Source organism: Colias eurytheme, chromosome 20 (genome assembly GCF_061535395.1).
Source record: "Colias eurytheme isolate Ceu_HAF_F1 chromosome 20, ilColEury1 Martin Lab GWU primary, whole genome shotgun sequence".
In the NCBI taxonomy this organism is placed as follows: Eukaryota; Metazoa; Arthropoda; class Insecta; order Lepidoptera; family Pieridae; genus Colias; species Colias eurytheme.
In genome coordinates this window covers 6,790,338-7,277,924 of record NC_142999.1, presented here as the reverse complement: position 1 = coordinate 7,277,924, position 487,587 = coordinate 6,790,338, and the positions used below count along the sequence as shown (strand labels likewise).

At 32.5% G+C, this 487,587-nt stretch overlaps 9 protein-coding genes, 1 long non-coding RNA gene and 7 other non-coding genes across 26 annotated transcripts; 7 read left to right on the top strand and 10 right to left on the bottom strand.

The window, feature by feature from the left end:
- The first annotated feature begins 7,856 nt into the window (after positions 1-7,856).
- TRNAK-CUU (transfer RNA lysine (anticodon CUU)) lies at positions 7,857-7,929 on the top strand. The gene has a single exon. It is a non-coding gene; the product is annotated as a tRNA-Lys (tRNA).
- A 12,729-nt stretch (positions 7,930-20,658) lies between these two features.
- Positions 20,659-22,723, top strand: LOC149899765 (uncharacterized). The gene is made up of 2 exons (XM_090113881.1): positions 20,659-20,732; positions 21,056-22,723. The coding sequence occupies exon 2, from the start codon at positions 21,062-21,064 to the stop codon at positions 22,610-22,612; it is 1,551 nt and encodes a 516-aa protein (XP_089970007.1). The 5' UTR covers positions 20,659-20,732; positions 21,056-21,061; the 3' UTR covers positions 22,613-22,723.
- A 4,524-nt stretch (positions 22,724-27,247) lies between these two features.
- Positions 27,248-141,081, bottom strand: LOC149899763 (rho guanine nucleotide exchange factor 17). 5 transcript variants are annotated; one of them, XM_090113489.1, is made up of 20 exons: positions 140,633-141,081; positions 104,264-104,369; positions 101,127-103,128; positions 45,555-45,632; positions 42,257-42,439; positions 41,216-41,444; positions 39,482-39,794; positions 39,210-39,301; positions 36,944-37,166; positions 36,281-36,372; positions 35,518-35,648; positions 34,419-34,561; positions 33,689-33,775; positions 32,920-33,158; positions 31,604-31,766; positions 31,190-31,257; positions 30,548-30,684; positions 29,830-30,007; positions 28,927-29,079; positions 27,248-28,300 (listed from the first exon to the last, which is right to left on the bottom strand). In XM_090113489.1, the coding sequence occupies exons 2-20, from the start codon at positions 104,323-104,325 to the stop codon at positions 28,017-28,019; spliced, it is 4,857 nt and encodes a 1,618-aa protein (XP_089969615.1). In that variant the 5' UTR covers positions 104,326-104,369; positions 140,633-141,081; the 3' UTR covers positions 27,248-28,016. The 5 variants fall into 5 exon arrangements, with proteins under 5 accessions (XP_089969615.1, XP_089969614.1, XP_089969616.1 ...); XM_090113488.1 differs by having other exon boundaries at positions 30,548-30,681; positions 31,604-31,784; positions 140,633-141,080; XM_090113490.1 differs by having other exon boundaries at positions 31,604-31,784; positions 104,257-104,369; positions 140,633-141,079.
- Positions 53,394-54,198, bottom strand: LOC149899764 (uncharacterized). Its single transcript, XM_090114072.1, has one exon. The coding sequence runs from the start codon at positions 54,196-54,198 to the stop codon at positions 53,455-53,457; it is 744 nt and encodes a 247-aa protein (XP_089970198.1). The 3' UTR covers positions 53,394-53,454.
- A 3,200-nt stretch (positions 141,082-144,281) lies between the features above and the next one.
- On the top strand, positions 144,282-150,562 carry pasi1 (septate junction component pasiflora 1). Its single transcript, XM_090113856.1, has 6 exons — positions 144,282-144,458; positions 144,555-144,791; positions 145,233-145,300; positions 146,247-146,366; positions 147,237-147,287; positions 148,275-150,562. The coding sequence occupies exons 2-6, from the start codon at positions 144,605-144,607 to the stop codon at positions 148,359-148,361; spliced, it is 513 nt and encodes a 170-aa protein (XP_089969982.1). The 5' UTR covers positions 144,282-144,458; positions 144,555-144,604; the 3' UTR covers positions 148,362-150,562.
- A 2,652-nt stretch (positions 150,563-153,214) lies between these two features.
- trh (PAS domain-containing protein trachealess) lies at positions 153,215-310,529 on the bottom strand. 4 transcript variants are annotated; one of them, XM_090113548.1, is made up of 13 exons: positions 310,350-310,529; positions 287,876-287,908; positions 260,541-260,588; positions 243,564-243,584; positions 184,012-184,250; positions 171,498-171,574; positions 168,378-168,467; positions 165,586-165,751; positions 161,487-161,611; positions 159,290-159,483; positions 158,731-158,840; positions 155,819-155,966; positions 153,215-155,445 (listed from the first exon to the last, which is right to left on the bottom strand). In XM_090113548.1, the coding sequence occupies exons 1-13, from the start codon at positions 310,496-310,498 to the stop codon at positions 154,248-154,250; spliced, it is 2,598 nt and encodes an 865-aa protein (XP_089969674.1). In that variant the 5' UTR covers positions 310,499-310,529; the 3' UTR covers positions 153,215-154,247. The 4 variants fall into 4 exon arrangements, with proteins under 4 accessions (XP_089969674.1, XP_089969675.1, XP_089969677.1 ...); XM_090113549.1 differs by lacking the exon at positions 243,564-243,584; XM_090113551.1 differs by lacking the exons at positions 243,564-243,584; positions 260,541-260,588; positions 287,876-287,908; positions 310,350-310,529 and adding exons at positions 196,522-196,560; positions 199,404-200,048.
- LOC149899761 (U4 spliceosomal RNA) lies at positions 236,685-236,823 on the bottom strand. Its single transcript, XR_016457937.1, has one exon. It is a non-coding gene; the product is annotated as a U4 spliceosomal RNA (small nuclear RNA).
- Positions 310,530-315,212: 4,683 nt separating the features above from the next.
- TRNAA-UGC (transfer RNA alanine (anticodon UGC)) lies at positions 315,213-315,284 on the bottom strand. The gene has a single exon. It is a non-coding gene; the product is annotated as a tRNA-Ala (tRNA).
- A 2,300-nt stretch (positions 315,285-317,584) lies between these two features.
- Positions 317,585-317,656, bottom strand: TRNAA-UGC (transfer RNA alanine (anticodon UGC)). The gene has a single exon. It is a non-coding gene; the product is annotated as a tRNA-Ala (tRNA).
- An 8,574-nt stretch (positions 317,657-326,230) lies between these two features.
- On the top strand, positions 326,231-326,302 carry TRNAA-UGC (transfer RNA alanine (anticodon UGC)). The gene has a single exon. It is a non-coding gene; the product is annotated as a tRNA-Ala (tRNA).
- A 2,240-nt stretch (positions 326,303-328,542) lies between these two features.
- Positions 328,543-328,614, bottom strand: TRNAA-UGC (transfer RNA alanine (anticodon UGC)). The gene has a single exon. It is a non-coding gene; the product is annotated as a tRNA-Ala (tRNA).
- A 7,664-nt stretch (positions 328,615-336,278) lies between these two features.
- Positions 336,279-336,350, top strand: TRNAA-UGC (transfer RNA alanine (anticodon UGC)). The gene has a single exon. It is a non-coding gene; the product is annotated as a tRNA-Ala (tRNA).
- A 40-nt stretch (positions 336,351-336,390) lies between these two features.
- LOC149899754 (uncharacterized) lies at positions 336,391-362,646 on the bottom strand. Of its 3 annotated transcripts, none has more exons than XM_090113963.1 (15): positions 361,829-362,643; positions 361,339-361,689; positions 360,750-361,002; positions 350,730-350,896; positions 348,359-348,552; positions 346,504-346,752; positions 345,704-345,978; positions 345,073-345,280; positions 344,682-344,808; positions 344,009-344,228; positions 343,484-343,633; positions 343,066-343,164; positions 342,780-342,987; positions 342,214-342,281; positions 336,391-338,445 (listed from the first exon to the last, which is right to left on the bottom strand). In XM_090113963.1, exons 1-15 carry the CDS (start codon positions 362,203-362,205, stop codon positions 338,188-338,190), a joined length of 3,204 nt encoding a protein of 1,067 aa, XP_089970089.1. In that variant the 5' UTR covers positions 362,206-362,643; the 3' UTR covers positions 336,391-338,187. The 3 variants fall into 3 exon arrangements, with proteins under 3 accessions (XP_089970089.1, XP_089970090.1, XP_089970088.1); XM_090113964.1 differs by having other exon boundaries at positions 336,391-338,410; positions 361,829-362,642; XM_090113962.1 differs by lacking the exon at positions 336,391-338,445 and having other exon boundaries at positions 341,713-342,281; positions 361,829-362,646.
- Positions 362,647-367,190: 4,544 nt separating this feature from the next.
- woc (zinc finger protein without children) lies at positions 367,191-380,847 on the bottom strand. The gene is made up of 20 exons (XM_090113555.1): positions 380,562-380,847; positions 379,617-380,046; positions 379,051-379,289; positions 378,575-378,752; positions 377,759-377,899; positions 377,299-377,469; positions 375,406-376,674; positions 374,928-375,201; positions 374,655-374,763; positions 374,227-374,335; positions 373,365-374,000; positions 372,933-373,097; positions 372,204-372,445; positions 371,317-371,527; positions 370,819-370,944; positions 370,178-370,299; positions 369,710-369,848; positions 368,965-369,064; positions 368,278-368,453; positions 367,191-367,755 (listed from the first exon to the last, which is right to left on the bottom strand). The coding sequence occupies exons 2-19, from the start codon at positions 379,996-379,998 to the stop codon at positions 368,279-368,281; spliced, it is 4,788 nt and encodes a 1,595-aa protein (XP_089969681.1). The 5' UTR covers positions 379,999-380,046; positions 380,562-380,847; the 3' UTR covers positions 367,191-367,755; position 368,278.
- Positions 380,848-383,343: 2,496 nt separating this feature from the next.
- Positions 383,344-402,437, top strand: Ino80 (chromatin-remodeling ATPase INO80). The gene is made up of 28 exons (XM_090114009.1): positions 383,344-383,509; positions 383,689-383,934; positions 384,017-384,222; positions 384,659-384,853; positions 385,231-385,322; positions 386,325-386,520; positions 386,904-387,041; positions 387,396-387,592; positions 388,271-388,469; positions 389,201-389,380; positions 389,712-389,967; positions 390,251-390,397; positions 390,683-390,823; positions 390,907-391,028; positions 391,368-391,660; positions 392,096-392,313; positions 393,450-393,556; positions 393,863-394,024; positions 394,842-395,001; positions 395,442-395,569; positions 396,067-396,156; positions 396,451-396,528; positions 398,166-398,324; positions 399,021-399,123; positions 399,410-399,492; positions 400,473-400,587; positions 401,928-402,062; positions 402,262-402,437. Exons 2-28 carry the CDS (start codon positions 383,697-383,699, stop codon positions 402,435-402,437), a joined length of 4,314 nt encoding a protein of 1,437 aa, XP_089970135.1. The 5' UTR covers positions 383,344-383,509; positions 383,689-383,696.
- Positions 402,438-413,068: 10,631 nt separating this feature from the next.
- On the bottom strand, positions 413,069-418,756 carry LOC149899751 (uncharacterized). Its single transcript, XM_090113936.1, has 5 exons — positions 418,619-418,756; positions 417,836-418,061; positions 415,538-415,668; positions 414,243-414,398; positions 413,069-413,991 (listed from the first exon to the last, which is right to left on the bottom strand). The coding sequence occupies exons 1-5, from the start codon at positions 418,686-418,688 to the stop codon at positions 413,810-413,812; spliced, it is 765 nt and encodes a 254-aa protein (XP_089970062.1). The 5' UTR covers positions 418,689-418,756; the 3' UTR covers positions 413,069-413,809.
- Positions 418,757-469,588: 50,832 nt separating this feature from the next.
- LOC149899750 (uncharacterized) lies at positions 469,589-471,521 on the top strand. Its single transcript, XR_016457902.1, has 3 exons — positions 469,589-470,153; positions 470,265-470,344; positions 470,419-471,521. It is a non-coding gene; the product is annotated as an uncharacterized LOC149899750 (long non-coding RNA).
- Positions 471,522-487,587: the final 16,066 nt, after the last annotated feature.

Genomic DNA, 487,587 nt, shown 5'->3' with positions numbered 1-487,587 from the left:
GACGGAAAAAATTAAGACCTAAAGTTGTAACGACACTTTAACTGTATAGCTATAGCCGTGGGGCGTGCGCGTGTTTCTCCGTCTATCTTCCTCATAGAACTTCGTTCCAAACCTCTCAAGTTTTTTATTTATATAAATAGTTATATATTCGTATATTTCATATCTAGTTCGTATCTCGTTCTATAGGCGTAATCTACAAACGACAGGCGACATGAGGGACGCGTAACAATTACCATACAATGTACCGCGTGCATCATTGGTGGCCATTGTTTTAGACGTTCGGGATTATTCTATGGGAGTGGTTTTTTGAAGTGAAATTTTGATGGCGATTCGAAAATATAGTAAAAGTTGATGTTTTTAATACTAGCTGCTCGTCCCGTATTTGCTCGGGTTCACTTTGGGTTAAAATAAAATAAAGCCTTTGTAACTCAGGTATAGGTACTGTACTTTCTGTTAGTGAAGTTATTTTCAAAATCGGTCTAGTAGTTTCACGCCGTATAATCTTTGCACTTTATAACATTAATGTAGATTGGCTGCTCGACCCGGCACCACGTTGTTGACCCGGGATAAAAGCTGCGTCAATCTGAAATTTTCAAAATCTATTAAGTAGCTTTTGAGTTGATTAGTTAGTTTCAATATTATAATATAAAAGTACATGTGGATAAAGATTAAAGATGCGTACGAAACTTAATAGGATCCGTAGAATCTACGTAATCCTACCTCTTCCGAGCACATAATCCTAATTTTAATATAAATTTACCAATTACGTTTCAAGATAAAGGATCCGAGTCTCGTGTATTTTGACAAAATATTATGGTAAACAAATTGACTTCTTGTAAGATTTTAACAACAAATTAGCCACACTTCACGCGAGATTTAAATTTAAACTGTATTTGTGTAACAGAAGAGACTGAAATCTCTCTAGAATTAATTAATTATAATTTGTTTTGATGTTAGTTGCGATTATTTTTAGCGAATTTTGGTCAGGTCGAATTTTAGGAATAGTCCCCTACAATATAGCTGATATAAATACATCAATAAAATTATCATAGAATATGAAATCATGTAAATATTGTGGAATAACAAGTATTCCGAGTGCCATTAATGTATTTTTAAAGCACAGATATGCTAATATTCATTCATTAAATTCAGTTATAAACTATTGTTTACCGTTTCCATGATAACAAATTTTAAAAAATAATAATAGCTGTATATTTCTAAGGCCTTAGAAATATATTATTATATTATCTGTGATAATATGGCCACCACATCTAAATAAATAGGTCCTTCACCTCGACCTGTGTTTATCCACAAATGTTCGCTCCGCTCATAATTATTTCATGTTGAGATCCAGAGTGAAACAGCTGTCGAATATGCAGCTACGATGGAATATTCTTAGTCAAAAAAGTTTTCGGTAATTCATAAGTGAATAGAAATAATGGAATTCATATTTTCAGGAAAATTTTACTAAATTAGTTTTAATTTTTGAGTAGGTAATATGATCACTAAAATCGTCTAAAAGATTATATTACAATATAATATGTTCTTCTTCTTCTCTTTGTTACCTAGTGAAAAAAAAAATGTATTTCTAAAAATCTCAGTGACAAACAACTTTAAAACAATAACCAGTCTTTGATTACAATGAGCTTCGTTGAAACTTAGAACACTAACAACTTGCAGGTTCATTTGCTACTCGATGAAAGCCTTATCACATAAAAAAGTAATATGTATTTTTCAGTTATTTTTTGTCTCTTCGCATAATCATACGTATTTAAAATATTGGATGAAATAATGTACTTATACTAATCTTAATACTATTATAAAGGCGAAAGTTTGTATGGATGTATGGATGTATGGATGTTTGTTACTCTTTCACGTAAAAACTACTGAACCGATTACAATGAAATTTAGCACACATATAGAGTGTAACTTGGATTAACACATAGGATAGGTTTTATCCCGGAAATCCCACGGGAACGGGAACTATGCGGGTTTTCCTTTGAAAACGCGGGCGAAGCCGCGGGCGGAAATCTAGTTACAAGTATAATGACAAAAATAGTGATAAACTATGTGTTTTTACGTTTGATAGATGGAATAAATAACAAAATAGACCACAAAATTGCATTGAAATTTGAAAATAGGTTAAATACTTCACATCCTACTTATGTTATCATTTCGCTGCAATCATTTTGAAATTAACTTTAATCTAAACGACAATACGATGCGGGTGGGTAATGGCATTTCAAATTATTTTAACCGACTTTTAAATAAAATCGTTGATGTCATACAGAAATTTGCTATTGCCATATCTTCTATATAGTTAGTAAAAATGAATCGCCTAAGCGTCAAACTCGAGAACGGCTCCACCAATTATTATCGTTTTTAAAGGCTCAGGGAAGATTTCTTATAGAGAAAAAACTCGAGAGCTTAAGGGCAGAACAACGTCTGCTGGAGCAGCTAGTACCTACTATATAAAATAAAAAAACTATTACGTATCGACATATTAAGATACGCAAGACAGTTTCTTCTTCGCTTATCTTATACTAGCGACCCGCCCCGGCTTCGCACGGGTGCAATGCTGATACTAAATACACTACAGAAAAACTGTGAACGTTGTATATAAAAAGATAGCGGCCCGCTCCGGCTTCGCACGGGTATAAAATATATTGCCGGGCGGCCGGCCGGTACCGCCGGAAACGCTACGTCCCGCAATTTTTAAATCTGTAATATCTTCGAAAATATTCACTTAAATCATACGGTGTAAAGGGCCATATAGATCTATATTAAATGAACAATGTATTCAAGGTTTAGGATTAATGCTGTATTGGTTAAAATCGCTTCGAAAATTAGCCATTATTTGTCGTAAAAAAGCGGAAAAAATGTAATTTTTTACGACATCACATTAGAAACCTCAAAAATAACAGTACTTCTCCACTATTTAATGGATGTTATTATACATATAAACCTTCCTCTTGAATCACTCTATCTATTAAAAAAAACCGCATCAAAATCCGTTGCGTATAGTTTCAAAGATTTAAGCGTACAAAGGGACATAGGGACAGAGACTTTGTTTTATACTATGTAGTGATAATTAAAAGCATAGCAGAAATTTTATAAATTCTTATACCTAGAAATATACTTACCACTATACCTACCAATGAAACAGTAATTAATAAATTAGCTCTATCACATAATAATAGTATCAGAATATCGCATGGAAAGACTGAGGAACGTGTAAGCAGTGACCTGTAAATAAATCCTGTATTAAACCTACTATCAATCGAACAATAAGTTCATTAAGCTCTTAATAAAAACTTGAAATGATTAAATGTAAAACGCCTTGTTTATATTTTACTAACAATTGAAAATCAAACCATTGAAATTTGAATCGTAAAAAATAATCTACCTTTACAAATTTTCTCTTATGTATACCTTTACAAATTTTCTCATATGATTAACTGAAACGTACTATAATAATTTTAATGTATGGAACAATTTCATTGAAGAAAGGATGCTTGAGTTTTTTATTATTGCCCACGTATATTTTAAGCTTCATGTTCATATTCATTAATTTAGGTACAAAGTAACACGTGTTACGAGACATCAGCAAATAGCCCATACTGATTTTCCTTATTCAAAATACTCTATTATTTTGTATAATATTTTTATAACAAAAATAAATAAATAATTGTATTTCACGTCCCTGTTTATAGGCAATATGACATATCCGCGTATCACTGCATTTTTTTAACAGGAGCTCAAATAGGTACAAACTATTGATATTACATTCGGATGCAATCGTCACAATTTGGCTCACTGCCATATCGGTTTTATGTTTACGATCATTTTATACCCACGAGGACTGATCATCCCATAATAATATTGCATAATGACACAAAATAGAAAGTGATGAGTGAATCATTGGGGTCAAAAACCAGGTGACGGGGACCTTGAAATTTATGTGTTACGACTGACGTGGATTTGTTTTATTTGGAAATGTGGTTGATATTTTATAGTTTGTCACGTTTCTGTATAAATACGTAGGAAGTTGCATTATTTTGTAGGTCGATTGAACTGTTTTAATTAGTAGATATAAGAATAAGATTGTAAGTAATATCATTATTATAAGACTGTTAAACTAAAGATGACACTAGAACGATTTCAAAGTTGAAAGTACACTTTTAAATTGTTTGTAAATCGCTATAAAACGACAACAAACACTTATTTATTACAGACCAGAAAGCGGCATCCTCCAATAAGGCTCAGTCACATTTTTACATTCCTTTTGATAGCTTTTTCAATTCCAAACACCACCAATAAAATAACTCTTACCGAAATTCTTCAATAAATCTCAACAGTACAGTGAATTATGACCAATAAAATAAATACGATTAAAATTGAGAGATTTAGAGACATTGCTGTTTTACAACGTCGGCATCGTTTATTGTTTCAAAGAAACTTTTCAGTGCAATACAAACATTTTGAGGATGTTATACAACCGTTAAAATTTATTGCTTCCGATGTAATATTATTAGATTCGTTACGGTTTTGTATAAAATGTGTTGTTAGGAAAATTTTGTTGACAAACGAATTACATACTGCTTGTTGATGAAGGAAAATTTTAAGGAATGCTTGAGGCAGTAAAAATAAAAAAAGGTTTTCATCAAAGGTATTTGGTTTGATTTATTTAATTATTATTCGTTTGTTATGTGTAAGAAGTTTACCAAAAAGAACAAAGTATAGCAAGAATATGAATTATTTACTTTCATTAATATATAGAATACCAAAAGGCCTGTATTAGGTAATTAAAGTAAGAGAAAAATAATTATTGTCTTTAGTTAAATACGAAAAAATATTCATAAAAGCATAAATCATGATTTACCAAAATTACGGTAAATAATAAAACACCTATGTGATATGTCACATTAATAAAAAGTTCAAAAGGCACTGTGAGACGTCGACCTTTTACTTCCACAGGTAATATATAGAAATAAACGAGGAATTTGAGAAGACCGTCATATTTCGACTACAATCAAATAACAAAAGTAGAAACGACATCGTTTTTCAAGAAATGTCCTTTTTACGAGCCATCTCGGTAAGTACTACATTTATTGCTTCTTTTATCTATAACAGGATATAGGGTTGCCACAATGAGCTAATAAAAATTAAATGATTTTATTGAAAGAATAAAATAAAATACAATTCTATAGCTAACAAGTTAAACTAATATTAAATATTGAGTTCCTTCGAGGGCACTCCATTTTTTACATAAATTATGTTTAATCACATGTTTATATTTTTCGTTTTAATTGGTGCTACGGCATCTTTTATATAGTACTAGCGGTCCGCCCCGGCTTCGCCCGTGGTACATATTTACGTTTTCTCTACATAAGAGCCATCCTCGTATTTCAAGGAATATAATAAAAAAGAATTATCGAAATCGGTCCACCCATCCACGCGTGATGCCGTGACCAAGGAAAACGGTTTCATTTTTATAGATATATATATAGATTACTAGCTTTCCGCCCCGGCTTCGCCCGTGGTACATGTTTACGTTTTCTCTACATAAGAACCATCCTCGTACTTCAAGGAATATAATAAAAAAAGAATTATCGAAATCGGTTCAGCCGTTCTCGAGTTATGCGCTTACCAACACATTTTGCGATTCATTTTTATATATAAGATTTATCCTATTAGTGATGTCACTATTCAGCTTATTATAAAATGTAAGTTTCTATAGTTATTCTATTATCGACACCTCCTCTACAATCTTTACTCTGGTTATTTCTGATTCAAGTTCCTTAAATACGTTTATAGTTTCTTTCAATATCGAAATACATAAATAATTTCCGATTACACAACCCTATTTTCATTTTATTTTATCACAAGCAGTTTGCTAAACATTTGTTTACAGTCAGTACTTTCTGCGATCTAGTTAGATGATAGCGGCGGGATACCACAAAACTGCAGGAACATTTTATTATATTTATTGTCTTATTGTTTACGTATATGATAATTTATATCAATTGTTGACTTGTATTTTATACGTTCTAGCTTGTGTAATGTGTATGTAACACGTGTGTATAAAACATGTGGTTGTCAATAATAGTTAATAGATAAACCTTTCCCTTACCTTTAAATAAGTGAAATAATAAATGAATAAACAGACAATCTATCTTTTGTGGTAGGTATTAATTCGGACTTCTCATTCTTATGACTCTTACGTGCGTCCCATGTCCCATCGATGTATCGATATGACACGATGTATTCGTTAATTCAATTTCCTACATTGTCATTTGAAAAAAGAAAACAAAAGATGTTCTTTAAGAAATTTTAGAGATCTCGGAATTTTGGTGATAGCTACATCAGAATGACCGCCTCCTTGGTATACAGTGGTTGACGCGTGAGCGTAGAAACGAGGGGTTCGATTTCCCGGTGGAGACGAAGAAAAAAAATATCTCGTTCTGGCAGGACACAGAAGGCTGATCGCCTACTTGTCCCTAAAAGAAAAATCGATCAGTGAAACAGATGTATGCATAATGCATCTGCCCCTTACCCCACTTGGGGACACGGGACTTCACTTTTTCTTTTTTACATCTTGAATAGAAAAAACTCTTTTTTTATTGAAAAACGAAACTTAAAGGCTAAAGGCACATTAGAAGATAGTATCGCCGTGGAATAAGGCAAGTCTATAAAGTCATAACGCATAATTTAAAGATATTTGCAATCTTTAATAAGTATTCCGATCACGTCATAGCATTATGAACTATAAAGTTATTATGCAGAATGTACATAGGGATGTTGAAGCCGTGCTTTCAACTTAATGAGAAATTTGAGCCAAGTATTACAAACTAATATGAATACTTAGAGCTTAGATTTAGAGCTTAAAACTTGGGCCCTTCGATAGATTTTTAATAAAACATGGTGCTGCATAGTACAACTTTCTTGTTTGTTCAAAGTAAAATTTTATAATTAATTGGTTTTAGAATAAATATATAATACCATAAGCATAAGACTAAATTATATAAATCAATGCATAAAACCATACATAAAACAATTTATTTAGTTATATAGAAACAAAACAATGTAGATATTTAATATATTATATTTTGTGGTCTTTAAATGATGTTTGTTTTAGTTTAAAAATGTCGGCATAATATGCATTTTTAATTGATTTCAATAATGCAATTTAATCGATTAGTATACCAAATTGGTTTTCCTGTATAAAGTGCGTTGGTAGTTCCCGTAGGTGTGTACAAAATATTTATATTATCTTATCGTTAAACAAATAATTAATAAAGCTGACAAGGAAAAAGTAAACTTAAGTGTGTTAAATCGTTTTAGGAAATATCGACCTTCAACAGCTATAAATTAGACCACACGTTTGAAATAAATATAAATTGTATCAGTATTAGTAGTTGTGTGATGCTATTCAAATATAAAAAATCCAAATTATTAGATATTTTTATTTATTACACAGAAAACTAAAAATAAAGTTACTACGCCAAAATGTTGATACATATTAGATTTAAGTATTTATATACTTAATATGTATATTTACAAATTGTTCATAAAATATTATTTATTCTACTTATTTAAATTTATTTGATACTTACAGATTTATTGCTATGTAGTTGCAAGAAAATCGGATCTGTTTTTTTAAGTGACGGCCGTTCATTTCCGATCATAATTCATATGTATTTATCGCATCAAAATAGTTATCGTGTGTGTTATCGTGACAACCACAGTAACAATATTAATATCTTTATTTTGATAAAACCTTAACCTCGTTTGACAGAACTAAAATAAAGAGTCCCATAATATAAGTTTACGACAATTTCAAAGCTTCCATGCAAGCCCGGCTAGCTCAGTCGGTAGAGCATGAGACTCTTAATCTCAGGGTCGTGGGTTCGAGCCCCACGTTGGGCGTAATTTTTTTTTTATATTTCATTTTACCTATTAATTATATATTTGTTTTATAATAATTACCTGCAATTTTCCTTTCCCTCATTTTCCGCCACAGTTGTTCAGCTTTTCTCATCGGCCAATTCTCGATTTTCGCGCTAAAACTTCTAAAGAACTTGTATTCTTTGAAATGTGACATTCTTCTTTCCATCTTGCTCGGCATTTGGCCTGGAGGTGGTGACTGATCCTTCTGTTCACCAGACGGCGACGCCATTTTGTTTTTTTTTTTACTTTTTTTATCTATGCACCTTTTACGCGCAATTTAAATTCGGATTCTTATCTGGTCCCATTTATAGGGGCAAATTCTTTTAAATTATTTTTCATTAATACTTTTTTCTAATAGGCATGCATATAATTATTTTTCTTAAGTAATTAATTAGGTAAATAAATAATTATTATCTTAAATACTGATCTTGAAATATGTTTTATTATTTTTAAATTTTAAATATTATTATGAGAAATATAATTTTAATTTATAATATAACTCTCTTAGTTAAAATATTGTTTATTTTGGTGCACTAATTAACCTGAAAAGAAAAGAAACAGACCATTAATTGAAAATTAATTCATTTAACATACAATGCTTAATTAATACAAATTTGTGCGTTTTTCACATCCTCATCATTTTTATTTTTTACATCCCAAATAATATCTCATAATTTATTATAATATTTTCCTCTAGGGAACCCTAAAATTCGCGAAATGTCAAAAGTTGAAGCCAACCCGAGACCTGCAGAACTTTTAATTAACACTTACTTTGTGACCTTTTTACTTTACAATTGTTTACTTATGTGTCACACATTTATACAGAATTGCATGTTAGTACCTACTTAGAATATTTATTTTATTTAGTAATTTATTTTTATTGGTATAAACTTCATTTTTAGTTGATTGTTATCCCTACTAATACTATAAATGCGAAAGTAACTCTGTCTGTCTGTCTGTTACGCTTTCCCGCTTAAACCTCACAACCGATTTTGATGAAATTTGGCAGAGACAATCTTTAGACCCTGAGAAAAAACATAGGTTACCTTTTATCAAAACACCACGCGGGCGAAATTTTGGCGACAATACGACTAATTTAAATCTAGATTTATTCATACCTTGATGATTGATCACACACACACTTTTCGAAACGATATTAATGAAAATGTATCTGGATTCAATTACTACTATACGATGCATCAATTAATTTAAATATGTATATGGGTAGAAAAATATAATATACTAACAATGCATCAATTAATTAAAATATCCACACATAAAAACATGATGTATTCGGCTTTGTCTTTTATGATGGTATATGGTAAAAAACAGTTGCATGAAAGATGTTCAGTTTTCATTGTTTTCATTACAATGGAATGATTTATATTATTGTTATATACTAGCAAAAATTGTAGAGCCTACGGTAGAGTGTTTCTTATTTTTACAGATAGATTTCACATAAAACAAGGCGTTTTATATCTCTACAATAGTAAAATCAATTGGGGATCGAACCAAAACGTTTGAGCTCTTGTATGCAATTGTGCTGCAATAAACATTGAGATAATATTACTACGTATGGAGGAGACACCACGAACCAAATCTGTGCGCCATTTTTTTGCTCTAAGTTTTAAAAATTATTATCTAGTTAGGTACTACCGATGAAAAGTTATGTTAGTCACTTTTCCGTATTATTTGTATTATTTGTGCAATATCGTAACACACACGAAGGCATATTTGATGTGTTTCACTTTAAAACAAATAAAAAATGAGCGTGCAGGTAAGCCATATGGCTTATGTTGAGCGGAACATAAGTGATGTAGGCGGTGTCGTCTCCCTATGTATATATCTGAATGGCAATAAAGGGAAAATTATCATGAGTGTGATATCGGATACTCTATGTATCCGATATCGATTGATTAGTGTTTTACTGACATAACATTTATTTAATTACCATAAATGGATTCACTAACTCCATCTAGTTGAAACCTGTATTTTAATATTTTTTGCTGCGCTGCACTTAAATATTAATTGTAGCGTATAAATTCTGTAACTACATTACGTCTGAAGTTTTGATGGATGATCGGAGAATTTAATAACATTGTATTAGTTAAGCACTCAAATTACTGCGGATAATTCGATTATAAAGTTAAATTGTTATCACATACAGTTACTATGTTGTAAGCTCTATTCTCAGTATGCGAGAAGATAGAGGGTTAGAGATAAAGTTTAAGTAGTTTTGCTTTTTATTTTTAACCAGCTGCGCTTCGCAGTTTCACCCGCATGGCTCTGCTCCTGTTGGTCTTAGCGTAATGATATATAGCCTATAGCCTTCCTCGATAAATGGGCTATCTAACACTGAAATAATATTTCAAATCGGACCAGTAGGTCCTGAGATTAGCGCGTTCAAACAAACAAACTCTTCAGCTTTATAATATTAAGTATAGATACAAAAGCTACTACTACTATATCCATTTAAAATAACCAGCGGGATACATTAAAACATTATACACGATATAAAACTCGTCTTAAATGCTTTCTTGGATAAGGTACAACAGTTCATTCCACTTTTAACAATCAACCATGTGATCACTATCCTCATGGATTGAAAGATAATAAAAATGGAATGTCAGCTTAATGAAAGTTTTATAATATTCATAACAATACAAGGCTCAGAATAAAATTGTAGATTCACATTTTAGAACCACTTCTCTACAATTTTAGTTAATATTCAGATTTCAAAAACTAAATGGCTAAAGAAGCTATTACGCTGTACGCAGTTATAAAGGGTTTTTACTTGAAAATTTTCTTGGAAACGAACCTTTTAAAAGAAATTGGTAATTTATACATATCGTTTCATTTATTCAGAATATCTGAAGACCGTGAAAAGGCAAACGTATCTTTTAAGCGCGTCACACACGGTGAAGATACTATAATATTTTATCTTAAGATACTGTTATATTATATATTACAGTATCTTAACGCATCCGGTATCAGCGTTCGGACCATCATTTTTCTTTTTGTCATTGCGTACTAAGGACCCCTGTAGAACCGCCATCCTGTTACAAATGACGCGAAATTTTGTGGGTCATTTGTAACAGGATGGCGGTTCTACAGGAGTCTAAAGTACGCAATGACAAAAAGAAAAATGATGGTCCGAACGCTGATACCGGATGCGTTAAGATACTGTAATATAAAATATAACAGTATCTTAAGATAAAATATGATAGTATCTTCACCGTGTGTGACGCGCTTTATTCCTTTGTTTTAAATTCGTCTCGTATATATTTAACATTGTTAAAGATTTTCCACGAATGGATTACATATTTGAGAAGAATATCTTTAAATACATTTTTTATTTGGTTATAAGTATACTGTATGAAGATTTTCTTTATGTTTTTGTTGTTAACCGTGTATGTACCAGTATACATAAATTATGTAATCTACATTTCAAATTCTACAATAATACCTATTCATTTTTTTATGTTTGTTCCTCCACATTAATCAAATTTTGTTTACAAATGATAATGCATTTAGATATTTAGATGAACAGATTAGTCGAAGAGAGATTAAATATTAAAATCTATCGATTGCAAAATCATAAAAACCTAATTCTACCTAGAGTACCTATGTAATTTAATGTATCTCTAGAATGTTCTGATAATTTCGATTATTAAGATTATTTCTATTTTTGAGGCTTAATAAAAAGTTGTCTAGTTGTTAGTTCATTCTAAAATCATATACAAACATACATCATTTCATTTTTATTTATATTATAAAATTGTTTTGGTTAATAGTACCTATAGTGCGAGTGCTAGCTGCCAAAAACACTAAGTCAACGATATATCCCGTAAATCCAGCATTTACCTCGTAAATATAGGAAATTGTTAAAGAAATAATACATATATTTCCACTTTATTTGTAGCAAATTTAATATTTATTTACGTGTTTTTGTCTTGACAATGAATAGAGATTTATTATTTCCTTTTTTTTAGTAAATGCAAGTAGTTAAAATTTTTAAACAATTATTATTTATTGTTAATCATATTCTTATAATTTTTTATTTGATTTATGCAAAGATATATTGTTTTTTCAAATCAAAACCGACATTGACCTACATTTGTTATAAACTGTAGCGTCATTAGATTATTGTTTATGTATTGTAACTTCGTGCCATGTTTATATTGCGAATGAAACCGCAAATAAATCACGTTTTGTTTAAATATTCTAGAATATTATAGAAATATATTTTTCTCATTTTACAAACCAAAAAGGCCCTTAGTACAATTGTCTAGAAAATATTCTAAAGCCTATTTTTATAGTAAACTAGCGGTCCGCCCCGGCTTCGCCCGTGGTACATATTTATGTTTTCTCTACATAAGAACCATCCTGGTACTTCAAGGAATATAATAAAAAAAGAATTATTGAAATCGGTCCACCCGTTCTCGAGTTATGCGCTTACCAACACATTTTGCGATTCATTTTTATATATAAGAATACGATACTATATAGTTTATACTAGATCCTACAAAAGCTAACCTTTTTAAAACACTCACCTCACTATATGTCTTTCAATATATACAATTTCACTTATCACTATACACAACACCGATATAGGAAGAACACTAAACGTAAGGAGAAGGAAAAAGTTTCAGCGACACTACGATTATACATAAAGCTTGCGAAAAATAAACGTCCATCCTAGGCGCTTGAATCTACAGGTCTGATCGCCCGCATTGGCACAAATTTCCCGCGTTCAGAGCGACAGAGACATACATACAAACACATTACGTTAAAACGAGACGGCTATCATTTTGCAAGTGCGCAGAAAATCGCAGGATCGCTTAGAACGTCACTGAATCTATAATTGTGTGAAAAATAGTGAAAATTCAATTTCCATCAAAAATAGAGTTATTTAATATTGATACTGAATTCATAAACACAAGATCTAAATTAGTCGTTCAGATTTATGAATTTTCCAGTCGACCTTAATCGAGTGCAGGTTGCTCATATTTATTTTGTATTTCATCGCTTACTTCAAAAATTTATGAGGAAAATTAAAATTTCTTAGCTGTTAGACCATCTGTTCGTGAGTACGTTACTATGAAGATTACTCATACAATTTACGATAATTTTTGGCATATTATTTAAACAAAATCAAAAATTCTTCATCTATAAATATGCTTCAAGCGTTTACTTTTAATCTTTCGCCTGCTCTTAATGTAGCGTAATATTTTAAACAAATTGCTTTACCTTTTATTTCAGAAACGGTATCAATACTTTTTGCGTTATAAAAAATTAAACGTCAAACGAGATCAAAGAAAGAGTAATCAGTTATTTTTAGACTTATTTTTAGAGAGTTGACTTTTTACCTTGCAATTTTGTTATGATAAATAAATAAATAAATCGTTTATTTGCAAGTAAACATGGTATAGTATATATAAATATATACATGTTTTTAGTATGTATGCATTTAATCTTTATATAGAGTAAACAATCTGAAAGCGTTTAAGAAGTATTTCTACCAAACAGTATTATGCTATTCTGATTTAATATGCTATTTATTTTATATCCTCTTAAATATATTTTTCAGTGTTCTAACTCACGTTTATTTCATAATTTAAAAGCTTTTCTATTCATAGACTCGCATTAAAGTTTCGTAGAGGCCTTGTGTAGAGTCGCTACATGTTGTCGTAGCAAATGTCTACGAGTTAGTGAACATTATGAGAGAAAATAAAGGTTATGTATTAAATGTTTATTTTATTAACGTTATAAATACGTTTCTCAGTGCATAAATATTTGTTACGTTTTTAAATATAGCTCTTTATATTTATATTATCCAATAGAAACATTAAAGATTCTTATGACATAATATATCTATTGTGGTCACAGTGTTATTAAATAAGAAACCAATACAAAATCAATACAAAATATGTAAATCAATTTAATAATGCTAAAACGAGGTATTATCTATATATATAAAACTCAAAGGTGACTGATATATAGTGATCTATCGATGCACAGCCCGAACCACTCGACGTATCGGGCTGAAATTTGTCATGCAGGTAGATGTTAGGACGTAGGCATCCGCTAAGGAAGGATTTCCCGAAATTCTTGCGGGAACGGAGAAAAACGGGGATGCATGTACAAAGTCGTGGGCGGAAGCTAGTTTTCTATAAATATAGAGGCAGACGTAAGTTATGATCAATTAATTCAAAACTTATTTTTTTTATCATGTTTTTTGTAGACGACCTAAAGTATAAAATAACATATTAAATTACATAGTAACCTTAAATGAATTTCCACTTGTTCTGATTTTCCACTTGAGACCCGGGAGAGAAATGAAATAATAAAAAGGTTGATAAAACTTTTCCATACGTGAAAAAGATTATACAAGGTATTTTGTTTTGTTCCCTCTAGACTTTACACACAAAACAATAAGCATTATACATAATGTTAATGATTTAAATATTTAACTGTTCGTCAGAATTTTCATTACAGAAACATAAACGTAATTGTCATACTCTGGTGTTAACAATTTATTCAAATAAATAAAAATTCGTGAATAATCGCGTCATTGTTAAAGTAAATCGTTTTACTATTTCGAATAGAATGAGCTTATAGCAATATTATAAAGCTTAAGTTTGTTTGTTTGTTTGAACGCGCTAATCTCAGGAACTACTGGTCCGATATGAAAAATTCTTTTGATTTTGGATAGCCCATTAAGTAGAGTAAGGCTATAGGCTATTTATCATGCTAGGCTAGGATATGCTATATAATATCATCACACTAAGACCAACAGGAGCATAGCCACGAGGGTAAAACCGCGGGGCACAGCTAGTGTCTATACTCTTTACTAATATAAAATATATTATAAAGCTGAAGAGTTTGTTTTTTGTTTTGTATTTCTTTGTTTGTTTGAACGCGCTAATCTCAGGAACAACTGATCCGATTTGAAAAATTATTTCGGTGTTAGATAGCCCATTTATCGAGGAAGGCTATGGCTATATATATCATCACGCTAAGACCATCAGGAGCGGAGTCAAGCGGGTGAAACCGCGGGGCACAGCCTAGTATTTTATAACTCTCATCATGCTATAAAGTAGGCAAAGAAAACAAACGGTTGTGAAATATGTTTATATTTTATGAACAAATAACCAACGCAATGAGATGCGTTCCGCTGTAAACATTAGCGATGGATTCCCAGTTCATAGAATATTTTATTCATAGATGTGTCTTGTTTAGCATTTGCTAATAAGTTTCAGGGTTATGTGTTATCTTTATTTCTTTAAATAAGGAATGTTGTTGGAAGCTCTCGCATCACACAGCCCGGAGTACTTACACAAGTTCATGATAGAGTATTTACTTTTCTGAAAATAAAAAGATTAATAAATTAATTATTATCAGTACCTACTGCATCAGTTGGTTCTTTTTTTCTGCTGACCTTCCTCTGCATTGGGCTATTTTAAATTTTAATACTGATTAACAGTTGTGAAAATTTGGTTTACAGATTCAGGCTTCTAAAATACGGGAGTAAAGAATTAAAAGACACAATATATTTTACCTTACATATACCTTACTTAGTTAAAAACTTAATGACTATTGAAACATTAAACTTTCTACTTATTTACTATAGCTATTTTTATAAAACCCACCTTGCATTAATAGAAATAAATTTACTCTTATAAATCACAAAAGCACATCTACGTCTGTACATAATCTTTGGCAATCCCAACGGCCTCCGTTCCTATAGCACTATGTTATCAACACTTCGATTCCGACATATCAAAGGCGAGTTAAAAATACCACATCCACTTTACACTATTCGCAGCGAATAACCAATCATTTTATATGTTATTCTAACGTCTTACGATTCATCGGTAGATTTGTAGGAATTAATTTAGGATATTCGCATTTACGTTTTCGTAAATCGTAGTTATTTAAGATGTTGGCGAGTATTTATATTTATATTCTAATATTATAAATGCGAAAGTAACTCTGTCTGTCTGTCTGTTACTCAATCACGCCTAAACTACTGAACCAATTTGCATGAAATTTGGTATGGAGATATTTTGATACACGAGAAAGGACATAGGCTACCTTTTATTGCGAAATATGTACCAACCAGGCGAAGCCGGGGCGGACCACTAGTATTTATATATGGCAGAGGATATTTTGATCTTCTGTCTTTTAATTTTCTTTTAGATATTGTTTTCAAATCCACAAATGCCTGAGTATTCCAGATGAAAAACTGACTCTTTTATATTTGTTATTTATACGTTGAGTGTGGCACACGTAGACTTACTCCCCTAGGAAATTTATTTTCAAAAAATCCAACTTAATGCTCCAATGAGCATCAATATTTAATGCTTATGTAATGTTTAAAATGGCCTTTATTTAATATTAAAGCTTATATAGCCTACTTACCTACCGACAGCTGAATAAAAAAATGTTATAAAAAAATTACCTACGTCTAGAAAAATAGAAGAAATTTTTTGCCTTTTAAAAATAGAAGAAATTTTTTGCCTTTTAAAAATAGAAGAAATTTTTTGCGCTTTTCGCTTATCTTATAATCAGACAGGTTGTTTACGTTTACCCCTAAGGTTTACCCATTTATTTTTAAATATTTTATTATTTTTATATTTAACATCTGAAAAATAAGGCTTTAAAGCTACAAGAGATATCTACAAAGCAACTAAGCATTCAACGGCTAAAAGTTATTTTTAGCATCAGACATGACACCTGTTGCAAGGCTTACTGGGCGGAAAAGCGGCCTGATAGAAAATTTATTTCGCCTCCTAGAATATAAAATGAGTTGAGATACAGTATAGTATTCTTTATTGTAAATTTAAATAGGAATGGTCTCGTATATTTCCTACACTATCTTATTCTAAATTTAGCAAAGCTATTGGAAACAATCAGTTTGAATCATGATTTTAAAAGTGCAACTATGGACTTTCTTGCCGGTTTTTCTCCATTGATACTGCTTTTCGAATCGGTGGTAAATGTTAAAAATATGTAATGACGATTCAAAAATGTTTCTAGAAGTAGTCTACTTGAATAAATAAATGTTTGAGTTTGAATAACGATGAAAGAAAGTTTTATCGACTGCTGTTAATTGTATTAAGTAGGTACTTGCGAAGACTACGACCAGACTTGCACCTGGTTTATAATTGCGAGTAACGACTGCCTTGAAGTACCTATGATTGTTTGAATTTTACTGGAAATAATACAAGACTACAGGGAAGATAATACAGTCAACTGTAACTCACCATACTCACCGAAAATTAGTTCGTTTTTTCTACTGCTTGGGTGATGCTTAAATCATTTTATCGTAATGTAAATTCTTCTTCTTATTTGATACCCCATTGAACACCCTTTCTAAGGGCTAACTAGCAAACATTACAGAAATTCTCTACAACTTCAAAAGAGCGTATATTCAATGTTAATTTGATACAAAACTCAATCATAAACCCATAAAGGTCTGATACGTGCGAAGTTGAAATGTAAAATGGCCGTAGTTTCCAGAACTATTTCCTTTTATACCAGTTCAGGAAAAGTTTACCGGGCGAGAAATGAAAACACGGACCGTCTCATTATTGTAGAAAACACAGCGGAACTGCGGGGAGACTGGGGTGAAATGGATATTGTATGATGAGAAAGTTAAAAAGAAATAAAATTGTATATGAATTCAACTTTTATGTTAATAAATCAAATAATGAAATGAGGTGTATTGTCATTTGTCATTCACATATTGTGACTATAACACTCATTGTTCAGTCTAAGAGGCATTTCAATTACAAATATCTAAGATCTAGATGATCAGATGTGAAAGCTTAACTAATTTCATTTTTTTAATATAAATTATGAGAATATTTCAAAACGTGAAACGTTGTCTTTTTCACAAACAAAACTATTAAAAAACTATTCAGCCGTTTTTGAGTTATAAATCTTGTAACTAACAGGACATTCTCTTACATATCTTGTATGTTTATTTATAAATTTATTTCCAAATAACACATATGAGCATTGAGCTTACCTGTATTTTGAAAATTGACTATAACATTTTGTATTATAACATTAAAAACTTTATATTGCAGGATGTACTACTCAACTCGACCTCCTCACGTACTCTCGGCTTTAATCAAAGCAACAAACAAACGTCACGTTACCACTAACACGACGTTGAGATGTTAAGACGAAGGTGCTCTTGAAATAAAATAATATTTTAGTTTTTTTTTTTTTTATATTAAACACCTGAAAATATCACTTATAACTAGATGAGATTTAACAGACCGATTGGTATACATAATTTGTAAAAAAAAATTAAGTGCCATTTGCTGTTATTTTCCAGATATGTAATTTGAAACTGTTAACTCATCTACCTAAATCTTATATATAAAATTCTCGTGTCACAATGTTAGTCTGCATACTCCTCCGAAACGGGTGGACCGATTCTCATGAAATTTTCTGTGCATATCGGGTAAGTCTGAGAATCGGCCAACATCTATTTTTCATATGTACCACGGGCGAAGCCGGGGCGGGCCGCTAGCTTTAATACATTATTTACAGGCAGATAGACATTGTGAAACCTGAAATTATTATATTATTGCTCCGTGATGTTTTCTTTCCTTCTTTATTTTCCGTGACAATCACAATAAAGACGAATCTAGACTCCAAACCATCAAGTTATTTGAACTAGTCATTGAAACATAATAATATAGAGTTGCTACCCTAATTTTTTTACAAAATAATCACTTTATATTAATACTTACCTACTACTTTACAGATCTTACGAAGACAGAAATAGCATTGCAAATATAAACCAAATATGTTTTTTCAGATGTCCCGAAATTGGTAAATAAAATAACATTCAATGTCCGAGGGTCTAATTTGAATAAAATAACAAGGTTAAAATATATTCATGGGACTGTAATATTATTAATGTTATTCGCAAATATTGAGGGTTGGTCGCTTTAATTGGTACAATAAACCTATTTATTTTCAATTTATAATACAATATTACTCAATGAATTCGCGACCGTGTTGATTGGAATCACTACATAGTATAAAACCATATATAAAACAAAGTCGCTTTACGCCGCGTCGTCTATTTGTCTGTATGCTTAGATCTAGGTATAAACTTAAAATTACGCTATGTTTTTTTTTTGTAAACAGAGTGATTCAAGAGGAAAGTTTGAGTATATTTTTTGTAAGTTTTAAACAAAGCAGGCAAAGCCGCGAGCGGAAAGCTACTAATAAGATTGAAAGCGAAACAACAACACTTTGTATATAATATATAGTTTAAACACCCAATAGTGTAGCACTATCGATATTTAAGAAAAAATGTTATCAAGTAACTACAACCACATAAGTTCCACAATTTATGGCGAATCGTAGCATCGTAGCTTCCAAAATATGAACATATTTGGCTCCTTTATAAATTTTGTCCTTCGACATTTTTCTTATCTATGTCCTATGGAAATAATATTAGTCCTCTCAGATAATATATTCAGCTCACATTGTAAGTAAGGTCAGATTCTAGGAAAATGGAAAATAATGTAGACCGTACCTAACTACAAATGCTGGACATAATATGATATGTTTAGATTTGTCTTTTCTTTGAAACCCAGGCAATCGTCGTATGTGTGAACAGATTAATTAATTATTATAAAACGTTGCATAAAACTATCCTCTCCAAAGGTTGCCTGGCAGAGATCGCTTGAAAGCGATAAGGCCGACTATACATGTGTACCTATCTAATATGTTTTTCTCATTTCTTTTTCTTATCTTCTGTATGTGTGTGTTAAATAAATAATTTTGTATTGTATTGTACAGATTAATGTATGTATAAACTAAATTTTTATGAACTACTCTTGTAAAATATTAAACTGATCTTTATTTACTTTTACAAGTTTTACAATTTACATACAAAAATCTAAAAGCACATTCGCAATCTTATATTAGAAAAGTTCGGAATCTATAAAATATACAGATTCCATAAAAATAACAGTCTAGAACTTTTAAATATTTGTTATATATTAATTCAGGGACTTTATAGTTAATACTTGATCAAACTCTGTTCACACCGCTTTGATCTTCAATTTTACGACTGAGTAAAAGGGAAAATGTTTTACGTCATGATTATATGTTTGGAATACCTATTGTCAATAGATTAAAAAGTGTATGTTATAATTTACTAGCTTTCCGCCCGCGGCTTCGCCCGCTTCGTCTAAAACCTAATAAATTATATACTAAAACCTTCCTCTTGAATCACTCTATCTATTACAAAAAACCGCATCAAAATCCGTTGCGTAGTTTTAAAGATTTAAGCATACATAGGGACATAGGGACAGAAAAAGCGACTTTGTTTTATACTATGTAGTGATGAATTTGTAGCAAATGTATATGGGTAGGTACTTCAGTGATATCCTAAGAAAAGCATGTAGGTACCTATTATCTCCATTTTTCATAGTATTGTTTAAATTTGATGAAAAAAAAACAGTTTTTTCTAAAAAACAAAAAGAACCTACCCTTATCCAGCCAGAAGCAATTGGAATCGTACATTGTTTAATTTAATAACGGCCACAGTCCCAACGCATTACTGGCTGAAACGAAAAAACAAAATTATTTGCGACAGCCCTAGGGACTCCACCCACTTCGGACTTCCTTTATAAACGCGTGCATTCAACACAGGAGACCACAAGCAGTCGAGATCTGGTGGAACACACAATACAAAATAATATATTATGTAACATATTATATCCAGGCATTTTCATACAAAGGTAAGTCTTCTTGTTACTACCATTTTCGGGTTTTATTTAGCTATTGTCATGACTAATGTATTACAACAATTTGTCTTTGGCTTGTAGATTATACTTACTAGTTAGAAAAGAGTTGTTTTAAATTTTTCTAAATACTTACAATATAGGATCGATCTGTGAATTTTAGAATTTCATACAACTCTTTTATAATTAGAGGCACTTGTTTCAAACGAATCATTAGTTTCTATGAATTAAATAATATGTAATGAGATAGCATTACCAATTTATTTTATCGTCTCTATATGAATTACATTTATCACTTAATAATTTATTTATTGTTTCAGACAACCATGCGTAAAAAGCTCTTCGTGCTTTCGATTTTACTCCTCGCTTCAAACAACATCGCTTACGGCAAAAATGGCAATAAAACGAAATCAGACAATTCTAATAAAAATCATAATAAATTAAATAGTAAAGCAGTTGATAGATTTAAAAGATCTTCTAACAGCCACGGATTCTCTCATTTACCTAATGATGATGACATAAATACATATAATAAATTGAAACTTATGAATGGTATGATTAATTCAGACAGGATTGAGGAAGACATACCTTTTTGGGGCTCGAGAGGCAGGAGAGAGAGTTCCTCTGTAGAGCACTTACAAGAAAGATTGAAACCAAAGGAAAGATACTACCAAAACTGCAACGGACTATGCTTTCCTTTTGACTCAGACGAGCGAAACGATATCCCATTTTGGGGTAATCGTGGACGACGGGATTCTAGCTCTCAAAGCAGTGAAAACAGTTTATGGGATGAAAGATTCAGACGACAGGATGATGATGATGAAGACAGTCCGTTTTGGGGAAGTCGCGGCAGAAGGGATGAAGATATACCGTTCTGGGGCAGCAGAGGTAGACGTGAGAACTCTTTAGATTCCAAACAGTATCTTTCTTCGTCAAAATCTCCGGATGTAGAAGATGATGAGGAAATGCCTTTTTGGGGAAATCGAGGGCGAAGGAGGATGAATAAAGAAAAAGGTCACAGCCTGGATGAACCGGAACCTTTTTGGGGCAGTCGTGGAAAGAAAGGAAAAAATAAGTTTAGGTCAACAGACGACGAAGAACAGATACCTTTCTGGGGTAACCGCGGTAGACGAATGAGCGGACTTGATAGTTATTCAAATAGAGGTGATGATTATGATGACTTGGACAGTATGTCAAAGATGAAAAGAAGAGAATTGTCATCTTCCTTTTGGGCGAACAGAGGTAGAGAGAGCAGATTAAATAATCTTTTTACAGGACCTATACGGAGTCGAATACAAAACATGCCAACAACCAATGACCTCAATAAAGAAGTAAGCAAGGGTTTCCATATTAAGCCATCTGAGCAGAATACCGTTCATGATGATAGAATTTACGCGGAAGAGCCACATTATATATTGATTGAACGTAGTAGCCGTGCTTCAGCCGAAGACGATCCATATATAATTACTAGAGGCAAGAAATATAGCAGTTATTTCCATCTCCCCAAAGCAGTCAGGGATCGCCGTGGAGCAATCGATGATATCTTCAAGTCAGTCCAAAACGATCCTTATTACATAGCAAGAGGAAAAAAGGATTCCTTTGTTAAGGTTGGTAACACAATCATGTCAATGCAATCTTTAAACAGAGATAAAGAAGCTGTTTGTGCTTTAGTAAATTCTGTATTATCGAAACCTGAAGGCACTAAAACTAAGAGAGAAATTAATGATTCAGAAAGAGACAGGCGTACTATTTTAAAAAAGTTGGCAGCACAACTTCAGCAAGATCCTTACTTCGTGAGTAGAGGGAAAAAAGATACAAGTGACAACGAAAAAAAGATCAAAGGTTTTGTCGAACAAATAATTGAAATGTGTTATTAAATATTATATTGTAATATTAAAGATAGGAAACTACATACAGAAGACGCAGCGTTAAGTTTTGTGATCAATAATTAAACGTAACTGGTGCAATTAAAAAGTATTTCATTTGAATTGTTGTTTCTATTCCTTCCAAATTCCTTTACACAATAGGAAAAATCTATATTCAATTTTTTTTTTTTCAATTTTTTATGAGGCATCACAAATATCAAAGCAGTAAATATAAAATAAAAAAATGTTAACACACGTAAGAAGTGAAACTTCTTTATGACCTTATTTTTCAAAAAATAATTTACTTTATGCAACTTTACAGAAATACGTCCAATCACGCGTGGTAGGGATAAGAAAAAGATGGAGCGTAACGGAAAAATGTCACGCGTAACGAAAAAAATAAAAATATTACACTAAATTTTTTTCCAACCCCGATAAAGAAGTTTCACTTCAAAATAGTTCCAGAGATCTATGTTTATTTTGTTTTAGCTAAAACTCCATCAACTAGTGAAATAGTCATATCGAGTTACAAATGCCACTCTGTTTAACTTTTCTTCCTGTTTACTTGTATCTTACTGCCGTATCCATTAGGCAATCTAATAGCAGTAAGTAAATTTTGACTTCGAAAAATCTACGAACTACAATCAGTGGCGGGGCAAGACCTAAATTTGATGTGGGCAAGACAGATTTCGCGAGGCCCTGTTCTATGGCGACCTGAAGACGGATTTTATTTTATAAAATAATAAAAACAACACTGCCAAGTTCCTCTGAGCTGCCAAGTTTTTATTGCGTACTTTGATTTGATTGGTTGTCTTCCTAGTCAAGAAAGTAGTTAACGTAGTTAGCCTCGGAGCAATAATTATCAAGCCTGGAGAAGTAACAATTAATTGAACAATAACGCACTAGTTTGGCCTTTTTAGCTTATGGCAAAATGTCATGCGAAAAAAGAGGACAGATATATGTCAGTTCGACAGTTTGAAATGACATGGCCCATTTCAATTTGTTTTGATCACCAGTCTGGTGATCATCACTTGGTTATTTTAATTATTTTGTTTGAAGTGAAAAACGAGTGTTTTAGTTTAATTTGTTATTTTATGAAAAGACAATTAACTAAAGATAACATGGCTTGTGTTGCTTACGGCTGTAAAATCCGTAGTAATGTGAAATCGGACGAAGATAGAAATTTGTCATTTCACAGGTTAGTGATTTTGATCAATTTTTGGCTAATTGTATTATAAATCAGTGAATTTGCGTTATTTTCTAAATCATCTATGTTTTATCTACCCTTGATCATTTAAATGAAATCATAATTGGCTTATTTTTGAGAGTAAATGCAAAATATTACTTCCATAGTGTTGTGCAATTATCGATACTTTAATAGAAACGAAATATTCAAATATACGTACTTTGCTAAGGTACTTTGACAATGACTGCTTTAAATCAAATAGGTTAGGAGAAAAAAGTTATTTAAGTATGGATTTTATTGTTATTTGCAGGTTTCTGGCTTGAGAACAATTAAAAGATGGTTGGGTTAAAGCTATAGCACAGGGAAAATTGGAAGCCTTCAAAACATTCTCGGCCTTGTTCAAATCATTTCTAATCAGACGGGAAGAAAAGTAAAGTGCTTTGCAGAGATGCTGTGCGACAAGTTTAAGGTGGCATCTATTTTAAATAATAAATATTGTAATTTGGTAATTAAGTGTCGAAATAAAATGTTGTTAAAAAAATAAATGTTTATTTGTTTTATTTGAAGCAATTTATTTTAAACTTTTACCAATTTTTTCCTGTGGGAATGAGTTATTTTCCCGCGGTAAATTGTAGCCTATATGTTATTCTGATGTTTAAACTATATAATTGTAAAGTTCCATAAAAACTCATTCAGTAGTTTTTACGTGAAAGAGTATCAAATGTCCATCCATACTAATATTATAAATGCGAAAGTAACTCTGTCTGTCTGTCTGTTACTCAATCACGCCTAAACTACTGAACCAATTTGCATGAAATTTGGTATGGAGATATTTTGATACCCGAGAAAGGACATAGGCTACCTTTTATTGCGAAATATGTACCACGGGTGAAGCCGGGGCGGACCTCTAGTTCTTATATATTTTTGCTTTTATAATATTAGTAGGATACGACTATTGATTTGTAAAAAGATCAACCAAGTGGAAGTCAGATTCGCGCACGAAGGGTTCCGTAGGTATAATTCTATGAATGAATCTATGAAAACAGGAAAAAATACGTACCTTTTTACGAAACCATAAAAACAACCTAAACCGAAATACCTAATAATATTTTTTATAAATACCACTACCATACAATGCAAGGCAGTCAATACGCATCGTAAATGAATAATTCCAAATTAAAAGAATCTTAAAATTTGGAATTACCTATCCATAATTCAAAATTAAACGAATCTTAAATTATCTTCAAGCAATTTTATATCTTAATTTTTTTATTTATCGATATTTTAGTATTCGATAAAGTGTCAAGCACTACCTTTTTAGAACAAAAAGTGGCTACATGTGGATTTGAATGCCAAGCAGATAATAGTGTGTTGTCTCTTTCTATCGCATTAATAAGGGTATTGAATAAAAGAGAGCCACTATATAAGAAACGTTCAATTAATTGTTACTTCTCCAGGCTAGTTAATTGCTCCAAGTAGTTAGCACTCAGGTTGTTTTTTTTTAATTTATTAAGGCATTGGAACTCTGGTCGGTCGGCAGCAAATGTTGCCAGACCAAGAAACTATGTTTCACAACAAAATTGATTTATATCTTTTTTAACCGACTTCAAAAAAAAGAGGAGGTTATCAATTCGGCCGGTATATTTTTTTGTATGTATGTACACCGATTACTCCAAGGGTTCTGAACCGATTTACGTGATTCTTTTTTTGTTTGATGCAGAATGTTGTCGATTTGGTCCCATAAAAATTTTATTCGGATAGGCCCAGTATGTAGTTTTTTATTTTAAAAATACTTAACTACGTTAAGAACAACCGACTTCAAAAACGGAAAAGCAAAAAATTAAAAGATTTGATATTATTAATTACTACATATTATTCAGATGTGCTATTTATTAAATAGGTTTGAAATCGGTGCCAAGCACTAATTATAGTCTAAGTGATAAGTTGAAAATGGCGAAAAATAGAGATAAGTCTCTTAAAAATACGTGCGATAGCTCATTTGATTCGGAATGACGTCTAGAAAAATGTATCGGAAATGTGTACCTATTAGCACACAAAAAATTGCAAAAGTTGTAAACAAATTAAGTTGCAAAAAAAAGGTATTTCGTTTTTTGTTAATAAATCCGAAATTATTAACATTTCAGAAATTTTGAAAAAAGATTCTTAAAGAGTAGGAAATTTCCAACGAAAAACTCCCGACTCCCAGAATTCTATCTCCATTATTTATAATTTTAATTTAACGCTGAAAATAGGCCTCCGCGCGGCATTTTTAGGTAGCGCGCTTTCAAAATTTCTGAAATGTTAATAATTTCGGAGTTATTAACAAAAAACGAAATACCTTTTTTTGCAACTTAATTTGTTTATAACTTTTGCAATTTTTTGTGTGCTAATACACATTTCCGATACATTTTTCTAGACGTCATTCCGAATCAAATGAGCTATCGCACGTATTTTTAAGAGACTTATCTCTATTTTTCGCCATTTTCAACTTATCACTTAGACTATAAGCACTTAGTATTAAGCCCGTGCACCGACATCAAACCTTTTTAGTTTTTTAGTAAATAGCACATCTAAATAATATGTAGTAATTAATAATATCAAATCTTTTTTATTTTTTGCTTTTCCGTTTTTGAAGTCGGTTGTTTTTAACGTAGTTATTTTTATTTTATTTTATTCTCGCTTTAAAAAAATTTGAGGCGCGAGGCCCCTTGTACCGCGAGGCCGTAGGCGGTGGCCCACGTCGCCCACGCCTTACGCCGCCTCTGACTACAATAACTGTATTACGAACTAACTAAAAGTACAGCAAGTAATTCAATGAGAATGATTTTTCCTCTTTTAATAGAGTATTATAATAATAGTAAAGTCATATATAAATAGTAAAGTCAAATATGGGGTAAAGGGCAGATGCATTTATCATAATATCTACATCTGTTTCACTGATCGATTTTATTGAGGGACAAGTAGGTAATAAGCCTTCTGTGACCTGCCAGAACGCAACAGTTTTTATTCGTCTCCAACGGGAATCAAACCCAGGACCCTTCGGTTCTACGCTCACGTTATAACCACTGTACTGAGGAGTATAGTAATATGTAGTAAGCAGTTTTAGTTACTGAAATCATTATGTATTTTAACTCAAAAATCCGTTTAAAGACATGAAGTGTTGTTTCTCAAAATAGTGTGTTTCCTCAACACTTGAAATGTTTTTTCTCATAATCAATGAAAGCTTTACGAGAACGAAATGTAAAAAAAATGTGACAAAGTTTTTTAAAAGTGAGTTTTTAATATTTATAATATTCTCGATATAGTAGAAAAACTTGTTGCCTGATTATAACTTGTACGGTAGCATAGTAACTATGTGTGTTATTACTTATTTCATATTATGTGCAACAACAAAATTAAACAACTTACATCTTAGAAACAGAATTTATGAAAATAGGAGTACAAAAAAAACACAACAAAAATTTAGTGCAACTTTCTTTATTCATCATAAATATACCTACATTTTCAAATCTTTACAATTCCGTTTGCTCTCAAAATAATTTCGTGGTAGGTAACATACATTGAATTCGGTTTGAGCAATCAAATTCCATATAAGTTTAAACATTTAAGGTACATAGACTGTTATACTATCGCGAGATCTATTGTAAATACATTGAAATGGCTTAGAACTAATCCAGACATTTATAATATGCACTAATGATAATTCCGAATGCTACTTGATGATATCTACACAACATGGGCACTATTGTTCACGATAGGTATAGATAGGTACGGGTATAGGTATAGGTACAGGTATAGGTACAGGTATTACAATTTTCACTAAGGAAAACCATTACATTAATTTACACGATACTTCGACAACAGCAATACGTTTTCAGACATTTAAAACCGCTTGATATGAATAGGTACATGTAAATGATTCTAAAACACCGTAAATATATCATTTGGCCTTAACCAATATCTATAATTTTAATACTGCACAATGTTAGGATAAAATTGTTTGATATTTAGACACTGATATAATCGACATTTAATGTCCTAACTTACGTTAATAATCTCGATCCTCTATCGCCCTCGGGGACAAACATTTTAAAATATATTAAAAAAGCTGGACAATTCGGTTTAACGTAATACAATTAGGCTCCTTATTTGTCGCACAACGTAGCAACGTAAATCGAAAACGGCCGAAGTTTTTCGGCGAAATTAGACCCTGTAGTGGGAAATATTCCTTCAGACCCTCCAAAGAAGAAGATGGTTGGTGGAATCCTCTCGACCGGCGTCTTCGGACATTGTGGAACTTCTGAAGTCTTCGTAACCGTCTCCTCCAGAAATTATCAAGGTTTCCGTATTATTCTTGGTGGTGTCAGCTTGTTTTTGTAGTTTTTCAGCGTTCGTGGAACGCCGACTTAGACCCTTGGTTTTCAAGGTCTGTGTCGGTTTCGTTGGCTTGTGTGGGACTGGGTTCTCCACGATGGTCAAGAATCGGACGTGCCCAGTATGTCCGTATGGGATGCCTGTGAAAAGTTTGGAATTGTTAACATCCATAAATATAACTAATATGAGTTTATTGAATGGTATTACGTAAAAAGTTTGGTGGATAAAAAAAATACGACACGAAGTAATAATAGCATATTTTTCTATACAACATATTTTACTAAGGTATAGAATAAAACAAAATTGACTTTTTGCTGCGTTGCACTATGTATTAGATCAAAATACCTACAATGTCAATTTTAAGTTTAATTTTCAATCAAAACTTAAATTAATTTTAATTCATTCATTCAATTTCAATGCACTTTACAATACATATTAAAATCGATCAAATACTTGTGTATAGTTGAATCGATTTATCGTATCGAGTACCGATTCGTAGGGTTAGGCCGACTGCTCACGTACCTGCCGCACGGGCAATATTGGAACAATCTCGGTTGTTCGGCGGTCGGAGCAATTTCAGTTCTTCTCTAAATTGTCCCTGCTTGCCTATACACATCACAATTAAGGAGCCAATTAAGGGTCCAATTTCAAAACTGCCCTACTACAGGTACATGAGTAGCCGGGTTTACATGACTAGTTACGTCACGATGCCAAATGTCAAAACGTAACGTGATGAATATTGTTACAAATCAGATGCACTACTTACCAGTAAGGTGTGGTGGTGCTCGGTTAGGAGCAGCCAATGGCGCGGTAAGTAAGACACCGGCACTTGTCCCCACCCATAGTGTATCACGATGTGCTAGTAGGGCGGTCACACGCAAGCACGCAGCTTTGTGCTGACGGATTATGTCGTCACACCCTGATACAAAAAAAAATTGGTTGTCTGTAAAGTCGGTTTACTGACGATAGTTGAACGTGACAACGTCCGATTATGCTTCTTTGTCGCTCGTTCCGCGCTCTCGCTTGCACTTCAAGCCTTACATGGAACGCCTCAGAGCGAGGTAACGCCGCATGAGTCATGTTTTTTCGTGCGTGCAGCCGGCTCTATCGAATTATAAGACGTTGTCACGTCAAAAAAAATCGTATGTACACAATGTAACTTTCTTAATTAAAAAAACCTTTATAATCCTGAAGGATGTATCATGTAGATTAAAAAATGGGTCCAAATACCAACAATTTATTATCAAACACGTAAAGAATCACGTCAATTGGTTAAAAATCAACCTCATTCATTTTTGGGATCATCGGTTGATAACTACTACAGCAAAATTAAATGATAAACACAAGATAACTACAACTGCGTTGCGTCGTATGCTCAGTGATTGCCTAGTTTGGATCCATTAATTATTTATCGTGTCGTAATATTTTTCTTTGTTTTTTTAAGCTATTGCATAGCTTCTATCGCGGGCCTTGAGCGCGGGGACCGAGTCGAGAAATTCCGTAACGAAAAAACCTCACGATCCCCACTCCGACGGGCACGGAGGTGTGGCTTGAAGGCATAGCATGCTATAGCTTTACCGCGGCAGTCCCCGAGTGCCACACGTCTTTTTTTTAGCCAAATTAATGTTTTCTCTCATATAAATTACCACTAGTAATAAGAAAAACTCACCATGCAGCATCTTAGTAACATGCGGCGTGATATTAAGCTCAGCTAGTAATTCCCGCGTATTGGCGTGATAACAACGCAAAGTGGCTGCGTTGTGTAGTGAGAGCCAGATCGCACCACCGGCTACTGCCATGTGGCTGATTGGTTTCGATTCGGAGCTTATTTGGAATGTTTCGTCCACCTGGTGAATATAATGAGTAAGTATCGAGATTTGTTTTGACACGTGAAAATAATACTATAAATGTGTATCGAGCTTTTCTGTAATGCTACACTTAATTTTAAGTACAGCTGCATTTTAACTAACGAAAAAATTGTGTTTTCATTTTATTATACTACTTTTTGAATACTACACTTGGTAGTTTTAAAGAATAACTGGATAAATATGCACCTGTAAATTCTCACAATAATTTTAATTTTTAACAAGCGTTCGATTCCACTACTTGGCCTAATTATAAGTATAAGTAAATTCTAATTTAAGAGTAAATTTAAAAGTTCCTTTGAATAAACGCAAATGTAAAACTAAATAAGTATCAATACAACTGTAAATGCAAGTGTAAGCATAAGTGTAAATTTAAGTGTACTTACATTTTTATGTAAGCGTTAAGTGTAAGTGTCAGTGTAAAGTGTTAGTGTCACTATAAGTGTAAGTGTTAAGTGTTAGTGTAAATGTAAAGTGTTAATGTAAGTGTCAATATCAGTGTCAATTTAAGTGTCCATATACCTGCAAAGTGTGCGGGTTAATAATCTTGATAGCCGCGTGTGTAGCGCACCACAACCGGCCTTCAGAGAGCAACATGGCGCTGACCGGCGTGTTGCCCGACCCCACCGGGATGCTGCAGCGTTCTGCCCACGAACCTTCTGGAAGATTGGTTTATTAGGTCTAATCGAGGTTTTTGGTGAATCTTTAGCGATATTTATTTATTTATTACATTTAATTCAGGTCACAATAAATTGTACAGACCCATAGAATAATATGGTAAATGTATACTACTAATATTATAAATGCAAAAGTTTGTGAAGATGGATGCATGTGTATGTATGTTTGTTACTCTTTCACGCAAATACTACTGAACCAATTACAATGAAATTTAGCACACATATAGGGGGTAAATTGGATTAACACATAGGTTTATCCCGGAAATTCCAAGGGAACGGGAACTATGCGGAAATATGTACAGTAATAATATGGTTTTGCATTGCTTGATTTTATAGTAAGGTAATATGCAAACGAAGCATTACCAATTAATATTAATTTGTCAACAGGCACCATTTTTGTTTGTCGACCGCTATTAAGATTTTTTTAAAGTGAATTATATCAGTGTTAACATTATATAATGCTTAAAATTAAAGATTAATTACTCACCAATATCTCTACAATACACTACGAGATCACCGTTGCCGAGCGCTACAAACACTTTGCCCTCCACAAATCTGCAAAAACATATGTATCTCAGTTAAAATATCAACATTTAGTCTGATAAACAACTTACCATGAAAGCTTGAGATATAAATCTATACTAATATTATAAAGCTGAAGAGTTTGTTTGTTTATTTGAACGCACTAATCTACTGGCCCGAATTGAAAAATTATTTCGGTTTTAGATAGTCCATTTATCCAGGAAGGCTATAGGCTATATATCATCTCGCTAAGACTAACAGGAGCGGAGTACTGCGGGTAAAACCGCAGAGCACAGCTAGTTATAGCTTATAGCTAGTTATAGTACTTTTTGCCAATTTATTTTTACTTTACTTTTTTAAAATGTTTGTCAATACTTACACAATGGAATAAACACCGGAATTGTGCTGCAGCTTCACTTTATTCTTCTTAATCCGGATATTATCCAAACAATTGTACACATGTATGCAGCCATCTTCAGTACCAAGCCACATGGTCGGTTGGTTCGCTGTAGTACCGCTATCCTCTGAAGATTGCCGGCTTGCTGGCGATGATAGAGTACCTATGTGTGATATATCTGTTTATTTTTGTTATAAATAGTTTTTTAGTTATAATAGGTGCAAAGTGGTATCATAGAGAACGCTGTAAAATGTGATTTTTTAGACTACGTTAAAAAAATGGGCAAATATTTGTTCCACACTGAATATATGAATTACCAGCTTTCCGCCCGCGGCTTCGCCCGCGTTTTCAAAGAAAAACCCGCATAGTTCCCGTTCCCGTAGGATTTCCGGGATAAAACCTATCCTATGTGTTAATCCAAGTTACCCTCTATATGTGTGCTAAATTTCTTTGTAATCGGTTCAGTAGTATTTGCGTGAGAGAGTAGCGACCATCAAAAACATCCATACAAACTTTCGCCATTATAATAGTGACAGGATTAAGCATGTTACGACTTTCTTAAAGCACTTTAGTGACTATGACAGGTCATAAAATTTCTAAATAATTTTTAGTACCTACATGATTATTTTGACGTGTCTGTTTGTTATTTTATGTAACAAGTAAAACCGTGATGTCTGCTCCATTCTCCAATTAAACACTTTACGTTATAAGTTTCTTTAGAAGTTCTTAACTACTTAAAGGTGTAAATATGTTGTCTAAATATATTACTGTACTATTTATATCTTATTAAGTACTACAGGTTTGGATTAAAAAGTTGTTAAAGCATGCAAGAAATATAATAAAGGTATAAAATATTAAATTAATATGTTATAAAGGTTCATACCAGCAATGATGCGTCCGTGTACTGAGAGACATAAGGTAGGGGAAGGTTAAGAAAGTGCACATTATTAGTTAGTGGAAAAAGAAACAACTACTTGTATAAAAACATTGAAACTAAATAAAATAACTGTTAAAAGGTTCGTTTTCTATAAACAGTAAAACAATATTTAAGAATTTTTCAAATGAACATTTTTTTATACAAAATAAAAACTCTAATTAAGCTAAAATGTTAATAACTATTGTACTGGAAGAGGGAAGAGTTATAATTATTTTAAAAGTTAAATAGGCAAATTAAAATGTATTAGCTTTAAAACCACTCGAGAGTTCACTATTTAAAAGAGGGTACTTCTAACACAATTACCAAATCCCACCGCTAGATGGCGCTAAAACAAATTTAGAACAGCGTCATCTATACTTACCGGTGGTAATTCCCATGGCCTGTTTGTCAACAGCGGGGTTCGAATTGGACTTCATCACGGGGTTTATTTGTATGTTCTGTCCTGTGTGTGGAGTGCTCAGGCTCTTGCTATGGTTGGGGGTCAGGGTTCGATTCACGTTGTATGTAAGACGCAAGCTGCCGGATTCTTGGCTTCTCTCGGATTGAGCGTCTTGGTTCTCGCTGGAGGAGCCGTCGTCTTCGTCGTCGCTTGATGATGAACTGGAATGTTTTAATGCAAAATGTGTTATTTTTTATGATTATTTAATTATTAAGCTATTGCATAATTATCTTCTATCGCGGGCCTTGAGCGTGGGGACCGAATCGAGAAATTCCGTAACGTAAACACCTCACGCTCCCCACTCCGACGGGCGCGGAGGTGTGGCTTGAAGGCATAGCATGCAATAGCTTTACCGCGGCAGTCCCCGAGCGCCACACGTCTTTTTTTGTCTAGCCTCGTATTCGTAGTAAATTTTTGTTAAAAAAAACACTTGAATTATGCATCTAGAAAGTTCGTTTAACAGTTAACTGCAGTTAGCTGCCCGGGCCAATACTTTTCAACGTACGTTTTCAATTTTGCAACATGCACGAATACGCTTATTACCAGTAACAACGGGGCTTTACAAGTCGATACTGAGTTCGCAGCAACACACATAAGTGTCATTACTATCACTATTGTTTATCAAAGTTATTTTCTTCAAGTCGCCAATATTTTTTAAATTATTTAAAAAATATAATATTTTATCACATACCTATCAAGTCGTATATTCTTGCAGCTCTCATCCGTGTCAGAAATGCTGATGCCTGGCTTATTTGCTGCAGTGATCAACGAACTTGTCCTGTAAGAAAAAAAAATCATTAAAAAAATAATAAAGAATAAAATAACATAAACAATGCACTAACTAGACTTTTTGTGCATGAAAAATATATTTATTTTTTTTGTAAATAACTTCCTTCCTGCGCGCGATACAAACATTACGTGAGTTGCATGCACACTTGGCCGACATAGCCGTTGACATAGCAATTACATAACTTGCTTTATTTATCTCTACTGTACTTTACTTTTTATAATAATACTAGCGGTCCGCCCCGACTTCGCCCGTGATACCTACATGTTTAAACTATCCTATCTCTCAAGTTGGATCGAACTGCACATGTTGTGCGAATTTTATTATAATCGGTTAAGTGGTTTAGGAGTCCATTGAGGACAAACATTGTGGCACGAGATTTATATATACATACTAGATTTCCGCCCGCGGCTTCGCCCGCGTTTTCAAAGGAAAACCCGCATAGTTCCCGTTCCCGGGATAAAACCTATCCTATGTGTTAATCCAAGTTACCCTCTATATGTGTGCTAAATTTCATTGTAATCGGTTCAGTAGTTTTTACGTGAAAGCGTAACAAACATCAATACATCCATACATCCATACTTACAAACTTTCGCCTTTATAATAGTATTAAGAAAGATTAAGATATACTTACGTATCAATAGTAGCAGGTGCGGGTGGAACACAAGCGACGCACAAAATGCGCGCATTACAGACGCCATTGCATGACGTCACTTGCGGCTTCGGGCTCAGAGTTAGCACGCACACTTGGCCAACGTAACCGTCGCTGTTGCATACCTGGAATATAACTCTTATTTATGTGTGCATAGAGTTTGTTTTGTACTAGCATATAGCCAACACAGTCTTTTATATAACGCCGCGTTTTTATTAAAAAGAAACATGTTATCCATGTTAAACATGTTGTAGATGGGATATACAACAAAATATTACATAAGCTATAAAGCTTATTCAGCCATTTATGAATGAATAAACCATAGTACAATAAATACAACTACTTGTTTAATTTCGCCTTGTTTTCCTTCTTAGGTATCATTTCATGTATAACATTCATGTAATGTAGAAATAAGTGATGCTTAATGCTTATATCGTATTTATCTACTTGAATCAAGCCATTCCTTTCATATCTATACTGAACATTATAAAGCTGAAGAGTTTGTTTGTTTGAACGCGCTAATCTCAGGAACTACTGGTCCGATTTGAAAAATTATTTCAGTGTTAGATAGCCCATTCATCGAGGAAGGCTATAGCCTATATATCACCACGCTAAGACCAACAGGAGCGGAGCAATGCGGAGCACCTAGCATTAAAAATACTTGACTAAATCACAATTATCTATTTACCATATAACAAATTACTCATATTACCCAAATTAAACACATATTTACCCAAACATCGGGACTCTGTCCTTTCGGCGGCAGTGTGGGCGCCGCACACGTGAATTGCATTATCTATTTACCATATAACAAATTACTCATATTACCCAAATTAAACACATATTTACCCAAACATCGGGACTCTGTCCTTTCGGCGGCAGTGTGGGCGCCGCACACGTGAATTGCATTATCTATTTACCATATAACAAATTACTCATATTACCCAAATTAAACACATATTTACCCAAACATCGGGACTCTGTCCTTTCGGCGGCAGTGTGGGCGCCGCACACGTGAATTGCATTATCTATTTACCATATAACAAATTACTCATATTACCCAAATTAAACACATATTTACCCAAACATCGGGACTCTGTCCTTTCGGCGGCAGTGTGGGCGCCGCACACGTGAACTGCAGTCCCGCACGCGTTTTGCGTATCGGCACTGGGGATAGGAACTCGGGAGCTGGCCTTTCTTGACCATATACACCTGGAAATATCCATAAATAGTCATTGAGATATACATATGGAGACGACACCGCCTACATCACTTATGTTCCGCTCAACATAAGCTCATGGCTTAACTGCACGCTCATTTTTTATTTGTTTTAAAGTGAAACGCATCAAATATGCCTTCGTGTGTGTTACGATATTGCACAAATAATACGGAAAAGTGACTAACATAACTTTTCATCGGTAAGTACCTAACTAGATAATAATTTTTAAAACTTAGTTAGAGCGAAAAATTGGCGCACAGATTTGTTCGTGGTGTCTCCTCCATATGTAGTAATATTATTTCAATGTAAATAGTGTATTATTTATGTCATCCTGCTGCTGCCTTTCGATATTTATGAGAGCATTGAACAACAGGAAATGACTTAAGTTCAACAAATAATAATTAGATTTAATATCAAATATGTATTTTTAATAAGGCCATGTATGATGAAAAACAATATGATATAAAGAGCATGCTTGGTAATATGTGGTTATACTTTTTTTCACTAGGGAAGTAACTACCAACGAAGAAAAAATAACAAGCACCACATTAACATTTTAATTATTATTATATTATGTTACAACAGATTATTATTGATTTGAATTTGAATTATAAAAAAATCTTACTTAGTTTTTGTTTGGTCTCGTTGATAAGTTCCTCCCAATTGCTCCTTTTCTCGGTCTTAGGAAAGATGATGGTCAGATTTTCTGAACCACTGCTGTAACATAGAAAGGCATGTTAAAGTAATAAGGATATAAATATAATAATAATAGGGTCTAATCGAAATATGTTTTAAGCATTTTTTATGCATAATCGTACACAAAAACACACGATCCTGATTCCCAAAATACATAACGCTTTTCTCTTTTAGCTAAGCTGGTAAGTATTAACTTCCATAATATAGCACAGTTGTGTATTGCCTCTCAGATAACTATAAAAGCACATTACACATACTTACTCATACACTTAAAACACACTACACCCCTTTTATTAAAGTCGGTTAGTTTGTCAGTAAAGTAGTTTAGGGTAAACTTACGAAGTATTTACTCTGACCTAATACAAATAATCCTGACACATTAAAAACACTTTCCTTATTTCAGCAAAGTTGGTTAACATAAACTTACGACGTATTAACACTGATCTCCATATAACACAGCTGTGTATCACTACTGTCCCTCTCTGAGAGCTGTCTCAGCACATTACACAGCATTCATTCTACACTTTGTTAAGGGGTGGGGGGAAGGGGGATGATTTGCTTGTACAAATTTCTTTATTTTTAATCAACTTACGAAGTATTAACACTGATCTCCATATAACACAGCTGTGTATCACTGCTGTGTCTCTCAGAGAGCTGTCTCAGCACATTACACAGCATCTCCCGCACGATCTCCTCGAGCGGTCCGTGCGCTGCGTGCAGACGCGCCACGTGTTCCGATATTTGTGTCAGCGTGTTCGCGTCCTCTGAGAGGGTCTCGACTTCGTGCATGATGCGACGCAGGTTTTCGTCTTTGGCTGAAAGGATTAAATAAAAATAGTTATTACGTTTCGTTTCAAAAGTGAAACTTCTTTGGCAAGATTCAAAGATACCAAAATCATCGCCTTACTCCATAACGTGTTGCCATGACGCAGTGGCGTGCATTCCATAAAGACATAAAGACACTGCCTACCCTACCATTTATCAAACTCTGATCAATATTTAATATCCATAAATGAAATTCACAACGTCATTATAATTTATTAATTACGCCATGTAGTAATGAAACAAAATATTTCAAATATATTTCAGATCCATCTATCGGTATTTTGGTGGCATTATTATCTAATTTCTATATGTACACAATACACATGCGCTGCACTAGCGCCGCCACAGGACTCAGTACGTCACGGGACGGCAAAGACACAAACTATCCGTGTCTAAGTTTTTATAGGTGTGCTCTGCGTGTCTACGCATATTTTATATGTGTGGGTGCCTATAAACACGGCACACTGATGTTTAAAAACAACGCACACCAACATGCAAGGTAGGCAGTGTCTTTTTACGAAGATATACGAATTAGGTACGAACCGAATTCGGAACCACATCGAAATTCGAAACTGAAGTTGACTATAAAAATAAAAAAAAAATAAAATAAAATAAAGTAAATAAAAATAAAATAAAATGCGACTATGCGACCAATTTAAGGAGTGTGATAATTTATACATTTTTGTAGCGGTAAAGACCATCCGCAAATAGTATCATTATTCGTTTGTTTTGTTTTGGAATTATTAATTATAAATTTATAACAAACGATATTTAATATTTTACTTTGAGGTTAAATTTGTTTTTTGAGAAAATTAATAATGTTATCTACGATAATTTGCAAGTGAAGTGTTTTGAGAGTACCTAACTAAATAGATTATGTATATCATGAGTGTATTTTGTAAGATAATAAGTAGTGATGCAACGAATACGAATACGAATATTCGTATTCGCCGAATACTAGACATTTACCGAATATTCGTATTCGGCGAATATACGAATATTTAAAAACGAATATTTTTGTACATGAAAAATCGCGCGTTAAAATATGACGTGTGCAGAGACTGCTGATCCACTGGCCTTTTGGCGAGAAGATGTCAATTTTCAAAGTCAGAAAAAACTCGCCCAAAAATATTTTTCACTGAAGCCATGTACAGTCGCTTCGGAAAGACTTTTTTCAACGGCTGGAAACATCCATACTGAAAAAGAAAATCGCCTACAACCGGAAAATCTACGAATTTTATGTTTTTTAAATAAAAATTTGCCTATTGTAAATTTTAATTATTAGAAGAGAGAATTTTAATCATTCATTAAATAAATAAGTCTTTTATTACCAAGGCGAGATATTCGTATTCGTATTCGCCGAATAGTAGGTTTGATATTCGTATTCGTATTCGTATTCGTAAAAGTAGTATTCGTTGCATCACTAATAATAAGGTATAATTTAACGAAAAATTCTTATTTTTGTTTTATGAATAAACTTTTATCAAACAGAGACTTGTGATAGGAAAAAGGCCGATTTATACCGGAATTTGTAATACACAACGGTAAAGTTAATCAATAATCATTCATTTCATAATATAGAACACTAGTTAGGTATCACTGGAATATGAAATAAACATTGCAGTATTAGTTTTTATGACTTAATATCATTACAATATTTCTGCCTACCCTGTCGAAAAGCTCTGTGCACGCCCCTGCCATGACGCAACCTTAAAATTTTACTCTCAACGCGTCTTAAAGAGTTTCAGTTCAAAAATAATTAGGTATAAGCTACCGAATATAACATTCAAAGTGGGTGAATTATTATTCAAATACATTACATAGGAAACACGGATTGGATAAAATGTATGGCAATGATATTAACTAGTTTATCATACTTAAATAAAAGGTAATCATATTTTGATATTGCAGTGTTACCATATATAAATCTATCATCATATTATTTACAAACTCACCAGTCTTTGCTTTAACACATGAATACTCAATTAATATTAAATCAATTCCAATTGTTATTCATAGAAAAGCTTACTTACATTTAACAATTTCGAGATCAGCCAAATTAATTCTCATCAGAAGCTTGTATTTGTTGCCTTCCATCTGGCTCGCTATGCTACTTTGGTATGTTCTGAAAGCAAAAATAAATATTTATTTTTTAATCTATGATCAATCTATTACAAAAAAATTAATTTATTGTTTAATTTCTCTCTTTCTTTCTTAATTAATAAAGCCATCGACGACAATTTCCACGTAAATAATCGACCATGTTATATCACTTATGTATGTTAAAAAATTATCACAGACTTACGGAATGGGTTTCTTTATAGTCCCCGTGCGGCGTTTAACACTGGTAATCAGTAGTGTATCACTAAACAGGAACAGTGCACGATCTTTTATCGTGCCCTGCGCTGACGGCATCGTCACGGTCTCGTGTCGTATAAACGTCCTCTCTGACGTCACAAAGTTGGATAGCCCTTCGATCATTTGTTCCAGATCTCGTAGGGTTTGCTGCTGCATTTCTAGTTCTAAACTCTCTCGTTCCGTGCAATTGATTAGTTCGAGGAGATTGTGGATCTCCTTTTGAGCGTCGAGGAGGAGTTTGTGGTCGGGGTGTGACTGATCTGAAAGCGGTTTAAATGATAAGTTATGCAGCAATAAGACTTTTAATACATCATTGTCATTGTATTCGTCCAAATATCAAATGCATCATCATCATAACCGTGGTAAATAAAGTAATAGAAAGAATAAACCTGATGATAAGTTTCTTTATTTTCTGTATTGGCAGTGCCCAATGGTACGTATAATTTTATCACATTAAGGGCCGATTTTTCAATGCTGGGATAAAACTTATTCGTCGAATAATGTATAAAACTACCATTTTAAAAACGTAGGTATTCTAATTGCCCGTATGTGGCAGTTTACGTGACATTTTAATATTATCGTGTAATACTTTAGGGCGCGGGCACACGATGCGTTGCGGCGCCGCACCGCAAAGATTTCACCGTGTCAGTGGGCACACGAGCGGTGCGGCGCCGTAACGTTGTTATGTCGCAGCGGCGTCGTAGCAGCGTTGCACAGCGTGTCCTTCCTTGTGATGCAAAACAACTGAGCGGTGCCGCTCCGACGTCGCACCGCATTCACCCCTCCCCGCCTCGTCTTGGTGGTTACAAGTCCGGTGCGGCGCCGGAGCGCATCGTGTGACATGCCACAGATATTTCTATGTAAGACGACGCAGCGACACCGCTCCGGCGCCGCACCGCCGCCGCAACGCATCGTGTGCCCCCGCTCTTATTGGACGGATAAGTTTTATCCAGGCATTGAAAAATCGGCCCTTAATAAATAAATTATCAGTTTTTATTTACTATATACAGCCTGTCTCATAGTTATAGATCTAGTAGAACTTTACTGTTTATTTTTATATTGGTATAATTAATATGATGATTTGTTAATTATGAATATCTAGGACGCCATAATTATAAAAACCACATTGAAAGATATGGCCTTAATAAACAACTCCTATATTTTTCACATCACACGAAAACAAAGACGGAACATTGACCCCGTTTATATATAAATATTATTCATCTAATAGGTTCAAAGGAATTATTATTCATATACATATATAAATCATTTCGCGAACGAATTATACAAAGGACAGGAAATTAAAATTTCGCGTTTATTTAGAAAGTTTTCCATTCTATAAATACTTGTATAATTTAGAATATCAGATAAAGTGCTTTGGTAGTTAAAATGAGAAAAAGAACAGCATTACCTATATCAAAAATTTTATAAACCATGTTCAATGCAACAGGCGATCTCATATTCATAATTTCATAGTCAATATATAAGTATCCCTATTGCCCCTTTTTTTGTTTTCTCTCCGTAACAAACTTCCTTGTTACAAAAACCTAATAAAATTATCCGATTTATTTTTATTATATCCAAAAGATATGATGATAATTCACCTTCATATACCATCTCTAATTCATAGACTTCATTGCTACCAGTCGCACCACGCCTTTCAACAACAAAATAACCTTACCTGTATGTTTGATCAGCCGTTGAATCAGCAGTTTATAGCTCGGGAACTTCTGCACCGGTTTAATCAGCAGATTATCCAAAGATAGTTTGCCCTTATGGTCCCTGGCCATAGCGTCCAGGAACTTGGCGAAAGCCGGGCGGGAAGAGGCTGCTGTCTTGATCGTTTCCTTTGCTTTTTTTAGGTTGCTTATAAAGGACATATAGGTGTCCATCACGGTGGGTTTTGTAAACTGAAAATGTTTTAGTTAATCTTCAAATATGAAATAACAGTAAATTCAATTCCTACTGATATCCTACTTATATTATAAACACGAAATACAATACCGATTAGATATTTTGATGAATTTGAATGCTATAAAACTAAATATTGGAAATAAGAATGTATACATGTTTGTTATACTCTTTCAGGCAAATGCAGGTGATCGGATCTGTATGTTTGGTACAGAAGTGGTCTAGAAAAGAACATAGGATACTTTTTATCCAAATACGAAGCGAGTAAAGCCGGAAGATCTAGCTAGTTTATAATAATAATTACTGTAATCAATTCATGTTACAGAGTATATTTAATGAGGTGCCTAATAGATAAATATTCACTCCATCTTAAATAGGTTAAACCGCAACTTTCACACGTGTAATTCGTGCCATGTTTTGTTACATTAATTTTGAATTCCTTAAATATTTAGTTAGGAATATGACGACGAATAAGAAATATAAACCACGGCATATTTAACAACATTATTGTAAAAGAAATTCTGTATTTTAATTTGTATGTAGGTACTAAATAAAAACAACTTTATATCTACAACTACGGCTACGTTGTTTGCCCTTTTAGGTATTTTTCGTATTTTCACTCCATTTAAACCTTCTTATATTTAACAAAAACGTTAAACAAAACTACCCGAATTGATCGAGCTTTTCGCGAGTTACGCTTAGCAACACACTTGGTATCTAATTAATTTATATATATCATGATGAGTTTATATCCCTACTAAATCGAAGTATGAACTCCCTAGCAGACCATAACAGAACCAAAATATCTCACCACATCCACGAACACATCCCCAACCCTCTGCTGCAGGTCCCATTGCTCCAGCCTCCTCCTGAGCTTCTCCAGAAATTCTTGGTGCACGTTCAGGATAGCTGGCACTTGGTAGAAGATCTCGTCCACCACGAAGGCGTCCAGGAGACCAGCGTTTTCTGGGCTTTTGAGCGGGTGGAGGTATTTCTGTAATTAAAATTAAAATGGGTTATTAATCGGGTCGTTTTAGTGTGGGAAGAAAGGATACTTATTTGCAGAATAGGTACAGTTGCTATATTTTCATTTTATTTTTTTAGATAAGTATATATGTTTCTTCTATCAGATAAAAATATTAATCTTATATATAAAAATCTACATCTTCTTTATATATAAAAATGAATCGCAAAATGTGTTGGTAAGCGCATAACTCGAGAACGGCTGAACCGATTTCGTTAATTCTTTTTTTATTATATTCCTTGAAGTACGAGGATGGTTTTTATGTAGAGAAAACGTAAATATGTACCACGGGCGAAGCCGGGGCGGACCGCTAGTTTAGTATACAAAAACATTGCAAACTTTCACCACGTCGTCATACGAGAAAACTTATGGGAATTTATTTTTATCTCGCTATTTCTGTAAGCAAAGTTTATAAAAGTTTTCGTTTGAAACGAAATGAAATGCCAAAAATAAATTACATTAAATTTTTAACCGTCAAGAGAATAGTATTACGTTTTAAACAATACTCCCGAGAGGTTTGAAGTAATTTTAATCTCACCTTGGAAAAGCTATTTCTATTGTTCTTTTTTTATATTTAAGTATATAAGATTTTTTGCAAAGTAATAATTATCGATTTTATTTTTCAGACTAACTTCGACCGTTGCATAAAGATGCTGGTATAAATTTACGGCTTTTAGCAAATCCTTCAAATTTCAACAAATTAGTAACGTAAGAACAATAAAAATCGAAATAATTTTTGTTCTCGATTCTTCGACTCTGTTGGTTTGTTTGGCTGTAAGTAATGTGGATTGACATACTGATAATAATTTGTACCCTTTATTTTTCACACTTTCTAAGAAGGTGAGAGGATACCAACGAAATTTTAGATGGATCGCGTGCATATACGTTAGGAAGTCTCAAAGACAAGTAAGTTCTCAAATTTATGCTAAAAATTCAAACTCAAACATTAATTAATTCAAGCCAATTTTATGATACCACACTACTCCACAAAGAGTAAATACACTGTTCAAATTGAAACTAGTCACCGAATAATTATCAAATACACAGTTATATTTATTCAGCTATATATTTTACTATAATATACGCTTCGACAAATATTGTAAAGTGTAAACTGAGCCTTACAGTAAAGCGACAATCAAAATCATTTTCGAATCGTGTAATTTCTGAACGTCAACAATTTCCTACATTAAAATGGGTTTAAATCAACGTTACTTTCTAGCAAATTAAGCGCTGTATTCAGAACGACAACCATTCTTATTAAGCTGTCAAAGCGCTACGGCGACGATTGTGCGATGAATTGATCTTGCCAGCAGCTTTAGTGCTGTAACCCGGTTTCAACTGTTGAACGTTTGTGAATGGATAAGCGCTGTGTTCGCTGGAAGTGTTAAAGAGGGAAATCTATGTAGTATTTAGGGTTGTGAATAGTGGTCAGTGGTAGATAGTATTTGCAATGTCACATTGTGGGTAATATTGCGTTTCTAAGTGAAATGTAATTGGTAACTTTGGAATGTAATTTATAATGAATAATGATATTATAATAACAAGTGATAACTGCGTTAAAAACAACCGACTGGCGACTTCAAACTTGCACTTGCAACATTTAGAAATACAGACAAAAATGCTCATAAAATAAAAACTACTGGGCCTATCCGAATAAAATTTTTATGGGACCAATTCGACACCATCCCGCATCGAACAAAAAAAGAATCACGTAAATCGGTTCAGAAACCTCGGAGTAATCGGTGTACATACATAAAAAAAAACATACCGGCCGAATTGATAACCTCCTCCTTTTTTTTAAGTCGGTTAATAAATGTTTTGATTCTATCACTTCGTCTATGGAATAATGGAACAATAACACAATACAATGCAAATGTTTTTGATAATAGTCACTTGGGATCACTGAAAATCAGTGGTGGTAAGGTACCTAGTCATGTCACCTTGCCATCATAAACTGAGTTGGCTCCATTTGTCAAGTCACTTACTGCCACATTGCTGTTCTTAGAATAAGTTTTTTTTTTTACTTTTTTCTAAATGTATCTCGTGATATTGACAATAAATGTGTTTTATTTATTTATTTATTTATAATATATTACTTCGTATTTTTATAAATGCGTAAGTTCGGCTATCGGCGTAATCACTATTTAAAATAAAATATTGGGTATAGCTAACAGAAAATGGTATAAATAATACCTTCACAGCTGAGAAACTATTGTATAAGTCAATAGCGCCTAAATACAAAAATCCATATGTTAAGTTACAAAGAATAACCAATAGTTAACTCTACTACCTCTTTTTTATAATTATTCAAATTTCAATTAAATCATAAAAGCATACAATTATAATTAACCGTAAACATTTAAATTAAATACAAGTTATATCAAGAACCCGGAAGGCCTACAATTTCATCGTCCCGATAAATATAATTAATTTGTCAACCACCGGACAGTCAGACAGGCTGAAATATAATTTTCGTATTTATAATAAATGCGTTTCCGAGTAGGTCATAATTTTATGGAAATTATTATGAGGATGGTGATTTGGGATGAAAGTCTGCACAAAGGCTGTTTTGGTACAAAGCTGCAAGTTTTCTCGGTCTTCTAAAGTGTATTTATTTTCTTAGACAGTTTAAATGTGATTTTGTCTCTTTAGTATAGTAGAGTGAACATCATCATTAGGTACATCTACATTTAATAGTTAATACCTACATATCTAACAGTAAGTATTTATTATTATGTACTTTAAGGGCCGACTTTTCAATGTTTGGTTAAAACTTATCCGTCCAATAAAGTATTACACGTTAATATGTAAAAATGTCACGTAAACTGTCAAATACGGGCAATTAGAATACGTTTTTAAAATGGTAGTTTTATACATTATTCGACGAATAAGTTTTAACCAAGGATTGAAAAATCAGCCCTAAATAAATATTTGAAAAAATGCAAAGAATGGAGTAACTTCGATGATTATGTAGAGCCGAGACTATTTTGATTCGCGTCTTTTTGGTTTACCTTAGCAATCTAATTTCTTTTATTTTCTTAGGTTTTATATACATAATGATATATTGGTATTTTATATACTTTACCTTAACTAATATTTCCAAAGCCTCCACGTACGATTTTTCTGTCTCATACAACTCCACGACCACGTGTGTTCGCGTGTCCTGTGAAAAAAAACATATTTCAAATATTTCATTCAGAAAACATATATTTATCTTTTTAATTTTTTTTAATTTATAATACAGGGTGTACCAAAAAGTAGTGATGAACGGAAGCTGAGAGGTAGAGGACCTAGAGGGCTATCCGAATCACCCCCATGTATGTTATGCGATTTTTCGTATTTTCGGAGTTATAACGTTTTTTTTTCAATTTTTCACCTATCGCCGAGTACGATGATATTTTCACTCATGCTGACGTCAATGATTGCGGAAGATGCTTGATTTTTTTTGTGTGCTAAGCTGAAAGATAGGCCAGTTCAGTATGGTAACATTTACTATCGTTAGATCTTTGAATGGAATAAAAAAAGAATTAAATGGCAAGAAAGATAAAATTACCCAATATGTTCACCACTTTAAGGGCCCGTAAAAAAATAAAATCACATAAAAAAAGTTTTCCGTTTGACTTTTAAAAACTTGCTCTATCTATCAGATAGCTACCCTGAAAATTTCATTTAATTATTCAGAAGGCTTCAATCGAAAAATTTAAATCTAAATGTGGTAAGTGCAAAAATTGAATTAACTTGATGATCATTAAAACCAATAAATAGGTGTTTAATTACCAGAATTTTTTAAAATAACCCCGCTGTTGCTCAATGCAAGTGCGACATCACCGTAAAAAGTTGTCTTTTAAATGTCTGAATGCCCTTTTATCATTTTTAATGGTTTCTTCTGCTACTATGAATTTCCGGGTTATTTCGTCCAAATTGTGGCATTTTCTCAAGTAGCCGAGGTCTTTTTAGTATTCCCATTGAAACAAATCAATGGGGTTTAGGTCGAGGGACCGTGGAGGCCAGGCTTTAAGGCAGGCATCACCGGCGCATGCGCAGGCTGCAACGACCAATCCATCTTTCAGGGTATCTTTGCCCTTTAGCCTGGCCTGCACGGTCCCCGGACATAAACCCTATTGATTTTTTTCCTTGGGGATACTACAAAGACGAGAGACTGCCACAATTTGGACGAAATAACCCGGAAATTCATAGTAGCAGAAGAAACCATTAAAAATGATAAAAGGGCATTCAGACATTTAAAAGACAACTTTTTACGGTGATGTCGCACTTGCATTGAGCAACAGCGGGGTTAATTTAAAAATTTCTGGTAATTAAACACCTATTTATTGGTTTTAATGATCATCAAGTTAATTCAATTTTTGCACTTACCACATTTTGATTTAAATTTTTCGATTGAAGCTTTCTGAATAATTAAATGAAATTTTCAGGGTAGCTATCTGATAGATAGAGCAAGTTTTTAAAAGTCAAACGGAAAACTTTTTTTATGTGATTTTATTTTTTTACGGGCCCTTGAAGTGGTGAACATACTGGGTAATTTTATCTTTCTTGCCATTTAATTCTTTTTTTTATTCCATTCAAAGATCTAACGATAGTAAATGTTACCATACTGAATTGGCCTATCTTTCAGCTTAGCACACAAAAAAAATCAAGCATCTTCCGCAATCATTGACGTCAGCATGAGTGAAAATATCATCGTACTCGGCGATAGGTGAAAAATTGAAAAAAACGTCATAACTCCGAAAATACGAAAAATCGCATAACATACATGGGGGTGATTCGGATAGCCCTTTAGGTCCTCTACCTCTCAGCTTCCGTTCATCACTACTTTTTGGTACACCCTGTATAACTTTTAATATAACTTTTTTTAATTTATATCTCCCTATACAGAAGAATCGACTGATATCTTGTGCAAATATTTTTAGTATTTAAAATTAAAAGTGCCTTTACGTAGTGGAATAAAGAACACACATTTATACAGGTATTAAAAAAAACATTTCACCTTTTAGAGCAGTCGGTAAAGTAACAAATTCGATTTGTCTCGCGGATAAGCCTAGACGGCGTCAAGAAGTTAAAGCCATTAGTGGCTTAAAATTAGCACAAGTTAATTAAATTAATACAATAAATGACATAAGTAACATTTTTATCATTGTAGTAATGTGAGTAATAACTTTTATGTAAAACGATTAAAAATCGCGAAAATAATCTCGATCAGTAAATTCTCTACTAACTAAAAATGTTTGTAAAAATATGTAAGTAGGTACATACCTATTTAATTATTATGTTCTTAATTATTAAACTATTACAATACAAACAAAATGACTTTGTGGATATACTCAGTAGATAAATTCGATAATAGTTATGAAATTAATATTATTTCGATATTCGATAAGGAAGAAAATCAGCGATTTATGTCTGACTATCTGTCAAAGGTCATTTTATTATTTTTATATAATGAATGTGAAAGTTGATTATTAAGTAAAATAACTTTCTTGTTTCTATATAGTTAGCGTATGATGATTAAATATGTTTAAAATACCATTTATAAGGATAGTTTGAACTAACTTCTTAAATAGTTTTTTTTTTTTTTTCAAATCAATTATAACATATACCTAGTTAAAGTATCAGTCTAAACTTAATTCGGTATAAGATTCCACTAGAGACTAATAACAGTTTACTAGAACCTAGTTCATAAAATAGTACAGTCATAATCGACTTAGTCTCAAGCAAGTTTATAATCTGAAAGCTGAGTATTGATTTTGCTGAAGCGTTTCATTTCCGTCGTAAATGCTTTAAGTCAAGATAACTTGCTCAACTATTGTTTGATATTTAAGTATTGTTGCATGTTCTTAAATATCTGTGGTATCGTAAAAAAGAGGGGTAGCTCACAGGCTTCCGACTTGAACAAAAATATTGGAGTTGAAAGGGATGTGTATTTAAATAAAAGTTATTAGGTCCAGTGAAAATATCGAAAAAAACGGCCGACTATCAACCGTTACACCTACCTAACATTAGATAGGTACATAGTACGAAACAAGTGACATTAGACATATCGTGCGATGTATTATAAATCCATACTAATATTATAAATGCGAAAGTAACTCTGTCTGTCTGTCTGTTACTCAATCACGCCTTAACTACTGAACCAATTTGCATGAAATTTGGTATAGAGATATTTTGATACCCGAGAAAGGACATAGGATAGGTTTTATCCCGGAAATCCTACGGGAACGGGTTTTTCTTTGAAAACGCGGGAGAAACCGCGGGCTAGTATTTTATATTTATATTTCCTTACAGTCTCTCGTTTTTAGTTTCACTAAAATCTGATCCTAACCACGCTCTTCAATTTAAACACTTTCAATGTTAAACAACTGCAGAAACGGGAAACTATTTAAAGTAATAACAGTGATTTTTTGCATTATGCTCACTCATTCATTGAGAAAGTCTAGAAGAATAATAGTACTTCACTATTTTCTAAATACTGAATGCCAGTCTAGCATTAAACCATTTTCACATTTTATCTGCTGCACTGTGGAATTTTTCAATTTGTCGTTATATCTCAACTATGTTAATAGAAGAATTATTTTCTTTCGCTGAATTGTTCAGTCAATATTATCTTCTGTAATTAGAGTTCAAATATGTATAATGTAGGTTATGAATGAATGAATGAAAATACTTTATTTGCACCAAAAGCAAGGAAAACAATACGAAAAAACACATACAAACAAACACGTACAAAAAGGCGGCCTTATCGCTAAAGCAGCGATCTCTTCCAGGCAACCTTTAGTCGAGGATCATGAGAATTACGTTTTATGATGAGGTTGATGGTGCAGAACACAAAAAACATTAAATAAATAAGTATAAGACTAAACATAGTATACATATACATACATACATACGGATATTATAAAGATAAAAAGTAAATATTTAGTTGCTTTTTAAACTCATTCAATGACCCTGCCCTTCTGATCTTATCGGGCAAACTGTTCCACAGCCTGATAACTAGCACGGACCGTAAAGGAACAGTCATAGAAATTAGATCTATGAATAGGAACATGTAGTAGGAGTTTATTACAGGATCGCGGGGAACGGGTGGTGGAGTTCAGGAACTGGAAATTACTTTTAAGGTAGGAAGGCGTATTTGGACAGAAAAGGATGCAGTACAATAGGTTTAGGATATGAGCATTCCGGCGGAGTCTGATAGGGAGCCACTTGAGCCTTGTGCGGTATTCACTAATGTGATCATATTTGCGCAGACCAAAAACAAATCTCACACAGAAGTTCTGGAGACGCTCAAGACTATCAAGTTGGAATTCAAGGAGGTCAGGATAGGAAACATCTGCATAATCAAAGAGGGATAGGAGAAGGGACTGAGCAAGAACAATTTTAGTGGGAATAGGCAGAAAGTTCCTAAGTCGTCTGAGAGAACCAGCTGATGCAAACACTTTTTTCCTAAGTTCTTTAAGCTGATTTGTCCACGATAATGTTTCATCGATAAAAACACCAAGACTCTTAACAGTGGAACTGTAAGGAATGTCAGTGTTATTTATGCAAACATTAGGTAAAGAGGACCTATCAATTTTAGAAATAAGCGACTGACTTCCAATAATAATTACCTGCGATTTCTTCGGATTAATACATAGACCATGGTCGCGGCTCCAATTACTAATAGTCCGTAAATCATCATTCGTGAGTGCAACTTTCCTACTTAGGTCCTCAAGTGATGAATGGCAATAAATTTGCAAATCGTCCGCGTACATATGGTAGAGACTGGATATACCCGAAGTGATGGAGTTGATAAATAAGGAGAACAGGAGAGGAGAGAGCACACTACCCTGAGGAACGCCAGAAGTAACATCAGACCAGGATGAGTAACACTCGTCCAGTAGAATGCGCTGCCGGCGGCCCTCGAGATAGCTGCTAAACCAATTAATCACTGCCGGAGACATGTTAAAAGAAACGCGTAGCAAGCTCAACAACACATCGTGATCAACTGTGTTAAATGCGTTACTAAAATCAAGTAGTGTAAGTATTGTGAGCTGCCGTTTGTCCATACTCAATCTAATATCGTCTGTGATCTTGACTAACGCAGTGGCCGTACTATGACCTGGACGGAAACCGGACTGGAAGGGGTTGAGAAGGTTGTTTTTATTGAGGAATCTTGAGAGTTGCTGCTGCACTAATCGCTCAAAGACTTTTGAAAGGAAAGGTAATATGGATATAGGACGAAAATCGGAGAGAGTAGAAGGGCACTTGGACTTAGGGAGAGGGATAATATTTGCACTTTTCCACGAGTGTGGAAAAGTACATGAAGATATGGAAAAATTGAGGATATCAGTTATAACAGGAGTAATCAGGTCGAGGATGGGAATGATCATATTACGACCAATGCAATCAACACCTACAGCCTTAGAAGAGATGGACAAAATGTTCTTCTTAACATCGGCGACAGAGAATTGGCTAAAAGTGAAAGGGGAAAAGGAGGGAGTTGATTTAGATGACAAAGAATCAAGTGTGTTACGTTTACAGACAGGATCAAATACAAGGGAAGGTGAGGAGAAGTGTTTATTAAGGTCATTAATAGAAATGCCATTGGGAATTTCGGTTTTACAGGAAGATTTACCAACTCCAAGGGACTTCAGAAATTTCCAGACTCTGGCCGAATCTCCGTTCTGTACAGATTCGTGTATGTACCGTTTTTGAGCGTCTCTGCACATAGTGTTGCAGCGATTACGTATTTTCTTGAATTCTTCACGATGCTGATCACAATTTTTTTGTTTTAGTTTGCTTTTAGCTTTCGCCTTGCAGTTCATAATTTCCCTAAGGCTATCAGTTAGCCAAGGCGCTGGAAGATGCTTCAGCTTAATGGGACGCAAAGGTGCGTGTTTGTCATATAATTGTATAATGAATGAATTGAATAAATTTACCTTATCTTCAATCGATTCAGCAGTTGAGAGTGAAGACCAATCTATATTAGCTGCATCGTGCAGTAGACGATCTGTATCTATTCCACTAAAATTGCGTTGCATGATGACTTTAGGTTTAATTTTAGGAGGACGGATTTTATAGGAGAGGAAAATTAAATCATGATACGAAAAGGCGTCTGCCGAGCATTGGCCGTGTTTATGTACATGATTTAGAGAGGAAACTAGGATCAGATCAAGGAGCGAAGGAGTGCAATCAGGAAAGAAGTGCGTAGGACCAAGAGGAAGTAAGGATAGATTGTAGGAGTCAATAATTGAAGTTAACTTAGTAGCTCTATGATCATTTTTTAACAAACATGTATTGAAATCCCCCATTATGATGACATGGTCATATAGTGGCGAGACACGGTCAAGGATTTCATCAAAGGAGGGAAAGAAGTCGACGCTAGAATTGGGACTATAAAAAACACCTAACAGGATTTTGGTATGGGAGAGAGTGACTTCAAGAAGGAGATGCTCTGCTTCATTACATGGTGGGGGCTGGGAAGAGGAACTTACAATGGAGAAAGGAATATGAGCGCGTAGATAAATAGCCACACCACCACCCCCTTTACCAGTTCGATCGTTACGAAGCAGGTGGAATCCGGGAAGCGAGAAGGAAGATGAGGGGAGGCAGGGTTTTAGCCAGGACTCAGATATAAGGATGGCATGGACGGTTTTCGAATCAAAGGATGCAAGGAGGTCGGGATAATGAGCCGGAATGCTCTGGGCATTTATATGGACCACGTTGAACTTATTGGAGGAATCAGAGAAATGAGAGGATAAGGAAACGGGGAGAGGAGTGTAATCCGTGCTAACGAAACTGTTATTACTGGAATTGCATGATAAAAAGCTGTTATCAGTTAATGAGTCATTAGAGTCGGACATTATCAGAGTTAAAATTAAGTCGATAGATTGAGAAGCAACTTTGAGCGTTATATGAAGAGATTATAGAAATGAACCAATAAATAAATAGCTATAAGTTTGTATATAATTATGACGATAGTAGGGGTAATAAATAAATAAATATTTTTATATATGTATATCTATATATAAACTAGTACTTTAAAACCAAAAAAATAAAAAAAAAGATAAATAATAAAAACTATTATCAAAATAAAATGTAATTCCATAATACCTGGACCACCAGCTGTGGAGAGAGAACAATACAAAATTAAAACTATATTACTCCAACTTACAAAGAACTGTACCCAAAAGAATGGCATCTATTACATACTAAACTTACTCATGTTTAAAGAAAAAAAATAATAATATTTATAAGCTGTCAAGTATGTACGACAAGTGACAGATGTCAAGTAAACAAAGTATCAACAAGTACATAATATTGATAATATTTTAAGCTATAATATCTACAGTCTACACTACGGATCTATGGATAAGCAAACAATCAAAATATGAACAATGTAAAATTGATATTTAGATAAACTTCGTGAAACGAAATAAAAGTTTCAAATTATAGACGAAAAAAAGGGTAAATTACTAAAAATATCACATTTATAATAGGTAAAGTAACCAATTTTACAATAAAAATAAGTAGTTAATTGATTTAAAAACAAGTAAAAATAAGATTTAAGATCTAAAAACACCACAATAAATATATGAGTGTGAAAGATGTTATATTCACTATTTGTATACTACTAAAATATTACATTTATTATAGGTAAAGTAACCGTTGTACAATAAAAGTAGTTACTTAACTCAGATTTAAAAACATGTAAATATAAGACTTAAGAACTAAAAACAATCATATAAGTGTGAAAGATGTTATATTCACTATATACTACTAAAAATATCACATTTATTATAGGTAAAAGTAACCGTTAAACAATAAAAATAAGTAGTTACTTAACTGATTTAAAAACATGTAAATATAATATTTAAGATCTAAAAACACCAAAAGCAATCATAAAGTGTGAAAGATGTTATATTCACTATATACTAGCAAAGGATACACAATATTATATTTATAAACTAGTGCTAAAAAACAACAAAAATATGTTACTTGGCTTTAGGAATCCTTTTAGTTCTAGATGTTAACTTGGGATCCTTGTTGCTTTGAACATTAGTAATAGTAGAAGCAGATTCAGTCGCAGAAGATATGGCATTCAATTCAGAAAGAGACTCCACACGATGACGTTTACCATCCAGAGCAAGAACAAAAACATAGCCGTTCCTCGTCCAGCAGTTTGAGACTCCAAACTTAGAGCGGGCTGCTTGGAATGTTTCATGTCTGCTTGGTGTTAAAAATTCTGAGATGGTCACACCAGAGCCCTTTAGGCCACTCTTGGAGAACCAAATATTATCTCTGAGTGACATATTCCGGAACTTAGCAACAATTGGTCTTGGTTTATCATTTGTTACTTTACCGAGTCTGTGACAGCGGGATAAGGCATCAGCGTCCAAACCAGGAACATCTAACTTTTTGGATATAACATCGACCATAGTTGTAGTTACATTTTCTTTTTGGGTTTCCGGCACACCATGAATTAATAGGATTTTCCTTCTACTACGCAACTCTTGATGTTCATATAGTTTAGTGAGCACTTGGACCTGACATTGTAAGCTTTCTAGTGATGATAAAACCAGCGTGCGGAAAGCATCAAATTCACTTGCCAATCTAGAAGTAGGACTTACAGAAGCTGGATGTGAGGAGGCAGTGTTGTGTAAATCCTTTTGGAATTCAGCCATCCTGTTGTTAAAATCACTTGTCATCTTCTCTATAGATTGTTTGAGTGAGTCCATGTTCACTTGTTATGTATACTTTTTGTTAGAGAGTTAATATAGAATAAAATTATAAAGGACTTTGTGCTGGTAGACACAGGTAAGATTTAGAACATTATAATTTGTTGAAAAAGCAAGAAAATAAATTAAAATCAAAATATTTATAAGGAGCGAAATAACAACGTGTTGTGTTTTACACATCTACCCGCGAAAAAAAAAGAAAAAAAAAAAAAAAAGGTTAATTATTTTTTAAAAAAAAAAATTAACGTACCTGGGTAGAAAACTTTCATAATATCTAAACATGGTAAAAAAACTCATTCTAACTGCATATTTACCTAACGTAAACTACTTACACCGTACGACGGGGGCCCTTATTATTATTTATTTATAACACACCCTTAAAGAGGTTGAAAACACGCACTAAAAGTACCTTACGAATAATTGACGAATTATTTAGGTACTGTAAATATACATATATGTGTTATCAAATGTAACCTATGGGAAATTTCGTTTATCACAAGAAATCTCTTCTAGCCACAACAAAACGTCAATCACGCTACCTTTCTCCTTTCTCTTCAATACCGAATAGTTTAAAATGTAATATATAAAATCTATTAAAAATATATTACAGATAAGAAATCTCTATGATATTAGTTTTAAAGTCGTGATAACAATGCCTTACCTTTGCCCTTTGAAATAGAATACGTGTTACATAAGACATTTACAGTATTATATGAACCATTCATTTTCTTCTTTTCTATTTATATTTCTCTTTGTAACATAAGGAACAGAAACATAAAGCATATTTCCCAGTAACTCTAAAATGCATTTGTATATTTGTACTTACATATAAATGTCTACCTATATTTTTAGATCATATAGTTTATTTTATTTATTTATTTATTTCTTCGTAATCATACAGCATTACAGTCAATAAAATTTCTTAATACTTACATTGATACAGAACTATGAGCCAATTAAGATTACAAATCTATTTTTATAAAGTATATGTTATAGGTAGGTCGAGATATTAAAGCATTAGTTGCACCATTGTCTCGTTGTTCAAATGTATCCCAAAGACAACTACATTATCTCTAATAAACTAACGTTAAACTGCGAATAAACCTGAGTTAAAAGCCATTTTTTCTACATATTTCATTATTACATTTATAATATCAAAAAACTAATGAAAAAACTTATTAACCACCCACTAAACAAACCAATATTTTCACTAACGTCCTACATTCGTGTAAATAATTCCCAAAGTTTCGTAACATTAATGAGATTGTTTTAATAAACACTATCATATAGATAAACATGCGTTATCGTGAGAATCTGGTTTTTATGCTATCTGTACTGTTCGGATCGATATATCATCAATTATTACAGTCGGCTACTGAATAACAGCGTATGATTATAGACATTTCAATATGCCTTTTTATGTGTGGTATATTTGGTTGTTTTAAATCAGTTTAAATTGACGTTAAAATAATGTTCTACATTTTATAATTTAGTTGTGCTTACGATGATTAGGTTTATTGTAACAGAATACTTAAACTTAATCTTAACATTTTTTTGTATGATTTAATATCTTCAAGCTTTCAAGTTCATAAAAGAAGCTCTGAAGTTTTATTAATTGTTCACTTAATAGCGATAAGAGTTCTTACAGACGACTTATCGACATACAAGCTGTCGATTTTGAATTGGTTCATCAGGATAAACGAACAAACAAACATACATTCGTAAAAATAATCATGAAAATTATAAATATTCTTACAAATAGCCATCTTACATATTGTTATTGGGATTTCCTTCCAAATACATTGACTGAGTGAAATATAAAATCAAATATCACATAACTCAATTCTCACTTGGTTTTTATTATATTTTGCATTTGATTTAAGACGCTTTTGGAACTGGGTATATCCAGACTGAAAATAATAAAGGAAAATTGTTGCAATACATTCACCTCGTGCGATGATGCAATATATAGAAATGATTGACCTATTTTTGATTTTCCTTATGTAAAAGCTTACTACATACAACTGCGATATATGAATAATCGTTCTACAATAACAAAAATCACTGTATATTGCACGCCTCATAAGCGAAGCGTTGAGGTGGGTACTACTGTCACTTCGCGCAAAACATCTGATTTTTCAAACTTAAAATGTCATTATGTATCATACATTGCACTTGTAAGATAATACATACACACACATATTAAGAAAAAACACTATTTTTAACGTTCATGATATTTTTGATGTCATTTTTGTTATTTAAACTAGTTAAAAAACAGTTTAAAAAAGTTCTGTCTTGGACGTCCGTGTGTCTGTATGTGCGGATCCTTTTTCTTGTTAACACGATAGCGACCGAAATACTTTACTAATCGAGTCTTTTTTTTTCTCTTACGCTTGAGTATGCTCAGGAATAGAACCCTTTCATTTTTCAGGGTCTGATTCGATGTGGTTTAATTGTTATTAAATAAACAAAAATAATAATTAATTAATAATTATTAAAAAAAAATTATGAGGCGTGCACTTTTGGATTTTCCAAATTATTAATTTTCATCTATGACTTGCGGTGTTCCCGAACAACTACGGTCTACGACATTGGGGCCTTCAAGAAAAGAGCTCATAGCTTCATTATTTATTTTTTGATGGTTTTATAATCAATTATTTGAGATTCAGCATCTAATTGTACAATAACTGATACAAGGTAATTTAAAATTTATGAGGAAGTGAAAAAAAATCGCAAATCGCATTTGTGGGTATATGCAGTACTTCTTTCCTTAGTCGAAAGTTTCTTTATATCATTGGTCATATGCAGTTATATGAATATAAAAAATATGCCAGTACCTATACATGTACCTATTCCACATTTTAAATAAAAATAAATTACACCCAAAATCCTTTAATATTTCATACTTAAGTCATAAATAGAATTTGTCGCGTATAATCTTTTTAGAAAGTACTGCACGTGAAAGCTCGAGCAGTTTTTGACGAATATTTTACAAAGGAATGCTTGAGGTGGAGGTTTTTCTTGCTATGAATTTTATTATCCTTTGTGGGTTTAAATAAGTGAACGGTATTTGTGTAGAATTTAAAAAATATAAGTCTTTTTGTGTTATTTGAGCTTTTTTAATTAAGCTTATTTGTAAGTAAATGATTTTTTTTTATGTTTGTTGATATCCTCAATTGATAATGATATAAAATTTGTATAACCTTTCTTGCTATATAATATACGATAGACTAATCATAATAAATACCATATGTTAATTCTGTGTTGAATTAATAACTGAGGTTGTCGTAAACCGCAAATTCAATTTAACAGTACAATTTTGAACGATTAATTCACAATAAAAGTAAAAAAATTCAAAGTAGTAAGAAAGTCACCTTCAACTTTGTAACCTTTCTTTCTCTTTTCTTTCCAATATTAAAACAGGCTAACTTACAAAGTAATAAGTCAACACAAAATTAGAGAAAGTAACCGAACGGTGTTGCAATAGGTACGATAAAATAATACAAGTTTGAGAGTAATTCCATTGTTTTAGGATTATGGCTGAAGGGAAATAAGAGGCTTTTCCATACTTCTGGTTCAGGGCTGTCGCATAGGGAGCTTTTAAGATGCAATATTATAAGGTACCTATTTTAAAAGGATGAAATTAGAAGAAAAAACGCATCATAGCTTATCAGTTTCGAACTACACTACCTAACATAATTAAAATATGAAAAAATATAAGTACAATTATTTCAATAACAAGGTGTTAGATTACAATTTTTAAGCTAAAAAGCGAGGGCCGCTTGTGCTTTAAATGACGTTCCTACAAATACAAAAGTATGTTAGTAAGTAATTTAGATAATATTTATATGGGTGATTATACAAAAATGGGGTAACTCGATGTCATCAGCCAATTTAAACAAAGTCTTATTATATTTTATTCAAATAACAATCTATTTTAAAACAATGAAGCGTCCTTTATTTGGTCACTCAATTTCACTTCTTTATTTAAAATACAAATGAATAAAAAAAAAAAATTAATACCTCAAATGTCAGTACTTTGGCATGTCACAACTCCGAAAACCAACAATCAAGTGACTATCGTTTAAACATTATCATCGATTTAAGAAAACTTACAAAAACACTACAATCTTTGATGTACATAGTATTATATACTACAAATTTCATAACGCAATGTTTTCCATTTTATTTAAAAAATAAAATTAAACTTTGTCATCGTTTTCACTAGTCAGTCCGTTGTGTGTTTTTTAAATTCGAAATTCTCGCTAAATATCACCAAGTCGAGGTCAAATCCCTGTCTAAGTATTAATGTTGGTAATGAAGTTACTTGTGCACCGCATATTTTGACGGCCGTCATAACTGTACCAGCGCTAGGGTTGTGTTTGTCCTCTAAAATCTTGCTGCGCCAGTCAACATTTCAGTCCTATGGTGAGTCGTTATTTTATTGTTAATCCGATTTTTATTTTCATTTATAAATGGTTAACTATGATTTGTAAAAATATAGTTTGTTGATATTAGAAATTAGGCAAAAAAAACATAATTTGTGATTATAACCTCATATTAAGTCCCTTTTCATCAATCCGCTGGCATCAGTCCTTTGTCAGATATCGTGCCAGAGGACTGACGCGACCCCATAGTACTGATGATTCTGTCGTTTTTGAGAACTTTTATCTTGATTGCTATTGGTATAAGGATTTCTATTTTATATTTCAGTTTAAAACATCATCCGCCACGCTAAAAGAACCTGAATTTGACTAGGGAAGAAACATTTAAGAAAGAGTAGCAAAGAAAAGAGCTATTGAAACAAACTACTAATAATTTTATTAAAAAAGATCTTATTTTATTTTAATTATTAATTTTGATGCTTTCAGGGCATAGCTTTTTATATTTATCAGATAAATACGTATACGTATATTACTGTGAAGTAAAATTACCTCAAAATAACATAAAAGTTAATTAATATACTTAATAACATTATAAAAATGTCAAGGGGCTCTTATGAAAACTCAGATGAGACTTTCATTCGAGACTTTGGTTTTTAATTTTACTATAATTATTACTTTTAACATAAATATTGGTAGATTTTTAGGGCTGCGAACCTCAAAAGGAAAAAACAGAACCCTTATAGGATCACTTTGTTGTCCGTTTGTCTGTTAATACGTTGTTTTTGGAACGCGTGGAGGTATCAATCTGAAATTTATATTGGATACTCAAGATTAAGAACCCTTGGGGCTGTAAAAAAATCAAACTTATAACGCAACGCAATCAAAAGATACCTACATCCGTTAATACTGCAAATTTCCGCAAAATTAAATATTCGCAAGGGAATAAAAATACACACAAGATGCTTGCAGTGTATACAGTCTACTATAAACTGCTATATAGTTTACTTCTACTTGGTAAATAGCAACGTCTTTATAACACAGATAAGGAAAAATTGCTAAAAGTGTAAATTTTTAGTTACAAACATAATAAAAAATAGGTTGTTTAGGACTCCAACTCGCACTTGGCCGTTTTTTTGTTTCTATTGTTTGTGAATTACTTGAAATATCAAGTAAAACTAAGTCAAAGTAAAAAAGTTAAGTAAGAGAGTAAGAATATTCACGTAGCGTTAAATGTCAGAAGGCTGTTTTGAAACTTGAGACATTGTTTTTTCCCAGTATCACATATTATTAATTATCATTTTTAAACGTAACTAAGTGATTTTAATACTTAAAAGACATGTGCCATTATTAAAACTGAGAGATTTGTAGTAATTTTCATTCAATTTCTTTAAGAATATTACAAAATTGTGTTTTTTATCAGTACCATGTTAGCCTCGTCAGTCCCCTGGAGGCCAATTTCAGAAAATTTAAAATATCTCACAATCTACTTAAAAAACTGGCTGGCCCGATTTGGAACAATATATTCATTAGATTAGCTATCATATACACCCTAATTTGTAACAATCTGATATAAAAAATATAGTAAACAAAATATCCTCAAAAGTTACCCCATTTTTGTATAATCACCCATATGTATTTAAGCCCTTTAATTCGAAACAAGAGTGCGTTGTGACAACTTGTTATGTTATATACTGCAAAAATATGTATTAAAAATAATAGTAATATTAATTAATTATAATTATTGTTATGTGGCAACCCTATCAGCCCTTAAGCCACAAACTCCACTCAGGGTGTGATCATGTACACCGGCGGTAAGTGCATTGTGGTATGGCTGGTAGGAACAACAAATTTATATTCACTGCTGGTAATTAAAATTTAAGAAAGTATTTGGTAGCAATAAAAGAATGCGAGTAAATCTGAATCTAAAATCTCTAATTGTAGTGTAATACGTAGCAGGAGAAAATTAGATGACGAATCATGTCATTATATTGTGGATTTTAACAGCAAGCTTATAATTTCTAGTAAGCTAGTGATAGTCATAGGTTTGAAAACATGAAAATGAAAATAGCCAGCATATCGTAGCTACGTATCAATTTTCATTTTAGGAACAACCCTACCTTCCAGTATCTAAAAAAAAAACTATCCTATAAATTGTGAAATATGTGTAACAAAAATAAATAATTCATCTCTTATCGTTTTGTTATTTACCGTGGCTGAGCTTTAAGCCTAGAAGTGCACTTTTGTGCGTTAGAAATGTAAGGTTATGAAAAACAATACGTGTATGAAGATGATGGCAACTTTGTTATTGTATGACGTCACAAATAGAAGAAGCCGTCTATCTTCTGTCTACAGACGAATTTGGCACTTGTTTATATACAAATAAACAAGTGTACAAAGAATAAAGCTTAAAGTTGACAGTTAAGTCTGTAATAAAATACGTGGGTGATTGGTCAAAATTCGGTTTGCACCAAAGTTAAACTGCAGCTTTTTACTAGTAAGTATATGAATATGAAGTATTATAGGCATGTTTTTTTATCAGTGTCCCGAGAAATAATTAATTTATTGGGATTAATTTCCCTTACCAATCGGACTCTCTTAGCTTAAAGCTAGTTCTTACAATATAGGTCAAAAACACTTAAACTTTGTTGTTCATAAACATCAAGCGGAACAAAACCTTTAAACCAAATAATATTGTTATTATGACATACTTTACGGTGCCTCAATAAGAGCAATCGTTGTTATGACGTAGCATTTGATCCCAAAATAATTGTTAGTTACGAGAAACTACACTTTTATGCTAATAGCGTTGGTTATCAACGCGAACGGTTCTTTGATGAAAGATTTGGTATGTTGGCTTCGAAATTAATATTATTTATAATATCAATTAAGACTTTTATTTTAAAAATTAGAATGGATAGATAACTTATCAAAAACGCCATATTCTAAGCCTTTTAAATATAACCGTCTTATCATCGTCAAAATGCGACTTACTAATATTACTAAATAACAAAATATTGAAAAATGCATTGTATCATACCTACAATAAGCGAATGGAAAAATGTAACTATACTTTGCCCTTTCCATATACAGTAGAACCCCGTTAAGTCGAACCTCGATAAGTCAAAAACCTCCAAATCTCGAAAAAATGTTTTGTTCCCTTCCCTTCAAACACCAAAACCTCCATTACTTGAAATCTCTACCCTCTGTTAGTCGAAATAATCACCGAGTCCCTCTAGCGCTGACTCCACGAGCGAGAGAATCGCGGCGATATTATCGTCGTGCCACGCATTTCTATACACTCTCTATGGAACCGTCTCCACACGGCGATATTATCGCCGCGATGCGACGAGTGGCAATGAGCGCGCGAAACGTCATTACATCGTCGCTAGCCCGCCGCGACCAGCAGCGGGCTAGCGACGAGCGCGCGGCGGGCCCGCTGTCAAACGCAGCGTCATTTCAGCGTTGCCTCTGGCCTTCTCGTAGTTCTCTTCAAGGAAACGTGGCGATACCGTTACGATTCGCCGCGGAAACGCTGCGATTCCGTTACGACTCGCAACGATACGTGGCGGAATTATCGCTCGTTCGTGGAGATTATCCGACGATATAAGGGCGGAATCGTCGCGATTCTCTCGCTCGTGGAGTCAGCGCCTAAGCCATTTTGGTACATATTTTCACTCTATAACTCGAAAAATTAAATTTGACCTCTGTATGTCGAACATAGCAACGTTTTTTTTTATTTTACAACCTTTACAACTTGATCATTAGGAATTTATCACCTTTATTGTTTGAACAAAAATAAATTACCGACTTTAAGAACGTGCCGACAATGTAAGTACTCTATTGTTTCTTAGAAAACATTTTAGGAGTATTTGATAATAAATCTATGACTCACGTAAACACGTGTTTGCTTGATTGGTGTCAGGTGTTCAAAATCCTCCATAAGTTGAAAACTCTATAACTCGAATTTTTTGGCGTCTCCCTTGGTATTCGACTTATAGAGGTTCTACTGTACTATATGTTCAGTAGTATTATTTTGTTTACATTCAACCTCATTTCTATCTTTATTTTTTTCATTCTACCAGTACCAAATACAATTATAGCAACGTAAGTCAGCACCTTCGTTTAAGGCTCGGCATATTCAAATTGAGAGCTTTTACCGAGGTGGTGCCTCCAATACAATGTCAAATTTTATCAACCCTATTAGTTATGAAGTTTATTGCGCATATTTATACATATCACATATTTTAATGTCAAAATATTTTGTCTTTTTTTTCAATTGTGTAGAATTCATACTCAAATGAATCGGCTCTTGTTACTTGACTCCTAGTTCCTTGATAATTTAATATAATTAATTTTCTTCTGGTTGAAGATAGGTTTTATAGTTGCGTAATAAACATAACGATATTTAATACACTTCCACTACCCATTATTACAACTGCTTCTTACACGTCTAAAGATAAACCTCATCATCAGACTATACTACTATTTACCTACTACTTGTCTACTTCTTACGTCACATAAGCCAGTCTACTTACAGTAGCCGAGGTGATAGCTAGCGGCAACATGTTGTCCTCCTCAGGGCCGCTCCTCGTCTTCCTGGCTTTGGTATCATCATCAGACTCCGAGCCATGCACAGACAGGCTACCGGAGAAGGTGCCGCTCAAACGCAGGCGCAGACCATCGCGTCTCATTGTTCATTTTACTCTTTGGTTACTCTTTGGAATGTTACACTTGAAGTGTTTTGGTTTTTTTATTTGGTTTGATTTCACTTTTTAAGTTTATTAAGATACTGTGCGTGAAATAAAGATAAAGATTTAGAATACAGTAAGAGCCTTAACACTTTTTGTTCAATTTGTAAACGATTAGTTAAGATTAGTGGAAACTGAGTCCTTACATATAGTCTGTTCATGTCTTCTTATAAAGTAGTTAGTAGTAAAAACAAACAATAGTTTAATTAACTTCAGTATTATTGCCTTTTCCCTCAATACAAATTAAAAAAAATATACCGGTCGAATTGAGAACCTCCTCCTTTTTTTGAAGTCGTTAAAAAACCATGTTCTTTTAATATTGTCATACTAGATTTCCGCCCGCGGCATCGCCCGCGTTTTCAAAGGAAAACCCGCATAGTTCCCGTTCCCGTGGGATTTCCGGGATAAAACCTATCCTATGTGTTAATCCAAGTTACCCTCTATATGTGTGCTAAATTTCATTGTAATCGGTTCAGTAGTTTTTACGTGAAAGAGTAACAAACATCCATACATCCATACATCCATACATCCTTACAAACTTTCGCCTTTATAATAGTATTAAGATTATCATTAATTCCGTGAATAACATACTTTATGTAGAAAAGTTTAAAAACAATGATCATTAATCTCCAGGCAATTTGAATCGTTAAACGAGAGGAATTATTGCCCGGGGTTAAATTTGACGTATAAAATACGTTTTAAACCTGGGATAAATATATAAAACCGGCCAAGTGCGAGTCGGGCTCGCGCACAAAGGGTTCCGTAGCAGCAAATATAATAAATTACAGTTAAATCAACCTATCTCAAAAACTATAAGAGATACTTTGATCAAACCAAAAATCGTTGAAAGAGTTAATTAGCATGCATCACCTCTATTTTTTTTAGAATTTTATACCCCGTAGTTATAAAAATAGAGGGGGGGGGACATACTTTTTACGACTTTGAGAGCTGATATCTCAAAAACCGTTCACTTTAAGAAAAATGTTTTTTAGAAAACTTTATATCATTTTAAAAGACCTTTCCATTGATACCCCACACGGGTATGTACATCGAAAAAAAAAATTTCATCCCTCAGTTACATGTATGGGGGGCCCCACCCCCAATTCTTTTTTTTACTATTTAGTGTCATATTTTTGTAGCGGTTCATACAACACATATTCCCATCAAATTTCATCACTGTAGTACTTATAGTTTCCGAGTAAATCGGCTGTGACAGACGGACAGACGGACAGACGGACAGACGGACATGACGAAACTATAAGGGTTCCGTTTTTGCCATTTTGGCTACGGAACCCTAATAAAATGAGATTCAAAATTAAAATTCTAGTCATTCAGTTAAACATTTGGAAATCTATATATATATATAAGATATAGTGATCTATCAACGCACAGCCTAAACCACTGGACGTATCGGGCTGAAATTTGACATGCAGGTAGATTTTAGGACGTAGGCATCCCCTAAGAAAGGATTTTAGAAAATTCATCCCCTAAGGGGGTAAAATAGGGGATGAAAACTTATACCATGAAAATTTATCTTTTCCATGCAAGCAAAGCTGCCGGCAACAGCTAGTCTCATATAATACAAGGAAATAATATTTATTAAAACTGAAATGGCAAAAAAGATGATACAAAATGTAACCCACAGCTTAAAAAGTGCGAAATTATGCGAACTTCAGAACGCCATATTGAATTTATTATAACGTCAAAATGCCCATACAAAACGTTCGATCTCTTTTCGATCTATACTTGTACCTTTTATTTTGTGTTGTCTTCATTTTGTATTTCCTATAAAGTGAAGAATAAATAAATAACTAAATATACGCGTCAACGATATAATATCATTTGTATAATAATTCATTAGTATTTTAGAAGTTGATCAACAGCCTTAATCCTTATAGGTACAGGTGAATTTTCTCAAACAGCAGGATATAGACGTATAATGCTTGCAACCAGTTTTCTTGTGTACACTTCCCACTAAAATGAACTTTTAACTCCAAGCAAACTCGCATACACATACATATTTAATTTTCGCGGCATGAATTTCAACATACAAATGAACATTTCGTATGACAAACCGAATAAAAGCGTTCCCATACTCTAAAGGGTTGTTAATAAAAGTTGAACATTTTGCCTGGTTTACCGTGAAAATTAGTATAAGTGTACTTATCTAGCTCGGCAAATGAGCGAAACATTACGCGGTATATTACATGGCTCAGTTGGCTTTAACTCATAGCGAGACGGACTGTGACCATACGTTTGGGTAATTGTGGGACTGTTTCAAATTATTTTTATAATCAAGTACAATAATGACAGTCTTGATAAATATATTCAATCTTATCGAATAAAAAAATACTCCTAAATGATACGTGAATCTTGAACGATTATAGTCCAACAAGATAAAACTGTCCTCATTAAATACAAATGAATAACGTTATGCTAAATATCTACTATACTTTCAAACATTTCAAAACCTTAGCACTCATTTATAACTCAGATAATGTTTTTATAAACAAATATTAATTGAAAAATTGAACTAAAGTGGAACCAGTGAAAAGAGTGCGTTTTATTTTGGTAATCTAAAGTTTAAAGGCATGTAGGCTTCAGGAGTTAGAAGTATAAAGTAACTCACACATGCTTTCACACCGGTGTAAATATTAAATTATGCTTAAAACAATTCAAAAGCGCTTCTAAAGAGAGTCTAGTTGAATTAAAATTTGAGTTAGAAATGAAACACACTGAATGGTTTCTCTAGCAACCCACGCAGTAACCCGACACTATAGGACTCGTTCCACACTCGCCTATCACCAGATCCGATGGTAATTTACTCACTTACAGGCATTTAGAGTGCTTCCGTATGTCTAAGTTAATGTAAGGTACAAATTTACGTGGGTAAATTATCAAATATGTCGTACTACAAATATCAAATCTGTTTATAACGAGGTAAAATTTTAGTATGTAAACGTTTCACATTGGAGAATTGCGTTAAAATGAAGTTTTAATTAATATCAATTTCATGAAAATGTTGTATATTTGAAACACTCTATATTATGATATCATCCAACTCTAAACCACCTTAAGTAAACCTACAGTAAGAACCCACATAGAATATTTATGTACTGAGGTAACAAAATTAAACATATCCTAATTGTATGCTGATTTTAATCACAAAACATAAAGCTTTCTAAAAGTCCCAAGTTAACAACCCGCATGGTCACCCACGCGGTGTAACCCGACACTGTAGTCTCACTGCTCAGGACGTCCTTTGTCGGTCGTTACCGGTTCTGTTCTTAACTTACTAATATTGTATGCGCAGTTAGCGAATGTACTATACTTTTCTAGAACAAATAGTAAGCCTATTTGTTCTGGTATGGTGGTGGTAACTAAATAGAAATAAAATATCATCGTCAGGCTGTATCATATCGTTCTCAATGTAGTGACAAAGATCTTCTATGGAAGTATAAGCCATAAATCCACAATCCACTACTATGACTGGTGTATTCGGTATTAGACATTAGTACAACAATATAGTACAAACAAACAGATGTACGATATAGGTAGTTGATTTTGTTTTCAGTTTGTTAGAAACACAAATAGAAATAACATACTTCGTATTTTGGTATAAACCTCATTTGGAAGAACCACAACTAAATACAGACATTTATCTTTCGTATACTAAATAGTCAAATGAGATTTCGAACCCGGAAAAACATATAAGTACATTGAAAAATGTATATCCCAATACATGTAGAAAAAGAAATTTTTCAAAAATAGAAATATACAACCAAACATTTAACTGCGTGTACATAAATTACTAGCTGTGCTCCGCGGATTCATCCACAATGCTCCGCTCCTATTGATCTTAGCGTGATTACATATAGCCTTCCTCGATATATGGGCTATCTAACACCGAAATAATTTTTCAAATCGGACCAGTAGTTCCTGAGATTAGCGCGTTCAAACAAACAAACAAACTCTTCAGCTTTATAATGTTTAGTATAGATGATAACAAAAACCTACCACAGACCTATGATACATAAAAAGCTAGATACGTTACCCGCTCTCTATTTTGGCAAGAAAAAACTCAGCTAAGTGCCCGAGTTTCACTTAGTCACGCACCATTCAGCGTCGTGGCTGGACGTTCTTTTTATATTTTAATCGGCAGTTGTTATTACGAAGTACATGAGTGAGACATGTATTGTCTCGTGCGTGAGAGTGAAAGAGAGAACAACTGTATTGATGATAATGCGTTAGTAAGTAGGTATGTATTAATTACGCAGTTTTTTAGTGCAATGATGTTGGCGTATGCCGCGTCTACTAGTATAATAGTCATTGCCACAGACGACATAAACTAACACACCACAGGTTACAAAACGTTTCAGAACGCAAACCAAGGCCACGATACAGGAAGCGTAGCGGAAGCCAAAATCCGAATTCCGAACCGATGATTATAAATGTAAACATTACAAAAGACAAGTATTGATGGAATCAAAGGAACAAGGCCGGACTGAAATATCTTTTATGGTCTCACTGAGGTTGTTTACAATTAACGATGAATAAAACATACATACATTGAATCAGACATAAAAGTATAATAGAATGGATTTTATAACGGTAGAATTATTATAATAGACTAGCTTTCCGCCCGCGGTTTCGCCCGCATTTTCAAAGAAAAACCCGCCTAGTTCCCGTTCCCGTGGGATATTTTGAGATAAAACCTATCCTATGTGTGAATCCAAGTTAGCTTACTATATTTGTGCTAAATTTCATTGTAATCGGTTCAGTAGTATTTGCGTGAACGATTAACACACACACACACACACATTCTCACAAATTTTCGCATTTATAATATTAGTAGGATACATAATACATATTATTAATCAGTATGTAAGATTACATGCTGAACGTATTATATTGGAGACGTTGAAATTCAATGAACAGTTTGTTGAAACGGCGAATAAGGTATAGGCAACTTTACCCGATAGATGCTTGAATCTAGATATTTCTACAAGAATAAGCTTGATTAGAGTAATTCATTTATGTATGCCATTTGAATAAATCACACATACAACGAAAAAAACCATCGCTCATACAAAATCCTTGTTCAATAATTATGTATTTGATAGTGCAATGAAAGAACGAATAAAAAAAATAACTGGATGTTCACACATAGTAAGACTTTGTACTAAAAATTGGATCATTTTCAAGTTATTTCACAACAATAATCTTCATTTTTTTTTAAATACAACGACAAAGGAGCGGGGGTGTAGGTACTGATGAAGGTGATCACGGCCGCCCATAGCAATTGCAACGTTAGGTAAACTTGCGATTGTTTTGCCGGCCTAATTTTCAATTATAACTGCAGTTTAATTACGCTAGTAATGCCCAAAAAAGGTCCTTAGGCCTAAACTATTTATTAACTTACAACAAATCCCAAACATGCCTTAAATGAAATTAATTTCAGCAATTTGTATCACGTACTAAATAATTTCGTAAACAGTAGTTTATATTTCAAGTCCGATCAGTGTTAATGTCAAATTAACGATGTTTTATGAGACGTGACTGTATCTTAATTCCGTTTATTTTAGGAGTTTAATATTTTCATACATTATCTGATAATAAAGTACATAAAACATTTTCAGCTCAATTAAGGAGATTTGCGGGTATTTCTACATTGATTAGGTTATAAAAGCTGAATTATGAATTATAGTTTGTATCTGTTATAGTCAAATCCCGAACAATCTCTTCGTGGAAGGACTGGTTTAACTGAGGTTTAAAAAGTCATAGGGCAATCCTCGAAATACATTTGAATTTCACCCTTTGTCTCGGGCGTAAGAGAACGCATCATAGGCATCGCACGCGCATAAGACGCCTCAGCTAGACAACGACTGACGAAAAGTGTTATGTAAAAGGCCGAAATATTACATTTATTTGGGCTTTTGACAAAATCATAATGCCAGACCTGAGGTTTTGTCCAGTCCAACCTAAGAGTGCCCGAGCTTCGGGGTTTGACTATAACATCAAGACCAGCCTATAGACAGAGACGGACTTCGTCTAAACTATCATTGAAGGCAGAAGGTTCACGCAAAACATTCCCAAAAGCTCATACACATTACATTAGGCCGTGACTTCGCTCGCTTTGTTTTCGATACTGTGATACTTTGTGTTTATTTTTATATTTTTATGAGATATGTTTGTTTTTCTTAATTTATAAAAGAACTTTGTCGATATAGGTTAACCTGTAATGATAGTTAGTTCTATGTGTAAATAAATAATATAATGTAAAATAAATAATACTTAAGTCTAAGCATATGCTCAAGACTAGCATCTATGATCCAAAATCTAGATCCCAACAGCTACTTTGTGAAAGAGCAAATAAAAATATATTCAAGAACTTTCGCTTTTACAATATGTTGTATTAAGTTAGTAGATGGAACCTCGAGCTCAGGCTAAGACATGATATAGTAGTACTTAGATGTATCTACTCAAATTAATGTCTAAGGAAATAGTCCAGTGCTAAACTAGTCGTGTAAAACCGTTTTCATTCTTATTTCTAATCAGCATAGATTTTAGCTACTTTTCCTCAATAAAAACTATGTACTTAACGATCTGGTTCTAAATTCATTTATAACATCGATTCAAATAAATCTGCAAGAGTGTATTTAAAGAATATTCCGATGTGTTTTGATTTGGTATCATTAATTTGGTGTTGGTATATTGAATATTGATGTACTTCTAGTAAGTAATATCGTTTTAATACTTGGCTTAGACTTTAGAGTAAGAACTATTCTAGCAACGAGATGTTTTACAAATTGCATAATTTTAAAACCTAGAATTTAACCTACTGAAGTAGGTCTCCTCAATAGATACGCCTTACAAAGCCTACGAAAGTACGAAGCTACGTTTTTAGGGTTTGTAGGATAAATCATGGAGGCTAGTTCATTAACCAGGTTTTGTAAACTGAAGACAGTTATTAAGAATTTAATTTTTTGGATTATTCCCATTTGAAAAGGGCAGTTTCTAAAAACAACAGAAGAACACTCTTCTCCATTTTGTGTGCGTATGTGATGTTTTATTAAATTGAAATTCTGAACTAATAACAAGCCCTTTCAGAATAGTGTGGTCCATATAGTTTTGATTTCAGAAATTCGCATACAAAATTGTCTATGCAAACTAATTCAGTGATTTAAATGCATACGTCCTCACCCAATTTAGGACTTCAGAATTGAACCTCTTTGTGCTCTGTAGTCTATGGTTTCTCGTATCCTATCAATCTAATAAAACAAAAGCCTATATATCACCTTATTAATACTTGGTTAGTATTACATATTTTAATTAATTATTATAATAATACTTTTTGAGTCTTATACGAGTATACCTACGTGATTTATTAAAACGATCATGTAAAAGAACAACTACAGTATAATTTACTTGTAGACGTTAAAATTGTAAAAATACATACATATAAATTAATGCCATTTTGCTGCTTCTATTATAAAGAATACTGTTGTCAAACATAAAAGCAATAAAAAGTACAATTTTGTGTAAAAAATACAGTTAATCCTTCAAAAGCGTTTACGTTATGCTTTAAGGAGTATTCAGGAACGCTTGAAATTGGGAGGGTACGTTTGATCTTTCATAATAATTTATGTTAAAAATCGCTGTGCTTTTAACCAAAATATATTTAAATCGCAAAGCTGTGTATTATCCTACATGTTTATGTTTTATACAGGGTGTCCCACTGTTGGTATACTAAGCTCAAAGGAGGTTATAGTTTTGCATACGCTGAGTACGTAAAAAATACTTATAAAATTCCAGATGCATTTTTTTTTCAAATAGATGAATTCTTAAAACTTTATTTGTACACCCATAACAAGCAACCCGCCCAACTTTGCCACCAGCACGTGTGCTATCGTTTAAGATTATATTTTCATAGACGAAATGCTCATATTAGAAAAGCGCCATATGCCGGCTGCGCGAAGTTAGAAAAGAAAACATGGATTTTCAAGAAAAATTTAGCAAAAAATTTTTGACGTAATTTTGTTGTTTAAGTATTTTTTACGTGATCAGTGTATGTAAAACTAAAAGTCCCTTCGCGCTTAGTATACCAATAGTGGGACACCCTGTATATGGCCATTCGATTAATGATGAATATATAGTTCTATGGAATGATCTATTTTGCCATTTCAGTGTGATAATAGCTTGTATAAAATCTAGTAAAATGTTAAAATTATGATACTTAATTGCTATTTTATAAGTACTCTTTTTTGTATCAATAATAATAATTATTAGGTGTATATGATTTTTATGCATTTAATGAAATAAAATTGTGTTTCCACTAATCTTAACTTAAAATGCTTAAAAATTATCAAATATCTTTGGAATATCGTTTTATAAAGACATACGCCTATTTTTTTGTTTCTTAATTTACTGAATAGATACATAGTTCAATACCGGTAGGCGGTACAAACAAATCTGTGATATACATTTAAAAACAACGCAATTCAATTCGATACATAATAAAATCGATAATATCCCTTGAATTTCAGTCTCAATCTAATTGGGGTAATTATAATTATCCCCAAATTCCAAGGTGAAATTTCCTAATAACGAAAGCGTATCGCACGAGACGCCATGTCGAAAACACATGGAAACACTATCAGGTACATAGTTTACAATAATCATACAATGCTCACTGTATCGTCGATTATACATTCACATTAGGTACATTTGACTAGAAGGATTTGGTTGTTACATTTTTATATTTTATGCGCGCTTACAGGAGCGTCGCGACGCCCACCGTCGTCAGTGGCGCCCCGCGCGGCACTGACTCAAAACTACAGGGATACTTCATAATTCGTATGGATTCGTGACACAATTTGGAATTTCGGCTTTATTGCTCTATAATTAAGGTGTATTTAAGCGTGTTTGTGTATAGGAAGGTAGAGCTACGTCCCTTTTGTTCCAGCGTTCCGTTCTCGTGGATTCCGTTCCATTAGGGTTGTGTAATCATTACACGGAATATCATTATAGATATTTGTGCTTTTTGCTGAAGTCGCCTCATTATACGCTAATTGTTTTTATTAGAATTTATGATTTATTAAGGCGATTCTTGAGAACTAGATAGCAGAAAGCAATGTATCGTGTATGAATTTCGCATTACAGTTATTTTGTACTGAGAATTCAAATGTAAGTATGTTTTTCTTATTAGATAGGTAGCTTATAGGAAGGTATTCAATCATTTGTTTACCTGGTCTTGTTAATATAAAACTCAACAAAAATTGGATATAAACATTGAGTTCCACTTAACCTATATAATACATGAAATTGTTTAAATACATATTAGCGAAATTTTACCTTTTTACGTAAAAAAAATTGCGGTATCATCAAATTTTCATAATTGCGTGGGGCGTCACTCGTACGGTAAATGAAAATTGACATGTCTTCCGTCACGACATCCTAATTCATGCCAAATTGAAAAATTTACCAATTGCATTGTTTTAACTTGTTGATAAATGATGCGCAGATCTATATTATACTATGTATGTCGTTTATATATAATAACAAAATTGTTTTTGAATACAATTATTAATATAGTCTAACTAAAATTTTTCTCGGAGTTCTCAATAGAAAACTTAAAAGGATAAGTTGTTATACCTTTCATTACACTTTCAGTTTGAAAGCTCAGATTATTAAAAATACTAGCTTTCCGCCCGCGGCTTCGCCCGCTTTGTCTAAAACATAATAAATGATATACTAAAACCTTCCTCTTGAATCACTCTATCTATTAAAAAAACCGCATCAAAATCCGTTGCGTAGTTTTAAAGATTTAAGCATACAGGGACATAGGGACAGAGAAAGCGACTTTGTTTTATACTATGTAGTGAAAAGGCATTCAAAACTATATTTGTACAAATTAAATTATTTTATTTGCTTAAGGTAATTTTATAACCGACCTTTTTAAGTAAATGCACTTTATAAGGACTATCTCTTTTCTTGTTAACAACCTTTAAACCATTTTCACCGGCATTAATAACTTTACTCAAGTTTGCAAGCAATTAGGATGCAAATTGCAATAATGCGCGAATATCGTTTAACTCGAGTTATTTATTCTATGTTTTATTATTAACTAGATTTCCGCCCGCAGCTTCGCCCGCGTTTTTAAAGGAAACCCCGCATAGTTCCCGTTCCCGTGGGATTTCCGGGATAAAACCTATCCTATGTGTTAATCCAAGTTACCCTCTATATGTGTGCTAAATTTCATTGTAATCGGTTCAGTAGTTTTTACGTGAAAGAGTAACAAACATCCATACATCCATACATCCTTACAAACTTTCGCCTTTATAATCGTATTAAGATTAAGATTAAGACTAGCCTTCCGCCCCAGCTTTGTTACATGTTTACGTTTTCTCAACATCTACATCTACATCAAGGAATATTATAAAAAAAGAATTAACGAAATCGGTTAAGCCGTTCTCGAGTTATGTATTTACCAATACATTTTTCGATTCATTTTTATATTATTATACTAGCTGCGCTTCGCGGTTTCACCCGCATGGCTATTGGCTCCGCTCTTGTTGGTCTTAGCGTAATGATATTTAGACTATATGTACATATCCTTCCTCGATAAATAGGCTATCTAACACTGAAAGAATTTTTAAAATCAGACCAGTTCCTGAGATTAGCGCGTTGAAACAAACAAACAAACTTCAGCTTTATAATATAGTAGAGTAGGTACAGATATTTGACTTTTTATGAATCATAGCAAAAAATACTCCATACAAGAAAATTTTCCGCGTCTGTCAGACGTAGCGTATCCTCTATCAGAGTTATAATCTTAAGATCATATAAATAAAATAATTAAAAAAATATAATAACATTTTAAAAATATATAAATTCCAAGCCCTATATATAACAAACAGGAGCAAGTAAATGGTATATTCGTAGAACGGGCGGCGTTGCACCGGCCGTTATTGATTTTACATCTATTTGCTTCCTGGTAAATAGTGACCCTTCCCCCCCCCCCGGGTAGGGGGTGGGGTTTATTTGGTAATTGCTGTTTATTTAATTTGCAAATTATTATAGAATTATTTAATAGTATTCAGTTTATAGACTACTAGCGGTCCGCCCCGGCTTCGCCCTTGGTACCTACATGTTTAAACTATCCTATCTCTCAAGTTGGATCGAACTGCACATGGTGTGCGAATTTTATTATAATCGGTTAAGTGGTTTAGGAGTCCATTGAGGATTTGAGGACAAACATTGTGACACGAGATTTATATATGTATATTAAGATATTTGGTAATATTTAAGACCAAGGGGGATTACTATATGTTAGTAATTTATATTAATTTTATCTATTAATTTTACTCCAGAACGACTCAATGAATAAAGATGAAATTTCAGGCAGTCTTCATGTAGTTTGTTAATACCTAGGTTCTTACTTATTAATATTTTTCTACGAGATGTAGCTTTTTGTTACTTCAAATATAATTTTATTTTGCTACAGGCTTTAAATAATGTTTGTTACAATTTACGAATTTATAACAAAAGCAACTTTACGATAAATATACAATCGACCTTTTTAAATTTCAAATCATAATCTATTAGTTTTTTGTAATTACAGCAAGACAACATCTCTAAAAGGGATTATTAAAACAAGCTTATTTGAATGTTTTTCAGTATTACAAATCAGTATAATATAAACTGTAATAATGACTAGAAAATAATAATTCTCAAGGCGATCTCGAAGCTTCGAGAATAATCCAATTCCGCGGGAACTGAACAAAGGAAATAAATGCAATCTAGATCATTTTCTTCTTCAGTTCTTCAGCTATTTCATTAATTGTAATTATTTCTCAAGTCTGTAAGAATTCATATTGATAAGTCTTATGTGATTGTCTATAACGGTCTAAAAATGTAGATATCAATTACAAATGTTTTGTTATAATTTAGGTCGTGAGATTATGGGAGTAAGTAATTTTTGTTAGTACATATAATATATCTATTATCTACGTCTATTAGTCGTGTCTAAATTTGGGAATAAGCTCTCATCAGTACCTACCTATGAAAGCTTATTTATAAAAACTTAATTCATAAGTTCACTATCTTCCGTAGTTGTTTAGCTCAAAATCGTGTAAGACTTCAAACTTTCAGAGCTGTGCTTTCAGGTGCTTTCAGCCTTTTTAGTAGTTGACGTTTCGAAATATATAAAGTTGCTTTGATACATATTTGTTACTCGTACTAGAGCAGGCTCCAAGGAGATGTTCGTTTGCAAAAATAGCGGACCTAAATCTGACTTCTGATATATACTGTATAGATTAAAATAATAATTTAAATAATATATTCATGAGTTTCCAATCTATAGTGGTTTAAAGTTAACTCAAAAATGGAGCATTTTCGTAAATTTTCTAAAAAATCTTAGAGAAAGTGTAAGAAATGTTATAGTATGCTATATATTCGTGATCTACTCAATAAGCTCTTTCATTTGATACCCCACACGGCATGTTTAAGAAATTTTTATTTTTTTCTTTGTATGCCATATTTAATTACCGGGGTGCGCCGTGCGAGGAGGGGGACCACAAAACTGGTTGGCAACATCTGTCTATAGGATGTCTGGGATCTATACAATATATATCAGAAGTCAGATTTAGATCCGCTATTTTTGCAAACGAACATCTCCTTGGAGCCTGCTCTATACAACATATTCTAATTTTAAATTTTTAAATTCCTAATTCAAACAACAATTCCATCCAAAGATTACAGCACAGTTTAAAAACACTAGAGCGTCACAGATATTAAAATGCAGAGTAAATAAATCAATAAACGCATCCGGGTAACTTCCCCGCCTCGGAAATACTATTTTTAGCCTGTATTGAACTCCGACCTACATCCGGTGTCTATTAAATATCAGATCAGATTAGTACGAAATGCTGGAAAATATTACACGCAGATTCGTTTTAGCTTGCTATTAATAGAACTGTTTGTTTATTGCTTTTGCTAATTGAAGTGGTTTGTTGCACGGATTTTAAATGTGGGTTTCAAATTGAGTAAATGAAAAAAGTACCCTTACTATTTTGTGTATATAGTTATTTGTTTGATGAAAGGAATAACTTCTATATTATAATATCAAAAATTCAAAATAATTTATTAAATACAATATACAATGTCAAAAGTTTTGTTATCTTTATTCTATCTAAAAAAAATACGTGATGTTAATGAGCCTTATTACATCCATGGACGTATAAAAAAAGACGGACGGTATATCGCCTAAACATTGAGTGAAGCCTAGTAATGGCGGCGAAACATCCATGTGTGTGTGCCATGTTGCCATGGCAACAGCTGTCCTGTTGACAATGGCGGCTGTATTTTTTTCTATAAATTTTGCCGAAATAATTTTGTCATTAAAACATAAAAGAAATAACTTGCTTCCCTGTGGAATGTAATCCCTCGTGTTTTGTTATTTAAAATTGTACTGTTGCGACACCATTTAACCACGCAAGACGGCATTTTAAATATTTTTTGTGAAACAGTGACGCAGTTAATCAGTTGGTAGTTCACGACGTAATGGCGGCCGACTAGCTTACTATGGTGATAGTGTGTGCGTGTTTATTGTCTTTACACGATCGCTAGCTTACTATGGTGGCTTCACGTTGTTTGTTCGTAATACGGCGTCCGTCTTTTTTTATACGTCCATGATTACATCATTATTTTAACTAAATAAAATATGTTATGTTGATAAGCATTAATTATCGTTGATCTTAAGCCGTCAAAAACAACAAACCATATTCTTTTTTTTCAACAATAAACTTTATTTATCTATAAATACAACGAAAACATAGATATTAGTTTACTCCCATCACCTAGTCAGAATATGCAGTATACCAATAGGTACAGTATATTAGCTGTAGCATAACTTTAAAGTTCTCTAATATTCGCAAGCAAATATGCATTGGAAAACTTCATGTTTACACATTGAGTGATATTACATCATATCTCTCCAAAATGATGGAATTGATAAACAAGCAGATGAGTTTTGAAGGCGACTCGTGTAAAAATCATAAGTGAAGAAGCATTTTAGATTTTTGTTTTGTAAATATTGGAAACCTATGTTTAGCTTCGCAATGATTTGTTCTATATTATATGTTGTCTGGGTTCTACCATTCATATATTATTATATTTTATTAAACAGACTAGTTATTACTAATTAATTTTGACCCATAGGTAGATATAAAACTAAAAGAATAGATATCCCGTTTCCTAAATTAAACACTTTTACAATAAGAGACCTTTTCCAGAGTAAAATCTAGGGGTAAGATATTTTATGTATTTTTTAATCTAGGTACTAGGTAGGTCTTCAAGCCATGCTAATCCGGGACCATCTATTAGTTTCACTCTATAGGTACAAGTATAATTAGCATTCATACAATTCCCTAACTGATTATACAGTATTAATATAATATTCAGAATTCCACTAGCAAACTATATTCATATCACGATGGAATAGTACCTAACTTCAAGCCAATCGTATTCCACGAGTGCATCTAGGATCTAGCTAATGAAGTTTACAACCAACTCTATGGCTATTAAATAGGCGTGAAAATAGACACGGATTTAAAACGCATTTATTTGAGATATTATTTAACTGGTTCGAAGTCTAAATATTATTTATGTATGTGGCAAGAAGGTATTAATTCAGATAAAGGCGTAAAACAGGAGATGGATTGCTCTGCATTGTAATTAAAATCAAGATTGGAATTTTATGTAGAAATCAACTGTTCGAAAAGGTATCGTTCCTAACACTAGAACAATAATCTTAAAATCTATTTAGCGAATTTACAAATATTTTTATTTCTTAGTAGAAAGTTCTAACAACATGAAATTACAGCACTTTTACGACCAATCATTTATTTAGGAACACCACTGTGCGATTTAACTCTGGTAAAACTATACATTAGGTACTCAAAACACTACTGTCCTACGACTTTTTCCTTATAATACTAAATTTCAATAAATCCGCCATTTTATTGGCCTTGCCCTTTATACCGAATGGCACAAAACGAAAATCTCCAACTTCACTTATATAGATCAGATGTGATGACGTCACACTCTATTTCTAACACCCGCTTATTTTACGTACATTGTTTACAAATGTTTTCTATTTATAAACTTTAATTATATAGAGATTTGTTGAAAGATTGTTGGCGTTGTCGACAATATTGGATTAGCTTGAGAACGAAATATTTCAACCGGTTCAAATTGGTTTAAAAATGAAATATAATTAATAGTTTAAAGGTGAATAGGTTAAGAACTTGGAAACTTATTAATGAATTTGAATGCGATGTTTTCATATTATGTTTTATTTGACAAGCAAAGGTATTTTTAGACTATGTAGAGTTAGCTTTCAGTCAAGTATCATAACATCTTTCAATGAATAACTATGGGTACATATTAATTATAGTTAGATTCATAAAAAATAAAAGTCAATATCCAAAATAAGACTTGTCGGAATCCTGAGTCAAACAGTACCTATAGGTATGAAGCAGACAAATAGGCACCAATAAACATTAGCATGGAAATAATCTATACTTAATATTATAAAGCTGAAGAGTTTGTTTGTTTGTTTGTTTGTTTGTTTGAACGTACTAATCTCGAGAACTACTGGTCCGATTTGAAAAATTCTTTCGGTGTTAGATAGCTCATTTATCGAGGAAGGCTATAGGCTATATATCATCACGCTACGACCAACAGGAGAGGAGCCACTGGGGTGAAACCGCGCGGAGCGGCTAGTGCATAATAAAACGTAAAACTCCATAACCTCTACACGTAGGTGCATATCAAGTAATAATCGATACACTAGGACATATCACCCTTACCTATCAACCCTGATTTTAGAACTGACTCATACTGTACCCTTATCCTTTTTCAAACATGCACATTAACAATTAAACAAATCCATACTAATATTATAAATACGAAAGTAACTCTGTCTGTCTGTCTGTTGAGTATCACAGTTGAGTATTGATTGAGTAATCACGCCTTAACTACTGAACCAATTTTTATGAAATTTTGATACCCGAGAAAGGACATAGGCTACTTTTTACCCCGGGAAATAGGATAGGTTTTATCCCGGAAATCCCACGGGAACGGGAACTATGCGGGTTTTTCTTTGACTGCGCGGGCGAAGCTGCTGGTGGAAAGCTAGTAAGTAAATAACATTACATTTCTGCATTTTTTTACTCAACTATAAAACGTTAAATATTAAAATTATCTTATTAAGATAACATTATTAATATAATCCTGTATTTTGTTACAACAAATTTTGATTGAAGTTCTCAAAATGGACGCGAACGGACGGAGAGCGGAAATTATACAAAATTTCATTTAATTTAGTATCATTGCTGCAATATCATTTGAATATACATGATAAACAGAATTGGATAATTTATATAAACGAATTCTTAGAATTATTCGACAGGGAAATGGAGTTTTGTTTTGACTCCGTGAAATAACTGAAATATCTAATCATTTCTTGCTGTTAAAATATAGAAAAATTATAATCGATTTTGTATAACTTAACACTAAAGTTAACATATAACATGCTAGCTGTGTCCCGCGGCTTGGTATGTGTGTAAACATATCTATAAACGCTGTGCCCCGCGGTTTTACCCGCAGTGCTACGCTCCTGTTGGTCTTAGCGTGATGATATATAGCCTATACTCTATAGCCTTCCTCGATAAATGGGCTATCTAACACCGAAATAATTTATCAAATCGGACCAGTATCTCCTTTGATTAGCGCGTTAAAACAAACAAACTCTTCCGCTTTATAATATTAGTATAGATAATACATACTATTCATAAGATTGGCACTTTCACGGAAGTGAATAAGAATCTAGTCTGCAATATATCGATTTATTAGCTTTTTCCGAACTATAAAAGCTCTCGACAAAAGTGCTGGCTCTGAAAGCTGTCAAATATATTGCAGATTGCTCGATAAGTGAGTGAGAGGTGGGATATTACTTTACCGTTTCTGTACGTATGTTGTACCTACTCAAAAAAGTATAAAACAATACTTCAGCACAAAATAAATAATACCAATTCTCTATATTATATTAATGTATGTCATGTCTACAAGACTGACAAAAATATGTAAGTACTTACACTTATGACAAAATCCAGAAAGTAATCAGACTGGTAAGTAGCTAGTAATCAAACTTTTCCTTCAACAATTACAGATAATTATTATACACATAAATCAAAAAAATATTTAAATTTTTGCACACCCATCCAATCTCGAACCTTCTATTCTCGCCTTTACCGCCTCAACCTACCCCTCTCACATCAAACAATATTTACATTCTCACAGGCCAATTAAAAATCTTGCCCAATACTTTATTCACATATTTATTCACACCAGTTCAAACCATTAAACTTTCAGTTATACTTAACTCGGTGCATGATCATGACCCAAAACCGTTGGCAGTCACTCAAATACGTTGCTGAATAAACATTAATGTTGTGATACGAATTACGTTTTATTTCCACTACTACTGGAGGACATAAAACCCGGTTTATTCCAGCAAATTCATACTAAATTTCCTCTATCCAGTCCAGGGGGGAAGCTGGACTGGGAAGCGATCTAAAGTCAAAGATGTCCTCTAAATTTCCCATCTATGGGTTAACATAATGTCTTGAAGCAGTATTAATTATCATGTGAGGGAAATGACAGAGCTAATATTTTAATGTAGAGTCGAACAATATAAAATTTGCTCTTAGTTAAAAATCATTTCATCAAGCATGGGAGTAAATCAATCCTTAAACGATGCATTCAAAATCTATTGGTCGTTCTTTGATGACAAACCAACAGATTATCAATAAATAATTATAAATTAGAATACAATTATAAGATGCGAGAGAAACTTTTTGAATATAACATGACATTTCTGGAACTTTTAAATTTTGAACATGATTCGCATAGAAATAAAATTTAATTTTAAACATACCTTTCCAACTCCCACTGTTGTTTAAAATACATATCCCGGAAAAGGAAACCAGAGTCACAAAATGTAACCATAAAGTTCCGCTAATTGTTTTTCGCATGAGATCATACATCAGAAACCAAAAGCATCAGTCACTGAACTATTTCGCTTTATACCTTTCTGTTGTTTATTTTCAGGGTAATAAAATTATTTTTGCTAGTTTAATATGTGTAGAATTCTTTTAGATTGAACAATTTTTATAGGGTTTTGGAATAACAAGCAAACTTTGCCAATAGTGGTTAAAGTTCCGGTACCTATATGAGAAATTCATATTGGTTTTAAATTCTTAAATAGGTGTGAACTGTGAATAGAATTGAGCCGTTTTACTGAAGTTAAAATTAATAAAATTCGACACATAACGAGGGACACGTCAAATAGATACTTACCATATGTAAATTTTTGTTCTTTTTTCCCATCAAAAGTTTTTTAATCACAAAGTTAGAAACTTTTGATAATAAGATAATAATATGTTGATATGGGTTGGTCAAAAAATGCGATGAATAAAAAACTGAGGTTTTTAACTGTTTGTGTCAAATCAATACTTAAATATTATAAAGCTGTGTAGGTAATTGTTTGTTTGCTTGAACGCGCTAATCTCAGGAACTGCTTGTTCCGATTTGAAAAATTATTTCAGTGTTGGATAGCCCATTTATTGACTCCATATTCAGAAAAAATACCATCTTCACATTTCTCCGTGAAAAGTCATTTCAAATTTTCAAACCTTTCAAGTATTTGCACTTGAGTATACATATCATTATTCAGTACATAACACATAAACCTATATATCGAGTTATATAAGTTCCATATTATTCAGGAGCCTGTTCAAAAGCTTCGTGAATCAGCTCAAAGACTTCACAAATTACAATATTAACACGCGCTATTGACTTTAACAAAACAATCTAAAAGCGGTGCCGTTATTTAAAGTAAAGCGTATTCTAACAAACCTGACTCACACAAATAATGTAAAACTAAAATAATTTAATACATACGCATTATGTAATGATAGAATTCCTTGGCAGTGGCAATAGAATCTGAATAGCCGCGAATTGCTGTGAATTTTTTTCATAATACCGCGACTCTGTGGTTTTCTGTGTTCTGGTTTATTTTGAGTTATGACTGTTTATTGTGTAAGTGGAACTAGATGCATTAGTTTGAAGATTCATTAGTTATTTTTGCGTGAAAGTGGCGCTATGTTTCTATAGTAGAAAAACTCTGACGATAACCTCTCTATATCTCTTGGGACTATTTAATATTTATCGGAATAATCTCTACGGGGACTTATTTTTTAAGTTAGACATTTCATTAATCATTGAATCGATTATGATACAAATACGGAGCTAGTTTTATTCAAAAAATGAAACAATTTTTGTATAAGTAAACAATTGAAATTTACAAATAATTATAAAAAGCTCTTTATTAAATGCACATGAGAATTTCTTTTCATCGTGAATGCGCGCGGCTTCTGTTAATACCTTCTTGAAATTAAAACCTACAAGTAGCATGATGATGCTATGTTGTGGCATGAGAGTTGAATTAATTACGATATCAAAATATGAACTTGTTATGTTTTTAACTTTTTAAATGTTTTTGAGTTAATATTATGCTTATTTGTAAGCTTATTGAAAATCTATACATTAGTCGATACTAACTGTGTTGTTTTATAAATATAATGATACGATTATCATTATATTTATAAAACAACACAGTTTGTTAGCATTTGAAAACAATGATACATTTAATGCAAAAATATGTGAATTGAAACTATAACGCATCATTCTCTATACAAAATGTTATGTTGTATCTATTTTTCTTCATGCTTCCAAACACTTTAATTAACATTTTTATAGTATTTACACTCAATTCAAAAACAATCGCTTATAAATCAAGTGAAATCCGAAATGCAGATAAATAATAAAATAAATAAATAAATATTATAGGACATTATTACACAAATCGACCTAGTCCCACAGTAAGCTCAATTAAGGCTTGTGTTGTGGGTACTAGGCGACGATAAATATAATATTTAATAAATACATATATAGATAATAACACCCAGACCCAAGAACAAATAATTGAGTTCATCACACAAATATTTGCCCTGACCGGGGATCGAACCCGGGACCGTCGGCTCAGTAGGCAGTTACATTACCACTGCGCCAACCGCGTCGTCAATAATGCGACATTTTATCAAGATCATATATATATCACGGAACCAACAATTTTAATAAACGCTTAACCACGTGTATAACCTCCATAAAGTTAACGCGTAAATTTGGTAGTTTATTAACTCAAAGAACAGTGAAAACGTCGACTTTATACATTTAGGTCAGGCAATTGCCTTAACGTCTCTTACTTTGGAAATTCACAGGTATTGTTTGATACTGTTTATGTAATTAAGTACGATTTATGCCAGATCGGGATGCAAAACCAACATTTTGTTTGAGATAATAACAAAAATAAACGCTACACTGACCGTGAGTCACTCATCAACTTTTATAAGCACTATTGGATATAAAACATGCCTACTAATAATTTTGTATGAACGTAAAAACTAGCGAACATGAAAATTGTAGGAGGTTTGTAACAGGGTACGCAAACATAATTACGTCAAATATTTGAGCATATATTATCTTAGATAATAATTGTACCTACGGTTAAGGTGCACCCGACCGACTCAATGCCCTAGGCCTAGATGAAATACCTATGGTTCTATCTTCCATATCTCATTCATTAACAACATTCTTATTGATGACAACAGAAACTACCTTTTCCATTAAATTTACAAAATTCTAATAATCAATGAAATTAAAAACCATAGGCTATTTTCATCCGCTTTACGTCCACAGCCGCTAAACTGAAGTCTATCGCCTAAACTTTGTTTGGAACAATTTACGTAGAACCGACGTCATCAAAGCGTCACTCCGCTAAAATATATAGAAAATCATGAATGAAATAATCTAATTATAGATACTTCAAAATGTTCCGTAAATAAATGCCGTTTCATTATTTACGTGAAGTATATATTGGGCTTGAAATATCTAGTGAATACGCAAACCGGGATGCATCTCTATTTTATGAACTTGCATGTTACTAGGTGTAGAATTACATGTCTGCGGACGCGGTTTTACCGAATACCCGCGGCCCCGTCAATAAAGCGGCACTGCGGAACACAGTGGAGTTTAGTCGGTAGGACCCTGCACCCAGGAGTCAGGACTCTTCCCCCGAGTGCCCTGGGTATGCCTAAATGCATTCTCTACTATAAAAAAAAAGGTGTAGAATTACATGGACCATTTTATAGGTAGGTACCTACCTATGTTTAATTCTGAGCCAAGTGAAAAGAGTTATAGTTTTGCTAACATGTACTTTGCCAATGTAGGTGGAATTGCAGAAAAAACTATTCCCCTCGGTCCGGAGTTGTCCTCTCGGTCGGATACTATAACAAACTTCACTACATAGTATAAAACAAAGTCGCTTTCCCTGTCCCTATGTCCCTATGTCCCTTTGTTCGCTTAAATCTTTGAAACTACGCAACGGATTTTGATGCGGTTTTTTTTAATAGATAGAGTGATTCAAGGGGAAGGTTTATATGTATAATAACATCCATTAAATAGTGGAGAAGTACTGTTATTTTTGAGGTTTCTAATGTGATGTCGTAAAAAATTACATTTTTTCCGCTTACATTGCAAACGCAGGCTGAACCCTACGAGTTTTATCAAAATAATGTACTAAGTATTATACACATTGAAAAGGTCTACAGAAAAGTCCGCGATGGTATATGTCTATCTCTTATGGATAACCCACAATAACTTTTTTTTGTCATTTACTTTTTACGACAAATAATGGCTTATTTTCGATGCGATTTTAACCAATACAGCATTAATCCTTAACCAATTAAATACCTTGAATACATTGTTCATTTAATATAGATCTATATGGCCCTTTACACCGTATGATTTAAGTGAATATTTTCGAAGATATTACAGATTCAAAAATTGCGGGACGTAGCGTTTGCAGCGGTACCGGCCGGCCGCCCGGCTATCTATTTTATACCCGTGCGTAGCCGGAGCGGGCCGCTATGTTTTTATATACAACGTTCACAGTTTTTCTGTAGTGTATTTAGTATCAGCATTGCACCCGTGCGAAGCCGGGGCGGGTCGCTAGTTTTAGATAAACTTACTTTTAAAGAACAAAACATCTGATAAAAAGCAAAAAACTAAAGGGTAGATTAACAAAAGTTTACTATCCATAAAATTCATTTTCATAGACTATTATCTAGTAGCAAAGCATTCAATTTAAATGTAAAAATATTACCCTTTTAAATGTATCAAACTTATCTATTAATTATCTTCCTTTCTTAAATCTATCAAACCTTATCTCCGATACATAATTGCGATATTCCGACAAAAGTTAACAAACAGACAGCCACATAGAAAGTAAGTCGAAGTATCAAAGATCTTTGCATCTATGGTAAAAGTTGTTTACGTTAATAACAATGGTTTATCAAAACATCTCGGATAGCAGATAGGAATTTCTAGTACCGTTAATTCATTTATACTATGCTCAATTAATTCAATTCATCGCAAGTTAAAGGTTAGTTTCTTTGTAAGTGTGAAGGTACTTCAAACTAATTGTTGTTCTCATGAGTAGTATGTATACCTATATTGATCTGATGTAAGTATGTAGTTATTTTAAAAACGTGTCTGTGTGTGAATTCGATGCGATTAGAAAACTTTGTGTGAACATAGTAATCTGGATGTATCCTATATATCTAAGGCATTGCATCCAGAAATGATATAATTAATTATTAATATAGTATTTTATTGTTAAATCAGGAAAAGCGACCCAATACAACAACTATGAGAGGAGCTAGAATATATCTACTTATAAAAAAGAAGAAGCTTATTAGTAGCAATAAGTAGGTATTAGATTCATATTTTACTGATCATTCATAACTATTTATCCATAACACAACAAAATACAAAGCACTCAAGAAAATTTTCCAATCTTTTCCGACTCCAATAAGTAAATAAAGCAAAAGCAGAACATTTTCCATTAATTTTTAAAGTAAACAGACGCTTCGTTGAAACATTCTTCATATTTAAAAAATGTCTACAATGTAATTGCAGAAATTTTCTCTGTAAGTTCCACTGTTATTGTTTGTTTATTGAAAACTGTCTCCTCGAGCGCTTGTATATTACATTTCGTATAAACTAATTCTGATATAGAACAGGAAGATTATTAACTAGATTGTAAGATAGGCAGTTGTTACATGAGCGAAACTTATTTATTATACTTGTAGTTTTGAATGAAATTTCTGTAAAATGATTTAAAAATTCATCACAGCTCCTCAATTATAAATTGACTAGTAATCATTCTCAGAAGAGAATTTACTGATTTCTGAAAACAAGTAGACACGTCATATAATGCTACAGCCTACACATTACAGATAAGTATTTAAAATAGTTGTTGATGACATTGTAGAATAGTACAGAGTGGTAAGGTATATAACACAACGAAGAAAACCTGTTTTTAGCAAAGTTTGTTGAAAATAGTCCTCATCTCCAATAATTAATGCATTTTCATTATTAGAAGAACAGCTTTAATCATTTGCTCCTCCTAAATAAGAAACTAAAACGCGTCATAGAAATCACCCATCACTTTCCTATACGCACAATATGTTGCTTACCCCGTAGAAGGCAAATCGGCGGCGCTTGAGTTTCAGTTAACATAAGCACATCATTTAATTCATCAATTAATTATTCAAAAGAAACGTACTTAATCTCTTTTACTTAATTACCTATTAAAACTTTAACAAATCAACGTATATGTAGCTACGAAATTCGAAAATAATTTTATATATACCTATTACCTGCCTACATACTACTTAGTTTTAGTTACTATGTAAACACAAGGCGCTATAAATATCTATCTATTTTAATTATCCGGTCAAATAAGGCTCGGATTGGAGCATGAATGAACGTAAACACCGGTTGACGCACTAGTGACGCGAGTGACGCGGTATACCTAGTGACTGCCAACTGGCCACGCTTGTAGTATGTCGATATGTTGCATTGTTTATAATTTTCTGAGATTCTAGGATCTATGAGAAATCTTTATTTTCTGTTAAATATAGTATAGTTTTGGGCGGACTTAAAAACTGCAGAACTTGCATCCCTTTTTTCAACCCCGTAAAATTGATTTAGGAAAAAAGCGTCAAATCTATGCTTAACCACCTCCCAAAACTAGCGGTTCGAAAAACTTTCGGAAAAACGATCAATCATTAATTGTAATTCAATGTAATAAATAATAATAGATATACATTATACATATAAGTAAAATAATATTTTTCAGCATTTTATTGATCAATCTGTCCAAACAATTAAACATCTAAAAGCAACTAATTACCAAATCCTACGACATTGTATGTGCCCTGTGAATCACAAGCGCTTACTGAAACATATAACCATCACCCATCAATAAATCGACCGCGCCCTACATCGCTTAACAGCGCGTAGCAGCCGTGGAAAATTTATACTCTACATACTGCGATTCCTTCATCAATATAAATTTAACAAATGCAATAAATCCTAAATAAATAGCGGGTCGAAGACTTAGTAAATAATCTAATGATTTTAATGCTTATTTGAGTAAAACGGCTTAACTATTGCCAAGTCTTCATACCAAATGTGTTGTGGTAAAAATATCGCCATATTGTGTTCGGGCTACACGGTCTGTCACAGTTTCGCAGCGCAAACTGAACTGAGTTAAGAACTTTAGAGATAATATTAAACACTTATAGTTTATACAGTTTAATGTAAATAAAGAATGCAACTGCAATCTTTGTAAATTTTAAACTACACGGACACTATGGATGCTGTTTGGAATGTAGTTTTTCTTTCTCTCGTAAACAATAATAGAAAGATGCTTTATTATCGCAGCTATAGCAATTATAAAAGTCTAAGAACACAACACACTCCTTACCTTAACATGTAACATCATACATATTGAAAACTAAACCCCGTTCAAAATGAATAAACGTTATCAAAAGCTTCATGCAAACACATCGTCTGGCTCGACCACGAGAGCTATATCCAACCCGATTTAGCCCATATTCGTAGACTATAAATAATTCAGTGGTCTCGACTTTATGTCGATTTCAATCTATCAATAGATAAATATTTAACGCGACTTTTGTGTTTCGAAGACGGGTTTATTGGAAATACATTTAGGTTGTAGCTGCTTATAGTTTGAAGGACATTTGAAATATTTATTAATTATAGGGAAATTGTATTGACCCATAAAATGATTAAATACGTTGACAAAATTATGACCTGAAAACCACTAGGTATACACTTTTCGACCTTTGGTTTATATTATAGTCTTTATACTCTATAAATATAATAAAGAGATTTTATTTGCTTGTATACCTACCTACATTACAAAATATTCGGATAAGAATTTGTCGCATATTAATAGAATTAAACACTGGATAATTTCGCTAAATGTACTAAAGAGTGTAAACATTTATTTTGTTTACAAATTTTGTGATCGTGTGGCAGCACAGAATACAAATAGTGGTATAGAGACACATACAACATGAATTGGCATTAAAATGAAAAGAAAACTCTTATTTGCACACTAGGATATCGTGAATGTAATCACACCCCCGAGACATTAAAATTAAATATTTAAAATAGTTGTCACATATCGTTGTTTACACACACACACACAGATACCTCGCGTACACGCGCATATGTGTGCGTAAAGTCTATACCACAGATATAATACTATACCTACTTAGTACTTACTGTATTACAGAAAACTAAAATTACAAAATACAGCGCATACATTATTAAATCATAGAGATTTTGCTTTCAAGAGGGTTGTCAGGATGCGACCTTGAAATTTTTATCTCAACGCGCCTAAAGAAGTTTCACTTCAAAAAAGGGTTCGTTCGAATGTCGTTTCTATATGAAATATTATTACGTATTCTTTGTTGGAGCAGTAAAAACTTACGGATGGTTAGTTTGGCGAGGTGCCAAAATGGTTTCGTTGAAAAACTCCGCGAATGCCGGCCGTTAGGCGACAGTACTCAACGATTGGAAATAAAATAAATATTCTGCTTTGGGAACGGGAAATAATAAACGCTTTGAATCGATTTATAATACGTGGATTTTAAATGAAATTTGATGGCTATTTTTTATGACTGATCTTTTTGGTATTTTTTTATAAATTATAAGAAGCAATATAATTACTTAAATGATAATTTTGTAATATTATTTATTTCTGAGGACTAAAAGATATTATTCACAGCTGATAACATTCAGTAAGTATATAAATATATTGTTTATTAACATATCAATTAAATTCACTCGATAAAAGAAACAATAATAATGTTAAATATAAACTTCTACTACCTATACAATATTTAAAAATCCATTCGTTTCTTTCATATCAACCTACGTAAAATTAAATTTTCATGCTATCATTTCAACTCATTTCTTTGAATACACTCGATATCAAGAAAATAACCTATATTTTTATACTAGCTCGTAAATGTCATAGGTGAGAAACACTTTAAAGTATTTTATTTTAAACTACTTATAATTTCAAATAATAATACGTTGATCTCATTATTTCTTGATTGTTCATTTTTTTATCTGTGGAAGTAATACAAACTAAAATTTTACTCTTTCAATTTTAAATAAATTGTCGTTATAAGGAAAAGATAGAAGAATATATTTAAACATTGATGACTAAAAAGTTCGGGAATTCTAAACACAGAAAAAAAATATTATTTCCCATCCCAATAACTTTACGTCTTACACAAAGAGAAGCAAGTAGGTACCTATATGAGTATTTTTAATAAAAGCCACGTGGTTCTTAATAATAATGAAAAGGTTCACATTACCTAATAACTGTGGAAAGTCAGGAAAAGCCAGTATTTAAAGACTAATTGAACAATAAATTGCTAGCGGAGAACTTAAGTGGTGCTATAAATTTTTAACTTGGTACAAGTGGAAAGTTGAATAAAACTATATAATTTACTTGTATGAACTTTGTACCTAGTATTTAAATTGCTATTTCTGTTTTACTGAAGTAGATATCTATATTTTCTGTTTATGAAAGCTATCTAATAATTACCAGATTTCCAATTTGTCCCTTATTTAAAATATTATTAAGGGCTTGGTCTAGTAGTGCAAACAAATGCATCCTGTCATCCTATATGTAAATAATACAAATGTACTAAGGGAAAGTTGCTCCACTTAATTTTTAAAAATTAAATCATTCGTATGCATAATTTAATATTCGTAATAAGTACCAAAAATGACAATTTGAAACAATTTTCGTGAAAATTACACCGGGTGATTTTTTTTTATCAGTACACAAAATTTGCGAATACTTTCTATTGATATCTTCAACTTCATGTTTATATAACTGATCAACTTTTACAAAGAAATTTGGACGAAATAAAAAAAAAATAAGCTTTCCATTCAAAATGCATAACTCTATACATTTTTTTCGACCTAAGTTTCTTAGTGAAAGTTGTTCAGTTTAACTAATAAAACGGATAAACAAATTTTGTATATAATAAAAAAAATGTAATGTTTGTGTTAAAAAATTATCAAATAGAAAAATACGCAAATGAAAACAAAAGATAATTATTTCTGACTAGCTTCCGCCCGCGACTCCGTCCGCGCGGATGTCAGTCTTCGCGTCTTCTATAGATTTATTATATTATGTGTAATATATAGATTTATATTGATAAACCTAATAAATCTTTTGCTAGCATTCTGATGCTTTATCGGTTGCACTGGATTTATCTCTTTTTTTTCAATCGCTTGAATGATATAGGATGGGTCCTTGATGGGCATCGAATGCTGAAGTCTCGAATCAATCAATTCTGACAGTAGGCAATTTATGTAAAATCTTGATAATGGTCCATCATTTTATTTTGCCTAAACGTTACATACTTTTTTATATATTCTATTTTTAACGAATTATTCACTCCAGTCCAAACAGCAAATAAGCAGACTTCTGCTTCTGCAACGTTTAGTTGTCCCTGAATTTAGAAAAAATAGTCATGATTAATCATGAAAATAGTATTTCAAATATTATTTTTTTTTTTTAACCGCATCTTCCGCATTCATGTCTTTTGCCGGAATTAGACATTTAACTTCTACTAGTCCCATTTTCCCTTTTTGATATGGGAGTGTATAAAGTAAATTTTTTAGATATTTCTCGTTATACTTTTAAAAAGTTATTATTGTCATTTTGCTCATTAGGTAAAGTAATTTCGATATCAGTTTTAAGTTTTTTGATACCTGCAATAATAACGTCATAATTGCCTGCAGGCTGCACATACTTATCGATTACACCCTGTATACAATCCACCATCCACATTCATAATGTTTTCCTGTCCTCCTCTCCTTTACGCTGTTCACCGATACATTTGAAATGAGTAAATCTGCTACTACTGAAGGATGTTTCATTGTGATCAGCAAATTTTCACCACTGTTGTCGATTATTTGTTTTTCATTTTTAATCAGCAATTGGGAATCATCAGTTTTGTTTTTTGCAGATTGGTGATGTACCCTAACAATACGTCGAAAAGGGAAAGCATCAACGAATTATCGTTTTCGTCCTCTTTTTTTATTCTTCGCGTCTCTGTTACTTGTGTTTGTTTAGTTCTCAACACCCACTGAATTTTCTATGTTATTGTGATCTTCCATTACATCTGAGTTTTGATGATGTGATGATAATCCATTCGTTTTAATATTGGTACTTAGAGTTGGTGGACTAAACTAGAAATGGCGGACTAAATTTGTCAGCGCGTCTGTAAGATCAGAATATAAAACCAACATCCTGTATTTAAGTTACAAAATTAATAATCAAACAACATGTCGCTACGTTGAAAATGACTAGAAGAAAAAATTAAAACACCTCGGATCAATTTTGGAGTAAACAAATCATTTTCCCCGTATGGGGATTTCCCCGGATGAACTTGGGAAGTTCAAGTTCTCAATACAAGTTTATATTATATTTCGTATTTCTCAAACGAAAAATAAACATTTTTGGAACTTCAAAAAAATTATATTATAAGAAAATTTATGAGCTTACTTTAGTTTTAAAGAAATATACATCCCTTTACTGACACCCCGTAAAATAAATAAATTGTTGCCAATCACCTTTGCAATCTATTTGGTTTCATTAACTTTATGTTCGAAGATAATTTTTTTTCTAGTAGTTACACGCGTATTTTTTTCGTTTATTTTCCATATCGAAATCAAATGTTTAAAAATACGAATATTTGCACAAAACTAAGATAAAAATAATCAATTAACAAAAATATTAAATTTAATGAAGTAGAGCAACTTTCACTTCGGTATGAAGGAAAATCGAGCGTAGAGCACACGTCAGAACGCTCCGGCCCAAGGAGCGCGACTAAAGAAATTCGCTAGGATTTTTCCTAATTATTTTAAATATTTTTTTAATATTTAAGGAATTATCAAAATTCAAAAAAAAAATTTTTAAAGGATTAATACTCATTGGTCTTCAACCAACTCGAATAAATTAATGGAAAAAATAACTTTTAGCAGTATTTATCAATAGATTTTGTAAGGCAAAAAATGGGAAATTTAATGAATTTATAACGTTTTAATTAAGAAAATCATAAGTTTTTCGGCAATTGTATTCAGCAGTTTTTAATAACGACTATATAAGGATAATAATGCGCTGATCAGATTGTGTAAATTGTAATCGGTTGCAACGTAGTGAGTGCACAAACTTAGCTCGAAATGTCTTTTGGGGAAAGAGACTTATCTTGAAGGCCTGATTAAGGTAACATAAAGTAACTTTATAAATGTGAAAAAATTCACGCGCATTGCGTATATAACACTAATTGATAAACAAGAAAAAAAAATTCAGTTTATCATTTCATTAGCCGGGAAAAAATTGTCAAATAAATTTATATATATATTTATAAATTTATATTTGTCAAATAACTTGTTGAAAACGCAATTTTGCTAGACTGCAGCCTTAACTACGCTGGTATTTTTATTTTATTTTTCTTACATAGGAAGATTAGATTACGATTCAAAAACAATTCCTAAATTTAGTTGTGGGTGGTTAACGACAAACTTATTGATTTTAAATAGACTTAATAGTAGTATTACTAAATCAAATCTACTGCAAAATAACCCACATGGCGAAATTTAAATTTAATATACAATGTAATAAATTACCCAAAAACCTTCACACTTTTAGACTTATTAATGTAAAAGGTTACATTTTTGATCACGCGTTAAATATACCTACCTTATAAGGTGATATAAAAAACATGTGAAACTCAAAGGTTGAATTACATTTTACAATTCGAAACTATTGAATATCGAATTATTTTAACATGTGAGTTGTGACTTTATCAATGTAAAAGAATATTTATTATCTTTACAACAATAAAATTTTATAGAAAAAACAAAAAGAGAGTAGAATGGTGAAGGAAATAACGTGAGGAAACTAGGCACTAGCATGCCGAGTCGCCGCGTCCACGGAGCATCCGCCAACCCGCACTTGGCCAGCGTGGTTGATTATGGATTTATGGCCTTACCCTCATAGGAGGCCCGTGTCTCAGCAGAGGAACAAATTAATATGGACTGATGATGTTGATGTATTAATTATATATATGTATAAAACATGGAGATAAAATTAAATTAAAATTATTTTACGTTGTTGGAAGAGTATATAGAGAGGCTTGCTTTTCCCACATATCTTCATCGTATACCAATTACCATGTAGCCTGTCAGTATAGAATATAGTATAATCCACTCGCATTCTAAATATTTCTCATACTAATCCTACACGATAGCTAATAAATATAAGGATTCGATTTGAATTCGGCAAGATAAATCAAATCCGAGTGCTTGTATGAGTCACACGAGAAATAGGGCATAGCGTCGCACTGCATTCGCCCGTCTATGTTTGTATATAGGTTACAAAGTAGACGAGCATGTCGATATTAATTGGAATTAATATACTATCTTACTAATAATATAAAGGTGACGTTAGTTTGTTATTCTGAATATACAGATTAGAACTACTTACTGGAGCGATTTAAAAAAAAAATTCACTGATGAATATGTTCGTGATGATTAGTGAATGGTCCACGGACGAAGCCAGGCAGCCCGCTTGTTAAGAATATTTATGGATTTGGAGATCTGTAAATTAAAATGTTGTAACCTAAGGCTGTAACAAATTACGGGGTTAGAAGTTGGATAATCCCGTATAAAAATACAATTTATATGTACATAACAAACACATGCAATGTATCTATGCTATAAAAGCCATTTAAACTTAGTTTTCACAGTATATGCTTTAAAAGCTTTTTAATAAAAAATTTAATATGGCAACTCATAATGAAATGCTTGTTCAAAGAAAATGTAGGGAAAGAGAAAATTTGTTCTTCGTGTAATGAACAAAAAAATGCCAATTTACTATGCTGGGTACTATGTGATAATGACTTCGGTGTTTCACAGCAATACTTCATCACTACATAGTATAAAACAAAGTCGCTTTCCCTGTCCCTATGTCCCTATCTATGTCCCTATGTCCCTTTGTACGCTTAAATCTTTGAAACAACGCAACGGATTTTGATGCGGTTTTTTTTAATAGATAGAGTGATTCAAGAGGAAGGTTTATATGTATAATAACATCCATTAAATAGTGGAGAAGTACTGTTATTTTTGAGGTTTCTAATGTGATGTCGTGAAAAATTATATTTTTTCCGCTTACATTGCAAACGCAGGCTGAACCCTACAAGTTTTATCAAAATATTGTACTAAGTATTATACACATTGAAAAGGTCTACAGAAAAGTCCGCGATGGTATATGTCTATCTCTTATGGATAACCCACAATAACTTTTTTTTGTCATTTACTTTTTACGACAAATAATGGCTAATTTTCGATGCGATTTTAACCAATACAGCATTAATCCTTAACCAATTAAATATCTTGAATACATTGTTCATTTAATATAGTTCTATATGGCCCTTTACACCGTATGATTTAAGTGAATATTTTCGAAGATATTACAGATTTAAAAATTGCGGGACGTAGCGTTTGCGGCGGTACCGGCCGGCCGCCCGGCTATATATTTTTTACCCGTGCGAACTGCGAAGCCGGAGCGGGCCGCTATGTTTTTATATACAACATTTACAGTTTTTCTGTAGTGTATTTAGTATCAGCATTGCACCCGTGCGAAGCCGGGGCGGGTCGCTAGTGCTTTATAAAACGTATTCTTTATTAGTATTTTTTTAAGTCCGCTTCAATTTATCAATAACTATATTATTTAAACAACTTTTTCCATAATATGTATCTACCGACAGCATTGAATGTTTTGCAATGATCTTCATGATAGTGTTGTGCATGATCCCGTGAAGATATCGGTTTGTGTACGATCAAATATAAATTTAATTTTTTTTTCTTATGTTATATATACATAGTTGTAAGTTAGGTATGTAAAGTTTGCATTTAGTATATTATATTCTATCATCTATGATTTAGGTCTGTTGCGATCGAAAATATCTATAATTTCATCGCATTTCGCCGACTTTATTCACAAATCCATCTTCCTAATAAAATATATATGTCATAATAAAACCTCATAACCAAACATATTCAATGCCAGGTATATTATTTTTAAAATTATCGAAGTTTATTATTAATCTGTGAATGTTTATTTTTGTAAGTAGCGGTCGATAAAAATTAATCGTTCCGATTCGCGCCAACAGCCGGCGCCGCCATTTTGTATTTTTAATTTGGCGCCATTAAGGCTGCAGTCTAGCAAAATTGCGTTTTCAACAAGTTATTTGACAATTTTTTCCCGGCTAATGAAATGATAAACTGAATTTTTTTTTCTTGTTTATCAATTAGTGTTATATACGCAATGCGCGTGAATTTTTTCACATTTGTGAAGTTACTTTATGTTACCTTAATCAGGCCTTCAAGATAAGTCTCTTTCTCCCAAAGACATTTCGAGCTAAGTTTGTGCACTCACTACGTTGCAACCGATTACAATTTACACAATCTGATCAGCGCATTATTATCCTTATATAGTCGTTATTAAAAACTGCTGAATACAATTGCCGAAAAACTTATGATTTTCTTAATTAGAACGTTATAAATTCATTAAATTTCCCATTTTTTGCCTTACAAAATCTATTGATAAATACTGCTAAAAGTTATTTTTTCCATTAATTTATTCGAGTTTGTTGAAGACCAATGAGTATTAATCCTTTAAAAAAAATTTTTTTTAATTTTGATAATTCTTTAAATATTAAAAAAATATTTAAAATAATTAGGAAAAATCGTAGCGAATTTCTTTAGTCGCGCTCCTTGGGCCGGAGCGTTCTGACGTGTGCTCTACGCTCGATTTTCCTTCATACCGAAGTGAAAGTTGCTCTACTTCATTAAATTTAATATTTTTGTTAATTGATTATTTTTATCTTAGTTTTGTGCAAATATTCGTATTTTTAAACATTTGATTTCGATATGGAAAATAAACGAAAAAAATACGCGTGTAACTACTAGAAAAAAAATTATCTTCGAACATAAAGTTAATGAAACCAAATAGATTGCAAAGGTGATTGGCAACAATTTCTTTATTTTACGGGGTGTCAGTAAAGGGATGTATATTTCTTTAAAACTAAAGTAAGCTCATAAATTTTCTTATAATATAATTTTTTTGAAGTTCCAAAAATGTTTATTTTTCGTTTGAGAAATACGAAATATAATATAAACTTGTATTGAGAACTTGAACTTCCCAAGTTCATCCGGGGAAATCCCCATACGGGGAAAATGATTTTTTTACTCCAAAATTGATCCGAGGTGTTTTAATTTTTTCTTCTAGTCATTTTCAACGTAGCGGCATGTTGTTTGATTATTAATTTTGTAACTTAAATACAGGATGTTGGTTTTATATTCTGATCTTACAGACGCGCTGACAAATTTAGTCCGCCATTTCTAGTTTAGTCTACCAACTCTAAGTACCAATATTAAAACGAATGGATTATCATTACATCATCAAAAATCTGATAAAATGGAAGATCACAATAACATAGAAAATTCAGTGGGTGTTGAGAACTAAACAAACAGAAGTAACAGAGACGCGAAGAATAAAAAAAGAGGACGAAAACGATAATTCGTTGATGCTTTCCCTTTTCGACGTATTGTTAGGGTACATCACCAATCTGCAAAAAACAAAACTGATGATTCCCAATTGCTGATTAAAAATGAAAAACAAATAATCGACAACAGTGGTGAAAATTTGCTGATCACAATGAAACATCCTTCAGTGGTAGCAGATTTACTCATTTAAAATGTATCGGTGAACAGCGTAAAGGAGAAGAGGACAGGAAAACATTATGAATGTGGATGGTGGATTGTATACAGGGTGTAATCGATAAGTATGTGCAGGCGATTATGACGTTATTATTGCAGGTATCAAAAAACTTAAAACTGATATCGAAATTACTTTACCTAATGAGCAAAATGACAATAATAACTTTTTAAAAGTATAACGAGAAATATCTAAAAAATTTACTTTATACACTCCCATATCAAAAAGGGAAAATGGGACTAGTAGAAGTTAAATGTCTAATTCCGGCAAAAGACATGAATGCGGAAGATGCGGTTAAAAATAAAAAAAATTCATATTTGAAATACAATGCAAAAAATAACACTTTTGAAATACAAATAAGCAGACTTCTGCTTCTGTAACTAAACGTTGCAGAAGCAGAAGTCTGCTTATTTGCTGTTTGGACTGGAGTGAATCATTCGTTAAAAATAGAATACTTATATAAAAAATTATGTAACGTTTAGGCAAAATAAAATGATGGACCATTATCAAGATTTTACATAAATTGCCTACTGTCAGAATTGATTGATTCGAGACTTCAGCATTCGATGCCCATCAAGGACCCATCCTATATCATTCAAGCGATTGAAAAAAAAGAGATAAATCCAGTGCAACCGATAAAGCATCAGAATGCTAGCAAAAGATTTATTAGGTTTATCAATATAAATCTATATATTACACATAATATAATAAATCTGTAGAAGACGCGAAGACTGACATCCGCGCGGACGGAGTCGCGGGCGGAAGCTAGTCAGAAATAAATATCTTTTGTTTTCATTTAACACAAACATTAAATTTTTTTGATTATATACAAAATTTGTTTATCCGTTTTATTAGTTAAACTGAACAACTTTCACTAAGAAACTTAGGTCGTAAAAAATGTATAGAGTTCTGCATTTAGTATGGAAAGCTTATTTTTTTTTATATTTCGTCCAAATTTCTTTGCAAAAGTTGATCAGTTATATAAACATGAAGTTGAAGATATCAATAGAAAGTATTCGCAAATTTTGTGTACTGATAAAAAAAAATCACCCGGTGTAATTTTCACGAAAATTGTTTCAAATTGTCATTTTTGGTACTTATTACGAATATTAAATTATGCATACGAATGATTTAATTTTTAAAAATTAAGTGGAGCAACTTTCCCTTAGTACATTTGTATTATTTACATATAGGATGACAGGATGCATTTGTTTGCACTACTAGACCAAGCCCTTAATATAATTAGAGATGTCGCTGTGGTTCAGAAACATTGCGAATTGCAATGTTTTGAAATTATTTATGCTCGTAAGAACTAGTTTAGATGTAATATTAAACTGACTTACTTATTAATACTGTTATTACTACTAGCATCTTTTCTGTTTAGGATTGGAAAACCTCAGGATAATAAAAATATATAGCGTATGTCACTGACTACTGAAGCTTTGGTTCTACTGGTAAAATAACTTTCAAAGTCGATTACCTACCTAAATAGGTACTTGTACCTTTAAATTACATTAATTCAATTAAGTACATATTGTATAATTAATTCCGAAATCAAAAGATACATGCCTCAATCATTTTAAACAAGTAACACAACACAAAATTTATTTAATTCTCAATACATACTTAACTACACATAGGTACGTTCCGTCAGTTAAAATTGACGTATAACATTGTAAACACGCTTTGATGACTAGTAATGTTTTCAAAACTAGGTTAATTCCCATATTGACCTAATTTACCCCTTTACAAGGTCAATCACACTCCACGACCTTCGCAGTATATTTACATTTTTCACATAGCTTCTTGGTGTGTCGCAATGATTATTTCGATACATTTATCTTGTAAGGCAGTTCGGAAACAACCTTAATTTCATATAAATTACGATAATTGTAATCGTTTTACACTCTGTGGCGTTCATTCATGTAATTTGACAGATTAATTTGATAAGTTATCTGTCTCTTTCAGTGCGCTTTTTGACATGAATAAAAGATACAAAGTACCGGCTGCTTTTAAGTTTGACTGAGAAAGTTTACAAGGGGCATCAATTTTATTTTACGATTATTAAACATGTATTTTGTATACCTTATAACTATAAAAATCGCTGATCATCATAATGCAAAATGCTTATCCATTTCATAATATTTTTTTTTAATAAGCTTACGTGCTGTTAAATAAATTCTTCAAAAAAAGGGTACATACATCTCTCATTATGGCACTTTCTTAAATTGTAAGGAATTGCAAAAATACACAACGATCAGCGATGCGATGCTGACTAATTGTGAATATTAGTGTTTACTTAATTTATTCAGGCGAATAAAATGTTTCAGTAACTAATAAAATTAAACAATAATTCTCAATAACACAATTTTTCTTTTTCAAATCGAGAAGTTTCTGAGTGTAGAGCGTTGAAATAAAGTCTTCAGAAATATAATTTATAAAGATATGTTTTATGTGAAATATGACATTTATTTTATTTCTTGCGAAACATTTAATGCAATTAATATGATCACAATTCACATATAATTATAATTAGTCTACGAATACGCAATGCATACCAACGGACATGCAATTAAAATTGTTTTTATATTACGATTTTGGAATTGTCAATAAAAATATTTTGTAATCGAGAGCGATAGCAGTGAAAGTCAGAAAATTAATCAGATACTGCACTGATACTTTTCATTCACATTTTTTATATTGCTTTAATAAGATTAATTTCTCATTCGATTTTGATTAATTTTTATATTAAAATTATACGATTATCTACAACTCTATGTATTTCAAAAATAATGTGGAATATATTAGAATTTGATATTATAACTTTAAATAAGTTCATATATGAAAAATATAAAATAAAGAATGGAAATAAGATTCGTGTGTTGCTTCTGCTATGAATTAACATACCATGAATACAAGTGTGTATTGTGCTGCAACAATAATGTAGACAGTTTTAGCATAGCATTCATAAGTGTTTTAAACCGAAAGCCGCGAAATTTCACGAAACTAATAAAATAATGAAGTTCAGTGTTATATTTATATACAATTGCCCTCAAGATTTTTATGTTTTTTGAAACAGCTGTTGCGTGAATCATGCGGCATTGGCCAGTTTGTCGAATAACGTACCGGCCCTGATACTGATCGTGGATTAAGAGGAACCGTAACAAAAATTATTCGCTTTAAACGAAATTCAATGACGTGCGAAATAATCTACTGAGTACATCCGTATAAATTTTGGCATTTATACAAGCGCTAACGCTATTTGCGTGGAAAATATTATGAAATAACGCATATGCCTGCGCTGTTGTTATTCAAAATTTCAACTGCATTAAATGCTACATAATATAAAAATGTACTCACGTTATGTTGGTGCAGGGTGAGGATGACGTTGTCGAATGTTGAAGAATTGGAGAGTGCTTCAGAGCTGCCGCGCAAAAGTTCAGCGAGCAGATCGGTTCCAGGTTTAACTCCAGCCAATTTGGACGGTGACGACGTAGCTCTTACGTGTGTGTGTGCTCCCTTCGGTCGTCCTGACGTGGGAGCCGCTCCAGCACTTATTTTACGACTTGGCACTGTTGCGTCTGAAAAACTTCTACGGCCCATTTCTACTGATCTGCTAGAGGGGGCTTCTAAATTTCTGCCGAAAGGCCTCGTGAACTGCTGCCTCTTGGCTTCCACGTCAGATGTGTCGGAAGGGCTGAATGGAGATGGAGAAGCAGTGCGATCACGCGAACATGAATCGCTTTCAGCTTCTGAAGGAGAATCACCCCGTGACGTGACCCCATATTTTCTGCGCACTCTATATACTTCCTCCTCTTTTTCGTCCGAGCTTTGTTGCGAAAATCTAGCTCGCCTAGCTCTAACATCATCCGTTTTCGACCACATTGGAGCGGTTTCACTTGGACTTGGAGGTCCGTTAGTGCACGAATCGTCTGATTTATCACCAAGTACAGATGACGTTCTCGTTTCTGCTGACAATCTCATGTCCTGCAGCGAGGCGTCACTACTTTCTCTGTTACAGCCATTAACCGGTGGTGGAGGATCATCACCCCCATCATCGCTAGCCGTTGTAATGTAAATGCCTTTTCTTCTCTTTGTTTTATCTAATGGCCTACGCCTCTCTCTAGTGCCAATAGGGGCGGGCGTACATGGGTTTTGAACGGCTGCTAGTAAATGGGCAACTTGCTCACTTGTTATGATTTCATCCTCTTTGTCCCGGTCTAAAGATCCATCTGAAGCTGCATCAGAACGTTGCGCCTCTTCTGGCTGTGTATCCTTCGACCACTGTTTCACTATGCACTCGTACACGGGTACGGGGATCGGCACTGAACTATCCAACTCACTAGCTGATTCTATAACAGTTGGAAAACTAGCACACTCACAGTCCACATTAGCACACGCGTTTGAAGGAATTGCGGGAAGAGGTGGGAATGCGAAAGGTTGAGAAGGTTCTAAGGGCGAAGTGCCCTCACTGTGCGCCTGCGCACTGTCAGCTTGAGAACCGTCACTCTCTTCGCGAAGTTCGTGCAATACACGCGGTGGCATTAACGCGGGTAAACTGCCACCCGCATCGGTCGAGTCCTCCTCCCGCACAGGAGGCACGCGGCGCGGCAATGGATGCGTCAATGAACGCGCACCTAATTGTTTATGTAAAGCGTCAGGTGGCGGAGATCGCGCAGACGGCAGCGCATGCGCAAGTAATCCTTCATCCGAACCTACCGCGGAATCGACCGATGCAACAGAACCACCTTCAGTCACATTTTCTTCAGTTACACTCGCGGAATCATCACGACGCGCACTGTCTGTTTTCGAAACGCGTTTACCGAAATCAAAAATCGACGGCTGTTTACCGCGATAGTACTTGTCTTGCACAAAGTCCCCTTGAGAGAATGATGCACTTCGATACGGTATTGTTTTTTGGGCATATGAACCCACAATCGAACGGGGTTCGACGCGCACTAGTGTAATTTTATCAGTATCAAAGTCATCACAACGGTCTACGGAGACACCGCGCGGTGGGCTGTGTCGATGCCGCGAGCGCGGCGGCGGGACAGGAGGCAGGATGGGCGCTGTGTGAGGAGGAGGCGGCGGCGGAGGCGGAGGCGGCGGGGTCGGAGCGGCGTGCGAGCGGGGCATGAGCCGCTCGGTGAAGTCCTTCAGGCGCTGCTGGCGCGAGGGCCGCTCATCGCGCGAGCCGCGGCCCAGGCGGCGCTGGAGACGCTCCAGCGTGCGGCGGTCCGGCTTGGCGCGGCCGAGGCACGCCGCCACCGCCTCCCCGGAGCAGCAGCGGCAAGGGCAGGCCCGCGGCGGAGGAGCTCGGCGTACCGTGTATCGCACCGCGCCCAGAGTCACGTACGGCGACCTGCGCAAACGCCGATATATTTAGCGTAACGTGCTGCCCGCCAAGCGGTCGGACGGCGAGTGTGACGGATTTAGAGCGGACGAACTTCCCCCGCAACTCGTGGCTGAATTCCGGGAGGATTCCCCGCGACCCACTCCAATCGAATTATATCGGAGCAGATGATTCGCATCTGCGTTCTCTTTGTAGATATAGACGGTCGAGAACGGAGATTGAGGCGAGAGTTTTATGATGGACGTCGTATGTAAACTGACTGCTGAGATATTTGCGTCCAAGTGCAAGAATTCGCGGCAACCGCGTGAGGACGGCAGGTGGCAGACAGACAGACGGAAGACTCTTCGAGTATAAATAGGTGAACGTTGGCAATTTGGCAATAGGTCGACCTCGCGCCAATGTTTACATGTCATATCTTGTTGCAAGGGACAAAGAATCTGATTATTTATTGAATTCCATGAATTGTCTCGCCAGATAAAAGGAAAGACAAATTGTTTTAAATCAAAGTGCAAACACTCGCGCGCTTACACCTCCATACTGCCTACACGTGAAATATCATTAGTATTGAAGTATTTATTCTTAATGCACTGACTCACACATGTTATTCAGACGTTTTAACTGTGATACAAACATAAATAAAAAACATGTAACTTCCACAAATATACTTTCGGCTTTAGTTCTTTATCACAGATTTTCAAGAATTTTACCGAGAATTTTTTCTGGCAATTTAATAAATTTACAATGAATTACTAAATTTACAATAATGTAACTTTAAAAATAACAGTCTTTATTTTATAATACTAGCTGTGCCCGCGACGTAGTTCGTGTGTGCGTAGATTCAAATTCAAATTACCAGTCTATTCAAATGATGCCGACGAATAATAGCTATTAAAACATAAAATTTCATCAAAAACCAGTCCAGTAGTTTTACCGTGAAAAAAAGCAACAGAAAATAAACAAATTCAACAGTTTTATTATATACATAGATTTATATGAATAAATAAAAATTAATATGTAGTGTAAATTATCCAGTATGCAGTGTAAAGTATCCAGTCCACTATTTACATTACATTCATTAACCAATTAAATGAATTTTCCAAAAACCTAATCTAATAAAAAAATCAAAAAGGTTAATACAGGGGACCTGTTGTCGCGTCTCCTTCGGACGCCATCTTGCGGGGAGCGCGCGCGCGCGTCCGACGCCATCTGTCACGTGACGCCGCGCATGCTGTGCGCTATATCTGGCAACCCTGGAACAAATGTCAATGTCAAATATCAATAATGAAAAAAAAATAGTAAACTTACACTAGACATTGGCGAGACTGTATGGTATTTGGTACATTAAAGAAAGATTTATTCAAGCCTCGTTTACACAGTATATTCACCAAGTCTTGAGTCTGAATATAGGCGAAGTGAATTTGAAAAGATTTATTTAAGTTTCGTTAAATCAACATTAGTTGAGCAACAGTTGATCAGGAATGTTGCTGGAAACTTTGTTGAAATGACCGTTCTCGGGTGTAAAAATATCAATATACGATATCAACTCTGCAACACGTTGTTTTAGCAAGAAGTAGACAGCAACTTTTTAACAAGTTGATTCAACTTTATTGCTAAAAAATGTGTACATGTATGTGTAAATATGAATGCGGAGCTTTATTGTAAGTGATAACGTACGTATTTTTATTAATGATAGGGAAGCACTGGGTCAGCGCGATGGATTATGTCGTAGATGGCGTTCCTGTAGTGGAAAAGATATCTAGACTGATAATAATAACCTACCGAGTAAAATTTTCTAGCTCAGAATTTTAAATAGAGGTTTGTGCTTCATTAGACCTATCTCTTAAGATTGCGTTAAAAGATGAGAAGAAGAAATTGAATTTTTATTTTTAATCAATTATACAATATGATGTAACTTTTTAAATAGTCCTGTGATACATGTAGGATTTTAACAGGAGAGTTGATAGGGGATAAAAAAAATTCTGCAGTCAGAGTGCTCTACAACAATGTGCATTTTAAGATCCTGACAGGTAATAGCTAGACGTACTTGCAGTATAAACAAAAGCAGATGCATATGCATTACTACCCCCATCGTTATTAATACTATTAAATAGGGATGTAACGATACCGATACCGATACCGATATATCGGCCGATATAATCGGCAAGCCGATATATCGGTATCGCCGATAATAAAACAAGCGATACCGATATCAAACAATTCAAAAAACCGCGCCCATTACCCAATGAACGATGCGGGATGCCGCCCGCGCGTGCGCACTTTGTTTTCTGAAAAAACTCTACCAATAGTAAACTTTTATTAGGTACTGATTGTATGTGTATTACTTAAAGTTTAACTGACTTTGTAAAATAATAATACTAAAATAAATGTTTTTGTTGATTTTGATTTGGCATTTTTATTTAAAAGAATACGATTAACATAATAGCATAATTCACTATTTATTTTTCTACCAAGCCATCGATATCGGTATCGGTATCGGTATCGCCGATACATTACTACAAATATCGGTATCGGTATCGTATCGGCAAAATCATGTATCGTTACATCCCTACTATTAAAAGACTTGAATATTTACCCTTTTTTCTTTTAGTTTTTGGAAAAAAAAAACTATGCAAAAACTTTAACTATTCATGTGTCATTTGTTTGATAATAGAATTATATATATTTTTATATTTATCTATCTTTGAATCTTCTTCATCTTCATCTTTGCCAAAGAAATTTCACTTCTGACACGTGTGCTCGACACACGCTCTTTTTTTTATTTAATCTATGAATCCAATTCAAGATTTCACACCGCTCAATGTTCATCGCATTAATTTCACACAAATGACGATTAATTATGAAAACAGTGAAATTGGAAATTGGGTCAGCAATTCTTACATCCGCCCTCATTTTATATTCGACAAGGTACAGTTTTATATAATTTGTCAACGTCAAACATTGGAATAAACTGAGACAGTACTTTATTAACTACGAGATGTGAAATTTACTTTGAAATTTTCGTTTGTCATCAACGCAGTTATCATCAACCTATTAATAATAAGCTTCTGCCTTTGAAAGTGTATTTTTACCCGACTGGGGCACGGGAGGGTAATGTGTTTATTAGGTTATTACATATCACTAGGGAAACAGAATTAACGTTTCAATAAATATCTCTTTACTTAAGTTTTTTTTTTCACGTCATCTTACGCTATTTGCTATCCTAGTTCCTACACGGGACAATTAGGACAGAAAAGCTTAGCATTTATCTACATTCTATAAGATCGGTACGTGTACGTTGTACGCTCACTATCATAATTAAACAGTTGCCTAATAGCCATTTCCATATTTTTTGCTTTTTTTTTATAAAACAGAGCTTGACAAATAACTTTATTGAAATTATTATATGTCCAAACTGTTTACGTGTGTTTTTGCAATGAAAAACGTTCGTGATTAGGTACCAAAAAACATATTAAAATATTGTGTCCAAGAATACACCGCTTAACGAGCGAAGCGTTATGATCGCTAATTTGTCAAAAATAAATCGTGCGGTTTATCAAATCCGCGTTTAATTAAAATGATAAATTATTTCGTTTAAATTATTATTTACAGAAGTTTTCAAGTGCAAAAACCGCAGAGGTTTCAGAGACGCTATCGGATTAGTTACAAGCCAGAAGCCGGCCCCTTTGATCTCTTACAACAATACCGACTAAGGCATAAAATTATATTAAAAGCAACGAAACAGAAAATTTACGTCCTGTGTTTGCGTATTATGAGAATTTTTACTTTGATTTAGGAAACCTGATATACGTTTCATTCGAAACGAATTGCGTGTTGGCTGGCTGATCTTTCTTTGTTCTTTTAATGAACTTTAAATCATTTTTAAATACATTTCGGAATCATGAAAAAGTATGACTGCGATCAGCAATGAACCTGATATTAAAAAGTAACAAAGCAGTAAATTGGACTGACTAAACTTAATTTTCTGACTCCTTCCTGATTCCTGTTTTTGACAGATTTTAATAGAAACAATTACCATACATATGAATTACCTGATCGATATCCATAGCCATAAATAGTGCTTAAATACAATAAATAACATGTGATATACTATGTTCATTTTGTAAGTAGTTAAGTAGGTTTGTTCAATTTCAACAAAATCTGACGACATTTTAAGGAAAGACTCAGACGCATACAAAAAAAAATTATGCCTATTTTTATCACCTTATTTTGTGTTATAAATTGAAATCAAATTCTACTATAATACAAAGTATGTAGCGACATCTATGCTAACCAACAGGAAAGTAGGTTATTTCAGGATTTTGTAACATTTGGGCGGGCGGGACGACCTTAGAATTCAGTAAATTTCCGATAGATGTCGCTATACACAATATACAATACCATAACATATGAACTAAACATACTAACAAATAAGATAAACAGAGTCAGAGTCATCACTTAAACACATACATGTATAGTTTTAAGCTTAGAAATCATTACATAATAAACTAGTTATTTAACTAGTTTTGAAAACTTATATAAATGAAATTTGAAAATACACACTTACAACAAGTTTCAAAACAAATACTATCTTCAAGTACAATCAAATCTGTACAATCAATCTACAATCAATATACAATCAATCTGTTTCATTTTTAATTAAGAAAAAATTTCAAGCCAAGGAAGCGTCTCATACCTATACATTTGAAAGTTTCCTTATAATAATCGCATTTATTTACCTTTTTCACTTATCTCTAGAGGCCACGCATCTGCATTGAATCCTCAACAGTTTTTATGTGACAACCGGATAAATAATTATAATTAAGCCAAGATAAAAGGCGCCTGCCTTATCTTTTATTTTGAGGAAGTATACAAGTATATATGCAAGGCTTTTTGAATTGGCTCTTCTAGACGGAATAATTTAAATTTCAACAGTTTTCAGAACAATAGGAGTTCATTATATGAATGGATTAGAGAGTAATAACTAATATTCCTAGATGTTACAAGTAGGTAAGTACTAGTTAAATATTATATTATGAGATTATTGCACGCCTCATAAGCGAAGCGTTGAGGTGGGTACTACCACAGTTGACAGATATATACTACGTACATACAGTTAGGAAACTAAGCCCCCCCATAAAATTATGACGTATAGCTATAGGGCTGTTACTTTTTGATATTTAACCGACTTGAAAAATAAAGGAGAAGGTTATCAATTCGGCCTGTATATTTCTGTTTGCTTTTTTTCACAGTTGATTTTGTGGTAATTTGGAGATTAAAACCCGTTAAAATACAAAAATGGTGTAGCCTAAATATGAATTTACAAGAAGAAACAATCCGAATTAATACAGTTTGTAAAAGTAAATACGTTTTTATCAGTGCTATATTTCGAAATCTAGTTTTGTTATGGACGCCGAAGGCCTAATGTACCTAAATTATTTATAATGCTTGATATTTGTATTATACATAATATATTCAATAATTATTTTAAACCAGAATTTACAATACTTGTATGTAGGTATACCTACTAAATTATTTTTAAAACGATAAATTAAATTAAATTAAAAAACACAAAATATGCAAAAATAAATTAAAATTATTATTATACGAGCATAGAACCTCTACCTTTTTGTTTTAGGAAGAAAAAGAAAATAGTTTGACAGGCTTAGTGCTTGACAATGTGGAGACGCCACCTATCGATAAAAATACAATAATTATAATATCTATCTTTTTCTTCCCTAATATTTACGTAATTATGCACATAAATTTAAACAAGATTTTTTTAAGGTTTCCTTTTTTTATATTTTCGTGCTCTTCTAGATTGCGTAAAAAATAGATGCGATCTTTAAACAGACTGGACTCCTAATAGGTACTATTTGTAGCTATCATTTTGATAGAAAATATGTCAACATAATATAAAACTCATACTGCCATATCTAGTTATAGAAATTAAAAAATAGTCTCTTTTTAACTTGTAGTCAGATATGGTATTTACAAATATATTTATTGAAAGGGCTACAAACTGAAACAATCGATATTTATTTAATGTGAATTGACATCACTTTAAACTTTTTTCCATACTATATTCAAAATCTGTGGATGTGTCACCCGCTACTATCGATCCCCCTCAATACCCTTGTAAACACGCTTGATGGGGGGGGAGCCATTTCGAACATTTTGTATGAAGTTTCCTTACTGTATGTATCTGTATATTGTTGTGGTACTACTGTCACTTCGCGCAAAACATCTGATTTTTCAAACTTAAAATGTCTTTATGTATCATACATTGCACTTGTAAGATAATACATACACACACATATTAAGAAAAAACACTATTTTTAACGTTCATGATATTTTTGATGTCATTTTTGTTATTTAAACTAGTTAAAAAACAGTTTAAAAAAGTTCTGTCTTGGACGTCCGTGTGTCTGTATGTGCGGATCCTTTTTCTTGTTAACACGATAGCGACCGAAATACTTTACTAATCGAGTCTTTTTTTTTCTCTTACGCTTGAGTATGCTCAGGAATAGAACCCTTTCATTTTTCAGGGTCTGATTCGATGTGGTTTAATTGTTATTAAATAAACAAAAATAATAATAGATAAATATTTATTAAAAAAAAATTATGAAGCGTGCACTTTTGGATTTTCCAAATTATTTTTTATTATTTTTTTTATATAACTAGTTAAATAGGAACCAAATTATTGTGATTTTCCAGTTTCCTCTACTGTAGGTATATTAATTTACGTGTGACTGAGTTGAAAAATATATTAAAAACCACAAAAATTTGTAATTTATATAAAGATGTCTGAAATTAAACCAAGATAATGTTTTGAAGTGAAACTTCTTTATCGGGGTTGGAAAAAAATTTGGTGTAACATTTTTCCGTTACGCGCCATCTTTTTCTTATCCCTACCACGCGTGATTCGACGTATTTCTGTAAAGTTGCATATAGTAAATTATTTTTTGAAAAATAAGGTCATAAAGAAGTTTCACTTCTTACGTTTGTACACTAGTACACGCACACATTTTTTTTAACCGAAATCCTCGCCGAATCACCGAAAGTTAAAAAGAAAAGTAGAAACAGATTATTTATTAAAAGATTATTAATTATGACTGTCTAGGTTCTAGTAAACAGTTTTATACTATTTTACTAGCAGGGAATATTTCATCGCAAAAACCTATGTACTTTAGTCGATACTGTATATACCATCTAGATATCACAGTTCAGATATAAGATCTAGCCTTGAAGTGACGTGTACCACAGACCACAATGTCTAAGCGGACGATTTATTACACGATTATAATTATTTTAGGTTAAGTTCTCTATGCATGATTAAGTCTATGTTTTAGAGAATTTTCTAGACACCGTTTAAAGTGGTATTTTATAATTATTTTGTATTAGCAACTAAGGGAAGTTAGTTCATAGTGGATGTGTTTTATATGTAGTGGAATTTAGTAAAACTAGGTCCTTAGAGTTTAAAGAATGTTTTCAATATGGTCATTATATCATTTGATCGGTATCAGATTGGTCCGATGTGGAAAATTCTTTCGGTGTTAGATAGCCCATTTATCGAGGAAGACTATCCCTACTATTATAAATGCGAAAGTAACTCTGTCTGTCTGTTACGCTTTCCCGCTTAAACCTCTCAACCGATTTTGATGAAATTTGGCACAGATAATCTTTAGACCCTGAGAAAGAACATAGGCTACCTTTTACCAAAACACCACGAGGGCGAAGCCGCGGGCGGTAGCTAGTAGGCTATATATTATCATCACGCTAAGACCAACAGGAGCGGAGCAATGCGGGTGAGACAGCGGTGTACAGCTAGTCAATCCATACTAATATTTGTATGTACGTAGTATATTATTATTAGTCTGTGCTAATATTATAAATGCGAAAGTAACTCTGTCTGTCTGTCTGTTACTCAATCACGCCTAAACTACTGCACCAATTTTCATGAAATTTGGTATGGAGATATTTTGATACCCGAGAAAGGACATAGGCTACTTTTTATCCCGGGAAAATGACGCAATCCCAGAAATCCCACGGGAACGGGAACTACGCGGGTTTTTCGTTGACTGCGCGGGCGAAGCCGCGGGTGGAAAGCTAGTAATAACCATAAATGGAATGTTTATTCAATTTGGAAACTTTACTATTATTTCACATCACCAATACACAACCAAAAACATTTTTTACAATAATCTATTAAATAATGTCCCTAAATAAATCCACCGTAAATAGAACATGCAAAAAACCGAATAAATTTGCGATACAGAGAATATACAATTTGGCAAGTTGCCAATTAATACAGGCTACAGTATATATGTACAACGAATGTCACCCGTAAACACATAATATCCCAAGCTAATTCTTGGGATAAAAAATTGATCTTTAAATTTGGAGATAAATGTATATAAACGCGTGTCGTAAAACAAGTCATCTATTTATACTGGTTTCCTAAGAGTTATTTAAAACGATTTGTTTCAGGGCTTAATCGTGGCGATTAAAATAAAAGGTTAAAAGTGTATATTGTTTCATGGAGGTATTTTTTTTACATTTGTTAGTTTCAGGTATCTTTTTAAAGCCAATTATTCAATAATTTATGAACCATATAGAATGATTTTTTTTAATGAAAAAGAGAATTACAAAAAATAAACAGCCTTGAAATGGGCAGAAGTAGAAAAAATTTAAAGGGGATCAATCGTAAGGCACAGGCATTCAAATGCAAAAAGAATCATAAAAATCGATTCGTCCAGTCAAAAGTTCAGAGGTAACAAACACAAAAAGCAATACAGTCGCATTGAGAACTTCCTTTTTTTGAAGTCGGTTGAAAATGTTGTTTAAATATACGCAATGATGTTGCACACTAGGATTCAATGACTAAGATTTCCTCATAATATTTTAGTTTTATAAATATAATCCTGTAAATATATGATTATGGCTCACTCGTATGTAGGTGTAGGTAATATAGTATTGCAGTTATCGTTTATGACAACTATTCATTTTAATATTTTATATTATTGCTCTTGAAATTCATGTAATAATATTAATTCTAAAGTTATTCAGTCTGTCTGTTTCATTTTCATGAGTAAACTGTATCAAACTTTTTAAGTAACAAATTTCAATTAATGTATGTTTGTGATGTGTAATCTCCTAAGACAAACAAACATGTTTTAAAATAATCCATTACACCTGAAATCCGTTACAATATAGATTAGTACATATAAAATGAACAGATACCATCATTTGTCATAACCATCACATTTCAACTGTTTCTCGTACAGTTAGAACAATCCAAGATTGACGAGGCTTGCTAAACCAACCTACGTGTGCACCCACGTGTTTAGGATTAGTATGGTTTACATACACGATTATGACTTATGAGTCTATTTAGCGGTTTGTATGGATAAGCTTTCGTTTGCAGACATGTTTAAATATTATAATTGATTATTTTAACCTTATATACTAATTTGATACTAATATTATAAACGCGAAAATTTGTAAGCATTTTTTACTCTTTTACGTAAAAACTAAGACGGATTTCGATGGAAATTAACAGTATAAAATAGGTTATATACATAACAATAATACTAAAAGTTTTTGAAAATAACTTGTGACTTCTCATTATTTGAATGTAAAAAATAAAAACCTTAATATTTTTCCCTGTTTAATTACATGTCTGGATATAACTTACGCTAAGATAAATAACTGCCAGTTAAACAGGCAGCTTACAATTAAAACGGTGTTTAAAACTGTGCCTATTTAGAGACGTATTCGTGTAAAAACACAAGCATTTCCTGGCGCAACACATAGTCTTTTTTATAAAAATCGTCGGTTTGAGAATTCTAGACATGAGATAAAAAATCTAGAATGTCTCAGTTGGAATATGCTAATTATTGCTTCATTGAAGACTAAGTACCACTGAAGCTATCACAAGGTTTACAAACCCAGTGACTTCATTAGTCATCCCATTAATTTTATAATGAAGTAAGTGATAATAGTATTATATTTTTTGTTTGAAATAGGTACCTCTGGAACTGTTGAACAAATTCAATAGAAATTTCTCCGAATTTTTTCAATAAATTTTTGACAAAACATTATAAAAAACCAAACTTGTAATAAACATACAGCAACACACAATGATTGATTAAAACCAAAAAACCAGCGATGCGTCTTCGAGTTTTGATTTGAAGATTTGTCCGACGACGGTCGGGGGCACTCAAATGAGAGACGTTCAATCATTCGTCATTTGCTTGCGCATGCGCATGTACTGTCTAATTGTTTATGATCTGTACAAGTTAGAAATATTTAACGGATTTAAAACAGTAAAATAATTCATATGTGAACAAATGACTTGCTAGACATTCGTAAATGTTTTATCTTGACGTTTATTTGGTTTATAGTATAAAATGCAATGATATTTTCTATGTAATAACTCAGGCCCCGGAACGACAGACACAATAGAAAATCTATTGTGTATTGGGCCGATCGGGCCACTTGGGGCTCAATGGGATAATATAATATCATTGATAAAATGTGCCAAAAATCCTACTCCTACTAATATTATAAATGTGAAAGTTTGTGAGGATGTGTATGCGTGTGTTTGTTACTCTTTCACGAAAATACTACTGAACCGATTACAATGAAATTAAGCACACATGTAGAGGGTAACTTGGATTAACACATAGGATAGGTTTTATCCCGAAAATCCCACGGGAACGGGAACTATGCGGGTTTTTCTTTGAAAACACGGGCAAAGCCGCGGGCGGAAAGCTAGTATGCTTATAATTGATAAAGCTTTTTCTTTATCTTATGATTAACCTTATTACTAGTGAATTCACTAAATTAGTCGTGAATATATTCAGAAATCGCTTCATAAATTCGTTTAAAAGTCTGTAATTTACTTGTCTCCATTTTTATCAGCTAATTTAAATATTTTAGGAGCTAATGAACATAATATTGTGAATGTATTATAATTTATAATGTATTCATTAGTGATACTTAGTAAACAAAAATTTAGCCACACGCTTAAAAGTTAAAATGAATTAAGAATTTATCTCTATACTTACCTACTATGTAGGTATATAATAAAAATGAATCACTATTTCCCTTGGTCACGTCACGGCATCAAGCGTGAACGACTGGAGTCTGGACCGATTTCGATAATTATTATTTTTTGTTGTGTTCGTAATCGCAAGGAGAAGGATCTTATGAATGAAAAACTTATGAAATCTGCGCCAGGCATAAAAAAAATATAGAAAACATTTCGTGTTTCCTTTATTGTTTCTATGTTTACCTTACTGGATTCTCATTAAATTTTCAATATACCTATATATACTTTACCCTAGTTTATTTATTTATTTACTATACTTAGCATAGTCTCATCACAAATTGCGAAATGTAACCAACATAAAAACGTATAAATCAGTTTGTTTATAAAATCTATCCGCGTGGTGTCCGTGACCGCAATGGGTATCCGTTAAAAGATCTATTGGAGGCATCAATCATTAAATCAAAAATCTGTCGTGTGGTTTAAATAAAATGGTACATTAGAACCGAGTTGAAGTTTTCAAAAATATTAATGTTCAATGAGTCGAAGTCATTTCGCGTGAAAAATAAAAAGTAAGTTCACATCTGTCGAATGTCGGTTAGATATTGAAATCCCTTAACAGAAAGCAGCCTCGCAAACCAATTGCTGCGCGAAGCAGCTCGGTAAGGGTTGACGTCCATACAGACCGAGCTGCTTAATTCACGGCTTTGTTACGTCGGCGTTGTTTGTCGTCAAGTCAGTACTTCATCTGGTTTAAAGTTAAGTTAATTTATTTATTAGTAAAATTAAAAATAATTAGCTTATAATTCACTTACAATTTATTTGTAAGTATATCCGTATTAATTACTAATACAGATAGTCTTCACATGACCGTCACCACAGAATAGATATGGGATATACTTATGGATATATCATTTTGATAAATATGTTCCTCCCCTTCATTAATCAACCTACCAAAAAATTATGTCCTTACTTATTATAGACAATTTCTTAATTGTAAAACAACTGAACATTAAACATAACCACGAACAAATACCAGCTGTACCCTTCTAGGTATTGATAAAGGTCATGTAAGATGATATGCACGACACGTAGGCAACAGATAGTATAGTAATTGAACTAAATGCTACAAGTAGGGTCAGCAACTAAGGGCTCGATTTGTACTGACACTAAATTATTGTCTACACGTGTTCAGTTCATACAAAGAAATAGGAAGCTGTTATCAAAATATTTTTATAATATTATTTTGAAAATATTTGAAATGGACATTGTTTATTAAGGTTTTTTTTATTACTTTATTGAAGCACAAAATTAAGTCACAACACGATGTTTCAAATGAGAAGAAGTGAACGGACAACTTTGAGAAGAAGATAGGTACGTACAATATTACCTGTGTATTATTTTGCTTGATGATTGTATGTAACTATCTGATAAAAGTATTGTATCGTGTCCATAACATTTAGGAAGTACTGTTTAATAACTGTAATTGCTGACTGTATCCTTTAGAATGGTATTTCTTAGACATTTAAGAATTGATTCAGGTCGCAAATCATACCAAGGTTTTATTTGTTGTCTTTCTAAGCTCGAACACATTGAGTTAAATGATGAAATAATGAATTTTGATTTCACTTCAGGATTTGATCTAACGGTATAAAAATATAATTTTAAATCCTAACCTATCCTATCCACTTATTACAACTAATCCTTTTTACCTTAAAAACAAAAGTGTTTTAGATACTTACCATATTCTTACACAAACAGAAAATTCTGCTCAATTGAAAATTTACTCAAAAGCAACAAGGAAAACCGAGTGAAAAACAATATCAGCATGTGTGAAGTATCAGTGTCACGAATAATTTGTAAGTGGAGTGTTTGGCTCAAACAACTATTGACATATACACCCACCTAAGATTATTTCACTATTTATATTTGTTTCTATTTGTACTTTAATATTGGTCTATTGGTTTCCGACATTTAAAAATGTATGGTCTTACCACAAAACAATTTAAACACAGTCTAACTTTAAACCAGGGATCTGTCACTTTAATAGTTGTCTATGTGAAAAACGACAAAACCAGAGTTAAACTCTGTCTAGTTTTTTGTGGTACCTAAGATAGGTATAATTTTATTAACCAATTTTACAAGTTTTGGATATGCTCTGTTTAGCTTATCTGTCAGTTAAAAGTGGTTAAAACTACTAATCGATAAAGATGATAGTAAGAACGTAAAGATTTTTTCAGTCATCATTTGTAATGATACATATTTTTTTAAAAAATATTTATTTATAGTAAAATAAATATTTTATAGGTTAAGTGTTAAGGCTACTTTAATTCTATTTGTATCTGTCTTTTACGACTTCAATATAATCGATATGAAATTTAAAAGCTCTCCGTTTCAACACTTTTTACAACTCCGCGAAATAATAAGAAGTACAAAATATTCATGTTTACGGAGGGATCAGCGAAATGTATTGTACAACAAGAATGTAGTCCCCAAAATGAGATTATTTAAGTGATGTCTATTTATATCTATAGATACTAATATTATAAAGCTGAAGAGTTTGTTTGTTTGTTTACGAACTAATCTCAGGAACTACTACTTCTTTAAAAAAAATCGTTCGGTGTTAGATAGCCCATTCATCGAGGAAGGCTATTTATATAGCCTACTAGCGGTCCGCCCCGGCTTCGCCCGTGGTACTTACGTTTTCTCTACATAAAACCATCCTCGTACTTCAAGGAATATAATAATAAAAGAATTATCGAAATCGGTTCAGCCGTTCTCGAGTTATGCGCTTACCAACACATTTTGCGATTCATTTTTATATATAGCCTATATATCAATATCATCACGCTAAGACCAACAAGAGCTGAGCACTGCGGGTAAAACCGCGGGACACAGCTAGTAATTTATAACTTAGAAAAGAATATCGCACAATATCATGAACACAGAGTAAAACCATGCTATTAATAAATATCAAATTCCTAAACTCCATTCAAAATTAAACTATTCCCAATCACACATTAACATACAGATAAAAAATTAATAAGCAAAAAACTGGCTGACACTTAACCTATCATTATTTCTCATATACACCGGTAGCCTAATTGTTTCCTAAAAGTATTCGCCAAGATTTATTGGTTTTATCTACACGATTTCCTAGTGATGCGTAATTAATGTGGCCAAAACTTAAACTTTCATCGACCTTATTCCTATGTACATACGAGCTTCAATATTTGCATGTAAAACTTTAGAGTTTACTCATTGTTTATGCGAATTTGAATTCTATACCTAGGCATTAAAGTTGCAATTCGATTGTAGATTAGGCCGAGTTAAATGAACTTACCTCTACTTAACCTTTGGATTATAAGAAAACAATTTGTTTCGTGTAGGTGTGGACGTCATAGATGCTGTGTCACAGTAATCTATCACAAATCACGATTATCATTCACAATCTCTATTAGAAGTTATGTACTAGTCAACGCACCCGTCTTGTACTATAATATGTACAAGACCATTTTAACGATTAAGATGTTTTTTTTATTATCGTTTTTTGTGTACCTAAGCGAGTTTCTATTAATCTCTGTTATTTTGACGTTAACAGTTAATTATTTGATTGACAAATGAGGTGCTATAATAATTAATTAACTGCGCAAATGTTATAAAAATAATGAAAAATTTATTAGTTAGTAGGTAACTCATCTATATGTACATATTTATAATGTAACTAGCTTCCGCCCACGACTTTGTACGTGCATCCCCGTTTTTCCCCGTTCCCGCAAGAATTTCGGGAAATCCTTTCTTAGCGGATGCCTACGTCCTAACATCTACCTGCATGCCAAATTTCAGCCCGATACGTCCAGTGGTTTGGGCTGTGCGTTGATAGATCACTATATCAGTCACCTTTGAGTTTTATATATATAGATGTGATAAAGACCGCCTCCTTCATCCTTGGTCCAGTGGTTGACGCGTGAGTTGAACCGAGGGATCCTGGGTTTGATTCCCGATGGAGACGATGGAAAAAAAATGTCTCGTTCTGGCAGGACACAAAAGGCAGATCACCTACTTGTCCCTAAAGAAAATCCATTAGTGAATCAGATGTATAATGTATGATGCATCTGCCCCTTACACCACAAGGGGACATGTGACTTCACTTTACATTATAAAACTCACTATTAAAGTGAGAATTATCAAAAAAACAAAACTATTTATTTTATTTATTTATGACACTTTATTGTACAAGTACCAGTAATAAAAACATAATTTAACAAAAAACATGAATACGGTAAGTGCACAAAAGGCGGCCTTATTGCTTAAAGCAATCTCTTCCAGGCAACCATATTAATAAAGGACATGTACGATGCTGGTTAAACGCGAAGGCGCAATCATAAAGAAAATAAATAAAATCAAGGTTATGAAAACAAAATCAAAAACTATGGGAAATAAACCTTAATATACAGGGATACAATAATTATCTATCTAATCTAACAGTAACAAAATACTAGAATAATGTGTATTAATTAGCAGGTAAGCCATATTTAGAATCTAGTTATAATTTATATTGTCATCTCTACATTGTTTTTGTCAATAATTCACCAAAACTTTATTAAAATCGACCATAGCATTCGATAACAGGTCATTATACGAATTATTTGTCAATAATTATGTCAATAGCTTTATTAAGTATTCAATTTGAATAATATTAGAATATTTTATTATATTTTTATGTTAAACATGTACAAGAAAATGGCTGTTATGATGCCTATTATAGAAATGGTATTTAAATTGTTATAAATCTTTTATACTGCCAAAAATAAAATTTCGTATATGGACAACGAAATTAATACATTATTTCAACTTCGTCAATAAAACTGCTATCATTAAATATTATAATCCCCCAAAACAAGTTGAAAATAAAATGTGTCTATGATTAAATTACGGCTTTTTAAAACTAGTCAAATAAGAAATAGGTAAATACACGACTGATTTCAGCAAGTGAATATAGAAATGTGTATCATTGTACATATTTCAAAATATCAAGGTTGGTACTCTCTTTATTTTGTGATTGGTTGGAAATTTAGATAACGTAATTAATGAAATGAAAATGAAAAATGAAAAATTTCTTTATTAGTTAACCGACTTCAAAAAAAAGGAGGAGGTTATCAATTCGGCCGGTATGTTTTTTTTTTTTTTTATGTATGTGCACCGATTACTCCGTGGTTTCTGAACCGATTTACGTGATTCTTTTTTTGTTCGATGCGGGATGGTGTCGAATTGGTCCCATAAAAATTTTATTCGGATAGGCCCAGTAGTTTTTATTTAATGAGCATTTTTGTCTACATATTTGTAAATGTTGCAAGTGCAAGTTTGAAGTCGGTTGTTTTTAACGCAGTTATTGACTTGTTTCAAAAAATGTTACATAATATAGTTACATATGCTGCATTAGATGCAATTAGCTAGGAGAGTTGTCAGAAGATTTACCATTTATGTTTTTTTATTTATTTATTTATAATCTTTATTGCATACAACACAAATACAAATTTCACACACACAGACAGGACATTAGATGCAAAGGGCGGCTTTATTGCTTCAAGCAATTTCTTCCAAGCTATGTTCTTATAATACAAAATGTATGTGATTTTATCACCTACTTTTTAAGTTTTAACTTTCTTTACCTAGACAGTAGAAAACTTTAATCGAACTGATCGAGCTTTCCAAGAAACCATTTAGATTAATAAAAGAAGTTATGATTATTTATAATTAATGTTTTAAATCGTAACTGTATCCTTTATCTCAATAATCGGAACTTCAAAGGATTTCAAAATTTTCAAACTGGTTTCAATCCAAAACCGCTCGATATATTTTAATGATTAATCGGAATGTATTTATATTAATTATTATATTTTCGACATTAATTAACATAATACATCAAAGAGTTCTTATTTTAATAAGAACTCTTTGATGTAAACTTTTTAATCTTTGCTAGTATACGTGTAATTAAGAAATTTATATAACTACCTAGGTAGATGAGCAAAAATCGGACTCCACTAGAATTATTTTTCGTAACTATATAGCATATATATATCCGATAGCTAAGTTTTGTTTGCTATGATTTTTTTATTTCAAAAATATCAAAATTCAATAAATCGTTCAGTTACCGTAGTCTAAAATTTAAATTTATCTTTGCAAAGGTTTTTTGTTAATATTAGTTTAAGAGTTTATTGCTTTCTTTTAATTTTTATTTCATAGGCACGAAAACATCACATACAATTTTTCAAAAGTGACTCACTTATCACATATCATTTTTCTGAACACGCTGTATATTTCCAAATACCACCCATTAAGAATTTAAATAAAACATCGAAATACAAAATGAATTTAAACGGCTATTTACAATTGAATAATGACCAATCATAGAATCTAACAGCGCATTAAGTTTTAATGTGTTCAACATTATAAATCCCGCGTTTGATTCTCGACGTTTGACAAATTAGTATATTATGTTGAGTGCTAGTTAATTGCTAAACACCTATCACGATAGTTTTATATAGAAAAATAGATTTTAGGAAAGCAAAACGTTTTTAGCTGCCAACAACAGAGCTTTATTTCAATGTTCCCTCCACGCATGAAATGTTGTACATACGTATTTTTTTTAATCTTTATTTAATACGAGAGTTTGATCATACTTGATCACACGTCACTCTCAAAAATAAAATCAAAACATATAACATAACAGATTATTCTAACAGTAAAGCATAATAATTATCTACCGTCTACTCAAACCTAAGGATACAATTTTAATTAATTTTCTTGCTTCATTTGATGTCGGACAAGCTAAGAGAAAAATACAGATGGCAAGCAGTTGCTATCGGGTCCTCAAGCATATGTTGGAAGTTAGTACGACGAACTCTACCTATGATGGTCCAAGATCTTCGATGTAGGTATATGTACTATGTAGGATGTTAAATCATCTTAAAACTGTCGCTCAATGAGATCATACCTAAGTTTGATTCGCAAACGACGTACTCCACAAATTGGTAATTTAAACGTATTAAATCTTCAAAACACAAAGAGTATTAAAAATAGAAAGGAAGTCGATTTAACAATATTTTCCGTTTCATAGTTTCCTTTCTACTGGTAGATAACATTACTTAAACTTAAAATATGGTTCTTACACGGATTATTATGAGTTAAAATGTGAACGATTTTTTATTATTTCACATCCATACCTTATCTATTCTTATTCCTAATTCCAATATCCAAAAACCTTCCAAACAGCTTAAAAGAAAGTGGTATTTCTAACACAATCGCGAAAACGTAACAACTAATTTATATGTAGACCAAATTTTATTGGCCAATAAACTCATTTATTAAGTCTTATTTATGGCAGCCATCTTTTATTTATGAGTTTGCTTTACATATTTAGCATTTTTATATTTTTGCAATACCTAGTGTCATTTTTATGTAGTTTTGCCTTAATATGGACATGCTTAAGACATAAAATAATACGCTCTAAGTTTTTTCCTTTTGTATTTTATTCAAATAGCCTTTTTATTGTGCCACGATGACTTAATTTATATTTTCCTAATAAAAATATCTGAATATGGATTACGCATTAGTTCTATTTACTTTTTATATTATTATCTTCATCATTTGACAAGTGATAATAAATAGCAACAAAAAATGATCATTATATTATCAGCTATTTCAGTTTCAGAGAGTTTCTGTCGAGTGGGAGGACTTCATTCAAGATTTTATCAATCTTTTAAATTGGTAAATTCTTATAATTATACATTAATGGGCAAACGTTATCGTTTTCAATCGAATTTCGATGTAGTAAGGCCAAGTACACGTTAAAACTTTTAACTGAGTAATTATCCTTGATTTATAAATTACAAAATTGCATTAACATTTCTTTGGAATTTATTGAACGAATACGGGGATTACATTTAATTCAATTACGATAAAATACTTTAAACAGGCCTATATTAATTAAACGATCCTGAATTTCCTTTTTGGGGGTTGACTTAATTAACTGACCTAATTTTGTATGTATTTAATTATATATAACTTGTATATTACCTTTAAAGGGCAAAATTTTATTAAAATAATTCGAATGTCAACGTTTCGCCTTACAAATCTGTGAATGATTTAATAATTAAATTGTAAAAAATAAGGCCATTGTTTATTTACTAAAAATAGAGTTAGTTCATTGAGCAATTAACAGTTCAAATTGTTTCAAAAATAACGTGTTTTTAATGTTATAAGTGGGATACGGTTTTTAAAAGAAACTAGGTGTAATGACCGAATCCATTTTCAGCCCTTAGGTTGCTTATACACAGTTGACATGGTAGCAGCTTATTTACTATATGGGATGCCAGATGCCCAATAAATTATTTTCTTACAGATACAGATTTCAGATCTTTAATGTTGGTAAACCTTTTTTAAAAATTGGCGTTAGATAGTAATAGTAGTATTTTTCATCTTCTTCCAAGTAGATTAAACTTTGCATGATTACGTACCTACTTTATTTCATCTTACAATTTTCATGATTTAAAGAGTTTTTAGAAATTTGTAATACCGCAAATGAACTAAATAATAAACGACCGTATCCATATGTTTCTAACAGCTAAGAAAGTGCGTCGTATTATATTAGGTGTAGGCAAAAAATATACAAACGAGATTAACAAGGCCTCTTAACATATAAGATTTCTGATAAATAAGCTGTAGCACTTTTGAAGCGAATAATAATAAAAGATAGCTTTTATGGTTTATTTACAAATCATCACGCTATCTTAGCCACCAAAAAGCGTTATAAGTAAATATAATACATATTTTCAATAATAAAAATAGTCTTGCAAAAGGCGAAAGCACGTAATAAATTTAATATTTATATCCATATGTATCTAGTCCCTAATCTACCAGGGACTCTTAACCATAGCGTGTGCAATCCTTGACATCCGCATCGAATCTTTATCCAAAGCTAACAATATACTGTACTGACAACAAACGAAAGAAACATCTTCAAAACTCGCACCTCAAGAAAATCGATCTAGCCCATAATCTACTAGGGACTCATAACCACGTAGTATGTTATCCTTATATCCGCATCGAATACCCAAAGCTAACAATAAACGGTACTGACGAAGACGGTGTGTGCCGAGCACACGTGTCAGAAGTGAAATTTCTTTGGCAAGATTCAAAGATACCAAAATCTGCATGACGTGACAGTATTGCCATGAAGCGACCTTGAAATTTTACTCTCAACGTGCCTAAAGAAGGCCTTCACTTCAAAAATAAAGAAATATCTTCAAAACTTGCACCTATAAGATTTATCTCTATCAATCTATCTAGCCCATAATCTACCAGGGACTCATAACCACGTAGTATGTAATCCTTATATCCGCATCGAATACCCACTAACAATAAACGGTACTAACAAAAGAATTTGCGTAACCCGTGGCGCCGTAGAACATTAAAATGTGAATGTATTGTACTTTTAATCAAGACATCGACCTTATTTTGCAACGTCGCTCACGTTTCGACCAAATCATTTTGTACTCAAAAAGGGCATATGCAAATGAGATACACTCCCTGTTACGACGTGAAGAGTTGTTAGCAAACCTTTCTATGGCTTTCGAAACATCTAGAACTAATTGTTTGGTGGTTATAGAACCTTCCAAGTAAAATGCTTTTGGGATTTGTGTAACCTATGTGATATTGTTATCTATACTTCTATGTCTGTAAGTATGCCCTGTATGGCACAGGAAATATAAACGAAACAAGAGGCTCGATTCATACCTTGTGTGTTCTTTTTGCAGTTGTTAAAGTACAATTTATTAGAAGAATACTAAAAATGCAAGGATAAACAGTCTTGTGGTCCAAGACACAGAACATAAATACAGATATACAGTCACTTCCACATCAAAACATTTGTACATACAACAATATGTCTGGAAGAAATCGCTGTTTAGCGATAAGGCCGCCGTTTGTTACAACGTAGGTTAAGTCTCAACTTGTAATTTATTTTGAGCAATAATGCATACATAAATAATAAAAATATTGTACTTCTATTAACTACTTTTTTCCTCATAACGAGACCAATTCATGTCATTCCACAGATCGAATATTTCTAATCGAAACGGTATGCGCGCGCGCAACCCGTGCCATTTGCCAACATGTTAACACGGCTGAATGTCCGATTGGCGATTGAATTGGGTTATAAATTATTTATTTAATAAACCTTTCCGGCATTGATACCTGGATTTTGGTCCAGTGATTTAAATCAGATATATTGCCAGATGTTTAAAATCTATGTAGGTACAATCTACTTATAACATTAAGTAAGTGCCAACTATTCTCAAATCTTGTTGAGCTAGTACTAATTTATACTTATGTTGGTAACAAATTTCACATAACATGATTCTTATAGCTAGATTATATTTTCATTATTTTACGTTCATTATTAGGTATTTTAAAAGCAAAGATTAATATAGATGCATATTAATTAAAAACAAAAAATGAAGTCAATTAACGAGATGTCGCAATTCACACTTTATATGTTAATTAAATTTAACGGCGGTATTTGTATAGTTTTATTATTATTTTATTGGCCATAAACTTAATTGGTTATGAAACACATTTGATTAATCATGTGAGGTGTTATCTTCCACAATTTAATTTATTTAGAGGTAATAATAAATATGAATTATATTATATATTCTTGACGGAATAAGCAATTTTTATGGAGTTCTGAGTGGATTAATAAAAAAATCCGTATAAATCATAATAAATAGACCCGTTCAAAAAGTGCCGAACTTAAACATCTATGTAATAACTAAAACCCAAATTAGGAGTATGAATAATGAAACTAATAGGAGGATACCCTCATAGGAGGCCCGTGTCCCGATAAGAGGCGCAGATATTGCATAACATTTGGTTATACATATAAATAGGTAAGTTACCCAGTTATTTTATATACATATTGGCACTTGGCAGCATCTCAATTAAAAATACAAAAGATATAAATAATAAGGACCAATATGGAGTACCAGTACCTATAACATTATTAGATAGAGAAAAAGTGAAAACAGTGAAATAATTAAAAAGAACGAACTCAAAGCATCATCCTGAAACATATTTCATAAAAAACAAGTAGGTACTTGAATACAAAATCATAAAAAACATAACTACATAAAAAATAAAGCACAAAGTACACACAAGAACTATGGTACCGTACCATAGTCTATTCTCAATCGAAAACATCTGATAGCATTTGAATACGCGTGATTGATCTTTTGTCTATTAACACGTTGCTCATTAGGCACTATTCAATAGCTTTGGTAATGATTTTGCAAGTATTGCGCATTTTCTCATACTTTTAATTTACTTCCGACTCATATTATAGGTACTTAATTCGAAAGTTTTTATGGTAAGAAGGTTGTTATATTGTTATTTCACAAAAATGCGTCGCGTTGTATTAGCCGAAATTTAGTTTGCAGGTCTTAAATATGTTACTTTTTATCGGAGTTTTAAGTAAGGGTAAGGTATTAGGTAAGTACCTACTTTTTTTCTTCATTTTGTACAAAAGCTAACTTGCTACTTGACAACTATTAGTTTGTCTTACCGTAAGAAAATAATTCAATCGTGCCACGATAATTTTACAGAGCACAGTAAAATCAACTCTTTACTCCAATCAATAGTACATATAAAGCTATAATTTTTCTGAATTGCCTCTTTGCGTTTCACCGTGTTCAACGTTCTCTCATTATAAACAACGTCAACGAACAAGCATTCCCAATCAAAACAGACTTATCTGCGGAATGCGGCCAAACAAATGCGAATCGAGACACTGACACTGATAACGTGTAACACTCCAAGGACAGCTGTACGTAAGGCCAAATATGCTCGAACTGTCTTCTGTTCTGCGCTTTCCTTAGCCAAGATTGTCAAGAACAATTAGAAAAAAATACAAGATTCTTAACAGGACCACGTCAGAACAGAAATTAAATACAATGTAGGGTTCGAATGCTGTCAAGTTTATGAGTCGTGAATCGTGATGGACGTTCAGGAAAAAAAGATATTTTTATTTTAGATTTTATACTATCTCATCATTATATATTATGGTTTAGTGTGTCTTACTTAGATTATTACAATCGTCATCGTCATCGTCGTCGTCGTTGGCCTATTAAATCTATGGTAGATTATATATGCAGTTACATTTTAATTACGAAGTTAAAAATGCTAACTAATGGCTACAGGATCAGTTGATCAACAATGTTGATGGAAGTATGTTGCTGAATTCCTTAAAAGTTCACTCCTGCGGCGATATCTTTTCAAAATACCATCTCAGCAAAACTCATTTTTGCCGTCAATATGTTGACAACAAATCTGCAAAACGTTGACTCAGCTTTGTTGCTAAATAAATACTTACCAAGAATACGACCTTATATTGAACAAGGTTTGAAACTCACTTACCACATACATGCTCCTGCTTACACTGCTTCTTGCGTCCTTAGCAAGATCAGCAAAACCAATCACCTGTCAGCAACTGACAGATAAGGATTTTTTGACAGAATGACATTAAGCCTAAGTAACGGAAGGCAGAGCCAAATTGTACTGTCAACAATGAAATTAGCATTGAAATTTGAATACATATGACAGGTTAAGGCTACAGGCTATATTAGTGGGAATGATGATTGTCTCGTGTGTAACTAAGGCAAAGCGTAACTACCCCCGTTTTCCAATTACAAAGCATAATGCGACTCAGTGCCGCACAATGCCGAATTATGCTGATACTTAATTGGAACATGAAACGCACCAGCAGGTTGCGCTAAGTTCAGTGTTGAAAAAAAAAATATTCATAGAGTTAGCAATAACCTCATTAATGTGTAAATAAAGTGGTATACCTACATAATAATTGGTTGAAAAATATTTACGGTTATTTTAAGTTAATTTAGATTTTGATTATTTCATTAACATTTTTTTCAATGTTTGTACCTTCATCCATACTTATATTTATTTTTAGGGTTCCGTAGCCAAAATGGCAAAAACGGAACCCTTATAGTTTCGTCATGTCCGTCTGTCCGTCTGTCCGTCTGTCCGTCTGTCACAGCCGATTTACTCGGAAACTATAAGTACTACAGTGATGAAATTTGATGGGAATATGTGTTGTATGAACCGCTACAAAAATATGACACTAAATAGTAAAAAAAAGAATTGGGGGTGGGGCCCCCCATACATGTAACTGAGGGATGAAATTTTTTTTTTCGATGTACATACCCGTGTGGGGTATCAATGGAAAGGTCTTTTAAAATGATATAAAGTTTTCTAAAAAACATTTTTCTTAAAGTGAACGGTTTTTGAGATATCAGCTCTCAAAGTCGTAAAAAGTATGTCCCCCCCCCTCTATTTTTATAACTACGGGGTATAAAATTCTAAAAAAAATAGAGGTGATGCATGCTAATTAACTCTTTCAACGATTTTTGGTTTGATCAAAGTATCTCTTATAGTTTTTGAGATAGGTTGATTTAACTGTAATTTATTATATTTGCTGCTACGGAACCCTTTGTGCGCGAGCCCGACTCGCACTTGGCCGGTTTTATTTTAACACAATTTGAATTAACTTTGATTATAGCTTCACGCGTCCTACGTACATTATTTGCTCGTAACTAAATCAGTATTTTATAGTAGGACGCGTGAGGGGATAACCCCTCGAAAAAACTACAATGAAACGAAAGCTTTAAAATGTTTTCCAACAATTAATAATTACTAACGATAAATCGATTGCACGCATCAATTCACGCGCATTACTTTTTCTAGTGCTCGATTGTGCGAAGCGTTGCTGTAGTTGGAACATTCAACGTTAAGCATTAGGCCCTGCGCAGACGGCACACTTTTTGTGCGATCGAGTCTGCGGCGCACAAAAAGTCTGCATGGCGCGCAAAAAGTCGGTCGCGGATTTTTCACAGACTCAACGCACACGACGCACATCTTCGATCATTTTGTCGGCAGAGCTGTAGGGACGTAGACGCTATGGAAATCGTGTAAAGTGTGCGCCGTCTGCGTTAGCGCGCGTTGAAGCAAACGTTCAATTCTTTTCACACACTTTTGTGCGGAGCGGCGCGGTGCGGTCTGCCCGAATTACACGGATTTTTTGTGCGCCGGACTTTTTGCGCGTCGTGTGCGTTACTGCATATAATTTCATAGGTTCTATTTTCACAGACTAAAAAGTGCGTCACGGATAGTCTGTCGTCTGCGCATGGCCTTATGCCGCATAATGCGCTGTAGTGCTGTAATTGGAAAACGGGGTACATAAAGTACAGCCAACAACTATAACCAAAATTGTGTTTCAACGGAGTCGGTGTACCGTATAAAAAAATGATCGTCCGTATTTTTTCAATAAAATGTTTCAGTTACAAAGAGTTGGAGACAGAAACATAAGAACAAATAAAGATTGTACCATCCTCATTGAAGTCTTACTTAACTAATTAATAATTTATGCCAATTGCCAATCTAAAACAAACGAAAACATTTTAAATGTCAATATGTCATTCATTGTCACAAATGTTTACGAAAATATCCGTTGTCAGCTTTTAAATGACATATTATAAAGTAAATGTTCAAAGTATTTAATTGAAAACATACATTAAACAATGGAGACCTGTTATTAGCATATGAACAAATGAATAATAAAATGATAATCGAATAATTTTGTAAGTGAAATTGTCTGTAATCGTTTCTCAGACGCCATGCCCTTTGGCTGTTCCTTAAAAATATTTACAGTGTGTTGTAATGATTTATTGTGGCTTGTAAATAATAATTACAATGTTCGTCTTGTGGTTAAATAACTTTCGATTATAATATCGTAAATCATTGTTTACTTGACGTTTGCTTTCCGATGATTTTGAATGAGGAAATTCGAATTTGATTCGTTGTTAATGCGAGTTCGAAATTTAAATACGTGTTGTTTTGTGTTCATGTTTTAAATTTTTCTTAATGACTGGTTAGAACTGGTTTACATCGAATAAATTGGTGTTATTATTGTTAGGGTTTAATCTATTTTTAACATACGTAGTTAGGTCTACGTAGAGATTAATGAATTTATAACTTACTATAACACGCTCTGTTTTGACTTGTATATAATTAAAATTAAAAAACTATGTATTACCTATCTTATCTCATCATAATATGTATTATCATTTTTGAGATCTTCAATTAACTTATACTATAAGGATCGATGACAATAACTTTGGCTCAAAAAACACAATGATCACCAGAATAATGAGGAAAATAACCATTTTATTTCAAAGTACAAAAAAGGCATTTGCACATGAAATTTCGGATTACCAGACACAATGAAAGAAAAAAACGGGAAAAGAAACCATACAGGAAAGTATACCGTTTATTTTTTTATCTGTACCACGAAACCGGAATGCTATTAATATTCAATACTATGTACCGAAGTAATTAGTGATCAAACTCCATACAAATATGTACATACACATTTATATGTGGATATACATAAGTATGACCGTTAAAGGTCGTATGTATTGTGAAGAATTTTATGGTCACGCGAAATTCTGCAAAGTCGAAAACAAATAACAAGTGCAAATATTTGTTAGCAAATTTTATATTTTACGCCTTGTTAGTGGGCGAGCGAATTGGCGCCATTTTATGATTTGTTTATATTATGGATTATTGGCGTTTGTTGACATTTCAATTGTTTTGTTTAATATCTATCCGCTATATAAGTGTTGTACCAGCAATTGCTAATGTTTTTATAGATAAAAAATAGATGACAAGCGTTTTGCTGTTTGTCTAGGCCTGCCGGCTTGGTTTTTATTTGATATAGCCACTACAACTGGACTTATTTAGTAGAAACAGTAGAAATACTGTTGTTATTTCAATTAGTTATGTATTCCATAATATTTGAAATTTGAATCGACCTCATACGTTAAGTGAAATAGGATTTGCAAAATAGTTGAGTGGTAAAATGTCACACGAATTGAAAATTTTACAACTCAGAGGTACCACTTCAATTATGTAGTTTTTAATTAAATTACCAACTAAATAAAGAACCACTGCACGCAATAATTGTACAGATGTAATTATTATAATAGCTCTTTAGAATAAACGTATTTATCATAAAAACAAATGGAATTTCTTAGTAACATCTTGTTCACATCAAACATTCTTCGATCACATTACTGATAAGCAATTTGCACCAAAAATGGCGAATTAATACTAAATGCTTGTAAATAAAAAGTTGTTCATACGAAATAGGCTTGTTTAGTGTAATTTGATTATAGAGCTATGCTGTAGGATGGGTCTAAATATAACTTACTTGAAATCTAAAGTTCACGATTATTTTAATTAAGATTAACATTAATAAGTATGGATTTGAATAATAATAAGACATTTATAACCCATTTAACGCCAAAATTGGTTTCTTATTATTATTAATACACCCAGTGTCACTCAGAATTAAGAGAAATCTAATGTTATTTCTCAACCTGATTTCCATCAACTCATTTATTAATGCTACCGAACGTGCCAAGGAAATATGTTAACATACATACAAACATTTCAAAACGTAACTTTACATTGGCACAGTAGGATAAAAAGCATTCAAGTATAGTTTTATAGTTATCAACGCAAACTTTTTTCCTCAAGATAAGGAGTGTCATTCCCAGAAATCAAGAAAGTGAAGGCGATGTCCTTCTCTTTTTCTTCTTTTCATTTACATTTAAAAATTAAAAAAGATTCAGTCAGTATTTTGAAACTGAACATAGTTTCTAAAATTTGTTTAAAAGTTTCAGTCGTATTGTGAAACTGAACATAGTTTCTAAATTATGAAAGACGCTTTAACAAGTTACGACAAATTTTGGCAGACGAATATTTTCAAACGATTAGTTACATATTAAATATCTCGAACAAAATCTACGCTACATGAAATATTATACACATTATCCATTGACATAAATATGAGTCCATTTTTTCCGCATTAATTAATATTCAAGATGGTTATCTAAAACGATAGTAATAGCCTTTAATGTATGTCGTACATCTAGATAAAATGTTTGAATTATTAGCTGGATAAATAAAAGGTATTTGTGGTTCTGTGAGTGCAACGTACGTTTTGGTTTCGGCGAATTATCGATTTTGTATATTTATGTTTAAAAGGAAGCTGATCAAGAAATTGAGTTTAATTTTATATCATTTATAATAAGAACATAATATGACGAAGGTATATACCGTATATACAATGAATATTATGTATGTTACATATTATTTTGTAGGGTACTGTATGTTCTTGCTTATACCACGTAGGATTAAGATAAGGTCCTTATATTAATACTGACGTAACTGGCTTCGTTCTTGCAGGCGTCATGAAGTTTTGATAACACAAAAAATACATACACAACATTGATATGTAATAAGTATAATTATTAATTAGTAATAAATCACGTATATATAAAAGAGGCTTAAAACAAGGAAATATTACTGAAAGCTTCCACATAGAAAATACGCTTGATAAATCTCTATACATAGGTATATTGGATACCTACATACCTATTAGTTAGATAATATAAGTAATTACATACCTGTATAAACTAGGTATGTATAAAACTACAGATATCTGTTTCTTTCATTAAACAAAATAAAGCACAGCACTCGCCGAGTTTAATTAATCAAATTAATACTGACACTAACAAAAATTTAATGAACATTTAAATGAAACACGCAATGAAACGTGTTTGCCACTCGTTTTATTTTAACCGCGTTCGAACGATCCATTTATTTACGACTTTTAAACTAAACAGTTAAAATTGTGCTTTCGGTTTGATGAACTGAAATGTGCTGTGTAAAATCCATTTTAACAGTTAGAATAATTTTGCAGAACTTGTCAAATATTTCAGAGGCTTCAGGACAATAAAAAGGCACAATAGAATACGCGATTAAAGAAGCGAAAAAATCTTTATTCATGCTTGTTGCCGGATATAAAAAAATATAGATTTCAATAAGTACAAAATTTCATGTGAGAACTGTACTACTTTTGTAATACATACCTACTTAACGATATGGTATTAATTATTGTTACACCTAATAATTATCTATACTAATATTATAAAGAGGAAAGGTTTGTTTGTATGTATGTATGTATGTATGGTTTTCACGCATAAACTACTGGACCGATTTTGATGAAATTTGGCACAGATAATCTTTAGACCCTGAGAAAGAACATAGGCTACCTTTTATTGCGAAATATGTACCACGGGCGAAGCCGGGGCGGACCGCTAGTTATGTATAAAATTATACACATTCATTTACATGTACCAAGTACCAACCTACCTTTCAAGCCAAACAGTCACAGTACCTATATCGCCAAAATCGTGACTTCAACCGATAACCCATATACGAAATCATTTATGGACACCCCTTAGTCAAATTTATCATTACTATAACTTCATTAAATGTCTACATTACGTAACATTACGTAACATTTTTAGTAACCAACTTCTTCGTTACGATCCTTTTACACAGGAAAGTAATCATTTTATCATTAGCAATAATTATTTTGACAAGCACTGACATAAATACTCAATAACCCAGCCATTGTATAACATTGTAACCGGTAGCCATATTATGTAGTATCAGAACGAGTTGTATGATTTAATCTTGAATTAAAGTTTTACGTTACCTTTCCTTTTATTTAAGGAGCGCGTAAAATTGTATGAAATTGATATGGACAGTATAGGTACGACGGAAGCGATAAATGTAAGAATTTTGATATATGGAAAGGCTTGTATACTTTTTTTCATATCCTTCTTCACTACATAGTATAAAACAAAGTCGCTTTCCCTGTCCCTATGTCCCTATGTCCCTTTGTACGCTTAAATCTTTGAAACTACGCAACGGATTTTGATGCGGTTTTTTTAATAGATAGAGTGATTCAAGAGGAAGGTTTATATGTATAATAACATCCATTAAATAGTGGAGAAATACTGTTATTTTTGAGGTTTCTTATGTGATGTCGTAAAAAATTACATTTTTTCCGCTTAAATTGCAAACGCAGGCTGAACCCTACGAGTTTTATCAAAATAATGTACTAAGTATTATACACATTGAAAAGGTCTACAGAAAAGTCCGCGATGGTATATGTCTATCTCTTATGGATAACCCACAATAACTTTTTTTTGTCATTTACTTTTTACGACAAATAATGGCTAATTTTCGATGCAATTTTAACCAATACAGCATTAATCCTTAACCAATTAAATACCTTGAATACATTGTTCATTTAATATAGATCTATATGGCCCTTTACACCGTATGATTTAAGTGAATATTTTCGAAGATATTACAGATTTAAAAAATGCGGACGTAGCGTTTGCAGCGCTACAGGCCGGCCGCCCGGCTATCTATTTTATACCCGTGCGAAGCCGGAGCGGGCGACGCTATGTTTTTACTTACAACGTTCACAGTTTTTCTGTAGTGTATTTAGTATCAGCATTGCACCCGTGCGAAGCCGGGGCGGGTCGCTAGTATATTATAAACGACTATGTGTTCGTTTAGTGTGACAAATGATCCAATATAGTTTAATTTTGGTACGGAGTACGTTAGAAAATATTAAAACAGTATTACCATATGTGTTTCCTATACTATGTTTGAAAAGATCTCGCCTTATGATACTGGAACAATCTTGATCGTTAAATTATTTCAATATTCATATATCGATTAAAATTAAAGGTTGTCTATATAAAAATAGTCTTACAACTCTATATTTCGACATTAAATTTGAATCTTATTATTATACGATTAAATTACAATTTCACACATCAAATCATGATAACAACAAACCTTTACATAACACCATTCTGTTTAGATCAGCGCTCGCACTTTACACTAATAATGTAAGTTTGATCCAGTTAAAATTGGTTGGTATCAAAGGTTATGTGTTCCATTGAAAGCTAATAATAAAAGTCAATCTTTAAATTTTTCAAAATAAAGTAGGCTTCTTTCAGAAGGTATGATGTCATTGCGAAAACAACATTTAAATACATATCGAGTATCGACTCATATGTTCTTGTTTGTAATAGTAATATGTTTTTGCTACGAGAATATAAACAAAATCACGTCTAAGGGCGATTTGTTCGCACTCCATCGAAACGGGGCGGTTTTATAATTTTTTGTCTTATAGCATTAAGTATACAGTGGCACGAAATATAGGTAATCTATATTTCATGCCAATGGATGATTATGTTTGGTGTGATGTCATTTGCCAGGTCAGCTCCATATTTTCAGTGATCTGCGATTGCTTAGCTTAGCATGCAATATAGCAGTACCCTTATATTCTTTCCAAGTACATAATATCAGACATATCACGTTACCGAAAGCCGAGCCGAGGCTTTACCGTCTTAAATCATTACTTTGTATGAAGTGACCTCAATATAACCGCAACGGGTCAATATTTTGGTATTTTGAATGGTTTTAATTGTACAATATTTTGATTTCAAATTGTTAATATGAGTGTTTCAAGTATAAATTATTATTTTTGTTTATTCAGCTATATTTTCCCTCTCGTGTACCTTCTACTAAAAAACAAAGATCCATTTCAACTTAAAATAAGGTTGTTTTAAACTAATAAATATCGATAGAAAATACACGTCATGCCAAATTATATGTACACTTTCAGACAAGAAAGTATTATTGCTTCAATTCATCTAATTATTTTGTGAAAAGAATGTATTGTAAAGTATTGAAAAGTAGGTAAGTCTTAAAGTAGGTAAATGTTTTTTGTCACACAATCACGCAAGCACTTCTGAATGACGTTAGTTATTTAATTATTTATATAACAATAACGCATCTCGTCAATTTATCACTTTATCACATAAATATTAGCTTTAGATTACGATGTTTACATAATTCAATACAATGCAGTGAATAAATACGTACGTTCATTATCATCAAGTCATAGATAAGATTTTCAGGATCGAGTTTTTATATCATAGATTACGTTCGTTATTTGTTATTTAGATGCAAAAATTAATTCACAATTTGCGAGTACATAATATTATATTAATAATCTCCTTCTAACTAAGTCTAGTCGGTACCTGAGTTTTTTTTTGTTGATTGATTTTATTTTCTCGTCCATTCATTTATTTATTTGTGTACGCTGACACCATTGAGTTACCATGTACTACGTACTAGAGAGGGCATCTCTAATAAACTATTTCTAACACGAGTTAGAGTCAATCGTCTCAAGCCATTTTTTTTTTTCGTTACATTGATTGGTTTTAATTGATAATTTTATTCATATTTTTTTAATATGATAAACAATATTATTTTATTTGTTACATTGATGGGTTTTAATTTATAAGTAATAAAAGGCAGAATATCTACAAAGTGTCTACTGACTAGCCGGCCGGTGCCGCCGCGTTTGTTACACAGATTTTGTTCGTGGTGTCCTCTCTATGCTGACACCTAATTTTTTTTTAATTGGCACTCTGGATGTCCTTGGGTAATAAGTGAAGCACTTAAAAAAACCTTTTGCTAATAACAATGGAGTATGGAGTAATAAATAAATATACGACGTTACTTTCGTAATTTGAAAATGCACTGAAATCTTTAGATAATTTAAAAATATTTTCATAGAAACTTCCGCACGTGTGTTTATTACGAAAAATACGCAATATATCATGTGTTTAATTTAATACGCAATTAAATGTCATAATACCTTAATAATAATATGTATAATTGCATTGTATATGTACGTATCTCAGAAACGTGACTGTTTTGTATGTGAAACTCATAATAATGCTAGTTTGTAGCATGCGTGAATTAAAGTCATGATTTAATCAATTTATTGGGCGTCTGACACATTAATTAGCAATAGTTTACAGCTTTTGTCGTGAACCGACTCTTAATTGCGTTGAGGTGCATTTAAAATAACATTTGTTGACATTGTCTTGTATTACATTTGAATTTCATTTGTTAAATTAAAACACATTAGGAGACATAGGCGTTCGGAAATGGAATAGTAAAAAAACTACAATGAGATTTTTTTAATAATTTTTCTTACTGGCAACTCGAATTTGAATATACCTACCTACTTACGTTTTTGAATACTCTTTATTTTTTACAAACGTTTCCAAAAACGAAGTTTTCAATTAGACTCTATTTTTTATTTGTTACTCGATAACTAGATATCTACGTGGGTTTTGACTTTTGAACCGATTTAGGTACCTACGTAGGTACGTTATTTTTGTGATCGATAGGAAATTGAACGTCACTGACCTTTCTTGTAGAAAAGGTTTAGGTATAAGATATTCAAAACAATGTTTGTTATTTTTGTGGTATCTCTCGATGTTAGTCAAAAGGGCTGCTACATCTTCATGTGCATAATCATGGAAGCTTTCTGAGTTTTTATTACCTATATCATATTATCATTATAAAAACCAGGTACATATTATAATTATTAATCACTACATAGGTTCTATAAAACTATGCACCAGTGTTGCCAACTCAGTGGAATTTCCACTACATCTGGTGGTTTAGCTCCCCCATTTAGCGGACAAATATTGGTTTTAGTGGCTGGTGGATTTTCCTAGTGGTTTAGATGAGTTCAATTAGTGGTAAGGTACGACATTCAACGACCAGAAAGATTTACATAAATACTCAAAAAGAACGACTTGAACTATGTGAAACAAGGGTATGATTTTGTGTCATGTTGGTAACAGAACGAACATTCGGGAATTCCCCGAAAGTTGTTTGTCTATTGCTTGAATATTTTTGATTATAGACTTTATTACTATTGATATAAAGAGTATGATTTGATTCAAAAGGTTATAACTATGTTTATTCTGTATTTGTGTACAAAAGCAATAATAATTGTCAGTCGGTATTGGTAACACCGCAGCCGGTAGCTTCAAGCTTGTCGTATTTTAATTAATTTTGTGAAGTAATATGGTTTTACATTAAATATGCCCAAACCACACAAAAATGTCTTTCACAGAAATTTATTCTTTACATACTGAAACTCTAGAAGAAGCAGATTCTTCTGAAGATGATCTTTAAATACATATATTGTAACAAAAATAAAAATTACTTAGTTCAAAATACATAGATGTTATTTACAAATAACTCGCAAAAAATTCGCCAACTGGCACTCAATATTTACATGTCTCTGGATATTTTTTAGTGTTTTTTCTGGTGGTTTTAAAGACCGATTTCTTTAGTGGATTTCTGGTGGGCCAAGATGCTCCAATATGTTGGTTCGAAAAAAAAAAAGTTGGCAACACTGCTATGCACTACTAGGTAGTTTAGAACAAAGTCACTTTCTCTGTCCCTATATCCCTACGCAGGTATGCTTTAAAAATACGCAACAGATTTTGATGCGGTTGTTTAAATAGATAGTTAGTTAGAGTGATTCAAGGAAAAGATTTTAGTATACCTATAACTAGGGATGTAACGATACCGATACCGATACCGATATATCGGCCGATATATCGGCAAAGCCGATATATCGGTATCGCCGATAATAAATCAACCGATACCGATATTTTTTTATTAAATTCTTTCTTTTCTTTTATGCTTTTGCATTGTATTCATTCATATTGTTTTATTTCTGTTTCTGTAATAGTGTTAAGGAAGAGCGGAACCTCCTGACACAAGCATTTTATTTGCTTACTAGGAGTGTTCCAATCACAAAGGAGATGGTCCAAAAAAAACCCAGAGTCGATTTAGACAAATTGGGTATCAATGGCTTTATTATATTACACAATTTACCCCACCGAAAAATTTATGCCCATATTCATGGGGTATGAGTGTTATAGGCTAACAAAGTATATATGGAAAAATCATGAGTAACTTGTTATTTTTACCAGTTTTTACAACAGCAGTATACTATTAAACCATCCATCAGCCGAAGGACGTCAACTGCTGGACATAGGCCTCCCCCAAAGTTTTCCACCGCGATCGGTCCTGTGCCACCCGTATCCAGCGGCTACCCGCGACCTTCACCAGATCGTCGGTCCACCTTGTGGGGGGCCTACCAACACTACGTCCTCCGATTCGCGGCCGCCATTCGAGGATCTTTCCGCCCCAACTGCCATCGGTCCTGCGAGCAATGTGCCCCGCCCAGTGCCACTTAAGGTTTGGGATTCTGAGAGCTATGTCGGTGACTTTGGTTCGTCTCCGGATCTCCTCATTCCTAATTCGATCACGGAGGGAAACTCCAAGCATAGCTCTCTCCATCGCCATCGGTCCAGTAGTTTCGGAGCCTAAATAATTGAAATAAATAAATATATTTCCCACCATTTTCTTTTTTTTTTAATAAATAAAAATAACTGAAAAATAATATGAGACAAAACAGGTAAAGCCAACCGTAAAAAGATGTTACACCAAAAGGAACTAATAAGTGTCCAAAAAATCTAAATCATTAAATGTCTATTTTTGTTATCAAATCTTTCTGCGGTTGACTGTACAATGAGCTACACAAACACACACACACACACACACCCATGCAGACACATACATAAACTTACATTGACATGTCTTGTAAAGTGGTAAAAATAACAAGTTACTCATGATTTTTCCATATATACTTTATTACCCTATAACTGTTATACCCCATGGATATGGGCATTAATTTTTCGGTGGGGTAAATTGTGCAATATAATAAAGCCAATGATAACCAATTTGTCTAAATCGACTCTGGGTTTTTGGTCCACACATTTTTGGACCATCTCCTTTGTTTATGTAAAGGAAAGAAATAAATAATTTTGAATTTTTTTTAATTTTTAACGTGATAACGTTTTTAAAATCGTTTTAGTCGGGTGACATGTTCATAAACTTGTGTCACACCAAAACCTCACGAGCGCGAACGCAGGTATAACGAGAGAGAGACGGACCGATCTCCCGTTTCATCTCAAGCGCTGCCACTGCATTATGTTATCACGTACGTAAACATCTCGATCGTAAACCTACTTTATAAACAACCAATTTTTTTGATATCAAAAAATTCAAAAACCCGCGCCCATTGAACGATGCGGGAGGCCGGAGGCCGCCCGCGCGTGCGCACTTTGTTTTCTGAAAAAACTCTACCAATAGTAAGCTTTTATTAGGTACTGATTGTATGTGTATTACTTAAAGATTAGCTGACTTTGTAAAATAATAATACTAAAATAAATGGTTTTGTTGTTTTTTGATTTGGCATTTTTATTTAAAAGAATACGATTAACAGTTGTCTCTGTTAAATGTTAGTAACTTTTTATGCATAATTCACTATTTATTTTTCTACCAAGCCATCGATATCGGTATCGGTATCGGTATCGCCGATACATTACCACAAATATCGGTATCGGTATCGTATCGGCAAAATCATGTATCGTTACATCCCTACCTATAACCTATGCCTAATAGTACCTAATAGATTGTAGACAAAGCGGGCGAAGACGCGGGCGAAAGCTAGTAGAGAATAGGTATGCGAGAGCAATTTTTATCCTTTCCTTGCCATCCTTACTAAAATTATTAATATGCTAAAGTGAAGCTATTAAAGTGAAACTTTTATTACATCGTCTCAAACTTTTTGGTCTGTGTAGCGCATGTCGCGTGTATCGCGGCTGCCGAGTAGGTATACCTACTCGGCAGCCGACCGTCACGCGACATGCGCTACACAAAGCAGTGTTCAGAACCGTTCGAACAGTTTAACTTTTACCGTGGTTTCATAAAACCACACAACATTTTTTTGTTTGTCTTTCTTTCACATTGCAATGGACGGATTTAGTAGGTAGGTTTAGTAGGTACCTATAATTTTTGTGTTAGGAGATAAATGGGAGCTAGCTACATCTACGTGCTAATTTTATACTGTGGTACTTCACCTACATCTCCTTTTCATGGGTAGGTATTTCATTGGACCACGCGGACGATGCTGGGGTAACCAGCTTGATAAATAGTTATCGTTAATAGGTAGCCAAATTTGAAATACACTTTTGACGATAAAATCCAAAGAGAAAAATAAAATACTTTTTTTTACTCAATAACAGAAATCTCAGTTACATTTTGCTCCTATCAGTTATTATGAAATACTGTAAACAAAAACTACAGCCTAAACAGTATATCCTACCTACACATAATATTATTATAAAATTTGCATGAATGCACATTGCGAAAATCAAGTTGCCAATAAGAAAAAGACGAGTACAATACAATCATAACTTGTTTACCTACTTACAAAACAAAGCACTAACTTATCTTCCAGTCTAACCAGCAATAAAACAAAGTTAGGTAACTATAAATACTTACTATGTGTAGCTAAGATAATTATTAAGACTTAAATCCAGTCACGAAGCCAGATCTAACTGGACTTTATTATCAGATATATTATACGGTTAATCCATAAAAATTTAGACATTAATTCCTATAAGAAACAAATGAATATGTTCGAATCACGAATCCACTTACCAGTATTTCAATCAGATAAAAAGGATGACAATGAACTTGACTCAGAACTAATTGGTATCAGATACCACACTCAAGACCAATACCGGTACAATTTCACTCGTATCAAACTTTTTAACACAACACAGGATCCGATGCAAGAGTTGCAGTATAAAAAATTATATGTTCCTTTTTAAAATGACGCACATTCACATACACTGACGAATTTCACATTTTGGTTAGACGGATTGTAAACCAAAAGTTGCGTGGTCGGGTCGTGTTTAAAAAAAACGATCTCAAATCTTGCCGGCAACAAAAATCAACACCGCGAGTGCGCAAACGCGGGCGGGACGTTCTAAAACTGAACCAACGGGTATGAAGTTCGCTCAATCAGAAACCCGAGCACGGTGCACGATCAGGCGAAACGTGACTCACTTCACAACAAATTATTACGATAAAATATTTGTAGGCATATTTAATTTATAGTGCACGCCCAAACTCTACAATATTTTTATCTAGATTACAAGTCATATAGACAGTATAGAATGTTTTGTTTTTGCAATAATATATGAAAAAATCAGAGTCTTGTCAGACGGAAGAACGTATCGAAACTTATGGGTCAATGCTCTCATCAATAATGCACGTTATAAAAATGAACGAAAGAATTATGTGACACACAATAATGATGCAGTGTTATTGCCTGCAAAAATTATTTCAAAACTGTCTTGATGATACAGAAAATATGATATAACGAGGCGATTACAAAGTCTCTTAATCTATAACCCAGATGAAATCTAATTTCGTACAAAGAAGTTTCTTTTGTTGCCAAAAATATACTCTACTTATAATAAAGCTTAGTGTAAAGAACGATCCCGCTTTCAAAAAATAATAAATAAAGGGCTTTGGTTTTGTTTATGTGTGTTAAACGTTTTTATACACGAAGTAATTAATAAAGTTAAGCTCTTGATAATCCCGCTTTTACTTCCTTGGAAAGTAAATATCATATAGGTGGATACCTATATAAGACTTAAAAGTATATAATGGTTGTGTAAGTTGCAGCATTCAAATACCTACTTTCATCGAAAGTTTTTTTTATAAGAAAGTAAGTGAGTAAAGATTATAAATAGGTATTAGCTATTCCTTGAAGTAGGTACCTAGGTACGACGGTCGAGGATGGTTCTTATGGAGAGAAAACGTAAACATGTACCACGGGCGAAGCCGGGGCGGACCGCTAGTTTGTAATAATAACATAAATGTGGGTTCACAAATCACACTTATACCGCCGTTTATAAGTAAGTAGAGCATCATCACTATGTTGTTTATAAAAATAATAAATATGCTGCCAGTGATGTCGCATATTTAAACTCTAAAGTAACTATGTTACTTATAATAAAATATTATGATCTATAAAGTATAAACATAAAAATCTATTACAGTACCTACATGTACATACTATAATACCATAATAATACCATAATAATACCATCGTTTGTTATATTGTTATCGTATTGACATTGCTCATACGACAATCGACAACACTTGTTTCGCGATCAGTCACCGATAGGATAGAGTTTAATCATTGATTTCTTTATCGATTTTTATCGGTCATTTACCCATATCATTCATTGTAATAGCTTAGTAAACAATCTGACGAATTAACAGGTTTATCTGTGACGGTTTTTGCAAATTTTGATAAGTACTTACCTACTGATTTAATTGTACGTGTAATCGTTAATGAAAAATTTAATATTAAGTATCCTTCTTTTTGAGATTTTACCGTAGAATAAAAAGAGCATTAAATCGGATATAACCCAAGAAGAAAAGTAAAAAGATTTTACCTATATTGTGTACAGTATGTATTAAGGGTGTATTCCGTTATGCACTGCGACCACTGTAAAGTGTGACGTCAATTCAGTATACTGTGAAGCCGTTCCTTTATAGCCAGTTATACTGGTTACGATTTAAAACGGAACGCAATCCAGTATACTGTCAGCCGCATTTTTTGACGCAGCATTCAAATGAGTGTATTAAAGTTTTCTAGAACATAAAAATAAACTGTTTTGGAGTACTGTCCAATTAAAAATATTTTAATTAATATTAATTGTAAATTGAATTTATAATATAATAAAAGTAAGTACTTTTTCATAAAAAAGAATAAAAAAGAACTTTCAGCTCGTATTGAACGTATTGAAAAGTTAATTTTTGCAATTCTTCCATTGTTTTATTTATTAATCCAAACTAATTACAGAACTTTAAAATTTTCTGATTATACTGTAGCTTTGTATAAGACGTTAGGCACTCGAGTGGTTTTGACTGATCATATTACTTGCTCTGTGGACTGATCACGTGATCAAAGTACTGCGAGTACCTTACCTCGAAAACGCCAGTGCTCACAGTAGAATATGGCGGCGATTAATGACGTCATAAATTTCCCTAGGGTACTGCGGCAGTATACTGGCAGTCCATAACGGAACGAATTTTTCTACAGTGATAGGCGATAGCCATGGAACTATAACTATAGTTCCATGGTGATAGCACTGTGCAGTGGTTGCAGTGCATAACGGAAGACACCCTAAGTAATTACGATCGGTTAACAATATATTATTATGTTAAATGGAAAATGCTGTAAGTTCTAGTATTAAATACACTCATTTTTAATAATTATAATATTATTAAACACAATTAATGATGTACTGTATAATTCGTCGTAATAAAATGACCTGTACTCCGTTTTTGATATCCAAGATACAGGCATTAGCCTAGTTTGGACATCACTGTACTAGCAACTTTGTGAACTAATCCTACTATGTAATGTTTGAATATTTTGGTTAATAAAGATTTTTATTATTTATTTATTTATTATTATTTATTATCTTAGTTCTTTTTGCTAAACAGAAATAAAAACAAAAATCGACATTAATTAATTTAAATTTTTTGTACGAAACGTTAGGTATATATTATAATGAGATGGGTCTCATTCCTGTTTTATGTACCCTATGTAGGTGCCCTTTAATCACGTTACTTTTTTAACAACGCAATATGAATTATAGACAATCGGTTTAGGTCGCAATTATTATAATTAAAAATATAAACTTAATATGAGTAAAAAAGGTATCAATCATTAAACTACCACCGTGCAATAAAGGAGCAATGCACTACATATAGTTATAGTAAACGTAGTGTGAGTATGAATAATTCATTTATTATACGTATATTATTATGTAATTGCGATACAATTTGTAAAGCTACCCGCAAAGAAACGACCCTAAGAATAAAGAAAAGACTAGATTATTGATGTGTCATTTGGCAGAAAGCCTAAGCAGAAAGCTAACGAGTCTTGCAATCATTTGCAATAGTGTCTGTAAGGTCTTGGCTGCCGACCGTAGCATGTTGCGAGTAGATATTATGGAGTTTAAAACTGTTTAAAACGAATAGAATTAGCTCAAGCTAAGCAATTAAGTTATCTAATTTATAAAGCTGTGCATTCAAAATATCCACTGGCTTTTCAGATATCTTAATACTGAAGTAAAAAATAATGTACTATTTAATTATGTATGTAATGCGATATTCTAATTTACTATTTTCTTTTATTTCTTTAGAAATATTTTGTAATGGCAATCGTTTAAAATCCGTTGAAATTTTTATCTGTGACGTTACTGACGTTTGACAAGAGGTAAGCGTCAGATAACAGCTTTCAAAAGTCCTTTGATTTGAATTTGAAAACAAGTTAATTTTAAGTTTAATTAATAAAACTTTGTGTTAGTGTTATTATGAAAATATATCATTAAAAGATGAATAAATATTAACAATCCAGTTGACGAAATTATACAATACCTCGAATAATACGAAGGTAAAAACAACAACGTGTGTATAGGTGTGGCCCAATAAAGCTTCACTTGTAAAAGTGTTCAAACATTTGTTTTCTATAATAATATTCCTTTTTCAGTGTACGAGAATCTCTTAACTTGGTATACACGACGTAAATATACAAACATCATGCCGGTATTAGAGTCCTGTTGGTCACCATGTATTTGGTCTTCGAACGTAAAAAGTGGGAGCAGAGCTGTAGCCGTGTATACCGCTGCTATGGGTATAATATTGATAACGTTTATAGCCTATCAAATGGATGGAGGAGATTCTACACAACTCTGGAATCCACTATTTGAGGCTGATGTGAGAGGATGTAAGTTAAAACTTTTCTAAGATGTTTCATTTGTATTTATGTCCGAAATTGTGTCATTGAAGTTTCATGATTAACCGCAATGTGAATCCAAATTTTCCTTAAAAAAGCAGATTAAGATGCTCTGTTTCACATTTTTAAATACATAATAATGTACATTATTTAATAAATAAATTACCGTTACTCGTAAACTTACTACATTTCTGTATGATTACATGGAATATAAAAAAAAAGTGATTTAGTTCTTAATTCTTATATAAAAACTAACGGTCCGCCCCGGCTTCGCCCGTGGTACATATGAAAAATAGATGTTGGCCGATTCTCAGACTTACCCGATATGCACAGAAAATTTCATGAGAATCGGTCCACCCGTTTCGGAGGAGTATGCAGACTAACATTGTGACACGAGAATTTTATATATAAGATTGACTTTATTATTTTCAGCTCTGCAAGTGTTTGGAATAATATTTATTGTGATTCTTGCGACACTGATTGTGTCTTCTATATTGATGGTGAGTAAATATACTTAATTTAAGCTTTTAATAAATACTCCTAACTAAGTAACTCTGTCTGTCTGTCTCTTCTTCAACCCTCTTCTGCTGAACCAATTTAGATGGTTTATCTATACTATATTTTATGGTTAATGTGTGTCATTTGTCTTTTCTTTTTTCATAACAAGCAATTTTATGGTATGTTTTTTTTCTAGAGATTGCTACAAGGCGTAAGAGTGGTATAGGTTACTATTTACCTTGGGGAAACATCATTCATATAAAAATTTCCCATTACATATTCAACACTAGCTGTGCTCATAAAAATTTGTATGTATGTAATGTATGTCATGAATCATGATACATACATTTTATGTATGTATCATGAATCATGATACATACATTTTATGTATGTAATGATACATAGTCAACACTAGCTATGCTCCGCAGTTTCACCCGCAATGCTCCGCTCATGTTGGTTTTAGAGTGATGATATATAGCCTTCCTTGATTAATGGGCTATCTAACACCAAAAGAATTTTTCAAATCAGACAAGTAGTTCCTGAGATTAGCGCGTTCAAAGAAACTCTTCAGCTTTATAATATTAGTATAGATTTATTTCTATTTAAGGAAATAGCTGTGGGTATATAAGTGTGGGCATTGGGCATATAATACTAATAAATTATAATGCGCAAGTGGAAAAAGGAAAATATTATATTTTATAGAGATATTCTAAACTAGCGGTCTGCCCTGGCTTCGCCCGTGGTACATATTTCGCAATAAAAGGTAGCCTATGTTCTTTCTAAGGGTCTATAGATTGTCTGTGCCAAATTTAATCAAAATCGGTTGAGAGGTTTAAGCGGGAAAGCGTAACAGACAGACAGACAGAGTTACTTTCACATTTATAATATTAGTAGGGATTAAACAATATTCTACTTAGTTATTTTATCAAATGTTTGTATAATTTTCAGGTGATCGGTATGAACATATGGATGCGAGGCCTTATGTTGCCATGGATGATCACAATGGGGCTCATCATCTTGTTTCAAATTATATTCAGCCTCTGGCTTATTGGTGGCTATTATATTTATGTAAGTAGAATCATAACATTATTTTTTTAAAGAAATTTACTCGCCGTTCCGCCCGCGGTCTTTTATTGAAAATTTTCGAAATTCTTGGGTAACTTTTTTTTTCACTTTTTTCGGTAAGTGTGCGACAAATAAACTTAACAAGCGACGAATATTGGTTGATAATAAAATACAGATTGACCATAAGTACTAAAATTGTGTTGTGATTCCCATGGTTTGTAATTCATTTGAGATATTCAAATACCAACTTAGCGGTTAATTTAGATAGTTGTGAGACTAAATTTCTAGAAATAATTTTTATTGGCTAATAGTGTTTCGTTAAATAGCTATTTGATAAAATAAAATAAGAAATTGACCTCTAATACCTGCTCTGCCCATTATGGTATTTTTTAGTTTTTTTTTCTGTATGAAACACCTTATTTAACATAAAATGCTGCTCATTATAATTATAAATAATTCATATATGCCAAATAATGAAAAAATGCAGGATGTAATGATGACCTCAAACAAAATATTCGGTCGCTCAAATATTATGAAGAGCCTGCTCATTTTGTATTTTAAGTACCTCAAATTAATGTTTGTTAGTTGCTGTTCTTTGACGTTTTGGTGCTAGCAGTCAGTTGCTCACTTAGTAATTCTAATATAACCTCATTTAATTATTTTTGTCACCAAAAACTTTAATTTACTTTTAATATTAAGAAATTAATTATGTCAGTCCGCCATCCGCATGCTTAATGCTACAAAATGTTCAAAACGTCAAGATAAACAGTTAAATGAATTAATTCAGTCTTTTATAAATAACACGTAAAATAAAACACAAGAAAGTACTGTTTAAATATTTATTCTGGTATTCATTAATTTATTTGTTTACAGTTGGACGCCACATTTGCTGCCTTGCTAAACTTCCTCTGGGTATCATATAACGTAAGTTATTAGTTATAACATTTATTTTGTCATTGATTTCCGGGATAGAAAGAAGCCTATGTCTTATTCTGTGTCTTCAGCTACCTACATACAAGATTTCGTCGTAATCGGTTTAGTAGTATTTGCGTGAAAGAGTATAACAAACTCTCGCATATATGTATAATACTAGCTTTCCGCCCGCGGCTTCGCCCGCGTTTTCAAAGAAAACCCCGTTCCCCTAGGATTTCCGGGATAAAACCTATCCTATGTCCTTTCTCGGGTATCAAAATATCTCTATACCAAATTTCATGCAAATTGGTTCAGTAGTTAAGGCGTGATTGAGTAACAGACAGACAGACAGAGTTACTTTCGCATATTTTATAATATAAGTATGGACTAGCTGCGCTTCGCGGTTTAATCCACGTGGCTCCGCTCCTGTTGGTCTGATGATATTATAATATAGTCTATAGCCTATAAAAATCGGTTAAATCGGTAAAGTAGTTCCTGAGATTAGCGTGTTCAATTTCCGAGATGAAACCACTATGCGGTTGAAACCATGCGGTTTCTTTAGTCACAAAATGTACCAAATTTCATCAAAATTGGTTCAGTAGTTCAGGCGTGAATAAGAGACACACAGACAGAGCATTTATAGTATTTGTTAAGATTAGCAGGATTATAGTAGGAAATAGAGTACGATGGTTAGTAGGATTATCTTTTGGAAACAGGGTAATTATATATTTCTATAAGTGTATGTACTTTATTATAAAATTATTTATTGCTTGCTATAGCCTTCCTCGATGAATAGGCTATCTAACACCGAAATATTCTTTCTAATCGGACCAGTAGATCCTGAGATAAGCGCGTTCCAACAAACAAACTAACAAACTCTTCAGCTTTATAATATTAGTATAGATTAATACCTACATTGAGGAATTTTCCACCTATAATTCATTTAGCTTAGAGATTCCTATTTAATGAAATGTCTATAATCAATGTGTTCTATTTCAGATCTATTGTTGGTTGTGTGTGCTATCGCAATACCAAATTATATTGGAAATGCAGTCGCCGAATATAGAAATATTAGTGGAATACTAACCTAGTTATAAGATTTACCCCACTCCTATATAAAAGAAATTATTTTTGTAATAAAAAAACATCGTTGATATTGTATATTATAGAAAGTATGATGTAATCATTTTCAAAGAAAATCTTTGTCTTTTAATATAGGAATGGGGTATTGTTTCAATGTTATACAAAATTATGAATCAATTTTCATAGAATTTACAATACCAGTTTAATAAGCAGGTCTTAGAATTTATTGGAGGGTTTTTTCTCAATTTATATACAACTAGCGGTCCGCCCCGGCTACATATTTACGTTTTCTCTACATAAGAACCATCCTCGTACTTCAAGGAATATGATAAAAAAAGAATTATCGAAATCGGTCCACCCGTTCACGCGTGATGCCGTGACCAAGGAAAACGGGTTTCATTTATATATACATATATAGATATAGATTAATGTATGTAGGTATATAAACAAATTATTGAGACTTTGTTAGATCTACGAGTAAACTTAAAATGTATAAGTGAAAATTTCTTGCAGATTTTTTTTGTTACTAAGCTAAGCACAAAATTAATTAAAGTATAAAACTGTGTATTAATGAACTGATTTACCATTATTTTACATATAAATATGTATATTTGTATTAGATAAGTTAAACCATTATATAAGTGCCTTGCTAAAAATTGCCGACCAAAATAATATTGCCTCATTGTTTTTAACATCATATTCCAATGGAGAATGTTCACTAATTTTGATTATTAGCACTCCATATTCTCTGTCAAAAATAAATAATACTAGTGAAAAAATTACTTCGATACGTCAATTATTTTCCGATTTAGAAGTAAAACAAGTTGTAAACGCCCGGTGATGGTGTGACGTCACACTACAACACGCTCAATCTGGCTCACTCAGTCCGCTAGCGATCGCGCGCCCGCGCCGTCGAAATTATAATTAAATACTTTTAAAAATGTCCAATCCAAATACCAGAAAATCATGTGTTGTTCCTAAATGTAAAAATACAACTACCAATTCGCCGGATAAGTTGTTTTTTATAGTTGCAAAGGAAGTAAGCTACATATTATAATTTTTGAGAACATTGCAGCTGTTTTGCGTTATCCTTTGTTTTCTATACAAGTTTTAATCTATACTAGACTGTGCTTCTGCTCTGCTCGTATGGGCTAAGTATAGGTAGATGGCTAGTAAGATTTTTTCTTGTTTTAAGTTGAGAATGATATGGAGAACTATACTAAAATATAAGTTGGTCGGGGGAAGAATTAAACAAAAACAGGGTATAGTTCCACATAAATTCAAATGTCAACAGGAAAATGAAGATAAACCTCAGAGATCAGCAGTGCAAAAACGCAATCGTATAGAATATTTTGAGAAACTATTAAATAAAGATGAAACTTTGGCATGACTGTTATTTTATTAAACGAATAATAATTACTATTATTGGACTATTAACGAAATTCGCGGACGAAAACCCATCAAAATACTGCGCAAGCTATAACACCTACTACAGCGCTGCCGACTTGATACTAGGGTGCGTATAAAGCAAAATTACCAATCTTCTATTAGATGATACGTGTAATATTCAAGACCAAATCTAAAAAATGCAGATAAAAGTGTTTTATCTGCGATAAACCACTTTTATCGTGACAAAACCAAACGTTTATCTCGAGAAAAAAAGAGCGCCAAAAATAAAACCAAAACTAAAAGTAATTACACAAAATGATCTGACAAATATCTTGCAAATGTTTTAATATAATTGTTTATGAAAAAAAAATCATAATAAGTATTACCATGTCAAGTAGAAAACGTAAACGTGTGAAAATTAGAGCTAACTTGGTAATTTTTTTTTATCGAGTAAATTTTAATATTTTATGTTTTTGATTAAACAGAATCGTTGAACATATCATCTAGTTTGATATATATTTTATTTTTTAGATTTGGTCTTGAATATTACACGTATCATCCAATAGAAGATTGGTAATTTTGCTTTATACACACCGCGCGGGGACGCGGCCGCGCGGTGCGTTGTGACGTGACGTCACAAGCGGTCACGTGACTATTAGCGGGACTCGATATTTTTCGAAACTTTGAATGCGTATAAAATCAAAACTACTTGGTATTTTTGACTACGACAAAAACTAGTGTATTTGTATACATACAGGCTTTACTGAGACACAATTTCAAGGGATTTGGCATACCTAGTAACATTCTTCATTATTTAAATTACATCATAATGTTTGTTGGATTTTGGATCTTGTCCCGGAAGTTGTATGAAAATTTATATGTCTATTTATATGGAAAATTATTTTTCTATCATAAGAATATGATACTTTTACAGTTATTCTTGTAATTTTTGAAGGGACAATATTTCATAAAAATGCTGTATTAATTATATTTCGCGAGGAGATAATGTAAAATACCATTTATTTTGATTTGTGTATCTTTTTACTGAAACGATAATTGTATTATTTGCATTATTTTTTATTTAAATATATCTGATTTTTATACTTCTTATGTTTATAAAACTTAGATATAAGTGAATATAGATTATAATAGTACAACCCAGGTCCGTCCAGTGTAGACTGAATATTCACATTATATTTTATTTGTATAATGCTTTCACTTACATTGTAAGTTATTTTTACAATTTATTGTGTTCTTAGTGTAATAAAGTAATATAGATTTTAAATGTGTGTTTTTTTTACTAGCTTACCGCCCGCGGCTTCGCCCGCTTTGTCTTAAACCTAATAAATTATATACTAAAACCTTCCTCTTGAATCTATTAAAAAAAACCGCATCAAAATTCGTTGCGTAGTTTTAAAGATTTAAGCATACAAAGGGACATGGGAAATAGGGACAGAGGAAGCGACTTTGTTTTATACTATTTAGTGATATTTCAAGGGATAAATGACCTTTTATAATTATAGATATTTACTGACAGGCAAACATGCTCCATCCTAGATCACGCTTGCCGCTTTCCATCAGGTGAACCGATGGTCAAATGCTTGCCTAATCCTAACTAAAAAAATAAACATGTTGATGATTATGTTAATGATGATGATCTGAATAATGAATTATACATATTATATTTATATCGAAAGATAGTTGCAACTTTGTCACAACGCCTTATGCAACTGATATTTTATAATTAGTTTAGAAATAAACAATACTAGATTTATTTGGCGAAACAATGAATGCTTCAAAATCCGGCTATTTAATCAAAAAAATATACTTATATGTATACGTAGTACATATATTATTATTAGTCTGTGCTTATAATATCTATAAAAGGAGAGGTACCAGTACCACAGTCCACAGCAGATTCTAAAATGAATCCAACTGACAATAATTTAATAAAATTACCACAAAAATTACCTATCAAATATTATGTACAGACTTGATCAAGTTCAATCTATTAAAATTTCAAACCTCACGCAGTTATCAAGAAACAATAAAAAAGGCTTGAAATACACGCACACTGACACACTGTATTATTTTGAATAATATAATAATTCACTTTAGTATCGTGTAATGATAAATAAATAAACATCAATAAGAATAAAAAACCGGAGAGCGTAGTTATTCTGTATTGTTTTGATCACATGATTGATTTTAGCGCCATCTATCGAGCCACCGGAAACGAAACGACAGATGGCGTGCTACAATGAGCCGACAACTCATTCATTTGTTCTATATGTTTAAATTGTGTTCCAGTAGATGTCACTACCCATATAAAAATGAAATATTTTACGCAGACAGAAAATATATTATGTATTTGAACAATAAAAAACACAAACTACCTAATTACTAACGTAACTACGTAATTTGAGTACATATCAACGTAAGCTACAACCACAGCTTTTGTGTTATGCTGGAAAATCTTCCATGCTACAAATTGGTGCTCATCAATTTTTTTTTTAATAAGATACCTACTAGCAAATAGATATTATATGTATTAATTGCCATGTATAAGATAAAAAAATAGCTATTTTTGTCTATTTTTCTACAAATGAACCTTGAAAGCGTCTCCAATAATTTTCATAAAATTTAGCATGCAGCAATCAGCATGACGATTTACTCGTATATGTTCGTTGGGGACGATTGACGATACATCGATCTAGCAAGGATTCATTGTTAGCAAATGTTAAAAAATACAGAGATCAGGTCAGAGCCTCAGGTCGGTTATTAAGATTTCAGTTGCCAAATTCTAATCTTTGATTTATTAATTACGTTATTAATGGTTTTTTTCACAGATTTAACTGCACTTTCCTTTATTGATTTATGATTAAGTATATGAATAAATCAGACTTAACTTTGAACTAGGTACCTTCGTAGATTCATTTAAAATTTTCTCAGGAATTTTAATTTATTTAATAATCGATTAGGCATCAAAATGTAAAAAAAAACTTATCGCCGTCTTCGGAGAATGATAACAGCTGCCATTACAATAGTTTTCTTGTTTTCCCATATTTGAACCCTACGTCACAGATTAGAGAATAGTTACTTCGTAACCTACGTAGCCTAATATATCTACACAATTTTTTTTGTAATTTTTCCCCTCTAATCCACAATATAAGATGACTTTTTAAATTTTAATTTTCTTTAGTTTGGAACAAAGTTATTAAAACTATTTTTAAACATAATAAAAGATTAAAAAATTAGCTACCACTGCGCCTTTTTTTATCTCTCTACGTCTATTGCTTGGCAAGTTATAGTCACTTATCGGCCTTTTATTTTTCCTGAAAAGTTATGTTTTTGCAGTTATCATTTTATTCTCCGGGGACGGCGTTATCTAACCATACTTTGGTTTAGTTTTAATAGGTTGTAGTTAGGTAGTTGCTTATAAATCTAAAATAAAAACCAGGTTTGAAAATTCTTAATAAGTATTTTATTTGGACAAATAAAATTCACTTCTTCTCCATGTAAAATAAAAAAAAAAATATCCTCAGTTCGTAATTTGAACGCAAACAACAGATAATTTCGATACATACTTAATACCAATTAATTACAACTTTACAATTTTATAATATCTTAAATTACGATATATTAACGAAGCCCTTTATTGAAATCAATAACTTCATATTGCACGCGATAGCATTAATTCAACGCCTAAATATTCATTCAGTTGTATAAAAAAAACAACAAAATTGTTTCGAAACAAAAAACTATAACATGGAATGTAAACATATGAGTATTTCACAATTATATTTGTCATGACAATACATTTAGGTCACGTTAGGTGTTAAAAATAATTTAAATTGCTTAGAGAGGCTTCGATATAACAAATTCATTAATTACGGCGAACATATCCAAAAGTTTAAATTAAACATAATAATAACCTAACAAGAGAACGTAACAGAAGTCTTTGAGCATTGTCAAAAAACTAAAATGCTATTTAAACAACGTATGTACAATGAAATCTTATTTCGAATAAAATAATATACAGGACTTACTAATCTACTATAATTTACAAATTACATTACTCGATTAGAATATAAATCTAAGTACAGTCAGGTGCTAACTATTGTACATTCATTTACAGAAGCTTAAGTTATGTTTTAAAATGATATGCAAGAAGCTATATAAATAGCTTATCTATCTAATATAGCCAATATTATACGGGTAATGGCTACTCGTGTAGCGATCATTTACTAAGTGTGTAAAGAAAAATCTCGTAAAATTTCATCCATAATTCGTTTAACCATAGTAACTGCAAAACCGCCGCAGTTCTTCATATGAGTATTGACGAAGTCTTTCCGTAAATTATATCTAAATTGGAATGTTATAAAATAAATTATTTACACAACCACGATTTTATAGAGTTATAAGCGACGAGTTTGGTCGACAGACCAACATATTGGGAATGTATTCGGACGCTACTGTGAAAGTTTGTCATCAATATAGCTATGAGCTAGCTGAATACCAATTAGTATTTGGTGGAGCTGATTTGTCTACTGGCTGGTGCGAGTGAGACGGGTGAGCGGAGTGCGCCTGCGGGTGATAGAGATGGAACGATGGTGCCGGATGGAAAAACTGCGACTGGTCTAACGATGACGCATAGTCTAATGCGCCAGGGACAGCGGAATACGCTTGAGGTTTCAATGGCAATGTGGTGTCACTCAAATAGGAGTGCCTTAGCGCTTCCGAATACGCGTTATTATCGTATGGCAGCGCGTACTGTTGTTTGTCTCGAGGTGAAACCGAACCCGGTGGGGTCATCGCGGAATGATAGTCTGCGTAACTCCCATACGCTAAGGAACCTATATCAGTGCCTTTGTGTCCCAATTGTTCGCCGTACCCCGATCCTTCGCTTCCTGGAGGTGTGGGTAAAGGCCCAGACTGACCGTCACCGGAGTAATAACCACCCGTTCTCGCATCTCCTAAGAAATTGCTTCTGATAACACTTTCCCTGTTAGCATATAACTGTCTGAGTAATGCGGAAGCAGGTGTGGACGAATGATTTCCAGGTATTTGTCTATTAAGATGATTCAGAGGGTGATTTTGTGTTCCTATCCATTGTATAGTCGACTTCTGTTGCTGTTGTTTGAGCAAAGCGTCCGTTGAGAAATCTGTTGGGCGGTGAGAAATTTCTTTGCCATCTAATGCGGGTAAATGTTTAGACATGGCATTTTCTAGATCCCTTACTGAAGTCGCGTCAGTATTTTCGGGCATAGCAAGAGTCGTTTTGGTCATGTCGCGTTCAACTGGAGATATAGTTGCGCCTGGATTAGAAGAGCTCTTTCGTCTTTCTTCCTCTCTGTCAGCTTCATCTTCTTCTGTAGTGTGCTTTCGTTTCTTCAGTCTTCGAGCAGGCATTGGCGAAGTTCTTTCTGGAGTTGTGTGAAGCGGTATGGGTTGCGTGTCACTGAGTCTCGTAAGGTGTGTAACGTCGGACGTTGGTGGAGCCGTTGAAGCGGAATCGTTATTGGATGGAGCTTCAGTTCTTTCGTTTGCATGTCTCGCTGTAGGGGGAGGTGCTCCCGGAGCATCAGCATCTGGAGGACCATTTTCTGGATCCCCAGTAGTTTCTTCTCTCTTCACACCTTGTACACTTTCTTCTAGTTGACAGCAATCCATCACTGTGTTTGGATACTCTCGACCACTGCAACAAAGTATAGATACTTAGACATACGTACATCAAGGCATAAAGCGTACGATCTAGACTATTTTCCTCACCATTGTATGCTAATGATATGTTGCATTGATGCTATTGATACTTAACGTTCAGGAAAATTGTGTTTTATTGATAAACAATAGATAGGTAGAGCTCATTACTCTTTGGATTAACAAAGCAGCTTGAAATAATCGAGATTGAAATTTACTGTTATAAATCACTAAATTTCAATGAAGTAAATAATGACTAGAAAGTTTTAATATAGCTAGTACAGTCGATATTATATTATTAGTCCAAAATCTTGTAAATCAATTTAGTATTCTATAAATTAATGAGAACTAAATTAATAATGAAAATTTACCTAATAACATAATTGACGCAGATAATATTTTGTTCTTCAGCGTTCTTGGAAGAGCAGACGACGGTAGCACATGTCTGCATCCAGGTGTAGCCGCCGAGCTTGTTCATTATTCTATAGTAGTGCGTCAGGACCTGCCCTTTGTTCATTACTGTAACAAAATAAGACAACATTGAATTTGGCTAAAGATTTTGATAAAGCGGACTCAGGAGTTTAAATAATTAAATTCATAAGTTCATTAATACGCTAAACTAGAAGAAAAAAAAGAGCATGTGTGCCGAGCACACGTGTCAGAATTGAAACTTCTTTGGCAAGATTCAAATGTACCAAAATCGTTGCTTTACGTGACATGACGTGACAATATCGTCACGACGCAAATTTGAAATTTTTACAATCAACGCGCCCAAAGAAGTTTCACATCAAAAAGAAATAGTAAGATAAATATTATTGATGAATACAAACGAACAATCAATATGAATACACTTTTAATCTACACTAATCAGGACGACCTTGAATTAGTTACCAATAAGTTTATGGTGTTCGAGTCTAATTAAAAGCAATAGACGCATTATATTCTTCGCATTCAAAGGACAAAGTGTTTGACATGTGTATTGTACTACGTGAATCATTAGCAATTTGCTTTTTGGTTTTGTTGTTTTATTGTTTATTGTCAATTCGCTGCTTGAATCGCGATACGTTGGAGTCACGCCAGGATATTAGGCGTCATTTGCTAACCGTTCTATTGTTGGCTTTTAAATTACGTTAGGTAATGTCGGATTACCTTAATACGCAAGACTATTGTTTTTACTTATGACTATGTTCTGTGGTTTTATTGGGCTACTGTTTTTAAAGTTACTTGCAAGTTTAATATATTCTGCAATTTTTCTTTGAGTTACTGGTTCGTTTGATTATTCAGTTTATTGTCTTTTGATTGTATTATGATTGTCAGTTGTAATATGTGTCTTTTTTGTGAATACATGTTGGTCTATGTCTATGTCTATGTTAGGATCGAATACTTCAGTTTTAAATTGAATTTGTCCTGCTCGAATTGTTCGATGATGTGTCCACCCATGACCTGGTATGTGGTGAAATCTATCAAGTGTCGTAACGTCACTTAGTATTCAGGCATCGGCTATAGAAATCCATGTCAAGACGTCTGCATCAAGGTAGCAGGAAAATTTACGATCCTCTTTCGATACTAAACTGTAAACAGTAACGATTATTTTCGCGCCCTTCGAATTTTAAATTTTGATTTCTGTTCTCGAATGTTACGTTCGATGCATTTAAATTGAAATATGAACGTTCCAAACTTTTAACGTATTTTCACGGATCTTTTTTCGATTAAATCTTAGTATAAAATATTCAATTAAACTTTACAAGTTTACAGGACTTTACAGGAATCTATATATTTATATAAAACTCAAAGGTGACTGATATAGTGATCTATCAACGCACAGCCCAAACCACTGGACGTATCGGGCTGAGGCATGCAGGTAGATGTTAGGACGTAGACATCCGCTAAGAAAGGATTTCCCGAAATTCTTGCGGGAACGGGGAAAAATGAGGATGCACGTACAAAGTCGTGGGCGGAAGCTAGTAATTAATAATTATAACATACTTCCTACAACTAAATCTAGATAAAATATTGTAAAAGAAACCTTTCTTAGCGAGAATATTTCATATGCCGTAACGTTATCTGTACATCTTTATATAAAAGGTCTCTATTACAAAAATAATATAAAATACAATATACGCAAATTCATATATAACCTAAAACTTAATATAATATCTCATACCTTCTATTACTATTATGGCATGTATAAAGAATACAATTTAGAGCTAGCGCCGTATGGTCCGTCTTGTCTGTGATTTGAATAATAATTTCTTTGCCATCATTTCGTTTCCTTTCCCCGGTTTATTCGTGGGAAATGTCGTTCCTTAATGCTCTTTGAGATGGCTTCAGCTTTATAGTAATGACGTATTTTATCTCTTTTATCTTTGTTCAGGTTTTACGTAGGAAGTGTATGAGATGAGAATTTAGGAAAATTGTGATCAATATTATTATGATATCAAAAACCGTTTCTTTGTCTCTTAAAATGGGAGCATTCCAAATATTTTGGTTACGTGTGTAATGTGTGTCTTTACTATATTTCAAAATCTAGAAAAAGATTTTCAGTAAAATTCAGGATTTCCATAGTAATATAAAGTTACGTAACAGAAAATTTTCGAGCATCGAATACAAAATGGCTGACGATTCGAACACGAATCACGATCGCGTGACGTCATTTATAAACTTTTTCACTACCAACCGAACCGTTGATAGTTTTACGAGAACATTAATTTGAATTTAAAATACGGAATGTCTGTCAGATGCCGGTCAAATGTGGACGGACGGAGGGCCAGTAGAATGACAATTGTTTTATTAACATAAAACTCCGGGTGTTTGCTAGAAAGCGGGTAATTTGGATACAGCCGTAAACGCGGACGACATTTTGATGTTCAAATTGACGACACTGTATATAATTTGTACAGAGATAATAAAATTGGATGATTATGTTCTAAACTTCCGTCAGTGAGCGGCTGTTGAATTTCAAAGCGACGTTATTAAGGTAAAAGATGATAATTCACAATGATTTTCCTAAGTGTGTCCGCCAGGTGTTTGTTAATAGTCTATTAAAACAATAGTCCTTTTTAATGTAGTCACCAGACTTGACATGTACATATGAAAACAAGATGGCGGAGCAGGGGCTTAAAATATAAGAACAGAAGAAATTGTGACGGAAGAATTTAATATGATAAGTGATAACTTTAAAATTATCATTCGTCTCAGATATATTCGGCTAATACATTTAAGTAAGAAATTATATTAGCATTATATTTCACTAAAAGCAGATGTTAATTATGAAAGTACTTACAATCTACATGGCATTTTCTTAGTTTGTTGGCGTCCTCTCCATGGCACAGTGCATACAGATTCTTGCCCGTTAATTCTTCTGCTGTATATCCGAGCAATTCTTGTACCCTGCTGGGAATCAAAAATAGCAAAATTAATAACATGAACTAAATATGTAACTAATGACGATTCATGTAGAATGCTCAATAATTATTTTTCGGGAGTGAGAACAAGTATCTTAGAGAATTGGAATTGTTTAATTTTAATAGTAGCTTTGTTCCAGTAGGAAATTAAATTAAAGTAAACGTTTATTTAGAAGGTTTTATTACAGAAAATATGAAGATTACTACATTATTAGGAACAATGCTTAAACGTTTCATATATTTAATAAAAATATTTTATTTCAGAAATGATTAAAGATTAGGTACAGTTAATACATTACTAAGAAAAATACAACAAAGGAAAAGAACTTATTTTTTTATTTTATTTTTATTTCATATGCAGGCGCTTGACCCCTATCCCGCCTTATGTAAAGCGGTGATGTGATCTATGATCTAATGAAGATGTTAATTGACCAATACCTGGGCTCGCAGTGGGCTATCCTAAAGTCGAAGTTGATTCTCGTTACAAACATATCAGACTCCAATCTAATCTCGTGAACTGACGGTGGTGGGAGTGCGATCGCCAGCGCCACCATCCCCAGGAGTGATGGGGGCGACTTCCGACTGTGTGAGAAGGTGTATTGCGGTCGTAGTCTGCAGAGCATGAGGACCACCTGGAAAGATGGAAACAACTGTAAGAACACTGAAAATCGCCATCAGTTTGGGAACAATGGTTTACGTTCTGAACTGTATTAATCTCCCTTTTATCTATTAATTAAGTAGTAAGTAGTTAAATGACTGCAGGATGTTGTGTTGAATAAGAAGGAAAGAGAAATAGGAACAAAATCAATTCGACACATCGTTTTTAAAGGACATTTTTTATCCACATTGTCTTTTTTATTCCATACATTGGGCTCCAAATTTAATTTTCCACAAAAGAGGCCAAAAATAATTTTTTTACGGCCAAAAAAGTAATTTTCTTTATACTTCTGTGATAATCATTAATTTTCTAAGCCATTCGCTTCATAAATCTTATTATCAGATCATAATAATACCCAGCATAGTTATAGATCTAACTCTGAACAAATTATGTGACTTCGCAATGTTATTTTTCTCGAAGTTACCGAGCGAAATTCTATCAAGAGTTCGCAAGCCGGGAGTAATACGATACGTGTCGAAAATGAGGAATGAACTGCTAAAGATTTAGCCATAAGAAGCTGAGAGTCACGTCTGCAGGTAACTCTTAATAGCCCGTTTAAAGTACAGTTCTGCTGCAAGGCAGCTCAATTGGCACAAACTCACACAACCCTTTTCCTATTAGCAATGTTGGTATAAGTGGCAAAACAATAAAGTATGAACTTTGACCAAATTCGAGCAATAACATGTAGCCGTTGGCGTAGAATCAGTAATAAACGCTTTTCTCTAATCGCTTCGTCGATATTTGCGAATTGTATGAGCCATTTAGATGTAGATAAATTGAAATTATGGGTTTAATTTTCTAATTTGAACTTAAGATTTGTTCACGCTTCGTGACTTGGTTGCGAGTGTCATAAAGTATCGTTATATTGTTTACAATAATAATCTAGTAATACAAATAAAATCCATTTTAGACCTTATACAGGATTGTTAATAAATACTAAAGTATGTCCTTTCCTAATCTAATAATGAATGAAAAAGAAAGAAAATAATTTACATAAAAAACGTCAACAACCTGTAAGAGCGTGTTTTCTCAAAAAAATGACCCTCCAAAAGAAATTCACGGGCTGTATTTTATCTCACACTTCTTATCGTAGTACTAAATAAAACAAGAGTACCGTTTCCACGACGGAACAATCTATTAAGAACAATTTTACGCACCTACTATATAATACTGCGAGTTAAGATATAATCACATTTTATTTCCTAACACCGAGTTAAGACAAAAATTATGGGCCGTGGCTGCTGCCTTGAGGCACCCCACGCTGTGTTCAGCGGTTATAAAACGTATATTAACTTCGTGTTTAATATATCCCTGTGTATATTAAACGGGTGAATTAAGTTTTCTCATTAAAGGTAATATATCAAAAGACATGAATAAATCTGTAAATAATTCCTAATTAACAATAACATTTCATATATGTAGTATTTAATACCTGTATCTAATTTAAGATCAAATTAAACGAAGACAGCAATTATGAAGTCAGTAACCATAGACACTAATCTAAATCACGATCATAAACATGAACAGAACTCTTTTATTCTCATTAATCTGTTGTCTATGATACCCACCCGCCAGTTACCACCCTCTCCATATCTTGCCGTATCACCCTCCTTGCTTCTTCCAACCTAGATTGAAAATGAAAATTCAGCGTACATTTTTATCTCAAACACTAGATAAGAGAAATGTCCACAAATTTTCAGTCCCATCTACTAATGACTCGGAAATTAATAAATCTTTATGATAAACATAGCTGTCGTGTCTTATTCTTTATCTTTTTTAGCAGGCTTGTTAATGGGATCGAAATGATTTAATAACTAAAGAATTAGAAGTATTTTCGCAAATGCAATGTGTCATTTTATTAATAATAGATACGTTTTATATGTATAATATTTCTTCTGTATTTTCTTCATCAATGTCTACAGTAATTTTGATTTCACTTCTAACTCTTTAGTTTCTCTAATGTTATTACTCTCTTACCCTGTATCCAGATGACTTGAAGTGGCATCCTCGCTTCGTTAAAGTGCTCTTCATTCTAACACAGAAGGCTCTATCCATACCACGGTACAGGGAACCGCTCGCTGCTAACGTCATTTGTGCTGATACTGTGGAAATATAAACGTTTTAGTATGTTCATTATTTTTAAGAATTTTACATATGAATTAATAGCTTTTTATCGACTCAAGGTTGTTTGGATGAGATCGCTTCTAAACGATAAGGCCGCCAAATTGTACATCTACACTAATATTATACAGAGGAAAACTTTGTTTGTTTGTTTGTTTGATTGTAATGAATAGGCTCATAAACTACTGGACCGATTTTAAAAATTCTTTCACCATTCGAAAGCCACATTATCCACGAGTAACATAGGCTAGGTTTTATCCCGGAAATCCCACGGGAACGGGAACTATGCGGGTTTTTCTTTGAAAACGCGGGCGAAGCCGCAGGCGGAAAGCTAGTTAGTTATAAACTTTTCTTTTTGTAAATTGTTATTTGCATTGAACAGTAAAGTGTGTTTTTTAATTTCGTTTTTATTATTTATTTTTATTGACTAGTTCTGCGTCAGTCTTTCACTTAAACGATTTGAAACATTGCTACTGTATATACATCGTGTAGAATAGATAGAACCTATTCAATTACCAATTCCTAGAAAAACTCGCGTCACCTATTTGGTTAGATTGCCAAACACGAATCACCCACCTCGCAGATACCGATCAAAAAAGTCTATTTACGTCTCAATAGATAGAAGATACGGCTTTAAAATTCTATTTAAATATCCTTAAACGTTAAGTCATTCAAATATAATTCTGATGGCTTGATTGATTAGCTCGCCGGCTATCTAATTAATTCGTGAATGAATCTTTGGGATCGGTGAAACGACATCACGCCTTAATCGATTTAACGACTATGTTATGGTACCTGAGAAATTGGTCAGTGACTCCCAAAGTTTTGTTGATTTATTCACAAATATATTTCCATAACGAAAGGGTGTCTTTCCACATCAATTTATTTGAAGTAACATTAGAAGTATTCTCATATTAGTTTTCTCGAATTGGTTATGTTTAGAATAGTGTGTTTCTACGTACTTAATATATTTTACATATGTTTTATGTTATTCGACAGTACATATGTAGTTTTAAAATGTAATTAGACAAGACAATGCAGTAGGTATCTAGACAATGAATCATACTGTAACCACCAAATACGCATTAGTTGACTAATTACAGAACTATCGTAACCTTCGTATATCTTGGATTTTCCTGAATAATTTTAAAAGACACGTGGTTTTACAAATCGTCCTTGTAAGCTTACTCATCGTGTGTTTTACCGAAAATTTTTGAATCTGTCATATGTTTTTATGAAGAGTTATATTTTTTGCAAATTGTTAAAATATTTAAAATAGACATTTGACTGCATCCTGGCTGATGTTAAGTAGTTATGCAGTTATCTAGACTAGCTAGAAAGAGCCTATTCGGTCTATACAGTCATGCCTGTCTAGATATGAAATGTTACCGCAATATTAATAATATCGCCAAGTTCATCACCCGTTTTTCAACAACCAATCAATACCGAACTTTCAACACGTTTTCCATAAAGTTTAAGAACCGTCGTTTGCATCCGATCATCACACGGAGCATTTCTACGGCCATCAAAAAGACAATTCACAATTTAATACGCTTTTCGCTCTCAAATCTTCCTTTATTACGCCATTCCACATACAATGATCAGCTGTCACAACGGATCCTGATAGAATTTTTTCCAACTACCCTCATTTTTTGAACGGGTAAATTGAAACTGATTGTGTCGCTAACAATGAGAGGCCGTTAGCTTAGAACCAATTTGTGTAAACTGCCCCGGAGGTTTAGAAACTTTTCGTACGGTGTTTTCTATGTTAACAAGGTTTTTATGTACATTGCTTCATGGTATAATAATTATCAAATTACCTCTCTGATTTAAATTGAAAAAAAGACACATGGGACCAAAAATTACAATAAAAACTGTCACCTAAAAGTCAGCAAATTGTGATTTCACGCAGTTACGTAACGTCTTAATAGTTGCTCTATTTTTTCTCTTTGAATTTGTTATAGATAGAGATTACAATCAATCAGATTCTAAACAAGTGTAATTAATATCCGGTTTTCTTTTTGCTAAGAGATTTCGATTGTTTAAAATGTTACTTATATCGGTTAAAAGTTATTAAGCTTTGCGGTTGTAAGTGTATTATTTTATTTCGTATCTCCATAATACTTGGGTACCACCAGAAGGACAGTACCCGGTCTTTTGGAAGGCTTACGTGGGGACCCAACACGCAGAGGCCCTTTTGAGAGTTTTAATGTATTATGGGACACCAGCCGCAGCCTGCCCGTGACTGCACTATATAGAGATACAGCCCTGGGCAGTCCGCGGCCGATGTAGGACTATTACAGAAAATGGAAATAAATATCTGGACTATGGAAAGGGTTGCTATGTGGACAGGTTACTGGGTGTGGTGGTTATTTTGTATATTGTTGTGTACTTAATAATGTGTTAACAGTTATTTCCTACTATAATATTTTATATTTTCCTATGTACATAATATTGTAGGTATTCTATAGAATATGAGAATTGTCTTATTTATTTTTCTATATTCATGTGTTACACTAATTTATGTATGCTAAAATAATGCATACAGTGAAAAGTATGTAGTAGATATTGTATTTTGTCTATATGTGATAAAAAGGAAAATAATGTAAATTGATTAGTAAAAGTTTTGTGTTTTTTCTTAATTTTAACAAAGAAAGAAAAACCATACACTAGTACAGAGATCCAAAGCTTTAGATATAGCTAATGAAGAATGTTGCAAACATATTTAGGCTATTTAAAGATAAGATCGATCAGACAAATAGTTGAACACATTGAACGAGCGAAACCTGAACACTAACGAAACTTTAATTTTAACAACAATAATAAAAACCTCGAGTGCACTGGACCGAGAACTGCTATTTGTCAGAGAAATTATATACAAGAATTTTTTGCTCATTACAAATTTTAATTGAACTTAGCACCTATCGAGCGAGAAATGATTCCTAGAGGAGACGGAATTATGTCCGCTGTGGCGCCCAGAAATTCAATTTTTCCCATAGCGATGAAATAAAATATTAATCGAAACCATAGAGATGGCACTGGCTCCCCATTGACCGTTTCATAAGTTCTGAACACGGCGTGGCCAATCCATAATCTAATTTCAATTTGATTCAACACTTATTAAAGAAGCTTTGATCGATTCGACGTAGTGAAATAGAGCAGTATGGACTGTACCAACTTCCTATGGCGTAAGACTTTACGGGACATTTTGAACCGGCTTATATTTTTCTGTTATCATTTTTGATAGATAGATAATTGTTATCCTTTATAAATTAAAATTGTAGATTAGATTGTAATTTTTAGGCTGTAGAAAAAAATAAAATCGATCTAAAATTGAATTTAGACATTGAAGAAATTCAGCCTAAGTTTTTATATCGAAGGCGGTACAGTTTATTTTCAAATTTTCATTAAATTTTTGAACTCAAAAATTCAGCTAGATAGATTGACTAACGGTTAGTTTGTCTTTTAATAAATCACCAAGACTTTCGTACTTTTTCTAGAATTTCTAATTTATTCTGTCAGAATAAATCTAGGTCTTAATCTAAATTTGTATGTAAAAAGTAAAGCTATGTTAAACGAGTATAATGAACTTGCAAAAATACGACGAAAGAAATACTTTTATTTCCTTCAATCGACTTTTTGCGTTCGGCATCGTATGTTTGACATCAAAAAAGATTTTAATTTAACCGTTTTTTAAGAGACCAGAAAAACGTTACTGGTTTTCTGTAGGTGAGCAAGAATTTAGCTACTTAACCTATTGATAAATGGATGGTGTAGGATTTAAATTGTATAAAAATAAGATATTTAACATTTTATAAACCCTCAGTTTTATAGATCACCTACGAATTTACGAAAACAGTGATCAAGTTAAAACATCTATTAATTAAACTTATAATTATTATATTTATTTCATAAAACTTAAACAAAATAAATGATTTTTTTTTCAAATACTCACCATCAGGGTTGTTAGTGCCATGCTGGCTTCCCTCTTCACTTCCCGAAGCTGGGCTATTCAACCCCGCCCCTCCTCTCCCCGCGAGAGACAGCCCTAGCTGCTCCGCTATTTCTGCATGATCAGCTTGATGCACGTAGTCGAATATACTACTACCAGTCATTTCTACCTGGTGAGGAAAAGTCACATGAGTATAGTCTATAACTATAAATAGATAAATATTTCAGGACATTTTTCACGCACGGCACTATCTGATCCCTATAAGCTTTTCGCTTGTGTTATGGAAACCAAATGGATACTTATATAGATAATAATACCCAGACACAGAGCAAACATCAATATTCGTCACACAAATATTTGCTGGGTAGGAATCGAACCCACGACCTCTGGCTTGCAAGTGCAAAAACGTGTCTTAAATGTAGCTAAACCTATCTATACTATCCTCTAGTATACCTATATATCTGATACTAACTATATATTATGGGATAATACTATGAAATAACGTCACATTACACAGTCGGCATGACTAAAGATACGAGCATTTATGTAATTGCTGAGAAGTTGAAAACAACGTTTCTAAATTAGGTTAGGTTTGTTTCCATTCATTACGGAAGCTTCTTTTCCTAGCATCGCAAAACTTTTCTTATGTGCCTGTTTTATTGTATTAAGGTTATCCAAGGAGCATTTATCAAGATTATAAAAAAGTTAAAATCCTTGAAAAATGTCATATTTTTCCCAAGGAAATCAGTTGCCACCCGACTTTCCTGACCCTTTCACGGCGTATGCAAATGTTCAAATGAATTTATCAAATATAATTGTGGGACCCTATTAGGCATTCAGGTGCCGTGTATCCGTAGTGATGTGTCGCATGTGAATAGCAGAGACAATAGTGAAGTTACGGTGGTCGTTTCTTAGAAAGATCCCGAGTTTATGGTGTTTACTGATTCAACGATCGGCCGGCCACAAATTTGATTCGTTGACAGCTGTACCTACTGATGTTGAATTGATGTTCGTGTCATATAGCTTTTGATTTAGACATCCTGCAAGCTATTTGAGTATGGGAAAATGTTCAGGAGGAAATCTATACGAGATTGCCGGTATAAATATAATAGCAAATGTTAAAAAAGTTCAAAGTGCTATAGTTGTATTATTGATGTTATGCATTAGCAATGAAGCACGAATAACATCGGTCAATCATTAGATATACGTAGAAGACGTGTCTACGTGGTGACAAACACGTAGCCTGTGTTATCTTTTCCTCATAAACAAAATCTTAGCTGTGCCCTCACGTAAATAATTTCGACCAGAGGGTCTGTACATGTCAAAACAAAAAATAAAGTATCCATTCCCTTGTCTATGAACGAAAATACGATTTCCCATTGTCGGCGTTATCAACGCATCCCGAAAAAATGGGCCTAACAGAATTTAATATAGCTAAGCCTGGCTATAAGAAAGTTGTATGTATTTACCAGGAAGTTTGTGTGTTTTATGTGCACGCACACAGGCGCGGCTCGTGTGAGGTGTTTGAAAGTTTGAAGTGTGTGTAGCAGCAGCATTAGGATGAAGAGCACGCTCGTGCCTTGCCCGAGACGTGACCGGCATCTCTCATTCCTTTCCCCCCATTCGCTGTCTCCCTCGCACCACCCTACAGCCATTTTGGATCAACTGTTTCCCAGTTTTCAGATCTTTCCCATTTCCCTTCAATTTGGGATTTTTTAATTCTAATTTCATTTTGTATATTTTGCTTGAACGTTAATGTGTATATTTTTTATAAATTCCACAACGAGATTTAATTTAATTTTTCTTTACAGATACGAAAAGAGATTTCCAAAGAACCGAATTTCATCTTTGAAGTAAAAAATATACAATTTACATGTATCTTTTTAATAAGTGTCATAAGTCAAAATAAAAGTTGATAACCGTTATGTAGCATATTGAAAAAAATCTTCTTTTCTGGTTTTTGATGCGGTACCTAACATCACCTATCTACCAAATAATTACGATATAACACGTAAAAGCTCACTACCGTATCACGGATAGAACAACAATTCCCATACAGATCTTGTCATGATTTAAAGAAAGGGGTAGTGCGTGGCAGCCTACAACACGTGTCACGATGTTATCTCTCCGGATGTCTTGAGCCGACAAAACTCTGATTGCATCTAACGCAAGCTCTGAATGAAGATGCTGTATACACCTGCGTGGAGATGCGTTCACTAATCATGCTAGTTCATTGTTATTTGTTTAGACGTCACAAAATATGGTTTTCCAGAATTTTAGATAAAATTGCGTGAGCTTTTGTCGAACTTTTTCTATATAGGTTTTACGTGAGTGTAGAGTCAGATAACTAAATATGTTTAATATGGTAAATTTTCTACTATTGATAACCTTCCCTGTAAGCAATATTCAGGGCTATTAACTAAATCCGTCTACCGTAGGGACAAGGAAACGACCAAAAATATGTGGAGAACAGCCCATGTCCATAAACACTACTTTTAGTTGTATCAAGTTGTCGGAGGCGCCTTAATCAATATTATCACTATTATTTTTCGGTACCTTCCTTTAATAGTTTTCTCTAGTAATCTTACTAGAATTTCGCCCATGGCTTAGCCGGTTGCCCGCACAATCAAAATAAATTTTCATGGGAATGAATTATGAGATGTTTTCAGTGACCTCGTAACTATATTCTAGACACAAAAATCATACCATTTAATCGCTTCGCTAATCGTGTTCAACGGCAAACAAACAAAGAAACATTTAGAAAATTAATTAGGATTATAAGTGGATATACTTACTTGTGATAATCCTAAATATATAGACACAGTTTCAGATATGTACAGGAACCTCCCGTCCGCGGCTACAGACAGCGCGAATCCGTCGAGAGACTGCAACAAACATATTTAATTAACATCTAGTGATTAAAGTGTCTCTAGGAGGCTTCTAGAATGTTCTTTGCATAAATTTTCTTTTTATGTTTCGTAAAACGGGGTGTGAAATAGCTTGCATATATTATGCAAAATGGTAAAGTAGTCTGGTCATTTTCATTGCTTAATTAGAGACAACAACATCATGTGTATTGAAAATACACAATATTATAATTTTTATAATTATAATTATTCATTAATAATGATGACCAATAAGCTAAAGCTATACAACAATTACCTACTACAATAACAGCCTCTCAAAAATCCAATCATAATACTACCATTATAATAAACAGGCTAATCTAAACTAAAATAAAAAGAGACACTATAATAACCTTGCACAACTTGCATTTACATCACACATAGTTTTACGAGAGTTAAGAAATGATTAAGAAACGTCAAAAAAATAAATTAACCGACCTACTGCTTTACGCGTCAAGTCTAGCGCCACAAAGCGTATTGTTATTGGTAAGGTCAGCAAAACAAGAACGTTTTACGCTCGTTTATTTATGATTGGAATTATTTAACTGCGTACTTCGATAATGGATTAATATGAAGAGTTCAAAAAAATGAATACAGGGACAAGATAATAATAAATTAATATGTGTAACTTTATACCCGACTGCCCTAGAAGGAGGGTTATGTTTTTCTTAATTGAATTTAGTTCAGTATAAATAAATAGTTATCTACTAAAGAAGGAGTAAAAGTTATGAGTCAATATGTATTTGGTTTTTTTATAAATATCATCTAAAACTGTATTACTTTCACCTGTTGACCGTACCTTGAATAAAAACTATAATAGCTTCATATCCATCGATACTAAATAGAAGGTAAAAAACCTAAACAAATAAAAGTAAGGTGATGAAAAACCTTCTATAATCAACTACCAGATACGCAGAACTAAAGTGAACCTAGAAGAGACAATTCAAATTATTAATACATACTATGGTATCTAAGACAAGATAATTTTGTAAATATTAGATGTCTTTTTCGCACAATGAGTATAAATATACCTACACTGTTTATTTTTCAATTCATGTGAAAGCCTATGGCTGATTTAAAAACATAATATGATTAATGTATTTTCTAATAATGCTAATAAAATAATTGAACATGATCATACGATTTGGGTGGAGGAGATTTAAAGTGGCTTTAAAAACGTAACAGATATTTGCCCTAAAGTCTTTAAAAATTCCTAATTTTATCCAATATTAAATATTAAATATTCTGTTCTGAAATACTTCGATACTTATAGAATGTTCTTATGGAAGTTAGAAATAAAAAGCACACAATAATTTGTCGATTCCATTTCTTTATGTCACAATCGACTTTTTAAATCCGTTATAAAAGTATTTCATTTTTAAGTGGAACTTGTTATTAATCTCGACGGGTGACAATGTACTTTTTATGTGATTAATGAGTTATAATTTACTGTTAGATTTGAAGAAAACTTTTGTGGATCTTAACCCGATTTCGGGCAACAATATTCCTAAACTTTTTAAAAACTAAAAAATGTTTTTTTTTCTAATCGCTGATCTTTTTATGTCACGTCTGAAAAGTCACTCTACATCAAATTACGACTCAAGGCTGTAACCTTGCAATAGTTGCATGTACGTCCCTACTTTGTACAAAAAAAGTACAATACAAACGTTCCCGCTATATTGGATAAAAAAATACCTTTTCTTTGGAATCACGTATTCGTATTTTCAATCAGAACCAAACCGCAACACCCGATATTATCAGAAACTATTGCAAAATGATAACGTGATCGAACGACGGAATAATCGATTTTTTTTAGTATTCCACACCAATTTTGTGATGCAATCGATCAGCTGTGAATAACGTTTTTTCATGACTAATAGGTGTAATTGCTTTTTGTTATTTTTGGTTAGGTGCAATTCCTTTTCTGGTTATGTTCTAGTTCTGCAATTTTTAGGTTATTAATATATTTTTTGGTTATTTGGTTTTAATTGCGTATGATGTGATGTTATTAGTGGTTTACAATATAACTGAGTAAAAAAATTAAGAAGATTCATTGTTACACATATGTACATAGAGGAAGCCGTTTAAGAATTATTATCTATTAAAAGCAATACATTCGAACATAATAATATTTAGTTTTTAATACGGAACCAAAACCGCACAGCTCGAACTTGACCGCGTTTTTTTCGTCAACCCTTTTACAAATTGCCCCAGAAAGTATATATTGGATTAATTTTGTTATGAAATTTGGAGCGAAATCGAGTAAATATTAAATAGATGTTTAGTAATAATAAATTGGAGTATCTCGTTGTATTGTACGTTGGTTATTGTGTATAAAAAGCGTGAAGGTGTTGCGTAAGGCAAAGTCAAGTTCACTTTTCATTGGCTCTCCATTGAAAGTAAACAGAACTGACATAGTTTGTCTGCTAATTATTTTTAAGCTATGAAGACATATTACTTTAAGGCGAGATGGTTATGTAGCTTTTAAAAGCATATTAGATTTGAAAGAAAGTCAGTCCAATAGATGAAGAAATGAATAAAACACTCTATTTCACTAATACCAATAAGCACAAAAAGGCGGCCTTGTCGCTAAAACAGCGATCTCTACCAGGCAACCTTGGGTCGAGGATATTATTAATTATAAATCATATTATTATATTATTATGTATAAATCATGTAGAGATATAGGTTATTATTTTTCCAGTTTCGATTAGCAACATGGAAATAAGTTGATATGTATATTCAAATTATTATTTTCTTAAAATATGTTTTTGAAGTGAAACTTCTTTATCGGGGTTGGAAAAAAATTTAGTGTAACATTTTTTCGTTACGCGTGACATTTTTCCGTTACGCGCCATCTTTTTCTTATCCCTACCACGCGTGATTCGACGTATTTCTGTAAAGTTGCATATAGTAAATAATTTTTTGAAAAATAAGGTCATAAAGCAGTTTCACTTCTTACGTGTGTACACTATTACACGCACACATTTTTTATTATTATGAACTTACCTGAAGAATATGAGTGCCTTGATGTTGCTCAAACAACTCCATCGACATACCGACCCCCGTTCTTCTGTTTTGAGCACCTGCAACAAAATAAAAAATGTTAAAATCATTTTGTTACAAAATACGTTATTTTTTGACTTGTAGGACTGTGCTAGAAAATGTTGTTTCAATTGGGTTAACTGGAAAAAATTAATGTCAGATATATTGGCAATTTTCAGGTTTTTGACGTAGGAATGTTATAGAAAGGTTATAGATCATATAGATATACTTTTGGCTAAATAATAATGGTAATATTTTGAAAAGGATAATTTTCGTTTGTCAAACTTGTGCAAAATTTTATCAAGCATTAAAAATGTTAGTAGGATATAAAGTTTTGACTAAAAATCATAGCCTTAACGGCTCAAGGAAAACCACAACAAAATAAACTCATCCACTATCGAAAGAGGAAGATAAATTAAATCTTTTTAAGAATATATTTATTACTCAAACACATATAAAACAAAGGAAGTGTGTGTAATATGATACACACAGATACTATCAAAGGGCTTGTGACACACGGACAGTAGCTGAGAGAAGTTATATTATTTATTATCCTACTAATAATATAAATGCGAAGTTTGTGTGTATGTTTGTTACACGTTAAAACAGCTGGACAGATTTAGATGAAAATTTAAATTAATATAGTAATTAGAATTACTAATGATATTTGATTTTGCCCTTGATTTAGATAGTGTTTTACAGTTTTATTACGTGTTTTATACTTTTATTTAGGTGCGTTGAGATAAAAATAGAAAAAAAAAGGAAATCTTAAGTATAACAGCGAAAGTAGATCTGTTTTTCTGTAGGCTTTCACTCATTTTTTACTGCGCCTTTCACGGTTTAAGTAATTTAATGATCGGATGTGCATTTTCCTTGTAATTTGTATTTTCCAACCATATAATTTGTATTTTACAAGAAATACGTATTAGATTAAAAAAAAAATGTTCCATGATATAGCTTTGTATGAATCAAAATTAAAAACAAAACTTATATTATCAACAAGTTTTTCTACAATGAATTAATGAAATATAGCTATGGAAGGAGAAGTAGACTAGAATTAAAGATTCCAAGTTCACTTAGTCTTAAAAAAAAACTGAACGCAGGTAAATCATCCAGTTTTTTTACTTCCTAAAAATAACTTTTTATTTTTAACTTCAAATAAATAAACTCAAACTCAAACATTTATTTATTTAAAACTTTTTATAAAAGCACTTTTGAATCGTCATATCATTTTTTAACATTAACCACCGATTCGGAAAGCAGTATCTATGGAGAATATAAAAATCTTCTATTCCTTCTTATATGTTAAGTAACTTTTTTGTTATAATGTCTAGGTGAATCGATTTATCATCCTGAAACTCTGAATTCTAAATTTCATGACAATCGTTTGAGCCTCCGAAATTCAGATTATATAAATACAAGAACTAGCTTTCCGCCCACGGCTTCTCCTTAATGGCTTCTACGGCAAGGAAATTTCGATGCAAATGAGATGTTTCACTTCGCTAAAAAGTCCACTCTCTAATTGGCCCCCTTCACTATGGGCAGCGTTGGGCGATTAGAGGCAATCACGATAGTGTAGAGGTCCCAAATGTCTATGATGATCATTCATAATCACCATAATGGCGGCAAACATATCGATTATCGACTATCATATGTTGGGCCAACACTCTCGATCGTTAAGAGGGCCCATTAAATATAATTAATACAGTATACAGGTCAAAAAGTTTGTCACAAAGCCACGTCATTGCTATAGCAAGGACACGCATGTCCGTCCGTCGTGACGTCGGCCACGGACAGACAACACGACCAGCGCAACACTAGTGCACACGTTTCGAATTACTTCACGTTCACGAGTACGCTTTTTATGTTACAGTGTGTACTGGGCTTTTGAATCGGGATTATCGGCTGGATATTGAAGGGTTGACGTTTTCTATGGCATCTTCTTTACGTTGGCTATCCTGGTTAATAGTCAGTTTTCTCAATATATCGTCACATCATTTTAAATTCCCACATATAATAATTATTTTGTGATTGAACGTGGTATATACTTTGGTATATCTAACAATCGTGAAAAGCATGACCTGCAACTATTTACAAAGAAAAAAATTTAAAACATCAATTTTTATCTTCATGTGAAACACAATTAATTAGCATTACGAAACTTTTCAAGTACCTACCTTATATCTAAAATAATTCCAATCTAGAATGTTCTAAAACTTTACAGTTAGCGAAACAATGCTTTAAATACATTGTCATATCAACCGACTGTAACATAATAACAAAATGAAATATCGGTTACTGTGACTTTATCAAACGAGGGTTTCCATAATTCTGGTTTGTGGCGAAAACATAATCTATACTTATAATAAATCTGTAGAGAGGCCAATTCTGTACATGAAATATATTTAAAAAAAAACTATGAAGGGGTGATAAGGGATCGCTACTGATGCCAAAAATGCAATCAGTAAAATTTTTGTCTGTCTGTCTGTCTGTCTGTCTGTATATTCGTTATAGAAACAAAAACTACACGACGGATTTTAACCAAATTTGGCACAATTATTCTTCATACTCCTGGGCAGGTTATAGTAAAAGAATCATGTAAATCGGTGTAGAAACACCAAAGTTATACATGAAATACGCTATAAGTCATCGCGCGAGAATACAGAATCATGCAGCCATAAGGATTATTTTTGTGTATCAGTTGCCGCGTTCGACGCGCTTCGCGGCGGGAGCTATAAAAAGGCGGCGGGTCTGCACCCGTTTCGCGTTGTCACGGCATCACGTGTGAACGGCTGAACCGATTTCGATAATTCTTTTCTATTATATTCCTTGAAGTACGAGGATGGTTCTTATGTAGAGAAAACGTAAATATGTACCACGGGCGAAGCCGGGGCGGACCGCTAGTTAATAATAAGAATATAAAATTAAGGCGTATGTATTACATTTATTAATTACTTAATTCTTCTATGCATGAATTATACGTAGAATTTGAATAAATTACATATTTAATTGTTTCAGTAATTATAACTTTTCAAATTGGCTGTAAATCAGCTTAAAATATGAAACATATATAGCTCTTTTTGTGTAACTTTCGGCATTACTATTTGATAATTGCTTGCAATAACGATCAAATCAACAGAATTACTGAAAATTTTAATAAATATAAGGACTCCTTTTGTTCTCCCAATTTCAAAATCATTCGTATTTCGAAAAATTTAATGCTCCGAGCTTTATACTAAGTAACTAACAGTTAACCTCCCTTTACAAGTCTTACTCAAAGCATATTACAACTGTACTAATACCTACAGATTTATATTATCTCTGCTTAGCAAAAAATCCCACAACTAAGCCCACAAACCACCAAATAGATATACCCGCTAGTCGGCAATATCAAAGACAAACTCTCTCTGTTTTGTTGAATTAAATCGTAATAAAGCACACGGCTCGGGTATCTCGCATCGCTTAAATATGGCTTGTCCTAAACAGCCATGTGAATTTTATTTTTATCAGTGTAAAGTCACATGGCCATCTGATAATGCCTTACCTTATAGCAGAGATAATATAATACAGCTAAAAGTTTATAGTTATATTGCTTTTGGCATGTTCGCTACGTGAGTTTAGTTTCACGTTGTTTATGGTGTCAATTTTTGCGATGTTCATTTCCATGTTTAAATAAAAAAATTGTAGGAATAGTAGAGAAAAAAACGTTGATTGTGTTTGCATCAGTTTGTAGTTAAACGATAGTTGGTATCTCAAGTTGCTTTGCAACTTAAAGTGGATTTATATTACATATTGTTTTATTTTACATATTGAAAAAGCTCTACAAAATAGAGCTTTTTCAATATGTAAAGCAACGTTTTTTCTATTATTTTACTTCAATTATTACATTGCAATTTGCATTAAACCTTGCAGTGATTGTTAACCTTACCTTCTTAATAAAACAAGTGATAACTGCGTTAAAAACAACCGACTTCAAACTTGCACTTGCAACATTTACAAATACAGACAAAAATGCTAATAAAATAAAAACTACTGGGCCTATCCGAATAAAATTTTTATGGGACACATTCGACACCATCCTGCATCGAACAAAAAAAGAATCACGTAAATCGGTTCAGAAACCTTGGAGTAATCGGTGTACATACATAAAAAAAAAACATACCGGCCGAATTGATAACCTCCTCCTTTTTTTGAAGTCGGTTAAAAATAAAAATATATTCAAAAATTGATCTCCATTGCCCATTTAAATATATTTTAAAATACATATCTATACCACTTTTTCCACTCCCAAATCTAAATTCGCATTCCGTACGATCAATTTGTTATTACATAAGGTAGAAATGCCATTTATTTTACTCGATCGACCCCACGAACAAATTTTTATTAAGGCAGCTAAGACTGCGTATAATTTTCTCATTATGGTATAGCGAGGTATTACCAAAAGACGGATCTTGGTGTTATTATGACTGCAATTTGAGACAGTGTTAATAAAGTCACATTAACGCTAAGTTTTTAATATTACGCCATTAAAAGTTTCTGACAACGTTTTTGGGTGCAAGGAAGGGTATGTTGTATATTTGTAGGTTATGTTGATACTTCATAGGGATTCATGTATTGTTAGTAGATATGTTAATGTTAAGAAGTATAATATGATGACTATGCACTTTATGAAGTAGCAATGGATTTAGTGGGAAACATAGTCGAACTTTGAAAAAATAATATAAAAAAAATCACTGGGGAAAAAATAATAATATCGGCTTCTGAATTAGCATTATAATACATCCTCATAATGGTGAAATTGCACCTTTTTTAAATAACAAACGCCACATTTTATCTCTTTAAAATTGTATTTTCTTTATATTTAACCAAAGACAACATTTACCAAATTGCGTATGGTGCGGTAAATCCTCATTTTTATTGCAAAAAAGCAATAATTTATCTGTATTTGTCCATCGGACATGTGCGGGCAGTGCTAACATTGACTGGGGGTGTTTTCTCAGTGCCAAATTAAATAAAACTCACGCCTAATAGAGGGTTCGGTTATCAATGGTTTGACCAACTGTGAAAGAAAGTATGCGGTTGAACTTTTTAAATACCACTTAAAAAATTTAATGGCTATTTCTTTTCATGCATGTTATTACATCACTCTATTGAGTGATGTAGTAAATTAATGTATGTATGTATTATTACAGTTGTTTATTGTTAAAAACATAACACTGTAAGTAACTGTAAACAAGGTGTAGAGTCATTTTTGTAGAGCTCAAAAGTCTCAGCTTATATTTGAAATTATAAATTATATATTTGAAAAATACGTGAAAAAAAAAATAATTTTAAATTTAAAATACTTAGTTTTAAATTTAATATTTTTTGAACTACCGACAGGCATTTATTAATATGTTTTATTGGAAATTGAAAACTATATCCTCTATAGTTTATATCATTAAATATGCCTATAGAATAAGGTACTTACCTAATAGTTATATACCTATTAGTTAAGTGTAAAATTAGGTACCTACTAGACTTAAAAAAATTTCAGCATTTCAGTAACTGCCAATCTAAACACCCATACAATAAATATAGCACAGTGTGTCCGACATCTTAGAGGAGCAATAAATAAAATGGTCTAGTGTTGATTGGCAACCCCCAGAGGCAACACTTGACCGACCCCTAATGAAGAATTACCTCCCTTTGTCCGCACTTGAATACACAGACTTGAATATCCATTTATTGAGAACTTTATGTTATATTTATCAAGCTTCTTAGAAAAAATCATAATTCTGATGCTATGTGTAATCTGTTACACTTAAACTTTAGATGGTCATTTAGTAAGAAGGATACGTAAAGGGATCGTATGTATCAGGCTGCCAATAAATAAACTGTAAAAAGATAGACCAATGAAAATACAATCGAAGCAAAGCTTTTTGTTTGTGCGACTCTTAAGACACATATTTTAATAAAATGAAGAATTTCTTTAAACAATAAACAATAAAAACTCAATCCTGTTTCAATTCATACACATTTAAAATTACATAACACCAACTTCCGATACATTAGATCGATTCTATCAAATATAAAGTGAGAAATACCGAAAAATCACTACAGCGGAACATAATGAATTGTAACTAGCCAATTACACGGGCGAATAACCCTTCCATCGTCTGGGGTCGGACTGACCGGACGGACGATCGATACTAAATAAAAATAGCTGCAAAATCCCGGAAAAGGGCACATTATTCAGAACACGTACTGTCAATATAGATTCGCACAGGGCGATGATTGTGATGCACCGACGAGGGAAAAATGCTCCCAAAACTATACATTGAAAATAATGCGTATTTTGCAGCGCTGTGCGGCATATTGACGGGGATATTTGAAAAATTTATTGTTATAATTAAACTTTATTTTATAGATTTATACCGTTTTAATGAGTCAACGTAATAATACGTGTAAAGTTATTTATTTGAATCCGAACAATCAATTGTATTCTAATAGGTGGTTACAGTACGAAAAAGTTTATAAGAAAGGGGTTTAGAGCGCATTGTTAAAGTGTATTTACTAAGGGTTAGGGTTGAGTTCATTATGGGCCGGATTAGCAGGTTAACTCGAGAAGAGATCAAGGAATTCAGCGAAGTATTAAAGGGTTAGAAAAGAAGAGTTTTTTCTTGACATACTTGTTACATTTATAGTTCTCTTAAAGTGTATGAAAATATTATAAAATTACGAAAATTCAGAAAGATCTATGTTTTTACATAGTTTATTATCCTTTATTTAACTTACGTTATGACGAAAACATCTCAATAAAAACTTCACAAACCAACTGAATAAAAGGTCTCTCTGACCCAAACTTTCAGATATTCTCTACAGCGTTGGCGGGTTAACAAAATTTCCAATATTTCGTAGCGGGTGTCGTTTTGTCCGTGTTCCCTTTATTTATTGTTATTTTTCTATTTTGCCGGCAGATGTGCCACGATATGATTTACAACGGTCTTGTATTAAGGACACGGGAATTACAAGAAAAGTGAGGTTATGTTTTTCTATGGATTAGGGTTATGCGAAGTTTATCTTCTTTTAGGGAAAGTAGAAATTTGGAATAAATGATTCATTTAGTTTTAGAGGCAGATGTTTTTGTATGTGATTATTAGGATCTTTGATTTCCATTCAATACAACATAATTATTAGTTATGTACCATAATATGGAAATTGTAAATTTATTTAAATTCTTATAATTTTTTACTGGAAAAGTCTATACTTTTGTTTAAGTTCAAGGGATATCTAAACGCTTTCCATAATAAAGTAAGAATCACAGCCAACGAATTTTCTTAAAAAATCATACAAAATACGCACTATAAAGGAAGGAATCAGTATCATGTTCAACACCCCATACCATAAATCAGTGCTGCCACCACGCGGCCATATGGGGAACTAACATGTGTTTACCGCGAAGTTAATTTGTCGAATTTATCTGCTTGTCTCCTGATATTGTATTGAGAAATATGGCGCTTTGTGATGTATGAGCTTTATTCTGTGTACAAATAGCGAGGTTATTTTGCTTCTTATAATTTGTAAGTAACATTTAGAAATAGGTAGATGTTAAGTACCTACCTATATTAATGTTTAGATTATGATAGTATGTTACGCGATTTTTTTTACTATTAGTAACTATTAGTACTAGTACATATTATTATTTCGAAAGATTTATAATTTTTTCCAGAACGTTTGATAGAGCCATGGAATGTTTTATAGGCTTTTGTACAGACTTGTAAAAAAAATAGAGCTAAAAAGTTTGTGTGGCAAAAGTCATGTAGCGTACGTAAGAGAAGCGGCTAAAGTAAACTAGTTTGCATATAAATTTAAATGAATGATGCGATATAAATTTAATTGAATTATGCGATATAATTTTTGAAATTAGCATGTGGTAGGAACACTATTAGGAACGTATCCAAAACGTTTGAAGCTTTAGCCTAGCCTACATAAATAAATTATTCCACATAACCGAGAGAACTGTCAAATGTAGCCTATTATTCAATTATCCTCATTACAAACTGACAATACGAACTAATTTGACATCTGTTGACAGTTTCGCTAATGGTGGTTGGATTTTGAATCTGTTTATACTACGAGTGATTGTTTTACTACCGTATATTAGCTCCATTTATAATGGAAAAAAGGAAAAGTGTATTTTGGTAATAGCCATTACAATGTAATTTGTTTGTTAAATTGACTCTACATTATAATCTATTGTTCATTATTAATCTTTGCAAATTTTTTGTCGTGCAATAAAAAAACGAATCACTACAGATAACACACAAACAAATCTAACTAAAAAAATTTACATTATTACCCAACCAAATTCCAAAATAAACACGACAGCATTTAAATACGCTTATGCAATATCGAATTACATCAGGCAAATTGTAAAAGACACCGACATTAATAAAATGTATAATTACTCAGGCAACCCCACTGTAACAATAGGCGGGGAATTGGGCCAAAATTTTTAATCTAATCAATTAACAATCACTGCTAGCGATACAGCGCTTGTTAGCGCTGCTTATTTGACGAACGTGACTTGTTTTATTCAAATGGGGTTGGTTTGACGATTTTATGGCGCTTCATTTGCTGGAGGTTCTTGTGAGCTTTGGGAGTGCTGCATTATGTATAGTGCGGTATAGTTTAGACAAGTCCGTCTTGCTTAGTTTTGAGAGGGTTCCAGAGTACTGCAATGTTTCAATTATAGAGTTACTAGCGACCCGCCCCGGCTTCGCACGGGTGCAATCAAAGAATATACTACTCTCTCTGGTGCAATGCTGATATTAATTACTAAATACACTACAGAAAAATTGTGAACGTTGTATAGGTATAAAAATATAGCGGCCCGCTCCGGCCTCCGGCATCGCACGGGTATAAAATACATAGCCGGGCGGCCGCAAACGCTACGTCCTGCAATTTTTAAATCTGTAATATCTTCGAAAATATTCACTTAAATCATACGGTGTAAAGGGCCATATAGATCTATATTAAATGAACAATGTATCCATGGTATTTAATTGGTTAAGGATTAATGCTGTATTGGTTAAAATCGCTTCGAAAATTAGCCATTATTTGTCGTAAAAAGTAAATGACAAAAAAAAGTTATTGTGGGTTATCCATAAGAGATAGACATATACCATCGCGGACTTTTCTGTAGACCTTTTCAATGTGTATAATACTTAGTACATTATTTTGATAAAACTCGTAGGGTTCAGCCTGCGTTTGCAATGTAAGCGGAATAAATGTAATTTTTTACGACATCACATTAGAAACCTCAAAAATAACAGTACTTCTCCACTACTTAATGGATCTTATTATACATATAAACCTTCCTCTTGAATCACTCTATCTATTAAAAAAAACCGCATCAAAATCCGTTGTGTAGTTTCAAAGATTTAAGCGTACAAAGGGACATAGGGACATAGGGACATAGGGACATAGGGACAGGGAAAGCGACTTTGTTTTATACTATGTAGTGATGAGGTAGGTGGTTACCTACTGGTAAAACCCAAGGCAAGTAAATTTAATTTAGCTTTTATAAATCAGCTGTAAAAATACACAATCAAATGTATAATATAATGTCAGATAAGCTTTATTTATAACCAGCTTCCGCCCACGACTTTGTAAGTGCATCCCCGTTTATCCCCGTTCCCGCAAGAATTTCGGGAAATCCTTTCTTAACGGATGCCTACGTCCTAACATCTACCTGCATGCCATATTTCAGCCCGATACGTCCAGTGGTTTGGGCTGTGCGTTGATAGATCACTATAATATCAGTCACCTTTGAGTTTTATATATATAGATACACATGTGGTGAGTCGGTATTGTTTATAATTTTCCTTTTAATTAAGATAATAGATCGCTATTTAAGTGGGAGTGGATAGAATATATGATTAACCAATTTGCATACTACAGTGATGAATGTCAGTACCATAATTACATGTTACCTACTGTTTTGTTTACAGGATAAATAGCATTTTATATCATTGTAAATATAAAATGTAAGCACAAGAATATACGTAGGTACTTTTCTTTGTAAAGTTATGTTTTATACTGATTTTTGTGATGTGGAAGACAATAATTATTAATAATTTTACAAGGGATTATGCTGTATTTTGATTTCTCCTATATTTTAAACTAGCTTTCCGCCTGCGGCTTCGCCCGCTTTGTCTGAAACCTAATAAATTATATTCTAAAACCTTCCTCTTGAATAACTCTATCTATTAAACAAAACCACATCAAAATCCGTTGCGTAGTTTTAAAGATTTGAGCATACATAGGGACAGATAAAGCGACTTTGTTTTATACTATGTAGTGATATGCACTTAGAAAACTCTATTAAACACAAAACAAAACACGAAATATATCAAAGCATTTCCAAATAGATGTACTATTTAAAGTACCACTTCAAATCGTACGTGAGGCAAGAAATACCAAAATTACCCCAAAAAATGCCACACAATTTTGACACCCTAAACGCTCATGTTTTATCGTCGAATATTTTTTATTTTAATACAGCTTCTGACTATAGGTGGGTTTGAAATCGAGTTAAAATGACAGTGGCGTATGTAGTGATTCTCTTCGTGGCCGCATTAGTCGCAAGGGGATGAAAATTGGATTTACTATGGGGCATGTTAGTACACTTGTTATGAATTTGCTGTGTAAGCTTTTGGGCTTTTTGTCTTTTTTATAGATAGTGAGTAAAGATTCAGATAATATTAAGAATTAGAAAAGGAAAAGAAAATATAAAAATAAATGTACTAACATGGTATTACGTTGAAATATTAAAAAAAATAGTTTGATGCAATACGAGTCAAGGAATTCATTTAGTTGTCGTATTATATATCTCTTAATTATCTTATTAGTGGGCTTTCAAATAGCTTTTATTTCTAAAAACACTCTCTACAATTTCGTTTTCGCAAGAAAAAACTATTCAGCTACATAACAGAGCAGAATACTAAATCTTAATCAGTTTAAAGAATGCACAAAAAGAGAGTTAGTTAAACCAAATGAAGCCACATGTGCCACGTTTGTTTTATAAAACAAATGTTTATTTTACGGCTATGGCATAGGTAATTTATTTATTTGAAGCATTGCGGTGTCCCCACGGTGCATTTATTCGCGTGTACGCTTCGCTTCGCTTCGCTTCGCTTCGTGATTTACCCCAAGCTTGGGTTCTTTATTAAATTCGTTTTTTTGGCAATTTTTAGTTATTCGTAGTGTTGAGAAAATTCTTAGAAAGCTTAGAAGAAATGTAAATGGTATAATGTAATATGGATTTTGCAATTGATTTAATAATAAATTGTTTGATTTTATTTGTTTGTTCTAGGAAATATAATCAACATTCTTCTCATCATATAAAGTTATTATGATATTTTTATACGGATGATAATGCAAGTTTGCAGTACCTAATATAGTCTTATTTTGACATAACTTCAGTGAGGCAAATATAAAACTCATAAAATATATACCTATAATAAGAAAGTACCTAAACTTAAATATAGGTGTCGCATCGATTTTCCCATACGGGCATTACAATCTTATCAGGTGTGTTTTGCTCGTATCTATTATAAAAACTATATTGCTAAAGCAAGCAATAACCGACCATTTCTTTGCACAAAACTATCATATCTGAAAGTTCAGTCACAAAATAAATAGTACAAATTCAGTATTAAAATAAATAAAAAAACATTCACAACTTGCGCACCGTACAGGAGCGACATAACACGGTTAGCGCCGACAATGACTTGACGAAGGCAAATCTGATTTGCGAACCCTCCTCAGTTATTTTAAGGCACTCACTCATTTTGCATAGGGTGTACCAATGGGCTATTTGTGCCCACAATATGCTCTCGTTATTGGTTTTGAATCCTTTTATATTTATTAATAAAGTTAAATGTGCAAAGGAGTTGGAATATGAACATAAAATTTATTAAAGAAGTGTATTGTAAGCGTTGTAAGCGTTGTTGGTGGTCAATGTTAAAAATATGTACCTATGACGTTTCAAAAGTGCTTCTAGAAGAAGTCTAATTGAATAAATAAATGTTTGAGTTTGAGTTTGTTTTGAGTTTGAGTTGAAGATGTACTGTAATTTTGATTATTAACTAAAGACTTAATTATGTTAAAGGTGGAAAAGATATTCGAATTCAAAACTCTTGTACGTTGATTTTATCTTATTAAACATTACTTTTTTTGTCTACTAATGCCAATAGTTGCTTAAGGAAAAAAAATAATACATCTAAATATAAGCTTGATTCTTGAATTTATATTTTTGGTTTTATGGCATTCAAATGCTTTATAAAGCTTGATTCTTCGTAAAACTGTCTCCGACCGTACAGATCACTTTACAAATGCTTACTACTAAAATATAATTAAGAATAATACATAGTTTAAAAGACTAATATTCTACACCTATGACTATTTATGAAGATATTTCAATAAACCTCACCTTTCAAAGCCTTGCTAGTCGGTGGAGTATCCCTGCTCCACGGTGGATCGCCATGTCCGGAGAAATCCCGTAGCTTCAGGTAGCTTATAGTCAGCCTGATGATGGAGGCTTTATCCAGCTGGCTGGTGATAGCAGCTGGAAGGGGCAGCATCTTCGCCAGCTCGTAGAACTCGTAGTTTTCCTTCCCGCGCCGTGAGCGAGCTGCGTCTCGGCTTTTCTCTTTTCGTAGCTCGAGGATGCTGTAAGGAGAGGGATGGTTAGGTTTTTGTCTATTTGATGAGAAGCGTGATGTAGAGATTGGTTATTTTTAAAAAAGACAGATTAATTAAATAGCAGCTTAAAGTTAGCATACAAATGGCCTATTGGGTCAAGAGCCATCTCGCCCTTTTTAAGGTAGGTACTAAAGTGTATTTTGAATATATTAAATAATGTTCAACAAAAATTAATTAAATCTATGGCAATTAGATAAAGTTTGAAAAAAATATTTTAAATGACGAGAAACATGTTTAGATTGGTGTTAAAATAATGAAAGAAATTCATTATTTTACACATTTATACGTACACAGAAAACAAAATACATAAAATTATTCGTTATGATAAGAAAATTTTATTTTTCTTATGAGTAGATACCTAATATTATCTATTTTTGAAATCATTTCCTTATCTTTCTTTTACAATTTCTATGTAGGCATATACATATAATTATATATTTTAGTATACTGTAATTAATAAATCTTACTTCAAACTTAAAAACAGCGTACATCAAACACATTCAAATACAAAAAATTCTAGAAAATGCGCATGCGTATAGAAAAATCTATTATTACACTTATCTACACATCAAAGTGGATATGCTAATAACACAAAAACAGGTTATATTACGAATAAAACACGCTATAACTTATAAAGTTATAAAGTACGTATATATTCATATCGAGTGGGTGTAGCCGCGCCCTAACCCGCCCTACGCCCTAATGAGCTTATTTTAATCACTGTGTATTTTATTTTTTAAAATGGTAGGTTTTATTTTTTAATTCGTGGTGGATGGTTTTTGATAGCTTTCTATTTGGGAATAGATTAAGGAGGTACATTTGTTTCGATTAACGTAAGTGCACTAATTCATCCTATCGTAAAATATGATTACGAATTAAACTTTCAATGAACTTTTTCAGTACTAAATTTAGGCTTCATTAAAATTGTTTCAAATGAATAATTTCAATCAAATAATATGCAATAGAGGACCTATAGCATGGCATGACCTATAACATAGCATTGTTTCAAATGTAGAGTTTAAAATGAATATCTAAATTTAATAATATTACAAAAAAAATTGAAAAGTTCGTGCAAAAAAGATTGGACATCTGTATGCTTAAATCTCGGATTAATATTATGGAAGCCTGTCTTTATTTATCATTTGTACCTTATGTTATTATTAAAAACGAATTCATATTATCTTTGAAAATGATAAAGTGTTATTTTTGTATTTGTAAGATTTTCAGAAATATTCATCATCAATAATGACATTTCTATTTTCCAATGTATTTCACATGAAGTACCAATGTACATGCTATGTCCACCCTACTGGATACTTCTAAGCATTTCTCAAAGCCAGACTTCGTAAAATTACCAATTTACAATAAACAAAGGTAAGCATTAAGACAGGCAGGGGCAGTAAACCTTTGGTGCGGCGTAAGCGATCCCGTGATGGGTTTTGTTTTACGATCGAGCTCGATTACAACGCTCCCGAGAGTGCTTGCTTTATTGTCACCTGAGTAAGGTCATTTGGAAACAGCTATCTCGCACGTTACATATAAAGGCCTCTTTGAAAACATAGATTTGTCCACTTATTCCAAAATATGACGTCATTATCAAACATGAAAGCCAAAGCTTACGTAATGTATTGCCTACGTTTATACCCAATACAATAACCTTATCAAAACAACAGCTTAGGGACTAATAACTCTTAAAAATAAAGAAAACGTAAGCGGACCTTTGTTCGATTAGATCTAAATTTCCGATAAACGGATTCAAGTATAAAACAGCGGCTATTTCATCTGATTTAATGTTCCTCGAGGGTCAGTGAGCGGACGGCATTAAATTGTTTAAAATAACTTTAGAGTGACCGAGGGTTGCTTGCCCCTGGCTATTGTATTGTAATATCTTTAACTAGCGACCCGCCCCGGCTTCGCACGGGTGCAATGCTGATACTAAATACACTACAGAAAAATTGTGAACGTTGTATAGGTATAAAAATATAGCGGCCCGCTCCGGCCTCCGGCATCGCACGGGTATAAAATACATAGCCGGGCGGCCGCAAACGCTACGTCCTGCAATTTTTAAATCTGTAATATCTTCGAAAATATTCACTTAAATCATACGGTGTAAAGGGCCATATAGATCTATATTAAATGAACAATGTATCCATGGTATTTAATTGGTTAAGGATTAATGCTGTATTGGTTAAAATCGCTTCGAAAATTAGCCATTATTTGTCGTAAAAAGTAAATGACAAAAAAAAGTTATTGTGGGTTATCCATAAGAGATAGACATATACCATCGCGGACTTTTCTGTAGACCTTTTCAATGTGTATAATACTTAGTACATTATTTTGATAAAACTCGTAGGGTTCAGCCTGCGTTTGCAATGTAAGCGGAATAAATGTAATTTTTTACGACATCACATTAGAAACCTCAAAAATAACAGTACTTCTCCACTACTTAATGGATCTTATTATACATATAAACCTTCCTCTTGAATCACTCTATCTATTAAAAAAAACCGCATCAAAATCCGTTGCGTAGTTTCAAAGATTTAAGCGTACAAAGGGACATAGGGACATAGGGACAGGGAAAACGACTTTGTTTTATACTATGTAGTGATGCGTAAATCTGTAATGCTATTTGAAAGAGTTTGCTTTAGGATTGTTAGTGGTTAAGAATATTTTTTTAAACGCAATTTTCTTTTTTCCTATGTGGCATGCCATTAAAATTAATATCTTTTTTTTCCTTCTTTATTTCAATTTTGAAAAATTTCACTATTAAAGTATGATTTAGTAATGATTTTAACTTTTTAAGTATTACTTTGGAATTGTTTTATACTTTTTTGAGAATTTCTTCTCTTCAAAAAAAGATCGAATATAAAACGCCGACCTGACGTTGTATGCGTTTAATTTTAATTATCTGTATAAATAGCCACGTTTATTAAGACTATTATATTATCTGTGGTATTCCACCATTACATTAATGAATGTTAATTATGTAAACATTAAGTCATATCAATATAAATCAAGTGTGATTTAAATATTTATTATGGATAAGTATTTATTAATTATGCGGTTGACGTAATTATTTAAATATAAACAAATATGTTTTTATAGAAAAAAAGTTATCTTACTCGTAAGTTTAACTCAGTTTTAATATCAAGGAATGTATTTTATATTATGTGCTTACAGTGGACTTTAATGTTTACTTTTTTACTGAAATACATAGTGCAAAATTCGCTATTTTGGTTAAAAATGTAGGTATAGTTCATTCTTGTTCTTGGTCAATTTTCCTTCGATTCAAATTTAATATTTATTTCTGCTATATGACCCTAAAAGTTTAACTTAAAAAAGTTTTATATAGATAAAAGCACCGACTGTCTACTTCAATAAATTTCGTCAATGTTATGACGAACCTCCCTTCATCTTAGAAGTGGTCGTCTTTAACTGTTATCGGACGTGTCTCGACACCCCGTACACCTGGGAATCGAACCCACAACTAGTACAAAACGTCAAGCTAAAATAGCCCCTAAACTATACATATAAGACACAAAGTCAAACTCTGTATTCCAATGGTCAGTGATGATTGGTGACCATCGATCGAAAAACGTCGTAACTCCCAAAACTTGCTACGCAATTCTGAACCTTACAAGCAATCAAGAAAGAACGAAAAGAAATAAGAATTGCAAATTGAAATAATATAAAGTCGGGGAGCTGGTCGTAAAAAGCTGTCCACTACGCAACCGTGTCGCAGTTACGGTTAATATGTCCCGGACAAATTGAGTTGTCCCGGGCAAGAAAATTAGTTTGCCCTGGGGAGCCCGGTATGACGGATGAGCGTTGCAGCATCCCATTTTAGTGTCCTGTGCAATTGTATTAATTAGTATGATTGGTTAGAGATTTGGCTCGGTCATAAAATTGGTTGATTGTTGATTCTTCTCTTTTGTAGTATTCTTTTCGTATCAAATGAAGCAAAATAGAACAAGGAATAGTGAGGAAAGTTTTGAAGAAGACAACACTTGAAAGCTCTACAAATATTACATTTTCTTTACGATGTTTTATATATTATGTAGGTGCAACAGATTTGTCGTATTTTATTTGTATAATATAAATTTTACAATCAGTCTCTTAGTTGATAAATGGAGAGACTTTCTCAAAATATGTTTATTTATAAATATAGAGCATCTTTCTTAACATTTCTAACCCATTCTATTCCCTCAATCAATAAAGCACCACATTTACCCACGAACCAATCCGTTAACAAGGCGCTAATAGTTATCACTCAACACTTAACCATTGTCACAGTAGCACAGATTAAAAATACCACAAAATGAAGCTATCCGACCTTCTTGGTTAAATTGTTAACTGTCACCTTTGCTACTATTATAGTATTATATTATCTATAAAAGGCCGACACCTAACCCTCAAAATATAAGGATTACAAGGCATGGGAATTTTCGAGTATTTTCTGGATGAATAGACGTGAGGCAAAACATTGGTTTTATTGTATTGGTATTGGTTGGCTTGGGAGAAGATTAATGATTATTATTATCATTAAAGAAATGATGATTTTAACTCGTAGAGTTCGATTATTTTTTAAATGCAGTGATAGAATAATCAAACGAGTTCTAGTTTATTTTTTTTTAATTGTGACAACCAAAATTAGAATTGATTAAAAAATTGAAAGATTTTGTCAAAAAGGATAGCGTTCGTATGTAAAAAACTAAATAACTCTGTCCATTAACCACTAAAAAAGAAATTTAATTGTGTAGTTTGAAAAGGCCACACTATACCCGACGAAATGATTGAATGCAATACAATCTTATAACATTTTTGTCACATTAATAGGGTCTTAAAATATGACAAATACGTCATGTAGTATTGTTACTTCAAGTGGTTATGTCACTGTTAACCACTTCAGAACAGCGGGGAGCGATATAATAAAATAGGTATGAAATATTATAACTTAGGGCCAAGTACTTATCTTTTGTACGACTCTTGAGATACCGTTCGTTCTTTTGAACTTTGAGTAATCCCAGGATCTTATGTGACTGTTTTTTGCGTAATTTTATCTTTAAAATGCAACGTTGAAACATAATTGCAGTGCTACATTATATTTCGTTTAATTTAAACATGAGACCGTAATCAATTTAACGCTCTTACAAGAAAACGAATCCCCAAAGTAGGGTCGAAAGTTCGCAACAAAATTGAGTACATTCTTGTCAAAAAGAAGTGTAAGTTTCCAAAGAGGAATTCACACCTCATGCACTTAAGGGTCTGCTAGTTTTCTTTAAAAGCGCGGACATTCGAGCCGTTGGAGTTAAGTCAACCGTTCCCTCCCAAGGGCCTCGCAGACCCTACGCCCTACGGTCACTCACGGAATGCGAATAAATTTTCGCACTAATAGTCGTTGCTTACAGAAAATTGGCATTCTTTGTAGATAGATGCTCAAATGACTTGTCTGTTGTATGATTTAAGCGTGTAATGATGGATCTCTACAATATTTAATTCTATTTATATTCGGGATTAACTAGGAAGATGATTAAATATCTAGGTACTTAATAAAAAGTTTTTACTAAGTTATCTAGAAACGAAGATTTCGTTTATTTTATCATGTTATTGAAACGTTGAATAGTAGATAATATTATAATGAGCATAGGTATAACGTAATACTCCTTTTTATTGGTCTTCAATGGAGTTACATATGTATAGAAACCATGTACATAACAAGTTAATGAATTCATTCATTAATCAAGTGATATCATCACAAATATTAAGTGAGACGGAGCACAGATAAACATCAACACGGATATATTAGCTAAACGATTGGACTTCATTTATTCGAAGGGCAGAAATAAATACAGCGCAAGGGGCGAACATATTTGATGTAGGAAATGAAAATGTCATCGACTTATTACGCCTCAGGATTATTGATATAACTAACGATTATTTTCGATATAATCTGTGGCTTAATGTCACAAGTCACAAGGCGCCAAAATGAACAATATTTGAATTCGGAATGTGATTGCTTTTTTCTAGTGGATGAGTTTGTCGAAGATAGTGTTAATTTGAATTTGGAATTATTTTTTTTTTGTTTTTATATTACGAAAATGGTACAAACATTTAAGGTCATCAAAAATTTAGATATAAAAGAAATGTAACGGCTTCGTCACGAGTTTAAATTTCTTGTCTTGGTTTTGGTGTTGCTGGGGCATAAAAAGCATTCTTTTTAAAAATATACGTAACCAAAGAGAGGTCACGCGGTCACTAAAATTCCGAATATTTCCAATTTTGTATGGGTGAAACAGATGATTTTGATCCATTGCTTGGAATAATTTTTAATTGTGAAAAAGCAATTGAAAAATAAATAAAGACTTCTATGTTGTCATGTATGAAACTACTGAAGTCACCGAAAACATTGAATGAGCACCTACGAGATAATATAATAAATTAATAAATAATTTATTTCAATTAGCGAAAAAATTATGTAAATGATAGACTCTGTTCAATAGGTACGTAATGTTTTTAATCCTTCTCCTAACTAACATAAAATTCTGTTAAATTAAAAATTCAACTATCAAAACCGTTTACGCCAATCGGAAATAATCGAAAGGGCACGGTCTCTCGGGTCTCGGGGCAACTATGCCCTAAGATGAGCATCGTATGACTCGGCAAATTTGGAGAGACCCTGTCGACATAGAGCTGCTGTGACATTGATCATAATAGCTACGTGACATTACAATTTAGTTGGGTAATGTGTCGTTATAAGTGAACTAGTATGGGATGAAGAATTAGCATGGAAAAAAGCGAAATTGAGAAGTTAAATCAACCTTCTTGTTTTGTATTATATTGTTAAGCAAAATTGAGCAATTTCCCAAACTTTCTAGGTTTAAATTGTTAATTATATTTAAATGTAAATACGTCAAAATATTATTCAAAATGTTATTTTAGAGAAAACCATTTGAAAAATCTATCTTTAGGTACCCATCTTTAAATTGTTATATTTTGTCATCACAGTAATTTTTCTCTCCTTTTTACGAAATCTCCTCAAAAATTTTAACCAACAGCACAATATTTTTCATTTACAATTCTGAAATTTAACATAATACCTACAAAATACGTTTTACCGTTATGATGTCTCGTTGAGCTAATTTGGATACAGAGTCTAGATAACTTATCAAGCAAATAATGAACTTTGCTGAGTAACCGACTGCGCAAAAAGTCACATCTATTAGGCGGTATGAAAACGAAACAGAGTAAAAAACGCGGCAAAAAATGCAGTTAAGGTGTAACATAACAATTATAGTGTCGTTTTTGTGACTGACTTTAGAGTTAAACGTTGTAAGTAAATTTTTAGACGATTTTATAAATATTTTTCATTAATATAGAGTCAATTTAATTTTAGTATGTTGTTATTATTTATTTGACAGATCTTTTACAGTTTGATTATTTTCAATATTTTTCAAAACTAAAATAACATAGTTAATGGTAAGTATTTAAATATTTTACAATCACATTTAAAAACGTATTTCGCAAAATTATAACCTACCTACTGCTACTTCTATAATTATTACTTCCAACATCTTTAAAAACAATACTATCAATACCTATTTATAAAAAATACGTATGTTTGTCTATTTCCAGCAACATAACAAGTTGGACACCGGGACGGTCCCCGTGGGACGAACGATTTGCGCGCGGGCCAAATTGCCGCTCTTTAGCTGGACTTTAATAATCACGCCATATCCAATTTTCCGTTGAATCTGCTCGGAATACGAATGGGGAAGACATTTATTGAAATCGTCTTTATGTGTATTAATTTAGTAGTATTTCTGTAGATTATAGTTTTAATTTGTATGCATATTCAATAAGGAATCCACCTCTAATAAAGCTTTTAAATTTGTCAATCTAGGTACAAGAGAAAACATCATCATTACATTTTAAGTTAATTAGGAGTCTAATTTCATCTCATTTATTTCTACCTGAATAAAAAAGTACCTATGCATAATCGTAGAAAGTAAGACAAGTGGATAAATCGCGTTCAGAAACCTTTTGATAAACGTCTAAATTTCAAAACTGACAATCATTCTAACTTGAACGCACCCTAGCGGCCTTACATTATCTGTGGACAAAAAATGACCAATCTATGCGAAGCGTTGATACGAGGATGACTAATGGTCGCTCGGAGTTAGCAAATAGCCGCCAGAATTGGAGTGAAGTTGGAAAATTGTTTTATTCATAAATGCATGGATTGGACTTAGTGAGGATTTACGAAAAATATATGTTTTTTTGCGTAGGCACCTACCTAGGATTGGTTTGTAATTTTAATGATGAGATTATATTACGGCAGATTTAAAATAGATTTCTAAATTTGGATCTTATGGTTCATTGGAATCTTTAAAAAAAAGGATTAGGTATAGCCAAAGGTATTACGAGTATTTACTATTTATCATTTCTAGAGAAAATTCCAACGACCATCAGGGTTTTCATCTAAATCGACAATTTAGAAGAGCATCTAAAACAAACCAGTTCTAAGCGGAAAAGAGCTCAACACCAATAACAATAAAAATTAAATTCCATTATCAAAACATTAACAATAGCATTGCAAGAACTATGTGCAACGTAAAATTCTTTACCATTTGCGAAATACGACTAGAACTGCGTCTCAAATTAGCAATACAAAGAGAATATTTCGGGCGGCAATTGAAAGGAGAAGCAAATAATAGTTATTTGCTATAATCGGTCGAAGGGACGGCTGATTGCGCCCCGGGCTGGCATTTTTCCTATTTGGCTGGATACTTGCACTTTGCACTGCTCGTTAGTTAATACGATTTTACTGGCCATTTGGAAATCTTTTGGGAATAAAGATTCTCTGATCCTAGATTGTAAGTAGATGTACCTACTTAGTTCTTCTGTTTGTTAAACATCTACCATGGGTCTACCATCTACCATCTACCATCTACCATCCTGATGGTAGTGCAAAGAAATTTAGTATGGAAACTATATAGATCTATTGATCTTAAATTAACCTATAATAGAATGTAATAGAATGATAAAACTTAAGAAATTAGCAGGAGCTAGAAATATGGCTCATTGGCAAGAAATATCAGTGCCGGAGGAGCTTCAACTCATTATTGACGTTTTATTGATGGCTGAAGTCCTATGAATTTATAGACCTTTCGATACTAATAACTTTGTTTGTAGGACTATCTATCACTATGGATTTTCTAATAAGTTTATGATATCTACTTTATGACGATAAAACGGTCTCCAATTGCAATTGCTCTAGAATTGCTTCAATTAATCCTTTTTTTTTATACATGACCCAAGTTTATAGTTACAAAAAGTATTAAATAGGTTCTCACCAACTTTTGAAACTGATCCAAAACATTGATGTTTAGGGAAACCATTGCCATTTCAAGCAGATATTCCTATTAGGGTGACAATCGATCAATCGCTGGTATAAATAGGACAAGTCTCCCGAAAATGATGCATTATTTTCCCCTTTACCTCATCAGGGAACTTTTGTACTGACCCCTGTTGTTTTAATTCCTTCTTTTAGGGTTGAATTGGCACCGAAATTGACTGAGGGTTGCTAAGGATGTGGTTTAGTACTAAATCTGTATTCATTCGAAATGTGAATGAATGAATGAATGAATAATTATGTATGTAGGTACAATATAAAGTAATATAAGATGGTCTGCACGCAAAAATAATTATTTTGTAACAAGAGTTGCTGGTTGACCTTATGTCATTCCTATGACCTACGTTTCTAGTTTTTAATTCAAAAATCTTATCCCTTCCATATTAACAAAGTTTCCAAAACTAGTTTTTACCTGTCTTTTCAAAATGCACTAAAAAATGCGCAGCCAGAATGTCTTAAAAGATTAGCTACAAATTTAAATTTTAAACTAAAATATAACTGTTAAAACGTTAACATACGATCTTAAATGCTCTCTATTAAGTCATTGTTGAAGAATTTGATGAATTAACGCGATAACACACGACTCTTATATAAATGTTAAAGCCGGTCTACACGACTTGTCATGCTTGCGCAAATATAATAATATCAAGTCTGTGGTACTCTTATCACTTAGCATTAGCAATCTTATTATACTGATAACCTGTTACAACTATGATACAGTTTCTTATAGAGTTGAAGTTTGGCAACAATTTTTTTTACAGTAGGTAGGTAGGTACTAGAATTATATCCATGGTCGAAATTCGAACTTCTTATGCTACCTAATGGATTTTACAATAAGACATTTCGACTTATCGAGGTACGAGTATTTACTTAAATTTTACAATAACGTACATGAATAATATGTATCTAGATTTGTCTTGAGCTGAATTATTAGAACCAAATGTAATGTAACCAAATGTGTACATGTCTCTATAAGTAGATTTTTTAGCAAGCTTCTTGCGCAATTTTGAAATTCGTGTAGACCGACTATTTGTCTTCAAAAGTAAATTTATTTTATATAAACATTTTATATTTCTATTGAGCAGTCATTGAACAAGAGTTTTTATTTTTTATTGTTTGAATAAAATTAAAGAAATTACGACCTTAACAAGGACACAGCTTGTTAATACTTTATGTGAAAAAAAGAGAAATTTATATATAAATACGTAATAATTTCCTGCAATTTAAACAAATGTACCATCAAGGGGCGTGTGAATGAAATTTGATTTCCTGAAATTGCCGACCGTTGCCCAAACCGCAGACAGTTTGATTGCATCATAATACATTGATTATAATTTATTATAACACTTTCAATAGCTTTTATTATTTTATGCTATTCAAATCCATACTAATATTTAGTCTGTGCTAATATTATAAATGCGAAAGTAACTCTGTCTGTCTATCTGTTACTCAATCACGCCTAAACTATTGAACCAATTTGCATGAAATTTGGTATGGAGATATTTTGATACCCGAGAAAGGACATAGGATAGGTTTTATCCCGGAAATCCTACGGAAACGGGATTTTCTTTGAAAACGCGGGCGAAGCCGCGGGCGGAAAGCTAGTTTATAATAAAAAATAAATTTACAATACATTTATAATAATTATAATTACCTACATGTACATCTTGTAATTACAACTACATACATATTTTGTAATTACAATTACCTACATGACATTAAGACATTCTTAAATGCATAACATACTTATAAAAGTTAATTTTATGCCAAAAAGCACTACATACTTTTATTCAAATCCGTAAATTAAAATTTTTCTAGCCAATTTAATTTTTCACTAGCATTGCCAATTTTAACACTCTATCTTACATAGATATTTAGCAACGAAATAATATTTCAAAAAATGTTTCTGAATGTTCAATATCATCAAATATTTAACCAAGAAATAACAGTTATTGTATACATGCTGTGTATACATGTTATCAGTTTGAGAATAAAAACTAGATCAAAAATTAAATGAACGTAGGGCGTAACAAATTCTAATGAGTCAGCTTTTTCTTGCGGCCTCTGAATACAAGTAGATTCAGTTTTTAGTCGCAATTTAATAAAAATAATCAGTTTTAATTATTTTAGGTTTAAGTGTATTCGATATTAATGATAAATATTAATTAAAGGTTACTATTATACAAGTTGATATAGAGTTAAATAAATCGGAATATTCCAAAGGATGTGGTTTAAGATCGGAAGGACTAGTAGTTCCTGAGATTAGCGCGTTCAAACAAACAAACAAACTCTTCCACTTTATAATATTATTAGATATAGATTTTATATTATTTTAATTGAAACATCAATTATAACATGATTTAAAATTAATATAATTAGTAACCATTAGTTGTTTATTCATTACGAATATTATAATCTATTTACACATATAAAAACTTGTTTAAAATAAACATGTTATATATAGTTAGAAAACTAATTGCGGTCGCACAAAAGATTCATGTTTTTTGTTGTATTTTTTGTGAGATCAGGTGCATCGATTGACTCAGAAAAGCTATGTTTATATCGGTGAGTTCCAAATGGGTTGATAGCTGAATGATTATTTCTTTCTATTCAATTTTTGTAATGATTTCTAGTATTTTAAGTTTATGGTGGAATATACGTTATCGCAAAAGATCAGAAAACGTAGGCAATTAGTGTTTTATAAAGCTCTATACCTATGTTTCACTAATTATATTTCCATAACAGCATTGTTATTCATACGAAAATTAAACATTATGCTGATAAAAAGTCCCTGATTTTATAAAAATATTATTTGTATCTGCTTACCAAATTCCATCAGTTTCGCCTTGCAAGGGCCACGAATACCTAAGTAAATTAAGCACTTATTATGTATTTAAATAAATTTGAACCATTTCATATTAATTATATAAATATTATGTCTCTCATAAATTATGAAACCACATCAGCGAATCTTTTCTACAAGTAGGTAACAAGAGCCATCTCTTATTACTAACAAGACTCATCTATTCACAATTATTCTTCAATAAAAAAGAAACGATTTACACCAGACGCTAGTTAATAGAATTTCTATGAAACAAGTCTATCATCGAAGTAACTTAAGAGTTCCTTTGTTCCTTCCCTGCATACATTCATTTTATTATTTAGTTACGCTCCTTATTTTTCAATCAAAATGTCTGATACAGGATGCTTTTTGCTGTACCTTTTACGATGGAGTTTGACGAAGTGTGAAAGTGCTTTGATTCTGAGAGAAAGGGTTTTGTTTAATACAAAAGGTTTTAAACAGCTCGATGTATAGTTTTTGAAATTTATAGTCTATAGAAAATTCATAATGCTGTGAAGAATTTTATATGCGTCACATGTTAGATTTTGTGTCGTGTTGTATTATAAATAATTAAATAATGTGTTTACTATAAATATATTGATAGGTACCTTATGTTCAGGTAAGTGTTATATTCCATTTCATTGTCTTAGAAATTTTTTAAATATTAATTGGATTTATTGTTATTTGAATGACTGCTTACTAATAAAATGTTATCCAGACGTTTAAAATCTTGCTCTATGTCTTAAAACATACTAAAATTATAAAAAAAATGAATGAATAGTTGAATTTATTGAAAAACCATCCATATTTACCACCTACAATTGATCCACATATAATTTAAAAGAACAATAAAAGCAGTCAATCATTTGCAGGTCGATTTGCGTATCCAATCCAGATTATCTCTATAACGGTAGACTTAACCACGACTCGGCCATTCAATAACATAATCTGTGGAAAAAACAGGCGGCAAATTGGTAGCTTCCTCTTTAAATTCGATTGTAAATTATGCTGGGAAATGTTTTCTTTTTTCTTGCTTAATGCTATTCGTAATTGATTGATTTTTGTGTTAGTTCTTTATTGTTTTAATTCTTTTGGGGTACATTTTTTATGGAGGTAATAAATTGTTTTCCAATGAGATCAAACGTGCATTTGTAATAGGACAAGTACCTAGAAAAGGGTGCATAGCTAAAGCTCAGGATTTAGGTAATACTAGGTAGGTATACCAGAAGATAAATAAAAAAATTATATACCTAAAACCGTTACTGAAAAACATAACTCAGACATGTAGGTAGGTCAGTACAATTATTGTCATAATCAAAGATTTAACAACCTACTTTATTACAAGAACATAATTTTATCTTCTATCATCCCACAAATCAATGTTAAATGAACCGAATTCTCATGCCAATTACTCTAAAGCGAATAAACTGAGTTAAAACATTCGTTTACATGTCTCATTACGAATGTTTCTGGGAAAACGACAAATTACGAAGGCCAACCTGATGATATTATAAAGATTACAAAAGTTGTATTGTCTCGACAAATTATAGACATACTAGATTTCCGCCCGCGGCTTCGCCGGCGTTCGCAAAGGAAAACCCGCATAGTTCCCGTTCCCGTGGGATTTCCGGGATAAAAACTATCCTATGTGTTAATCCAAGTTACCCTCTATATGTGTGCTAAATTTCATTGTAATCGGTTCAGTAGTTTTTACGTGAAAGAGTAACAAACATCCATACATCCATACATCCATACATCCTTACAAACTTTCGCCTTTATAATATATATTAGATGTGATATAGATCTGCGTTTTTGCCGCGTTTTTTTTGTTTTTTTTTTAACTGTCAAATTGATGACGTGTGTGTGTGTGTGACGTGCGAATGATTGATTTTGATTTTGTAATCTGTGGTTTTGAGTTTGTATTAAAATTTAATGCGAATTTGTATTATTGTTGTTTAGTTGAGTTTAATATACTCAATTGGAGTATGAAATTGCTTATTATTATAATTTTTTTTCAATGTTACTTGTGATTGCCAAATGTAGAGTCAATTCTTATGTCCAGTGCATTATTTTTATTTTATGCAAATTATAATTTAATTCATAAAATAACATTGAATATTATATTTATGTCTACACTTTCTTAGCACTGCAAGAACTGTAGACTTGTAGAGTCATGCGAAGATAAACATCTTAATTTAAGCAACTCGTTTTGTCCTCAGTTTTATGTTTTATTTAAAAATAAAATATTAATATTGTTGACAATTGAAATTAGTTATTCAAGTTCGTTGTTTTTAAAATCAAGTTTTTTATTGTTTTTATAGAAATAATTTTATTTTACATGTTTATTTTTGAATAAAAAAATAGTTATCAGTTTTCCATCACGAATTTTAAATGAAGTTTATTTTTTGAGAAAAAAAACTAGAAAAATCTGAGTATCAGTCATAAAATTAAATTATTATCATACAGACTTCCTGTCCATAAGAAATAAAGTCAAGTATGATGACACACCCAGAACAATTACAATCGCTACAAAAACCAGTTCCACTGTATCATAGAGATCTCTATCTAGGACAATATTTTGGGTAATTTCACTTCACCAACAATCTTACATAATCTTATAAAATTATTATTATAATGCCCACTCTTATTTTCATCTCAGTTTTATTCAAACACTAAAAAGCACATTAAAAAGAAGCACAATTATTAAATTACGCAAAACAAATTGACCGCATCATTCAAATAAATACTAATTGAGTGTTCAAACTTGTTTCCCATTAAAGCGTGACAACATGTAAACATTCAATTAGCATTAATCTATAAAAAGTGTAAATAAAAATTAAAATATAAAGAAAAAAATGAAACGTGCCCAGGTTCGAGATGCGATTGGTTGGATGCTTGTTGCTGCCGACAGATATCCGGGCTTGTCTGTACGAACCAGGAATGGGTGAAGGCAGTGTTCAAGCCCGGGTTGAGCCCCGGCCCCGGCCCGGGCAGGCCCATCACCCCGGGCAGCCCCCCGGGCCGCTGGTGGTGCGGAAACCCCGCCACGTAGTCCATAGCCACCGCTTGATATGGCAACATGCTCACACACTACTTCAACAAGAATCAGTCCTATTTGACAGTTCTATTCGCGCGCACACACATTTCGTCAGTCCAATATGAATAAAAAATTATGTCCAACACAAAACTACCGGGATAACTCGGCTCTTGTAGAGTTCTCAAACTTAAAACATTTCGGAAAAGTTCAATATTCGCTCGCGCTCACGCGTGATGCGAGTTTTCGGCCGCGATGCTTTTCAGTTATCAAACAAACCGCTCTGTTTTCGCGACCGATCATTTACAGGGATAGCTATTCACAGGGGAAAAGTCACGCACAGCCACCCACTTAATAAATATTCTGGGCATATATCCGTTTTTACGCAGACGTGACTGGCTGTGAACTGTCCGATTTTCACGTACGGAACGCGCGGCCGATTATCGAAAACAGTTGCACGCGTCCCCCTCTCTCGACCTCGGACGTGCAACTGAAACCAAGCACGCGCCAAACGAGACTCTATTACCCTCAGCCTAGACGTCCCGGCTCGGTACCACAGAGGGGGACGCCGCTCTATAATAGAAAGAGACGGCCGCGCTCGTCGGTTATCGTCGCGGAGTTAAAAGCCTGCGTCGTTACACGCTTCGTAATAGGCGGTTACGTGATTGGGCGTGGCCAAAGCTATTAAGTTGAATTGTCGCGTTGTGATTGGTTAAAATTGCTAGTAGTAGCCTACGTGATATGTTCAGGAATACGTTTATAGCGTCCGCTCGTGGAATATAATAAGTGGAATGTTGGTTGGAGGTTCGCCAGTTGCGGCCGGGTTGCGGTTCGGTTCCCGATTCGTGTATGGGTTTAATTGTAGGACCGTTAATTTGTTTGGGCGAGGTGAATATTAAGACGATGGGTGTGGCCGCACCTGTAGGTATCGATTGTAATTCTACGAGATGAGCGGTTTATGTAAACATTAATCATACGTCATTAGACGCTGGCTGAATCGAGGCAGACATCAAAGAATGGCGTAGAAACTGTAGTATTGTCTCAACAGCTGTTCTAGTACCTATAGGTTGGACGTTAACTGTTTGAAATAAACTAAACTTATGGTAAAGTATGGAAATACTGAGAAATGTAGAGACAGTAATAGAATCAATAATTTCCAGATTCATAAGAAGTTATTTCAAACAATAATTTTATTTGTATATTATCTCATAAATACATAAAGGTAGATAACTATTTGTGACTACCTATGTTAGATACCTATAGCCCAAACATATAATGAAATGTTAAAGTTTTTGGTAAATTAACAATTTCTTGTCTCTATCACAATAATTATCTACTAGGTACCTACTACCTACTCAAACTTAAAAATTTACAAACCCCTCTACGAATACCTATATTTCAAAATTACTTACAAGCAAAAAAAAATTGTGACTGGCTCTATCTACTGTTATAAAGCAAAGAAACATCCTAAAAACGCACTTGTTTTTGAAATATTTATTTACTTCATGAGAAATCAAATCAATTTGTAACCTAGATAGTGGATATTTATCAATTAATAAGGAGGTAAACGGTATGTTATAGCTATAGAATACCAATTTATTAAGATACAACAAAACCAAAACACAGATGTAGAGACGATCCAAACTTTATTGATTTCTGTCGAGGCGTGGCGCAGACGATACCTAACCTAATATTTATGTGCTATGTAACCTTGGTGGATGCGAGTATCTACTTTGAACCCAATTTATTGGTATTAGAGTACATTTTTGGATGATGTGTTTAGATATAGGATGTTATTGGCATATAAGAAATGTCGAATCTTTGAGGTGTGAGCTTCAAAAAAAATATAGTAATGTAGAGATCAGACTCTATATGTATCTAACTACGTCATAGCACACCTATATCTTAACTAACTATACCTAGCCAAAGAGAACATTAAAAAGTTATTTATCTAATTGTAAAATAATCCTAAGGTCAACATAACATTTTCACATTCAAAATGCTTTGTAATACATATACCTAATAATATGCTTTTATGAAAATAATGGCTCGCTAAATGAATCTAGGTACAACAAATTTCAAAATCCATTTGGACACACTAAATATAAATATAAATCAAAACTAGTATCAAATACGTTATCACAGCAAACAGCAATTGCATGATAATTGTCCAATAGAAATATTATTGACCAATCGTATGTCATTGGTCAAATAATCGTAATTGGTCAAATAATCCCGCTTAGGTCGACCCGGAAGCGGTTTGCGACGTCCGGTATCTACATTTGCAATTTGACACATTTGACGTATTGTATCAAATACAATTCAAATGTTCTAAACGTATGAGAACAGGTGGATTTTCATTGATATGCTGTTTGCTGTAATTATTTCCATGGCTTGATGTTGGCAAACTCTAACCAAATAATATTGGAATTCACTTTTATTGATATTCTAAATATTATAGTACAATATTAAAATGTTTAGAATAAAATTTAATAGGTAAAGATTAAGTTTAAGTTTGCTTTGAATGCATCGATGTTAAATTATTTTAAAACATATCTATTATAATAAGCACTTAAGATATAATAAATCATGAATACATATATTCAGATAATATACCTATATATTCATATAGAAAAACCTTAAAGAAGGACCTTGCTAAAAAACCAGATGAGGTAGAAATTTGTGAACTGATAAGTGGTAATAATTGCATCTGAACGAATCAGATAGAGTTTTGCAAAAATAAATAAACACTTTTTCACAAAAATTTAAATCAATACGTATCAAGTAGTCAGTTATGTTAATTTTTCTGCATGTATTCAAGAAGAACGTCTCTTCATTATATCTCTATCACCCATTAAACCATCACGCGAACAAATACCCAAAAATAAATTGAATTTAACAACAAAACACGTGTTAAATTATCGAAAGCTCAGTCAGTTAGCGTTATAGGTTCGTTTTTCATTCCAGAAACGTTTTTGTTTTGTAGGCGGTTACGGTAAACATCTTATAATCAATAAAGAGATCGTTTCAATGGACACGGTCACGTTGTGTCGCGGACGCGATGGTACGCGGGGGAGTGTGGTCATGAGCGGAGCGGGAGCGGGAGCGGAAGCGTTAGCAGACTTACTAAATAGTAAATATAGTAACTATATTAGTGGATTGTAACAACAACACAATATAGCCACTATCCAGAAATAGTGGCTAAATTGTGTTGTTGTTTGATTTGATTAGTTTTTCATACTGAGCTTTGTAACTAATTACAAGAATGTATTGGTATTGAAAACCCTGGAACTTAATTAGAGTGGATTTAAATAAAATGAGACAGGCATAAATCTAAATAGGTACTTACTTAAATAGTAGGTATAAAAAAATGTTAATTGGTTCGTAGTCCTAACCATCGTTTTAGCAAATGAAAATTTTGTTTTGGTATATGGCATTTTTTTTGTAATAATAATTATAGACGTTCTTAACAATTCACATCGAAGAATAGAGAAACAAAATATGTGATAGCCTTTAGATAATTATATAATGGTTTCGATTCATTTGTATAGCTGTAAGCAGACAAACAGAACAGGCACACAAAAGCCTGTACACGCATCAACTATAGTTAGAAATCGCGTCGCTCATCACCAACGCTTCTAATCGGGGGAATCAACCAGAAAACTGTCGTCCATTGAATAATTCGTGATTTCCAGTTTTTCTCGACAGGTTGATCAGCGGCCGTGATCTTGATATTGGGATTTCAGAACTGGCCATTGAACCTGCCTGAATTGCTACAGTTATACCGATTTTATACTATTTACTGATATTTATTTGGGTGTTAATGTACTTAGATTCTGTTAAATATTTTTGGTTTTATTCGCTGTTCACCCCAGTTTCGAACAGGTTATCCGAGATAAGAAATAATCGTGTTCATAATGAATCGTGATGAAATCGGGCTCAGATGTAGTTTTTTAATGATAAAATAAAAATGTTGTGTGGTTTTATGAAACCACGGTAAAAGTGAAACTGTTCGAACGGTTCCGAACACTGCTTTGTGTAGCGCATGTCGCGTGACGGTCGGCTGACGAGTAGGTACTTATACCTACTCGGCATCCGCGATACACGCGACATGCGCTACACAGACCAAATAATTTGAGACGATGTAATAAAAGTTTCACTTTAAAAATAAATCGATAGAGTAGGTAGCTTTTAAGCTTTTAGTAAGAAACTTACACTAATACAAACTGAGCAAATTGATATAGCTCTAATTAAGCTTGTGCTTGAGTAAATGAGTGTAGATTTCTATGTTTCATAATCAGAGGCGGCTCGTGACAAAATTTTATGGGTGTTCACTTGAAATAAAACACTGAAAATACATGGTGTAAAGCAGTACAATTTATCAAAAAAATTACTTATAAAGAAAATGCATACGTGATACGTCTTTCTTTTTGGTGTGCAAAAATATCTATAACTTAAAGCGACAAGACCGATAGACGCCAATTGCAGTTCATTCAACAAATGGTACCGAGATTGTGAATGTTTTTTCATCTTGATTGAAAGATGAGCTAAGTCGTCAACGCCCGTTTCAGTCCAAGCACTCTCACCTCCGCCGGCCGCGCCCGCTTTAAATAAAAGACACGGAAAACAAAATAGTTTGTTGCTTTCATCACAACCACACAACCACGGTGTTTTCACATATTGTTCAGATTTAAACACACGCGTATATGTTTTCGTTTTTGTCGTACATTTTTGCGTAAGATCAAGTTCAGGCCGTGGCGGTCCCTTAGCTTTACATTCAAGCCGAATTTGTAACGTTTTATCACACTTTTTAATGAACGCCACATTATAATTATTGTTAATTTTAACACTCACAAGTAATACTGATAACTTCAGGCTATTTCAACACGTATTTTATAATTTTAATTAGAAAATTGCATGAATCGCGCGCGTGCATTGAAGTTGACTCGAGTGTTTGTTTATATTATAGAAGTGGTAACTGGCAACCTCGCGCGCAATCGCTGTCCTGCCTGGCGGTAAAAACGAACCGGCAACGTTTGCGGGTGCGGCGCTCCGAATTTTGCTACTTTTCCATAGAAAATATTTTGTTTCACGCGCAGGGCTCTGGCAAAACCCTCTCTTTCACTCCTATTGGATTTCGTATTAGGAAATGTACTAAATCTTTTTTCATTGGAGCGCAATCGTGAGCGCTCCGCTTCGCGCGTTACATAATACAGTAGGTATATTATACAGGTGTATGGGATGATGGAATGATGGATATATTCATTGGTATTAACAGTAGTTTTAAAGATTACGATTGATTTTAAATAGTAATAATTAATGGTAATAATTAAATTAAGGACTATGATTTTATTATAATTATTTATGGGAGTTCACTGCACCAGCGCTCCTTAGGGCGAGCCGCCTCTGTTCATAATGTCAAGTGTATTTTTGGAAAATATCGTCCAACCCTTTTATTTACGTGTTCATTGATTGGTAATTAACTTATCGGATAGAAGACGGATAAATTTCTATGAGCATTAATTCAAAATAAACTCATATTTTGGAATAAGAATTAAAAACTAATCAATAAGGCTAGTTTTCTTATTGAACCTAGGTGCAATCTACAAAATAATTTTACTTGACTATTATTATTATTATATATATATAGTATATTAAATGATAAGAAATCTCCATATATTAAACTCAAACATCTATTTATTCAATTAGACTTCTTATTAATGCACTTTTGAATCGGCATAACATTTTTTATTATTTACCATTATTTCATTCATTATTATTTCACATTGCATCATTAATTACCCACTAAAATTGTTTACATCCAAGCTATTAAGTAGCTTACTGTTTACAAAAACGTACCAAGACAGCCCAAGCGGGTACGTGCGTCCCTTCGCAATGTGGGCCAGCCGATCGATGCTGATTAACATTCAACATCTGCACTATCGTAGGATTAGTGACGTCACTGTTGCTTCGATCGCGCCTTTTTTCGTTGTATGGGACATCCCATGGGCTGCTGGTCTATGTGGTTATAGTGACGTAAGTTGCTTATCTGATGATACCATCATCATCATCATCAGCCCGTTTCGTTTGAATTGTGACGTAAGTTGCTTATCTGATGATACCATCATCATCATCATCAGCCCGTTTCGTTTGACGTAAGTTACTTATCTGATGATACTATTATTAACGTACCAAATTCATCATCATCAGCCCATTTTGTTTGAATTGTGACCATTTGAATCAGGTACCAATTACCATCATCATCATCAGCCCATTATGTTCCCACTGCTGGGACACGAGCCTCCCATGATGGATCAGGTAATCCTAAATCACCATACTAGCAAAGTGGTGGTTGACAGTTGATTGTTTGTTTGATTGTTGATTTTTTGACAATATGTCGGTTTCTTCTCGATGTTTTAGCGTTTAGAATAATTAAAAATCTGCATGTATGTGCATTGAAATTTAAAGAGTAGGTAAGTAGATATGTACCTACAATAGCGGTGAAAATATTAATTCACGTCAATTACCTATGCCTAAATTCTAGTACAACAAACCACTTACATTCAATTATCATGTACACGGGTAAATTTACTTACAAATAAACATGTCCAAGTTTATCTCACATTACCCCAGAATTAGGGAAGCACACACGCATTAAGATTGCAACCCTGATACTTTGATGCGAATTAAGATATTCTAATTTTAATTGTCCCGCGCTTTATGGGTGTAGGATAAGTGTTGCCTTGTACAAAATTATGGTTGTAGGTCGTAGGAGCTTAGAACATTGATACAGCATAGATAGATCTCTTCCATAGCATGCCTAACCTAGGGATAAAATCGTGTCCCAAACCGTTCAGGATTACTATAATGCTACCACAATTTAAAGTACCTACACTATGCTGAAATATTAAAAATAGCACATTACAATAAACAAATATTATAGGTAGGTATGTATTTACAAATTTTAGTAATTTAGGTTTGTAGATTTTTATTTTTTTAGCAATTTTAAATACTAAATGTATGAAATGGGTTCTATAATTTTGAAGCATAAAGTTTCATTTATCTAAAAAAAGTATCCTTTACCTTTCTAAGCATTTAAAATAAATTTGTACACATAATTTATTTAAACAACAAATCATAAAGGATAAGGATATCAAATCTTAACCCTTCACTAAGGGGTTGTTTTATTAATTTATTTAGTCTGGTATCGCGTAAATTATACAAATTCTGGTATAATTGGCCCCATATGCAAAGTTTAATGTTTCGCCTTGATTTTATCTTTGTTTAATACATTCCTTGATGGAGGGTTGAGCAAATATAATCGCAGGTTAGTTGATCTGCTACTTTGTTACTTCAAAATTGTCATATTTCATTAATATAATATTAAGTATAGATGAGGTAAATCGCTCTATATAAGAAAACACTGATGGCTTAAACACAGATAAAGCTTTCTATTAACCTACATTGAAAAATGAGTAGTTCTAGAATAGATGTACTAAAACGGAAATTGGTCCTGCCCTCTGACACCTCGGACTGATTGTAAAATCATTCTTCATTATCATTCATGTGCATTTTATTATTTCTGTTCAATTTACAATTTTAAATGTTATTAGGTAGATATCATTTCTAAGACTGCATAAGCTATTATTTATGTGTATTATTCGTATAAATAAACTCTCGTATGATCATTGTATTAATAATTACAATCGGTACTCCTTAAAAAGCGCTGAATTAGCAGCCTCTATATTCTCAGGTCGATATTAAATTTTCTACTCATAACAACGACAGACCCACAGCTAGTTCTTCAATAACGCGTCGCCATCAACACGATATTAATCCAGCTAAAAATATCGTACGGATATGAGTTTGTGAACATTGCTCATTCGGAGCACTATCCCTCCCCTCCGTACAGTCGGTAACGTAGCTGCAGTACAGTCAGCAACTAGTAGATATTATAAGGAGTATTATAGGATCAGCAAGTATGGGTAAATCTATACTTAATATTATAAAGCTGAAGAGTTTGTTTGTTTGTTTGAACGCGCTAACCCCAGGAACTACTAGTCCGATTTGCAAAATTATTTCGGTGTTAGCCAATTTATCGAGGAAGGCTTATAGGCTATATATATCATTACGCCACAACAGGAGCGAAGTCGCATGCGGTTGAAACCAAAAAGCGCACAAAATTTGGGAATAGCTTGAAAAAACGGGTGGATGCGTATGTGTAAAATTAATTTTGAAACGGATAGCTATGTTTTTGTTACTGCAAAATTAGAATCAGAAAATAATGCATCATAACACGCATTCAATTTTTAAACTATCATCAATGTTGCTATAATATGAAGCTACTTCACAATTTCCCTCCAAACACAACATTCACAATATTAAAAAAGCGCTTTACAACATTAAAAAGCGCTTGAAACAAAAGTGTAACAGTGTTAACACCAATTTGCTTCACAAACGGCTACTTACACTTTAAAAAAGTCAATTACATTACGCCCCTTGCTACATTTTTCTTGCTCTGTTCCCGTAATAAGGGACTTTCTTCAGAACCTAATAACGCGGGTAATTTTTCAATTGGCAAGGTTGGCAAGTTAGGTGTGGACCGGATTATGCAGTAGGTAATATTATGTTTGTGTCTATTTTATTTAATAGGTACACTATTTAGTTTGGTAAAAAGTATGATTTTAAGTGATTTGTATGTAGGTACTTTTTTGAACTGTTATTATAATTAATTGTGCTTTTAGTGAAGAAATGAATTACAGGTATTTATTTTATCATTTCCCCACCTTAACTGTGCCTTAATTCTTAAAAGTAAAGTGCATATCCCCGTTAAATCTGCAATTATTTTGACCCGAAGACCAGAAAAATTTGATTTCTTCGTGTTATAGATTTGCAAATATCTTTTAAGTTGTTTACCCTAACAGAAACAATACGAATAAACAAATATCATAAAATTGGTCCGGTTGTTCTTTAAGTCACTTGTAGATAGACTTATCTGTGTTTACTATACTTTATTTTTATGTCATATATAAACTGTATATTAAAACATTTTTTTTATTATTTTGCTCTAAGAAATAGTTTATGCAGTACATGTTGCATAACACCGCCCATAACCGATTTACATACATAAACTGTTGACGCTGTAAAAATACAAGTTGAACATTCGTCTTCGTCTCACCCTCGAGACAAGTGCAATACGTAATCTTATTTATTGTACTTTTTACGAAGAAATGTTTAAAGTCATAGGTAGTCCCATAACCTACACCTATAGAATAACTAGATCGTATTTTTCATATATGTTCTGGGGGTTAATATTCGGAGGTATATTTTCTCCCTTTCTGTATATTTTTCCAAGCAACGAATGCTTTTAAAAGTGTTCAGAGAGTGAGAGAATTTGAAACAGATGCATTACTAAAACTATACTAATTATAAAGAAAAGCGATAAAGCAGATTGTGGTCATTAATATATATATTTTATGTTATTTATTACAACAACTGTTCTCCCTTTTGGCAGATTTACCCTAGTGTTGTTAACATTAAAAAAAGCTTTTTTTTTTTTTTAATTTTTTGACATTCGCAAAAAGAGCATGTCGCGGACGTGTTGACAGGCGACAGCGTTTTAACCACCCAGTCACCCACAATTGCATGCTTCGATAAATAGCACAGGTTCAAGAAGATATAGACGGGATTTAATTTAATTTGGTAACGGTACCTTTGAGAATTTAATTTCCTTCATAATTTTAATGTTCTGAATTTATTAATTACTAGAGGTCCGCCTCGGCTTCGCCCGTGGTACATATTTCGCAATAAAAGGTTAATAATTATTATTATTTATTATTCAGCCATGGCTGTCCCACTGCTGGGCAAAGGCCTCTCTTCCCTTCGTCCATGTCTTCCTATTGTGAGCAATTTTAGTATCAAATAATATCAAATCTTTTTTATTTCTTACTTTTCCGTTTTTGAAGTCGGTTGTTTTTAACGCAGTTATTTTTATTAGTTAATATTAAGCTTTCCGTGCGATTAGAGATTTTTATGAAAATTAAGCTCTCCGTGTGATTAGAGCTTCTTGTGAAAATTAAGCTCTCCGTGCGATTAGAGCCTTAAATGAAAATTAAGCTCTCCGTGCGATTAGAGATTTTTGTGAAAATTAAGCTCTCCGTGCGATTAGGGCTTTTTGTGAAAATTAAGCTTTCCGTTCGATTAGAGCTTTTAATGAAAATTAAGCTCTCCGTGCGATTATACCTTTTTGTGAAAATTAAGCCTCCGTGCGATTAGAGATTTTTGTGAAAATTAAGTCTTCATGCGATTAGAGCTTTTTGTGAAAATTAAACTCTCCGTGCGATTAGAGCTTTTTGTACAAAATTAAGCTCTCCGTGCGATTAGAGCTTTTTGTGAAAATTAAGCTCTCCATGCGATTAGAGCTTTTTGTTAAAATTAAACTCTCCGAGCGATTAGAGCTTTTTGTGAAAATTAAGCTCTCCATGCGATTAGAGCTTTTTTTTGAAAATTAAGCTCTCCGTCCGATTAGAGCTTTTTGTGAAAATTAAGCTCTCCGTGCGATTAGAGCTTTTTGTGAAAATTAAGCTCTCCATGCGATTAGAGCTTTTTGTGAAAATTAAGCTCTCCATGCGATTAGAGCTTTTTGTGAAAATAAAGCTCTCCGTGCGATTAGAGCTTTTTGTGAAAATTAAGCTTTCCGTGCGATTAGAGCTTTTTGTAAAAATTAAGCTCTCCGTGCGATTAGAGCTTTTTGCGAAAATAAAGCTCTCCGTGCGATTAGAGCTTTTTGTGAAAATTAAGCTTTCCGTGCGATTAGAGCTTTTTGTGAAAATTAAGCTCTCCGTGCGATTAGAGAATCGCTTAATTTTCACAAACCTTTTTAACCGACTTCAAAAAAAGGAGGAGGATATCAATTCGGCCGGTATATTTTTTTTTATGTATGTACACAGATTACTCCGAGGTTTCTGAACCGATTTACGTGATTCTTTTTTTGTTCGATGCGGGATGGTGTCGAATGGGTCCCATAAAATTTTTTCGGATACATATTTATTCGGATAAATTTTTGTCTGTACTCGATGACTAAATTGAAATGTAGCAAGTAACTTTGATTCACTTCCCGGTAACCGATTGAGCTATGTAAATTTGATAGCGATGAAACATTATCATGACGTGAAGCTGATTTGATGATGGAATCGGAAGGTGGCCATAGGAACTCAGTAATATATTGACTCAACTTTATCGAGTTTGGGCTCGTTTGATTCGTGATGAAAATTACACTAAAAAGTATTAAATAAAAATAACTGCGTTAAAAACAACCGACTTCAAAAACGGAAAAGTGAGAAATAAAAAAGATTTGATATTATTAACTACTACATATTATTTATACTAGCGGTCCGCCCCGGCTTCGCCCGTGGTACATATTTCGCAATAAAAAGTGGCCTATGTCCTTTCTCGGGTATCAAAATATCTCTATACCAAAATTCATGCAAATTGGTTCAGTAGTTAAGGCGTGATTGAGTAACAGACCGACAGACAGAGTTACTTTCGCATTTATAATATTAGTATGGATGTATTTCATCTTGGTAGGAGCATCGCATTATCTTATAAAATGAAAGCATCACAAAAAGGTGGATGTTAAATGTGGTAAGTGGTAACATTACATTGTAGGTAGATATTACGAAATGAGGTTTAAATTTTATAGATTAGAATAAATTGTCATTCCCTTCTAAAACATTCAATCAAATAATCAATACATACAATAATTATTATTCTCACGATAGTTAGTACAATATTAAATAACATCTCAAAAATAGTGTAATTAAAACAAATCCACATTGACCTATCTATAATTTACTAGCTCTATGGTCCACCCCTCGCGAATAAGTTTGTGGGTGACTTCGAATTGAAATAAAAAATGTAAAAAATTACATGAGTTTTACATTACGGTGCAAAGACTTTCTTGTCCAATTCTCCATTTAATAATAAAATAATAATTTATAAAGAGTGGTCACGGTTCAATAATCAATTCCATATTTTGGTAAAATAAGATTTAATATAGGCACTTCAATATAATTGACACTTTTATATTTTTGAGAGAGATCACAAAAAAAATTACTTACTAAATATTATTCTGTTTAGGTATGGTTTAACTTGAGAGTGTTTAAAATTCATTTTCTTTTCATTACAAATATCACACATTAATAAAATAATTTTAAAACCGTTTCAGAAATTAAGGATAAGTAAATCCATATCAAAATTCACCAAATCAAGGGGAAGGCCCGTTTGCAAGAATTAAAACCGTTAAAATTTATATCCCTGTTCCATTTTTAAAATTTCAAAACGTCATCAAGCAAAGACAAAATACCACAAATGTCTGTGCGCATCAAAATAAGATGAAATCGTAATTCGTTTCGTCATCCAAACGAAAGGCTACTAGTAAAACAATGAATGAGCAACGAAACAGTAGACGAGGTATGCGTCCATTCTACCTGTTAAACGCCTACCGATGTGTACTCCGACCTAGCGGCTTGATACTTTAATAAAACTTGAGATTTTTGTTCATGTCAAGTTTTACAATTAGTGTCTATGGAATTATGAGGTCATTTTCGATTTCTATTGGAGTAAAGGTGGTTTAAAAATTGTATTGTTATCATTTTATTAAAATTAAATAAAATGCAATTTATACCGTTGCGTTCGTGATTGAAAAATAACGAACGGTATAATAATTCTCTTCTTATTTCGGAACGTGATTTATATAAATTGTAATCGAAAATATGTAATTGTAATCATAATGCTTGTACATTTTAATTCATTTCACACATCTATAGAGCTGTCTGTTAACATCCTAAAACCTTCAAAGTGACTATCCACTACATACATACACTACATATAGCTAGAGCTAGCTAAGCATTATTTTTGTTTGTTTGTCCCGATTGGTAAAACATTTCACCAGCAAAAAGCTATTCCCGATAGACAATCTATATTTTATTGTTTATTCTGTTCATACCCAACCCAAGCATAATCAATAAAGTATCAAACAACACCAACCACACTACAAAACCGCCGAAGTCACGTAAAGGCGCGGTCGAGAACGCACGTACACCAATCATTTGAATCGCGCCCGTGACCGCGCAACTGTCTCCCTCACACATATACAACTTGTTATCCTCTCTCTCCCTCCCGCATCATCCACCGGGAAATCCGAATGCTCAGCTAGAGCATCAAATTAGGTGCTTTGACATTACAGTAAGATGATAGATTCTGTTTGATATCCTCTGGGCTTTGCTAGGTGAAAATGTGAACTTTACATACGATATAGACGCCCAAGGGAAGAAGATATTCGAGATTGATACAGATATTGAAATTTGCTTTGAGCTGGAAATTTTCAATCGAGTTCAATAAATATGTAAATACTAAAAAACCTTACGTAATGCTTGACGCCTCATTCAGAAATTTCATTGATTACAAAGGAAGAAAGGAAATTTCATTGATTACATCTTAATTCATAGTAGGTAGGTATATTAAAACTGCAATTTATTTAAATACCAACATACATAATCTATCATGGTTCATTGTCATGTTTCTTTATACTACCTACAGTATTTCTTTTGTCTGTCCTTGTGGTTCTCAGAAATAATGAATCAGATTGTGACCTTATCTCTATCTGGTAACGCGTGTTATAAGGTCATCATGCATATCTGTGTTTGTTTGAATCTTCTTCTTGAGGTTGGAGTCATCCCTTTTGAAAGCATAAGTCTCTTTTGATCCTGTTTTAATAGGTGAATAATATAAACCGATATATTATTTTTTTTTTATATAAAAAGCAAATTACCTTAGGTTAACATATATTTACTCTTTTTATTGATTAATTATTAAGTATACTATTTACGTACTCTTCAAACTTAAGAACGCAGCAAACTTAGAGACGCATCACTTGATAGTAAATCTATTAGGATTAGTAAACAAAAGGCATAGAAATAAAAAAATACTAACAACCAAATTAGTAGATAGTTAAGTATTAAATTAATAAGCAATCATCGGCTACTTATTTTTATAGGTTACTAGCGGTCCGCCCCGGCTTCGCCCGTGGTACATATGAAAAATAGATGTTGGCCGATTCTCAGACTTACCCGATATGCACAGAAAATTTCATGAGAATCGGTCCACCCGTTTCGGAGGAGTATGCAGACTAACATTGTGACACGAGAATTTTATAGGTATATAAGAGATATAATTGACAGCCTGTTATAGTCAAGTCAGTCATCCACACAAATTTCAAGAATTTACTTGAACTGACCCTATTTTTACTTCCACGAATTGCATAAACAACTATTTATCCAATATCTTGGTCTCAATTGTATCTATCGAGAGAAAGCTATCAACTCTGTGACTCCGTGCGTTATGGATTCCAGAGGGTTCCGTCAACTGCAGTTTCATTTCCTTCGTTTGAACGATTAATTTTTAGCTGACATTTGTATTAGATTGTGTATTTTCAAGTTGTTGGTCTGTTTTGTCATAAGTGGTACTTGACAATTTTAGCAGCAGATAGGATGGCTACAGTTAACATTTAACAAGGTGTCGGACAAAATTGATGCAGTGTGTTTTGAAGATTCGTCTTTGCAACATTTTTAATGGTTACCTACTCGGTTATTTATATAGTGTATACTTACTTTATATTATTCAATAGCAAGGATTAATAAATAAATTGGCATATCAACCTTTATTAGGGTGTCCCACTATTGGTATACTAAGCGCGAAGGCACTTGTAGTTTTGCATAAACAGATCACGTAAAAAATACTCAAACAACAAAATTACGTCAAAAATTTTTTGCTAAATTTTTCCTGAAAATCCATGTTTTCTTCTCTAGCTTCGCGTAGCCGGCATATACCGCTTCTCTAATGTGAGCATTTTCTCTATGAAAACATAATCTTAAACGATAGCTCACGTGCGGGTGGCAAAGTTGGACGGGTTGCTTGATATGGGTGTACACTGTAGGTACACATAGAGTTTTAAGAATTCATTATTTTGAAAAAAAAAATGCGTCTGGAATTTTATAAGTACATATTTTTACGTACTCAGCGTATGCAAAACTATAACCTCCTTTGAGCTTAGTATACCAACAGTGGGACACCCTGTATAGGTAGTACTTTTTACTTACTTATTGAGTTAATTGCAAGTAGGTACTACCTAAGACATTTATGTGACCTGTATAAAATATTTAAAACTGTTATGTGCCTTTTCATCATTAACTATTATCAAATGGCGTCTTTTACATGGCTTTCCTTTAAAATATAACAGGTATTTCTTTCCCACCCCTGCTTTATATAACCGGTACATCACAAACATTACATTCTACATTTGACCCTTGGACATCAAAGAAATCTATTTTTCTGGTCAAACGAATCCCCGGTCAGTCCATCTATCGGACATGCGAGGAATCTCAATGACCAATAGTATAGCTTCAAACGGACTTAAGACTCTCATTGACGATTTAAAATTCAGACCAACCACTTTTGTTTTACAGATTTAATTCGTGTTCACTGCACATGGGTTAAGTATACTATTCCACTTGCAATTTCAATTCTTTTTCAAGGAGTTAGGGTTCAATATTGTTTGTGTACAGTATCAGTATATCAACCGTTTATTGCGATTTGTTTTGAGAATATAAACTATTTCCTGTTAATGGACGAAAGAGTCCATTGTTGTTTTCTCTTCGATGTGATGATGTCACGCTTGTACGAATCATAAGTCACCAATGTAATAAACATTTGAATGTTTTATTTGGCAATTGTCGTTTTAAAGAATTTGAATATATATTGCGACGTTGAATTCTGATTCATTCTTCAAAAATTCAAAGACATCATTTATTTATTTATTTATTTATTTATTTATTATAAGGTACCTTACAGCTAGTGATACAATTTTTGAGATGAATAAATACTAAGCTACGCCAATTAAAAGGTACACCAATAGGTAGTAAAAATAATCTACGTATGTGAACAAATACTAGTATAAGAATTTTACAAATGATAAGAGAAAAGATTTTAATTTTTTGTAGGTATAAGTAAGCATTGATCAAGCCCAATAAGTATTTATAAAGAAAGGAAATGTTTTAAATATCTTCGAATTCAAATAAATTAAAACCAATTTAATGTAAGTAGGATGTGATTGTGTGTGTGTGTGTGTGTGTGTGTGTGAAAGTGCGTGTATGAGAATGTGTGAGTGTTAAAAGCTAATGTATTATATTATTATGTGAGCTGAGCTTCAGTATTAATTAATTGTAAAATTTGCTTTTTAAAACTAGTACGTGATAAATAGAAGGGATCCACAGAAGAAAATTTTTTATTATAAATGTCCGGGAGCCTGTGGAACGGTGACATTTTTAGATAATTAGTTGATGTAGCCGGCACGTGGAATAGGCGTGTGTGGCGAGTACGCTGTGTGGGTACAAGATACTTTATATTTTCCAACGCTGTGGAATAGTCAAACTTGTTGTTCACGATATCGTATAACAACATAATGTCTATTATATCTCTCCTATCCTCCAAAGTATTTAACCCATAATGTGCGCAAGCCTGTTCATAATTTAACGAATAATTTTTTGTTTTATAATTCATTTTGTTCACAAATTTTTTTTGTATCGCTTCCAATCTTTTAATGTGACATTTATATTGCGGTCGCCAGATCACACTTGCAAATTCGAGAACACTACGTACGTAGGCAAAATAAAGAACTTTCAAGCAAGTAATGTCGTTAAATGGATCAGCTTGTCGCAAGATGAAACCTAGATTTTTGTAGGCTTTATGAACAATAAAATCCACGTGCGTACGATATGCAAGTTTGACGTCCAGAATCACACCTAGGTCCCTTACTGAAGTAACAGCAGGTATAGATTCACTATTAATTTTATAATCAAAACAAATAATATTATTATTTCTATTACGGGTAAAACTTATTTTTTGGCATTTTTTTATATTAATTGATATTTTATTTAATTTATAATAGTCACTTAATCTATTAAGATCATCTTGAAGACATTGACAATCGTAAGAGGAAGTGACTTTTCTGAATATTTTTTTATCATCAGCATAAAGTAAGAAATTAGAATTTACAAAGCAGTTACCAATGTCGAATAAGTAAATGTTATACAATAAGGGACCGAGATGCGATCCCTGCGGGACGCCCGAAGTAATATCAACAAAATCTGATTTAAACCCCCCTAGAATCACCGATTGACTGCGGTTCCTGATATAAGACTCTATCCATCTGAGAAGATCACCCCTGATACCCACCGCATAAAGCTTACGGATAAGAACATTATGACTTACTCTATCAAATGCCTTCTCGAAATCTGTGTAAATTACATCGACCTGTGCTCCTTCACTCATGTTGTTATTTATGTAATGTGTTAAGTCTAATAAGTTAGTAGTAACGTTCCGTGATTTAATAAAACCGTGTTGTTTAGTTGGAATACATTTAAGTGTATGAGTGTAGATTTTTTGGTATACTAGTTTTTCCAGCATTTTAGCAAATATATTAAGTAGTGATATGCCCCTATAGTTAGTTATATCTTTCTTCGAGTCTTTTTTATGTATGGGCACAATTAAAGCCTTTTTCCATAAGTCTGGAAAAATACCTTCGGTTATGGAACGTTGGAAGAGTATGCGTAAAGGTGTTCTAAGACTAGTTCCACAGTTTTTAATGAAGACAGCCGGTATGCCATCGGCCCCGGCTCCCTTTCTATAGTCCAAATCCCGAAATAGCTTAATAATCTCCTGATCTTTAATTGTGATTGAGCAGAGGCTATCAGCAAGCTCAAAATCGTCTACAGTAGTAATTGGGTCAGTATTATCATCGGATTGAAAAACGGATAAAAAAAATTCACTAAACGCTGAACAAATGTCGTTACCATCAGTAAGGTTGCGTTCACGGAAAATCATACTGCATGGGTAACTAGAGTTATTTCGTTTGTCTTTAATATACGTCCAGAACTCTTTAGGCGTGGTTTTAATAGATTTTTGACAACGTAAAATGTATTTTAAGTACGCTTCGTCCTGAAGTTTTTTTACTCTAGTTCTAAGCAGTGAAAAAGATGCGTAATCGTTTGGATTTTTGTATTTCTTCCAACGAAAGTGAAACTTATATTTTTCTTTTATTAAATTAATTAATGCAGGCGTATACCATTTCGGATATTGACGACGAGATGAAATCCTAACAGACGGTACGTATTTCTCTATTAAAGAATTTAAAACATTATAAAATTTATCGATGGAAATATTAATAGATGCGGAATTTAAAACGTCAGTCCAATTTATTTTACTAATTTCACGATTTATTGCAGTATAATCAGCCTTATAGAATTTTTTTATTTTTGAAAACTGGAAACGTAACGGTTGTATATAAACATCTTTTATTGTAATTACAAATGGTTGATGGTATCGATCAATATTGACTAGGGAATCGGAGGAAATAATATCATTACAATCAATAGATAAATTAGAGAACACGAGATCTAAAATATTACCACAACAGTTAGGTGAAAGGTTGTATTGATTAGCCCCCATTAAGGTTGTTAAATTCATTAGGTCCAGAGAGGCATCTAAAAGATCATTGGTACAGGGATCTGTAATAATAAAAGAGTGATCCTTCAACCAAGTAATAAACGGCAAATTAAAATCGCCCACTATCAAATATTTGTTATTAGGGTAACATTCATACAAGGACAGTAACGCTGCGTTTAAAGATCTTATATTACCAGGCAAATCAGAATTAGGAGGCAAGTACACAGCAACAATGTGAAGGTCACCTTGACTTTTACCAAATTGACAATTAAAAGACTTACCAGGTATAGTTAGCCAGACACTTTCCACGTTACCGCACACAATATTTTGAGTTAAGTAACCACAAAACGCTTTTTTAACGCATATAACAACGCCTCCGCCTTTCATTTTATGTTTCCTATCAAATCTGAAAACGTCATAGCGAGAATCAGAAATCTCTGAGTCAAGAATTCCATCACACAACCAACTTTCCGTTAAGATAATAATATCATAATTGCTTAATACGATATTTTTATGCAGTTCCGGTAATTTAGTTCGCAAGCCGCGAGTGTTTTGGTAATAAATGTTAATAAAATTACGTTTGGAAGTCATTGAGAACAAGTATAAAACAATTTAAATATAAGTAAAGTACAATAGCGAAGTAATCGATTAAATCGAAATAATATCAACTTACAAGTTATATAAAGTATTATCGCGGCAATACATACCTATACCTATCTTAAGTTTTTTTAGTAATATTACACTATTCACATGAATATTATAAAGATAATAATTATAGAATAAAACTATCGGAACATGACAAAAATTGTTAAAAACATTGCGGGCAGTTCTGAAAAAAGTAATGCAGTACAGGGGAGCGGAACCTTTTATAATGAAGTCGTAATAATAATTATTTATATATGAAGTTGACGTAAAATAATTTATTGAGAGCTCACGTATAATGTAAATTAAAAGGTATTTGTATTGTGTAGTGTATAAGTGTGTTAAAAAATTGTAAGTGGTAGATACTGAAGATATAAAAGCGTATGTAATATTATGTAGGGCATGATCAAAACTTAAAATTAATAACATATCTAAAAGAAGTAAATTGCTATTGAAATAAATGGTTAAGGGCAGGTTTCTAAAAAATTATGATATTCAAATTTCTTGAAAAATTAATACCAAAGATACCCATGTCCTCTGTTAGAGCTTATTTTCATAGTTCATTAATTTCTTTACATATAACAACATAATATATAACTTTCCTAGTACATAATAGTACATAATAGGTACGTAGCAGACAATTCAGAAAATATGGCTAGGTCCTTGCATAAAAAAATAATATTTCACGTTATTAAAATTGTCATAGCCATTTGTAAAAACAACCCTTCATTGCAGGTGGAATAATTTATTCAAATAAATCTTTCGTAAATTTCAGAAGCGCGATGTAGGAGGCCCTTGGGCGCCATTTTACATTCTTTTAACAGCACCGAGGAGATTCTTTCTCGATATTAATGGAAATGCTTATAAAAGGTGGTCTGTCTTGAATATTTATCTTTCTTATAATTTTATTGTGAATTCTCGTTTATATTGGATTTTTGTAATATAATGCGCATATTTCTTTAATACGGGATATAAAATGAAAGTTTAACCCATAGTTCAAATTCTAGTAAAACCAATAGCTATATTTTTACGTCAATTGAATCATTACTTTTGATTTACAAAACAGAATAATCCATATTCTGCCTTACGTAAAACAGAACTTAATTTCCCTGCCTTCTTGTACCTGTGTATATTTCGTTGTTACCTAGTCTATAAATAAAACACAATAAACCTTCCTCGCTATAAATAAAATTCAGATAAAAATAAACATTATCGCACTTATTTAATTTCAAGGCGCATTAATCATCCGAGTGTCGCGGCCATTTATAACGCTTTTAATTTGCGCGGGGCGAGTCCTTGTTGAAAAGATTAAAGATTTCGAATTTGGAACATACAATTTTTGAATTTAGAACGATATTATGTTCTATCTGTTTTTTGCTTTTTTGTACCAGTAGTATACGTAATATATTAGATTTTTTAAATGTTAAATGTCAAGCGTAAAGTTTAAATTCAAGTATCTAATAATAATAATTATAGTCTACACGGACTTTGCAGTCCACGCCACTTCAAATTTACATACATAACAATGCATAAACCTACCTACTTGAGGCAAAATTTTGAAATGCTTTAAATCGGTATTTAAACAAACCGTTATATTATTTTCTAAATAAAAACTACAATAAAGTATTTCAATCGTATCTTAATAGGAATCAATAAATATGAAAAGACGCTACTGTCCTCAAGTTAAATATTAAGTAATAAAACGTTTAAGTTATTGCTTTTCAATAGTTCAAATGTGGGTGAAAAACTGTCATCTTTTGTTCAGTTATTGTTGTTTTTCTGTATGGCTAGAATAGAGTGGACATTCCTTTACAAAATAATCGTGGTCGAGAAAGAATATTCTGAAGATACGATTAAATTCTGGTTGTTATTGTTATTATTCTGGTGTATTTTATTGGATCTTACAAAGAAATTTAATCCTAATATTTTACAATCATTTTTATCTATACATATAATAAAATCGTAGGAAAGTCAAAACTGTACATTGAATATTTTTTTAAAAGAATACATAATCCATGATCTATAATCGATATAGAAGCCAAAAACATAGTTTTTAGAATTTTTGTCTGTTTGTCTGTTTGTCTGTTTGTCTGTTTGTCTGTATGTTTGTCCAGGCTAATCTCGAAAAGTACTGCATAGATTGACTTCAAATTTTGCATGAATATTACTAACAGGTCGGGTGAGGCTTTTTTAAACATATTATCATGCTATCACCTCCGGGGGAGGAGCTGTGAACCTTTTTTTTTCTTACGTATTCCGTGTATTACGACAGCGTACAATCTAAAGACTCATGTTTAAATGTTGGTTTCGGGTAAGCCATGCTATTATCTAGCTTTACACAATAAAAACTATGTCATTTACGTAATTTGGGCAGAGAATCAGTTTAATGAATTTATTAGTATACAAATTTGAAACAGCGCCATCTATGAGATTTCGTAAAAATCAAATCAATTTACATGTTAACACTACTGAACACAATGTTAAAAATTAATAATTTAAATATAATTATGTTATTTATTTATTTAACTCTTTAACCCATATCTTCCCTTCCCTATAAGGTGCGCTTATAATTCGTGTGAATATACTACATTTTTAAAAGTGAGGGTAGATGTTTATTATTTTAAGTCAAACTAGACACCATTACAGTTAATCTAATATTGATTGTGTTCATTGGTTACATTTTTAAAAATCTTCGTGTTTTAAAAATTCGATAACGAGGCGGGACTCGAACCAGCATTCTTTAGTGGTCGAATTTTTTCTATTCTTTATAAATTTATTGTTTATGAATTTATATTTATAAACAATAATACAAAAAGGTTAGTTCGTTGATAATTATTATTCCTTCATCATTTACATGTTGTAAGTAAAAATATACTTTGACTGTTAATACTTTTGTTCAGTATTTACCTGTATGATTATTGCTTTGTAATTAATATATTTTCATGTCGTATACCTAATTAAAAACATAAGTTTGATGTGAAACTAGCTGGATTTATTTTTACACACTCACAGTCTTATATTTTGTGTTAATGTTAAAATAGTATCTATTTATAGTGTAAATCATAATATTTTTTCACAATTAAAAATATTTCCTTTGTTTGATGGCGTTGGCATCGAATTAAACCGCGCTGTCGTTTCGTTCACAAAAAGTGAAGTTATGAGGACCAAATATGTAGCCGCCTCAACTTACGGAAACGAGAGTAACCTGCGTTGTCTGTTAGTTATTGTATAGTCGAATTTAACGTTACATGGAAATTGGCATCTAATTATATGAATAATACTTATATTAAATCTGTAGAGGTCAATTCTGTACATGAAATATATTTCCTAAATAACTATCACGAGGTGATTAGGGATCGACACTGACGCCAAAAATTTTTGTCCGTCTGTCTGTCTGTATAACCGTTATAGAAACAAAAAGTACTCGACGGATTTAAACGAAACTTGGTACAATTATTAGTATGAAAGAAATGTTCTCCATATTATATAAAAAATATCTCCCGACATCATAATTAATGTCTATCTTTTATGGTTGAGCTTAGGAGTTCAAAGCTTTCTGATTATATTTGTCTACTAGCTGTGCCCGCGACTTCGTCCGCGTGGAATAGTGGGATGTGGGACGTGGAATATGGGACCTATGACCATGGGCTCAGGGTGGGGCAATAATAATTGTTTTTATTTTCATGCTTCCACTCCCACGCCCACTCCCAGGCCCACGCCAACGCCCACGCCCACTCCCCTTCACAATTGGTACCTACCAGATCAAAGCCAGGGTAAGCGCCCCACCCAGCCCCACCGTGGCTACGCCCATGCTGAATTACTACTTAACATACAATTATTGAGTAAATACGTACAACCATACTGTACTGTTGTACTACCATAAATAATTAAAAGAATTGTTATTAAAATTTCTTATTAAACTGAGCTAAAAAACTTACGTACCAACTTATTAAAGAAAATCAAGAAATGAAATGCCTAACCTATACCAAATAGTTACTACATAATATTGTAATTAAAAATTATGATTAGTATATAATATCGAAAATCAAAAAAGAAATGCCTAACTAATTCTACGTAAAATTTCTTTTAAATTATGTCATATTATTTTTTAGGAACCAGGGGGGGGAGAGGAGCAAATTCTATTTCCTTCCTTTCTTAAATGGATGTTTTTAATAATGTATGGTGTAGCCACTGATCAGCTTAATCGATACTCAATTTTTATCAAATCCAGCAACAAATCCAAATTAGATGTTTCCTGTCTCACGCACGTAACTAAAGGCTGAAGAGAGAGAGAGGGAGCACGTAACTTAACCGTTTAGACGAAGAAAAGTGTATAGAAAAAGGAATAAATAATTTCATAAACTTCCCAACGATCTTTAAAAATAAATTATTATATCATTTTTTTCATTCCCACTTTTACCCCTATGTAGGTATAATAAGTGGATGAACCGATTTCGATACAATTTATCTAAGAACCAGCGTCGGAAAATATGCTGCCTAACAAAAAAAAGCCGCATCTAATTCGGTTTACCTGTTAGCCAGCTACGGTGCCATAGACAGACACACACACACACACAGAAATACATAGCAGTCAAACACATAACACCCGTCTTTTTGCGTCGGGGGTTAAAAATATAATACGACATAATTTAAAGGACATTTTGTGTGGAAAATTTACCTATTAGAAGTAACCATAATGTTAATTTGACCCCGCCCCCCCTACTACCTCAGCTTACCCCCAAACCCTTGGGGAATTTTGATATGATCATCTGGACATGTAAAGGAATAACTGTAGCGTATAACAGATAAATTACGTTTTATCGTACACTGTACAGTGTACAATAGAATGCCTTAGCAAATGGTCGCCGTGATTACTTATAAATAGTCATAACTTTTTTATTTATGAACCGATTGACATGAAATAAACACTAACTGTTAAATGAAGATTACCACAATACATTAGTGAAAACCGCATCTAAATCGGATAAGCCGTTTCTGAGATTAGCGTGCACAAACATACAGACAAACAGACAAAAAAATTTTTAACTACAGTTTTGGGTTCAAGATCGATTTAATAATAACACCTGCTAATTTTTTTCTACATATTTTCATTGTACAGACATCGCTTTTCCACAATTTTATTATATGTATTGATGATGATGATGATTGATGATTATAACACTCTCAGTCCGTTTTAACTTAATTTTTATTTACTCGCATCAGTGCCACCTAAAAAATCTTTATATCGAAATTCGAGCAAAGCTAAGAAAATGAGAAATAAGAGTTCTCAAGGATCGTTAGAGGTAAGAGGCTTACTATTGACCGAAAACAACATATTGTGTTATGCCGAGAACCTGAAACCGCTTCACAACGAGAATTGCGGCTCACAGCTGACCGCGAACGGCATGTACTATCCTGTGAGACCGAAACCTTCACTGAGAGGGTATAACGTCTCACAGCTGATCGCAAATGGCATATTTTATCTCGATAATCTGAAACTTTTATTCAATATGAAGACCGATTGACAAATGATAGGGTGCACCATAATATTATTCGATCTCTTGAAGATGAACATGAGCATAAGCAATGACTAGAGTAGGGACGCGAATATTACCATTATTTGAGACAAGATTATTTGAGACAAGTACGATTAATAAGTTTGTTTAATGAAAGATTAAGAATTGAAACTATTTATTTGGTCTCTTGAAACGGACGAATAGCGAGAGGCCCGTCTTACTGTAGACAGATTTCGACAGTCTTAATGACTTAAGAGGTAAACATAGAAGATCAATCTACGAATTCGGTGGTGTGGTCCGACAAATATAAAAGTGGGTTTGCTTATAACCTCACAATTGTTTACAGATCATCTTCTGTATAGGCGATATTAACGTAGTATCACAGACTAATAATAATATACTACGTATACAAGTAGTATGTTCTTTTTGTAATGCTTTAAAGAGGAGTAAGGAGTCGGCTTTCGTTTGAAGATACACCAGAACCTTTGAAATCACTACTTTTAGAGGAACATGTGCAATCTAAACAGTTCTTAGACAATATTCGCTCTTATAGTAGTGCGTTTTAAATGATCCTTTGGTGCTCAACAATTATCAGAGGATCCTTTCATGCTTACTTTTAAGATACAAGGTCAAGTTTATCATTTGATAGGATCCCTTTTGCCTGAAGGCCAACCTAAGTTTCTTCAAATATATTTTGTATTCGACTACAACGAATAGTCGAATACAAGAAATCAATATTTCTCGAATTTAAAATATTACAATTTTTCCTACAGTAGGGCGACGAATGTATTTTCGCATAGTAACGGAGGGGAACTCGCGGGGGGTCAAGTGATGCGGGCCACGTACCACAAACATGCTTAGTTTGTTGTACCGAGCGCGAAAGAAAGTCATCGTGTTTTTAGTAAAATTACTATGTAAACTAACGTAATTTAATACTTAGGTACATATTATATAATGATGCGCTCAAACTGTTAATCTACATTTAATTTAGATTATTATTTGAATTACTAAGTAATGTAGAATTTAAATCAAATTCATGTTTTCCTCAGATTTTCGATGTCCTCCGATTTTAAGATTTTCTTATCAGAGTATTCAATTTTAATGTAGTTTATTTTTATAAGAGACAATTAAGAACATTCAAAAATAAAGTGTCACGTATTTTTTTTAAACGACGAATGACGAAAAACGACGTAATCGCGGACGAAGTCGCGGGCAACAGCTAGTAGATACATAATATAAGTAGTAACTTAGTAAGCATATTGTAAGTATAAGTTTATAATTTTATTAACATTCGTTAACTCTCTTGATAACTAAGAAGTGTAAGAACCCACATCACCACCACAACCAAATACAGATAAACAATAAAATTAGACAACCAATATCTATTAGTTAACACGCATTTCATACAATCTACAATTACTGCCAATTTAGCTCTGTTTTAAAATCTTCTACTATAATATATAAGACTTATAAAGGCGTGTCCACACAAACCAACACTACACAATACCGCGTAGGCGCCCGTGTGTCAACAGTCCATTGCGGTGTGGGCCAGCTTGTTTAACGACGCCATAAATCCGAACACGCATTATGATATCTCGATAATCAGCCGTCAAAAATCTCAGGTGTGTACCTGGCCTTACTGGAATCTGCTAGTCGCTAGACGGTGTGGAAGCGACTGTGATGATGAAAATTATGTTTTTATAATTCGTAGTGTAAAGGAGATCTTAGTTTTATTAAATATCCATTGTCATTTGTTAAATATCGTTTTGGTATTGGTATTATACTAATAACATATTAGTATAGTTATTATATTGTTCGAAGCACTCAGAGCATCTGAAATCTGAATAAAATAACAAGACTAATAGATAATTCTTCATTTTACATGAGAATTCCTATGTATAATACTTGTAGATAATTCTCATGTAAATTTTGTGCAAGATAAGAAATCTGTATCTTTCATTTTGATAGAAAGTGATTCTTCCTCTTTTAATTCAATAAATTTAGCACATTATTTTTCTATAGGTACCTTATTTCAGTTCTTTTTATATTGAAGAAACACCTCTTTCATCGCCTTGGACCTACACTACTACTTGGACATATCTAAGTCCAAAGCCAAGTTTTAAGTTACTTATGGCTGGTTCACACTTTGATTAGTGCGAGTGCAGGTGATTAGTGCGAGTGCAGGTGTGTAGTGCGAGTAGTGTCCAATTCAACTGCGAGTGCAGGTGATTAGTGCGAGGGCAGGTCAATGGTGCAATTCGCGACGCTACACACTACGCTAAACACTAAACACTAAACACTCCTGTCCAGACGTGTTTAGGCAGGCACACTGCGAGTGAGGGGGAAGGGAGGGCGCGCGGGACGTGGCTACTCGCAGTCCACTCGCAAAAAAATAGAACACGCTTCTATTCACTTTACTACACAGCCTACTAAACACTTGCACTAAACAGTCGCTGTCCACACGTAGTTACTAAACACCTGCACTCATCACCTGCACTCGCACTAATCAAAGTGTTAACCAGCCTTTAAGTTTACAGATAAACAATCACACAATTAGCATAAATAGTTAGGTAGGTACTGCAATAATTCCAGTATTTTGGTAATACCACGCTATTGCTCCAATTAACCGCCTCCACACCAACACCTACGGATGTTCTGACTTCTGACGCAATGAAACCTTATCAACCATCTTCATTCATGAACCCACACTCGTCATAACACGTTATCTGATGGAAAATGTACTTTTGGACTTAGTACTTTATGAAGGAAATTGTCTTTATTGTCCCAGTTTTTTGCCCTTATTGTTTTTGTAGTTTTGTTGAAGATGACTCTTTTAAGTTAAGTGTATTTACGCAGAGATTACAATTATATTGTAGGTAATGTACCTACTAATGTACAATGATTTTAATACATGTATGTATTTGATATTTGCTTTATTCATATTATAAGCATGAATGTTAAAAAATTCCCCTTCAAAATCTAATCTTCAAGTTCAAAAGCATCATGATAAACAGAATACCTCCAAAGTCGGATAAAAATACAGGAAATCTATGTATCTACATATTATCAGAATTTAAGCCACATCAGTTTGTAAATGTATGCAAAAAACAGCAAATGAAGTCTTCAACTGATATTTAATATTTCTGTGCCTCCAGTGAATAAGGGAGTAAGACGAGTTATTCCCTTTGGTTTTTATTGCACCATTGGATTCAGCTCGTCAAAATACACAACATATCAAAAGGTCATATCTCTAGCTGCGTCCTAACCCATTTTTTCGAATGACCCAAACGGTATAAGTAGGGTGTGAATAACGGTATAAGTTACCTTATCCATCATTTTAGGCAATCGCAAAGGAACTATTCGTCTCGAGTCAAAAGTACCCACGAACACAAAGACGTATGTGTAGTTATACTTTTTGAATAAAGACTTAATTCAATTTGTTCCATCAGTCCTAACACCTTCTTAGTATAAACGCATTTGTGTCATTTTTCTAACATGAGCATAAAGGCACAACTCTTTTAGTGTCATTAGTTCAAGTGACGACATGAGGCAGTTTGGCATTAATGCCGTGTTGCTATTGGTCTATTATTTTGAATACTGCACGGAAACAACACACACTATTCCTTATTATGTTTAAATCGTTTTTTCAATAAATCTGCAACAACAAATCTTTATATTTTTTAATAAAGGTATATATATCAGTTAACTTGGGATACTAATATATTTCTATGGAAATTAACTATTTTTTGCAATAGATATTAAAAATACAGTTAACACATTAAGTGCATTTAATGATATTATACTCTTTGTTTATATAAATACAGAACGATAATTGAATCATCTCAAAAAAGGCAACAAAAATGTTAAACTTATATTTTCTTCTTATAATTGGGTAGGTTTTTAAAAAATAACTCGTTTTTAATCTTTTTTTAAAAAAATTATCTAACTACAATAATCAAGACAATAATACTATAGTCTATAATAGTCGCTTAAAAAAAGTATTTATAACGGATATAACCAGTCTTGATAATTATTATGAATATTGTTTTCTCCGCATATAGCGTTTTAGCCACTGTGCTTTGGTAATTTGCCTTTTTTATAGGAAAAAAATCCGCAATATCGATACTTCTTTGGTCCTGCATTTTCGTAAACATTTTATGGTACCACATATTTTGAAAAAATTGGGCTATTGTCACGTAGAGTCTCTTCAAAGTGCGTGCCACAAGTCGTATTTGCATCCAAGGTACCTTCAAATCTGTGCTTAATTTTTCATAAAAATCTTTGTGGCTCATTGTTTTTTCTTTATTTAAGTATCTACATTATTTTGATATTATATGATATAGAAATTGTTAAAATTCTATATCATGCCGTAAAATATCGCCAGTCGCCACTGACCACCTATATTATTACCTATCACTTTTCCTGTATTAACTGAACATACAGGAATATGGTTTTCGGTCTTCTCTTATCTCTTTATAGTGCTTGTATCCTCAAAGTATACCACCATGACATTGTGGCGTTGCCACTTTTATTATCTATATTTTATTATCTGTGGCGTTTCGAAACGGAACGCACTTGATCGAATTTTAAATTGATTCGACGATTAATTTTCACTAGGACAATAGTTAATACGCAAATATTATACGTATTGCGATACGCAGTTGATACCAATACACAATGATTGTCTCCTGCTAACCTGTACAGACTAGACTCATTGTGGTGACTGGTGAAACATTGTATAGCATTAACAACATAGTACTGTATTATTGAAAGATAGATCAAAGGTTTATTTTACAATCTACGACTTTCATTATACATGGGTAACAAAACCCCATAACATATTCGGTTTTACTCCGGACAACATCTTCTGCAGCCACCCAATCCCCTTGCTTGAAGTCCAAATCCAGCGGAGGACAATAATCGTCATTTACTAAAATTGAAGGTTCTTCGTCCTTAGTATAAAAGTTGTCTGGATCCCATTTTATACTCAATCTATAGTGTAATACTATAGATATCATGTGAAACGAGACTTGGAAAAAAATTATTCAAATAAATCACAAAATAAAAATTTGAAACAATCTTAAAAGTTACGAAATGCCCAATTATACGTCAAAATGACGCACAACATCCTCTTTACAACAAAATGGCGGAATTTACCGGGATGAGCCAACTATGTACTGCTAGGTCTCGACGGCTAATAAGTTGGTTCTGGATTTTGCAGCGATTCGATGGTAAATATAGAAGAGTTCATACGTCAAATTTACGTAGATTGGACTTCTAGGGTTAAATGCATAAATACCTAAATGTTGTTTTGTTTTTATTATCTAATAACGATAAAAAACCCGTTGATTTCATTCGTTTTTCAAGCTACGTGCATAGTTTTTCCACTAAAATGCCTCAATTGAGTCATAAAGTACACAAATTTCAAGCATAATAAGTCACATCATTTCTATAAAACCAAAACTGGCAATAATATAAGTCGTGTTGTGCGACTATGAACATAGTGCATAAGGGCATAAGTCGTTATATTGCAAAGAGTAAAAAAAAAATTATGTGAATACATTGAGTTATTCCATGAAGTACTCGTTCATAAGGCCACAACTACAAAAAAACACGAAAAAAGTATATTTATGGGGTTGTTACAATATGTGTTCATATGTAAAAATATAGTCTAACATCATATCTTACCCATACAAGCTTAAAATTTTGAATTAATAAAGATTTAGTATTGATATATAGTTTTTTGTCTCTCCTGAAAAGTGCTGTTTTTGAGTTATTCCCTTATTCACTGGAGGCACAGATTTATAAAAGTATCTACGTAGAATATTACGATTTAAACACCTATAAAGGATATGTCACCTACGTTGTTAATTTCCAAACACGTGTGCACACACACACAATCACATTTTATATCGGTACACAATATATTACCCACACACGCACAGTTACTAGGAACAAGGTAAAGAGATACACGTAGATTGTCATCTTATTTTTCTTTGAAGTACCAAGTTTTGGGGTAATATTGAATATTAATAGCGAAATTATAACCCGCCCCGGGCGTTCGGGATTTTATTACTTTATTAAGCCCTTTTTCTTGTTAATGCAATTTAAACAAATCGTCGTGTAGTTTTATGCGTTCGTAGAAAGGTTCTAGTGTCAAAAAACAGTAGCCATTTTATAGCTTAATCGTTGGCGTTTGTTTTGTGTTATTTATTTATATTGCTTGTTTTTGTTGGTCGCAATAAAATTTTTGTTTTGATTCCGATGCGAGATTGCCGCTATTAATGTTTTTGGAAGCGCATATTCACAGTTGTATGTTAAAATTCTCTATAATTTTGCACGCCTCATAAGCGAAGCGTTGAGGTGAGTACTACTGTCACTTCGCGCAAAACATCTGATTTTTCAAACTTAAAATGTTTTTATGTTTCATACATTGCACTTGTAAGATAATACATACACACATATATTAAGAAAAAACACTATTTTTAACATTCATGATATTTTTGATGTCATTTTTGTTATTTAAACTAGTTATAAAACAGTTTAAAAAAGTTCTGTCTTGGACGTCCGTGTGTCTGTATGTGCGGAGGATTTTCTTGTTAACACGATAGCGACCGAAATACTTTACTAATCGAGTCTTTTTTTTTCTCTTACGCTTGAGTATGCTCAGGAATAGAACCCTTTCATTTTTCAGGGTCTGATTCGATGTGGTTTAATTGTTATTAAATAAACAAAAATAATAATTAATAAATAATTATTAAAAAAAATTATGAGGCGTGCACTTTTTTTTTATAGTTCGTAATGATTACTGTATAAAATAATATAAAAACATTGCATATCTATACATATAATAAAATCGTAGGAAAGTCAAAACTGTACATTGAATATTTTTTTAAAAGAATACATAATCCATGATCTATAATCGATATAGAAGCCAAAAACATAGTTTTTAGAATTTTTGTCTGTTTGTCTGTTTGTCTGTTTGTCTGTTTGTCTGTATGTTTGTCCAGGCTAATCTCAGAAAGTACTGCACGGATTTACTTCAAATTTTGCATGAATATTACTAACAGGTCGGGTCAGGCTGTTATATACATATTATCATGCTATCACCTTCGGGGGAGGAGCTGTGAACCTTTATTTTTCTTACGTATTCCGTGTACTACGACAGCGTACAATATAAAGACTCATGTTTAAATGTTGTTTTTGAGTAAGCCATGCTATTGTCTACCTTTACACTATAAAAACTACATCATTTAAGTAATTTTGGCAGAGCAACAGTATAATGAATCTTAGTAGTATAAAGACAAATTTAAAACAGCGCCATCTATGAGATTTCATTAAAATTAAATCAATTTACATAATATTAACGCTCCTTGGAAATTCATAATTTAAATATTATGAATTATGATGTTGGTGAGGTTGTTTTTTTTTAAAGTTAAATAAATAATTCATATCTTCCCAGAGTCCATTTCAGGTGCGCTTATATTTCATGTGAATATACTAAATTTTTATAAGTGAGGGTAGATGTTTATTATTTGATGTCAAACAAGACACCATTACAGTTATATAGGTAATAGATGTAGTATTTGTGTCTGAGGTATTTGTATTCTCTTTGGGTAATAGTAGATAACAGTGATTGTGTTCATTGGTTACATTTTTAAAAATCTTCGGCTATTTTTTAATTTTCGCCTTCTTGCGTTCCCACAAAAGGTAAGTTGTAGCTTTAATATTTATTGTTTATTATAATTATATAGTTATACTCATGTTTTTAATTAGTTAAAGTTATGACAATATAAGAAAATGATGAAATTTTATTTTTATGTATAACTTTTACAAGACTATATTATACGCCCAAAGAAGGTCACTTTAGTTCTTGATAAAACTTTATTTGTTAGTAGCTTTTTAATAAAATTAGGTACTTATCTTTTGATTTTTTTTTATTTACAGATTCAATGTTCATAAAAATTGACGATTTGCGTGAGGATGTAGTGGAAATTAGTAACCTTGCGCGTGGTCAATCAATACATATAATAAAATTCTAGAAAAGTGATGTCTGTACAATAAAAATATGTAAAAAAAAAATAGCAGGGGTTATTATTAAATCGATCCCAAACCCAAAACTGTAGTTATAAATTTTTTTGTCTGTTTGTCTGTATGTTTGTGCACGCTAATCTCAGAAACGGCTTATCCGATTTAGATGCGATTTTCATTAATATATTGTAGTAATCTTCATTTAACATTTAGTGTTTATTTCATGTTAATCGGTTCGTAAATAAAAAAGTTATGACCATTTAAGTGTTCACGGCGAACATTTGCTAAGGCATTCTTTTGTACACTATACAGTGTACGATAAAACGTAAGTTATCTGTTATACGCTACAGTTTTTCCTTATAAATGTCCAGGTGATCATATCGAAAGTCCCCAAGGGTGGGGGGGTAAGCTGAGGTAGTAGGGGGGGAAGGGGTCAAATTAGAATTATGCTTACTTCTAGGTAAATTTTATACATAAAATGTCCTTTAAATTATGTCGTATTATATTTTTAACCCCCGACGCAAAAAGATGGGTGATAAGTGTTTGACCGCTATGTGTGTCTGTTTGTGCCACCGTAGCTCGCTAACAGGTAATACGAATTAGATGCGTGTTAGGCAGCATATTTTCCGACGCTGGTTCTTAGATAAAGTGTATCAAAATCGGTTCATCCATTCATTATACCTAGGTATATAGAGGTAAAAGTGGGAATGTGGGAAAAAATATTAGTTATATTTTTATCCAATTCGGTTTATCCATTTATTAGATTACAGCGGTAAAAGTGGGAATGAACAATAATCGAATGTGATCAAATAATATACTCAAGCGGCATATCAAAATATAAAAGAGCAACGTGTTTTATCGAAATCGGTTCATCCGTTTATTACATTTAGGGGTGACAGTGGTTAGATAAATAAACCAAATGGAGCATCAAACGACAGGATATAACGTGTACATAATACATATAGGTATAATTAGATAATATGGTTTACATCAAAATCGGTTCTGCCATTTACTAGGTGTGGAAAGAGAAGGGTTGAAAGTCTGTGAAAGAAGAGGGGGATATGGGAGCGGGAGGATAGCCACACCCTGGAAATTTTGAATTCTACTCAAAGCCACATAGGCCTGGCTCTTGGCAATTTTTTTTTCCTAAAGATACCACTTCTTTTGCCACTGTGATCCATTACAATTTGTGCACGGTTACGGCCCAACTTAAAAGATGTCAAGGAGCAACAAACTTATAGATATCAATATGATGTAGGAATGTAATGTAACCGCAATCGCCGGTACAGCCTGAAAATCAGCGCTGCTTTTGTGTAGCATTTTGCTGAGGCTGTCTCCGTTTGCCTAATTGTAAGATAAATTTTATAATGTGTTTGGCTGTGTTTTTTTTGGCAATAAATTTCTTTTCTTTCTTTCTTTTTCTTTCTAATATGGAGGTAGAGGTCAAAAACGCACTTGAAAATATCACATGAAAATAAGAAACCGAAGTTAAAAATTTAAAAATTAAAAAGAAAAACCCAACGCAACGAAGGAAAAGGAATAAATAATAATTTTACAAACTTCCCGACGATCTTTAAAATTAAGTACCATTATAAAAAAAATATAATTGTATATGATATGATAATGATGGTATGGCAGCCCCGATGACTTTGTTTTTTTTAAAGTGAAACTTTTATTACATCGTCTCAAACTTTTTGGTCTGTGTAGCGCATGTCGCGTGACGGTCGGCTGCCGAGTAGGTATAAAGCAGTGTTCGGAACCGTACGATAATTATTATCGTACAAATACGATAATTTTGTGCCTAAGTTTCACTTTTACCGTGGTTTCATAAAACCACACAACATTTTTATTTTTATAAATATTTAAAATGGTATTTATTTTTAAAGATCTTCGGGAAGTTTGTAAAATTATTTATTCCTTTTTCTATGCACTTTTCTTCGTTGCGTTAGTTTTTTTTTTAATTTAATTTTTATTGCACGGTCTAAACGGTTTAGTTACTACAGGCGTGAGACAGGAAAGATCTGAGCGCTGAGACAAACGTCAAAACGCAAAGGAATAGAATCCGCTATCGATACTAATTATTGTCATAAGCGTATGATGTTTTGCTAAGGATTTGTTCACCTTACCAACGACGACGACGACCACGAACAAAATTTTCATCCAGTCGTAATTTAACAAAATTGTGCTAAACACAATTAAAAATAAATTATTAAAATTTCCTGTCGTTCTGGTGATTGGAATTTTTATTTTTGAGATCAACGAATGAAAAAATAGATTTTTCGTAGAAACGGTGGCTCCTAGAAAACAATGTATTTGAAGCTTTTTATAGATTATTTTACCGTTTCTACGAAAAATCTATTTTTTCATTCATTGATCTCAAAAAAAAATTCCAAGCACCAGAACGACAGGAAATTTTAATATTTTATTTTAATTGTGTTTTGCACAATTTTGTTAAATTGCGACTGGATGAAAATTTTGTTCGTGGTCGTCGTCGTCGTTGGTAGGGTGAACAAATCCTTAGCAAAACATCATACGCTTATGTCAATTAGTATCGATAGCGGATTCTATTCCTTTGCGTTTTGAAGTTTGTCTTGGCGCTCAGTTGCTGCATGATATATTGTCAAAAACATCCATACAAGGAAGGAAGAAAAATAAATTTGCTCCCTTCCCTCCTGGTGCCTAAAAATAATATGACATAATTTAAAATAAATTTCACGTAGAAAATTAACTAGGCATTTATTTTTTATTTTTTAGCTCAGTTTAGTAATAAATTTTACTAACAGTTCTTTTAATTATTTATGGTAGTACGTGTTTATTCAATAAAAGTTAAGTAGTCACCTACTATGCAGTCACTATTCCACGCGGACGAAGTCGCGGGCACAGCTAGTAGGTTATAAGTATATTTTCGTTAGAGCCTATTTTATTGCCTACAGCGTTCTAAAATTCAAATAAATTACGTAAGTATAGTATCTATTTTACTTCGTTTGATTAATAATAATAATAAATATCTAAATGTATTTATAATTGTAATGTGATAAATAAATAAACATGTTGATACTTTTATGGAACAATAAATAGTCAACATAAATCAACATCATATTTTGTATTACAAAAATAATTTTCAAAAAACCGCTATTTCCAACAAGACGTGATTAATTTCCCAAACCATAAATTAATAAAACGCTACTCCTGTCAAAATAGCACAGATAATAACTAGAGAAAAAATAACAAATTGGCAATAAACATCCCAAACCTTTGTCTATGATTTACAACACTTTTTTCAAGGGCTATAAAAGTTAGGTCGACTCACGATCGTTACGATTAAGTCATATTTTATCCGCAAATAGACATAGATTATATCTGTGTTGGTTTTCCAAATATTTGCTATAAATTATTTTTTTAGTGCATTAGATTTGGATTTTAGTAAACGCTTGGCAAAACCTAAAAGCGTGAGAGAAATGCTACCGATGGGTATTTAATATTTATTTTTAATTAAATATGGAATTAAAATAAATACCATTTAATTATTTAATACAAATAAATATTGCGCTTTAAAATATAAATTTATTTATGTGTAAATTGACTAATATTTAAATTGACAATTTATAATTACTTAATTAGAATGAAGCTCTTAACTCTTAGATTCAAATATGATCTTTAAATAGTTTTTTTTTATTAAAATTCAGAAATAATTAAATACGATTACCATAAAATTAAGGCCATCTAAAAGAGTTAGCCTAACCTATAAACTATTTTGGACAAACTAGTATTAAATGTAAACATATTGATAAAAATAACATTAGTGCTAATAGTGTAGGAACAAACAGGCCGAAGTCATTATTCACAGAGGAAAGTTAATTTCTAACTTGTCGTTTTTCATCCAACCCTAACATAGGGCTAACATATCCGATATTATGTAGGGCTTGACAAATCGACAGTAGGTACTTTGTTATGTAGTTATTTGTACATTTTTGTATTATTGTTCTATACGAATCGATAGTAATTTTTTCTTTGCAACTTCGATTGTAATTAGTTCTTGCATTATTATTTTATTAATTTATAACTCTTATTTTATAGATTCACATGTAAAATTGTAATTTTAATCTAAACAAAAATGTTTATTTGGTCTTTGTAAATATACAGATTTATTATTTCAAGCAAACACACTGCAATCTGTATAATTAGATTTTGTTCAGGGATTGTGGAATGTGGAACCATTTTCCGGGGCATTCGTCTCATGACTCATCCCAATTATTTTGGATTCTTGATAATAATAGCACAATAACCTATCATTATCCATATTCGTATTTCGTATTCCATCGTATGTATATGATGTAATTGCGATGATTAACAGCTTAATAAGGCCTTAACGGCCGTTCAAAAATTGCCATAGCGGACGGTATTTCACGTCCACACGGCGGGGTATTGGTAAAGTTTTCAACTAGCAATAATCGCACCTCGGATTAACCTCATTGGTTACGATATTGCCTCTGCGCAAAGTTAGCCCGAACGGCACTCAAAAATTATTATGTACCCTCGCGGAAAAAACTTCTATAGCGCGATCTAACCGTATAGTAGCGCCATCTAGCGGTATCATATCGCAACATTGATAAGTGTACAGTCACAGAGAATAACATCAAATTCCATACAATTTAAATATTTAAAAAGAGAAACGATGCAAATGGCGCAGCGCGGTGTTCGATTGGTCAACATCCGCGGCCGAATTTCTCCGAATGTCAAAATACAAATGGTACCTCGATCACGCGCGTAAACCGTTACTGCACATTTCAGAAATAGGACACGCCGGCCATACAGAGTGCTCCGCCAGTAGCGAAACATGCCCAGCTTATTAATCAGACTATTTATTTTATCGAGTGTAATAAAATATGCATAAGGTGCGTTCTGACCGACTACGTTACTGTGAAAATAGCCATAAAGTTGAACATAATGGGGCTCTTCTATGACACTCCTTTATATGGACAAACCTCCGCTGTTATGTCTTTTTAGAGTGTGTGAAACATTTATTTGAATACTAGTTGTAGTTCCTGACATTGTCTGTCTGGGAATTACTGGGAAGAAACATTAAACTTTTTTCAGTCATGGTCTAACAGTGCACAGAATTGCATCATGTAGATGTTGAATTTACGCTGATAGAGCAATATTATAATATCAAACAATAAACGATTTATTTAACCAAATATTATGAATTTTCTTCCATTTTATCCCATATAGAAACGTGGAGAATTAACATTTATTAACTATACGATAGTGCAATCGTTTGTCAAACTCCCCTTTTAAGAAGCCCACCGACCACTATAGCTAGACCCCTCGTATTATACACGTTCATAATAATTGTTATTACGATGCTGGTCATGGCGGGTCAACGTAGGCTGGTCGCTGGTAGCAGCTGTCATTTGTCTTGTCAGATTTTTTGCGATAGAACGTCAAGCCGCCTGATGGACAGAGATTTGTGTAATCCAAACTATGAATATTTTTGGACATATTTGATACTAGGTGGACGCCGTGGTTTTGCCTGGAAAATACGTCGATTTTCTTAGCAAATATTTTGCATTCTAGGTTAAGTATACATAGTATGTATATAAGATGATGAAAAACTGTATTGCCGTTTCATCTGTTAAAATCATATTATACTTTGATTCGTACTTTTGGAGGAATAATTGCATCTTTTTGAAGTTATTTCATTGTTATAAAACGATCCACGATCTACATATCTCACGACGCCAACCAATCTTCAAGAACGACAAGTTTCACACTCGCAATTTGTTTTCCAATGAAACATTAAAAAAACATACGAGATCCTCGAAAACGTACCTAATCCAAAAGTCGCGATAAATCAAACAAACCGGTATCTCCAATAGCCATTAATATTAACCCCTCACATAAATAAACATTAAAACATCCCGCAAAGAAAATGTTGTAAAAAATTCATCTGCCGTGATTTTTCTTTGAACCACTTGGCACTTGGCTACGTAGCCACTTAGAGCACCTCAGAGGGTTTTCCACTTTTTCGCTGTATACAATTTACATATTTTATTCTGCTTTATTTGTCTTCAAGTCGAAGATTACAAGTATGGAAATTTCGTTACCACTGGGAGTTGTCTTCTATTTGTTTGTGTTTTTTTTACTAGCTGACTCGATTAATGCTACTGTGTTAACATTGTTTATGTTTTTATGATTTTTTTTGTAAAATCAAAAAACGGCTATATAAAATATAACGCCATGCTCTGAACGGATTGATATCGAAATCGACGAAAGTTCTGAAAGAACATTAGGACATTTTTTTAATGAAAATAAAAGTTTACGGAGGTTAAATAGGGACAGGAATCTTTACCTTATCAAAAATCAGACAAGTATTTAAGTTAATTGTATTTTTATCATATAAAAACAACCTAAATGCAAGCAAATTCTAATAAGAAACTATTACGTCACTACTAATATAATCAAAGGATACAATCGCCTAACAAAATATGTGAAATGTAATTACTATGTACACTTGGCTAACGTGGTGACAGGGTTATTAATTCTAGTCAGGAATTATATCGACTACCGTTTCCTGCCAACAGTTGGGCAACAATTTATTACACCTTAGCTGTTAGATTGTAGATATAGTGTATGTATAGAACTATAAATATATTCTTATTTCTTGATGTCTATATTGATAAAGAATTTTTATTTATGTAGATACCTATACGAGTAGGTATGTAAAAAAATTCCAAATAGTGGCTGTCCAATTGAAAATTACTTACTGCGATCACATCCTGGCATGGTAATTTAATATTTTAACATTTTTTAAAGAAGTAGCCACATTTTGAAATAATTATTTTAAATCCTGAGATAATAAACAACTTTTTCACAAACATCAACATTCTCCTGATTTAAATATAAAACAGTGTCATACGTTTTTTAAATATTTAACATTCGGCACAGAACAAATAAAAATATGCAATAAAAATTCCTACCACAATTTGGAGACATTTAAAGAAGTACATCGTATCCAAGAGATAAAAACGCTTAAACTAATCAAAAAACATTAGAAGATAGCACACCCCTTGTAACAACCCTTGAGCGAGTTACTTTAAAACGCCCCCGCAGATAATAAAAATTCGTGTCTATGATTCCAGTGCAATAGACAATAAGGCGCGACATTACAGCGACCAGTGTAAAATGAACTCCGAGTTTTATTGTGCAGTTTACTTTACGACATAAATGTATGGTAAAATATATTTTTTATTCCTGACTTTTATTTAATTCAAAATTACGTTGCGCTAATACATCAGAATAGGTCGAAGTTTACAGTTTACGGTTAACGAAATTTTCTCAAAATTATAACTCAGTTTATATACAAAAGTTTTCAAAGAATTCATTTAGATACCTACATTTTAAAGTTCAATTGATCTATATTTTCTTCATTAATTCACATTTACATATTTTATCAAAACGTTTTTATAAATCCCGATTGACATAACCAACACACTTTAAAAAGTTTTAACGTTTTTCAGCCGCATTGTACCGGGAGGTCTTCTTAAATTGGTCGCGTATTTAAACAATACGGCTGGCAAATGGCGCGGATCGTGGGCTTTAAACTGTCATTACACGGGTAACAATTTTTGTACGCAAGGTGCTTCGTTTTACATATTTTTGTATTGTTCAGCTTTATACGGGGTGTATAAAATTTGTTGTAAAAACAAATCCCATATTTGTAACATTAATGAGCATTTGAAAGTTTGGGATTATAATGTTACTTTGAACATAATATGATTTTTGATGACTTTGTCGACTCAAAATAAAATTATTTTTATCATAGATAACTTTCGCCTTTGGGTTTAAAATGGTCTACATATTTTTCATTTAAATACATATTAGCAATATACGCTGTGTAAGTCCCTAATTAAATTAATTAATAACGAATTAACATATAAAAGAAACTATTAATTTATTTATGGAAAAACGAACGTTATAAAAGATTATTTCTCTTCTATGTACTTAGCTGTTTAATTTTAAATTAATTCACCAAAATATTTAATAACCCACATTTTTAATAATTAAAATGCTCGTCACCCTGTATAAAGCAATTGAGAACAAGAGATAGCTAATAAAAATAATAAAACGGGCAATCCTTTTTCCGCAAGCATAAGGGCGCGTACACACTCCCCGGAGTGTTCGCGAATTACGCACCTGGCTGCACTCGGCCTTATTTATTAGTGTCGTTTGTACACGCTTCAATAGGTAGGATTTTTTTTATTTCATCAAAAAAATATAGCATGTATTATGTTATAATGCGTAAATCTCTTATACCAGCTATTTATCGACAATTTAAAAACAAACAAAAATTTTATCTGAAATTTCTTTTTAGTCTGTCATAATTATTTTTCGAGACGTGATAATAATCTAAAAGTTTATCGACTAATTTTGATCCATAGAAATAAAATAGTCACTATTTCTAAAAATTCGACTGACTATTGTATCCTGTGATTGTATCGCAATGTGGAGTTATAATACCCCTTAGAATTGAACAAGTCGATCAAAAACTTTTCACGTCTTTTTCTCCGCATATAAAATATTTATTTGTCAAAAATTCTAAAATAATAGCTTCTAAATAACCAATAAAACTAAATTATTAAATTTCCAATAAGATCGATCAATTGCGACCAAAAAACCTATACGAAAACAACCCCTAGATACTTTAACGAAATCACATTTTTAAATTTAAACTAATGTGTTTTCGCCCTCTCGGCATCCGAACAAATAGACTGAAATGAACTCAAAATCTCCGAATTTGTTTTGGTCCTGAGAAAAATCCTTTATACTTAAGGACTTTAATTTGATTTATTGTTTAGAACGCAGTTTGGTTTGTAATACACGAATTTTATAAGAAAAATATCGATAAAACTTCTGCCTATTTAATATTAAAAAAAAAACTTCTCACAGTTTCTTGCGGAAAGAATCGTTGCATTATAATTATTCTTAATAATTATTATTTTTGCGTTGGTATAAAAAATATCGTGCTCAATTAAACCATTTTGATATTAACTCTAATTTAGCACCTACAGGCTACATTTTAGTCTCGGAAAATTAAATGTCATTGATCTTTATGCTTCATGAAACTTAAATCTTACCGCAACTATAGCAATTAGCTATTTCTTTAAGCTAAATTAGTTTTGAGAAAAGCATTCATTTATATTTAGGTACACTATAATCATCTTATACCTAGGTACTTATCTTTCGTATACAATCTTATTTTCGATGAATACCTACCAACAAGAGTGTGTTAAAGTAAGGTTAAAGTAGTCAGTCTGCAGTCTATTATATTGGTCATTAATTTTTATAAGCATATTAGAATATAACCATGAAATTGTTTTGTTTTTGTTCATAAAATTATTTATTTCACATGTCATTTCACATGTCTTTGTTAAAAATCCTAAGCCTTAAAAAAATTAAGAACTTTTTGAATGCCTACAATACGTAGTTATTAAATAAATACATACAGTAATAAAACTTGAATATTCAACATTTATCTAGCTATTAGCACTAATAAAGTTCTCCAGGAGCGTCTAATATAACTTGAAATATTAAAATCTACTCAGGTATGCTTCTAGATGCCTGCATTTGCATTTAAATTGGCTCCGAGTCGCAAGATAGATGCCTGAACACGCGTACGCGGTTCAAACTTTGTGCTTTAATGAGATAATAATATATTTATTTTTATATTATTTAATGATGAGGAATACAGGATTGGGTATTATTCTTTTTATAGATTTAGAATCAGAAATAAAACACCTAATATCTAATAAAAAGGCTGCCGTTGTTCTTGGGAGCATTTGTGAAAAATGTGAAAATTCTTTGTGCTTTTCAATGTTTTTTATTGGTTAGAGGAACAAAATAATATGAGATGAACAACGTAAAAAGAGATTTATAATAATGCATATTACATTGCGTATTACTTTAGTAATTTTGCTTAAGGCTGCAGTATTTATGAATTTTCTACCTACGTATTTAAATCTGAATCAATATCGAATATAAATAATAGAAAAAAGAAAAAATCGCTTTACTTACAGTCTAACTATCCTATTTGAATAAAGAAAGAAGCTTAAGACCTTACCTTAACCTTAACGTCCTTACCTTATTTCTTACTAAAACCACAGACTACTAAAACATATTTTAACAAAGCTTAACACTTCTAACGCCGTCAATATAGTTGATCCTTAAATCATAACACGCGGTCTATTAAGCCCCTCGACCGATGTGTCTATCCATTATTATTAACCCTGTCAATATCGCGGGGGTTGGGATCGCTACTGCATAAATTGGGATCAAAGATGTCGATTTATTTGTGTTGAACGGAAAACGTAATTTGTCTTATAGGAATCTGTTCTTTAAGTCTCCAAAATATCTTATAAATAAATTGTTATGTGTGCCCGTTTAAAATATTGACATGTCTTTAAATTAGCAACGCGATCTTATTTTTAAGTTCTTGTCTAAAAAATATTGAAATATTTTTTTTTATAGTTTTCAACGATTTATTGTTAGGCGTCTATATTAAAATGTTGGTTCCATTTGAATGTCAAAAATTATATTTTCTATTTTACATCGGAATCGGAGCATAACCCATTGAGCCCCGAACGGCCCGATCGGTCCACGACACAATAGATTTTCTATTGTGTCTGTGATTCCGGGGCCTGAGTTAATAATCTAGTAATAATAGGTATAAAAAGTAAATGGATACAAGATGATAATTTCGATTTCTATTAAGGCTTTGATGTCATCGTATTTTAAAAACATAAAAAAGCACAGAAAATAAAAACCTTCACGGCACATATAAAAACGCTCTCGAATTTATAAAACGTTTAAATGCTACGAAAGAGCGCATCTTACAATTATACTTAATTTAACTTAAAAGTATTTGTTTCAAGGTCCGTTAAGTGGCAAGCCTTCCATTAAATGAGCATTGTCTTGAGAATTAAAAGTAGGTACTTACAGCATTAGAGGGTTAAATCTTATAGGTCCGTAAACTTCAAGTTAACAGCTGCCCGTTGTATAAAAGCAAACCTCGAAATAACAAACCAAAGTGAAGGGAAAATTTTAATTTATAATCTACCATCGTAATATTATAATTTAGGTATATTTTAATAAAATACCTATTCGTAAAATCTAAGAGCAAAAATTGTAAGAAATTTCTATAAAAATAGAAAATAATGGTAATTTAATAAATAAAGTCCTTTACCAGTTCTCTTGTGCAAAGTATCTGAAACAATTTAATTATAAACATTAATACAAATCAAAACTTTTCTACTTATGAACATAATTATTAAAAAGAAATATTTTCGTACGTAGCCGACGCTGGCGCCATCTCTTTCGTAGTAGCGGAACTAAACTGAGCCGCTGTCATGTGTAGTTCATCTTTACATCAATAGATGGCGTTGTGCACTTGCTAAGTTTGATATTATTTTTATTCAAGTTATTCTACACACATTAAAATGACAATGTAAATACTAGATACTTAAACAAACAATAAATAAGGATCATTTAGAAAATATGTAATCGTTTTATACTTTTATACATAAACCTACTGAAATAATTGTGTGAACAAAATATAAAACCTCGATTAGAAAGGTTTGCTTTTACCGTTCCGTACCTACAGTTTTTCAGGAGCAATAAAAATTACAAATGGTAATGGGACTAATGGGTTTCCATTATAAGTTCTTTTGATACTACTGTTTTTTTTATCAACGTTAAACTTGTTATTAGAGCTGATACAACATACTTTAGTTACCTAGATACCTACCTATTTAGCAATATTTTTATTTTTGTTACTTTGCTATCCACAATTTCTTTTCTAATCTTGTATTAATATATCCATTAAATAAAAATTACAACAAATACGTTATTTTACTTGTATGCCTCAAACTACTCATAAAAAATAACCTATTATTTCAACAAATAGCTTTTTTGATTTGTAAGTTAACAATACTTGTTGATAGACAAAGTTACAATACAATATCTAAAACAAGCTTCGGTATTTCGTTGTGAAAATTGAAACAATATAAATCACAACAGAAGTAAGACGTACGCAATATGCAGTACAATGGAGGCGGCGCGCAATTCCAACTAGATTATTTTGCTTTCGGCTTCATGTAGTGACCGTCGCCTCTAATGTATTAATATTTCATATTTAACTTATTTTTTAACACTACGGTAATTATTAATTAATGAAGAAAGTTTGTTTCGTATGTGTAAATGGATTAACGCTATTAAACCGAGTTTGAATGTTTTTCATCAATTGAAAGCGTAATTAATGAATAACAGCCCCCCTAGTCAAGTGGCTTTCTGTTAGCGTAGCGTTCAATAGAATAGACTACGAATGTATGAGATTGACGTAACCTGTAGATACGTTTATCTACAGCCTACGTCAATCTCATACATTCGTAGTCTATTCTATTGAACGCTACGCTAACAGAAAGCCACTTGACTAGGGGGGCAGGCGTTTTGATAGTTTTCGTTTCGATAGTTATTATTTAATAGTAAAATCAATTTATGTTTGAGCAAACTTTGACTATGCATAGTGATGTATTTAAAATAAAAAAATGAGTGCTATTCACTTAGAATTAAAAAAATATTTGAAGTCATTAATTTAGGTCGTTGTCCACTACATATATTTTCAAAACAACGCCTTAAAGATTACTCATTTCTCTCATTTAATTCAAATATAAATTCCAATTTGCCACTTAAAAGCAACAATAGCCATAGCTCAAGAGCATCGCATCGCAATGATTTATATCCGCCGATATTGCACGCACTAACCCCAACTAATCATTTAATATTAACGTATTGTGCACTCCGAAACGTATTTAACAACTGTTAAACACCAAAGGCTTGAAACTTATTTATTTCGTATTGAAAATTAGTTCTATGTCAATTTTTTTTCAAGTTTAGTTCGTAAGCAATAAGTTTCTAATTTAAGAATTAATTGTGAAGCAACATAAGTGAAAACATAAGTGAAAATTGATAATTTTAAATTCAATCCTTTTATAAATTTAAAAGTGAATAATTTCAGTAACATTTTTAGTCAATATATTTTGAGCAACATTTTATTTTCCCAAAGTGAAACATGAAAATTTTTAAACATAATTACTAAAATTAGTCACTTTTAAATGTAACTTATTTTTAAAGAAATAGTTCACTACAGAATCCTCTAGAAATAGAATATATAGGAATTGTTTGAGGTCACATTGAATACGAGGTCGTGGGAGAGACTCGTCTTACGATTCATAAAATCATAAACATTAGCTAGGAAATGGGATGCTTATTGGGATATGGGAAAGATAATTATATGTGTGGATAATATAGAATACAATATTATATTATATGCATAGTGAAATTCATTTCAGTACTTAAGTAGGTACTTTTGATTTTTTCGATTTAGATTTATAAAGAGCACAATAAATAATAATACCAAACAGAAAAAAGATATTGTACCATGAAATATAATAATCAAATATAAGAAACAGATATAAGCTAAAGAATAAAGAAAAAGAAAACTAATTTAAAAACATAATACGTCACGCGTTATTTAATTATCTCGCGCCATTGCAAACAAAATCACCCGCCCATCAAACAGACATTATGAAATAATAACGGGAACACCTTAATCTTATTACATTATAATATCTTGGAATAACTTACAGCTGTTTTCTCAATCAGATTTCCCGAATCCCCAATTTTTTATCAATGGAAGCTACTAGAAAATTTGCATCGCCGCTAGCGCCATCTATGAGCGAATATCATTACTAATAACAAAATTGTTTGCGCTTCTAAAACAAGATAGAAACAAAATGAACTCAATGTGGTATAAGATAAGGTTCTAAATAGTAGATTCGATGTGTGGAACGCAGTCTATAAGTTTGTGATTGGAAGTGTAAGATTAGGGTACAGAAACACCCTTTTGAAAAACAGTATGAATAATAATTCGATTTGCATAATATCGTTAGCTGATCTAACAAGGTTGTTTGCTTTTATAAGATTATTGGAAATATTTGATTAATGTTGAAGAAATATTTCAAGATTTTACCTACATAAGTAATATGTATCATGTTAATAATATTATCTACTTGATCGTAGTAGAGATAAAATCTATATTTTAGTGGAGTAAAACGATTAAAATATTTATTGGTATTTGAAGATTCGATTCTTTTAAAATCCTCTTTCAATAATAAATAGATCTAGCCAGGACAATAAATTCATCAATAACTGAACTCGCATTTCATTTAATTTTATTGCATTCTTGAATTATTTTCTTCTATTTTTTTTTATTCGCAACTCTCGAATGGAGGACGGATTCTGCCAAATTCTCCTATTACGATAAACAATAAATCATCGGTACAGATAACGCACGAATCTTTTCCAATATGTCAGCTGTCAATTTTCCCGCCCTTTTGACCATAGATAAACATAAGAATGGAATAAATATTGCGTTCGCCCTAACAAATAACGCGTATTACCATACAGATACATTCGGATTAGTCTGCGTAAATAAATAATTGTAATTCTTAATAAAACTACCCTCAATACTGACCGCAGTAACCCGCACGTGGCGAGAACTACTATTTGCAGATCAAATGTCTTGATACTTTAAAAACGAGCCATTTTGAACAATTTATATTCGGTGTGTAGAATATAAAGTGTGCAGTTATTATTATTAATAACTTTTATAAATATAACAATGGACTCACATTTTATTTAAGTAAGTAGACGAAACAATTATTTGATTTTTTGTCTTAACTCTTATGGTTTTTCGTTTTAAAATTTCTTAGGACTTAGACTGCTTACATTTAATACGACAACAATACTACATGTGGTTGTAAGATTTACATCTATATTATTTTCCCCCACACTTCATTTTCTCTTAACTACTACGAGAATGATTCGTAGACTTGATTCCCTTGCAAATTATAATCATAAAAAATCTGAGTGAACATTATAAAGTATCAAAACCTCTAAACCGCAGTACATTTGCTAAGATAGAGCGGTAGATGTCAGTAATGACCGGACACTTTGCATAATTTGCCGATCGACTGACCCAGGGCCGGGTTTACGAGACCCGTCCCCACATAATGAATAGAAATGTGTGTTATATTGGATGCGGTATATCAGGTGCTTTTTATTTTATTGATGGCGATTTTAAATTATATTTTCGATATTTGATCGATGAAGTTTTGTTTATGGAGTATGGACCTATAGCCAAAATAAAGAAGATAAATAAAAGAACAAAACTATTTTTTCATCGTTTGTGTTGAATAATTTTCATGATAATTAAAATACTACCTAGCTTTTCATAGGATTGAAATCAATTAAACCTATCTAGACTCCAGTTTAATACAAGTAATTAATAGAACATTAAAACCTAGTTGATATTAAGAGAAGAAACATTAAGTCAGAAAATCAATAAGAATATTTGCAACATGATATTTCTGCTTATAGTGCTATATACCAAAACCAAAATAGCTGCAGGGAATAATTCTGAAAGACTTCTAATTGCCAAAATTCAATACTATAAAAAAGCTTGAATACCACCATAACTATTATAATCATTATCTTGATCTGTAACAATGATGTAAAACTAAATACAACGTGACAATTCCACATACCACAAAATTTCTATAACAAAACAATTCTGCACAAGGACGCACTTTCCTACCAATTCAAGTACAATTTTATGTCCAAGAATTCCATTTAAGGTCCCATTTAACTCACCATCTGACCTTACAGCTTATCGGGACTTTCCAACATTTTATGAGACATAACCGTCCGTTTGGCTATCTGATGCATTTTTAGATGCTGTTTGGGTTAAGACAATCGGCTGGTTGAATGGAGCAGGGTATAGGCTGATGCGATTCGATGAATTCACTGAACTAGGTATCACTTTTTTCATTCAATCGTTCAAATTTATAGGTGTCTTGGATTTTCAGGATTTTTTTTATGAGACAAAAAAAAATATTTTTGTTAAGTAAAGCGAAATTTTTGCAAAAATTAACAGGGAAATGTTCTAGTTAAATTGTTTGAGCAGATGCTTTCCCGAGTTGTATTATAAGTAAATTTCCTTTTTAGTAACAAAAACGACTTATTCACGAACCTGACTGACTGCTATAATATATATACGTATGATATGCTATGTGTATATTAATTCTGTATAATTATGTATTAAATATTAAGATATACATCGAAAATACATTTAAATGAATAACGTGAATCGCTCTAGAGTGATACTTGTACTCCAACCCAAAACCAATTGTCTCAGAATATAGGTGATTGGATTAGGATAAACGGTAGTTTTGGGTTTGACGCTGAACATTGGATGACCATCATTGTTTTACGACACTTTATTCGGATACGATATAAGTACATTGCAATTTTATTCGCACTATTGAATCCTGCATAAGGGTAATATAGATCTTTGTACACTCGAAGATGCTTTTTGATGCAAAAAATTTGTTTAGAGGATGAAATTTTGAATGCAAATATTTATGTAAGTCATTACAAATATTATGCATGAAATAACATATTTTGAAAATGAAATAAATGAATTTACTTTGCAAAGCTATGCTTGTTATTAAAGTGGTTGATGCCGATATTTCAATAATCTTAAGAAAATTGAATACCTGACAATTTCAAAACTTCATAGAATTTATATTGGTATTTATTTAAACCGATATTTATTCAGGTATATACCTACCTATGTAAGACTTCGCAACTAACATTAGCCAGTGAAATATAAAATCATATTATTTGAACATCAAGATTTACAACAAATTCCAACACCATATTTCGTTACTCAAAAAGCTGCTCACCTTCCCAAACTCAGAAGCAAACCTAACGGAAAATTGTACCCGAATGTGGTCTATAAATCCTGATAGAGAGACATCGCTCGTAAAATGACCCCTACCCTGGGGTCAGCCAGGGATATGATCCAATAATTTATACAATTGATAAATAATATATAGGCCACAACACAGACGGTGCATGATCGAATGTTTTGGCAATTCTTGAATTTTTGAAGAGGAAAATTATATCTAACATGTACCTATAATAACAAAATATGTAGATAATATTCTTATTTTCGAGTCCATCGAAACTGAAATAAGCTTATAACTATTAGCTGTATAGCTAGCGTAAAATTTAATGCTCTGGCTACACGATTTTGACTTCTTTCTTAGTTTTTTATTTTTAAATTTCTTTATCGTTGCTTCGATATTTAATACTGGATAGTCAAATACAGATATATATTTTAAAACCATTGAAAAATGTTAAGGTTGGAAATTTATAATATGGAAATAATTTTAAGTTAATTTCTAATCGTTTTTACAATATTCAGACATTCAGTCAGTTCTCTGTTCTGATAATATTCTAGTATGTATAGTATTATAATATTATCTGTGATATTACTAAATACAGGAATTCGAAAGCCATATTACCAATGCAAATATTTCCCTAAAAAAACTTAACACCATAAAATCCCACTAAAGATGGCCTCACTTCACTAATTTTAAAAGAACAATTTAGCTAATAAGAACAAATTACGCAAGTTCTAAGTAGAAAGTCATGACGTCACACTCATTATCACCATCTTACCCGGGAACATCATAAAGTTGGTCCGTACGACACGCCAGGGGATTTTTCCGCCTTCTCGAGAATTAACTTGCTTCTTACTTGCTGTGTGATATTCGTATTAGAAAAGGCATTAATACTTGGCGTAACGTAGCAAGAAATAGGATTCAACTCGCTTGATAACAGTTTTATAACTTAGACGACATACAAAACAAATTCACAAACATTTTTGAAAACAAACCTTTGTAATTTCTACTAAAAGTATTTCAGTTGATAAAAATAATCTATCATGTCAGTAAAATATACCTGCAGTTATAGATACAGACTAGCCAGAAGTTAGAACATTTCAACACATCACAACTCGATTTTTACGGAATTTAATCGGAGAGTATGGAAAAATCCCTACTTTCCTATAAGGTCGTGCAAGAAATCAATCTTTATTTCAAATCTTTAAATGATATCAGATAAAACGAGATACCATAAAAGCTTCACATCACAATAAGGCCTTCAACAATACAGATTCTACAATCGAATCTAATAAAATGGCGCATCAAAACGAAAGAATTTCACGCGTTTTTCTCATAAGATATTTCCTACTCCAATAGTCATGGTAACAATGCAATCCTACCATTATTAAAACCTAATACACCCTATATGAGTCGCAACCTTTTTTCGAACACTTCATTTAGCAGTATTTTACGGCAATGCAATGTAAAATGAACTCTATCTGCTTCAGATAAAGCTTAAATTATAGAACATGAAATTCTTATCAAGATCGTTTCAAGTGTATTCAATTTTGAAATTTACGACCTGAAGCATACGATTGATTATTAATTAACGATAAAAGAATGGCATTCGAAGTCAGTGTCGCGTTTAGCAATATAGAAATGAGTTGAATAAAAAGATATCGATATTTATACAGAGACGTTGTTAACGCATTGTGTTGCCAAAAAACTGGCCAAGCGCGATTTAATGTTCAATGGGTCCAAGTTAAAAGTAATAATTGAATATTTAAACATGTCCTGTATTCCAAAATATTATTATCGGCTCATTATAATTGGCGTACGTTTTTTAAGCAATTAAAATGTTTATGTATAATTATGACGGCTCCTTATTCATGTGATGAATATAAAATAACATCAGTAAGCTGTAGAGAAATTACAAATTACAATTCATGCCGTGTAAACAAGTAAACTTGTAAGGGCTGATTTTTTAATCCTTGGTTAAAACTTATTCGTCGAATAATGTATAAAACTACCATTTTAAAAACGTATTCTAATTGCCCGTATTTGACAGTTTACGTGACATTTTAATATTATCTTGTAATACTTTATACGGATAACTTTTATCCAAGCATTGAAAAATCGGCCCTAAACATTAGGTTTATACCTAAGTACAAATTATGAAATGTGTCAAACATAAAATCAGGAAACTATTTCAATTGTTTCAAGGTTTCAAGTCAATACACAAACTTATAGAAAACCTTTTTCTATGTTCCAAACACTTGACAGCATAAAAGCGGCATTACGCAAAACACTGCATAGTAAGAAGATTCCACAGTATGGAGGCAGTAAAAGAAAATTGGATTTTTTCCGTGACCCCAGCGGATTTAATTATTGTTTTATTGTGTGTTGAGGGGCTGCTAATGCTGATGACACTGAATTGTCAAATATGCGAACAGAAAGAGGTTGAAAATAGTTAGTGATAAAATCTACAATATGTTTGTAGAATTAAAATTGTAAAAGGTCAACGTAAAGGAAGAAAAAATAATTAATAATAAGGCAAAGCAGCAAGGAAATTCCGAGCATGTTGCAAGAAATTATTGGTAAACTGTTTTTAAACAATAATAATAATATACCATTAGAAAAATAATTTTCATGCGCTCGTCCAGTTTCGAAATTTTTAATTGACGTGGAGGTGACATGTAGAAGAACAACTGAACAACCACCAATATATAATCCACAAATACGAAACTTATTTACTTAAATAAATAGCTTTCGCCAAATTAAAATAAGAAAATTTACACTTCAATCTAGATAAAACACATTTCACAAAATTATCTATTACAAGTCACAACTACAATGACACAATCTAAAAAAGGAAATTAAATTTAAACGGCAGTTACCGTTTAACAGAAGGTTAACGGCGCGTGCGTTCACAAACCATTGCAGATCCTCTAATCAGAGTTCAACTTAACTGAGAGATTTGCATAACTTCTTTCGCTACATTTAACTTACATTTCAAATGTTTATGGAAATTATGTTCTACATATGCTGTCATATTTTAAAGTAAGTAAGTAAGTGATATCCGGTTTGTTCGTTTAGTTTGAACTCTAAAACTTCCCTCTGCACTGTAAGACTTTCCCTATTAACATAGTCTTTTTACTATGCTAAATGGCTTTGGTATTAATTATAATAAACTTGCTATATTTGTATTTTATGAACGGCTCTTTATGTCGAATCATATACCTACTTATTCGTCGAATAACGTATTACACTACCATTTCAAAAACGTACTTATTCTTTGCCCGTCTTTGACAGTTTACTTGTGACATTTTAAATTTTAATATTATCGTGTAATAATTTATTGGGCGGATAAGTTTTAACCATGGATTGAAAAATCGGCCCTTAGAGCATTAAACCAACCATCACGCTAAGACCAATAGGAACGGAGCAATACGGGTAAAACCACGGGGCACAGGCTACAGCTCTAGTATTATATTATCTGTGCTATAACCAAGAACTATACGCCCTTCGACCTCTATAAGATGCACCCTCAATAAATAATTTGGCAACATTTACATATGTCGATTTATTTGAGTATTATTTATGGCCACCCTGCAAATGTTCCAGACTTAGATTAAGGCTATGAAAGGATTACTTAAAGGGGTTTCTTGCCTTTCATCTGATTATCCGATGTATACGCACGTTTTTTAGCATTTTACCATAAAACGGTACATATTTTTTGTGTGATGATAGTGTTTTTTTTTCATGAGCTTAGGGTAAATAAATAAATGTATTTATGTTGTATAGTGTGGCATTGAATTAACTAATAAATTAAATTTTGTAAACGTTTTCTGTACAGTGTTAAAATAGCTCTATTATCATATATAAAAACTTATTGGATAATTCATAATCTTATATATAAAATTCTCGTGTCACAATGTTAGTCTGCATACTCCTCCGAAACGGGTGGACCGATTCTCATGAAATTTTCTGTGCATATCGGGTAAGTCTGAGAATCGGCCAACATCTATTTTTCATATGTACCACGGGCGAAGCCGGGGCGGACCGCTAGTACATATTATAAAAATAGAATATAAATGTAATACAATGGGTAATTTCGTGTTTAATAAAACATTGCAATTGTTGGAATATTTGACAAGGCCATCTCCTCGGCTAACATTTTTATAGATCGTAAGAATGAAAAACTTAATTTTCGATGACTTTAGTTAGTAATATTTAAAACATTAGAAACAAATATATGCACCATGTTATTATGAAAATAGATTTTGAAAATCTAACTCCATCTTTGATTTCGCGTCAATCACGTCGCGCCGGGGGACTACACTTTGATTATCCAAGTTTGATGTCTCAGCCAATTCTATGCATTGGGATTAGCCAATTTCGTAATATATTATACCAAGCTGATTTACATACAAACATGTATCTATATAATACATTGTTAACACTGATGTTTTACAAATATGTAAGTCTATATAATTAGGTACCTAATGAAGAGAAAATCGTTAGTTACATCACTTATTCAAGAACGATTACGGATTTAAAATTGAAAATCTTACAATATTTAAAAATTAAAAGCTTTAATATTGCACACAGCACAATAAATACTTATTTTACAACAACAGTGACTGGCCTAAAATACAGATTCATAAAAAAAGGAATCTTCGAATTCCATATTCAAATTTGGCGCCAACTCTTCACATTAGCTAATAAGGGTGCGACAAGATAAAGCGACGGCGATTAGCACTGACGCGCGACACGACAGCGACTTATTAATACCGTATCCAGTTAATTAAAATCAAACATTTAGATGCACCTCAAGGGTGATGAATCTTGTTACGTCTTACAAATTGAGGACTGTGTTGAATTGAGCGATGGTTGTTTGCATTTTCTTTATTTTTTCTTAACATCGTAAATATGTTTCTCAACTTAATAAGAGTTTTATTTATTGATGGAAAATGATACAAACTACACAAGATGTATGATCAATAATTGATCGGCTTAAGGAAGTACATAAAAAATAACTGATGACTTGTTTATATTCTTTCCTATAAAGTATTAATAATTGTAATTGCACCATTCATCTTGCAGTTTCATTAAAACGTAACATATGTATTTTAATACTATATTACAAATTAACCTACAAGGTAAGTACGTGAAAGAACTCAGTTTAGACATCTTCTAAATAAGTCGAAACGTAAAAAAATCATACCAACCAACTCCAGCTGTAACAATAGTAACTTCTAAACGTTGATATCCGTCACATCAATGACAAATAACTCCAATAAAATAAAACGAGACAGTAGCGTCGCGTTATCATCAGTAAAAAACGTCAAAAGGCACCGCCCGAACAATCGTTGCGACCTCCATTAATCAGAAGCCGAGGGTTGAAGACACTTAATCAAAGTATCACAATATGACGACTATAATAGGTACATGAATATTTATAAGAGAATTAGGCTCGCTCAGGACGGAGCGACGCGTCGTTTTAAACGGTGTGGCCTCGCCTTAATAATTGTTTGCAAGGAGCCGGCTCTTCTTATTGTTTCGTATTTAGAAAGTAGTAATAATAATGCAGGGATATTATATTTTTTACAGTGTTGGTAGGTTTTGAGATGAGTAATTGAGGACTGAATTGAAGGACATTACGAAAAGGTTGTATTTTTCGAACAATGGGGCTGTTGTGGTGATGCAGTTTAAGGCTCATCAGCATCTAATTTTTATTTAATCATGCAAAATCTAAAAAAAATATTTTAGTATCCTGATAGTTTTTGAGAATATTACCGACCACAGATAATTAAAAAGACATTGGCTTAGCTAATAAATTACTTAAAAAGCAACCCCTCGTGCTTTCAGTCATTATATTTCTATTTTAAATCTGCTACGAGTATTTCGGCAAATTTCCTTTGCAATGTTAAAATTCCGTACACAAAATGGAACGTTCTAGAAACGGAGCATTTTCAATCGAATCGGGGGAACGAATTAGTATTACAAGTGACCAAATCCCGGTTTAATGTGACGTTGGTCATCCGATCCCGGGATCAAGTTATAAGTCCTGGATTAAAACTAAGGGACAAGCTGACTTTGTTACATTTTGTCAAGGCAATTTAGACTCAAAGACCACTATATAAAGTATATAATGCCTCGTAGATATTGTTTGCAAAATAATTTTTAGCGCCCCCGGAATATAAAAGCATTTCGGTGTAAGATTATGATATTACGAAATATATTGCTTTAAGTAATAGTTGTGGTTGTAACCAGTATATCATGGGATGAAAGTGTTTTTTGTAAGAGTGGTGAATTTTTTTTGACAGCTGTAAAAAACTTTTAGGTTATTCTCATATAGCGGATATAGCAAATCGTGTAGAAATTTTTACCGTTTACCTATAAACTAATCAGATTTTTAATTTTGGTAACATTTCCTTTTGTATGAATAAATTAAGTATTATTGCACTAAAAGTCTCACAAAGAAATAATTAAGTTTTAAATCATAATACACCATCAACATTTTGAAAACTCGATCTCGTTTAGCAAATAAAAACGTTGCTTTTGCCATTTTACTAATAACGCGATACAAACTAAAAACAACCACTAACATCAAAGAAAACCGTATTACCTTATACGTACACTAATCCAATCAAAATCCACAAAAGAACATGAAATCTTCGAAACAACCAATTGTTCGAGCAAAGTAAACAAAAGAAATTTCCAAATTCCTATTAAGACGAAATAAATTACCCTCCCTACTAATTGGAAGTGGGCATTTTTGACGCAAAGGAATTTATGCAAAACATTCGCCGACAAATTAAAAGTGCTAAGAAAAAAGTATAAATTAATGCACCCAGTACGATTTTAATTGTCGTTCGTAAAGAATTTATGGACATACCGAAAAAGGAGAGCTAATCAAACATGCTAATTCTTTGCAAAATTGTACTTGACGTTTCTCAATCTGGATTTATACAAGTACGCGTGTGGTTAGGTAAGATATGATAAAAAGTGATACGTTTACGATAAATAAAGAATAAACAAAATACATTACCGGGTATTTATCAAAACATCTAGTAGCATTGGAAAGTAAAATTCAGTCCAATTGGAATTTGATTGAAACGTAAAGTTCTTGCTCGTTTTTGTTATGATTATTTAAACTGTTATTTTCTAAGGAAAATTCTAGTTGTCAATATCTGTAAATTGGTCTTTGTTACGGTTTTGCTTCCATCAAAGTCGTTTATGTCTGCTTAATACTATAAATGTAGTAGCTATAAATTGCTCTGTAGTAGATACAATAAGTATAGTTATACGTATCCGTATTATTACAATTGAATTCAATTTATTCGTATCGATATTTATTCCAGATTCAATCAGATATTCAATAACTGTTGTCATAATACACAAAAACATGACTTGCTTGACGGACGTAAGTATTCCGATTTTTGATTTTATCTCTTATCGAGACAAGAACTTTTCTCGGAATATTATTGTAGAACAAAAACATCTTATAGTCAATTGTGAAAAACGTAAATTATTCTTATTGGAACCAATTAAAATCGAATAACATAAATATCGTAATGATTAAAAAATTTTGACATCAGACTAGCTTTTCGCCCTGTTAGTATTTTTTTCATATAGGTTCTAAGCTACCTCCCTACAAATTTTCAGTCAAATCAGTTCAGCCGTTCTTTTGTTATAAATAGTGCAACTAATACGACTTTCTTTAATAAATATAAAATAATTTTTGTGGCATATCCATATTAGCTTTACCTATGAATATTTCTCATTGAGGGTCAAACGGCGTTATAATCGACAGAATAAATATTATTCATTCATTAATTACAATTGCAATTATGTGATTTTGTGTAAATTCATTACGAAAAAAGGTAAATTATCAGAATATAGGATATTTTGGAATTTGAACTCAATAAAATGTTAGTCAAAAGCTTATTTCATACAATTCTCTAATCTTCTTAACCAAATTAAAATGATTATAATATCCTTACAAATAATTATTATTAAATAAAACTTTGTTTTATGTAACCCTTCTTCACCTTTCTACTAATTTATCTTTCGATTATAATGTTAATAAATGACCTTTAAATCAGCTAATAGGCAATGGCTAAGTTTATTATACTATTATCTACACCTAATTAAAATACTACCTTCTACCTAATTATATAATATACTATCTACTTCCATAAGTTTGTTCAGAAAAGTGCAGAGTACGATATAAAAGCTCATTTAGGAAGCTTAAAGTTCACAAGCATGTGAAGTTTCATAAAAATAACTATGTACCAAGAGCTGCAGAACAATATGATAGCTAGTATGTTCTACCAAAAATCCTTCTTAATAGGTGCATAGGTGCAATAGTTATTATGTACCTACTTGTGTCCGTCTATATGCCGAAATTTACTTAAAGTTACTGTTTAGTTAATTTTAAATATTTTAGCTATTATTAAGTTTATATACGTTATAGTTTTGGGTTTAGTCAGTTAGTTTAGTTTGTTAAAAAATCTATGGTAATAATACTACAGGGAAACAAGAAGTTAATGTTTCAATTCAAAGTTCTAAGAAGTCTCGAGCGCGCAATTTCTATAAACAAAGATTTAAAACAGTAAAACATGAAATAGATATTGAGTATGAAAGAAAAATTATAAGCAGTTCTTAGTCTATAAATTGGGGTAACTATTAGCAACTAGTACGCTAGTCACGTTTGCAAGAAAGAAAGGGAAGATTACACTTATACAAATTGCATGTGAGAGAAAGGGACAGAGTTTAATGCGAAAAGTGTGCTTTTGCTCACCTGCTGATCACCGTGTTTTATGATAATTTATATTATAGTTTTAACCATCCTAATTTCTTAATGTATGAAATTATTATATTATACGAGTTGTTCACTGAGAATTATTTACTTATATTTTTTTAAAATACATTCTTGAAATAATTTATAATTTGAAAATATTTTTACGCTGCTCTTGAATCGCGGAATTAACGATTTTGTTTAATTTATGTAGTGAAATATTATAACTAGGTACCTACTTAATTGTGAACAAATTATTAGGTACCTTCATAATATCTCCTTAGATAAATTAAATTTCCAATATAACCTATGTCTATCACTTCACTACATAGTATCATCACTACATAGTACATATAAAACAAAGTCGCTTTTTCTGTCCCTATGTCCCTATGTATGCTTAAATCTTTAAAACTACGCAACGGATTTTGATGCGGTTTTTTTGTACTATTACAAATACACAATAGAGTGATTCAAGAGGAAGGTTTTAGTATATAATTTATTAGGTTTTATACAAATTGGGCGAAGCCGCGGCGGTAAGCTAGATACATACTAATCTATACAAAAGCATATGGTAACTATTACCCTATTAATCTTATCATAACGATTTTATGCATACAGCTCTACATTTCCTAATAGTTAATTCCATACAATGCTAATACCTCCCCTAATAAAACCAGCACTAATAAAATCGATACAATAAATAACCTTCCATTCGAATAGCTCGTAATGAATCGAACTCATAACTATCGGATGCAAATTCGTTTTGATTAAAACAATAACAATAAAGCAGCTGAATCGAATAAGGTATCGATACATCGGGAATCGATCGGATCGTCTCGATTATTGTCCCTTACTAGGCAGCGAGTAATTACTCGCTACTATTGTGTTATGAGATTTATCTGCGATATAAATACTTGGTATAAATCGTAATGAGGATACAGGGGTACAGCTATCGATTCTTATCGATATGTTAACGATTTTCAGTAATAAGCACTCGTTATAAGCCATTATATAAAAAATGGAATATGCTAATTACATGCTAATTACATTTAGATATGTATGGATATTTTGCCAAAATACCATAACACGCTTTCCAAAAGATGAAAATATTTAAACTTTTAGCATACTTTATGCATTTGCTACAATTTCTTGCCAACCTCTATGATCGGAACAGTCTATTTTCTTAATTCAATCATCTTTTACTAACACCGATATTCTAGAACATTCCAGAAGCATTAGACATTCTTTGAATAGGTTAAAAGCAAACAAAACATCCAAATAATGCCCTTATCCAAAGCTTTGTCCTAGCCCATACACGATTTGTAATTTGTAGCGGCCTACATGAAGGTTTTCATTATTTTTATCCAGTGTCTTAAGCCAGGGCTTACTGGACACACAGGATGAATATTAAGCAGTAGGATTGAAATCGGACATTTTGTTTTTGACGGCGACATCACGGGAATGACAATGTTGTAATTTACGTAGAAAAGCTCGAAATTTGATGTCGGAATATAATTTAGAGAGCTTTTGCAAGGGCAATTTAAATTATTTTACGAAATGTAATGTGACTAATTATGAAAAATTAAGACTAACCTGGGTGACCCCAGGTTAGTGTGGATAATTATTAAACCACCAGGATAACAGACAGTAGGTATTTCATTTGATACTAATAGACTTCTTAGTTTTTAAAAAAAGACGGGTTGCACTCCGGGAGTGCCGACAGAAGTGAAAACTTGATTATTAACGTTGAGCATGTTTGATATCCATCCGTCACGCTTTTACGTGTCCTGACGCGAGTTTAAGATTTTATACCCAACGCTGCTAAAGAAGTTTTCACTTCAATAATATTAGCAATGCATTATAAACTAGTCCATTGGATACTGTGTACACCGGGCTATTACTCGTGATAAAAACATGTAATCTAAGCTCATTCTTAGCTTTATTTATTGTATTAGAAATTTGTAAAGTCATATTAAGTATAACAATGTTAACTTCCATATTTCTGCAAACTTCCACACAAGAATATTTCGTGAGAACGCATATCAAATTAGCATTTTTAGAGATCGAATAATCGGATGCCTGGTTTTTAGATAGCCTGGTTTCGATCGGATGTAGATTGCTTCTCAATAACATGCTTCGGGCGGTTTGACAAGACCGTGATTTTCATAATTGTTGATTATTTTTAGTGCTACTGTCGAATATTTTCGTGTTATTAACAAAACAAGAGCGCACATGAGGAAGAATTAAGTTTGGGGAAGAATGGTCGAAACTTTTATAGTTGAATTCGGTTTATTTTAAAGAGATACCTATCGTTTGATTGAATATAATTATAGAAAAAATAAACAAATGACACAGGATTATTTGATATCTATTACAAGAAACACAGAAACGTTTATCACTTTTAGATATTTTCAGAAACTTATTGTGCTATACCTACACATACAATATAAGATATTATGTAACCTCAATCAATGAAATGATTTGAAAAAAAAATCGTGTTTGTTAAAATCTAATATGATATGAGCTTGTTATTTATAGCTATTTTATATATATTAAATACACTTACCGACTATTCACTGAAGCAGCGTTTCCAACACCATCTACTGATGGTTTCCTGAAACAATCATAAGCATTACCAACCCACCTCATATATTTTATATTTAAACATTAGTGTAAACAATTAATTGAATGTTTGGTGTGGCTGGCATATTCTAAAATCTAATAAGTCACAACAAATCGCAAAGGTATGGAAATAACTTCTAAATCTAGCGTCTCTCATCCATCGTTCCACTAAACTTGCTCATTGCAAGTTACAATTAATAGGAAAATCACTATATTTGTATTTACAACTAGCGGTCCGCCCCGGCTTCGCCCGTGGTACATGTTTACGTTTTCTCTACATAAGAACCATCCTCGTACTTCAAGGAATGTAATAAAAAAAGAATTATCGAAATCGGTTCAGCCGTTCTCGAGTTATGCGCTTACCAACACATTTTGCGATTCATTTTTATATATAAGAAGAAGATAGTAAGAAAAGCTTGGATATGGATATGGAGTTTCTTGCCGGTTCTTCTCCATAGATACTGCTTTCCGAATCGGTGGTAAATGTTAAAAATATGTAAAAATATGACGTTTCAAAAGTGCTTCTCGAAGAAGTCTATTTGAATAAATAAATGTTTGAGTTTGTTTGAGTTTAAAGACGCTCTATATTGTAGAGGTTCCCCGTCCAAGATTAAGCTTCAAACTAACTTGCACTTTTATTTACCTATCTAATCACAATTCGATCACACCAACCTTTTTGATGAGTTTTTACAAGCATACGAGAATCTTATTTGGTACTCAGATTATTTAATACACCCTTAAAATAATATACAAAGAATATTAATTTATCCTGTAATTTAAAAAAGATATTTAATTTCTGTCTATCACAATACTCATACATCATTACATTATTTCCATTTCCATATCCATCTTAGGATTGATATATAGAAATAATTAAGAAACAAATTTCGGCAAATCTTAATATACTTACATCCAATATTGGTCTGTAATACCAGAAGCGTGTGGTGCATAATGGTTTGCCAAATGATATGGAGCACAGAAATTCACCATTGGTACTGCGTACATTATGATTTAATGTTAAACAATATCTAATTATCCTAGACAAAAAGCATATTGTGAAAATTAAAATGTTTTTGAAAATTCATACAAATATTAAATTCCGACGCTTCAACCTATTTCTTTTCGACAATACCATCAGTCCAGTCAGAATCGTTTACAATTACAGTGAAACCTGGTTAAGTGAGACATCAAGGGACCAGCAATTTCGTTTCACTTATAGAGGTATTCCACTTACCCAGTGTCTCAGATATACAGGTACAAATAAATTTCTGTCTCATTTACAGAGGGTTCCAATAATAATTTGACATTTTTCAAATAAACATCTGTATGATAGTAAAGTGAAACTAAAACTGAAGGTAATTGAAGCTCAAAATTTGTACTTACGTAGTTGGAATTACGTGTGGAATTTGTGGGTATAATAAGAATGAGTAAACAAACAATGTTATCTCAGTTATAGAGGTTTATGCATATAAAATTTACTCGCTGTCTCAGTTATAGAGGTAACTATGATGATAAATCGAAAGAACAAATCCCAGATATAGAGGTTTACCTAGTCCCACTAACAGAGGTAATTCAGTGCCTAAGTGTTGGGACCTCAGCATGAGTTCCAGTTATGGAGGTTTCTCATTTATCCAGGTCCCACTTAACCAAGTTTCATGTATTAACAAAATGGTAAATTATTATTTTTCTGTATTTTTTGCGATTCTAAAGCTCTTCTATACGAAGTCTTGTTAAGCATTGCTTAATCAATGTAAAACCTGCACTCATCAAAAATATCTATAAATCCTACAAGCCAAGCACACGAACGTCTTTACATAAAACTTAAAAGTGCCGCAACCATTCCCAGAAACGTAAAACCTTTCAGTTTTCATTATCCACGCCGCATGCGTCTAACAAGTAACTATTGGGCAACGCATTCCAAATTAAACAGATCTAGTTGAGTTGAGCGCGACCAATCTCATAATAGTTCCATTTAGCTGCCAACAGATGTCGTTATCGCCCACTGCGCGGATACGAAATTAAACGATATAAAAGTATTAACAGTGACGTAGCCAGGTATACTAGGGCCCTGGGAAAAGTCACGGGGCCTCTCAACTATCAACGAAAATGCCATGAGTAGTAAAGACGAAGTTTTTTGAAGTGAAACTTCTTTAGGCGCGTTGAGAGTAAAATTTCAAGGTTGCGTCATGGCAATAACGGCACGTCATGGAGTAAGGTGACGATTTTGCTATCTTTGAATTTTACCAAAGACGTTGCGCTTCTGACACGTGTGTTCAGCGCCCACCTTCTTTTTTATTGTCGATAGGGAAGCGCTTGACTACAATCTCGCTTATTAAAATAAGATGGTCTAAAATAGTACGCGCTTCCCAAGGAGCTTGTACGTCGCTCTACGCTTGAAGTCTCAAGAATTTTCTAAATTTCAGTTCAATCGAGATTTTCTGCTAGGGCCCCTAACTCGAAAGCCCTGGGGCCCTGTGCCACAAAGCTCCTGTATAGCTACTGCGTATTAAATGCACTTATAATGAGACGGTGCGTGTTTACAACTTTTTACTGATCTCCTTTTATAGTTACTGCTTTGATTATGCAGCGTTTTAATATTGTTTTTAGTTTTACACGAACATGTTACACGTTGAAGAGGCTTAGTGTATTTGAAATGGGACTTTTTTTTATATTGATTGCGTAAATGCGTGTGCGTGTGACCTTAGACGGTTCGAGTTTATCATCTTGCTGTTATATTATGATAATAGTTCTTGTTTTTTTTTTCAATAAGAGTGCTATGCAAAAAGTAAGTAGATACTAGTTACTAATTGCATAATATAATTAATTATATTACAATAATTATGATCTAAATTTCCAGTAGGTAAAATTAAATTTAATAAGTGTAAAAGTTTTGATGTATATCTGTCCGTTTAAAATGGGTAAAAATCGAGTCTAAAGGAGTCGGTTACATACAAACAGCTAATAGAAGCGCGTTAAAAAAACCTACACCGATAACCATGGAGGCAGCGTTAAATACCCTAATCATCATCACACCAATTACAAATCGATTAAATGCAATCGTTGCTACCGATTCCGATTCGATACCAATTCGATTCTGATTTATTTCGATTGTCACTCGGCGGCGCGGTCAAAGAGACAGTTCTAACAAGAGATTCGTTATGGAAATGCTATGTTTTCTTATTTCTATGCTTCTAGCCTCACAGAAGTATAAATAGTTAAATGGCCTTTACAAGTGCCGCGAGTAATTATTTAAGTTACCTAACTTTTAAAAATAGTGAAGAATTGTATCTATGGATAAAAGCTTCAAAGCTCTTTCAGTAATTTTAATAAAAATACGTTATAATGTATTTATAGACATAATATAACATATGTAAAATGTTATGTTAAAAAAATATGATTTATATTTTATGCATTTTTATATACAACTAGCGGTCCGCCCCGGCTTCGCCCGTGGTACATATTTACGTTTTCTCTACATAAGAACCATCCTCGTACTTCAAGGAATATAATAAAAAAAGAATAATCGAAATCGGTTCAGCCGTACACACGTGATGCCGTGACAACGCGAAACGGGTTTCATTTTTATATATGTTTATAGATCTAGTATTATTATAGGTGTACTTATTAAATAAGTAAAAATAGCTATTTAACGGGAATCTTATGTATGGCTAATGAACGTAGAGCACATTCGTGAATTTTGCATCACTATTACTAATTTATTTGTTTAATAAACAGCATTTTTTATTTCAAATGATCATAAGAATTTCATTATGTTCCCTTTATCGAATAAAAATCGTACATACTTATATTTTGACTTTATTTTTATTGACCAACTAACATTTTTCATATTTCAAAATTAGAGTTTTATTTTCAAACAGAAGTGTAGAGACTTGTGAAAATGTAAAAATATTTAACGTACCTACCTACTACGGACCACCGTACCGTACCTCCCATATCAACCATACGTCCATACCCCATATTACTTTCCCGTTTAAACTACAGTAGATTAATTAAAGCTACTAATTGATAACAAGAAGAGCAATTAAAGTAGCAATAAGGGGTACACTCGGACATATATTTTGCGGCTTAAATACAAATGTCTTCATTACGCTCCGCCCGTCGGCATTTCAAACGAAAAACGGTCTCCCACATCGCGACTTTCCAAGAAAACCCCTTAAAACATCAAATTCCACGATATATCGAATAAGGACTGGTATCGATTAATCGAAACGTTGCGAATAAGCAATCGATCACGGACTTGTTTCAACTGGCTAAGCACGATTCGCGGAAAAAGTTTTACCAACTTTACAGGACTGAAGGTATCGTCGAAGAATTATGTTCACTTGAAAATACATTAAAAAATATACAAACAGTTTAATTCGCGCCTAAATTACTTTTACCTTTACTCTAACTTCAAGACATAAATACGTAAACATTTAAATTTCACTAAACACAACTTTCAAATAAAATCCTAACATCGAAAATTACGTCTAACTTTCATTTATTGTATAATGTTGGCACAGAAAAAAAAAACAATTCAACGAAGTTCGCGCTCAAATTTAAATTTGGAACTCTAGAAAAAAGTTTCTGCTAGAATCGCGTAGGCCTGCGTTCGTCGCGGCGCGCCACGTGTTTGTGCGGTGACATTGCACGCCCTCACCAAACTTCGCAACCCCTGCACTTGTACACAACATTACGCTCATGTGTGCGTAATCGAATACCAATCTGTGATCGGGACATCTTAATGAATCATTAATTCCTTGTTAGGATCCGTTTTGACTTTTGACTTGTTTTACGCGTGATCTGTTAAAGTTTGGTTACTGTTTCGAGTTATGTTTGAAGTTTGTTTATTTACCAAGTATTTGATAATATTATGGTTTAAATTAGGGATGTAACGATACCGATACCGATACCGATATATCGGCCGATATATCGGCAAGCCGATATATCGGTATCGCCGATAATAAATCAACCGATACCGATATTTTTTTATTAAATTCTTTCTTTTCTTTTATGTTTTTGCATTGTATTCATTCATATTGTTTTATTTCTGTTTCTGTAATAGTGTTAAGGAAGAGCGGAACCTCCTGACACAAGCATTTTATTTGCTTACTAGGAGTGCTCCAATCACAAATTTGTTTATGTAAAGGAAAGAAATAAATAATTTTGAATATTGAAGTAAAACTTCTTTAGGCGCGACTAGGGAGTAACTCAGATTTTTTTTCTGACGGAAGTAACGCTGTGTAGTTTCCGCCATTTAAAAATAATAATTCTGATTGTTGTAAGTATATGTCATATACTACACGCTTCTTGACTTATACGCCAGCTAGTGGCAAATATCATAATCAATTAGGATTATTTATTTTCAAATTTTCAAACGGATCAATTGTGAATAGCAAAGTGAATGAAAAATTCAACAGTTTTAAAAACATTATTTTAAATTGCAAAATTTTTTGAAAATCTCTAAATATACTTGTTTATTTATTACTTTTAAAATAAGTAAATTAAAAATAAATTTTCTGACAATTGCGACATTTTATAATATTCAATAACAAGGTTATATTGACATGTGCGTTTTACTTCAATCGCGCGTAAAGGTTTTTACACACACTTTTTTTTTAATTTTTAACGTGATAACGTTTTTAAAATCGTTTTAGTCGGGTGACATGTTCATAAACTTGTGTCACACCAAAACCTCACGAGCGCGATCGCAGGTATAACGAGAGAGAGACGGACCGATCTCCCGTTTCATCTCGAGCGCTGCCACTGCATTATGTTATCACGTAAACATCTCGATCGTAAACCTACTTTACAAACAACCAATTTTTTTGATATCAAATAATTCAAAAACCCGCGCCCAATGAACGATGCGGGAGGCCGCCCGCGCGTGCGCACTTTGTTTTCTGAAAAAACTCTACCAATAGTAAACTTTTATTAGGTACTGATTGTATGTGTATTATTTAAAGTTTAACTGACTTCGTAAAATAATAATACTAAAATAAATGGTTTTGTTGTTTTTTGATTTGGCATTTTTATTCAAAAGAATACGATTAACAGTTGTCTCTGTTAAATGTTGGTAACTTTTTATGCATAATTCACTATTTATTTTTCTACCAAGCCATCGATATCGGTATCGGTATCGGTATCGCCGATACATTACTACAAATATCGGTATCGGTATCGTATCGGCAAAATCATGTATCGTTACATCCCTAGTTTAAATGAATTGTATTTATTACAAAAATGTTAATTAATTATAACAACCTGATAAATAAGAAAAAAGAGAACACAATAAAACACAAACGCACAAACACAAAAATAAGCTTCACGAAGTGTAACCTAATTTTACACCTTATGTAGTTTAAAATGAATACATTAAAAGATATGTACCTGTCCCTAGCATAAAAAATATTTTTATTTCCACACAGAAGAGAGAAAGAGAATTCTCGTCACAATCGCGGAATATTTCTCTGATATTAGGGTAATGCGACAGAACACTGGCAACATCGCTTGAATAATAGATAGAAATTGGCGAGTCGCGGCGTGCGCTGTCAATTATTTACCGCGAAATTATTGACGAAACTAGAAATGGCGGGAAATATTTTTATAAGTACATTATGCTTGTAATAATGTGGCATAGATAAAAAATATTTTGTAATAAATTTGGAAAACTTTCTGTGTATGTAGAGATCAGAAAGTTTAGACAACATCACAAAATTGGTAAAATTGCTATCTGTCTCGACTTAGATTTAGGATGTCTTAGAGAACCCTACAAAGCCTTGTAAAACGCTCGACATGAATTAATACATAAATAAATCATTATCGAAATATGATTATTTATTATTAAATTAGTATCATACTGTTTAATATGTAAATTTATTTATAAACTAGCGGTCCGCCCCGGCTTCGCCCGTGGTACATAATATTGACGTTATCTCTACATAAGAACCATCCTCGTACTTCAAGGAATATAATAAAAAAAGAATTATCGAAATCGGTTCAGCCGTTCTCGAGTTATGCGCTTACCAACACATTTTGCGATTCATTTTTTTTATTTATAAATTATAATCTCCGACGGTTTTGGGGAGTTGCCGGAAGGAAGATTTGTATCAAGATCAATTATTTAAACAGTATTTTTTCTTTGTTTAAGCAGCTTTTTCGTACTCATGGTATACTATGCATTTACTTACAAATAATAAATTAATACAGTATATTTAAAACTGTATAGGTCCATAACAAGATTCCTAGATGTTATAAGGAAAAAGCTTTGCGTAAACGAGGAGTTCAGAACTCAAAGTCAAACATGTAGGTACTAACTCAACTAAACTTTCTTCAGAAGCGTTTTTTAATCGTCTTATTTGATAGTTTAGTATAGTTCTAGTTACCTTAAAGTTGTTAATTTTTAAATATTTCAGAAAAACTTTCACAATAAAAACAACGGCTACTCTCTTTAATTCATCAAGTTATTTGATCATTGACCCAAAAAATCATCATACATACATACTATGTAAAACATAACCCTCCTTCCCACAGTCAGGTAAAGTAAGCAACAATTGAGAGCATAGTGGATAATGCAATAGCAACAGTCGGTTTACTATCGCCATGGGATAGTCATAAAGCGGGGGCCTAATGACGATTTATAAGGCTCTGTGCAGTGCAGTGGTCGGGATATACGGTTTATAAGACCTTTTTTGCTTAAAAGATACACAAAAGTTAAAACTAGGTTTTAAAATATGTACAAGGTTGGAAAGTCGACTTTTTTGACTTAAAGATGGTTAACATAAATAACGGTAAGATGGATTTTTCTATTGATCGAAAGATATATAAAAAAGGTTTATAAACGTGTTGCTATAAAAAAAATGTAAATATTTTTTGCAGTTAAATTTATATTCGTTGGTTTCATATACTCCAGCAAAGTGGCAGATGGGAAAATCTTTCTAAAATAAATTTGAATATTGTTCAAATTATAAAAAAAATGGAAATATTGATATTCAAACTCACATTTTTTATCGATGTATAAATATTAAATAATGAATAATTTTTCCAAAAACCAAAGGTTGAAGAGCCCTGCCATCACTGAACGCTAAGTACCTGATGCCGTGACATTCGACCCTTACTTTGTTTTATTTTTTACCGCAAAGCTTTATTGTTCCGGGGTGATGCACTCACAGACATACAACGCGAAAATTATTTATGCTCTCTCAAATATTTACCAAACAATAATGTCGGAGTGAAATGTAAATACATCATGGTAAACAAAGGAAATACTTCTGAATTCTGAATCATCGTTTTAAGGACAAATTATTTATTTTTAACTTCCGAAATATTTATTTTTTATCGATATTTGTTTCTTATTGATTTGTGTCACTGGCACTGCGTTCTTGATCAACAAAATCTGACCAAAAACCTTGAAAATAAACAATTTAGAAAGATACATGAATTGCATAATACTCAGTCAAAATTACCTAGTAGGTAATCTATATTTTAAACATTGCTGTGACATTGCCCTCCTTCTGACGTAGTCAGGCTATAAGAAATAACTGACAAAAACTCGTGATCCATTGAAATGTTACATTTTTTAGCCCTAACCTTGCATTTTTTAGAGGACGCAATTTTGTTTTTTTGATGTGTAGGGGGGGTCAGTGTGAAGCTAAAACCAAGTTTGTGGGGTCGCCACCTTTGTCCCACGGCCGCCATCTTGAAAATAGCGGTTGATATGGTTTTTACGATATATCTCTTAAACTATTTATTTGAAAAAAAAAATTGTTTACATTATTTGTTGCAAATTAAATTCTCTACAACTTTGGTGTAGTAACTTTTAGTCGTAGAACTATAAATAAAAAAGTTATAAGCGAAAATGTTCAGAAATTAGAGCCATTTATATTTTTCAATAAAACTTTTTTTTATCATTTTACGAAGAAATGATATCAGACCATTTTTATAGATTGTTTTTCGAGGAACAACTTTTATATACAACATTTTTTCATAACGTCAATAACTAAGGTTTTACAGCGCGTAGCGCTCTGAAGTGAGTACTATTTTTCAGTACTCTTAACTATACATAATATATTGGCTATTGGCTCTTTTCTCATACTCCAGAACAATAGAAGCACACTGCAGAACATTTCAGACCTGCTTTTCGACGTAAAAAAAAGTCGCGCTTCCAGACTCTACCTCCTGGGTGGTGGGGAAAAGATTCAATAATTAATTATTAGTGATATTGCAAAATTAATTATTAAAAATATTATAATAACAAAAAAAACCATTACTGATGACAAATTATTATTAGTACACACATAATATAAACTGTATACTGTATAGTTCAGAGTACTGAAAATTAGTACTCACTTCGGAGCGCTGTAAAACCTTAGCTATTTAATTAATGAAAAAATGTTGTATATAAAAGTTGTTCCTCGAAAAACAATCTACAAAAATGGTCAAATATCATTTCTACGTAAAATTATAAAAAAAAGTTTTATTGAAAAATATAAATGGCTCTAATTTCTGAACATTTTCGCTTATAACTTTTTTATTTATAGTTCTACGACTAAAAGTTACTATACCAAAGTTGTAGAGTATTTAATTTGCAACAAATAATGTAAACAATTTTTTTTTATCAAATAAATAGTTTAAGAGATATATCGTAAAAACCATATCAACCGCTATTTTCAAGATGGCGGCCGTGGGACAAGGGTGGCGACCCCACAAACTTGGTGATAGCTTCACACTGACCACCCCTACACATCAAAAAAATAAAATTGCGTCCTCTAAAAAATGCAACCCCAAATGTAACTTTTCAATGGACCATCGCGTTTAAAGAGGTTGATAAATCTAAATATGTAAATTTTTGAAACGTGTAAAACAGTATAATATAATTAAAGCATTATTACAGCTTAAATATATATTACGTGTTTTGTATTTCCTGAAATTTGGAAAAAATGGTTACAAACTAAATTAAATTTCCTATTACAATTATCAAGTCTATCTTCTATAATATAAAAATGAATCGCAAAATGTGTTGGTAAGCGCATAACTCGAGAACGGCTGAACCGATTTCAATAATTCTTTTTTTATTATATTCCTTGAAGTACGAGGATGGTTTTTATGTAGAGAAAACGTAAATATGAACCACGGGCGAAGCCGGGGCGGACTGCTAGTCTACAATAAAATATCTCATCAAGACATGCTATCCCGCAACTCATATAAAAACTTTTTAATGCCTTCTGAGGTGGTTAGGGATTACTTGGATTAACTTGAAACTTGATGCTAAAGTTTCTGTACATCTGTTAATTCATTTTAGGTAACAAAGTAAGAACTAGTATAATTAGACCTTTTAAACCTCCATTATGTTTCAAAATCCCTTAAAATATTTTGAATATTGATATTTATTTCCTACTCTGTATTAAATATAAAAATGATAACTTTGCAAGGTTGCACGAAAGCATATTCACAGAATAAATCCCGTAATATCCTAAATCTTACGCGATTTAAGTTGAGACATTATGAATAAGACGCTCGTTTAAAAATTAGTTTGGCGCATTTGAGTCGCGTAACTGTCGCTACGGATTACGTAGGTACTTGGTACCGTAAGTTTTTGTTATTTAAATTTGTAGACAATATAATTCTAATTTTAATTGGTAATTTGGTATATCAGCTAAATATATAAAAAGTAATATAAATTATGTATATTTAGTAACGTTATAATAAATACTTAATGATTTTTAAAAGTGGGACTTCAGTATTTTATTTCGTGATTAATGGTAATACCTACATATATGATTTGGAGTAAGTAGATATCATACTTAGAACATCATACATAGGTACATTTTTTATCACAGTTATTATATATTTTATTCGATACCTTCCTTAAATCAAGTGGAAACCGCAATAATCGTAATTATCATTGTATGATAAAAACTCAGAATCACTGAAGATCCTCATATTATGTGTAAAACATTTTCAAAGCGAATGACGAATGCCAAATATAACCTTGAAATGTGGTAACCATGGAAAGCCCCAATAAAATATATTTAACCTACAATTTGTTTTAAAATTGTACATCATTAAACTTATCTTAAAATAGAAACTTCAGAACAATAGTTTATATTAATACTTAGTTTTTTTTAATAATACTTAATAGTTTATAAAATACCAGTAGATACTCTAAAACATTCCCACCGCGTACCCATACTATTGTGTCCATATTGTTCTGTATATTTTCGAATGTAAGTTTCAATACAATTTGCAATGCCTGCAGACTGCAGTGGAACACAGGTGAGTCGTTAGAACCACTACCACCAGATGATCCTAGTGTGTATATTTAGTATTTTAGTATCTACATTGTTATAGGATGAAATTTTTATCATTATTACACAGTCCAATACGCGTCAGGCCATACAGACAGCATATTAAAATTCAACAGGCCCAAGTAAACGTGTACTTAAAGGGATTTAGCCATACATCTAAGGCCTAAGCCCTTAAGCTTGTTGTCGCGAACTGCTAACGGCCTATATCAGTCACAATTTAAGCGAAAATACAGAGCAGACGATTTGATCCTTCGCTTCGTTATTATGTACGGATAGCAAAAAATTGATATTACGTGATCGTGGAAAATTCTAGATGGTTTTCGACAAATATATATTATATAAGTATAATATACGCCACGTTGTATAATATATGCCGAAGATTGGAATTCATGTCCATTATTTTCAATTCTGTAGATATATAGAATTGTTGTAATACTACAGCAATTAGGAATAGGTATGCACATCATTAAAATTAAGTGTAATCCTCATATTTTTCTAAAGCTGAGCTTTGTTTAGTTGTCAATAAAGATCAATTTTCTTTTTTTGCAAACCGTTCAACTAGAATATAACGGTAAAAATTCCGGTTTAAATTATCACCGCATTACCACTCGACAATCACATGTCGAATTTTTTTGCGCACCGTACCGAGAAAGTAATAAGTCAGCAAAAATGTGCATACAATGCTTGCATTTGAAATGCAAAGCGCATGACGTCCGCCGCACTGTCACTCACTAACTATACACTATAGACTTGTCAATTTTGGTTCGGTTGCTATTGGCAACGATTGTTTGTACTTATACCGAATTCTTTTGTGAATTACGTTTAAATTACTTTTTTTATATAAATCGCGAAAACGTAAAAGAGGTTTTTAAACTCTAGATTTACCTACGTTTGCGTGTCCTGAATAAATAACTATTTATTAGCTCTGTCTCCATCTCTGGAGATATAAATTTAACGATAAGTAATACGTTTACACACAACAACCGAATATATCATACCGAATATAACATGTAACAAAACCGGTATCTTAATGATTTAGACTTCATTAATTATAAGCATAAATTATTATGATAGGCCTCGAAAACAAGAACAAGGGTAACATCAACAATATCAACACTCATTTCGTAATTAATTTCCCAACCACAAACACAATGCATTCGACTGACCGTGCAAATTATGCATAGCCACAAGAAACCTGTCAAACGTCAAAGTAAACAACGTAAAAATCGTCAATATTAATAACAGTTATTGTTTTCGTTTTGAAAGTGCCGATCGGCTTTCAATCTGCATGTAAAGAGAGACATAAAGGTAATTTACATGTGTACAAAAAGCCTTTTGTGATACCCTGGGCCAGTGTTAAGCGGTCGTCGGCCTAAACAAAATGTCACTCGCGGTGAAGACAGCGGTTTTGAGTCTGTGAGTATCTTTTGAACTGCGTATAGCATGACGCGGGTATAGCTACGATAATATGTTAGTCACAGGTATGTGGATTGGGAAATACTTTCAGGGTTTTTTATTTTATTTTCTTTTCACAGTAAACTAAACAATTCACACTGATTTTTATGCAGAGCATGGAATATGCTTATAGCTATAAGTAATCGTAACAAATTGAATTTAAATTTTTTAATTGCAATTTGAATTGGCAGAGATATGTGATCTACCCTCATTTAAACGTCATATTTACCCGTAAAAAAACGATACAAATAACTATATAACTATCAAGATAACTATCTACAAATTATAAAACACATACTTCTTGAACGTAAAGAAATAGGAAAACTGTATCAAATGCACAACGCTCACAATGAATGCCGGTTTCCCACATAACTTAAACATTTCTTTCTGAGCAGAGCGCGGCGTAATGACAAATATTGTGACACGGTTGTGAGACAAGTGCTTAAAGTTTTCTTGGAAACAGAAAACGAAATTGCATGGTAACGATCGTGACCTAGTTATGAAAATCATATGATATTTTGTACATGTGGGATAAAAAACGATTAAAACTAAAATAATATTTTTATTACAGCAAGAAAAAAAACTGTACTTTCTTAGTTTTAAATGATTTTTTTATCGCAAATCTAATTCTTAATTTAATTTTCCAGTCAACACTAATAAAGTCTTTCTCTTTAATCGTGTGCATTGACGTCAGCTTGATAAATTATGTCTCCCATTGCAATCGAGAACAACATCTGCCAGAAGTAGTACATAGTAACTCAATGGCCAGAAGTAATTTTACAAAATATTCTCAAATGTTCGCAAATTCGCAATACAAAGTTGCTGGTTGTGAGAGTATATTTTTTTTTGTAAAAAAATAGAGTAAAAAACAAGCCTTTATCTAGATAATAATGATACCACAATTATAATTTTAGAAGATTTAGAAGATAGAAGATGTCACATTTTGCTTTCAACCTAAAATAAACTTGCAATCTCGATTAACATAAGTTCATAACCAGAAAAAGCACCTTAACAATCTAGTGTCATACAAAAATGAGCACAATTACCTAAACTTCCAAAAATTGATCGGACGAAACAAATGCCGAAGTTTCGATGGCCATTGTTGAATTCCGTGTTTTTGCCACGCACAGATTCTCAACATAGCGTCTCCGGGACACCACTTCTGTGATGCTTTTTGTATCTGTGGTTTTTGAGCAAATGACAGTTACTGCTTGTTGTAGTAATGGCATCTCAAAGCAAAACATTGCATGAGTAAAGACTCGAGTTTTGAAGATTGAAGATGATACACGTATGGGAAATATTGTTCATTTTATCTGTCATTTAAATAACATAACTGAATTTATATATTAATTCGAAAATTAAATTAATAATGAACTCATAAACACTAGTTTAGTTAATGATTCAAAGTAAAATTTAAAAGCATTTCACAAATCCAAACAAAAAAATAATACCATTCTGAAATTGTTTGGTAAAGATGTATCATCGATATAATCTTCAAATCATCGATATCAATTTAATTAAGAAACAAAGGAAAACATTTTGATGAATGGATATTTAAATTAAAAAGACCAATGCATCTAAAAGTTTCTTAATTGGCCGATACTGCTCCGTTATTTACAGCTTGCAATTCCTTACAGATTTCAACGTACAATTATTATACAAAAAAATACATTACCTAGAAACCAATCAATACTTCATTGACATCGGGCTTAGTCCTTATTATTTTCTTAGGATCGAAATACCTGTAGCATGCTAGTATCTTGCACCTTATATTCTTGAAGATAAGGTTTATTTTTGTTTGATATTGCGTACAGGCAGTTTTGTAGCGGTTAGCTCAAAGTATCAATTCCCGTAATTACGGCTACAATAACTCGATCAGACAGTGACAATTTATTTTAATGGTATAAACATTACATCTTATTTTTATACTGTTTTTGGTCGTATAAATCTCGTACATTGTTGCCGTCTAACATATTATTTTGTACATATCGTATTTAATATGTTTTCTTTTGATAGTATTTTCAGAAAATTACATCGTGAGAGTGGTGATATGATTTGTAGTTTGGTCCAAGAGCTGATACACTATTTTGGTTACCTCTTTTATAAAATGAAATGATAAAACATCCTTTATTTTTTGCGTCGATCGTTAAGACGTTGGACAATTTCACTTTTTTATATCTTCAAAAGTAATGTTTTACATTTTTTAAAGATAAACGCAGTTATTTTGACATTACAAATAACAAAGGAACAATAAAATTTTATTTATTTATTTGTACAAATATGCATAAAAGGTAACATCACAAGTCGATAACTCATTTGCAACAATAAGTGGCGTTATTATCTATAAGATACAACTCAGAAGAACAATGTTCCAGACAATCACCTTATAATAAGCAAGTAGGAAATTAATATAATTATTGTACCCTTATAGTTACAGTCGATATATTGTATAGGGTTGAAGCTGGTCTATATAAATTCCACTAAAATTAATAGTTTGAATGAATGAATGAATGAATGAATGAGAACTTTATTGTACACACCAAATTACAGACATTACATAAAATAGAATACACAGTTACAAACAATAGTTTGAAATATCCAACAAGAGTTGATGGTCATACATAGGAATTAGGATGTGAAAAAGATTGTTAATAATTAATGAAATTTAAAAAATGTACACAATAGCATGATAGATCCCGTAGCGCTGAAAAACGATCAAATCTCGCCGAAAACATAAATAGATAATGGTTTAGCAAGCGTTACTTAGAATAAAAAAATATGATCTTTGTAAATTGACTTTATCATTGAAAAAAGGATATATTTTGACTAATAATTTTCCATTATACATATTTTTAGTCATTAAAACCGAAGTGCAACATAACATAGTAGACAAATTAACAACAAGACGAATAAAATGTCAATTATTAAACTCCTCAACAATATATATAGTTATATGTTATAGTTTTGTGTTATACACTTATATAGTACCTACTGATCATGTAGCTAATTAATAAAATAATGAAAAATTATACCTATCAGTCACGATAATTGCACCTGCGGTTAATACAAATTTTTGTTCATGAACCAGCCCTATCGAGCGATGGGATCGATGATTGTGCGAGCGAGAAGCAAAATGGACACCCCACGAGTGAAAGGGATGGCGAAAAAACGTGTTATTATTGTAAGAAAATTGGCGCGTTTATGATAAATACGCGCATCGCATCTGCGCGTTTTTGTAATTTGTAAGAAATCAATTTTTCTGACCTTAGTTTGTGGTCTTATCGGTTTAATCTGAGACGTAAAATTCATTGACAAACTCAATATAAAAAAGCAAATAAAATTTTGGGGGCTCCTTAACTATCTTATCTATAAGAATTCTTACTTACAACCCTATAGTTAATTTATGCAACCTATCATAATATTAATATCTAATTAGAGTCACTTTGTTAAATTGTGCAACTATCAAATCATAATAAAAATCTACAGGTTATTTTTCCAATTGCAATCAAACAACCCGAAAACACTCGCATTTGAAACTCGTGAAAATTTTGTAACACTACAACAATATATACTTCATATTATAACCAAAACTATTAATACTTACAATACCTAATTAATTATTACTAATCTTTCATTAAATGACTTCAATTGTCTAATATGAAATTAATTTTCATAAAAAAATTAAAGACATATATATACAGTGGTGGACGTTTAATTAGAAACTCGTAACATGATGAAGTAGTCATCAAATTCATTTAACATTTACGTATTAACGTATTAAAGATTAAGTATTATTGCGTATGTAATAGAACACCCGTTTATCTAGTTTTATAAGACAATGCTTAATTTTAATCAAACATTAGCTTAAATTAATAAAATTAAACAACATTAAGTGAAACCTGATTTCCGAGTATTTTCAGTCTGGACAACAAATTAGAAACAGCATGCTTCGCGTGATCCAAAGTCAAAACCTGTTGAAATGCCGCCAATATTCTTTCTTCTACAAATATTTTCACCGTTTTTTAAACATTCTATCTAAAAGTTTCTGAAAATTAATTTGCTTTACAGTATAAATGGTTAAAAGTATGATATGTGACCAATCAACAAGAAAAATAATTTTAAGTTTACATTTTGACAAAATCTAGAGTTACAGGAAAATTGCAAATCATTTAGAGTGTTCGATAAAAATATATTCAATGCTATAGTTTATTTAAAAGAGCATGGTACTTCCGAAAAAGTGCCTAGAAAAGCTCTATCATGAAAAACCACTGCACGCGAGGATAGGCAAATGATTCTTTTGGCAAAGATGGATCCATTTAACACGTTCGCTGCGAAACAGGGCTTGAAACACCCTGTCCGTGTCTCGTCGTTATAGCGGTAGGAAAAAACTTAAACTTCTCTGTCGTGCGGGAGGCATAACTTCCATCTGGTTCAGTGTAGGAAAGTGATATCTATATATCTGAGATGTGCTATTGATTCCTAGTTCAATGGTATACCGACCTTAATACCGGGTTTCTTAGACCTCGTGCCGCACTGAACAAATAAAAATTCTAACACAGTGCGGAACGAGGTTGCGAACACCTCGTACCACCGCGCACCTCGTACCGCACCCTAAGCTAGCTTCACGCGGTTAGTGTTGTGCAACGCATTCGAGACTATTTGTGGAACAACTTATTGAAGCTTTTACAAAGAAGGACTTGAATGTGGATACAGGTACCTAATTTTCAAACTACTCGTTATAATAAATATCGTTAATAGAAACGTGAATGTGACATGTTGAGTAACTTTCTTCAAATATGTTGATAATCATGATTACTATTAGTGTGTTTGTTCATTGAATCAACTAGCGGCAAATCCAAAACACCCGGCAATCGGTGTATGGCTCATCAAAATTTAACTCTTGCCCAAGTCAACAAGCCAACAAACAAGGCACATCATCTCTTAAAGGGATCAAAGAAGAGGAGATGTGTAGGATGTTACGAAAAACTCCGCATCTTCTTAACAAGTCGTGAGGCCGACAAAAAAAGTAAAGGAAATTCTCACAGAATGCACTGGTTGCAAACAATATTCTGGTTTGGCCTGTTTTAATAAAAAACATCCATAAGTTTGATAAATAAATACAATTAAATAAAATCGATATTTCTTTTCCCATCACTAAATTATATGAAAAACTGCTATTGTTCAGTGCGGTATGGGGTACATCAGACCCCACATTTTATTTTACCCATAGAATCTAAACTAACTAATCTAACCACGGGCGACGGTAGATTTAGGTTAATGAACTCATTGTTAATAATAATCACGACAAAAGCCGCACACTTTGTCTTATTTGGCGCCAAAAAAAGGATTTTGGTCTCCTACGGGCGGTGGGGTTTAATATGCCTCGTGCCGCCACAATCTCTGGTATAGGACAAGGTTTAAAACGACCCGTAACGCAGTAATGGAAAGTACAGATATATCTGTGCCGCAGCGAACGTGTTAAAAGTTCAAATTCTATTATAAAATTAGTTTTTTCCGAAGATGAACCTCGCAATGTGTCGATGAGATCGCAGGCGGTAATTTGAGGCAAATTTTTTGGAGAGACGCCAGGAAAGTACAGCTTCTTACAAGGAAGGGAACAACGTGTTTCATTTACTTAGAAATAATGCTAGTGGACAGTACGCCAGTGAAAAAGTTTTATTTTGGGATGAAACTAAAATTAATTTAATCAATTTTGATGGCAAAGGATACACGCGTCGTTAAGTTAACCAGGCCTTAGATAATAAATAAACAGTTAAGCATGGCGGAGGAAACATTATAGTATGGGCATGTATGGGGTTGTTTTTAGACTGTTATAATCTTTATAGACAACAACGGCTTTACAACGTCGTGCCTTAGATTGTATGAGATTTTAACACGTTTGCAAAAACATATTTTCTAATAGAATTGGAACCTTTAAATGGATCCATCTTTGAGAAAATAATTATTTGCTTATGCTCGCGAGCAGTGGTTTTTCATGGTCGAGCTTTTTTAGGCACTTAATCAGAAGTACCATGCTCTATTAAATAAACTGTAGCGTTGAATATCTTTTTATCAAACACTCTAAATGATTTTATTCTTTCCTGTAACTCCAGTTTTTGTCAAAATGTAAACTTAAAATAATTTTTGTTGTTGATGGGTCACAATTGTTACTTTTACCCATTTATACTGCAAAGCAAATTAATTTTCAGAAACTTTTATACGGAATGTTTAAAAAACGGTGCAAATATTTGTAGAAGAAAAAATATTGTCGGCATTTCAACAGGTTTTGACTTTGGAACACTCGAAGCATGCTGTTTCTAATTTGTTGTCCAGACTGAAAATGCTTGGAAATCAGGTTTCACTTAAAGTTGTTTAATTTTATTAATTTAAGCTAACGTTTGATTAAAAATAAGCAATTTATTATAAAACTAGATTAACGGGTGTTCTATTACATATGAAATAATGCTTAATCACTAATACGTTAATACACAAAAGTAAATAAATTTGATGACTACTTCATCCTGTTACGTGTTTCTAATTAAACGTCCACCACTGTATATGTAATATAATTCTTCACAATTACAGTAAACAATAGGAGATAAAAAATAACAGGTGAATGTATGGTATCAGATCTTTTGATAAAGATAAATTTATTGTACCAATATCTACCTTGTAGACACTTTGTACAAATACCAATTAATTTATAAGAATTTTACAAAATTTTTATTAGGACATAATATTTAATACATTCACTTTACACTACCATAATTTCTTACAAATATGGTCTATAGTCTTTACTGTACCCAAAGATAATTAATTAATCGTCGATAATGTATCGTCAAAGTGTGCATTTTGAAATCTTTTTTCATGGTGACGCACGGGCGTAGTGACTTTAAACAACACGAGCAAATTAGCAGAAAAATAAGAAGTGCACAAAACTCGCTCTACAAATTTAAAATTAGTGAAGAAAATTTTTCATCGTGACTGTTTGTAGAGCCCTGATACTTCTAACTAAACTAAAATTAGATTCAAATAAGATTTTTATTATTAAAATCTCTAATAGTTACAAAAATCGTCCATTAACGCCAATCTGTCATTCACGGTTCACAGGAGCCAGGAGGTCTCGATTATTAATCGATGTATCGATTTAATACAAACCATATTAACACCAAGACAATTTATCGATCGAGCGATACAAGTATCGATTAATGGTTAAACGATGTCATATTATTCGATATTAATTACGAAATATTCATCACTTTGACATGATTTATGGCCGCCATTTGCTAGAATATCGCGTAAAATTGTTACGCGTTGTAAATTGGACAGATGCAATGGTTAGTCTATAATTTTTATTATTTATGTACTAGCTATGTTGTTAAAAAGGATGCATTTATGTGGTATTGTGTTGAAATTTTAAAATAGTTTTATTTAGTGTTAATCAGTTCAAATAACATCAGTAATTTTGTATCTCTTGACTGGTAACACTAGTTTTTTTTTTACCGCGATTGATTGATTAAGTAAATCTATTTTATTTTGAATTCTCAAAAAAGCGGTTTATAAGAAATTGTTTTGGTTTTGCAAAAAAAAACATAAAAATAATTTGGAAAATCCAAAAGTGCACGCCTCATAATTTTTTTTTAATAAATATTTATTAATTATTATTTTTGTTTATTTAATAACAATTAAACCACATCGAATCAGACCCTGAAAAATGAAAGGGTTCTATTCCTGAGCATACTCAAGCGTAAGAGAAAAAAAAAGACTCGATTAGTAAAGTATTTCGGTTGCTATCGTGTTAACAAGAAAAAGGATCCGCACATACAGACACACGGATGTCCAAGACAGAACTTTTTTAAACTGTTTTTTAACTAGTTTAAATAACAAAAATGACATCAAAAATATCATGAACGTTAAAAATAGTGTTTTTTCTTAATATGTGTGTTTATGTATTATCTTACAAGTGCAATGTATGATACATAAAGACATTTTAAGTTTGAAAAATCAGATGTTTTGCGCGAAGTGACAGTAGTACCCACCTCAACGCTTCGCTTATGAGGCGTGCAATAGCGTATGACTTCGAGCTAGTTTCACGGGCAGTTTCAATAATGCTGATGTTGTCATAATAATTTACAGTACCTAGAGTTGTGATATATAGACTGTCCACTTTGTAAAATATTTTTTCAATGCTTTTGAATAATATAAAAATATGTGCCTGACTGATGTTACTCGTTTTTAAAGCTTTCTATATATCCGTTACCTCGTAAGAAAAAAAAATAATAAATGGTAAATATTAGAATATGAAATTTTTTTCAGTTATCATTTTTTTCTAATTTACTTTCATATAGACTTTAAGTATATTATGTAGTCTAGTTAACGCATTCTAATTTTTTTTTTGGAAAATAAATTCATAATTTTTAACACTGAATATTCTGTGTAATAGAATACCAACGCTACCGCCATCGATATGGTATATATATACTATACCTTAATGAAAAAATAATTCACGAAGATTTATAGCTTACTCAGACCTCCGCAAATTGGGGCGTTTAACTTAATAATCGGCTGCGTACGCGCATCGACGTTAATTTAAAAATAAAACGCACTGAGACAGAATTATTCGCGACCAAAATCAAGATATTTTTCTCGATTTTTTACTCGATTTTTTTAATCGATTTAATTAAACAGGTTTGCTGCAATGCAAATATGCGAGATTGGTTTACGATGTAACATTAAGTGGTATTTGATCGCTCGATATATGGTATTGGTAATTCCGTATTATATCATTATGGGAAGATAATTATTATACAGTACTTCGATTTCGTAAAATTATAACGCTATAATTATGTTGGAATTACTCTATAAACTGAATTTCATGTGGTTTATACGACACGAAGTTTACCGGGTAGGTAGATTATAAGTTTTATTAAAACCGCACCTGTAGTAGGTGTAGTATAGTACCCTCTTTGAAATAAGTTTAAAATACATATCCATACTAATATTATAAATGCGAAAGTAACTCTGTCTGTCTGTCTGTTACTCAATCACGCCTAAACTACTAAACCAATTTTCATGAAATTAGGTATGGAGATATTTTGATATCCGAGAAAGGACATAGGCTACTTTTTATCCCGGGAAAATGACGCAATCCCCGAAATCCCACGGGAACGGGAACTATGCGGGTTTTTCTTTGACTGCGCGGGCGAAGCTGCGGGCGGAAACCTAGTATGAAATAAAGTGGAATTTGAGCTAGTATTTCAAGCACAATATAACAGTTAACTGTTAAAGTGAACACATGGCGAAAAACACCCACAATGTAAACTTAGTTTTGATTCAATTGGATATTTCATTATCGATTTTATGATTTTCGTAGTTCCATTATACAAAGTATAAGTTTTATTGTCTTTCAAAGTAATATTTTACGCCATACTCAATACATAAGTATGAAATTGTTCTTATATTATCATTCCCACGACGTCTAATCACACATAAACACATTAGCTGTTAAGTTTGTTTGTTTATCATATTAAAAACCGCCATTTCTTTATATGAGTGGGTCGTTAATAAAAATATAATTAAGGTCATGTTTACGGACGATTCTATGTGAAAACTTTTAAACATCTACCTTAAATTCAATGTTATTTTAAAAAGAAGCTTACGCCTTTACTTTAAGGGTTATTTAGACTTAAGTGTCTAGTATAGGGTCAACAAATTGATATGCTATAAATAAATTATAAATATCTATTGTTTAATAGTATTATTTCTTAATGTTCGTTACATTGTTAACTCTATTTTTCATCGTTGTTTGTACAAACGTCAATCTAGAAAGTCGCCTTCATCATGACATATTATTATTTTAAATGTTTTTCAAATTATATTGTTTTTCTTCTAAAAGACAAGGATTATAAACAATTAACGGAATAACTTTTTTCGCGTTTGTTTTTAATGGAAAATAATAAATCAGGAAAATTTTATTAAAATAAATTTATTGATCGAAGTCAATACATCTAAAATTACAAATCGAAAAATCGAGTGTAGGTGATACTGACTTCGTAAAATTGGATAAATTTTATTGTTTTGCTATCAAGAGGAATAGGTTTAAACACTGAAAAAACTTCCCGAAATTTCCAAAACGGGCTCTCCACAACCAAACCCGTAACAAGCCATTAAGCCGTAACATTGTATAAAGTACAAACCGAAGCAATACAGCAACGAAACATTAAACATCACCACAACATGTTGTATGGAAACAACATAAAAACAATTAAACAACAATCACGAAGCTCTGTGACGGGGCCGAAACCGTAATTGGCGACCGCACGGAACCCTTTGGATACTCTGATCCAATATTGTAGGGCTGCCACTAGATATTAATTGTATATATTTCCAGTTATAATTTAATAGTTTTTTTTTATAATTTTCTGAACTTAATGATATTCTAGAAAGCTTTGGAATATTATTTTAGTAGATATTATTCATAATTTCGTTATTTATCGATGTTTAACGTTGATTAATGTTTCATATTGATCATTCTAGCATTAATTTGCACGTTATTTCGATAAATGAAAGAAAATTACATCTATGTTAAATTTAAAATTTTATCTTATTTTAAACACACCATTGCAACCAAACCAATTAGTACTTACTAACTACAGTTGGAACTTTAAAATATTTTGTATGCAATAAATATTACAATAAATGTTACCATACCAATATAATCACGACATCTGCATCGTCTCGATAATTATTATGAATTTACAAATCTCGCATGATTCCTTCGCTTGTTTGCACATGGCTGACGAAACTGGCCTTGCAAATAATAATTAAGTATATAATTATTTGAGAAATAACAATACGAATAGATATAAAATAATCCATTTGCAAGATGTAATAATGGATTCAAGTGTAATTGATTTTATGAAAAACGTAAAATATATTTCTTTACTTAAAATTGTTTTATAAATATATATAATATAAATTTAAAAAATCGTGTTATACAAATGTATTGAGTGAGTAAAAATTTTAAAATAATAATTTAGTAACTATCCTACACAAAAAAAACCTGTGTGAAATTTAATTTAAAATTTTAACATCCTGTTGGCAACCCTACAGCCCATACCCATTGTTATCTAAGCCACAAAATAATCCTTTAGCTGACCGACCCTTGAATTAGAGCGTTTTCACATTATCCGATCCGATATCGGATATCGGACACCGATAGCCGATATCCGATATCGGATACAATTTCCCCTTTCACATTGTCCGATAAAATCCTTCCGATATCATCATGAGTGTTGCCAGAAATTTTTAGCGAAAACTAAACTAAATTGCCAGTTGATAAAAAAGGTATAATAAAAAAAAATTCAAATGATAGATCATACTTGTACATACATTAAAAATAACTACGTAAGAAAAATAACTTCAAAAAAAGAAAAGTAAAATGTAAAAAAGATTTGATATCATTAATTACTGCATATTATTTAGATGTGCTATTTACTAAATAGTTTTGATATCGGTCATTTGTATAGTATTAAGGTATCTTAACACATAATAAATTAAATAAATTTATATCAATACCTACTACAACCTAGTATTAGTTAATAGTTTTAGTAATACATATTATGTATCAGTAAATACCTTTCAAAATATATTAAATGTATTTTTAACAAGACCTACCTAGTCATTTAGTCATTTTTTCACAATATACATTTATAAAAGTTCATGTAGTACCTATGATAAATTTATTAAGTGATACAATCTTTGTTCACATTTTCTATTCTTTTTCTTATTACACTGCAAATAATATTGTCACCCGTTCAAATATATATTTTATAATATGATTGTTGTAATTTCCTGTAAGTAAAGATATATAAATTATTTTACTGTCACAAACAATTATTTTAGAATTAAGAGTTTTCAAATATTCTTTGTTGTTAATTCAAAATAAAAATAAAATCGGTGTGAAATCTCCTCCTTTTTTTGAAGTCGGTTAAAAACAAAGCATTCAATGACAACAATATAATAAACAGCACAACCACAGAGCACAACCAACATCCGAGTAGGAGGAGGAGCGAGGCAGAATGAGTTAAAATAACAGATGATAGACACTAATATTTTCGAAGATAGATATTTGAATTTAAGAACGCAATATATTTTTGTTTACTTCAGTTTAGGCAATTGCCGTATATTTTAATACGGTAATTAAATTAGCTGCCGTATAAATCGTATTTTTAATGCTTATAAATACTTAAATGTGTGTTTTCTTAATAAAAAAAGGTTTCTTTTAATAGAAAGGATTTTAGGTTAAAGCAAAGAATTTTTTTAAAGATTTAGCGCCCTATAAAGACTGAAAATACACAAACTAGTGCTTTTTTGCTGTTGGTATACTGCGTTTTCGAAAATTGTGTTGGCAACACTGAACATTATCGTCCGATAGCTCACGGGCATATCGGTGTCGGCTCCGATATCCGATATCGGATCGGACAATGTGAAAGACAGGTACATATTTCATACATTTTACTTCCCTCCGATATCGGATATCGGTTATCGGCTTCCGATATCCGATATCGGATCGGATAATGTGAAAACGCTCTTAGAGCTGTCGATATTATATAGTGACCGCAGTTTTGAGTGTTTGCTATATCACAACACTCATTAATGAAGACAATTTTAAAGTCATACTGGGGCCGTAACTGTATGACCTCTTATTTCCAGACAGTTTATGCCCTGAATTGAACTGACTGGCAAATTCATATTATGATCGCAATAACCAGCCACGGTTAATTGTGGTATTATATGAATTGTCCAGTCAGCTCAATTCACGGCGTAAACTGACTGGAAATAAGAGGTCATAATACGGCCTCTGTTTTAGAGGTAAAAGGTAAAAAGGTATAATATAAATATTCCTGTAATCTGTACGATGTAATGTCTTTCAAATATGTTGTAAGGTAAGGTATTGTAAGTACTTGTATGTGTTAGGGCGCGTTCCCACTATGTCGTAACGACTAATTTATCGTTCGACAACTGTCGTCTCTACCTGTTCCCATTATAACGATTGTTTGTCGTCAACATTTTTTATCGTTTAGCGACTGTCGTATCTAGCTGTTCCCATTGGATCGCGATGACATTTTATCGTTTCCTGGCAGTCGCTTTGTCGTTTACACATCATCAGCAAGCTACAAATCTAGTCGCCTCTGCCTTCGCTTGGTGATTACTAGTGCGTTTACTCTCCTGAGTTCAATGGACGTCATAGAGTTGCCGTCCACGATTTTTTTATCGTTTTACGACTGTCGTGCTTGCCGTTCCCACTGTCACGACAAAGTGTCGTCACTGCAAAAACTGTCGTAGACGACAGTAAATTGTGTCGTTCTAAATGTGAACACCTCCATTTAAACATATAAGCCACGACACTTAAAACTACACGATTATCTGTCGTTACGACACGGTGGGAACGCGCCCTAAGGTAATTACACGTATGTTATTGAAATAATTAAACAAAATATAAAATTAGTTATTTTAATTTTAACGTAGAACCGGCAAGTCTAGTCGTCAATAAAATTTCAAATTGGTAGCATAAAATTATAAAAAAGTTCCAAGAGACTGATGAACTTTTCTAATGATAAGATTCAATTGTTCAAGGTTTATGCTAATTTAGAGTAGGTATGGTTTAATATACTCAAAACTACTAGCACAAAGCTTGAACTATACGCTATAAATATAAATAATTTGGAAAATCCAAAAGTGCACGCCTCATAATTTTTTTTAATAAATATTTATTAATTATTATTTTTGTTTATTTAATAACAATTAAACCACATCGAATCAGACCCTGAAAAATGAAAGGGTTCTATTCCTGAGCATACTCAAGCGTAAGAGAAAAAAAAAGACTCGATTAGTAAAGTATTTCGGTCGCTATCGTGTTAACAAGAAAAAGGATCCGCACATACAGACACACGGACGTCCAAGACAGAACTTTTTTAAACTGTTTTTAACTAGTTTAAATAACAAAAATGACATCAAAAATATCATGAACGTTAAAAATAGTGTTTTTTCTTAATATGTGTGTGTATGTATTATCTTACAAGTGCAATGTATGATACATAAAGACATTTTAAGTTTGAAAAATCAGATGTTTTGCGCGAAGTGACAGTAGTACCCACCTCAACGCTTCGCTTATGAGGCGTGCAAAACAAATAATACTACATCTCATGATCAATTTAATAGGATCGTGTTACCTTGGTTGGATAAATATTTGCATTCAGTGATTATAATCATTCGTCTGTTTGTTTGTTTTATAATAATCGTTTTTACTATATTATGCCTTTTTAATTATTACGTTCTATTTCGTTCTAACTATATTATATTCGGTTTTAACTTGAGAAAATTGAAAAACCATTTCCTATCTTTTCCATATAAAGCTTCTGTAGAATTCATTATTCATCGGTATCTATATCTACTTCTTATTAATAATAATGAATTATTAAGTTTATTAACATTAGTGAAGAAATATTTAGCTCACCTTTCCGACCAGCAAAGCGCCTCATCTCGATACCTGCAAATCATAATGAAATTAAAAACTTTACTAATTTTCGTACATTATTAAAATCATATTGAAATGCATGAAAAACGTTTATAAGGTACACATTATAATTCACATATTCGCGAATTACCTATTTTAGTGGGTGCCCGAAGAAGAAGGTACCCGAAGAAGTTTGTGATAAGCTTTGACTTATTTTGACTCTACCTAAGTTCGGACTCTGGACCTTCTTGATTATTATTTTACACGTACAGGCTTCCTGATATATATATATATTGGACAGATCTATCTTACTATGCATCTTCCATGTCTACCTCTACTAAATAATATTAATACTCTACCAATTACAAAATCTACTAGTGCTTTCTTTTTCTTTCCACTCCAGGTGTGAATCTCACACGTTGCTAAAGCACAAAAACTAAAATAGATTCTATAAAGCTGACGATATTAAATATTTATGTTATGTCACATCATCACATGTTCTATTGAAATGTAATTCAATGATATCTGTGAAGATTCTATCTTGCTTTCATCATAGAGTAAGTTTTAAAAATGCTTAGAAGACAAGGCTGGGCCAGTTCACAACACTGACGAATATTTTCATACGTATGATTTTAATCGAGAAACTAAACAGATTATCTTGCTATTAACTATCTTTTAATTCTTAATCAGTACCTATATCATCTAATAATGTATTTAAAAAATACATCTGTCTGGAAGAACTTAAACTAAAATATAACCTTCAACTAGTGTTCCAGACAATTTTTTTTCAAATATGTATTTATTATTTATCACCGGTTGCATAGATCTTATATATATAAAAGATAAACCTTATTAGATTTGTATCTGTTCTTAACTCAGTTTTATAAAAGTACACAATTTTAAGTGAACAGTAAAAACACACGAACAAAAGAATTCACACATCATTTTATGTTCCAAATATATCAGTCTCATGATAAAAAACTGGGTCAAATAAGGTATGTATAATGAATTTATTATTAATTAAAACACTTGTAATATCACACTGTTTCTTGTTTCGTTTTAAACGCATGAAATTTATGAAACCTTATTTAAGGGACAGTCTTGTCATTAAAATTCTGTACGTTATGAATTTCGTATTAGTTAACAAAATGAAAGTAGTAAAAATAATTTGTATTAACATTGGTTGGAAGTAGGTATTGGTTTGGTAGTAGGTATATTACTCGTAGAAGCATAATATAATGCCATAACCGGCTTTCGATTCAATTATTAAATTCTGTAATTAAATTTTGTATGTATTCTGTACTAGTTGTGCCCCGGGGTGTCACCCGCATTGCTCCGTTCCTGTTGGTCTTAGCGTGATGGTAAATAGCCTATATCCTTCCTTGATAAATGGGCTATCTAACACTGAAATAATTTTTCAAATCGGACCAGTAGTTCCTGAGATTAGCGCGTTCAAACAAACAAACTTTTCAGCTTTATAATATTATTATATTAGTATCGATATACATAGTATAGAGTGAGATTTTAGATCTTTTAGTGTAATTTTTAGCTTGCCATACAAAACTTGTATCAAGTTTAAAAATAATGTCCTAATTTTCTTCTTTTCAATTTAAATAAATAGTATATTTTCCCATAGAATTAAAATATACTTACATAATAAGTAATAACGCGTCTTTAGTCTATCTAGACTATCTGAGTGTACGACCTCCCGGGCGATTAATGAATTATTCACAAGCGACGGATAAACGCCGTACATTATTAATATATGATAGCTGCACTGTACATCGAGAAAGGGATCATTTTCTCACTATTTTCTCGGCTGTTTAAACTGTCATATTAATGTGATGATGCGTCTGTGCCGAGCACACGTGTCAGTGAAACTTCTTTAGCAAGATTCAAAGCTACCAAAATTGTCGGCTTACTCCATGACGTGATGGTATTGCCATGACGCGACCTTGAAATTTTACCCCCGCGCCTAAAGAAGTTTCATTTCAATAATAATTGTTTTACAAAGAGGTTATAATTCTGACCTAAATTAACAACATTATTAAAAAATAATGTATTATAGTTGTAATGTTGCAGTCTATCAACTTGTAGCGGTATGTTTATTATTCGTAGCATGATTATTCATCATTATTCATCATCTATTTTCCTCATCTTTTCTGGGTTGCCTGGTAGAGATCGCTGCCAGCGATAAGGCCGCCTACTGTACATTGCTATATTATATTTTGAAGTTTGTAAAATGTATTCTATAAGGTGTACAATAAAGTATTTTTCATTCATTCATTCATTCATTCATTCATTCATTCATTCATGATCGTGATCTGCGTTGGGCATATCACCAAATCGATTTAGACTAGACTTTCAGTTAGGTAGTAATGTCTATGGCAATAGTACTTTTTGCTCACGATTAAGAGCACTAGTTCAAAGAGTCTTATTCATATAAAGTCCTATTTCATACCAACTAATAGGGATATTTAAAAGTAAGTTTTAAGATGTAATAATAACTAACAAACCCATACATCCAAGAGGTTAACGCTTTAGTTTACATTTCAATAGCTTCTCTGAACATGTCTGCTGCATTGTTGCTTCTAATGTCCTTTTATATTGTTGCTCTCTGTTTTCTCTTATTAACATACCATTTGGTTGGACATTTGAATTTATACTAATATTATTAAGCTGAAGAGTTTGTTTGTTTGAACACGTTAATCTAAGGAACTACTGGTCCGATTTGAAAAATTCTTTCAGTGTTAGTTAGCCCATTTATGAAGGCTATCATCACGCTAAGACCAACAGGAGCGGAGCACTGCGAGTGAAACCGCACAGTACAGCTAGTATGTTATAAAAACGTTGAAAAATAATTAAAATCTTATTTTTCAATAATATGAAAAGCGTGGTTAAGAATGGCATTTGGATTATTTAATTACATTATAGCCTCTACATTCGTTATTAGATCTCTTGATAAATATAAAAAAAAATCTCTTAAAGCCTGAACAGATTCGATAATAGGTAACGCAAAATTAGTCTCAGTTATAGAAGAGATAGATAAAGCGTAGATAGGTACAATTAATTTAAAACTAAATTTAATCAACCTAACTATTTTGTCCCGTCAAAGTTTGATGGAAATGTGAAATTTCTCTTTTAAAATGTGATAGTCCGGGATACATCGCCCATTTTTGCAAGTGATTACTATCAAGCTAATTTTTCGTGAGTAGCTTTATTTTGATGAGATGCCCAATAATTTCATGTACGAAACTCTCGATTGTGGTAGCTTACAGAGGTAACAAGGATAAAAATTTTTGATTTGACGGTTCTCAAATATTTATTACGCAATTTGTAGGACAATATGTCTGTTGAATTATATAAGTATTAAATAAGTGAAAATAAAAAAATCAGCTGGTTAGTAATCATTTATGATGACTTCGTTATCGATACACATTGGAAAGGGGGACTCTTTGATCAAACCATAGATTTTGTAGGACAAATATTTTTTCGAATAATTTAGATAATTATCTTGAGATTGAACAAGAAAAAACATTCAGTTAGTAATTAATATTTGAGAACCATCAAATCAAAATATTTTATCCTTGTTTCCTCTGGTAGCTACCACAATCGAGAGTTTTGTACATGAAATTATTGGGCATCTCATCAAAATAAAGCTACTCACGAAAAATTAGCTTGATAGTAATCACTTGCAAAAATGGGCGATGTATCCCGGACTATGAATGAAAACGATATTAAATTGTATGCCTTCAATTAGACACCACATGATAGACAATTACGTACAACGTACCCTTCAAATAACCTATAAATTTAAACATATAGCATATTGTGAACCACAATAAGGGTGTGTATTATTGTAATTTTATGCGTGATTCGCACATAAGGTACGCCAAGTGCTTCAAATTACCGAATTTACATTCACGATGTACACTGTTGTCGTTGAGGACATTACGTTGTTCCTGTTTTTATACTTTTTAACTGTATTGGATAGGTACAAATTCATTTGTAAGCGTATGATGTGAAACTAGCTCGTGCCCGTGACTTCGTTCGCATGGACTTGTGTCTTGTGTGGTGGTAGACCGTAAGAATTTTTTATAAAATACGCTTGTAGAAAATGTAAATAATTAGTAGATACCTATAGCCGAGCTCTTAGAGTTTCACATATTATGTTCTGTGATTTTTATAAGTCAACTGAAAATGCTCACCACTATGAACAACTTTTCTTTAGACGTCATTCATTAGGTACTATAAATATTACACTCTCACTGGGTTTATCGAATTCAATAGAAAATGTACATAAAAATATTTAAAAGGTAAACTTGCTAAACATAAAAAAACACATAAAACAAAGCACTTAAATTTCCTCGTCAAATATTGCAGATCTTTGAATTTAGAATAAATTTTAATTTCATCAAAAAAAAAAAACAAACGCAAGAAGAAGAAAAGTTCAGTTCCGTGTTCGAATTTTAAAATGAATAGCAACATTAGCATGTCAACATAACGTTCAAAAACGTTAAGCGAATGATATAAAATGCAAAACGACGTGTCGCGAGTGCTGACAATTGCAGGCGAAGTTTCTAAACTGAATTCCATTATGTTTTATGACGTTCGATTTTCAGACGGTCTTTATAAAATTGTTAGAGAAAAGTTTGATGAATCGGTATTTTTATTACAGTTTCCCGTTTAAACTATATATTGGCTTTAATGATAGATGAGTTTTAATTACTCTAATTAGAATACTTATTCTTACTTGTTCCTCTAAAATAAAATAATTAATATTTATTTTTTGCCCAAAATAAATAAATAAATAACAATGGGAAATATTAAATACCTAAGTTAATAAAGTGACCTCCCAAAAGACATTAAATATTATGATCTAATTTTTAATTTGATTCAAATATAGTCATTATTTCTGAACATATGACAGTCTTGCTATATTTAAAAAAATATCTTGTTATATAAAGTTCTTTTAATAAAAAAGCGGCAAATACTTTACGATCACTTCACCGATCAAGAAGATTATTGTTCCACATATTTCATATCGCAAATTTACACCCTATAAGGTGTTTTATTAAATTTCGGGGTATTTGCGTGTTCCATATTGAGCAAGGATGTTTTGCTTTTATACTTTTTAACCTAAATCCGAAATTTGAGGGAAATATTACGGAAAAATAGCTGAATATGTTAGGTTGGTACCATGGACGTATAAAAAAAGACGGACGGTATATCGCCTAAATATTGAGTGAAGCCTAGTAATGGCGGCGAAACATCCATGCGTGTGTGCCATGTTGCCATGGCAACAGCTGTGTTGATGACAATGGCGGCTGTATTTTTTTCTATAAATTTTGCCGTAATAATTTTGTCATTAAAACATACCTAAAAGAAATAACTTGCTTCCCTGTGGAATGTAATCCCTTGTGTTTTGTTATTTAAAATTGTACTGTTGCGACACCATTTAACCACGCAAGACGGCATTTTAAATATTTTTTGTGAAACAGTGACGCAGTTAATCAGTCGGTAGTTCACGACGTAATGGCGGCCGACTAGCTTACTATGGTGAGAGTGTGTGCGTGTTTATTGTCTTTACGCGATCGCTAGCTTACTATGGTGGCTTCACGTTGTTTGTTCGTAATACGGCGTCCGTCTTTTTTTATACGTCCATGGTTGGTACCTTATGAATTCAAGCTTGGAACAGAAATTGTTTGTACAAATCTTTAAAAATACCAGGATCTAATTGCAATCAAGTATTTACAATAATACCAAACTTTTCTTCATAATAGCATATCATAATATCATTGTTGGGAATTTTGATTAGGTACAAAATATTTTTTAATATAGTTTGGACTCTCTATTAAAGAAATATATTTATTGATATCAATAAGTACTTATTTTGGAATTGGAATTGTCTTGATATCTCTCTTCGTAACAATCATTTCATAAATTCCATTTTTAAAAACCTTACACTATCTTATGAGAGTAAATGAACCGATTATGCTAATAAAAATGCACTTTTTCTTTCTAGAGTAGATAGATTACCTCTATTATTCTACTGCTATATAAAATACATGTTTGTATCTACGAACCGTATCGTCTATCGATCACTTTCCTCATAAACCTATTGAATATACACGTAAGAACGCGATTTACCGGCAAAATACTTCACGTTTGTTTTTTATAAGACCAGTTTCTAAGCATAGACTAAAGATATTTTATATTGTAGACGCGCTACTGTCTACTACAACATATATTCACATATTTTTAGTTCAAATTGCTATTATACTGCTTGTGTTTTACTATACTTGTTGTGTATAATGTTCATTGTTGCTTTAATGTGGCTTTGTTATTTAAAATTTTGATCTTTAAACTCTCTCTTCTTGCGATTTATCCTACTTAAATCGCTCATTCGAGCTGAGACGATATCACTTACAATTTTATCGATTTCTTTATTTTAACTTAAAATATTAGTTGTACATTGTTAAATAATGAACATTCTACATTATTATAAAATAACTATCCATTTCTATTATTTGACTATTTTAGGGATTATAGAATGTAGATAAATTTTTCTTTTTAATATGCAACACATTAATTTAACAACATAAAAAATAACATTCATCCACCTGCCACATCTACAAAGCTCTAGTCTTTGACGCATAGAACAATGTGTAGGTACTCTGTGTACATTGTCTGTTTGTTCCCCGTCACCGTAATCGTTTCCAAATTCACGCGAAATTCACATCTTAAGTGTTACTTTGTCTAATTTAGGTGATATTTGAGTCGTTATACAGTTTAATAGCTCAGCGGTACTTTAAAGTGTATAAGTGTAATATGAGTGCGAATTTTATATGTTTGTCTAGATCAGCTTTGAAATTATTACACCTGTATAAAAGTATGTTTAACAATTGGAAAGATTTATAATGTAGACCGATAATGGTGTTATTACAGAATTAAACAATTTATTATAATTACTTGATTATAATGGTATTTAAAAAATCTTAAGTTGCCGATTTCAATATCGCTATAAAATTCAGACATTAGAATAATCTACGACTTTAACATTTAGTTGTATAGTATTCAAAAGCTTTATAAATGAGAAACTTTTAAAGACTAGAAAAAAAAATGGATCACGAGGATTGATTCGATTTATTTTGTCCAAAGACGCGGGTTCAAATGCCGCCTCGTGATCGAATTTTCAATTCTTTAATAGAATAGAATAGAATAGAATAGAAACACATTTATTCCCAAAAAATGATACAGTACATTAAATTACAGACAACACTAATAATGTCTTATCTATGATTTTTTTCTCAATACCTCGCGAACACAACCGCGAACTTATGCTAGTACATTATAACTCAACAAACATAACTTCCTACACGTTTAAACACTAACAAAACCAAACACTAGATCCTGGCGAGCGAAAATAATACCAGTTAGCGCTCGTTAATAAAACAAATAACTGAGTGTTGCCAGTTGAGTGGTCGGTGTTGCCGTATATGATTACAGAGGAAAGCAATTAGCAAATTATCTGTGGAGATAGCGATACCCGACACCTTGTTAGCTAACTAGCGGATAGCTATTTTTAACCTACGCACCCGAAAACGGAGTTTAATCGTAGAGCTTTTTGTTGTGTAGAAATTTTCAGATTTGTATGCTGGTGGCTTTTTACAGTAGTAACTTCCTAAATAACCGATTATAGAATACTAGTAAAGATAACTATTTTTTTAATAGTAAGTAACAAAATATCGGCCAAGCTTTTTATGTATAACTTAATCAAGTCAAGATAAAACTATACTAAGAATGAGTTAATTATAAAATAGTGTGAAAATCATGTACCTCATTTAATACTTAAATTAACTCATCCCAATATCATGAACTCACACGAATCACCAAAACGAGCTTTTGTTATTATCCGAGCATTAGGCAACATTATCGTTCGAACGTGCGATTCGATCGCCATTACATACCTACAATCAATAATTTAGAATCGACGACCGCCGCTCACACCAACCACTTATTAGTGGAGAAAAAACAATCACTACGAGCCGGGTTATTATCCCGGCCGCGAGTGACGGTGTTAGTGTGGACATGGTGCGTTAGTATTTCATGTATTCATTAAACTAAAATATTTTACTTATGATTTATTATTTTTTTGCGAAGATGAGGGGAATAACCAGGGTTATTATACACAGACATTTACAAATTTAAACATATAAAGCTGCTTTTTAAGTTGAGTCAGTGAGTGTCTATTGGAATTTCTATTAGAAGCATAAACATCATAATAACACAGTATTACAATATATATAAATATAATATTAAATTAATATCTATCACAGTACACATGAAAAAAAAATATTTTAACATAGGTAATATTATGTTAAAATATTTTTTCCAACCAGCCTCAATTAATCATTCAATTATTTGCCACATAAATATTCACCGAATTAATATGTTAATTGTCTCATTTCCAGACTATTGCAATAGCACTTAGTTAATAACTTCACACGTTTTTTATAAAGAAAACACATGTATCGTTGGAATACCTTGCACCAAATTGCTTTACATATAAAAACTGTGAATAAAATTGACACATTAGCATAGAATAATAGCACCTGAGATGTGTATCATTCACTCCGGCCATATCTTCATGAAAACTAGCTATATTCGACATGTTTATGTAACATTAATTCAACAATTTTGCGAAAAACATCTGTCTTGATTATACAGCTCTCAAACTTGGCTATCAGTTTCAATCCAAAAACGCTTTATATAGAAGATCCAGGTTGAAGAGCTGTTGAATGTGTAATTTTAGAACAATCATTTAAATAAGAATCTCATATAGATTTACTACTATATTGAACTAGTTTTTCTCCCGCGGCATCACTCGCCTGATTAAAGGAAATTCCCATGGTTTCACGGCGATAAAAAGCCTATGTCACTGTATAGCCACCTAACTATCTCCAGACATAAAAAGTGTGTTATTTAATTTCCCTTTCAACATGTTAGAAACAATTTTGCATTTATAATTTAAGTAAGGATAAACTTTATTACACTAATGCAATTGCCTAACACATAAAAACATGTTTCTAAAACATAGTGCGTTCAACACAATTTTTATTATTACACTTAACTAACATAATAGTAAAATGGACCATGCTGTCTTTTAATTCTCTTTATTAAAAAAATATTGTATCAAGTCACGTCCACACTAATCTCCACCTAGTTTCCGCTTGAAGTGTAAAATCATAGTCGAAGATATAATTCTCATAATTCACGGCACAAATAACCTTTCACACCTCGCGCCCAACAATGTGCGCGATTGTACATTTACATCTCATTGAAATTTGTACACGATTGTACGTTTTCATGTCTTTCGAATTTGCGTTGGACTGTACCTGATTATTATATTTGAATGTGGAATTCTTGGTCAGCTATGGTTTGTATAATAGCAAGCTTTATTCTTTAAATAAAGCTCACGGAATTAAATTGGTAGAAGTAAGGTAAATTAAAGGCCGGGATTCTTAAGTAAAATTTACGTATTTATCGTGTGGTTAATGAGCAGTTAATTCAAAGAAGTTCAATGTCGACTGGTGTCATCATGCCCATTTTCAGTTACCTACTTGCTCACGAAGCTTTGAAGTGTACTGTTTAAATACCACTACGTACCTAATAGAAAATATTTTACACTTAGGTAGGGTCAGAAACTACAATTTTCATTTTATCACACATAAAAAGCTTGAGAATTTTCCTTTGAGATATTTTGTTATAAATTTAATGAATGCTCAATAAGTAGGTACAAAAAGAACATGCTCCAGGTTATGAATGAACATACCTACGCCCTGATAGAATATGTAAACCATGTCCGGTTTTGCATATTGCTATTATACTGATGTAGAACCAAAATTGCGGAAACTTCTTTCATCTTATGTTTATGTAGAGAACAAATAAGCATCAATGAACAATTACTCTATCATTGTACATTTTTTATAATAATGCACAAAAGTGTGATTCACTATGCAACCACATTGTCTTGTGAAGCCAATACATAATCTAAATTCTAAAGAATATCAAAGTATTTTGTATCTACTCACCTTTTTATTATATTTTCGCATTCCGGACCAAACTAGATTTCTATTTAAACCTTAGAATTGGTTTAATCGTGAGAATAAATGACTGGACATCTAACGGTGACTGTAATGTTATGACGCGGACACTTCTCAGTATTTTTCGGTTTTTAGAAAGGTCACGCAGTTGTTAATTGCTATATAACATGGCTATATGCTCGTTATACTTTTATATAGTTCTTGACACTGTTTCTTAACACTAGTTGACTGGACATCTACACTAATCTCCACTCCGTATATTTTAAGTACTTATTTTTTATTTAAAAATTGATTCAATTTAAAATAACGTACCTAATGCTGACAACTTAATTACTTAATAAATATTTATTTTGAGAATTATACTGAAAAAATATGGAGGAATCGAAGATAAGTTCCATTTTCTAGGTTAGATTATGTTCATTATAGACTACTGTAATAGGTACTCACCCGTTAAACTTTTGCACACTACAAAGTATACTAAATCATAAATGAAATAAATTAGGTTATAAATAAAGAGAAATACTTCATATTCCATTCAAGCAGGAACTATTAACCTACTATCTAGTGCCAAATCAGCAATAACTATTAATATTCATGAATGTGAATTAAGTTATTAAAACTATTCCCTTACAATGAAGTAATCATTCACTATAATATTATGTATGAATTAACAGGTGGGCTATAACTCCCCCTATGTCACGCCCTTTTATTTATGTTATTAGATAGTTTAACTTTACGAGGTTCTGCTAGTAAAGTTATAATTCATTAGTCTCTTTATAAGTCAAGTTTGTGTTTGGTAGAGTGGTAAAACTGTGAACGTTGTTACTAAGAGCCAAGAGGTCCTAAATACGATCCTTGCTGAAGTTTGAAGTAAATTGGTCATTGTGCTTATTTCCATATCGATTACATAGTGAATATTATATTCTGAGTTAAATTTCTATAGCTAATAAATTTTAATTAATAACAACAACTATCTTAATCTTTTAAGTTTGTCGTCAATTTATCAAATAATTCCAATGGCATAACTTGTCTGGTTTTAATTGTCTATTATTATGATAAAAGCTTTGCTTATTTTCAAACTCGATTGCGTTCCATATAGCGTATGTAGTAGGTACCACAAAGTAGAGACCTAGTCCTTTCAGTAATTGTTTTTACTCTGTACCATAATCGATATTCGATTGTTTACATCGAACAACCAAAATATCGATGTCAATTCGACAGGTGTGCCGATAATCGATTCTGCCCCCATAACACCATAAATACGACGGTATTTTTAGATGCGATACCATAATGCGCACCGGGGCCATAGTCGTAAAATAATATTCCATAATACATTATAATAGTCGCCATCCTGGGTAATGTTCGTAAGTATTGGAATTACAGGGCGGCGTTCTGGGCGACCATTTTGTGTGCAGTACAAGTCATACGCGACTACGTTTTTGCGAGCGTGTTTTGTTGTTTCTCTTTATTAAAAAAAATCGTCAGTTAATAGAATTGCAGTCATAAACTTAATTAAAAGATTCGGTCTTTCATTATTCTCAAACGTTATCAAGTATAATTAATACGTGGTATTTAAGTAACTATACGACAAATAATATAATAGCACATCATGAGCACATCTATTATTTTAAAAATCGAATTTATGGATGCGTCATTTTTTAATACACACATACACGTTACACGTTATTAACTCGTACCTACGCGATACGTTAAACTATGTAGGTAGGTTCATTATTAAATAACAATAAATCACATAAACAACAATTTACAGCAACTTTAATCTCCTAGTACTAAATCGCTATCGCACATGCATTTGTGCTACATGCATGTTTCGAATCTCATCGCTGCATTTGATTGGCTGCGGGTGGCAAAATTGTCCAATGATTTCGATTCATTTCGATGACAGATAAATTTTGAATTTAGAATGCGATGCGATCATTTTTCAATCGGAATAAAATCGATTCGTTCGTCAGCCAGCATCTTATTTTTTTCATAATAATATGTTCGGATAGCAATTTATATCTGAGATGTGTCATCGGAACATTCTCATATTTTATACATCAATCAGTCACAAAATGGAAATGTGGTGGATAACTTTCGATGTCTTGTATTATACCTATACATAATAATTAGAAAAAATAAATGGTTTTTATTCAGAATCTACAATAATTTAAAAAACAAATCATTTTCGCATTTTATTGTTATTATAAACACTGATAAACAACATCGTTACACATGAAAAAAATATCAATTAATAAACACACGGATATAAGAATCCGAATAACACATCAAACAATATAAAAAAACGGAAGCCAACAAATACATCAGTACGATACCTAAATGGATTTTTAATATAAATTTTGATTCGGCTTATCTTGAACAAATCGACGAAACCGGCACTTAGCGGGTTTCTAAAAGACCTAATTACCATCACAATCTGAGCGCATAAAGTTAAGATTGGAGTAATTAAATATAGCCTACCCCTTGTTAGTTTATCCGAGGCGATAACGAACAAGATAATAAATAAGGCGAAATCAGATACATACGGAATTTGTTTGATTAAATATTTATTTTGTAGTCATTTTTACGTTAGTGTGAGTTGTAGCACGAGACTTGTTTTAAATTTTGTAATAAAAGTGAAAGGGTTTTTAAGTGAAATAATTTGAATTTAATCTATTATGTTTTTAGATTAAAACATTAAACTCTTAATTAGGTATATTTTAATTTAATCTTATAAAAAACGATGTGTGGATGACGTCTATTTTTTATTTGAAATAAGATAGTAGTTATGGCATACAAAATTATCTTCTTCACCCGTAAATAAAAAATAAAAATATCACAAAATTATTACAACAGACATACAGTAAAAATAGTAAAACAAATGGCGTATAATTTAATTCAATTACAAAGCAATAAAATGACATGTCAAAAACAAGAAGTAACTGAACGCATCAGTTACAGATTAAAACAAATAAAGAACGCAGCTAGCCACGACATTCGCAGCGTGAATCCGAACGTAACATATCCTCTCATTTTCGAGCGGCAGGCGCGCCATAACTCAAATGTTTTGACACATAACCTCCAAATGGGCATTACCTTTGAATTGATTTAATTTGTGAAATTTATTTAATTAAACTAATTAAGTGTTTGGTCAATAATTTAAAGTCTTGAGACGAATTAATATAACTTTATATTCGGTGATGCAAGAGGCGAGATTGCAGATTGTTGTGTCTAATCCAAGGGTAAGATTTCAAAAATAGATCGATCCTTCAAGTAAGTAATGAGGTAAGAAATATTATGTTCATTTATTTATAAGTTTCTAAGTTTCTTATACTTAACTACATACTTTAAAGCTATGCGCCATACCTATCTCTGTTAATTAAATGATGATTATCAGTCTTAATTAGTAATTACTATCTAATTATACATCCACAAAGACTAAAGACATAATGTGTGAAAAGATAAGATTTAAAAAGATAAATACATACTTTACTTAAATTTATAAAATTAGGTACTTAGCTTCGTTAATACTTAATAGCCAGCAAAATACCTAATTATTTACCTTACCATCTTAGTTCGTAAAACAGAAATTCAATTAGTCAATACATACCGAGATATTGTTACAGCCAAGAGATACGTAATGCTTTATGTTACTCTGATAATTTAAACGGTCCACTTGCTATCTATATTAAAGGTGTTGCCGTGAAAATACCAATAATTTAGTCGTAAATAAGATAATGTACTACTGAATGTCACGACCTTTTAACTTTGTTTTTATTTGGTTAATAGCACCCAACCGCGGTAAATGTTGTTTTTCGGGAAGATAGTTTTATATAAAGTGGAAGTAAGTACGAGAAATTATTCAATTGGAATATTGATAAGACGCTGTAATCAACACTATTTGATATAAGCTTTTTTACCTAAATAAGTAAATAACCAAATCATTTCAAATAGGCTTTGCATGAAAGAGCAACAGACACGGTATACCTACCACCAAACGAACCTTGAATTTGCAATGTACCTAACATTCAATAAATTATTGCATAAATAATTGGTAAATTTTTAATCTGTGCCAATCAAAACATATCACTATAAAAATATTATAATGAACCACAAAGCTCAATGCAATCTGTATTGCAATTGGAAACGAAACCTCAACAAATCATAGAACACTTTTAAACACAAAATCCCGAGCCAGATAGAGTTATTTATCTTAATATTGTCTCTGGCAGCTACAATGTTGCCAGTTTTTCAATAAGTCACTCGTATTTAAGGCTAGCCCACATTATACATAGTACCAACACCCCCCATGGTCAGACGATTTGTCTTCACACCCCACAGGCTCGGCACAGATGATAAAATTATTTATTCAATAAAACAAATAGTGTATAAAGTGTGACTTTTCTCGGTGTTGCCGTGTAAAGAGTAATGGCGGATATAAATAAAATGTGAAGTCAGTGCAGGCTCGTTTTATTTGAAGCGTTTTTATTTCTAGATAACGTATGTGCGTTAAAATTTCGAATATTGTGTCGTATTAATTAAAATTTGATATTTTAAACATACTAGAGATTACATTAAGCTATTAATATAAAACTCGTATTATTCACAATATTGTATAGAACTATACAAATACAGTAAGTAGGTACACGCTTCCCATATTAAACTAAAATATAAGTTTTTCTAAATAAGGTTCAACTCAATTAGAATTAGATTACAATTTTGCCATATATAATTTTGTATGTGTGTATTTAAGTTAAAAACATCCAAAACATTGTTCGCCAAAACGCTTCCGGGTCGGCCATTACTTCCACGTTTTCCCAACTCGCTTGCAAAATGTCCGCCAATAATCAAAACGGCTAATAAACGCGGCAGACGGAACACTGAGCGACTTTTAATTCTCACACCCCATTTGACTTGATGTTACAATGTGCACTTACCGAATGCAGACTAAAAATGGTGTAGAGTAGATATTAATACGTATAAAAATATTTATAGTGCAACCATTTCATGTAAGACACATAAGTATATAAAGATGTATTTTATATATTTATTGAAAGAGACAATTTATTCTTATAACATACATAATAACATAATATAAGCATAATATTCTTTTTTGATATGACGAAGTTTCTGTTTATTTCCAATAAAGTAAATAAATCACAATTTTTTGCACACACACAATAAGCGAATTTAATAGTCTGATATGCTGAAATTGTTGTAAAGGACTGCGCAGAATTTCAAAATAACATTGAATCACTGGACAAAACATATGACGCAAATGTGATTCAGCGGAAAATATATAAAAAGATATAGTAACCGACATGTATAAAAACTAATAAAAACAGAATTAGTGATCATTCATGAAATCGTTAAACAAAAAAAATCGAATAGCAATACAGCTCCATTCATCCCCTGTTCCTAATGTTTTCGTAATTCTATCCCAAGTCCAGCGCCCCTTCAATTGCCCTACACCCGTTAACATTTCTTTTCGCACTTTTTATTTTGCCCCTTTCAAGGAATGTCGGCGATTACTGAGTCCCGTGAACTAATTATGAAAAGAAAATTTATTCTAAGGGGGACGGCTTGACAATTTTTCAATTTGTAAATACTAGCTTTTATCTGAGAAACTCTTCATTTGCGAATTAAGATGCAGCATAAATTATTGTGTCTGCTATTTGATGTAAATTATATTAAATTTATTGTCTTGATATACCTAATTTTTTCTACATTAAAGCGGTCCTTAACTATAGCAACAATAAATATTCAGAAAGTGTAGGATTATTAAGTATTAAGTTATTCAACAAGAAAATTGTTGGCCACATTCCGGTCACAGCTTTTAGTTTATGAACAGCAAAAACAATGGATCTATATTCTATTCTATTGCAATATGTTTCTGTATCTTTCTTTTTTTTATAATCTTGAACTAACAATAAGAATTGAAAATTCATACCGCCACACGCAAACCAAATAGAAAAAGCAGGTTTTAATCAAATTACCTTCAAACAAATATTATATCACATTTTCAAGAAGTACTATGGGAAAAGCTAAGCAAATAATGTTTGGTTTGCCTAATTACGTGGTTCAATGGTTATACAAACAAGTTGTGGACGGTAGAAGACGCGTCATTACTTACCGTTGCTTGATTGAATTTCTCAGTGGGATTCATATACTGCTGGATTAAGGTTTACAGATTATTGTAGATTATAATAGGATAAAATAGTATTTAATAGCGGGAAGTATTCTTGGTTTTTTCTCGTATCTGTCATGCTAGGATAGTTCGGTGTTCAAAATAAGACCCATTCTATAGAATTTTGACGTTATACTAATACGTGGACAGAGGCAGCTTCACCTTTTTGTCAGTAAGATTTCTTAGATATCCTAAACGTCCATTTTTGATGTTCAATTAACGGCGTAAACTCTGGAAATAAGAGGTCATACGGCCCCAGTTTATCCCTCTATTTTAATAAGAGAAGTTCTCGAAAAAATCATTATGAGAAGCTGAGCCATTAATATTGCTCAATTATAGTCCAAAAACCTGCGACGAAATAGTCTTACAGATCTCATCCAACTCGGTATTTAAATACAATACCCATTTATCACGATTCGCCAATCGTAACAGCAATCTGTGCAGAATACGTGAAATGTCCCTAAATCGCTGCACAACTATCGATGTAGTTGAATAGGGCGATTAGTTATTATCTCCATCTTGTTTCTCACCATTGAGCTGGCAATCCGGGAGCAGACAGCGGGCTTCTGATTAATTTCTATGGGGCAATTAAAATGTTGCATTCAGTATACAATTTGTCCCTATTTATGTTGTGGTCTAGTTCATTTACGATACATCTTTGATCTGTTGTAAAAGAATTTGGATCTTTAATGTTATGTTGTCAGTTACATTGATTTCAATAAACAAAAATCAACAGAGATTGTTAATTGTTTGTATAACATATTTTACATTACATTTTAACTTTTATTTATATTTGAAGTATCGTCTCATTAATTATGTTATTAGCTTAAGAAAACAATGATGAATCGACGTTAATGGTAATAAAACTTAACTGCGATATTAGGGATCTTTGTATTATAATTAACGGCATACTAACTGTCGATTACAAATGATACCAAATCGTTTGACCACAAGCGGCTTCGCTAATACAATTATTTCAATTAACTAAAATGCTAAAACGGGAAGAGCTTCGCTTACAAAAACGGTATAACATATAGAAAAGTTCACATAACTTACCCATAAAAACTATCCTTATAATTTTTTACACATAAAAACTGTCACCTGCCGATATGGTCTTATTTTATTAGTGTGCCTTTTTGCTGCTGCAAAAAGGTATAAATTATCAAAACATATGGTAGTACTATTTTTATTACTGAGTAACGCAAATTGTTCTCCTAGTATGGCAAAAAAAGCCCAGTGCTTCAGTAAATTGCAGTCACAATAGAGTGATAACTCCGTCAAGATCGGTTCCCGACACGGAGACGATACGATGGATAAATTTGCGGCTGTATTTACTTTATACGATATTTTTTGTTGATCCAAACATAAATTCCTTCTGTACGCTTGTAAAATGTGTAAAAAATGCAGCCTTGTGGAGTACCTTTTTAGTTCTGTATTTATTAGCAATTTCTCGAAGTACAAGTAAAAAATGGCTTAGAAGTGATTTGAGTTGCGAGTAATGAGTTCAATATCTATTATAAAGATGACCTTTATGTATGCAATTCGTAGAAGGCACTAGCAACATTGTTAATTATTGTCTATTATTTTAGATATTCCAGATTAAAAATGGTCGTCATCTACAGGAAGTAATGAAAGCTTTCACTTTTTTCTAATTGAAAGTTATGTACCTATGTACGGTTCAGTTCTTTTAAACTAATGAGTATTTATCTGGTTTAAATTTTAGTTATTTATTTGTTATTGAATTTATTAATGGGTTTAAAAAGGGGAACGCTTTTCTGTCGACAGAAGAAACAACCACTAGTTTGTTGTTTAATAGTAAATTTGAGTTCATATATTTGTTATTTTGTTTTGTAAGTGCAATTGGTAGCTCCATAGATTGCCAATTAATTACCTACTATTCTAATAGCTAAGTCTAACAGCTAAAATTGAACACATTTTTTATTTATTTAATTTTTGTATATTATAAGTTGTCTAGACATTTTGTTTTGTTTACTTCACTATTAGTTTCAATTTGCAAACTGATTGTTCATTTGCAAATATGTAGAATACAGAAAAAAGTGTTGTTCATTATTTACAAAAATTCGTTGACGGTATTTATTCATGAGATACGGCCAATTAATATTCAGATATTTAAGCTATTTACAAACAGCTTAAAATACTCTCGTACTATCCAAATACACGTATGAATGAATTATTTATTTTTGTTTTATTTTTAACATTCTTTTGGTCCTAATAAATACTTCACACTATTTAATGTACCTAAACTAACATTATTAAACTTACATGCAGTTTACTAAACCAAAAATTTCTGTCTTTAGGTATATGTTAGTACCTAACATATTTTTTTATCTCCTATAAATATCTCCTTAGAAAACACTTAAAATTAATTAACAGTTTTGCACTCTCTACCTCTATCTTCACTTATAAATATACGCATAAATTGCTAACCTTTGTCGAGTATTTTAGCCATGAAATTCCTCAGCAAATATTAGACTTTTAAAGTATTTTCTTCCGATATCCCGTGTCTGCAACCGCTTCATTATGTTTTGGTGTTGATTAGCGAATGGATGCATTAATATTTAATGAACCACGTCAATGCGACTCTATCTTAATTTCGAATAAATATATTTATTTCTACGTTAGTTTATTATATGGTTATAGAATCTGTTAAATTGCAATCATGCTTTGTAAGATATGCTTGCAACTTTCATAGCCTTTTTCACATTTCTAGGTGTGTTTTGTTTAACTTATCTGCCAGTTAAAATTGCATATAATGCACGAAAATATAACCTTTATATTGTCATAAATAACTTTTTGCATTATTAATCAATATTTTGACTTTTACATTTTATATAGGTAGATACAGAATTACATTATAGTCTCAAATGGTGAGATGGATTACCTACATCTTAAATCTGAGGGCTTGTGTTGTGCAATTTGCATTTAGTTTTGCATTTACTCACGTCCTTTAGCAAGCTAAGTGCAAACTATGTATAACTAAATTTATTTAATACATCTCTCTATCTGTATTAAAATCGTTTGCTGAAGAAATTTACTCCACAATAAAGTAATTTTATTAACACAAAAAAGGTAAATAACACCCACTAATAAATACTAATTAAAAAAAACATAAACAACGCTCTCCACGAGCTATTTCCTCTTGTATTTTTTCGTACTTTCACATATTTTTTTATTTCCCGCAGTAATAAAGCGGAACTAAAATAAACCATACCAGAAAACACTTCACAACAAAAAGCCGATTTACGCCAACCTTCAAAACGACAATAACCGTTAATAACCGTTAATACATAAAAACGTAATTAAATAATCCACTATATTTATTTTCTCCGCAACAATGTGGGTAATTAATAAATTTTTATGTAGATCCCAGTACATAAAACGGATAAGGTACGCTAAAGAGTGGTTGCTATCATAAATCCAAAGTTCAAAAAACAATACTATTCACAATTGGCTTTTAATTCCCTTAACGTGGCTCGTAAAGTAAGCCACAATTAGTCAGTTAAAGAGTCGCTTTATTTATAGAAAAAAGCACATCAACATTTTCTTGCGGACTGAACCGATGAGATTTTACTGATAAAATTGTTTGTCTTTAAAAATAGATCTTTTCACATTCTATAGGAAGTCAATACAAACGAATAAATTTGGCATAGATGTAACTATATTTTTAACCGACTTCAAAAAAAAGGAGGAGGTTATTAGAACTCACCTTTAAAGTTGCAGCTTCAGGAATTCAATACAGTGTTATAGATAAACAAAATTTGTTTTCATATATTGGGTTGACTTAGTATTTGGTTTTTCGATTTGAAAATTACATTTTAAATTATTACTCACATTGTATTTAATCATAAAAAGGCCTTCAAGTTTTAAGATGGTATCAGATTTCAGTATCGTAAGTAACTCTGGAATTTTCTTTTTTCACAAGGTACTATTTATACTTGGATGAATCTTATAATCATCATCAGGCTATTAAAGTTCCCACCATAGTGATGCAGGCATAAGGAGTTAACATATCAAGTTCAATGATACTTATGTATCAATAATTACAGACCACAGGGTCTTTAAATGAAGATCAGAGGCCGATAGGTAGCATAGTTCTGATTACTGTCTAGCAACGAAACAGTGGTGATCAGGTGATATCTAATAAATCTATACTAATATTATATGTAATGCTGAAGAGTTTGTTTGTTTGGACGCACTAATCTCAGGAACTACAGGTCCGATTTGAAAAATTCTTTCGTTGTTTGGTAGCCCATTTATCGAGGAAGGCTATTAATAGGCTATGTTTCATTACGCTAAGACCAACATTAGCCACGCGGCTGAAACCGCGAAGCGCAGCTAGTGTGTAAATAAAATGCCGTAATATTTGCTATAATGCTGTCAATATAATCTACTATGTGTCACAATTTTGTTACAGAAAACAAAACCAAATGTATAACACAATTCCTAGCTATCAACAAACACCAAATTTCCGAACCTAAAACACCACAACTCATATAACACATGAATCTCAAACTTTCTATTAAAGGGCTGAGGTTAGCAGTTAGCTGATTGTGTACAGGACAAAATGGAGTGCAAAAACCCGGCCCTTCCGATATGGTTCGTTATTAGGCCTGCATGCCGTCCTGCGGAGTTTTTGCACCACGCTCGCATGGCATAATGCACGGACAAGCTACAAGCGTGGTTCTCGATTATTGATTTTTACTCATTTTCCTTACTTAAATATGTTCATTATAGCTATATAAGTAGATTTATGTTTGTCACGATACTTTTTATCTAATCATTCCTGTAATTGTCTTTGGTGCACTCGTAAATCTTTCTAGAGTCGCATCAAAGATGTTTTTGTTCTTTCTGAGCAAGTGTTTACGCGAGTTGCAAGGGCTATGATATAGTTATAATTATATCCATCCCAAGTTTATAATAAAATAATGAGTTTATCAAAAAGTACTATTAATTATTACACTGTTAATCTTTAACTTTCTTAATCTTATACCTATATGTGAGAAGGTATTCTATCTAGAGTATCGGAAATAAAAATGTAATAAGCAATTTAATTATTGTCTTATATAAATGTGTGATAAGTCATTTGATAGAATTGTGTTACCTGCTGAATCTAACTATAGGTACAGTATAGACAGAGAAAGGTATGGATTTTTATTTTATGAAAAAAGAACATTATTATATTGATGGGTAGAGCGGTATATGCAAAGCTCTAAAGTTATTTCTTTCTCTCGAACTAAAATGCAACCAAAACTAAATCTATATAGTATATGTTCGATCTGATGACATACGAATGCCAATACAAAACCATACTTAAGAAAGAAAGAGCATATTGATCTACATGTAAAAACGAACAAAAGTTTGAAAATAAGTATGAATCAGATAATAATCGGCGCCAAATTTATCCCAACGCATTCGATTTCCCATAAGCTCAAGATTTAAAAATCCGGAAACCTATATTTTATAACCATTCAGCTTAAAAAAGAATCATTGATTTGCCATTCGTATGTCATCAGATCGAACCGATACTATAATCTGTGGAACCCGAAATTATGGCGGGAAACGTGTCATTTGCGCGGGATGACCACAGATAACCTAATTATATATTGCTATGTCCGGTTTCCGAATCGATTCGATTTCGATTGACTTTGTATCGGTGCAGCAAATATTAGATTCTAAATAAATTTTGAAATCTAGGTAGGTACGGGAATATTGTAAATTGTGATTATGACTTAATTTGTTTAAAGTCTTGTTTTCGTTAAGTTTTAGTAGTGATGTGTTTACTAAAATATTTTCTTTTTTAACAACGAGGTATTATTGTAATTTGTAAGTATTTTCTACTGATCGCTATTACATTGTATGATGTGGTTATTAGATAGATAATAATATAATAATGTTGAGGAGAGATTATAATTGATAACCACCTGCATGCATGTAAATTTCAACTTTCCAAATTACAACAAATTTTCAACAATAAACATATGATTACTGACGAAAGTTAAACTTTTTAAGTTGGAAAATATACTTACAACATTGTCTATGCAATAATATGTGGTGTAATCTCCAATTTTGTTACATTAAAATTTCAAATAAAAATACTGAAACTATTAATATTTTCATCTGTCTCCACCTTAATAAAATCTACTTCAATAAAAATACTTACCGATAGTACGGAAAAGCCTGGGGCACATGCAGATCCATCGGCATGGACGCATGTGCATGCGGCGGGTACTCATGCTGCATCATGCCATGCATGCCATGCCCGAGCATGGCGGCCCACGGCGATGACGCGAAACCGCCAGGGTGTTCCATTTTGTAATTTGTTTTTAAATCACATCTGTTTTTTTAATGTTTTATCACTTTCACATACATTTTTGGTTTTCGGTACTGATTGTGTTACATTTTACGTGCACAGAATTATTAGATACCTACCTAATAATAAATTGTTATGGCTTCACTCTAACTTATTTCTGTAAAGCATAATTTTTTTTAGCAGGCGTAAGTTCGCTTCAAAATTAGAATCTATCATAAGAGTTCATAATAGATTGTCATAAGAGATTATAAATAGACTATGAAAAAAAGCATAATTCTTATTGGAATCAATATAGGGAGTATTGAATATTATTAAAAATATCTTCTTGAAATTTTCATATTTTCATTTCTAAATTTCTAAATAGCGAATTGTGTATTAATTTTTATTTTTAAAAGTCATTTCCTCAATTTACATATTTTGCAATTGTTAATGCAAGTATTGATGTTTCAGAAAAACAAGTCGATTCTTTAACTAAAATTAAATACAGTCTCGTGGTGTACAAGTTTAAAAATTCTTAAAAGGTGTAAACTGAGATGCACACTTTAAACCACATACAAGTGTAAATAAGGCGAAGGTTAGAACATTTGATATATTTACAGAGCGTCCACGCAATCGATTGTTTTACCTATCGGCACCTATTAGTGAAGATATTGTTGACACACAGCTTAAGAGTTTATTGCGCTAATGTTGTGTTAACCTCAAGAAATTACGGGTTTTTCGTGTTTGTAAAGCAATAACAGCTGTTTGAGAACGCTTTAATGCGCGAGAGTTTGCGTTACTCACATTTTTAAGTCTTTTACTACTTAAACTGTTTTCATCTCAAACATTTTTCATCTTTACTTACAAGAACGTCGGTTATAAAAACGGAACTATGCAGTAAAAAGTAACAGCAAAATTCTGTCGAAAAAAATTTAAGCACACATTTTCATTCACATTGCCATAGCATGAATGTAATCACAAACACTATATTCGTAAAAAAAAACACCAAAAAACCACCTTCCAGTCAAAGCGCACCACAGTCAGCCGATTAAAAAAAAACAAATCCGCGCGAATCAAACGTCACCTGCCAAAGTTTTCCCGCGCGCGCACCGATACCTTCCGAAACGCACGCGCGTGCATTATTTACATGCATTTCGATAGAGCGATCCGCGGCAAAAACACGTGTGGAGAGTCTGTCGGTCCAGCGGTCATTGAGGATCTGCTATCAAAACTATACGGCGTGCGGTGGATGTGTGCGAGAACCGGCCCCGGCGTACGCGAGGCATACGAAACAAGCTTCCAAGTGCTCAGCGGGGCGTGCTGTCGAATTTCTGAACATCACGTCGCCTGTAATTGGGTTACCTTTACGTGACGCGGGCGTCTGTCACGTTCACAGACAATGATATCGGGATGCGCCCTAATTATTACTTTCGCTAAATACTCGCTTCGAGTGTGAAATTGTGTAGGGCATTGATACTACACGATGGCTTTTAGATTTCTTTTTTTATGATCCACGAATAAAAAGTACAAATTAACGAACAACATTTTTGGAAAGTTTCACTTTATTAGGGAAAAATGGAAACGTGCGAAGAATAAATTTGTCAAAATATGATATCGAGCGTAGATCTTTTGATTCGAGAGGACGTAAAGATTTTTTGATATGTTCTGCATTTAGTATCAAATTAAGCATTATTAAAATAATTAGCCGGCACTAAAAATAACAGGACAGAGTAATGACGATTTCTCTCGATTTCTCACGGCATTTCTACACATGACCTAACCTTGATGTAACTGTCGCAGCAATTTTGAGCTAACGACGGCCAATGTAACCTGACCTCTGAGATCAAATATTAGCAAAGAACGTTATAAAGTCGAGGGTTCACGTTATACTGGTTTTGTAATAATTGCTTAGAGCAATGACTGTATGACACACTGGAAAGTAACGGTACATTTTAATAATTGAAAATATTGTGTGAATTTGAACACAAGTTGGCACGTGATTAAAAAACTCTACCAACTTAAAATTTGAATAAAAACCCTTTACATTTTCGACTATTAATAAAAATAGAGTTTCTTTTGTAACTAAAGAAAGCTATTATCTATATCCAAAACTCATCTCAAAAGCATAGGTAACATCAACTATAGACACGCCAAATTAGCGCGATAATAATTATTGTCATATTCTGTCAGAAAGGAACAGCTATAGCATCGCCGAGTAACCGAAGCGGTGTGATTGGCCCGCCGTAGAGGGCGTGGGCGAGCGGCTGGGCGTGGCTCTGATAACGTGCTAATACTAGGTCAGTGATAGCGATAAATTAGTTACGCGTTACAACACCGCTACGGTGCTACGACGTAGATTTTTTTGTCACGTAGCAGTTTGCGAACGCACTGCTCTATACGTCTATAGTCTATTCTTGTAGACTAGGTGGTAGTTGCGTGACGTTTTATTATTTATATGAGAATGTCGAGAAACTGAAGGATACATTCATTTCTTTAAGATTTTGTTTAAAGTATTGGTTATCTTTTTTCTTCTAAATTAAACATAATATTCAATACATAGAGCGATCTGATTTAAATAAAAATATTGGTCATTTTAATATCTATTTGGCTCCACCTGAATAACATATACAAACTAATTATTGAAAAAATTATTGAATACTTATACTCAGAATAGACATGGCTATTTGTTGGCTCGCGAATATGAATAGAACTGTTGTTAAACTTTATTTAAAAACCTATAGAAAACACAATTGGGTTCCAATAAGAGCCGAGTATCTACTTCTTAGCTATTCCCAACTAAGATGCTAGATAAAGAGACTTGATGATAGATATGAAAAAACTACACTCAAATTCATACTTCTATTTAACTTCAATATTAAAATATTTGGAAAATCCAAAAGTGCACGCCTCATAATTTTTTTTTTAATAAATATTTATTAATTATTATTTTTGTTTATTTAATAACAATTAAACCACATCGAATCAGACCCTGAAAAATGAAAGGGCATACTCAAGCGTAAGAGAAAAAAAAAGACTCGATTAGTAAAGTATTTCGGTCGCTATCGTGTTAACAAGAAAAAGGATCCGCACATACAGACACACGGACGTCCAAGACAGAACTTTTTTAAACTGTTTTTTAACTAGTTTAAATAACAAAAATGACATCAAAAATATCATGAACGTTAAAAATAGTGTTTTTTCTTAATATGTGTGTGTATGTATTATCTTACAAGTGCAATGTATGATACATAAAGACATTTTAAGTTTGAAAAATCAGATGTTTTGCGCGAAGTGACAGTAGTACCCACCTCAACGCTTCGCTTATGAGGCGTGCAATACCTACAAATAGGCAAACTATAAAATACAATAAAAGTTAAAACACAAAGCAAAAGTTATTTTTCAAAGTTCAAAGTTCTGAACCGCACAAGCTCTGATCATGGAAGTTCCTCTTAATATTTCAAGGTATCCGACCTCCTTTATCATGAAAATTATATTTTATTTCGATCGAAAATCAACCTTATACTCATGCTAATACGAGTTAACACAAGTGCACCTGACTTAACTTCTTTCGCATTAAGACCAACTTAAATTTACAAGTGGGCAAGGAAAAAGCGACCTTATTTCTATAGCAGTAATATTGAATGGGGGAGCATTCACATACGTTGCTATTTTCGTATTCGAGGTGCGTACTTGGCAATCGATAAGGCTGGCTAAGGAAATGAGATTTAGCTAACACTGAAGAGTTTTGCAAAGATTATGAAAATTTAATTTTATAATACCTACATAAGAACATTTTTTAGACAATAAATATTTATATTAATAGCTAAAGAAATTATTCAAATAAATTTATCATCTTCGATCGAGGAAAATCCGACGAACATACAAAATTTAAAAATGTTAAATTAACTATTGATGCCCCCCTCCTCGCACCAATGTTAATAGGATGTTTCTAATCTCACTTGAACATTCATCCATTTAATCGAATTATCTCTTATGTAATGAAATATTGCTCTACTTTTTCAGGAGATCCAGCAGAAGATAACAAGAGCAGCAATCGATCCAGAAGCAAACAAAGAACAAGCAAGAAAGACACTCACTCTAAACTAATAAAGCATAAATATTAAAAGCTAGAGATCACAAACAATTGAACAGACTTTTTTCACCCCTTCACAGTTCATAGCCAGAAATATTTTGACAATTACTACAAAATTGAAACTTAAACCAACATTTTCTAAGACCCTTGAAAACTTCCCTAAAATTTTATAATCAATGATATTCATAAATATGATGGTGATATAAACTAATTACCTTCAAACTGGTGATTAGAATTTCCTTTGAAGTACAGTCAAGTTGTAAGCTAAGCCAAGGTGCGGATTACTTGCATTACCTTTCAAGTCACGCGCGTCTATCGATCCGAACCGAGCCATGCTGAGTGTGTGTTTTTAGCCAACTTTTCGGTTATTAAAACTTTTTGTTCTACTTCTTACTAATATCACAGATAATATAATACTAATATTAACGCAAAAGTTTGTAAGAATGTATGTATGTTATTCTTTTACAGAAAACAGGTGGGTATCTGTAACAAATCTGGTACAAAGATAGATTCTGGCCTACTACTCTTATATAGATAGGTGAAGAGAATCTCCAAAGAAATAATTAACAAATATAAGTTTGGAAAATATATTTATAATATATGAAACAAATCATTGAAAAAAAATTGCTAAATCAAAAAGTTGGAGATGCCGGGGATCGAACCCGGGGCCTTTCACATGCAAAGCGAACGCTCTACCACTGAGCTACATCCCCGATGTTAGAGGCATTGAAATATTATTTTGAATTCTCTTTAAGGTTTAATTACTGCAATCTGAACAAATATTGGAATGTAATTAAATTAATAATTATTTAAAACATAGAAGGTAAGTATGTAGAGTTTATGTTAATCATAGTTAACTTTTTGTAGCATTTTCCGACTTATTAATTTATAGTAGCTACTGAAATATGTTTCGGTACTATCATAATATTTTTGTCGTTCGTTTCCTGACTTTATTTCACTAAGATTTCACTATAATTCCTGGTAATAATATTTTTTAGAATATGTAACACGACACCTTAAATACGATAAATCTATAAGCTGAAGAGTTTGTTTGTTTGAACGCGCTAATCTCAGGAACTACTGGTCCGATTTGAAAAATTCTTTCGGTGTTAGATAGCCCATTTATCGAGGAAGGCTATATAAATCATCAAGCTAAGAGCCATAGGAATTAGGAGCGGAGCAATGTGGGTAAAACTGCGGGGCAAAGCTAGTGTACTATAAATCGACAAACCATGTAGAGTCAAATATCATAATAAGCTTAAATTAAAGCATTTCAATCGAACTGCTACTAAAGCAATTTGCATTATTATTACTTAATACTCGGTAAGTATGCATCTGCTCCTTATTATTTATTCTGCTTTTTATTTTAAAAAATGTCAACGAATGGCAGTTTAGTGGGTAGCTCTTGGGGTAGCTACATACTAGCTATGTTTTTGCACAAATTAAAGTTTACAAATGTTATATTATTAATTATTAGCTTGCCAATAAATTATCTGTTTTAATTTAATTATACTATACGTTCCTACGGTATAAACAACATACATAAAATGTTTTATCATTATAAATAGACATTTAAAAATGCATGTTTAATTTTAGGTATTTACTTATTTTTTACTACGTGTCTTTGATTTTAGAATAATCTATTCATGTTAAGGAATTAAGTGCTTTAAAATAAATATATTTTTATGATAATGTAGATAAATTGATCATAAAAGTTTTCAGAATATTATATGGAAACTAGCGGTCCGCCCCGGCTTCGCCCGTGGTACATATGAAAAATAGATGTTGGCCGATTCTCAGACTTACCCGATATGCACAGAAAATTTCATGAGAATCGGTCCACCCGTTTCGGAGGAGTATGCAGACTAACATTGTGACACGAGAATTTTATATATATATACTAGCGGTCCGCCCCGGCTTCGCCCGGGGTACATATGAAAAATAGATGTTGGCCGATTCTCAGACTTACCCGATATGCACAGAAAATTTCATGAGAATCGGTCCACCCGTTTCGGAGGAGTATGCAGACTAACATTGTGACACGAGAATTTTATATATATACTAGCGGTCCGCCCCGGCTTCGCCCGGGGTACATATGAAAAATAGATGTTGGCCGATTCTCAGACTTACCCGATATGCACAGAAAATTTCATGAGAATCGGTCCACCCGTTTCGGAGGAGTATGCAGACTAACATTGTGACACGAGAATTTTATATATATACTAGCGGTCCGCCCCGGCTTCGCCCGGGGTACATATGAAAAATAGATGTTGGCCGATTCTCAGACTTACCCGATATGCACAGAAAATTTCATGAGAATCGGTCCACCCGTTTCGGAGGAGTATGCAGACTAACATTGTGACACGAGAATTTTATATATGGAAATATATAACTAGTACAATGTTTTCCAATGCTGTAGTTGTAATTGTAATTGCAATAAATACTTGTAAAAACACCAATTTGAAACCAATTTTTGAAATATTTTTATCTTGATCCATACAGACGCATAAATCATAATCGTTATGACTATAAAGTCAGAAGCAACTCTTAAATCAGATATCGTATTCACTCTCATTTATAAGTTATACTCCGAATATAGCCTTGAAGCGATTCTTAATCGATACCTCGCACCCAATACAAACAACGGAAGGTATTTTGTTATAAGGCGAGAAAAAGCGCGAATGTATGAAGCGGACGGACGGACGGACAAGAAATCATTATTGCGGCGGCATCCATACAAATAATTGGCCCGTAAACATGTCAAGTCGGTATCTTCTACCATGTATATTAGGATAGGGCTGGCGGCTAAGAGAAATATATTTAGGATGTTGCGTATACATAAAAATTGAAGATGACAATTGTGATTAGTACCTTAATAAGAAAAAAATATAAAGAAATGAGTATGTTCAATTATAATTTTATAAATGTGAAGAGAAAATTAAGCAATTTTATCAGTTATCACATTATTGAAAACTGAATATTAGTATAAAAAAAGAAGGAGAAACTAAAAAATTGGAGATGCCGGGGATCGAACCCGGGGCCTTTCACATGCAAAGCGAACGCTCTACCACTGAGCTACATCCCCGATGATATCTAGTGATGTAATATGATACTGAATAAAACCTTTCCGCATTATCTAAGTAAGGTAAGTACATGGTAAGTACATTTATGTAACAAAAGGTTCCTAATGAACAAGTGTTTCACAGGTGTTTTGGTTACCTCATAGTAGTAAACAAATACACATGTAGTTGCACACCGTACCCAATGTTCTCATACATATTGTATCATCCAACATCAAAATTAAATTAAAAATGTAATTTAATTGGAGTGAGCTTTTTCATTTCATATACTTACCTATTTTAATAAAATAAATTTGTCTTCATATTTTCCTTCTATTATGTAAATGAAATGTGTATTTGATTTAGAAATTTACCATCAACCTATTTCTACCTCAAAAAGTACTAAAATTAGCCGTGCGGCAGCCCTATCGTTCGCCGTATCCGTCAATGTCTTGTCAATAGAGAACGACGAGCGCGGCGACTTTTTCGTCGCGCGACACCGACGCGTCGACCCGCGGTCTGCGCCAGCGAACTTATATTTTACATATTCATATTTTATGATTTATGGTCAAGAAATTTTCTTAGCTTGAAATATTTTTAAAACCAAAAAATAGTATGCTAAAAAAATCCGTTGATTAATTGTTAGTTTCAATGTTTTGTTCGAAACATGTTTTTTTTTTCTTAGGTCTTAAGGAGCTACGCAGTGTATCTACATGCAAAAACATCGTTAAATTATATCTAGTGTGTACCTACATTGTGCATAGTTGAAGTGAAACTTCTTTATCGGGGTTGGAGAAAAATTTAGTGTAACATTTTTTCGTTAAGCGTGACATTTTTCCGTTACGCGCCATCTTTTTCTTATCTCTACCACGCGTGATTCGACGTATTTCTGTAAAGTTGCATACAGTAAATTATTTTTTGAAAAATAACGTCATAAAGAAGTTTCACTTCTTACGTGTGTACACTAGTAGTTAGTACACGCACACATTTTTTTTTGATATCGGCTAGGTAGATATGTAGTTTGTATCATGATGTAGAACGAATTAGTGAATTAAAAAATTACACTTAAAATAAAAAAGACATGTGATGCTATAAATGAATTATAGAATTAAAGCTAAAAAATAAAATACTTCAAACTTTTACAAACATAAAATTACAATCACTAAACACAAAACCACGGAAACGATCTAAATGTTTCCACAAACATTATACCATAGTTTGTAGCTATAAAAATCCCGAACCATTCTATCCAATTTGATATAATTCTAAAAGCATACGTTTAGAGAAAAAGGGCAATAAACTTTTTGTCAATTCACTTTTCACTGATCGATCGGCGATCAATGCGGTCGTTAGTTCGGCATCCCGCCGTCAGCTGGCGTCATTGTCCCCGGTAATTATAATGTAATTAATGAACGGTTTAATTAAAAGCCATCAGATAATGTTGGGCTTATTGATGCACCAATTAATGCAATTAAGGGACCTTGGATGAGTCGATACATTGCAATACGTTCGGTTGACAAGTATTCATATGTTAGAAAGCTAATTGATTATCTTAGATTGATGTAAGAGATGTGACAATGGAGTCAAATTATAAAAGAAATATTAATAAGTAATAACGATTAACTTGATTCTCGGTGAACTTTATTAATTTCTAATGATATTTACGGAAGAATTTACTTATTATAATTTATTTATTTAAGATAGATGAGTAGCTTAAAATTAAAAAACGTACAGCATAATATATAAACATTTAAACAGATTTCTAGTATTGTTGATGTTGCAGGTGCATAATTAATACACTAATGAAACTAAAACAAAAGTTGTTTGCTGAAAATTAAACAAAAAAAGTACCTACCCAGATTTTACTTTTTATTCTCTTTATTCAGCAATTAAACGTCTGACAACTACCTATATTAAAATAACTACGACCTTCAGTTTAGATAACTTTTCACAAAAATTAAAAACGTTTTAAAACAATTCTATAACTTGTTTTCATACTTTTTATACTTCTGCTTTTAACTGCATTCTTTGAAACATATCATTAGAGTTTATAGACAATATTAATTTACCGATATTATCCGCAAGATCGTCCAGAAATAACCTATTCTATTTATTTGTTTTATATTCATTCCACTTGTAATATTCACAGTCACTGTCAACTTTAGGTATATCCACACTAGCTGCGCTCCGCGGTTTCACCCGCGTGCCTCTGCTTCTGTTGCTCTTTATAGCGTGATGATGTATAGCCTTCCTCGATAAATGGACTATTCAACACCGAAATAATTTTTCAAATCGGACCATTAATTTTTGAGATTAGTGCGTTCAAACATACAGCTTCAGCTTATAGTATAGAAGATTCTTAGATCTTAGAAGACATTTATATTAATAATAAAGTTACGATTGTCGATTTGTGTCAATTTTAGATATTGAATCAAAGATAAAAGTACCTATAGTATAGCTAATAGCATGAAATTTCCATAATACCTAATATAAAAAAGTTCACGCTGAAAGTATTCCTCACGTAGAAACACGCTATAAAATTAGTATCTACCTACTTACTCTTATTTGATTTTAAGTTATGGACATTTTAGACGAGACAATAATAATAATATGTTAAACTGTGTATGGAAGATGAAATAAATATGTTGTTTTACATCTTGTGTTTCATTTGTAAAGTCACAATCTATCAATAACCCAACCTACTACAGACCAGCTACAGCTAAATATGAGAAATATTGCAATACAGTGCAAAAACAGCACGTCGAGGGCGCTTGTACAAAGCACCGTAACTCAAACAAGTAACGCGCTATCTACCAATCTCGAGATAAAGTCCGCATTTAATCACAACCAGACACTTTTTCATACATTATTCTTATTCATCGATTCGTTAAATAAAATGGAAAAAGCCTTTGCAAGTGGGGGGCTGACATAAAGCGTGGAGACAAAAACTCGCATACCATTGAGTTGCGATCTTCTGTACGAGCTACGGGCCATCTAAATCGTGATATTGTAAAAATGTAAACGACCTCTTGGTGTTTTTATTGAGTTTATTTATTACGAGACCGCCCTGTAGTATGGGCTTTGGAGTCAATCTCAGATTCGGTAATATGACTCAACATCAATAACACTATAAATGTATTGAGGGATTTTTAGGGACCTACGTCGGACATAATTATCTGTGTTGCAAATAACAACTAATTAGCGATTTCAATCAAGCAGCAACAAATACTATAAGTGAAGTTACAATTTTAAAAACAGCTTACATTAAACATTTACTCCAACCCAATTAATAGATATTAGATACCTATATAGAGAAGTAGGACAGACAAAAATAATATTATGAACGTATCGTGTTGATATATGAAACATAATCCCATAAAAGCTTTAATAAACTACTCATTAAAACAATAATCAATACACAATCGGCAATAAAACGGAAAATCGACACCGGCTTTTGTCAAAGCGATCGGGACCGTCCGCAAAAAAAATCACCATAATTATTTCACTCAAAGGGTAATTTCGAGTCATTGTTCTTGAGAAATACCAATTATATACAATTACTTGTATATGACATTGTGTCGTCGCATAGCCGGCGGAATTCTTTCGTATCGATACTGAATCGAAGCTTCGAATAGCTGGCGTGCACGCTCGCCATCTTCGTAAAAAGTAGAACAATATACCAAAACAATATTTTGAACGTTTGATAGCTATGGGAGATAGGTGTGAAGAATTTGGCGGAATTTGCGAACGGTACGCTCGTTTTTATGTTAATTGGAATATATTGAATACGATGTTCAAAGAATTTTGAAAAGGCTATTCTTAAAATTTGGTTAATGACAAATCTAATTATTGAACGTCAGAAGCAATTAAAAAATGTGTGCGTGTAGGTACTAGTGTACACACGTAAGAAGTGAAACTTCTTTCCGACCTTATTTTTTAAAAAAAATTATTAGGTAAGTATATGCAACTTTACAGAAATACGCGTTGTAGGGATAAGAAAAAGATGGCGCTTAACGGAAAAATGTCACGCGTAACGAAAAAATGTTACACTAAATTTTTTTCCAACCCCGATAAAGAAGTTTCACTTCAACTATGCACAATGTAGGTACACACTAGATATAATTTAACGATGTTTTTGCATGTAGTTTCACTTCGAAAAGTTCGTTAGATTTAAAATAGCATTGACGAGCTTTTATGATGATTGTTGTTAACGATACAAATTGAAATCTTTTCTTATTTTCGGCTGCAGACATCTTTATGCCCTTGCAAATTGTTTGAATAATTTTTGAATATTAATTATAAGCCCTTTTGTAAGTTTTGCTCTACATGTAAGTTTTAGGACTTCGTACCTCATCATACGTTTTACATCACCATTATTATTGTATGTAGGTATATGTAGAGACTTTTATTAAATTAATTATATTTGTAACTAGCGGTCCGCCCCGGATACGCCCGTGGTACATATTTCGCAATAAAAGGTAGGCTATGTTCTTTCTCAGGGTCTAAAGATTATCTGTGCCAAATTTCATCAAAATCGGTCCAGTAGTTTATGCGTGAAAACCATATACATACATACATACAAACCTACTCTTTATAATATTATTATTAGTATAGATAATGTATTGAAACCGACTAAAAATAAAGAGGATTTCTTCTCTAGCATCAGAATAGGCCCCATACAAACCGTTTATACCACACGGCACACCTATAAATATTCTACCTATCAATAAAACACAAGATTCAAACCGATAGGTACGTCCAATTATACAACAAATAAAGATCATAAATCAAGATTGCAGTGAGATGTCGCGATGGCAATACGTTCGTCATCAACAATCGGCTTACTTATGATTTACTGCGACGCCAAATGCAAGTGGACCCTTCTGCTACATTAGTATAGGCCAAGAAACTAGCGTAAAATATTTGGCAGATGTTTCTGGAAAGTATTAGAAAAAGTAAGTATATAATATATTTATTCGGTATTTTTATGTTTAGTTTCTGTACAAACTGTTATACATGCACTATTTTATGAACTTAATCAGCGTTTGCTTAAATTTCTGTGATTAACTAGTTTATTACACATATTTAAAAGTTTAATAAATATTCTTATATAAAAAATTCTCGTGTCACAATGTTAGTCTGCATACTCCTCCGAAACGGGTGGACCGATTCTCATGAAATTTTCTGTGCATATCGGGTAAGTCTGAGAATCGGCCAACATCTATTTTTCATATGTACCACGGGCGAAGCCGGGGCGGACCGCTAGTTTTTATTATATATTTAAGGTACACCGTTCAGCATTTAACTTAAGACAGACAAAAAAATTTAAAGAGTGTAAGTGATGAATGCTTAGGAGATTAGGTACATATAGGTCTTACTAGCTTACCGCCCGCGGCTTCGCCCGCTTTGTCTAAAACCTAATAAATTATATACTTAAACCTTCCTCTTGAATCACTCTATCTATTAAAAAAACCGCATCAAAATCTGTTGCGTAGTTTTAAAGATTTAAGCATACAAAGGGACATAGGGACAAACAAAGCGACATTGTTTTATACTATGTAGTGATATATATACCTATATGGTCATGCTAACAAAGCTTAATGAATACACAATAAATAATTAACAAATAGTGTATTAACATTCCCAGTCTTTTAATTGTAAGTTCATTTAAGTAACCATTAATCGCCTGTTTAGGAACCTCATACACTGACCACGCACGTGTCGTTACGGCAATAGAATCACACTTAGGTACTTTTTTAATATCTCTCCACAAAAAGTAGCGTCCCTTCGTCAGAAAACAATTTGTTTGTCCAAGACGCAATAACGGTCACTTATCATTAGTTAGATACTTGGACTAAAACCAAAATATGGACTAAAAACAAAAACATCTTGGATAAAAAGTGAAAATTCCATAAAAAAAATTGGTATTTTGGAACAAATTATTTATGTTTTAAAATAAAAAAAAACAACATTTATCTGATCATATTATGGGAAAAACTGTTATGATGTGGAAAAGATTTTGTTTGAATAAAATTACAGAAAATAAAAATGGCTTTCCCATTTACCTTTAAGTAGATGAGAACCATGATAGTTTAGACATTTGCACTACGACTCTAATGCAAGTTAGTAGGTATCACGTTTATTTTCTTAATACTACATACTTCAATGTGTAAAAAGAGAATGAGGGAAAAACCTAATTGTTTGAAATCTCATAAAACAGACGTGGACCCAAACTTCCCTTAATGCAAGGTGGACTCATCACGTTTCACAGCCCTTGTGTTACGTGACCAAATCGGCCGGTATTCGGTATTTTAGTTTCTTTATAGTAAACAAAATTAAATACCTATATCAAAAACAGTGTGTGCCGAGCACACGTGTCAGAAATAAAACTTCTTTGGCGAGATTCAAAGATACCAAAATCGTCGCCTTACTCCATGACGTGACGGTATAGCCATGATGCCTAAAGATGTTTCACTTCAAAAATACTTTCTCAGATATTCTAGGCAGAGGAATGGAATAAAATGAAGAACGTAGAAATTGCCATCAGTGTTTGAGTTATACATTAAATCTGAGGTAGGTAAGTGTATAATTCTTTGCTCTTTCACACCAAAATATATGACAAAGTAATCCCTCACGTATTCACGTCAGTTCAAAATTATTCAAAACTAAAGTCATAAAATGTTTACGAGCCAGGTATACCTAGCGAGTATTAAACCGTGCAAGTTTCGCATTCATAAACGAATTTTCCAGTGTTGGCTGGAAATTTTATTTCCGAAATAATTTTCCGTATTTCCATCTTGTTTTTCGCTTTTTGTATCAGTGGATGCTGGTCACGTAGGAGGTACGTGCTACCGGCTGCGCTATACCTTAGCTATAGAAGTTTCAGTCGATACACCCTCGCTGGAGACACCATGTTTTATTCTGTTAAAGCTATATTTTATAGAGCAATAAAGTAGCGAATATCGCATTTATCGTGACGGTTTTAAAACGATTTATTTGTAAACAATAGGTGAAGGACGAATGTCAACGTTTCTTTATTGAAAAAAAAAATTGAGGCATTTTCAGTGTTTTGTTTTCAGGAACAATTAAAATTTGTGGTTGAAGTCCTCGAGCATCATTTCTTTAGTTTTTAAAAATGCCTTAATTATAGTTAACTATTATACAAGTGATATTATTTAAAGGTCATTTTCAGGAATATAAAATATTGAACAAAATTCACAAAAAACACCTCACCTTGGTGAAGCTAGCTGAAAGCTCTATGTGAATGAGTCAAATGATTCTATTTCCTGTCGATGGAATCGAACCCACGATCCCTACAACCTGATCACTAACTTATATATGTACTTAGTTATATGTACATGTATAATTACGTTAAAACAATATTATAGCATTCATCAGCGTACGGTGCGCGCCCTCACGACGTGACGCGAATGAAACTGCGAAGCACCAGTTGTTATGACGCGCTGAAAGAATATCTACTATTACCTATATATATTTTTATGGTAAAATTTGAGTAGTAGTTAAACTATTTTTAGGGTTAAGTCAGCATTTGATACGTTTATTGTTGTTTTAAATTTTGAGAAGAAAGCTCTTCTATTAAATGTAATAAAAAGTACAATGGTATAATAACATATTTTATATATTTATATCCTTGGAATATAAAAAAAATGTTTTCATGTCATTTAAAGGAAAAATCTATTACCGATCATTTAATAAAATTATAAAGAACATTGAAGAAGAAGCCTCTCTAGACACTAGCGACATCTTACGGCAAGTAGCAGAGTTGATATACAACATGAGAAATAAAATTTTGTCCTCACATTTCTTTCATTTGGTGGAAAATTCTGAATGAAATTTACCAGATCTACTTAATTTTCAAATATCGTCCTAAAATATAGCATAACTGAGCCTCATTTTATAGGGTTTAATCCTCATTTAGCGCGTGAAAATATTTTTATGGGCAAGAGGAATGCCCTCATAGTCGACTTCTTCCCGACCCCTTGACAAGCTCATGATTTAATGCTCATACTGAATAATTAGAATCCGATCATAATGGGAATAGTGAGTTTATTAAAATGTCTGTATATTGTAATTTGTAAGCTGTATGGCATCGTGATTAAAAATAGGTCAAGATTTATGGAGATACCTACTTTTAAAACATGTACTGACTGAATTTTGATAGAATTTTGAAATATATGTACAAAATTGTACGCTTTTAATTGTAGTTTAATGATACAACTGAGAATAAAAAAAAAATGCAAAAAAAATCTGGTTCATTTGTTAATCGGAGTGGATACTGTCGTGTTTTTAATAATTTATTCTCGCGAAGTCTATAATTTAAGAAAAAACATTACGAGGTACCTCATTTATACTTATTTTAGGATAGATAAATGAGGTACCTCGTCGCTACAATCTTATCGGAAATAAATTTAGTATTAATTGTCTTTGAATAGGTACCTAGTCCAATTTAACACATTATAAACAAGAGATGATACCACATGTTCATTAAGTCCCTTTGTTATTATGTCAAGTACTTGAAGGTAATTTTAATTACCATAAACAATATTATAGATTATGGATATTACATTTTGTTATCCATCGGGGATGTAGCTCAGTGGTAGAGCGTTCGCTTTGCATGTGAAAGGCCCCGGGTTCGATCCCCGGCATCTCCAAATAACTTTTTACTATTAAATGATTTCAATCTATTAACGAACTTGAAACCAATACACATAGTTACTCGGGTAGGATTTGTATATTTATTTGAAATAATAACTTCAAAAAATGGTGTAATTTTTTAGTAAGTAATAAAACAAACATAATAAAACATACCTACATAATAAAACATAAGTAATATAACATACGCAGTATAAAGATTTCATGTTACCATGATGCGAGATGAAAATTTACATATTATATCCTGTGATCGAATCTCGGAAAACTGGTGGAAAACCCTGAGGGAGGCCTTTGTCAATAAAAATCTTTGTAATAATCTCGGACATAACGATTAATTCTTTATCTTTTAAACCTATTCAATTGATTAATAAATAATTCGCAACTGAGCACATAATACTGTTATATCATACTATTAATATATATATTAATTATTATTATTTTTATTATAGTCACCAAAAAATACAATATTTTCCAAATACTTATCAGTAAACCGGAGCCGTTCCAACCGTCATCTAAAACACATCCCTCTAAAGTATAAAAGCTGTAAACAAATGTAATCTGCGAACAGACAGTAAAACGATGGCGGAGTCATCTGAAGTTCATTTACAAGTATCGACGGGTCCATTAATGCGACGTACGGAATTAGCTATAAAAACTTTTTTACAGTACACGGGGGACGGTCTAGTGATGTACAGGTTTATCGATGAAATTTTCTTAGCGTTTCATTGGGCAGTATCTGAATTTAGCGTATGAATAAAATAAAAATTATGCTTAAAGCTCTATCGTGTGTCATCATTCATGTTCCCTACATATACATATTTCAAGCTCTTTTATGGTATATTTACTATTCAATTAATATGGACATGTTACAGCTCCATCTTACCTACATGTATGTATAAATAATAAAACTATGTATTAGGTACAAAAGTGCCAATAATTGCTTCCTAAAATCTATCTAGAATGAAACGATAGTTGTAACATTTAGAATATCACAATTAATTGCTATGTTTACTGACATCATTTTAAGTGTCATTAAGTACGGATAGTCTACAGTATTATTATAAGAAAAATATACAAGCAGCTATTAAACTAAATGAATTTATACGTTTAATTAGAAACTCCATCTGTTTATTTTCATCGATAACATTGGGTAGGTACAACCCTGGTTGACGCAATAATTCTTAGCCACACCTCATTTGCATTTCTTTATTGGATCGCGGGGAAATTGAGAAAAATTCGGGCATTTGCCTTTAATTACGATTGTACTGGTTCTCGGAAAATGTGTCTGTATAAGTATAGAGGAAGTCTGAAATTATAATTTTAAATATAATCTCATTTATATCTACTGGTACAGCGAATTTTTATCCATCTGTTAATTTCAATTTAATATAAAACTTACCTTCCTAACAAAATTATGTAGATTTCACCCGCGTGGCTCCGTTCCTGTTGGTGTTAGCGTGATGATATTATGCCTATAGCCTTCCTCGGTAAATGAGCTATCTAAGACCGAAAGAATTTTTCAAATCGGACCAGTAGTTCCTGAGATTAGCGCGTTCAAACAAACAAACAAACAAACTCTTCAGCTTTATAATATTAACAATTATTAGTACCTATAGAATATAGATTAATGATTAAATCATTTAATAAAAGCAAAAAACTAGAGAGGATACTTCCAGTGTTATCTGGACATCGATTGGACTTTTGGCTGATTTAAAACAGTACAAGCCCAACATACATTCACAATAATTCGATAGTGTATCTTATTCCGTACTCGTTTCGAATAAAACATTCAGCATAATGTGCAGTACAGAGGTATGGCGCCGTTTCCGCGATGTATAGCAACTGTTCGCTGATGGATAGCCTAATCTGCCGATTGCCGCGAAATGGCCCATAAACTAACAATTTGTACCTACACTTACGTGCTTACCTGAACCACAGATTATGTAATGCTACAGATAAAATAACGTTTTTCGTGGGAAATGATTTGCAACGCAGCATGAATAAAGTAACGTTATAAATGACGAAGGATTTAGCTTTAAAAGCTGTAATAGCACTCATTATATGTTTAACTTGTGTAGAGCAATGGCAAATGAACGTTTTCATAATTGCTTTAATAACTTGCTCTGACTTTAATAATTCATTATTAATAATAAAAATAAAACTAAAACCCTTACCCTAACAATAATTGAACTTAATATGTATTACATAATTCAACGTTTTAATGTTTTTAAAAAAGGATTGGAGATGCCGGGGATCGAACCCGGGGCCTTTCACATGCAAAGCGAACGCTCTACCACTGAGCTACATCCCCATACATTTCGAACTCATTTTACTTAAATATATTCATTTTGACTTGCTTTTCTAAAGATATTCAATATCTAATATTAAGTTATAAAATCGTAGATACGTGACATATTTGCCACATTTCAGGATATAATCAAAGCAATACAAAACCCGAGAGCATTGCATTTTTCAAACCGTCAAAATTTATTGCCGCTCAATTGAATTTCACACTTGATTTGGGCGGACTCGAATCCTTCCGGTTTTCAAATTCGAAACACATCTGTCAAACGATAGCGGGAAAACGGAACGGTGTTGCCGTGTTGCCCGCTTCTGTGAAGGGTCGCTATGTGTCAAACGGGAAATAGTTATTTATGGGCGCCATTCACAAATTGCATTCGTGGTCGAATTGATATATTGGAATGTTTTATATGTAAATGTGATCTTAAATGAATGTCCTGCCCCAGAAACGGATACCGAATGATTTAGATACGACTTACTGCTGCTTACTGTTAAACCATGTTATAAGTTGATATAAATGTTTATGTTATTTATTATTTCCTTAATAAAATGAGTTGAATTTCATAACATTATGTAATAATAATAGCCATTAGCCAGTAGGTAGGAATTACATTTTCAAGGGTATCGTAAAAAGAAATAATTTGGAAAATCCAAAAGTGCACGCCTCATAATTTTTTTTTAATAAATATTTATTAATTATTATTTTTGTTTATTTAATAACAATTAAACCACATCGAATCAGACCCTGAAAAATGAAAGGGTTCTATTCCTGAGCATACTCAAGCGTAAGAGAAAAAAAAAGACTCGATTACTTATAAGTATTTCGGTCGCTATCGTGTTAACAAGAAAAAGGATCCGCACATACAGACACACGGACTTCCAAGACAGAACTTTTTTAAACTGTTTTTTAACTAGTTTAAATAACAAAAATGACATCAAAAATATCATGAACGTTAAAAATAGTGTTTTTTCTTAATATGTGTGTGTATGTATTATCTTACCTACAAGTGCAATGTATGATACATAAAGACATTTTAAGTTTGAAAAATCAGATGTTTTGCGCGAAGGGACAGTAGTACCCACCTCAACGCTTCGCTTATGAGGCGTGCAAAAGTAAAATCCTACTTATCTACTATTATAAAGGCGAAAGTTTGTAAGTATGGATGTAGTTTGTTACTCTTTCACGTAAAAACTACTGAATGGATTTGAATGAAACTTTATCACAATATAGCTTATACATCAGATTATCACATAGGATAGGTTTTATCCCGGAAATCCCACGGGAACGGGAACTATGCGGGTTTTTCTTTGAAAACGCGGTCGAAGCCGCGGGTGGAAAGCTAGTCAATAATAAACACAAGTACAATATTGACTGTACAAACAGTTTGTAATTAAAACATCTATTGAGTGTTCTTAATTTTTTAAATAAATAAACATAATAAGGCAACATTGTTGATATATAAATTTCAAATACATAAGGAATCAGAGGCGGCTCGTGACAAAATTTTATGGGTGTTCACTTGAAATAAAATACTGAAAATACATGGTGTAAATCAGTACAATTTATTAAAAAAAATATATATTATATAGATTCCGGGATTCAGGGATTCCGAAGACTCATCATGCCCCCATAAAGCAATTTGAAATGCACCACAAAATACGACACAATCTATTAACCTTCGTAAAATATGTCTGTTTTCATCGACACGGTCATTGAACTCGCGTATTGACTTTCGGTACCTACGCGGAATCTAGTGCTTTACGAATGTCTTGTCGTCCGATAGACGCCAATTGCAGTTCATTCAACAAATGGTACCGAGATTGTGAATGTTTTTTCATCTTGATTGAAAGATGAGCTAAGTCGTCAACGCCCGTTTCAGTCCAAGCACTCTCACCTCCGCCGGCCGCGCCCGCTTTAAATAAAAGACACGGAAAACAAAATAGTTTGTTGCTTTCATCACAAACACACAACCACGGTGTTTTCACATATTGTTCAGATTTAAACACACGCGTATATGTTTTCGTTTTTGTCGTACTTGCATTTTTGCGTAAGATCAAGTTCAGGCCGTGGCGGTCCCTTATTAGCTTTACATTCAAGCCGAATTTGTAACGTTTTAACACACTTTTTAATGAACGCCACATTATAATTATTGTTCATTTTAACACTCACAAGTAATACTGATAACTACAGGCTATTTCAACACGTATTTTATAATTTTAATTAGAAAATTGCATGAATCGCGCGCGTGCATTGAAGTTGACTCGAGTGTTTTGTTTATACAGTCAAAGTTCCTTATTCGCGCTTCCTTCATTCGCGGTTTCACTATTCGCGGGTGGAAAAAATGCGACCTAATTTCTATATTCGCGGCCCAAAATTCTTTATTCGCGGATCGAATCGGTACATCGGTATATACATATATGTATTTACCTAAATAAAAATCAATTGTTATCCATAGAAAACGCCTGAACTACATAACTACGAATTTATAATGTCGACTAAAAAACGAGTAAAAAGTGCTAAGCCATTGCCTAAACCTGAACTCTGAAGATAATACCTAATTAAATGGTTATTAATAAATATATGTTTGGTCAAAAATTTCAATAAAACTGATTTCTTTATGTAAGTATATGCTTCCTTATTTCGTCACCCAGGAACGTATCCCCTATAACCCCATACAAATTACCATTCCATATTCACGGTTTCGCTATTCGCGGCACATTTACGGAACCTATTGCCCGCGAATAAAGAACTTTTACTGTATTATAGAAGTGGTAACTGGCAACCTCGCGCGCAATCGCTGTCCTGCCTGGCGGTAAAAACGAACCGGCAACGTTTGCGGGTGCGCCGCTCCGAATTTTGCTACTTTTCCATAGAAAATCTTTTGTTTCACGCGCAGGGCTCTGGCAAAACCCTCTCTTTCACTCCTATTGGATTTCGTATTAGGAAATGTACTAAATCTTTTTTCATTGGAGCGCAATAGTGAGCGCACCGCTTCGCGCGTTACATAATACAGTAGGTATTTACAGGTGTATGGGATGATGGAATGATGGATATATTCATTGGTATTAACAGTAGTTTTAAAGATTACGATTGATTTTAAATAGTAAATAATAATTAATGTTAATAATTAAATTAAGGAGTATGATTTTATTATAATTATTTATGGGAGTTCACTGCACCAGCGCTCCTTAGGGCGAGCCGCCTCTGTAAGGAATGTGTTACTTTGTTAATATAGTTTTATTGCCAACTCAAATTTACCCTGAATAAATTAATTTAAAATACTTATATCTTACATATTATTACCCTTAGTTTTTACATTTAAATAAAAATATCCAGAACAAGCTTTTCAATAAAAGATTATCGAACATTCGTGTAGCAACGAAAACTGTAGCCGTCTTGTCAACATTATAATAAATTGGCGTACACAATAGATTCCCAAGTTATAAACAATACGAAATATAGAATGGTCACGTTTGTTCGATAAATCAAATAAGTTCAGTAAATCATGGCGTAAAGCGCTAGTTTAGCCAGGGAGGTCGGCTGCCGGGTCCACACGACTCTATGATAAACAAATGAAACAATATATTCTAGTTGTATTAGAACGAAAGACCATATTTAGATAATTTTTCGTAACCGCGGAATTAGGTATAATGACTATTTTCGTCATTATATTCGCTTCTGTATTTTAGATTATTCTTTATTGTAAAAAAAGAGGTAATGAAATACTCATTTCCTATTCTTGTACATACTTACAAAACGTTTGTTTCGCCTAAAAATCAATTGCCAATTAAAATAAATTCTGATTGCTGCCAAAGGGTACCTACTGTTATCATACTACCTATATTATCATATCAGGTATATAATAATAAGTATAGGAACTTTTAAATCAGTCGAGCAGTTTGTAAGTTAATCTACGATACCTACCTTATTTTGTAATACATATAATATTATGTACTTAATTGAAATTTATAATTAACGTTTACGTCAAATAATAATTATCGATTACGTTAAATAATAATTATCGATATTGAATTTTACTATTTGTGAAAGTGAACGCAATATTACACCAACTATAATTAATAATTTTCTGATAAAAAATTAGTAGCAAACTGCAAGCTCTACAAAAGAGCCGCTTAAAATAATTCCAATTAAGTCTATCAAAGATTACAGATCTAGCCATTAAAAATGAAAAGGTATTAAAGAAATATAATAATTACGGAACTTTAATTGATTAGGAAATAGGAGCTATGTTAAATGTTGTAATTCAAATGAATCTTTTTCGTTTCAAATAAAATTCTTACGTTTATAATCTAAACTAAATGTAACTATATACCTACATATTTACATAATATCTATTAAATGTGCCTGCCTTTATTAATAATATATATTTGGTATAATATGAGGTACTCGAAATTCTTAATAAATATTGAAATATTCTACAGACTACAACGCTATGTTCTTTGCATTTAAATAACGCGCCAATTACAGAGTAATGCCAGCTCCAAGGTTGCCTGAGTAAAATAAACAATATTGCATGTAAAAATAATAACTTTTAACCATTGAGATATAATATGGAGTCGACACCGCCTACATCACTTATGTTCCACTCAACATACGTCATGTGACGTATGTTGAGCGGTATTTTTTAATGGTTTTAAAGTAAAACGCATCAAATATGCCTTCGTGTGTGTTACGATATTGCACAAATAATACAAATAATACGGAAAAGTGCAAAGGAATAACTTTCATCGTTAAGTACCTAACTAGATAATCATTTTTAAAACTGAGTTAGAGCAAAAAAATGGCGCACAGATTTTGTTCGTGGTGTCTCCTCCATACGTAGTAATATTATCTCAATGCTTTTAACATAAATCGTTACATCCGCAGTGTGTATTGAAAAACATATTCTTTAGTAACTATATCTTAGAAACTATATCTGTAAAGTGAAAGAAGTTTTTAAGGCGCGATCAGGAATCAAATAATCAATGAGGAGTGCCAAATAAATGTAATCCAATAAAATTATTTAGTACCTTAATATTTTATTTCAAATGCTGGTATGTGTAATATTAACATAAGCACTTATTGCTAATATAATTGTTATTGTGATAAGAATTATAGGTCAGTGGTTCTCATTTTTCACTTGTCAGTTGTCAGTTGTCACTTGTCACTGACACTCGTTACTTCGATGACGCGGGACGCCAGCTGGGCTGACCAAGCTGACGTTTGTTATTTGTTAAAATGTTTTGGTGACGAGCAAGGTGACGAGTGCGAGGACAAAATATTTAATCTTCAAAAAATTCCTATTGGCCATTTCGACTACGTGATCATATGATATACTGTTTACAGTATACATTCTCGCAGAGGCCTTCATTCGCTTTTGTAGGTTAAGAGTGTTAGACAGTATTTTGTTTTGCCTCTAGCTAAGTATACTTACATATAAAGTACCTAAGTACCTACCTTTATTATAACAGTTGTTATTAAATATGGATTTCAACGATAAAGTAGTGCTTATAACTGGCGCTAGCTCGGGTCTCGGGGCCGCAACAGCTATCCACTTGTCGAAACATTCAGCGAAATTAGTGCTAGTGGGTCGCAAAGAAAATAATTTGAAGAAAATCGCGTTATATTGCGAAAAGGCTAAAGGAATAAAACCACTCGCGATTACCGCTGATGTTACTGTGGATGAAGATTTGGAAAGAATTATTAATGAAACTATAGAAAATTTCGGTAAACTAGATGTGTTGGTTAACAACGCCGGCGTAACAGCAATGGGTGGGATTAAAAAGTCGGATATGGCCAGTTATGACAAAATAATGTCCGTAAATACGAGGGCCGTATTTCATCTAACGATGCTAGCTACTCCCCATCTGGTGCAGAGTAAGGGATGCATTGTTAACGTGTCCAGCATCACAAGCACGAGACCTAATACTATCTCCTTAGCGTACAATATGTCAAAAGCAGCTTTGGATCAATTTACTAAATGCGTGGCTTTAGAGTTGGCGCCGGACGGAGTGCGAGTCAATGCCGTCAATCCTGGTTTCGTAAAAACCAACATAATAAAAGATATCGGCTTAACAGACGACCAAATAGATATGTATGCAAAAAATGTAGCATCAGGAACACCGCTCAAGAAGTTAGTGGAAGCGAGTGAGGTTGCCTCTTTAATAGCTTATCTTGCTAGCGATGCTGCAAAAAGCATCACAGGTTGTTGTTATCCCATAGATGGTGGTAAATTATTGGTTTAAGATGTTTCCTATGTTATGAAATTATATTTTCTCAGCCAGTATTCTGTATCACTAATAGGTATACTAACGCTACAATACGCGACTCACGAAATTATGTAAATGTCATAGGTAGATATTATATTTTCTAGTCATAGATATTTACAAAAAATATTATTTTCATTAACTTTACCTATTTAAAATGCATTTTATTTTTATACTTAACTAACTACTAGGTATTAGTTAATGATCGAACTTGTTGCAATTCTATTAAATTATATGAGAAAAATATTACCGAGTATTTTATTTTCCTATATTACTAGGTATAACGTGCTATAACCGTTCTTATTTTTCCGTTTTATTTACCTACCTAGTCCGATATATTAGTTAAGTTCAAGTTATCTCATAAAATACAAAAACGAATTTAAACTTACTCGTTTTACAACATCGTACGTATCGTTACATTACCAAAAAAAATAGTCTTGTTATGATCAATGATCGATACGAAGCAATTTTTTACGATCGATCATGCACAAGTTACAATTAGGTACTTAACTAAGTGATATTTAAAAGTTCCTGAATGTAACGTACGTAGGTACGTACGTGTACGTGTACACACGTACAGACGTACACATGCATTTACTTTGGAACTGTTACACGATAAATTACGTTGAGTCCACTTTGATAACATCTTCTAAGTGGTCCAGACTTATGAGAACCCAACAAAAACGCTCGATCTAATTAATTAATACAAGTTTCTAATATGTCTATCTTAAGATACACATCAGCAATATAAAAGACTACTAAGAATGCTTTTATCCCAACAAAAAGTGATATTGATATCTATTACATATTTATTCAATAATTATGTACTGCACTAATGCACTTAGTATGAATTTATTGCATTTTTATTATCAACAACCTAATGTATCTAAGTCATATTGAACAGTAGTGCCTAGTTGAGATTTCAAACCTCTTTTTTTAAACGTTATTTTGCTCATAGTTTTTATTGTTTACTTATGTGAATATGAAAGATCTCACATAACCATGCGAATTTCTGTAATCTATGTACCTATGCCATCGAATTCATGGAAAAAGATGTGAATCCGTGCGGTTAGCCGTTAGAGGTTACATATATATTATGTTCTAGGTACGTCACATTATTTGGCAAATAGGAAATATTTAAAATTACAAAAAAAGCAGGTATGTATCTAATTCGTTTCATACAAACATGGATAAAAATCATCGACCACACAACAAGATTTTTATTTTGGATACCTACACGGAATATTTAGATTGTCTTTGCTTTGAACCATTAAGAATTCTTCCATTGTACCAATTATTCTATTTTAGAACTTCGATAAAGAATACAGGCAAGTGTTATTGTACGTCGTCGTAGTTTTATGCTATGAGCATAAACAACAGATAGTACTTTATGCAAAATTTTCCATCGGGGATGTAGCTCAGTGGTAGAGCGTTCGCTTTGCATGTGAAAGGCCCCGGGTTCGATCCCCGGCATCTCCAATTTTTTTTATTATGCTAAAAATAAACAACTTGATTTTTTGGCATTTCCTCTTTAATTATATCTCTTAAAATCAGATCAAAATAAGACATACACTAAAGTACAATTTTATAACCTTAATATTAAATTTGTTCAGCTTGAGTAAAAATATCATTTAAGATTTAGAATACCTATACGAGAAATATAATAAAACAAATGCCACCAACTTCAGGAATGTTACAATTACAAATGAAGTCGGCAAATTTTAAAATAACATCTCAGAAATTTAGTTACTTATTAAAAAGTATTGACATACATGACATTAAACTTCCTAAGGATAGGCACAAAGCGAAGTGTGTTTACATTAATATAAATGAAATTGACACAAAATTAATATAAATTTAAATTTTCTTATTATATAAATAGGAATATTTATTTATATAATAATAATATAGATCATTCATACTTTGGAAATTTTATAATGAATTTAATTTAAAAAGAAATGCTGTAAAGGCAGAGTTCAATACTAGAATTTTATTATAATTTCGAACACGATTGTCGACATCACATACTTGTCAAACAAACTATACTAGCAACACTAGGTGTACATTGAACACATACTTTAACAAATTGATTCTCGTTGCCTAGAATTTGTTAAGATAATTTTATCTTTTCTATTTTTAATAATTACTTCATAATAAATTTTTATCGAATGTAGAAAGATAATGTTCTCATTCATAGCGAATTTTATTTCTTCTTTTTCTCAAGTATTAAAATATTAAGCGGTCGAACTTATAATATGGAGTTCACAAGGATGATAAATGCGTTTATGACTGTTCGCTCTACTAATTAACCATTAACCAAAAAAACATATTATTATATGCAATGAAAATCAACTTGTGCACATATACCTAACTATCGACATTCCAATTTTTTATCGACTGTAAGATCGCTAATGAATTTAAGCATTCGTAGATTTTTTTCGGGTTACACTCAAGCTAGGAAACCTTAAATTTACCCTAATTTTGTCTTTTTCTTTCGATTTTACATTTTTTATTATTTTAAAGATGAACATATTAGAATTTTTAGAAGGGAATGTCAATATACATTTAGATTGAAATTTGCAAGTATCTTTTATTTTAAAATTTCACAACAATCTTACATAAGCTCTTGGCTAAGGGGAACTAGGACACAGGACAAATATCTTTTTAACTTTTAAAACTAAGAATTCAAAGTTTTCATGTCATGCGTTCTAGTTCAAACGTGGTATACAATAGTCAACATTATCCGACATTACACAAAATCAAACATTGTAGTAAAACTAGAAGTTTCTAAAAAACATGCATTAAAATAAAAGCGAATGGAGTATGCTGGGATTGAAGTTATCCATCTCCTGACTTGCGTATGCTACGGCAACGTTGAGTGAGACTGGTATCAGAATCAAATCCTTCTAGAACATTCTAGATTATTCTTGGTTGCGGAGGTTCTAGATCTTTCTTTTTCGTTGCGCTATCCCTGCTCAAGTATTGTCTTCAGTTATAGGGCTAAGATATATAGGAAGATCATCTGGAGTATCATCGTGTTTAGCATTACTATATTAATTAAGGAGATAAGCATCTGGGGTGGACATCATTAGACTTTAAAGTGGGTAGTCAAACATTTCTCTTGTATTAAACAGTGATTACTGCGCTATATTGGAATACTGCAATGCATATAGAGTTCAGGAATTACTGGATCGATCCGTTTGTTTAGCTTGTGATCAACTGCATTATGTAGTATATGGTATCCTGTTGATTTCTGATCGCTACTATCCTGTATATGGACTTCTTATCGTGGAATAACTGGATTACTGCACTGCACTCAAGAATCACTGGAACATTCCCTTTGCTCAGGCACATCTTCAACATGTTCGTTCTTCTTATTCATATTGAGGTCTGTGTCACGCGCGTGCGGGCGGGAGCTGCGGGAGTTGCGCGAGAGGCGCGCACGGCACGACCACCTCGGAGCACGCGCGGCCCGGCACTGAGGCCAGCGAGCCGCGAGAGGGCAGCGAGGGCGCGGGCGACGGCGCGTCGACGTCATTCTGCAATCCAACGCGCTCAGCTCAGCCGCCGCGCACTACAACACGGCGGGAGGGGGGGAGCGGGGCGGGGCGGGGGAGGGAGGGGGAGCGGGCACCATTACACTCTGCCCGGCGTACGGTCGCACCGACGTTATGGTTACGTACAGGATAGCACCTGCGCAGTAGATGCTATATAGGTGTTGCTACAGTATGTGGGCCAATGAATTAACCAAATACATACAAGTGGGCGATAAACACGCAGCAAGAAAAAACTACACTATGATGGTAACAAAAATGCCTTATTAAGAGATATCAAAATAGATGAATCCTACTTAACCAAGAAGTTATATGAATAGATATCTTAATCAAGAGGATTTTGTTCATTCATCCTGTGTGTTCCAAGAAAAAAAAAGATAAACTGGTTAACTGTTTCAAGGAACAAATCAAAATGCAGTTAAAAAGGTTACACACTTAAAGAAATTAACTTTGTAAGCACGTCAAGAACACACGAATAAAAACAGAGCTACTGCGCAGGTATTCGTAACTTATGAACGTGGTACAACAGTACGAGCGTAGCATACAATACTGTTTTTGAGGCCACATTGATTTAGTTTTGAACAAATATTATTTTTAATTGAACACTACATTCAGCACTATATTCAGAGAAAAATACGAATTCTATATTACGCATCAATGTAACCTTAAATGTTCGCTTAATCGCCTTTCTGGGCAGAGCTTTACTGAATCGCTTAATAAACGCTTTAGAAACTAAGAAATAAAATTAACAGTTACAATACTATATTTACAACTAAAAAAAGTATTTCTAAAGCGTTATGTAGCGTTTGTTCTATGGTAACTATTGTAACGAATGTAAACCAAATTTGATTGTGAAAGTAATTTACAACAGAATTACGAGTAGGTGACAATTTACAGAACTAATATTTGAAGTGTGAAGCATGACTTGGGGAAGCGTGAGGAGTGTTACGGATAATGACATTACGACTACAACATAAATGAGAAAAATCCATTGAATACTGTCTCTGTATTTAATTACTCTACACGTATAAAATGGACTTTGACACACATGCAAAATAATAAAATGACATGAATAAAATTATTACCTTCCACCAAAAGCAAGGTGAATTTGTCTGAAGCAAGAGTTTGAATGTAAGTATTTGTGTATGTGACATATTGAAAAATAGGAGGATATCAAGCAGTATTTAATATTATGAATATCTAGTTGTAAAATATCGTGGTAGTTCAGGATAGTATTAGGGGAAAATCAAAACTATATAATTATACGGATAAATGATTGGATATAACTAGCATTAGTTGAATAGAATGACTGCTATGTTATTTGGGAAGTTAATTCAAGCGACAGACATGTTATAATGAATAAAATGAAACATAAATGATAATAAAATATAGCTGAATAGCGATAAAACAATAACAATACAAATATAAATACGTACATACGTTTAATGTTACCAAAATAAAAATATACAAATAAAAATGGACTATACACGCGATATAAAATATATTTCAAAAGCGCCGTAAAATACAATCACATATACTTTTCTATCAACATATAAATATGTTTAATTACCTTCAGACGGTGGATGCGGATAATAAAAGAGTAATTTCACAAACATTGTCTAGCTCCCAATACTTGGCCGACTAAAAAACAATCACACAACAATATTTTAGCGGCTACATTATAACTTTACCTAATCCTTCAACTTTTATTTAATTAACATTATTCTCTTCTAAACTAATCATAGAATGGCAGTGAATGATATTTTTTTATATAAATTACGAATGAAATCCAATGAATCCTATATACTTTAACAAAATCTATAATTTATTATTCTATTCTACTCATTTGACAAACAATGACTAGATATATTTTATGTTAAAACCAAATCAATTTTAGTTTATTTACAAAAATTGTATTCTAATAAACTTTACTACGAAATTATCTATTGAACAGTACGAGGTAAAATTCAAAGTCATTTACTGTACTAAAGAAAACATTTTGATATCACACCTAGCTAAATCAAATACAAATCTTACAACATTTAATAAAAAATACAGATCCATGTATCGTTGAAGGGAACATTAATAATAATACAAAAGGAGGAATTTTATTCATTAAAATTTCCCGTCATGCAAACGACAAACAATATTGAAAATATCTAACACACAATTTTAAAACAGTCGAAAAACCTAGCGTAGATTACTTTTTTCTAGCGTAAAACGGAGTCTATGTCTAAGTTTGAAACGTCTATATTTGTCTATGGCACCACTAGTTTCGGAATACGGATAACAAAAGTGTCGCTCAGTTGGTCTCGGCCACACTGTGGTTGCGTTCCGTTCTACGCACTTACTGTGAGCGACGCGCTTACAACCCAAGTACGTTCTCCTAATCGCGCTTGTCACTTTGCCCTGACGGTCAGCGGTAATCAAAAGTTGTGTTAAAAAAGACAATAAATGAAAATATTAACGATTTCACACATTAAAATAATACTAGCTAGGAAATAGTAATTTTTAGCTGTCATTGAGTCGGATATTAAATTTTTGGAAAAAAATACGAAATTGGTGCAAATACAGGGTTTTATAAAAAAAAGAACAAGAATATCACACTTTGGATGAAAGAATCATTAGAATATAAATTTTCGAAATTTAATTAGCAAAAAAAACATTGAAAATAGGATCATTGGACGAGTTATAAAGAATGTGCAATTATAAATATAACAGCATAAATATATTATAATATATATTAATATAAATAGATATGACGTCACAGAACCAATAGGAATTAAGTATAGAGCAAGCCAATATAAATAAACAATAATAAACATATAAAATTATATAAATTATTTGTAAATGGAATTGGACGCAAAAGACGAAAACTGAAAGAGTCGTTAGTAAGGTAAAAATAGTTTCATTTTACTAGAAATTAAATATTTTTTTTGTATCTAATCTAGAATTATGAATATCTATAATATTATGCTATTTTTACTTTACAACAACCTCAACCCGAAACCACAGTTACCCGATATGTTTAAAATATTTGCATTTATGAGGTTTCTTAAATAAAATCATATTAACCTATACTTCAATCAATTGCTTATTATAAAACTTAAAACCGGCTTTTTTATCTTGAAACACAACATAATAATAACTCAATATCACATTTATGCCCATTTATTTTTGCAACTTATTTACTACACTATAATAAAATGAATTTTTAATCTTGAAAAACAACATAATAAATGATTCAATATCACAAATTTGTTTATCTTTTTTTTGCAAATTTACTACACTATAATAAAGGTAATAAAACCTCAAAAACGCAAACATCAAGACAACCAAACGAGCGCTCTCAACAGGGACACAAAAGCGAGTAACGCGTGCACGCATCGCCTCAGCCCCGACAGCGCTGACAGCGCGACAAACGCCGACATCGCTGACATGTCTGACAGGCTAGTCGGTTCTGACAGATCTGACAGATTTGACAGTGCAGGCGGTGCCGACAGCGCCGACAGATTTGACAGTGCAGGCGGTGCCGACAGCGCTGACAAATCCGACAGCGCGAGCGGTACTGAAAATGCTGACTGTGCTGCGAATTCTGACAGATCTGACAGTGCAGGCGGTGCTGTCAGCGCTGACAATTCTAACATGGCGGGTGGTGCTGACAATATTGCAAGTTCTGACAGATCTGACAGTGCGAGCGGTGTCGAAAAGTTTGACAGGTCTGACAGTGCGAGCGGTGCTGACATTGCAGAGAGTGACAGGTCGGTGTGTGCTGACAGAGTGTTTACCTTCAGTGGCACGGGCGGCACCTCCAGGTGGTAGCCGATGTCGCACAGGTTGCGGAGCAGCTCTAGACCTGGAATGTGTGGTGTGATATTTTATATTAATCATGCTTTTTATTCAATATTTATTTAATTTTTTACATTTTGTATACTTATGTCTAGAAAGATAGCTTACAGATGATATAATATGAACACTGATATTTAACATATTTTATACTATATGCTAGGCTTTCCAAAGCCTACAATTTTATCGTAATAAAGTCTTAACTCAACTGCCTTGTAAGACTGTTACAAACAGCTATGCTAGTTGAATACAGTATAACAAAATTGTTGCACAGAATATTCCAAATTTCGTATCATCGCTAACTTACATAATATTATAAACATGATAGTATATGATTATAGTATTTAATTTCGACCTTGAATAAACGGTTATAATAATAAACAATTTATATGGCTAGGAAATTAAGTACATATAAATCTAAAGATAATACAACCAACGCAAAAATAAACGAAAATATCCTATGCAACTTTACCAATAGAAAACATATTTAAAATCAACAAAACCTTACCAGGATCTCTATTATCAGCATATCTCGTTTCCCAGGCGTCAAAGAGCCGGTTATAATACCTAGGGCCGGCCAAATAGCCCAAGTATTTATGTGATTCCTTTGTAGGGAATACTCTTTCCATATCGCCCGTTTGTGTTAACTCGTCTTCCGCTTGTATAAGGTGACGCACGTCGTCCGGTGTGAGGGTTGATAGAATGTCTCGGAGGTACTGAAAATTATTAATTGTTATACAGGTTTTTATACAGGGTGTCCGGTAAGTAGTTAAAAAAATATTATATTAACTTACCATATCACGTTCTTCCATATTTGTGTAAATAATATGTTTATCTCTTTCTTCCTTTGATAAATATACCGTGTACAATCTGCTGTCGTATGGTAAACCGGCCTTAAATAAAAATACGTATATTTATATTTTACATAGTACATTAAATTAATATCCTGGCATTTAATAACCTGTAAAATTGTGAAATAAAGCCTTCTTAAATCAATTTTTGTCAGAAACGAAAGTAATATTATAATATCCAATTAAATTGATTCGAATCGAGACACCAAGTAAAAATTACCCCAAGTAATACAACAGACAATTATAAGGGTGAAGTCAAGTTAAATATGTACTTAATAACAGAATCAAATATGGAAATCATACCATACCATAGTCAATTAATATTTTATTTACTGATTTATACATTTATAAGCTAACTCACCATTTTATGAGGTTTATCCTTGGACAGCATTTCTATGTTAGTTTTAACAGGCACTTGAAACTGTGCTATGTTGAGTACTGTGGAAACTAACGGGCCTTTCACGTGAATGTCTAGTGGGGATGCACTGTGCAAACTGGGTGAGATGTTTACCTAAAATTATAGATAAAATAAAAAAAAATGTTTTGGCTTAATACAGATTGAACATTGAACAAGTAATACATGATTACAATTATGGAGCCTGCCTATAGTTTCTCTGGACATCAATTTTCTCTCTAGATAAGAAAAGGATTGAAAGAAACAAATGAACCAGATAAATTATGTGAATAATTTAATGTTATAAATTGTTTAGTTCACACGATGTATCTTGTTTTAATTTAAAATTATATTTAGTTCTTTCTAATTGTAGAATATAACACGCATTACAATGTTACGCTTCTTGTCGAAAAAAACAAAATCGCATGAACAATTAGTATAAAAGATTTAAGCAAAGTAAAATGCAATACTACAAAAAAATATATAACTTACCTCCAACAACCAAGGTTTCAAATCCTCATCGAGCAGCACATCAATACCAAACAATTCGTAACAATTATATCTAGACGTGATATTGGCCTTCGTTAGGGAACTAATACTGGCCTCTCCAGATATAATAGTCTTTATTACTAGATCCTTTATGGATGCCCATAGCGCGTCCGTGTCTACGTTCTTATCAGTCTTTAGGTATTGGAACAAGGTTTGGAGCGTCCTGGAAAAACCATTTTTATTTCATGATTTAAGTTAGCTAATAATTAATTGGTTTGTTTGGATATAGTCTTGTTGATTATAGAGGTATTTTTACCGCATAGTGCTTTAGGGTAACTGCGAATGTAGGATTAACATAACCAGAATTAATGCACTACTCAAGATATAAACCTTATAGACGGAATATATAGAAAATAACGATATTAGTAACGGATTTAATAATAGCATGTGGAATACGAAAGTTATCACATATTATCACATATGATATGATCACATATTTTCAATATAAATTAAGGAATCAATGCAATCAATGTAATCTGAAAAGATCGAAAATAATTTTTGTTTCACTTACTTTCATTATAACAGATAATTATTTAATCTCTATAATTATTTTTTGAATACTCATATAAAGTATAATTTAAACAAAAATATTGAAAAAAAATTAAAAGGCACTTACCACTTATGTCCTTCGCAAGCCGCGAAGTCCTCATTGGGCGTGTAGTTTTTAGACAATCTATTTATTGAGTAATTTGTTAAATGCATGTATCTATCGTTGAGTGATGTTAATTCGTAATTGTACTTTACTGAAATAGCAAAAAATTTATAAGTATTCCTTACTTTGCAACCCCAACAACACGAGAAAATAATGAAACCTTCTTTTTTTGATACATTGTCTTAATTCAATTTAGGAAAAACTTAAAAAAATATATACAATTAACAATAACAACAATTACAACTTAAAAAGATTTTACGCAATTATTAAAATTACGTAAGAATTGTGTTCAAAATTCGTTAAAAGATTCCATTCAAAGCCCTTTAAAAATTTGTAATTTCCAAATAAACCATACCTGAAGCAAACCTCGCAAGGCCGTCCTTATACAGATATATTCTAAGCGGATGTACAGACGTGACTAGCACGTATAACCGCAAATCGAACTTGCTACCATTGATCAGGTAAGGCTTGGACACATAGCGCTGAACTACAACCGGTCGTTTCTTGGGTATTTGCGCCCAGCGTGACACTACCTTTATACCTGTGCCTCTGGCTGACGCAGGCTGAAAGGAAAATTAATATTTATCTTAACATCTATAATAAAGCTATGGATGATTTATATTTTAAGTGTAATGAATAAACTTCAAAATTACTTTATCGATTTTAAAAATTATTTAACTATTTGGAAAGGTAATCTTTCCTAAGCAAAATAGGCTATCTTTTTTTCTGGTCAACAAAGCCGGACAATCAACTGGTCAATAATTATTACTTATAAATTTTATATATTAATAGCTACAAAAGCTTCAAAAACAAGATCGAAAGAAACGGTTCAACAAAAGCCCTTGTAAAACTAAGTTCTGTATCACATCACATTTCCGTGAGACATTACTTATACACAAAAAATGAATTCAACTTCAACTTTTCAATACTGTTTAGTTCGATAAATAACATTTTTGATCATGACACATAAAAAATACATATCTTACCGGTTTAATAATCCACCTTTCATTATTCGCCGCGTATTTCTCCCAATCGTGTTTCAATAGCTTCAAATCGTGAGGCAGCACATACGTTTTGGGCATTATACCGAATTCATCAATGCCAAATTTATTTGATAGTTTCTGTAAATTCCTCCACAATCTATCTTTTCTGCCTATTTGGAAGGTGCCGGGGAAGTGGTTCATTTTCTGACCATCTTTGATTGCTCTGAACATTAACGATTTCATGTGCTTTCCCCATATACCAACCCATTCTACTGTTTCTGAAAGGGCATTTCCATATTAAATTCTCGTATTCGAGCATCTATACAAATATTATAAAGAGGAAAGGTTTGATTTATTGTTTGTTTGTTTGTTTGTATGAATTGAATAGGCTCCGAAACTACTTGGCAGATTTGAAAAATTCTTTCACTGTTGGAAAGCTACATCATTTCTGAGTGACATAGGCTAGGTTTTATCCCGGAAATCCCACGGGAACGGGAACTATGCGGGTTTTTTTTTGAAAACGCGGGCGAAGCCGCAGTCGGAAAGCTAGTTATTAATAAAATAATAAGTAATTTTAAAATAATAATTATTAGGATAAGTCCCAGTATAGGATATTTAAGACTAAAAGATCAGACAAACCGAGATTATTTTATTAGTCTCAACAATGCAGACAATAATGCTAACTTAGTTTGTTGAAATTTATGCTCTATAGCTTCCTGTGAAGCTAAAAAATAATACATTTGTTTATTGCAGTATTAAATCAGCACATATATAAAAAAATAATAATGTGTGTAGTTACATACCTTCCTGCGGACATTCAGCTGTATCACACTCGCTCTTGACCAATCGGAAGCCAGAATTCATCAATGTCTTCTTAACAACTATCGGTGTGATTGTAGTGAGCTTCCATTTTAAATGTTTTTGTATAGCCGCGGGAACTTTTAACGGTACTGTATCGTCGTGGGCTATGAACTTTAAATATGGCGGTACTCGTGGAAACAGGGATGGACGAAGACAATTGCCTAGAGTTTCTGGTAGGTTGAGTGGTGAATCTGTAATGTATGTTTATTTTAATTATTCATGCATGTATTACATTTAGTTTTGTTGCTAGTTAGCGTCTGTTTTTAATTTATCTTTGCAATAACAACAAAAAATTCAATTTACTTTTTACCAATCAAAGATTAATTATTATTGAAATAACTACTTCTGAATATTTTTAATCCAACAATGTAATAGATACTACAATTTATTTTATAGAAATAGTCATAAAAATATAACTGAAATAGACATAAACCTTTCAACTTAAATAACACAGTAAAATGCATCTTCCAATGAAAGCATATCCATGTCTTTTATAGAATTTTAACTGTAGGTATATTAAAACACTACATAAAAACGTCTTCATACTACTAATATAAGCCTAAAACTAAAACGAAAACTAGACTACAATCATTAATAAACTGCTATATTTAGCCCAAAAACTCATAATTTCCGCTAATATAAATTCCAGAACAATCTAGAATATACGATAGATACTATTCAAATAATGGGCCAAGTTATTAAGTTATTTTAAGTCAACCTTTGCGTGACGGCAGTGCTTTGAATGGATTAGTCGTATGTAATGCTGTTAGAAACAATTGATCTTGGCTCGTCTTTTCTGAAAATTAAGTGAACATTTACGTGTTTAAATTATCGTCGATTTAAAATATAAAGTCTATGTAAAAACAATTAAAATTAATTACGGCAAATTACTGCTGGAAGATTTTTCGCACATGTTTGTGATTTGACAACAAAACCTTCTTGTGTGTATAATATTTAAAATGTAGAATGAAGATTTACTATACATAGAGGCCTGTAATAATATTCTTTCGGGATCAACTTGGCCAGTCTCTAGTGCCTAACTCAAGGCCATAATTTATAGTAGAATTTATAATAAATAAATGAAGAAATTAAAAAAAATAGTAATAAATTTGTCACCAAAGAGGTATTTTGTCCAAATTACAATTCAATTACATATACACACACACAAACCAAAAACTAATCACATTTCTTTAAAAAATAAATGGAAATTCTTATAATTTGCATTATTTATACCTATAAATTAGCCGATACATTACTAACATTCTAGTGACGTTTCGCCTTGTGAAATCAAAACGTCACAGAAAAAACTGTAGATTGCCAAATTGCGTGTACAAATGAATGAATAATTCGACACGCAAATTATATCACTATGATGATGTATCGTCATATAACATGTGACTTTATTATCTCATCATGTCGGATCAATGTTTTATTAGTTGATGATTTAAGCGTAACGTTGTGTATAGTTTATAGTTTTTAATAGTTTTTCTTTTCATGTTTAATGTTTATATTAGCAATTTGAAGACATTAATGGGACATTAATTAGGGAAATAGAAATTTAAGATTAGGACGTTTTTAATTGAATGTTTTGAAGTGAAATTTCTTTAAGCTCGTTCGGGGTAAAATTTCAAGGCAAAAACCGTCAAGTCTCCATGACTTAACGGTTAGGTAAGGAGAGGATTTTGGTATCTTTGAATCTTGCCAAAGAAGTTTTACTTCTGATACGTGTGCTCGGCACACACGCTCTTTTTTTATCATTACGTATATCTCTAAAAAAATAGGCAAAACATTATATACCTCTGGACAAACATTTCTTCGGCGACATAACAGTGCCATTGAGTTTATTAGTGATCTTCGTGACCGAGTTCTGATCTAGAACATTCTTCGTGCCGTTGGGCGGGGGCTTCTCTAGTTTCTCTATGTCTGTAATGTCTGTGTCCATTTGCCATGAGTCTGTGACTGCGTCTGGTGATGGGGACCGGCTGTGTGAGCTGAAAATTAATATCATCTTTAGAATATATGTTTTTTTTTGAGGTTTTATTTGTATTATCATTGGGAGGTTAGTATTATCTGAAATCTTTTTTCAGGTACTTATTTATCTGTTGGCTATGTATAAAGACAAAGTATGTAGTTATGTAGTTCTTACTAGCCATTTTTTTTTAAGATAAATGATACTTAATGACTGCGAAATGATTGAGCTAGAGAGCTAGTCTATAATATAATTTCTTCATAACATATAATTCATTCATAACAGTGATACATTGTGATAGTAAACTAGCACTCGGTACCCCAGTACATTTACTTATCTGAGATCATGAATAGACTAAAATACACGCGCGACCTGTTGATCCTCTAGTCTACTTAACGCGGGCACATAATAATACAATCTTCTGACAGAAAAAAAATGATTTTGTTTGTGTATTTAATATTGGAACCGTCCGCCAGCAACATACTATGACTTAGGTAATAAACAATCAATTCGTGCTAACCAGGAAGAAGCATGCTATAATTTACCACGATTTATATAAATTTATAAAGAATAGAAAAAATTCGATCACGAGGCGGGACTCGAACCCGCATCCTTTCGCGCCATATCCGCCCCAGAATGGCGCGAAAAGATGCGAAAGGATGCGGAAAGCATTTGAATGCCATAAAACCAAAAATATCAATTACCACGATTAACACATATTCTAGAATTCTGCAAAACGCCCCCACCGTACGTATTAATATCACAATCCTAAACAAGTTTGAATACGCAAACGCCATAAATAAGGTTAATTACTGTCAAAATGTATACTAGAGCCGATAGATATTAGTGCGGATTTCGTAGTTGTTTAAATTATAAACGGATAAATATTTTAATTGGCAATTTTATTTTTAAGAAGATCAAACAAACAAGTAGGTCAGATACTATCTAGACCATAGAAATCTAAATAACAAGACACTAGAAGTCGTAAGCGTGCGTGACCTTGTCGCCACTCAGGTGATTTGCACATCACCAGTGCATTCGTCACTGTTCAGTTGCTCTGGAGACGTATGAGTGTATACATGGTGTGTTTCAGCAATTCCCATTGCGGAAATTCTTCCACAAGTTGTAATTATACTTATAAAGGAATAATATTTCATCGGAAAATATATTTTTTTAGAAATAATGCCGTTTTTCCTTAAAATTATAGAATATTTACAAGTATTACGAGTGTCACCATAGTAATCGAAATAACAATGAATGACACAGTCGACCATTCTTATTATCACGTTTGTTCGTATTGGAGCAAAAAGTCTCATATACTTAGGGATGTTATTCTAAAATAAACCGTAAATTCGTGCGTTAGGATACATATTCAAAAGCTTAATTTAATAGATAAGTTAGTTTTCACTAAAATCAAGCTGTCCAATAAAAGGCATAGTTTACTTGTGTGTACTGTTTAGCTTTCGGTTTGAATGTGTTGATTTTGGCGACAGCGGTTTTCATACGAATTATGACATTAGAGCACTTCTATGTGTCTTGTTATTTAGATTTCTATGATCTAGACTCTAGGCGTATGTTCTTGTGTGTACCCGAAAAGATGGAAAATAATGAGGGTAGATGTATCCAACTGTATCTTTTCAATATGACGAGATTGGATATTACTATTTAATGTCAGGAAAATAAAATTCGTATTACAGCTAACGAGTGATTTACTGCAGTCAAACATTGAAAGCTGTCTGGTGAATCATGAAATTTTACAAGTGATCTCTTTATAGCCGCCGCTTTTAGTAAACGGAAATACATATGGTATTTCTGCATGCCTTGTTGGTTTAAACTTCGAGTCAAGTTATTCTTAATAATTAACATACGAAACGTTATATAAATGACACTAATATTACGAAATAAGCTACATATACATTGTTATTTACCGTTTGATCTACAGAGTAATAGATAACGGCCTGGAATGCAAACTATGTACAAATAATTATCCTACTAACTATGTATAATGTCCACATTCTCTATCTGAGAACTGTTATAGATTATGGGCAGAGTGGCTTAAATCAGTATTTATTCCAGTATGGAAAAGTGACGGCCTTAGACAACCCATATAGGTCCGTCTCTTTTCTACGCCGAAATAAGTGCTGCTTTAAGACGGATCGATAACCCAATTTGAAATACTAAAAAAAACATAATACTCACTCTTCCTCCCCCTCAATGATATGGCAGTCGACTTTACTATTGGAGCGCATCTTTTTCGTTTTCGCCTTCTTTTTACTTTTGGAGGGCTTTTTCGCCGGTATCGCGGTGACGGAGCTCACGGGCAGAGCGGGGCTCACCGCGGGCCGCGTGGGCGTGTCCTGGCGGGGCTGAAAACAATGACATTTTATGTTATTTTTTTATATTTTTGCAGGTTCGGTTTATGTTTTTATGGTGATGTATTAGTTATAGGGAGAAATATATATATGTTGTGTTAATTTAATAGCTTAAATTTAAGTATTTTTTATTCGCAATAAATAGCAGATATTCGCGATCTATACATACTGTTAATTCGTGATATGAATAGATGATAAATCCCGCCTATTACGTCTTGTTTACTACATTAATCTAGATAAAATAACTGATACTATTGCTATAATAACACTCACTATTAAGTTTCTATTTTATCTTAAAGAAATACAATTTATTGGCAAAATATAATAAGGATAGTTAGAGCACTAGCAAACGTGCCGTGCGTGACGGTGTGCCGTGAATTGCGATTATAAACCGTTAGTTGGTGTATAATTCACACGGAACAGTCTAGTCTTTAGATTTTAGCTAAATTTGTAATACTTAGTTGTATTTAGTTCTAAATTTCTTATTCATCGTGTGAATTCGACTATAGCAAAATATCTCTCAATTTATATTTAGGTACGTAAAGACGATATTTCTCTTTTGCTGCGCTTTTATAACAATTTTGTACGTAATTCATACATTTCAGTAATAAATAGTTATTCAAGAAATACATGCTATCTAAGAAATTAATAAACATTTATACAAACGTGTAACGTGTATCTTTTGGAATAAAAATATTTGAACATAAAAACATACACCATGACTCTACATTTTCATAAACATTATTCTAACCACGATCAATTTACGAAAATCTACATGTCAATTCTCGTAATCCCCTATAGTCCATTGAATGAGTCCCTCCAAGGGGGGTCTAGAGTGCGTGAGTTAGTAACGTAAGATGTTTCTTCGGAAACATGTCAAGAGTCCCTAGGTAATAAACATACTAAAACCCCGGGCCACTAGGAGGAGCCCCGGAGTGGGGGGAGGGGGGAAATGGGTCCATTTTTTCATTTTTCGCTTAAATCTCAAAAACGGTACATGTTAGAGAAAAACTTTCAAGGAAAAATTGAAAGGCCATAAAATTATCTACAAGTTGTACTTGAATCATTTTTTCCTATATCCTACCGTTTCTGAGTTATACGCAGTAAAACATGATTTTGGCTCAAACAATTTCAACATCAATCGATCAAAAAATATTTCTTTCTTCCAAAAAACTCAAATGTGCAACTTGTGACCAGTACTGATAGATTGCTCTTAATTAGTTCTATAATTGGTAAAATAAACACATTCCTCCATGGAAGCCTTTAGGAGGAATCGATTGTCAAAATATTATATTAGGGCAGTTTGAGTTACTGAACTTGATCTTTTTATTTTTTTCTTCCAAAAAACTCAAAAGTGCAACTTGTGATCGGTACAGATAGATTGCTCATAATTAGGTCTATCATTGCTAAAAATACCAGATTCCACCACGGAGGCGTTTACGGGGAATTGAATTTTATCAGGGTAGTTACGATACATGAACTTTTTATTTTTTTCTTCCAAAAAGCTCAAAAGTGCAACTTGTGACCGGTACAGATAGATTGCTCATAATTAGGTCCATCATTGATAAAAATACCAGATTCCACCATGGAGGCGTTTACGGGGAATTGAATTTTATTAGGGTAGTTAGTTAAAAAGTTCATGTATCGTAACTACCCTAATAAAATTCAATACCTCCTAAAGGCCTCCATGGTGGAATCTGGTTTTTTTATCAATGATAGACCCAATTATGAGCAATCTATCGGTACCGGTCACAAGTTGCACTTTTGAGTTTTTTTGGAAGAAAAAAAATAAAAAGTTCAAGTATCGTATCTACCTTAATAAAATTCAATTCCCCGTAAACGCCTCCATGGTGGAATCTAGTATTTTTATCAATGATAGACCTAATTATGAGCAATCTATCTGTACCGGTCACACGTTGCACTTTTGAGTTTTTTGGAAGAAAAAAATAAAAAGATCAAGTTCAGTAACTCAAACTACCCTAATATAGTATTTTGACAATCGATTCCTCCTAAAGGCTTCCATGGAGGAATGTGTTTATTTTACCAATTATAGACCTAATTAAGAGCAATCTAACAGTACCAGTCACAAGTTGCACTTTTGAGTTTTTTGGAAGAAAAAAATAAAAAGATCAAGTTCAGTAACTCAAACTACCCTAATATAGTATTTTGAAAATCGATTCCTCCTAAAGGCTTCCATGGAGGAATGTGTTTATTTTACTATTTATAGACCTAATTAAGAGCAATCTATCAGTATCGGTCACAAGTTGCACTTTTGAGTTTTTTTGGAGAAAAAAAATAAAAAGTTCAAGTATCGTAACTACCCTAATAAAATTCAATTCCCCGTAAACGCCTCCGTGTTGGAATCTGGTATTTTTATCAATGATAGACCCAATTATGAGAAATCTATCTGTACCGGTCACAAGTTGCACTTATGAGTTTTTTGGAAGAAAAAAATAAAAAGATCAAGTTCAGTAACTCAAACTACCATAATATAATATTTTGACAATCGATTCCTCCTAAAGGCTTCCATGGAGGAATGTGTTTATTTTACCAATTATAGACCTAATTAAGAGCAATCTATCAGTACCGGTCACAAGTTGCACTTTTGAGTTTTTTGGAAGAAAGAAATATTTTTTGATCGATTGATGTGGAAATTGTTTGAGCCAAAATCATGTTTTACTGCGTATAACTCAGAAACGGTAGGATATAGGAAAAAATGATTCAGGTATAACTTGTAGATAATTTTATGGCCTTTCAACTTTTCCTTGAAAGTTTTTCTCTAACATGTACCGTTTTTGAGATTTAAGCGAAAAATGAAAAAAATGGACCCATTTTCCCCCTCCCCCCACTCCGGGGCTCCTCCTAGTGGCCCGGGGTTTTAGTATGTTTATTACCTAGGGACTCTTGACATGTTTCCGAAGAAACATCTTACGTTACTAACTCACGCACTCTAGAACTTTTTATTCAATGGACTACTATCAAAACATAGCACACGTCTATCAGATGTAGATAATATAATCACATACCGGATTTTTATTGAGCTGTTCATGGATTAGTAGAGAATGGCGCAAACAGCTGTGTTCACAAATCTACATAACTGCGGAGCCGCGTGCTCAATGTCACGGGCAATCCTACTCGATTTATATATTCGCTCCAAATTAAACCACGTGCTCTGTGATTTGAGAACGTGATTTCACAACCTTATTCTTCAAATTTAGTCATTCATTGTGAATTTTAATGTGCGAGTTTAATGTTTTTAAATAATATTGTAAAGTCGAATTTATTAACATGTGAACAAGTATCAAAGCCTACGCGATTAACGAATATAATTCTCTATTGTTAGTACTAAACGTGTAATTTAACAACTCCAGGTGTTGTTAACGTAATAATTAAAAGATAAAGACGTAAACATTGTTCAGCATACCTAAGCATGTAAGATTAAAAAAATAATATCAAAGAGTAAATGAATGTTACGCTTAGCATATCATCTGATAAATCTGAATGATTTTCGCTGTCATTTACGTTCTATTCAAGGTTAATTTTTATGAAGTAGATAATTTATTAATCAAAACAAACGCATATCGTCAATATTTGCTTTAACAATCTCGTATTACTTATACCAACACATCATTAAGTTAACACATATTCAACTTAAACATAATACACTGTAAATACACGATGATAGAGATAAAGCCATAAAAATACAATACATTTTATAAGGTGTGAAGATTAAACATTAGCGGAAAAATGTGAATGAACAATGTTGCTATAAAGTAGCAGCATTCTTACAGTAAGCCTACCGTCTAAAATAACATTTTCAAACAAGCCACCGTAGATGTATCCTCTACACCTGCCACGTGAGAATTGACACAAGGTTAACAAAAACACAAAATTGGGACGCACTGAAATAGAATAAAACGTGGAAAACGAAAACGCACTACTACGAGCACACTTGTCTCAATTTTGGCAAACATATAGTATTTCACACGCACTGTTCATATCGACAAAGCCCCAACTTTCCAGTCGAGTAATTTTAAAATATTGAACCAACTGCACGCGATCGCGGATCGATTAAGTATTTCAAGCGGCGTTTAGTAGCAGTATTAATGCATCGTATTGACATTTTGTGCTTGGCATGGCGCCCGTCGGTTGGTGCCACAAATCCTTACGGCACGGCACAATGAGCTTTTTAAATAAAATAGATTTCGCCACCCGATTGTCTAGATCGCCGATAAAGCCGGGTTAAAATAGATTTTATGAGGCGTTCCTGCGGTGCCCCCACTTCGACCTGCCACTCTGATTAGTAATACATGTCTAAATGACCGGTATTTTATTTTAGAATGATCATACACGCCAAGAAACAATTATAAAGGGACATCCCACCAAATTTTATATACAAAGGTGGCGCTACTATTAATAGATATCGAACAAAACAAAAGCTGCTTTCAGGGCTCCTTCGAAGAACCTTTTTTAGAGCCTAGACTGAAGATAGAGTCTATTTATAGAGCAAAATATCAAGCATACAACATTGAATGAAAATTAATTTATCGACCCAACTATCGACTCAAATTTATTTAAGTACCTAGGTACCAAAATGATGACTAGGATGCTAAAAAATAGATGATTCGTAAGAGCCAACTTATTTTAAGGATATGCTATTCTCAACAATTGAGAGAATAACGCTGAATCATTCTCGCTTAGATAATTTTCTAACTAATCTTATCATAATAATTGATTAGCCTTTTTTGTACATCACACATATAAAACGACTAACTTGTCTATTGTTAAGAATAATATTATCTGAATATTTCAGTATTTCCTAGAATCAAGTCGGTAAAAATTTGAATTGTCCAATTTGTACCAGTAGCGTTTGGATCTAACTTGATATTTACCATTAAATGAGCCATCTATTAGTGGTGAAAACCAGTAAATAAAATGTAGAGTCGAGCTGATAATTGACATAAATTGATGCTGAAACATTTGATCCACAAAACTTCAAAACTTTATTGTACTAGGCCACCACCAATTCCGATTTTTTCTGCAGTGTACCTACCTAAAAACTAAGAACTATTATCTATAAAGTACTTTTTTTGGTTAATCTAAAATTAAAGTATTAACGTTATTGCTGTCGCATTGCTGATTTAGCGCTGACATTGCACCAAACATTAATCTTTATGTTCTTTTATCTATAATAAACTGATAATCACAACAAATAAATTATTCATCCTAACAACACCTTACATCATAGTAACAAAGCCAAAAAAGAACAGGCAAATTGAGAACCTCTTTTTTCTTTTGAAATCGGTTAAAATGAATGTGTACCTCTCGTAAAAACCAACTATGGTGTTTACATACTTTTTTGGGTCTTTTAAGAGAGCCAGAATACTAAATAATATAGTAATATAGTGAGTAGGTAATAATAACTAAAAATAAATATATTATTATATTGTACAGGATAAATTATATCTATATTTATAAAAAAATACTTTTATTTACATTGCGTCTATCTGTTTTATTGTCAACAGCTTTAAATTATTAGTCACCGATTGCAGTATCTTTTAAATTTAATCGCCAATAAATTAATCGCATGTTCCCTCCAAAAACGCAGTCATTGATAAAAAAATAATTATTATTGTTCTTTATCAATTTCCTTTTAGACTTAAAATAAATTGGCACGTTATTTATGTATCGTAAATAATGACTGTTGTTATAGATCATAAGGAAAAGATACGTAAAAAGTTTTGATAAATTCGTTGAAAGTTGTAACTCTATTAATTAGTTATTAGCTTCATGAAAATGAATCAGTATGAACTGAAAGTTTTACACTGAAGCTATCGAGTTTAAATTAAATTCGTATTGTTTCCGCAACTCTGTTATCCCTAAAAGAGCATATATCTACCTACCAAAGAAATAAAACTTTGTAAAAGTACCTAATATTATAATAAATTGGTTCCGTATGTAAATAATAAAAATTATTTAAACTAAATTTGGGATTCAAGTTACCAAACTTAAAGGATAAATTTTGCAGCTCCGAGCTTAAAATTATAACTTCTTTTTACTATATTTTTCGTGAAACTATAAATTCATGTCGCTTTTCGCACACATACACCATTGCCCTAGTGACCGAGTAAAGTACAAGCCAGCAATTGCAGGAATCGCTTAAAGATGTTCACAAATTACCTTCGACTAGAAATTTTGCACCGGAAATCCTAATTTCTGCATGCAATTTCAAGAAGTCATTCCAGAAAATACAAAATTTAGCGCGCTACCCAAAAAATTTCACAAGCCAAATACGTTAAAAAATGTTACGCATCTTATAATTAAAAAAAAAACTTAATTCAAAGTTGTTGCATTATTATTATTAAGTTTACACGCTCCTTATAAAATAGCGAAGAATAAATAAATTTACTAACGTAACAATCAAATATTTATAACACTTATAATAACTTACACTGTGACAAAATTTTAAAATAATCTTTTTTAACGACGGCATCACATAAACACCAATAAGAATGTCATAAATTAGAACAATAGTTTATTTCAGTCCAATGCTGAAGCATTCATGGTCACTATTTCAACATTATCTGTAATTCTGTAAGACACAACACTCGGCATCGCGTAACGAAAATATCTTCGTAAAAATTCCACCGCTTCCGAAAACTCGAAGATGCGCCCATGCGGTCGCGTAAACAATAATTTACGACGTGCGAAACCGCGTATCACATAATAATTATTACGCACAATAATGTAATCACGGATAGCCCACTTTAGTCTCTATTATCTGTTAGATAAGATCGCAAAACACGTCGTACACGACGCGGTGCGTCCTTTGCCGTAATGAGCTTCGTACTGGGACGTGCCGGGGCGCGAAAACCCGTGAAATCGACTTAAAAACAAAAGTTATAAATTGCAACTCGTTATAACGAGTTTTCACTGCGTGCGAATTGAGTTTGAAAATCTTCTAAAGTTCTAGCGCGGAACGAAGGAAAGGAATTTGAAAGTGTTCTAATTATAACTTATTACATATTGCATAAAGAACTCATATGCTAAATAAAAACGCCGCACCTACCCTCATAAAGACATATTCATAACATCTATTTTGTATCAACTTCCATACAATAATACTGTCTGGATTTTATTTCTCCTTTAAAAATCGTATATTACATGTAACATATATTTGTCGTAGCATACATTTGAATACGAAAACATTCATGTATGAAAATGATCATTTCAAATCGGTAGACAACTTTTTCATATCTTTTTCATGTGTTTAAAAAATACTGTATTACTCTGTAGATTATGTTAGTACCGTATCACATTACAATGCTAAATGTTTGTAATCAGGTCAGTGGTTCATTACATAATGTGATCCATTCATGCAAATGTTTGAATGCATCTTCAGTGGTTAGTGAAGACAAAGCTTAAACAATAATACCATTAATGGAAAATGTTCTCTTGAAATTGATATTTTGGCAGGCCTCCGTCACTCGCTCAAGGTCGCGCTATAAGTGCCTACCGCACAGTAGGTCGGTACCGACCCAAGCGGCAGTTGGTTGGCACACGCGAGACTGCGCACCCGCGTCACGTTTCCCGCGCTCGCTACCAAGATGCCCGGTTATTGCGATGTGGACAGGTGTCAGAGTTCAAGAGTGAATAACAAGGAATTGTCTTTTTTTCAATTGCCTAAACAGGAACAAACCTACCAGGCTACTTTTTATCCAGGAGACACATATAGCGGGTCCACGCGGGTGAAACCGAAGGAAACAATTACTACTATCAATAAGATTTCATTTTTTTTTATTGTATAATGTAACAAATATAATTAACAATAAAAAAATTAAGTGTTTAAGCAACTCTGTGTTTAATTTACGCGCTCGGTACAACCCTAAAGTTCTCGTTTGATGACGCAATCACGCGGCGTGCGCGGGAAACTCGCTTCTCGGTGCGTGTTCGTTGCGTACATTTCTTACTGCAGCCGAGTTGCGGCGCATTTTGTAGGTAAATATAGCGTAGGTATTTTAGCTTTTGTATGGGAGTGATGTATCTGTTACGAAGTAACTATTCTCTAATCTGTGATTTTGGTTTTATGGCATTCAAATGCTTTATAAATTTATACTTATAGAATGTTCTAATAATAAAGTCAATTTATCAATGTGAATCACTTAATGAACAATGAATTGCATAATTGTAAATAAAATATCTATGTGTAATTTTGAAATAACAGCTATTTTATTTATCTACTAACTAAAACAAATATAGTTTTTCATTAAATCTCCTGAAATTGGCTGCCCGAAATTGATTCATTGAGATAAAAGCTATTCTGAATTGATGGGTGTTTTCATTAAGATGAATATATGAATATAACATCAAAATAATTTGGAAAATCCAAAAGTGCACGCCTCATAATTTTTTTTAATAAATATTTATTAATTATTATTTTTGTTTATTTAATAACAATTAAACCACATCGAATCAGACCCTGAAAAATGAAAGGGTTCTATTCCTGAGCATACTCAAGCGTAAGAGAAAAAAAAAGACTCGATTAGTAAAGTATTTCGGTCGCTATCGTGTTAACAAGAAAAAGGATCCGCACATACAGACACACGGACGTCCAAGACAGAACTTTTTTAAACTGTTTTTTAACTAGTTTAAATAACAAAAATGACATCAAAAATATCATGAATGTTAAAAATAGTGTTTTTTCTTAATATGTGTGTGTATGTATTATCTTACAAGTGCAATGTATAATACATAAAGACATTTTAAGTTTGAAAAATCAGATGTTCTGCGCGAAGTGACAGTAGTACCCACCTCAACGCTTCGCTTATGAGGCGTGCAATATAATCAAAGTATATAATATAAAATAACCAATGATATATTGCAAAATATAATGTATTTTGATGATACAAAAGCACTTCGTAAAGAAGTTTAGTTGAATGAATAATATTTGAGTTTGGATTGATAAAGTAAGTTAATATATTTGTATACTAGATTTCCGCCCGCGCCTTCGCCCGCGTTTTCAAAGGAAAACCCGCATAGTTCCCGTTCCCGTGGGATTTCCGGGATAAAACCTATCCTATGTGTTAATCCAAGTTACACTCTATATGTGTGCTAAATTTCATTGTAATCGGTTCAGTAGTTTTTACGTGAAAGAGTAACAAACATCCATACATCCATACATCTATACATCCTTACAAACTTTCGCCTGTATTAAGATTTGAAGTGGTTTTTTATGTGTCATATTGAACCTTAAAAATAAATATTAATCTAAACATTGACCCAGCATTATGATAACTGATTCATATCAGAGTAATTGAATTATCATGCATAAAACATTTTATATTGAAAAGAAGCAATGAAAAAGGCAACTGATAACTGAGAATTTCAAATGACCATATACATACATAGTTAAAAATTTGAAAACATTGGTTTCAAATGAAATAATATTAGAGGTTTGATTTTCTTTTACAACACAAGAAATCTAACTATTTTTAAATTCGCAATTGTTTTGATTAAGCACACTTCAGTAGACATACTACAAGAATTGTGGTGTGGTGCCTTGATGAAAGTGGTAGTTTAACCTCAGAAATGAAATATATATGGAAAAAAATTGACCCAAATTCCTAAATTGAATATAATCTTTTTAAGTATTGTTTTCTCAGAATCACTATATTCATTATTTTCTTATGTAATTAAATTTAAGAGATTGACTGTAATATTGAAAAAAAATATTTTTGTGGTTGGATTGATTGGATTCACTTTACGATAGCAGTGCTTTAGGCAAATGTTCAATATTCACCCTCACCCCATTAACAATATAACAAGCCGATAATCATAAATTCCTTACCGTAGGAACAACAGTTATATCATCCACTGTATCACTGTTTATTGCGGTAGTCCTTAACACATGCATTTTGTACACATCGTCTGTTGGCGTCACTATAACTTGGTCCTTGCATGAACACTTCACACCTTTGTTATAATTTATACTTTTATTGGTTGGAACTGAACTAAGAGCAGCCACTGCAGATCCGTAAGAGTATCCGGTGCCTGAATTGTCTTTCGCTCGCTTCATGTTGCTCGTCAAATATGACATTTGGCTGAAAATAAATTAAATTACTATTTATTACACAATTTAGGATTATTTACTCTCTATATGTAAATTTAATTATGTATAGAAATACAGGAATAATATTTTACAGATAAATTATAATCTTACCACAAAACAATTTGAACACAGTCTTAATTTAAAACAGGGATCTGTCACTTTAATAGTTGTCTATATGAAGTACGACAAAACCAGATTAAAGAGATCCCACGCTTAAAGTTAAACCCTGTCTAAAGTTTTTTGTGGTAAGACAGTAAGATTTTAGGTAATTATTTTATCAGTTTAAATAAAAACAATTGTGGCATGTGTATATAACCTATAAACATACCTATCATATCCAGGCATGGGTGAACTTATATGAAAACTACAATAAAAATTATCAGATTCACTAGAAGCTCGCTGTCGCCTTCGGCCCTCTACTGATTTATTGTCTTGATATACTCTGTTTTTTGGCTTCTTTAATATACCCTGTGGTGGAGATTTTGGTAAAGGATTATTGAGTATTGACTTCAAAGGTTGCTTTGTCATTTGAACTTCCATCATTTCCTGGTCTACTTTTTCAAACAACTCTTCAACTTTGGGTAAACGGCTATCTTCAATTTTTGAGTTGGACAGTGTTGTTACAACTATAGGTCTTGTAGGGCTTGTTCTATGAAATGTTGGCCTTCCTTGTTGATACCTAAAATCAAAGTTAAAAGTGTATATTAAATCACGGAATGACTAATATTTAGATAAACACACACAAACTTGCATGATTTCTCAAATTAATAAACTACATATTTTCATATTAGGTTATGTTAAAAAACGGTTTAATTTACCCATGATGACGACCGTAATCGTGAGCCATTACGTAGTCTCCGTTTTCTGCAGCAGGCAATGTGCATTCGTAATGGAACCTGTCGATTCGATAATCGTGACCGTTGTTTATCGTAAAGTGACTCTTGTTTGGTAGAACGCGGTGGCGATGGGTGATATCGGCAGATCGACACGTATCGCGCACTGCATCCTCGTAAGGGGATCTTTCGATGCCCTCACTGCGGCACCGCCGCCTCAACACCCTCGCTGGGCCTCGCCCTGACCACTCAAATACTGATTCCAACGGATCACACGCGTCAAAACCGGCCTCGTAATTTGAGCACGATCGCATGCCATCCATATCCGCATCTATCCACGACGCATCATCACATCTCCACATGGATCGTACCACACATGAAATTTCACTAATGCACTGTTAATTTTGCTGAAAAATACCCTTGAAACATGCACGTCCAGGGACGGCGTCGAGGAGGCCAGGCGACGACAGCTGACAGTTCGCCGTTTTACATCCACAAAACAATATGCCAGCAATCCCGCCAAAATTGAAAAAAAAATGTTCTTTTTACAAATTCACCTTCAACCTCGAAGGATAAACGAAAATCACGAGATTGGCATTAATGAAGTAAGTTACCAATATTCATAATCTTGAAATTGGTTCGATCAATGGCGATCGACATATCACAAATAATAAATATTTTTCACAATGTTGCAAAGATTATATTATGTTGTGATAGAAAGTTGATTTAAATTTCTGATTTTCATATTATATCATTGATTTATTTCTTTCCAAAAAATTTTTAAATTATTTTTAATCTGGCTTAATTTGATATTAAAACGCGTTTCATTAAAGAAACGAATCTTCAAGTCTTTTTTGGAATATAGGACATTGTGTATTCTTTGATCTTCAATGGCGGCCAAAGCTGACACTGACATATGGTAGGGTCAGTAAAAAAGAAAATAAAAATAATTTAAATGGATAATCATTTTATTAATTATTTCAAATTGTTTATTGACAAACTTCTTAGATATTGTAACTACTTGTGTATTTATATGAATTATCATATTTACGTATACAGAATGCAACAAAATCCCCATAATACTTGTAATGAGCCCATAAAACTGAACAACTTTTCCCAAGGAACATATTTTGTTAAATTCCAATAAAACATTATTTATTATCTCAAATACATAATTGTCGTTGTAAATTTATGATAAAAACTATTATAGGGAAAATCAAATACCTTTTAGTGATTTTAATTTTCCCTATTTTTTTGCATGCCGTACGGCCGTGTGTAAGCGAGAGGGAATGATAAGCGCCGCCATTTAAAGATATGCTCATAGACATGGACGTATAAAAAAAGACGGACGGTATATCGCCTAAATATTGAGTGAAGCCTAGTAATGGCGGCGAAACATCCATGCGTGTGTGCCATGTTGCCATGGCAACAGCTGTGTTGATGACAATGGCGGCTGTATTTTTTTCTATAAATTTTGCCGTAATAATTTTGTCATTAAAACATAAAAGAAATAACTTGCTTCCCTGTGGAATGTAATCCCTTGTGTTTTGTTATTTAAAATTGTACTGTTGCGACACCATTTAACCACGCAAGACGGCATTTTAAATATTTTTTGTGAAACAGTGACGCAGTTAATCAGTCGGTAGTTCACGACGTAATGGCGGCCGACTAGCTTACTATGGTGAGAGTGTGTGCGTGTTTATTGTCTTTACGCGATCTCTAGCTTACTATGGTGGCTTCACGTTGTTTGTTCGTAATACGGCGTCCGTCTTTTTTTATACGTCCATGCTCATAGATAAATATAGAAATATGAATCGCCCAAGGAATCGCCAGATCGCGGTGTCTTGCCTATTTTTGCCGTTACGTTGGTATTAGTAATAGATAAAGCAGTCCATAGATACATTCTACATTACCACAGTACATTACCTCTGAGACATTACCAGTTACCACTTACATTACGCACGCCACAGACGCACGCCGACGATTTTATTAAGGCCTACGATCGTTATAATGTAGCAACAATGTAGTTTAGAATATACTTAGTAACTTTTACTATAGTTTTTGTTCAGCGCAGTTTAGAAGGTGGATTATAAATAAATATTCTTTGATAACTTTCTACAAAGTCAATAATTGTTTCAATTATGTATGTACTACTTTGTAAAACTCTATTTGTAGATAATATCTATCTTTGAATGGTCTGAGTACATTTGTAGATAAAAAATTATTTTATTATCAGCAAAGCAAATAAACTGTGCACCATGGCTCTGTCTCTGTCTCTTTCTAATAAGGTGACCATGGCCAAACAAAATAAGGGTCAAATTGCTTGAGAAGTCAGCATGTTATATTATATTACTAAATTAATAACACGCAATTTAATTTAATGTATTCAAAAATAAACTAAAACATAGCGTGCGTAGTTATGTGTTACCGTAAAAGTGTAAACACCGCAAATTTAAATTTTCATACATAGCTGAATAAGACAGGTTTCATATTTTATCGTAATGTAGCCTATCTCTTAATACGTGCTTGATGGTTTCTTTTTTGAAGTCTTAAATTAAAATATTTTAAACCGATACATAATGCGTGAGATGGTGCAAACTCAAACAAAATTATTCATGGTCACCCTACCTACCATATCTACAAACATCAATGATTGATAAACTTAGTTGATAAAGTTGTTAAAACGTAAGACTGTTGAGAGACCTCGTTTGGACCATTTTGGTTAGCTTCCGTTTACAAGGAAAATGCAACCCTAAGCATTTATCAGTAGATCATATTTTATCAAACAAATATTTTTTTGGTGTACTGTCAAGTAGTAGTATATTACCTACGTCTTTGGCAAGAAGCTTATATCTTATACACTGGAGATTTCGGTATGAACATTTGACGTGTAACAAGAAAATTGTTGTGTTTTATCACTTTCACACCTAACTTGGTATTGCCACTGTTAATACGAAGTTTTCCCAAGGCTACTATGTATGCTGTAATATTCTGTGCAAAAGGTTAGTTTTTGTACATGAGTTTGTTGATAAATTGCCAACAACGTCATTCAGAAGCATTGTTGGATGAGACAATTATTATTTATGCTAAATAAAATAAGTATCTGAACCAATTATTAAAAAGCGATACTCCCTGATTATGGGTAGATACCATAATAAAATTGTAGCAACTCTCACTTTGACAATATGGCATAAGTGTCAAAAAAATTGCGTCGCTTCGAATATTTAAGTTAATATTGTTGCGTATTTAATAAATATTTTCCGAATATAAATAATGTATTGCATTGTGAAAAATTGCAGAAGTTTTTGGACACCAAATTCTGGCATAAAATTTCACAGGCAAGTGTATATTTACGCTATTTACAATATTCCTCAATACTCATGCATTTACCTGTTTAGAATCATTTTCATGGCAAAAATCGTCAATTTTATCATCATTTTAGTAATCAATCATGCTAAATATCTTCTATCTATCTTCTTTTCCTAATAATTTCATCATTTTTCAATAAACCAATTTAACAAGTAAGGTAACCATGATGACGAGTTTTTACGGATAGCGAAGAGAAAATATTGTAAAAGTTAACAAAATGATGATGAACATTTAGAACACCATTTCAAAGATTTTTATACTAGTAATGAAACAACGCACGACATCGATATTGCACTCACATGTGGTTTTGTGTTTGTTCTTCTTTAACATAGAAATTAATAGTTCTTTTAACTTACCAAATTTTTTTTGTTTTACTTATTTCAGCTTTCCAAAAATGAAATAAAAAGAAATAAATGGCTGTCCATAGTGCCTATCAAGGGTAAAATTTATCAACATGCCAGAATATGCAGTTTGCATTTTAAGCCTGAGGATTACGGTCCAGAAAAAAAATACCTTTTGAAAAGTGCTATACCTTTTTATTTACCACATTCTTGTTACTGCGTCTCAACTGTGGATAAAGTAATTTTAATTATATTATAATTAACCACCATGAAACCATTAGTAACCGTAAGTACAGCTCCTGAAAGACATACGAATTTCTGAGAACTGTAATATCGTTACCACACATCAACACTAACGATGCAACTCTCCCTTTGGAATATTGAAAAGTTTTAGACTGAAGCTTGAGTAACCAAAACGATGCTTTAATGTATGTAGCACTCATTTTAATTAAAAAATCGTAGTATGAGATCAAAAGTTATCAAGCGTTATTTAAAACTATCATTCTCTACCAATTAAAATGGTATATACCTATAAAGATGATAATTATTCATGTAAGTTGACCAGTAATATTATAATATAAATACTGTTAAAAATATATGTCGTTATTATTTATAGACCATGATTTTTAGTTTTTTTTATTTCGAAAAATCCTGAATATACAAACCAGTGTGGTCACCCACAGAAAGAGACAAAAAACAACACTGACGTCATTCAAGGTTATATTTTCTTGTGACAAGTTAATGGTCATAGTGCAATCTCCAGTGTATTAGATATAAGCTTCTTGGTCTTTGGTATAATTTGAGGGAAGAGTGTTCTAATGCATCCTTTATAGATAAGGTAGTTATCACCTTTTTCCATTTAATGATTTTCCCCGAGATAATCTTGTTTGAAGAGACTAGCCCTTTTTCATTTCTGTTATGGTGTAATGTGTATGTGTTGTGTGTAAGAACATAAGTTTTGTGTTTTTGTGTGTGTATACCACGTATGGATATCGTATGTCAGGTTAGGGGTAGTAAAATATTGAAATGCGTTTTCGAAAAAAAAACATGTTAGTTCCCGCCCATAGATAGCTTTATCCATAGACTTGAAACCTTGAGACTATTGTCTTTTATAGATAGCAACAATTAGTCAGTTATTGATTTTTATATAATATTTTTATTATTATTTTTCATCATATAATATTTTCAGAAGTAAATAAGTGCCACATATGTAGTATTATAATATTATGTAGAAGGAAAAACAAAAATAAAACAAATGTTATGAGAATCAGTATTCTTTTTACACAGCAGTAACTTACCTAAACCTTACAGTTGATGCATTTATTCTTAAAATTATATATGAAATCTTGACTCTTTCCCTAGCATAGTAATAAAATAAAAATTTCTATCTGTCACATAATATTTTTTAAATGAATGTTATATTACTGTACGAGTGCTTCATTTTCTAAGAGCGTATACGCATTATGCGGGTAACCGCATTGCGGGTAGCCGTCCGGCTGACCGCAAGCACAATTATGTACGTAATATTCATTTCTATGCGCACTGTGCGGTCTGCGGTTACGTACATAATTGTGCTTGCGGTCAGCCGGACGGCTACCCGCAATGCGGCTACCCGCATAGTGCGTATAGGCTCTAAAAATAAAAAAAAAAATGGAATTATATATCACTTACTTCTACATACCATACAAATTTGTATTTTATATTACATACATGTAATAAGTGGTTTCTCGAAGAAATTATCGATTCAGTTAAAATGAAAACGCACCTTTACATTTCTAATTGTAATAAACGACGATCGCTATGCGTATTTACAAACTCAAAATACTTTTCGAAACCGCACTATAATGATAATCCCGAATTTCAAAATGTCCAGTCCAAATTATTCTTCATATACATCGATTGAGTCGCATCTGTACATAAAACAGTTCCACACAAAGGTCATAAATTTCAATCATTGCAACGTTATAAAATGATCCGATATAATCTATGTATTAATTTAAAATTAACATTAGCTGTCCGTTCAGCAGGCTGATATACAAAGTAAAAAAATATACATTGTAATTTTCACAACAATACACAGAGCGCACTATACAATACGAGTCACCGTCACAGCGTTTGTAACTATTGAAACATATCCAGAACATAATCCATCATATTCAGGCTATCACGAATGTTCTCCGTCAAAACACTCGTATGTGTAATCTGAAACAAGATTCGTGATTAAATTTGGTAAACAATAAGTTGTAAATTCGGATAGAAGATATTCAACACAATATTATAAAAGAATTTCGATGAAAGTAAATTTACATTTTAAGTAACTAGGCAACATTTGGCGCGCGACATGTTGTGCAACAATCTACCTCAACAATGTGCCTCAGTCTTGCGTGATGCTTTCTAAAAACCGCATCACATTGCGCGCGAGCTGACAACATCACGCGCCAAATGGCAACGTCGCGTGCTAGCCGGCAACGTCGTGCGTTATCAGGCAACGTCGCACGCCAACTGACAACGTCGCAGGCCTGTTGGCACGTCTACACCAGCTGGCAACGTCGCGCGCTGTTGTGCAACGTCATCATACCTACGTCACGTGTTGCGAATTGCGAAGTTTACATCTTTATAGAGTTGTCTTATCTTTATAGTAACAATAATAAACGTGGAGTACCACACGGGGGAGTCGGGCACGCACGACCGCTCCGGCTGCAGGTATTTCCACACTATATATACCTTAGCTGGTGAGCAGCGCAATATTGATCTCCTTGACCATCTTGACGCGGTGCAGCATCTTGGCGAGCGCGTGTCTGCTGAGCGGCTGCGTGGAGTACCACACGGGGGAGTCGGGCACGCACGACCGCTCCGGCTGCAGGTAGAACACGTCGTTGCGTGTGCGCACCGATTCCGGACTGTTTTAGAACATTATTATTGTTTATATATAAAAATAAGTCGGGTTTTCCTTCCTGACGCTATAACTCCAGAATGCACGAACCGATTTCCACGGTTTTGCATTCGTTGGAAAGGTCTCGGGCTCCGTGAGGTTTATAGCAAAGAAAAGGTGTCTCTGGTGGCGAAACGGAGTTCGTCCGGTTTGCTAGTTGTTTATAAATAATTATACAGAAACTTCAAATGAAAATATTTATAAAATCTGTTTACGCATAACGTAACACAATATTATGTAACTTAACAGATTTTTTAACTACAATAAAATTATCATGCCGGTGGAACATTCCTTTGATTTCAAAAAGAAATGGAACTGCATTTAAAGATTTTCTTTCTTTGCTTGGACCAGACATCGAATGAGTCAAAAACTTAAAAAATTGAAACTTATTATTTCATTTTGTATTATCATGTTCACATTAAGTAAATAAATAATCACATTGCACATCATACTAATAAAAAATACAATATTACACTTACCATTTAGAGATATAAAATTCATACAACTTTACGGGACACCTCAGTGGATTTTCTTCATTCTCTTGTTGTTCATACACTTTCTTCTTTCTCGAATTCGCTTCTGTGAAGAAATATTTAAAGTCAAGTGTAAATATTAATGACGCGCTTATGTGAAAACTACAACATTTTAACTGTATACATGCAAGTCGGTTAACAATTTTAATACTTTGAACTCGTTAATATTATAGCATTAAATTTGTATTATGTATTTATATTCAACGTAATGAGTATAAAAATTCTAACTAAATACACAATATTTACTTAAAGCGGATTGCGGCGGATAAAACCGCAACAGCACATTCCTAGCGCCGGGTATCTTTGCCTGCCCCGGCTGGTTCAGATTGCGCTTCCAATGCTTCATAATGTGCGAAAAGGTTACCATTGTAACTTAAATAAATAAATAATTACCTAAAGCGGATTGCGGCGGATAAAACCGCAACAGCACATTCCTAGCGCCGGGTATCTTGGCCTGCCCCGGCTGGTTCGGATTGCGCTTCCAATGCTTCATAATGTGCGAAAAGGTTACCATTGTAACTTAAATAAATAAATAAATAATTACCTAAAGCGGATTGCGGCGGATAAAACCGCAACAGCACATTCCTAGCGCCGGGTATCTTGGCCTGCCCCGGCTGGTTCGGATTGCGCTTCCAATGCTTCATAATGTGCGAAAAGGTTACCATTGTAACTTAAATAAATAAATAATTACCTAAAGCGGATTGCGGCGGATAAAACCGCAACAGCACATTCCTAGCGCCGGGTATCTTGGCCTGCCCCGGCTGGTTCGGATTGCGCTTCCAATGCTTCATAATGTGCGAAAAGGATAGTTGCATGTGCTCTTCTACCGTCTGCAAAGTGGTAAAAACATAATATTTAATTGCACTAAAAATGTAAAACCAAACAAATCATATTACCAATTAAGCTTTCCAAATCGAGGTAGTATTTGAGTTTATCCACAACCAAGAAAGTAACGTAAGTAAAACTATAGCGATTATCAATAAAAATAAAATATTAAACATATTTTCAATATTATGAAGTTCTGAAAAATATAAGAACAATCATATATGTATTATACAGATGTGAAAAAATCGTCTTTCATTGCGTCCAAAAACTATTATGTATTTCTTTATTGCTTCCAAATCTATTTTAACATATAAAATTTAAACGGAAAACTCACAACTAAATTAAAATGCTTCGTATTGAAGAACATGAGGGTAGATAGAAGAACGTGCGGCGAATGCGCGCCGAGCTGCTTACTCTCCCATAGGTGTTCCTCTTCAACTCGCGTTACTATGTATTCTGTTCAAATTAAAACAAAATAAATTAATTAATAAAAATTCCGGTTACCAGTACTTTATACAGTGTTGAAGTGAAACTGCTTTAGGGGCATTGAGTAAAATTTCAAGATCGCTTCATGGAAATACCTTTTCAATCAGTGTTTGGCAAAACGTAATATTGAAACCATTATGAGATAATGATGAATGATTAAATTGAGAAAATCCACCAAGTTAAAATCATAATTTCTGTTACTTTTAGTATCTTTCAACGTGGTCCTTCGAGCCGGATTAGCGATTTATGCATTAATACTTTTTTAAACATAACAAACATGGCATGGGACATTAAAAAGGAATATGATTAGGAATATAAGTCAGCTAAAGTGAACAAATTATATGGTTACATTTTTGTACACATGTTTTAGGATAATATTGCTCTACTAAAGAAATAGTTATCTATAGTTTGAGGTAAAAAAAGTAAACAAAAAATGGTAAAAAATAACGATTATCTTTAATATGTAAAAACAAGTAATACTGTACTTACGCGAGTCATTATATAACACAGAGAACTTCCTCGCCACCTCGTCCAAACAGTCCGTGAATTTCTCGTAATATGGATCCGTGAATATATTGTCTATCCTACCGTTTTCGAACAAATATTGCTGTATACCTGTAAGAAATATATCGAATCAAATCTATGCTAATATTATAAAAAAGAAAGATTTGTATGTAAGTACTTACACGAATTAGCATAAAAACTACTGGACGGATTGAGATGCAAATTTAAAACAATATACTAACTGCGCGGCATTGCTAGTTATCTTATATAGAAGACAAATCTTATACATAATATATTGATTTCAAAACGATATCTCTCTTCTAATATTAATAAAATACAAATTTCGGTCAAGTGTGGTGCTTCAAAGTTGTTCTTTGCAGAAATTTTTTATCTATACATTTGCACGCAAATTCATAGGACTTTTTTTTTTGGTCTAGCCGAGTTACTTGTATCTCTCTATTCCTTAGTATAAGAGAATCTTACCTAAAACCAAATAATATATAGTGTCCGGCGCGTATTCACTGCCGTTCGGTTTCCGCACCTCCTTGACGAACAGACATAGCGAATAATTCAACTCGTCAGCTGTTAATTGCAAGATTTCCGACTTGAAGGGCTTCCGTCGTATGGAACTCTTTTCTATTTCCGCGTTCTTCGTCATGACCCATTGCTTCCACGCGTTTACGCCGAATGTGTACTGTGAACGTAATTGTTAATTGAATGATTAAGTTTTTTTTTTGAAGTGAAAACTTCTTTAGCGGCGTTGGGTATAAAATCTTAAACTCGCGTCAGGACACGTGACCTGATCGAAAAAGCCTAAGACGGATGGATATCAAACATGCTCAACGTTAATAATCAAGTTTTCACTTCTGCCGACACTCCCGGAGTGCAACCCGTCTTTTTTTTTATTTGAGGTCAATCTTGTGAGGCTAAATTTAAGATGTAATGTTACTCTGGAATGAATGAACATAACATTTACGGAGTAAATGTAAGTAATATTTTTAATAAGAATTTTTAATGTTATGAAAGCTTTACATTCAAAACCATTATGTATTTGTAGAGTGATTTAACCATGTTTAAATCATAATTTCAGTAAGTTTACATTTTTTCATTATGATCCTTCGAGCCGGATCAGCTATTTATAAAATTTTCAATCTTTTAATTTCCCACTATCGGACCACAAGCGGATACGGCATATGCGTTGGTTTATGTGTGTTCGTGTAAATTCATGTTGTTATATTTCTCCAAAACTACTAGTCCGATTTTGATGCAATTCTGTTTGAATGGTGGTGGATTAACTCACTATTTAGTAAAAAAAAAGAAATTGGCTCAATTTATCAATGTATTTTTATGCCACTATAATATTTAGGCACCTTGAGGCACATGTTCGCGTCGGGCTTCTCGGCGGGCTCGCGCGGCGGCTCCGGCTGCGGCGGCGGCGCGGGGTCGCGGCGCCGCTTGCTGGCGCGCGGGCGCGGCGCGGCGGGCGGGGCGGGGGGGGCGCGCTTGCGGCCCGCCGCACTGTTGGCAGCCTGCCCCGCGCGCAGTGCTGCTACTGCGCGCTGCTGCTCTAGTACCATCATGTGGTGGTGGTGCATGCCTTCGCCTTCTAGACCTGGTACAAATGTCACATGAATTTTGTGGAGGAAGGTGAATTTCTCCATCGAAAAAGATGATCTGGCCAGCCGTTAAGGCCCCAATGATGTCGGAAAGTTACGGAAGTATATGTATATGTTCTGTAGCAAAAATATTTCGCTTATGCGCAAATTTCACGTGCTAAAGTTGTCTAAAATGTTAAATTTGTGCGATCCATTCCATTCTAGGAATAGATCCCTAAATTTGCGAATAACAAAAAATATACATCAACCAAAATTTACATTGCAGCAAACAAGCTCAAAGAACGTTTAAGGCTCTACAACTGCTCTAAAACGGTTAATTAAAAAGCTAATTCAAACCGTAGATTGCAACAGGTAAATGAAAAAAAAATCACTTATTTTTGTTCATTAACTTGAACAACGCTAATTGTATGAATCCTCCACAAAAAAGGCATTTTATACATAATAAATAACGTACTGATAATCACAACAAACATGATTATTTACCTGGCATGCCTGGATGTGAGCTGGGTGTGATAGTATTGGCCGTCATAGCGGATTCGAGGTCAACCGGCTGGTCTTCATACTCTGTGGCCATTTTCAACGCCATTTGTAACATATCTTCACCAAAGGCGTTGTTGCCGTCCATGCCGGTAACTGGACTGAATTCCTCTGTATAAATAAGAAATTATTAAGTCTATAAAAGGAAAGTAAAAGATAAAGAAGTCAACATAAGTTAAAAAGGATGATGATAGATGCGTTTTAAATTACAGTACCATACTACAATAGGATTTCACAAATTAAACCATTTCCATTTATTTGTTTTGAATGTTCAAATTATACAACAATATATATGCATGACCTTAAACTGATTTATATACTCACAGAAATATTCAAAATTAGTAGGTTTCAACCAAAGCTATATGAGAAAAGACTTACCATTATCATCATCAGTATCCGAATCGCTCTGATCTTTCTTCTTATCACCAGCCACCATTTCCGCCATCATAAGCAGTTCCGCTTCAAACGGATCCGTCGGCATCTTATCATGTATCTTGTTAATTTCCTTCATTATGCCCTTCGCTGAATTCCTCGTTGTCGGTATGAAAACTGGAGTCGGTATAGGCAGCGGTATAGGTACGGGTATGGGGAACGGTAGCGACCACATCGCACACGGTACCGGTACGTATATCGGTACAGGGACCGGTATTAAGACCTTTCTTTCTAAGCTCGGGTCGGTTTGACATTCTTTCGTACACGGGTGAGGGCGGCAAGATACGCCTTTAGAGACCATCATTGGTTTAGCCATAGTTGATTTATTCGCTACTTCGTGAGGGGGTAATGTTTTGACTATAACGTGGTTGTATATTTTGGGGGGTGGAGGTGGTGGAGGGGTAGGTGGTTTGGGCGGGGGAGGGGGTGTTTTGGGTGCTTGTGGGGGTTCTGGTTCGGGAGCCGGTTGCACTTGGCGTTTGGATTTGCCTCTTGTTGGGGTGAGCGCAGGAGGCGTGGCCAGAGATTGCACATTAGATATGACAGGCATGCCTGTGCTCGCGCGGTTTTGGTTCTTTGCAGCTGTTGAAATATATTTGACATAAGTATATGATCACGATTCACGTAAAATAAATGTTATTTATAGTAATTATAGATGGTAATTGAATGTTTATTAATAATAATAATACATAGAAATAATTATTAACGAAATAATGCAGCATTTATATTATGTGTGTGAAAAATATTAAATTGAACATTTGCTGTGAATCAAAAATCAAATTTATTTTAAAAATTCAAAACTACCCACCATTTTTATTAGCGTACGTTCGCCTCGGCACTCCAGTAGGTACTGCCTTAGTTGTATCGGCTGCTTGTTCACCCATGCCCACAGGCAACGCATGCTTCGAGTATTGGCCCTGAATAGAATAAAAAACAATTGTACTTTCATATTATATTGTTACTAGATTTCCGCCCGCGGCTTCGCCCGCGTTTTCAAAGGAAACCCGCATAGTTCCCGTTCCCGTGGGATTTCCGGGATAAAACCTATCCTATGTGTTAATCCAAGTTATCCTCTATATGTGTGCTAAATTTCATTGTAATCGGTTCAGTAGTTTTTACGTGAAAGAGTAACAAACATCCATACATCCATACATCCTTACAAACTTTCGCCTTTATAATAGTATTAAGATTAAGATAACTATTATAATAAGGCAATTCTAGTTATAAATTATTTACCTGAAAACTCATAACACATTGGTATGTACAAAAGTTCCTAACTGTAGCATCCGACATTGTCAAGTGGTATTGCGCCAATGCCGTCCGTTTACACATATCGCATTTCGTCCTGAAATAATAATAAATATAGTATAATAAATTTTTTTTTACGATAACATAAGTAAAAAAGAAAATAAAATGAGATCCATCTAGTACATATTAATAAGTATAAAATTTCTTTCGTAATCAAATTAATTTGATTATGTATATTTTTTAAAAAATAAAAAAAATTACCTTCTCGATGATACAGCATTAATAGAAACTTGATATAAATTAAAACAGTTCAACGAGCACATCATAACTGCTCCGTTGGGCTGCATCTTTTGTATCATATCGAAATTATATTTCTTCACTTTACACCAATTACAAGGTACTATATGCCTTGAATTGCTTATATAAATGTTCATACAGGACTTAGAACAGAAGGGGTGAGGGGAAGATCCGTCATATATTGTGAAACTGTTGTTGCTTTTTCTTTCAAAGTACTTTTTACACCAGCGGCATTGATCTGTAATTTTTAAACTGTTGTTAAAATATATTGTAAATATTCCAGAAATACTGCGAAAATCTAACATAATTCACAAAAAACTAAGTTGTTGAATTTAATGTCTTGACACATAAAAGAATGAAATTAAAAAAATATCACCTTTGTGTATTTTTAGATAATAATTCAGAAAGATATTTTATATAGAACATTATAAAATATAATTACCAGGAAATATATTGTTGACAAATTTGAAAGCCGCAAAACATGGATCGGAACATAACCTCTGACACACATCTTCGCTGACTTCCACCTCTATGGACGTAGACTTTTCTATCGAGCACACCGCGCACTTAGCCCAGACATTCTGCGGCACCGGATTCTTGCTCATCTGGTCAAACTTCTCCATACAGCTCTGCGTACAGAAATCTTTGAACTGCCCTTTATCGCCCACCGGAGCGAGGAAGCCCTCATGACCACCAGAAATGTCCTTCTGACAGTAACAACAGATCTTCAATCCCTTCTTGAACTCTTCCAAGCATCCAGAGTTACAAAACTGCCGTATATCATAACCGAAACGCACACAATACTTCCCTAAACTCGTATGTAACACTGCATTCTTACAATTCGCGCATTTAGAACCAATTTTATTTTGATACCGCCCCAAACACACTTCGTTACAAAAGTCCATAGTCTCCCATGTCAACATTTTATCATCCTTGTTAATGATCAAAGAACATTGGCTACATATTCTTAAAAACGATCGTTCTCGTTCCTCTCTCGCCGCTGCGACCATGGCCGGCGTTTTTGCTTGGATTTTGTATGCTTCGTCCAAATACTTATCAGTTGCATTACTGATAACTTGTAACCTTAAAAGTTGTGTTTTAACAGAAATGGGATTACTTCGTTTATGGCGAGGCGACCGTTTCTTTGACACTAAATACCTTCCATTCTCTTGCAAATTGAGTGATTTTAAACACGGCTGATCACAAATATATATATCTTCTCCATATTTTTTAGCGTGGTAATTACATTTTTTAGTTTCTTTACAACAATAACATTCACTAGTTGAGGGTGTCTCATTGTCCACTGTAATCCTGCGTCGTTTAAAGGTGTACTTTTCTACTTCATCAGCCATCATGCTGTGCAAGCATCTTAGGGAACAATAATAAGTATCTTCGCCTTCATAGTTGTAGAAGAAATAACATGTTTTCGTTTCTTCACATTCCGAGCACATACAATCTTTAGGGTTTATTTCGTCAATGACATATTTGTTTTTAATTAATACATACTGCTCGGGATATTCAGCTTGGAAGGATGTGACACAGAATTCACTACAAAAGTATTTCCGTTCATCTGAGTCTGTGCAGAAGAAAAAATTGCATGTTTGTGTAATTTTACAAAGTTCACATTGTGTTTTTATGGGGACAGTTTCTCTTATTGATATTGGGCCATGCCCTTCAGCTTCCGCTGGTTCCTCTTGGTCATTTTCCTTATCTGAAAACACGCAATATTTTGTTTAATTCGACTGATCTAAGTACATCTTAATTAATTTCAATTTTGTAATTTATAAAGAAATTCAGTTTATTACATCTTATATACATTATCACTTTAAAATACAGATTGTGAGAGAGTTGTAGAGGTTTTAAGGATATTCAAAATTGTAAAATTCCATTATATTATTCACTCACTTGAATGATACCCTACTCCTACAGATTACTACTACACATACACCCCCAGTTTGTATACAAAACTATCGGTCCGCCCCGGCTTCGCCTGTGGTACATATTTATGTTTTCTCTACATAAGAACCATCCTGGTACTTCAAGGAATATAATAAAAAAAGAATTATCGAAATCGGTCCACCTGTTCTCGAGTTATGCGCTTACCAACACATTTTGCGATTCATTTTTATATTATAGACTAGCGGTCCGCCCCGGCTTCGCCCGTGGTACATATTTACATTTTCTCTACATAAAAACAATCCTCGTACTTCAAGGAATATAATAAAAAAAGAATTATCGAAATCGGTTCAGCCGTTCTCGAGTTATGCGCTTACCAACACATTTTGCGATTCATTTTTATATATAAGATTTACAATTGTAATAATTTTCCACATACCTCCACCATTTTCGTTTTCATTTTCATTACCATCCTCATTGCCATCTTCATTAACCGCTGCTTCAACGCCATCAGCTTCACTGTTAGCGTTTGTTGCTTCTTTGTCTTCTTCTGTTTGTGAGTCTTGCGTTTCCGTTTCGAGTTTCGGCTTCGCTGCTATTGATGCTGCTTCTATTGCAATAAAATAGTCTATCTAATAATACTGTATTATATTGAAAGCTATAAAATAAATTCTATAATATCAACTATAGAAATTAAGCATATTGAGCACAGACTAGTAAATATTATTATTTAGTAAATAAGTTATTCCTAACTTTTACGGCCCAATAAAGTTTGTAAACCTGAAATTATTTTAAACTGAAATTTCTACTAGATTGACATAAGCATACAATTCTAAATCCACAAAATAGCATAAAAAAAGAAAAAGAAATCTTCAAAATTGACTATTATAAGTGCTTACCCTCAGCCTGTTTCCGTTTTTCGGCTAAAACCTTTTCCGCTTCAGCCTTATCTTCTTCCGACAATTCCCTCTCAGTGTCGGGAAGGAGACACACTTCCTCATCTGCGCCTGGTTCCTCCGTCAACTCAGATACACTTTCATCTACAGCAATTAGTCAAAATACAAAAATTAATAAACAAAAAAAATGAATGCGTGTACTAGAGTACACACGTAAGAAGTGAAACTTCTTTATGACCTTAAAACTGTCACGAGTATGGCGTAACGCAAAAATGTTACACTAAATTTTTGTCCAACCCCGATAAAGAAGTTTCACTTCAATTATTGCTTAAAATATATGTATAGTGGTTTATATTTAATTAAATTATTACTAAATTTGATGATATTAATAAATCATTATGTATCCTGTAGTTCGTATGAAATTCATATTTATGGCAGAGCAAGCAAATGGGCATATGGGCTATTTAATTTTTCTTATTTTATTCATAACAATAGAAGTAAGTACCTAGTTTCTAAAGGAGGAACAATATCATTATACATAGCTAGAAATTGATAAAAATCTGTTGTTGTGTTAAAGGATTTGTAACTTATCCTATAACTAGCTTCCGCCCACGACTTTGTATGTGCATCCCCGTTTTTCCCCGTTCCCGCAAGAATTTCGGGAAATCCTTTCTTAGCGGATGCCTACGTCCTAACATCTACCTGCATGCCAAATTTCAGCCCGATACGTCCAGTGGTTTGGGCTGTGCGTTGATAGATCACTATATCAGTCACCTTTGAGTTTTATATATATAGATATGTATAACAAATATTTTATACCTGGATGTTGATCATCATCACCATCCACATTGTCCACGATATCAGTGTGATGATCAACACTATCTACATGATGGTCATCATCATCATCTATATTTGTTGAGGCATCTGCCATCTGTGTGCTTGTTTCCGCTTGAGCGTCCGTGGTGTCTTTTAGCAAAGCGTCAAACGGATCTAATGCCTTGGAAGAGTAAGACTAACATTAGTACATGTTTGTTTTTTATTTCCAATAATATAATGGCTATATGAATGAATAGACTGCCAAATTGTTGAAACATTGTTCATAGTAATGCAAACGTCATAGGGACTCATTATTCAATAATTTACATAAAAAAAAATCTTGAGTTTTTATTTCTTAGTGTGATAACTTTAAACTAGTTATTGATAACAGATTGATTTTCAAAATATAGAGATTGAGCGTAAGAATAATAGCACTAATGGACACAGCTGAAATTATTAATAAAATTAGCTTTATATACCTGTGTGTGATCTTCTTGAGAATCCTCCACAGATACATTGGGGGCTGTTTCAAACTCAGGTTTTTGTACTTTATCTGTGTCTCCATTATTATCTATGTCTGTTTCATTTTTAGCTTCACTGGTCTCTTCCTGACTGGATTCTGGGAGCGTTTCTTTTAATGTGTCCTCAGAATCTTGGCTTGTACCCTCTTGTGTACTTAAACCTACATCTGGTGTTGATTCTTCTTTTAATGTCTCCGCTGAAGTAAAAATAAAAATACTTTCATGTTAGATTTAGTAAATTAAAGGGTCATTTGAATCCCTAAAGGTGTAATAGTAATTCATAACTTTGACATATTTTTCCCATTCCTAAATTTCAAACAGCGTGATTATTAAATAGAAAATACAAATATAGTTTAATAATTCAGTTCATTTTCGAGATTTGGTAGGTAAGAAGTTTTTAAAATCAATAGGTTCTATTCTATGTAAACATTTTTTATGTAAAACTAATGTGCCAACAAATTGCAACAATGCAGCAGCGAGATTATAAATATAAAAAAAAACTTTTTATTCTAAATATAACTGACCTTTACTGTCATTATCACTTTCATTCTTACTCTGTTCAATATCTTCAAAACTTTTATCTTTTTCATTTTCATCATTTAACACTTCATCAACCTTGTCACTTTCTTCACTAGCTGTATTTTTTTCACCTGATGGTGAAGGTGAAGGTCCTTCATCGTCCTGTTTATCATTTTCGCTATTTTCTTCTACGCTTGTTTGATCTGTGTGATTAGTTAAATCACTTTGCTCATCACTACTTATTTTTGTATCACCATTTTCGTCAACAGTTTTTGGTGGTTCTTCATTTTTAACATTATCAACTTCCTTTTTCTCTTCCTCGGGTTTTGTAGAGGTATCGTTTTCCACCTCTGTGGAATTTTCAACAACTTCTTCCTTTTCGTCCATTTTAATATCTTATTAGAAGTTTGTATACATAGACCACGATATATACATCTGCAAACAGTAAATTACATTTATTTGTACTAAATGTATACGAAGAACCGCCGCGCCCGGCACATTTGTAGGTTATGGTTGTAGCAAGCAGAAATATAAGAATATGTTCGTAATAAAATAAGAAGAATAAAATATCGTACTTCTCACAAAAACTGCATTTTATTTTAAATGCTAATGATAAATTGCATAGATATTCAGAGGAATAAGAATTAAAACGGTACTAATAGTTCCATGATATGTCCCGCGCTTATTTGATATACATGGGAAGATGAATAGTTTTTAAACTAACTTTGTACAATAGTCGATTCAGTACTCTCAGATTTATAGTTAAAAACTGTACTTTAAAATAATTTTTAATATAATAAATTGTATAGACAAAAAATATTTTTTAGCGGGTCCAAGACTCATGCAAGCTGAAAAAAGAAACGCTAATACATACATTAGTTTTAGCATAGATATAATAGTTCTAACTATACTACTTTTAATAATTGGGACATTTTCGCGGTAATACTTACATATGCACAGTTATTCTAAAAATCACAAGCACAACAAACGACCACCATTTTGGAATCAACCTGTACCAGCAATTGCGGATATGAAAGGAGCTGTCAACTCGTCATCATACATTATTAATTCGCATTGAATTAAATAATAAAGCTTTTCATTCGAATTTGCTACGGTAATTGTTTTATCGTGTGATAATAAATAATGTAAGTAGGTACTTCAAATTCGTAATTCACATAGAATAAAAAGCAATCAATGGAAAGGCCAATTTTCGCTCTTATGTTGGCACTAAGTGACGCTTGGTCGCTTGGCAGAAGGCAGAAGCTTTAATCGCTAATAGTGATGTGTATATGGTATCGATAAAATAATGATTACCGAATTAAACACGAGAATATTTTTATAAAATGAAATGGATACTAATTCGTCGTTTTTTTGGATATTTAAAAAGTTAAAATAAATGAAAATTTGCGATAGTATCTGTTGCCAATTTTTGTGGACTTTGCTGTTTAATTTCTATAATTATAATTATATTTAACAAATACAACCTTGATTACAACAATTTAAATACGTAGAGAACATCAAATAGATTGATTTTCATCTTTAAAGAAAAAGGTAAAACCTTATTTTAAGTAAATTACAGTCAGTAATGAAAATCTATTTAAATAAGATACATTATTGCAATTTATAATGCGTTTCACTTATGAACGGAATGATTTTCGTCAAATATGTCTATTTGTAACTAAATAAAATTATAGTACAGGTAAATTAGCTTGGAGAAATTTTTGCATATGTAGTGGTGTGTATATTACTCAGATCTTAGAGCGCGTTTCCACTATATCGTTCTGGCCTATACAAAAATGTTTCGATATCCTAACATTACTATTTAATTTTATACTTATTCCTAGCAACACTTTTGTTTTCAATAAAAACAAGTTTTTATTTGAAAGAAAATGGTTTTGACTTTATAAAAAAAAATATATCATTCAATTTTACGTCCTTGAGCAAACGACAAGGCGACTACCGTGAAACAATAAAATATCGTGTCCATAATAATTTGTTTCATAATTAATATTTTACCATAATAATTACGAAACAAAACAAATAAATAAATCGTCACTTGATAGTGGAAAGTGGAAACACGCACAAAACCAGAATAAACCAGTTTACGCTGTCCGCATGTGCCACGTGCAGTCGTTTGGAACCGTTAGAACATAAAGCACATTTCATTCAAAAATTATAATTATTATGTACGTAGTTTAATTGATAAATTTTGTATTTGTTGATTGTTGTTATTATTTGTTATTATTGTTATAATATTTGTTGAAGTGAATTACATGTCCCGCAGCCGGAGGCCCCAAATGAAAACTCAGATGTACTTAAAAACTACATTTAATAGCTAAAATGAGACTTTTACACCCATGTCTGCACGATGCAGACCGGAGTTAAAGAATGAATTAATAATACAGTTTAATAATTATAAAGACGTAAGCTTGGATGCTAACTAAGGGAAATCGCATCCACATTCTATTCCCGTGCGAACGGCGTATTCAGCAGTTTTGTATGAAGGCAGGGCCATAACTAGTGTTTAATTTGTGTGTAAGTGTTGTAACTTTATATTGTTAATTCAATATGGCTCCAGTGTTAAAACATGGTCGAGGCAAGCCTTTGACTTCTCAAACTAAAGAATTAAACTTTAAATGTCGTTTCTTTTTCAGGTTAGTAAATTTTTCATTTTAGTAACATTGTTAATGTAAAAGTTATATGTATGTTAAATGTGCAAATATTAAAATAAAGTCTCATCTTTTTCAGAGGAGAAACACATATAGTTTAATTTAAAATCCCTTATATATACAGGGTTACTTGTAAAACACCGGCAACCTCGCAGGACAAGATAGCTAACATCATAAGTAACAACATTTCGACTTTTGATAATTTGTTAGATTTTATTTTCATACAAAAATAAATATTCATTTAATTTTCCGTCTGAATATTATAAACTCTACGCCTCCCAAAAATTACGTAAACAAAAATCGAACGAGAGGGGGAAGGGGGCGTCGCGTCGTCCATCCGATAATTAATAGAACATAGACTTACAAATGTAAGGAGAGTACAATAAAAGTTTAAAAAATCATTTAAAAATAATTTATTGCGTTATGCCAAAAGTCGTAGAACAAATGTTGTTACTTATGATGTTAGCTATCTTGTCCTGCGAGGTTGCTGGTGTTTTACAAGTAACCCTGTATAAAATAAAAACTAAAAATAAAATGTTGTTTTATTTTATTTGCTGACCATACACTACTACAAACGCAAAAATTTCTCCAAACTAATTTACCTGTAGGTAATTATTATAGTGTACTGAGAGTCGGTATGCTTTTCGATCACTTTTCGATAGTGTAATGAAGAGTGAAGCACTATTAAAACGTAGATGGTTAACAATTTTCTGAAAATAAGATCCTCTTTTATAAGAAGAAACTATCAGTTTGTTATTAGCTATTATATTAGTATAATATTTTAATGTATTATAATATATTTATTTAAATATTTCATATTTGTCAATTTATTTTTGTTTTTATTAAATTTTTAGAATATATTTTTGAACGTTATTTGATTAGCCTGTAGACATTTGTTTTCTATTGCAAATGTCTCTGGGTAAAATATCTTCTTGCTCTATTGGATTCTTCTACGAATACTACTGCATTGATTGGTAAATTAAACGTCACTGTTAATTTTAGCCAATGGCAGACCTGTACAATAAATTTTCGAATGTCAAACTTCTTTCGTTGTTATGGCGGGTTCGTGTTTTTTCAAGCTCAAATACGAAATGAGTAGTTATGTGCGCCGCTTGGGCGGCGACATTGACAGCGATTTGTCGAATATTCTCGTTCGCCATTTTGTTAATCTTATGGAATTTTGTGTTAAGTAATCAACGTGCCAACATTCTGGGGAACCCAAATTTGGTGTGAGTAAAAGTTTTCATAATATTCACATACTTAGTCCTATCGTACTTCATTTCGCACATTAGGCATGAAATATCAATACGGCACTCGCAAATGTTTGTTTTGAACAATTTCGTATCGTAGGGTATTTAAGTATTTATGTCTATTAGGTTAGGAAGATTAACTTTCCTCCTCATTCCAGGATTTGAAATGTCTGAGAAGTCCATGGTCGCTAAGACCGTATTAAAAAGACATGAAGTTGCTCGACCTATACATATTCAGCGTTTGGAGGCCGCCTTAGATATCCGACCATTTGTGAATCAAGTTGAAAGAATACTAAATTCTGATGGTGGAAGCGACAGTGGCGACGATTCAGATATCTTATCAATGAGCAATGAACTGTCCAAAGGGGACAAGCTAATGCATGGTGTAGTCACATCAAAACAAGGTATGGCTTTATAATAAACAAGTTTTTAATTTTATGTAAATATGCCTTATTTTGCTCATTAACAGTTTGTTCATGTTTTTAGAGAGACAGAGTGATCGTCTCCGATTGTACAACTTGTCATCAGTTGGAGAGGAAAGAGAGTGGCTTCGGGATGTCCTACTCTCGTCAGAATCAGATACAAGTAGCGATGATGATAGTCCCGCTGCTAAAGACTATAGAATTAAATGTTTACTAAAAGAGAGAAAGTTTCATAACAAATATATTAAATCTTATTATAAGGACCCAAGTGTAAGTTGATATATTCTCTTCTAAAAGTATTATAATAACAAATATCTAATCTGTAAGCCTTTTGGCATGCATTGTAACATTATCAGTCTATGTATTGAGTATTGAGCAAGTTAATGGAAATTACTAAAATTAAAAGTAAGGCAAAAATTAGTTGTATGGTTGGATTGTGGTTGATATTTGTTTTTAAATGCTCAGTTACAAAGTATTGTGTTATATCTACTATATAATCATACATTTATCTGAACCATCAATACTACAGAACTGATAATCATGAAAACTATGTACATAACACAAAAAGCAATGTTTATTTTATTTTTTTCATTAATTAATGAACTAACCACGTAATTTTGTATTATACTCAATATGTAATTAACAAAGATATTATTCTTATTATTCATTTTTAACAATTTAAAGCAATTTAAACATTTTTTTACAGAACTCTAGATATATGTATTACGGAGCTGGTTTACTATCAACTATTGACCGTTATCCAGAAAGACGTATAAATAGGCCTCCACCAGTGTCAACAAGAGGTAGAAGAGGCAGGCCCTCAGATAGAGGCTTGTCTAGACCTCCACAGAAGTCTAGAAAAGTTAGGGCTAAAGAAGGTCTAGCTGATGGAAGTGATGTTGTAAGTTGTTGTACTTTTCTTCTTCATAATGATATGTTTAAGGTTCCATACTGAAATGTGAAATCGTCACATCACTGAGATCGTCTGTCTGTCTGTCCATTCGTTCATCTGTAACCAGGCTGTATCTCATGCACGGTGATAGTTAAACATTTGAAAATTTAGTACATATCTATTTGTTTGTCACTGTAACAATAAATACTAAAAATACATATTTAACCAAGTTCCCATCTCATTGTCTAATACAAAGTTAAATTAACACAGTTAGTATTAAGTGTAGAATGGGGTTATGTTTTTAACCAACTTAAAAAGAAGAGGAGGTCTCAATTCAGCCGGTATATGGCCGGTGAATATTATTAATGTATGTTTTTAAATTGCAGCCAGATGGCACTGACTGGGAGGATCATGTTAAACACATTAAAGAAGAAAATGATACTGACGAATTCACCATTGCTGAAAAGTCTGGTGTCAGGTGAGTTTACCATAATAGAAAAAATGTTTATAGAATAATAGATAATAATAGGATAGTGGTTTGGTTATTGTTTCAGGGCCGATTTTTCAATGCTTGGATAAAACTTATCTGTCCAATAAAGTTTTATATGATAATATTAAAATGTCACGTAAATTGTCAAATACAGGCAATTAGAATATGTTTTTACAATGGTATAGACTACAGGCCCGTGTTGAAAAAATTATGGGTCATTTGACCCACCAGGTGACCTATCTAGAACGATATAAGAGCATAAAATAATAAGATTCAGCACTATGACGTCACTTGTAAGCTGTCCACCTGAGTGCAGATGAGAATTCGAAGGTTCAGTTAGAGATTTTCTCCCCTTGTCTCCATGATTTTTGTACGGCGTTGCGGAATAATTGATTAAAAGTAGTATAGAAATAGTATGACACAGATGCCGTACAAAATCAAATGACCAAATTTACCCCGGCAACTGTCGAAAAATAAAAATAAATTCCGACTTTGTGGACCACCATTTTTGTACGGCATCTGTGTCATACTATTTCTATACTGCTTTTAAGCCATTATTCCGCAACGCCGTACAAAAATCATGGAGACAAGGGGAGAAAATCTCTACCTGAACTTTCGAATTCTCATCTGCACTCAGGTGGACAGCTTACGAGTGACGTCATAGTGCTGAATCTTATTATTTTATGCTCTTATATCATTCTAGATAGGTCAGGTGGTGGGTCAAATGACCCATAATTTTTTCAACATGGGCCTGTAGTCTAGTAGTTTTATACATTATTCGGCGAATAAGTCGGCCCTAAATGACATATCAAAATAACTGATTAAAATTTATTAAGCTGAGTGCTTTACTAAATTATTAAAATACCAAATAATTAACGGAAAAAATTGTAAAAAAATAAAATATGCTTTAAATATGGATTGCGATTTTAATTGTATTTATTTTCAGTTTTCAAAGCTGATAAATATTGCATCTTACTCATTAACTTTTAGGGGGCGAAAGAAAATTTCCACACTAAAGAGTCCGGAAGCGCTCACAGCGCGTCGCAAACGTCACTGGTTCCTCCTCGTAAAGAAGGAATTGGGTAAAGTGCAGCGAGCAAGGACGGCAACACATAGAGAATTAATGCTGCAGAGGAAAAGGCTTGCAACATTGTGTAGTAAGCATTGGAGACATGTCGCTATGCAGGTGGGTTTTAAACTTAAACATTTATTAATTTTTTCATTCTACTACTTTTGAATCGTCAGAATACATCATTTACTAGCAGAATGCAGTTCTAGAATGCAGAATTTTTAAGTCAAATTTCTTTATGTGCATTGAGATTTGAGAGTAAAATTTCAAGGTCGCGTTATGGAGTAAGGCGACCATATTGGTACCTTTAAATCTTGCCAAATAAGTTTCAATTCTTACACGACATGTGCTTGGCACGCACGCTCTTTTTTTCTAGTCTAGTTTTCAAATAAACCATTTCATAAATGAATATCTTGCAAATTTCTAACGTTCAAATTTTAGTGTAATAATTCTGTTTAAAATATTTTAGTTAAAACACATTATTTATTTGAATTGAACAGTCACAAAAGAACATGAAGGAAACAGTATGGCGTTGCAAGCGATTGAGTCGCGAAATGCAAGCGTACTGGCGGCGATACGATCGGGCTGAAAGGGAGACTAGAAGGAGGATGGAAAGGGAGGCGGAGGAGCAGAGGAAGGTAAAATAATATTATGATAATGTAATATAACTACCTATAAGTAAAGTATAGTATGTATTACAATAATTAAAATATCACGCTGACCGCGATTGCCTTGCAATACAGTTTTTAAAATTTTCAATTTTTTTTACCAATTGAGTAGATTTTTTATCAGTATCAATAAAACTTAATGTGGTAGTTGTAAGAATTAAGCTGTGTGAATTGTCCAGTCAATTGCGTAGGACTGAGTGTAATGTCTGTTTAAAATTTTTACCCGTAAATTCTTATTTAATTTCACGTAATTATAATAATTATATCTCTTTTCAAGCATTATATTATATCACTTCTAAAATGTGATACATTTATTTTTTCCAGATGGACGTAGAATTAATGGAAGCCAAGCGTCAACGTCGAAAGCTTAACTTCCTGATAACTCAAACGGAGCTATACGCACATTTTATGCAACGCAAGTTGAACACTACAGACGAGGGGGACAGTGGGGCGGACAGGATATTGAGACAATTGGACGAAGACAGGGATCCGAGGCTCGCTGCTATTGATAATTATGATAGGTATACTTTGGATAATTTTTTAATTTGGATACTTCAATAGTGTAGATTTCCATTGAGTTGTGAATGTTTTCATTAGAATGATAACATGAATTTCGTCACGTGGATCTATCGTGATTATATAAGCTTATTTTGCGAAAAATATTCCGCTTTATACAATTTATAAATTATTTTACTTTGTACAATTTATCCATGATGATCTTTCTTAGAATTTATTCTAATTAAATAAATACTATGGTGATATATTTATGTATTTTACGCTAAATATACACGAAACGAAGAAAGTGCGTGCGAGAGCAAAGTTTTTAAACTCAAACTCAAACATTTATTTATTCAATTAGACTTCTTCGAGAAGCACTTTTGAAACGTCAATACATATTTTTAAAATTTACCACCGATTCGGAAAGCAGTATCTATGGAGAAGAAGGCGGCAAGAAACTCCATAGTTGCTCTTTTCAGTATTACAATTTTAATTTTACAAAACATGTAAGTAACTGTACGTTACTTACATACTTTTACATAAATAATTCAAGCTCTATTATATGAAATTGATAAGTAAGGTGTGAACATAAATCATAAGCAACTATCAGTACAACATACCAGTATGTTTAAATTTAATTCGAATCATTGCGTAGTGAAAACATTCAGACGACACTAAGAATGCCCTTATTCCACCTATAGCGAAGCGATGAAAGCCCGCGCATCTCGCAACGCGCGCGAAGCGTTCCGCGCGGACCGCGCACGCACGCTCGCACTGGACGCGGCCACGGGCGGGGAGCGCTCCGAGAGACGGGACCACGACCAGCCGGCCATCTTCCGCGGCACGCTCAAGGGATACCAGCTCAAGGGGATGAACTGGCTCGCTAACTTGTACGACCAGGTGCGACTAATGTCTCAACTCCACCTATAGCGAGGCGATGAAAGCTCGCACTGGACGCGGCTACGGGCGGGGAGCGCTCCGAGAGAAGAGACCACTAACTTGTACGACCAGGTGCGTGTGCGACTAATGTCTCAACTGCACCTATAGCGAGGCGATAAAGGTCGCGCTGGCTGGCTTGTATGATCAGGTGGGGTTACAGTAAAAGTAATAATACAGGTAGATTACAATTTTACGGATTTTTATTATGTCTAATAATTGTGATTGATTTTTTACTAGATCGAGATTGATACATTTGCTTGTAATTGAACGCATTATTTCTAATTAGACTATAATGCAATAAATTACAGTTATGTATTATGCCAAGAATTTACTCTTCCTATGTCAGGTGCACGTAGCAAACCGACTGAGACTTATTCCTATATACTTTGTAAATAAACCGAATCTATGCATTATTGTCTGGTCAATTTCATCTATCAATGAGAAATCGTTAAATTGTAAAATGGGAATTCAGTATGATACAATAGGTACGATTTATTTAAAAATCAAAATTTTCGAACGTTTGTAAATCCTTCAAGTTAGAATATTTAATCTAACAGTTTGTACAATGTTTATGGTAACATGAATACTACAATGTTAATCAATAACTGTTTTCTTATTTACGTACTATTCTTACGTAAAGGTTAGAAAGCTTAAGCTTCTATATATCTTTATAATATAACTTTTCCTTTCAGGGTATCAGTGGTATATTAGCAGACGAGATGGGTCTAGGCAAAACGGTCCAGTGTATAGCATTTCTATGTCATGTGGCTGAACGACTCGGTGTATGGGGACCTTTCCTGGTGGTGTCTCCGGCTTCTACACTTCATAATTGGCAACAGGAAATGCAGAGATTTGTACCGGATTTTAAAGTGGTAAGTTTATGTGTTAACATTATAATTTAAATTTTTGACAATGTGGATAATTCTACATACATATTAAATACAAGTAAGAATCGCTAGTTTCTGTGTTGACTGAATTATATTTATTAGACATCAATAATAATTTTAAACATTTTTGAATCATAAAGTTACAATTGCGAATTGATTGAGTACAGTAAAAGTATAAGCATTTGTTTTCCCTTTCTTTACATATGGTTATTAAACAACATGTGTGGAAATTAAGCTACACTTTCATAAATATTAACACAAATTAAAAAAATTCTGACAATTTAGATACATTACTTTAAAATATAATTCGCATCAGGTACCATACTGGGGCAGTCCCAGCGAACGTAAGATCCTCCGCCAATTCTGGGAACGTAAGGACCTGCACACACAGCAAGCTGCCTTCCACGTGGTTATCACATCGTACCAGATTGTGGTCTCCGATCTCAAGTATTTGAACCGTGTGTCCTGGCAGTATATGATATTGGACGAAGCGCAAGCTATAAAAAGCTCGGCTAGCATGCGGTGGAAACTGTTACTGGGCTTTAGTTGCAGGAATCGGTTGTTGTTGTCGGGTTAGTATAAAATAAAATATACATAAATTAAAATGTGTATTAGAAGAAAGAAAGAAAGAACATTTATACACATGTAACATTTAACTATTATATATTAGAATTAAGGTTAAATATGATTATATAGGAGTACTGGTTTGCTCCAATTTTGGTAAGATTTTTATTGAATTGTTGCGTCAAAACATTTTTACGTAAGATCGATCGAAGATTTTACGTGAGACAACAAAAATTTACTTATATTATTTATTATTATTATAATAATACTTAAACATATTTTTTATCTTAGGTACACCAATACAAAACAGTATGGCGGAACTATGGGCGCTACTACATTTCATAATGCCGACACTTTTCGACTCACATGAAGAGTTTAACGAGTGGTTCTCTAAGGATATTGAGAGTCACGCGGAAAATAAGAGCACTATTGATGAAAGTATGTTGAATTGTATCTAAAATGTTTTCAATTTTAAAATTAAACTGATACATTGAGTTGATAATTTGTTCTTAGCCTTATGTTTGAAATATGTTTGAAATTGGGTAAAAATACGAAAAACTAATGAATGCCATAAAACTATTAGATCTTTTATTTTACATCTCTTCATTTTTACTTTCTTCTCTTTCGTTCAACTTTTTATATTTAAAGCGGAGAAATTTTTAAATTATAATATTCTGCTAATATTTAATATAAAAATTTACAAGTACTGCTTTTATTTTACAGAACATTTATCGCGTCTGCACATGATATTGAAACCGTTTATGTTGCGGCGAATAAAAAAAGACGTAGAAAATGAGTTATCAGACAAAATTGAGATTATGGTGCATTGTCCACTTACTATAAGGCAAAAATTATTGTATATAGGTAAGAAGAAATATATTCCATTACTGATTTTAATATAAATAATGTTTATGAGTTTTTTTAACTAATTAAACATTTATTTTCAGCATTAAAAAAGAAAATTAAAATAGAAGAGTTATTGCATTATACAATTGGATCAGAATCGGGACATAATGTTGACAAAAACTTTACCTCAAATCTAATGAATTTAGTTATGCAATTTAGGAAGGTTAGTGTAACATTTTATTTCTAATAAATGTCTTTGGCCAATATCAACTGTTTCATATCAATAAATTTGTCTTTACTATTCTAACATATGTATTTTGTTACTGCAAACAGTTGTCACTAAGTGCAGTGATAGTGGCAAATATGAAATTAATATCATTTCACTCCTTTACTTGTTGTAATTTTATTGTAATTGTAACTTATCTTATTGATCAAATTCATTTTTTTTTCATTTCAATTCATTTACATGACATTCCATACTTTTAAATGTGTGTAACGAAATGGCTAATGCATATTACCATTCAAACTCAATTAGTTTATAATAATATAATTATAATCCCAGGTATGCAATCACCCAGAGCTATTCGAGCGGCGCGACGTCAAATCCCCGTTCGCGATGCAAGTCGACGACTACAATATACCAAAGATTATTGCCGAAGACTGTATCTTACTCCGTTCCATACCCTCAAAACGTCATTTATTGTATAATAAACTTAGTGTGCTAATAACTGACTATGTGCACAGAAGTGTTAGTGAAAGTGTAAGTGTTAGTGATAAGTGTTTTTCGTTTATGCGGTTCATGGATTTGTCACCAATGGAACTGTATAGAGTTATGGTGTGCGGGTGGCTGTATGCGTGAGTATTTTTGTAATAATAATATGTAGTACATTACTTAATTTTGTTAATAATGTGTCACCTTTCTCTAAGAAATTTTTTAAAACTTGTATTGAACATCTACTTGCATATTAGTGTAAAGTGAAAAGTTAATATTTTTAATCAATCTTTTCAATCTTAAACTTAAATCGAAATGGTTAGTTTGTAAAAAGTTACTTAATATTGAGAAATATGAGTAAAAGGCAGTGTGCGCCGCGCTCGACCGTCGCTCTATACCCCGCACTATCCCAGTTTAGTGTTGACCTTGGTTTTTAAGATGTGTTAGTATTGATAGCGTAATATCGAACTAATACACATCTCTAACTTGAACATTAACATTCCTTAAAATTCCTCGGAGCTCGCGTGCGGACTGTAGACATCTCTATATCTTTTACTTCCAACATTTTTCTATTTCAGTATATTACACATAGAAGAAAGTATAGAAAAGTACGAGAAATTACGTCACAGGCAAGAATGGTGGTACGACAGTGATACAGAAAGAACACAAGAATTCGACAAAGTTAGGAGTAAACATATGTTATTAGTATGTCCTGATGGTGATGTCTTGAAAAGGAGGAAACATGACTCTACTGTGTGGAGAGATTTGCTGTTCACAGATCCATTGTGGATTGAAGGTAATATAATTAATAATAGGATATTAATAATCTACTATATAAAAATAAGTCGGGTATTCCTTCCTGGCGCTATAACTCCAGAACGCGCGAACCAATTTCCACGGTTTTGCATTCGTTGGAAAGGTTCTCGGGCTCCGTGAGGTTTATAGCAAAGAAAAGGTGTCTCTGGTGGCGAAACGGAGTTCGCCCAGTATGCTTGTTTTGTATAAGTATTGACGTTAGTTCAGAGATGTATGTGAAATATTCAAGAAATGTTTGTTGTGATGTAATGGCAAAAAGGCTTATTTATTATTCCTTTTTATAACTAACTAGCGACCCGCCTCGGCTTCGCACGGGTGCAATGCTGATACTAAATACACTACAGAAAAACTGTGAACGTTGTATATAAAAACATAGCGGCCCGCTCCGGCTTCGCACGGGTATAAAATAGATAGCCGGGCGGCCGGCCGGTACCGCCGCAAACGCTACGTCCCGCAATTTTTAAATCTGTAATATCTTCGAAAATATTTACTTAAATCATACGATGTAAAGTGCCATATAGATCTATATTAAATGAACAATGTATTGAAGGTATTTAATTGGTTAAGGATTAATGCTGTATTGGTTAAAATCGCATCAAAAATTAGCCATTATTTGTCGTAAAAAGTAAATGACAAAAAAAAGTTATTGTGGGTTATCCATAAGAGATAGACATATACCATCGCGGACTTTTCTGTAGACCTTTTCAATGTGTATAATACTTTGTACATTAATTTGATAAAACTCGTAGGGTTCAGCCTGCGTTTGCAATGTAAGCGGAAAAATGTAATTTTTTACGACATCACATTAGAAACCTCAAAAATAACAGTACTTCTCCACTATTTAATGGATGTTATTATACATATAAACCTTCCTCTTGAATCACTCTATCTATTAAAAAAAACCGCATCAAAATCCGTTGCGTAGTTTCAAAGATTTAAGCGTACAAAGGGACATAGGGACATAGGGACAGGGAAAGCGACTTTGTTTTAAATACTATGTAGTGATTAACATAATATTAACGTTATTTTGATTTAGCAACAAAATACAATAAAAATAAACTAACTCGTTTTTTTTTAAATTATGACCATCCATTTTCAAATTTGTTTGATTTTTAGGTGGTCCTTTCTATACACATACAAATCACACGATAAATTATATGTCAGAGACGATAGAACATAGAGCGATGCGAACAAGGAATTTGAAAGAAGCCAGTGGACAAGTGGTATGTATTTTTTAAATATATTTTATGTTCGTGTGAATATTTTAAAACCTTTTATATAAATAAGTGTATAATGAAAACCTTAATTTTGTTTTATGAGAGTAATGAAGTTTGTTGTTATAAGAGTTGACTTTGAATAGATATAGTAAAAATAAATGTCACTTATTATGATTGATACCGTTATAAAGTCTTGTTTTTCAATTTATCAATTACAAAAAATTAACAAACAATTAAACTTTTCATCTATATTGAACTATTATTAAATCAAGTTGTGGTCTGTATAATATAATATGTATGTCCATTATTTAGCCGGAAATGCTGACCGAAATAAAGACGGAAGACGGCGGTGTGATACCGGTAGAGAAGCAGCCAATAGAAGCGGCGGAATTTCCGCACGTGGAGCGGCCGCCAGTCGTACATTGCGATGTGCCCACACCCTTACCGACTTTCTTATATACTGTGCAACAAAAGGTAAGTCACTATCACCACAATCATCAGTCTTTTTGAAGTGAAAACTTCTTTAGCGGCGTTGGGTATAAAATCTTAAACTCGCGTCAGGACACGTGGCCTGATCGAAAAAGCGTCAGACGGATTTTTTTTTAGCCCTTATATTCCATTTGTAAGACGGATACCATTCCAAAATATCAAACATGCTCAACGTTAATAATCAAGTTTTCACTTCTGCCGGCACTCCCGGAGTGCCACCCGTCTTTTTTTTTCCCACTGCTCGGACACGGGCCTTATTGGATCAGGCCATAGTCCACTGGCCAAGTGCGGGTTGTCACATGTCGTCGAACTTTTGATTCTTCGACATGTCGGTTTCACGATATTTTCCTTCACCGTAAAGAGCAGTGGTAACGCTACAACATGCGCAGATAAATCGAATAATAAATAAATTTCCTGCACGCTCGTCCTTGCGCAGATAAATTGAAAAATCAGTGAATTTCCTGGTCTCGAAACCCGATTTGAAGTCGGAGGTTCCCACCACTGCTTTTTTTGTGAAATGCTCATAAAATATAAGTCCTACTAATATTATAAATGCGAAAGTTTGTGAGGACGGATATATGTGCGTATGTTTGTTACTCTTTCACGCAAATACTACCGAACCGATTACAATGAAATTTAGCACACATATAGATGGTAACTTGGATTAACACCCAGGATAGGTTTTATCCCGGAAATTCTACAAGAACGGGAACTATGCGGATTTTTCTTTGAAAACGCGGGTGAAGCCGCGGGCGGAAAGCTAGTTATTTATAAATTCCTTAATAACTCTATATTTTCTTAGGTGTGCGCGCCAACCCGGCAAAGTTTCTCCGTGTCCCGTTCGCACGCGTACCACATAAAGCGGCACACTCACTGCGAGACGCGGCTCGGCAGCGACACGGTCGCGCGGCTAGTGGACAACGCACGGCCGCCCTACGGGTGGGCGAGTTTGCAAGTGCCAGGTGAGAAAAAAATTAAAAAGAACGTGTGAGCACACGTGTCAGAAGTTAAACTTTTTTTGCCAAGAAAATCGTCACGTGTCAGAAGTGAAACTTTTTTTGCGTCGTCTTACTCCATGACGTGACTGTATTGCCATGACGCGTTGCAATTTTACTCTAAATGCACCTAAAGAATTTTACTTCAAAAATCTTTAGGTGTGCAATTTAATACTTCGTGGTCATTCAGCACGCGTACGAAATAAAACGGTACACTCACTGCCAAATGGTGGACAATGTGATAATTTTTGCGAAACAAGTTCTATTTTTCTGGTTTACAATACATGATGTTTTTGAATGAAAATTTTAAAACGAAAAAAGTCTTTCGTATTAAGGTTCACGAGGTTAAACAAATAGAGACAACTCATTTTTATTAATTTTATTAATAATTATATTTTTATTAACAGATAAAAATCAGCTAGTGAGCGATGCGGGCAAATTAACAGTATTAGATTCGTTGTTGAAAAGACTGAAGGAGCGCGGACACAGGGTGCTCATATACAGTCAGATGACCAAGATGATTGATCTCTTAGAGGTATGTTACTTATTTATTAATTTAAATTATCTAAAGACTAAAGATGTATAATATGAAATAAATAAATGCAGAAGAACCAAAATACATAATTGAAATTATTGTATTTTCACTGATCCTTGATAACTGTACAAAGTATGAATTAAAACTGTCCATTTAAAGTGCATATAAATCGAGTCAAGGAGTTGGTTAAGTTCATCTAGCAATTTCTTAAAAAGTGAATGAAATAAATTTTACTTTCAATTGTATAATTAAAAGTGTTTTAGGGCCGATTTTTCAATGCTTTGATAGAACTTATTCGTCAAATAATGTATAAAACTACCATTTTAAAAACGAATTATAATTGCCCGTATTTGACAGTTTACGTGACATTTTAATATTATCGTGTAATACTTTATTGGACGGATAAGTTTTATCCAAGCATTGAAAAATCTTTTATTCAATATAGTTTAAACTACAATTTTTTATTATTTACACTAGAGAAATGTTTTTGTTTATAGGAATACATGTGGCACAGGAAACACAAATACATGCGGTTAGACGGTTCCAGTAAGATTTCAGCGCGTCGCGATATGGTCGCTGATTTTCAGGTAAAATACAATAAAATAAATTAAACTGATCACATTATTTAATCAAATCAAATTCAAATTTTAGTATTTTTGATGAAAGCTTTCGATAAAAGTGGTATAAGTAAATTAAATATATCGTTTTTTTAATGTCGTGATTACTTTTTACTTTGATTAGCTTTGAGTAGCTAGTAAAAGTTGTGAATGTGAAAGTTTTTTTCTATCTTCTACCCTCTTTATATGAAATATAATTTTATACACAAATATTATTTAATTTTATAGATTGTATATATTTATTTTGTAATATATTTTGTACAGGCTCGCACAGATATATTTGTGTTCTTACTGTCGACGCGTGCCGGCGGCTTGGGCATCAATCTGACCGCTGCTGATACTGTAAGTTTATATATTTTTTAAGTTACTGCTTCACTCACTGAACAAAAAAAAGATGGCGCGTAACGGAAAAATGGTCATCGAAGTGCGGTAAACATAATGACATACATGTTATCAGACTCTTTTAATCAATGATATTTTATGTATAGATACGTTATATACTCACAATATATCAAAAAAAAATGCTTCATATGCAGTGTCAGGCACACACAAATACAATTTTCATTTTACTTAATTTATTACATTGACAGACTGTATAAGAGAGATGGCTCTAATAAAATGATATAAACAAAAAAGACAAAGATAGTTTGTCACTTCTGCGCAGGTGTAAGCAAAAGTCATAAGAATTCGCCAATTAAATATAAATAAACAAATAGTTGCCATGGTAATTGGCATAGACTAACGACACAGAAGGTTCAATGTTATAGATATTATAGATGTTAAGATTCCTGCACAAGTAAATAAATACAGTGACAATTTCATTTACTATTTTATGATTATTATGATGTCGTATTACAATGAAAAAAAAAATTTTTTTTTGGAGATATAAGTAACTGTATTAAGTATTTATTACTAGCTGTGGTGTTCGTTTTCGGTCATCATCATTTCACCCGATAAACACCCACTGCTGAGCATACTGCATAATCCTCCTTATAGAACTCCATAAGGACCGATCTTACGCTATTCGTTTCAAGGCAGTTCCCGAAACCCGTACAAGGTCATCACTCCAACTTGTAGGATAATTATAATAATAGTGGTGCCTAGATGAAAAGGATGAAATAAAAGAAAGGATGAAGTATAAGCCTTTTTTATCTAAAACACAAATAAAATTTATGTTCAATAGCTATTTACAGAAAAGCAAATAGCATTTTTCGTCAGTTGCGATAATCTTTTCTTTAATGTTTACGTACTTATATTCAACATCATTTTATTTTTATTTATCATTTTATTATTGCAAACAAACATTTTTGGCATCACGATTTCATTGTATATAATAAATAGCTATATTTGTTAATTATATGCACTGGATGTAAACTGTGGATTTAAATATAAAAATAATCAAGTATTTACCAAAATCGAAATTAATAAAATAACCGTTCTATTTTCAATAATCGTATCTACATGATAATCTTTGAACACAGTGTACGCTAGCTTTGTCACACTAGTGATTGAAGCAATGTTTTATCCCTTTCATTATTTCAATACACGTGTCAAGCAAGTGTCATTCATAAAGAATTGTAAATTGTTATTTTTACTCTTAAACTGTAATAATTTAATATATTTTGCTGTGATATGATATTCCTTTATCTTTTTTTATTTTTTTGCACGAATACGTGCACTTTCTGAACACACAGGAAGGCATTTTCGACAACTTTAATGTACCTATCGGCATATACGCTCACTGGGACCGGTGACAATCTGACTGATTGCATTGGTCCCAAATAGGACCAATTCACGGAATCAGTTTTGATGCGTTGATGACGTATCTACCTCTTGTTTCTATATATAATATCATTGCTTTTAATGAAAAACAACAATCGAAGTCGTCTTATTTGTGAAATAATCGATAAATAGCAAACATAATGGTGGGTCAATTTTTTTGATGACCAGTGTATACCTAATATATTATACTAATGCAGGTGATATTCTACGACTCGGACTGGAACCCGACGGTGGACCAGCAGGCGATGGACCGCGCGCACCGCCTGGGGCAGACCAAGCAGGTCACGGTGTACCGCCTCATCTGCAAGGGCACCATTGAGGAACGCATCCTGCAGCGCGCCAAGGAGAAGAGCGAGGTAACATAGTGTTTATTGATTCATTCATGATTCATTCATTCATTGGGCGAAGTGTAGTTGAAATTAAAACAGCAAATACTTTTGATAATGTGGAGTTTTATTTCTTAACGACTTATACAATATGGCAGACGGCAGTACAGCAGTAAAAGGAAACGGACATAGACATACTGCATACAGATTCAAGACGGAGTATTGCCAACTTAATATTACATTGTCTACCATAGACTAATGCCAACACGAAGCATGTAACGGAAGTCGTATGCGTCCATAGTGCGGGCAAACTACTGAACCGTCTTTGAGCAAAATAAACTACCCATGTAGTCGCTCGATTGCTTTTCAAAATTCATTAAGGGCCGGCGCAGAGCATTTTTGAATGTCAAACTATTATCGACATTGTCCTCATTATATAATTTTAATCAAACAACAATTTATTCCCAAAAAGCATCGAAGCGTCACAATATCACTAATTGAAATATCTATCACGCGCTACATGCAATCATATTACATACAAACAACAACAACAAACAATCAAATTAGCATAACAATAACATAAATAGATTCAAATTTTAATATAATTAGAAACACGCGCTTTCATCCACACTTTGTAGCCTTGTAATGATTATATAATTTTTCATGTAAGTAACAAAAATTTATCCTCTGTGTATAATTATAATAAAAATGTATTTTTCCATGTAGATTCAACGTATGGTGATCAGCGGCGGTAACTTCAAGCCTGACACTCTAAAGCCTAAAGAAGTTGTGTCGTTGCTTCTCGATGACGAAGAAATTGAACTCAAATGTAAGTATTTTTATAATAACCGTGAATGTTAGTCATATTTTAGTTTGTACGATTCAGTATTGCATTCGTAACATAAATTTGCTATTAATTATATTTGTATACTTTCATAGTAAATAAAATGTTGATTTTTGCAGTGTAGAAAATATAGAAGCTGCAGATAAACTTCAAGCATAATTTCTCAGCGTGATAGTTTCTGTAAATATGTAAAATATGTTCTTGTCTGTCTGTGTAGTATTTTATTATCATTAAAATTGTACTTATGTTTTAAATCTTTTTCGATAAACAGATCGTCAAAAGTCTGAAGAGAAGAAAATGATGGAGGAACGAGAAAGAAAACGGAAGTTGGGTATACTGCCTGCGCAGCCTGCAGTAAGTAGATTCTTTTAACTATTACAAGCGGTCCGCCCCGGCTTCGCCCGTGGTACATATTTACGTTTTCTCTACATAAGAACAATCCTCGTACTTCAAGGAATATAATAAAAAAAGAATTATCGAAATCGGTTCAGCCGTTCTCGAGTTATGCGCTTACCAACACATTTTGCGATTCATTTTTATATTGTATAAGAATATTATTATATATTGCCTTAATAAGAATATTGGTCCTTCGAAACGGATTACCTTTTTGAAGGACTAATATTCTGAATTTATGTATTTATTAAAGAATATTGGTCGATGTATTTATTAAGCGCAATACACATTGAGCCCGCCGGGCCGCCGACATATGTCGGCAACTTTTTGTCGGCGGTCTAGTTGGCGGCTTCACTTATTACAAGTCGGAAAATTTGGTCGGCGGCATGTCGGCGGCTTGAGATGAGAAATTTATTTGGCATTCAGTGATTGCCGTGTGTCGATAAAGGTTGTGTGGTAAGTGGTTGTGTCATATAATTTTGGTGGTGTATCTTCGATAATTCAGTAAATAGAAATAATCTTAAAAATGAAAAATACAAGCACGTCACTACAGGTCGAGCGTCGCCGCCCGCCGGGCAACTGAGCGCAGGCGTACCCAAGCCGCCAATATGTCGGCGGGCAACACGCGCGGGCGCATGTTGCCGACATGATTCTTTTCATACAGGCCGCCGGGTTGTGTCGCCGGGCTTTGTCGGCGGCCCGGCGGGCTCAATGTGTATTGCGCTTTAAGAGTTTATGTATTTATTGAAAACCATTTAATAAAAATCGTACGTAATAATGATATATCGTATTCGACGCTAAACAACATTCACTCACATGCTAACTTAAAGTAATGGATAAAAAAAATATTATAATGATGTTTTGTGTACTTTAACCGTATTATAGAAAGAGTTATTTCCATTATTAACTTAAATATTTAAAAATGTATAATTTTGTCGTAGCCGGCAGCCACAGAATCGAAACGTGCGCGCGAGTCAGCGTCGGAACCGGGCAGTCCGCTGCAAGTTGATGATGAAGCTGACCTCATGGTGGACGTCTCTCATACTATACCGACGTGTGAGTATTTTAAGTATTAACTATATGTTTTACTATAGATATCGCATATGTTATGCTTGGTAACGTGTGGTTATTGTTGTAATGTTTCTTGATACAATGTTTTATACAATTTTCTTATCTGAGTTTATCCTATCCTACTTCCTAATAATATTATAAATACGACAGTTTGTGAGGATGTATCATGTATGTGTATGTATGTATAACCGTTTGTTACTCTTTCACGCAGATACTACTCAACCGATTATAACACACATATAGAGGGTAACTTGGATTAACACATAGGATAGGTTTTATCCCGGAAATCCAACGGGAACGGGAACTATGCGGGGTTTTCTTTGAAAACGCGGGCGAAGCAGCGGGCGCAAAGTAAATACAGAAAACAGATGTGATACGTATTTTCATATCTTTAATCTCTGAAAATCTAATCGGATGTAAAAATCCGCATTGATTTTTGTTTGATGACTTAAGTTGAAATGATTCATTTTCGTGACTTTTGAGGGTGTGAGTTTCAATAATTTATAGCTATATCTACAGGTCACGGTCACAATATTTTCTCGCTATGTTATCTAGATACTATAATATTATAAAGCCGAAGAGTTTGTTTGTTTGTTTGAACGCGCTAATCTCGAGAACTACTGTCGGAGCGGAGCACTGCGGGTAAAACCGCGAGGCGCAGCTAGTAAAAACATAAAAAAGATGAAATGTGCCATTTTCCCAGAAATTCCATATAAATAGAAAGTTGATTGATGACTACTAATTGAAATGAAAACCGTCTTTGGAAGGTGCGGTTTGCAATAATTTGTAGCTCATATGGCTAAATATGATAAAGTAAGGCACATCGCGATTTATATTCCAAACTAGCTTTCCGCCCGCGGCTTCGCCCGCTTTGTCTAAAACATAATAAATTATATACTAAAACCTTCCTCTTGAATCACTCTATCTATTAAAAAAACCGCATCAAAATCCGTTGCGTAGTTTTAAAGATATATGGATACATAGGACATAGGGACAGAGAAAGCGACTTTGTTTTATACTATGTAGTGAAGTATAGGCCATTTAACATCAAATGATACATTAACTAGCTTTCCGCCCGCGGCTTCGCCCGCATTTTCAAAGATAAACCCGCATAGATCCCGTTCCCGTGGGATTTCCGGGATAAAACCTATCCTATGTGTTAATCCAAGTTACCCTCTATATGTGTGCTATTTATCATTGTAATCGGTTCAGTAATTTTTACGTGAAAGAGTAACAAACATCCATACAAACTTTCGCCTTTATAATAGTATTAAGATTAAGATAGGATAGGATAGGATTTTGATCATGTCACTCGTTATTTCTAGCATACACGAGCAGTTCCCGCGGCACATGGGGCCGTGCAGCCCGCGGCGGCCGGCGGGGCCGCCCGCGGGGCTCGAGACACGCGGCGCGGCGCCCCGAGCCCGCGCCCCCGGATAATGCATCTGCGGTTGCGGCCGGTATGTGCACTTGTGGTGTTATATTATATTATATTATTTGCTTTTTGACAGCTTCAAGCCTATGAAATTTTTGACAGGTACGAGCTACACAGAATGATTCAATACCATTGTGCTACCGATTAAATGTATATATACATACAGATAGCTTTATGGTAAGAAAATGGCGTAATATAAAAAAAAAATATTTTCCTATCCGCAGGTGCATTGCTATTAGAATCCAACATGCCTCTGGAGATAGTTGAGAGGGGCGGCTTGTCCCGCGGGCGGCGCGGGCCCGGCCGGCCGCGCCTGCGGGGCGCAGCACCCCGGGCTCCCGTGAGGCGGCCGCGGAGGCCGAGGGAGCCGCTGCTCGTGCCGCTCGCACCTCCGCCTTGAAGTAAGGTGCGATAGTATTGTGGTAGTGCCACAGAATACATAATACAGTAGAACCCCGTTAAGTCGAACCTCGATAAGTCAAAAACCTCCAAATCTCGAAAAAATGTTTTGTTCCCTTCCCTTCAAACACCAAAACCTCCATTACTTGAAATCTCTACCCTCTGTTAGTCGAAATAATCACCGAGTCCCTCCAAACCATTTTGGTACATATTTTCACTCTATAACTCGAAAAATTAAATTTAACCTCTGTATCTCGAACATAGCAACTTTTATTTTACAACCTTTACAACTTGATCATTAGGAATTTATTCAAATCAAAATTTCTTATCAAAATTTATAAGAATAAACCTCAAACTCTTTATGTCGAATCAAAATCCGCCTAAGTCGAAATCCTCCATAAGTTGAAAACTATAACTCGAATTTTTTGGCGTCTCCCTTGGTATTCGACTTATAGAAGTTCTACTGTAATAGCTAAACGCTACAGAACGGACACCCTCCGCCTCCCGCCAAAATTACTTACCTCTCACCCCGCACGATCATGCTATAAATGGTCCGCATTTTTCTGCAAGGACGATACGCAACGAAGATTGACAACATTAATCAAATTGAGAAAGTAATTTTATTATTTTGGATTAGTAATTATCGTTTTTCGTAGAAAATGGTTAGATATTGTGCTGTTTACGGATGTATTTCATCAGAAAAACGCGAATTTCTTTACGCTAGTCAAAATTAATGTGCGAACCCTAAAGCGTTAACACACACATTTGCACTCTCTACAGTCATACAGTGTGACTGTCAAAACGATAATTTTGTATGGAGTGTCCGGGGTATGGCAATAGCTTAAAAATCACAAATGTCTCCATTCCGACGTGAAAAAAGAAATACACTTTCGCGTTTAATTGAATAATTACTATATTGAAGTGTGTGTAAATTTATCACATATGTATTATAACAAGAGTTTAACCATATCAATTCATTTTTTACAGATTATACCGATGTCAGATGCTGCGGCGGCAGGAACCCACCTTTAGTGCAATTTTATTTTAATTTTACACATAAAGATGACAATATAAATAATGTACATATTTTTTTCATTTACAACATTAGCTGGCGAAGTTTAACTTTGTTATATTTATTAAACGACATTAATTGTAAATCATTTAGTTAGGAATTATTTTAAGTTGGACATAAAATTCATTTGGTTGAAAACCATTTTTTCGCATTTATGTTTGTTTCAAATTGTTTGTAACCATCTTATACATTCATATATTTATCAATCAATTTTGATCTGTCGATACTGGATAATTCGATGTATTGAAAGATGTAAAAAACTGCCAATTTATTATAATAAAGTTATGATGTGAACTCAAACGTGATTTTATTTACACCCTTATACCTATAGAACTATAAGAATTGCAATCTAAGAAAGAAACTCGCATTAAGAGAGTTTTGTTTAGTTTTTTCACTCTTTTTACATAATATCTGTAAATGATAAATACAATTTTGTAAGAGTTTTTTCTAATTGAGCGTAATGTACCGTTCTATGGTCTATATTCTATTATACAATCTTTATGATAATATATCTATTACTTCTTTGCGTGTTTGTCACAACTGCTCCTAAACATCTGGAACAGGTTTTTTTCTGTGACTGTATATTACTTTAAAATTCGATGCATGCGAAGACACTACTAGCAAAAGCAAGTACTCTAAACTCATTCATACAGTATTATATTTTGTTGTTGGATAAACATAAGAATTAAGTTTTCTTATAATGCCACTAATTCATTAAAACTACAACCTATAAATACGATATTCAAGAACCTCGTAAGATTTTTCATTCCGTTAAAAATAACCCTCAATAATTTTAAAATACAACGCAAAGATCATAGCATCACATTGAGCATCACGTTATGTGTAAGAACTTGTTATCTGCATATATCTCGATCTATTGAAATGATTTAGAGGCAATCAAATAGTACACGCATATATTAGCATGCGTCGCGCACACTTTGGCGCCTGCTCGCAAATTCTGCGTCACGACATACTTCCGCGATTCTTTGGCGATCTGTTTGACTAGTTCATTAATTAAATTAAAACAAAATATGCTGCTGGGGTGTTAATAGGGCAAATAAAAGTACCTACATCCGCTCATTCACTCATTGATTTTCATTCCATCTCCATTCTAGAAATTATTATTCGGGACTTAAAAAGCAATTTAAATCACAACTTCACAAGCTGTTACAGATAGTTAAGTTTTTACTTTTTCTTCTCAAAGACTAGGCTTTTTAACATGTAAATTTCATTTTTTCACATTTTTGCCCCCTAGCACCTGAGCTTAAAATATAACGTTGTTTTGTGTAATAAGTGACGTACAAATTTCGCACTGTATGTTTTGATGGAATTACTTTTCCAAATGATTTAAGTCTCCTTATTTATTACACGAAATGCATAAAATCAGTATCAGAGTAATTTTCAGAACGTATAAAGGATAAACATTTCCTCGTAAACATAATCAAGTAGTAGTCTACATGTGCAATGTAGACCACTGATTAGAAGCGTAAAAGCATCAATTACTGGTATATTGAGTTATTATGTGGGAATGCGTTGTTTCAGTGAACCGAAGGCGTGGGGTCGCATGTGAATGAGCGCCTAATGAGATGACCTCCTTAACGACTCTATCGACGTGATAGTGTTGGCTAGTGTGGAGTACGCTTCTGTATGTGCAAAAATTAAAAAAAAAATGTAGCCGTTGAAATGTTGACAGATTTTTGTTTTTATTAGATGATTTAAAAAGGGGCGGCGGTAATTACTTTGATCATATTTTTTTTAAGTTGTTTCATTTAGTTAATCTTGAAACAGCTGAACAAAATTTTACAGGATTTAAACCGGTAGTAAGATAATTTATAGAGTTATTTATAAGTTATATTAACCTTACCTTACCTTAATATGAATTAGTTAAGAACTACGTTATAATCATCAGAAACAAGCAGGCAAAGTAGGCTGCGTTTTAAGTTAGGTATTCTAATTATGTTCTTTAAAGTTTAAATCAAATCTAGTTTAATTTTAGAAATTAAGCAAAAGCATTCATAATATTCTCTATCAGATACTTTGATCCATTCCATTTTATTAAATTAGCAAATGATAAAACCTCATAATAATCAACGCCAGAGAGATGATTGCTCCATATCGGATGAAGACTAAAATAAACGTGCCCTTAATATATTATCATCATATATATTTTATTCTATAATATTTTTACAATCTTACATTAGTCGTATATTTTCTATCTGCTAGAAAAATGTTATTCCATATATTTTAGCCGTGGTTACGTATCACACGCAGTCACATGGCGGTCATTATCACCAAGCACTGCCTACATACAAATTAGTCGTGTCGCAAGTGATTCCTTGAATGAACTATACATAATAGAATAACAGGAAGTTCAAGGTTTCCTACACTGGTATGCGATTTCATATTTAATAGCCCGTTAGCAACTTTTAATGACACCTGCCATTGTAAGGATAGCTGTGCTTCGTATTTAAATTTCCTAGAAAAGGAATATAATTGGTCAAAGGAATTATGCTAGGCTAGAGTGGGAATATTGATTAATAAGGTGCTTTTTTTATTCATTAAATATGGTGCTCGATATTTCATGCACAAAATACTTTTTATAAATGTTTTGGTAATATAGAACGTTTCGTTAAATCTAATCAAAATAACAAATACCTAATATTCTGGATCGATTTCTAAACGTTTTATAAAACTAGGTAGTATTATATTTTTAGTTTCTAGATTAAATCACCTATATAACTAATAACTTGTGCAAATATAATTTGATCACTGAATTTCTGATGCGATCAAACTCCTAGTATGATGACTACGTATGTCAAGTTTATTATTCTAAATAAAGACTGAAAAAAAAAACCTTTCAAAATCAGTTCTAGGAGTTCCATTCAGGTTAATAGTATCTATTTATAAACACCATTAGCATAAATCAAATGATGCGATTTTCCACCTCAGCACCTCGTCACATTCATCACGTGTTGACAGTTACAAAGTATGAATGTTTTTGCAGTAATGTATCATCACACCGCCCTTACATTCAATCATCGAGCCATCGATGTTCAGAGGATTCCAGGTTTTTCTATACATTCCTGTACCTTGTATGACTGGAGGATCATTTGTTTAATGAACCGTTTAATTTTAGGACTGTTCGGGTCATTTATGACAATGTATGGTACCTACTAATTTTAGATTGAGCTGTATTTTTTTCTCTGAAGTATGGAAAATTTAGAATATTTATTTTTTAATACATCAATACGTTTTCTAATCTTTATGTTTTAGTATCTCACTATTAATTATATTAATGTACACAATTGATGCTTGTGAATTTTATTTGGCGATGGGTGTTCTACATATATTTATCCAATAATTATTAATTCCGTAAACCTGCAGGATCCATATAGGTACTATCATGAAATGTGTAAGATCTAATCTTATTCGAGAACAATTCAATGCTCTATCTTACGTTGTAGTATTTGAAAAATTAAAAAAAAAAACAATGAACTTGATATTTTAAAATAAGGAAGGCTTATACAGGTTACCTACCTAATACCTATATCAGCAGGATTTATTCCGAAAAACAATGTTTCGTGATTGATTAAATGTACGCAGTATTGTAGGAAATTATTCAATTGTTTAAATTGTGTAGAGTGTGTACGATACTATTACGATATTACATGCGTTGATGTCTTTATTTTTATATTTTTGCCTTGTTATATTATGCATTATAATATTAGTAACTACCTACATATCAATTTTAAAATTAAATTTATTCTACCTCTATTTTTGTGTAGATAGTATATCGATACATATCGTTTTTTAGAGTCAAAACTATCCAATTGCATCTATTTTAACGATCCCTCTTTGCCATAAGGAATATCAGTCATAACAAAATCGTCACGTAAATGAAACACACGTTTTAGCGTTATTTCCATATTGTGGGGTGCAATTGGATACGTTTTTTGCTGAGGTTTTAATTTGAGGTGTAAAAAACGTTGGGGTGTAGAGGATACTTATCTTTCGCGCTGACGATATGTTATCATGCACAAGCATAGAGTTCTCAAACTTGGGTAATTAGTTACCGTGCAGTTTGTTTAAACGTCGATCGAATACATCCAGCTATAGTAGTTAGTTTGGTACTCATTATATTTTGTTGTTCTGTTATTTTTTGGTGAAAATTTTCATTGTTCACAGAGCTGAAGAAGTTTTTATCAGCTATCAAAGTGTTTTTTATTTGTAGATACATAATGTATTTTAATCATCTCCTTCATAAAAAATATATACAGTATCTACTAGTAGAAACATTATATTGCAATGAACTGTTTTTATTTGTAAATTTTTACAATGATAAATTGACACAAATTACAACATTTAAGATAAACATGTGCAAAATACAGTAAACTTTAGGCACCTCAGCCTCAGCTCACGCGACATCTCAGCTAGCTTGTAAAGACATCCGTCATTCCACGCTTTGCTGACTTACCGACTCTTATGTTTTTAAGCGCGCTACTCAACCTCCGCCATTTTGTTCGCATCTCCATTTCTTGAGGGTTCCATAAGATTTCATGTGTATAAAAACATGTTTGAAGCTCTCGTTAAAATGGCCCCAGCCCCCGAATTACGGGGGTGTAATGTGTCATTTCCGATAAAATTTTTAGGAAGAACTTTAAGATGTCACGTCACTTTTTATCTTTTTATGCAAAGCGTTCTTTTGTAAACAAACTTGAATCTTATTTATTGAATTACTTTATTGAAAACTTCGAAATTTATACGAATAATATATTTGGATAAACTAAAGCCTGTGTTAGTTATGAAAATTTTTCATTGCTTATAGATCGAACTTGTAAGTAATACATGGTAATACGTACAACGTACTGCTTATTATTTCCATCCATCCTTTAAGTAAATATTTAATTATTATCAATTGGACAAATTATACCTACTCTTATCAAAATTTCCATCCGTATACGATTATTATTATATTTTTTTAAACGAGTGTTTAACAGAACTATACCCTACATAAAGTAAAAAACAACAATCAGTGCGGTTCTTTCCTCAAAAATCATTAAAGTATAATGGACAAGGATTTGAGAGGTACATCCGAAGGGTCTTATAACGTCAGTTTTAGTCAGGGGTGCGAAAGTGATGATATATTCATGCAGAGGGAGGGACTGGTGATTAATGGCCATATGTTGATATATTAATGTTGGAGACCTAAAAAACTGCCCTGGAGATAAAACAATTGAAACCTCATTATGCGAAACAGAAAAAATAGTAACTACGTTGATGGAGCCAGCAATGAATTGTTTTTAAAAGTGGACATTTTTTTTTAGATTTATTTACAGAAAATGCGTTCATCAATATATATTTATAACTTATGTATTTATCTAATTACCTATTAAATCAGCAATAAATGTAATAACAAGGTTATGTATTAGGTATTTATTCTACTAAGTGCAAATATACTTATCTACATATATTGAGTGTGTATAGTTTCATATAAATTGTAACGTTAGAACCTTCTTCTGCTGCAGCTCTATTATAATTTATAATGCCTTATTACTTATTATTTATCACAAAACATTTTCTCTATACCGGTATCGTCGAAAAAGCCGTCGCGACGCTCGTACTCGTAGACGTTTGATATATTTGCGTACATTATGCAAAGCGCGGTCATTACCTATAGATTTTCCATTAGCCCCGCAAACTGTTGTAATATTGATATGTAGTGTATATTTAGCTAGATCAATATTCTATGGTCTGGACTGCATAATGGCTTTTGGAAGATCGCGCGGGAAAGTGCATGGTGCGCTTTATTGTTTATTTTGTTTACGGTTATTAATGAGTAGCTGTGCCCTGCGATTTTACCCTCAGTGCTCCACTCCTGTTGATCTTAGCGCGATGCTATATAGCCTATATATAGCCTTCCTCGATAAATGGGCTATCTAACACCGAAAGAATTTTTCAAATTGGACCAGTAATTCCCGAGATAAGCGCGTTCTAACAAATAAACAAACAAACTCTTCAGCTTTATAATATTAGTATAGATAGAATATATAACATTCATCCATTTTCAATTAAGCTTGCAAACTAAACTATCGTAAGAACGCGGAAAATTTTGGTTTTATTATAAGGATTCAGATATCTTCGGTTCTATATTCGTGTTTACTTTATCGTTATTTGTAATACTTAATCATTTTAATAAAGAAATGCAACAAAATACTAAATGGTAAAGTCGTATTCTTTATTAGTTAAATTGTGATTCCTAGTGACACAAAGGTATTATTTTCTGACATTATGTGAATTAAATATATGTACAGTTTTTCTACAGTGCGTACAAAAAGAATTAATTGCTTACATTTTATAAATCACTATTCTACGCGACGATACAATGCTACAAATGGATGTATTTCAGCATAATAGTCCAGTGCGCGTCCTGCTAATTAATTAGACACTCCAAATTAATTACCCAGCTATAGTACAGCTTATACCGAGCTTGGTTGTCTCGGAAATATAAGTTAAATATGATCACATTTGGAGTAGCTTTGTTTTGAGAAAGTCATCAATAAATATAAATAACTATTTGTTGATGACTCTTTTTTCTTATGGGAAGATGAACATTTTAAATGAGACTGAATTTATTTCCTCATATATTATTACTATACTAGGTACTTATTCGCTCGTAGATTTTCCCTTTTATCTAAAGCTTTTACCCGCATCGAAAATCGGTTCACCATATTTTGCGTGAAGGACTAACAAACAAATATCTACACAAACTTTCGCATTTATAATATTAGAAGGATTTAAATATTTCGAGTACGACACGATGACGACTATCTATGTGTTATAATTATTATGGAATACTCATAAATTTAAATTGAGAAATAGAATTAAATTTCACCAGCAAACAAGGCACGCTCGCTAGCCAAAGCCAAAATTCAATCTATTTCGTTGAAAAGTTCACCAGCATTCCTAGAAGACTTATTAGTCAAAAACAAAGTCATAAAATAAATTCATAATCAAAGTTAACAGACGATATCGGTAACTCGCGTGCACTAGCTGCCCGGATGACAGGAACAGATTGCTAGCAAATACAATCGAAAAGATGGTGGAAAAGTTGGCATTACAATCTGGATCGTATTTATGTCAGGACAGAGTTTGTCACGAAAATTGCTTATTTCGTTTGATTTACGGTTAGCCTAAATAAAAGTACTGAAGAATGGAATGCTCGAATGCTTGATGCTTTTTATTGCAGAAATGGATTTCCGATTTATGGTATATGCAAATGGATTGGATATGCAATAAGGTTATAGTCCGGGATCCATCGCTCATTAATTTTGCAAGTGATTACTATCAAGCTAATTTTTCGTGAGTAGCTTTATTTTGATGAGATGCCCAATAATTTCATGTACGAAACTCTCGATTGTGGTAGCTTACAGAGGTAACAAGGATAAAAATTTTTGATTTGACGGTTCTCAAATATTTATTACGCAATTTGTAGGACAATATGTCTGTTGAATTATATAAGTATTAAATAAGTGAAAATAAAAAAATCAGCTGGTTAGTAATCATTTATGATGACCTCGTTATCGATACACATTGGAAAGGGGGACTCTTTGATCAAACCATAGATTTTGTAGGACAAATATTTTTTTCGAATAATTTAGATAATTATCTTGAGATTGAACAAAAAAAAACATTCAGTTAGTAATTAATATTTGAGAACCATCAAATCAAAATATTTTATCCTTGTTTCCTCTGTTAGCTACCACAATCGAGAGTTTCGTACATGAAATTATTGGGCATCTCATCAAAATAAAGCTACTCACGAAAAATTAGCTTGATAGTAATCACTTGCAAAATTAATGAGCGATGGATCCCGGACTATTATTGGTGTTTGACATACTTCTGAGTTAGATATCGTATATTTGATTTAGAAGCATGATATAACTAGGTACCTATCGTTAGTAAATCGAGGACTAGAGTTAAAGTTTCAGAAAGGTTAGTGATAAAGTTGTGTCTGTGAACTTATAAGTAGGTAAATAGTAATAGATACTATATTTCCTTACTAGAGTATGAGTAATTATTATGATGACAACCGAGAGGACAAAGAGAAATATAGATATATATATGTATATGGCAATGACATTGTTGCATTTTTAAAATGGTCAAAGGTCAAGTATCAAGAACACTCAAACCTAAGAGCGATCTGTAAAGTAAAGTAGAATCTCTTATTATCTGTAAGTGTAAGAGAGATATCTCTTCAGTTTTGCCGTTGAAAGTGTAACCTAAAATTTTTAGTTGATTTTTGATTTCAAATTTGTATTCGTGTCGTGAGTACTATAAAATACTAGCTGCGCTCCGCGGTTTCACCCGCTTAGCTCCGCTCCTGTTGGTCTCAGCGTGATGATATATTATAGCCTATAGCCTTCCTCGATGAATGGGCTATCTAACGCCAAAATAATTTTTCAAATCGGACCAGTAGTTCCTGAGATTAGCGCGTTCAAACAAACAAACTCTTCATCTTTATAATATTAGTATAGATTTGTAAGGTCTTTTATTTACTAACTTAAAGATTCTCAAAGGTCTCCTAAAGAAATTTCACAAGACTTTCATATCGAAAGTGCCCAGTAGGCGGACAAACAGAAGCAAATGACATTTGTTATGAAAACATGCAAGTGCTAATCGTGGCCCAGTTCCTGAATGTTTTCCGTTGATTAAATAGTTGCTTGACATTGACGAAGTATTTGTATAATTGGTTTGGGAGACCATTTATAGAAAACTGATAGTTTTAATGAATTCCAAACTCCAATTTCAAATATATTTAAGGGCAAAACAAGTTTAAGGTAATACGTCAATCATGTGACGGAAAACTTTGTGTTTGTGTGACATTTTTGGTCGAGCATACTTTACGAAAAATGTCACACCAATATAATTTTTACTTACATGTACTTACCCAAGGCGATGTTACTCAAGGTTATCTCTGCTATTAACTTAAGTACAATATTTGTTTTAGAAGGCTTCTTCTAACGTCCTTTTAAAGAGACATTACAATTAAAGAAAAATCAAAATGGCTCACCCTGGAAAACTTTGGAGGAAAAACTTGTCACGTTTTTTAGAAGAGATGATATCCTAAACTTATAATACTTAAATATTTGAATATCTCAAAATAAATGTTACAAAATGATTAAAGATGAGGTTAGAAGAAAGGTGCTTGATAAATAAAACACAGTTAATTTTTAATATTTTAATACTAAAATAGTAACTAATACCAGGACTACAGAACTGGATAGCTATAATGAACATTTGACATTGTTTCGCAAGGCGTTCGCGTTGCGTTCTTCATACAAACGGTATGCAATAATACTAGGTTATGTCATACGGTTGCGTTACTTGTATTGAGGTTTGTTTTTTGTAGGACAAAGGGCTTCTGCTTTGGTGTAGAATGTTCGAGAATATTCTATGATAATATTATGGTTTGGCTGAAAAAGTAAGATCGTTTGATCCTTCAAAAAACTACTTAAATAAATCTATGGAATGCCTAAATAAATTGTAAAGACGTATTTTAAATTTAGAAAAAAAAAAATACGTGTGGCACTCGAGGACTGCCGCGGTAAAGCTATTGCATAGCATCGCATCGCTGTGCCGGTTGGAGTGGGGGGTGTTAGGTTTTTTCGTTACGGAATTTTTACATTCGGTCGCCGCGCTCAAAGTCTGAGATAAAAGCTATGCAATAGCTTTACAATAATAATTAATAATTTATTTATTTATAAGTAGAGAGAGATAATTTTGTCATTCCATATTTGTCATGATTTATTGTCTATGCAATATGCATATTTCTCCACAGATTACAAAAAAACGTCGTTTGCTTAAAACATTAGTGTCACAAATATTGCTAATTCTTGCAGCTGCACTTATATATGCATATGCAATCTCTAATATTTGTATATAGGTACTTAGATATAACAACAATATTTATTAGTCGAATATATCACAACAATATTACAAAACGATTGTACGCTATTTTGTAACTTCCACTTTCAAAGCAATGTGTGGCATAAGTGTTGACTTTTTGGGTTAAAGATGCGTTGACACTGTGTGCAATACATGTTGTGAATTATTGCTATTTTATTTAACGTTTGTTTTTAAATTATCATCAATACTTACTAAGTAAATATTATATTAGTATGACATTAACCTTCTTTAACCAATTTTTATATAATTTATTTAAACTAAATTTAAATTCAGAACAAAAACTTCAAAGCTCATCCATGGCTACTACGAATCTTAAATCTAATTCAAAATTCAAATTAACTTTTCTCGAAGAATTCATCTGTAAGCGGTACATGTGAGAGTTGGTCGTATGTGTATGTGCTGAAGAATCGTTGTGTGACGTTCATTGCGTAGTCTATGGCGTAGTCCAGAATAGGCCCGCCGAACTCTTGGGCGACTAGCTGCGAATTTGAATTTAGAACCTCAAGGATGTTGGCGCCTAGATAACAAAAAAAAAAAGAAATTAAAAAGAATTTAATGCTGGCAACTTACGCTTTCGTACAATTTATTTTTAATTTTTGTCTTCGTCCAGATCGTAATGAAGAGAGGACTATTTTAAAGATTTTTTTTCTTAATTTAAAAATGATAGATGTTATTTTGAATGAACGTATTTTTTTTTAATTTAAAAAGTTTAAATAGAATTAGACTTTTGCGAATCTTAAGATAAACAATGTTTTTTTTTTAACTTACTGATTTCAGGACTGCCTCTAAAGAGATTGGTAAGGTTTAGTTTCAGATCGCTTCCATAGTCAGCTTTGTACTTGTATGAGTTTATCTTGTAATGTCCTTCACCTTTATCGTCTTTGACAACTTTCTCGAATACTTCTAGACGGATACGTTGGTTCCCTGAAATTATATTGTAAGGTTAATACATTTCATATATTTTTTTAATTAATCAATTGGCGGCAAAAAGGTTGTTTTATAAATAGAGGGTGTTGAAAAATTAAATATAAAATACTAGCTTTCCACCCGCAGCTTCGCCCGCGCAGTCAAAGAAAAACCCGCATAGTTCCCGTTCCCGTGGGATTTCCGGGATAAAACCACCTATTTCCCGGGGTAAAAAGTAGCCTATGTCCTTTCTCGGGTATCAAAATATCTATACTAAATTTCATGCAAATCGGTTCAGTAGTTAAGTCGTGATTGAGTAACAGACAGACAGACAGAGTTACTTTCGCATTTATAATATTAGTATGGATATAAAATTTTTGAATAATTTATCTTGTACACTATAATAATATTATAAAGAGGAAAACTTTGTTTGTTTGATTGTAATAAATAGGCTCATAAACAACTGGACCGATTTTAAAAATTCTTTCACCATTCGAAAGCTACATTATCCACGAGTAATATAGGCTATATCATGATAAGAGCAACAGGAACGGAGTAATGCGGGTGAAACTGCGCGGCACAGCTAGTATTATATAATTATATTCTAAGAACTGCAGAAATAAAATAATGTATACCTATACCTATGTACTATTCTTTTCATTTACGCAAAGTCAAGGCTAAAGTCACACCATATTCTACGTTTTTACTATCGTCAAATATGGTAATATTGATTTATTTGAATACTGTTTGCTTTTCGCTAATAATGACCCGAAGCAAATATATTTTGCGATATATTAGTCATTGAGGTACCTGCCCCAGTTTCTTTTTAATTCTCGTCTTGGTCTTGGAAAATGAAAATTGATCTCTAATATATGTATAAACATAATCTTTCGCACATATTTGAATTTTAATCAAGTCTCATAATATGCCAATAATACATGTAACAATAATTTAACAAAACATATGACCATTGACCCAACAATTGAACTTAAAATTTACGTATGACCATTGACCATGTGCTCATAATCTTTGAGTCATTTATTACACTTTCATAAGTAAATTTTTAAAGGGTAATTGCTTAAGTTTCGTAATTTTTGTAACTTATTTATACATAAAACAGTTAATATAAGTAATATTATGCAAGTACGTATACTTACAGATTTTGATTTTAGCGTTGCCGTCAGTGTTGAGGTGGAAAAGTAAGATCCTGCCCATTATACTGTATTGACCTCGGATTGTGAAATTGCAGTGCATGTCAAATACAAAGGTTCTCTTTTCACGACGGGATCTGAGAAAATATAATATTATAACTTACTGTTAATACTTCTACATTATATTACCTAAAATATAAACTACAATAGATAACTAAGAACTAATTTATAGTGAAGTGTAAGTCCTTGTGGATTGTGGGGTATGGGGAAGATTAATCCATAATTCATCTTTTTCCATAAGTAATCAATTTCAATCGATTTTCTTTACGATAAGTCTACCGTCTGTATCGATCTAATACCAAGACTTTTGTTTTTTTTAGATCCTAAAATAGATAAATTAATAATTAATTAAAAATAGCATGATAAATTAGCTATTAGATTCACAGTTCAGCTATAAATAGTTGACTTGTTCAAAAATTCGTATTTTATGTAAATTGATGCAAATTGATATTATTTATCTACACTAATATTATAAAGAGGAAAACTTTGTTTGTTTTTTTGATTGTAATGAATAGGCTCATAAACTACTGGACCGATATTGATGAAATTTGGCACAAATAATCTTTAGACCCTGAGAAAGAACATAGGCTACCTTTTATTGCGAAATATGTACCACGGGCGAAGCCGGAGCGGACCGCTAGTTTGTTATATTTGTTAAAAATCATAATAACACGATGGTACAAAAACATAAGATTAATCTACATTTTACTTTCGACATGAATTCGAATAATAGATATAGGTAAAATTCATTATAGCTGTTATGTAGATATTTTGAAGTCTTAGGTATGTATTAATAAGTCAGCCCTTAACCCAATTTAGTTAATAATGCCGAGTGGATTTCTAATTGGCTAGATATTTTAGCGTTTTGTAGGTAAATGTTTACAGGATAACACTCATCATATCTACTACCTACTTGCGAAATATTAGTAGCAATTTTCAAAACTTAGTTCCTATAATTAATACATAGTTACGTATTCAAGGAGAAATTGTTTAAAATTGAGGTTCCGTATAACTCACTTGTTGTGCACAATTTCTACACATATTTTAAAACGTCTAAAATGTTTTAATATCGCAATTTGTCAAACCAAATTTAATGAATCACATAAAAACATATTTTATTTTATTTGTTTTTTACGTTCTTAGAAAATTAGTGTCACCTGTTAAACTATAAAACCGATGCGTTAGAATTAACAAATTATATATTAAAATGTTCTAAATGTTTACTAATCGTATAGGCCTCAATACTGGGAACTGGTTTAATGTGGCAACACTGTTATGTAAGCCGCGAGTTGTGTTTGTTTTGACACCATAAATAGATTCATTTTTGTGACATCTGAATAGGAATATGGTTATAGAATATAGTTGACGATATAGCGTAAGCTATATCTCCAATCTCCATACACGTTCGCTCCAGCTACGTCCGAGAAAAAATATAAATATCTAAAATTTATGTTCTTGAGGAATAATATTACTTTCTATTGGCCAAAGAATTTTCAAAATCGGTACATAGTACTTCCATAGATAACTTTCTACAAACAAATTCTAAACTAATAAACCTATTGTAATTATAACCTCTACATAGATTGCAACGTTAAATTTTTACTCCCCCATTATTATAACTTTGCAATATGAATTTTATCTATCTCTATATCTATCAGTAAGTATATCTATCGTATACATTAGTTCGCTAGTACATTATAAAAGTACGTAAGAAAGTTCTAGAACCTTCTAGAGCAAATCGTTGACCCACCGTACCAACCTGTTGACCTAGCTGTCATGTATTGTGCTTTGTTTATCTACTCCACCTGACTACTAACGATCTACAAATGTTAAGATATTGCGTGTACAACATTTTATACTATCTAGTGAATTTGAAATGTATAAAAACCAGTGAATTTATTCTTGATTTTATTTGTAGAGATGTAGAGACTATATGCTATTTGTTTTTTTAGATAAATTACTATACTTTGCACGCGATGAAAGGGATAATTTTAGTATATTATTTTAAACTTTAGCGGCAAGACTGATTTTAGTTATGGGTTAAGTTTTTAACTAATAAAGTATAGAAACAGAAGACTCATTTACTATTTGGTTCAAAATAATTTCTGTCACATGTCACTTCCCTAATTTATCGATTTCCTCAATTCAGCCCAGCAACCTGAATTTATAAGCGGCTTATTAGATTATACTAACTAGATTAAACTTCATACAAAGTACTTCGCAAAAATAAAATTTCGTACTTACGACACTTTATCCGGGATACATGTGCTCAGACCAATTAGTTTTCCATTGTGGAATGTCATTTTGACGTTCCCGGGTAGGTCCATGGTGATGTTTTTGTCCAGGTATAGCGGGTCCAGGGTTGGGATACCCGCTTCCGGGATACCTTTGACCACTCCGGGAATAGCATCTAATGTGGCTTTCGTGAAACATTCGTCTGTAAGCTCCGCGCAGGGGTGGATGAAGTCCGCTGGAATAAAAGTGAATTTTGTTATGATTTTAGTTAATATAGAAAAATAGAAAAATAATAACGTACCTACAATATAATGATGAGCTTTATATAATTTAATCATTATTAAAGAGCTATCTTTTATGTGGAGTTGGTGGAGTGGTTAAAATTTTCGTTTTAAATATATACCCTACATCTTCACGTCTTGAATTTCTAAAATTATATTCAAATATCAGAAAATTAAGATAATTAATAGAATATTTCATAGATATTAGATATTTCAGAGATAGATCCTTGTGATTACAAGAGTCTATCTCTAGTCTAGAATAAATAAATAAATTGACATATTAATTATTATTTCATGTTTCGTAGTTTATTTTATTTAGTTAAAATTTAAATATTAAATTATTGACAATCTAATTTATAAACACAGGTAGTTATATCGTTAATTTGGCCACATTAATAAAATATTTAAATGTTAATTATTTATTTAAAACATCGTCACTTTTCTATAAGTAATAATTTACGAACTTTCTTTTAACATTTTGACACTTAACGACTGCATTTCCAATACTTACGCAACGGGACAAGCTGCAATGAACCCTGAAAGCACGCACACAAGCACATAAAAACAAACAATTTCTGCATGTTTATTTTTTTTAATCGCGTATACGAAATAACCGGTGATGGTAGCGTCTTAGCCGACGTGTCATGTGCGAATGGCCTTATTTCCTTCGCCTCAAAGTCTATAGTTAAGAAACATTAACTTGTAATTAATCAAGTGTTCAAGGACTCTCCAGATTTTCTAAGATGCAACGATAAGTTTTATATTTTTATGCAAATAATGTTTGCTTCAGACGTAGATGCATCTAAAGCAAATATGTATTGTGTTTTGTTATCTACTACTTAAGCTATGTTATCAATAATTATGATAAAAGCGTCTTTACTTTTATGTTGTCGGAATAGGTTATAGGTTCAATATTAAAAAAAAAGCTTATATTTTAAATTCTGATTTTTTCGTAACTTTGTATAATATTAGATGTGTCTCGTATACGTATAATAAAATTCCAAAATATTAAAAATATTTATTGAAAGCATGAATTTATATGTGATATTTGTTATTTATCCATATGATATTTTTATATCTAAGCGTTGGTATGTATAAATAAAATAAAATAAAATTTTCATAATAAGGGTTGAGTAAATTATAACAGGGTTAGGTTAAAGCTCAGGTAGGTACTTATATTACGCAAGTAGGTATGAATTATTATTATATTGTATTAAAATACAGTTCGTTACTGTATTATAATTATTTTTATCTGTGGATATTATTATCTAGATCAAAACAGCTAAATCCATTTAGTTTGAAATGTAAATTTTCTTTGTATATTGTATGTGAGAACAAATTGGAAAACTTTCGCAATTGTTCAGCTTTTCCATGTTATTTTCTTGGTATCAAAGTCGGAAGCTCGTTTATATAATTTTTCACTTCTCTGCTTCTATCTGCCACAATCGCAGAAGTAGACAAATGAGACCAAGTACATCTTGACATTATGTAGCAATTAAAAATATTTTAGAAGTACATAGTGCATAAAATGAGTTATTATTATGCAACTTATATAATATGCAGACATCATAAATAAATACAAAAACAACGATTGCACAGTACTAGAAAGACAACGATAAACCAACAGTTGGGTAATGTATTGAAATCTATATTAAACTTATTCTAAACTTTATTATTAAAAGATACAGTTACTTTTCCCTTAGCAAGACAATAAACGCACTATCCTTGACATGAACTAAGAAGAACTATACTTGTGTGTTCAGTTTTTCCTACAATTTTCTCATTGTTTTCAAATATATGAGGACATTGTCGTTAGATGCTGCACAAATACTTAGGGATGAATGGACATAGTATTTAGTATTTACAGACTAATGACTAGTTGCTTAAATACTATTTTATAGTGCTGTTTACATAAGGATGAATGGGTAATATAGGATTTTATAGAGTTTGTATTATAAGTAAAACATTAACTCTTGTTTTAAAATTGTATCTAATTGAATTCTAAGAAAAAAGTTATTTCTATTCTAAATTTAATCCGAGTACAATACTTATAGACTATAGTGGTGTTGAATTAAAGGTAACATTACATTATTTTGACTTATTTTCAAATTAGAATTTGCGATGAATGAAAGCTTGTAATTTTGTAAAATATGAGGATTTTGTGTGTGTTTTGGAGCCTTATTTAAAATCATTATTAAGAATTTTGGCCATCTACCTCAAATAATTTAAGGTCCAATACCTAGGTCGAATATTATAAATGCTTAAATAATGTATTTAGATAATTGAAGTCCTTAAAAGTAACAAAGACCAAACAATGTCCTCAATCAAACAAATGACAGTAAATTTAAAATTTCCCAGAAAGTAAATAAAGGATTTTCACACGGTGTGCACTGAGCGAAAATGGTACAAATGTAAATATACCGATTGTGCCTGTGTTGGCAAATTAGTGGTTTTATACTTAACAATACATTAAAGGACATTGTCGGTGACTAATGGTCTGTTTGATGAAACGATTCGTGTTATTGACAGAGTTGTATTGACTTTTATAATGGCCATCCATCATTTTGTGAGTATATGACCACAGTATTACAATATTATTTCCTAATGACTATGTATTAACATAAACATAACAGTAATCTATCTGAAACGGATCTTGAACTGATAGTTTGAGGGCATCAAAGGCTTTTGATGATTACATCAAACCCTAAGACTAATATTATAATGTCTATTTTGTTAGAGCTTTAATTAAGTGGCAAAGGGAATTGAAAAGTTAGAAAATAAGTTAAGAGAACTGAGAAGGAGAGTTTATAAAGATCTATACACAAAATTTTATTACGATTGAATGAATATAATAATGATAAATCATAGTACATATTATGTATATAAAAAACAGCTGAAAAGTTCAGCTTTACTCGCGTGTAATGAATGAAGTGGACACGGATGGATCAACTTAGTATGTTTAAAAAGTATTGTATTTAAATAGGTAATTTTCTTCATTTGCGTACTACGTAGTAAGTACGTCATTAACTATCTAAATCTAAATCTCAATCTACAAGTTAACGTTAAAAATTAAATAAAAATATATCTCAAATGACAGTACGCAGACGATTAGTCAGTTAAAAATTAAAATTAAAGAAAATTCTGAAAATGTAAACCACAAAACCATTGATAATTAAAAAGCAAAGAGAAAGTTTTGATGGCCTGCAAAGATAATCGCGAATTGAATTGAATCATTGTCCTAAAGCATTGTAATCCTGCATCGAAAATCCGCGCGAAATTCACAATAATTGTCCGAAATTGGACGGAACAATCGTGTTAAATTGGACGTGAACGTTTCAATAAAGCTTTGTGAAACCAGACGGCTTCAGAGAACGGGAAACCAGTACAGTGCATGCTAATTAATTACATGCAGGTTGCAATTGTAACAATGGACGTACAGGCTTTGGGAACATATTGTTGTGTTACGTATGCGTAATACATGGTGTGGTAATTTGTAATTTGAAGGAGTAATTTCCCTATGCAATCCTCTGGTCTTATGAAAAGTATAGAATCTAGTATATTTGCTACAATATGTACCTCCCGTAGGTACATATTATAACAGTGGAAATTTTCGATGGGCTCTGGAGGGAAAGTACTTGAAATATTGAAGATAGCGAATTTTGCTGAAAGGAAACATTACCTCCTACGCATAAGTCAAAATCCTTGCCGGTTTAGGCTGTAGGGCGGGTATGCCAAAGAAATACATACATGCATACACTTAAAAAACATAACGCTCCTTCTTTCGCAATCGGTTAATAATTTAAATTTGAAATAGAGAAATTTGCCTTTCTATAGTGGTGAAATAGGGGTTAAAAGTTCATGTGAGACTCGTCATTTTGGACGTTGGCAATTTGAAATAGAAATATAGATAATAAGACTATATGCTTTATTGCACACCCAAAAAATTAACATAAAGAAAGAGCGGTCTTACCCCTAAATGGTGATCTCTTCCAGACTACCTATAACTATACGAAAGAAGGCATGTTAATTTGTACGGAAATGGTCAAACGTAATAGAGCGCTCAAAATCTGTTGTCTAAAGTTGTTTATATGGTATTTTTCAGGTTACGGGTAAAGTAAATATTGACGTCGCTATTCCAATGTTTGCAAATTGAAATTTAGGTACTTACATTGCAAGTACAAGGTACAAGCCATTACAATGAAAAATGTTTAATAAAATATTTTTGATATGCCTATTTTCTTAACGCCTGTGAGTGATCCTAAAGTTGTATACACGCAAGTTTGCTTCAAGAAAATTTATTAATCTTATGAGTCGTGCATGATTTTATTTTTTTATGAAATGAGATTAATTTTTAAAATATATTCTAGTTTTAGCTTATTACATGTAATATCACAATTCACAAAATAAATTGTAATACTTAAAGAAAAGTTAATATTTTTAATGAATATTTTGTGATATAAATTATATCACAAAATATTTACACATTTGGCCTGGGCAGGGAGGAGAAGGGTGATCCTGGAATAACCGTATTTATCTCTGTATAGTAAAGTTAGTTAATAGTATATTTATAGTTAGTATAGTATATTGTTTCTGTTACCTATTTTTAAATGTGTATTTTAAATGTTTCACAATCTTATATCATTTCTGTGAAGATATGTATTATCTACTTTTAACTATTCATTTGTATATTCACATTCTTTTACTTCAGCTAGTTAAAAATAAACATACATAATAAACAAAAGTTTACGTGTGTCTGTTTGTCGGATGGCCTGAGATGCGAACGGAGTAACAGTAAATCGCGGTCGTGCTCTCCCTCCGACGATAGAATACTAATGCACATTGGATCTGTTTCCATTCATCTGGACATCCTAAGTGATGCTATTATGAACAATTATAGTAATAAATAAATTATAAGTAAATTGTGTTGAAAACTTGCTGTAAGTGTATAAGAAAAAAATCTGTACAGTTTCTTGGAAAGTACCTATCGATTTTTTCATGTCTGTCTAGGTTTAGGCAAAATAATGCAGTGCTATTTAATATGATTAATAGCAAGAATAAATAAGATTTTATTTGAAATCAATAGATATTGTAAAATGTGTGTACATACAGTACATAATTTTTATAAGTTTTTGAAATAAGTATCGTGTCATATGCGGAGAAAAAATCTGCTTTAGGTATTCTATCAGCCGTACAAATAAAAACTTGCTTATTCAAACCTTATGCAATGCATAGATATGATAAGAATAAATAAAGAATAAGGATGTCATAATTTCTTACAAATAAATTTGGAATAACGTCGATGTATCTATGCTCACGCTATGCAATAGGCGCGAAGCGGCAACGTCGCAATTCATTCACAAAATTATGAAAAACATTGAAATTGTCTACGGTTATCCCTTGGTGCTGTCATTTTGCTGACGCTCGTTTGACTTCGTCGAATTTGTTGTGAAGTTCCATCATGTTGTGTTTATATATTTTTTAAATATTTATTGGAAATAATATTTTAAATATATCATTAAATATGCAAGCAAATGATGGATAACGCTATCCAATATCTGGAGAACAGAAGATAAACCCACCTTGAGATAGAGAGTTGCCAAATAACTGGTACTCAAAACATACAACTCCAGGCTTAGAAGATTTATATTTTCAACGAAAGTGTATATTATTGTGATAAGTTTAGAAATAAGTTTTATGTATGTATGGTTTGGCGCATGTTGTAAATAAATAAATCATTATAAATATCAAAAGGGTTTTTCATAATTTCGTATATTTTGACATTTCATACAAAATTTTCCATTTCAATAGGTACGTAATGAAATTATTAATTTGCTCAACTTTTTCTACTTCTCGTATTACTCTCATTGCTATTATCTCAAATTTAGATTGAAAATTGTTTCTAAAACTTGTAAAACACAGCACAATGTACTAAAAGATATGTTATAACTCGGTTATGTCAGACTTATACTAGGGTGGTAGCCGTAATAAGGACGGAATAACATTAGTATGAATACTTATTACGAAGTTATACTAGGTTACATTTATTTCGTGTTTATTTGTATGATTTTTCCTTATTCTTAGTTTATTCTTTGCATAAAATGTTATAACTCGTTTATTTGTACGGCTGTATGACTTTATTTGAATGCTTTTTTGTAACAATTTTTACATTATGATTAGATGTCGAATAACAGTTATTTACTGCTTTTTTAAATAATTTCAAGCAATAAAAGTCTTTAAAAAAAAGTGGAACACAGGAAGTATATCAATAAATAATTGTCCATTTCATTATTGATATCTACCAAATTATCTACTCTCAAAAATTAGGGTAATACGCGATATTAACTTTTTAGACCATTCCCACAATTTTTAGCCAAAAATAAGTAGACAATGGAAACAAACTCAAAGTTCACAAAGTTAGGGTATACGAATGATACGAGAATGAATTTACGTGGCATGATGCATCATAAAAATTCAATGGAAACAAACTCAAAGTTCACAAAGTTAGGGTATACGAATGATACGAGAATGAATTTACGTGGCATGATGCATCATAAAAATTACTGTGGAAAGTAGACGGCGAAATATGAAATCGTTGCGAAACCGTCGGTACGACGTACAATAGCTTGGAATTTCACTATTTCCTTAGCATTATGGAAATTAAAGACATTGTCGTTATTTTGTTCGGTTGAACATGCGGCCAATTTGACGAAGGTTTTTAAGTAATAACAGTAAAATTTTAGCCTTTCGTAAACTAAATTGTGGAAGTTGGTACAAAGCATTTAAAAGAGTCAGTTTAGTTTATTACGTAAATTAAGTTAATGTTATTGAACTGTGTAGATTTCATTATAACACGAACTAGATAGTAGCCGATTTACCGATGAATATTAATATATCTACAGTATCGACTATCGAATGTATGTAGGGAGTTCATCAACTTCATAAAGTACCTATCATAAAACTAACAAATAATATACACGATTCAAAAAATAGGTAGATAGGTATACCTACTTGATTTTATTCATATGCATCAGGCTGAGAAATGTGTACGTGTATGTGTGTAGGTTTGCTATTCCGTAAAGACGTTTTTAAACTAGTCAAAACTTTTTCTATTTGGTACTAGATGGCGCTAGCTGTAGAAGTTGCTATTGAATTACTTAATAGTATGTACGAAAAGTTTCTTCATTCTGCGTATTTGTCGATAACTGTATATAATCGAGAAATCATAAATTAAGTAGCCAAGGAGAGACGATGTCACAGGTAAAACATTATCAACTAGAGTTATATACTATAGTCAGTTAAATGCAAACAACTATGCAAAATACATAGGTATTTAATTTATAACATATTACAGGCGGCTGCTCATTGCGATTGCTTTTCAAATGTTCTGAGAAATGTGTATTATTTATTACTATATTAGCTAGCTATAAGCTACTAGTTATTATTCTGTGGTATTAGGGCCTTTAAGTTCTTGATAGCAACAGCAAGCTCAAAGTTTGGTTACAAGGTATTATTTATAAATTCCAACTACATATTAGTATTATATTTATTTTATATTTATTTGAAAGAAAGAAATTTAATTCCATGTATCATGAAAGATTCTGCGTGTGCGTTATTATTTCAAATCAAATTCAAATTTATTCAAATTCAAAATTTTGCACGTAAATATCCTTAACGATTATAACGAATTATTTTTTGCATATTTTTTTATTATATTTTGAGAAGCATTTTATTAATAGATAAACGTTCATGATTCCAAAGTTTTTGTAAGAGAACCGGCGAAGTCCTGTCGAGGGTCTTTATCAATGATTTAGTCAAAACGCGCAAATTGAACTCTAAGTTGTCTAAGTTAATAAATTTAATAATAATATTCCGCAGAATAATTATCTTAAAATACGTGAATTCTCTCTAAGTATTTATTATAATCGTTGATTGATATTATTGATTTGAAAATAGGTCATGTTTGGAGCTGACGCGGAAGCTATGTCTTGAAGATATTTATATGAATGGCTCAGGATGAGTAAGTAGGCAATAATTTATGCAAATACTCATTATTATAAATTTGTACTTGTAAATTATAATATATATGTTATATGTTTATACGGAAGACTAAACTGTTAGGTTACTTATCCAATATTTATGAAACTTAAAACGCATACGTTCAAAATAACTAGAAAGTTCGTTTAGTTATCACTTGTCTTAGAGTTTTTTAGACGTTTATATATGATTACTTTTCATAAATAAAGTAGGACATTATTATAACGACAGGAATATACCAAACTAAGTTACTTTATCATGGAATTTACACATGTGAACTGTGATTTATTCAATACACTACATGTGGATTTCTAGGGCTTCTACCCTACAATAGCAAAGCTAGCCTTGATTTCAGTAATTCGACACCCCACAAACCAAATCATTCTATACAAAGCTAACATGTGTTGATCAAATTGGCAATTGATCGTACCAACCATTGACCTTAGTAAAAAATGTTTAGTGGAGGTGCGCCCCCCGGGCCGTGGGAACCCAGGCACATGGTGCCAGGCGTGTGCTGACATGTTCGCGAATTGGAAGATTCATTTGTCCCAGAATTAATTGGTATGGGATTTAAAGTAATATGATGGTTTTGTAGATTATTCAAGAAATAAATAGGGTTATTGAATGTAGTTCATTTTCTGTCGTAAAGTCGTAACCTTGTTTGAAGTTGAAGGACTTGTGGAAGAACATGATAGAGACGTTTTTATAGTTTATTCATTTGATATAACTAATCAAGTGGAATTGTTTTGAACTACATTTGTTATTCAGTTTGTGTATATAATTTGAGGATATGAGAAAAGTTAGTACATGGTAGAGACACAGGTAGTCTAATCAATTATACATTCAATCAATAGAATCGACTTATATTGAACAAGAAAAATTTGGTTCAATTCGTCAGACTTCATATAAATTGATCAAAAGGGGGTTTAAATATTTATTATTTAAAAAATCTCTCCATAGCAATCCAAGTAGTAATACTGTTTTAATTTAAACAATTCAAATAGCGATTGACTCACAACGGTAAATCAATTGAAACAACGTAAATGTTTATGGTATCGAGTACGGCGTTAGGAGACAGGATCTCGCAAGGAGGCGGGTAAACAGCGCTTCGCGGTCAAGGTTGGATATTTCAGGCGGGGTTAACGACCGCGATCATATGGCTACCATGCCATGGCGTGTACGAAACATTGTGTACAAATGTGTATGATTATATTTGATAAATACTTATTTAAATGGTAAAAAGAGGTAAGTTAACGAGAAATTATTTACATATATAAAACTAGCCGTGCACACCGACTTCGCCTGTGGTAGTGTCAGAGATTGGCCGTACCAACTCTGAAACCTTCGTGGGCTCAACACCTTGCTGAAGACCTCATGATTAAATGCATAGACCGTATACCTATATAAATATTTATTTTAGATAATATTATGCAGAAAAGGCAAACCCGTGTGATTATAACAATCGTTCCGATTTCAACTCAGCTTTCAGTCAATTTGTACAGAATTCAACCCGTGGCTTTGTTCACATGTTCATGGTACATATCTGAAAATAAAATAAAATGTATGGCGATTATCTTACTTATTTTTAAGCTGTACTGTTTTATATTTCCATGCTAAGAATTTTGAATTTATAAATATACGCAGGATCTTGTGCTATTTAGAGCTTTTATCTGACCATATAAAAACAAAATATAATTGCCACATGTGCTATAGATACAATTATTTATTTAAAAATAGTTATTGTAAGCGAACTTGACACGTTTTATCATCGTATTATGAAATAATGGATAAGTATTTTCTAGAGATCAATTTTTTATAGTTAAAATTTCTTTGAGTGTATCGATTTCTATAACTTACAAATCTTATATTAAGTTCGTTTAAAGAATTTTACAACATCTATAAGTACTAATACATATTATAAAGCTGAATAATGAATCTTATATATAAAAATGAATCGCAAAATGTGTTGGTAAGCGCATAACTCGAGAACGGCTGAACCGATTTCGATAATTCTTTTTTTATTATATTCCTTGAAGTACGAGGATGGTTTTTATGTATAGAAAACGTAAATATGTGCCACGGGCGAAGCCGGGGCGGACCGCTAGTCTTATATATAAAATTCTCGTGTCACAATGTTAGTCTACATACTCCTCCGAAACGGGTGGACCGATTCTCATGAAATTTTCTGTGCATATCGGGTAAGTCTGAGAATCGGCCAACATCTATTTTTCATATGTACCACGGGCGAAGCCGGGGCGGGCCGCTAGTATATTATAAAGTTTGTTTGTTTGAACGCGTTAATCTCGGAAACTACTGGTCCGATTTGAAAAATTCTTTCGGTGTTAGATAGCCCATTTATCGAGAAAAACCGCGGAGCACAGCTAGTTGAAAATAAATGTTTTAACCTAGGAATGGAAAAGAATGTCATAAATTGTACTTTAACTAGGTGTACTAAAATAATATAAATACAGTCCGTAATCAATTTCTGACGTTAATTGCTGAAACCTCTGAAATACAGAATCGCGATAAGGTACATGAATTATGTAAATCCTTAAATAAATTGAAGGTTATTTATTTTATTATTCTGCAGAACTGTGAAATAAGTTTCCATAGCAAAGATAAAGGGCGCTAGACGTTTTATAAAGTATAATTATGTGTTAAAAAGGTTTTTCTCTCTAAGTGGTTTTATTTATTTTTGTCACGCAATTTCTGCGTCATGTGTATGTTGTTCGTGTGTGAGATAAAAATTGTTTCTTCATAACAACGAGACATGCTGATGATTTATGGCAGATATATTATTCATACAGTCTTTCTTGCAGTATGAGGATGCGGCATGAAAAATTTTATACGAGTGTTTATGATGTCAATATAATATTATATTATATCTAAACTGTATATAAGTCAGTATTTTGTAATTTGCTGAAATTCAATTCATTTTGCGAAAATCCTCGTATTTTATATTACTATAGATATTCACTACGCTGCTATTGACGCTACGAAAATATTTGCATTTTATTTTCTTTTTATTTTAAATAACTATAGTAAGTATGGGATTTTGTACTTATATTATGTTCAATTTATAGTTTAAATTATTATTTTCTATAAAGCTTAATTAGCGGTTTACACGTTTTCAGCAGCTTTTCATTTGCACACATATTCTATAGCTTACAAGTTTACTCACGTTAGTTACTTACGAAAATACGAGTCCTTCAATAATAATAAAATATTATTTTTATCATGTATGTTAGAATTTCATATCACCAGTAACTTAACTAATTCACATAAACCTTATGGGTACCTAATGGTAACGTGTGCTTCTCGATAGCTTTGAACTTTCAACATATTTTATAGCCAAATTGCTAGCTCCATAAACAAGCAATTATTATATTGTTTTATACGCAAATCTTACTTAATATTTAATGCATTCATTGCATAGCACGCTCCACACATCTGTTAGCTACAATATATAGTTGCAACAAAGATATATTGTGCAAATTGCGCAAGGGAGAGCTAAGTCTATGTCCGCCATTGTTTGTCACGCGCGGGACTTAGGGCATGCACCCGGGTTTACCCGGTTCCGAAAAACCCGGGTAAACCCGGGTTTTTTGATGATCTTGAGAACCGGGTCTGAATAGTATGAAACCCGGTTCTCCCGGTTCCGACCAAAATATTAAAATATAAAGTATTATTTATATTTTGCTGCATTATTTTAACAAATTTATTGTATCTGGCAACGTCAGACTCACGTGCATCGCGAATTTTCGTGCCACGCCTCAAACGTAGCTCCGATTGGTTGTCTAACCTTAGATGCTATAAGTTTCCTACGGTTGTATTACCAAAAAAAAATTAGGCTTCGAAAATGACAAAAATTAGGCTACAGATATATTTTTATTAGATTTCTCGTGAATTTGAAAAGCTGTTAATTTTACTGATTCATATTTAATGATCCAGTCATGTTTTTGTTTTTGGTATCAAGCTGAAATTTATATCGAATACTCAAGTCTTCGGTCCCTTTTATGTGAAAAAGTCGAACTCACAAGCCAACGCATCAAAAGATACAGCCGTAAATGCTGAAAATTTTCGAAAATTTCGACATTCGCATGGGACTCAAAACCTACAGCTGGGTACTTTTCATGTTTTTATGTGATATTATGATAACAAGAGCGCCGAGACAACCGTCAAAACGCTAAGTAATAGAATACGCTATCGATACAAATTGACATAAGCGTATGATGTTTTGCCTAAGGATTCGGTCACACTACCAACGACGACGACGACCACGAACAAAATTTTCTTCCAGTCGAAATTAAATAAATTGTGCAAATCACAATTAAAAAAATTTTTTCGAGATCAATGGATAAAAAAATACGTTTTTCGTAGAAACGGTAGCTCCTAGAAAAAAATGTATTTAACCTTTTTTATAGATAATTTTATGATGTACAATTTTGGTTCCAGGTGATTGTATGATAAACTTACCGTCTCGGCGAAAATCGCCAAATAACTATTTTTTTATTAATTGACCTCGAATTAATTTTTTTCCGAGTACCGTAATGACGGCAGATTTAAATATTTTATTTTGAATAAATTTTGGCAAGATTTGAATTTTGGTTGTGGAGTCGTCATCGTCGTTGGTAGTGTGACCGAACCATTACCAAAATATCATGAGCTTAATGCTTATGTCAATAATTATTAGCGTTAGCAATTTCTATTCCTCGGCGATACTGACGTTTGACTAAGGGCCAAGGTACTTTTATAACACTGATAAATAAAGAGAAGTATTGAAATTTTGTTTCTTTATTAATTTAATAAAATAAGACACAAGCCGCGTAAAATAAAGGCCTATCAGGTATGTACTTTTACAGTTACTTTTGTTTAATTTCGTATTTTTTCCGAAGTATTATAAAAGAACCGGGTAACCCGGTTCTACCCGGTTCTGAGCTCGATTTGGAACCGGGTTTCAAAAACTTGGAACCGGATCCGGTTCTGCATGCCCTAGCGGGAATTAACACATTTTTGAATTATCGTTAAATCTAATGTTGAGTATGTTGAATGACGTGTCGTATATCTGAATCTTTTGGCAATACGTGCGTGTATGTTATGCTTTTGTTTGATTAGGGAAGGGAAACGATTGACGAATAATAATAATTATAGACTTATAATTACGGGTTTACGGTATGTTTTTTTTTGATTGGGGCAGGGAAATTATTTGAAAAATTATTTTTAGACACATTTATATATGTACTTACATAGAAATCGGATATAATACCTACCTACTTATTGTGTGTAGGCTTAAACATAAAGACATAAATTATACGATTTAAATCTGTAAAGACCAGAAATTACAACAATATAAAAGTTAATAGGTAAAAACGACGATTGAGCTGAAATAAGTTATTTCACCTATGTTTAGTTGGTTTTATCTGTACACTATACATTACCAGTTATTACTTTAATGCTTGTATTGTATGTAAAATATAATTACATATTAAATATTGTTATTTAGAACTTATACTATAGCTCCTAGTTCCCACCACTTGACAATTTATCAAATACACAATAATTACTTTATTGCATACGTAAACGACTAATCCCAGTCGTTACGATATCGTCACGTACCCCAACGATATATTTCACAGATAATAAAAATCTACGACTATTTAGATATGTATAAGGATTTATTTGTCACATTCCTTATATCCGATCCTTTTATATCAAAACTTTAATAACACTGATATAAAAGGACACTTGATATTGAAGATGATCTACTTATTAGTATTAGGTATCTATGTGCTTACTTACTATTAATAAGTAATATTAAATCTTTTAGATTGCGTATTGCATAGAGCGTACTGCGTAAAGCTGTAGTCTAGAATTTGAAAAAGTGAGCTGTTTTTCCCAAAATAAAGAACGGTGGTAAAGTTACGGTATGCGTCGCCCAATAAAAAATCTAATAGATACCTAATTAATTCGAAATTAATTAATTACACAATTAGTCTTATTAGTATTATATTCGTCAGGCCATATACAAATAAAATATAATTAAAAAAATAAAAGGTAATTTGTAGAAAAACCCAAATACCTACCTAATAAATAACATGTGTTATTTGATATCCTCGTAATGAACATAATAAACTTTCATCACAAACAAGATTCGAGTTCCCATAAACTACACCCGGTATCAATTTACCAAGAAATGAAATAATCGAACATCTACAGGCGATGTTAGTATATTATAGCATAGCATAGATCAAACTAATGATGACAAATTTTTCTTCGCTTTCCCTTATTTGTCTCAATCGCTTTTAAATATCAGTAATTATTTGTTTATATAGCGTGAGAGTTTTAAAGGATGTCTAATTATTTTTTATTTTGTATATTAATTGTTTTTCGCTCCCGTCTATTCGTCAGTACTTATCTAATCTTATTGAATACTATATTTTTTTTATTTTTATTTCGTGACTACCTACGAGATATTCATAGGAAGTTTTACTTAATTATGTGTTTAGATCTATCAATCATCATTAAAGAGACTAATCCTACATTCATAAGATATCGTTTCTAATTTCAACGACATTTTGTTGCATTCAATTGTATATATAAATCCGCCCGCCCGCGGCTTCGCCCGCGTTTGCAAAGGAAAACCCGCATAGTTCCCGTTCCCGTGGGATTTCCGGGATAAAAACTATCCTATGTGTTAATCCAAGTTACCCTCTATATGTGGGCTAAATTTCATTGTAATCGGTTCAGTAGTTTTTACGTGAAAGAGTAACAAACATCCATACATCCATACATCCATACATCCTTACAAACTTTCGCCTTTATAATATATATTAGATATTAGAATATTAGATAGATATTAGATATTAGATATAGATATTAGATATTAGATATAGATATTAGATATTAGATAATATGATATGTAGTTATTGTTTAATATAACTTATGGTACCTATTTACAGTGAACTGCAGGTATGTTTTGCTGTTAGAAATATTTTCTCATCAATAAAAAATGACTTCCTTACTAGGCTTTTATTTATTTATACCTATAAATATGTTAAAAGAATTATTTGTATAGATCAATATCGATCGCTACGACTGTTATATCGAATTACTGCTGAAAAATAATATACGTAAGTTATCTGTCGGCCATCGCTTATTCCATGTCTATGCATGTCCGCACAGAATTATTTATTGATGTGTATACAATATTTATATTTTACTTACATTTGCTCTCGCGGTGACCTGCATATAAATGTTGCACTTGTATCAGTTAATAATTATTTATACAATATAAGATTGGCGATAAGCTAAAATGAAACTTTGTTGCGTCTTTAAATCATGTTATTAGGTGTTCGCGCGGAAAACTTTTGAATGCGCTGCCGCCATTTTGTAATAAATAGGCCATGGAACTTTTTTATACAGCCAAACCAAATGTCAAATTTTTATCTTTATCGAATGATAAAATATTCATAAATTATTTTGTCTTGAATAAGGAATCATAATCCTAATTATTTTTAACTTGTTAATAGATAATATAATATTGTTATAAAACATTTGACCTCTTTCCTTAGTCCATTTTACGTAGGCGCCGCGCACAAGAGATGAAACATGAACATTTTATATTAATTTTTTTGTAAGTAGGTATACCCTAGCAATGTGAGGGCGGGTATCGAATTAAGTTTTAATATTTTTCCATCAATGTTAGTGAGGCGTATTCAATAACATGTATGACTTAGCCTTGGACTTAGCATTAATGGATAAATATTACTCGAACACGTTCAAGGGCCATATATAATTTAAATGAACCATAGACAGTAAACGTACCGTTCTAGTGTCTATAATTCATTCAAAGAAGTCTCAGGCAAGTACATTGTTATTCATTTTTTAAATATTATAAATGGTCTTATGGTCTTATTTCATATATATTTAGATGTTTTTAGTTTGTTAAATTTATTTGGAACATTTCGCGGGATGGGAATTAAATGATTTTGAAGCATACTAACAAACTTTCAATCACATAAATAAAACATCAATGGCTTTACTAAACCTTACATAACACCACTTTATAATTATTGGCAATTAGCTCTTTATTATAACTAACTTCTAACTAAACGTAAGGCAGTATCATTGGCAGTTTTAATGGGATTTGGTATGAAGATGGTATAGCCATTACTGAAGTAAACACGAGGCACGTATGCCAGCCCTTGTCCTTATTGCGGCGCTGTCGATGCATCAGCCTCGCGATTCTGCTGTAGTTCGCGCAATGAATATTGACCAATGAGCAAATAAAAGCTTGTAAGTGAAGACTGATATAATATTGTATTATCACATTTATAGTGCATTAAATTAATCATTAATCACGTTATTGTCTTTGTCAAACATAATCAAATAAAAATGAAGATTTAGAAAAAAATGTATACCTTTTCCGTCATCAGTTGCTATAGAGAATAGCCTACAAGGAACATGCAGTGCTCCTTTACAAACATAAATAAGAAAATCATCTAAAACATAATAACCCCAAAAACCATGTTTAGTTTCACGCAACAACATTCCATTCATCATTCCCACATTTAATCACTCGATGTCGATGGCATCAACAATATTTTATTTAAAATTAACAATCCACCACAAAACAAACGACTATACTCGACACTTAAGATTTATTTCGTAAAATAGTTTGTAGGATGCGCTCTTGCTTGAAACACTTAACATTATTCAGAGTCCACAATAGTATCGGATGCCCGCTCCCAGGCTGCAGTCACGCTTTTTGGCTTCCTTACAATCTGCAATACTTGATATTTCATTATTTAGAATTTTACTATTCGCTATTACGTAATTGTTCAACCAATTATATTTATTTACGCTTTTGTAATCGTAAATTTTGTATTAACGATTTTTAAAATTTTAGGAAGTTATCCTTCCATTTAAAATAGTGGAAGGGCATTTCATGTAAGGAATTTGACGTACGGATTTAAATTATCTATAAATAAATAAAAAAGTAAAATATTTTAAGCGTCTGTGGATTTGCGTTCGAATTTCAAAGTCCACCGCCCGCCTATCTCATTTCACTTTTAAAAACACATTTTCGAATTTAAAAATAGAACTCTAATATGAATTAATAGTCTTGTAGTGTTGACATTTACATGAGGTACGGTTTTGGTTAAAAAAGTGAGTTTCTACGCTCGACATATTTAGTTTTGGAGTGTGAAAAATCGCGTTTACGACGGTCTGCGGTTGTTATAAGTAATACGAATTTGTTCGCATTACGTACTAATTCCCTTGCAGCTGTGTTGCCACACGTGATTTTCGTTTTGTAATCTAAGAAAACAAATTGCGACTGTTAAAGATTGCCATCATTATCTTGGAAAAATGTTGTTCTGCTATTTTTGAACATTCAATAATATTTAAGCGTTGTTTGTGCAATGCTTGTTGAGAAGATTCTGGAATAATTTGTTTCCATAGTTAATCAGCATATCGTTATTAAGTCATTTAAGTAGCAGTTCCAATGGTGTCAGTGTTTTCATTTCAACTGCACTCACCTTGAGTAAGTATAATATATTTGTACCTCACTATAATATACTTAGAAACTAATTAAGCTTCTCAAATGAAGGTTATTTTTAACCAACAAGTTGTACTCTTAATTTTATAAAATCAAATGTGAAAGCGATTTCGTACACCATTCGTTGGCTAATTGCTTCCTGACACAATAAATACAATGTGAGAACGTTTATTGATCGTAAACATTATTTAGTGACAAAAGTGTTGACGTGAACGAGGAATGGATGTTTTGCCACTAATTGGCGTAATGGCGAACTTAAATGGCGCGATGGCTTGTAAATTATGGATTGTTGTCTATGTTAGTGTTGGGACTTGGGAGTTGTGAGTGCCACATTGTGTATGGTTGTTTTCTAGTGTGGAAAGTAAGAATTAAAAATACAGATTGATTTTTGCTTAATTATTTATAAAAGACTAGAGGTCCGCCCCGGCTTCGCCCGTGGCACATATTTCGCAATAAAAGGTAGCCTATGTCCTTTCTCGGGTATCAAAATATCTCCATACCAAATTTCATGCAAATTGGTTCAGTAGTTTGGCGTGATTGAGTTTCAGACAGACAGACAGAGTTACTTTCGCATTTATAATATTATATAGTATTTATAGTATAATAGTATAGATTTATAAGCTTTAACATGGAGCACTGCATGTTTTTATTTTTATATATATTTTTTAATTTGTTCCTAAAACAAGAAGACGATATAATAATTATGCAAAAGTTAATTTAAACTCAATTCGATACAAAAATAGAAGATGGAGTACTATTATTTCTCTAAGTGCTTTTACGTGACGATCGAGACACGCGTCCCTCAACTAATTATGTTCAGCCGAAACATCAATGTTACCGACAAATAAACAATATTAATTCGAATACATTTATATTATAATCGCATCGTGTGTACCACAGTTCACGACGTAAGGGCACGAGCCCACGGTCGTGGCGCACGTGCTCGTGTCGCGTGCCTTATGCTCCCGCGTCACAGAGCCACAGATTATTAAATAGTAACAGAGTCAAGTGGAATTATAGGGCTGTGTGTATACTGGCTTATAACACTAAACATTCTGTCTTTAATCTTTAAATTAGGGTTGCGATGAGCGCTACGATTTGATAGACGTTTCAAATAATCGAATGAACGTTGTGTATACTGGCTTTTGAAATCTCTTCACACCTTTAAAGAAGACTCGCTATGAATGCTTCGTTTTCGTAGAGCCACTTGAAATAAGCGAACAAATTGCTGTGTGGCAGGCTTGATATCTTCTTTAATCATTATCATGATTACTGACATCACAGAATCATTTTGATTTAGCATGCGATCTTATAAGTGTGATCTTAAGGTGTGACTGAAAAAATTGATCGATTGTAATTTCAAATTCATTTGACACAAAATAATATTGTATGATAAAAAGTGATTAATACTTTACTTATTTGTATAACTGCAGTCAATCTTAACCTTATTAAGTAGAAAAAAATAAAAGGCCTATAATTGACATTATTACCTTGGCTCTGTGTGGACACAACACTATGTGTCGTGTTCAACCGCCCGGGCTAATCGCTCCCGAATGATAATCAGCTTTTGTTTTCTACAGAAATACTCTTTTGAACTTGTAATTGATTTGTATTTATTGCTTACATGTAGACATGCTATTTGCGTTTCCTCGCCGCTTTGTTAATATGCAGCTTTTTTTCTGAATTCCGATAAGGATAATATTATATTGAGTTGGAATATAAAATTATTTGGAGTTAGAATCTGCTTTTTAATCCTCTTTGGATTAAAAAGTTTAAAAAGTTTTAATTTAGTTTAATTTAAGTTCTTTTCCATAAATTTTATCGTGTACGATTTTTTACGTATAAAAAAATATAGATGGTAAATTTTTATGCGATATTCCAAATGTCATAAATTGTCTCAACACACTAGATTAAACAAAAATATTAAGCTTTATTCAGTGAAAGAAATAGCGCTTAGATATTGAATATTGAAATTATTGATATTATATTTTTGCACAGCTTATGCTCAAACGGCAGGATATTTAATATTCGTAATATTTCAGATAAACAGCATGTTAAAGTTCAGTAACTGTATTTACTAGGTACATCTTTTATTGCAGAATAGCATTATGTAGTATTTATTGCCTAAAGAATAATCAAATTTAGATACCAAATGAACTATTTTTTTACATAAAAGTAAACACAACATATTAAACAAAACTTTACGACCAACAACATAAACACACATTTCTACGACCAAATACACTTTTAATTAACAATTGTCAACCGGGACTAACCCAACAGCATATTTCACTCGCCTTAACAGCCGTTGATACAAAGCTTAAACGATTTATCTAAAAACATATAAACCCACTCTCAAACAAACTGTCATTAGAAGGAATCTTGTTCTCACACTCGAATTTATATGCTAATATCGATTTAAGTAATCGTCGCGCCCACCTCTGACACTGAGTCCTTGCCCTTATAATTATCCGTGATAACGAGGTAACCCATTACTTTGTGTGTTACTGGCCTAATGCGCGCGGCTGACGTGTGTAATAGGCTTTATCTGTACCATAGAGTAATTACTTTTTTTATTTCTATAAGCGTTGGGATGCTCGTTTATGGTTTAAGATCACATCGAATAGGTAAAAAGTGTTAACTTCACTTAACTTTTTATTTCGTTTTTGAATTGTAATTATAACAAGTTTAGTTAATAAATTGATAAAGTAAAATTTCAGTTTTAAACTCAACCAGTGTCATCTACATAATTTGCGGCGAATTTAAAATCTCTTATAGATAAAACTTTTCACAAAGAAAAAAATGGCATCAGTTTATAGTACATATTATACGAGTATCAAACTATGATTTGAAATATGAAATTTCAAACCTGATATTTTATTTTATCCGTAACTAACAAATGATCTCTTATCCCACTATTTTCAAACATATTTTTCAATTAAAGTTAAATACCGTTAATTAATTTAATATCACATAAACATCTCCGACTATTTAATGTTTTTCTATGCAAATGAACGCAATATGTTGTTTCAAATAATAACTTCTAGAAATAATAGTAAAGGTCATGTCATAAGGTCAAGCTAGATCGCACTTGTAACAATTGATTAGTTAGCCGTTAGGTTTGCGTGCGATAAAGTCGATTTTTATTATAATTTATTTCTGTATATCATGAAATAAGTGGGTAGTGTGCTGATCTTATTGTTTTACATTTGTTTTGTATAATTGATTGTAATAATAAAAAAATTGATTATTTAAAAACACGTACGTTTTTTACACGATCAAACGTTTATTTAAATTGTAGTTGCTTCAGCTGTATGAAATATATTTTAATAATAATTTATCTTATTATGGTTAAGTATTTCTGTTTTTATTGCACGCCTCATAAGCGAAGCGTTGAGGTGGGTACTACTGTCACTTCGCGCAAAACATCTGATTTTTCAAGCTTAAAATGTCTTTATGTATCATACATTGCACTTGTAAGATAATACATACACACACATATTAAGAAAAAACACTATTTTTAAGGCGCGGGTCAAACACAAGCGGCGCGGGCGCGGGCGTGCCATAAGCGCGCCTCTTCAATCTGTTTTGCACCACGTCCTTCTTCTACATTTTGTATGAAAGAATTTTGGAAAGGCGACGAGGCGGCACGCCACGGTTGCGCCGCGGGCGTACCGCAGGCGTACCGCAGGCGCGCTTCCCCCATCGCATCCAAATAGAGGTCAATTCACGGTCATACCCAATCAAAAACAAATCGGGTGGTAGGAGACGGTAGCCTGTCAGTTAAAAATGTGTTCTCTCTGTGTGGAATTATATAGAGCTGCTATTACATACCCTTCTTCGTTTTGTTTTTAAAGGTGAATTGAATTAATCGATGAAATGATTTACATAGGTGATGGCAGTAGGGAAAGTGAAAATGAAGAAGAGCATAATGAAAGTTCCCATGTATTTACAATGTCAGAAATAAAGATAATCCTGATGTTGATTGTGTTTTTTATTTATTTGTAATTGTAATAATATTGTGGAATGATCAGTACTGTAAATACTTTTGAACTGAGATTTTAATGATAAGATTTATATGGTTTAAATGTAAACCTGTGTTTGAAAACCATATTTTATCTATACTAATATTATAAAGAGGAAAGGTTTGTATGTATGTATGTATGTATGGTTTTCACGCATAAACTACTGGACCGATTTTGATGACATTTGGCACAGATAATCTTTAGACCCTGAGAAAGAACATAGGCTACCTTTTATTGCGAAATATGTACCACGGGCGAAGCCGGGGCGGACCGTTAGTACAATATAAATTTTGTGTTATTTTAACCTTCTTTTCTTCCATCATTACACCAGTACTACTTTAAAATTACTTTAAAAGTACTATAAAATTTTCCAAGTAATTTCCAACAAAGATATATTTGCAATCGTGGGGTTATCCTCGCTATTTACTTACAAGGAATTATCAAAACAAAATCGTTACTTTCAAATTAATGTTAAACTCTTTTAGCACAAAAAACATAATTTTACTAAATTATGCATGAAGAAAATGCATTTAACCACTCTATATAAATATCATTTTCGGACGCCAACAGCGCGCCCGATGCGCGCCGGCAGCGCGCCCGAGGCGCGCCGGCAGCGCGCCCGAGGCGCGCCGGCAGTGCGCCCGCGGTGCGCCCGATGCGCGCCGCGCCGCTTGTATATGTCCCGCGCCTAACGTTCATGATATTTTTGATGTCATTTTTGTTATTTAAACTAGTTAAAAAACAGTTTAAAAAAGTTCTGTCTTGGACGTCCGTGTGTCTGTATGTGCGGATCCTTTTTCTTGTTAACACGATAGCGACCGAAATACTTTACTAATCGAGTCTTTTTTTTTCTCTTACGCTTGAGTATGCTCAGGAATAGAACCCTTTCATTTTTCAGGGTCTGATTCGATGTGGTTTAATTGTTATTAAATAAACAAAAATAATAATTAATAAATATTTATTAAAAAAAAATTATGAGGCGTGCACTTTTGGATTTTCCAAATTATTTTTTTTGAATATTATATGTTGTAGCGCGCTTATTCCATCATGTTTAATTTCTTAGAAAATGTGAACTGCAACAAACAGAGGTTCCGTTTTTTTTCATTTGGCATCATAATCATGTATTAATAGGAAACCATTTATGACTCCACAGTTGTACATTTAGTGGTTAATAAAATGTGCAATCACACAAAGGGCCAGATTGCGCACCGTAAATCCCAAATGCAATTGACATCACGGAAATACACCTTTCCTATGTGACACCGTTGTTCATTGATTGAAGATATTTAAATGGGTTTTTGGGTTGCTTTAAATACAAATGTTTGTGAGTAACAACTGCTGGAATTGGACAATTAAGATTTTGCATCTTTTCGTTGAATAAGGGGGAGTACATGATGTTTAATTAAGTTTCATGTGCATTTTATATAAAAAAATAACTTGTTACATTATTCATAATCAATTCATTTTAATGTTTTTTTTTTCTCGTTAATAAACATACTTCTTGTAATGTTCATGTAGACTGTACTTTTTCTTGATCATTCTAATGAGCAAAAAATGTTTCCCTTTTTAAAGAATACAAAAATACCTCGCCAAAAGAACATCTAACGTCCCTACACTTAAGCTTGATCAGTTATGATTAATGTAATACTAACATCTTTTCGTGAACTAACGTAAACTCAAGGTGTGATATCAGCCAACTAATCACTAGTGACTAGACGACTACGGATATGGCGGCAGATGGTAAAGGGTTGAAGTGTTTGACACCTAGCCGGCTATTGTTGATTGTTACCGAATTGTGGAAAAAACGCAACGCCCGCTGGTTTGTAGATTATGGACAGGGCCGGATTCAATTTGTCGTATTTGTCTTAATTTTCGAGCAAAGATTTAATCTCGGTAGGCATTTATTTAACTTCGTAATCAAAAATCTTACAAGCGGTAATGGTAAAGTATTGTGTAAGAGAAAATAAGTTACATTTTTTAAATATATTACCACATTATTCGCTAATGGCTAAGTCCACCGAATGTACAAAAGCGAGGTCTAGCTTTAAAAAACCACATCATATTTTAAACGTATTTCTATAAAGTATTCAATTTTCTTAACTTCTATATTCTTATTTTAGAAGAGAAGAAAATTAGAGAGATAATTCATGTACTTGACAGTGATCCCCAACAAATACATATTTCTCTTTCAAAAAAGAACATTAATTCTATACCGACTCCATGAACTTCTTTTCCACGTAAGAGAGAAATATAAATATTTAAAATATTAGTTATTTCTCCATGAATCCCGCCCTGTACCGGGCAGTGCGCGCGCGCACGTGCTCACGTCATTATTATAAAGACGCAACGTTCGTCACGCAGTATGGTAAGCAGTTGTCTTTTACACGACTGCCTCTATTATGTCACATTTGTAGCCAGAAACCGTATTACGGCATTAATAATATGTATCAGTAGATTGTATTGTTATTGGTAATGTTTTAGAAACTTACCTGTGTTTGAGTTAAACGTAATTGTAGGCAGGTAATTAATTACACAAAGCATGGTGTCGGGGCCTATTGCTTGAAAATAGTTTTTTGCATCTTTGCATAGGTAGATAATAAAATATTTTTTAGTGGGTAAATGTTGATTTTCTTCTTCCCTTTTTTAGAACAATCTTATTAATAAAATTATGGTGTGAAATCTCGATTTTCTTAATGCGGGTCGACGCACGACGATGTTCAGCTAAATAATTCCAATTCCTCCAATTTATTTTATGAAATATAGTGGGCCCTTGAAATTAATAATTTTAAAACACATTAAACAGGGAATTTAGTTTTGGTTAGAAAATGCTTACTTACATTGTGCGTTATAAATAAATATGCATACACAATTCCTAAACTGTCGCCGTCGTAATAAACAAAGCCAAGTCACACATGGGTAGGCAAGTCATTTAGATTTTTTCTTACAATTTCGTACACCTTTCGTCATTAAAGAGACTTTTAGGGTAAATTATGTTATAAATTATAAGGGTGGTGATAATTTGGAAGCTACCGTTCAACCCTTCGATGGTGGAGGAACAAAAAATGAGCCGTTGGTAATGGTCAGATAGATTTTGGATGTTTTCCATCGCGTTGTATTTGACCGTTAAGAAAGGGTTGTTTTGGGGATGTTTTTATTATGAATATATTATTAACAGTAAGTTTATCTGATTTAAATTTTAGGACGGGTAATTTTTTGGGTTTTCAAACCGTATTGTTTGAATAATACACAAATATTCAGTGAAATCATAAGTATAATATCAAAAAATAAACACCTGTGCTATATTTTATTAGAAAAATAATTAATATCTGAAAATTGAATTGACGATTATTTTAAAATTGTGAGATTGTAATGGCGTAGATCTCTATCTAATTTATTTTATATTTTCCAATTAAATCTATTTCGAATTCGAGTCTCAACACACACCAATTCTTTAGAAAATATAGTGAATTATTTCCTTTTTAAACATTATACCAAGTTTTATAATGGAAGTACAAAACATAATATGTATCTGAACACGAATACAAACATAATAAAGTTTTTATGATTAAGAAAATGAATGTCACAATTTAAATTTTATAGCTGCAAAATCAATTAAGTTTCGTGCTTTACAAACATGATAAAGACATAAAACTATTATCGGTTTCTTACAAGTACGTCTAGACAAGCGTATATTTTATTACAATAAAACGTTCAATAGATTATTTATTAAAGAAAGTGTAATTATTAAACAACTATGAAAAAGCTCTATAAATTCGTATTGAACTATTGTAATAAGTATGTATTAGGTACCTATGGTAGGTACGTGTATAAAAGTAATAATTAAAAATACAACCCTTTATTCTGATACAATATTATTTGAGCGATTTCAGCCAGTAGTTTCTAGCTTATTAGAAAACTATATAGTGTTGCCATTTGCCGCTAGATGGCGCTAGTTTACTAGTCAAGGAATAATAAAATTGTTCAGTGTAGGTAAAGTGATTTGTAGAGCTTTTTTATACATTTGATAGTATCTGCAACAAAAAAAAAAAAAAACGTAAACTAACACATATGTTCAAAAATAATAATTATGATAAAGATAAATTTATACATTGTAATTAATACAATGCCCTTAATTATGCCAGGTGCATGGTAATATTAAGCTGGTGTGAAGTACAGAATATAAATAAAACTACGTATACATACGTTGTATTGTGAAAAAGATTTATATGGGCATCTAATTCCATTCAGTGCTAAACAATTGTACAAGGTTCACAGAGCGTACTATATCTTTGTTTTTAAATTCACGGCTTGTACTTGCTTTTATGGAGATACGATATTTGACACTCGTAAGCAAATAAGCGTGTGAAGTTGAAAGTGGAACAGTTAAAATAATTAATTATATGTACATATTCGAATGACGAGAAATCAAAATGGACTTCGTAAATTGTATTAATTATTACTCAGAATGAAAAATATTTCTAAATTGTTTTTTTTTGTATTCTTTGTCCCTAATACATAATCTGTATTTTTAATTGAGTTATACATATTTGTAATTATGTAACATATAATAAGAATGTGTATTTTTGCGAAAAAATGTATTAAATTCTCGTTTGAACGCAAAATGTCAATATGTACCTATATTAATTTTTTGCAAAATTGCAACACCTAAGACTATTATAATGTATTTACATTGATTACAATCTCCATACATTCTGATCACATAATTACACCAAACACTAGTATAAAATTTACATCATTTCTTATCAGATATTCAGATTTTATTCAAAACAAATGATTGTATTGAAAAAGATTAATTTTAATGTGATTGATTAGAAGAGACGAGATTTGAAATGTTTTAATTCTTGTCCCAAGGATTTGGCGCCCCCATGAAACTGCCGCCCGAGGCAAGTGCCCCCGTTTGCCCGCCTTAGATACGGAGCTGCTTAGTCCTTGGCAGTAACCTTTTAACTTGTAACACATATCTAACAGGTATGATAGATCAAAGTACATATCAAGTATTATGAAATAATACTATTTATATTTCTTATAATTTAAAGAATATAATATACGTTTCTTACAATATGCTTATATGGGATTGGCGCCAAGTCATGGGAAAAACGATTACTCATCAATTATATATCTATACGGAATTAATCTTATGAAATCAACATTGCAAGCTCATATTGCTTATTACTAACTATGATTCATTTAATTGTATATACTTTTGTAGTTATTTATAATTGTGTTAGATATCGTGATGCACTTGTACCTATATTCGAATGAATGAATAATCATTGTTAATTAAATTCAATAAATATAGAATACTAGCTTTCAGCGCGCGGCTTCGCCCGCGTTTTCAAAGAAAAATCCCCATACTTCCCGTTCCCGTGGGTTTTCCGGAATAAAACCTATCCTATGTGTTAATCCAAGTTACTCTCTATATGTGTGCTTAATTTCATTGTAATCGGTTCAGTAGTATTTGCGTGAAAGTGTAACAAACACACACACATCTTCACAAACTTTCGCATTTATAATATTAGTAGGAAGGATAGGATAGAATAGGAAGGACATGACCAATAATTTAAAAACTAATATTAGAGTATTAGATACGCAGCTAGGTATAACTCGGAATAAAATATATGCTACTTTTTAATCAAGTACCTTTCTCGTAACTGTAGTGTTATTTTAATTGTATAATATCGTGAATGTGTGTATGTAGGTATCACAATCGTTTGATAATATTGATTTGTTTTAAAAATATTTCCCCCTCATTAAGTGCAAGTTTTTGCAGACGGTTTGCGGTTTCCGTCAATGTCATTGCCTATTTGTTGATTGTTAGGCGAATGAAGGAGGGAAAATAAAATGCTAGCAATTTCATTGTATGATTATGATCGTGATGTTTGTGATTTCACAATAATATTATTTTTGGCTTATGATTCAAGTTAAAGCCATTATATTTATATCAGCTATAATATTAAAAATTATTGCAAAACACACTTACATAATAAACGCAACCGTGGGAACTTTCAGCAGACGTATTAAAACTTAAATCAATATATTTGTGAGAAGGTCGCGAGCGAGAGCAAAATAATAAAAATATTCCCTTATCTGAAGATATTTGTAATTAAACAGTGTTTGTAACCGGAACAGATAAGCCGACCGGATGCAACCACGCCCTCTGGTGTTCACTGGATTTAGGGTAGCGTTTTTTAATTTTCCCGTTGATTGTGATCACGTTAATTAAACGGGAACACGTTATGACAGATAATTATGTGTAATATTTTCAGGGAAAATGTAATAAGCTTGTTAAAGTACCCATTCACGTTATTATGGTGTATAAATATGGATTAGGTACAAAGGTTTGCAAATTGGTTGCAAATAATGTTTTGTAACAGATGTTTTATTTAGGTTGCATTCGTTAATTTTCTGATGTATTATCGTACAAATAGGTATACGTCCTAAACGTACATTTTTTATGTGATAAATAGTTAATTTCTATTTTTGTTGAAGTGACTATAGCTTATTTTTTGTACAAATCGATCATCATATTAAAAGAAAATCAATTTATAAAAAAACAAGTATATTAGAAGTAACTGTTTGTTTACCAATCTTATCACACTGTGACGTGTAATTCGGTAAAAATGTGCAAGTCCACAATCTAGTAAACACAACATGGATTCAAATTAACTAAAAACAGCTTCCAAGAAGCGATTCGTCAAATAAAATGATTATGACCTTTCCATAATCGCCTCTTATTTATTGAGCTGTTATTTCTCCATTAAAGCGGACTACTTTTTACTGTTTTGGTGGCTTTTTATTTGAGTTTGAACGCCCCAGTAATGTGATCTTAATATATCGTGTCGCATCTGATAATTTTATCAAGTCATCTTTTGCTTTTAGCTAGGGAATTAATGCGTATGCAGTTGGACTACATAACCTATGCTATATTATTTTAAAGTTACGAGGTGCTCTTTATTGATGTTTCATCTTTCAGTTCTATTACGCTTTAGTTTTTTTAAGCTAATTTACAAGTTATTATAAAAATAGCACATAAAAATAGAACGAATAAAGATATAGACAAACATAAACCCTCTTTTGCGAAGTCGGGTAAAACGTCTATAACATAAAATATATCTAATAATCTCTCACCGAACAGGTTGATATGGCGATAGTCGTTTAACAAGAGTAATAACCCAAAATGTCGTCGTTTGCAAATAAGTGAGCAAATAGATGTGTTTGCGTTCTGTTATCGATACCGATAGTATTATAAGATTATCGCTACTACGTGACAAATAATGATAGCTGAATATTTGGGCGAATTCGTTTTATGAGTACGCTTGTACGCAATGGCAATTGGAAGAAAAATATATTCTTCTTTTTCTTTAGTGGCAACTCCCGAACCCACTGAGGTCGGATTCAGCCAGTGCCAAATTTTGTGCGGAGATTTTATAGTAGTAATGTAGCTTTGCATAGTGTTTTTTTATTCATTGCCAGTTTTTATCTATTTCTATTGCGCAAAGCACATCTCCTTTGCACTTTGAATTATGTACTCTATTCAATTCACTTTTTTGTACAGACGCATTTAATTGCACGCCTCATAAGCGAAGCGTTGAGGTGGGTACTACTGTCGCTTCGCGCAAAACATCTGATTTTTCAAACTTAAAATGTCTTTATGTATCATACATTGCACTTGTAAGATAATACATACACACACATATTAAGAAAAAACACTATTTTTAACGTTAATGATATTTTTGATGTCATTTTTGTTATTTAAACTAGTTAAAAAACAGTTTAAAAAAGTTCTGTCTTGGACGTCCGTGTGTCTGTATGTGCGGATCCTTTTTCTTGTTAACACGATAGCGACCGAAATACTTTACTAATCGAGTCTTTTTTTTTCTCTTACGCTTGAGTATGCTCAGGAATAGAACCCTTTCATTTTTCAGGGTCTGATTCGATGTGGTTTAATTGTTATTAAATAAACAAAAATAATAATTAATAAATAGTTAATTATTAAAAAAAATTATGAGGCGTGCACTTTTGGATTTTCCAAACTATTTTTTTTATTGGTAAATGTCAAGATGACGTAACACGCAATAGTTGTTAATAGTTGACAGGAGAATTTTTCTCACGACAATCATATTTCTTAGTAAAATGTGTCAGTGAAATAATTACAAGTAAATACATTATTTATATACAAGTGCATTAGACGCCGGCTGAATAACTCATGTATAATTTATTGCAAGAAAATAAACCGTATAAAACAATTTGAAATTCATATAATTCGTATAAATTGTCATTTTCTCTCAAACAATTGTTTTCTTTGTTATAGTGATTGAATATGTAATAGGTTGTAAGGTTATATTGTACAATAATTATTACCTTTTATAGATCTTTTTCAAATGAGCTATTGTTTATGACTTAATTATCTAGGAGGTTTTAATTTTTTCAATTATTGTTTTCTAAAAATATCTATGAGATGCTTATGAGATAGGAGCTTTAATTAATAAAGATATGCAAGTGTTTGTTTCAAACGGAATTAGAGTTATTACTATTATATCTAACACAACTTCCATAAGTTTAAAGAGAAATGGCAAATAAATTATTTGCTGCTAATTTAACTCACTGGTGCAGTCCTTTTAAATTGATTAATTTACGTGTTTAGAATATAATTTTGCATTAAAAACATACATAACATATGTATTAAAATTCGAAAAGTTTTACGTAAGACGTTGTACTGTGTACATAACGTTTTACTAACGAACAAGCAAAACCACCTTGCGAAAGTCCTGTATATATTGAGCATGTTTCATGTTTTAAAAACTATAATTATTCCATAGATATTCCCAGGTGATTATTTGATAATTTTCACGACATCGCGTGATATCTGGAGCCGGCTGAAGTACCGTGATTCGAGATTATCGTAACAGAAATATATAAATAAAAGTCGTGTAAAAGACATATCAATAAGGCGTTACCCGGCAATTTCGACTATGTTCAACCTCTATAAAGGCTGGTACAACATAAAGCACAATACCGAAAAAAATATATAAAATAGGATGGTCTTTGATCTTTAATTGCTCGCGAGGACTTTTTTCCAAAGTTAATAGATTTCTAGAAAAAAAATGTGCCGTGGTCATCGATTTTTCCGCAAATACTCTATAAACTTCGTAACCTGCTGACTTAGAGCTCTGAAAATTTTATGTTTAATAAATTATCAGTTACACAACAGTCCCTGACGAGGATATTTTGTTTCACTGATTAGTATCTTTTTAAATACAAAATGCGAGGAAAAAAGAAGGTGCAGCGGGAGAGGTTTGAGATTCGTCAAGTATGCTCAAGGTTATTAGCGCATGTATAAGCCTTGGGATATGAAGACAGGACGCATTTAATTAGTTAAAGAGTCACTGAACAAAGAAAATAATTTGGGCATAATTTTAGAGGTTATTTAAGAAATGAATGACATTCTTGTAGAATTTTTTAACTGCATATCTTATGAGCCAGATTTTACATCAGCCAGTTTTTCAATCACGATATTTGAATCATGCCATCCTTTGACGTCTAATCCTGTGTGCAGTGCCGGCGTAAGGGCCACTGACACCCCGGGCGAAAATATTGTGGCGCTCACTTGAGGGAAGCAATATCAACCAAGAGACTCCAACTTCAGATCTTGGCGCCCCCCAGAATTTGTCACCCTGGGCCATCACCCTATCACGCCCTCCCCCCCCCCCCCTAACGCCGGCACTGCCTGTGTGCCGTTGAAGATTGAATGTTGTGTTGGTAACCAATCTACACCTTTTCAACACGTAGGTACCCCTATATGTTTGTACTTTGTATGTAACCAACATGTTCGTATGCTACTGACTCCTCTAGACTTGATTTTGAATCACTCTAAACGGACAGATTTAATTTAAACTTTGTACACTTATTACATCATACGACGAGAGGACGGAAACGAGTGCAAGCGTTTTTTATACTATTTTAATTATTATAATATCATTGTATATAACGCCATCACGTAATATTGTTCACTACGAACGCGCAAAGGTCGTTTACATATTAAACAAACATATGATAAGGACGGCGCCCCAATTCTATATCCTTGCAAATATGCACCGGAAGTTGAGTAAGGTGCCTTGGAAAGTCCCAGTATTGAGATTTCATAAAAGTATTTCAGCAATTTCAATTTTTTGGTTTTGGCATGAATTCAGGGTTCCGTACACGTTTTGGAAATTGTTGTGACAAGTGACATGATTCTGCTTGAAATATTAGTAATGCTCAAAATATTCGTATATTTTTTTTAAATATCTGAGTCTATTTTTATTTTTATGCAGTTGTCGCAGAAAAGAACAACACAACTTGCGATAAATGAAGACTGCTTTAGAAATCAGATGCATAATTTTGATTGTTAAATCGCCTTTTAAATTTATTAGACTAGATAGAGTACAACATGAGAGATCTCTTTCTTCCAGATTCTCTTCTTAATCTGCTCGTATTTTTTTTAAGTGAGTCTATTTTTATTTTTATGTGGTTGTCGCAGAAAAGAACAACACAACTTGCGATAAATGAAGACTGCTTTAGAAATCAGATGCATAATTTTGATTGTTAAATCGCCTTTTAAATTTATTAGACTAGATAGAGTACAACATGAGAGATCTCTTTCTTCCAGATTCTCTTCTTAATCTGCTCAATATTATCTGAAAGAAATCTAACGATAATCAAGTACATATACATTCTTCGAGGGGCTTATATATTTTCAGAGCGTCCCAAAGAAAATTTATCATTACCTACTTCACAATCTCGAAAAATATTTACTCTCCTTCTGGCTTATAAAAGCTGAAAAATATTTTTAACATTAATGTTCAAGTATACAAGCTGAACATACATTTTATATTTATATCTAATTCTCAACCCGAGTAATCATTGAAAAAAACAGTTTGAGATCGATGACAATTACATAATTATTTTTAATTTTATATTACTCTTTAATAAAACTATACATGGAAAACTTATTGCTAATTTATACAAAAAAAAAACAAGAAAAGTATTGTATATCACTTAGAATTGATCTCTTCCAGGCAACCTTTTCAACCAATTAATTAGATATTGCAGCATATAATATAAAGTCCTTTCAACCCAAATTTTTGCAAAAAACACGTTGTACTTCAAAAACAAAATGCAAGGGTCACGATTTCCGCCCATAACATATATGTATTTATTTTATTATTATTATAATAAAGGATGTTACGTAAGCAAACCATATTGGACTAGAAGCAAGATCTGTGTTTTTGCTCAATACCTTTCACCTATTAATTGATGTCAAGTTGATTGTGTTTAAATTAAATAAACGAAACAATATTGATTATTAGTCATTAACATTTCAAAATAAGACTTTGATAATACAAATCTAGATGTTTACGTAATATTATTAATTTTCTCGCATTAAATAACAACAAAATAAACACTAAACAAAATGTCACATAGGTATGTGTATTGTGTGTATCAAGGTAGATCATCTTTAAAAATCGTTACGAAATGCTATGATTGTACAATTGTGTATAGATAATATTTATATAGCTATAGTTATATATAATACAGATGTGAGATAATAATTAACAAATGTTATCCATCGAAAATTAAGGAAAATGCTTTCATACAACTGCAAACTAAGTACCTAATAATGTAAACATGATCAATCTTACGATTTTTAATTTTAACATCAACGCTTGCTCTTTTATATACAATTTTTAAAATACTATAATAATCTATAAAACACACATTATACAACACATTACAAGTAATTGTAATGCGAGCAACAAAAATAATTTCTCTGCTACCGTGGGATAATCTTGAAATATTACCGTAAAAGTGATCTTACCGCCCTTGATACCGTCAACTCGATGTAATTAGTTTCTTCCTTTATATACGAAATTATCCTGCAGTTATGTATTATTAATAATTGTTAGTTTTATACAGATACTTTGTGATTATGTTAGTGTTCGTCCTGGCTTTGTATGGGAAGCTACTGAGATACTTCTAGAGAAAGTTAAGACAAAATCATATAAGATATTTAGCAAACAGAAGGAGAAAATTACAAAATTCGGTCTTAATCTTTATATAATAAACTAGCGTACATATTTCGCAATAAAAGGTAGCCTATGTTCTTTCTCTGCAGGGTCTAAAGATTATCTGTGCCAAATTTCATCAAAATCGGTCCAGTAGTTAATGCGTGAAAACCATACATAGGTACATACATAATTACAAACCTTTCCTCTTTATAATATTAGTGTAGATAAATTACACTAATGTTAATACTCTACAAATTACAATGATCCTTAATAATGAACTTACTTCTTTATACAATATTAATAGAAATAGATAACTATCATCATACAGATAACACACAAAAACATCCGCAAATTGAGTTATCAAGTATTCCAATAATCAAATATAAATTGGAATTGGTCTCAAATTCAATATTGAACTAATATGTTCCCATTTGTGCACCGGAAACAATCGATATTATTGAAATTAAGACATTGTTAGCACAGCTGCTATTTGCCATTTGACATTTTTGTGTTAAATCTATAAATTTGGCGTCTGGTTATAGGTACTCTGTGGTTTAGTGAAGAAACAATTCGGTTTTTTGCCGCCTAAAACAAATACTGTCTGGGTTGACATACAGAAAGATATTAGACTCATTTATGTAAGTGTTTAAGACATAACTAAAATATTTATGTTTTAATTTAGGTATATTTCAAATGGTTTACCGTAGCTTGAATTAATTGTAAGAAAAATCTTTCAATGAGTTAAATCTATCCTAACTTATTCACCTTTTCTTGTTAGGAAATAATATGCAATTTCTAACTTTGTTAACCTAAGTACGTAAATTGTTTTTTTTTTTGAAACCATAATATAAACAAAAGAGAAGCTAATGACGTGAATGAATGAATGAATGAAAAATACTTTATTGTACACCTTATAGAATACATTTTACAAACTTAAAAAATATATAATATAGCAATGTACAGTAGGCGGCCTTATCGCTGGCAGCGATCTCTACCAGGCAACCCAGAAAAGATGAGGAAAATAGATAAGTCAATAACATGGTGGTGCAAAATAAATAAAAGTGCCAGAATAATATTTTATTATATATATACTATACTATACCTACATATATGCAGCTTACATTATCATATACATACACAAATAATAATATTATACATACACAAATTAGATAATATATAAGAATACATACTTAAATATATACAAGCATACACACATACATACATATTATATACATACATACATATTTTATAAGCACATATTATAAATAAATCGACAGAGTTAATACCTAGCCTGTGACAGAGTTAAATAATAGTGACATTTTTGTTTAATTAAAAAAAAAAGATACAAAATGCACAAAATGAGTGAAAAGTGTCACTCATAAAATGTTGTTCGTAATAATAATATGGTCTTGGCATAATAATGAATTCTCATTTGTAAGTATTTAATTTTTGAAAACATACGGACACATATTTTATTAAAAACTGACACGTTTAATTATTTTGCTGTAAATATTGTGATTTTGTAGATAATAATTGATCTAGATGATATGCTTTTGTAATAAGGAGTAATAGATATCTATAAATAATTTATATATCTATGAAATACTAATAATGAAAAAAATAAAGGTATAACTACCTCCCTTACCTACTTACTACCACATATAATATAAAACTATGCTACTACTTTACTTACTAAAGCGCTTTAAAATAACATTGAGACGTTTTACACGCGCTGCATATCGAAATTTCTTTCGTCCTGCTAAAAGCCGTATCAAGCAAGGTATCAAGTATAATAAAGCGACAACAGCGCTGCAGCCTCAGGACACGTCTAACAGTACAACCAAGTGACACACATTAAGATGCGAAAAGCGAATTCATCACGAGATGTCATGTAAACATAGAGATGGCATGAGATATCGATTAAGTATATCGATCTTTTTTAATTAAATTAATTTTGATGAATGATAGTGAAAATAAGCATTTTTTATGACATTTTGTAGATTTGTAACAATTATGTATGAAACGAAATGTGGTTTTAATTGCATTGAATATAAATCATTTTTGAAAATAAGAACAGGTCTGCTTACAATGTAAAGAGACATATTGTAAATACTTATTTTACCTATTTCTTGACCTTTTCTTATCTATGTTAATACTTAATAAGTAATAACTTAATAAGTATGTATATCAATTTTCTATTTTTTTTTTCTCGTCGTTTAAGATACGATATCTATACATTGAGTTCTCGAATAATTTAAACCACTGAATAGGGCTTATTTAAAAGGAAGCAAATTGAACTCTAACGCTAATAAGGAATACAATATGAAAATATACGAACACCTTTAGGATATTTTTACTTCAATTCAACATTATTAAACTTGATTTATCTAACACCCACCGCGGACAGTTTCAATTAACAGGTATCCCTTGAAAATTACCCGCCATTACCCTATCAGCTAGACAAGCCAACGAAACGGCGGATAAAATTGCAAATAGAACCTCCAAGATATATAGCACCACTTAATCTGTTATGTTGGCGCTTGGCACATAATTTATCGATATGCTATCGTACTGTACGGCCCTAGCATCATCTGGACAGATGTTCGGCAGGTGGCGCTGCAGGTGATGGCCATACTTGGCGCGCATTCTGCCGCCAAAATCTCACATTCTCGAAAATGCAATTGTTGCTACATAGTCCGATATTGATCTGTCTACTGTCTATGGTAGCATTTTTATTCTGTGCTATGATGCCTGTAGTCTATGGAATACGGTAGTTGATAATTGATATAAAGATGGCTACTCCTTGAGACTCGTAGTAGACGGAGTTTCGTTAATAAAACGAAAGCTAGTTGTGACTTTTACCATTTGTCTTGAGTAAAAACTAGTTATTTTATATAGCATTTGTAATTGTTTCGACTTCTTTTGTATTTGTGAAGTCAAGGGTAGTTTTTTGTCCGTGACATTTGATTAAATGCTACTACTGACCTAAATTTTATAATAATAGTGGCTAACTTTTTCATCAGCGGACTACGGGACACAAATAATAATAAGTATCTACATATTATGAAATAAAAGTATTTATGATGCGAATTATCTATTACTTATTATTTTTTAAATAATGATGATGATGATAGATATCATATTATATGATTTCAATGAAAAATATATACCTAACAGTATTTTTTACCTGTAGCGAATTCTTCCAGATGATAACAACATTTTAGTTATATTATTATAATTAAAGAGAAATAGACTTGGATAGAGCTTTTTATTTCTAAATATAAGTACGGTCTGAACGTCATACAAAACAAACAAAAAGAAAATACTGCAGATTATAGATACATGTAACTCCATCCATATAATAATTATACTCCTTCAAATCCATCAACTAGCAAACTATAATTGACAGAAAGGTTCACTGTAAAAATGTTTTTTTTTCCATTAACAAACATATTATGTGTCCACACATTCGTTTGAAAAACACTTAATAGACTCAGTATATTATAGTTTCGCCTTTTATTGTACAGAAAAAAATCAATTATACACCCTCTATGCATTATGAAATGACATTTAAAATTTTTGAATATAAATAAGCTATGGTCATAGTTAGACACAAACATAACAAAGTGATGTTATTGTTTTTTATCGCCAAGGGCCAAGGCCTAAGCACAGGCCTAAGTACGTTCAAGTATCTAAGAAATATTTGAAATAGGTAACGTGAATACAATTTACTCCTACCTGGTTAGAGCTTATTTTCATAAAAATGAAATTCTTATAATTCTAAGTGCTATTATTAATTGTTTTAAGATACGTTTGTGACTAGGAACTTGCCCAGACTTAGCTCGTTATGAAAAATTTATCGCGTATAAGTTTGTATTTGTGTTTAAGAATTGAAAAAAAGAACACTGGTAAGCCTAGTCCCTAACATCCATTTAATTATTCATAGCAAATGGGTTATAACGAATAATAATAATAAATTATTATTGCATAAGATCAATTAATATGAAATTTAAGTAATTATTTACCATATTTTTTGGGTATAGAAACCAGATCATATTACGTCTTAAGAAAATCCAACAGAGGGGTGTAATACCCAAGGTAATACCCAATGACTGACAGCTTAATCTTTTGTCAAAAGTCAACATTTTAAAACGAACAATTTGGTCGGATTATGTCAACAATTTAATGTGAGTCGAAGTATGGAGTGACATGGTGAACTGGCTCTGACAGCTTCAGTGACAGAAAGTATTTCGACTATTCATAATTAAAAAAAAAAAAAAAACAATTAATTGCATTTTTTATTCTGCGACAGAAGGAGGTTATGTCTTTCAACTGTATGAATGTATTTTTCTTTCCTATTGTCTATATTATAGTAAATTTCTTGATATTTTTTAATAATGACTTGTTAATTTAAGTAAGTAATATGAAATACAAATAAAATTCATTTTTAGACAATATTATCAGAAGTACATGGTAAATGTTCTCTTTTCTTAACAATCTCCACATAAAAATTAGATCTATTTCACAGCGAAGCACTATGTTGTAAGTCAGTAATTAATCGTCAATTAAAGGACAGATTGTACGAGATAATTAACTATAAAATATACCTTGATCCGGTCGAGATCGGTTAAGGATATGTACACACAAATAACAAATTCGAACTTTTCCTTATATCTCTTATTGATCTAAAATTCCTTCCAAAGTTATAATGTTATCCGTCCTAATTGCTTTATTGTGTTCATGGTTCACTTCCGGTACTAATTATAACAACGATAAAAAATGGTATCAACTTCTTTATAAGTATAGGGAAGAATTGGGTGTTAAGTCTGTAATACACGTAAGTATTATTTTAGGGTGATTTTAATTAAATATTTCTGCAATGTATGACGAAACTATGTCACTTTTTTAATTCATTAATGTTTCTTTACACTCAGAGAATGAAAAGCAATTACGATAAATAACATGTAATGATTGTCAAAAACTTATGTTGAAACTTCACAGGTACAATTATTGTTGAATGATGAAAATTTAAAAGATAAATTATAATTGAAATAATAATTATTTTGATTATTATGTATTACCTATGTTTTCGTAATTCAAAGTCTTTTATTTTCACACTAACCTTTTTGTACCATCAGTAGAACCTTATTTAGTTTGTTTATTTATGTAAATACTAGCTGAAGCCCACGACTCACCCGTGTAGTGCCCGTTAAAACGTAACCCATTCAGTCCGGAATATATTTCTGTCCAAATTTCAACGATTAGCTATTTTTCCTGAAAGACCACAACCATCCATTCTCAGAAACTTTTTTATATTATTAGTAAGAAAGATAGGCTTATTAACTAGTATACAACCAGCCTAAGTCGCATGTCGTGAAAGGCATGTCCCTGAGCATAGAACGGGACGACGCGGATGGTGCTCTGCTGTTTATTTAGAATCCTGGATATATTATTGTATATGAAATAACTTGCGAAATTGTTGTACTAGTGGTCAGTTTATAATAAAGATAGTTTGTTTACGAGATAACCTTTAAGAGCGACGTTTTCGGAAGAGAAGTTTCATTTTGTGAATGATCGTTTTGGACGAATGGTGATTGAACTTTTTAGATGTTTATGTTACACTAACTGTGCCCCGCGGTTTCACCCGCATTGCTCCGCTCCTGTTAGTCTTAACATGATGATATATAGCCTTTAACCTTCCTCGATAGATGGGCTATCTAACACCGTAAGAATTTTTCAAATCGGACCAGTAGTTCCTGAGATTAACGCGTTCAAACAAACTCTTCAGATTTATAATATTAGTATAGATCGTCAACAGAAATAGTTTTTCACACGATTAAAATGTTCTGTTGATTCTTCCACTGATCTCGATTATCTAAGTTTTAATGAACTTGTTAAGAAGGAGATGATTATCATATGGTTCATTAAAAATGCCATAAAATGTTACTACAAAGTTTAAACACTAAAGGCTATATTTCACTTACATGAAATGATGACATTCATATTCGCCATAGATATTATAAAATGATTAAGATAATCTCACCAATTAAAAAGGCATTAATTGTTCGATAAGCAAGATATAATTGAAAGCTTAATTATTATCATCGTATATTAACGACAATACAATACAAATATTATACAATACAATAATACAATACAATACAATAATTATTTTTATGATTGTTACAGTTGAAGCCTTTATTACAGGATTCATAACAGACCTAGTTAGTTGCATTGAGATAATATTACTACGTATGGAGGAGACACCACGAACAAAATCTGTGCGCCATTTTTTTGCTCTTACTAAGTTTTAAAAATTATTATCTAGTTAGGTACTTACCGATGAAAGTTATTCATTTGCACTTTTCCGTATTATTTGTATTATTTGTGCAATATCGTAACACACACGAAGGTATATTTGATGCGTTTCACTTTAAAACAAATAAAAAATGAGCGTGCAGTTACGCCATATGGCGTATGTTGAGCGGAACATAAGTGATGTAGGCGGTGTCGTCTCCATATGTATATCTCAATGGTTAGTTGACTATATTTTTACTCCCATAATAATAAAAGTACATACCTACAGTATCTAAATAGTTAAGCACTAGTATTTACTTTTTCATACAATTGTTTTAATAACGCTTTTTTAAAAACAGAATGTTACAATCGATAAAAAATTTGTTACTGTAGCAAAATCTCTTTAAGAAGCCTAACAAAAATAAATAGGCACTCTTAAATTAAATATCAATTTTAAACATAAAAAAGCCCTAAAAACTGAGACTGAGACTTCAAAATCAATTGATATACAGTTCTAATTAAATAGCTCAAGTTATTACGTGTAAGGAAGGAGTTTGATATTCAAGAAATGATCGCTTGAGCGTGGGAAAAAGGCCTCCTGTTCAATCCCTTCCCAAATCTCCATTGTGAACTACACCTGCTACGTTCGCAGCTTTCGATAAAAAAATCACTGCCCACTTTTTTCACTCCTCCGATATTCCGATAGATATTTTTTAAGTAGTCCGTATACAGTGATTATTGAGACGTGGGATAGTTTTTACGGTGCATGATGTTCATAAATCTTGGTGGTTGTTTTGTTTTAAACTGACGAATCTCTTCAATATTAAAACAAAAGAAATCGATAATTTAAAATACGAATCATAAAATTGTACGTTACTTTAAAAATTTGCATTTGAATCAAGAAGCTTATATCTAATACACTGGAGATTTCAGTATGAATAATATTAACTTGTAACAGGAATATATGACCTTGAATGACGCCTGTATGTTTTTTTATCCCTTTCACACCTAACTAACTACCTAGGTACTACTGCATGGAGGTCCTATAAGAATCTAAAACCTTTTTAAAAGAGGTTTGATTTCGATCATTCATAAAAAGTGTACCTACCGCATGCGTTAAATCGCGTAATGTCATCAAGACGCAAAAAGCTCAGTAGCGTAAGTTAAAAAATGCTACGTAATTTGAATAAATTAGGCGTAACAGTATCACGTATACGTCTTCGATTATGTTTAAACTACGATTATAGTTTTTAAAGCAATGGATTTAGAGTGCTTTTTGCTTTGTAATTAGTAGGACGTGAATTTGATTAGTGACTCTATTAAAGGAATAACCTGCACTTCCGTTCTTATCTTTTGGTTTAATACGATGTGAAATTATTAAAAGCTAAAAATAGTTTACTGTTGGAGTCGTTTTTGATTGAGCCTATTTGATTTTAGTGATATGAATTTTTATGGGTTCTTATTAGATTTCTTAAATGTTATTTTGTATCGGATTTTGATTGGGTAAAAAGTAATCCATACTAATATTATAAATGCGAAAGTAACTCTGTCTGTCTGTCTGTTACTCAATCACGCCTTAACTACTGAACCAATTTGCATGAAATTTGGTATAGAGATATTTTGATACCCGAGAAAGGACATAGGATAGGTTTTATCCCGGAAATCCTACGGGAACGGGTTTTTCTTTGAAAACGCGGGCGGAAAGCTAGTATTTAATATTTCCTTTTTCTTAAACTTCTATCCCGAAATAAAAACTTTCTATTAAAAAATTCAATGCGATTTTGCTTTTGGGATTGATCATTGAACGGTCAGGGTTAAAAAAAAGTTCGTTGTCTTGGCGCTAGATGGCGGTCATAATATTACATTGATGATCAAATTAGAAGCTAATACATATTTAAATCTCATGCAATCAAATAACATACATAGAAAAATACATATTCGGGATTGAAAATTAATTATGAATTAAGTTGGAAAATAATTTCCAGGTCATTATTTCCTATTGAAGGACAAACAGCTATAAGTTTTTAATACTTTCCGTGAAAATTAAACGTAAAGTACGTGAATACGTGCTTCTAGAAGTCATTTATCCCTCTAGTAATAATATACTACATAATGTATTCATTTATCCAATTAAAACATTGAAAATAAGAATACCGTTGTCTTATTGAAATATACTATTATTCCCACAGGGCTCCATTGTAATAAAAAATAAAATTAACAACGGAATATAGGTACCCCAGTGGGTAAATAGGTGAATGCATTTTGCGTAAACATGTACATATTAAAATTATGTGACAGTTTCATGCACTTTTGTAAGGACATCTTAGATCATTAAGTAAAAGTACATAATATATGTATGTACTTGTAATTATCTCTGGTATGAATTTAAAGATGATACTTCCTCCACAGATGTTTATCTGCACTATCAAAACGTCTTTAGAAATAAAATAAGTCAAGAACTAAGAGAAATAAATAAATAAATAATTTCGTTGAATTAAGTGGTTATAGGAAATTAAGACATATTTTCACTATCATTTCATATTATTCATGAAAGCTCAGAAAAGCTGAATATCCGAAAGTTGCTGCAACTTAAATGATTTACTGAGGCTTATCGACTAATGAAACCATTTAGATTGTATCTCTCAATTATAAAACAATAAATCCACAATAAAGACCAAGCTGTATCTAGATATGACTTTAAATGTACTTACATAATTTTACATCAATGCTTTTAATATTTACTAATTATGTAACTACTTATTCCACTAAATAAATTCAAACAGACAAAAATTAATTAATTATCCTATATTTTAAGCGCCATCCAATTATATTTTATACCACTATGGAACAGACTAATTTTAATAACACAGATAAAGGGATGAAAAATAAAATTCAGCAACTAAAATTTACAACACTCGGACACCGGGCGTTTAATGCCTGGTATGAATATCGGATTATACTACGTTTCGCCACATTATACTGATACAACCAGTAGGGAATCTTCATACAAAACGTTCGTAAAGGCTCCTGCACACAAGCAAGCGTGTTTACGAGAATCGTAAGGGTATTAGCACAATTACCAGATATAATATTATGAATACCTTTACGATTCTCGTAAACACTCTCGTGTGCGTGAACCATTTCGAACGTTTTGTATGAAATTTCCCTACTGGTTGTATCTGTACATTGTGGCTTCGCACACATATTTTGTTTCTCTTTTGTTTTGCATGTAATATAGTGGCTGTGTATGTACCATTATTTGTACACAGCGGACAATGTTTTCTGTTTTTACTGTGAAATATTGTTGATGCACCCAGCGTGCAATAATTGGCGGTTTACTGTATGTAAATGGGAAGTTCGATCAATAATTATTTTATTTTGTGGGTGTTATTTTACAGGTTGTACGTGAGAAGGTATAATGTCTAGACGTACTGGTGAGCACATTTTTGCAGCAAGTAGATATGTGGATAATGTGAATATAGCGATAAGTTTTTAATTATATTAATAACAATAATTACTAATAAGCTATTTTACGTATACATTATACTTACAAACACAACTTAAAACACGTATGAAACTCCCTTAAAAATCTCACACAGGAACAATTTTATCAGCTTTGTGCTTATCAAAGCTTGAATGAAACAAGCATCGGATTCTCATTACATAACCTAATCTAAACACTGCTCCCACACTAACCTGCACGCATTGGCGTATTTTTTCCACTTCCTCAAGTACAGGCGGTTCCGGATCCGCAGGAAGTCGAGATTGGGACGGTTTTTGTATCGCTTCCGGCGCTCATACTCTCATACTTGACGATTGAAGGTGCACGCTGACCTTGATATCGTATTTCAAACTTCGAAGGGCGAAATGACACCCATACGAGCTTGGTGTGGGAGTTCGGAATTTGCGTACGAATACGTCAATGTCAAACTTGGTTGTATGGACTGATGTTGTCCTTTGCCCAGGCCTTTGCCTATGTTTCGTGAAATGTCAAAGTCAAGGAGAGATATTGAAAAAATTATATATATTATAATTATACCTAAATCTTTTTATGCAAGCGCCAAGAAGACTACTTAAGAAAGAAAAATTACATTTTAAACGTTCCGGAAAGCTGGAAAAATAAATAGGTTTTAGCGCTACAATGAGTACCTATAGTTTAAAGGTTCTCATAAATTATAGATAAGGTAAAAACATAATGATATAAAACTTTGATTTTACTTTTATAACAACTGGTGGTTAATTGCCAATTGATAAGTATTAAATTTTTAAATTACTCAAACATTTTTGCGGCGAGGTAATGATTGTTACTCTACAAAATTCTTGCGTAATAATATTCATAATTATCGTCGAAAGACGAGAAACAAATAAATGTCAAATGTAATTCTGATTTTATGCCAGGTGCAGATAATATCGATTGTTAATAAAGTAAACATTAAAACGTCCACCGAGCAATAATTTAGTAAAGTATGGCCGTAAGAATGTACTTTAGGCATATAATTTACTTAAAAGATTATAAAGACAGATGGCAGACCAATCGGACCACTTGCAGCAAACGATTTATTTTTTCCAACACCATGTGGATTACTGTCTAGAACTTTTTCACCGTCATATTTGCATCCAAATGACATATGCCGCTGTCGAAATTTCCAGAAAAAAATCTAAGATTCCTAAGAAAAAATCTGAGAAAAAAGGCTGAAGGAGCGACAGATGTACGAAAAGAAACATCGGCAAGCACGTGCCATCTGCCAAATCTCCTAAGAAACACGCACACAGGTAGAGATTAGTTCTATTTCTACATAAAAAATGTATAAGGAAACGCACACAAGCCCAGGCGATATATCGAAGATCGGCGCACGCGCCGCGGCAGATGTTTCGATGTGATTGGTCGAAGGTGTTTGGTTTTCGAACTTCCGTACAATGGCATGATAAGGAATATGACTTATAGATGGACAAACGAATTGATTTATGTATATTGATCGCAGTTGTCTGTTTATAATTGTATAGAAATGCTTACAACCAAGACTGAATGATGTATGACGTGAATCCGTTGGGCAATCGTCTTCTTGGCGGTTACTTTAGTTTAAATTGAAGTTAAACTGATTTTCAGTCTTTTTGCGAACATTATGGAGCATCTGAATATGCGTGTATTATTGAGGGTTAAATGAATCTTTTCCAGTGAAAACTTTTCCAGATTTATTCTGAATTACCAAATTAATATAGAGATAAGTCAATGAGCTTTGATAACACGCTTTCAATGGCATTTGTGGAAGAAACAGGTACTCTGTTTTTCAAGTTATAAAATTATGATAGCAACGAAGGAGTTCATTGAAAGTTTTAATTAATTCGGGATAAATAAAGATTTACATTACAGATAATTATTTAAGGGACTAAATTATTACATATTAATTAAAAAAAGAAGATGTTTGTAGACAGAAGAGAGAAGATAATAAAAATTAATAACTATAATACTTAAAACTTAAAGCTAAATTTAAGATTAGCTAATATGTAATTAACTATTACATATTCGTGTTTTGCTGATATTATAGAAATGCTTTAAGAACTATAAAACAATATCGTAAATATTGGCATATAATAAAATTCTTATCTCGTATGTAGTCTCAGCTTTCGCTGTTTAAAGCTTTTTACTTGTATTAAAAATATTCTATACCCATTAAACTTTACAATTTCAAGGCTGAAAACTTCCTTTGTCAGTGTCTGATATAAAAAAGTTTTTGTACATATTCTTACAAATATCTCAAGGCAGTGTTAGTATGCTTTAAGAATTTTCAAAGGACTTAGATTAAAGAGCCTTGCTACCTGAGAGGAGCAGCTGCATTTAAATCGATCCAGTATTTCGTCCTTTTCTGGTATAGGACGTTTTGTATGTCTGTCCTTGTCATGATAAGATATGGGAATTCAGAAGATATCGGATGTAATAAATGGCTGCACTAGTGTGTGAGATATGAACTATTTTATATTAGCTCATTATTGTGAAAAAATACAAGTAGGTATCGTATTTTGTTGTAATTGGCATCTTTAATGTATATTAAATGTTTATTAAAAGGTATGCTTAGGTAGATATATTTTTGTAGAATTTATTCATCTTTATTTTATAAAAAATCATGAATAAGACTCATGTTTTGAAGTGGTTTTTCCTGAGACAATAGTATATAATAAGATTATTTGACTATAAAATTTGGATAAGTTGTGAATAACATAATTGAACATTTTCTTTTGTAATTTCCTTCTACATCAAACATTTATTTTCTCAATAATATAATTAAAACTAAAATAATACACGTCTTTAAAATTACGATTGACAAAAATAATAAACGATCTAAAACATTAAAAAGGTTTATCCCATACTTAACGATAGTAGAATCACATACCTACGTAATCGAGTAATTATATTCTCTAATGAGAGAGTAACTAATATGTTAATGTTTCATCTGATTCCATCATTAATTGATCTCGATAAAGGCAGATTATAAAATGAGAAGCTCACTAAATATATGACCTTTTTTGTATATTTAATTAATATCAACCCACGTGATATTATTTGTAATTGATAATTATAAATGTTCATATAGGGACCGACGACATAATATTTTAATTTGAAATTTTAATAGTGATCATATCTTGTGGAATTGGTAGTGCTGTTTGATCTTTGCGTCTTATGTTCATAAATTATATTTTTTTGGATGAAATGGTTTAAGAAACCTAAATAATATTTGCTTATTTGTATTTTTGTTACCAAATTTTTTTTTCTAGATAAATAACGGGAATAATAATAATAGACTTGAATGTTCTTGGAAAACTTTACGTTTTCTATCAAAAATATACAGTTGATTATTACTAGTATACGGATAACAAATAATATAATCATGAATTTAATTATGTAACACACTAAGGAAGCCTAATTGGAATGAGTCTTTGCTCTTTAGTGATTTTACCCCAGGTGCCGTCTGAAAGCCCTAAAAGTGCTCTAATTAAGCTAGTCTAATGAAATTAAATGGAAATTTCTAGGTCTCTACACTCTAATTAGTTTGAAGATAAGAGTAGAGTATATTATAGTTTAAGAACGATAGTAGAGTATATTATATGTTCGTAATTTATCTGTTAGGACTACACTGTTTTTTGCGTTTATTCATTAAATTTGCACGTATGAAAAACTTGGTTACATACATGCAATTCTTTGTCTACTTTCAAGTACAATTATAACCCTTATCACAATGCAATAAAGTTCTTGTTCAATAAACGTCAATGTCAAAATCAGCTGATTCCCAAGACCTTGCACACGTGTTCGGGTTGTATTTGCGACTTTTTTCAAGTGTCACAAAAAACCTTTTATTGTCTGTTTGTGCAATGCCGTGGGAAAGAGCCTTCGATATCACGTGCTCTGATTTTTACCTGAAAAATGAAATAGAAATTAAAATGATTGTTGGTGACAGGCGTACAATCAAATATATACTATAGAGCGCTTTCATTGATATCCCGTAGTGACATTTTTTGATTTTTTCTGTGATTGAATCGGAAATTTAGAACTATAAAAATAGTAGTGAAAAACTAAGGTTTACAGAGATTGGTTTGACATTTTGGACATGTATAAGGCAGTATTTCATAGAAATGTTACCTTACAAAAGAAGGAAAGCTTCTGATCAAAAGCTGTTTATGTATTTGTTAAACTAAGATATTCATGTAAAGATCGATTCAACAACTTCGTATTTGGAAATAAAATACAGTGGAGGCTTTCAGTATAATTTAACAAGGAAAATAAACGCTATATCCACTGCCACACACTTTATTTCTTAACATTGATCGCGCAAAAATAACATCTAAATACATTATACTGCTTTTGTATTTTATATAAGCCAGGAAAAATAAATACAATTGAATTTTTTAAGTAATTTATTTTGTCCACGCTGCAATGTAAGTTATGTAAGGGAAATAAGATAGAATTTTAAACGTATGTTATTTATAGATGAACATAAAATGTTAGTGATACTGGCAGGGTTGTTTTAGATATTCCATATGCCAAGTTTGGTATGAAACCTCGTAATCATACATACATAATATGTATATCCCATTTCAAAGACTTAATTAAGTTGAAATGAAGTTAAACTGCTGTTGCATTCTTTCTAATGACGATGAATGGTTGTTTGGCACTAGTATCTTTACAATAAAACTAGAATAAATAGAATATTTATAGGTTTATTTCAAATAATGAAGGAATAACTATTTAATCCTAGATAAACAACACATCGATCTTTAAATCTTCGCAATTCAAGCTCGATTTATAGCGCATATTATTTTTTTGGGGCTTGTAACAAATATCTGCAGTGGACCAATGGTCGTTTTATTTTTTATAATATATTTATGTACATATGTAATGGATGATCGTTTAAATATAAAAAGAAATAAGAGTGATGTACCTATGTCCTATAGGTCAATATCTTAATTAAATATATTTAAGTATACCGATTAAAAAATAATGAGTATAGTTATATGTAAATGCTTATATGTTTTTAAATAAAATACAGATAAGGATTCAAACTCAACTTTACCGAACTTTTGAAAGAACTTAGAACTTTATATAGCGATCAAAACAGACGAATTCGCTGCTAGAGGCAATTTCCTTAATAACTTACCATTTATGTCATATTAAGCAGTTTAATAAAAACGTATACAAATAGGTTTCTCATTCAGTAATCGCATATTAATTGGGTGTATGAAATGCGTCCTTGCATTGTTCCATTGTATTCCAGATAAAAGAGAATGTTCTATTTATTCAAAGGATCTTCAAGGATATTATCATTTGACTGTCACCTGGCCGTTAAAAGTATTGTACTGCTAGAAACGGTACCTTTTGTACATGCTCTTAAATAAAGTTCTTGTTTATTCAGATTTATTACACAGTTATGTATGTTTATGTCTTATAGATTGGGTATTTAGCATCCCTTGATTCTATTAAATAAAAGGATTATAACTAATAGTTACTACGTAGTGCCACTAATACGTATAGCAACGAAACAAATGACATACGAAAACTATTTCAGAAATATATTAATTATCTAATTATGTTAACGTGGTACGATACTACTAGCTATATCAATGAAAAAGTCATTGTAAATTAATATATTATACTTATATTATAAAGCTGAAGCTGAATCTCAGGAGATTAGCGCGTTCAAACAAACTCTAGTTCCTGAACTACTGGTCCGATTTGAATTTCGGTGTTAGATAGCCTATTCATCGAGGAAGGCTACAGGCTATATATCATTAGTCATTACGCTACAGGAGCGGAGCCACGCCGGTGAAACCGCGGAGCGCAGCTAGTCTATACTAATACATATTATAAAGAGGAAAAGTTTGTAAGTATGTATGTAAGTATGTATGTATACGTATGGTTTTCACGCAAAAACTACTGGACCGATTTCAAAAATTCTTTCACCATTAGAAAGCTGCATCTTTACTGAGCAACATAGGCTATATTGCATTTTCAAAAAAATTAGAGATCCTTACCAAAAATGCAATAATGTAACCCAAGGTGTAAAAAAATCCTCAATAAAACTTCTGTCATCGCGTGCGCTGCGGAATCTATTGAAGATAGAACAAAAAAATGTTCTACGGTATTATAGAATGGATCAATATCTACAAGAAAGTCCGCGATACCATATGTCCATCTTCAGTAGTTATGTTACTACGACAACTTTTTTACGTTTTCAAAGTAAATAGAAGTGCCGTCAGTAATCAAACCATGTTATCCATACACATATATTAATCCTTATCCCATTAAATGATGTTTTATTATAGACTGTTTCAATACCAGCAAAATACTTTTTAAATGAAAAGAATTGGATATTCCATTCAAAAGATATAACGAATTTTTAAAAGTGTCAATCTACAGAAAATAGTAGGTATACTGTTCGAGCAGGCCGTAGTGCGGGGGTCACGGAGGAATTCTACCAATATGCGTCTTGACGGAACACAGTGGGGTTTTGGTCGGTAGGAATCCGACATAACCCACGGCCCCACGGGACGGGGTAAAGGTGATTTTCATGTGATTAAAAATTAAACCTATAGTCCAACCTATTTAGTAGACTTTTCACTGTAACGATATCGCTATCTATGCGGGTGAAACCGCAGGGCATTGCTAGTCTTTAATAAACTAATAAGACCATTCAATCATACTATTCGTATCTTCATATTGAATAGTAACCGTTGCCATAGCTCTATAAAATCCCGTCACATCAATTAAGGTACTGTTAGCATTATTAAATCACGAGTGATTCGTATAGGATCGCATGTGAGGAGGCAATTGTCCTCACAAATCGATGTTAGAGTTAATCTGTCGCCTCGATACAAGACACGCAACAGATTATATTATAGTTTATTTCATTGACCGATTCGTTCTGGTGAAAAAGGGTTCTGGCATATTCTTTGTTGATGGAGTAGGTAATTGGGAAGGTTTAGTGTAGTGGTGATTAGGTATAATAGTTCCAAATTAAGAAATATATTTTTATCTCTGGGTCAAGTTCACTGTACAAGTATTTTTATAAGAATTTCATTATGTTGAAGAAAGGTAAAGAATTGCAGAAAAAAATATAATATTTATAAACTCTTTTGTTGCAGGAAGGATTGCTGAATTCAGGCTGCTGGTTCTGAAAACATCATCATCATCACTACATAGTATAAAAATAAAAGGCTTTCTCTGTCCCTATGTATGCTTAAATCTTTAAAACTACGCAATGGATTTTAATGCGGATTTTTTTTAATAGATACAGTGGTTCTTGAGGAAGGTTTTAACTTAGTATATATTTTTTTTAGGTTTTAGGGAAAGTTGGCGAAGCCGCGCGCGGAAAGAAAACTAGTTTTTCTTTGTTTACTTTTTTCTTTTAATTTACACATAATTTCTAGTTATACAAACACACAATAAAATCTTATCTCAGTATCTAGCCACCGCAAATCATTCAACTAACCATCAAACGCTTCAAGATACTATCTTTTAGAAACTGGAATTGTATTAAAAAAGGAGTTTGAAGTAACCACAACAATGGGTATATCTTATTGAAAGCATCCACAATTGATCCGATCTATTAATCTCTATCAAGTTGACCCTTGGATCATTCTGTATTGTGGTTTCGATCATAATAGATTTAAAGTTTATTGATAATACATTATTGAGAAAATTCAATGCTTAAGAAAATTTGGTAGTATTTGAAGAGGTTACATACCTTCTTGATAAATTATTGAATAAATCCTTACCATTATTAAAAATATAAGGATTTTATCAATCAACAAATTTAATATATATCTTGCAGGTATTATGTATCTATAGTTTATTATATTATGTTATATCAAGTTTTTAATAGCTTAGAATAAGAAAACCTCTATGCTATATCATATATGCTAATTTTTGTACTCAGTCAATCCTAAACATTAATTATTATTATATTTTATTAATACGATACATTACAATAAACATTTAAGGTGATGAATTAATTTTTCTAACATTTACGGCCCTTTTTAAACCTTCGTAATTTTTATATTATTAAAGTTGTCGTGATGAAAATTCTTGACAAGAAAGTTCAATAGTAACACAATACGTCTACCGTTTTAGAAACATGATTCCATGATATTTTCTCGATAGAAAAAAAATACAAAGTTCTCATTGTTATTTTTTTTTAATCTCTGGCATCTTCAAAATAACAAACGTAAAGTTACGACTTTTTGGATATTAACTATAAAATATACAACCTATACGTCTACCGTGTTAGAATTTTGAAATATGCGATGGATTTGAAATAAACAAGAAATACTTGAAATTAGCGCCTGACCAGCCAATATAGCGAGAGCCGCCCTGTACCTTCCTACCCCGATCGCTGCACGAGTCATTCCCGCTACGGCCGTCACACGGGGAACTTGTGTCGCTTGCGCAATCGTAAAAAAGGGTGACAACACGATAAGACAAAATGAGACAAATGGGGACAATAAAGAAAATAAGAAGAAGAAACATAAAGGTTGGAGGAAAAAGAATGCTTACAATTGGAACAAATTAATGAAGTAAGTTGGTTTTATTTTAAATTTGATGATAAGTGTATTATAGACGATGTTTGATATTATGTACCCCTGTTTTAAGTACACAACGAATGTGTAAGATTTTTTCATTTATAGCATAAATAATCTTTTCGGAAATCCGGAATTCAGAAGGAAAATAAACCCACTGATTTTTCACAATGTGAACCCACTCCTTCGTAAGTACCTTTATTTAGTCAAAAATGTATGTTATCAACGCTCTACTGGTTTTATCGCATGATTCCATTTTTAGCAAAAAGCAACAAAGTGCAAAGAAATAAAAAATCATGGTGAACTTAGTGGAAGTATGGTGGACGTAATATGGAATTATGGAACAGGAGCTCGTTGGAGTAGTATTATATTTTAAAAAAATACGAAAAAATTTCAAGAATTTCTTAGTAGGTGGTAGATAAGTATGTTGTATAAAGAATTTGATGTTGATATTTATTTCATTTATACTTACTACACCTGTGCGGGAAATTGCTTAGTACTAAAACCGGTTTATATTCATATTTACATAGTAATGTGAGTTTTCATTTCGAAAAATTTTGTGTAAGTATATTAAATTGAATTCCTGGGTGATCTGGAAACACAATTGGGCCCGGAGGATGGCGCTGCAGTCACTCCTCCTAATCACATAAACCGATTTGGATGAATATTTGTGTGCACACTTCATTGTTGTGGGATGATTGGTTGATTCGTTTTCACATTAGCTAATATTATGTATTTTTGTTGTTATAAAGTAAACTTAATTTAATGTTTATAATACATTATTATTGGTATAAATAAGCCAGTGTTCGTCTCACATTGCTGTACCTGCCTATCTATCCTACCAGGGCCTAACTTTGTTCTGGCTATTTTATTTTGATTATTTGTAATGAATAATTACAATTATAATAGAGTGCAAAAAATAAATACATGCGTCAATATATTATTTTGTGTTTTTTTTAAACAATTTTTTTATTTAAAAAAATATCATTCCGACCGCGGCTTTGCCCGCGTGGAATTAGGTTATATCGTGAATCCTGTTTTATACCACAGAAGTGTTCAGTTCGGATAAAAAGTATCCTATGTGTAAATCCAGGCAATTAGCTATATTTTATCAAAATTGGTAATGTAGTCTTTCAGAAATAGTACCTTTAATTTCTGGGCATGATGTTATATCTACGTCAGCATCAAATTCTATCTAAATCAATTCAGTAGTCCGCGTAATTAGGTACCATTTCATTTTTTCAGAGTAACAATATTTTTTGTTATTTTAAAGATTATTTATAACCTGTATTATTTTGTAATAAAGTAAACATTACGAAATAATAATAATTAATAATTATTAATAATGTCTAAGTAGTTGTTAAAAAGAAGATAATTTAAAGAAAATAAAACCAATAAATCAACAATTAAATATATGTATAACAATATTATAACTGTATGACGACTCCATACATGTTTGTCCCGACTCCCGAGTCGGCCAGCGGCAGCGCGGCGGCCGGCGAGTATGCAAGAATGACTTCGCGCACACCCGCGTTCGCGATAGCGAGCTATTAGACTCCGCCCGCCAAGCAGTGGATTTTTTTTTGTGTATCGTCTTAAGTATTTTTTTCTCATACTTATCGATACAAAGCACGACGTGCAAAACATTGAGAGAGCAATAATACTTAAACATTTCAAGTAGCCATTCAAAATTCTCATGTCTTTATCTATACAAAATATTTAAAAGTAAAATACAGTAGCTTCAGTGGTTGAGCCATTCGCCAAAGACGGCTGCAGATCTTAAGGATACGTGTTCTATTTTAAAAATTGTAAGACACAGATGCAAGCAGGTACCAAAACAGCCAGTATCAAATTGCAAACCCGACCAAGTTGAGAAGGCATTTCTATCGCAGCAGCTTCCAAACAAATTCGACCATCTAAAACCGTCCGGGTAGTCAAAACCACAGCTTGCTACGACAGATGTATGGCACCAGCACAAGGAAGCCGTACAAAAAACCAGCACGTGCTGGCGGGAAAAAAAAAGAAAAAAAAATCGCATGCGGGCACAAGTTGCCTATGCATAGATAAAAAATTGGTCGCGCGTGATTTGTACAGCGAGATTTGGCGTGAAATGAATCGCGATTGATGCAGCTGCCGTTACATATGGTTTCTATGTTGAATGTTTCAGTATTGCAAAAATATTTTCCTCTATCCGGGTCCCGAAATAACAACTGGATAGCTGAAAAAATCATACTACGTTTGCAAGATGCACATAATCTGAAAACAACGAAAAGTACTAGGTAATATTTATATATTTTTTTCAAATTTATAATTCACATTATAATGTCAATTTTCAGCAAGCAGCAAGCAATATGCAACCTTTTCAATACAACGGACCTGCATAAAATGGACAAATAAATTTATTTCATTTCATTTCATTTCATTTCATTACATCATTTAATCGGGAAATAAAATCTGAAGTATTACCATCAAAAAGAGTACTTAAACTATTATTTTCAAAATAAACAAGCGCTGTATAACCCTCAATACTATCGCCAAAACTCGATCAGCTCAATTATCCCGGAAATGACACTCAATGCACGTGCTCAGACCACCCAGTGAGTATGGCAATTATTAATGTGGTTTTAAAATTAATTATTTTATGCTTTTAATATGGGATCATTTATTTTGTGAATATTTGTTAACTCTGAGGGCACATGAGTAGAAAGATGTGCTGAGGGTGTATGGCGTTCTATGTCTTATGCGTTTCTACTTAATGTACAGTTATATTTTCATCTATACTAATATTATAAAGAGGAAAGGTTTGTATGTATGTATGTATGTATGGTTTTCACGCATAAACTACTGGACCGATTTTGATGAAATTTGGCACAGATAATCTTTAGACCCTGAGAAAGAACATAGGCTACCTTTTATTGCGAAATATGTACCACGGGCGAAGCCGGGGCGGACCGCTAGTACAATATAAATTACCAACCAGGTTTTGCCTCAAGTACTATAACATCAGATAAACGGGAAAGTTACATCAAAACAGTAATAATAAATATTTTAATTCGTCTTATATTAAGAGAGAGATCCATACATTTTATTTATTTTCACATAAATACATAGGTAGTTAAATTTATAAACAACATGGGATTACCACATTATTAAAGTTACATTGCATAACTTGCTGTACCACCTGGGTATTAAGTATAAGTCATAAAAAGGTGTTAGAAATCATAAATTACATAATATTATGTAATTATTTTATAAAAAGCAGTATAACATTCATCAAACATCGAAAACACATGTAGTTTCGGAAATATTACATCTCTTAATGTACCTATAGATGCAGTTTATTCCTTGTATGATGTGAAAGAGTACTTAGTTAAAAAAACTGGACTAAGTGGGAATTTGAAATATATTGATTGGGTTCTGTACAATTATGAAGCTTTACTTTACAAACATGCAATATTGATACCTTTTACAGAAAATTCTCGATTTTTGTTTAATTACTTATTTGTTGTTTAAATATTATAATAGTATAGTAATAGTATTAGCAAATCACGACATTTTTCTCTTTTAATTTGCTGTTATACTTGTAGTACACAAACAGCCACATTCATCGATTTAAAAATTTAAACACATGACAGAGAATCAAACCGACACACAGAGACGGCTGTAGTGGTTGCACTATACAAATTATTACATATAATAGTCTTCGTATAAATGCTTTCCTTGGAAATCGCTTAATCGGTTAATGAGACGATGTTCGCCTATGGGACCCTAAAATCTTAATACTATTATAAAGGCGAAAGTTTGTATGGATGTTTGTTACTCTTTCACGTAAAAACTACTCAACCGATTACAATGAAATTTAGCACACGTATAGAGGGTAACTTGGATTAACACATAGGATAGGTTTTATCCCGGAAATCCCAGGGGAACGGGAACTATGCGTGTTTTCCTTTGAAAACGCGGGCGAAGCCGCGGGCGGAAAGCTAGTCTGATATAATTTGATGTGTAAAGGTTTTTATTACTTTTAAAAACGTAGTCTTAACGAGTAGATACAGGAATTTCGTGTATTGAACATAAATATGTATTCTGCAATCATAAAGTGTATGTTTCTAATAACGGGAGATAAAGAATTTTAATGTTACATTTTAGATATATATGGAAACTTGTATGATACATTCGAGACTAGATTTATAGCAAGCAATATCATAGATATAGTGTTTTTATAAGCGTTTTAAATTCAATATTTATTTATTATTGATGATGTAAGGATTATTGGAAACTTAGTTGCAGCTCAGTTTCGCTCGTATTCAGATTATATTAAGAGAGATTAGCATAATAAAAAAGACTGAGAAACTTACTTATGTCGTACTATTCGTTGTAGCAGATATTTTTCTTCATATGAATACGAACTGCTATAAAAGTGTGTACTTTAAACAAAAGACGGGTAAATTATATTTATAACTAGCGGTCCGCCCCGGCTTCGCCCGTGGTACATATGAAAAATAGATGTTGGCCGATTCTCAGACTTACCCGATATGCACAGAAAATTTCATGAGAATCGGTCCACCCGTTTCGGAGGAGTATGCAGACTAACATTGTGACACGAGAATTTTATATATAAGAAGATATTTCAATTCATAGAACTATGTTAAAGCCTAAATTAAAGCTTTTGTACAAACACACGTTCGACAAAAGCTTTAGTAGATATAATCATAGGAAATATATAATAAAACTTATAAAAGGCTAGATAACGTAATATATGACCTATTAATATACACATGCATTGTCGAGGAGTTCTTGTAATGCATCTAACAATTTATTAGTGTCATTCGCAAGGGCGTCGCCAGCCGATGGCGCAGGGGGGGGCAAGTTGACTTTACCTACTACAATTCATATGAATTGTGGGTAAATTCGACAGCCCATGAAGCTTTCCACTTGTACTACGAGCCTTACATCTACAGAGATTGTAATAACAACAGTATCTTAGTACTATATACCTACATACAGGGTGTCCCAAGAACTATGGATATACTGAAGCTAGGAGGTAGAGGACCTAGAGGGCTATCCGAATCCCCCCCATGTATGTTATGCGATTTTTCGTAGTTTCGGAGTTATGACTTTTTTTTTTCAATTTTTCACCGATCGCCGAGTACGATGAGATTTTTACTCATGGTGACGTCAATTATTGCGGTAGATCATTGATTTTTTTTTTGTGTGCTAAGCTGAAAGATAGGCCAATTCAGTATGGTAACATTTACTATCGTTAGATCTTTGAATGGAAAAAAAATATAAATGCCAAGAAAGATAAAATTACCCAGTATGTTACAACTTCAAGAGCCAAAAGTATTCCGTTTGATTTTTAAAAACTTGCTCTATCCTGTAATTATATTCTGTGACAGTACAGGGTCCAATGTGTAAAGCTACATGAGCACGAGCTCTTGCTTATGCAATAAACTTGTAAATAAGTTATAATAACATTTATTAGAAAAATAGAATAAAAAGGAATTTGAATAAATGTACAGCGTATTTTCTTTAATTACCAGATTTTTTTATTATAGCTGTGGTCGTTGTTTGTTTATATTAGGTTAATTAGAACCTAATTTTTGGGGATTCATTGTAAACTTCTCGACCACTTTATTATTAAAATCTTGTAAGTTTCCATGTATAAGTTTTCGGTGCACACTCATCATAGCCAAAACATTGAGGCGATTTTCACTCATAGTGCTTTTTAGCCAGGTTTTTAGTCTCCTGAGGCTGCTAAACGATTGCTCTACCGTACACGTCGTGCATGGAAGAGCGATCAAAATTTTCAAAATTTTTAGAATCTCTAGGGGGGGGCAGCTGCCCCTCCCTGCCCCCCCTTGGCGACGCCCTTGGTCATTCGTATTATGTGAAAAGGTTACTTCCACTTACAATATATTATATAAACTAAAAGTTTTTTTAGTAGTCATAAATATTTTATGGTTAATTCTAAATATTATGAATATTTAATTATTTTAACTGAAAAAGGTTTCATCCCAATGGAGAAGCTTTAAGTTCCTCCTTTCCCAGACCGTTGCATATAATTTCAAATTTGTCCTGAATTCTCCTCCTTTATGTATCTATTATAGTGATTGATATGACTTAATTGGGAAAACAAGTTAATAACAATTTAGATTAAATTGACAAGTAAGTGGCGATTGAACTATTGAACTATTGAAAAAAAAAACTATAAATATTGAACTCATTCGTAGAAATATTTTTACCCTATTGACCCTCGCTTTCATCAATCGAAAAGGACATAAAATTGGACATCTGTTGCCAAATATCTGCTCGCTAATACCTAAAGTCAAAATGAACCACAGTTCTTAATGAATATATTTTGAAATTGATTAACTCGTAACCACATTAAGTGTAAAAAAATAAAAATACGAAGTGACGTCATTAGCAGGTGCTCGAATTTGTCTCGAGTTGCATTCAAGTCATGTTTAAAATTGCTTATGGAAAGCCTGTTATATGTTTAAGTAGATGTCCTATAAAATGGATTCTTTAGCTATCCTCTGGCATGCCAAAAAGAGTAATTGGAACATATTTAACGAGACCTCGTGTAAAGTACTTATATTGTTTTATTTGGCACACGCTGGTCGAAAGAAGACATTTTTTGCACACGTGCCGTTCGATTTAAATGTTATTTTGCATACAGGAAGAGTTTAAACAACTCTTTCTAACAATTCTTATATGTATAAAACAGGATATGATACAATCATGGAGTTTTCTAGAAGATAAAATGAAAGGCTACATTCTGTCTTCATAGGGTTCTTTCGAAAGCGTTTTCTAAGCTGCCCCCCTAGTCAAGTGGCTTTCTGTTAGCGTAGCACTAGCGTTCAATAGAATAGACTACGAATGTATGACTGTATGAGATTGACGTAGGCTGTAGATAAACGTATCTACAGGTTACGTCAATCTCATACATTCGTAGTCTATTCTATTGATCGCTACGCTAACAGAAAGCCACTTGACTAGGGGGGCAGGATGTTACAATTTTAACAATGAATATAAAGTATTTCACATATTTGTAGGCCTTCATTAATATAAATCGATTAAATTATGCACAATGAATAATAAATACTAAAACAAGGCTTATAATATTTATTTCCCGACCATATACCAACAGAGAAAGGTTGTACAAGATGTCAAGAGAAAATTCTTTGTAAACTGACGAATTCGTAGACTACCTGATTAATTATAGCTTCACAAAAACCTGTCCCGTTACTGTACAGGTGTATCTTGTATTACAGAGTTATCTAGCGGGATCGTTTCACCTGACAATGTTAATATGTACTATGATAGTGTTGCCGCAGTTTTGGATGAAGGTTGCCACTTGCCAGCTTATGGATTCTAAAATCTTCTGCCTTGTGAAGTAACGATTTATGAAGTATGTGTACTTTTGAAATGTATATCGTGTTTCAAGTATTTTTTGGCGTAGAGACTTATAAAACGGCAAAGCTTTTAGTTGATTTTAGGTATGACTTGACATATATCATGCAAAAAGGCGCATCGAATGTTATTAAAACTTTGATGAAATATAAAACTTTCTATTCAACGTTTTTGCATACGATGCATTACACATAAAAATGTTTGAAGCAACCATCTGCCCAAAACGTGATCTCCGTGTAAAAACCGTATTAAACGCGATTGTTAGAACACAATAAGACCAGAAGCAAACAAACAATCCCTTAAAAATTCCTAAGAAATCATTAATTCTAAGCCTTCCTTGACATCTGCTTCTAGTTTCATCTTTTATAATTGATTCTTACGTAAAAACTTAACCCTTTTTGGAGTCAAAACGAGGAGCCTTAAAGATTACAATGTTGCAGATGCATTTTAAAGAATTAAAATAAATTGAACGAAATATCGTTACGCTTCCTTACTAAGAAATAATGGTGAATGTTGATATTTATACAATTTATTTTAATTTCTTTAAAAGGCAATGTGCACCATTTACGTGGTAAATATCATAAACTATGGGGTAATACATTTATTTGTTTAATATGTACCTACTGTAATGCATGCGTAAAATAGAGTATACCATGACAGTTGGAAATTAATTAAGTCAATTTATGCTTAATCAACTAACACATAAAGATAAAATGACGTTTCCGTGTCATTTCAGACCTTCATAATGCATACATACACAATACATAGCTGCTTTTAACACCAATTAACAAAAACACCAAAATTATATTAATAAGAGAAGAAACTGTAGAATTTTCGACTCTACAAAGACCCGGCTCAATAAAAGAGCCAAATTAAAACGCCACTTGCAAACTATCCTTATTCTAGTAAAATAATTTAATAGAGTGATTATATCCCACTGTGAAATGACAACTTTCGGAGCAGCATAGTTTGTAGACCACCATCGGTGATGTCTCGATTTACGAGAATTAGCTAACTGTATGCGGGCATACCGCATAGACAACGGACTTTTTAAACGTTTTTGACAGTTATTAAAAAGTTAACCAAACTTTTTGATTGAGTTTATACAACCATTGTTGATTGTGCTTTGTGCTATTGTTTTTTTTTTGGCTTGTCTTTATTATAGGACTGACTTATTACCTACCTATAGATTTGTTGGTATTTTTCTAAATTAATTTCTCAAATAACAGAGTTAGATTGACAAATTGAAAAATAAACGAAAGTTTGAATAAAGTTAAACGACAAAAAGTTTCTAAACACATTAAAAAGCTTTATCTTCAATCGATCTCCAAGACCCCAAATATTGTAGAAAATTTGAATGTCAATGTCAATGCATTCAACATTCAATTACGGCTCGTAAATATTATAGATAATGAGACCCCAAACTCGTTATTACAGTTTTGATAAAATAAATCGACAAAATTTATTACAGTCAAATCTAATGTCCCAAATAAGCAAGCACCTTGCCAGACCGAAAAACCGTGGATAACACGACAGGCAGGTGTAGGACAGGCTTTTTAATCACTTTGTATTCTGCTCTTAAACTAATTAAATGATTAATACGTATTTCATGCAGTTTTCGGATCAGAATTTAGTTATTTAGTTAGTTTTATTGATTGCGATCGGATCTCCCGGTCGCTTGACAGCTCTTTTTCAGTTCTCCGTATATTGTTTTTGATTAAAATTAGATTATCCTAATATTTAGTACTTAATATGGAGAAGGAAGAGTGATTCAATTAAAGTAACAATGAAAAAACAAAACTGCGTCTAAAACTATGTTTGTAGAAAGGGCCATTGCTCTACTTTTTGAGACGTATTATATTAACGTACCCATTTTATGACATATTTTATATATCAAGGCATTTATCAAGGATCAAGTTTAAAGCGTTATGTAATGAACTAAAAATAAACATTTATTTATTCACGATTGAGCAACAAATATCCAAACATACACACTTTCTCTGTTAAACTATTGCGAAAATATGACATAAAAAGTTAACGAACATATAAAATTAGGTCATATTTTAACGACTTTCAAACAAAACTATTTTGTAATATGTGGTTCAACGAACGACGTTAGGTACTACAAAGCAATAAATTAACAAATTTCGCTAAATTTGTTAATTTATTGCTTTGAAATCATTAATTAAACAGTATAGGTAGTAGTTAAATTTAAACGTAAATAAGTAAATAACTATAGGAAAAATAAAAAGCAACATAATTGCAGTTTAAAAATAAATTCCGAGTTCATTCCCTTTGTGAGCGAAAGTGTAATTGACCGATTGAATTACAAAGTTCGCGAACTGTCAAAATACCGAACAATTGATAATAATAAATAAATAAATAAATAAATAAATATTATAGGACATTATTACACAAATCGACCTAGTCCCACAGTAAGCTCAATTAAGGCTTGTGTTGTGGGTACTAGGCGACGATAAATATAATATTTAATAAATACATATATAGATAATAACACCCAGACCCAAGAACAAATAATTGAGTTCATCACACAAATATTTGCCCTGACCGGGGATCGAACCCGGGACCGTCGGCTCAGTAGGTAGTTACTTTACCACTGCGCCAACCGCGTCGTCAAACAATTGATGCAACTTTCCCGCCCTTTATTAACCCGGCGTCATTGTGGTAGAAAACAGATACGCGAACGTTGAGGTGGGTCAATATTACCCATATATTTTATAGTTGTTATTTTTAAACTTTTTAAGAAAATTAGTATTCTGTGTTATTATTATAGTTAATAGATATTCTGGTTTTGATAATATAAAATAAAAATAATAATTAACCAACGTTTTATTCACTTTAATCAATTTTGACATAAACTCATAAAAATAGGACCAAAATATAGACCTCTTACGTTTTCATGTCATTCCTACGCTAATAACCAGTAATTTTGGTTACAAATAGCATTTTTATAAACTTAAGTCTAATATATTAGAAAAAAACTTTAACAAAGCTAATTAGAATCTTCTTTGTAAATGAAATCAATACAGAAAGCTATGATGCGTTCAGGACAAATAAATTTAGGGCAAGCTTGACAAAAATGTTTTGTTTTACTATTTTTATTTCCGGACACACTTAACATCTTTTCGGGAATTGCAGGTGGATCCTCTGATGATCCACCAATAAATTCTCCGCCCATTTGTCATTGCTATTGATCAATTTCTGGCGAATTTTCAAATGTTCTATGACCAGAGCAAGACCTAAGTTTTTCAAAAAATAACGTCGCTTATCGTTTGGTTTGTTTTTAATTATGCGACGTATTATAAGCGCATTTATTCCTGTGTGTCCAACATGGCATAAAAATTGTCAGGGGCCAGCCACCTTTTGGAGTTACGACTCACATCATATGAGGCGCAGCGTTCATCAGCGACGCCAACCCCATATTTAGTTTTATTGTAAAAGGTATTGAATTCGGGTTTTCACTTTTCTCCGCTTGAAACACACTCTGCACTTTAACATGATCCTCTTCTTCTACTTCATCATCATAATAAGGTAAGTCTGAGTCATACAAGAGTCTAAACCCGCCATGATACGTGATATTTTCTATTCTATCCATTTATAGTACCTATTTTATAATAAGTACCTGTTGGATAAACAAAAACATTAAATTCACAGAAAGAAGCAAAAAAAATGTTTGCAGACACCAAGAAATCATACACAAGAGTAAAAATCGATAACTTAGCCATGGCGCGAAATTGTTACATCAATTGTGAGGATGGGTCAAATTTACCTTTTTCGAAAATACACGCGTGTAGCTCCCAGTACACTCGACGTCGAAAGGATTTCACTTCCAAAACGTTTAATGTACATTATTAGCTCCAGCTACTACAAAGAACAGCACAATCGTGCACGTAATTACAAAGATATTGTAAATTATAAACAAGCCGGGTCATTTTGACCCAACCTCAATGACGCCGGGTTAAAATGGAACAGATTATAAATGGCGCCAAATACTTTATATTTTTATTTTTATTGTTCCAAAAAGTATCAACATTTTAATTTTATTCAGACACATTTAATTGATAAACAACATTAAAGAATGTATGTTTTACCATAATTATAAGGCAGGCCTACGTGATTATTAAATTAGCGATTATGTAAAGAATTCGAGGGAATTGCGAAATAACCCAATAATTGGAGATATGCGCCATTCATGTTATTTGTTAATGAGCTAAAAATAAACCCATTGAAAATTTAAGTCCCTATACAGTGAAATTAAAGGTTATAGTTATGTAAAGGTACCCAAATTGTTAAAATATGTTTGTGTGTTTTGCACACGTACTTGTCGGAAGGCAGTATGGCGGCGGCAGGTGATCATTGGCGCAGCTGCGGCGCATCCAAGGTTACCTCACCCCGCGCCAGCGACAATAGTGATGTACTGTCATAGACTAGTTTTGTTTTTTTTTTAAACTTATTATTTTTTTATTGTTATCTATTTAGATTATATTTTATTGTATTTTGAGATGGTGACTAATTTGAAATCCTTCAAAATAAAAATTCATTACGATGATTTTAATACGAAAAAAATGAGTTAATAATTTTAAGAACTATTGTTTCTGACACTTTTACCAAGTCGTGTAATAAACCCTAAATGTTCTTAATTTCAGGGTACACCAGGCATCCCTATCCCCACGTGGTGCGCACGCGCCGAGCCTTGTCCGATAATGTCCCAAGCACTTACTTGATCCTCACGCCCTCGAGGTCATTGCAATCCCGTTACACACCTTTATATGATCGTTTATTTTGTATGCGCGTGTGTTTAAAAGTATAGGCATGCTTCTATGAGCCCGATATAACCTAGCTATATTTAATTGGAGCAGCTCTTCTAGAGTAACTGAATTATGGTGTTCAGTAGCCTTCACTTATATGTATTAAGCTGTCAAAGTAACCTTTTTTTAAAAATCTATATAATAATATAATAGCATATTGCACTAGCTCAATTTTCTGTAGTTAAATAGGTACATTACTGTTATCAATATTGATGGGTCAATAAAAATTTAAAACTTTATCCCAATCGCGAAAGCCAATGTTGATAAATAATATGAAACTTCATGGATTTTTAATATTAAATAATTTAATAAAATAGGCTCTATACTTATCTAGGCTCTATTTCTCGATTTATTAAAATTCATCCAGATTATTCTAATAGCTTTTTATGAGCTTAGCCTCTCAGCATCGCAACAGAAAACATACGTATTACTTTCGCAATTACAATATTACTATGTATGGATTTCATACTATTTCTAGATATATACTACTCATGTTATTTACTTCGTTTTATTTATACAGGCTTTAAGTAAAGTGCAAGAGAATCGGTAACGATTCTGAGTTTTGTCAAGCGTGCACAAGGCGCCGGCCGGAACGGAGACACACGAGTTACTTGGACTTTTCAATCATTTTATTTATATAAGTTTTAAATTTAATTATTAATGTAAAACTGTCTGATATTAAAATCGTTTGAATTAATAAATTCATTTGTTCTTCAAGATTGTTTTTTTGATTAATAACTCTCTTTTAGGCTTTAAAGAACACCCAGCGCAATGTTTTAAATATAAAAGTATATAGATTTCATCATACTGTATCAAATTTAGGAGAATTTCAAACCATGTTTTGGTTTAATGTAAAAAATTGCGTATTTTATTAAATAAACTGAGCTCTTTTATGCAGACATTTTTAGTTTTATTTCCATGAAACGAAAATATAAACAAAAGATTAAAAACCAGGAAGAGCAACGCATAAACTCATTCATTTGGTGGTATTGATTTCAATTCGAATATTTTTTGCTAACCTCTCAACACTACAAAGATATACGAAGAGATAACCAAGAAAACCTTGGATAGATTTCTAGCTAATTTTATGCTCTATTCTTAAATAAATAAATCGTTCGAATTAAAATTCGACAAACAACGAAAAGATAAAAATCATCACGCATAGATTTATGCCAAATTTCATTTAAATATTAATTTAACGCAGTACCTATTACACAACAGAGCTATGTATTACGTTATGCTAATTCTAACCTTTTGCGGATAAATAAAATTATTGTAAAAGATGTAAAACAAGCATGTTACATGTCCTTAATATCGTTTTATACGAGATCTTAGTGATTAAATTAAGGCTTTATTAGTGCCGAATCCAAATGAAAAAGCCAAAAAGGCCTTCATCGCGATATTCATATATTTCATTAAAAATTATAATTTTCTAACGAAAATTCAAAGACTATTTGTAAAATATACATAATTACAATCCTTATCATAGATACATGTATGAATATTGCAAAACATATAAAATAAATTTAACTGCTTTGTTTTATGTATGCCTCAATGAACCCGTTTTTGAGTTGACTAATAATAAAGAATATACGGACATTTATTCATTTATCCGGACAATATACTCGTATAATTTAAACTATTAAGCAAATATTAAATAAATGGAACATATAAAATAATAAATCTAAAAGCAATTTTTACGAGTAAAATAAGGCAGAGTCCCTTTAGCTCTTCTGTAAATCGCAAGGTAAACGCCAACTTCCTACAACAGCGTTATGGCCGGTGGCCACGATAACTGCGTGCTTTATGGGAAGCCCCCTTAACTTACAGTTACACTCAAAGTCGCACTCAAAACGGTCAAGTAATGATCCACCAAGAGCTCGCTGAAAGCATGTAGCTTGAAAAGAAATTATACAAAATGGCAAAAAGGAAAAAGAGAGAGAAAGTATATTAATTGAAAAATGTAAAGCTAAATAACCTTAAAATTGTAAGCTCAATATTCTAAGCTCTTAATTTAAAGATGCTCAAATGATACCTGACCCCGGTTACCCCTCAAAACTGCCTTGCGTTATATTCTTAGCTTGTAAATCTTCTGACTTCAACTCAGAATCAGCTTCTCGGAACAGATTTTTGCAAATATCTTCAGTGGCAATCGAACACAGAATCCCAGCTTAATTTAGTTTCAATTTCATTTGCTATATCTATCCTGCTTGGTGAAAAACATATTTTTAAAACAACTTTTTTACTATACCAGCCTGTATGTACCAACATGAATCACTTTCAACGCAATCGAAAACAAGTAGAAAACGATCATTTCAATCTGCATCGAGATAAAACTTATCTTCTATCTTTTCCACATTATTACAATTTAAAATTTAGTTCAAATCTTTATAATTCTGTTCTTAATATAGATAATTGCTTCTCAAATGCATACTTTATACAAATTGACAAGCTACATGGATTCTTCGTGTATCCGCCTGTTTAAGATAATATCTTGACTTGTTTTTTTATCATTTAAATTAATCTGTGCATTTGTTGACGAAATTTAACATATTAATTACATTTCAAAGGAAAAATACTGAATTTAGCATTCATTGTAAAGCTTATTATTCGTATACTTATGTATCTATTCTGATACATTTGACTAATGTATTTATTACCTACTTAAAACGATTTGTATCAAACAAGAAGTTATTTGTTTCAATAATAATTGCTGGTTCTATCATCAATTAGGTAGAAGTGTTTGTTGTTCTGATTATATTAAAGTGAAACTTTTATTACATCATCTCAAACTTTTTGGTCTGTGTAGCGCATGTCGCGTGTATCGCGGCTGCCGAGTAGGTATACCTACTCGGCAGCCGACCGACACGCGACATGCGCTACACAAAGCAGTGTTCGGAACCGTTCGAACAGTTTCACTTTAACCGTGGTTTCATAAAACCACACAACATTTTTTTTGCAGTAATTTGTGTGTGTTATTTACAAATCTTCAAAATGTTTATCCATTTAAGAAGGTTGTATACTTTGTCCACTTTTTACCTCTGAAATTACTTATTACAAGTGTATACCAGAAAATTCAAATCCTTACAACAATATAAAATGATTTCTATTTCCTCGTAATATTTTTATTAATATTTGCACATGTAAAACAATAGCTAATAATCGCTTCTAGGATGCTCTAAGCGAACGAAAGTATGCAGTTAACAGTGCCGGTACTCCTAACAACATAGTAAGAGTTCCAGGAACGTTTAAACCGCATTCAATTTTAGATCTTAGCCTTTTCAAAATAAGATAACATTTCCTTTGAAGATATATGGTGAGAATTAGTTGCATTAGCGCCGGTGTTTTTACGTGCAATCTTTACAGGATATTGATAGATATTACTCGAAGAATGTTATGGATTCTTTGTTACTTTAAAATTATACGCGTAATTCATATACAGTTAGTTGATGTCAGTTTTTTTGTCATATCTTCTTCAATAATGACAGTAGAACGTAGTATTAAGAGGTATTTATTAGATGTTATTGATTATTGCTTGTAATTACACAATAATATTATGTTTTCAATCCTGTTCAATATGTACTAGTAGAGTTAAGTAGGTAGAGGAGATTTTGTGTGATAGGTACTATGTGTAGAGTATGAGGTACAAATTCAGGTCTAGTTTTCTTAATTAAAAAAACCATCGAATAAAAACAAAAGAAAATTTCGTACAAAATCCTCATAACTGTAAACCATAACACTAAAAAGCCAACTATCTCACCAAATATCGAACCACGGTTAAACAATTGTAAAGCGACGGGCACACAATGCAGCCAAATTAAATTCGATATTGGGATAACAAAACGAATAAAAAGATAGACAATACGATAGTGTCAGACTCAGCATTACAGTCTGTAAACACCTTTATACCAACAAAGCTAGGGCAGCTGGTATTGACGGCTTTATTAACGATGATAAGATTATTATGTTGATTTTAAAATTTGATATCGTTAGTAAATCGATTGAACTCGACACCTTTTCGTGGACGGGAATAATCATTAAAAGCTGGACTTGAGAGTTGAGTTGTTAATATTGACATCTGATTGAATCGAAGTTAAACAGAATGTGCATAATCTTTTATGTATAAAATATATATATAAAAAATATTTTACTGCTAAAGTATAGCATTAGAGTCTGCTGAAAATGTAACTCAAATTTTCTCAAAAATTAATAATACGGGTTAACATACCTAAATATGAATTAACTATGTTTTATGTCACTCCGGAATAATGTACATTTCTGCTGTTGATGTAATTTTTCCTATCCATAATTTCGTAGCCTATTAATTTCAAATAAACAAACAAACAATCAAATCTTTCGCCTTTATTGCAGATGTGTATATCATCATTTTTATTCTCATGACGTATTTAGCTACTAGAAAAATAAATCAGACCAGACGTGGCCTTATTGAGATAGGTAGATTATCTTTTAAAAATATCCTAATATTAAAACCAGAAATTTCTAGCTCCGACTTTAGTCGAGACAAAAATAAAATTTTGTCCGGCACAAAATAGAATTTTAATAACATTTTTTGTACTCATTTATACATTTTAATGAAGCTAATCTGTAATTGATTAATTATTAAAATAGACCTAAGGCTGATATAACATAATAATATGTATTTTGGGTTAAATAATATAAACATATGTGCATAATTTTTTATTTTGTTTTTTAATTGAAACTGATTAAAAAACTCAAAATATGTACTTCAGAAAAATCTAAGAATATGATTAAATTGGCGGAATTTTCCCTATAACAATATACCTAATCGAATAATTTTGCTAAAATTTGCTTATATTAAAATTTCGAGATTTTTTGAAGTAAAATTTTTTAGGCGCGTTGAGAGTAAAATGTCAAGGTCGCGTCATGGCAATAACGTCACGCCATGGAATAAAGCAATATTTTTTTATCTTTGAATCGCGCCAAAGAAGTTTCACCTCTGACACGTGTGCTCAGCACACACGCTCTTTTTTATTCTTAGATAATTTCAAAACATTTTAAACCACGTGTATAATTCGAAGCATCTTCAATTATAACTAGAATGCAATGACGTCACTACAATATGGCATGCAATGTTTTGTAAATACAATGCGATACAATTGATATTCGGTCATAAACAAACAAATGCTTGTGACGCAGAGTGTTTC

What these genes read in the sequence shown, in the direction of transcription:
- LOC149899765 (XM_090113881.1), top strand. Translation starts at nt 21,062, where the DNA reads ATGCGTAAAAAGCTCTTCGTGCTTTCGATTTTACTCCTCGCTTCAAAC.
- LOC149899764 (XM_090114072.1), bottom strand. Translation starts at nt 54,198, where the DNA reads ATGGACTCACTCAAACAATCTATAGAGAAGATGACAAGTGATTTTAAC.
- LOC149899763 (XM_090113486.1), bottom strand. Translation starts at nt 104,325, where the DNA reads ATGGCGTCGGACGCGCGCGCGCGCTCCCCGCAAGATGGCGTCCGAAGG. An exon ending in ACTATAAAGAAACCCATTCC is followed by an intron (nt 39,302 to 39,481) that starts GTAAGTCTGTGA and finishes TTTTGCTTTCAG; the next exon opens with AACATACCAAAGTAGCATAG. An exon ending in AGTGTATTGTAGAGATATTG is followed by an intron (nt 30,685 to 31,189) that starts GTGAGTAATTAA and finishes CCAATCTTCCAG; the next exon opens with AAGGTTCGTGGGCAGAACGC.
- pasi1 (XM_090113856.1), top strand. Translation starts at nt 144,605, where the DNA reads ATGCCGGTATTAGAGTCCTGTTGGTCACCATGTATTTGGTCTTCGAAC. An exon ending in TGAGGCTGATGTGAGAGGAT is followed by an intron (nt 144,792 to 145,232) that starts GTAAGTTAAAAC and finishes TATTATTTTCAG; the next exon opens with CTCTGCAAGTGTTTGGAATA. An exon ending in TTGTGTCTTCTATATTGATG is followed by an intron (nt 145,301 to 146,246) that starts GTGAGTAAATAT and finishes TATAATTTTCAG; the next exon opens with GTGATCGGTATGAACATATG.
- trh (XM_090113551.1), bottom strand. Translation starts at nt 199,618, where the DNA reads ATGTTGCCATATCAAGCGGTGGCTATGGACTACGTGGCGGGGTTTCCG. An exon ending in TCAAGTCATCTGGATACAGG is followed by an intron (nt 159,484 to 161,486) that starts GTAAGAGAGTAA and finishes CCATCTTTCCAG; the next exon opens with GTGGTCCTCATGCTCTGCAG. An exon ending in TGCGTCAATTATGTTATTAG is followed by an intron (nt 155,446 to 155,818) that starts GTAAATTTTCAT and finishes ACTTTGTTGCAG; the next exon opens with TGGTCGAGAGTATCCAAACA.
- LOC149899754 (XM_090113962.1), bottom strand. Translation starts at nt 362,205, where the DNA reads ATGTGGAGATGTGATGATGCGTCGTGGATAGATGCGGATATGGATGGC. An exon ending in GAAGAAATGTTTGTCCAGAG is followed by an intron (nt 346,753 to 348,358) that starts GTATATAATGTT and finishes CATACATTACAG; the next exon opens with ATTCACCACTCAACCTACCA. An exon ending in GCTTGCGAAGGACATAAGTG is followed by an intron (nt 344,229 to 344,681) that starts GTAAGTGCCTTT and finishes TGGTTTTTCCAG; the next exon opens with GACGCTCCAAACCTTGTTCC.
- woc (XM_090113555.1), bottom strand. Translation starts at nt 379,998, where the DNA reads ATGGACGAAAAGGAAGAAGTTGTTGAAAATTCCACAGAGGTGGAAAAC. An exon ending in TGTCAACAATATATTTCCTG is followed by an intron (nt 375,202 to 375,405) that starts GTAATTATATTT and finishes TAAAAATTACAG; the next exon opens with ATCAATGCCGCTGGTGTAAA. An exon ending in AACGTACGCTAATAAAAATG is followed by an intron (nt 374,001 to 374,226) that starts GTGGGTAGTTTT and finishes ATATTTCAACAG; the next exon opens with CTGCAAAGAACCAAAACCGC.
- Ino80 (XM_090114009.1), top strand. Translation starts at nt 383,697, where the DNA reads ATGTCTGAGAAGTCCATGGTCGCTAAGACCGTATTAAAAAGACATGAA. An exon ending in TTGTACCGGATTTTAAAGTG is followed by an intron (nt 389,381 to 389,711) that starts GTAAGTTTATGT and finishes AATTCGCATCAG; the next exon opens with GTACCATACTGGGGCAGTCC. An exon ending in AGATCCATTGTGGATTGAAG is followed by an intron (nt 392,314 to 393,449) that starts GTAATATAATTA and finishes TTTGATTTTTAG; the next exon opens with GTGGTCCTTTCTATACACAT.
- LOC149899751 (XM_090113936.1), bottom strand. Translation starts at nt 418,688, where the DNA reads ATGCAGAAATTGTTTGTTTTTATGTGCTTGTGTGCGTGCTTTCAGGGT. An exon ending in TGTATCCCGGATAAAGTGTC is followed by an intron (nt 415,669 to 417,835) that starts GTAAGTACGAAA and finishes ATATTTTCTCAG; the next exon opens with ATCCCGTCGTGAAAAGAGAA. An exon ending in TAGAGGCAGTCCTGAAATCA is followed by an intron (nt 413,992 to 414,242) that starts GTAAGTTAAAAA and finishes TTTGTTATCTAG; the next exon opens with GCGCCAACATCCTTGAGGTT.